The 576,716-nt window shown below is 42.0% G+C and overlaps 1 protein-coding gene, 2 long non-coding RNA genes and 1 pseudogene across 20 annotated transcripts; 2 read left to right on the top strand and 2 right to left on the bottom strand.

Annotated features, from left to right (window-relative positions):
- Positions 1 to 12,947: 12,947 nt before the first annotated feature.
- On the bottom strand, positions 12,948 to 14,560 carry LOC101084972 (annotated as a pseudogene).
- A 1,056-nt stretch (positions 14,561 to 15,616) lies between these two features.
- On the top strand, positions 15,617 to 38,645 carry LOC123386348. The gene is made up of 4 exons (XR_006600134.1): positions 15,617 to 15,831; positions 20,487 to 20,529; positions 21,580 to 21,724; positions 38,524 to 38,645. It is a non-coding gene; the product is annotated as an uncharacterized LOC123386348 (long non-coding RNA).
- Positions 38,646 to 130,889: 92,244 nt separating this feature from the next.
- SIPA1L1 (signal induced proliferation associated 1 like 1) lies at positions 130,890 to 501,583 on the bottom strand. 18 transcript variants are annotated; one of them, XM_045060144.1, is made up of 28 exons: positions 501,509 to 501,583; positions 500,820 to 500,879; positions 464,073 to 464,154; positions 417,966 to 418,032; positions 406,693 to 406,723; positions 389,493 to 389,585; positions 315,264 to 315,322; positions 260,202 to 262,001; positions 241,501 to 241,631; positions 235,807 to 235,995; positions 219,720 to 219,894; positions 210,126 to 210,229; positions 207,114 to 207,271; positions 197,516 to 198,089; positions 196,604 to 196,878; positions 188,668 to 188,937; positions 177,933 to 178,082; positions 173,341 to 173,465; positions 171,024 to 171,086; positions 170,468 to 170,586; positions 166,222 to 166,664; positions 155,359 to 155,592; positions 154,424 to 154,589; positions 149,306 to 149,552; positions 137,320 to 137,466; positions 135,873 to 135,987; positions 133,528 to 133,612; positions 130,890 to 132,888 (listed from the first exon to the last, which is right to left on the bottom strand). In XM_045060144.1, the coding sequence occupies exons 8-28, from the start codon at positions 261,697 to 261,699 to the stop codon at positions 132,745 to 132,747; spliced, it is 5,412 nt and encodes a 1,803-aa protein (XP_044916079.1). In that variant the 5' UTR covers positions 261,700 to 262,001; positions 315,264 to 315,322; positions 389,493 to 389,585; positions 406,693 to 406,723; positions 417,966 to 418,032; positions 464,073 to 464,154; positions 500,820 to 500,879; positions 501,509 to 501,583; the 3' UTR covers positions 130,890 to 132,744. The 18 variants fall into 18 exon arrangements, with proteins under 18 accessions (XP_044916079.1, XP_044916083.1, XP_044916082.1 ...); XM_045060148.1 differs by lacking the exon at positions 389,493 to 389,585 and adding an exon at positions 262,873 to 263,018; XM_045060147.1 differs by lacking the exon at positions 406,693 to 406,723 and adding an exon at positions 262,873 to 263,018.
- LOC109500907 lies at positions 132,147 to 139,981 on the top strand. Its single transcript, XR_002158774.3, has 3 exons — positions 132,147 to 132,276; positions 133,831 to 134,094; positions 139,105 to 139,981. It is a non-coding gene; the product is annotated as an uncharacterized LOC109500907 (long non-coding RNA).
- Positions 501,584 to 576,716: the final 75,133 nt, after the last annotated feature.

Below are 576,716 nucleotides of genomic sequence, written 5' to 3'. Positions count from 1 at the left end.
TGGGTAGGGGGATGGGTTGCATGGTCGATGGGCATCAAGGAGGGCACTTTTCGGGATGAGCACTGGGTGTCATACGTAAGAGATCGATCACTGGGTTCTACTCCTGAAGCCAAGCCTACAATGTGTGTTAACTAACTTGAGTTAAAACAATAATAACAGGGGCGCCTGGGTGGCGCAGTCGGTTAAGCGTCCGACTTCAGCCAGGTCACGATCTCGCGGTCCGTGAGTTCGAGCCCCGTGTCGGGCTCTGGGCTGATGGCTCAGAGCCTGGAGCCTGTTTCTTATTCTGTGTCTCCCTCTCTCTCTGCCCCTCCCCCGTTCATGCTTTGTCTCTCTCTGTCCCAAAAATAAATAAACGTTGAAAAAAAAATTAAAAAAAAAAACAATAATAACAAAAAAAGAATAGACCTTATTCTCTGGCTGAGAAGGACAAAATACAGCTTGGCTTAGAAGAGAGAGGGCCCCTTTCCCGAGGCAAGAGGAGAGCTGGTTCTAAAATCTCAACATATTACTTTGACCCCCTCCTGCTCACTCACGATCTTCTCTCTTTTCCACACCCTGCCCTGCCCATCACTAAACTAACATGATACACAAACCTAACTTATAAAATGAACTAGGGGAGGGAAATATGTCTGATCTGTTGAAAGAGAAAGCAGGATTCTCGGCAGAAATGAAGACTCCAATCAAGAATAAGGATTTGGGGGTGCCTGGGTGGCTCAGTTGGCTAAGTATCTGACTTCGACTCAGGTCATGATCTTGCGGTCCTTGAGTTCGAGCCCCGCGTCCGGCTCTGTGCTGACAGCTCGGAGCCTGGAGCCTGCTTCGGATTCTGTGTCTCCCTCTCTCTCCCCCTCCCCTGTTTGTGTGTGTGCACGTTCTCTCTCTCTTTGAAAAACAAACAGACATTAAAAACAAAAAAAAGAGGGGCGCCTGGGTGGCGCAGTCGGTTAAGCATCCGACTTCAGCCAGGTCACGATCTCTCGGTCAGGGAGTTCGAGCCCCGTGTCGGGCTCTGGGCTGATGATGGCTCAGAGCCTGGAGCCTGTTTCCGATTCTGTGTCTCCCTCTCTCTCTGCCGCTCCCCCGTTCATGCTCTGTCTCTCTCTGTCCCAAAAATAAATAAACGTTGAAAAAAATTAAAAAAAAAAAAAAAACAAGAAAAAGAAAAGAATAAGGGTTCTTGGGGCACCTGGGTGGTTCAGTTGGTTCAGCGTCTGACTCTTGGTTTTGACTCAGGTCATGATCTCCCAGTTTTGTGAGTTCAAGCCCTGCATCGGGTTCTGCACTGGCAGCATGGAGCCTGCTTGGGATTCTCCCTCCCTCTCTCTCTCTCTCTCTGCCCCTTCCCTGTTCATGCTGTCTCTGTCTCTTTCAAGTAAATAAATAAAACTTAAAAAAAAAAAAAGAATAAGTGTTCTTGACCCAAAAGCCTCCAATCCCCAAACAACCACGCCCTGGTGGGGTTCTCAGGTCCTCATGCTCTGGAGCTTGAAGACACTGCACTTTCTTCTTTACCTCTTCATGTAAGGATTGGTGTTTCTCCCACTAGATTGTAATCTCCTCGAGGTCAGAGACCATTTCCCCTTTGCCCACATTCCCTCGAGATGCAGCAGAGTCCCTGACACGTGGGAAGTGCTGTGGGACTCCCTCTCAGTGGTGGGACACAACACAGTGACACGAGGGAGGACGGAAGGCAGAGCTCTGTTTACAGGCTGGCCATACACGGGGCTGCACCCAGGGACGGGGACAGGGCAGCAGGAGCTGGAACTGTAGGGCGCAGCTTGTGAATGGCGAGTGGGGTAGGCTTAGCTAGGTTTCTCAGGCTCTCCGTGGATCGGTCACCTTGAATCATTTTGCGGGCTCCAGGGCATAGGGGCTTCCCTAGCTGCCAGGTACCTGGCCTGAGGGCAATGTGACAGGGACACAGCACCCTGGAGTCCAGGAACCCCTAAGGGAAGTGGTTGGCAGTGTGGATTTAATCAGCTGCTCGAAACGGGAAGCTGACCGGCCGCTAGCTAGAGCCTCAATACTGGCTGAAGATAGCATTTAACGTTTATTTATTTTTGGGACAGAGAGAGACAGAGCATGAACGGGGAAGGGGCAGAGAGAGAGGGAGACACAGAATCGGAAACAGGCTCCAGGCTCCGAGCCATCAGCCCAGAGCCCGACGCGGGGCTCGAACTCACGGACCGCGAGATCGTGACCTGGCTGAAGTCGGATGCTTAACCGACTGCACCACCCAGGCGCCCCTGAAGATAGCATTTAAAATAAAATAAAATAAAATAAAATAAAATAAAATAAAATAAAATAAAAATTATATTACAGGTGCTTAGGAAACATCTGCTGAAACATTGCATGGGTTTATAAAGCCTGAAATTCCTTTATCTGAGCTTTCTCTGAGCTTACTTAGGTTCCAGCTGGGAAGCCTAAAATGTAGATGTCCCTGATAGAGGGAAACTGCCTCAAACTGAGCCGAGGAGAAAAGTAAAAACTCAGGGGCTCCTGGGTGGCGCTCAGTCGGTTAAGCGTCCGACTCTTGGTTCCTGGGTTCAAGCCCCGAGCCGGGATCTGCACTGGCAGCGTGGAGCCTGCTTGCGATTCTCTCCCTCCCTCTCTCTCTCTGCCCCTTCCCTTGCCTCCTTCCCTTCCCTCTTTCCCTTCCTTCTTTTCCTCTCTCTCTCTCTCTCTCTCTCTCTGCCCCTCCTCCACTCACTCACTCTCTCTCAAAGCAAATAAAATTAAAGAAAAAGAAAAGTAAAAGTTCGGGTAAGAGCCTGAACAAGAAGATGTCTCCAATGTGTCATTAGCACACGAGCAAGGGTTTCTTGGCTGTTTTGCCCAAGGCCAAGTCTGGCCTCAAGAAGGGCAGTTTAGGGGCAACATCTGGTCGATGAAGAGACAAGCACGTCCACAGAACGAACACTGCTGTGGACTCTTGGGGAAGCGGGGCAAGATGGACCAAGAAGAAAAACCGTCCTTATTAAAACGATACAGACTTTCTATTTCTTTCCCTGTCTCCGGTAGACCTGCTAAAATATCTTCCAACGCATTAACTGCAACCTTTGAGTTAACTTTCTTTCCTCCTGGGCAGTAATCATGCGCACTGCACCTGGACAAGAATCCCTTGGAACGCTCCTGGGTGCTTATTCTTAACCTGCACCCTCCACCTTTACGGAGTCGTAAAGTAACTGCGTCGAGCATAACCAGGAAATCAAACCACCGCAAACACCCCTGGAAAGTCAGAGCGCCCTGACACAGGACAGACGCGTTGAACAGAACCCAGCCCTGCACGGGATGCACATCCAGTGCACATCCAAATGTGCCTACTTCCAAATTGTGGATAATTCTTCATGACGAACCACATCTTTTTAAAAGTGCTGTTCAGGGGCACGTGGGTGGCGCAGTCGGTTGAGCGTCCGACTTCAGCCAGGCCATGATCTCGTGGTCCGTGAGTTCGAGCCCCGCGTCGGGCTCTGGGCTGATGGCTCAGAGCCCGGAGCCTGCTTCCGATTCTGTCTCCCTCTCTCTCTGCCCCTCCCCCGTTCATGCTCTGTCTCTCTCTGTCCCCAAAATAAATAAATGTTGAAAAAAAAATAAAAGTGCTGTTCAGAAAGCAGGACTCAAACAGAGATCTGTCCAGTGTTCCTAGCAGCCTTATTCATAATAGCCAAGAGGGGCAAGCAGCCTAATGTCCAGCAACAGATGAAGGGGTAAACAAAATGCGATACAATCCCACAGGGGAACGTTACTCGGCCATAAAAAGGAGGAGAATTCTCACCCAGGCTACCACCTGGATGAACCTTGAGGACATTTTGCTACGAGAGTGAGCCAGGCACCAAGTGGGGTCACTGCATGATCCCACTTACACGAGGTACCTAGAGGAGTCAAGCGCACAGAGACAGAAAGTGGGAGAGCGGTCCCCAGATGCAGAGGAAGTAATGCGGAATTCGTGTTTAATGGACACAGAGTTTGTCCGAGGTGACGATAACGTTCTGGACATGGCCAGTCGCGACGCTCACGTGCCAACGTGAATGTATTTAATGTACATTTAATGTACGTACATGAATGTATTTAATTACACGCTTAAAACTGGTTAAAATTTTATGTTGTGGCTATCTTACCACCATAAAAAGGAAGGGGGAATGAAAGAAGGAAGGAAGGACAGAAGGAAGGGAGGGAAGGAGAGAAGGAAGCACTCCAATTGCTGGGTTCACTTTTAGTTTGGGGGGATTGTGATTTTTATCTGCCTCTCCGTGTCAGGCTGTGTGCTAAGCACCCGTCCGCTAATCTTCACTCCGCTGTGAGGAGTTATCCCACTTGCCTTCTAGAGGAGAATACAGACGTTCAGAGAGGTTAAGTCAGTTCCCTTTAATCACCCAGCAGAGCTGGCTCTGTCTCCATTAAAGCCTGTGCTTTCCACCGGTCCTCTTTACTGACTCTTCCTCCTTTTTCCGGTCAAATCTTTCACTCCCGAATAAAACAAAGTTCAGACTTGGCTGTTAGATGTCCACGCTCTTTCATTTTTGTCTTTTCCAAGAGGGGGAGTGAAGATAGCTTTCTCCCATAAACGCACAGTGAGTTTTTCCCTGTGAGGCCTTACAGCTCAGGGGCTCTAGTCTTGTTTTTTTTTTTTTCTCCCTTTTCCTAAGCCTCACGCTCAGCAGACCGCCGGGCTGAGAACCCGGACAAGGAGTCTGTGGAGGCCAGAAAAAAGAATGGGCCGTGAAGTGGACGACATCCGGAAACACAATCAAAAATGTCACATGTCTGGTAAGACAGCACAACACGAGCCACAGACCAGAGTCTTGGTGGGACTCGAAGAAATAGAATTCTAAGTCAACACCCCTGAAAAAAAGGAAGCAAGGATAAAACAAATGGATGATTTAAAACAAAACAAAACAAAACAAAAAAAACCCACCTCATTTCTATGAGGGTTTGGAATAGATGTTCTACATTTAGGCATAATAATCACTTCAATTTTGCTAGCTTCTACCCAATCGCAGCATTTGATTAAAAACTCCCTTCAGGGGCGCCTGGGTGGCGCAGTCAGTTAAGCGTCCGACTTCAGCCAGGTCACGATCTCGCGGTCTGTGAGTTCGAGCCCCGCGTCGGGCTCTGGACTGATGGCTCGGAGCCTGGAGCCTGTTTCCGATTCTGTGTCTCCCTCTCTCTCTGCCCCTCCCCCGTTCATGCTCTGTCTCTCTCTGTCCCAAAAATAAATAAAAACGTTGAAAAAAAAATTTTTTTTAAAAACTCCCTTTAATACCTAGAAAGTCCCCGGGCTTCCAGACTAGGGAAATAAATGGTTTGACACCCTTTACACCAGGCTAGGCCCCCAGGGGGGGAAAAGCACTTGACCGGGCTGGAGGAGGCAGGACTCACTCCCTCCCCCGCCCTGATTAGAGAATCCTTCCAGCCTCCGGGATGGGGTTAGTGCAATCCTGGGAAGGTGTGCACCCCTCGGGCTGGAGGGTGGGATTGTCAGTGGGAGAAGGAAGCCCTGAGTCACCGAATTGGTTCTTCTTTTATCCGATCTCGTGGGAGGAAGTGTGGAACACTGCTCATATCTCAGCTCCTCTTAGAGTAACAGGAGCTAAGTGGCTAAGGAGAGGGGGTGGTATTGTGTTCACTTGTAAATAGAACCGAATAAACCTCAGCCTCAGCCAGAGCCAGAGTCCTGCTGGGCGGCCCACGGCTGCTCCCCGCAGAGCTGTGAAGGGGGGGACGCCTGCCCTGTCGCTCTGCTCGCCTCCCCTCTCTCCTCGCTGAGCTGACACCTGGGTCACAGCGGCCTTCGCGTGGGCAGGTCCACAGGTCGCCAGGAGTAGAGATGGATGTTGAGAGGAGTCCACAGAGGTGATCTTTGGGGAGTGGGCTTCTTGAGAATCAGCTCTCAAAAGAGAAACACGTCGAACTCTAAAGACCTACCTTGGGATACGCCGTGAATGGTCTGAAAGAAGAATCGTCAAATACGGAGGCCAAAGGAAGGAACCCAAAAGTCACTCAGGGACTAGCACAAAAGGGAGTTTGGTGTCTCGGTGGGGGGGGGAGTTTGGCTCCTATCAACCACACGCCTATGGTCTGTGCCAGCCTCCAATCTGTGTGAGTGGAAGATTCTGGGGGAAATGTCCCGGTGGGGGATTTTCCCCTCGAGTCATTGTGCGGAGAGTGCGGGTCTGGTCCAACCATTCGAACTACCCTGAACTCACCAAATAGCTCCTCGCCCATAAACAGCACAGGGATTGGGACCAGGGTCTCCGTGGAGGGAGCTTTATCTGGGCTGTGCCGTTCTGACCCAGAAGTCCCCTGGAAGGCAGCGGAGGCGGTAAGCAGCTGATGAGACTTTCAGCACTCCCACCTCGCTACTGCCACCATCACCTCCTCCCAGGGGGACTCGGGAACCACCTCTGCCATCCCCGGAGGCTCAAGCATAAAACCATGTCTGCCTTCCTTACCGAGTGAGCCAGGGTGGGAGGTCCGAAGCCTCCTACTGAGGCTCCCTTCTCAAGTGCAGCCCTTAGCTGGGTGATCTCAGTGGGTAGTCCTGGCCCCCTGGACTTCTGGTTAGCGTCACTGCCCCCCGGGGGGTCTTCCTCCGGATGCTCCGTGCCAGGACTCCAGGGGGCCTGCAGGAACTGGACAGTGACAGCGGCCAAGCCCCACATCCTCAGAATCATTTCCTCTGGGGACTCTTGGCAGCCTGCGTGTGCTTCCCCGGACACCACACCGATATCAAAGAGGCGGTGGCTCACTCCTCGCTCAGTGAGGAAGGCGCACACCCACCCAGTTCGCTCTGGGTGAATTCCCAGACTCCCCAGACTGCGGTAGCCACAGCTCTTTAGCTATGTCTTTGGTTACCTGGATAGTGCTCAGGGGCCCTCTGCAAACGTCACCCCTCGCCCCTGAACAGCCTTGGGCGCCTTCTGGGGAGACAATGATGTCAGTTTGCTTTACTAACCCTGAAGACTCTTCCATTCTGTCTTCCTCCCACGCTGGAGGTGAATCAGACTCATGTCATTGGTATCCTGGCTCTACTCAGCTTTCTGGAGCCTAGTTGCAAGGGGACTGATGGTTGAATGGGAAGAAGAAAACAAGAACAAGAACAAGAAGAACAAGAAGGGGAGGAAGAGGAGGAGGAGGGAGGAGGAGGAGGAGGGAGGAGGAGGAGGAGGGAGGAGGAAGAAGAAGAAGAAGAAGAAGGGGAGGAGAGAGGAGGAAGAGGGAGGAGGGAGGAGGAAGAGGGAGGAGGGAGGAGGAAGAGGGAGGAGGAGGAGGAAGAAGAAGAAGAAAGAAGAAGAAGAAGGGGGAGGAGGGAGGAGGAGGGAGGAGGAGGAGGGAGGAGGAGGAGGAGGAAGAAGAAGAAGAAGAAGGGGGAGGAGAGAGGAGGAAGAGGGAGGAGGAGGAGGAGGAAGAAGAAGAAGAAAGAAGAAGAAGAAGGGGGAGGAGGGAGGAGGAGGGAGGAGGAGGAGGAGGAAGAAGAAGAAGAAGAAGGGGGAGGAGAGAGGAGGAAGAGGGAGGAGGGAGGAGGAAGAGGGAGGAGGGAGGAGGAGGAGGAAGAAGAAGAGGAGGAGGGAGGAGGAGGAGGGAGGAGGGAGGAGGAGGAGGGAGGAGGAGGAGGGAGGAGGAGGAGGGAGGAGGAGGAGGAGGAGGGAGGAGGAGGAGGGAGGAGGAGGAGGGAGGAGGGAGGAGGAGGAAGAAGAAGAAGAAGAAGAAGGGGGAGGAGAGAGGAGGAAGAGGGAGGAGGGAGGAGGAAGAGGGAGGAGGAGGAGGAAGAGGGAGGAGGAGGAAGAAAAAGAAGGGGAGGAGGGAGGAGGAGGAAGAAGAAGAAGAAGGGGGAGGAGGGAGGAGGAGGAGGGAGGAAGAGGAGGAGGAAGAAGAAGAAGAAAGAAGAAGAAGAAGGGGGAGGAGGGAGGAGGAGGAGAGAGGAGGAGGAGGAGGAGGAGGAGGAAGAAGAAGAAGAAGAAGAAGAAGAAGAAGAAGAGGAGGAAGAAAGCTGAAGATTAGTAGAGATGGTTTTGCCTTTTGTTGTACAGGATCGGATACTGTGTCCTTGCAAAAGGAATCAGCTGGGTGGAGCCCAAAGACCTCGGCGTGGAATTTATTCTTTTGGTAAACTACACCGTGTTAAGCCTTGGGATGCTCAAGTGGCGTGGGGGGTTTTATCTAAAGGTTTCGCCTCATTGTGTTAGCAGGCATCCCAGAGCTGGAACAGGTTTTCTCTCTTTCAAAATGGGTAGTTTGCTTTTAATTCAGCACACTGAAGGACGTCATTTTCCTTTGTCGGAAAAGCTTGTCAGGTTCGGTTTTAGTCTCGGCAGTGACTATAGCAACAATGTCTAGAGAGAGGTTTTGTTTCCCCAGTGACTGTCATTCAACCTGACTCTATCTGCGAAGCGAAGGACAGTCTCCCTTCCTCTGCTCGGAGGAGGAGGGCCCCCCGGGACTGTCGTCCAGCCCCGCAGTCACGCTGAGGCTGGGGCCGGAGAGCGGTTCCACTTGGCCTTCGCCTGCAGACGCGTGGACCCCTGGCATGGTGCAGACCCGCAGCCTGCTTGCTTGCCTCTAGCTGGAGGCATCCCCAGCGCTCACGCGCAAGCCGATTCCCAAGGCGAATCCGAATCCGGCAGAGGAATCGAGGAAGCAACACCTTGAAAATCAAGGCAGGTTTGCACACCTGTCCCAGCCCCGGTTCCCCCAGAAGCACGCGGCCCGAGGCGGAGGCTTCTGGACGACTCCTTATCTAAGACGACAATCCCAGGGAAGTCGGAGTGAGGAGGACAGGGGCGAGCAGGAGAGGGAGGAATGCCGGCGGCAGGCATGACTGCTCAATCTCCAACACTTGCTTTCTGAGAGGTGCTGTCCCTGGAGGAGAGGGGAATGTACCTACAGATCCCCTCTCTCAGGGCTCGGAGGGCTGCTCACGGGGCATGAGCCCCCACACTTCTGGGCTGCAGACCCAGCAGATCTCACAGCAGAGCCAGGCTCCCGCCGCAGGTGCTGCCCCGGGGCAGGAGTTAGAAGGAGAGCAGGACAACAAAGGGCTAGGGGACTGTGGAATTGTGCCCTCCTGAAAGTGACTGGTGTCCTTGAGAAAATGTTTGCCGCAGCAGTCAGGTGGTCAGAGGTCCCAGGGGCAGGTGAGATCAAGAGAATGGGAAATGGTTCACAAAATGTATGTGACACGATATACCACAAGGTGCCTTTCTAGACCTTTCTTCTACCCCCTGCCCTGTGTGACCTCTTCATCACAAGGGCCTGTCAAGACCTCAGGAGGATGCGCCGTGGGGTTTGAAACAGGATGGTCAGCGGGGTGGTTTTTCTGAAAAGGATGAGAATTGGTTAAAAGGGGGGGGAGTCCCACATTGGAGTGTAAGTGCAAAATGAATCTGCCTTCCCTACCCGCTCTCTGCCACCCTCTCCCACAGAGGAGTGAGCTTCCCTAATGCCATTTCAACCTCAGCCCACCGCTCTTCAATTATTTCCAGTTATCAGAGTCCTCTGATTTGAGTCCTTTCGCTCAGTCCTGTTTATTGGAATCCTTCCATTTCAAAATCAGATCAAAGCTCCCCATTCCCACTACCCCCCACCAAGCCCAGGCTAAATTGGAGTATGATGGGGGTATGGTGGGCCCTCCCTGACTCCTCCCCTGCTTCCCTCCTGTGCTCTCCCCTCTAGTGTTAGGGTGGGAGGAAAGATCAGGGGAATGGACTGTCTCCATAAAGGCCTAGTGGACACACGACCCTTTCCACGGTTTGTTATAATTAGTGTTCTAGGTGTTTTCTGTGGTCTGGATATGGATGGTTGATGTTCTCAACAGGCTTCATTGATGTGAGACTCCATTTCCCAAGGTGTGTGGGGTCCCTCAAGACGAGTGACCCCATCTTCAGGATGACCCCCCCCCCCCGGGAGCAGTCTAGGCTACACTTCAGGGAGGCCTAGGCTCTTTGCTTCTTGCTATGATGGACCCCAGTGAGCCCTATGCCCACTTCATCAATTCAAGAAGGACTAGAATCCTGGAATCTGTCAACTTAAGTGGGATCTATTTCCTGTCCCTCTGGGAATGGAAAATTTAAAGGGATGGTCCCTGTTCCTGCCTGGCTTAGGCATCTGTCTTCCTGAATTCTTCCGGGGTGCTTTCTCCAGGCCCAGCCAGAAGATGAGATGTCAGCCCGCCCTTCTCGAAGGTACTCCCAAGCCGTACAGATGAATGTCTCCGGGTCCAGTTCCTTCTCCCTGTCTTGGAGCTTCCTCCCCATCCCCGTGAAAGAAAAGATGAGACATAGTTGTTCTTTGTCCTATTCTCCTACTTAGAAGACCACTTGTCTCCGTCCAAGTCCTATATTGGGAGGTGGAATGCGAGTGTAGGGTGGGGTCAGAGGGATTCTGCGAGACTGGAGTTGGTGGTGGAATAGGATCTGTCCGTTGCCCCTCAGTGAGTCATTTTGGAAGGTTGCCATTCCCAACAGCTGGCCATTCTCTGCCCTTACGATGTGGGGAAACTTGAGGTTTTGTTTCCCGGAGTAACGTTAGTCATCATTTCCAACCAACCTGAGAAAAAACTCCCACTTGGTACTTATCTTCATGCTGCTACATAAAGGTCCCCAGTTGCTGACTTTTTTAAAAAAAAATAATATTAGCAATTCTAATGCCTTTTGGGGGTGATTTTACAAGCTCTATGAATTCCTGTCTGTCTTTCGAAATATCTTCATGTTCTGGCCAGGGAGGTTTGCTACTTTTTCCTTTATTGTTTAGTTTATATTCAGTCAATTTTCCCTGGTCTTAACTGTTGGCAGGTCAGGCATCACATCCCAGTTCAGGCAGGACAGAAGAAGGGAAGGGCAAAGACCATAGACAGTGAGACGTTTTTAAGGAGATGTTCTGGAAGGATCACATAGTCCTTCTGCTAAGGTCAGAACCCGGTCCCAAGCCCCATCCAGCCACAGAAGAGAGGCACCCCCCCTGACCGAGAGCACTCCTCCCTCAGATGCCATCACGGTGATGTAGGCAACAAGTCTCCATCCCTAAAGCAAGAAAATTCCAGATCATTCTCTTCTATAGTTTATTTTATTAAGAATGTCTCTCAAATTATTATTATTATTAACATTATCATTATTATTTTTTTTAGAGAGAGAGAGAGAGTGCAAGTTGGGGCAAGGGGCAGAGCAAGAGAGAGAGAGAGAGAGAGAGAGAGAGAGAAAATCTCAAGCAGACCCCATGCCGAGCACAGAGCCCAATGCGGGGCTCGATCCCACAACCGTGAGATCATGACCTGAGCCAAAATTAAGAGTTGGATGCTTAACTGAGCCACCCATGTGCCCCTCAAATTATTTTTACCAAAAAAACAATGGATCTTTGTTAAAAGGCAAAAATAGACAAACCAAAGGTAACTATAAAGAACCCCCGTGTAAGTACACCCAGCAGAAACAATCACCAAGGTATACATCCTCCAGATTTTTTCCTGTGTGTGTCTATATGTCTTTACTATAAGAATGGGCTACACATCTGTAACTCTTGATCAACAGGGTTATCAAGACTGAATCTTGATAAATAGCTAATCTGGGGGCAATAGATGAGGATTTTCATATTTCTTTAAAACACACCACAATTCATTGGAGCAGTCCACTTATTGTTGGACACGGAGGTTATCTCAACTAACATTCTTTTGCTAATCACTTAGGATGTTTCCAATTTTTCACCATCATACACAGTGCAGGGCTGGAATCATTGTTCGAAAATTAAGTCCTAAGTATCCAGTGCATAAGAGGGAGGGGGAGCTCCCTGTACTTAAAAAAGGAAGGGGAGGAGAGACCCCAAAATGCCCAAGAAATGTATCGAGGGTGGCAAAACCTCTCTCCCAGTCCGCCAAAATGACTGACACACGAAAACTCAATGACTGAGAAGCGTTCGTTTTGACCAAAATTTTCTTCTTGGCCAACTTACGTTTGCCCGAATTGCTTTGCTGAAACTGCTTTCACCCGGAGCTGAGTTAAATAATTAAACCCTCCTGGAAGGCATTAAAGGCTACCCACTTAACCTGCAGCCTCCTCTTCGGGGAAGTATTTAGATGAAGTTGGTAGAAGGCACTCGAGTCCTTTCAAGCAGAAAAGAAAAGTAGACTTTTAAGACCTAACTTTTTATTTCCCTGTCCCTGGAGATTTGCTCAGACAAAATTCCAAAAAGCTTAGAGCACCTTTTCAGAATATTTAATTAGAGATATTCTGACATTCATCACACATAACGAAAGGATGCCCAGCAGCCCCACCGAGCCCGGATTTATTAGAAACGAAGAGGCTTGGGGGCGTCTGGGTGGCGTAGTCGGTTAAGCGCCCGACTTCAGCCAGGTCACGATCTCGCGGTCCGGGAGTTCGAGCCCCACGTCAGGCTCTGGGCTGATGGCTCAGAGCCTGGAGCCTGTTTCCGATTCTGTGTCTCCCTCTCTCTCTGCCCCTCCCCCCGTTCATGCTCTGTCTCTCTCTGTCCCAAAAATAAATAAACGTTGAAAAAAAAATAAAATAGTATAATAGCTAAAAACTCCACCATGCATATCAATGGTCCCTTGATATCCCAGCTGAGTAATTGCTTCAAGAGAGCTTTCCTTCTTCTCATCTCCTAACTACTGTGCACACCCACTCAGAAGGGAGCAAACGCTTCAACTTTAACAGGTGGGAATAATTAAGTAATTCTAAAATTCATGTTTCATATTCAGAAAAATAGAAACTGAAATGCGGGAGAGAAAAGGAAAACTTGAAGGGCATAAATCCCCTAGGACATCTGAGATATTCCCTGGCTGGGAAATACGGAAAGATTTGAATTCTTTTTTTACTGTTTGCTCATTTTTGAGAGAGAGAGACAGAGAGACAGAATGCAAGCAGAGAAGGGGCAGAGAGAGAGGGAGACACAGAATCCGAAGCAGGCTCCAAGCTCTGAGCTGTCAGCACAGAGCCCAACACAGGGCTCAAACCCACAAACCGTGAGATCATGACCTGAGCCAAAGCTGGATGTTTAACCGACTGAGTCACCCAGGCGCCCTGAAATACTTAAGGATTTGAAGCATAACTTGGTTTGCATTTTTTTGGTTGGGTACAATATACTTTATTGATGGCACATGAAAAGGTAGAGCTCTCCAAGCCTCTCCACTTCTTCAGGGGGTCTGGGATGGAAACTGTGGAGGTTGGGAGAGTCTCAGTGTGTTGGGGGATGAGTTGAAGCAAGGGATCCCAGGCAGCCAAGGGCCTCCCTCTTCCTCTTCCTCTTCCTCTTCCTCTTCCTCTTCCTCTTGCTGGGGCTGGTGGTCCAGGGGCTCTTAGTCCTTGGAGGTCATGTGAGCCATAAGGTCCACTACCTGGTTGCTATGGCCAACTTCACTGCCATACCAGGAAATGAACTTGACAAAGCGGTCATTGAGAGCAATGCCAGCCCCAGCATCGATGGTAGAAGAGTGCGTGTCAATGTTAAAGTAGCAGGAGGCAAGCTGGTCCTCAGTGTAGCCCAGGATGCCCTTGAGGGGGCCCTTCAATGCCTGCTTCCCCACCTACTTGGAAGCTTTCTCCAGGCGGCAGGTCAAATCCACAACTGACATGTTGAGAGTAGGGACATGGAAGGCCATGCCTGTGAGCTTTCCATTCAGCTCAGGGACAACCTTGCCTACAGCCTTGGTAGCACGAGTAGAAGCAGGGATGATGTTCTGTGCAGCCCCTCGGCCGTCATTCCACAGATTCCCAGAGGGGCCGTCCATGGTCTTCCGGGTGGCAGGGATGCTATGGACTGTGATCATCAGTCCCTCCATGATGCCAAAGTTGTCATGAGTGACCTTGGCCAGAGGGGCCGAGCAGTTGGTGATGCAGGAGGCATTGCTGACAATCTCAAGGGAGTTGTCATACTTCTCAGGATTCGCACCCATCACAAACATGGGAGCATCGGCAGAAGGGGCAGAGGTGATGATCCTCTTGGCCCCACCCTTCACATGAACCCCAGCCTTGTCCGTGGTAGTGAAGACCTCAGTGGACTCCACAACATACTCAGCACCAGCGTCACCCCATTTGATGTTGGTGAGATCTCGCTTCTGGAAGACGGAGATGGGCTTTCCACTGATGACAAGTTTCCCGTTCTCAGCCTTGACTGTGCCATGGAATTTGCCATGAGTGGAATCATGCTAGAACATGTAAACCGTATGGTTGAGGTCAGTGAAGGGGTCATTGATGGCAAAAATAACCATTTTGCCAGAGTTAAAGCAGCCCTGGTGACCAGGCACCCAACAGCCAAGTCCATTGACTCCGGCCTTCACCATCATGTCTCAGGGACGCTGCTGGCACTATACCAGAAGCGTCTGTCTGTCCAAGAGGCAGGAGCAGAGAGCTTGGCTTACATTTTTAAATGATCTCTCTGGCAACACCAGTGTGGATGCGTTAAGGAGAAGTGAGGCTGAGCCAGAGAGACTGGGTTAAGTAACTGCTGTAATCGTCCCACCAAGAAATAAGAAGAGTCTACACCTGGGCAACAGCTGTGGCAATGGATTACTATTTCCAGTCAAGAGCAAGGATTTAGGAATTAAAACCACTTCATCTATAATTCTGTAAACACTGAGCCACTGGGCCCACACCTGAAGCGTGTAGAGCCGTTTGTCCTAAACTAACTGAATGGCCCCCATCTGTTGAGGGTACCAACAAGTATGACTGCTTATTTTTAATCATGCTTTTGCCCTTGAGGCTCAGCAGTGCTCCTCAAAAAAGAAAAGTGGACGGAATTACTGATGGCTCTTCTGTCTGCTTCTATGCGCTGTTTCTCACAGTGCTCTCAGTTGGGACCTGTCTTCGTTGGGGTTCCCTCAGAAGCAGACCCTAAGACAAGGATTCTAGGACAAGCCGTTCTTGGGCAGCAGGGAGGCGAAGGGAACACCGGGAGGAGCTAAGAGTACCTTATTAAGGCAACTACCACATGGATGCTTGTTGCTCACCGCTGCTGAGAAAACTCAGCAGCGAGCGTGAAGGATGTGCCTCAGAGTGACCCCACACAAGAGGGCATTTAGACCCCAATTCACACACGCCATTGGTTGAGCGCGGTTCCTGGGGAGAATTAACTCCCTTGCTCTTCTGGCCTGCCATGCAAGCAGCGAAGTGAGCTCCAGTAGCAAGAGAAGATCCTCAGGCATAGAAATGCAAGTGCTACCTATAAGAAATCTTGAGGGGGGGCACAGGTGAGTGGTAAAAGTGAGGGCACAGGGGCCAGAAATTGACAATGACTGCTGCCACGTCTAGGGGGTTCCATTTAGAGAGGGCTGAAAGTGTGTACGTTTCATGATCGTTATCCTCATGGCCGCCACATTTGATCACTTTAGAGTTCCCCAGATTGGCCCCTAGCTCTGTGGCCTCTCAGTGCCTTCCCCGGCTGTCCTCAAACGCCAAATAAATGCAGGTCGTGATGGTTACTTTTCCATGTCAACCTGACTGGCTAGGAGGTGACAGATAACTGGTAAAACCTTTCTGTGTGTGTGTGTGTGTGTGTGTGTCCGGGAGGGTGTTGGTGGAAGAGATTAGCATTTGAACTGGTGGGTTGAATAAAGAAGCCCGCCTCACTGATGCAGGTGGGCATCATCAAATCGGTTGAGGGCCCGAATAGAACAAAACAGTGGAGGAGGGGTGAATTTGGTCTCCGCCTGGGTGGAGGAGGGGTGAATTTGGTCTCCGCCTGGGCCAGGACGTCCATCTTCTGCCCTCGGACAACAGCGTTCCTGGTTTTCAGACTTTCAGACCTGGACTGAACTATGCCACCACCTTTCCTTGCTCCCCAGCTTCCAGATGGCAGGTCATAGGACTTCTTGGCCTCCTTAATCACGTGAGTGAATTCCTAGTCTATCTTTTCCCTGCTTCCCTAAATAACAAAACTCTGATTTTATCCTGGGCTGCAGTGGGCCCAGCCAAAAGACTGTGTCTCCCAACCTCCCTCGCAGATTGGTATAGCCGTGTGACCAAGGTCTGGCCAGTGAGAGGAAGTATATAAGGAACCTCAAAGAAAACTTCGTCAAAGGACTTGACTCAGCTGGAAGGTGCACCCTTTTGCAAATCCTCCCCATTCCCTTGGAAGTGTAAACATGTCTTCCTCATTCCCTTGGAAAGTTAAACATAATGGTTGGAGATCATCAACTACGGCCAGTGAGGTGTAGGCCATACGCCAAGGATGGAAGAGAAGAAAAGTAGAGGGTTGAGTCCCTGTTCTGTTTAAGCCACTGTGGTCAAAACAGTTCCTGGCTGGAATGCAAATGTGTTCTAATTAGGTTGGAATGACTCTTACTCTGCGCCCCCTTATCTTGCCCTACACATTAAAGAAATGACTGTTTCGGGGATGAATCAAACACCTACTTTTAAAATTCTCTAGTATTCTGTAATTAAAGATTGCGTATTCGATCTTTAGTATTCAAGATTGAGTTTTGACCCAAGATTCCAGCATTGGTAGCAATTAAATTAAATACAGATGAATCTCTCCTTAGTCCTTTCCAAAATAACTGCTCCGTAAAGATCAGAGCTAAAATGATCTCGTGAGGCCAAAAAATTCAAACCCCTGATTCTTAGAGTTTTCAGAAATTATTTCAGAAAAGTAAATGTCTGTTATTATTAAAGACCCAAATGTTTATTTTATTTTTTAAGTTAACACGTGAGGCAAAGGTCTGTGGATTTTAACACACGTATTGATTAATGTTAACTACCACACAGTCAGGATATGGAATAGTCTCTTACCAAAAAGGTGTCCCCGTTAATCTCTGTAATCACACCTTCCCATCACCCCTAATCTATTCTCTTTTTTTATACTTTAGTCTTCTTGGGGCCCCTGGGTAGCTCTGTTGGTTAAGCGTCCGACTTTGACTCAGGTCATGATTTCACAGTCCATGAGTTCGAGCCCCGCATCAGGCTCTGTGCTGACAGCTGAGACTGGAGCCTGTGTCAGATTCTGTGTCTCCCTCTCTCTTTGACCCTCCCCTGTTCGTGTTCTGTCTCTCTCTGTCTCAAAAATAAATAAATGTTAAAAAAAATTTAAAAATAGATTATACTTTAGTCTTCTCAAGAACGTCACATAAATGGAATAATACTGTGTATAACCTTTGAGAATAATGCCTTGAAGAATATCCAGTTGTTGCGTGTATCAGCAGTTCAGTCCTTTCTATTGGTGTGTAAAATTTCATTGTACAGATGAGCCAGTTTGTTTTTTATTCCCTTTTGATGGATATTTGGGTTGTGTCCAGTTTGGGTAGATTTTCAACAGAGTTGCACGAACCAAAGTTTTTATTGTTCTAGGGTAAATACGCGGGACTGAGATGGTTAGATCAATCCTGCCCTTCTTGTTATGTTTTGAAAGCTTTTTATAAACTCTGCCTACAAGACCTCTGATATGCGACTTACAAATATTTTTTCCCAGTGTGTACTATGTATTTTCATTCTCTTAACAACATTTTTATCAGAGCAAAGTTTTTTTATTTTGTCAGAGTCTAATTTACCAATATTTTCTATTGTGGGTCATGTTTTTGTTGTCCTAAAGAATTCTTTACCTAGTCCATGGGGCGCCTGGGTGGCTCCGTTGGTTAAGTGGCCGACTTCAGGTCAGGTCATGATCTCGAGGTTCATGAGTTCAAGCCCCGCCTCAGGCTCTGCGCTGACAGCTCAGAGCCTGCTTCGGATTCTGTGTCTCCCTCTCTCTCCGCCCCGCCCCTGCTTATACTCTGTCTCTCTCTCTCTCTCTCAAAAATAAATATGAAAAAAATTTTTTAAAAAAAGGATTCTTTGCCTAATCCCGATCATGAAGATTTTTCCCTATGTTTGGCTGTAAAAGTTTTATAGTTCTTTGTTTTACATTTAGATCTGTGATCGATTTGAATTCATTTGTGCATTGGTGTGAAGTTTAGGTTTTCGTTTTTTTTAATACGTGGGTGTCCACTTGTTCTAACACTATTTGTTGAAAAGATAACCCTGTCTCCATTGAATTGCCTTTGAACCTCTGTCAAAAATCAATTGGCCATATTCGTGTGGGTCAATTTCTGGTGTCTCAGTGTCTGGTTTCTGAATGTTCTATTGTTTGTTCCATCATTAATACCACACTGTCTTGGTTTCTGTACTGTATAGAAAGTCTTCAAATTGTATCGTGGGATTCCTCAAATTTATTTTATTATTTTATTTTATTTTATTATTTTATTTTATTATTTTACTTTATTATTTTATTTTATTATTTTATTTTATTATTTTATTATTTTATTTTATTTTATTTTATTTTATTTTTTTGCAAAATTGTTTGGTTATTCTAGTTCCCTTGCCATTGCAAATAAGTTTTAGAGTAAGCTTGACCAACTATAAAAAAGTTCTTCTGATATTTGTATTGCAATTATGTTAAATTTGTAGATCAACTTGGGGGGAACTGACATTTTTACTATGTTGAGACTTTCAACTCATGAACAAGATGTATATCTGTCTTTTTTTTTTAAGTCTTTGATTTCTTTCATGAGTTTGTAAGTTTGTTAGTATGCAGAACTTATACATGTTTGGTTAGAGTTATACCTCAGTATTTCTTTTTTTCTCTATTTTTTTTTTGTTATGGGGGGGACTACTGTATTTGTATTAAAATTTAGGTTCTAACTGTTCATTGCCAGTATATAAAAATAAAACTGAATTGTCAACAGACTTTGCACCTGCTGTGTCAATGAGCTCACTTAGATTTCTTGGGATTTTCTTAATCATGTCATCTGTGAATAAGGATACTTTCATTTCTTCCTTTCCAAAATATATGCCTTTTTTTTCCCCTTGCCTTATTGCACTAGCTAGAACTCAGTACCATGTTGGTTCGGGGTGAGGAGAGTGGACATCCAGTCTTATTCCTGACGTTAGAAGAAAAACATTGTGGAATGTCTGGGTGGCTCAGCCAGTTAAGCATCCAACTCTTGATTTTTGCTCAAGTCAGGATCTCACAGTTTGTGAGTTCGAGCCCCACATCGGGCTCTGTGCTGACAGTGCAGAGCCTGCTTGGGATTCTCTCTCCCCCTCTCTCCCTGTCCCTGACTCACTCTTATTTTCTCTCTCTCTCAAAATAAAAAAATAAGCTTTAAAAACAAAAACCAAGAAGAAGAAGAAAAACTCTGCGCCTTTAAGTATGATGTTAGCTGTAGATTTTTTGTAGATGCTTTCTATGAGGTCTAGAGTGTTGCCTTCTATTTCTAGTTCACCAAAAGTTTTTTATCATGGTTAAATGTTGAATTGTGTCAAAAGTTTTTTTTTTCTGCAGCAATTAGTATGATCAAGTGGTTTTTCCTCTTTAAATTATTACTATTGATGGCTATCTACATATACATTTTTGCTATTACATTGATTGCTATTTAAAAATTGAGCTAGCCTTCTTGCATTCCCAGGATAAAACCCACTTGGTCATAGCGAAGTAGATACACAGGTAGGTGGATGGATGGATGAATGGGTGGATGGACAGATGCACAGAATGTGCTAGATTCAATCTGCTAACGTATCTTTGGGAATTTTGGTACCTATGTTCATGAAGGATATTGGCCTGTGGTTTTCTTTTCTTGTAATCTCTTGCCTGGTTTTGTATCAGAGTAATTAAGTAATCCCATGAGTTGGGAAGTGTTTCATTCTATTCTGTTTTCTGGAAGAGATTGTATAGAATTGGAGGTATTCCTTCTTCTATTTAGATCTGGGGGTCACAGAAATGACTCCATACCCTCCCTGGTGAATTGAGCTGCACGCCCGGTCCCTTCCCTCTCCCTGGTCCATGTCAAATATGTCACAAGCGTCACAGCCATGACACCTGAAATCAAATAAAAGTAGAAAGGATGGGCTTTCAGAAATACATCCCAGAACATGTCCACAAGTAGAGAGCTGGAAAAATTAGGGGAATGAGAATAAAAAGGAGGGCATCGGTTCCAGGGGGAGCTTTATGAATCCTCATCCGCACAACATGACAGGGTTTTACGTCTCTATATTTCCCCACATGCCATCTTCGAGGGTCCATGGTGCTTTGTAAACAGCAGATATTAAAAATTTTAAAACAGAAGGTACATTTACCCATTACATAGCTGAAATCAAGAGCCAGATCTCTGCCTGAAAACTTCAGTAGATAGAGTTGCAACCAAGACCCTCCACTGTGGTCAGAAAGCTTAAACTCTGGCACACGCAATGTGGCAGGGCCAGCAGGGGGCAGCAGCTTGGCAGGACCCCATTGGCAGGCCTGGGTATTTGGGGAGGCCGATGAAACTCTGCCATCAGGAGACTTTTGTGCTCTGCTCTTGAAAGGGCTTAATTATGAGCTGGAGCATCACATTACAATCAACATGGGGGAATTTTTTATTGCGAAAATTTTCACACACGTGGGCACATGCGCACGCACACATACACACATAGAAGTAGAAGAATCTAGTAAGCCCATATGTCCAGTCTTCAGATCATCGTTTGTCAGTATTCTGCAACACTTTCTAACCCGTACTATTTTCTTTCTTATTTCAGAGACAATTAGAGGTTTAAACTCTGGAATGTGTGTTCTTCAAAGGTGAGATTCAGTGGGTAGTCCAATCCTGGTATAGTCTGACACTGCCATTAAGGACCTAAGCCTCCTCCTACCTTTCTGCCCTGACACCCTTAGGTTGTAGGATAATCCTCATGATGGCAAGATGGCTACTGCACCTCCAGGATCACGTCAACATTCCAGGCAGGAAGAAGATCCAGGTTAAGAGGCACATGCTAACGGTCACATTTTGCATTAGAAATGAAAACAGGGTACCAGGGAGAGCAGTCAAATTTGAGAGCCAAAAATAAGTTTTCCAAGCTAAGAAAGAAGGGAGAAGACTAAGAAGTCCAGTTCAGAAAAAATGCAACATTATTGATCAGGTATTACAGCTTCCAATGAGACCAAGTTTTTATTTATATTTTAAAAATTCTTTTAGTTTATTTATTTCTTTTGAGAGAGAGAGAAAGAGAGAAACCCAGGAAGGGGCAGAGAGAAGGGGAGAGAATCCCAAGCAGGCTCTGCACGTGGGGTTCATACTCTCAAAACCATGGGATCCCTACCCAAGCTGAAACCAAGAGTCAGACACTTAAGCAGCTGAGCCACCCAGGTGCCCTGAGACCAAGTTTTAGACAAATAATCTCCTTAAGTCTTCACAACAACCCCAGTGAGTCGCTGAAATAAATTAACAGGTGATGAAATGAAGCCCCAAGAGACCTAGTAGCTTTCTCAAGTCTACAGCCCTGCAAAATGGTAACTCCAAAGCCAGCCCCTTTACTCTGGTCTCATTTCCTTTTCATTGATCCTCCCAGAGATGTGGTAAATGTCCCCACAGGATGAAAAATCTATAATCTTCACCATCGACAGTCACTGGATACATGATTTCAAAATGCACATTCTTCTCATGGCCCTTGCACAACGCTGCCCACCAAGCCACAGGCCTGGCTGTGCCGGGGGCGGGGCGGGGGGGGGGGCGTCCTCCAGGCACCGGTCTGTGCTACCTCTGGGCAGCGGCCCCACCCCTGGGCCCAAATGCATCGGCTTAAAGAAATGGAGTAAAACCTCCGCAGAGCCATGTTTCTCTGCTTCTTCTAGCAAAAGAAAATGCACACAGATCCATTGGGCTCAACGTGACCTTCAGTCAAGGGCTTCTGAATTGTCTTCAAAGGAGGAAAATAGGGCGTTGTGCATCACTCTCAGGATAGTTTAATCGTGAACTGAACTTCACATAAAAGCAAAGGTAAGAGATTGGATGAATTCCAAAGTTCTTTTTTAACTTTTTATTATGAGTGTTGTCAAAAGTACACACAAGAGGGGAGAATCATACATTGAACCTCATGTGCCCATCCCCTGATTCAATAATTACTTACTTTTGGCCCTCCTTTCGTCATACGTTCCTTTTTATCTGCTTCCTCTCTGGAGAATATGTTTTCAAGCCAGTTCCTGTCATCGGGTCATTTTTCCCCTAAGTCTTTCCATATGTATCTTTAATACGTACAGACTTTTTTTTTTTTTTACATTTTTTTAATGTTTGTTTATTTTTGAGAGAGAGACAGAGACAGAATGTGAGCAGGGGAGGGGCAGAGAGAGAGGGAGACACAGAACTGATGGGAGCTGTCAGCACAGAGCCCAATGCGGGGCTCAAACCCACGAACCACGAGATCGTGACCTGAGCCAAAGTTGGATGCTTAACCTACTGAGCCACCCAGGCGCCACAATACAGACATTTCCTTATATAAACACAGAACCATCATCACAGCCAATGGTATTAACACCTACTCTGTATTCGGATTTTCAATGGTCTCAAAAATGTCTTTTTAGAAATAACGTTTTAAAATTTCTTTGAGAGAGACAGAGACAGCACTACTGGGGGTGGGGTGGGGGGAGATGCGCAGATGCGGGGCTCGAACCCACAAAGCCGCGAGATCATGACCTGAGCCGAAGCCAAGAGTCAGACGCTCAACAGACTGAGCCATCCAGGCACCCCCAAAAATGTCTTTTGATAATCGGTTTCTTCAAAACAGGATCTAAACAAAATCAAGCCCCTGCATTTGACTGTTAGGTTCCTTAAATCTCTTCTACCCTGAGTTAACATCTTAACAAAGCCCCAACACCTCCAGTTCTTCAAGCATGCGCTCTCCTGCCTCCAGGCCTTTCTACTTGCCGTTCTTTCTGCCTGAAAGGTGTCCCCAGGCCCCTATGTCACCTGGAAACAATCTACTTGTCTTTCAGCTTTCAGATCGCATGTTCTTCCTTCTATGAAGGGTCTCCTACCAGACCTTCTGTTATTAAATACAGACTCTGATTCCACAGTTCTGGGGCAGAGTACGAGGTTCTCCATTTCTCACAAGCTCCGTGGTGTTGTCAGGGTTGCTGGTCTGAGGACCGTACTTTGAGTAGCGAGGGGCTAGAATATTCCCCACATTATCATAGCACTTATCATATTATATTTTAATGGCCTCCTGGAGCTTTTGGACCACATCCGGATCCTTTCGTTTGTCTCGTATGGGACTGCTTTTGAGCCAGAACAGCCAAGTGCAAAAGCTGTGAGAGAGACCGTATCTCTCACAAAACCTAAAATATTTGCCTCTGGCCCTTCACGGACAATGTTGGCTGACCTTGCTCTAGGCTGTATTGCAAACAAGATAGTTTTTTCAGTAGCGTGTCTCAGAACCCAGTCCGGGGCTTTGTACGTAGAAGTTACCCAATAAGTACTTAACAGATGATGAATAATGACGTCATTATTATGTCATCATTATTACTGTAGGCCAGGCACTGTAGTAAACGCTTTGCGCACAGCATCTCCAATTCCCCCACTAACCCTCTGTGAAAGAGTGTTCTCATGTTTCAGACGAAGGAACGGAGGCTTAGAGGTTCCTGTCCTGCCCAAGTTTAGAGTGCAACAAACCCATGTAATCTGACTCCACTACTCTTTAAAGAAAGTGTTGAAAAAGGTAGCTATGGAGAGCCAGACAGAAGCTGTGTTTCCTGGCCCCATTTGGGGCAGCCTCACCCATTGTCTCCAGGAAAATGGCTACCAGTGGGTCTAGGCCAAAAATGCAAAACATTCTTAGTGTTAAATCCAAGAGTGCTAGGTCAGTTGAACATATACAGCAAACAAAAGCACGTTTTTTGTAGTCATTCTAACCAATTATAATGGGCCCCTGCATCGCTTCTGAGTCCAAAGCAGGACTTCTGAGAACAGAAGTCGTTATTCATCATCTGTTAAGTACTTATTGGGTAACTTCTATGTACAAAGCCCCGGACTGGGTTCTGAGACACGGACTGGGTTCTGAGACAGCTACTGAAACAACTATCTTGTTTGCAATACAGCCTAGAGCAAGGTCAGCCAACATTGTCCGTGAAGGGCCAGAGGCAAATATTTTAGGTTTTGTGAGAGATACGGTCTCTCACAGCTTTTGCACTTGGCTGTTATAGCTTAGAAGCAGTCCCATACGAGACAAACTTCTGAGAACAGCACTTGGAACTAACTGTATATTACCTGGGAGCACCTTTCCTTCGGTAGCTCTTTCCTCCCCCCACCCCGGCCTTCCCCCACTATAGCACCCTACATAGCCCTAGCCCCTTTAAGCACTTAATAAGTGATGGCCTACACAGCAGGATTAAACAGATGAAATCTGTTAACCACGAGAAACCCTGACCTACGCGCTCCGTTACTTAGCACCAGGAGTCCCATCAGATAGACAGGTGACAATTAGTTTAGCCCTTATTATTACTTTGTTAAAAGTCAGTGGGTGTTGAAATGACTTAGCCAGTGCTTTATGGATATAAATATATATCCATATAAATATATAATCATTCCGGATATAAAATGTCCATGTCTTGTGTTCCAACATAGAAAGAGAAATTCAGAGACAGAAAGAATGAGGGAGGAGAGAGAGAAACACAGAGAATGGGGGGGGGGGGGAGGGCCAGGTGGGGAAAGGCCCAGAAGCAGTGGTGAGAATTGGTGGAGGTCGGGGGGAACCACTTTGATTGTGATTCTAGTTTATATACTGATTACTATATTTGTTAAGAGCTTTTGGATCCTATGGGAAAAAGAAACTAAAGTAACATTTAAGAAACTCTCAAGTCCTACTGATTATCATCATTAAAGAGATTTCAAGGGACAAGAATTTCTCCTATTCTTAATCTGCAGAATAACCCTGACATGGAGTCTCAAAAAACCCCTTTAAGTATTTTCTTGCTCTTGTAGAGAAATCTGTCTGTGGCTGTAAATATTCATCTCAATCAGAAACCCAAGGTTTGACAAATGAAGAAGTTGAGGTCTTGAGATAATCCTGTGTAGGGACCTCCTTATGATTAAACTTAACACTGACCACTCTATTCCATAGGGACTCGGTGAGGAGGTAAGCATGATGACCTAATTCTATAGGTAAAAAAAAAAAGAACCCCTTGTACTGTCATTTCCAGACAGGATAGAATAACAGCCAAAAAAGTAAACAAAATAACAATTTTCTGTATATCATAAAATAAGGGACAGTCATCCCAAGAGACAGCGAGCCCTACGATAGTCCTTGCTTATTGTCCTGAAAGAGTTTCAAGCTGTGGTGCATGGAAGAGAAACCTAAGCAAAACCCAGCAGCGTGACTCCTGATTTGAAGAGACAGAGCAGAGGTGCACCTGGGTGGCTCCATCAGATAAGGGTCCGACTCTTGGTTTCAGTTCAGGTCATGATCTCATGGTTCCATGAGTTTGAGCCCTCAATCGGGGTCTGTGCTGATAGTGCAGAACTGCTTAGGATTCTTTCTCTCCCTCTTTCTCTGCCTCTCTCCTTCTCTCAAAATAAATAAATACACCTAAACATAGAGAGCAGAGTCTGGTAGAGACCAAAGTAGTCAGGGCTGGCAGGACAGAGTACCAAAGGAAGAGGTCTGCACAGAGCAAGAATCCTGGAGATCTGCAGAGGATCTGCTCTGAGTACTCTTCAACATACTGATCATCACATTCATGGGAAGAGATTACCCAAGGCCACGGAAAGGACCACACTAAAAGACGAGATAGAGGAGTGGAAAACGTCAGAATTGGCAAGAAAATGGGTTGACTAATCAGAAGGGTCTTGGCACCTTCCGGTACCACCGAAAGAATCTTAAAAGCAAAACCTTGGGGCGCCTGGGTGGCTCAGTCGGTTAAGCGTCCGACTTCGGCTCAGGTCATGATCTCGCGGTCCGTGGGTTCGAGCCCCGCATCAGGCTCTGTGCTGACAGCTCAGAGCCTGGAGCCTGTTTCAGATTCTGTGTCTCCCTCTTTCTCTGACCCTCCCCTGTTCATGCTCTCTCTCTGTCTCAAAAATAAATAAATGTTAAAAAAAAAATTTTTTTTAAAACAAAACCTTGAAGGATCAAACTATTTCTAAGTAGCTTAATTGTATCTCAGAACTAAATTTAGGATATTTAATAAATAAATACATAAATAAATAAATAAGTAAGTAAGTAAGTTTAGGATATTTTTTGGAAGAGAAAAATATTTCACACTCAATGTAAAGTTCACAATTTGTAGCATCCAACCAAAACTTACCAGCTATCAAAAGAAGCAGGAAAACATGACCCATAATAATAAGAATAATTAATAAAAACTGACACAGATGTAAGAATTAACCAACAAAAATATTAAGTCATTATAACTACATCCCATATGTTAAAAAAAAAGTAGACTCATGGAGGAATAAAATGACCCAAATTGAACTTCTCTTTTTTTTAAGTTTATTTATTTATTTTGAGAGAGAGGGAAAGAGAGAATCCCAAGCAGGTTCCACACTGTCAGCATAGAGCCCAATGCAGGGCTTGATCTCACAAACCACGAGATCATGACCTGAGCTGAAAACAAGTTGGTCACTTAACCGACTGACCCATCCAGGCATCACCCAAATTGAACGTCTGTACATAATAACTATCATGTCTGAGGTTAAAAAAAGAAAAAGAAAGAAAAAAAAAATTGGATGGGATTAATGTCAGATTAGTCATTTCAGAAGAAAAGATCAGTAAACTTGAAGAGATAACAATAGAAACTACCAAGTGAAATAGAGAAAAAATAAATATTTGAAAATGAGCTGAGACAACATTAAGTGTCCTAATAAAAATGTAATTAAAGTCAAAAGGTGAATATTATCAGACTGATGCAGAAAAACAAGACTAACTATATGCTCCCTATAATGAACACTCATTCACTATAAAGACATAAATAAGTTAGTAAAAGAATAGAAAAATGTATATAATGCTAATCAAAAAAAAAGCTGGAGTGACTACATTAATATCAGTAATATTCAGAGCAAAGCATATTATCAGTGGTGAAGAAGTAATTTTTTTTATTTTATTTTTTTGACGTTTATTTATTTTTGAGACAGAGAGAGACAGAGTATGGACAGGGGAGGGTCAGAGAGAAAGGGAGACACAGAATCCGAAACAGGCTCCAGGCTCTGAGCTGTCAGCACAGAGCCCGACATGGGGCTCGAACTCACGGACCATGAGATCATGACCAGAGCCGAAGTCGGACGCTTAACCGACTGAGCCACCCAGGCGCCCAAGAGGTCATTTTTTAATGACAGGGGATTAATTCATCAAGATGATATAACAATAAAAAGGGTTTATGCATCTAATAATAGAGCTTCAAAGTCTATTAAATAAACGTTGATAGAACTTCACAGAGACACAGACAAATCTGTAACCATAGTCAGAAATTTTCATGCCTCTTTCTTGATAACCAATAGAGACAAAAATCAGTAAAAGTAGAAAAGGCTTAAACAACACCAATCGAGCAGCTAGACCTAAACTGACACTGCACCCAACAATAGCAGAATTCACATCTTTTTCAAGTACACAGGAAAAATTTACCCTGAGAAATCAAATTTGGGGTCATAAAATGTGTCTCAGTAAATTTAAAAGGATTGATGGGGTCTGGCAGGGGGAAATGGATGATGGGCATTGAGGAGGGTACTTGTTAGGATGAGCACTGGGTGTTGTATGTAAGTGTTGAACAATGGGAATCTCCTTCTGAAGCCAAGAGCACGCTGTAGACACTGTATGTTAGCTAGCTCGACAATAAATCATATAAACACAAAAAAGGATTCAGGTCATGTAAGGAAGATTCTCTGACAGCAGAATTGCATTACCAAGGTCTCTGGAAAATCTCCAATTATTTGAAGATGAAATAACGTGCTTCTAAATAATCCGTGAATCAGAGAAGTAACCAAAAGGAAATATAGAAAGTATTTTCACCTGAACAAAAATGAAAATACAGCATAGCCACATGTAAGGAATGCGACAAAACCATTTCTTGGGAGAAATTTATAACTTTTTATCTTTAAGATAGTTGACACACAATGTTGCATTAATTTCAGGTATATTACATTTGATTCACCTTCCTTTTACGTTAGGATTTGTTCACCACAAGTGGAGCTACAATCTGTCACCATGCAGTGCTATTACATTGCCACTGACTGTATTCCCTGTGCTGTGCCTTTTATTTCCATTATTTATTTATTCCATAATGGAAATCTATATCTCCTATTGCCCTTCCCTCATTTTGCCCACCCCCACCCCCTTATCTTTAAATGCTTCTATTAGGAAAAAAAAACACAGGTATCCTACCAATGACCTCAGTGTTCACCTAAAGAAACTAGAAAAAGAAGGGCAGAAGAAATGAAACAATAATGGTTAAAACAAGTCAGGGGCGCCTGGGTGGCGCAGTCGGTTAAACGTCCGACTTCAGCCAGGTCACGATCTCGCAGTCCGTGAGTTCGAGCCCCGCGTCGGGCTCTGTGCTGACAGCTCAGAGCCTGGAGCCTGTTTCCGATTCTGTGTCTCCCTCTCTCTCTGCCCCTCCCCCGTTCATGCTCTGTCTCTCTCTGTCCCAAAAATAAATAAACGTTGAAAAAAAAAATTAAAAAAAAAAATTAAAAAAAAAAACAAACAAACAAGTCAGTGAACTAGAGAACAGAAACACAACAGAGAGAAATCAGTAAAATTAAGCGCTAATTCTGTAAGATGGTCAATAAAATTGATAAATATCGAGCCAGACTAATCAGGAAGAGAAAAGAAAAAAAAAACACATAAATGACCAAAATCAAAAAGGAGAATGGCTACTTCACTATAAATTCTACAGATACTAAACAAATAACAATGAAATATGGTGAACAACTTTATGGTAATAAATTTGGCAATTTAGATGAAATGGACCAAATATACTTAAAATGAAATAGACAAATTGAATAACTCTGCATCTAAAAAGAACTTGAGGGGTGCCTAGGTGGCTCAGTCAGTTAAGCATCCAACGGTTGATTTCAGCTCAGGTCATGATCCCAGGGTCATGGGATTGAGCCCAAGTCAGGCTCTGTGCTGGGTGTGGAGCCTGCTTAAGATTCTCTCACTCTGACCCTCCCCAATTTGCTATTTGCTCGCTTGCTCTCTCTCTCTCTCTCTCTCTCTCTCCCCCTCCCCCTCCCCCTCCCCCTCACTCCCTCTCTCCCCCTCCCTCCCTCCCTCTCTCTCCCTCTCCCTCTCCCTCTCTGTCTCAAAATAAGTAAATGAATAAATAAATAACTTTAAAAAGTAGTTAAAAACTTTCACACAAAGAAAACCCCAGGCCCAGATAGCTTTACTGATGAGTTCTACTAAATATTTAAGGAAGAAATAATACCAATGCTACACAAACTCTTCTATAAAATTGAAGGGGAAGGAATACATCCCAATCCATTCTGTAAGTTTCAGCATTATTCTGATGCCAAAACCCAGACAGATTACAGTAAAAGAAAAACTAAAGATCAAAAATCCCTCATGAACACATATGCAAACATTCTCAACAAAATTTGATCAAACTGAATCCAACAATGTATAAAAAGTACAATAACAGTAGAAAAATCAATCGATGTGGATCACCCGTTAACAAACTTTCTAAGTTATTTAGGAAGAAAAACCATATGATCATTTTACTAGATCCGGGAAAAGCATTGACAAAGTTCAGTATCCGTTCCTGTAAAAAACAAAACAAAACAACAACAACAACAACAAACATGAAAAACCTCAGCAGACTGAGAACAGAGGGAACTTTCTCAACGAATATCAATAATTTAGAAAACCTTCCTACTAACATAATACTTAGAGGGAAAACAGTCAGTCTTTCACCATTAATACCTAGAACAAGACAAGGATGTCTGCTCTCACCAATTCTATTCAACATTGTACTCGAGGTTCTAGTCAGTACAGCAAGAGAATAAGAAATAAAAGCACCCAGACTGGAAAGAAATAAAGTTGTCTTTACTTGTAGACATTTGGTATAGTTATTTAGAAAATTTGTTGGAATCTATCTTTTAAGGCTCGTAGAATTAAGTGAATTTAGCAGTGTTGCAGTATATAGAGAGATCAATATTAAAAATCAGTAATATTTCTATTTACTAGCAACGAACCAAAAATTGAAATTTCTTAAAATGATCATCTACAGTAGTGTTAACCATGAAACACATAGGAGTAAATCTGACAAAGCTTGTTTAAAACGTGGGCATTGAAAGCTACAAAAATAGCTCAGGAAAATTAAAGAAGTCCTAAATGAACAGAGATATATGCCTTGTTCGTGGGTTGAAAGACCAAAATTGTTTAAATGTCAGGTTTCCCCCCAAATTGTTCTATAGATTCGATGAAATCCCTGTCCAAATCTCAGCAGGTTTTTTTTTGTAGAAATTCACAAGGCAATTTTAAATTTCGTGGATAAATGTAAAGGATCTAGGCTAGCCAAAAGTAACTTTGAGAGAGCTAAATCTGGAAGGGTAACACCGTCTGATTTAGAGACATGTTATAAAACTACAATAACCAAGACAATATGGCCTTGACATAAAAATTAAAAAATAAATGAATGGCACAAAATAGAGTCCAGAAATAGGCCCACACATATGTGAACAACTGTGTTTTGACAAAGTTGCAAAGACAATTCGGTGGAGAGCAGACAGTCCCCAAATGGTATTGGAGAGTGCCTGGGTGGCTAAGTCCATTAAGCGTCCGACTTCAGCTCAGGTCATGTTCAACTCACGGTTCATGAGTTCAAGCCCTGCTTCAGGCTCTGTGCTGACAACACAGAGCCCACTTCAGATCCTCTGTCCCCCTCTCTCTCTGCCCCTCCCCACTTGTCTGTGCATGCATGCGCTTTCTCTAAATGAATAATAAATAAATAAATAAATAAACATTTTTAAAAAAGAACAAAAGACAACTGGAAGATTGAGGAAAGCATTTGCAAAGCATATATGTGATAAAGGGCTTCTACTCTGTATGTATGAAGAACGCTTAACATTCAAAACCATGAAAACAACCCGATTTTTTGGTAGTGGACAAAGGATTTGAATAGACACATCGCCAAAGAAGGTGTGTGGATGGCAAATAAACGCATGAAACGATGCTCAGCATCATCAGCCATTAGGGAATACTAATTAAAACCACAAGGAAATACTATCACACGCTCGTTCGAATGGCTAAAATAAAAAAGCGTGACCATGCCAAATGCTGGTGAGGAAGCCGAAAAACAAGAACTCTCATACACTGCAGGTGGGAATGCAAAATGGTAAATCAGTTTGTCAGTTTCTTCAAAAGTTAACTCCTACCATATGACCCATCCACTCCAATCCTTGGTCTTTACCCAAAAGAACTAAATGCAACCAAAGTCCATACAGAGACTTACACAAACTTCTCCATGAATGTTCGTAGTAGTTTTATTTGTAACAGCCCCAAACTGGAAACAATCCAAATGGGCGACGAGCAAATGAAGCAACAACTTGTGGCATATCCATCCAATGGAATGAAAAAGTAATAAATTATTATTAATACATTCAACATGGAGGAATCTCAAAATAATTATGCCAGCTGAAAGAAAAACATACATGGTTCCATTTATATAAAATTCAAGAAAATGTGAAGTCATCTGTAGTGATAGATCAATAGTTGCCTAGGAGAGGGTGAGAAGGGGCAGAAGGAAGAATTTACAAAGAGAGACAAAGAGACTTTTGGGATTGGTGGGTATGTTCATTATCTTGATTGGTGTAAAAGCTCACAGGTAGATTTCTATATCGACACAGTTCATTGGACACACTAAATATGTACGATTTATTGTATACCAATTATGCTTCAGTAAAACTCTCTTTTTAAAAAGATCTCTTGGGGCGCCTGGGTGGCACAGTCGGTTAGGCGTCCGACTTCAGCCAGGTCACGATCTCGCGGTCCGTGAGTTCGAGCCCCGCGTCGGGCTCTGGGCTGATGGCTCGGAGCCTGGAGCCTGTTTCCGATTCTGTGTCTCCCTCTCTCTCTGCCCCTCCCCCGTTCATGCTCTGTCTCTCTCTGTCCCCAAAATGAATGAACGTTGAAAAAAAAATTTTTTTTTTAAAAAGATCTCTTATTTCAAATGAATAGGGGTAGGATAGAGGAAGGTGTAGGTCACTAAGCAAAGCAGAAGGAAAAAGAAAATCTCGTCCCTGGAAACAGTGTGAACAGGAAGCAATCTCTTTGTGAAGCTTTTCTGCCTGCCTGCACAGGACTCCTCCTCCTTCCATGGCATTCCCTGGAGGTCCTGCTGAGCTGGCATCCAGGGTTTGTCATCCCATTCCCAAGAAGGATCACCCTGGCAGCGACTTCTCTTGGTTTCTCTCTTCCGTTTCCTCTTTATGGAGCCTATGTCAGTTTGGGAAGGAGATGATGTACTAATTCACGTAAAATTGTGGGGGGTGAGGGGGAATCAAACAAGTGAACATGAAAAGCAGCTCACCATGCTGTCTCCTTCAGCTCCACCCACTCAACGTGTAGTTAATGTTTGCATTTTAAAAGAGGCAATGGCTTTTATCCAAAATAAACAAATATTGCGAGGAACTAGAGACAGCATCAAGGAAATACTTTGGGGTTTCAGGGACTGGCTGACATCTGTTTCATACTTTAAATCAATCTCTGTAGAAATAATATCCCCTATGCCCTCTGCTCATTGGTTAAAACAAATTTATTTGGAGTCTGAAGAAAAGGGATTATTTCACAGCTTTGGCTGCTTTTTCTTCTCATAAAAATGCACGACTTTGTAGGTTCCAGATGGGACGGGAATCTATGAGGTCAAAATACCAGAAGAAATGCTTCTCTCACTTTTATAAAAGCAAAATTCCCAGAAGTCTCATCTCCTAAGGGTTGGTCCCAAGAGAATGCTGAACTAATTTTCAGATCATGAATTATGTCCTGGGTATAACCCCTATAGAGTGCACGAAGGGTTTATATGATATTTCAAATTCTCAGAGGCCATGGGTCTAGAGAGAGGACTGTTTTTTAAAGATGTCAGTTTTACTTTGGGCCTTAAAAAATGTTTACTGTAGGAATGTTATGTGTCAAACCCTTTACTAACTAATAGGGACCAACTTGTGAATAAGATTTACCTTCCCTGGCCTTATTGAGCTTAAAGTCTACAAAGGAAGACATACCTCCAACAAGCAGTTCCAAGCATGATAAGTGTTAGAGATTGTTGTGGGCAGGTAAGCCTGGAGAATCTAACCCAGGAGCACTAGAGAAGGCTTCCTGGAGGAGGTAATGTTTGAGACTTAAAGGATGATGAGACAAAGAGAGGGAAAGAGAATTTCAGGCCAAGAGTCCAGGATATGTCATGTTCTTGGAGGAGGAGAAAGCACATTATACCAGAAAATCTTAGAGATGGGCAGTATGAATGAAGTGCACCAAGGGAGAAAGTAAATCAAAATGAGGTTGGGGAGATGGACAGAAGATAAATCTTTTTTTTAATGTTTATTTATTTTTGAGAAAGAGAGAGAGACAGAGTGAGAGCAGGGGAGGGGCAGAGAGAGAGGGAGACATAGAATCTGAAGTAGGCTCCAGGCTCTGAGCTGACAGCACAGAGCCCAACACAGGGCTTGAACTTACGGACCATGAGATCATGACCTGAGCTTAAGTCAGACGCTTAACTGACTGAGACACCCAAATGCCCCACAGGAGATAAATCTTACATGAACAGGTAAAGATTTTTGGTCTTCAGCCAAAGCACCATGAGAAGCCATTAAAAGGATTTGAGCAGTCAGGCGTCATGATCAGATGTGTGTATCACATTCAGAACCTTACAGTTAACCTGAGATCACTCTATCACTGTATGTCCGTAGTGGGTGAGTTGGATCCCTGAACATCATACCGTCTGGGCTCACATTCTGCCTCTGTCCTTTACTAGCTCTACAAGTAATCTAACTTCTCTGAGCCTCCGTTTCCCATCTACAAAAGAGAGTAAAAAAGGGGGGTGCATCTGGCTGGCTTTGTCGGTAAAAGATCCAACTCTTGATCTCAGGATCATGAGTTCAAGCCCCACATTGGGTTTAGAGATTACTTTTAAAAAAGAGAGAAAATAATAATGTTCTCCTCCTATAGAGCTGTTACAAATATTAAATCTGTTGGTACATGTAAAGTATTTGAAATTGTGCTTGTCGTATAGAAAAGTTCAAAAAATTATTTCCACTTGTATTTTTATGACTCTTAGGAATCTCACATATGTCTGCAAGTTCTACTCTATTCCCCTAGAAGCTATTTATCTTTTAGATGTCTCCGTCTCTTAGCTTTCTTCATCTCAAAAAAAAAAAAAATTGACACCTACCATTTATAGAATCCCAAATAACTACATCATTAGTATAAGGGTAGCCATGTCTGCCCCCACACAATCAGGAGACTATAAGGAAAATTAATTGTCTTGAACCTTGGTACGATGTAGAGGGAAGAAAAAAATCACAAGGACTATAATGAGAGATAAAGAAGGACATTTTATAAAGATAAAAGGATGAGTTCATCAGGAAGACATAACGATCCCAAATTGTTATATATCTCATATTACAGTTTCAAAATACAGGAAACAAATTTGACAGAACTAACAGGAGAAATAGACAAACTCGGAAATTTTAACACTTCTCTTTCAATGCTAGACCAAGTAGATTTTTTTCAATCAATAAGAATACAGAAAAAATGAGCACTATCAAGTGACTCAATCTAATTGACATTTCTAGAAGCCAACAACCAAAAAATGGTGGAATATTCTCTTAAGTGCACATAGAACATCCTCCACAATAGACCCCTCCTGGGCCATCTCAAAAATATTCAAAAATATTCAAAATATTGAAAGCATGCAGAGTATATGTTCAGACCATGACAAAGTTCAATGAGAAATCAATAACTAAGGTATTCATAAAAGCTGCACATTCTAAAAATTATACAACGTACTCCTAATGACCCATGTGTCAAAGAAGCAGTCATAAAAGAAACTAGAAAACAGTTTCAATATCCTCAAAATACAACAGATGTGTAAGATTCATCACTGCTTAGAGGATGATTTATAAATGCTGATCTTAGTAAAAAGGAAGGCTTAAAACAATGATCTAGATTAATAGCTAGACAAAGAACAGCAAATTAAACACAAAGCAAGTAAAAGGAAAAAAATGATAAAGGTAAGAACAGTAATTTAAAAATGGAAAATAGAGAAACAGCAATACAATTTTTTTTAAGTCAAACTTGCAGGGCACCTGGGTGGCTCAGTTGGTGAAGCATCCGACTCTTGATTTCAGCTCAGGTCATGATCTCATGGGTCATGAGATCAAGCCCTGCATCGGGTTCTGCACTGACAACACGGAGCCTGCTTGGGATTCTCTATTCCCTCTCTCTTTGTCCCACCCTCACTCATGCTCCTGTGCTCTCTCTCAAAATAAAGAAATAAACTTAAAAAATAATAAAAGCCAAAATTGCTTCTTTGAAAATTTAATAAAATTGGTAAACACTGACAAGACTGAATTTTTAGAAAGAGAGGAAAAAAAAACCCTCAAAATTCCAGTATCAGAAGGTAACTACAAATGTTCCATACAGTAAAAGGATAAGCGATACTACAAACCTCTTTATGCCAATAATACAAGTTACCAAAGATGAAAAAGGAGATAGAAAATCTGTTAACCTGAATTTGTAAATAACCTTTCCACAAAGAAAACTTCACACCTAGATGGATTTCGTGATGAATTCTAGCAAACATTTAAGGAAGAAATAATTCCAATGTTAAAAAAGAACTCTTTCAAATAATAGAAGAAACATTTCCCAATTAATTTTTATGAGGCCCGCTTAGCTATAACAAAACTGCAAAGATATTAAAACAAAAAGAAATTACAGAGCACTATCACTCAGGAACATAAGCTTTAAAATCCGTAATAAAATGCAAAATGAATCCATCAATATATTAAAATGCTAATCCACCATGAACAAGTGGTTTTTAACCCAGAATAATTTGATGGAATCTTTTAAAACAAAGTCAATATGATTTATCGAATTAACAGAATAAAAGAAAAAAAACATATAATCATCTCAGAGGGAAAAAAAAAACATTTGACAAATTTTAACACACCTTTATGATAACTTTCAGCAAACCAGGAAAAATGGAAACTTCCTCAGTCTTATAGAGGGAATTTACAAAACATTGGCAGAAGTGATGGTTACAGACAATATGAATGTACTTTATGCCAACAAACTGGACACTTAAAAATGGGTAAAATGGTAGTTTGCATCAGAATCCCTATGCGGGCTCTGCTCTTAGGGAACCCAACCTAAAAACGCTGTCACATCACAGTAATAGACTTTAAGACAGAAATGCTAACTAGAGATAAAGAGGGTCACTTCATAATTTGTAGAGAAGATTCTATTTACCAGGAAGCTCTAAAAACATTAAATTTGCAGGGTGCCTGGGTGGCTCAGTTGGTTAAGCATCTGACCCTTGATTTTGGCTCAGGTCATGACCTCACAGTTGGTGGGCTCAAGCCCTGGCCTGCTCTCCCTCTCTCTCTGCCCGTCCCCCTCAAAATAAATAAATAAACATTTAAAAAAAGAAAATAAAAACATTACATTTTTATGCATCCAAATAAGGGAAAAATTGACAGAACTATAAGAAATATACCAACCCATTACCCCAATGATTGATAAAAACAAGCAGTAAAGATATAGAAGATTTGAACAACACATTTAAGTTGGCCAGTCATTCAGTTTCCATTTTTGCTTCATGCGAAACATTTGGAACAACATTTGGACCACTGCTTTGTCTCAAAACAGGCTTGAATCCCACAAATTATGTTTCCAGGTTCCTTTGGCAGTTAGCTTCAGTTTATATTCTGCCAGTGGGAGGTACTGGTCAGAGATCATAAGGCAGGAGGAAAAGGGAAGGCCTTTTTTGTTCTCTTTCTGTTTTTGATGACAACTCTATTAGCGGCAATCCATGTCACTGCTGGATGCTGGGCTCCATCATCTATCGCTGTGCAGGCTCCTACCTGTGCAAAGCAACAGCAGTGATCCTAATGGCAGTAGTGGGTCCTTTAGCATCCTCAGATGTACAGGGATACTGGGCTTTTGGACAAAGCCATCTTTAATAAGCTCCAATGCCCCTCCCTCCCTTCCTTCCTTCCTTCCTTCCTTCCTTCCTTCCTTCCTTCCATCCATCCTCCCTTCCTTCCATCCTTCCTTCCTTCCTTCCTTCCTTCCTTCCTTCCTTCTTTCCTTCCTTCCTTTTTTCCTTCCTTCTTTCTGTCTTTCTATCTATCTGTTTGCTCTTCTAAAAAATTTGTAACCAATATCCTGTATTAAATTCTCTCTGAAATACCTAGAATGGTTTCCAACTTTCCTGAGCGGATACTGACTGATACACCAAAACACTGTCACACCGCACTCAACCCTGCAGAATATACTGCCTTTTTAAACACATGTGGAATATTTCACCGGATCATCAGTAATTGAAATCACACAGAAAAGGTCCTCTGATTACAACGCAATAAAACTAGAAACAAATTGTAAAGTAGAACCAGAAAAAAATGTGATAACAAAGAAACTAAAGAAGTAACAGCTACTATGTAACAGCTTATACTTACATTGCTCTTTACTGTGTGCCAGGCTCTACTTAATCTGTACAAAAATCCATTCAAGATAGACATCATTCTTATTTTCTACATTTCCCCCAAAGAAACCAGTGCTCCCGAGAAGTGATTTACCCAAACTCACACAGCTGGCAGTGCTGGATTCAATCAGTAAAGCCATAGATTCCACACTTGTAATCCAAATGCTGGACTGTTTCCCATCATAAAGGAAGTTAGAACTATTTCAAGATGAATGATCATAAAAATAACACTACATATTACAACTTAAGAAATAAAATAAAACAGACTTACAAGGATATTTATAACCTTACATGCTTACGTGTATATATATGAAAAGAAACAAGGCTGGAAATTATTGAGCTATAGGTAGAAAATGAGGTAAATATTTAGAAATAGGCTAGCAAGATCATATCAAAGGCAAAGGATGGAGGAAAATAATAAAAATAAATACAGAAAATAATGAAATGGCAAATAGAGAAAATCAAAACCAAAAGCTGATTTCTTAAAAACTCATAAAATTGAAAAAAGAAAATCTCTGGAAAGACTCCTAAGAAAAGTAATAAAAAGCAAAACAAACAATACTAGGAATAAAAAGGAAAACAACATCCAGATGATGCAGCCATTAAAAATAAAAAATGAGATATACAACTTTGTGCCTATACAAATTTGGAAATTTCGATGAGATGGGTAAATACTTAAGGTAACTTACCAGAAATGATGCAAGAGAAAATAGAAAAGCTGAATGCCCTCAAACCATTAAGGAAATTTAATCAACTTTTTTAAATCCCATAAAGAAAACTTGAGCCCCAGATGGCTTCCTAACTCATTCTACCAAACAAATTTAAATACACATAAAATAGTCTTATGCAAGCTGTTACCAAGTATAGGAAAAGAGAGATCACTCCCCTATTTGTATTATAAGGCAACATAATCTTGAACCCAAAATATGACAAGTAAAACACAAGACAGGAAAATTCTAAATCACTATTTCTCATGAGCATAGTTGGGGGGTGGGAATTAAGCAAAATATTAGCAAACCAAATCCATCAAAGTTAGAAAACCAAGACGCTGTCCTAAGCAAGTTTGGTTTATCCCAGGAATGCAATTCTGAATTCCCACTTACTTTCTTTCAGCACCTTAAGATGCTCCTCCTCGGGGCACCTGTGTGGCTCAGTCGGTTAAGCTGCCAACTTCAGCTCAGGTCATGATCTCGCGGTCTGTGAGTTCAAGCCCCGCGTCAGGCTCTGTGCCGACAGCTCAGAGCCTGGAGCCTGTTTCAGATTCTGTGTCTCCCTCTCTCTGACCCTCCCCTGTTCATGCTCTGTCTCTCTCTGTGTCTCAAAAATAAATAAATGTTAAAAAAAAAATTAAAAAAAAAAAAAGATGCTCCTCCTCTTCTTCCTGGCATCTGTGAGTCCTGATGAAAAACCCGTAGTCCCGCGAAATGTTTCCCACTATAAGCAATGTGTTGTTTTTTTCTGGCTACTTTTAAGATTTTTTTTTTTTCACTTGTCTTCAGTCTCCAGCAGTTTTTTATTATGATGTAGCTGGACATAGATTTCTTAACGTTTATCTTGTTTGAGGTTGGCTGAGCTTCTTGAATCTGTAGATTGATGTCTTCAGAGACGTTTGGGAAGCTTTCAGCACTATTTCTTCAAATATTTTTTTCTGTGACTTATGCTTGCTTCTTATGTTCTAGGACCCTGTTAGACCTTTTGGTATTGTCCCATAAGTCCCCAAGGCTCTGTTATTTTTTTTTCCCAATCTTTTTCGGTCTGTAATTTATGTTGGATAATTGGTATTATTCTATCCAAGTTCACTTAGATAGCAAGTTCACTAATGCTTACCTTGGTCACGTCCACTTTGCTGTGGAGTCCACCCAGTGACATTTTTATTTCACTTATTGTATCTTTAGTTCTAAAACATCCATTTTTTTCTTATATCTTCTGTTTCTTCTCTGAGTCTATCTTTCCATTCCCTAAAAAAAAAAAAAAAAAGAAAGTCATTCTTACTTTTCACAGCAACTTGTAACTGCTACTCTGAAGTCTTTGATAATCTCAACATCTATGTCATTTCAGGATTAGGGTCTGTTGATTGTCTTTTTCCATACACACTGAGATTTTTCTGATCGTTAGCGTGCCAAATCATTTTGTATTGTATTCTGGACATCTTTAATACTATGTTATGAGACTCCATGTCTTGTTTAAATACCATCAACAACATTGGTATTTTTGTGTCGCCAGGATATAGATCTGTTTGGGTTCAGGCATCAAGTGCTGACCAGTCTTCTGTAGAATGTAATGCCGTTGTTCTGTTTTCAAAGTCTTTGCGTTGTTATTGATATCTGTCAGTTACGACTGCCACCCATGGCTAGTCTGGGACTTAGGTGGTGGCCTGCCCAGTAACCCATTCTTCATGTCTAGGGTAGGCTATCAGGGTCAGGTCCTTGTATGCACAACTTGAGGGTGAAGCCAGGAGCTTTATGGGACTTTTTTCCCAAGTTCTCCCACCCCGGTCACATTTCTGGTACTTTCTGCTTTCCAGCTGCTCCTCTTTATGGTCTGCAGTCCAGAAAACTGGGGCTTTTGTTATTCTCCTCTGCTGCATATTTCCCGAAACTGCACCTATAACAGAAGTTAAGTAGCAGAAAGTCAGAGAGACAGAACAAAATGCAAGTTTACTTTACTTACACTTTTGGTACCACAGCTCCTTTGATCAGAGAGGAAAGTTTCCCTGTTTCCGTTTTAGGTACTTGCAGGTTCCACTGCTGCCACTGTCACTGTTCTTACCACCACTGTCACGGGATTGCTCTGGGGCTAGAGCACAAGAGAATGGAGAAAACAAAGAAGGTTTCTTAATATGTTAGGAATCCCCTTTACTGCTCTTCAAGCCAGAACTAAAGGACTTCTACTGGAGTCCTCATGTCCATGCGTTGGTGTCTACTTTCTGGCTTCAGGGCACCTTGAGTCCTGGCTGGGGGATAACAGAAGAAAAGGGGGGGAAAATTCATCACTGATAGGATGATTCTTGGAATTCTGGTCTTCTTCCCCAATCTTCCTACTATCATTTACTTTTGAGAGTCCTCACATATCAGTTCCAAGCACTCCATCCTCTGGGAGTGACAAGAGCTTACCAGCAACTCGAACTCTGGCCATCTCGCTCTTTGTCATCGTCAAGACCAAGATCCTTGCCAACATTCCAGTTTTTATGTCTTCATCCCAGTCGATAAGAAGGAGGAAGAGACAAAGAATGCATACCCTCACTGTAAGGACACTTTCTAGAATCTCACACAACCTTGTCTTATTTTCAGAACTTTGCCACAAAGCCTCGGCAAACAGCAGAGTGGGTTTTATTCTAGATAATCATTTGCCTACTTGAGAAATGGCAGCTGTGTTAATAAGAAAGAAGAGAATTAATATATAGGGGATAAGTGGCAGCCTGTCACCAGTGCCTTTTCCAATTTCTTGCCCAATCCTTCTCTCTTTAAAACACCTCAAGTGTGCACAGCACTGAAATAAGTCTTAATGTGTTATAGAAGATGGAGGATTCTTGTAGAACAATCTAGACTGCTCTGCATTTTCCACTCCCTACAGTAGCCTGTGAGGGATGTCAGAGCAGTGGAGACTTATGAGTCAGAGCAGAGGGCGATTTTTGCCACCTCTCCCAGCAATCCCCCGTAGGCTTCACTCTCTCTGTACGTCTCTTTGAATTTCACCTGAGTCTGATCAGAAGAAGTTGGCCCATGCTGACCCTTTGACCACTCTTTTCTTTCTTTTATTTCCTGGCAACCTCTAGCCCTGGTTTTCTACCTTCCTGAGAGCCTCATCCTGAACTCATTGGTCAGCCTCTTGGCAGTCTGCTGGCTCTCAGGAGGCTTGGGAAGAACGTGGAGTTACTCTGATTCTTTTCAGTAAGAATGAGTAAGATGTATTTATTGTAAGATCAAAGAAAGGAGTTGATAGGAAGAAAGAGTGTAAAGAATAATTTAAAACCAAAGGGGAAAAAATAAGAGATTCTTCATGAGAACAATTAAGCTATTGATTTAGGCAGACATTCTTCCAAAAAGATATTTCAGCCTCTGGCACTCACTTGGGGGTGTGTGTGTGTGTGTGTGTGTGTGTGTGTGTAGTTTAATATGTTTTATTAGTTAGAAGTGTAACCTCCTTAAGTTTGGCCCTGGGCTACTTCTGGCCTCCTCCAATAAGATCTCTGATAGTATACAATTGCCAACATGCACAAATCAATTGTCACACTTTCTTCCTCTTCCCATAATCTGGAGCTTAGTTTTGTAAGCTCCGCATTATTCATCATTATTTCATTTATATCAAGCTTCCCTCCCTGCCATAGCTGGACTCTTTTTGAGGCCTAGGAGTTTGCATATCATTCCTTGAAGACAGGCTGGCTGTGTCTCAGAGGGTAAAGCTTCCCTGCATTCGTCTGAGCCCTTCATCTCCTAGGAAGCCAGTCCTGGTCCACTGGCCCAACCTACACTTTCTAGAATTCAATTTTGAAAATCTCTGTAGCACTAATTCCCAGCCTTAGCTGCACATTACAGTCACCCGAGGCTGGTGTAATTGTTGAGTCAGAAACTGTTACATTGGAACTTGGGAAACAGGATCCAGGTGTTCGCATTTTTTTTTTTTTTGGCAGTTTTAGTGAGGTATGATTGACAAATGAAAACTATATATTTAAGGTTTCTGAGATGTTTTGATATGCATATACATTGTCACATGGTTTCCGCAAAAGTCAGATAACGTACTCATCCCCTCACATAGATATCTTTGTTGTTGTTGTTGTTGTTGTTTTAGTGAGAACACTTACGGTCTACTGTCAGTCAAGTACACAATACATTATTATTAGCTATAGTCATTATGTTGTGTATTAGATATCCAGAACTTAATTCATTCATCACCTGAAATTTTATACCCTTTGCCAAACATCTCCCCTTTTCCCCTACCCTGGTAACACATATAAGTGGGATAATGCAGTACCTGTCTTTCTCTGTTTGGCTTATTTCACATAGCAAAATATCCTCCTGGTTCACCTATTTTGTTGTGCATCACGGGATTTCCTCTTTTATAGGACTCGATAATATTCCACTGTGGGTAGGTAGATCTATCCGTATCACCTTTTCTTTATCCATTCATCTGTCAATAAACACTTCGCTTGTCTCCATATTGTCTTGGCTACTGTGAATTTAATGCTGCAACCAACATGAGAGTTTGGCTATGTCTTTGAGGTAGTGATTTTATTTCTTCTGGATATATACCCAGAAGTGGGATTGCTGGATCATATGGCCGTTCCATTTTTAATTTTTCAAAAACCCTTCATACCGTTTTCCCTAGTGAGTCTATCAATTTACGTGTCCACCAATGGTACACAAGGATTCTCTTCTCTCCACATCCTCGCTGACGCTTGTCTTTTGACTTTTTCATAATAACCATCCTACCAAGTATAGGTGATATCTCATTGTGGTTTTGATTTGCATTTTCCCTGATGATTAGTGATATTGAGCATGTTTTCATATACCTGTCCTATGTCTTTTTTTCGGAAAAATATCTATGAAGGTGCTTCACCCATTTTTAAATGGCTTATTTGGAGTTTTTTGTTATTGAGTTGTATGAGTTCCTTATGTATTTTGGATAGTAATCCCTTATCAGATATATGGTTTCCATAAGTTGCCTTTCATTTTGTTGATTGTTACTTTCACTGGTGGGTTTTCTTCATTCTTTTTCATTCTTTGCCCCTTTTGTTCCTCTAACTGGATAATTTAAAAAAAATTTTTTTTACATTTATTTATTTTTGAGAGACAGCATGAGCAGGGGAGGGGCAGAGAGAGAGGGAGACACAGAATCGGAAGCAGGTTTCCAGCTCCGAGCTGTCAGCACAGAGCCCGATGCGGGGCTCAAACCCACGAACCCTGAGATCATGACCTGAGCCGAAGTCGGACGCTCAACCGACTGAGCCACCCAGGCGCCCCTAACTGGCTAATCTTAAACTAATCTCTTAGTTTTTTCAGATTCCTTCTTTGGCTTGATCAAGGCTTCTATTGGTGCCCTTTAGGGTACTTTTTATTTCACTCATTGTACCCTTCAGATCTAGAAATTCTGTTTTGTTCTACTTTATGATTTCTATTTCTTTGTTGAACTTACCATTCTGTTTATAGATCATTTTCCTGATTTTGTTGAGTTGCCTATCTGTGTTATAGCTCACTGAGTTTTATTTAAATAATTATTTTGAATTATTTGTCCAGCAAGTTATAGATCTCCATTTCTTTGGAGTCAGTTACCATAAAATCACTGTGTTCTTTGGGAGTCTCCTGGTTCCTTGATGTTTCATGTTTCTGTAGCCTTATGCTGATGTCTATGCGTTCAATATAGCAGTCATGTCTTCTAGACTTTATAAACTGGTTTCAGTGGGGAAAGACCTTTACCTATGGATTGGGTGTGGCCGTTCCTGCTCCAAGGAGGGCACAGTGGTATAGTCTTGTGCTTCTGCATCAGCTGAGGCCAGTGTTTGCAAGGATTGCAAGGGTCCTCAGCAGCCAACCCTGTAGGTGACCATAGCAACGGTAAGAGTTCTTGAGGTCTTTGATGGCAAAGGGTTCTGGGCTCTTCCTGATCTCTTTTTCTCCCGCAGGGGAATTTGTGACCAAGGGAATCCCTCTGGCACTAGTTCTGGCTTTTGAGTGTGTTCCCAGTGGTGGTGGCACTTGTGTCCGATATACAGACACCCGTCAGGCAGCCATGGAGCCATTGTCTAGAGCACAGACACATGCAGAGTTACAGTTGGTCCAGGTCCTCCCACAGGTAGCTCCAGTGCCCTTGGGTGGGCACTTCCAGAGTAGGTGCAGAGCCAATGTCCTAAGCACTGGTGTGTGCAGAGTAACCATGGCTCTGGGGTTCAGGATGTAAATGTGCCCATTGAGGTGGTGGCCCAGTGCCGTAGACACAGGTACTCTCAGAGTGGCGATGGAGCCAGGGTCCTAAGTGGGGGTACGAGCAGAGTGATTATGGCTCCAGAGTTCAGGGTGCTGGCACACCTGTGGCTCTAGTTTCCCCAGTGTGGGCACACACGGAGGAGTCACAAAGCTGGAGTCCAGAACTAACTCAAGTCACAGGTTAGCCCACAGTGACAGCGGGTCTGGTAAATAAGGACAGGTGCACACAGAGAAGCCATAGCCCTTGGGTCCAGTGCATATGTAGAGCTGGTTGGAAGGATGTCAGCCCCGTGTCCAGGATGGCACAATAGCAGCTCATTCTTGGGGCAAGGAAATGGTAGCATCTCCCTCTCAAAGGGGTCCATAAGCAATTATAATTGTTGGTTACGTGGTTAAGGTGTAGGTGTCTTCTTTGGAGAAGGCCATTGGAGTCCATACCAACAAACACTATGGGGTCCTCTGCTGTGACAGCTACAGGAAGTCTGTGGCTATCTCAGGGGCTGTTGAGGTACTCAATGACAAAGAGAGCCAGGGTCCATCATGAGCAGGCCACTAGGAAATGCAGTAGCGCCTATGATACTGAAACCCTATTCTTCTATGTTCCTAACCATTTCCAGATATTTAAGCTATGCAGACCTCCTGAGCAACCCTTTCTATATAGTTATTCTCCATTTTTTGTTATTGTTGATGTTCCACTGTGTTGCTGCAAGTTCCTAGTTGGATTTGAGCCCTCCAAGGGCTATTTTTGTTCATGGATAGCTGTCTGATTGTTGTTTTATATCGGATGCAAAGACTGGTATCTTCTATTCCACCATCTTGCTGATGACTCTTTTCCAGGTATTAGTGATTTTTAGGTTCCTAGGCAATAGTGGTCTGGTGGTAATGTTTAACAACCAGTTCTCCAAAAGACAAAAATCTGTATTGGTATACCTATAAAAGCTTATTATAAATGTTAGTAATATAAAGGATGTGTAGTTCACAATTTAGCTATAAAAATAAAACATAATACCCTTTGTTGTAAATTCCACTTAGCCAATTAATTCGCACAGAATGCTTTCATTGATTTTTAGTGAACTCTTACATTCCCAGTTAGCACGTGGTTGCAGCTGACAAATGAATGTAGTTCAGACACGAATGTTGGTTGATATTTTTATTTGTTAATAAGGAAAATGAAAGTGAAATGCAAAAAATGTCAGAATTTTACTTGATTGTCAAAACATGAGAGACTTTCAATGCCGGAGGTATATTTCCTCAACTTTTTGTGTTATTCACAATGTAATGGTTACAAACAGGACATATTTTAACTTGATATCTTTCTTGCTTCTTGAGGTGGGCCCGTATTGCTATAAACTTCCCTATTAGGACTGCCTTGCTATATCCCAAAGGCTTTGGACCATTGTGTTTTCATTTTCATTTGTTTTCATGTATTTTTTAATTTCTTTCTTGATTTCCTTTCCATTGACTCTTTAATAGAATGTTCTTTAACCTCCATGTACTTGTGGTCTTTCCAAGTTTTTCTTGTAGTTGATTTCCAGTGTCATAGCATTTGGTCAGAAAAGCTATTTCAATTTTTTTTGTATCTGTTGAGGCTTCTTTTGTGGGCTAATATGGGATCAATTCTGGAGAATGTTCCATGTGCACTTGAAAAGAGTATGTAGGGGCGCCTGGGTGGCTCAGTCGGTTGGGCGTCCGACTTCAGCTCAGGTCACGATCTCGCGGTCCGTGAGTTCGAGCCCCGCGTCGGGCTCTGGGCTGATGGCTCAGAGCCTGGAGTCTGCTTCTTGTTCTGTGTCTCCCTCTCTCTCTGCCCCCCTCCCCGTTCATGCTCTGTCTCTCTCTGTCTCAAAAATAAATAAACGTTAAAAAAAATTTTTAAAAAAAAAAAGAAAGAAAAGAGTATGTATTCCCGTTTTGGGATGGAATGTTCTGAATATATCCATTAAATCCATCTGATCCAGTGTGTCATTCTAAGCCATTGTTTCCTTGCTGATTTTCCACTTAGATGATCTGTCCATTGATGTAAGTAGGGTGGTAATGTCCCCTACTATCATTGTGTTATTATCAATTAGTTCCTTTATGTTTGTTATTAACTCTTTTATGTATTTGGGTGCTTTTATGTTGGGAGCATAAATATTTACAATTATTAGATCTTCTTGTTGTATAGACCCTTTTATTATGATATAGAACCCTTCTTCGTTGCTTATTAGAGTCTTTGGCTTAAAGTCTAAGTTGTCTGATGTAAGTATGGCTACTCTGGCTTTCTTTTGACATCCATTTGCATGACAGATGGTTCTCCAATCCCTCACCTTCGATCTTCAGGTGTCTTTAGGCCTAAAATGAGTCTCTTATAGGCAGCATATGGATGTGTCTTGTTTTTTTTCTCCATTCTGATACCCTATGTCTTTTAATTGGAGCATTTAGTCCATTTACATTCCAAGTAATTATTGATACATATGTATTTATTGCCATTTTATTACTTGTTTTAGGACATACTTGTAAGTTTAATCTGCATTGTTGACATTTTTCTATCATCTTTTTAAGTCTAGATAATCAACAAGACAATAGATCAAGCCCTAATTGCAGTATTTGCCAGTTTGGATAGTGTAAATACTCCCACAATTTCTAGCTAGCAACATGCCATCACTGAGCCCTGGAGTTGGGAAGACGATGAACAGGTATATACCATTATATAGCATTATATAGCATTTCCACTATGCAAATACAACAGATGCAAATAACCTTGAGAGTACAGATAAGAGTAAAATAATTAGGAAGTGTTAAGTGTTGTTTTTAATGTAACTTAGTTAACTATACCTTTATATAATTACTTTTTCATAATAGGTATATTCAACTACCGGTTCACAAAATTTCCGAAAATTTCAGAATTCTTTTTTATGAGCTAGTATACACCAGCTCCAAAACATACTTCTCCCAGACGGGTCCAACCAGTGAGCAGTCAGGATTGCAAACCCCACCGTAGGGGAAAGCAGACGTGATTCTGTTACTCTGAGGCCGGAAGGCACAGAGTGATCCCATGGCTTCCTCAACTGCTGGTTAGAGGGTAGGTATCAAAGGGAATTGCCTTTATTTTAGACATTCGGTACCAGCGGTGAAAGTGTCCAGATCCGTCTGCTCCCTTGGACGCAAGAGGAAGGCATGGCTCACCAGGAGCCCGAGAAACCAGCCTGCTAGCAGAGCAAGCCGTGACACCATCACAAGGGGGCCCCGTCCATGTCAACTTAAAAAATAACTCCTTGGTCTTGTCCTTTCTCCCAGAGGAAGGGGTCACCCCCTCCACAGACGTCCCTTTTCTAAATATTGGGCATCATGAAGAGCACCAGGCACAGGGTCCATAAAACTGTGTTCCAGGCCACAGTCATTTCTCACTATTATATTGGGCAACTTACTCAACCCCACAGCGTCCCTATTTCTTTGTCCATCTACACTGAAGGATAACACCTGCTCTGTCTGCTTCTCTGACTCAAAATAAGTCCGATTTGCAAGTAATTTATAAAAATAGCACAAAACTCAACATCTCTCTGTAAGGTGCCACGACTATCACTGGGTCTTCTCATCATTATTGAGGGGCAGATTCACCTAGTAGTTAAATGTGGGCTTTGTAAATTTTTTTTTCTTTTTGTGTTTTGCCATTATTTATTTGTTAAGTTTCCAACTGAAGGTCATTTGGGTTGCTTCTCTGGTCTTTTGTCTTACAAATAATACTGAAGTGTCTTTAGGTACATCTTTGCTTATATATATATGCATATATATATATATACATATATATACGATTATATATATATAATTTTATATGTATAATTTTATATATATTTATATTTTATGTATTTAAATATATGTGTATTTTAGATATATTTATATATATGAATATATATATATATTTTAGATATATTTTTATATATGAATATATATGTATTTAGATATATTTATATATATGAATATATATATGTATTTTAAATATATATGTGAATATATATATGTATTTTAGATATATTTATATATATGAATATATATATGTATTTTAGATATATATATGGATATATTTATATATATGAATATATGTATTTTAGATATATATATGAATATATATGTATTTTAGATATATATGAACATATGTATTTTAGATATATTTATATATATATGAACATATATATATATATGTATATATATATTCCAATAGGAATATGCACTAAAAATCTTTGTAGGTACACCTGCCAAGTTGCCCTCCAAAGAAGTTGCACTAGTTTACATATTCTCCAACAAATATGCCATTGCTTGTTCCCTGCATTCCTTTTACTGTGATGTCCTTAAAATTTTACACTCCATTCATGTCCTTTCAAGTTACTTGAATCAAGTTTTTGGTAGCTTACTTATTCATGCCCTTTGCTAATTTTTCTTTTGGATACTTGGGATTTCTCCTACAGTTTCATAGTAGCATTTTATTTATTGTTAAAACTGACCCTTTGTTAAAGCGGATAAAAAAGCGTGGGCTTTGGAGGTAGATACAAGTTCAAATCTGGACTGTCTTTCACTTACTAGTCCCTACAAAATACTCAATAGGCTTTTGTTAAGCGATGTTCCTTTGGGCAACTTACACAACCTCTCGGAACCTTGGTTTCCTTGTTGTAAAATGGGGTTGATGGGAGCCATCACCCAGGATTTTTTTGAGAATGAAATCATATGTAATATAAGGGACTTCATAAATGTTAACAGTGGTGATGGTGACCCCTGCCTTTCTGAGCTTCCCTCAGGCCAGTCCAGAGTGAGTTTCTAGAACCAGCCTTTGTTTCTACAGCAGCCTCATGATCCAGAAACAAACCAGACCTTTTGCTTTTGACTTGTTGTCCCTCAAAGCCAGAATGGCCACAGGCTTCCCTCCCCACTGGGACTCCCTGGGGAATTACTGACCACAGATAAACAATTTCTGGTAAGTTCATCCTCCCGTAGCTCTGAAACCACTGCTTCACCATCCATTTCCTCATAATTTTCTGGTTGCAAATGCAAACCAGTTGTGCAAGTTCAATGCTGAGGCCCTTGCACTTTAAGATAATCTAGTCACTGAGACCACAGCCTGCTTCACCGTGCTCGTTGTTCGTCCTGTGGTTCTACTGTATCGACAATGTCAGGTTGTCTCTGCTCTTCCAGGCCTCTGAGAGTTTCATTAAAGCCTCTGTTTTGCTTCCAACCCCCCCTTGATTTTGTGTATGTCGTTTTGCTTTCCGTTTTTGTTTATTTGGAGTTTGTCTGTTATTGTTTCTTGCCTTTCCCCACTAGCACAATAACTGTGAGCCCCAAGCATTTAAAACACTATGCATCTCCTTGAACCGAAGATTTCAATCATGTTAGCGTAGGTCTCATCCACAGCAAAACTGGCCCCTGGAGGGTTGACGGGCTCTCTGGGCATCCCTCCAGGGAGGCAGCCTCAGCCACTTTGGTGCCCTTCTAGGATGAAACTCCCCTTTGTTGAGTCAAAGTCTGCCTTTCTATAACTTCAATCCGTGTGTTCTAGTTTTTCCCACAGTGACGACGCTGCCTCTTATAAGATGGCATTTCCCAACATTTTCTGATATGAAAAACTAGCTGCGGTTAAAAACCAAAATAAGTAAAAGGGCACCTGGGTGGCTCAGTTGAGTAAGCGTCTGACTCTTGATTTCGGCTCAGGTCATGATCTCACAGGTTAGTGAGTTCAAGTCCCGCGTCGGGCTCTGTGCTGACAGCACAGAGCCTGCTTGGGTCGCTCTCTCTCTCTCCCTTTCTCTCTCTCTCTCTCTCTCTCTCAAATAAGTAAATAAACATTTAAAAATGCAAATAAACAAAAAAAATCCCAGATTCTCTAGTCCTACTCTATACCCAGTGAATCAAAGATCAGGAAACAATCCGGGATTCCATATTTTCAAACAGTTCTTCCAGTGATTCTGATGATGAAAATCACTACAAGATTAAACTCTCTATATTTGAAGGCTATTAATTTCTACCCTCCAGCTTTTCTCTTTTCCAAAGTGAAATATCCCTTATTCCTATAACCAACCCTTCCAAGAAACAGTCTCCAGACCTCCTTCCAACCTGTTTATTCTCTAGTGAAAACAACAGACCCTATCAATTTTCCTGTTGAAATAGGACACTCATATGTGAAAATAATCTTCATGTATTAATATATTTATTCTCTTAACAAATGCCCACTGATCACATATTGCCTTGCTTTAGGAGCCGAAGATAAAGAGACAAGATAGTCATATTTCCTTTGTTGTCCTCCTAGAAGACAGTGAGAGAGAGAGAGAAAGGGAGGGGGGGGAAGCAGGAAAAATAAGGAAAAGAAAAAAGGAAAGAGGGAAGAAAGGAAGGAGAGAGAGAGGGGAAAATGACAAGTAATTACAAAATGCATAAAGTACTATAAAGAAGCATGTGTAGAGAGGAAATAATTTCCCTACGCTCTCTGAATTCCTAGCTGAGACTCCCACGATAAAAGACAGATTAACAAGAGAAAAACAAACAGAAGCTTATTAACATGTATACCTCATATACACATGGGAGAAACCTAGGAAAACTGAGTCACTCCCCAAAGCACTTCGAATTCAGGATTATACACCATTTTAATAGGGAAAGGGGGGCAGGGGGGATTTATAGGCCTTTTAGGGGAGAGCAAATGTTCTTAGGGAAGATGAATGGGGCTTCAAAAAAATAGATGGGAGGTACGATGGTTTGTGACAAAGTTTCTCTGGGTGTGGTATTGACCTCTAGTCTCCTCTCCTGTCATAAGAGCCCATCTTCCCTGGTTAATGAAACTCTGGGGAAGGGGATTTATACAGGTGAGTTCCTTTTGGAGGATTGGTCTTTGGGCATATAGGGGAGTTCAGAGAAACCCTCTCCCTGCATTTGCTGGTCTTCAAGTGCCTACAGCTCAAAATAATCAAGATGCCAAAGGCACATATTTTGGGGTGGCAAAAGGGGCTGGAATAGGGTCAGGGAAGGCAGCTCTGAAAATGTGTCATGTAAGCACAGACCTATAAAATGAGAAGGAGCCAATGTAAAGAATGCTGAGGCCAGAGAGGGCAGGGCAAAGGGGTGTTTAATGGACAAAGACCCTTAGGTGAGCAAGAACCTGCTACCTTCTAAGAGCCCCAAGATAATCAGAGTGACTGCAGCAGAATGTGTGTGAGGGAGATTTCAGGTGAGTTTGGACAGCTGAACAGAGACTGGGCCTCCACACAGGATTTATCACTACAAAGGAATTTGGATGTATTCCACATGAAATGTGCAGCCCCAAAGAATTTCAATCTGGGAATGGCAGGATTTGACTTTTTTTTCTTTCAAGAAGGTCATTTTTTAGACTTTCTGATATAAACAGAGTATCCAAATCAGCATCTTGCCCTTCTCCTGGAAATGATACAGACGCAATAAAGAAAATGAAAAAGAGCACCCACAAACTCAATTTCAGCAATAGTAGGAAACAAATATAATTCATAGCTTTCAAAATATGCTAAAAGATGCCCCAAAGCAGCTAAAGTCGGGCGGCGTGGGAAGGCAAGAAAGACAGAGAACTGCGAGAAGTTTCAGCGGTATGATATCTACAAAAGTGCCATAAAATACTCTTGATGAAAGTGACAGGGGCTCACCCAAAGCGCAAAACTGTATCTGTTATTTACCACACAGGTATGGAAACTGACATAAGCAGGGCTGGTGACGGGCGGACCTCCGGGGTCTGGCTGGCATCAGAGAAGCAGTAGGAATTGGACTACATGAAGCATCAGCGGCTGAGCCATATTTGCAAAAGGCAGTCTCTGCAGCGGCAGATAGTAGAGAGTTTTTGAATTATGAAGCCTTAAAAGTTACTTTCTGCCCTACCAAGGAAAATTCCTGCAACTAGCTTCCACAAAAATATAGCTGGCTCAAAGGTGAGTAATTACAGAGAGACTGACACGGCACTGATCCAAAGATACCATAAGGGGGGAAAAAGGTAGAAAAGAGCAATAAAACGTACCAACAGATAAAACTGCTGTCAGAAAAATGTTACAATGAAACGGATGGCGATTGGGAGCAGATATTTTGCTAAGAGTTAAAATAACCTAATGAAGTCATTGCTTCTGCAAAGGAAAATCCACAAAGCACAAATGTAAGAAATCAAGGAGGAGATAGCAGCCTTCAGGAGGAGATAAAACCTGAGCTAGTATAAAAAAGAAAAATATCAAAGGGGAAAAAAGAAAAAGCAAAAATTGGAAGGAGCAGAGGGAACATAGGCATTACAGGAAAATGTAAGAAGGGACACAGCGGATCGAAATAAAAACGAAGACTAAAACAAAATGGCAACAAAGGAATACCAAAAAGGGATTAGAGAAAACAGAGAATGGATGAAATAAACCCGATATGCCTTTCATCGAAAAGAAAGAAGAAGGGCGCCTGGCTGGCTCAGTCGGAAGAGCATGCAACTCTTGATCTCGGGGTCAAGAGTTCAAGCCCCACATGGGATGTAGAGATTACTTAACAATAAATAAATTTTAAAAAGAAAGAAGAAGGTCAAGACAATGAAAGAGACGAACATTTAAAGCTAAAATTCAAGGGCTCTTTCCTGCATCTTAAATTTGTGTATTGCAATGGCACACCACGTCAGGGGCACTGTTATTCTTGTCACTGTAAAAACTATACAATAGGGGCGCCTGGATGGCTCAGTCAGTTGAGAGTCCAGCTTCGGCTCAGGTCATGATCTCGCGGTCTGTGAGTTCAAGCCCCGCGTCGGGCTCTGTGCTGGCAGCTCGGAGCCTGGAGCCTGCTTCAGGTTCTGTGTCCCTCTCTCTCTGCCCCTCCCACACTCATGCTCTGTCTCTCTCTGTCTCAGAAATAAATAAACATTTTTTTAAAAATTAAAAAAAAAAACTATACAATAAAAAATGGGAGAGAGGGAGGGGAAGCTTATTAGGGATGGTAGAGTAAGTTCACAGATGATCTCATCTATAAAAATGGGAGCCAGAGATACTGTTTAAAACTTAAATTAATGAGCAATCAAAGTATAAGTTACAGTCCCAAAGAAATACTAAGAAAGAGAACACTGTCAAAAATCAGGTAGTGGAGGAAAGAGGGGCCAGAAGTAAAAAGAAGGATGTTCACCTCATCATTTGTCTTAGTAAGGAATTAACAGATATTTTCTAAAGAAACAGAGGACTAAGGGCATTAAATGCAATTATATTACAAATTATTATCTATTAACAAACAAAAATAGATACCTTTCTAAATAGTAGAAGGACTGCCCAGAGACCCAATAAAAAGAAAAAAAGACCATATGGTTAAAACAACACAAAACAAGAACTTTTCTAAAAAAAAATTTTAATGTTTATTTTTGAGAGAGAGACAGAGAGAGAGAGACAGACAAACCATGAGTGGGGGAGGGGCAGAGAGCGAGGGAGACACAGTATCCGAAGCAGGCTCCAGGCTCTGATCCTCAGCACAGAGCCCGAAGCGGGGCTCAAACTCACGAACCGTGAGATCATGACCTGAGCCAAAGTGGGACGTTTACCCGACTGAGCCACCCAGGCGCCCCAGAACTTCTCCAAATTCAGAAAACATAATATAAATTAAAATAATAGCACTGAAACCAAATACATCTGTCCCATCAATTAATATAAGCGGCTTAACTTATCTATTAAAATAAAAAGATTTTCAGATCAGATCACAAAGCAAAAACTACCTCTCGGCAACACAGACAGTCTACACCTGAAAAAAATATAAACGTAGACAGCGAAGTTGGAAACGGAAATTTGTGCTAAGACATACTAGACGAAAGCAAGCAAACAAAAAAGCAGAGGTCATGTGGTAGGGTCCCCCCCCCCCCCGCCCAAGGAGACAGAAAAAAAGGGAGAGAAAACTTCAAGGTAACCTGGCTATGCACCTACCATGACCTTGTAAACTGAGACGACTTAATCAACTGCATATGTATGTGTGCTACCATATATGGAAGACAAAGAAATAGAAAATGTATTTAAAAAACTACGCATGTGACTTTCGGCACTCAGTTCTTTGGGTACAACCCAACTGAGCGGTGCGGGCACGAATAAAATTGCTTCTTAGAAATTAAAAAGCCTCCGTGTCACGACTCTCAGTGCAAGAATCCTGCTGCAGTCACAGCCTTAAATATAAGCTAAGCTAGAATTTTGGCCAAAAGCCATTTGGTGGAACAAAGAACAAATGAGATATAGAACACCTGAATAATTAATAGGGTCTGTCTAAATTGATACGCATCAAACTGGATATCCTGGGGGCGCCTGGGTGGCGCAGTCGGTTAAGCGTCCGACTTCAGCCAGGTCACGATCTCGCGGTCCGTGAGTTCGAGCCCCACATCGGGCTCTGGGCTGATGGCTCAGAGCCTGGAGCCTGCTTCCGATTCTGTGTCTCCCTCTCTCTCTGCCCCTCCCCCATTCATGCTCTGTCTCTCTCTGTCCCCAAAATAAATAAACGTTAAAAAAAAATTTTTTTTTTTAAAGAAAATAAGCTAAAAGAAGAAAGGAGAAATTAATACAGATAAATGCAGAAATTAATATGTTGGGGAAAAAACAGCAGAGGCAATAAATCAAAAAGTAGAGTCTTCAAGAAGTAAAACATCAATAACCCATGTGGGGGACATGGAGATGTGCCACCCCAATTCTCTCTTCTTGAAAGACTTGTCCCTTCAGCTGTCAGCAACTTTGGGGATGGCCTCAGCTGCAGGGAGCCACCTCACTCGAGGGACACCTCTTCTGGAATGATCCATACCTACTATCTGTTCGAAGCAGGAATAGGGGCCTGGCCATCCAGCCCAATAGGGAACAACTCTGAAAGAATGTTCTAGCTCCAGAGCTGGCCAAGAAGTCAGCAGAGGTTGTCAGTAGACCTGCCTCACTTCTCCTTTGCCCCTTCCACTTCCTTCCCCTCCCTTCCATAGGTGTTGATCCCAGGGGCATTCCCTGATAAACATTTTTTTTTTTTAGAGAGAGTGTGGGTGGGGGAGGGGCAGAGAGAGAGGGAGAGAGAGAATCTCAAGCAGGCTCCATGCTGCTAGCACAGCCCGATGAGAGGCTTGAACTCACAAACAGTGAGATTGTGACCTGGGCCAAAATCAAGAGTCAGACTCTTAACCAGCTGAGCCACCCAGGGGCCCCTCCCTGATAAACATCTCGTACCCTCAACTCTCCTCATATTTCACTACCCTGGGAATCCAACTCCCAACAAACCACTGGCAGCCCAGTCAGGAGAGAGAAGGCAAAAATACAAAGACACAGAAAGATAAACGATAAGAGGACAATAACCATAGATACAGAGGAAATTAAGAGAATTACAACATGTCAATATGAATGAAATGGACAAATTTCTAGGAAAATATAACCAATGAAACCAACCCAGAAGGAAGAGAACAGGCTTATCACATAGGAAAAGGAGAGAAAGTTGTCAAAGAAGTGACCCCCCAAGATGGCATCAGAAAGTTCCACAGAGGAATTCTACCAAGCCCTCAAAGAACAGATCAGTCTAATGCAAACTGTTTCAGAGTATGCAAAAAGAAGGAAAATGCTCGAATGCCTTTTATGACGTCAGTATAATAGTGATAACACCTGTCAAAGCTTGTACAAAACAAACCAACTATAGATCAAGCTCATGTATGGGTATCTTTTGTGAATTTAACAGCTCATTTAAAACTAATACATCATGACCACGTGGAGTTTATTCCTGGAATTCCCAGGTAATTCAATATTAAAGAAACGATTAAGATAATTTATCATATTAATGACTCTAAAGAGAAAATCCTGTAATCACGTGCAGAGAATTGAAACAGCATTTGACAAAATCGGTAAACCACCTTGATCAAAACGCACAAAAAAGTAGCACTATATGGATCCTTCTCAACACGATGTATCTACTTCACGCCTGACGTGCGGTTAATAGGGAGCTAGGAGAGGCCGTCTCCCTAACGTCAAGAAATCAGTGTGCTCTCTTCCACCATTATTTAACATCAACCTGGAGGTACTAGCCAACACAGTCAGATGAGAGTAGGAAATTGAAAGCGTAAACAATTTAAAATGAGAGGCTAAAATTCTCATTATTTGAAGACGTTACTCTTTATCGGCACAACCCACGAAAACCAGCTGAAAATTTACTGCCAGTGGTGAGAGTTCAGTGTCCTGGTGGGATACGGAATAAATATACAAAATCAGTAGTATTCAGGGTGCCTGGGTGGCCCAGTGAGTTGAGCCTCTGACTCTTGATTTCAGCTCAGGTCATGATCCCAGGGTTGTGGGATCAAGCCCCATGTTGGGCTCTGCACTGAGTGTAGAGCCTGCTTGAGATTCTCTCTCTCTCCGAACCCTCTCCCCACTCATGCGCGCTCTCTCTCTCTCTCTCTCTTAAAAAGAAATTTTAAAAAGAAACAAAATCAGTAGTTTTCACCTATATGTAAATAGCAACTAGTTAGTAGAGTGGGAAATTTTTCAATTTAAATAACAATAAGATAAACTATCAAACGTGAAGCTTAACAAAAAGCGTACAAGGATATATGAAAGAAAATGTTTAAAGCTCCTGCGAGACCCAGAAGGAGATGTGACCAAGTAGCACAGAACCCCAAGGGTCAGCCGGGAAGCTCCTGCACTGGCCCATCCCCATCGTGTATTCGGAGCAGAACGAGGGACCCAGAGGCCTTCTCTTCCTGTATTTGGAACTTCTTCAGTCACGCTTGGTAAACTCATGGGGGATTGATTGCTCGGGGTGCTTCAGAGGTCAAGCAGAGAAGTGGGGCTCACCTAATCTAGGCCAGTCTGTGCCAAAGACCCCACAGCAGAGGGCAGAGCCGGTGGCCCGCCAGCTCTCCGGGGGTGCGAGGAGAATAATCAGGCCCTGGACGCTGGGCAGAAAGCCCATCACCTTCTCCAGGCTTCAGGAGGGAAGGTGAAGGGGGCTAGGGTGGCAGCGGGTCCAAGGAAGGGGGACCTCACCGGAGCCGGCAGGACAGAGGGCAGGCCTCTCTGGGCCCCACTGTGCCCTGAAATGGGATAAAAAGAGCACCTCCCACGTGGGATTGTGAGGATGAAGGGGAATGGGTTTAGAAGAGCTCCTGGCTCCGGTGAGCATTACAAAGTATTCACTGTTACTACAACACAGACTGAAGACAGAGTGGAGGTGGAGAAGTCATCGAGCATGTTGTGAGTTGACTAAAACCTCTTGCAGCTGTGGCCATCGAGCCATACCCTCTGCCTTGAAATTTTCTTCGGTGGAGACGTGAACGGCACGGGGAGGTCAGGCGTCCCTCAGCAGGCCACACCGGGGAAACCACATACGCCTCCTCCAGTCCGTGTGCTGGGAGGTCAGTCACTGCCAAGGGGAAGAGGCAGGAACCCTCGGCCGTGGTCCCAGTTTATCTACTAGAGAATGACCAGGATCGAGGGGATAAGTTCAACTGCAGGGAGCGCCTGACTTTTCCCCAGGGCTCCAGACCACACATCCTCCACCACCCCGACGTGATGGCTGGGGGTGCACCTGCCAGACGCGTCGAACATAAAGCTGTCAAAACAGAACCCCTTCCCCAGCCTGCTCCTCCGCAGAGCTTCCGCACGTAGAAAACAGCGTTTCCGTTCGTCTAGCGGCCCAGCCCCCCACCTGGGAACCAACTTGCGCTTTCTCCCTCCTACACCCCCAACAACTCATCTGCGGGCAGAATCACTTTGGTGTGCCTTCAGAATGCATCCTGACCTCAGTCTTTCACTTCTGTCACCTTGGCCATTCAAGCTGCCACAACTGCTCAGGCAGACCACTATGAAAGCCTTCCATCTAGCCTACCTTCCTCCACTCTTGACCCCCAGCAACCAGAGTGAGCCTTTTTCTTTTCGTCTTCCATGCTTTTTTTTTTTTTTTTTTTTTTGAGAGAGAGTGGGTGGGGAGAGGGGCAGAGGGAGAGAGAGGGAGAATCCCAAGCAGGCTGCATGCTCAGCACAGAGACCAATGCAGGGTTCCATCCCACAACCTTGGGATCCTTTAAACCATACATGAGGGGCGCCTGGGTGGCTCAGCTGGATGAGCGTCCAACTCTTGATCTTGGCTCAGGTCATGATCTCACGGTTTGCTGACAGTGCAGAGCCTGTTTGGGATTCTCTCTCCCCCGCTCTCCCTGCCCCTTCCCTGCTCATGCACACATGCGTGTGCACACAAACACACACTCTCTCTCTCTCTCAAAATAAATAAATTAAATAAATAAATAAATAAATAAACGTTGAAAAAAATAAATAAAACCTACATGAGAACAAGCCATGAACCCCTGCTTAAACCTTCAATGGTCCCATCACCATCACCCTTAGACCATAACCCAAGGGGACAGGGGCCTTATTGGTCTTGTTCAGTTTATAACCACATTACCTACAACGGTGCCTGGCTCGTTGTCGGAATTTAGTAAATATGATATTTGTTGAATGAACGAAGGAGGGAATGAAGGCATACATGGATGATTTGGAGTCCTTTACAAGCTCAATTTCTCTGTTTCACAAATGTGGCTAATATGGGCCAATGGGAATGTGGTCAAGTTCACACAGGGCTAGTGAATCTCTTGCGTCTTCTCTGGAACGAGCCTCTCAGTATCATTTAACCTATTGCAAATTATTCCGAATTCAGTATAAATTTTCAGATCATCTGACTATCTCCATTAATAACCCATTTATGCCTGCATGTGATGGCTCCAAACATCTTTAGAGACAATGTAGAGATATTACTTTTCACCAGGGGCTGGTTATCACAAGGCTATTAAATTGCACACTCTGGAGTTGAGTCTAATAGTACGTGGTGGCCAGGGAGACAGGGGTGCTATGATGGAAGAGCATGGTCGTTGCAGCCAGGCCAGCCTGGTTGTGAGCCCCGGCTGCAGCAGCTATCAACAGGACGTTCAACTGCATAGCCGCCGAAGCTTTGGGCTGAGTGTGAAGTCTGCCATTTACTAGTGATGAGGCCTTGGGCCAGCCATTTGTCCTTTCTGAACCTCAGCTTCCTTACATTTAAAATGGTGGGAATAGGGGTGCCTGGGTGGCGCAGTCGGTTAGGCATCCGACTTCAGCCAGGTCACGATCTCGCGGTCCGTGAGTTCGAGCCCCGCGTCGGGCTCTGGGCTGATGGCTCAGAGCCTGGAGCCTGTTTCCGATTCTGTGTCTCCCTCTCTCTCTGCCCCTCCCCCGTTCATGCTCTGTCTCTCTCTGTCCCAAAAATAAATAAAAAACGTTGAAAAAAAATTAAAAAAAAATGGTGGGAATAATATAATCTACCCCATTTGAGAGTCAAATGAGATAGTACATACAAATCATTAGCAAAACTTGGGTCTTCTGTAAGGTGGTAAATGCTCGGGAAATATTGCCTCTTATTATAATAATCTTGGGCATAAGCCTTTATGAATATTAAATAAAATCACATGTAAAGTCTGTACTGTGTATATAATAATTGTTCTCTCCTTTCATTGCCAACCCCACCCCTCTCCAACGGCCCATAGGGAGAGAGAAAACCAAGGACAACTATGCATTGTTAGAAAAGGAAAAATTGATTCTATGTGGACCCTAGTTAGGGGAAAAAATGTAAAGGAAGAGTTACAAGATTAAAAAAACAAAAACAAAAAAAACAAAAAACAGTGGACAAATCCACAGGAAGGTTAGGCACTATTTGAAAGGCCTCTTACTGGAAACCCAGGAAAGAGTGTGCCAAAGACCAAAAATACCAGGCACTCGAAACCAGCAAAGTCCAAGAGAAGGCCACAATGAAAAGAATACTTTTCGAAAACTACAACAAGAGCCCAGGTACCCCGAGTGGGCCAGCCCACAAAACACAGCGGCTGAACACGGCTCAACAGTGCACGTTTATTCAGTACCTACCAGGTAAACTGGGAACGGGGCCAGAAAGACTTTAAAGAGCATTTTGCAAACAATAAATAAACAAACAAACAAACAAACCTCCTGGGTCAATAAGAACTCTTTCACTGCATCACAGGGAGGAAGTGATCATGGCTTCCTCAAGTTGGACAAAGAGGAAGCATCAGGGTAAATGGCGTGGAGTCCTGCAAACAGGGCTGCCTCGGCGGACAGGGGGTTGGGGGCACAAGGGGACACACAGCACATCCGCCAGAGAGGCAATGTCTCTTCCTCGTCTTGGTGTCATAATATTTATAAACACAGATAGATTTACGTAAATATGATGGCTACAACTTTGTTCTTCTGCAACCTAAATAAACATCCCAGTAACTACTGAGCGGAGATGCCGGAAGTATACCTAAGAGGTCTGCAGCCCAGGGTTTTCAGGTTGCTGAAACTCGATGTAAAGTCAACAAGTGTATTTGTTAAGAGGTCAAGTTGCCCTTGTCACTTGAGGTCCTGAAGGAGCCCCCCTCCGGCTCTTCATTAAGTGGCTTTTTCCACGATAAAAGAGGACCACTAATGTTCCTTATGTTGCCAATTTTGGAGGCAGGTAAATAGAGACTCTGGAATGACTCACTGTCCTCACAATCAGCTGCCTTTATCCAGTTCTCAAACTTCAGTTTTATTTGTGATCAAGTCAAGTGCAATTAAAAATTTATTTTTGCCTGTGTTGAATGAGAATGTTCAATCTTGAAAAGAATATCTGCTGCAAAAAGGCAACCTTGTGAGTCACTTTTTATCGTCAAGGTCAACATTGAAATCATTCTCCTCTGCGTGCTTTTACCTCTGCCACAAGGTCTAACGTTTTCTCCACAAAGACAAACAACAGTTTAATTCTTTGCCTGAGAATTTTAATGAGCACCTTGTCCCAGCCGAGAGAGCACACAGCTCTGTGTGGCACAAGCTTTCAACTTTCTCTAAAGAAGTCAGTGTTCGGGCGCCTGGCTGGCCCAGTCGGGTGAGCGACTGACTCTTGATTTCAGCTCAGGTCATGATCCTAGCATCATGGGATTGAGCCCTGGGTCCGGCTCCCTGCTAAGTGTGGAGCCTGCTTGGGATTCTCCCTCTGCCCCTGTCCCCACCTCACGCTCTCTTTCTCTCTCAAAAAAAAAAAAAGAAAAAAAAAGTCAGTGTTCAAAAATAGTTTATATACTATTTTTACCAGTGAGCAAAGTGAAAGCACTGATGCCCACGGAGAAGGTCAAGACTCAGACTCTATGACGGTCAACTTTATATGTCAACTTGATGGGGCTAAGGGATGCCCAGATAGCTGACAAAACATTATTTCTGGGTGTGTCTGTGAGGGTGTTTCCAGAAGATATTAATTAACATTTTCAATATGTAGACTGGGTAAAGAAAACATCCTCACCAAGGCAGGTGGACGCCCTTCAATCCACTGAAGGTCTGAAGAGCACAAAAAAAGCACAAGAAAAGAGGAGCTTGCTCTGTGCCTCAGCCAGGACATCAGCACTCTTGGTTCTTAGGCCTTTGGACTCAGGCCAGGATCTACATCCGCTCAGGACTTTGGGTTGGGACTGGAACTACACCATCGGCTTTCCGAGGCCTTCAGCTTACCAGCCACAGGTTGTGGGACTTCTCAACCTCCACAATCACCTGAACCAATTCCAAATAGTATCTCTTTGCATACGTCTGTGTATATATACCTTTGAGGTAAGGCGATCTAAATAATGTGGTGTGACTGTTGGTACATGGCCATGGCTTTGGTGTGGGCTGCTTCTGAGCATTGCCCACGTGCGTGCATGAGCCTATGCTTATGCTGCCTGGATGCATGCTCATTACCTCTTCTTAGGTGCCCTCTTATAAAAACGATGGTACTTCCAAAACCATAACAAGTAAGCTATGGGCAGTGTAGGATGCACTTAGATGCCTATTATAAACTTGGGCTTTAAAATTGCCAAGGTGCAAATGAGCATAAACTTTGATATGACAAAACTCTTGCGTGACAAAACTGATCCATAAAGAACCATTACTGCGGTGACATGTAAAAACCGATCATGCAATTTTGAATGAGTTTCAGAAATTCTGTGGGCAACAAAAAGATGTCAGGGTGAGAAATAATACAATGGAAAGCAAATAAAAAGGGCTTAAAGCTTCTTTCAGGATTTCAGAATCACTTCATAGGGGACAACTTGGTCAAGACCCATGTTATAGATCTGACCGAAGGTGTTTCGGCTGAGGAAGAGACAGCCAAGCTGAGATGATGCATTGTTACATGTGCCAAAGACACGTCTGAGCTCTGATTGAGAGACTAAATTCAGCCCCATTTTTGCTTCTGATTGGACTAAAACCATTAATGAGTTTGACATGTCACTGTGTTTGGTTTGCTCCATTCTGCATGATGTATGGGAGAAATGTTTTGATTTGCAAACTTCTTTTGGTCAAGTTAATGAAATTTTCAATGAGAAATGTGATGGATTAGGTAATGCTGTTTCTACTATTCATTATGCAGATTTATTATGGAGCCTCAAGACCACACCAAATCTACTGAATTATCATTTACTTCAGTTTGTTCTGAAGGTCTCTCATTGTCGTGTGGACACTAAAGCTTATACTTTAAGTGAGTTTTAACTATCTGTCCATGCTCCCAGTTGACAGTTACAAAATTAAATTTTAAAAATTATCCTACTTAAAAACAGAATGCTATTAAGATCCCTCTTCGGGGCGCCTGGGTGGCTTGGTCGGTTAAGCGTCCAACTTCAGCTCAGGTCATGATCTCACGGTCCGTGGGTTCGAGCCCCGCGTCAGGCTCTGCACTGACAGCTCAGAGCCTGGAGCCTGTTTCAGATTTTGTGTCTCCCTCTCTCTCTGCCCCTCCCCTGTTCATGCTCTGTCTCTCTCTGTCTCAAAAATAAATAAACGTTAAAAAAAAAAAAAGATCCCTCTTCACTCCACCCCCACCAGACACACACACACACACACACACACACACACACACACACACACACAGGATTTTCCATACTTTTGTCTGGAAACACACAAGATGAGTCTCCTTGTAGGTTAATTTAGGAGGCAACTCAACCCATCTTTGGCTGGTGGAGCACCTAACCTGAACTGGATTAGAAAAGTGTGTCATATCCCATCTTCTTTCCATAACCAGGCTATTCCTCTGCCACTCCCACCTACTACACACTACTTAGAGTCAGCAAAGCAAACCCTCCATTACTGTCCTATTGAAACTCAAGTGACCAGAGTTTCCCAAGACACAGCATATGGGGTCAGGACTTCTCTATTATATAGGAAGGAATGAATATCTCTAGGAGGGTTGGAAAACTACCAGAGAGGGAAGATTGGGAAATGGCAGTGGGGTGTGTGTGTGAGAAAGAGAGACAGACAGAGACAGAGAAAAGCCAAGGGAAGGACGCAGAGGGGGTAGAGAGGGCAATGGAGCTGGCAGGAATAAAACACTCTAAAGGACAAGAGCATCAGAGAGTAGCAAACAATGAGCTGCTGAAAGGAATGACAACTCCTAGACCTTGACTCTAGAGCTCTTTGGCATGCTTACCTGAACCCTTCAGAGAGGGAAGGCTTAACCATCCCGCCAAGTACAGCGTGCATCCTAGCTAGGAAGGAAAGGTAAGCTGGCCCTTAGCAGGTGGACTGCCGCCCTCCCCTGAGCCACTGGGGTGTGCTAGCCTTTCCCTGCAGCATCACAAAGTCTTCTAGTAACTCCCCTGCCTGAGTCCCTAAGGCTGGTTCCCCTGACCTCCCTTTGGTAAGGGCCCGTGGGGCCCTGCCTCACTGGTTACGAGTCTGTCTCTGCAGGAAGAGACACTTGTGGAAGGGATGGGGTACAAATCCCCACAGCCCTCGCCATCCTGTTTCTACGGAGCACGGCCTCCTCGCGACAACGGCCAACAAGTTGCTGTGGTTTTCAGAGCACTTTAACACATCTTTTGTTGGTCATCCCGTGAGGCAAGTATTAGCTGTAGTTCTGTGCTTTGGTTGAAGAGGCCCAGAGACTGAGGGTGTAGGCAGCCTGGGAACCAGCCTTTGACTCTGAATCCAGTGCTCTTCTTACTGCCTCTAGGCCATCTCTGACCTAAACCAGATTGCTGGACCTATATCCCTGACATTATTCCTCTTTCTTCCTCTCCCCCTGCTTTGAAATGTTTTCAGCCGGAGAAGCTATGTCAGTGGGTTTCGCAAAATGAAACAAACGAAAAGTTCGCTGAGCCTTTGCCAAACGAGGCTCTTGGAACCTAGCCATGTTTGAGCCCTTCCCCAACCTTCTAAATATTAAAAAGAATGGAGTGTGCTGTTGACCAACGGAATCACAGCAGCACTCTTTGTAGTCTTTTTTTTTTTTTGCCACGATACTTCCAGAATTAGGCATCTGTCCGGCAAAGAGAATGCAGATGGGCACAAATGGATTTGCTTTGCCTCTATTTTACCGTTAACTATCTTTTGTTAACTGAAAATGCCCCGGATGAAAACATAATTGGGGCATGCCCTCCAGAACTATTTTCCTTTGCTGAGCTCTCAAGAGGCCTTTCCTCCCTAATCAAAACAGTCATTCTATCTTATTAAACATAGATGTAAGGGAAGCAGCACGTCTTTTTCAATTCCGTCCCAGGGTAAAGTTTAAGGGAGAGTTTGGTATTTGGATAAATATACAGAAGAATGGCACAAGCAAGGATGGGGAGAGGGGAAAAAAAAAATAGGAAGAGAATACCAGGTTAGTACTCTGTTTATCTTGGGGTCATTTTATAACGCAAGATGAGTTAAGACCAGCCAGGACATCTATCGTAGAGATTTAGAGTCGGCAGGGACTCTAGAAATCATTCTCTCCGTCCCTTTCAGTCTCATTTTCTAGATGAGGCAAGTGAGGGTCAGGGAGGTTGAGGGGAGTACTCAAGGTCCCAGAGCAAGTTATAGAGCTAGAGTTAAGAACTGGGGCTGGTATGATTGTATCACAGCCCTGGGAAGCCTCAAAGGCTGTATCTTTCCTCAGTAGATAACCAGCTTCCCCAGCAATCAGTCCTGGGATATCAGGCTTCTGGGAGCCAAAGGCCAACTTCAGTTTATTTCAGAGACAAGAAACAAGGAAGTGGGCCAGAGTACTCCTACTTCAAATAAGCTACGTTTTTTGGTTTTGTGCCAATAAGAAGTTTCCAACTACCGTGCTCCTGAAGTCGCTGTGACTTCCTGCGAGTTTTGCCCTTGGTTGCTGTCTGGGCTCCCTTCTGGATTATGAGCCAAACTCAACTATCGCCAAGTATTTCCTGCCTCCATTTTCCATCCCCTCTCTCCATACCGCTACATCTAAACACATGTCCTTGTCTAAGTTAACCAGATAATTTAGAAGAGATAGGTCTGTTTCCTCTGCCTAACTGAAATTCCAGCTGTGAAACTGGCCCAGGGGTATACTTAAATTAAACTAAACGTAGTTTAACGTGAACATTAGAATTGTAACTTCTCATTCTGGCAATTCCCAACCACACAATACTTCCTGCCCTGGAACTTTGCGTATTATCACAGAAATGTGAAGTAAATGCAAGTCTATTGCATTTCATAATAAAGGAGGTTGTTGGGAAAGCGCCAAAGAACCTTGTTGTGAGTGTATCAAGGTGTTGAAATGGCACTCGGTCTAAGTTTTGGCTCAGCACCAAGACGTAACTAGCAAATAGTTGCTCTGAAGGACTTGCTCAGGAATTGGTTAAAAACCCAGTTTGTACATATGGAATGCAGCTAAGTAGTGCTTCGGAGGAATTTCGTAGCTATAAACACCTACATTCTTCTTTTTAAGAAGAAAGAGTAGGGGCACCTGGGTGGCTCAGTGGGTTAAGCGTCCGACTTCGACTCAGGTCACGATCTCGCGGTCCGTGAGTTCGAGCCCCGCGTCGGGCTCTGGGCTGATGGCTCGGAGCCTGGAGCCTGCTTCCGATTCTGTGTCTCCCTCTCTCTCTGCCCCGCCCCCGTTCATGCTCTGTCTCTCTCTGTCTCAAAAATAAATAAACGTTAAAAAAAGAAGAAAGAGTAAAATAAATGTATATCAGTCCTACTGACACAAATAAGTTACTGAATACATTAATCAATGACAAATATCCTTAATAAATGACAAATCTCCTTAATCTCCATTAATAAATGACAAATGTAGAAAAAAATACAAGTAACATATACAGACACTCCACTCTAAAAGGGACCATGTGCAGCCACTCTGGAGAACAGTATGGAGGTTCGTCAAAAAGTTAAAAACAGAGGTGCCTGGGTGGCTCAGTCAGTTAAGCATCCGACTTTGGCTCAGGTCATGATCTGGCAGTTTGTAGGTTCAAGCCCCATGTTGGACTATGTGCTGACAGTTCAGAGCCTGGAGCCTGCTTCAGATTCTGTGTCTCCCTCTCTCTCTGCCCCTCCCCTGCTCACACTCTGTCTCTGTCTCTCTCCAAAATAAATAAACATTTAAAAAAATTTTTAACTTAAAAATAGAACGACCCTATGATCCAGCAACTGCGCTACTAGATATTTACCCAAAGGATACAAAAATACTAATTCGAAAGGATACATGCACCTGATTTTTTTTAATTTTAATGTTTATTTTTGAGAGACAGAGCATGAGCAGGGGAGGGGGAGAGAGAGACAGAGGGAGACACAGAATCCAAAGGAGGCTTCAGGCTCTGAGCTGTCAGCACAGGGCTCAACATGGGGCTCCAACTCATGAACTGTGAGATCATGACCTGAGCTGAAGTCGGAAGCTCCATCGACTGAGCCACCCAGGTACCACCATGCACCCTGACTTTATAGCAGCATTATCTACAATAGCTGCATTATGGGAAAAACCCAAGTGTCCATCAACTGATTAATGGATAAAGATGTGGTCTATATATGCAATGGAATATTACTCAGCCATAAAAAAGAATGAGATCTTGCCATTTGCAATGATGGAGATGGAGCTGAGGAGTATTATGCTAAGCAAAATCAGTCAGAGAAAGACAAATACCCTATGATTTCACTCCTATGTGGAATTTAAGAAACAAAATGGGGGGCGCCTGGGTGGCGCAGTCGGTTAAGCGTCGGACTTCAGCTCAGGTCACGATCTCGCGGTCTGTGAGTTGAAGCCCCGCGTCGGGCTCTGGGCTGATGGCTCAGAGCCTGGAGCCTGCTTCCGATTCTGTGTCTCCCTCTCTCTCTGCCCCTCCCCCATTCATGCTCTGTCTCTCTCTGTCTCAAAAATAAATAAAACGTTAAAAAAATTTTTTTTAAGAAACAAAATGGTGACCATGGTGGTGGGGGAGGGGAAAGAGGCAAACCAAGAAACGGACCCTTAACTATAGAGAACAAACTGGTTGTTGCCCGAGGGAAGGTGGGGGGGGAGGGGATGGGTTAAATAGGCGCACTTGCTGTGAACAGCACTGGGTGCTGTAGGGAAGTGTTGAATCACCATATTGTATACCTGGAGTAAGATCGTACACCTGTACAGTAATATTACACCATATGTTAAGTAACTGGAATTTAAATAAAAACTTGGGGAAAAAAATAAATAGAAGAGGGGGAGCATAAATCCCATTCCTGAAAGGTGGGTTATATATAGGGACTGTCTTCTAAAGAGTACCGTGTGGGAAGGAGGTAAACGAGTAACTTCACAGTGGGGAAATCTGCCTCATCCGGGTGATCAATATCAATAGTTATAAAGCATGTGAATAGTATGTACTCTTAATTGGATATGGTGGAAATGACACTTTACCTCTGATTTGCCTCCTAAAAACCCATAGCCCAGTGTAGTCAAGAGAAAAACATGAGACAAGTTCCAACAGAGGGACATCCTACAATATGCCTGAACAGGATCCTCAAAATTGTTAAGATCACCACCAAGAAGGAAAGTGTGAGAAACTGTCAGTTGCTAGGAGAGCCTAAGGAGACACGACAGATACAACGTAGTATCCCAGATAGGATCCTAGAACATAAGGAGGACATTAGGTCAAGAGAAGGAGAGGACAATGGGGCGCCTGGGTGGCTCAGTTGGTTGAGCGTCCAACTTCGGCTCGGGTCATGATCTGTTGGTCTGTGGGCTCGAGCCCTGCATCGGGCTCTGTGCTGACAGCTCAGAGCCTGGAGCCTGCTTCGGATTCTGTGTCTCCCTCTCTCTCTGCCCAACCCCCCCACCCCCCCCCCACACACACACACTTTGTCTCTCTTTTCTTCAAAAATAAATAAACATTAAAAAAAATTTAAGAGAAGGAGAAAACAAGCCACAGGCTGGGAGAAAATATCTGCAAAAGACATGTCTAATAAAGGACTATTATCCAAAGTTTATACAAAGAACTCTTAAAACTCACCAATAAGAAAACAAACTACCCAATTAAAAACAGGGCCGGGGCCACATGACTGACTCAATCAGAAGAGCATGCAACTCTTGATCTCGGGGTTGTGTGAGCCCCACATTGGGTGTAGAGATATAAACTTTAAAACAAAACAAAAGTGGGCCAAAGATCTTAACAGCTACCTCAACAAAGGAGATATACAGGTTGCAAATAAGCATATGCAAGATGCTCCCATCATATGTCCTCAAGCAAATGAAAATTAAATCAGCAATGAGATACCACTATATACCTATTAGAATGGCCAAAATCCAGAACACCGGCAACACCAAATGCTAGTGAGGCTATGGAGCAGCAGGAACTCTCATTCATTGCTGGTCTGAAGGCAAAATGATACTACATTGGAGGACAATTTGGCTGTTTCTTACAAAACTAAACATGTTCTTACCATATGATCCAGCAATTACACTCCTTGATATTTACCAAAAGGAATGAAAAACTACGTGCAAAAAACTTAACAGATGTTTACGGTAATTTTATTCATAACTGCCAAAACTTGGAGGCGACCAAGAGATCCTTCGGGTAAGATAAGTAAACTGTGGCACACTCAGGCAGTGGACTATCATTCAGCATCAAAAACAAGCTGTCAAGCCATGAAAAGACAGGGAGAAAACTTCAGTGCATCTTACTAAGTGAGAAGAAAACTCTCTGAAGGCCTACACACTGTATGATTCCAACTGTAGGACATTCTGGAAAAGGCAAAACTGCGTAGACATTAAAAAGTTCAGGGGTCACTGGATTTAGGAGTGAAGTGGGAAGGAGGAATAGGCAGAACACAGAGCATTTTTAGAGTAGTGAAATTATCCTGTTTGGCACTATTATGGTAGATACATGTCATTATATGTTTGTCTAAACCCATATAATGTACAACACAAGAGTGAACCCTAAAACAATGGACTTTAGGTGATTATGATGTGTCAGTGCGGTTTCATCAATTGTAACAAATGTGCCACTCTGGTGGAGGATGTTGATAATGGAAGAGGCTGTCTGTGTGAGGGGAGGCAGTATAGGGGAAATTTCTATATGTTCCTTTTAATTTTGCTGTGAACCTAAAACTGCTCTAAAACAAAGTAAGCCTTCTTTACAAATTTTTATGTTATTTTAATTTTTTTAATTTATTTATTTTGAGAGAGAGGGCGAGAACAGGGGAGGGACAGAGAAAGAGGGAGAAAGAGAGAGAATCCCAAGCAGCCTCTGCACTGTCAGCATGGAGTCCAATGGGGGGCTTGAACTCTGGACCCACGGGATCATGATCTGAGCTGAAACCAAGAGTCAGACACTTAACCAACTGAGCTACCCAGGCACCCCTTTACAAATTTTTAAGTAAAATAAAATTTAAATGTAAAGAGGACATTAGGTTGAAATTTTAAACATATAAATAAACTAAGAACATTATCAATACATTATTAATGTACAATAATTAATAAATTATTAATGTACAATTATAAGGTACAATTATTGATACATTATTAATGATCCAATATCGATACATTATTAATTTTGTATCATTACACTATATACATTATGGATCATTAATTATAACAAGTGTATTTTATTAATGAAAGATGTTAATAGGAAAACTGGGTGGAGATATTTGAGACACTTCTGTGCTATCTGTTCAATTTTTCTATAAATATGGGACAGTTCTACAAATAAAGTTTATTTTACAAAAAAGAAAGATCTAAAAATCAATGACACAGCTTTCCTTCTCAAGACAATGGAAAAAGAAAAGCAGCTAAATGCAAAGTAAGCAGAAGGAAGAATATAGTAAAGATTCGAGCAGAAATAAACAAAAGAGAGAATAGAAAAGCAATAGTGAAAATCAATAAGCCCAAAACTTGGTTCTTTGAAAAGATCAACACAAATGCAAACCTTTCACTAGACTGGCATAGAAAAAAAAAAAAAAAGAGAGAAGACTCTATTAAAATCAGGAATGAAGAGGAACATTACTATGAACATTATAGAAGCAAAAAGGTTTATAAGAGAATATTATTAGCAACTGTCTACCAACAAATTAGATATCCTAGATCAAATAGGAAAATTTCTAGAAAGACATAAATTACTAAAACTTACTCAAGAAGAAACAAAATATGAATATAATATAAATAGACTTGAAACAAGTAAAGAGATTGAATTAGTAATAAAATTTTTAGGGGCGCCTGGGTGGCGCAGTCGGTTGAGCGTCCGACTTCAGCCAGGTCATGATCTCGGGGTCCGTGAGTTCGAGCCCCGCATGGGGCTCTGGGCTGATGGCTCAGAGCCTGGAGCCTGTTTCCAATTCTGTGTCTCCCTCTCTCTCTGCCCTTCCCCCGTTCATGCTCTGTCTCTCTCTGTCCCAAAAATAAATAAAACGTTGAAAAAAAAAATTTTTAAAAACCTACCCACGAAGAAAATTCCAGGCCCAAATAGCCTCACCGCTGAATTCTACGAAACATTTAAGGAAAAATTAACACCAATACTTCTCAAACTCTTCCAAAATATAGAAGAGGAGAAACTACTTCCCAACCCATGCTTTGAGGCTAGTATTACCCAATATCAAAAGCAAATAAATACAGCACAAGAAACGATGATCAATATCTCTTATAAATATGGACATAAAAACCCTCAAGAAAATATTACCAAACCAATCCAGCAGCATATAACCGATTATACACTAAGATCAAGTGTGATTTATCCCAGAAGTTCAAGGTTGGTTTAACATCCAAAAATCAGTTCATATACTACAACACGTCAATAGACTAAGGATAAACACTACATGATCATCTCAATAGATGAAGAATAAAAATTTGAATAAATTTAAAAATATTTCATGATAAACACGCTCAGTAAACTGGAACTAGAAGGGAATTTCCTTAATCTGAAATATGGAATATGTGAAAAAACAATTGTTCACATCTCACTGAGGGGTGAAAAACTGAATGCTTTCCTCCTAAAATGAGGACCAAAATAAGAATGTCCTTTTTTGCCACTTCTATTCAACATTGTACCACAGGTTATAACCAGAGCAATTATGCAAGAAAAATAAATAAAAGGAATCCATGTTGGAAAGAAATAGGTAAAACTATCTCTATGTGGACATGAGATGACCTTGTGTATAGAAAACCATAAAGAATTCACTAAAAAAAAAGTATTAGAATTAATAAATAAATTCAGCAAAGCTGCAGGATATAAGATCAATATATAAAAACCAATTTCTATTTCTAGGGACACCTGGGTGACTCAGGAAGTTAAACATCCAACTCTCGATTTTGGCTCAGGTCATGATCTCATAGTTCACGAGTTTGAGCCCTGCGTTGGCTCTGCACTGACAGCATGGAGCCTGCTTGTGATTCTCTGTCTGTCTGTCTCTCTCTCTCTCTCTCTGCCCCTCTCCTGCTCATGCTCTATCTCTCTCTCCCTCAAAATGAATAAATAAACATTAAACACAATTTTTTAACAGAAGAGATAAACACATGAGTGTACCCCAATAAATAAACATTTTTTTAAAAATCAATTTATAGGGGCGCCTGGGTGGCGCAGTCGGTTAAGCGTCTGACTTCAGCCAGGTCACGATCGCGGTCCGTGAGTTCGAGCCCCGCGTTGGGCTCTGGGCTGATGGCTCAGAGCCTGGAGCCTGTTTCTGACTCTGTGTCTCACTCTCTCTCTGCCCCTCCCCCGTTCATGCTCTCTCTGTCCCAAAAAAATTAAACGTTGAAAAAAAATTAAAAAAAAAATCAATTTATATTTCTGTACACTTGCATTGAACAATCCAAAAATAAAATTAAAAATACAATTCCATTTGCAATAGCATCAAAAAGAATAAAATACCTAGGGGCGCCTGGGTGGCTCAGTCTGTTGAGCATCCGACTTCAGCTCAGATCATGATCTCACAGCTCATGGGTTCAAGCCCCGCGTGGGGCTGTGCTGACAGCTCAGAGCCTGGAGCCTGCTTCAGATTCTGTGTGTGGCTCTCTCTCTGCCCTTCCCCTGCTCACACTCTGTTTCTCTCTCAAAAATAAATAAACATTAAAAAAAAAAAAGAATAAAATACCTAGGAATAAATTTCACAAAAAGGCTGCAAAATTTATACTCTTAAAACAACAAAATATTATTGAAAGAAATTCAAAGAAGACCTAAATAAATGGGAAGACTTCCCATGTTCAAGGATCATAAGACTTAATATTGTTCAGATGACAGTGCTTCCCAAATTGATCTACAAATTCAGTGCAATCCTTATCAAAATCCCAGCTGGCTTTTTTTTTTTTTTTTGCATAAATTGGCAAGCTGATCCTAAAATTTGTGTGGAAACTTGAGACACCCAGAATAGACAAGACAATCTTGAAAAAGAAGAATAACTATGGAAGTTTCCTAATTTGGAAATTTTACTATGACGCTACAGTAAGCAAGACAGTCAAGTACTGACATAAAATAGACATAGAAGTCAACAGAACATAATTGAAAAATATACCATTACATTCACAATCAATTGATTTTGACCAAGGGTACCAAGATAATTCAATGAGTAAAGAACAATCCTTTCAATAAATGTTACTGGGACAACTAGATATCCACATACAAAGTTAATAATTTGGACCCCTACCTCACACCATATACAAAAATTAACTCCAAATTCAACATAGACCTCATTCAGATAGCTAAAACTAAAATTCTTAGAAGAAAACATAGATATAGATCTTCATGACCTTTTATTAGGCAATGACTTCTTAGATATGACACCAAAGGCACAAGTAACAAAAGGAAAAAAATAAATATGCTGGACATCATCCAAATTTAAAACTTCTTTGCATCAAAGGACACAATCAAGAAATGAAAAAACAACACACAGAATGGGAGAATTTTTTTTTTGCAAATTATGTATCTGATAAAGGATTTTACCCAGAATATAGAAAGACCTCTTACAACACAGTTGTAAAGGAATAAATAATATGGGCAAAGAATGTGAAAAGATCCCTCTCTATACAATGGAATGTTATGTGGCAATAAAAAGGAATGGAGTACTGATTCATACTACAACAGAGATGAACACATTATGTTAATTATAGAAACCCCATCACAAAAGACCTCACATTAGATGATTCCATTTATATGAAGTGTTCAAAATAGGCAAATCCATAAGGACAGAAAGTAAATTAGTGCTGATCTAGGGTTAAGAGGTATGGGGAATGACTGCTAATGGGTATGGGATATCTTTGGGACTGATCAAAATGTCCTAAAACTGATTGTGGTGATGGTTACACAGCTCTATGAATACACTAAAAATTAATGAATTTTATACTTCACAAAATGTAATGCTTATTTATTTTTGAGAGAGATAGAAACAGAAAACAAGCAGGGAAGGGGTAGAGAGAGCCAGAGACACAGAATCTGAAGCTGCCTCCAGGTTCTGAGCTGTCAGCACAGAGCCCGAAGTGGGGCTCGAACTCATGAGCTGTGAGATCATGACCTGAGCCGAAGTAGGACACTTAACCGACTGAGCCACCCAGGCGTCCCATAGTTTATACTTCAAATGAGCAAAGTGTACCGTATGCAGATTATATTTAAATAATGCTGTTATTTAAAAAAAAAAAAAAAAGTTTTGCAATCCTTACGGGACAACTGCCTTCCAGTCTAAGAATTTGTAGAGATAGAGACAGTTGTTAGAGACAGAAGACGGTAACAGGGATTTCCCTTAGGGAGGTAAAGTAGGGCTGCCTTTCCTTCACTTCAAGATTGGTGAGAGGGACCACTTTAGAAATTTGATGTGAATCCCCGGGGCATACAGTGACGTACGCCTGGAAGAGGTTCCTTAAAGGCAGGAGCTGGTGGCATCGAGGAAGGGCTGTGGCTGGGCTATAACTGTTCTCCACCAACAGTGGGTCTAAGGCACCTGCTTTCTGGGAGAGGTATGGGCACCTGACAGTCGCTCAAGTGTGTTTAGTGACCCTGCCAAAGAGCTACATAGAGGGGTAGAAGTGTCCTGTGGGGTGTCCAAAGACTAAGGGAGAAATCATGAGTGTATACAGACAGAGTAGGTGCACCTGCAGCAAAGGGGCCACCCATGAAAAGTCATCTTTAAACACCTGTTGAGCCTACCCTCAAACCCAGTGTCAGCCAGGGCTGGGATTAGAGTAAGGGGACCGAGGAGGATCTTCGGGTGGGCACAAATTTTGAGGGGCCACCAAAAACTCAGTAATCAAGATGAATAATATGTTGATACAACATTTCTAAAACCCAAGATCAAGGTTAAAACATCCATGATGCACAAAAAAAATTTTTTTGTAAATAAAGGAAAGATGTATATCCTCTGTATACATTTTTAATGTGCCTTTTTAATGGTAAGGGTTTTTTTCCAGAACATTAGCATAGTTGCAAAAATGTTGAAAAATTGAAGTGTATTGAAGCCACATTACTTTACATTTTAATATTTTATTTATATCCCGAACAGATTTACTGTCATTTTAATCTCCTGGCTTTTGTGGACATACAGTTACCGATAATATTTTCAAAATCAATTTCTTTGCTTATGTCATTTTCAACTGAGAGAAGTGCTATGTTTGACAATTTCTCTTGTCTAAGTGACCGTTTGAAATAATTTTGTAATTGATTTAAACCCATCCTGTCTTTATTTTAAAACTTGACATTTTATTCATCAGAGATTTTTGCATTAGTTCTTTAGAATTTTCCATTAAATAGTATTTATATTTATTATTAATTTGGAAGGGCCCTTAAATTTTATGTCCTAATCCCAGCCCTAATGCCAGCCATGTCCATACCTGTCAGGCAAGACCTCTCCTAACACCTTACCTCTCTTCCCTCTTCCCTGCTTCGCCCTGGAATTATCAGAGTTGCTGGTTAGCAAACTGAGGAAGGAGGGTGGGGAGCATTGGCATAAGTGCTACATTGGGAGATTGTAGAAAGGGGCCTTGGAGAATCCATCAGGCCCCTTTTTCCTAAGGCAGAGCTGAGTTTGAGGAGGAAAGAAACTGTAACTCTAAACATAGTTGGAGTTTTGATGGTTTCATGGAACCAAATATCCTAATTACTGAGATGAGACTGATTTTGTGACTTGAGGTGACCAGAAGATTTTTTTTTTCTTATTTGTAAGTGACCAAGACAACCTGGAACCTGACTTAGGTCTCGGGAGAGTCAGGTAAAAGAGCTATACAGAGCAGATGTGAGCCAGGACCTGGGGGTAGGAGCTCCAGAAAGGTTGTTTGGGGCTGTACCTTAGCAGTCAATCCTTTTTGTTCATTGCGTTGGCAATAGTTATCCATAAATAAGTTTCATATATGAGAGAGGACATGATCATAATGACTTCCCAGCACTTTGATATTTCCATGCTTCTCCAGACCTTGAATTTAAGTAGATCAGGCTCATCATCTGAAAAAATATGCCTCTTCTTCGGCACGATTTCCACCACTGCAAGAAAACATTTTCTTTTCTTTCCCCTTTGAAATGAGTGATCCACAACCCTATTTCTGCCCATCCAAGATGCTGAAATATTTATTTCTTCTTCCAACTTTTTAATCAAAGCTAAGAACATGGCCTATTCTAAACCACCAATATCCTTTTAGTAGAATGAATTTTAAAATCAAGAAATCCTACCAACTTCTCTTTCCTCCTCTCAATTACAGTGTTTCCTTTTCAATCTCATTCAACGTTGTCCTGGTTTTAATATCTTCCCTTTTCAACTCTATTCCACCATAATTTCCTAAGGGAGTGTTGAGTCTTCTGTGTTACATATCTCTATTAGCTTCTATCGCCAAGAACACTTCTAATGCAATAACCCAATTATTTCAAGGGAGATTGGAAAAGCAAAGGTACCAGTGAAGACAATTATGTTTGTGTAAAGTGGGGTTAGTACAATTGGATTGAAAATTGCATGAGAAAAGAGCGTTCACTTATCTCAGATTTTAGGGAGCATGAGAAGTAGAAACGAAAGTTTGTGAGGTTCGTGGAGGCTATTATGCTAAGTGAAATAAGTCAGTCAGAGAAAGACAGATATCATATGTTTTCACTCATATGTGGAACTTGAGAAGCTTAACAGAAGACCATGGGGGAAGGGAAGGGGGAAAAAACAGTTTCAAACAGAGAGGGAGGGAGGCAAACCATGAGAGACGCTTAAATACAGAGAAAAAACTGAGGGTTGAGAGAGGGGAAAATGGGTGATGGGCACCGAGGAGGGCACCTGTTGGGATGAGCCCTGGGTGTTGTATGTAAGCGATGAATCATGGGAATCTACCCCCGAAACCAAGAGCACACTGTATATTAGCTAACTTGACAATAAATTATACATATAAAAAATAACAATACAATTTTAAAAATTATAAAAAACGAAAGTTTGTGAGGTTCACCCACCTTCCATGCTATGAGTGGGTTCACTAGGTTACAGCACGTTGACACCCATTATTGTCAGAGCACCAAATGTAAGGATCCAGTCCCAAGCACAGGCGGGTGCATACTCACGCGCCAACAAGAACCCCAAGTCAATGCACAACTTTGCATGGTAGAAACATAGGAGTAGTCTTTGTTTCTGCATAGAAATATACTCTCTTTTGTATCTTGAAACACACAACTCCCTTGTCTTTTACTTTTCAATTTTGATAGAACTCTGCTGCTGCTTTGTCATGCTACTATAAGAAAAAGGGGTGCCTGGGTGGCTCAGTCGGTTAAGGTTCCAACTTCAGCTCAGGTCATGATCTCACATCTTGTGGGTTCGAGCCCCATGTCGGGCTCTGGGCGGACAGCTCAGAGCCTGGAGCCTGCGTGGGATTCTGTGTCTCCCTCTCTCTCTGCCCCCGCTCATGCTCTCTTTCTTTCAAAAATAATAAACTATTTAAAATTAAAAAAAAAAAAAAAAAAGAACAGAGCGAAAGTGAGGATGAATAGCAATCCACAATGTCGGGTAGAATTGAGGAACAATAGGGACTGCGAAGGTCTGGAGAGTACAAGCCCCATCTAGTGGGGACAGCATTGTCACCATGTGGGAACACTGATTGTATAGACAAGTATTCGTATTGTTGAGAAATTCAGACATTTATGTGCTACCCTCCTACTCTTAAATGCTGGTTCTTTTGGGGCACCTGGGTGGCTCAGTGGGTTACGCGTCCAACTTCGGCTCAGGTCATGATCTCATGATTTGTCAGCTGGAGGCCGGAGTGGGGCTCTGTCCTGACAGCTCAGAGCCTGGAGCCTGCTTCAGATTCTGTGTCTCCCTCTCCGTCTGCCCCTCCCCCGCTCACACTCTGTCTCTCTCTCTCTCAGAATTGAATAAACATTAAAAAAATTTTTTAACGTTGGTTTTTTGTTTTTGTTTTTGTTTTTTAAACACCATATGGGCCAATACTGATGGACTAAATTAACCCCATCTACAGGCTGGGTTTTACCAAAGTAGCACAACTTTACAACGTCTGCTGCACACGCTCAGAAATTTTGTCAAGTTCCGCTGAGTATTTTTGTAAACAAACAAAGTAGCTAAAGGAACTTCTGTTTCATTTTGTCACGTGAAGGAGTACACGTATATATGAACGCACCATCTCCGAGCCTTGTTTCAGCATTCATCCCCAGCTGCCCTGTACCAGGAATATGCTCATGAGAGAAACAACTCAATTGCAAATCGACACCTGTAATTCAAGGTGAGTTTTGATCAGGGATTCTTATTTGAAACCGTCTTTGTTTTCTCTGTTTACAGCCTCTTAATACATGGAATAGATGACTCCCGAGCAAAAGCCATTTGGACTTGCTATTGTATCTGAGTTTCTATTTCTCTGAAGTGTAATTTGCAATCACTTCGGAGCTCCCAGGACTCTTCTAAGTAAAATTTGGGCGCAGCACATAACTTATTTTATTTTGTTTTGTTTTATTTTATTTTATTTTATTTTATTTTATTTTATTAACACCCAAACATACCCTCCAACTTTTATATTCATATGAAGTGTTAAGAGACACCAGAAATTTCGTTACCTTAAAAATCTTTTTACTGAAGGGGCGCCTGGGTGGCTCAGTCGGTTAAGCGTCCGACTTCAGCTCAGGTCATGATCTGGCGGTCCGTGAGTTCGAGCCCCGCGTCGGGCTCTGTGCTGACAGCTCAGAGCCTGGAGCCTGCTTCAGATTCTGTGTCTCCCTCTCTCGCTGCCCCTCCCCTGCTCATGCTCTGTCTCTCTCTGTCTCAAAAATAAATTTAAAAAATTAAAAAAAAATCTTTTTATTGAAATTTCTCCCATGTAAGAACACTGCTGTAAAAAAGAAAGAAAGAAAGAAAGAAAGAAAGAAAGAAAGAAAGAAAGAAAGAAAGAAAAAGAAAAACTGCCATAATAAGGCTGCTGTATGCAACTGGGGAACTATCCCCCTAGGGAGAATTGGGCCCTGTCTCAGAGATCTAGAACGCAATCAGCATTTGGGGGATATTTTTCCCGGGAAAGAGGGAGGAGAAGGCTGCAGTTGCCAGGCACTGCCCAGAGACCATCATGTCAACAGAGAAAGCTGCGTGCTAGAAAGAACTCCGGGGTATCATTGGATCATGTGACCACAGAACTGGACAGAGCTCTGAGATATCCAAACAAAGTGAGATGTCACTTAGATATCTGTAAGAGTTGTGGCCTGGGCAACAGGTACAAGGGGAAATCTTCAGACTATAACCAGGCAGGAAATAGATTAGCAGAATCCAAGGAGTGAGAAGGGAGTGGAGATTTAAGTCAAAAGACTTATATATCCTTTTAAACCAGAGGAACTGGGCTGTAAGACATGCTATTAGTAACACTTTTAAGAGGGTTCAAGATGTAGTGCGCATCCTGGGATGACTCCCCTAAGGGCTGAAGCTCGCGACTGGACATCACGGCCATGTTCTTCATGGTCCTCTGTGAGCAACTTCAGTTCTTGAGATGACAGCCTCAACCTTGGGGTGGACTAATGGCCGCTTTTTCCTCCGAGGAAGAGCCAACTCTGTAGAATTGATGCTTTCTTATTAATTTTAAGAACAGATTTTATGGACAGTGGGACGGTCTGTATGTACTGGATGCGTAAGATGTTTAAAATGTCTGGGGCCCCTGGGTGCCTCAGTCAGTGAAGCATCCGACTTTGGCTCAGGTTGTGATCTCACGGTTCGTGAGTTCGAGCCCCATATCAGGCTCCATGCTGACAGCTCGCTAATAATTCTACTAGGTTTATGAGATTTGTTAGAGTTAAGTACTTGGGAAAATTGTTTATTAGTTCAGACATTTATAACCTTTAAAAATGAAAGTGGAACGTATGACCTTTATAAACACGGTTTAAGAGATTTTAAGAGAATTTGATTAACTGGATTAAATAAGGCTGTTTAATAAAAATATAAGACATAAATTGTAAAAGTTTAGAGAAAAACTATGTTTTTGAATTTGTGACATTAATAAATCAACTATTGTACCCCCATCCCCCCGCTCCCCGCCCCCAAATAGCCCCAAATAGCCCTCAAGGACAACAGAAACATTGCTCTGGCACAGTGGAAGACCTTCAGGAAGATCTAACCCTAACGTTTCTTCATCATTGGCTGTGTGACCTTGGGTAAGTCGCTCTGTCTCTCTTGTCGTTAAACTTGGTCGTCATTTAAGAAATGAGGAAGGGGCGCCTGGGTGGCTCAGTCAGTTAAGCGTCTGACTTCAGCTCAGGTCATGATCGGTGGTCTGTGAGTTCGAGCCCCGCGTCGGGCTCTGGGCTGACGGCTCAGAGCCTGGAGCCTGCTTCCGGTTCTGTGTCTCCCTCTCTCTCTGACCCTCCCCCATTCATGCTCTGTCTCTCTCTGTCTCAAAAATAAATAAACCTTAAGAAAATTTTTTTCAGAAAAGCAATAAGGAAGATGGCCTACCCGGTTTCTAAACTCCCTTCCAGATCTAATATTCTAGAATTCTAAGACTATTCATTCCATGTGCAAGCCACTTTGACATATTGTGGAGTTTTCCTGATGCTCGGGAAGGCTGCCACACCTTGATAACATCCTGCTAGGCTGTTCTCCAGGGACTCTTCATCTATGGCTTCTGATACCATTCCATTTACCTGTTTATTTTTAAACCTTAGGAAAATGATTCCTTTTTCAAACCCAGGTAGGACAATAGGACAAACCATAAAAATGGAAAGCCCCATGGTCTCCAAAACATTCTGACTCTTTTTCATCATATCTTGATCTAAACATTTTGGATCTTAGAGTCGGCCGTTTATGCCACATTGTCTACACAATGTGGAAATACCAGGTCACAGAAGTCAATTCTGTTCTCACATCAGTCAGATCAAAGACATTGAACAAGACCAACAGTTTAACAAGGTTCTGTCTTACAGGTGAAGCAACCGTTCGCTTGTCTTTAAGGCCAGTGTGTAGCTGAGCCGGCTCTTCCAAAGGGTAGGATTGACAAGCAAAATTAGGATGTTGGAAAGGTTGTTCCCATATGATGGTGGCATTTCCCACTTCCTTTGGGGGGGTCTCTCTCAAATCCCTCCTTGGCATTCTCTTTCCCCTCTGTGAGTCCCTTCACCTGTGTTCCGGTCTCATTGTATTTGCTCTGGGTCAGTTCTCAGTACCACCACGTGTGAACTCTGTGAGCAACCGATTAGATTGCGTACCACCTATCTGTGGGCTGTACATCCCCTTGGAGATGTACAGTGGCCCTTTGTGTAACCTTGGACAAATTCCTGACTTCTCTGAGCTCCAATTTCTTCTTTGGTCAAAAGGGGCAATAATCCCTACTTCATACGATAGCTTGTGAAGATATAATTGAAACTTTGTAAAGTACATAGCATGGGGCCTAGTAGCATGTCAGCACTCAGAAAATGAAATCTCTTTTTAACAGTTCTTACTGATAACTCTTGAATTGGAAAGACTTGAAACACATATGTGGAATTTCCATAAGGAAAAACAGCTGCTACCTTCCACGTTGCCTCCTAAAACATCATTGTGTGAGAAGGAGCTGAGTCATGAGAACCTAGTTAGACACTGAGTTTGGTAGATGGGGACCCATAGTGCCTCTCTGGAGAGTGGAGATGGGGTCATTCTGACGCAGGCTGGCTGGGTCCACAGGACCAGCCAAGAGGGTGTTTGGCTTCACACTGGATAGAAATCAAACGTGAGCAGGAGGAAGTGAGATCAGTGCTTATTGAAGACACGGAGAGTGCAGGTGCATACAGAGTATCCAGGAGATTCTGAAAGAAAAGAAGAACTAAGTCTCGTCTTTGCTTGGGGTCCAGGATTTCTAGTGAGGACTGTGATCTGGTGTACGTGTCCTCTCAGGCATCCAGGAATCAGTCAAAACATGGATGAGTGCTCAGGTGTCCTCCATGAGTCACTTATGCCCCTGGAGTCAGGGGTCTTGGAAAACCTATGTGACCACCCCACGTGATCACTCCTTAGCTATCATCTATTGCGTTGCAAGCCTCCAAAGAACTCATTAACTCTTGAAATCATAAACTCTTGACCTTTACAAGGAGGGCACACATTATTTGTACCATAAGCCCTGAGGCAGGTTGGGAGCGCAGGTCCTAGCAAGAGTAGAAACAGGAAAAGGAACAACAAAAACAAAAAAAAAAGCAGTTTTCCATAGGATCTCTTCAATTTCCCTGCCTCAATTTGATCTTGATTAGCCACAGTTTTCTTAACCATAAAAAATAGAAATAATTATAACATTGGTTTTGTCGAACTGGCCTGAAGAGTAAACACGACAATTACATAAAATGTCTCCCCACAGAGCCTGATAGACTGAAGTTTGTTCCTTCCATGAGAAGCGCTTGTAGTGCTGAGAATATACACGCCTTGACTTCCCCCTTCTTGGGTAGGGCAGCCCTGGTGTCCAGCTCAGTGCTTGGTTCAGTGTAGGAATTCAGTCAACGCTTACTAAATGAATGGATGTCATTAATATCGTCATTGTTTCCTTTGGGAAATTAAACAAGAAAATTCAATTCCTAATGGATACGCATGTATATCCACACGGACAAAATGCTCCTGGACCCTTAGGTAAAAGCAGGGGGTTGGTAAAATCTAACTGGGGCAGAGAATGCCGTCCCAGAAGATGTAGAGAAAGGTGGAGCCTTAACTGGCAAACCCCATAATGTAAGACCACCAACCTTAATGAAACCTGTGGTCTTAATGAAACCCGTGATGTCGAGGCGAAGGTCACGGTGTATCTGGACCAGAGGAGACTTCAACCCTTCCTGGCAGATGCGTGCCTGCGGGATGGAAACAGATGCATCGGCTTTTATGGTGCAAAGACACTAACCAAAGAGGTCAAACAACTGACTCCTTTGCCCTGAAACTGGCTCTCAAGGCAGCATTCTGGTTATGATTTAATTCGCGGTTGCAAATGAGAAGTGTGTGGGCATGTTTGGCTTGCACGGTGATTTTTAAGACTTTTTAAACTTAGTTGCTAATATTGGTGAATCAGAAAATTTCTCATCTAAATCTAGATCTCCAACTTCTGAAAAATGAGAAACTCTGGACACACCAAACTCTGAACAGCAACACTTGGGTAGAGATCACATTGGGGCTGTTTCCCCCAAGAGGTTCCGCCTCAGCTGGTACCAACGATGCTCTGAACATCGCTCTTCAACTTACCAATTATCTTCGTGAATTCCTCAGAGCCCGAGGAACCACCTGCCACATGATGTCTGAAGGGCAGGGGCATCATTCACCAGCTGAGTTGCAAATGAGGCATTGACCCAGTTAATCTGTGAACCTACTGCAGATGCTGGAAAAAGCTTTGTTTACGACTGCCCTTGAAGGACACAGCCTTGAATGTCACCTAATTGTCTTGCGCATCACAAAAGCCAATGGAAAATTGCTCTTGACAGACTCATTCCTTCTTGGTTTCCTTGCCATCTCTTTGTGGCTTCCTTCATTAGCTCCTTTCCTCTCAGAAAAAGCCCGTGACCTTGGAGGCTTTTGTGCTTCCCTTCTGAATCTGTGTCGCCCCTATAATGGAATGAAGGTGTCTTCCTGCTGCCCCAGGATCTATAGGCAAACAGAGACCACAGATGCCCTCTCAGTTTGCAGCCCATCCTTCTCAGTTTCATCTCAGCAGGAAAGGGGTCTTTGCAACCCACACTTTTTTTCCCCTTTCTCACATCAGAGCAAAAGCAAACAATAATTTAAATAGCATCTTTTTACAATAAGAAAAACCTTCAGCTTTCAACACAACCGGAAAGGAAGCCATTTGTCGCCTGGAATGAGCCGTCAGCAGGCACTTGGCATTGCTTCCCCACTGGGGGTGATGGATATGCACTGAGCCATCTGTACGCCGCCATCCGTTTTCATGACCAACGCTAGGCATTTGCAAGTCACATTAGGAGGATAAGTTATGGTCCGATGTTAAAACTAACAAGTCTAAGTATGGGCAAAACCCTCAGGTTCGTCACTGTCACTCCAATCACTACGGTAACCAGTCTAGACATCCACACGCTTTCACGTGCAAAATACCTCGGTCACTTTTCTGGTTCTTTACAGTAAGGAAATGGGTATTGAAAAACACATGCTCCCCTTTGCGAAGGCATAGAAAATAACCGTTTTGAATTCTACACACCGGAGGCAGGATGACGGCAGTGTCTACTGCTATGTTAATGGATTCTTCTGGAAATGTCAAGGTTGATTATCCACCCAAGGTATGGTCCATAAATCCGCTTACCACCCATCTTTCCCCCCAGAGAACCCTAAGAATAAAAGAAGCTTGAGAAAGCTGCTCTTGAGAGCCTGCGGGAACCATTACACTTTTGTTCCTAGATCACTTAAGTTTCTATGGCTCACTTACTGAGTTGCCAACATTTATGGAGTCTATTCCTCAGAAATGCTTGGAACATAGCCACTGCCTTATTTACTCAGAAGGCTCAGGATCAAGAAGAATGATAGTTACGTCAAGGGGCCTGAAGTTAAAAGGAAGTTGGAACTTTTTTCTGAGCCCTCTGATCTTGAGATCCATAAAGAAGTTAAATGGTCACCATCCTGAAGATTAAGGGTTTAATGTCTTAGATTCCTGAAAATGAGATGTTCTCTTACATCTTTTCATACCTGAGATAACTGCACAGCCGCAGAAAACTCTAAACAGAGGTCATACATGTTTCCCTTCTCTGCAAAATTATCGCACGGATGTTCGATGGCTTAAAATTTCTAAAGACTTCACCTTTCCAGCTGAACGTGAGCATGATCACAGGATCCAAAACAAGGAAGTGTGGGCAGAACAACTCCGATCTGATCACCACTTCCCAGGATGGAACGAGGAAACATTCCCTAAAGCCGGAAAGAGCTGGTTTGGTAGTACGACTTAAACTCTAGGGGTATAGCAGGTACTGAAAACAACGGAAACAAATGAACGATTGAAATAATAACTAAGGAAACTAGCAATCAAACAACAGGTAAACTTACGGAATTCCTAACCCCAAGAAGAGAGGTGGGCTGAAAGCCGTAAATCCCAAGAGTGTTCATCTTTTATGATAATGAACTCCTCCATTCAGACTTCTCCATAGATTAACCACCTTGGGCTTCTCACCATCCTCACTTCTGTGGCTCGCTGTGAGTCTGCCTCTTCCCCCTTTCTCTCTCACAGGAGAAAACTCACTTCTGAGCTGCCTGCCCTTGTCTCTGGGCTGAAGGGTTGCCAGGCAAGCCTTCCTTGCCCTGACACCATCCCGGTCTTAATCACCTCCACCCACACATTTGTGAAGCCCTCAGAACACCAGATGGATAAGGAGGCACCCCTTCTCTCTCCCCCTACAGCCCTAAATGTAAAGAGGTCTGTCCCCCCGCCTCAGCCCCCAGACAAGTGGGATGGGACAAGAGCTCAGGACCACATGCCAGCATTGTGGCTCTCATCTTCCTCCTCCACCCTTCTCATCCAGCACACCCTTTGGTCAAGTTTAGGGCAGGACAGCTGCCCATGACAGCATCAGGCTTCCTTCCCGGGCCTCTGGCGTATGGCACAAACTTTGACTTTGGTACTTAAAAGTTGGGTTTTCTCCCAGTGGGCGATATAAATGTCCATTTGGGAAGTCAAACCCCGAGAAACGTGTGGGTTTTTACTTTGCCCTTTGCCCTTCACTTTGACAGCTCTCCCCTGGTAACATAGTCTGACTGATGCTAGTGGAAGGGTAGGACCCCAGGGGGGTGAGGAAATGAAGAACATCACCCCACTGCACTGGCTTGTCAAGGAGCTTCCAGAGATCCAAGAATACGACACTACCCATACACCCATACAAAAGGCTTCTCTCCCCACTATTTTATTGCAACTAGCATGTTTCTCCCCACTGCCAGCATTCACTCTGCCTCATTCTTGTATCCGACTGCGAGACCCCCAATAGAGCGCACCTTCAGGGTGCCCTCTGGGCTCTGGGCCACTGTGTGCAAAGCTGGCCCCACACATATGATCTTTCCCTCCTCGGCTCCTGTTCCCAAGACACATGCTAGACCCCTCGCGGGTCCTGCTTCTCCACCTCTGCACCGGAGCCACAGCCCTGACTCTAGACAGATGACAGGCTGTTGGCATGGCCACCTTGCCTTGGTCCCGGCCCGGTGAATGCCTTTGATTTTCCCTCCTCTACTTCCCTCCTCTACTTCTACTTCCTACTCACCATAGAACCTCCTCCCGACAGCTCACTTTGGATGAATTTCAAGCTCCAACTTTTTTTCAACAGGAACATCTGGCTTTCCTTTTCCTTCCCAGGATGAGGATCAGTCAGGAGGCTCAGAACATGAACAGGAAGAAATTCAAAGACGTTGGGTCTGGCTACCAGGTGGCCCCCAAGTTTTCCTTCTGTAGAGAGAGAGCGAGCGCTCAAGCCTTTAGTCGGGGCTGGTCCTTTCAGGTCAACCATTTATTTTTCACACTTAGCTGAAGAAGCCACCGGGGGGAAAGGGAGAGTTATAGCATCTGGTGCTGGTTTATGAAGAATCCTTTATGGTCTGATAACACTGTGATTATTTGGAGTTACATTCTTTTTCCTTAACATAAGATTTGAACACACCAAAGTGAATGCAGATAAACACTGGTAATTATATGACCAAACGTCCAGCTCTGTAGGCTCAAGACATCACATAATATCACTTGCAATGAAAGTTCTTATTTTCAGTGTCAAATACACATATGAGTGGAAGGAACTCATTTTCTTACTCATTTCTCTTTTATGTTATGACATTTTTTCCTCCACATGAAATTTAAAGGGCGTTGGCCTATTCAGACAAAACTTTTCCCACTTGGGAGGACACCTAAAATAGGGGTTGCTTACCAAGATAATCACCGCCTCTCAAAACTCTCTTTAAAGCGGTTTTAGTGCTCCAGTGCCTCGGGTTATGAGTTGTTGAGGTTTGGTTTGGGTCTTGCGTCTCAATGATGGGTACCGAACTATTCCCTCCTGTCACCCAGGAGAATCATTCTCATTGGGCAAAAGTGAAGTCCGCTCCAAGGGCAGATCTGGGCTTTCCCAGATTCATTACTACTGTGATGAATAACCCACTGGTTCCGGGGGCGTAATACATGTATCTGTTTAGGCGCAGGTAAGAATGAACCCGTATAAATAGTAAGGCTACGTGTGTCTATAAGGGGGGTGTGTGTATCCTGCACGTGGAAATTGGCAATACGTAAGAAGCTTACTGGTGGGGGACTAAACCATGCAGCAAAGTACGCGTGCTGTGCTCCTGGTGTGGGTAGAGCAGATGCAACCCCAAGGCAGACATCGGGGGACAGAGTTGGGCCAGTGCCAGATTCTTCCCCGTGACCGCCAGGGAAAGAAGGGTTAATTATGAGGCGCAAGCCATTTGGAATCAATCCAAAAACAGATCTGGCCTCAGGTTAGGAAGCAAAGGAATGACAATTTAAGAGAGTCCAGATTTGTAAAGAAGCAGCGAGAAACCAGTTCCAGGTGTGACGCGTTTAGGGCAGTCTCCAAATGAATTCAAGAAGAGAGGAAATCCCCCCCAAAATTGTTTTTGCCTAGAACCGGCATCATCAAGAGGGAAGTGAGGCTGGTCAAGCCTCACGGGTGAAATGAAGGACCTCAGATAAGAAGTCAAACTTTTCCGTGAAGTTATCACCGCGTGGAAAACTGCACGGTCCCTGCCTGTGAGCCGTGTGTAACCCTCATAGTGGAGAATAAAGGATTTACTTAGCCTCTGGCCAGAGGGGTTGGATGGGCTGGAATGTGTCCATAGGCAAGAGACAAGGGAAGCATGGCGGTGTGGCTTAGAAGACAGAATGATTAGCTGACACAGGGCCTCATCCCGGTTCTGCCATGAGCTAGCAGAGGACCTAGACATGTCATTCAAAGGCCTAATGTCAGTCTGCTCCTCTGGAGGACAGTCAGCCAGTCTGCTGGTCAGGCAGGTGACATGTATAATTGAGTGGCTACTCCAGGAGAGGCCCACATGCATTTTACAGTCTCGGGGGCAACTAGACAATCTCCAAATTCCCTTCCAGCTCTAAATTTTAACATGCTGCAGAGAAAAAAGCTCAGGCTTGGGATTCATTGCTGCAAAACAAACCCAGTTTGATTCCCAGTGCTGACAGTTACTAATTGTGAACTTGGGAAAGTACTTCACCTCCCTAAGACTCGGGGAGGTCTCTAAAACAGGCATGATCATAAGCCTCCCGTCAGTCCTTGTAAGAAACACATAAGGCAGTGGATCCCCTTCCATAGTTCAGTGTGGCTACAGGGAGGCTGCCATATTCCCAGCCCTCCTCAACCCCTGCTCCCCCCTCACCAGCAGCCATGTCTGGCCCATGACTTGGTCTTACCAATTGAAAGAACAGAGGATGTGAGTTGCTTGCAGGCCAAGCTTTACCAGAACATTTCTGTTTTCATTTTTTGTTTTTTGGTTTTTGGTTTTTGGTTTTTGGTTTTTTTTTTTTTTTTTTTTTTTTTTTCATTGAGGAACTGAGATGGAGATAGCCTGGATCCATTGCCCATGTATTTTTCCATGTGAACTTCATCACCAGCTTGCCCAATTCTCAATAATACCTACTTCATATTCCTTTTTAAAATCAGGATCGTGGCGTAAAGTATCTTAGGCAAAATTGATATCTCTAATATTTGAATTTTCTTATCAGAATTATTTTAGCTTTCCATTTATTTCAAGTCTTGTATACATCCCTATAGGGGAATTTTTAAGTTTCTTAACTTTATTCCTATGCATTTTGTCCTAGTCTGCTTGGGCAGTTACAACAAAACCCTATCCACTGGGCGGCTTAAAGGACAGACATTTACTTCTCACAGTTCTAGAGGCTGATAGTGGCTTAAACACGTAGGTGTTTTGTTTTGTTTTGTTTTGTTTTGTTTTGTTTCTCATACAAGAAGGTTAGAAGCATGATTGACAACATTAGTGGAGAGGCTCCAGGATATTAAGACCAAGGTCTCCTCTATATTTGGCCTTTGCCTTTTGTGTCCAATGTGGTGCTTCAGCTCTAGCCATCAAGTCCACGCTCTAGGAAGGAAGAAGGGAGGGAAACTGCAGGAAGGGCCTCTCTCTAGGAAGCAAAGGGTTTCCCAGATACTGAGCAAGGTGGGGTTTACGGCTCATAAACCTGAAGTGGGTCCCATGGCTCGAACTTTATACAAGGGAAGTGAAGAAAACAGCTTTCTTTCAAGACAGCATTTCTCTCCCCCCAAATGAAGATTCTGCTAGAGAGAGAGTTGGAGGGAATGGGTAATGGATACGCCACTAGAAGATTCTGCTACAATGGAAAATCAAATACATCACCCATCTCCATGATTCATTTGAAATTCTGAAAACCTCCACATGTCTGATGAAGTGTGACAGAGATTGGATCTCATCATCCATTGTCCCCTCCTCCTTGGAATCAGAACCTGGATTCAGGACCACCATGTATTTTTCCCACGCTCCTTTGTGCCTAGAGCGGCCACGTGACTAAGTTCTGGCCCATGAGATGCAAGCAGGAAAGTTGTGTTGGACTTTCTGAAGGGCTCTTTTATTATATTTTTAAGTTTATTTCTTTATTTCAGTAATCTCTACACCCAATGTGGGGATCGAACTCACCACCCCGAGATCAAGAGTTGCATACTCCTCTGACTAAGCCAGCCAGGCACTCTGCTGAAGGACTCCTTTAAACAGAGAAGTCACCTTTTTGTCCTGGATACATATGGATGTATGGATATAATGCAGTCACACAGTGTGTGAGTTGCACCTCCTGCCACGTGAGTAACAACAATGACCACCATTCACTGAGGGCTTCCTACATGACCGGCCCTGTGTCTAGAATTAAAACATTGTCTCATTTAATACTGATAACAGCCTGTGAGGGAGGTGCTAACATAATCCACTTTTTAAGGATGAGGAAGCCAAGGTGTAGAGACTCTAAGTGATTTGCTCTGGACCAAATGGGAGAGCCAGGACTTGAACTCGGGCCATCTAACCCCATTGTTCACTTTCTTTAACACCACACCACACCACTCACTGCCCCAGCCTTTCTCATAACCAGCAGAGGTGAGGTGGGAGAGTGGCACAGGTATGCAAGCTGTGGTCTGTGTGACATTCTGTGTGTCCTTCCATGTCTGTCCATTCATTTGCCATTGTTGTCGTTTCCCAATGAAACAAAGCCCATGTGGGCATCATGCTTTCCCCAGTGTCAATCAGGACTGACAATCGATCGATCTATCTATCTATCTATCTATATCATGGAATATTACTCAGCCATAAAAAAAGAATGAAATCTTACCATTCACAACAACATGGATGGGTCCAGAGAGTATAATGCTAAGTAAACCAGTCTGAGAAAGACAAATAGCATATGATTTTACTCATGCGTAGAATGTAGGAAATCAAACAAATGAACAAAATTTTTAAAGGAGACAAACCAAAAACACAGACTCCAGACTCTTAACTCTAGAGAACAAACTGATGGCTACCAGTGGAGAGGTGGGCAGGGGGATGAGGGAAATAGGGGAGGGGATTAAAGAGTGCATTTATCATGGTGAAGAAAGAAAAGAAAAGAAAAGAAAAGAAAAGAAAAGAAAAGAAAAGAAAAGAAAAGAAAAGAAAAGAAAAGAGAAAAGAAAAGAGAAAAGAAAAGAAAAGAAAAGAAAAGAAAAGAAAAGAAAAGAAAAGAAAAAAGAAAAGAAAAGAAAAGGAAAAAAGAAAACTGGACAGGTTCTAGACAATTCACTTGGCAGTAGGGGATCTTGATTAATCACCCACTCTATTACCTGCCTCTTGGTTTCCCTTAACTTCCCTAATGTGGTCCTTTCACGGCCTGTACATGAACACACTTCTCAGGACTCCTCCAGCCAGTGGTGGCGATGATGGTGGGAGCCCAATTCACACTTCTGTTGTTGTTTCTCCACGAAATGACCCTGGTTGCTGCGTGTTAATGGATTTCAGATCTCATTGGTTAGGATGACCAAGCCATTTTGTCGGTGGCCTAGGAAGGACCTCTTTTGTTTCATTCTTCTTGTCCTTAGAGCTCAACACATTTTTCAGAAAAGCAAAGTAGTAGAATTATGAGCAGGCTTGTCTTCCATTATCGATGATCTCTCTTTAAGGCTTGAACCACTACTCTATGGTTCCTGCAGTCCATGGGCATAAACCTCGGACCACATGGTCACTGACAATCTCAGCTTGGCCAGTGGCCTGCCATTACCTCCCACACTCCCACCCAAAGCCATGGCTCCCACACCCAGAATGATCTATCTGACCCCTTCAACCTTTTCAAAAGGGCTATACGCAGAATAGGCTATATGTGCTCCATGTGGAAAGTTTCCTTCGTTGCCCGGCATTTTTATAAGGCAACCAGAGAGCGGTCTGAACGTAAACCCTAGCTGTTCGGGGGGACAGCAGACCAGCGCTGATAGCACCTGGAGACCTTGTGGAAAGTCAAGACCATGTGCATTCCCTTCCACTGGAGGACAGAAAGCCACTGATCCCAGATAGCTTGTTGCCAGGCAACCTGCAGAGAGCAAGCGGGGTCATCCAGCGGACCATCTTGTTTGTCCACAGGAGACGCTGAGCCCTAGAAACATTATGCGTTGGGGACCACAGACCTGTGAGTATTGTGATACAGATTTTCAAAATCTACATTTTTAAATGGCAATCGAATAAAGACAACTCGATGCTTAGTCTGAATTTATAATTAGAAATGTGTACAGTTCATCTCAATGTGCAATTTCTTTCCGAAGAGTCTTACCATTAAGTAGACTTTTCCTGTCAGATGGTTTTTCATCTGCGAAATTTTCTCAGAATACTACTGGTTTATTTTTTAACTCTGTGTTACGAAAAATTTCAAATATACACAAAAGTACAAGGAATAGTATAATGAACCCTCATTACGAAGCGTGCAACTTCTACAATTTTCAACGTATTGCCAGTCTTGATTTATCCCTACCACCATTCCTTCTACCTTGTTACTGGTTATTTCTCTTCAACAGTTTTACAATTTTCATTTCATTTGAAATTTCATTTCAACAGAGGTACAATTTTCATACCACAAAATTCACCCATTGTAAGTGTGCAAGTCAGTGCCTTTAAGTAAAGTTGTAGATCTGCGTAACCATCCGAACATCCAATTTTAAAATGTCTCCAACGCCACAAAAGGTCACCCTTTCCACTTGTAGTCAATACCTCCTCCCACCTGCAGACCCAGGCCGACACTGAGCTGTTTCCTGTCTCTACACATTTGCCTTACAAGTCTTTGGTGGACATCATGCTTTCATTTCTCTTGAGTAAATACCTAGGAATGGAATTGATGGACCATATGGAACGTTTATTTGTTTAACTGTTTAAGAAATTACCAAAATGTTTTTCAAAATGGCCGTATCATTTTACATTCCCGCGGGCAGTGTATTAGGGTTCCAATGTCTCCACCTTCTCACCAGTGCGTGTTATTGTCTGGTTATTTCATTGTGGTTTTGACTTGCACTGCTCTAATGGCCAGTCATGTTAAACATCTTTTCATATGCTTATTGGCCATTTGTATGTTTTCTTTGGCGAAATACCTATTTAGATCCTTTGTCCATTTTTTAATTGGGTTATTATTGAGTTGTAAATGTTCTTTCCATACCCATTTTTCCATATACGTATTCCATATCATTCCACATGTCCATATTCTGGATATCAGTCTCTTAATATATGATTTCCAAAAGTTTTCTCTCAGTCTGTGGGTTCTCTTTTGACTTTCTTAATGGTATCTTTTGGTGCACAAAAAATCTTTTTAAATAAAAAACTGTTCAATGTTTATTTTTGAGAGACAGAGACTGAGTGCAAGCAGGGGAGGGGCAGAGAGAGAGGGAGACACAGAATCTGAAACAGGCTCCAGGCTCGAGCTGTCAGCACAGAGCCCAATGCAGAGCTCGAACCCATGAACCGTGAGATCATGACCTGAGCTGAAGTTAGACACTTCACCGACTGAGCCACCCAGGCATCCCTGATGCACCAAGTTTTTAATTTTGGTGATGTCCAATATATATTTTTCTCCTATGCCTCCAATATCATATCTAAGAAGCCATTGCCTGATGGGAGATGGTGAAGATTTATGCCTATGTTTTTGTCTAAGAGTATTATAGTTTCAGCTTTTCCATTTAGGTCTTACTCCTTTGGGAGTTAGTTTTTGTATATGGCATGAAGTAAGGGTCCGAAGTATTTATTTACATGTGGCTATTCAGTTGTCCTGGTACCATTTATTGAAAAGATTATTCTTCATTCATTAATCTGTCTTGGAACCCTTGTCAAAAATCAGTTGATTAAAAAAGTGACAGTTCACCTCTAACTTTCATTCTGTTGACCTCTATGTCTATCTTTATCAGTACTTCACTGTCTTGATTACTATAATTTTATAGTAAATTTTGAGATCAGTCATTGTCAAAACTTTGTTCTCTTTCAAGATTGATGATTCTGGGTCCCTTAAATTTCACTTTTTTAATTTAAGTTTTAGTTCGTTAACATACAGTCCTATACTGGTTTTGGGAACAGAATTCAGTGATTAGTCACTTACATACAACACCTAGTGCTCATCCCAACAAATGCCCTCCTTAGTACCCATCACCCACCTAGCCCATCTCCCACCCACCTCCTTCCAGCAACCCATAGTTTTTTTCTATCATTAAGAGTCTCTTGTAGTTTGTTTCCCTCTCTTCTCTTTCCTTCCGCCTCTCATATGTTCATCTGTTTTTATTTCTTAAATTCCACATATGAGTGAAATCGTATGGTATTGTCTTATTTCACTTAGCATAATGCATTATAGCTTATTTCACTTAGCATAATGCATTATAGCTCCATCTACATCATTGCAAATAGCAAGATTTCATTCTTTTTGATGGCTGAGTAATATTCTTTATATATATACACACACACCGTATCTTCTTTATCCATTTGTCAGTCAATGACCATTTGGGCTCTCTCCATAATTTGGCCATTGTCTATTGTCTATAATGTTGCTATAAACATTGGGGTGCAGGTAACCCTTCAAAACTGTGTTTTTGTCTTCTGTGGGTAAATACCTAATAGTGCAATTGCAGGGTCATAAGGTAGTTCTATTTTTAGTTTTTTGAGGAGCCTCCATACCGTTCTCCAGAGTGGCTGTACCAGTTTGCATTCCCAACAGTGCAACAGGGTTCCCTTTTCTCCACATCCTCACCAATACCTATTGTTTCTTATGTTGTTAATTTTAGCCATTCTGACGGGTGGGAGGTGGTATCTCACTGTGGTTTTGATTTGTATTTCCCAGATGATGAGTGATATTGAGCATCTTTTCATGTGTCTGTTAGCCATCTGAAAGTCTTCTTTGGGAAAGTGTCTATTCATGTCTTCAGCCCATTTCTTAACTTGGTTATTTATTTTTGGGGTGTTGAATTTGTTAAGTTCTTTATAGATTTTGGATACTAACCCTTTATCTGATATGTCATTTGCAAATATCTTCTCCCATTCAGTGTGCTGCCTTTTAGTTTTGTTGATTGTTCCTTTGCTGTGCAGGGGCTTTTTATCTTGATGAGGTCCGAATAGTTCACGTTTACTTTTGTTTCCCTTACCTTCAGTGACATGTCTAGTAAAAAGTTGCTCTGGCAGAGATCAAAGAGATTGCTGCCTGTGTTCTCTAGAATTGTGATCATTTCCTGTCTCACATTTAGGTCTTTCATCCATTTTGAATTTATTGTTGTGTATGGTGTAAGAAAGTGGCCCAGTTTCATTCTTTTGCAGGTAGCTGTCCAGTTTTCCCAACACCATTTGTAGAAGAAACTGTCTTTTTCCCACTGGATATTCTTTCCTGCTTTGTCGAAGATTAGTTGACCATATAGTTGTGGGTCCATTTCTTGTTTTCTATCCTGTTCCATTGATCTATGTGTCTGTTTTTATGCCAGTACCATATTGTCTTGATGACCCAGCTTTGTAATACAGCTTGAAATCCAGCATCGTGATGCCTCCAGTTTTATTTTTCTTTTTCAGGATTGCTTTGGCTGTTTGGGGTTCTTTTGTGGTTCCAAATAAATTTTAGGATTATTTGTTCTAGTTCTGTGAAAAATGGTGGTGGTGTTTTAATAGGGATTGCCCCATACAAGTTTTAGAATCAGCTTGTCAATTTCTACAAAGAAGCCAGCTGGGATTTTGATAGGGATTGCCCTGAATTTGTAGATCCGTTTGGGGAATATTGTCATATAAATATAAAATCTCCTGATCCATGAACATGAAATGGCTTTCTGTTTATTAGGTCTTCTTTTAATTTCTTTTAACAATGTATTGTAGTTTTCAGAGTGTATGTTTTGCACCCCTTTTTGAAATGTATTTCTAAGTTTTTTATTCTTTTTGATGCTATTGTAAATGGAATTGCACTATTAATTTTTTTTAATTGTTTAGTGCAAGTATATAAAAATATAATTGACTTTTATATATTGATTTGTATCCTTCAACCTCGCTAAACTTGCTTATTAATTATGATAATATTTTAAGTAGATTCTTTACAGTTTTCTATATACAAAATCATGTCACTACAAATAGAGATGGTTTTACTTTTTTCTTTACAATCTGAATGTCTTTTATCTATTCTTCTTGCCTAACTCCTCTGGCTAGAAGCTCTGGTAGAATGTTGAATAGCAGTGGCAAGATAGGGCATTATTGTTTTGTTCCTCATCTTAGGGGAAAAGCATTGAGCCTTTTACCCTTGAGTAAGATTGGTTGCTGGATTGGCCAGATTCCATTCCAGATTCTCATTCCATCATGCCAAAAGTCCCAAGTAGCTCTTCTGTGTCCTTTGCATTATTACCATTTGAGTTTTAAGATCAGTTTGTCAATTTCTGCAGAAAAAGTACCTAGGATTTTAATAGGGATTGTGTTAAATCTGTACATCAATTAGGTGGGTACTGTCATCCTAACAACATTAAGATTTCTGATCCATCAACATGGCGCATGTTCGAAGGTGGGCATCTGTCCACTCTCTCAAGTATTAACCCCCATATTCTTAGCACCATAAATAATGATCTAACAAACATCTTTATAAATAAAAATGTCTTCTTATGAGTCTTTTGGGAAAATTTTTTGGGAAAAATGTAACCAGGAGTAGAGTGCCTGTACATCTGGTGTGAATACATTTAAATTTAACAAATAGCGGGGTGCCTGGGTGGTTCAGTCCGTTTAGTGTCTGACTTCAGCTCAGGTCAGGATCTCACAGTTTGAGTTCGAGCCCCATGTCGGGCTCTGTACCAACAGCTCAGAGCCTGGAGCCTGCTTTGGATTCTGTGTCTCCCTCGCTCTCTGCCCCTCCCCCACTCATGCTCTGTCTTTCTTTCTCTCTCTAAAATAAACAAATAAACACATAAACACATAAATTTAACAAGTAGTACTAGATTGCTCAGAAAAATGGCTACACCAGTCTACCCTCCCACCAGCAGTGCATGAGTGTTTCCGTATTCTCCAAATCCATACCAATAATTGGCATTTTTAATCTTCCTAATTTTTGATACCCTGATATATGTGAAATAATATCTTGTTATTGTTTTAAATTGCATGTATCTGGTAATTAATGAGTTTGAGACTTTTTACACCTTTGATGGCCTTTTGGGTTTTCTATGTATAAATCATGTGCTCATGACTTTTTGCCCATTTTTCTATTGGGGTTTCTCCCACTGGGGGAGTTTATTGTATATTCTTGATCCTTGCTTTTCAGAAGTATTAGCATCAGCCAGAAGTTTGTTAGAAATGCAGAATTCAGAGCCCCACCCCAGACCTATTGAATTAGAAGCTGAAGTTTAACAAGATCTCCAAGGAATTCATATGCCTATTAAATTTTCAGAAGCAGTGTTCTAGATATTAATCCCTTTTCAGTTTTAGACATTACAAACATCTTCTCTCGTTCTATCAAAATATATCCACAGTTTATTATTTTGAAAAGAAATAATTTTTATTTAAACAAATGTATACTATTTATTAATAGTATACATTTTTAAATAGTATACATATTTTAAGTAGTATACATATTTTTATTTATTTTTTTATTTACTTTTTTTTTCAACGTTTATTTATTTTTGGGACAGAGAGAGACAGAGCATGAACGGGGGAGGGGCAGAGAGAGAGGGAGACACAGAATCGGAAACAGGCTCCAGGCTCTGAGCCATCAGCCCAGAGCCCGATGCGGGGCTCGAACTCCCGGACCGCGAGATCGTGACCTGGCTGAAGTCGGACGCTTAACCGACTGCGCCACCCAGGCGCCCCTACATATTTTTAAATAGTATACATTTTTTAGTATACATTTTTAAATAGTATACATATTTTAAATAGTATACATTTTTAAATTCTCATATATGTTTGTATCTCTCTTTATCAGCTTTCTTTTCTGTTCCAACAGTCCATTTGACTGTTCTTCTGCTGATATCACTCTGTTTTGGGCTTGGCGTGGTTTTTATTATAAGTCTCTGATGTGTCTAACATACGATAGGGCAAGCACCCCTCCTTATGCTTCTTTGTGAAAGTTGAAATTATCTTACCTAGTTGTAGATTGCCTTTTTTCCATATAAATTTTAGCATAAGCTTTTCAAAATCTCAAACAGGTTAAAACTGAGTCCTCATTTTGACGACAGTAAATTTTTAGATAACTGAGGGAGGGGGTTGACATGTTTATATTAGTAGCATATTGCCCATGCTAACACATGGGATATCTATCTTTCCATTCATCAGATCTTCCTCTACACCCTTTATAGAGGGCACAATATTTCATGGCGATTTATTTTTTTAATGTTTATTTATTTTTGAGAAAGAGAGAGAGAAAGTATGTGCACGAGTGGGAGAGGGGCAGAGAAAGAGGGAGAGAGAGAATCCCAAGCAGACTCCACACTGTCAGCGCAGAGCCTGATGTGGGGCTCAAACTCTGCGGTGATTTAAAAATACATCCTCAGGGCTCCTTGGTGGCTCAGTTGGTTGAGCGTCCTTCTCCGGCTCAGGTCATGATCTCGCGGTCTGTGAGTTCGAGCCCTGCGTCGGGCTCTGTGCTGACAGCTCAGAGCCTGAAGCCTGCTTCCGATTCTGTATCTCCCTCTCTCTCTGCCCCACCTCTGCTCAGGCTCTGTCTCTCAAAACTAAATAAAAACGTTTACAAAATTAAAAAAAAATAATAAATAAAAATATGTCCACATGTTATTTGGTCCTCCTTTCTCCAAGAGGTGGAACATATTCCTGGCCTTTTGCCTGTAGGTTTGATGAGTCACGTTTACTTTTGGTGAAAGTAATGACGTGTGAGGCCAGCTCTCCTTATATTTTCATAACTAAGAGGGACTCACGAGAGACCCTTAATAGGACACAGAGTGATTTCTCTAAATTAAATAAAAACGCATGAAGCTACACTTGTCAACAAATTGTAGGAAAAAAATCCAAAGAAAACAACAAACAAAAAAAAATCTTTTCAATATAAATTCAACAGGGAAATAAAGTCTTGTACATTATTCCCTTGCTTTCCTGCTTTGTGTGTGACATGGTTGATAAAAACTGCCTACACAGGTCTTTCTTAAAATACATATAATCCGGGGCGCCTGGGTGGCGCAGTCGGTAAGCGCCCGCCTTCAGCCAGGTCACCATCTCGCGGTCCAGGAGTTCGAGCCCCGCGTCGGGCTCTGGGCTGATGGCTCAGAGCCTGGAGCCTGTTTCCGATTCTGTGTCTCCCACTCTCTCTGCCCCTCCCCCGTTCATGCTCTGTCTCTCTCTGTCCCAAAAATAAATAAACGTTGAAAAAAAAAATACATATAATCCAATTTGGGAGTGGAGTCAGCATCTGGATATATTTTGATGTTGGCTAAAACTTCCTAAGTGATTCCAAAGCTGACATTTCATCTCCCTAGTAATTAGTAAGACATGCCGTTAAAAATTGTTTTACTTTACAAACTAAACCAAATTCCTTCTGTGTTAAATTCCCTCGGGGACTGTATTTTCATTCCTAAGCCAGCTCAGTCTGGGAAGGTTCATTGCTCAGCTCACCGCACCAAACTATATTGTTGTGCTGTATTTAAGATGTTTAAAGTAAATTAATTCAAAGTCACCACTAAGGGTGAGCTCATCAACAAATAAAGCGCAACAAATCCCATCTTTCTCCTGCAAGCGGTTCCAAGGTCGCCTTTTCCCTGTCCCTGCTCCCCTTCCCCCATGCCTATTATCTCTTTAAGAAGTGGAACCTCCTCCAGTGCCCGACTGTCACCTTCTCCTGTGCTCCTTGCCATACATCCCCCCACCTCCACACGTACACCTTCCCCAGCACCTGAGCCAAGTGTGGGGTGATAGACACAGCAACCACCCAGCAGTGTAGACCACCACTGTGGCATGTCGGATAGCAGGAAAGGGAAAGATGGAGAGCCCTGAACTTGGAAATCACCGCAGTCACTTGATGCATGCACGAAGAAACCTCTATCTCGATAGCCTTTGTGGGCTGTGGTCCTGAGACTTTGGAAGATTGTACTATACTCAAGATGTTCTATTTCAGAGAGCAGAAAAAATATATATAATAAAGTATAGATATCGATATGTGTTTACAAATGTATGGAAACATTTTTTTCTTTCAAACGGGTAAAAAAAAATTTAGACTTGACACTTCGAGAAGAAAATTTTGTCGTCTAAGAGTCATCCTTTCCAAATAGCCCGTTCTTGGTTATGAGGTCGCAGACCGAGTCGAGGACCCAAAGGAGGGCCTGCAGGACCAGCTAAGAAGGTCCTTGGCTTCACACGGGATAGAAATCAAACGTGAGCAGGAGGAAGCGAGATCAGGGTTTATTGAAGACACAGAGAGCGCGGATGTTGACACAGCGTCTAGGAGACTCAAAAAGGAAAAGAGAGAGTCTGGTCTCTGCTTGGAGTCTGGTGTGCGTGTCCTCTCAGGCATCCAGGAACCGGCCAAAACAAGGCAGGGTGCTCAGGTGTCCTCCAGAAGTCACTTCTGCCCTGGAGCCAGGGTCCTCGGTATCAGGAGTCAGTGGTCTCGGAAAACCTACCTGACCACGCCACCAAGTCACTCCTTAGATATCATCCATTGTGCTGCAAGACCCCAGAGAACTCATTACCTCCTTGACCTTTGCAAGGGGGACGTATACGATCTGCACTATAAGGGGCGCGCAGAGGCTCAAGGGCTAACAAGAATAGAAGCAGGAACTGTTGGTGGGAACGTGAAGCGGGGCAGCCACTCTGGAGAACAGTATGGAGGCTCCTCAAATAAAAACAGAACTACCCTATGAGCCAGCAATTGCACGATGAGGTATTTATCCAAAGGACACAAAAATGCTGTTTTGAAGGGGCACGTGCACCCCCCTGTTTAGAGCAGCGCTATCAACAATAGCCAAATTATGGAAAGAGCTCCAATGTCCATCGACTGATGAATGGATAAGGAAGATGTGGTATATACATACACTGGAATCTTACTCAGCGATTAGAAAGAATGAAATGTTGCCATTTGCAACAATGTGGGTGGAACTAGCGTGTATTATGCTAAGTGAAATAAGTCAGAGAAAGAAAAGTACCCTACGATTTTACTCATGTGTGGAATTTAAGAAACAAAACAGATGAGCATGGGGGAAGGGAAGCAAAGATAAGATAAAAACTGAGAGAGAGGCAAACCGTAAATACGGAGCACAAACTGAGGGTTGCTGGAGGGGTGCTGGGGGGGGGGATGGTCTGGATGGGGGATGGGCGTTAAGGAGGGCACTTGTTGCGATGAGCACTGGGTGTTCTATGAATCACTAAATTCCATTCCTGAAATCATTACTACACTATATGTTAACTCACTTGGATTAAAAAAAAAAAAAAAAAGGCAGGAAAAGGAGCAAAAACAGCGTTTCTTCATGGGGTCCTTTCAGTGTTCCTCTCAATTACCCTGAACCTGATATTGAAAACAGCTGCAAAGAACGGGTTGTTAGCACTAGCGATTCTCACGTGGTGATATTTGCTGACTTCCAGAGTCCCGTCCTTAAACAAAACTTGAATACCTAGAATGTGCAGGATGCTCTCCGATGATATGAGGAAACAAAAACAGATCAGATATGGCACCTGCCTCCAAGAACCCAAGCCTGGTGCGGAAGACTTCGAGATGAAGAAGTAATTACTGCACAGTGTGTTGCTATAATAAATTGCCTCAGAGCCAGAAAGGAAGAAGTTCATTCTGCTCCGAAGGGATGAGAAGGGCTTAAGAGAAGATGTAACTTTCGAGGTGTTTCTTATTGGGGTCTTGCGGGTGATAATAAAGCTCGCTCTACCCGCTTGGAGTTTGAACCAATTAGGAAACGTAATAGGGAGTAAAATATGGCATGTAAAACTGGATTCGAGAATGAGGCTTGGGCCTGCAGACAAAAAAAAAAAAAAAAAAAAAACACTCTCACCTTCTCTCATAGAGTCTAGACCTCAGGAACTGCACACACAAGGGGTTCGGGAGAAAACCCAGGGAGCATGGCAGACTCAGCCAGCAGCCGGCAGGGAGGTCCACCGTCTCGCGCAGGTTGAATGCAGAAGGGAAAGGAAGGCCACGTACGGTAGGCATTTTTAACACACCAGCCTCCCCAGAGAAATAGGTGGCAGTGAAGCGTCAGACTTCTCTGATTCTCCAGTCCCCAAAATGCTGCCTCTTTCCATAAGGAGATAGAGCCAAGTGGAAGGGAGGGAACGGAGGCCTTTCTGCAACACTAGCCCCTCCTGAATACAGCAGGAGCGCCCTCCCTGCAACCCAAGCATGAGGAGCGGTGGTGAGCGGTCGGTGCTAACAGGTCTTGGAGGATCAACACATCTTCAACAGATTGCCCTCAAAGGAGGAAAACAGGAGCAAAGCAGGAAGATTTTCCGCGGATGCAGTGCCTTGGAAACAGGGCATGATCCGAGAGAGTTTCTTGGAATCCATCCATTCTCTAACCAAAGGTGGTTGATGCCCCTGAATAAATACTTGTATCGGTCCAAGTCCAAGCCCTTATTTGTTAACGTACTCAATCCAGGCTCTAGAAACAGCACATTGGATTCATCTTACTTGGGGATCACTGAGCTTTCGGAATCTGTGGGGTGACGTCTTTCAGCAATTTGAGAAATTGGTCAGTCCTAATTCCCGTAAGTTTCCCTTCTGTTGTCTCTCTCTGCTCCTTCTGAGACTCTATCCCACGTGTCACACCATTGATGTTTCTTTTTCCGTATTTCTCTATGTCATTTGTTCTGAAATTTTTTTTAATTTTTTTTTAACGTTTATTTATTTTTGAGACAGAGAGAGACAGAGCATGAACAGGGGAGGGTCAGAGAGAGAGGGAGACACAGAATCCAAAACAGGGTCCAGGCTCTGAGCCGTCAGCTTGACTCACGGACCATGAGATCATGACCTGAGCCGAAGTCGGACGCTTAACTGACTGAGCTACCCAGGCGCCCCTGTTCTGAATATTTTCTGAAGACCCATCTTCCAACTAGTTAGTAAACCGTGTTCACAACCTGCCATTAAACCCATTGACCTCCCCGTTTTAGTGTGTTTAGTGTCCATTTGATTCTTTTTAAAGATTCTATTCCAAACATCTGGTGGCATTTTCCATTCGGTCACTTAACAGTTCTTAACTGCTAATATCTGGGCCACAGGTGGGTTTATTTCTATTGCCTTTTTTTTTTTTTTTACTTTGTTATATGTGACATGATTTTTGCTCTTTAGCAAATTTTTATTGTCTGCCAGACATTTTGATAAAGACCTACAAAGGCTCCAGATAATGTTGTCTACCCTTTCGGCATCAGGCATCAGGCAGGAGACCCTTCTTCGGAGACTGTGCTGGATCAAGAGGCGGATACAGTTTTGGTAAGAGTTATGGGAAGACGCCGTCTACCCTCAGCTTACCCCTATTCCTGGGTGTGGCTCCCCAGAGATTTCACCTGGAGCCTGGCAGTTCTCTGTCCCCTTAACCCGGAAAGACTGCAGGAGATTCAGCCCCGCCTTCACAGGTTTTTCGCTTTGCTTTTTAGTACCTCGCCTCGCACAGATTCTAAATTTGGTGTGTGTCAGGAGGGAGCCCAGACATCTGCTTGAGGTCTCTCTGGTCTTCAGTCAGGTCACCCTGTCTCATAAATGTCCTAAGTTCTTTGTCCTCCAGCACCGGGCGTAGGGGTAAGCCTAGGTTCCTGGGCTCTCACAGCTTCCAGAAGAATCTGTAAGTAACCACAGCAGGTGAAAAGGACCCGTGGGACCTCAGGGCAGTACCCCCCTCTACAGCCTTCGTCTGTTGCCTCTTTGTATTCGGTTCAGCTACTCCTGACAATTTCCCTTTCTTTAGCACCTCCAGAGGATAGGATGGATATCTCTCGCTCACCTTTTAAAATTTCTCACTTAACTCTTTGGTCACCCATCCAGCCTCAGATTCAGAAGATGCTTAGGGAGGACCAGCCACGTGTTTGAGGCTCCTAAAAGCCCTGCTTTGGGCAGCCCAGCCCCACAGGATCTCGGGGATCTGCCACATTCTCTGCCCCTAGGGGGGCAGGTAGCCTCAGCCCAGACCACAATCAGTTCTCCCCTTTCTGAAATTTTAGTCCATTTATTCCTGCAGCTTCCTCACCTCTTAGATACCATTAAAAACAGGACTTTTGTGGGGCGCCTGGGTGGTGCAGTCGGTTAAGCGTCCGACTTCAGCCAGGTCACGATCTCAAGGTCCGGGAGTTCGAGCCCCGCGTCAGGCTCTGGGCTGATGGCTCGGAGCCTGGAGCCTGTTTCCGATTCTGTGTCTCCCTCTCTCTCTGCCCCTCCCCCGTTCATGCTCTGTCTCTCTCTGTCCCAAAAAAATAAATAAACGTTGAAAAAAAAATTTTTTTTAAAAGAAAAAAAAAACAGGACTTTTGTAATTCACCAGGTTTTTTTTTTTTCTTTTAATGTTTATTTTTGAGAGAGAGAAAGCGTGAGTGGGGGAGGGGCAGAGAGAGAGGGAGACAGAGGATCTGAAACAGGCTCCTTTGTTGTCAGCACAGAGCCCCATGTGGGGCTGGAACCCACGACCAGGAGATCATGGCCTGAGCTGAAGTCAGACGCTTAACCAACTGAGCCACCCAGTCGCCCTAACTTATTGAGTTCCTTCCCTGCTTTTTGCAAGTGGGTGAGCGGGTCTGCCATGGTCTACTGGAACCTGCTCAGGAGCAGAACTCAGCCTCACAGGTTTGCCCTTGGCTAAACCACTGCCCAGCCTGCACCTGCGCCCCAGACGTGCACTCTCCATTCTCTTCCTCTGCAGTGCTTTTGCATCAACGCTTCACTTCTACACACACTGATGGTGGGGCACTTGGGCGGTTCAGTTGGTTAAGTGTCTGACTTCAGTTCAAGTCATGATCTCAGGGTTTGTGAGTTCGAGCCCCAGGGCGGGCTCTGTGCTGACAGCCCGGAGCCGGGCGCCTGCTTCGGATTCTGTGTCTCCCTCTCTCTCTGCCCCTCGCCTGCTCTGTCTCTCCCTCTCTCTCAAAAAAAATTAAACACTTAAAAAATTAAAAACAGGGGCGCCTGGGTGGCGCAGTCGGTTAAGCGTCCGACTTCAGCCGGGTCACGATCTCGCGGTCCGTGAGTTCGAGCCCCGCGTCAGGCTCTGGGCTGATGGCTCAGAGCCTGGAGCCTGTTTCCAGTTCTGTGTCTCCCTCTCTCTCTGCCCCTCCCCCGTTCATGCTCTGTCTCTCTCTGTCCCAAAAATAAATAAAAACGTTGAAAAAAAAATAAAATTAAATTAAATTAAAAATTAAAAACAAAAACACTGATGGCAAGCCCCGGTCATCAAGCTTCCGGCTCCCAATGGCTAGGGTCTCCCCTCTCCTGCAGCCCTGTGTCTGGTGGGACAGGGCTCCCAGGCCGAGCTGTGGGACCGGAAAGCCTCAGATGCCTCTCACACTCCCAGATCATCGCACTGCTTGAAGGGGAGATGCATGGCTTTAGAAATGGGATAGAAAAGATATTTTAACAGCAAAGACTGCTTAGAAAAGATTTAAGCAAAGGGTTATGGTTTGAATTGGGGGCCTTACATATCTCAAGTGAATGAAAAGAGTGTGAGGAAAAATTTTTTTTTATGTTTATTTACTTATTTTTGAGAGAGAGAGAGAGAGAAAGAAAGAGACAGAGAGTGAGATGGGGGGGGGGGGGGCAGAGAAAGAGGGAGACAGAATCAGAAGGAGGCTCCAGGCTCTGAACTGTCACCCAGAGCCCGACACAGGGCTCGAACTCAGGAACCATGAGATCATGACCTGAGCCGAAGTCACATGCTTAACCAACTGAGCCACCCAGGGGCCCCCAAATATTTTTAAATTGGGAGATTTTAGTGCATGGGCATGCTCACACACACACACACACACACACACAAATCTAGATTTTTATTGTTTCTTTAGAAACCAAGTGACCTGGTAACGGGGCTCAGTCTCAGTGCAAATCCTGTCTTGAGACGAGACGTGCCTTCTCTAGCAGGTGACCTGGGGGAGGCCCCCGTCCAGCTAGGGCCTGAGGTGCGGTAAAAGGCCTGCTGCATCTAGGAGGGGTCCTTCTCGGGGTCCCGTAGGTGGAGAGTCGTCATTTGCCTCACCCTGGGAGTGAATGCCTCACCTTCCACCAAAGTGCCCCACTCTCCTCACCTGGCCACCTCCCTCAGTCAGGTAGCCCCCTGGCCCCCCATTGGGCATCGAGGAGGCTGAGGGAGCAGCAGGCCCTCACACACGTGCCTCTTTTTTTTTTTTTTCAACGTTTATTTATTTTTGGGACAGAGAGAGACAGAGCATGAACGGGGGAGGGGCAGAGAGAGAGGGAGACACAGAATCAGAAACAGGCTCCAGGCTCTGAGCCGTCAGCCCAGAGCCTGACGCGGGGCTCGAACTCACCGAGCGCGAGATCATGACCTGGCTGAAGTCGGCCGCTTAACCGACTGCGCCACCCAGGCGCCCCCACACGTGCCTCTCTTGTCACAACACCAGGCACGGCAACTCAGAAAAGCTCATTCTGAGAACTCTTCCTCTTTCCTTCACTGCCGCTTGAATGGAGTGTTTAGATTAATTACAACTCCATCATCCGGTGGGAAAAAGCGAGTAGGTGCCCCTTCACGGTGTCGGGAGCCCCCACGCCACTCAGCTGTGCCTCAAACAAGAAGCCAGTTGCTAGGAGACCAGCAGGCAAACTTCAAGAGGTGAGCGTTTTCTACCTTTTCTCTCCAAAGTTCTCGGTCTAATCCCAGGCCAAGGTAGCCTGTCGGTACATGTAGAAAAACAGAACTGGAAACCCCCTCCCTTCCTCCTTCTCTCCCTCTCTCTTCCCCCTTTCATAACTCCAAAGGAGACTTTGCACGTATTATTAGAGAAATAACAAAACAGTTTGTGATCACGCAGTAAAAGATAGTCTCAGCTTCTTGAACGTTACCTATAACTGCAGTCTGCTTTCTTTAGGATATTGGCACGACAGACTGGCATAGGACCCCCTTTGAGCCCCCTTGCGAGGGCTTTTTTTCTTTTTCTTTTCATGCTCTTTTTTTTTTTTATTAAATTTTTTTTTAACGTTTATTTTTGAGACAGAGAGAGGCAGAGCACGAACAGGGGAGGGTCAGAGAGAGAGGGAGACACAGAATCGGAAGCAGGCTCCAGGCTCTCGGCCATCATCAGCCCAGAGCCCAACGCGGGGCTCGAACTCACGGACCGCGAGATCGCGACCTGGCTGAAGTCGGACGCTCAACCGACTGAGCCACCCAGGCGCCCCAACATGCTCCTTCTTCTAGAAATATGAAGGTGACGGGCTGGACCCCAGAAAGAAACCTTCAAACTATCAAAGAACGGGGAAGTTCGCCTACGTTGAATTTTCAACGTCAGGGCTCAGCTTGGTTGGCCAGACAGCTTGGATCCCTTACGAGATGTGGGGATCCAGTTAAGTGAGAAAAGTCCCAAATTTCACAACGAGAATTTGTAGCATCAGGAAGAGATTATCGAACCTAATGTGCCACAGGCAGGTAGAATTTTGTGCTCCCAGCGGCGGATGACAAACCGGGCGTTGAGAAATGGAGATTGGGGTCTCTAAGTCGGCATGAGCCCCTTAGCGCGGCATGTTTGTAAACAGGAACCCTGCCAGGCATCCGGAGTGGGGGATCCCGGGATGTTTTGCAGCATTTCCTAAATTTCTCCAGCTGGGACAGGCTGATCCCAGTATTATCCCAGACCCCGCCCTTTGTGCCTGAAAGAGCTAGAAGGATCAGAGGCACGGTCAGCCTCTGCAAAGGCTGATTAGAACCCATTAGCCAGATTTAGAGTAAGAAGAAAGAAATGTGACATTTTCCACACCACTTTGTTCAACAGAATCATAACCTACCACAGAAATAAGTGAATCCTGTCACTCTTCTCCACCCCACAATCTTTTAAGGTTTTTTTTTAATGTTTATATCTGAAAGAGAGAGACAGAGTGTGAGTGGGGGAGGGCAGAGAGAGAGGGAGACACAGAATCCGAAACAGTCTCCAGGCTCTTAGCTGTCAGCACAGAGCCCGACGCTGGGCTCGAACCCACGGACCGTGAGATCATGACCTGAGCTGAAGTCAGATGCTTAACCGACTGAGCCCCCCCAGGCGTCCCTATCTGCTCCAGAATCTTGAAGCAAGGGGAGCTCATGGTCTGGAAAAGACTGGGCACTGGGGCCTTGTTTACCGGACAACCCTTGGTGCTTCTGGAATTTACTGTAGGGGAAAAATGATCGGTGTTTCTGCATCTGGGTACTTAGCAGATCGTACTGGGGGAGAAACCCTGGCCAGAGAAACCAGCGCCTGGCAGTTCTCCCCAAGCTCAAGCCCCTCATCCCCACCCCTGCTCCCCAATCCTTTCCACACTGGCTCAGGTTTTGGAGGGAGGGAGGTTATCGGTGGCAGGAAATTTTGTCATTAGTCTGAAGAACAGAAAATGGAGCCATCAACACAGGCTTCTCTCCTCTGAACGCCTTCCAGGTTGAAGCAACGTCTTTATCATTTGCTCAGCGCTCTGAGCATCCCTTGGCTCTCAGGGATTCCCTCTTCACCCCTGGCCCCAGAAAAGTCCCTGAAAGTACCGCTCTGGGACTCACCTGACCCATGAGTGGGTCACGCCGGCCATTAGGTCAGACGCTAACAGGGCTCTGGGCCCAGCACAGGGCTTCTCGTGGTCCTTCGAGAGCCCCTGTTTCCAGCCAAGTTTTGTGCCTTCAGATTTGCTCCTGGAATAGCTCTCCTCCACTTGAAGGCAAAGCTCACAAGTGGACAGCAGAGGGAGCCCGCAGCCTGCCGTTGGCACTTGGGCCGCGCATCTGCAGCAACTCTTCAAGGGCACGTTGGCTCGTGCCCCCAAGGAACTGGGGCGCACGGAAAACACACTTCACTTAGGTGAATGGCTCCCAAGGGCCCTCTGTGGCTTCCCTCCAGAATCAGGACCTGTGTCCCTCCACGTGTCAACCCGTCCTTCCCCCGTAGCCCTGTGCCTAATAAGCAGGCAGAAATACAGCTTTTGCCCGATAAAGCTTGCACGTTCATTTCCAGTTCTCTCTAGAAGACAGCCCTTCCCCTCTCCTGGCCCTTAAATGTTTGTCCCTTCCCGCTGGCCCTCTTTGAACGGTTCATCTGTGGTCATGTGGAAAAGCATTAGAGAAACTCCCAGTTTCTCAGGGCCTTGCATGAACAAATGGTCTACGAGAAGCACCTTCTGGTCATGAAGCCAATCAGCTCGGCCCCGTCTCCAGTGCCCGAGTGTTGAAAAGGCATTCAAGGGACGGACCCTGCGCTTTGCACTTTTCCTAAGGGGGCTGAGCCCAATCCGAGCAAACCTGGGGTACCGCCCCTCTTGAGCAAAATGTCAAGAGAAAAAGGAGCAGAGGCCGCGAGCGTCTGGCACCTGTGGGCTCGCCACAGATTCACGGGCAGGTGCTGGAGATTTCTTGCCATCAGCCCCGACTGCCTTTAGGAGAGCTCCTTCCCCTTCCTTCTCCTCCCCCCTTTCCGCTTCTCCTCCTCCTCCTCCTCGCACACCACTGGGTTATCTGCTCGTTTTCCAAGGCCCTCCTTCTGTCACCTGCACCCTGATTCCCCTGCAGCATCACCAAGGCCTCAGTCACCCGACTGTCAACCTTGTCCGGAGACGCTACAGAGAACATGGACAGCGGGGCGGATGACACGACGCTTACTCGTCAAAGGAGTCAAAGTTGGTCTTTGTCGGTTCAGACGTAACGAGCCGAGAGCCTGAAGGCCCAGGAGAAGGCAGTGGTGACCAGGAGGGAGCCTGGAAGGGTGAGTGTGGGTTTGGAGTACGTGGAAGGTCTGTAACTAGCTGAACGATGCTTCCCAAGGAATTCTGTTTCAAAGCAAGGGGTCCCCGTCTGGATGGTCGTGGGTGGTGGCCTCAGGCCCTGTCCTCGGCCATTCAGCAGCGGCGTCCTCCAGGAGGCGTGGGAGTCACATTTACCGTGACACACTTTGAGGGGTAGCCATTGTCCGAAACGACAGAATCCACACTGTTAAAGTACTCAACAGAGGGGGCTCCTGGGTGGCTCAGTCAGTTAGGCGTCTGACTCTGGATCTCAGCTCAGGACTTGATCTCAGGGTTGTGAGTTCAAGCCCTGTGTTGGGCGTGAAGTCTACTTAAAAAAAAAAAAAAAAAATTCAACAGACTGAAACAGTCAAATCTAACAAGATGAAATCTCACTGAGATGAAGGTGAAGTTCTGAAGGCAGAAGGAATACTTTAAAATACCATATGTGATAAAGCCTCAGGTGTTGGACTTGAAAAGTCCTCAGGTGTTGGACTTGCTTTTGAGCTCATGGCCGATGGGGGGTGGGGGTGGGGAATGAGACCCACAGGCTGCATCGTGAGGGATACCGAGTCCAGAATTGTAGAGGTGGTTACCAGCGATGGAAGACTGTGTCCATTTCTGCCTAGCACCCTTAGAAGGGACCCCGGGCACACCAGTGGCCAGGATGGGGAGGGGACTGAGGCCAAAGCCAGGAGGCAACTATGAGAAGCCCAAGGAAGCTTGGTCCAGGAGAAGGGGCAGGGATGTGGAAAGGCCTTGGGAAAGGGAGTGACGCTTTTCTTGGGGCTTTCAGAGGCTAGAACCGGGCCCAACAGGCTGGGGGGCACATTGGCCCAAGGTATTGGGATCCCACAAACCCAGCTGAGGGACTCCGTGATCTCCCGGCCCCTCTGGGCCTCGGCTTTCTCAGCTGTAAAGCAAAGGTGCCAGTACCACCGAGCTCGAGAACCACCCCCAGGAATGGACAACCGCCACGAACTGCTTAACAGAGGCCAGAAACACTCTGAGCGCCTAACACCGCATACCTCTGCTTACTGTTTCGTAGCAGAGACACAGCTCTAAACCAAGTTTTGGTTTAAGCGTGAGCGAATCTTCGAGCACTTGGAGCTTCCCCTCCACAGAGGGCAACTTTGGCAGGTTACGGGCGTTCAGGTGGTAATAATACTGAAGACAGAGGGCTGATGAGATTGATTTCCTTTCCTTCGAGGGGGGAGTTTAGTGATGATGCACCCCCTGCCTCTGTGACAAGGACTGTGTTTGGCCGCTGTAGGATTACCCCACGCGGGCCCCCTTCCACCAATCGAAGAGGAAGCGTGGAGAAGGCCGCACAGCTAGATGTGGGGAAGCTGTGCCTCACCCGGGGCAGTGGTTCACGTCACTGCCATGAAACGGGGCTCCAGCCGTGAAGGCAGAGCCGGCTGGACGCAGCAGGGGTATGAAGAGCCACGGAGGGTATCAGGGGACGTGGATGGCCCTCCTCATCCGACAGCGTCTGAAAGAGTCACAGGGACACCAGGAGACGCTCACCGCGCCCCAGCTGAGGGCTTTCCTTGGTTTCATTTCCTGCCGTTGCTTGTGGCCAGTTCTCTGGCAAGCTGAGGATTTAGGCCAGCTGGCAGGCCGTGCAGCTGAGCACAAGGCTCACAGGAGGAAGATGTTTAGGGGATTAAGCTGACAGATCTCCCACATTAAGCTCACCCAGGCTTGAGGCCCGGAAGGCCGGGCGGCCAGGCTGCCTCCCGTACCTCTAGATGGCAGGCACAGGGTGTCACGGCCCCGCAAATTGCAGTTCTGGGCACATCACTTCCCTGGCAACGGAAGGGCTGCTGTCATTGGTGCTGAAGCAGCAACGAAATTCTCCTGCTCCGTGCCTCCGAGTGGACACCCTGCCCGTGCTGGCCGGGGCCGCCCTCACCGCTTCCTGCCAGCCGCCTTCTGAGTGCCCTGCTGCCCCTGTCCTCCTGGTAGGCTTTAGGTGGCCTTCTGGAGGCTTTAAGGGCTGCCCAGAATATATAGCAAAACCTGCATTCTCAGGAATGAGAGGTGAGGGCCTAGAGAGACGGCTCTTTCTCAGCCCTTCCGGTTTGGGGACCCTCTCGGGACCCACGGGGATTCTCAACCTTTGCCAGGGTTTAAGGGTGGAGTTCTTGGTCTTCGTGGGAAGAGGGCCTGGAGTGAAGGTTGATATCCTCTTCCTCTGCCGGCCTCTTCTGATGGCAAACCATGCCCCTCACACCAAGCTGGTGATAAAAATGCCTTTCCCTGATAACTGATGATGCCGAACACCATCAGTGTTTATTGGTCTTCTAGATACCCTCTTCTGTGAAATTCCTTTTCAGATCTTTGCCCATTTTGTCTGTATGTGGTCTGTCTTATTGATTTTTAGGAGTTCTGTATTCTGGATAGGAGCCCATTGTTGGATATATTTTTAAATATATTCTTCTCTGTGTCCCTTGATGAATAGAAGTTCTTGCTTTCGATGGGGTTCAGTCCTTTCCTTTGTGACCCTATTAAAGAGACCTCTGTCTTTATCATAAAGATGTTCTTCGTGGTACAGTCCAGAATGTTTTTATTTAAGTTCATTTATTTATTTTGAGAGAGAGAGAGAGAGTGAGCATGAGCAGGGTAGGGAGAGAGAGAGAGAGAGAGAGAGAGAGAGAGAGAGAGAGAGAGAGAGAGAGAGAATCCCATAGGTTCTATACAGTCAGCACAGAGCCTGATATGGGGCTCAAACTCACAAATGGTGAACCGTGACCTCTGCCGAAATCAAGAGTCAGATGCTTAACTGACTGACGGAGCCACCCAGGTGCCCCCAGAATCTTTAGATCTGTGTTTCAATACACAAGCCAGCTGGAATTGATGTTTAGGTAAGGTTGCAGGTGGGGGTTCAAGATCGCTTTCATCTGCGTGTAATATCGCCTGTCTCAGCACCGCTAAGATTTGGGGCTTTTGGTTTTGTTCATTTGCTTAGTTTTTAAGTAAGAAACGTGTTTATTTTAGAATAGTTTTTGACTTGCAGAAAAGTTACAAAGCCGTACAGAGAGTTCCCACATCCCCTCACCGGTTTCCCCCATTGTTGTCCTCTGACGTTCCTGTTCCTGTGGTACATTTGTTGTAGCTAAGGAGTCAGTATTGGTGCATCGTTATGAAAAGTCCATACTTTATTCAGTTCAGGACCATTGGGTTTTGACCAACAAAGTGCTGTTGGCAAATGCTTTGAGACCCTATCCTGGTCACTAAACCTTCAGTGACAACGTCCATTGTAGTAAGAGCTAGCGTCTTTGGTCTCTGCCTAAACCGGAGAGCTCAGCGGGGCTCATGTGGTGTGAACGTAGGGCCCGTGAGATCACGGGGACAGAGGTGTGAAAATTCTACCGTTGAGGGGCCTCCAGCTTCATAGACCACCTGCAGTCTCAGCCCCAGTGTTTTAAATTCTGAGTTTTAATGTGTGATGAGTAGCCTTCTCCCGGGGTCCTGTAGACTTTAGTTTTGTAATCTTTAGCCAAAGTTTAAGATACATCGATGACGAACAGCTTTCTATTTTTATATTTAGTCACTGTGCTGTACATTACACACCCAGGACTCTCTTATATGTGAACGTTTATACCTTTTGACCCATTTCCCCCATCCTCCACCCCCCAGCCCCCCCTACCTGGGCAAACCACCAATCTATTCTCTGTAAGTTCAGAATTTGGTAGGAGGGGGTGTTAGTTTTTTAAATTTTTTTTAGATTTCACATGTAAGGGAGATTATATAGGATTTGTCTTTCTCTAACTTGTTTTACTCAGCATAATGCCCTCAAGGTCCATCCATGTTGTCACAAATGGCAAAATTTCCTTATTTTTATGGCTGTATGATATTCCTGTGTGTGTGTGTGTGTGTGTGTGTGTGTGTGTGCGCGCGCGTGCGCGCGCGCACCACATTTTCTTTATCCATTCATTCATTCACGGACCCTTAGGTTGCTTCCATGTCTTGGCTATTGTAAATTATGCTGCCGTGAATGTGGGAGTCAAGTTACCTTTTTGAGTTCGTATTTGCATTTCCCTCAGAGAGAAACCCAGATGTAGAATTTCTGGATCATATGGTAGGTTTTTTTGTTGTTGTTTTTTTTTTCCTTGAGAGAGTGAGAATATGTGCATAAGTGAGCAGGGGAGAGAGGCAGAGAGAGAAAGAGAGGGAATATCAATTTCAAGTAGGCTCCACACTCAACATGGATTCTGATGCAGGGTTCAATCTGATGGCAAGGAGATCATGACCTGAGCTGAGAGTAAGCGTCAAAAGCTTAACCGACTGAGCCACTCAGGTGCTCCTGGCTCATATGGTAGTTTTATTTTTAATTTTTGAGGACATCCATACTATTGCGCATGTAGTGACACCAATTTACATTCCCTCCAACAGCGCACCAAAGGTTTCCTTTTCTTTACATCCTCGCCAGCGTGATTATTTCTTGCTTTTTTGATAATAGCCATTCTAACAGGTGCAAGGTAGTACCTCACTGTGGTTTTTATTTGCATTTCCCTGATGACCAGTGATGCTGAGCACCTTTTCATGTGTCTGTTGGCCATCTGTATATTGTCCTTGGGAAAATGTCTCTTCAGATCCTCTGCCCGGTTTTTAAATTGGTTTGGTTTTTTTGCAATTGAGTCATATGCATTCTATATATTTTTTGTTTATTGAACTTTTATCAGATATGATTTCCAAATATTTTCTCCAATTTGGTAAGTTGTCTTTTCATTTTCTTGATGGTTGTTTAGCTGTCCAGAAGCTTTTTAGTTTGATGTAATCCCACTTGTTTATTTTTGTTCTTGCTGTCAAGTCTAAAACATCATTGCCATGATCAATGCGAAGGGGCTCATTGCCTATGTTTTGTTCCAGGTTTTACACTTAGGTCTTTAATCCATTTTGAGTTAACTTCTGTGTATGGTGTGAGATAGGGGTTCAGTGTCATTCTTTTGCATGTCGCTCTCCAGTTTTCCCAGCATCATTTATTGAAGAGACTGTCCCTTTTGCATTGTATATTCTTGGCTCCTTTATCATAAATTAATTGACCGCATATCTATGTGTGTGTTTCTGGGCTCTCTATTCTGTTCCATTTCTCTGTGTGTCTGTTTTTATGCCAATACTATACTTTTTTAATTATTATAGCTTTGTAATATAGTTTGGAATAGGGAGTTTAATGTCTCCAGCTTTGTTCTTTCTCAAGACAGCTTTGGCTACTCAGTTTTTTTGTGGTTCCATACACGTTAGGATTGTTCCATTTCTCTGAAAAGCGTCATTAGAATTTGGATACAGATTGTTTGAATCTGTAGATTGCTTTAGGTGGCATGGACATTTTAATAATATTCGATATCCATAGTTGATAAAATTTTATCAATAATTATTTTATCATTTTAACAATATTCTTCCATTCCTTGAGCATGGTATACTTTTTCCATCTGTGTCTTAAATTTCTTAATATCCTAAAGTTTTCAGTGTTCGAGTTTTTCACCTCCTTGGTTAAATTTATTCCTAGGTATTTTATTCCTTTTGATACAATTGTGGGTGAGATTGTTTTTGTAATTTCCCTTTCTGATAGTTTATTATTAGTGCAGAGAAATGTAACAGATCTCTGTAGATTGATTTTTGTATCCTGCAACTTTACTGAATTCATTTATTTTAACAGTTTTTGGTGTAATCTTTAGGGTTTTTTATATATAGTATCATGCCATTTGCAAAGTTACAGTTTTACTTCTTCCTTTCCTATTTGGATGCATTTTATTTCTTTTTCTTGCCTGATTTCTCTGGCTAGGCCTCGCAATACTTTGTTGAATTTAAGTGACAAGAGCAGGCATCCTTGTTTTGTTCCTGATCTCAGAAGAAAAGCTTTCAGGTTTTCACCACCATTGAGTATGAAATTAGTTGTGGGCTTGTCACTTAAGGCCCTTATTATGTTGAGGTATGCTTCCTTTATACCCACTTTGTTGAGAGTTTTTGTCATAAATTGATGTTGAATATTGTCAAATGCTTGTTCTGTATCTATTGAGAGGATGTATTTTTTTTTACCCTTCGTTTGTTAATCTGGTGTATCACATCGATTGGTTTTTGGATATCACACCATCCTTGCATCCCTGGAATAAATTCTACCTAATCATAGTATATGGTCCTTTTAATGTATTGTTGAATTTGGTTTGCTAATATTTTGTTGAGAATTTTTGCTTCTATGTTCATCAGGAATATTGGCCTATAATTTTCTTTTCTTGTGGCATCCTTGTCTGGTTTTGGTATCAGGGTGATACTGGCCTCATAAAATGAGTTTGAAAGCATTCCCTCTTCTATTTTTTGGAAGAGTCTGTAAAGGTATTAATTATTCTTTGAATGTCTGGTGGAATTTCCCAGTGAAGGCTTCTGGCCCTGGATTTTTGTTTGCTGGGGGCTTTGTGATGACAGATTCAACCTCCTTACTAGTAATCTGTTCAGATTTTCTCTTTCTTCATGATTCAATTTGGGTAGGTTATATAATTAGGAATTTTCCACTTCTTCTAGATTGTTCTATTTGGCATATAATTGTTCATAGTAGTCTCTTATGATCCTTTATATTTCTGTGATAGCAGTTGTAATGTTTCCTCTTTGATTTCTGATTTTATTGGAGCCCCCTCTATTTTACTTGGTTGATTTAGCTAAAGGTTTGTCCATTTTATTTATCTTTTCAAAGAACTAGCTCTTAGTTTCACTGATATTTTCTATTGTCTTTTTAGTCATTATTTCTGATCTCATCTTTATTTCCTTTCTTTTACTAACTTTAGGCTTTGTTTCTTTTCCCAGTTCCTTCTGGTATAAACTTAAGTTGTTTATTTGAGATCTCTCTTGTTTCTTGATACGTAGGCATTTGTAACTATAAACTTTCCCTCTTAGAACTACTTTTGCTGCATCATTTAAGTTTTGATACATTTCCATTTTTGTTTGTCTAAAGTATTTTTTTATTCCTTCTGTGACCTATTGGTTGTTCATTGGTTGTTGTTTAGTTTCCATACATATGTGATTTTTCCAGTTTTTTTCTTGTAACTGATTTTTAGTTCTTTTTTTTTAATTTTTTTTCAATGTTTATTTTATTTTTGAGAAGGGGGGAGCAGAGAGAGAGGGAGACACAGTATCCAAAGCAGGCTCCAGGTTCTGAGCTCTCAGCACAGAGTCCAACGTGGGGCTTGAAATCACAAACTGTGAGATCATGACGTGAGCTGAAGTCAGCACTTAACCAACTGAGCCACCCAGGTGCCCCCTTGATTTCTAGTTCTTACCATTGTGGTCATAAAAGAGGCTTCATATGATTTCAATCATCTTAAATTTATTAAGAATTGTTTTGTGGCCTACCATATGATTTATCCTGGAGAACATTCCATGTGCACTTGGGAAGCACGTGTATTATGCTTTTGGATGGAATGTTCAGTATCTATTTATTAAGTCCATCTGATCTAACTTGTTGTTTAAGGCTGATATTTCCTTATTGATTTTCTGTCTGGATGATCCATCCATTGATGTAAGTGGGGTATTAAAGTCCCCTGTTATTATTATATTGCTGTCTCTTTTCCCCCTTAGGGTTGTTTGTATTTGCTTTATCTGTTTAGGTGCTCCTATGTTATGTGCATAAATATACATGTTATATCCTCCCATTGGATTGACCCCTTTGTTATAATGTAGTGGCCTTCTCTGTCTCTTACTACAGTCTTTGTCTTAAAGTCTATTTTGTCTGGTAGAAGTGTAGCTACCCCAGCTTTCTTTTGGTTTCCATCTGCAGGGAATGTATTTCCCTATCATTTTCAGTCTGCACGTGTCCATATATCTGAAATGAATTGTAGGCAGCATATATATGGCTTACGTTTTTTTTTTTTTTTTAATTTTTTTTTCAACGTTTATTTATTTTTGGGACAGAGAGAGACAGAGCATGAACGGGGGAGGGGCAGAGAGAGAGGGAGACACAGAATCGGAAACAGGCTCCAGGCTCCGAGCCATCAGCCCAGAGCCCGACGCGGGGCTCGAACTCCCAGACCACGAGATCGTGACCTGGCTGAAGTCGGACGCTTAACCGACTGCGCCACCCAGGCGCCCCAAGAATTACAATTGTTAGTAGCTATATACTCATTGCCATTTTGTTAATTGTTCTCTGGTTGTTTTGTAATCCCTCTGTCCCTTTCTTCTCTTGCTTTCTTTGTGATCCAGTTTACTTCAGTAGGGTGCTTAGAGTCTTTTCTCCTTATCTTTTGTGTGTCTACTACAGATTTATTGCTTTGTGGTTACCACAAGGCTTACATAAAAGAATGGATATTTATAACAGTATATTTCTAGTTGGTAAGAACTTAAGTTGGAAAACATTCTAAAGCTCTACATTTTTACTCCCATCCCCAACATTTTTGTTTTTGAGGTCACAATTTACATCTTTTTATCTTGTGTATCTCTTAACATATTATTGTAATTACAGTTATTTTTAGTCCTTTTGTCTTTTAATTTTCATACTAGCTTTGTAAGCGATTAATGTACCATCTTTACAGTATTAGTTTATTCTGAATTTTACTGTATATTTACTTTTACCAGCGAGATAAATACTTCCATATGTTTTCTTGTTACTAATTAGTACCCCTTTGTTTCGGTTTAAAATCCCTTTAAAATTTCTTACAAGGACAGTCTGATGGTGATGAGCTTCTTTAACTTGCTTGTCCAGAAAACTCTGTATCCCTCCTCCAATTCTGAAAGAAAACTTTTCTGGTTAGAGTATTCTTGGTTGGAAGGTTTTTTTTCTTTTAGCATTTTGACTATATCATGCGCTCTCTTCTGACCTATAAAGTTTCTTCTGAAAAATCTGCTGATAGGGGCGCCTGGGTGGCGCAGTCGGTTAAGCGTCTGACTTCAGCCAGGTCACGATCTCGCGGTCCGTGAGTTCGAGCCCCGCGTCGGGCTCTGGGCTGATGGCTCGGAGCCTGGAGCCTGTTTCCGATTCTGTGTCTCCCTCTCTCTCTGCCCCTCCCCCGTTCATGCTCTGTCTCTCTCTGTCCCAAAAATAAATAAATGTTGAAAAAAAAATTTTTTTTGAAAAATCTGCTGATAGTCTTAGGAGGGTTCACTTGCATGGGACAAGTTGTTGTTTTTTTTTTTTTTTTCTTTTTTCCTTTGCTGCTTTCTAGAATCTCTCCTTGCCTTGAACTTTTGGGACTCTTATTATAATGTGTGTTGGTGGAGTCTCTTTGAGTTCATCTTATTGGGGATTCTCCGGTCTTCCTGGATCTGGATGTGTGTTTCCTTCCCTAGGTTAGAGAAATTTTTAGCCATTTTTTTCTCCAAATTTTTCTGCCTCTTTCTCTCTCTTTGCCTTCTGGGACTCCCATAATGCCAATGTTGGCCCACTTGGTATTGTCTATAGGTCCCTTAAACTATCTTAGATCTTTTTCATTCATTTTTCATTTTGCTGCTCTGATTGTGTGAGTTCCACTGCCTTGGCTTTATTTCTTCTGCTTCATCAAGTCGGACGTGGAACCCCTTTAGTGTATTTTTCAATTCCGTTATTGTATTCCTCAGCTCTGTGACTTCTATTTGGTACTTAAAATTTTTTTTTATTTGGTCTTTTCACTTTATTGAAATTTTCATTTTAATTCATTCTCCTCCCAAGCTCGGTGAGCGTTGTCATGACTAATATTTTGAACTCTTTACCAGGTAAAGTAATTATCTCCATTTCATTAAGATCTTTTTCTGAGGTTTCATTTTGCTCTTCCGTTTGAAAAACATTCATCTATTTTTCTTGACTCTCTGGTGGTGGTGATGGTGGTGGTGTTGGTGTGTGTGTTGCTTTTTATGCATTAGGTAAAACAGCACTTCTCCCAGTCTTGAAGGAATGGTCTCATGGAGAGGATGAAGTTTATTGTTCAACCCTGCCTTAGCTCTTCATCACATCCCACATCTTTGTGATTGGCTGAGCAGCCAACTTTATTTTTAGTGGCTCCCAGTAGGTGAGGGTGTGCCAACACTCGTCAGTGTCCCGAAGGGGAGGGTTTAAGTTAGCACCTAAATTCAGGCTGATTGGAAGCCAGACCCTTAGGCTGCAGCTTTTACAGATTTGCACCTAAATCCCTCTCTGGGGCTGGGGAAGATCGGGAATGGGCATCTCTCTCTGTCCCCGCTGTCCTGAGCCCTGGGATGATAGTCAGTAAACAGCTATTCCTTTCTTCGCTACCATCACACTGAAGTGAACACGAGTGCTGCTGGCTACCAGACTCAGGGGATCAAGGGATGTCTCCCGGGAGGCAAACGCAAAACCCAGGGCACTAGACTAAACACTGGGACACCAGACAGGTGCACAGGCTCCTCTCTGGGATACTGGTGCTCTGGAGCGTTGCAGAGGGAGAGTGGGAGGTGATGCCCAGAGAAGATGACAGTTGGCTTTTAGATGTGTGTTTAATTAGAAGTCTGATGCTTAGGGCAGAGCTGTGAAGATAGGCTAAAGACTGGGAGTCTCTCTGTTGCCTGATCGCTGTGCCCTGGAGATGGCAGCCGGTTAAACACTCTTTCTTCCTATGTCACAGTTCGGTGAAGGCCGTGAGCACGAGCCCTGTTGGCCAGCAGATCCAAGCGATTTAGAGGTGCCTCTTGGGTGGCAGCCACAAAAAGCAGTGTGCCAGATGAAAGTACAAGCTTCTTTCTGGGAGATACTGGCGAGAGGCAGAGAGAGAGGGCAAAATGGGGTCCTCTTAGTAGTCCTTTACATTTTTTTTTAAATATTCATTTATTTTTGAGACAGAGGGAGACAGAACGCCAGCTGCAGAGGGGCAGAAAGACAGGGAGACACAGAATCCGAAGCAGGATCCAGGCTCCGAGCTGTCAGCACAGAGCCCGGTGCGGGGGCTCGAACCCCCAAACCGTGAGGTCATGACCTGAGCTGAAGTGGGTCGCTCAACCGACTGAGCCACAGAGGCGCCCCAAGTAACCCTTTAGATGTATGTTTAATTAGACGCCTGGTCCTCAGGCTAACACTTTAAGTTAAGCACACAAGCCTCTGCCTCTACCCTGGGTTCTGGGGGGGGGGGGGGGGGAGAGTCTGCACGTGTGAGCCCTTTAAGAACTATTTCTCAAAAAAAAAAAAAATTAAAAATTAAAAAAAAAAAAAAGAACTGTTTCTCTGTGGGGCACCTGGGCAGCTCGATGGGTTAAGCGACCCACTTCAGCTCAGGTCACGATCTCACTGTGGGTTCAGAGTCACATGGGTCTCTGTGCTGACAGCTCAGAGCCTGGAGCCTGCTTCGACCCTGTGTCTCCCTCTCTCTCTGCCTCTCTCTCTCTCTCTCTCTCTCTCTCTCTCTCTCTCTCTCAAAAATAAATGGACACTTAAAAAATGAAAAACAACAAAAAAGAACTGTTTCTCTGTTTGCTATAGCTGTGTGGGTCTCACGGATGCACGCCCCGTTGGCTTCTAAGGTGGATATTTGGGGGGCTTGACTCTCAGGATGCAGGTCTTAAAAGTTCAGGTGCTACAAGTGGGGTATAAACCTTTTCCTCCTCAGGTTTATGTGTTCTATGGTTTATGTGTTCTCTCCCAATTGTGGGTCACACATCAGAGGTGGGGTTTATGACGAGACTGTGTCTCAGCCTCTCCTTCCCACTTTGGGCAAATGAGGAAAAAACCTACATCAGTGTGTAAGAGTCACTTAGCTCGTTTGGGGTTTTTTTCCCAGAGGAAATTGTTCCATATGTAGCTGTAGATTTAGTGTCTGTGGGAGGAGGTGAGTTCAGGATCCTCCCACATCACCATCTTGAACTAGAACCTCGTATTCTAGTCTCAGTGAAGATTGTGAGAGGGAATGATCACATGGGAACCAGAGAAGAGGCCAGCTATGGGAGATTCAAGATGATGCCTATTGACAAGCCCCTCCTTGGGAAGTGGGGTCTGTTTCCCCTCCCCTTAACTCTTGACTTGAAAAAACATGGGGAAGTGATAGATGGCATTTCTGGACCTAGTTTTTCAGAGGACTGGCAGCTTCCACGTTGGTCTCTTGGAGCCTTGAATATCACGTTAGAAGCCCAACTGCACCGTTGGAGCACATGGAAAGGGTCTGAGACCATATAGAGGGGGGAAGGGGCACTGCTGAGGGGCCAAGAATGTGAGTAAAGCCATCTTGGACCTCTAAACCAGCCCCGCTGAATGCCACTCAGTCACTGCAGTTAATACGACATGGAGCGTAAGAATCACCCAGCTGAGCCCTGCCGAAATTCCTGTGGATTTTTCCACAGGTTTACACTGGTGATCTTGCAGATTTGGTTCCAGACCGCTGCCATAAAGCAAGTCACATGCATATAAAAGTTATGTTTGCCAGGAAAAGTTATATTTATACTACACCATAGTCTATTAAATGTGCAATAGCATTATGCCTAAAAAATACCAATGTATATACCTTAATTGAGAAATACTTTATTACTAAAAAATGCTAGCCATCATCCGAGCTTTCAGTGAGTTGTCCTCTCTTTGCTGGCGGAGGGTCGTGCCTCAGTGCGGATGGCTACTGACGGATGAGGGCGATGGCTTGGGAATTTCCTAAAATCAGACCGCGGAAAAGTTTGCCACATCAGCTCACCCTTCCCTTCATCAACAATTTCTCTGTAGCATGTGATGTCGTTTGATAGCGTTTTACCAACAGCGGACCTTCTTTCAAAATTGGAGTCGTTCGCTCAGATCCGGCTGCTGCTTGGTCAGCTTAAGTTGATGAGCTGTTCTAAATCCTTTGCTGTCACTTCCACAGCCTTCGCAGCATCTTCACCAGGACTAGTTTCCATACCAAGAAACCCCTTTCTTTGCTCATCCGCTCGGGCTTTATCCTGAGATCATAGCAATTCAGTCCCGTCTTCAGGCTCCACTGCTATTTCTACCACCTCCGCAGTGACTTCCTCGACCGAGGGCTCGAACCCCTCCAAGTCATCCAGGAGAGTTGGAATCCACTTCCAACATCCGGTTGACATTGATATTTTGACCTCTTCCTATGAATCATGAATGTTCTTTTTTTTTTTCTTTGATTCCAGTGTAGTTAACATACAGTTAATTAGTTTCAAGCATACGATATAGCCATTCACCAATTCTATATGTTACTCATCGTGATTCGTGCTCATCATGATTAGTGCACTCTTAATCCCCTTATTTCACTCATCCCTCCCACCTCCCTCCCCTCGGGTAACTACCACTTTGTTCTCTATATTTAAGAGTCTTTTTGTCTTTTTCTTTCTTTGTGCATTTGTTTTGTTTGTTAAATTCCACATATGAGTGAAATCATATTCACTGAGCATTATACCCATGTTGCAAATGGCAAGATTTCATTCCCTTTTTTTTATGACTAAGATTCCATTGTATGGAATCAATGGATCTTATCCATTCATCTATGAATGGACACTCGAGTTGTGTCAGTATCTTGCCTATTGTAAATAATGCTGCAGGTAAACATGGGAGTGCATACATCTTTTTGAATTAGTGTTTTTGTTTTCTTTGGGTAAACACCCAGTAGTGAAGTTACTGGATCCTATGGCATTTCTGTTTTTAATTTTTTGAGGAACCTCCATCCTGTTTTCCACAGGAATCGTGAATGTCCCTAATGCCATATCGAATGGTAAATCCTTTCCAGAAGTTTTTCAATTTGCTTTGCCCAGATCCATCAGACGAGTTACTATCTATGAAATCACTATATCCTTATGAGATGTATTTCTTTAATAATAAGCCTTGAAAGTCAAAATTACTCCTTGATCTGTGGGCCGCAGAACAGATGTTGTGTTAGCAGACCTGAAAGCAACATTATCTCATTCTAAATCTCCATCCGAGCCTCCTGGGTGGTCAGGTGTATTATTAATGAATGGGCAGCAGTATTTTGAAAGGATTCTTTCTTTTCTGAGCACTGTCTCGACAGTGGGCTTAAAATACTCAGTGAACCATGTTGTCGACAGATGTGTGTCGTTAAGGCTTTCCTGTTTCATCCCTAGAGCACAGGCAGGGTAAATGTAGCATCGTTCCGAACGGCCCTGGGATTTTCGGAATGGTCAGTGCGGTCTGGCTTCAACGGAAAGTCACCAGCTGTCTTAGCCCCTACGAAGAGAATCGGCCTGGCCTTCGAAGCTTTGTAACCAGGCACTGACTTCTCTCTAGCTATGAAAGCCCTGGATGGCTGCTTCTTCCAATAGAAGGCTGTTTCGTCCACACTGCAAATCTGTTGGTCAGTGGAGCCACCTTCCTGAATCATCTTCGCTGGATTTTTGGGAGAACTTGCTGCAGCTTCTGCATCGGCACTTGCCGCCTCGCCTTGTGGTTTGGTGTTATGGCGGCAGTTTCTTTCCTTAAACCTCATGAACCGACTTCTGCTGGCTTCAGACTTTTCTGAAACTTCTTCACCTCTCTCGGCCTTCACAGAATTGGAGGGTCAGGGCCTTGCTCTGGATTAGGCTTTGGCTTAAGGGGATGTTGTGGCTGGTTTGATCTTCTGCGCAGACCATTCGAACTTTCTCCACATCAGCAAGAAGGCTGTGTCCCTTTCTAACCGTGTGTTCCCGGGAGCAGCACTTTTCATTTCCTTCACGAACGTTTTCCTTGAGTTCACGACTTGGCTAACCGTTTGGTGTGGGAGGCCTGGCTTTTGGCCCGTCTCAGCTTTCCACACGCCTTCCTCGCTGAGTTTAACTGTTCCTAGCTTTTGATTTAAAATGATTTAAAACCTGCGTCTCTTCCTTTTACTTGCAAACTCAGAGGCCGTTGCAGGGTTGTTAATTGGCCTAATTTCAGTATTTCTGTATCTCAGGGAACATGGAGGCCTGAGGAGAGGGAGAGGGAGAGAGACGGGGGACCGGCTGGTCAATGGAGCAGTCAGAACACACACAACGTTTGCTAAGTTCACCGTCTTCTAGAGGCACAGTTTATGGCACCAAAAAGCAATTACCATAGTGACATCAATGATTACTGACCACAGATCAGCGTCATAAGTATAATAATAATGAAACCGTTTGAAATATTGTGAGAATTACCAAAATGTGACGGAGAGACACGAAATGAGCAAATGCTACTGGAAAAATGGGCTGATAGACATGCTCAGTGCAGGGTTGCCGCCGACCTTTAGTTTGTAAAACACAAAAACAAAAACAAAAAACGATATCTGCAGAGTGCAATAAACAATAAAATGAGGTGTGCCTGTATAACAAAGTGGTAGTTGTGTTAAGTAAGTATGAAGTAGCCTAGATGGCCATTGAGAACCAGAACGCTGGATAGAGGAGGACGTCCTGACCAGCAACACTGCCCCTGCCCATCCCAGGTGCGCGGGTCAGGACGCGTTCCGGATTTTGCCCGGGTTTACACTGGGAGCCGGGCTGGTTCTGTTTCTCTCAGTCCGTTGCTTTAGCAAACGGACTGCGAGGACCTCGGGCACAGTTTTCCGATCGATGGCCTTCGAGGTATAAACCAGAAGCCTCTTTGTCTTTTGATGGCTGTAAACAGGGACCAATCTATGGCTCCTGTCTGCTCATTGATAAGGATACAGAACCGGAAGCAGGATTATCACAGCAACATCAGCAATGAGATCTGATTAGACCAGAGTGTAAAACTAATATTGTTGTCGCTTAACCCTAAGGAGAGATGAGCATTCTGTACAACATTTAGACGTTGGTTTTGAAACAGATTTTAACTGACTTCATGATGCAAATGCCTCTTGGTTCAAAAAGGAGACCCTTGGTGTAGAGTCGGGTAAAGGGTAACTCTACCCTTCTCTCCTGAGAATCCTGCCTGGCCAGCTGGGCTCAGCTGGCCATTCTCCCCTGGTGAGAAGCAGCAAAGTACCAGGTATCTCAAACCTGTGACACCTTGCCTTAACTTGCTGCTCCCTGCTGGCTCAGAAGAGCTGGCCAGGGACTTTTGAAAGCTTGGGGTGGGAAAAAAAAAAGGGCTGGGGGAGAAAGTTTAGGGTGGAGTTTCTCAAAGAAGCTGATTCAGGAATCATCCATGTGTAAACACTTGGTATGCTTATTAAAATGAAGATTCTCGGGCGCCTGGGTGGTTCAGTCGGTTGAGCGTCTGACTTCGGCTCAGGTCATGATCTCGCGGTCCATGAGTTTGGGCCCCGCGTGGGGCTCTGTGCTGACAGCTCAGAACCTGGAGCCTGCTTCAGATTCTGTCTCCCTCTCTCTGCCCCCACCCCCAACTTGCACGTTGTCTCTCTCTCTCTCTCTCAAAAATAAACATTAAAAAAAAACTTTTTTTAAATGAAGATTCCACGGCTCCACCCCAGACCTATGAATACCAAACTCTCAGCCCATAGCCACAGAATAGGAATCCAACAACTTCTCCAGGTGGTGCTGATGTCTAGGAACCATTGACTCCGGCTTCTCAAAGATTCTTTTACTTCTAGCTTTGGCCCAGGATTGGACAGAGATGTCTTCTAGAGTTGAAATTTGCAGGGAGGACATCTATTTTGTATGAGAGAGATGTTGAAGCACTTCCGAGTCCCTCTCTGTTAAGGGCCCCCCATAGAGGTAGTTTCCTCTAATCTTCTGGCCTTTAGATACACTTTTACTTGTCTTCGATGGCTCCCAGCCCCACCCCATTTACGACCTGGTGACCATGATGCTCACTGGCTAGGTCCCTTCAGCAAGGATCTATGCGACCAAGCATAGGCCCCAGAGGACCAGGAGTCCTCTGGGCCAGGACTGAGAAAATACAGATTAAATGAATACTGGCTCTGGAATCCGAAGTGTGGATCTGAATCTCGGTTCTACCACTCACCAGCTACTCTAGTGTAATAAATGATTTGACCTCTCTAGGCCTCAGTCTTGTTTGGTAGAATAGGGACAATCCTAGCCCTACCTCACAGGGCCGTTGTGAGTACTCAATGGGCTAATGCACACGGAGCATTTGTGTCCTTAATTCATGTTACATGTGATTATATTATTGTGGGAAAGGGGCTGGAGTCCATGACACAGGAGGAAAAGTTGAGAGAGTAGGGAGTTTTTGTCCCAAGGGAATAAATAACCTTGAGAACACTTGATGTTTTCCAAAATACTGGTGGTTACTACTGGGGGAGAGAAATTCATGTCTGTGTAACTTGGAATGGTGGGGACTGGGAGTAGTTACAAAAATTAAAGGGAAATGGATTTTCCCTAAATAACTGGAGTGACTGAAAAAGGACACAGAAAGGTACAGTGTGTTGCCCCAGGAAGTAGTGAGTTCCTCCTCACCGGATGTGCTCACGCTCAGGGGGCTGGACAACGAAAAGGAGATCCAACCCCGTCAGGGCTGGGAGGCAGAACTGCCTATCTTGAGAGGATGGTCTCCTTCCATCCCGAGTCTGTGGCTCATGCCTCCAAGTTTATTTAAAGAAGGCAAGAGTCCACTAGAAAAGATGAAGGGATGGCATCTTCACAAAGCGGTTCCTACTCTAACTCCTAATTCTTGGCTTCCAGGAAGCCACCCAGTCACCATCGATCAGCTATCTCAGAGACAAAATCTGTTTCCTACAACAGGCATCCATTGGTTCCATTTTTGCCTCTAGAACTACAGACATCAAGGCTGGTTGGTGGTTTCTCCTTCATACAATGACATGTCAAATACTTAAAAACGGTGGTCAGTAACTCCGTACCCCCCACCCCTCCTACCCTGCACCAGATCTTTTCTTTTTGGAGGTAGAATTGTCTATCCCCAGTGCCTGTAAATGACGTCCTCGCTTCTACTCCAGCTGGACTCTTTAGTATTAAGCTAGACTGCATTTACAGAGCATGTTGTAATAGGCATAGCCACCTTGATTTGAAAGGTACCTATGTTGGGCGAGTTTATCTTTGTACCAACTAAAACCAAAGTCTGCTGAGCATATTCATTGTTTTCAGATTGCAGAACAACATTTAAGCAGCCTACAAAAAGTAACTCTTTTCAAATACCCTTAAGCTCTTTAGAATAATTACTAGGTCAAGTTACAACTCTGTCCTACCTCCCCAGTAAGATAGGTGACTGAAAGGCCACCTCCAGGCACCTGTGTTAGTCACTCCTAGTTTGCTATTGGAACTTGAATAGAACTCCTTTCCTAAGTGTCTTTTCTAAGAGTCTTTGCTCCCAGGAAGGTGAGGGTGGGGTGGGATAGGAGTGTGTGTGTATGATGGGGGCTGGGGCTGGTGAAGGATATGGCTCTCTTGGGTTTGGCAATAGGATCCAGAAGACTGCAACTTAAATGCCTACCTACCGGGCCAGTTACATAAATGTGGACAGTGAGCTGGGAGTGTGGAAGGCTGTAGGGGATGGAGGTGTCTGTGTTGACCTGGAGAGCCCACACCCTCCCAAACCATCTACACTTTTGCAAAGAAGCCTGGATTTTATCGGCGGATACCCTCTTGTGATGCTTTTCTTACAGGCTGAATTACAGAAACGCCTAGGAGAGGTGTGGTTGGGCGGCCTCATTAGAGATCTGGGGGTGTGCTAACAAATGTATAACCCAAAAAAGCCGCGTAGGGAGACAGGCTCATTTAAAATAACACAGCGCTTTGGTTAAGGAAAAGGAATCCTAGATGCATCCCCGGAACACATGACGAGATGCCTTAAGGAAAGCGTTTGTCTAAAGGTGCAGAGTAAGGTACCCAAAGCTTTGGGTTCTTTTGTTTGGGAGATCATTCAGGTTGACAATGGGTCACAAGAGGTCCAAAGAGAAGGATGAAACGAGTTGCATAGGTTTAAAGGCGGGGCTGTGCCTGGCAAAGGAGGGGTAAGGGAGCACAGCGAGAGGTGCTCATTTAGAGTTCAGCAATGGAAAGAAATGTGAGCTCTGCACACTCACAGGACTGAAGGCAGGCTTGGCCAAAGGGGTGTTAAGGAGAAGGGAAGGGAAGGTGAAAGGGAAGGCGTAGAAGGGAAGGGAAGGTGAAAGCTCTCGGGGGCGCATGAAGGCAAGACAGGAGGAAATGCTGCATCTGCAAGGCTGGAGGGCCGGGAGGGCGAGTCTGACCGGGTGCGGAGGGAAACCCAGGGAGAGGCAGGACATCTGTGGGAAGGAGCACGATGAAGGGTCAGCACAGGAGCCAGTACAAGCAAGGTTGCAATGATCATCTCTGGAAGGACCGCCAGGCTCTTCGAGTCTCTGAGCTACAGCTTATCTGAAGGGTATGGAGGCTAAGCAACCCTTCCCCCCACCTTTCCGGGCAGAACTGGAGGAAATGGGCTGGTCTGCGGCGTGAGGATTTAGGTAAAGGTTTCTTAACAGGTGGGGCAGGTATGAGGGTAGTCGAAAACTCGCTTGAGAACTTTGAGGTTGGGTAGGTTGTCGGAGGAGATCGGGGTAAGCAGGCGGGGCTGAATTTGGAAGTCAGCGAGTGGAAGCCAGCACTCCCAGCTGGAACCACATCTCCCAGGTCCCACACACTGGGCCTGACCCAGTACCCTTCCCTGGCTCTCCCCTGCCTTGTTCTCCTAGGTAGCACTGCCATCCGAATTGCCAGTCGCCCCAAGGTGACCCAGTTCACTCCTTGCTGACCTGGTAACTAGTTCCATCCCCTTAATGGGCATAAGGGCACTCCTGTACCATCCAGTTAACACAGGGATTTAAAAGTCAAATGGCAGAACGATTCATGCAACTTTTATTTAAAAAAAAAAAAAAATTTTTTTTAACGTTTATTTTTGAGACAGAGAGAGACAGAGCATGAACAGGGGAGGGGCAGAGAGAGAGGGAGACACAGAATCTGAAACAGGCTCCGGGCTCTGAGCTGTCAGCACAGAGCCCGACGCGGGGCTCAAACTCACGGACCGTGAGATCATGACCTGGGCTGAAGTCAGACGCATAACCGACCAAGCCACCCAGGCGCCCCTTAACTTACTAAGTTTTAATTTAAAAAAATGGTCTTTAAACTCTCTTTAGCTATAGTTTAAGCCTGTTTCCCCTGCAAAGTGCTCTGTGGTTGGCTAACATATCAAAAGAACACTCGGGTATATGGCGTAAGAGCCTTATACTGTAGCATCTGTTTCTTTTAACTATTAATGGATACGGATGTTCACCTGTTACCCCTATTCTTTGAAAGGCCTGCTTTTAAATCATCACCCGGGAACTTGGAGAAAATACACCACTGAGTACCCACCCCAGACCTGCTAACTCATGGATCCTGGAGATGCTGCCCTGTGACCTGTGTTTTAACAAAAACCTCCAGGTGATTCTGATGGAAGCTCGAATTCGAGAATCACCGTTCTAAGAGACACGGCAAAGGGTTGAAAGCACCTGATAGGAAACTGAGTGGGGGGGGGAAGCTCATTCTGGTTCTTCCATCCCACCCTGCTATTAACACCTCAGGATACTCTCCCAGAAAAACAACATCAGAGCCTTAACATACTGGAGATGGAAGACAGGTTGTGTCTTCAAATTTGCCAGTCAATGGCTTTATTTAACAGGTGGTTCCATTTAATCCTTCAAACTACATCACACGGTTACTATTTTGCCAGATGAGGAACCCAGACTCAGAGATGAGGTCAACTTACCCACAGACACAGCTGCGGTGTAGCGGTTGGGACTCGCGTCCCAGTCGAAGTCAAATGTTTGTCAGCATGTGACAACTCCTTACGGATAGGTCGTGAGTGGCGTAATTCACACAGAAGTATCCAACATTCCCGTGGGATCGTTCTTTTAGAGTAGCAGAGTTTGTGGTGAACAGCACCTAGGTCTTCACTGGTCATGGGTTTCTGGCCCAGGTATGCCATCTTGCACTTTTCACATCAACTTTGGTCACGCTGGGGAAGTGGCACCACAAAGCTGCTGACAGGAATCTACGGTGAGACTACGGTTCGTTCTCATTCTGCATTTAACTAGAGAGAAATGGCCGAAGCACACTGGGTCGATTTCCTTTGCCCTTGGACTATCGGTTGTATCCCCATCTGAGGAGTTAGTAATCCAACCCCGCCCCATCTGTTGATTACAGGCAGCAGACAGGAAGCACAACCAAATGGCCCCGCCAGTCAGCTCGTGCACGAAGACCCTCCCTCAACGCGGGCTAATGGCACCTTCTCCCGGGGACTCTCAACCCACGTCCAAGCCCTTCCCATCAGGTAAGAATCATGGTCTAAACAGACCCTTTTAGCTTGCGAATCAGAGTGTCTGGGGGCATCCAGTCTTACCCTGTCTTGTAATTCTAGAAATTGTAGAATTGTTGAACCAAATAAAAGGAAGGAACTCTGTCAGTTCTCAATTAGCTGCACCACTGGAGAGGAACAGTGATGTGGTAGATTTTAGAAATTTGGTTCCATTTGGCTTTGGAATGCATTATGATTTTTTCAGCAGATTAACTTTCCTAATTATATTTTGTACAGCCTGATATTAACAGGCATTTGTATTCCCGGAGCACACAACATCTCACACAGATTTGGGTGGTGTGGTCGAGGCCGTCCAAACATGTGCTGGTCTCTGGGAATGACAGTGTTGTCATGGAAAATCCACACATGGATAATGAAGAAGGAACTAATTAGAAAGTGCTCTGCAAATATTAAATTATAAGCAGAGAAGCCAAATCAGGAATTCTCTAACCACGAACAGAGAATAAAAAAGGTTATTAACATTCTAAGAGGGGTAGAAACTTGGAAGAATCATCCTTTAGTGTTAAGGGAGCCTGATGAAAACACTGGTTGCAAGGAGGGTCAACGGGTTACTGGGTGGTCTTTGAAATGCAAAAACCTCAAGCAATAATACCAAAGCGTTTTAAAAGAGCATTTAAAATGAATTTTATTGTTTGAATTTTACAAGTAGTCTTTAAAGGCTTCAAACAAGAACTCTGTTGCAAAACTCTAATAAATAGCTTGCCCCAAGTTCCCAAACAAATGAAAGACAAAATAAAAACTCAGGATAAGCAAGACTTCAGAATGCTTGGATGTTAGCAGTATTTCTCATTTACAAAGAGATTATCAGGCAATGTAACAATCTCCTTCATACAAGTCAAAGAGAGAAAGAGACAGACAATTGAGATCTTTACAAAGCACTCCGAAATCTTCCTATTTTCCGTGATGGAAATGTCACCAGGAAAAAAAAAAAAATCCCTTGAAAAAAATCACAATCATGAATGAAACTGTAGCATAAAAGTCTGGTGGAGGGGGTGGGGGGAGAAGAGAGAAAACCTATCCCATTCCTGTCAGGGTTGGAGGAAGGAGCTGAGATCACTTGGGGCAGGGAGCTTCCACACAGAGGACACTACGTTGCGGAACTTTCCCTAGATCAGAGTTGCCACTGAAGGGACACGGGTGTCAGCTGAGTGACATTTTATGAAGGCAGGGAACAAGGCCACCAGGGGCTCCCTGGGTTCCTCAACACTGGTGGGCCCAGCGTTGTCTGTCTGCAGGACTGGGAGCCTTGGAACAATGACCAGAGGCCCCAGAGTGGCTAGAGCGCTAGACAGGACAAAGAGCACATCAAGTCATTTCTGCAGCGGAATCCTTCGGCCACAAAGGGATTCAGCAAATGCCGTGCTTAAATCGCACACTGGGACATGCAGGTTTCAAAGCCCATTCTGTTATCACAGTCGTTGCTCCTAACAAGCAAGCAGGAAACATTTTAACATTCACTTTCCCTAGTTATAAACACTGGTGAAATCTGGCTTTGGAGAGGATTGATTAATTAATTAATTAATATGGTCATTTTGAGGGCGCCAAAGAGCCCAATTTTGCCACATTTTCATCTTTATAAACACCTCGAACAAAAACTATACTTTTGACCAAAATGCAAACGAGTTTTTAGTCTGGAGGAATTCTGAACCCAATGAACGTTTGGAGCCAGGAAGCCGTGGAGAGGCGGACTCCAAGCTGGTGGGACTTGGTCACACCAGACAAAAAGGGGTCCAGCTTCGAGAAGCACACACCTGGGCCCATCTGCCTGGGGAAAGGAAGCAGGGGAGGAGTTACGTCACAATGCGGGACAGGAAGGGGGCGTGGCCCGAGGCAGGAGCCTGGTCTCTGGTGCACCTGGCGGTAACCCTGACCTGCCCACAGAGGCTAAGATAGGGACAAGGGCACTAGCTCATGCACAGGCCATTCAAGGGAGGCAGGCGTTTTCTTAAAGCACCTTCCTCCCCGGATGTTTTAGGAACAGAGGTAAGGAAATCCCCCTCCCTAAACAAACAACTTTTAAAAACTTTATTAGGAGCAATGACATTTGTCAGGATAAGGAGGGAAAGCTTGGGTTACCTGAAATAGATCAGAGCTAATGGAAATAGAGGCAGATGGGCCAGGACAGCCTAGGCCCACTTTTTTTTTCTTTTTTTTAAATACATAACAGATAAAGATATTGTGCAAAAAAATAAAGACATTCACATTTTAGCAGTTAAACTTTTATTTTACTTTTTAAAATTTTTATTTACTTTTTCGTTTTTCTTTTCTACAAAAGGCAGATAATGATTGTTGATCTGCAATCATGTTGTGCACTCCCCGAGAGGGGCCGGAGTAGGAGGCCGGGGAGGAGGGGTGGGGAGGCAGAGAATGCTTTCAGTGTCATGGCTAGGGACTGCCAAGCCTCACCGGAGAGCACCCCCGTGCCCCCCGCTCCTGTCCCCTCAGCCTGCCCTAGCTCATGTCTATGGTGTTGAAGACCCACTCGGTGAACTTCTTGAGCTTGTCTGAGGCGTTCTGGGACTCCTCCTGCAGCCTCAGGTTGTCCTCCCGCAGGTGCTGGACCTCCGCCTGGAGGTGGGCTTTGTCTTCTTTTTCCTGGGAGGGAGGGGAGAGGAGAGAAGGGCTGGGAGGGGTGGCCAGGGATCTGTCTGTACCCTTCACCCACTTCTGTTCTTTAGCCTAAACATCTGCTAACAACGTGTGAACGTGGCCTGGTCCTAGACTCGCTCAAACCAGGGGACAGGTCTTCCGGAGACTCCCCACGGTTGGTTTCGGAAAGCCAACACATTCATGGGTCCTTGAGCATCTTCGAGAAGGACCATCTTAACTTTTGGACTATTGTTTTGGTGGCTGTTGGCTTAACACAGTGAAAGCCACTTGAGCAACAAAACAATTCTTCTTGTGTGAAGAAGGGGTATAAAAGCCCAGATTAACAATGAAGACGTGTGGGTCTGGGCTACTGACCCCTGAGACGAGGAGTGGGGAGGCCGAGAGCGGGCTTGGTGGGGCTGGCGGGGGTTCGGGGGCTTTCACAATTGTTCTGCACGTGTGACAACGAAGGCCCTTCTTGTGCAGTGTGAGTCAGTGGGAACCGGGCTCCAGGTGGCCTGCGGAACACGTGTCCCGAGGAAACAGGGACAGACGGTCCACGTGGTCAGTCCACGGACACTACTTAAGAAGGGCGTTTGTTCAAGCACAATTTGCACGGACCAGGCACTTTGAGAATGTGTTTACCTTCTTCAAGTCTTCCCGGAGCATCTTCAGCATACCTTCCAGCTGGTCCACTTTGGACGCCAGAGTGGGAGAGGAATCCTTACTGCTGGGGGCAAGAGACAAAAGACGGGTGTCAGGAGAAACCTCTGTGGCTGGGTTTGGTTTGTTTGGCCCTTTTTTAGTGAGGCCGCTGTATTTTTTTTTATGTCAGATTACTCAGTACGGTGACCCAGTGTGCGTTTTCACTTTAAAAAAGAAAAGGTAATCTTAACAAAAGGTAATACAAGGGTGAATGCAGCCAATCATTAGCTTCCTTTGTTACAGACGCTGTCACTTCATGACAAGAGAATACAAGAATACGGGACAGAAAGTGAGAACGGGCTCTGGCAGAGGGAGAGGCACTTTCTGGCAGACACAGCCGTCAAGCAGTGCGGTGCTCCCTGCTCTCTCCAGCGGCTTTGAGGAGAAGAGAGCCACTCCTCTGTGTGCAGAGGGGCTGATGTCAGCTCTGCCTCGGGGCAACCAGGATAGCTAGGTCTCTGGTTCCCCGTAAAACAGTCTGTGGTTACTCATCCGGCTGCAGCTAAGGTATCGTGCTCTTGTCTTGAAAGCTTGTCTAAATATCTTAAAATAGTTAAAAAATAAGACCACAGGTTTCAAAAGCTTGTCAGTCCAACCTTAAGGTCTCCTTGGCTATTGTGATGAGCAAACAAGGCCTGCAATTTTCTTTCTCCCAATTTACCTAAGTGCTATAGCAATGCCAGGCCAGTGGGGGACCAAAAAAAAAAACCGTTAGAGGATGAGACAGCCGGGCAAGGGCTGAAGACCCTTGTCAACTGTTCTTCGTCCAACTGCTGTCTACCTGAATTCAAGCTGTGGAAAGTTCCCGTGAGTTCCAGCCAGATACACCACCTCAGAGTCACACAACCAAGAATCTAGAGCCTTCCGCTGGGATTACACATGGCTACCACTTCGCAGAGGTCAAAAGGGAAGGTACAGACAGACCGAAGTTTTGGAATCAAGAAAAGGCAGTCTCAAACTGTGTTGATGTCTTTGGCTAATTCTAGACCTAATTCCAGATCTACAAGCCCAAAAGGCAAAACTCACAGTGCAACAAATGAAATGATAATCTGCAAACTTTTAAGATGGGGGACGACCAATTCAAACCCTTAGCAGCCTATCTTGACTTGTGAAGGTTTGCAAAGTGAATTTTGTGTCTGTGTACGCCTTGAGTTTTAAGAACACATTTAACTTCATTTATTTGTTCACTGAACAAAAAGAAAAGTGCCAACCATCACCCTCATCTTATGATTCCACAAAGATTTAAGAACTAGTTGGCTCAATAATCCTTAGGAAGATGGACTTGTTCACTCAGACTTCTCCCTGTTGGAGGAGGCCCCACCCTCGGTGGGTTTTTTCCTTAAAGTTCTCAACGGCCAAGCTAACTGCAGCCCTCCCACCAGAGATACCTCCACGATAGGAGTGAACGCGGCCTCCATTATACTTCTGACCAACAACACATTCCTCCTCTTCTCTCTTCTGAAGGGCACTTCCTTGCACACTTGCTCCGAGGAGTCTTCAGGAACAGGTCCCACAGGCTGTCTGGATAACCTATGCCGACCTCACTTTTCCTATTGTCTGTTTCTGACCAAGTTTTAGAGATACCTGGATTCTTAACTGCCCTCAAAAGGTTTTAAAGGGAGATTTCAAATTGATGAAATTATTCTGTGTCAAGGAGCGCCTAATGCGTGTACCGTGGCAGCCCATGGGCTGCTTTAATATCCATAATATGACACATATATACCCAACATCCTCACCGCTTGAAACAGAGGGAAAATGGAAGTCTGCCTCTACACAGTTAAAACCGAAGTCAAAATTCCAGCTCCTAACTCTTAAGGAAACCCTCAAGGCCTCAGTCATTGCTTGCCTTTCATTCTATATCTGATCTCTCTTACCCACCCTGGTGACCCAGACCTAATGTAGCTCTGAAGCTGCCCCCTGGGACCTGCAAAGATAGCGCCATGTTCCCGAGCACGACCAACTGAGAGCAGAGGGACAGATTCCAAAACCAGGCTCAAGGCTACAAGGCAAGTGATTTTTCTTACCTTACCTGATAAGCCCCGAGGGCATACGTGTATCACGACGTCAAATAATGATGACTATTCATGATTCTAAGTCACCAAGAACAGTTTAATCATGTTTACGGTACTTAGTTACTAAGCGTTCTAAAATGTGATGAGCCTGGCCCTGTGCTGCTGAGCTTTGAGCAGCTAATCCAGCCCTCCGTCTCCTCTTCCCCACACTCGCTGTCACTAGAGGAGGCGACACACGGTGCAGGGCGGTGGCCTTACCACTGGGTAACCGACCTGCTGTAAGACTTCATCTGGGCCAGCGCCTGCTCCTCCAGCTGGTCACTGTTGGACGCGGCACTCAAGGGGCGGTGGTTTTCATCAGCAGCAGCAAAGAAGGAGGCTCTCTGGACTGGAAGGGAGAGAAGAAGCCATTCAGGATGTTAGAGCCACAACCTAGGTCCTATCTCTCAAACGTCAACAGCTGGCCTACACCGAGGGTCAGATCTGAACACTGTGTGCAGAGGCCTCCGAAACCTAGCTCCTGACCCGTGTAGGAAAAAATTACTGTTGAAGCAGTAAGAGGACAGTAGCGTTGTCAGTTCTCTTTGAAAAATACTTGTGAATCGATTTGTAGTCCTCCTTTCATTACTCATCAAAGTAGCATTCTATGAAATGTTTCCCTGGAAACGGGCATTGTGCCAAATTTCCAGACCAAGGCTTTCCACCGGGTGAGGATATAAAATGCACTTCTAGAAATGTTTTCCACAAGATAGCTGGCTATCTCCATTGGCTTCAGCCAAAGTCCAACCATATGTATTCCAAAATATACCAAACCAAAAACGAGCCAAGAGAACGAAATCAAAGTTTGAAAAACCTCTCGTTAAAAACTCAAAACTGCTTCCATCTTAGATAAAAGAGTGACCAACAAATCGAAAGTTAAAATCAAGGCAGTACTGGGGAAGTACCATCAGCTAACATGGGGACGGATGCCCTGTGGACTCCGCCATGGTGGCCGGACTTCTGAATTCTGTGGCCTAATCCATTTCTCCTGAAAACTCTAGCTTGACTAAATAGCTACATTTAATAATTCAAGCAAGAGCAAGACAAGCCCCACACCATTCATCTGCTATCACCGTTTTTTAAAGAGTATTTCCAGAGAGTTTACGTTGATGAACATAGAGTGAAGTCAGTCTATTCAAAACAGGCATTTGACAATTTTTGTCCACATATACAGCATTACGTTTAGTCACGGGAAATGTGCTACCAGAGTCCGGAGAGGTGAACAAGGAGCACAAAGGGAGTGTCCCTGACATTTGTCGAGACTGGGGCCGGCCAAGTGGACCAAGCATCCTAACAGATCCAACCACGCACGCACTTTGCAATGATGTCTTTATGATGCGGTAAAAGACTCTCGGACATGTGATCTCTTCAGTCAAGTGACAGCTGGGATTCCCCCCACACCCTGCCCTCCCCACGCATGGGCAGGTGAGGCACAATGCTGTGAATTCCTCTGTGGAGGAGATGGCAGGCTCCACCTGTTTAAATCACGCAACGTGTGCCCCTACCGAGTACTCGGTAACTGTGGGTTCAACTGTTTCTGGCTGTGCCGGTCAAGTCCATGTGCTGTCGGGGTGTTGGAGGAAACCAAGTGGACAGGGACGGACCGGAGCCTCGCACCGCCCAAACCCCAGTGTGGCCCTGCAGGTCCTGTGCTGTCCTGTTTGGTCTGCAGCAGACTCACCCTCATAGGCCTTCGCAGCGTCCACCAGGTTGGACCAATCCAAATCCGCAGCAGCATCGGGCAGGGGCATCAGGCCAGGGTCGGGCATGGGTGGCCTTCGAGTCTCCTGGACGTCAGTGAGGGAGCTGTCCGAGGCTGAGAACTCTCCTACAGGAAGAGAAGAAAGATCAGATACTTCTCATGCCCACAGGAGAACCGCTCAAGGTCTTACCCAGTTCCTGTTACCACAGCAGATTTCTAACTCAGTTGTTGTCTGGAATCTGTTTCTAATCCAGCAGGCCACGAGGGGCTGTCCTAAAGCTGATGTGAACCAGGAATTGGCTTCTTCCAGTCTTAACTCATTTTTCAGTAACTTCCCTCTATCTCATTTCTAGTAGCGTGAGACACAGAAAAGTTAGTTTTGCACCCAGGCAACATGTCTGCTTTTGTGGGAGCTGTCTACAGTGGGCCCAGGGTGGCTCCAGTGTCTTGCTTTTTTTCAGTCAAGGATTCAGGCTAGGATGCTGAAGTGTGGTTTGACAGACAACTGGGGTTTGAAGCCAGCCCAGGAAGCTTGTTGGTATCTGTTCCAGGGGATAGTAGGGTCGTTCTCACTGGACTGGGACCCGGACTCTGACCCACCTGCCTGTGGACCCCCGGCACCCCTGGGGCAGGAAAGACAGACTTCTCCCCAGACCCCGCTGGCCCTGTACCCTGGGGATGTGTCTGCAGGGCGGTGTGAGCACCGAATCAGATGATGTGAGGGTGCTCGATTATCCAGATGGGAGTTCCTACAAGAAGGGGATGTTAGGATTGGTGCTGGCCTTCTTCCCCTTCCCAAGGGCACAAGGAGCTACTCTTGGGACTGGTTTGGGATCACAGCAGTCCCACAGCCTGAGCTGTGACAGAGAGTGAGCCACCAGTAGGCTGCTAGTGCTCAAGTTCATAGGGCAGAGAACAGAGTGGGAGGGCTGCTGGGCTCATGACGTGGAAATGTTCTCAACAGGGCAGAGTGTGACTGCAGCACTAAAATCCATGCTAAAAAGCTATCCATGCTTTCTGCTGGATTAGAAATCCATGCTAAAAGCTCAGCTGAAATCACTAAGTGGCTCCAGAAATACCTGTTTACAAGGAGTTAAAAAGTTTCACCAATTATGATAGCCTGGTAAACCAGAGTATATTTAGTGCTTGTTTTCCCTTTCAAATTACATAAAGAACTGCTCTGAACTGCAGCTGCCAGTTATTAATGTGCTTAAAATTAGCAAAATTATGAGTAAATGGAAATCAACAAATACTGCCAGATATTAAACGCTTTGCTCTGTTTAAACCTGCTCCCACCAAGGGTAAGTGGGTGGAACAATTTTGTGTGTCACTCACAACCCCTCTGCCCTTTTCTCTCTGGTGCCCAAATTTCCATACGTGAAAAAGAGGTTGCTGCTTCCGTGTTGCCCAAACACATTTCAGTGACAGTCACTGAAACAAGGGCTGAGGGATCAGCCCAACAAGGCTTGCTCCATTCAGGACAGGGGGGCACACTGGGCTGCTGGCTGACTTTCAGGAAAGTGAGAAGACATGGCTTCCTTGGCTGGACAATGACTGTGGGTGTGATTTCCAGGTCGCTTAGAACGGAAGGCTCTAGAAGACAGGGTCTCCTTTGACACGACCCACGCAGACACGCCTTCACAAAGGGTTTGTCACAGGAGCAACGGAATTCAGGGAAGAGGAACACCAATGCGGAGGCACAAGGGGAGAAAAGGGTAGGGCCTATTTGGTCACCACCAGGAGGTTTTTTTTTTTTTCTTCTAGAGTCTAGATGGTAAGAAGTGGTCATTTCGTGTGTCAACTGGTTCACTGGAGGGTGACCTCGTGGAGAAAAGAGAAGCCAGATAGGGGAGAGGAAGCAGCTGGAATCTGAGAGAAGCTGGCCTGATTCCTGAGTGATGTCTGCCATCGGCGAGAAGGGGACCGTAGAGGGGAGCAGGGAGAAAGCAAATGAGGCAAGCAGGAGGGTCAAAGAAAACACTGCTCCAAAGAAGTAGCAGAGAAAGAAGAGAAAGGTGAGTACAAATGGAGGCAGAATGTGAAATAAGGGCAGACAGGCATAATAAACAAGCAGGACCAGAGGTTCTATAATAGGCATCTGCTGGGCTGGGTCACAGTGGGGAGGGTGGGTGCAGAACCCTGGAATATAGGTGGATAGAGAGGAGAAAGGAAAAGAACAAATTTAAACCCATAGTCCCAGAATATGGCCTTTAATAAAATTGGGATCTAGTTAGGTCACAGAGCAAAAAAGGTATTTATGAACCAAAGGCAAGAACATGGAGGTGCCTGGCATCAATACTAGGCCTTTCCCTAGCTAGTACTTGCCTGCTCACCAAATGAATGAACTGACAATGACTGGTGGACACCACAGGCAATACCCTCACAGTCAAGGAAAGATAGAACAATGGAAAGTCTGGGTTCATATGGTAGCTGGAGGGAGCCAGTGGATACAAGTCTCTAAAAAATAATTTAATGTTAGCCAAATCTGCCCAATCATAGTAAGCAGCTGGGAAGTTTGGTAAAAATATAATGCCAAAACTATACCTGTGTATTAAAATTGAACTTCAGCAGGTCTGGGTAAGGTCTGGAAATCTTACCAAGCATGCCAGGAGGAGGTTTTTAGATGCATCTGGAGTCTCAGTTTTTATGGCTGCCACCCAGGGGATGCCCCTTGCTCACCTGGCTCTAGTGGCTGCAAGTGGGGGGGGGGGGGGGGGGGAATGCGTTCCTGGGTCCTATGGGATTTAAACAATTGGAGGGACAGTTCTTGACAGGCTACCACCAGCAGGGCACTGCACAGAGAGCAGACCAAAACAACTGCTAGTCCTCCTGTGACAGAGGCTTATTTGCTTGTTCTGGAGCTTTGGCCTAGGGGCAGGCTTCAGGTTTGGCACACAGCTAGGGGCCCACAGAGGTGCTCACAGGGCACAGAGGCCAGTGGATGCGATCTTTGTGCTTGCCCTCTGCTTTCCTCCGGCCTGCTGTTCTCAGAAATGAACTTATACACTCATCTAGTGTGCTGATTTTTATGACTGGCCATCCAAGGTGACACTATGAAATCGCCTGGCTCTGGTGGCCAGTGGGGCTTACACTTGTGGTCCCACAGGACTGTTTAGATTTGCATACTTGCTGCCAGAGTGTCTGGTTTACAATCAGTCTAAGTCTAGCTGCTGAGATCCTTTCCTTTGGGGACACTGGTCTTGGCACACCCCCAACTACTGAGATCCATTAAAAATAAAATAGGCCCTTTGGACAATCACAAAGGTTTGAGAGACAAGAAAGAGCTAGGGCAGGGTTGAACAGCAAGGTTCATCTCCCACATGAGGCCACTCCTTTAAGACTGGGAGAGGCAGCTGTCTTATCTAATACATAGACCAACACAAGGAGTCCAGACAAAGGAGGAAACAGAGGAATATGTAACAAACAAAAGAACAAGATAAAATCATAGGAAAAGTCCTTAATGAAATGGACCTAAGTAACCTGCCTGACAAAGAGTTCAAGGTAACAGTCACAAAGATGCTCACTGAACTTGGGAGAAGAATGGATGCACACAGTGATAACTTCAACAAAAAGAAAATACAAGAAAATATTAAATAGAAGTCACAGAGCTTCAGGATACAATAACTGAACTGAAAATTATACTAAAGAGGTTCAACAGCAGATTAGAGGAAGCAGAAGAAAGGATCAGTGGATTCGAAGACAAGGCAATGGAACTCACCCAATCAGAGCAGCAAAAAGGAAAAAGAATGAAAAAGAGTAAAAATAGCTTAAGGGACCTATAGGGCAACATCACACAGACCAACATTTGCATTATAGGGATCCAAGGAGGAGAAGAGAGCGAAAGGGGCTGAAAAGTACCCTAACCTGGGGAAGGAAACATCCATCCAGATCTAGGAAGATCAGAGAGTTCCAGATAAGATGAACGTAAAGGGACCCACACCAAGACACATTACAATTCAAATCTCCAAAATTAGATAAGGAGAGTATCTTAAAAGCAGCAAAACAACTTGTTATGTACAAGTGAATCCCCATTAAGACTTCAGCAGAAGCTTTTCCAGACCAGAAGGGAGTGGCATGATGTACTCAAAATGCTGAAAGAAAAAACTGCCAACCAAGAATCTTCTACCCAACTAAGTTGTCCTTCAGAATTGAAGATGGGATAAAGAGTTTTCCAGACAAACAAAAACTAAGTTCAACACAACCAGACTGGCCTTACAAGAAACATTTAAGGGACTTCTTTAAGCTGAAAAAAACGAGTGCTAATTAGTACAAGAAAACATTCAAGTATAAATCTTACTGGAAAAGGTAAACATATAGGAAAACATACTAAACATATTAGTAAAATAATTACTTATAAGCCTAGTATGAAGGTTAAAAAACAAAATAGAAGTAACTATTTTACTGTTGGCCCTTCAACACCACAGGTTTGAACCACATGGTTCTATGTGGACTTTTTTCTATCAATATTTTGGAAAAATTTTTGGAGATTTGCAACCGTTTGAAAAACTTGCAGACAAACCACGTAGCTTAGAAATAGCAAAAAAAAGTAAGGATGTCATGAATGCATAAAATATATATGTCTATTATAAAAAGTTAAAATTCATTAAAACTTGCACATACAGTACATGGCACCACTCACAGATGAGAGAAATATGAACAAAGATGTGGTATTAAATCATAATTGCACAAAATTAACTAGAGTACATACTGCATCCTACTGCAGTGATTTTGTAGCTACTTCCTGTTGCTATCGCAAGGAGGCCTGGTGTGGAACGTATATCCACTCAAAATGCAAGTGAGGCTAATCACCTCCACATGAGCAGTTCTTCTCACCAGTAAACTGGGTATCACAGTAAAAAGTGATCTCCGTTCTCATATACTTTTCATTGTGTTTAGTGCAATACCATGAACCCTGAATAACACCATGGGACCCATTCGAAGTATTACTAGCGATGCTCAAAGTTTTCCCCAAAAGCAGAAAGACATGAAATTACACAAAAAAAGTTTAATTGCTTGATATGTATTATAGATTGAGGTCTGCTCCTGTAGCCGCCTGCCATTTTGAGCTAAATGAATCTTGCCTAAGGACCATTGTGAAAAAAGAAGAGGAGATTCATGAAGCCGATGCTGCAGCTGTGCCAGTAAGCACGAAAGCCTCGTACTTTTTGTGAAATATCTTTTTATCTCATATTCAAAATGCAGCTCTTATGTGGGTGCAGGACTGATGATAAGAAAGGCATTCCTGCAGACACTAATAGGATTCACGAAAAAAACAAAGTCATCACGTGACAATGCAAAGCAAAAGGAAGGTGAAAGATTTGAAGCTGTAGAATTTAATGCCAGCAAAGGATCGTTTGATAATTTTAGAAAGAGGCTTGGTTTTACAAATGCTCAAGATAACCAGAGGAGCAGTTCCACCAACCAAGATGCAGCAGACAAGTTCCCAGATGCCATTTAGAAAATCACTGAGGAGAAAGGATATCTGCCTGAATGGGATTTAATGCAGACAAAATCTCTATTCTGGCGTAAAATGCCATAAGAGACACTTATTATTTACTCCATATGAAGACAAGTGTGCAGCAGGAAGGGATAGGCTAACTCTACTATTTTGTGCAAGTGCAGTTCAGGTTAGGATCAGGACCGCCCTTATCTATAAACTCACTCACCTCTGAGCCCTGAAGGGAAGTAATACCAGCTTCCAGTCTTCTGGTTGTACCAGAAGGCCTGGACAATGAGGACTGTTTTTCTGGACTGGTTCCATTGATGCTTTGTCCATGAAGTCAGGAAGTACCTTGCCATTAAGGAACTGCCTTTTAAAGTTCTTTGATATTGGACAATGGCCCTGGCCCCCCAGAACCCCACGAGTTCAATACCAAAGGGTTGGTTTACTTGCCCCCAAACACGACATCTCTAATTCAGCCTCCAGATCATGGAGTCATAAGAACCTTTAAGACTGACTGCACAGTACTCTATGAAAAGGACTGTCAACACTATGGAAGAGAACCGTGATAGAGAAAACACCATGAAATTCATGAAATCGTCATTAGAGAGGAAGCTGTGAAAACCACCAAGCCCAAAATAATAAACTCCTGCTCAAGAAAACGGTCCAGATGTTGTGCAGGACTTCACAGGATTGATGACAGAACCGACCAAGGAAATCATGAAGGAGCCTGTGGACATGGGAAAAAAAGGCAGGAGGTGAAGGGTTTCAACATGTAGATCTTGGGGAAAGCCAAGAGCTAACAGACACCACACCAGAGGAATTAACAGAAGATGACTTGATGGAGAGGAGTATTTCCAAACCAGTGCCAGATGATGAGACATAGAAGCAGCAGTGCCAGAAAACAAATTGTCACAGAAGAGTTCGGATTATGCAGAACTGCTTTTGACTTCTTTTACAACAAGAACCTATGATGTGGACACTGAAAGGAAAGCTAGTGGAGGGTCATTATCGTATAGAAACATATTCAGAGAAATGAAAAAGCAAAAAAGTCAGAAATTGCAGTGTATTTCCATAGTTACACGGAACATGTCTGCCTCTCCCACTTCTGTTGCCACCTCTGCTGGCCCTGAGACGGCATGGCTAACCCCTCGTCTTTCTCCCTCTCCTTGGCCTACTCAGTGTGAAGATGGGGTGAAGACCTTTACGATCCACTTCCGCTTCATGAATAGTAAGTAATCATCAGGCCATACAACTAATAAACTTACCTATTGTGTATGTAAGTGTTTTCATGTGAAAATCTAGTAACTGTACAGCAAGAACTGTAGGAGGTACCTGTGTGTCATCATCGTCATGGTTGAAATAAATAGTCATCATGCAATGTGCCAGTCTCGTATGGGAGTGAACAGCTTGTCCTTACATAGGCATAAGGTGAGTGATATTTAATATAAAAGTAATAACGTTTTAGTGTTCTTCCTGTTTTGTATTTTGCTTTCAAAGAATTACATTACCATAAAGTATTCCTCTCACTCGTAATTGGGAGAAAACTGCGTATCAGTCTATTGGAGGTTAAGTGTTTTTTTTTTTTTTTTTAGCGTAACCATGTTTCTAAAACTGTGCTATACATATACTAATACTTTATGCCATAAAACTTTTATAGCAATTCATTCATTAGTGTATGTGCTAGGCTATCGTATCAATTCCACTAGGCTACCATAGAGCAATCATACTGCTGCTGCTTCATCATTAGTGCATAAATATTATCCTTGTAAATAAATATGCATTCCTTTTCACTTTTGATGGCTAGTGTTAATAATACGTGTGACATCTACAGTGTTTTGTATCATGAGACAAAGTTGGTGTAGGTACTGACCAATGATTAATCATGTAAGCAGACAAGGTGGACTTACAGTACAGTACTGTAAATGTACCTTCTCTTATAGTTTTCAATATTTTCTTTAGTTTTATTGTAAGAATACAGTATATAATACATACAAAATATTTGCAAATGACTATGTTATTGGTAAGGCATCCAGTCAACAGTAGGCTATTAATAGTTATATTTTGGGAAAGTGAACAGTTATACACAGATTTTTTTACTGTACAGGGGGTTGATACCTCATACCCCCTTGTTGCTTAAGGGTCAACTGTAACTAATTAAGGGATAAACAAGATAAAAAAGGTGTAAACTGTGACATCAAAAACATAAATTGTTGGGGGGGGTTGTAAAAATGTAGAACTTTAGAATACTTTTAAATGTAAGTTGTTAATGAACCAAAAGTAAAGTATTATAAGTTGTTATATGAAAACCTCATGGTAACCACAAAGTAAAAACCTAACAATAGGTAATGCAAAAAATAAAGGGAAAAGAATTGTAGCACACCACTACAGAAAGTCATTAAACCACAAAGGAAGAGAGCTGAAGACGAAAGGAACACAGAGGAACTACAAAACAGTAAAAAGTGTATAAGCTATCAATAATTACTTTAAATGTAAATGGACCATAGGGTGACTGTATAAAAAAAAACCCACAACCCCTCTATATACTTCTGTATATGTCTATATACTTCTTACTTCAGAAATAAGGACTTACACAGACTGAAAGTTAAGGAATGACAACAGATATTCCACGCAAATGGAAACCAAAGGAAAACTGGTATAGTTATCCTGCTATCAGACAAAAAAGACTTTAAAACAAAGACACATAAGGATAAAGGGGCCAATCCAATAAGAGGATGTAACATTTGTATATATTTATGCACCTAACATAGGAGTACCTAAATATATGAAACAAATATAAACAGACCTAAAATGAGAAACGGCAATTCAATAATAATAGGGGATATTTGCTAACCCACTTTCATCAATTGATAGATCATCTAGACAAAGTCAATTAGGAAATATCAGCCTTAAATGACACACTAGGCCAGATGGACTTAACAGCTCTATATAGAACATTCCATACAAAAGCAAAAGAATGTAATTCTTTTCAATCACACACAGCACATTCTCCAGAATGGATCATATGTTAGGTCACTGGTCTTAATAAATTTTAGATGACTGAAATTAAATCAAATATCGTTTCCCACTATAATGGTATGACACTAGAAATCAATTATGAGAAAAAGGAAAATTCACAAATACATGGAGACTAAATAACATGGTACTGAACAACCAATGGGTCAAAGAAGACATCACAAGAGATATCAAGAAATACTTTCAAAAGAATGAAAATGGAAATACAACATACCAAAGCTTATGGGATACAGCAAAAGCAGTTCTAAGAAGCAAGTTCATAGTGACAAATGCCTGCCTCAGGAAACATCTCAAATCAACAACCTAACTTTACAACTGAAGGGACTAGGCCCAAAGTTAGTAGAAGGAAGGCAGTAGCAGATCAGAGTGGAAATGTATGAAATAGAAACTAAAAAAATAAAGAAACAAGATATAAAATTAGCAGATCTTTAGATTCACCAAGAAAAAAGAGAAGACTCAAAATCGAAATGAAAGAAGAGACATTACAACTGATACCAGAGAAATACAGAGGATCTTAAAGAGACTACTACAAACAATTGTACACCAGCAAATTGCATAACCAAGACAAAATGCATAATCCCCATAAACACACAACCTACCAAGACTGAATCATGAAGATTATGAGACTGAGTGCTGCCTGCGATGCTAAGAAGGCATGAAGACTGAACCATGAAGAAACAGAAAATCTGAACAGACCCATTACTAGTAAAGAGATGGTTGGGAGGTTTGTGTCTACTGATTAAACCAAAAGCCCAGGAACAGAGGACTTTACTGGTGAATTCTACCAAACATTCAAAGAAGAATTAATCCTTCTAAAGCTCTTCAAAAAAAGAAGAAAAGGGAACACTTCCAAACTCATTTTATGAGGCTAGCATTACCCAGATACCACAATTAGACAGGGACACCATAAGAAAAAAAAATCACAGGTCAATGTCTCTGATGAACATGGATGCAAAATTAGCAGACCGAATTCAGTGATACATTAGAAGGACCATATACTATGATCTAGGGGGATTTATCTCAGGGATGTTAAGGATGGTTCAACATCCACAAATCAATCAATGTGATATATAACACTGACAAAATGAAGGATAAAAATCATATAATCATCTCAATAGGTGCAGAAAAAGCATCTGACAAAAATCAACATCCACTTACGATAAAAACTCTCAAAATATGGGTATAGAGGGGATGTACTTTAACATAATAAAGGCCATATATGACAAGTCCATAGCTGACATCACACTCAATGGTGAAAAGCTGAAAGCTCTCCCTCTAAGGTCAGGAACGAGACAAGGATGCACACTCTTACCATTCTGATTCTATAAAGTATTAGAAGTCCTAGCCAGAGCATTAAACAGGAAATAAAAGACATCCAAATATGAAGTAAAATTTACTATTTGCAGATAGCATATTATATTAGAGAACCCGAAAGACTCTGCCAAGAAACTCTTAAGAATTAATAAAGGAATTCAGTAAAGTTGCAAGATACCAAATCAATTCACAAAAATCTGTTGCATTTCTATACACTAATAACAATATATCAGGAAGAACGATTAAGAAAACAATCGTATCAGAAGGAATGAAATACCCAGGAATAACTTTAACCAAGGAGGTAAAAGACCTGTACACTCTAAACCATTAGACATCGATGAAAGAAACTGAAGACACAAATAAACGGAAGGTATTCCATGCTCATAATATTGTTAAAATGTCCATACTACCCAAAGCAATCTACAGAGTCAATGTGCAATTCCTATCAAAATTTTAATGGCATTTTTCACAGAAGGAGAACGAGCAATCTCAAAATTGTATGTAATTACAAAAGACTCTGAACAGCCAAAGGAATCTTGGAAAAAACAAAGCCAGAGACATCACGATCCTGGATTTCAAACTATACTACAAAGCTATAGAAATCAAAAGAGTATGGTATTGGCATAAAAACAGATACATCAATGGAACAGAGAGCCCAGAAATAAACATATGCATACACGGTCAATTAGTTTATGACAAAGGGGCCAAGAATATCCAATAGGGAAAAGATGGTCTTTAATAAATGGTGCTGGGAAAACTGGACAGCCACATGCAAAAGAATGAAACCAGAGCACTATCTTAAACCAACATAAAAAAATTAACTCATTATGGATTAAAAACTTGATTGTAAGACCTGAAGCCATAAAACTTCCAGAATGTTTTCTTCAGTAAGCTCCCTGACATCAGTTTTGACGATGACTTTTTGGATTTGACACCAAAAGCAAAAATAAACAAGTGGAATACCTGCAAACTAAAAAGCTTCTGCACGGCAAAGAAAACCATTAACAAAATGAAAAGGCAACCTATGGAATGAGAGAAAATATTTGTAAATCGTATATGATAAGGGGGTAATATCCACAATGTATAAAGAACTCTTACAACTCAAGAGCCAAAAGACAATCTGATTAAAAAATGGGCAGAGAATATGAATAGACATTTTTCCAAAGAAGACCTATCGACGGCCAACAGGTAAATGAAGAGATGCTCAACATCATTAATCATTAGGGAGATGTACATCACAGCCAAAATGAGGTATCGCTTCACACCTGTTAGAATGTCTATTATCAAAAAGGGAAGATACAAGTGTTGGCAAGGGTGTAGAGAAAAAGGAATCCTAGTGCACCGTTGGTAGGAATGTAAATTGGTGCTGCCACTATGGAAAACAGTATGGAGGTTTCCTCAAAACAGAGCTACCATATGATCCAACTATCCAACTATTCCTATGATCTGGAAATTCCACTCTGGGTATGCACCTGACGAAAATGACAACTCTAACTTGAAAAAAATATATTGTACCCCCATGTTCACTGCAGCATTATCTATAATAGCTAAGATGGAAACAGTAGCTAAATGGACACCTAAGTGTCCAATGATGGATGAATGGTACACATACACACACACGACGGACTAATACTCAGCCTTAAAAAATGAAATCTTCCCACATGCAACAACATGGATGGGCCTTGAGGGCATTATGCCGATTGAAATAAATTGGAGAAGGACAAATAAGTCACGGGGTTTCCTGCAATGTACCACATGGTGACTACAGTTAATAACTGCGTATTTGGAAGCTGCTAAGAGACTGATGTTAAAAGGTCCCATCAAAAGAAAAAACAATTTTGCAACTATGCATGGTGACAGATCTTAACTAGACTCACTGTGGTGATCATTTCACAATACAGACATCGAATCGTCAGGTTGTACACCTGAAACTAATATAACGTTACATGTTGGTTAAACTTCAGTAAAAACCAAAATGAAACAGATAACACTTACGGTCTGGTGAGGCTGACCATCGGTACCTGTGGGCTGGGATTACAGGTGAGAGGCTGAGGGACGGGTGGCTAGCCAGACTGGCTCCAGCTACGCCTCTCTGAGCAGATGGAGTGGCCCCTCTTTCTGGGAACTCACCTCCCTCAGCAGGGCTGCTCGGCGGCGGCAGAAAAACCAACTTACCATGCAACGACTTCATTCCCAAGGTGTAAGAAGGCCTCCGCAACGGAAGAGACTTGGGAAGAGAAGGGTACGTGCTACTGAAGAGGACGTCATTGGGCAGGGCTTGGTCCAGAAGTGAAGGCCTTGAGGTGAAAAAGTGCTCCCTCTGCCCGCTGTAAATGCTCTCGTCTGACAGCGTCCGGTGCAAAGCCCGCCTTGAGGTGGGGGTGGTAGGAAAAGGAGACTGAGGAGAGGAGAGCGCATGGAACTGAAAAACAGTGTCGAGACAACAAGAAGTAAATTTCTTGGGTCACACACCCAAGTCTCGGATTGGGGACGGGTGGGCTGACGAAATCACCGCTCTTAGACACCACCTCCCCCTTCAGATCCTAGAGCCCGGCAAGGAAGCCTCCGGCTCCACCATCTCGGTCTACACCCTTCAGAGCCAAGATGGGAGTTCCTGGCCATCCTGTCCTCAAGGCCCAGCACGCGGCCTATGGCCTACTGGTGCTCAGCACACAAATTCAGGTGTGAGATTAAGTAGGTTCATCAGGACTGTGTCACGGTAAGAACAAGATGATGATCAGACACATGTGAGTTTTATTTGAGTCCCGTGCCATTGACCGAATCTGAGCCCAGCATTTCTCAGGATTATTATGAGGAGTAAATGCAAACACTGGACTGGAGTGTTTATCGGTGGTATTAAGTGACATCATGGTCCCCAGGGGAACAGCCACAGTGCCAGGAAGTTGTCCCCGGGAGCTTAGCAGGTGATGCCATATGCGTTGGGCAACAAGAGCACTGGACCATCGTGATCTACTAACTCTAGTAGTAGGTGCCTCTTGATAAACATCAATTACTAATACATTCAATGAGCTTTAAACATTATCTTTTAGGATGGATTTCTATTTATGAAATTAAAATAGGGAAGCCATCTTAAGTGACAAATATTTATACAGGCATATACAAATGGCTGACATTCCACAGAGCTGTTCTCTCTTTTGCCTTTGTCACCAGATTTGATTTTACTTGAGATTCTTCTGCAAAAAGTGAACTTCTGAGAATCCCATTCATTGCGAAACAACAGATATATTAACAATGTTTGAATATCCAGCCTGAGAGCCAACAGAGTATTTGGTCTATCAGCAGTAAAGCTACATTTATTCCATGGCTCTCAGGCTAGTGTTCACTTTGGCAGGGAGAACAATGTGGAGGACAGGTGAAGACGTGAGTAGGAGGGCTGAGTCATAGCTGGCAGAAGGCCTCTGTGGGACTTTCCGTGACACTCTGAAGAGGCAGAGGGATGATGACACAGCCACGTCTTCTTTCAGGACGCTGAGAATAGAGCACACACTCAGGTTCACTCGTGGGCTCTGTGCCTAACATGCTTCTGTTCAACAAACCAAGGGTTAATCGTGTCAAAGCTGCCCAGGAAATGGTGTGCACAGCTGCTGCCTAAATGTGAAAAAATTATTAATCCAACACATTGCAAATGAGCCCCAGGAGTAGCCAACTGTGTAGAAAGTGTGCTCACTTCTAAAAACTCACGAGGAGTTAAATGCAAGGTACATCTAAGCTTGCCTAGAAACTAGAAAAACTAGAAAACTAAGCTGCTGTGATAAATTCTGAGTCTAATTACAGGGAACTGGGTATGGAAATGGTGATTTCCCTTTCCACCTCAAAGAGAAGAGTGGGCATCACGAAGGTCAAATGGCTTGCCGATTACAATTTTAAAAACTAAAGCCAGATTCTCTCTTCTGTGTCTGCAAGCTTCTAGGATGATCACATAAGGTTTTGCCAACCACACCAGGCCCCGGGTCTCTCCATTCAAACACTGGTCCCAATTTTTTTTCTTTCTTTTTTTTTTTTAAGGACTTCTGGGTTCAGCAAAGGGATTTCCTTTTCCAGTGAGTATCCCCACCCTTATGGTTTCACAGGACGGTTTTCCACCAATTTTAGTTTTAGCCTCTTTTGGGGGAAACATTAACATACTTCAAGGCAGTGAACAGCTCCCTTGAAGGGATCCTTTGAGCGGCATGCTTTATTAAAAGTTACAACATCCTGCACTCAAATGGGAGGCGGGGTAGGTGATGGAAGGAAGCAATCTGTCTCGACGCTTTCCACCCATTAAAAAGTAGTCTTGTCCCAACACACTGGGATGTCCCCTCACCCCATCCCTCTTCAACTCCAGTCTTGTAGGTATGCACACCTATCTGGTTCTGAGAGCGCCCTCTGCCGGCCTCGCACAGTGCTTGCTGGGTGGCACCCAGTGCTGCCCGCCCTGGGAAGGAACCACAAGGGAGTCAACGGCTGACTCGGAAGGGATCTGAGAGCCCATAAGGCTGCGGGGTTTTCAAAGTGCTCCAATGGATCCTATGGGTTTCTCACAGCGTCACTGCCTGGGGAGAGGAGATGTTCAGGTGGGACCCAGGAGCCCGAGACACCCACCCCTCCCATCAGAGAAACTGTGTTCTCAGTTCTACATATTGGGCTTCCACGTATACTTTTATTCAAATTCCTGAGCTTTAAAATCATCTGGGCACCACCGCCCTACTCTGGGCTGGTTTCAAAGCTGAGGAACAAGGCATCTAGCTCCACGTCAGTCTCCTGTTCTCTCACTCTTTCTAGTCCTCCTGGCTGCAGAGAAATGGGTTACCCACACTTGCAATAAGCAAGCAGTGCTTACTGGTGGCAAAGCAGGCCCACTGATTTGTACTGTGTTCACTTGCGGCTGTATGCAGCCCTCGGGAAAAATACGGTTATCCCAGCTCTGTCCCCCAGTGAGGTTTCTTAGAATGTTAGAGCTCTGCTATTTTCCTTTCCTTGAGCTCCGCAGCAGCTGCTGAGGCCGTGCAGCCACCTCTCTCTGAGCCACAGCCTGCCCGGCAGAGTCTGTCCCGTCCTGCAGCAGACATCATATGCCCGGGAGTGACCCTGTCATTTGATATTAACCAGCGCTCCTAAGTAGCACTTGCTGTCCAGGAAAGCTGATGTGCTCCGAGTGGGTTCCAAGGATCACACAGCCCAAAGCTGGCCGCTGCTGGGACCCTGACGAGGTGGCTCGGGGCCTTGAGCCAGGCATGGCCTGGAAAACCTCTCAGGAGCACGCTGGCCTTTCTGACACAGCAAAGCCCTGGGCAGTCAGAGAATCTTGGAAGACACATCGAGCCACTTAGCTAAACTCATCTGAAACCAAACCGAAAAGGAGGACGCCGGAGAGAAAACAGCCTTATTTCCAGCCCTGCTTGCAGCCTTTCCCAGCAACAGAGGAGCACTTTCTCCGCAGAGGGTCTCATGGTGATATGGCCACGGCACAAAGAAAGTGCGCTCCTGTTTCAACTAGGAATGTTAAAATAATTCATTTTGGAAATAAAAGCCAAGAAATGGAAGAAAGGGAAAACAGACATTTGCTTTCAATTATTTCTACTGCATAAGTAAATCAAAAGAATAGAGTTTGCCCCTTTCCAAAAAAAAAAAAAAAAAAATGTTAAGAGAACTGGAGGAAAGATTCAAGATTCCTTTCAGGGCAAGTTTTATTTTCCTCTAACCTCAAAGGAAAAATCTGAAATAATTTTTATTTTGAAACTGGTACTTAAACGCTTTAATATACCTCTTTGGGTTCTGATGGAAAAAGAAGTTTCAAGCACTATCTTTTGCAAGGTTGCTAAGGAAACCATTTGTACCCTGGGTGATGAGTCAGAAGTCTTAAGTGCTGGCTTATAAAACAAATTACAGAAATCAAGAATGGCAAGTCTTTAAAATGATTTATGATGTTAATGTTTATGTTAATAAATCTATTTCTCAGCAGAACTCCAGACTGGCCTTTGGAATACGTTTAATTTCTATAAATGTGGATTTTTAAGTTTAGGAGGTAAATCTGACGTATCTTGAGGAAGACACACACACACACACAGAGGAATGTACGTGTGCTACACACACACCAGAGTGGAGACAAAGCCTGGATGGACAAGGCCACGCCGCTCATCCCGCTGGGCATGGCACCCTGCACTCTGATCCCAGTTCGAGGACAGCAAGTGTTCAGGGAAATATGTAGCTTACATCTTCAATCAATTGTCAGAGTCCCTAAAGTGTACTGTCTAGTACACTTAAACAGACTACCAGTCATCTGACTAAGAACCTGGAGAACAGAACATGTCAAAGCTTGCTGCCCTGACCTTCCTGGAGGTAGACTCCAGTCTCCTGGGGCTACACCACACACCGCAGACAGAAATGCCTTACGCTCAGAGCCAATTACGTTTGGGCCCCACTCAGCAAACAACCAGCTCCGGGCCCTGGGAGTGTGAGATCGCGCACCTTCAAGAGCCTTGAGTAGGCTTCAGTGGTCCTCTGAGCGGAGGAGAGCAGAACAGAGCTGCCACGTGGGCAGGCAAAGGTCTGGCCACTGACACACAAACATACACCCTGAGCATGTGCTTGGGAAATGATGGGGAAGGAGGCTGGGTTTAGAGAAGGCATTTCTCGACTGTAATTCTGGGAGGGAAGTACAGAGAAGGCTCGGTAAAGTAAACAGAATCTAGAAAGTTCTGAAGGTACGTGGTGTAGACCTAGTTTGCTGGGCTGAAGAGGTGGCTTTTGGGGGTGAGGGGGTGAAGAGAGTGAGTGTCCATCAGGCAGTTTCTCTGAGCGACGGGCCAGTATGTGGCACATAGCCAGTAGGCTTGCCTGGTGGGTCAGGGGAGAGATGAGGCCAAAGTGCAGGCTGCTGTGGGCACACAAGGCAGGACGTGAACCCTGGGCTACTTGTCAGGGGGAGGGACCCTTCGGACAGAAGGCACTAAAGCCTTTACAGAAAACTCTGACAAGAGAGACAAAGGTGCCTCTGCAGAGCTCTCAGAAGCAATGTCATCTGAGCTAATATTTCATCAGGAGCATGGCTGGTGCACTGAAGAAAGCCTGGTGGCGGGAGAGACAGGTTAATCTAAAGGCAGACCGAGAGGTGTGGCAGAGGGGCAGAACACCCAAGCGTGAGCTCATTTTTGGGAAGGGGGTGATGGCGGGAGGTGGGCTCCACAGAAGAGGAGCCAGGAGCCAGCACTTCCAGGAGGATGTCCTTGCGGCGAGCAGCCCCATCCCGCTGGGCCTCTCTTACTGCCATTTACCCCGGGCTCTGTCCTGTACCTTAAAGTTCTTCTGCGATTCGGGAGTTGGGCTCTCCAGGTCGATGAGTTTCTTGAGGTCCTCCTCAATGGTGGACTTGGAGGCCGGCTTGGGGGACGCCCGGAGGTCCCTGGCTGAGGCACGCAGCCTGGTGTGGGCTATCTCGTTGCCGTCGCTCTGGTGACGCCTGGAAAGAAAGGGAAGAGAGGGTAGCAGCCCAGCTGACAAGGTTGAGGGAAGCGGGCGATGGGCCCAGAGGCTATAAGTCAGTGGGGAATTACGGGAGAGAAAAGGTGAATCTGCTGGGGTACCTGTTTGTGAAAGATACCACCAATCTCAACGCAAAAGAAAAAATTCTGATGACTAAATCACTCTTCTACGGGAAACTGTTAGCTCCACTAAGCCCAAATTAGCAAGACTTATTAATAAAAGACCACAGGCTATGAATCTCAAGTGTAAGTTTTGTACAAATACAAACAACATAATTGAATGAATCACGTAGGGTTTTGTTTTTCTTTTTTTTTTTCTTGCTGTACTACTTTGTCAAAAAGTTCTTTATATTCAGGGATAGTCCCTTTCTAATACTCCCTCCAGTGGCTCCCGGCCCAGTTAAAGATGACATGAGAAGGCTGTGATTAATATAATCAAAGGGATAGTGTCATCTTAGTGCCAAAGGGTCATTTATCCCAAAGTCTGTTCTTCAGACATACTCTCTTCCTACAAGATCGAAGATTCTCAAATCAGTGTTTTGCCACACATTTTATTTAAGGAATGAAGCAGAGAAATAACTGAAGACAGGTTTTACTCAGGAGGAAAGAAAAAATCTCCCTACCAAACACCAATGCCTTCCCAGGCCCCAGGTGGCTTCCTCTCTTGCAGGAAATGGCCCCAACCTTTTCTGTTCTTGGTCATGTTGAAAGTGAACCACTCAGGAAGAGAAGCAAAAGAGTTCTTACTTTCTTGTGTCCATGAATCCCACAGAGTTTATGGTTCCTTCGGGTTTCTTCCAACCAATCAGGTACTTGCTGGTCGCGCCCTGGCGAGGGTAGAAAGTCCTAGGACCAGACGAGGAGGAGGAGGAGGAGGAGGAAGGTAGGAGCTGTGAGGTGGCAGGATGGAGCTCTTCTTTAGGGGAGCTTCTGGCACTGGTGAAGACAACGGGGCTGGGAGAGTGTCGGGAGCCCATGGTGCTGAGGAGAAGCAGGACAGAGACAAAATGACCCCGGTGGGCATGCGTGCATCCCGGGGTCAGCACAGCGGCCGTCGAAGTGTCGTTCAGGACAGGAGTGATGGCCAGGTTAAAGAACAATGAGTATTTCATAAAACAGTAATGGGGATGGGCTGGCTAGCCAAAACAGTCTTGTTTTCTCGCTATAATTTAAATGTCTGCTGTGAAAATGAAACACGGTCACCGGGGCTGAGTCTGCACTTTGAGGTTAAAAAGCTTAAATAGTTAAGACTGTCAGGGATGCTCTGAAACATGCTAACACACTGAGGTTTGCTACGGTGAAGCCTGGAAGAGGCAAGTAACAGGCGAACTGGCAGTTAACAGGTGTAGCAGTCTCGGTGGCTGTCTGCCTTGCCTTCCTCAGAACCAGGGCTCCTGGTGATGCTCCCCAGGTCCAGGCTGAGGAAGGGACACGACACTGGATCAGGCATACAGTTCTCCACACATCCACATCCACGGCCAAAGGGGCACACTGAGGTTTCCTTCCCCATGGCATCTGGCATTAAGACTGATTCTCTAGAAAGCTGTTCAATGGAATGGAAACGGATCACTATCCTACACCATATGCAAAAATCAACTCAAAGTGGATTAAAGACTTGAACGTTAAGATCTGAAACCATAAAACTCCTAGAGGAAACCACACGGGATAAGCTCCTTGACATCGGCCTTGGCAATGATGTTTATGGATTTGACACCAAAAGCAAAGGCAATAAAAGCAAAAATAAACAAGTGGAAGTATTCGAATTAAAAAGCTATACACAGCAAAGGAAACCATCAATAAAATGAATGCAAGTCATATTTCTGGTAAGGACACAATATCCAGAATACATAAAGAACTCCTGTAACTCAATAGAAAAAAAAATGTGATTAAAAATGGGCATAGAGGGGTGCCTGGGTGGCTCAGTTGGTTGAGCGTCTGGCTTCGGCTCAGGTCATGACCTCACACTCCGTGAGTTCGAGCCCCACGTTGGGCTCTGTGCTGACAGCTCAGAGCCTCGAGGCTGCTTCAGATTCTGTGTCTCTCCCTCTCTCTGCTCCTCCCCTGCTCGTGCTCTCTCTCTCAAAAATAAACATTTTTTAAAAAATGGGCATAGAATCTGAATAAACATTTTTCCAAAGAAGATATATGGATGGCTAACAAGTATGTGAAAAGCCGCTCGACCTCACTAATTATCTAGGAAATGCAAATCTAAACCACAATGAAATATCACCTCACACCTGTCAGAATGACTATTACCAAAAAGGCAAGAAATAACAGGTGTTGAAAAGGATGTGGAGCAAAGGGAGCCCTTGTGCACTGGCTCTTACTACAATGAAAGTTGTCACTGAAGGTTTAGTGACCAGGATGGGGTCTCAAAGCATTTGCCAACAGCACTTTGTTGGTCAAAACCCAATGGTCCTGAACTGAATGAAGTATGGACTTTTCATAACGATGCACCAATACTGACTCCTTAGCTACAACAAATGTATCACAGGAACAGGAACGTCAGAGGACAACAATGGGGGAAACTGGTGAGGGGACGTGGGAACTCTCTGTATGGCTTTGTAACTTTTCTGCAAGTCAAAAACTATTCTAAAATAAAAACGTTTCTTACTTAAAAACTAAGCAAATGAACAAAACCAAAAGCCCCAAATCTTAGCGGTGCTGAGACAGGAGATACTACATGCAGATGAAAGCGATCTTGAACCCCCACCTGCAACCTTACCTAAACATCAATTCCAGCTGGCTTGTGTATTGAAACACAGATCCAATGATTCCGGACTATACCACGAAGAACATCTTTATGATAGAGGCAGAAGTCTCTTTAAAGGATCATAAAGGAAAAGACTGAACTCCATTGAAAGTAAGAACGTCTATTCATCAAAAGACACAGAAAAAGAAGATGTATAAAATACAGATCCAACAATGGGCTCCTATCCAGAATACAGAACTCCTAAAAATCAATAGGAGAGACCACCATACAGACAAAATGGGCAAAGATCTGAAAAAGGAATTTCACAAAAGAGGATATCTAAAAGACCAATACATGTTGGTGCTCGACATCATCAGTTAAGAGGAAAATGCAAATGGAAGTCAAAAGGGGAACCAGTACACCCCCACCAGAATGGCTAAAATTAAAAGACTTCTGACATCAAGTGCTAAAAAGGATGTGAAGTGACTGCAACAAGCACACGATGCGAGTGTTACTTGCCACAATCTGGTCGTTGTGACAAACTGGTTCGGTCTCTGCGAGAGTTGCACGTGTATCATATAACACAGCAACCCCACTCCTAGGTATATACTCACAAGAAATGCACACGTTATGTGTACCAAAGGACACGTACACGAATCTGTAACATCCATAAATTGGAAACACTCCAAATGTGCAATAGTGGGATGGCTACATGAGTTGTGGTAGGTTCTCACGACGTAAATACAACACAGCAATGCTACCTGCAACACATGGGTGAATCTCACCAACATAATGTTGACTTAAAGACACAGAATAAAACATATGGTAGGATTCCATTTATATAAACCCCAGAATAGGCAAAATGCGTGTGTGATTTTAGGATTCAAGACTGTGTTTACCTTCGGGAAGAGATGGGAATGACCAGGGAAAGCAAGTGAGAAGAGTGGGGGGAGGGGGGAGTTTGGATGTTGGCTAAGTTCCAGTTCTTGATTTGGGTGGTGATCCCATGGGCATGTTCACTCTGTGAAAATGCAAGCGGATGAACACATATGACCTGTGCCTCCTTTGGGATAAATGTTCTACTTCCACGAGAACACACCCACAAAACTACATAAGTCAATGACCTGAAAGTACAAGCCCTACATTCCATGAAGCTTGGCCACAAGCAGGGCAAAGAGGGGGTGGGAGTGGGGACAGAGCTGACCCAGCAGGTTTCCCACACTAACTGGGCCTTGTTAACACTTCAGATCAGACTTAACCGTCTCTTTTATTTTTGTAACTGAGGAGGAGGTATCAGGCTCAAACTTCAGAAGGAAATGGCCAGCCATATTCTGATTACTCTAACAAGTTTTCTTTTTCCCTGAGATTTTTGTAGCTAGAGAGGAAGGGAAAGAAAGAAAGGAAACAAATGAACAAACAGACAAAAAAAAACCCTTACAAGACCTCAAAGGGCAACATAAATTTCAAAACAATGCAATCTCACCCAGTTTTTACCTTGAATACAAAATTCCTCTATGAGTGCCATGTCTAAATCAATGAGAACAAAATAACAGTAGGTGTCTCTGTTATGGAAAACAGACTAAAAGTGGGTAGGTGAAGTGGGAAGGACATAAAGACAGAGGCAAATGAGCTCAGACACGGTAGCACAAGAGACTCAGGTTAACAGCAACACCCGGGAGCAGAGGCAGTGTCAGCAGGAGTTTCTGAAATAGTAAAAGTGCAGCGTTTGGGGTCATTTGCCCCAAGATGACAGGCTTGTGGTTATGTATTGCTCACTTAGGGACAACAGCTTATCTCTGGTTTGCAGACTTTCCCCACCTGAGTATATCCAAGTCCTATGCACTTGTAACACAGATGTGAGGGTGTCTCAAGCCTCATCCGTGGTTATGATCTGAAGCAGATGCCCGCAGAGTGAAAAATAAGTCAAAGTCTAACGTGCACACCTCTCATCGTGAATAATCATGTGCTTGCTTTGCCTTGATCAGCATCTACCAGCGAGTGCAAGTGTTTTTTAAATACTAGATCTGGTGCTCGCATTCTAGGCATGTTAAAATGCATACTGCAGGGCCCCACCCCAGAGATTCTGAGTTGGGGGTGGGGAGGGAGCACATCGGAATATGTACTTGCGACTCATTCCCAGCTGATGCTGTGGCCCTTTAACTCCTAACTTGAGAACTACGGTACCATCGGTGCATTTGGATCGCCCATATTTTCCCTTTCTCAGCAGCAAGTATCTTGATGTGATAGTATGGGAATGCAAAACCCTGGGGCTTTCAAAGAGACCAAATGTGTGGTCAGAACAGAAATAATTAGCCATGAGAATGAAGAGTAAATTGTATAGTCCATTAATTTACAAATCATTCCTCCGTGTTTTACAAACTAGCTATGCCCGTTTCCACCATACGGTCCAGACTGCATGAAAAGGAAGTTATGGAAAAGGCTTGGGAACATCCAAGAGAGAGCAATATATACAGCATATACCAGTTCTTTGGAGCTCTTTGCTTCCTGTGTGAATTTCATTAGTTCCGTTTCCCTGGGAGGCATTCAGTAAGTTTTTTTAACTAGATTATAAACTCTGTGAAGGCAGGGAGTTTTCTTTGTGTGTCTAACAATGCCAGAATACACTAGACACCCAGTAAAATACCTCCATACGGTATTTAGCACGTACGGGGTGCACCATCTGTCTTAACTTCTTTACCTTACTGACACAGTCTGTCTCCCCCACTTAAATCTACGCCCCATAAGGGCTGAAATTTTTGTTTCACTGCTATATTCTCCATGCCTAATGGTCCCTGGCCATTGTAGACATTCAATATTTGATGAAAGAAACTGTCAAATAAACTAGCCATTCATTTTAATGTAAGAATTATGTATGAAGGCTGTATTTTATTCATATTGTATTTAAAATTGGACGTTGCTTTATTTTTATTGCAAGAAATAATTAAATCTACAGAGTATGCTTCTGTTTACAAGTGTATTCTTAAAAAGATAATTGCTTAAGACCACGGACCTAGATATTGGTTTTATCTGTGAACATGATGGCTGGCACTAGATCCCAGGTGTGAAATAGCAGCACACTTTTATTCATGGATGGTTATAATCAAGACAGCCCTATTAACAATTGATTAGATTTGGGAACAAAGGTAAAAGCAAAAAAAAATAATTCATTGGTAGTTCTTCCTTCTTTAAAGTATACAACTCACAGCATGAAGCAAGGTGAGCACTTTGGTACACTTGGCCTCTAACTTCAAGTAGGCACACGAGGATCACCTGGGGGCTTTCCAAACACACATTCTTGGGCCCTATTCCCAGAGATTCTAATTTGATAGAGCTGAGGAGGTGCCTAGGCGAATGTATTTTTGCAGACTCTCCCCTAAGTGTGCACACTGCTGGAGAACCACTGCTTGAATCAGCTGAATTATTCCTATTGTTATGACTTCATCGAAATCCAACTTCATATTGTCAAGATCAAGAAGGTGAAGCCATTGGAGCAGGGTTTCTCCAGCTGTGGACTATGGCCATCTGCAGGTATTGATATAAATGAAGATTCCTTGGCTTCTGTCAGATCTTCGGGAGCTCCAGAAATCTGTATTTTAACAAACTCCCCCCAAAGGATTCCCATGTCCCTAGAGTTTAAGAACTACCGTGTTAGCGTCTCACCTCCTCTTGCTCTCAAATAGGTGGTCTCCTCATTCCTCTGCAGCCCCGTCCCCAGGCCCTGCTGTTGGTGGGGCTCCTTGAAGCTGACCAACCCTGTGGGCCTCAAACCACCTGGAGGGAAACGCACCCACACACTTCCCCTGAAAATCTCTGAGGTGGCTTTAATTACAAAACAACTTCCTAATGTTTAGAAAAGACTCAGCTCAGAGAAACTATTCATCCTCTCTTAATTGTGTATTTAAGTTACAGCAAGAGGAATTTCAGATACACAGACACAGGATAAAGTTTTGAAGAGGGACAGGATGTGATAAACACTGAACTTGCTCAGAAAGGTCATGGGCTCTGTCTTCTTGGGCTTACCTTACTCCTGTCCCCCTTTGGAAGCGGTTGGACAAGTTCTCATCCTGGTAGGATGGTTTGAAAAGGACAAGGAATGGCCTCTGCTCTTTCAGAATTCTTTTCGGTCTTATGATTTAATGGCATTTGCAGAATCTGGGCTTTCCCTATCGATGGGATGAATGAATTAGTTGCATCGTAGAACAAAGTAATGATAAACTTTGTGTCAGTGAGTGCCGCCCCAAGCAATCTGCCATCTGCACTTGACAGAAGTCTCATTTTCCCAATGTACACTTGACATTTCAGCCACAGTGGCTCTGTTTCTCAGTCTTTGAGATTAGCTGAACACCACGGCACTCTGGATAAAATAATCCCCCACTCGGTAAACCTGAAGAAATGGGGCACAGTAGCTTAGCACAGATCACCTGGAGTTCTGCTATAAAAGCGAAATGCGATGTACTCCTGAATGTCCACTCTGTGTCGGACCACAGAGCGGAAAATTATCGATGAAAATGATCCACAAACCTCAGGCAAGCAGAGCCAACCACATGCTGAAGAGAAGCTCTGGGTTTGTCATCTGAGAGGCTGCACTTTCACATTCTGAAGAACTAGCTCGTGAATCTTAGAAAAAGAACATCCTCACCTTAAGAAAAAAGTGTAGATGAGAGGCACTGAATTGTTGGCAATTACAAAAAATTCCAGGCAGAAGATACTTAAGAGAGAACTGTTACAGATAAAGATGGCAGAATAATTTCTGAACAAAGAAGGCGTATTTTCCACAAACACAGGACGCAGAGGACCAAGGTGAGACACAGTGGCTCTAACACACATGCAGCGGTACACGATCATCGACAGTCCAACGTGCTACGCTAGCCTGAGGCATGCGTTGACGGGTGACGTAAAGTTAACGTAAGAAGCCCTTCTTTACCTCTACTCTCGGGAAATGTACAGCATTTCTGGTATGAACAGTCAACTTGTTAAGTCAACCAGAAAAAATACATTCATGAAACTGAACTGTACTGATGACCGTGGGCAGGCCTTTGTCCTGGACTTTAACTGGCCCTTCTAGTGAACGTCACACACTGACCAACTTAGACATCGATTATTTGCATACAAGCTATTAAAAAGTCCTCCTTGGTTATGTTTTGCAGATGAAAATCTTTCAGAGAAGTGACTTCGCTACAAGTTCCTGCTGTACTGGTACTTATACACATATCTGTACATAGGAGCACACAGCTCTGTGCAAATAGTGACACTTCTATACAATGAGCTTTGACATACAGTATTTGTCGGGAATTGAGGATTTATGTTATTTTTGAATCGGGTTATTAGTGGGGGCCTTGAGTGTTCAGGCAAAAAGTGAGATCTTTAAGGAACAAGTTATTCATATTTGATCACCAAGATGTACCGAGCACCTTCCTGTTACGCTCCTGGTGGCACACAATATGCGAAGGTGTTTGGGAAGAACATATTGGGTGAGAAATCCTCCAGGACCGGATGGCAGGAAAAAGGAAGTCATCACATCAGTGTACTGATCGGCTGCAGAGCTCTGAGGGGGCCTAAGCAATCAAGAGGAAGCGGCAGAACGGCTGGCGAATGAGGGTGGCCACAGAGCCTGGATACTCGATCAGGTCAGGACAGGACGTCAGGAAAGAAATGTGGATTTGCAACTATGAGGTTTTCAGCTTTATAATGTGTGCTCTTTCTTTTTCTTAAGTTTATTTATTGAGAGAGAGACAGAGACAGAGAAAGTGAGCACAGCACACACGAGCTGGGGAGGGGCAGGCAGAGCGTAGAGAGAGAGTCCCAAGCAGGCTCTGTGCTGTCACTGCAGAGCCCCAAGGAGGGCTCCACCTCGTGAGCCATGATATCATGACTGGAGCTGAGATCAAGAGTTGGACACTTAACTGACTGAGCCACCCAGGCGCCCCCATAATGTGTGCTCTTAAATCTAGTTCTCACATCAGCATTACCACCAGTTACACAGCGCTAACTAAAGAGGTCTTTGGTCATCAGAGAAACCAGCACTGCCTACTGCCCAGGCCAGAACTCTAAGAAAAAAACGAACTCAGCTGGTGAGAGTGTTTTAAAACTGAAACTATCTTCACCTCTCCTGTGCTTACCACAAACCATTTTTTGAGTGGTTTAAGAGCTGAAAGTCAAATAGCCATTGCGGGGATTGCGGGGGAGGGGGGGGGGGCCCTCTCTCTAAATTTCCAAACTTCATAGAAAGTACATAGATACTCTAGGAAGCAGCACTTCAGAGCAATTAATAGACTTTCCGAATGTAGAAAGTTATCAGTGTATATGATTTCTCTTAATGACATGCAAATATAACAACCCGGTGTAATTACCAACTTACATTAATGCAGTTCTCATGGGGTGCCACAAAAACCCTGCACAATCATCAACAGGGAGACTGGAGGACAGAGGGGGGAGGAACACAGCCCAGCCAGAAATACGCAGAGGAACTTAATCACTGTAATTTAGATTTTGTCACCAAGTCCCAGGTACAAGCTCTTTTATGCACTGTCAAGAGATCTCCACATTAATTGCTATTCCTGTCTTCTGAGGACACAAACACTCTAATTTGCAGTGATTTTGGTTTCTTTAGCTTTGTGCATTTGGTGGCTAAGTCCCCCTTTCCTCCAGAGAAGGAAGTCTGCTAAAGCTCTGATTACCCAGCCTGCTCTGCCAAGACCAACAGACAAGTCACAAAGCATCCCGCTTACCAGAGTCTAGAAATGAATGTGACTCAACCGATCAGCGGGTGGGAAGCCCTGTGCCCTCCCTGAAAGGCCACATTCTTCTCTTCTCTTCTCTAGTAAGTTTGACTTTCAACAGAAAAGTTATTTCCAAATGATGATTTAAATGATTTCTGCATGGTCAGTTTGAAGCAGAAAACAGATAATGCTTTGGGGCCTTCGGGCAGCCCCAGTCAGCACAATCAGATAATGCAAGCCCAGGTGCCTACTTTTTTGGGGGAAGGGGGAGGGGAGAGAGAGACAGAGACAGAGAGAGAAAGACAGAGAGAGTGTGTGTGTGTGTGTCTGTCTGTAGAGCCCCTGGGATTTGTCAGAGGGCACAGCTGACGTCTTGCCCAGCGCTTTTCAACCTTACTACATGGTGATGCTATTCTAGGCAAGACCTCTATAATCTTTCTTCTGCCAACAAATTAGACCAGAGAGCCATATCCCCAAATGGAATTATCATTCGTAAAAAGATATCCTCCTTTTGGGGTACCTGGGTGGCTCAGTCAGTTAAGTGTCTGACTTTTGGTTTCAGCTCAGGTCATGGTCTCACGGTTCATGGGTTTGAGTCTCATGTCAGGCTGGGTGGGTGCTGACAGCGAGCAGCCTGCTTGGGATTCTCTCTCTCTCTCTCTCTCTCCCTCCCTTCCTCCCTCCCTCTCCCTCTCCCTCTCCCTCTGTCCCTCTCCCCCACTTTCTCTCTCAAAATAAATAAACTTTAAAACATTGTTAAAAAGAAAAGATATCCTCTCTTCGAAATAAAGAACAGAACACCAAAAAGGCAGAAGTCAAGCTAAACCTAGAAATGACACAGAAACTATCTGGAACTGAAAAACAGTCGGAGTGTGTGCACAGGAGCAGCCGATGAGATGGTGAGGCATGCCCGAAACAGTGAGTGACTGTTGTAATTATTGGTCATGTGATTCTAGGTCCACATTACATTATTATGGTATTTGACGTCCAGCTTTCTGTTCTACTTTCCCAAATACTTAATGCATCAAGACTGCTTCCCAACTCCCTTTCTGTTTGGGGTCAAGTAGTTTCCAGGCCTGCCATGTGGTAAACAGAACAAAAACCTGTGCAATGCTTCACACCATAGGGCCAAACGGACATTTTCAGATGCAAAGGTCAGGAATCTTATCACTAACAATATAGACACAATGAGAGAACTGAAATTTAACTGGTCGACTTAAACAAATCCAAATTAAATCCAGGACATCCTCTGTCATTAAGATTATCTGGGGTTTACTGGCAGATTATGTGCCTAGATTCCCATTTGAACAGTAAAACTAAATCTAGCTTCTTCGCTGTTTTTCTTCAGGGCATAATAATAAAAGGAGGCCCAGAAGGCAGCAAGGTCAGGTGCTGTCGTGCAAACTGATCAATGACAGCCAAGGATGAGACGTAAAAGGAGAAACCACCACAGAGATCAACAGGCCCAAAAAGACAGTGTTGGAATATTTCCTCCTTCAAAGGGAGAATCTTGTCATATTTTGGATTTGGGGCTCAAATCCAAAAGAGGAAATGAAAAATGGTATTTATTTTGCCTATTTATTTTTGTATCTAAGGATACAGGAGAATGTGTGCTTTCCTGCTCCAAATACACGGGATGTCTAATTTTAGCTACACTTTTCTACTGGACTCCCCTCCCCCAACCCTCAACATATCACTGGCAGGAGGCAATTCCTGGAAAAGGATTCCCCTGCAAACACTGGCTAAGTGATGTTCTCTGACAGGCAGTGTGAAGGATGGGCTGGGCATCATCAATAACACCAGGTTCATCTTAGAAAAGACCCCTTTCTTCTAAAAATATGCTCAAGATTTTCTTCCAGTGTTCAAAAGACTGTTTGACTGATAGACGTTCTCTATCACTACCTGAAAGCCTGAATTATAAAATTCTTCTCTAATTCTGGTACACAGGATAATTTTTATGAGGTCAAATACAACTTTACAAAGAGTAAATCCGTATACTTTTCTCAGTTAAGAATGATGCATTAGGGTTGTAGGAATAAAATATTTTGGTGGCAAATAAAAGGCATATGTAAAAATAGCGGTCACTGCACAGAAAACCCCTCCTTTATACTCTACTGAGTGAAGCAAAGTGAGATGAGGCTGGAAACTCGATTCGGGAGTGGGCTGGGAAGGCCAGAGGCGGTAGGGGAGGGCAGTTACCTTGTGTGGGAAGCAGCGTCATTTATACTGAAAGTGCTGTTCTCCCTTGTCAGAGGGTTTGAGCCCGCTGGGCTCTTGCCGTGGATGTCCAGGCTCAGGGAGGACTCTGTTTTCCGGTCCATGCCGAGGCCGTCTGTCTCTAAAGTCCGATCTGCCATGGAGATCACTTCACTGGAACTATGCCACAGGGGCGCCACTTTCTCTTTGCTGGGCCCTGAGCGAGGGGACGACGTGGCAGCCCCCAGGGAGGCCGTGCTGCCGTGGCTGGGACCATAGGAGGTGGTGTCGATGCCACTGTCGGCGGAGGTGCCTTGCAGGTAGTTGTAGCTGTTGAGCTCAGACTCCGTGCGGTCCCCATCGTACCACTTCTCGTCGCTGTGGGCACTTGACGCGTTGCTGGAGAGGGTATTGCTGCTGGAGTGGCTTGAGTAGTGGCTGTCAGACTGCAAGGGAAGTAAGACTGCCTTAGGCATAGGCTCTGCTTCTTGAACACTGGGAAGAAACAACGGGAGAATGGCCCTGTGGCATGTTTCTGGTTATGGGGTTCTCACGGCACAAAAATTCCAGTGATAACAAGCCAAATACAGGAGGGGCCTGGAAGAACCTATTCAGAGTGTTCATGGCAAAGAGTGCCGGAAACAGGCCACGTTTAGATTTAGAACCCATTTTTCAATTCGCTTAGGCTAAGTACTATCAATAACATGGAGATCACTTTAATCAGAAGTTATGCTGGATTCCAAAAGTCCTACCAATCAGAGTAAATGTAAGGCAAAATATGAGGCTCATTTGTAAAGAGATCTCCTTTTCCTTCCCCCTACTGGCGTCTGTGTAGGAGCCAGCTTTCTAAGGAGTGCTTGGAGATACGATTTATGCTACGTCAATTCAAGGGGTGAGCAGGGTGCGTGGTAGGGAAAGGAAATGATGGTGCTTGGACAACTGGATATCTGCATGCAAAAAACAAAGTATAAAGATGGGTCCTTATTGCACAGAAAAATAAACTCAAAAGATCAAAGGCTTAAGTGTATGAGCTAAAACTGTAAGACTCTTAGAAGAAAACATAAGTATACATCTTCAAGACCTGTTTATGCGATGGTTTCTTGGATATGAATGACACCAAAACCACGAAAGATTTTTAAAAAATTAATTGGATCTCACGAAAACTAAAAACTTTTGTGCTTCAAGAAACCCAATTAAAAGACGGGCAAAGGATTTGAATAGACATTTCTCCAAAGAAGATATCAAATGGCCAACAAACACAGAAAAAGATACTCAATAACATGGTGCCTGGGTGGCTGAGTTGGTTAAGCGTCCGACCTCGGCTCAGATCATGATCTCACGGTTTGTGAGTTCTAGTCCCGCGTCAGGCTCTGTACTGAAAGCTCAGAGCCCGGAGTCTGCTTCAGATTCTGTGTCTCCTTCTCTCTCTGTCCCTCCCCCGCTCACACTCTGTCTCTCTCAAAAATAAACGAACATTAAATAAATTAAAAAAAAAAAAGATGCTCAACATCATTAGTTCCTGGAGAAATGCAAATCAACACCACAATGAGATAACACTTCAGATACTAGGATGTTCTAACCAAAAAGGCAGACAGCAGTGAGGGTTGGCACGGTTGGTGGGAATGTAAAATGGGGCAGCTGCTGTGGGAAAACAATCACAGCTCCATTCTTAGTATCTACTCGAGAGATGAAAACACATCACAAAAAACCTTCTAAATGAGTATTTACAGAGCATTATTCATAATAGCCAAAATATAGAAGCAACCCACATGTCCATCACCTGGTGGGTAAAAAATGTATATGCATACAATGGGATATTATCATAGAAAGAAATGAAGTACGAACACATACCAGAACATAGGTGAACCTCAAAAACGTTATGCTGAATGAAACAAACCAGACACAAAAGGCCAAATAGCGTATGTTTCCATTCATGAGATGCCCAGAACAGGCACATCATCAGAGACAGAAAGTGGATGAGTGGCTGTCGACAGCATGGAGGGCATGGGAAGAGCCTGGGTAACTGCCTGAGGACACAGGATTTCTTTTTGGGGTGGATGAAAGCGTTGCGCAGTTAGACTGTGGTGGTGGTTGCACAGCTTTGTGAATATAGTAAAAAACCACTAAATTGTATACTTTAGTTTTTCTTTAATGTTTATTTATTTTGAGAGAGAGAGAGAGAGGGAGAGGGAGAAGGAGAGGCAGAGAGAGAGAGAGGGAGAGGGAGAAGGAGAGGGAGAGACAGAGAGAGAGGGAGAGAGAGACAGAGAGAGAGAGAGAGACAGAGAATCCCAAGCAGGCTCCGTGTTGTGAGCGCAGAGCCCCATGCAGGACTCGATTTCATAAACTATGAGATCATGACCTGAGTCGAAATCAAGAGTCAGACATTTAACCGAGTGAGCCACCCAAGGGCCCCTAAACTCTATACTTTACACAGTGGCTTAGCTGCTTAGAATGTTCTATAATTTACCAAAGAAATAAGATTTCAAAATATATCTGAATAAAATAATATTTTAAATTAGATGGGAGACAGGAAGTCCAGATACCTGGTGGAGATCAAGTGAAAAGAGGAGAGTAGACACTAGCTCAAGAGTGTGTGTGTGTGTGTGTGTGTGTGTGTGTGTACACACGCAGGTGCATGTGCATGATGGCCGAGAAAGGGACATGCTCTTCACTGGCTACGGAAAGAGCAGGAGGAGGACACAGAAATTTCACTTTAGAGGGAAAGATTCTTTCTTAAACAAGAACCCACCAATCCATTACCTAACTGGTGCCACTCTGGTTTCTTGCAACAAGACCTTTTATGTTATGAGGTCTTCATTTATTTAATGTTTATTTATTTATTTTTGAGAGACAGAGGGAATGAGAGAGAGCGTGGGGGAGGAGCAGGGAGAGGGGAAGAGAGAGAATCCGAAGCAGGCTCCATGCAATCAGCACAGAGCCCGACATGGGGCTCGAACCCACGAACTGTGAGATCATGACCTGACCTAAAATCAAGAGTTGGACACTCAACCGACTGAGTCACCCAGGTGCCCTGGCCCTCATTTATTTTTAATGTTTGTAAGGCGGAACTTCTTTAGCTCTGGATCTGTGCTGTGTGAGCACTTTTAATGGGGTTAGCCCAAATCGAGATGTGCTAAGAGTGTAAAATACAGAACGGATTTCTATAGGAATGTGACACGAACCGCATTTGTTATGTTAAGTTTTGTAGTAGCCAATTAAAAAGTAAAAAGAAACAGGTGAAATTAATTTTAAGAGTATATTTAATCTAACCTAATCTATCCAAAATATTATTTTACCATGTCATCAATATAAAGGTGCTAATGAAGGAAAGGAAATTGACAGACTGGATAATTTATCACTTACAACATGTTGTGATGACAACATCGCATTTCTTCAGTAAATCTCTCACCCACAGCCCAGTGCAGGGCGCTTGCCCACGCACAGGCATGTGCTGTTTCTTTAGTTCCATATTCATTTTACTAAGGCAAAACTTACATGAGCAAAACCTCTTATTCTTAATTCCACCCATAAGTAATAAGGAATTAAGAAGAACTATGGTAAAACAAAAATGTGTGTAAGTGTGCAGGACCAGAGAAGCAGGACGGGCAGCTGTCAGGAAGCTATTCATCCCCTTGACTGATGTTCCAAACAGATCTCATGCATGCAACTGTGTAAGCAAATAAAACCCACTTTCATTTCTTTTTAATTTTCTAAAATGTTTATTCATTTTTGAGAGAGAAAGAGACCATGTGTGTGCACGCAAGCGGGGAGGGGCAGAGAAAGGGGGGAACAAAGAATCTGAAGCGGGCTCTGCACTGACAGCAGAGAGCCCGACGTGGGGCTCGAACTCAAGAACCTCGAGATCATGACCTGAGCTGAAGTTTGACGCTTAACCGACTGAACCACCCATGTACCTCAATAAAATCTACTTTTAGCACATTTCTGTTCCCAACATTTCAGGACTGCTTGTGCTGCATCACATGGCCTTCCATCCAGGTCTGTGGGGGTGGCAGGTGCATTCCAAAGAGGAATTTGAGTTAATCTCAAAGCAACCTTAGGGCCCCTGGCAACAGAAATTCCAGGGCCATGACTGCAAACACCCATCGCCCAACCAGGGTCACGTGACTTCTTCTCTGACCATGTGGAAGAAACAGCAAAGCACACTGTGAAAACAGCCATTTTCACACTGCACAAAAGGCACATCGCTAGGAAGCTTATCATTTTTAGCGTTTGACGGTTAACTTACATGCCCTTGTTTGTTTGGAGACAAATGGACCACAGGATCCTGCCGCATTAATCTCCCACTGGGGCTCTCTCGGAAAGCTGGCAGTACCTTTGATACTGCTGGGAGATGGCACGTTGGCTCTGGAATACAGCACAGGACATTACGGTGCGGGCACTAAATAGGTACAAGCACATGTTGACAAATGAAGACGGCTTGCCATTGCATTTCTCAGGTCACTGACCAGCAAACTCTGAATTTCAGCGATAAGCTTGTTGAGAGTTTACACGATAGACAGCATGTCAGAAACTAAGTGGCTGATGGGTAAAGCTTGCAGCTGGTGACAGTGTGTCACGTCATACACATTAGCATAGCCAAGTACCACCAAACCAAAGGCCATGAACAACGCGGCAAAGTTAGGAATCAACTTTTGGTTCTGGGGGAAAGTCGAGAATATATGGATTCAATTTATGAAATTCATTCATTGCAAAGTGTGGCTAACCTAGCTTGGTCTACATTACCTAGACAGGCATGGATGCAATCACGTGTTACTTACCATGACACTTTGGAAATATTTTACCTGTATATTCATGCTGCTCGAGGACAAAAGAATTGAAATCCTGAGGTCCTCTATAACTGTAAGCTAAGCACAACAGAAAAGACACACAGCAACTAGTTTACTTAAGACAATTGCTTCCTTTTGGACTCCAAGCTGGCGTTCAAGATGGGGTTCCAAAGGTAAAGGCTAAGCGATTTAGCTGCTTTAACACACCGGTAGCTAACAGCAACAATTCTGGACTTCTGCAGCACCATTGCTAAACGTAAAGGACTGGGCAACATACTCTATGACTCTGACTCTCAACCATTTCCAAAAGCAGAGGCAGAGAAATGAAATCTACTGAGATGGGTGTGCCAATTAAGCTCAACTCCTCCTCTCCACTGGGGTACCAGTTTGTAACACACTGATGTACAAAGACAGGTAGGTCTGCTAGCAAATGAGAATCTCCTCAGCCTTTTCAATCAGTGACCTGAAAGTCGTTACGGCATTTTGTTCTTACAAGGTCGGCCCTTTATACACTCAATAGAGTACGCTGAGTAATGAGAACAGAATAATTGTTTTTCTTGATTTCTCCCTGGCATGGGTTATACCAACCAAGCCCCAGATTCCATCTGACGTGCCAATTCGAGAAAGCTAGGTTATTCCTCTGGAATCGTGGAACGTAAAAAATTAGAAAAAATTTATTCTAACATTTTATTGGAAGCCTTCGGTATTGGACGGTGAAAGGCCACCAGTTGGTGTAAAGGTTTCTCTGGCAGGTTCTGGGGTATCTTACCACAGTCAAATCTTACTAACAGGATGGAACAATGTGTTGAAAAGATTCATTAGATTCACTGATATTAATTTCAGAGCCTTATCTATTAAGAGTGGGATGCCACCAAAACAAAGTAGATGCAAGGAAGAAAAGACTGGAGGGAGGTTTATGTGAGCGAATGAATACAGGTCTAGGACGAGCCTCATAATTACCCTTTCCAGTCCCAAGATACCTTTTCATTCCCCATATGACTTCACATGAGTGGGAAGTGTGGCACTGAACGTTGCACAAAGGGCTTGCTGGCAGCTTTGTTCAAAGCCTGCACTAGGAGCCAAAAAAAGCTGCTAAAGTCATGTTGAAGCAGGGATCCTTTCCACATGTGTCGTTACCATCTCAACAGTATCAAAACATATGGGATTAAAAACATTCTGTCAAGAGCGGAGCAGCAGATCGGAAAATGCTCAGGTTTTGTGTGGTGGGGGTGGGTGCCGTGAGAGTGGGTAATGACAGATGGCTTCAGTAACAAGGCACATCTCACTGAAGTTACTGGAACAAAGCAGATCTCAGAACCTGAGAATTACATTTCTCTTCCTCAGTTCCTATCTTAGCTAAATATGTCTTCATTCCTTTCTACGATGACGATGACGGTCAGTGTATTTACGGGGAATAGTCATTAAAACAGAACAAACAATGTGTTTGCAAAGATAAAAAGATGGGTCTTTGCCTTAAAAGTTTACCCTTTTCAGCCCTGAAATTCACTTCTTTTTACCCCACACTGATGGTAATGCTACTAGAGATAAGATAAAGGGGGGAAAAAAGCCCACCCAACGGTCTAGATTCAAGTCCCTGATGTACCAGCTGTACTGAGGCTAACTCCCTGGCTACTGTTTTGAAACTCAGTCTTATTTCATGGGAAAATTTTGTTGCAGCAACTAGTGTTCCAGTGTCCCCGTAGAACAACTGCATGTAGGGAGAGAAAGGGCTGTGCCAGAAATCCAAATGAAGCCTCACTAATGCACATCTTTCCCATCCAGCTGTTTTATGCTGCTAAGACATGTCCTCAGCTGACAGCTTAATAGCAGAGACCGGGCGGGGTGGGGTGGTGGATACCACAGGAGGGAGGAGAGAGATCCTAACCAAGCTACATATGTGACTGAACAACAATTCCATCTCTTTCCCACTTGGTACAGTTTTTTTTTTTTTTTTTTTTAACTTGACATCAAGAATACCAACGAGTCTCTAAGGGCACTTATACTAGGCGAAAACAAACAAACAAGCAAGGGTCGAGGGAGATGCTTAGGACACATGTGGTTTGGCAGTCTGGCATTTTAATCTCGGTGCTGAAAGTAATTCTTATGTCCTTTCTATTTTTAAACTGGGGGCCACTTAGAATTCCTAGACTTTCCTCTCACATCTTATTTGCTGCCCTCACTTATACATAATCGAACTGACACTTAGTTCTCAATCACATTTGTTAACCAAGGCTGTCTTCTACCACGGAATGCTTTAAGGACGTCATCAAGAGGTGGCCAAAGTCGCCTCGGTGTAATAGCAACTTGCTTCTTGGAGGAGTTAGTCACTTACCCATCTGGTCAGCAATGCTATCCTCACTTCTTTGCCAGCTGGGTGTAGATTTCCCGCTGCCACCAATATCTGACTGGGTGTTCTGCCTGTCGATGGAGGCTGGGGATCTGCGGCTTACTCCAAACCTGTGGCAATTCCCCCAAACAAAGGCAAAGACGACATCAGGGACCTCAGCCATCAGGGGAAGACAGTCCTGGGTGTAATGAACTGAATTCTAGTGACAGGCACTACCAGTTTTGCTTACGTGTTGGCATTTGTACACTCAGGCTTATGCACGCGTACTCAGGGGCCGGAGCCGTGTGTGTTACGGTCAACATACATCACTCTGTTTAAGAAAGGTACGTATGCTCGGTATATACACTGCAAACAAGGGCAGGAGACGTTAGCATCGAGCTAACCTAAGAAATATAGAATAGGAAACCCAAATTTTCTAGCCCACGTGTAGCCAAGCTTGGACTGTCATTCACAGGCAAGGGAAAGGCTTCCCAGTCCTAATGTTCCGTGGACATCTTCTAAGTGGAATATGTCAGGGGTTTCTCTGAACTCAGTGAGCTGCTAAGTCACTAAGTCATTCATTCCTGGAACAAGTATTTTCTGAGCATTTGCTCTAAGGTCTGAAAGACAAAGACGACTATCGTTTACGTTACAGAGTGACCACTTCTGAATTGTATCTATTTTAAATTGCCTTTTGGGAAGGGCAATTTGGAAGTAGGTAAACTGGCATACATAAAGGCAAATGTCTATTTCTGGAAAGAACAGTTAACTATTTCATGAGCCAGTTTTATTTTGCCCTGTGCAGAATAATAATATGTGCCTAATTAAAGCATATGCCTTGATTAGCAATATCGGCAAAGTAAATACCGACTGAGCCCAGGAAAAAAGGCTGAGAATGTAAAATTCAAGGACTTACGTGGACATTTATAAATTTGTGTGTGGTTACTAATGAGCTTATGAGTAATCAATATGATAGAAGATTAACAGCCTGGAATGACGGATGCTCACAATACGTGTCTTATTTGCCACAGACTGATAAACACATGGAGAGAACTAGCAAGTTATACACTGTAAGAGAAAGAGACAAGGAGGAGGGAGGCCTGGATCTGAGTTCCAGCCCCCCACCCAAAGTCTCGATTTATTTGTTAAATGGCAGTTCCATTATATGGATCTGGGGAGAAGGACCTATATAAAAGCATTTGCGAAGCAGAGAAGGCTGTAACATTAACCCGCTATAACCTCCTCCTAGCTACTTCTGCACAATGACCATTGTTTACAGACTCAGTCATAAGCCTTGCTAAACAAAGTTACCTCCATTATGTTAAACAAGAAACTTGATTTATGAAAATTTCAGCAAAAGGTGCTCATTTAATAAAAAAAGGGGGGGAGGAGTGGTTCCTACAAAGACTGTGTGTGGATTTCAGTTCTGCCTTTCCTGTAAGCTGGAAGAAAATGGCTAGAACTGTTTGCATCTTTGTATGTATTTATTATTTGATGCAATAATGCTTATTTTCATTAACAATAACAGCAAAGGGTGGTGGGGACGAGTCACTAATTATGATCTTTGCCATCTCCTCCCTAAGTAGGGTCCTTATTAAGCTCATATCTTCCAACTGGCCCTATGATTTTATTCTAAATTTTCAATAAATGAAGACATGTCCACAAAAGCACAGAGATAAAAGTTAAATATGAATTCTAATCTTGTTCTTCCTTTTTGGTAGCAGTGGAAACTAAAGACAACTCTTAAAACCTCTGGATTTAAAGTCAAATGCTTTTCTGGCCATCTGGTTGTATGTATGTATGTATGTATTTATTTAATGTTTATTTTTGAGAGAGAGAGAGAGCACGAGCAGAGGAGGGGCAGAGAGAGAGGGGGACACAGAATCAGAAGCAGTCTCCAGGCTCTGAGCCCGACGTGGGGCTCGAACTCACGAACCACAAGATCATGACCTGAGCCTAAGTTGGAAGCTTACCTGACTGAACCACCCAGGCGCCCCTATTATTATTATTTTTTTAAATCTGGCTGTCTGGTTTTAAACGAATGACAAAGTAAGGCTGTCCTTAAATCCTGCCTTGAAAAGCATGTATCATCTGGCTGATACTTGAGGCACATTCAGTGACCACGAACTCTAACTCACGAGCTGGTCCATGGCTCTCCAGAGCAGGCTCACAGCCTGTCCTCATCATGGGCTGGAAACTTCTTCTCTACAACTTTTACTGGTCTCAGGTGCCTTCATGGACAAGCTTCCTCCCCCATGTAAGAGTGCTGGAAGAAAGCTGTAGTGGCCTGCCTACCTCTGTCTCTGCTTCTCGCCTTCAGGCTGTACATCCTCAGTTATGCTTCCCACCGTGATCTCCAAGCTCTTCCATTTACCCAGGTCATCCCTCCCTCTGCCACGATCTGCCTCATCAACATTGCTCAGAGCGTGTGGCCCGAAAATACATCTCCAAGGATGGTAGAATAGACCCTATGTCTTTTCAACAGTGTTGTTTCCTACCTATCTCTCGTTTCCATACCAAACTGGTGCAGGTGCTTTCTCCCCCACATGCAAGTGCAGTGGGCATTACTAGTCACCCTGTTACCTCTCAGCTGATCTGGGTGGTCTCAGTACCCCCACACCAGGGAGTGGGCAGGCACGCCCTGCACACAGGCAGACACTGGGCCCACGGAAGCGGAGGGAAGAGGACAAGTGAGCAGATCACACTTGTGGGCAACCACTGTGTACTGATCTGATGTACTGGTGTTACTCCACGCTTCTGAGCTTGCTTCTTGAAGTTTAGTATTAATGGGTTTGCAGCAGGCTACATACACTCCTGCCTCATGGTCAACTCGTACACCCCTATTTTTACTGGGCTAAGTTGTAGAGTAGATGTGATCATCTTTCTCTTGATAAGAGTGACTTTAGAATCCAACCTGGCCCACGGGCAGTGCATGTGAATCAGACAATGGACAGTCTCTTGGGTCACTGATATATGCAAAAACTGCCGGGGATCCAGACTAAAGAACCGTATCATTACCTTCTCGTCAAAGATCACCCCAGGTAAAAAAGATGTTATACAGTATGGCAAATATCATGGGTAACCTCACAAACAAGGGAAAATTCCTCACCACCACCTACAGTCGGGTTAGTGTCACACATCAGGTTGAAGAATTACCACCTTACTGAAAACAATGTGTAGGGTGGGCACTGGAACCATGTTCCTGACATTTAATATTCACCAAAACACTAAGGTTTCGGCTTACATTTTTGGTATACGTTTAAAGCGTACCCCAGTCATAAGAAAACTGCTTTTGTTGTTGTTGTGAGCTCATTTATATTTTATTGTTGTACTAACACTAAAGTTGCAGCGGGTTCTTATTTTTGAAGGAAAAGCAGGCCATTTAAATTCTACTAATTGAAACAAGGAATAATTGGTTAGGACGTGCGGTATGGTAATGATAATAATACTTAACTCATAAAACCTTTTGCAGGAACTCATGAATAAGAGATTCATTTTTTTTTCTAATTGTCACTGAAGTAAATAAGAGAAGACATGTGCATTTTAGATACACTACCCAGGGAATCTTGCGGAGGACCCCGCGATGCAGGAGGGGCAAGCATATTGTGTAGTGGTTTTATTACCTACTTTCTTCTAATATAAGTATTTAGCATCAACAACAAAAAAAATCACACTTAATAGCTGTAAAAACCAACAAAATGCTATAGGATAAAAAAAATACCCATTATGAAGGTATTCTTAGTAAGCCTAACTATTTTGTAACATGGAAAAATCTCAAAAAAGTAACCAAATCATGTGTGCGTTCGTTAAAAATGTATTTGGGGGAAAACTCAGAATAGAAACATGGGTTTTTATAAATGCCTCACATTTGATTTTCAAATGGTTTTGAGTTCTCCATCAACCTCCCCAGAGAGACACCCCAGCAGGAAGTCTCTGACAGTTCTTTGACTCTTGCTCTGGGCAAAGGTGGCATGTGTGGGTCACGTAACATTTTGCTGCTAATTACTTCCCAACTTCTAGTCGGTTGGGGTCTGTTTTTGTTTTTGTTTTCCTTTCTTTTTAGTAGCCTCTCAAATCAGGTACATTTAGCCTTCAGTCTGTATGTCTTGTCAAAGGCAAACAGTTACCTTTGGGTGTTTCGTGTTTTCGAAAGAGATGAGAAACAACAACCAACCACAGGCCGAGATTGCAGAAGCCTTTGAAAGTGTGAGAAAAATAATTTTAAGTTTCGAACAGGATGATGGTTCCCCCTACTCTAACAGCCACACAAACTCCAGCCAGTGCAAGAAGCACGCTCCCGAGTGTGCTTCAGAGGAAGTGACAAAATCTGTGCCGTAAGACTAGGACAGTGCACGCGACTGCAGAAAGTGATGCAGTCTGATTTCTTTGTTTCGGGGGCCTCGGAGGCTAGAGAAGGATGAAGAAACCACTTCCTGAGAAGTGGTTTGAAGCAGACATTAAAACATCTTCTATCTGAAATATTGACCGCATTCCCCCTTTGGCTCCTCCTTTGTAGATGGGTCAAGGCACGTCTGAGTCACAGGTGAAAGGCAGCGATGGGGGGCAGGGGGCGTGTGGAGGTGCAAGGGCACACCTACCCTTCGGGCATGGACTTCTGCCGGTAAGTGCCTCCGCCAGAGCCCGTCTCGCTGGATGAAGACAGGTTGCTAGGGGAGTTCCGGCACTGCTGGGACCTCGCGAGGGCCATGGAGGAGACCGTCACGTAGATGTCTGAGCCAGGAGACAGCCTGCGAGAGCAAACCAAAAATATGCAGTCAGTCCAAGGGGAAGTCCCAAGGCAATGCACCATGGATAATATCCTACCAATGCGACAGAGAAAGCGACTTCATGGAGATAGTGAAAATGAGGCCAGCTGGAAGCCTACAAAAGAAACTTCTCCATAAAACTACTCCCTTAGGAACAGCTGGAAAATGGCTTTGAAGGTGGGGGGGGGGTGGTGTGGGGTGAGGGGACATCAAAAATAATGGGAGAAAAACAACATGTATGTTTCCAAAAGCTGCCAAAATTCATTGGGTTGAATTGATCGTGCAGTGTCCTAGAATGGCAGTGCAGAGGATAACTGAGCCCCAGTGACATTAACATAGCAATTAATTCCAATTTTTCACACTGGTTCTCCCAGAGTCAAGGACCACACTGAGACCGGTGCGTTCTCCGCGTCTTTGTCTTGGGGTGTTGTTACTCCAAGTCTGGAATGAATATTCAGATTTTGCTATTTGGTATTTGTAAATGTGGCTGAGCATCACCATATAAAAACCTCCAACAACAACAACAAAAATGCCTAGAACGTCAGTTGTTGAACTTCTGCGATGTCCCAGCAGAGGTGTGTGCTCTGCAGATGGTCACCCTGCTGACTGGCTCTGGGGACAGAAACCAGAGCTCTGTCATCAGGACAGACACAGACTTTGTCCTTTGCCTCCTCTGTTCCAGCAGATAATAGGGCAACCCCGGGGACATCAGTAAGTGAAGCTGGCACCTGTGACTGGGGGTAACCTACATCTTCCTACTGATGTTTTGGTTCAGAGGGAACGCTGGCACAAATCCCTCGACTCCTGTGGCAGGGCAGGTCACTTCTGTGCAAGAGCGGAGTGAGAGGAATCGAAGTCACTCGTTCGGTAAGCCAAGCCTCTTGGTTGTAAATCCACCGCTCAGTGTTAAAAGACTCGCGTCCCCCAGAGCAGGCCGGGTTTTCTTTTCTTACCAGGACAGCTTGCAATGGGTCTGCACGGTCAATGCTTTCACATCAAAAGCCATCTTTTTCCCCAAACTAAAGTTCTGAAGCCTGGCGATGGAACCCGATCCACTGAAACCCAGAATTTTCCAACAGCGAACCTGTGTGCCTTCTGGAGCAGGGCAGAATAGGGTTTCAGGTTCGGGAAGTTGACAGAGGGGTTAACAGAATCCCAACGAGAAGCTTTTCTCACAGAGAAAGGATGAGGACAGATGCTGAAATTATAACTCTCAAATCCTTCTATACCCAAGAGGCGGGTCTGACTTGAGAATCCAGATCTCTCCGCTCTGCCACAAACCCAGAATCTCCAGCTGTCTCCTAGACATCTCCACTGAACAGCCTCGATAGCAGCTCAAATTAAACCTCATCAAACCTAACAGGTTTTTCCATTCCCCCGCCCAGCCCTCGAAACCTGCTCCTCCTGTATTTGTTATCTCAGGCTGAACACCTTGAAACCATCTCCCCCGTCCCTTTCCTCATCTTCCATGTCAACTCCTCTAATTAAGTTCAACTTTTGATGAGTAGAAGCTGTGTGTCAGGCACCCTGGGTGCTGGTCTGGACAACACACAGACTAAGAAGTTAACTGGTCTTCAACCTGCTGATTGTCCTCCAAACTCCCTCATCTCTAGCCTGGATCAGCACACCTGGGCCCTAACTGGTCTTCAAAGTCTAGGCTCTGCTCACCCCATCTGAAGCCATCCCACATGCTTCTCCATAGCTTCCCTTTGCCTACAGAATAGACCACCGAATGTCTGGCCCCCTCTTCCAGGCCTTGGACCGTCTTGTTCAAGTCCCTTCCCCTCTCCATGCCCTCTTCCTGTCTCCCTGCACCCTACATTCTAGACACATTCAGTGTGCCCCTATTCTCAAACTCAGCTACCAAATGCATACCTTTACTCATCTTGCCCTCTCTGCCTCTCTTTCCCCTTTCTTACATAATGTCCTTTTTCTCTGAGGCTTCATTCCAACATCATATCCCTGAATTCACAGATTAATTAGAACCTCCTTGAGTCCCACATGGTCTGTTCTTTGCACCATTACATAGCACAACCTTTAGCACAGTTTTATGTGTGTCTATCTCCACAACTAGATTTGCTTCTTAAGGGGCAGGACTGAGACTTCCTTATCTTTACAGCTCTGACTGCTTAATACATGTTTGTGGAATGAAGGAGAACATCAGCAGTGCGGGTGGGTTCAGATTAAGGGCCCACAGTGGGGCACCTGGGTGGCTCAGCCGGTTAAGCGTCTGACTCTTGATTTCGGCGCAGGTCGTGATCCCACGGTCTGTGGGTTTGAGCCCCACACTGTCAGTGCAGAGCCTGCTTGGGATTCTTTCTCTCCCTCTCTCTCTGCCCATCTCCTGCTCAGTCTCTCTCTTTCAAAATAAATAGACATTGCAAAGAAGAAGAAGGAAGAAGAAGAAGAAGGGCCAATAGTGACGTCAGCTGCCTACGCCAGGGGTTCCACTAATGGTGGGTCTGTATCAGTTGAAAAACAGTTGGCTGCTAATAATAAAGTGCCAAAATTAGTGGATACTATACTAAGAGCAATGGAAACAGATTCAAAATTAATACTCTCCTTCAATGTGAGAAAAAGGGATGCTGGAATTATAACCAGATACCCCTGAGCATATCATCAGTCTGACAGGTAATGGCAAGAGAACTCGCTGGTAATGGCTCCTCTAGGTAGTACCAAATGGTGCACAAAAGGACACCGAGAATGCTCAGGTAAGGCCCTTGGAGGAACGGGATGAGAAGCTAGGAAAAGAGGCAGAGCTCCCATGCTCCTCCTGTTATCGCCACACAGACTCAGAGAAATACCAGCCACACAGCGGTGCTCTCATGAGGATACAGGCTCAGGAGAGGGCTATGTGTGTGGGGCAGCCACGGCGGGGTCAGGGACCAGTGGGGTCTTGGGACACCAGCTCATCCCTACTTCTCGGTAATGTGTTTTGATAAAAGAGAGATCAAGACCCTTCCTTAGGTACCATAAAATCCACATCTCATTTCTCTTCCATGAAGACATCTCCCAAATTTCTCCCTGTTTATTCTGAAACAATCGGAAGAGGTACGGATTAAGGAGCAGCGTGGATCCAAATGTAACAAGACACCACACTCCTCTCTCTATCTTAACAGTTTGGCTTCTATAGGCTCGGACTACGGAGAAACTTCAACTACAGTTTCACTTGCAGGTGCTTTGATTTTCCCACCGTGAGGGGGAGGAGGTGTTACAGAAAGATGAAAACCAAGTACCATGTGCATGCTAACGTTAACATACACGTGGTCAGGGCCAGTGTTAACATCTGGGGGCCGATGCGAACTCTCTCTTCGGGGTAAACAAGTAATGCCACTGAACTGACTGCATGGTGAATGTTAAAATGTTTCTGTTTCTGTGAGGAAGTAACCACTGATTCCACAGGAGAAGTCAAGATGTAGCTTACAATTGCATTTAGAGCCTGTTTTTCTGACTCTGCTCTCTAAAACGAACATTACTTTAAAATAATCTCAGGCTAGTTCTCAACCTTAGCTCCTTTATTTGGCAAACGTCTCAGAAAATTCTACTTGGTTACTGGAGTTACCCCAAAGTGAAAAAACAGCATTTCCAGGAGGCCAGCATTCACTCCCATCCTTCTTTGCATTTATGTAACTCAATAGTGGCTTTGTTTTCTGTCTGTTCACACACACAGCACACACAACCAGAAACTGACGGCAAGCCATCCAAATGTTTTTACGACTCTAGATGTACGTATGGCGGGCAAAACAATTTTCAGAATTAGCTCTTATACTGATCTCTTACTATTCTTTTCAAATACTCTGCAACTGATACTACCACACAAATACTATTTGAGAACAGACCTCACTTGGGGAGTAAGAGGTCCCGCCTGCCTGGCACGGGCAGTGCCCTTCTGCCAGGGAGCGCCTGCGGCTGGTCGTTACTCAAGGTGGGCTGTGTGCCGTCCTGTGCTTTGAAAAGGGGTACCCCCCCAAACTGGCTCACAGAGGAAGCTAGCAGGCTGACTTCTTGAATCTCCACCCCCTCACCACCCACTTTATTTTAAGGGTTGGGGCCAGTGAAGACTTAGTTAAGCAAGATCACAAGGCTTTTCCTCTCTTTTGAGATAAGCTGAGATCTTTCTACTTCCTCCTAGTCTTAAAGAGCACCCCCGCCCATGCCACACCCCTCCCCAACCCCAGCATCTGGATGTTAATGCCCAAATAGGTTTAGAGGACGAACAGGAACGCATCTTTCAACTGCTGTGAGATTTTTTTTTTCAATTCTGTGGAATGTAAGAATTTTCAAGAATGTTCTGGTCACTGTGAGAAAGGAAATGTCTAAACCTTTTAGTGTTAATTTCGGTAGATTCTTTTCCCTACATTTTTGTCAATTTTAGCTAAGAAATAACTAAATGTTTTTAAAGTAACTGATATTAAGTGTCCTCTGGAGCTCCCTCTCACTTCCCTCTGCAGAAACAAAACACCAGGGCTTTTTGATTGTATGACAAAAATGCAGCAATTGAAAAAGTCACGATCACCAGCCTGACAGACAATGCCTCCATAGTCTGCAGGACTCCACGGAACACCAGCTTTTCATTTACATGCAATGCATTTCACTGCGATGAAAACAAGGAGTTGAATGGAATGGACATTTAGGAAGAGATGGTCCAAGATCAGAGTCAGTTCTTCATTTTTCCAGAAGCATTCTCACACCAAGACAAAAGGGAGAAGAGATTCACCCTCAAGATCCGGATTTCCAATAAAATAACTTTTGCACCCCACCACATCCTTCCCATAAATCAACTCACAGGGCCACACGCACAGTGTTAACATTAACAGATTCTCATTCAATTGATCTCTTCAGATTGTGACCGATTATAATTTATCAAGTTATGGATTAAGCATTCAGTATCCAAACAGCTGATGACAAAACTTTTTCCTGAGTAGTTCTGTATAGGTTGAATTATGTCCTGCTTTGTACCCCTAAGTGACAGCACTCCTAATGTGTCCAAGGAGACAAGGCTCTCTGTAAGCCAAGTGCAAACAGTGGAATGATGGTAAAAACAAGAGAGAGGGTTTCAAATAGCAGCAATGACTGACAAATTAGATACTTGAGTCCGTAATTAAGCACAGCATTTTACCACAACTTAGCAGTTAAAATGCTGTTCACCCAGGGAACAGGACCAAGTTGAAACCTGTCTTCAGCAATCTGTATCAACCAGGATTCTTCCAAAATTATGTCAAAAAAAAAAAAAATGTTTTTTTTTTCTCTAAATGACTCAAGGTAATGTAATTTGGGTGCTTTATCCAGGCTAGAGTTTGAACAAACTATATTCAAATTCAAGTCACTGTATGTACCTCTGTCTTTTTATCTCTTCCTACTGTGTTCTCTGTGAACCAGAGCTACCCCTGGCTTTCTGACCAAACACTTCATGTCAGCTGTTAGGATTGGATCCTGGAGATCCTGTTCCGATGAACCTCCAGTGACAAGGTCAATTTACAACGAGGAATAACTCCCCTGCCCGGTTAGGAAAATACGGCAATTCATCACACTGAGATAAACGGCTCATCACGTCACAGCTGCTGGCAAGATGTTAGAAGTTCACAGCCCGGCACACATCATGGATGCCTCTTGAGAAGAGCCAGTTTTATATCTAAGAGTGGCACTAAAGAACAGAAAATAAAAACGGATTGCTTGCAGGACCAGCTACATCGCAAATGCTAGTTCTGCCCTGTGTACTCGGGTACCTGGTACGGCCGTTCACTGAGGTGGGGGACACACCAGAAAGAGGAGGTGATGGGCGAGTGGGAGCCCAATTGTGCTTGTAAATATGAGCCACTAATGTGACATCCAAGGGCAGACGTTCAGTAGGTAGTCAGGCAAATGAATGTGACAAGTACAAAGGAGATCAACAGACACCATTAAGGAACTGCCCACGTGCAGGATGGCTGACGTTGCTCAGACAAACAAGCTACTCTGAGACACTGCACAGCATGGGATTAAAAGAAAAATGAGGAAGGAGCCGTGGAGGACACACAATTGGGGGGGGGGGGGGGCGATGAGACAGGTGCAAAGAGCTGCCAAAAAAAAACCCAAAAACCAGGAGTTAAGGTTTTGGAAGATGGGGAAAAGGAGTCTGAAGGACAGAGCAGAGGATGGTGTCAGATAAACTAGGGGCTTTAGCTCAAGAAACAGGGAGGGCAGGGGCTATAGCCTGAGTGACCTCAGAGAAGCTAAAAAGTTCTAGGATTTAAGGGTCCTCAAGTCAAACCAAACAACTATGATTCAGGTGGACAGCACCTGTGGTGTGCAAGTTCACATTAGAAACTTCTAACCACAGCTGACTGCCTTACTAGAGGAAGAGGAGGGATTACATGGGTACGTGCTCTGTCTCAAAGCAGAAAATGACAGTGAAGATTGGCATGGGAACTGCATTTAGAGAGCACTTCCTTCAAAACGCAGACTGATGGGGCACAGGACTTGGGCTTCCTGTGAGGTGCTGGTTCGGAACCTCTCTGAGCGCAGAAATGGCTCTCCATCCAGCTGCTTAGAGCTGAGAGCAACGGGGAAGCAGGGAACGGTGGCATCCAGGTAACACTTAAAAGTGCCCAAGTGGCTCAGATCCAACACCAAATATTTGCATAAAGGCTGGCGATGCTTCCTCTAAAAACACAAAGACAAAGGAAAATTCTTTATGCTAAGATGCCTGTTGTTTAGGCAAAGCCCCTGAAATAGATAAGATTTTCAGCGCATATAAACACAGTTTGGGGCTTTATTACCGATCCCACATTATGTTTAAACACAGTAAAGTCTCCAGTTCAATGTGCTACAGCAGAAATTTTGGTTTTAATTCTACCCTTGCACTCCAGGTAAATTTGAGGCCAAAACAGTGATTCCATCATATTACTTACTTTTTTTTAATGTATTTATTTTGAAAGAGAGAAATAGAGAGAGCGAGAGAGAGAGAGCGCACACACGTGTGCAAGCTGGGAAGAGGAAGAGGGAATGAGAGAATCCCAAGCAGGCTCTGCACTATCAGTGCAGAGCCTGATACAGAACTTGAACTCACAAACCATGAGATCATGACCTGAGCCAAAACTAAGAGTCAGACGCTCAAGTGACTGTGCCACCCAGGTGCCCCCATCTTACCTATTTTTGTTGAATAAATATTGTTCCTGTTAAGAAATACTATTCACACAAATACTATCAGATTCTATTTCAAAAGGCCATCTGGAGAGCATAAAGCTCATATATTTAAGCCAAAGAGAATTAGACTTTAGTCTATTTAGATGGCAAACGAGTCATCTGTTTTTACTGCATTGGTTTCTCTCAACAATGTATAGAGAACACAATTGAGTGAAATAATTCTTGTTAGAAACCTCAAACACCAACACATTTTGGTATGGTATAAAAATCATGCCCTTGGTATTAAAGGAAAAAGGAAAATCTGTTCCACAAGTATTTACAAAAAAAAAAATGAAATCTTCCCAATGACCTTTAAGTCCGGGATCTTGCATAAAAATACAAGAAAAACTATACTTCTACAAGCAGTCAATTTGTGTTTTCATCTGAAATGAACCATGCTGGAACCAGCCGCGGTGAACGGAGCGGGCAGATTTGTATAGCAGACGTGGGCAGGGCAGACTTGGGAGAGCTGCTGGCTTCAGCTTAATACAGCTGGTTTCTCTACAGTTAAATACAACCTAACCTGGGGAAGGAAAATAAATGGAAGGAAAATTATGTAAAGGCAACACTTTGGTCTCAGTATTCAGCTCATGCTGTTATCGGTAAGGCAAGATTCAAGATATGGTGGACCCTGGCATTTAATTTGACCATTTGTGATACATCTGAAAGGAGTCCCTTTCTCCTACAGATTGCCCAGGTACAAATGTGAATGTCCCACAGGGCAGGACTGGTATGAGGGGGAAGGTCGAGTGCACGAGGAGAGCCCAGCAGCCAAGGGCCTCACTTCCCAATCTCAGTAAGGTGCTCTGTTCTCAGTAACACCATGAAGGGGAGGCTTTTCAGTTATGTTTTACTACACTTCATGGAGAAAATGATACTCCCAGGTAAATTTATGAATCTGGGGATTCATGGAGGACTCAGGAAGTATCCCTGATGAATGTCATGAGTCTATTCTATATCTAAGTATCTCTGAAACAATAGCAAAACAAAGTTCCTCAAATAGGATCTTCTCTGTGACTCCAAGTGGAAACTTAAAAAAAGAAATACTGCATTACTAAAAATGAGCAATGATGGGATAGGAAACCCAACTCTGTAAGTTTTCACAAAGGAAGAATACCCAACCACCACATATTTCAAAATGAAGATGAGCCAAGTGACCTGAATATCCTGCATTTGTAGAGCTGAGATTTTACAGGTCACCTAAGCTCTCCATCGTAAGATCTGAAATATCAGTCCTGTGTCCTCAAGAATACCCGACACTCAGAAGCTTGAGAGGTTACATCTCCCCGAAAACCACTGGTGGCCTTTGCTCCTGCCACTTTCATCTGTGAAGCCTGGAGGGTGCCAGGGCCACTCCAATGGTTTTACGGGGAGAGCACTCAGACTCCCCTTCCCCTGGGGACTGGGTGCTGGTTAAGATGAACGGCAGACACAGGGACCTGCAGAAATAACCTCTCGAACTGAGAAGAGCTCCATCTGGGGAATAACGCAGTTGACGGATTCTCTAGCACTAAAATCTGCCTGCATCATAAGATGATAATTAGCTACAAAAAATATTTCCACTTTTGAGGTCAGGATGTTCAGCAACAAGCTTTAGTTTTTGTTGCAGAAATTAAATTCAACATGGAATCAAAATACATCCTGTTCTTTTCTTATATGGAATACTGTATAAAAAAATTAACACAAAACAATTTAACTTGTAAAAGTCTGATGATTGTCCTGAAAGAGAAAGAAAATAGCATTAAGAGGGGAAGAAAGGGCCCTTCTCTAAACAATGATTTCCTAAGGCTCATCTTTCAAAACGTGGGCCAAACCATGCATTCTAGTTCACACACACCTTGGGGAGAGCCAAGTTTGGAATGTGTAGAACAAAGAGTTTATTCAGAGATCTCTTGGATGTTTTTACTCCTCAAAAATGAAAGTAAGAGTCCACATGCTCAATCATTTATTGAGATAAAGAGTAAAGCTCTACAAATCACTCTCCAAGATTAAGTGAGCAATTTTAGAAAAGACAGCTAGTTTTGTTGGTGGCGGTGGTAGTGGTGGTTTTTACTGAATTAGTTTTACATGGTATCCTAGTATTTCTGAACTAGTTAAGTGACAATGTTTTATGCAATAGATCAAAAGTTAGACTTAAGATAAACGACCTCCAGCTTTCTGGGGCGCCTGGGTGGCTCAGTTGGTTAAGCGTCTGACTTCGTCTCAGGTCGTGATCTCACAGTTTGCAGGTTCGAACCCTGTATCAGGCTCTGTGCTGACAGCTCGGAGCCTGGAGCCCGCTTCGGATTCTGTGTCTCCCTGTCTCTCTGTCCCTCCCCTGCTCATGCTCAATCTCTGACTCTCTCAAAAATAAATAAACATTAAAAAAATTTTCAAAAACAAGCAAACACAAAAACCCTCCAGGTTTTCTGCTCCCAACGTGAAACAATCTATGACTACGAAAGCATAGCTGGGGCCCATTTTCCTTGGCACTCTGTACCTGCTGGACCTGTTTCCACTGCTTAGCTGAGCCAGACTCACGTTTTGGCTCCCACCTTCCTTCTGCCCCACACAGCTCCTAGAACAGACAGTTCTCCCCAACTCTGGGGATTTCTGATCCCTCTCCAGTGTGGGGGTCACAAAAATATTCGGAGATATGATCAAGACAAGCAGAAGTGTTGAGGAGAGGGCAGGGAACAGAAAAAAGTTGGCTTCTTCTAGCGGGCGACTAACAGCTTACTGAATTAAAACGGTCTCCTTCATTAGCATAGGTAATGCACAGTGCTATTATTTAGAATGTTTACAATCTTTTTTTTTTTAATGTTTATTTATTTTGAGAGAGGGAGAGAGAGAATCTCAAGCAGGCTCTACGCTGTCAGCACGGAACCCTGTGGGGGTTTGGTATCACAAACCATGAGATCATGACTGGAGCCAATATCAAAAGTCAGGCGCTTAACCGACTGAGTCACCCAAGTACTACTAAAATTTTTACAATCTTCGTTAACAAAGTGACACAGACACCCAACCAAACATCTGCATTCTTTTGCTACTATCCTATCACTTCTCCCCAAGAGACAAAGACTATCAAAGATGACAATATGGTCAATGTCACCTCAACGTGTCTGCCAAGTTCTAGCCCATCATAGCCATTAAGCGTGCAGTGATGGTTTCTGTTGCTATCACATGGAGATGAAAGGGCAAAGCACAAATACCATGACTCAGAGCTGAATGCTCTGCTGGAACGTATCCCCTTTCACTCTCACGGCTTTGGAATGCTCCCATGCTTTGAAAGCCACCGGGGCATGCATCTGTTTCAATTCCTGATTTCTAGTAAACCATGGAAACACCTAAAGCTAGTGTCTGTGGGTCTGGTGCTCCTTAAGTCTGGGGCAGACTCGGAGCAAACCTTTGAAGGTGCACTCACCGCCTCTCCAGGGGGCGCCCGTCACTGGAGATGCTTCGAGGGATGTTGGCGGCTCTTTCTGGAGGAGCCATCTTCCCGTCTCCTTTGCCAGCATTCAGCCTCGAGGTCATGGGGCTCTGCACCTGGGAGGGGACTTGAGCTGAGTGAGGCCCCTTGTTGGCATTCCTCTGCCATTTGTTATTATTTCGGAAGGGAAACTTGAATTCGTATGAAACCCCTTCGTTCATTTTGTATTCCATCACTGGCATGCGGTACGTTTCAGAGCAACTCCTATTAGGGACACAGAAAGAAGAAAAATTAATATTGCTTCTTTTTGTGGGTGGAACCACACTGATTCTCATTAACAGTTAAAAGGGATCAAACACTTCATTCTTTGTTTCAAACTGTCTTTTAATCATCGGGCCCTATAATTACCGTCCTTTCAAAAACCAGAACCCCAGGAAGTACCACACGAGTGTATTTTCCTCTGCTGCATCTCAACTATTGAGTCTGAGAGAGGGAGTCTTAAAAAAACAGCGAGACCCACAGGCACCGGGGTGAGTGGAGGGGGCAGGTTAAGGGCAGAGTCAGGACCACGGCCTGAGCAGGAAATGCAGCCAGGCGGGCATGACTGGGCCTCAGAGGAAACAAGCAGCTTTGTGCACCCTTTATCGAGTGTCCTGAACTGGGGACCCAAAAAGGTATTGGATTTGTTGGGATCCTAGTAAGTGGGGTTACATTTTGAAACCCAAATTGAGAGCCAAGTTTAGCTCAGAAGGAGGGGGAAAAAATCACCAGGGAACAAAGCATAATCTGAAATCGGACTCCCTGCCCAGCAACCCAAAAGCCAGAAACGTCCCATAGCAGCACTGTCCCCAGATAGCAGCCCGAGTGAAATTAATGTCAGGCAAAAACGTCTTCTACTGCTTTAGCCCCTTTTTTGTGCTACCATCCCAACCCCCAAACCTTAGGAAATGTGGAACCCACTTTCCATTTCTTTTACCCAAACAGCCAAGGAAGGTTCAGTCCATTATTAATTTGATTGACAGACAAATTAACTGAAAAAAACCTATGCCCACTGAAGCATTAACTCAAACTGCGCATTTGAATTTCACTACTAAGTGAAAAAAATGACTTTTCTGCTTAAAGGAATTTCAGAGATTGAGAAGCAAGTGGGGAGCCTGGGAAAGGAAGGGTTAAGAGTGATTACGAAACATTTTAGAGAAAGAGGAGAGTCCGAGCAGTTCTGCCCACTAGAGACATAATGCGAGCCGGTAGCCACGTGAGAAAAGTAAAAGGGAACAGGTGAAATGAGTTTAATACTGTATTTTTATTTAATCCAATGTATCTAAGATGCTATCATTTGAACATGTAATCAACAAATATTAAGAAATTAACAATGACACGTACATCCATCTAAATCTAGTGTGTATTTTACATGTTCAGCACTTCTCACTTTGGACTAGCCACGTTACAAGGGTCCCTTGGCCACAGGAGATGCGTGGCTCCTGACTGCATCACACGGGTCTGAAGGTTAGGTCTTGACTTGGGAAATGGGGTTGTATGGTGGGTGCATAAGCCAGTGGAAGGTGCTGCTCTCTTAGGACCTTGTCTGCATGTCTCAGGCATAATTTCTGGGTTTCTAACATGTACCCCACAATGCTCCCTTCTCCCACGTCCCCACGAGAGACACAACTTTTGAGAAGGGCTGCCTCTTCCTTTTTTTTTTTTTTTTAATGTTTATTTTCGAGAGAGAGAGAGAGAGAGAGAGAGACAGAGACAGAGCATAAGCAGGGGAGGGGCAGAGAGAGAGGGAGACACAGAATTAGAAGCAGGCTCCAGGCTCCAAGCTGTCAGCACAGAGCCCAATGTGGGATTCAAACCCATGAACTGTGACATCACGACCTGAGATGAAGTCGGATGTTTAACCGACTCAGCCACCCAAGCGCCCAGGAAGGGCTGCTTCTGAGGTGCGTGCATCTGCTGGGCTCCCTGCCTGCTCAGTCTCAGTCCGCATCTCCAATCAGCAGCTTTTCTTACAGTTCTCTTACCAGTCCTCCCGACTCCCCAAAACTCTTAAGTCAACCTTAATCTGACCCTCCACCCAAGGTTCCGCTGGACCCCTTAGAAGCTTTGACAGTGGCTTTCAAACTTTTTGGACCATGAGCCCAGTAACAAATGCATTTTACGCTGTGATGCAGCACGACCCCCCCCCCACCACCACACACACACCCTTCCATTCTGCTGTATTCTGTGTTAATCCACTTCATTAAAGAAACACACTGAACGCAGCCTCCCAAATGGATTTCGTGATCTACTTAAGAGTTACAACCCGCAGTTCGCAAAACACTGCTTTACGGCACATTTGACATGACTTTTAGCAGTTAATGACTTCTTATGTAATAAACCTTTTCTCTGATAGGAGGGAATGTCACCTCAGGCTTTGACATAATTTCTAGCTTTGATTCTGATCTGACAAAAAAGCTGCAATACTTTTCTGATTCTTAATAGAGGTATTACTGTAGTATGGTTTGAAATCTTCCATTTCTGACTAAATATGGCATATTATATCTCGTGCTCCGGTCTATAAATATAATGCAAGAATCCTGCAACTTGCAAAAGGGATATTAATAAAAATAGGCAATAACCCATGGGAAAATTTCCCTCCACCTCAAAATCAGGACTAGCTTTTGCTTCACCCCAGCAGTGGTCTGTTTAACTTGAAAACTCCATGGATCATATCACTCTACTATATATATAAAATACCCTTCTGTTGGTGCCAACCACCAGCACATGCACAGAACATTACCACCGTGTGTCCTGGGCACTAGCGTTTCCAAAATTTTCCTGTAGGCCATGTTTTCCCTTCTCTATACCCTACCCGCTAAGAGATTCTCTTGCTGAGTTTTTAAATTTCATGGCACTTCCTATGTACCTTTACAGGTACAGGCTGCTTCTCAAGTCCATATTGCATCATGGCTGATAATGATAGATAGGGATAATAGAAACGATAATAATGTACTATGAAATGGACAAGTTGCTTTCATCTTTTGGGCCTCAGCTTCTTTGGGAAACAAAAGGTTTGGAACTGGTCATCGCTAACTTCCTTCTAGTTCAAAAACTCTTTGAAATGGTCTCTTAAGCTACATGACATTTAACACTAAAACCAGTGAGAAGACTCCAAAGATTTTATCTTCTCTGTAGTCTACTTGGTTTCTACCACTCCTACTAACATATAGCTAGAAACCTTCTGCACAGTCGATAACAGAATGCAGTAGGATAAAGCCTAAGGAGGGAGAGAAGACTCATTCGCAGAAACGAAAGACGACGGATTCACAGTGCTAAACCTCGACCAACTCACCATGTCTAATCACCTTCCAAGGTGATCAGACCACCCGCTAGCTTCCCATCACTTACTTATCTCTGCAAATATAAGAATGATACACAGAATCAAGAAGCGGGCAGTACACTGAAGACCAAAGATAAAGGCCAGCTTTTCGTGACCCACGTAAAAATTCACCAGGGGATTTTTATTATGTCATTCAGGTAAAGGTTGGTGTTGAGCAGTAACTAACACTGATCAGGGGCCAGGGACTCATCTGGCTGCACTACAACAGTAGGTACCACCACTGTCCCTGTTTAGGAGCTGACAAAACAGAGGCCTGGAGAGAGTCATCTGCCCAAGGCTACACAGCCAGGAAGTGGCAGAGCCAGGATTTGAACTCAAGGATTAACCCGCACGGGGGTCAGCCTTATTTTAATCACTAACTGAAGGCTACATCTACTCCCAGGCCCCAAACTTCTTCACTTCAAGTGACTACTGCATTTCACTCAGGGCACAGTCTGTGACAAACCTTTCAAGAGCTATGGGCCACAGGAAGTGCAATGTCAGTATTTCGGGGCTAAGAGACACATGGCGAGACGCTGAAACCCTGGTGGTTGAAAAGCCACTCCTTCTCCCTACTTTTTCAGCCTCTTTATTCTTTCTTTCTCCCTTAGTTTCTGATTACCCATCACTCTGGCCTTTTCCAACACTAAAAACACAGGTGGAAAAACCATCGTACAGCACACCCAACAGTGCATCACAACACTGGACTCTTGAATCAGCAGTCAGATGTCTTGAGGACAGCTAGGTCCCTAATAAGCCTTGTGATTTTTGTTTGGGAAAAATACTTAACCTCTTTGCACCCAAGCTCTTTGCCTGAAAAATGGGAGATCTGAACCAGACGAACTCTCACAGCCTTTCTGGCTCCAAAGCAGTAAGCTTATGCATTTTGAAACACTTGTGTTTTAAAATTGAGACAAAACTTTGTGATCCATTCTATTTAAAAGGTAATTTGGTCCTTTTATGTAACTTGTTTGTTTTTAGCTCTTCCTCCTGAATGGTCCTTGATTGCTTTCTTCAAAAGCTGTAGGCTAGCAGGCTTCAACAGAATAAAGGTCCACCACTCCCCCGCAACACCACTCGGAACATCACGATTAAATTTGGGTGAAACTGTTAATGGGGTGTTTTTCATCCTGCCAAGATGATGACCGCTGAGGATTCAGAGGTCACAGACACCAACAGATTAATGCTGGTCAGGTTCGGGTCCTGGCTCCAGCACTCCCGAGTCAGGATGGCTGGGGGTGAGGGCCAGGCCCCCCCCCCCCTCCCCGGCCATGTCTGATGGCTCACGCCCTGGGAAGCTTTCTGGTGGAGTCTGCAGGTAACCACCAAACCTCTTTTCCCAGCTGCCTGCAGCAGGCTATCCTGCTAGCTGGTCCTGCCTGACCACCTCCTCCTCATTGTTTTAATGGATATGAAGACTTTTTTTTTTTTTTTTTTAATGAGCAATACATAGTAGGAGCTCAGGAGTTTTGCTTTACTCCCCCTGTCCTTTCTTCTCTTAAAAAAACCCTTTAGTTTGAAAGCAATTCATAGAGGATCTGCCTATATCCTAAGAAGAAGGAAAAGAGCCCTATTTTACTTTTATTATTGGAGCTCCACTTTGCTGTTAAATTGTCTTTTTCATTAAAACAAAAAGACCTGCCTTTCACAGCTAAGGACTCTCCCATGTGAATACACACGGGTGATCGCCTATGACCCCTGAGCATCCTGGGGACGCGAGAAGCAGGCAGCTGAGGGGCAGCGGGGCACAGGGTGCCTGGGGGAGCCCTGTTTGTTCCGCCTCACGCTGGAGCTGCAGTAACAGCCGACAAAGGAGACAGTGACTAGTCAAGGAACAGAGTAATTAGTTGCTAGGAAAACAGCAGTGGGAGTGTGAAGTGTGGAGGAGAAGAGAAAAATGACAGAAGAGCATTATCTTACTTTGTTGAAAATTACAGCAAGGTGCTAATGCTTCAACTGTTCCTTTGAAGTTGCTTCTAAAGGAGGGAAGGGGAGAGTGGGCTTCCGGTCCTCCAAAGGCATGAATGGCGCCATTTCACACCTGCCCAGAAGGTGTGACTGTGGGTTTCCGGATGGAAACTGTAGTGAAAGGCACAGAGCATGCTTCCCAGGGAAGGGGTTCTGCGGTGGGGGTTGGGGGGTGCGCTGATCTCTCATCCCAGCATCCCCATCCCACACCCTCAGGGGGTACGTTCCTAGCACCTCTCTGTCAAGTGATGCCCGCTCCACTGGCTAGGAGAGTGGCAATGAGTGACTCAGCAGCAGAGCTGAAGATTAAGACAAACACGGCTCATTCATTCAGGGGTGTGCGGAGCCCGTCTGTCCTGGCTTGCGAGAGCAGACTGTGAGCATCCGCCCCCACTCTGCCTTCAGTGGGTTCGTGCTGGTAGCTTGAAATCAACCAGAGGCAGAATTTACACCATGGGAATCAGCAAATGCTACAAATCAAGGTTCCTGTCCTCAACAGAAAGCGAATGTACCAGCAGATCCCTCCTGATACTGGTGTGTAAAAACCAGATCTGTGCCCCAAGCATACAGAGTAGTAGTTAAGAGCTTGGATTCTGAAGTGAAACTTAAACTTGCCAGATGAGCTTGGAAAGTTACTAACCTCTCTGAGTCTTGGTTTCCTTTAAATAGGAATGATATTAATACTATGACCTCATAAAGTAGTTACAGGGATTAAATGCACTAATCCATGTAAAAGTGTTTTTTCTAGGATCTGGCAAATTAAATTGTCAACACATTTTTTAGTTGTTTTTAGCAACACACCACAGAAGACCTATCTAGCTTAGTATACTGCTGTAGATAAACCATCTCCTACCACAGGCCTATCTCTCTAGGGCCAGGCCTTCTGACCCAACCTTTCAGTAACCACCAGCCACAATTCAAAGTCAGCAATGTTGCCCATTCCACCCAATTCATCACATACACTCACGTACACCTATTTCCCTGCCCGCCCCCCCCCCCAACTGGGGAGCCCAGAAGCCAGGGGAAAGGCCTCTGAACAGAAAGATGACGCCACACCATTTACAGACTCATTCTGAGAACATTAGTCCTCAGACCAGCGTCTTTAACTATACTACAGGTAATTAAGGTTGACAAGTTACAAAGCTTGGTTATCGTCTCCAGTTTGTAGCTGCCTGTTCAGAAGCAATCAAGTAGACAATGTGAAGGAGAGACCAAGGGACAGAAGACAGAGCGACCAGAGGAGAAGTACAGAGCAGCTGGAGAGCCCTGTAAGGACCTAGCAAGCACTTCCGTCCACCTCCAGAGTCATTCCTGAATCCCAGTTCAGCAAAATGCTTAACAGTGATGATGATGTGCTTGAGAAACCCAGAGAAGACCGGGTTAACTAAGGCAGGGCACGTGTTTCAGAATAACCCCCCTTCCCCCAAAGAGCTAAAATACAAAGTTCTGGATATTTTGGTTTCCAGAGAAATCCAGTCATCCAAAAGGGAGCATTTCTTAAAGGTATTAGACAAAGACAGCTCACCGTATTCTGACACAGGCACTTAGGCTCTGGGCCATCTAGGCAGTAAGCAGGATTCAGAAATACTACCCTGAGTGCGGTCTGGTCTGCAACACTTGATTTGAAGAACGGAGGTACATTCAGGTTGTCATTGCTGCTTACTTCTTAAAAGACACAACCCATAATAACTGTTTACATATTCTGCCATCTCTTGTTCATGAATCTTTGAGAGCCCAGGTGTAGGACAGGTCACGTTTTGTGGGGGGGAAGGTTAAGGATATTGTCTTGGCTTTAGAAGGCCTAAGAATTAATTGCCAAAGCTTAAGAGAAACTCTTAGAAAATAATGGGCTGAAAGCAAATTAACAGATTGAAAAAACTAGTGAAAATAACATGGACATGCCCAAAGGAGAAAAGAAACAGTTGATTAAATTTGTTCCATCAAGAAACCTCCCTAGAGACCGAGAAATTAAATTTTCACGAATGCTGCTGGCTGGGCAGGAACTGGGAGGGGCGGGGAGCTCCTGGGCTTCCCTCTGTGAAAGGCCGGGAACCAAACTGTCAAAGCATCACGAGCAGCACCAGCTCGTTTGAAGCCGATTCCCGACACAGATGCAGTTGAGCAAACACCTGCTAAGTCACGTCCAGGGTTCCAGGCTGAGACAGCAGGGGTCAAAATGGCATTCCGAAGTTTGGACAGAAAGAAGAATGAGAGTGTCATGGAACATAAAGCAAAAAAGCCTGATGGTCTGTGTTGCTCAGGGTCTTCTAATAATAAGTGCTCAATGCTTCTCAGCTACTGGTGAAGATGTTTAAGACGGGTATTACCAGACTTCTCTATCTGTAATGGCAACTTTCTAAATCCACAGATGTAAATCCTGGGAATGGTCCAAGTTAGTCACTCTGCCCAGCTGCTGCTGACACATGCTGAAAGGGAGCTATGTCCCGAGTCAGACTTTCCACGGACGGAACTTTGAGCGCCGCATGTAACCCGGCACGCTTCGCGGCAGCCTCCTCCCCCACCCGGTAGGAGATGATGTTCTACGTGGTGCACAAACCCGGCCTTGGATTCCCAGGTTCACAGCGGCCAACGCAGACCTACCTCCGTGGGGTGCAGTCGTCATGCGGGGGGATGATGACAACCTTCACCGTGACAGATGTTCTCAGGAGATCAATCATCTGCTCGTGGCTCAGGGTGGCCACCGCCACCTTGCAGATCTCCACCAGCCGGCTGCCCTGCCTGAGCCCTGCCTGCCAGGCGTAGCCATAGGGCTCCACGTCAGCCACGATGCCCTCGTAGTTGACATGGAAGCCAAGCTGGCCTAGCCCGTTCCTTCGCAGAGTCATCTCCACCGATTCACAACCTTTTGACACAAACTGGACAAGGAAACAAAAGGTATAATGGTTTAGCGCCGTAGGGGGTTAAGTGGTGGACAGGGAACTTGGAAAACACTGCAAGCAGGGTGATTCTGAATACGCCGCTGCCGGCTGAGGAGCAGTGTGGTTATTTCCCCTTCACTAACCTCCATTCATTAGGCCAGAAAGAACATACTTGTTGCATCCAAAGCACTCAATGACTTCACTGAACTTACAAGGAAACCCTCTCACAGAGACCTACGGGGAGCTGGCAGCCAAGAGAGACTGTATTCTGCCACTCGCTTCGCCCTTAAGAAATTCACGGCAGCACAGACACTCAATCGAACAATTCTTCTCGACGGCTAAAGCAGACTGGCTGGGCTACGTCGCCAGCCACCAGGGCAGTGGGACCAGGTCACACGCAAATGGTTTCCAACACAAACGCACAGCAAATGTGTCTTCTCCCACTGGTTCTACTTTTCCTTCTGAAAAAGGAGGGAAACCAAGTGTGACATAAACTCTGGGTTGCTTCAGATCACCAGGGAATTTTCAGAGGAGATAAGAAAATAGCACCCACTAGGGCAACTAGGTTCTGGTCTGTATTGAAAGCTTTATGAGAGGGACATTGAATGTAGGTCAATGGAAGGAAAACACTCACCTGCAACCTCTTTACAATCTCCTTGATATCCTCGTTATTAATTAAACTCTCCACCGAAACACATTCTCCTCGCTCGTAGAAGATTTTGAGGCTGGTGTCAGTCGAGGTCCACCCTATCACATCTCTGCAGGAACAGTTGAAAACCACACTCTTTGTTTCCTGCTCGATGAGGACGATGAATTCGTTGGAGACCCCCAACAGACAGTCTATTTCCATAGCTGTGTTGTAGTCTTTGGCCCGGACGGCCCACACAATGGCCCCCATGCTACTGAGTTCAGCTCCCGGATATGGCTTAGACTTCTCCTTCTTCTTGGAGGCCAGAGAGATGAATGGGAACTTGCCAGATGGGTCAATTGGGGTGTTGGTGACATTCTTTTCTGCCAGATCTTTCAGGTATTCCTGGCGGGTCCGAGTTGCCATGGCCCGAAACTTCTCTGATTTATGAGCAGCGTTTTCTGCGTTAATCACTTTGGCCAAAAGGAAGTCCCTGAACACATTTGACTTAGGGAAAGTGACCCCTTTGGGGATGGGAGGTCCAAAGGAAGGCACGTCTCTGGACCTGGTGACAGCCACACTAAGAGATAAAGCAAAGGTGAGAGAGGAGCGTCAGTCTCCTGAGCCTCGCGGCACAAGAATAAAATACACTTTCTCAAAGACAAAGACATCCTTCAGGAGGAAACTGTCACTGTCCAACAAGAAACAGTACATACTTCTATTTAACAGGCACACACCTTTCCATTCAACCACATTTAGGATTTAGGATTTAGAGAACATAAACTTTTCTGTTGGCCAAAAAACCCCAAAAGGCTTACAGTAAAAAAGTATTTCACTAACAGATAGTAAACCAAACATAACTCCATGAAGAAAAAGTTCATTGTAATATTCTACCTTTAAATACCTACTGATCATTTCCAAGCAGGGGTTATTATAATCAGCGTAACCTTTCACAACAGGCATAGATTTTGTAAGAACACAAATGTGGTCTCCATTTTAGACGTGATGCCTATATATGTGAACAGCTTATAATGAAAAATATCCAAAGATGCAGGACATTACAAAAAATGGATTAAATTGAAAAATAATTCAACAAACATTACTTGTTGACCTATGCAACCAGACCAAAAAGCATAATTTTAAAATGAAAATTGAAATTTCAGTATGTATTAAAATGATTACGATTTTTACAGTAATAGCAACCATGTTTTAAAATTGTATTTTGGGGGCACCTGGGTGGCTCAGTCCATTACGTGTCCAACTTTGGCTCAGGTCAAGATCTTACGGCTCTCAGGTTCGAGCCCCACATCGGACTCTGTGCTGACGGCTCAGAGCCTTGAGCCTGCTTCATATTCTGTGTCTCCCTCTCTGTCTGCCCCTCCCCCCTGCTTGCATTGTCTGTCTATGTCTGTCTCTGTCTCTCTCTCAAAAATAAACATTAAAGAACTTTTTTCTTAAAATTGTATTTTAAGCTGAGCTATTCTTTGGTCCACTTTCTCTACATTTGGTATTTGATTCTGATAATTTATTTGTGAGGAAACTATTTTGCTTTTCCTCTTCCTTTAGGCAAGATCAATTTGAGAAATCCTGCCCCAATCACTTCTTCTGCATAATACTGCTAAAATTGGGCCTAAGATAAGGACCATATGAGCATCTGTAATAACCTATTATTTTTAATTTCAAAAGAAAAAAAATCATGTTTTTCCTAAAACAGTAACAACAGAAGTTAAATGGAAACAGAAAGGTTTTGTGTTTTCTACTGTGTTCTCATGGATCTCATTCTAGGACCTTAGCAAAGTCTGAGAGGGCTGGAAATGATGATTCTAACAGAGCAAACATCTCTCTTTTCAAATTACCTAATTATTTAAAAGTGAGCCCATATGCAATTGTACCAACTATTAGGGCAGCAATACAAAATGCTTTTTCTGCATTTCCAAAATGGAAAAGTCATAATCAGAGAGTGTACATCTTTCAAAGTAAATTGAAGAACTCTGGTTCCATTACTATTTTTGTTTTGTTTTAAGAAGGGTTTACTTTAACATATTTAGCTTTGTGTTTCAAAAAATGATTATTTCTTGTGACAACAGGAGAAATAAATAAAAATCAGGAACCTCAGGACAGAAGGTACCTATTTTGTCTGAAGATGCCATGGAATGGAAATGCCATTTGTTGGTTTTCATAAATTTATTTATTTATTTATAAATTTATTTATTTATTTATTTATTTATTTATTTATTTATTATTTTAAAGGACTATTTAGTTCACTTCATGACAAAGAAAGCTGGCAAGCAACACTCCCTTTTCTAACTGGAGAAGGGAATCCGCAGAACCTCCATATGCATTGTAGCCTAATTAGACCAGTCTTAGAAAGGCAATTTTTCTCATCTATTGTGAACTGTCTGGCTTCAATGCTGACAGCTGTATAATTTTAATTTGATCATTTTTTCAAAAGTCAAGCGAAAGATGCTAAAATCCAGATATGCTAGCTTTTCTAAGAGGAATCCTGTAAAGATCCAGAAATACTCATTTTTAAATCGGCAATTTCTTCTCTTGCTAATTTCACTTCAAATTGTCACTCTTTCTCAAGAAGCAGCTGTGGTTTTCTCTTAAATAAGGAGAGGAAAATGCTTATCAGGGGGCACCAATATGAGCACCATCTATCCATTTGCCCCTTAAACTTACTTAAGGTTTTTTACAGATCTACTTATTAACTGTTAGAACTTTAGACAAACATATACTGAAAACCCAGTGATAATTAGAAGCCTCTAGAATGAACTATGAGGGAAAGAACTGAATCTTCAACATATAATTATCGATGAATCATCATGGTAGGGAGGTAAATGATATAGGAGCTAAAATCAGCTTTGCATCATTAGAAACAGAACACTTATGGAAGATAAGGAAGATGATACCCTGGGATGCTTTTTTCAAACAAAGGGTTTCATTTTGGGTTCATCTAACTTCAAGGTTTTCTACAAGGTTAAAAGCTCATTAATTTAGATGCCACAGATTCTGAACTCCTGATAATAAGGCCTGCTTTAAGCTCAGCCGAAAGTATTTTTGCCTCTAAGAAGCCTCTCTAGAACTTCAGTTTGCTATATATAGATGCTTAAGATGTATTAATTATAAATGGTTCTTGCTATTTTTAAAAGCAGATTCCAAAGGGCTTCTGCTTGGACACTCATTAGCCTCATAGGCAATACTCTGTCTCCTCAGAAATAATACATTCTTTACAATCACAACCATGCCTTATGTGATCAGCAGTATTGAGGACTAGGATGTTCTACTCAGGAGGGTTACCCAGCAGCCAGAAGTTCAGAGGCTGAAGCAATTAGGGAAAGGTAGCACTGGAAGAGAACACAGAGAATTCAGTGTTCCTTGAACTGTCAATAAAATCTTGAGTTTCATCTTAAAATTCATCTTGAACCTGCATTCTGCTGAGGAGTATCTGCGTCCGTTTTAACACAGAAACATGCTCTGTCCCTCAAACCCTGGGAGCATGACCGAAGGACCAGGAAGGTGTCCTGAGTTTTACTGATGTTTGGCCTATCCTTGAACCTCTCCTTGAGCCGCTGCTATGAATTCTTCACCTCTCCAGGAAACAGGCTGTGAGAAGTAAAGTGATGTGCCCAGAGCCTCTCACAGAGAGCCAGGATTGGAATTCGAACTTCTGGATGGCCAGCAGCGTGCTCTATGACAAGACCATACTATTCCCCCTAAAGGAACATTTTTAAACCTTGCACTCTTGAGGCCCTTGCAAAAGGGACCATCCGTCCACAAGAGTCACGCTGTGGAAGAGACCACCACTGGGCTGGGCTTCACAGCATTTGCTGGCATCAAAGACCCTGGATAAAGTAGCAGATCTTGACACCCAAAGCCAATTTCAAGATGATACATAGGAATGTTCCAGAGAAGTCTGAACAGAAGTCTCAATGGAAAAAAAGTGAGAAGACAACAATGCCTGAATTTCTGAAGCACCGTGGAAATTCCAATAAACAATTCCAACCCCAAATTTAGAAGGAAGAGGACTCAATGTCAAAACGGTAGAGGGAGGTTTCCCCTTCTTGGAGCCTGGATCAGACTGCCAGTTTGGGGAGCATTCTGAGAAAGCAGGCCCAGGCAAAGGACAGGAATGACCAGCGGCAGAACAAACGTGTGCCTGTCATTCACTCCCTGGGGGGCTCTCGACTTCTAATAGGATCCATTCCCCCGCACTCATGGGGCACCTACTATGTGTCAGGCACTGTGCGCACGTTGAGGATCAAGGACGAGAGGTCACACAGGCTCAGCCTTCCAGCAGTTCAAAGTCTAGTGCGGCTACATCCAGTGGTTTGAGAGCTCTCGTGGGAGGTGTGGGGTGCTACTGAAACCACGTAAGAAAGGCATTTACCTAATAATCCTGGGAGGGCAGGGGAGCCCTGCCACGGAAAGAAACGCAAGAATTCGTCAGGTGAAGGAGGGGCAGGGGTGTGTAGGAAGAGGCATTCTGCACTTCTCCCCAAATGGTTTTAAACACCAAGACTGACATATTCAGGTTTTTGTCTCAAAAAGGTCAGCTACACTGGACAATAGGGATGCTGACTGTGGCTTGAGACGGACCTTCTGAAAAAACTTCCACCACTTGACCCACTTTGATTTTTTTTCCTCCTAGCTGAAGCTTGCATATTTACTTATTTTTATTCAAGAAAAGAAGGGCGTGCACATTTAATATGCACACACCACACTCCCTGCCTACACTAGATACTTTACTTATGGGATTTCAAGTAGATGTCAAGCAACCTTCCGCTGCACAGAAAGGGAAATTTAAGATCTGAGAGGTTTGACAATCTGATCTGATTCCAAGTGCTTTTTTGCACTATATCATACTGCTGCCTTTCAGCATTTATTATATTTTAACCTCTGAATATGGAAATCTTTGAGAGGAGAAACCTACATTTCTACCTTTCTAAACGTACTGACCACAACTTAACACTTGTTTTCAAGGCTCAGGTCATTAAAACCACTTACTACTACACTGGTTTTAAAACTAATAATTCTTTAACGTCATCAAATAGTGAGTCAATGTTCCAATGTTCAGTTGCTTAAGATGTCCTAAAACTTTAAAAATCTTTTTATCTAACATGGGTCTGAATAAGGCCCACACAACACTGCAATTTGTCTTCTTCTTCTTCTTTTTTATTCTGTTAATTCCCCTCCACTTCTCTCATTCTCTCTTTTATTTCTTGCATTTACATGTTGAGGAAACAGGGCTGTTTGTCACACAGCGTTGCCTGGAGTCTGAGTTTTGCTGAATACAGGCATGTTTACATGAAGAACATGTAAACTGGCTCCTCCAGAGGTTTGATCAGATTTAGGTTCAATGGTGGGGGAGGGAACAAGACTAATTCATAGGTGCGGTTGTATCCTTCCATTATGAGACACACATTTGTCTCTTTTCGTGACATCTGCAACCTCTGAAGATCAGTGCCTGGGTCTCTTAATTCATGAGTTACTAAAAAATGCTGGGAAAAATTTTTACACTGTGTTTTAACAAAGTGAGGCCCTCAGGGGTGAGCTAAGTATATTCGGTCCTTTGTTTCCAAACCAAATGACTCCAGACTGCTGTGCTTACTCTTCAACTTTGAGGTGAAGAGTTTTTCTACATCTCAGGAATCACTTAGTGATGTCTCAGCACATCCTTGCCACTGAACAGTTCTTCATCTTTTTGATTTGTTGCTTCTAATCTGCTCTATCAACCAGGACCAGATAATTAAGCTCAGTGTAATGATACAAATAAAACAAGAGACCGGGGGCTCTCTTATCAGGTATGAGCATAAGCTTTAGTACAGACTTAGTGATTAATTTCTGAGCTCTTGGCTATGTCTACCGTTCAAGGTTAACTGGTCTCTGGAATTAGTTAGAAATAGTCAGTTTTTCCTATTATAAATAAATTATAAATTATAGACTTTCCAATCCCTAGAGAGATAGAACATCCATTATTTCAGGACCTCATTTCCACATCCACCATAGGATTTTTCTCTCGTTGTTCCCCTATTATATCCCAGGGCCTAGCATACACATGATAAGAGCTGCAAAGAGCTGGTGAAAATAAATGAACAAGTTCCAAAGTCGTCCTTTTGTATACAAACTAATTTGCATGGTGACATCGGGTGAATTCTCCTAAAGCTCTCTTTATACCGTGCTACCGGATGGCCTCGCATTCCAAAGGGCTCCACTGCCTCGTAACCCCATCTATGGCAGCACCTTCTTCCGGCACCTGCCACCCCCCACCCTTTCCTCTGTCTACACTTCTGTCTACACCACTGACCACTCCTAGAATTATTTCTTTTTCTCCCCCACTGAATTTCCTCCATCTATGCTCTAAAACATATGCCAAACCCCATTTTGTCAGTTCAACGTTCCTTATAACTTCAGCCTGTATGGACCCCGCACTTCTCCACCTGATCACAGCAAGAAGCTCCTTTGAGAAAACCCCTTTTGTGCTTTCCTCAGCACACGTACCAAGGAGATGTCAATAAGTAAATGTGAGTGTTCCCTGGGGAAAAAGCTCAGAACAAGAGATTTTCAATGATAAAAAGTATTTGAATCCCTCTAACTGTATCACTGTAGAGTTAAATTAGATTTAAATCTAATTTAGTAGAAATCAATGCAGCTCTATAAACTTTTCAACCAAAGTACAGTAAATAAATGAAAGAGGCCCATAACTTCATATCCTTAGTATTCTGGGGAGTGGCTGGGGTATGAGAAAAACTCACAGGTACAGAAATTCTTTGGAAGACCTATTCTGCTTCATGATACATTTATTTTCAGAGAACATAAACCCTTCACACTCTTTCCCCCAAGCATTAACTACAAGAGAGTTGCCCTATCTGCTCTGGGACCTGAAGCATCTCCTGACATCCCCACACACTTCGGGAAACATGCCGACCTCACTTTGAGATGGACTGAGAACAATCAATATACCTCAAATTAATAACAGGAAAAGATCTCTACTTTCATTTCTTGTGATTCCTTTTAGTGATACTGCAAGTTGGTACGTGCTCTTGGATTTGCAAAAGGCCCAAGTTCACAGTTTCTAAGCAGGGCACTGGGTCTTCAAACATGCTTGGCAACTAGGAAATCCCAGGCCAGCTCATGTGCCATGAGCTGGGGTGTCCACTGTCTTCCCACAAAGGGTCCAGCATCACATTGCATGGTGGGGCTAAGAAGATGGGCTCGCCAGGCAGCAGATTAAAAATAAGAGAGATAGCAAAAAGCATGGTTTTCAAGGCTGGGGTGGGGAGTTTTAAAAGAACAAGACAGGGGTGCCTGGGTGGCTCAGTTGGTTGAGTATCCGACTTTGGCTCAGGTAATGATCTCATGGTTTGTGGGTTCAAGCCTCTGTGTGGACAGCTCAGAGCCTGGAGTCTGCTTTGGATTCTGTGTCTCCCCCTCTCTCTGCCCCTGCACCCCCCCAAAATAAATAAACATTAAAAATTTTTAATAAAAAAGCATCAGACAGACATCACTTCCTTCCCTAGCAAAGTGTTGAAGAAGGTTGAGAGACCTTTCCTCATTATCAGTCTATTTAGACTTACCCTGGCCATATTTTACATACTTTAAAAAGTGACACTCAATTCAGTCATTCAAAAGCTTTTAAAAAGCATGTCTGGAACAATCTGAGTATATGAGTCAACTTTTCCAGTTGCAACTTTTATGAAATCTAAACATTATTTCCAATGAAAATCAAACATCCTAATTGAGATGAGCTGTAAGTCTAAAATGCACTCCAGATTCCAAAGTCTTACTCCAAAAATATGTAAAATAGGTCAGTAATTTTTAAAACTTAAAAATCACCTATTGAAATAATAATTATTTGGACATACCAGGTAAATAAAATGTATTATTGGGTCAAAAACTATACTGCTAAAATTAATTTTACCCATTTCTTGTTACTTTAAATAAAGTATGGCTATTAAAAAATACAAAATTAATACATGGCTTGCATTACATTTCTACTAGACGGCACTTTATGTAGACAATGGCTTTTAAAGAAGAAATCTCTAAAACAAACCGCGAAGCTTTTCACTCCCAAACGTCATAGTGACCATTCCAAAAGGGGTTAGCTTTCTATCAGAGTTCCATGAAATCCTTGCATAAATCCAGTACAGAGCGTGTTTCAATTGCTTGGGGATATTTTCTAAGTGCAAATAGCCATCCCTCCCAGGTATAGTCAAATGTTCTGCACTTAAGTCTGTCATTCTATTCTAAATAATAGCCATGTTATTCGAAATAAAGCAGCTTCCAGGGACCAGATTCTTGGTAAGAGGCTGCAGATCTAGGTCTCTTCTGTTGGAGTTCCCACCCCCTTAGCCCCAGAGTTCTGGAGCAGCTTGTAGGTCAGCAGCAAGGGCAGCAAAGACCCGTGCTTCACAGGGCATGTGAGCGAGGCAACATGGCTGAGCAGTGAAGGGGCTGGGCTCTAGAATCAGACTTAGTGCATTACAATCTAAACTGCCTGGTACCAGCTGACCTCGGGCCAGGGACCTAGCCCCACTGCTTAAGCTTCCTCACCTGAAAATGGGGGACAAAAACAGTACCTAATGCATGGGTTTTACAAATTAAATGAGGCAACCCATGTAAAGTGCCTAGAAATAGTGCTGGGCTTATCACCAGAGCCCAACATATACAGTTATTACGGGCTGTGCAAGGAAGGTAGTGGTTTACAGCAGTCCGGAGTAACCTTTCCTTGTTTTGTTCCCTGAGCTTGCTTGCTCCCCTCCCGTAATTAACCTGCACTGACTCCCAAAAGTAGACAGCTGTGGCTCTCACAACAAACCAACTGTCAGTCTGTACTGGCCACTTTCTGGGTAGGTGGCTTTATTAATTTAAAAACAAATATCCAGCATTAGCAAAGCCTAATCTTCCAAATTAAGGATGGAAAGACAGGATAAAATTCCATTACTTTAAACGGACAGATTCCTATTAGAAATATCTTGTTAATGCTAGAATAGCCTGACACATCTTCTTGGTACTATGACCATGCTGACCCAGCAATTCAGGTTCTTATCTTTGTCAACGCCCAAAGGCCTCTTGCAGATAGATGCCTGAAGTCGGACACTCCCGAGACTGGGTCGCATGGGACACTGAAACAATTCCAAGTGCTTACTAGTGCATACAAATACTTTGAAGACTGTAGTCGGAAACGTTAGAGTGAATCAAACCAGTCTTAAAGCAAGGGTCTGGGCTTTTTAGACAATAGTAATTAAAACAAAACTTCTCTACTTATTACATCATTCTTCTCTGCTCTTGCCACACCAAATGCAAAGTATAATTAGCAAGATGAGTAATTAGCTGGTGACCAGATGGTATGGACCAAGGACACCACCTAAGGAGGAGGTGCAAATGGAAACAGCAGGTGTCTAACCAGCGTGTCTGGGCAATGTCAACGCCATCGGGTGACATCATCGCGTGAATCGGCCATCCGCACACATAGTTTAAAGACAGAAGTAAATGGCAATAGACTTCCCACTGCTGCTTGAGCAAGCGGAGCAGGATGGCCCCCCCCCCCGCACGTGACCCCTGGCCCCGCCCACAAGGCTGCTACCAGGGCGCAGGTAGGTACCTGTAACAAACACTGTCGGTGCAGGGGTTGTGAACCCTGACGATGACAAAAACGTGCTGGAAGTGGGATCGGATGTTTTTTGGGCTGAATGGCTGTGCTCCAGGCTCTTGGAAAACAATTGTGACAATATCATTTCCAATGTGCCGCTTCCGTAGGAGCTGAAAGAAAAAATAAGCAAACGACATAAATGACAACACTCTGCTTTTTTCCTCCCCAATTCCCTTACATAACTGTATTTAAAACATTCACCATTAATCAGGGCACGTTAAGGTAGGTAATCTACAGTTACTGTCAATAATTTAGCCCATCTTACTCCCTCGGAGGAAGGTTACAGAAATGAATATTCTGAAATTTGCATAAAACGTAGAGCCCATTCAGGAGCTAACCAATATCTGGCATCTTATGCCAAGTTCCAGCATCTCCAAATTCTCAGTTTCCATAACAACAGTTTTGTTCCATTTTCACAGAAGAAAGAAACTTGCCACAGGGAAGATTTTTTTAGAGATGAGAATGGCTGAAGTAATTACACTGCAATTTATGTTCTGGTTTAATTCACTTCATTTAAAGAAATGTGGCTAAGGTGTTTTCCAGTATGTTTTTTGTGCCACGAGCTGGGAGTGCAGAAATTACTAATGTTCCAGAATATAAATGTAACAATTTCAAAGCAGGTCAAATTTCAAGTCTAAATAGTTTTTTAAATTGCTTAAGACCACCTTCTGTTTCACATTAAAAAGTGTTTTGGAAGGTGGCTTTCAAATTTAGGCACCCCAACTCATGCTAGGCCAGTGACTTTCCAAGTGGGGTTTATTACATATTTAAGTCAACAGTGTGAAAAAAAAGTTGAACAAAACTTGCATTTCTCGTATTTATTATATAGAGGCTCTTACAAGGAGGAAAATAATGAGATATAACATTATATCAACTATCTGTTAGGCATAAGCTTACATTCATAAACTTTTTTTTTTAATTCCCCAGTGACTTTAACTTACACAAATTACATACAAGTAAAATCAATGATCTAGTATTAGCTGTTAGCTGGGAGAAACAATAGCCTTTTAGATTACGGTTGAGAATTGGGAGTTAGAATGTTCCAGAAATGTACTTTTAACCTTAGGAATTTCAAAGCATCCCAAATTATCCTCTAATGAGGCCATTTACTTTCATTTCTAAACATGATATATTACTGGATGTTACAGAAATAAAGATGGTCTGTGCTGATGGTTACACAGAATGTACCCATTATTAAACATTATTAATCTACTCAGAATCTCAGGCATACAATTTGTCTATGTATTATGTCATTGCTGCATACATGATGTCATTGCTTTTGGATGCAATGTCATTCTTTATTCCAAATATTGCTTGATATGTAACACTAATATCTTAATAAAGGACCCAAATAGAAATAAATCCATCTATCCATCTCACATTCTATATAATGAAAGACAGTATTTATAAACAAATTCCTGCCACAAGATTTTAAAAGATATTTTGTTTTTGTTTTTTTCCCCAAGCATAAAGTGACCTACAAAGAAGAAATAAATTCTCTAGCTAGCGAATTAAAATTTCTTAAAATGCAGCAGTACCAATCACTCTTTTATCCTGAAATAGGACCTAATAACACTTTCACCTTGACTGGACCCCCAAATTAAATAATTTAGACAGCTGTCCATTTTAATGCCAACTCATGCTGCTCAACACACTTCAACTCATTTAATTGAATCTTAACTAAATTTTTCACCCTTCCATACATCTTCCCTTTCTCTGCTGTGTACTCAGGTAGGATAAGCCTTTAAATACTACTTGTGAATGTCCTGAAGTTTTTTGACCACTTACTGGTTAAAGTAAGAAACATGTTATTTTTCTTAGCATGATGCTTTCCTATCAGAGTAATGTAGAACTTGGAATTTGCATAAAACAAACTGTCAACAAGTTCTAGATCATGGAATTTATCTTCAATAGGTTTATTTTAAGATTTGTAGCTGATTCATTGCTTTGCTGCCTGTTTTTGATTACTTTCGTAATCATAGCAAAGCAAAATCTCATTACCTGGATTTGCGATTTAATCACACCTGCAGTGACAAAGTGTTAGATCAGATCAGTGTTTGGTTAAATTTTGTGAAAGACGGTGTGATTCATTCTGCAGCTGGCCTATGTTCTGTTAGCACAAAAGCTGACAATAACAAAATCTATATCCATTTTAAGGTCAGAGGGAATACTGGACCGCTTGTGTTTATAACAGCTTTTGAAAGGAGACGCTGTTAGCTCTCTGACTCTTTTAAATGTCAGTTTGGCATCATTTATTTTGCAATATTTTTAAAAAACAACTACCAGATACCTTCCAAAACAATACTGCCAGTTTCCATGCTGCTCTGTAACAATGCGTCACTTCTTAGTGTCTTCATTTACTACCTCATCGACCACATTTTAGTAATAGGCGTTGTGCTTTTAGACTTTTTTTAAAAGACACCATGTATGATGTATGCAAATGCAAGGGTTTTCTTATGTTCTTTGCTGTCCTCCTGACAAACATTAAGAAAAAAACCTTTTTCTGAGATCCCACGGACATTTATTCTGATTTTTCTCCAAGTCAGTGTACCAAACCTCCTTTGAAATCTGAAATGACACATCAGTACTTTCCTGCTTTGTCCCCTGGCCTCTTGAGATGGAACTTCACCCACTCATACATGTTCTCTGCAACACTGCAGGGTCACCTAATCACCATGATTTTAACTTGTTCTCTTCGGATTCCATGAAAACCTCAATCCCCGTGGGTGAAAAGCAAATGATTAATTCACAAAGCCATCCAGCTGGCTGTTAACCTAGAATCTGGGTCTCTTCATTTGTTTTCAGCTCATTTGCTATTCGTTATTTCCGCAAAGTACAAAAGCTTCCTGCTGTGGTGACAGGTGCAACATTCAATTCTGGTTTCAGATTTTACAAACTTGCCACTTAGGCTTCTGGGGAAAACGAAAAAGGGTAGGAAACACAGACAACACCGGGATCTCTTACCTGTTGCTTGTTATTAGGTGTGTATGGCAGCATGGTGGAAACATGGAACATAATTTCATAGTCTTTGTATGTTGTATACAGAGAATGGGTTCCAGTGGAGTCAGCTACAGTAAAAAAAAATAGATATAATGATGAGATGACTGTAAGAATGGGAAAAATAGTTCATTTAAGAAAAATAGCTCCAAAAAAAGAAAACAAAGGAAATCGTTTAGGATGAAAAGATGCTAGATAAGAACTAGCATCAGTGTTCTTACCCATTTTTTGCATCTGATTCTCTTTGGCGGTCCAGGGAAGCCTGGGTCCCTTCTCAGAACAGTATTTGTAAATGCATGAAACAAACTACATCTGATTTCAATAGAAATCAATTATACTGAGAAATAGTTATCAAAAATAATTTTAAACTATAATAGCATTAGATTTCTATGACAAGTTTTAGCAATTGATCGAATAGGACTACTATAATTCTGAAGTAGTGATGTGCATAAGCAGTAGTTTGAGGGATCTCCAAAAAAAAATACAATATGGAAATATCTATGCTTTCAACTTGCAATACAATCATAGGTAGAACTTACGCAACTGTGGTTTGTTGCCCACGTTCATAATTGAAGGAAGTCCTAAATTTTAATTAGGGGTCAGTGAAAACAAATGTAAAATGATTTCCCGTCCAAGTTCACACACCCCTGAACTCTCCACAGATGTCAGGTTAAGAAAGCCTTTTCCAATATTTCTGATTCAAGCAAGAGAGTTGTTTTATTCTTAACAAACAGATGAAAACTTAATAGGTCTGTAACCTGAATAACAAAGGTATTATAAGCAATGTCCAACAAGTTTTTATAGACTGTGTTCTGCTTTCATCTTCCTTAAGTAAGAGCAACCTCTACTCCCTTAATCATCAACAAATCAATTGCCCAGAAATAACCAGAAACCAGAGAAGAGAATTATTAGCTGTCCAACCGAAAGGGAGCGTCTCTGGTCTTAAAGGACCTGGACTTGCAGGCTGCTAAATGACATTAGTGCGTTTGTTTGTTCATTCTGGGTAAATTCGAGCCTCATCAGCCATACCGTTGAAGACCAGAACATTTTACTGCACTTCGGGGAAGCCGCCAAGACAAAGCCTCTGGTATACACCAAGAGGCAGTAGTTCTCAAAATTTAGCATGCACACTGGCATCTGGGGAGCTGGTTTAAAAGGCAGATTTGCATGCACCACCCCCAGAAATACTGCACAGTGGGTACAGGGCTGGGCAAAGGAATCTATTTTAATAAACACCCCCAGGGTGACTGTGATGCAGGAGCTCTGCTGCCCTTAGGCACTGCTCCACAAACAGACCACAATGGTGGCTTGCAGACAGGCTTGTAAACATGTTCTAGAGCCTGGAGCTTCAACCTCGAGCTTCTTGAAGGAACTTAATCTTTGAAGCTGACATAAAATGCAAAGGGTTAAAAAAACAAGCTAAAACTGAAATAAAGCACAGACTATTTTTCAAAAAATTGCTAAAATATGTACCAACAGATAGCTTCCCAAGAAAAAAGTATCTTCTAAATGCTAATGGCCACCAACACAAAAAACTATAAATTACTGCTATAAATAATTGGACTAAGACACGCCTTAAGTACGAAGAACATATCTACTTTTAAGGGCTCTACTTATAAATAACTTCTGAACCGATTAGTACATTTTAAACCTTAAAGCGAATGTGTCAGCTTTGACGTGTACTTACATGTGTTTCAAGTCAATTTTGGGCAAAATTAATGAACTAGAAAAGAGACTGTCATCCCGAACTCATGTGTTACATTTTGCTTTGTATATCTGTCTAATCCTAAAAGAATTACTGCCAGAGAGGAAAGCTGATGTGGAAGACAACACTGAAGGTAACCTTGCTTTTCTATTTCTGGCCCGCTCTCGCTGTCCTTTCTGCGTGCCTCATTTATGTAATAGACGCTGCTTGACCAGCCTTTTTCTGGGGACCTTTGGAAACCCTCAAGTTTTGCTGATAATTTTAAACAGTTTGAACAGTTCCAAAAGCTTCAGAGATGAAACAAGAGTCAAAACAATGAAATTTTCCTTTCCGAGCCATAAGGAATTTCAAACTCCTGAAAATACTATATAAGTAACAGAACTGTTAAATGTGACCAGAAAGAATGGAAAACGAATGTTTGCTATATTTCCCAAAGAATAAAGCATCCCATGTTTCTATTATTATATTTTTAGTGACCCGGAAACCCTGAAACCATGAAAAACTTAATCAGCTTGGCAATCAGGAAAAAATGAAAATGACAAAATTCCATTTTGCTCTGGGTAAAGAATATATATATTGAAAAATTTATAATGGGAAATATGCTTGAGAAGAGGGGTGGAAAGAAGATAATGCTCCTTCTTATCTGTATGGAGCTTTAAAAGTAAATTCGGGCATCTTACGGGTCATCTTGATAATCATGGGATTTGCCTCCAAATCATACGACCAGTGGGTGGCATATACCCACTAATAAGGTCAACATTCTATGCTAAGTCATGGAAAGTAAAATTTCTAATATTCAGTGTAGATGATAAGAAGACACTGAATAATTAAGGAACGATAATATTTTTCTCTGCTGCTTTCAAAAAGTGTAGATATGGGATAATATCCTACATTAGGCATTTCTGTTTGAAGACTGTGATGAGAGAGCACAAGGCAAGCTGAGGACAAAGCACAAGTTAAGCACACCCTCCTCCCCTGACCCCCAGGTGGGATACATGTGACATTCCCCAGGCACTCCGGGCTGCCCAAGAACAAAGGAAAGGAAAGAAAACAAATGGTCAACTAGTAAGAGACCACAGTCATGTAGGACACAAGTCTCCATCAGTTTATAAATGTCTTAGTAAATTACTAGAAAAAGGCAATCTTATCAATAGCCTAATCTCCAGAAACCTATAGACTCAGTTTCCTGGAGCCCCAACATCACCTTCCCCTCCACAGTGATGTGGGAACAAAGGCAAGAAGGAAATGGCAGGTAAAATTAAATTTCTTTATAACCTGCAGCCCATTGACAAATACTTGAGACAAATACAGAGTATAACATTTCTCTAGGAACCCCCTACAGTTGTAATGTCCGATGCCTTACTAGAGGGAAAACAACCTTAGCTTGACAAGAGCTAGGCCTCTGGTATATTATCAGTCTTTAGTATATGGAAGTCCTTCTGGAGGCCTCCTTTTTGCCTTTACCTCCCCCAGTTCCATAGTATATCACCAGTCATTCTTCACAACTCCAGTGCAGCTCTTTCTGCCCATGGGTCCTGTCCCTGCACTTTAATAAAATCACCTTTTTGCACCAAAAACGTCTCAAGAATTCTTTCTTGGCCATCGGCTCCAGACCCTCATCACTCCAAAACCCCATGAATGGTACGAATAGGTTAATACGTTTGTAGAGCAGTTTCAGAGACAGTGTCATAATCATCTCTGACTTCTCTTTTGGGCTCAACTCCTTTACTTTTCTGTAGACTGAAACTTGGTTGATAAAGTGTATGTATATGAATCTGGATAAGGAAAAGTAATTGGATTTTTTTTACAACCATTTTGCAGTCACTAACGGATGTATCCAGAGTTAAGAAAAGCTAGATGAAGGAAAACGGGCCTATGCAACTTGATTTCAGGAAAGTTCCTAGTTTTAAATATTTATGAACACAAGAGAAAAGTAATCTTGTTAACTAAACTCATGCAGACTAAATAAAGTCAACAGAAGGAAGAAAGCTTAAGTTCCGTTTATTGAATGTCCTCACCACTAGAGAACACATCAAATGTAAGATGAAGTCAGATAGCCTGTAGATCTCATTTTTATCCTTTTATTTAACTTGAAATATAATCATTGTCAGTTGGCTGCTGGGGACCAACCCTTTAAGACCCCTGATGTCCTGTCTATGCAACCTTGCCTCAGGGTCTGGGGAATGCAGAAGTCAATGCTCAGAAACAGAGTCAGGGCCAAGAACGGACATCTGGAACACTGGCATCATTCGAGATGAGACACACTTCTGCCCTTGTGGCACTATTTCACTCACTCACTAATGAAGTATTTGGGGAAATCAAGAATTCTACCTGCTCTGGCATCTATCATATTTACTAATATTCTTTCAATGTACATTTAGACACAGCCGGCAGATGAGTTACTCTGCTTTAATGAGGGTGGAATAAAGAAGAGTTTATAGCAGTACCCTTGGCCATGGCAGGTACATTCATATGGTATCAGTTTCAGGATATGTGAGGGTGCATGTGAACATAGCTGGGACTCAAGGCATCTCAAAATCAGTAGCACGTTGAGAGATGACGAAGGACAAGATGGGTGTGGGGTTGGTACTTAGGAATCAGCCACTAGTATTTTCTACCAACTCCTCACTTTCCCAATTTGGAAGTAAGAAGATCTGAATTTGAATGCCAGTGGCATCTTTGCTAAATGACCACAAACAAATCACATCACTTCTCTGCCCATTGATATTCTTGTTGCTGTAAGGATTAAGTGAATTAACGTATGTAGAGGTGCTAGCCCATAAAAGATGCTCAGGAAATGTGTTGATTAGAATTTGGAATTTTGTGCAGTTGAGGTAAAAAGTGTAGTATCCTTAAACAAGGACTTTTATGTATTTTCATTTCTTTGCCAAGCACATCCCAGAAACACTCAGAGGAAAAACCTTACGTTAAAGTAGTTTGAAGTTGAAGGAGGTGAAGAAAGAGTCCTTTCCTTCATTCATCAGTGTCTCTGACTCCAAATGCCCTTTGCATATGCAGAGCATTTAAACAATGCTAGTTTTACCCCCTTCCCTATCGAAGTTTAAATATTCCAAATACAGGAGGATTTATTTCCTTGGTTTTTAAAACACTGCTAACAAAAGGGGGAAGCAACAAGCATTCACTAATACTACAGCAAATTAATGAAGGCAAGGCTTGGAAGGAATGCTTACAAAGGGCTCCTAAAGTCTCCTCTGTTCTGACTTGACAAACAAGCCTCATTCAGGAAATGATTTCCCAAATAATAATCCATATGCACAGTTATAAATGAAGGTGGTCTCTAGCTTTCAAATAACACACTGTTTGGTGGGAAGTTTATTTTTGCATTTGCTGTAGAATGAGAGGATGGTAATTATCTAGAGGTTATATCATTCAAATAAGGAAACAAAGTAAGGAGGGGAACAAAAACCCACTCCTGAAAATTTCTTCTTTGTAGAACTGTTCCACCCCGCCCCATTTGTAGCTTATTTGCTAAAAGACCTTACTTCTGAAAACAGGAAAATGGACTTTGTATGAAACACTGGCAAAGAGAAGAACCATTTCTTCTGAGCCTTTCCCTCCTTTACCAAAGTACTAAAATCCGAATATAATTGTAATGCATGACAAGTAGAGCTGTTTCATGAGTTGGCTTGGGTAATTTTAGCCCGAGAGCTGGAGAGAAGGGGAAGAGTCACAGGCACAAGGCAGAGAGCCCTGGGCTTCACTGTATTTAATTCCACATTTATGCTTTCTCTGAACACCTCCTTAACCACAGCACTAGGATCTGTTCCACCTCACTAGTGCTTCCTTGATGTCTAACATTGGGCACGTTAATCTAAAGAAGCCAATTCTGTAAAATGGGGAGAACCAGTACCTAGTAAACACTTTGAGGAGTAAATGAAATGACAAACACACAGAATATCTGGGACCTCGGCTTCCACCAGAGGTAACTTGGTACAGGACTTGTCCTCCCATCGTAAGAAACTAGAAAAACTGATGAAATATCTGAAACAACTTTTTTTCAGACATTTTACAATAGGCAGCATTGGATAGTGATCCCAGAGAAAAAAGAATAAAAGAAGATGAGCCCTCTGATCCCACCAGGTTTTCTACCTGGAGGAACTTTTGGAACAGCGGCACAGTGCACGGCTTTGAAGAGGGAAAGCCAAAATATACTGGAGTTCAGGAAGCCTGAGGTAGTTGATATTCGCAGGGCAGCGTACCAAAGGGGAGGAAACTACGCAGTGAAAGAAGTTCAGAAATCCGCATAAGGGTCTCCTTGAGTCTTGGGCTCACGATGAAGCTGCACACACAGAGGAAGATTCCACAAGCCAGGCAAAGAAAAACTATTAGGGTAGTGTACAGCATGGTGATCACGGTGAATAATACTGTATTGCATATCTGAAAGTTGCTAGGAGTAGATCTTAGATGTTCTCATCACAAGAAAAAAGATTTTTTGTAACCTTGTATGGTGACACATGTTAATTAGACTTGTGGTGGTGGTCATTTCACAATACATGCAAGTATCGGATCATTATGTTGTACACCTGAAACTAACATAATGCTATATGTCAATTATAACTCAGTAAGAGAAAGAGGGAAAAACTATTAGGCAAAGAAAAACCACCGAAGAATCGTAAGGCAAACAACTCTCACGGCTGACATAGGGTTGGAAGGCACTCAAGCTCTAACCAGCCACAGTAAAGAGACCTCATTGAATATGCAGGTCCTCAGACATAAGAAAAGTCATGCCTTAGTAGCAGAGCTACATTAGAGAGTAAACACTGCCCTGGGTATGCTTAAGAACAAGATTCATAAAGATCAAGCTGTTTTGTAAGTAACTTAACTGCTCACCAAAGCAAAACTCAACACTCTTTGAAGAAGACAACACAATCTAGACACTCAACCAGAAAACATTCAGAATATATACTCTCCAATCAAAAGTAACCAGACACATGCAGCGTTAAAATGTAACTCAAAAGCAAGAGAAGATTTGTTAAATGGAGGCTTCAAATGACAAGGACAACAGAATTAGCATGCAGAGACTTGAACACAGCGATCATAAATACATCAAGGAGGGGCACCTGGGTGGCTCAGTCGGTTAAGTGTCCCAACTCTTGAGTTGGGCTCAGGTCATGATCTCGTGGTCGTAGGATTGAACCCTGCATCCGTGCTGGGGTGCAGAGCCGGGAGGCTGCTTGGGATCCTCTCTCCCTCTAGCCCTCCCCTATTCACGCATTTTCTCTCTCTCTCTCTCAAAATAAACACTAAAAAAATAAAATAAAATAAACATATTCAAGGATTTAAAGGACAACATGAACCTAATGAAGATAAACTAGATAACTGAGAAGAGGACCAAATGCAATTCTGGCTTCTGAAGATGACAAATATCTCAAATGAAAATTTCACTGGACTGGATTAACAGCAGATTAAGACACTGTAGAAGAAAAGCACAGTGAACTTGGAAGATATACTAATAGGAATTATCCAAATGGAAGCACAGGAAAAAAAAGGTTAAAAAAATTAAAACAGCTTTATTAACCTGAGGTACACTAGTGAGTGATCTAATGTATGTGTAATTGGAAATTCAGAAGATGGCAACAGAAAAAAAATGAAGATTGGCAATTACTACTTTTATTTGATGGAAACTATGAACCCACAGATCCAATCACACCTACACTGTCATATGTACAAGAAGTGATGCTATAGAACACTTGTCCTGGAAAACATTTTCTCTTACTTATTATTTATTTATTTATTTTGAAGATTTTTTTTTTCGTTTATTTAGAGAGAGAGAGAGCTAGAGAGAGAGAGAGAGAGCACAAGCATGGGAGAGACAGAGAAATGGCGGGGGGGGGGGGGGGGCGGAGGAGAGAGAAAGAATGGGTCCCAAGCAGGCTCCACACTCAGTGCGGAGCCCGATACAGGGCTCAAACTCATGAACCATGAAGTCGTGACCTGAGCTGAAATCAAAAGTGAGACACCGGACTGAGCCATCCAGGTGCCCCAGCATTTTCTGTTTTTAATGATTATACTGAAAGAGAGTTTCCTGACACAAAGTAAGGTTAGACAAAATGTGGTGAGATTATCTTCTAGCACACAGAGCAAAATCTTATCTTTGGGGGTGCCATGGCCAATGAGAAGCTGTGGGACGTGCAGAGGCTGGTTTTGACACTACTGGCTTGAAGTAAGAGAGACAAACATGCAAACTGCCTCTTTTAGAGCTTTACAGTAGAAATACTTTCCGACTTTTTGTTCCCTGGAAGAAATCTGACACTCTGAAAGGACAGAAAAAGAAACTGTCTGCTCATTCCTCTGCTCATCAGCTATGCCCTGAAAGGTTACTAGGGGTCTTAAAGGAACCCTTCCCTGCTGAATATTACAGAACAAGTATGCTGCTAGAGGAGGTCAGCTAACCCAGGCTTATCCCCCTCTAGCCTGTGCAGCTATTGGGATTTGAGGCAAAATATGCGTACGGTGCTTATTTTGTTTATTTCAGTGTCTTACTTGATGCCACACTGCTTAAGTATGGTCTTGCTATACTTTTCTCATGTTGCCTTTCATCATCAAGAGGCGGCTGGGAATGTGTGAACACACAAATAATACACAGTCTTAATCAATTTCCAATCTGGCCATTCATGCATAGAAGCAGGGTGCTTAGTACACTCTTCCCAGAAGCTTTCATATAGCTCTTCGTGGTGGTGGTAATTTATAGAACACTGCAAACTAGGACAACATGAATGAAGCGTATAGGGCAAATGTCAGAAAATCTGGGAAAGAAGAGTTCAGGACATATTAAGATTTAACGTTTTACGCAATTGCAAGTAGAGTATGGAACGCTAAAATAATATTTAAGAGTCTAGGCTATTTATGGGCTTTAATAGTCTCTCCTGCATGTCGTTTCCAAGTTGGCAACAGCAAAACCATGGCAACAGGAAATTCTTCCCTGCAGTGGAGTTTATGAATGCTTTTCTGTTTTCATGACTCAACTCCTTATTTAATTTCCTGTACAGAAAATCGGAGATTACTATAGACTGCCATACAGATGTGCTAATCCAAAGACCCTCTCAAAGAAAAACAGGTCATAGGTGTCCATGGATGGATTCTGAGATAAAATTTAAAATTGCCTCCTCACAGACACACAGCAGACATCAACACACTGTAACCTAAACAGATGTTGGAGAACGTAACTATTTTATTAACGGCGTGGGGAATGGGAGCGCACAACCTTGTGTGTTCATGAGCCATAGCTAAAAAGACTGTTCCAGTATTGTGCTCTTAATCAACATATTTCAGGAGCCAAACTAATACCAAAGCTAAGAGGCCTATTTCCTTAGGGATTCAATTAGAGTACGAACAATAAAAATAGAAAAGAGGCAAACAAAAAAACCTCAATCTTAATAGAAGACAAAAATGAATAAGAAAACCCTTATCATGAAGATTGACTGCATCCATAAGCATGGGGATTACAAGATAAATCAACGAAAGTAAAAAATTCCAGGGCTTATGACCAGATGGCTACAAGATTCTGGAACTTTTAGTCGCTCTAACATTCACCTAACTATAGTGACATTTACACGACCCTATCCAGGAGCAATCCCGCGTGAGTTGCACCCCTGCCCTATCGCTCCATCCACGCTTCTGAGAACACCGTTTCTTTTTAACAGTCCGATCCTAGCTACTTTGATTACCGTCGTCAAATGTTTGGGGGCCGCGTCCTCCTTCTCTGGCTTCCTCTCCCCCATCCCCGGCGGTGTTCTGCAGTAAATGGCAATATTGTTTTATGGGCAATTTAGCAGATGAACATCAACACAGCAGGACGGAAATAAGCCTAGCAGGAGAGTGTAAGTGTTTCTTACTTTTGGTGTCAAGCTGTGCACGGTACTTCTCAAATCCTTTGAGCCGAACGCGTTCTCCCAACAGCTGAAGGAATTCCTCAAAGGCCGGGCCGGCTGACTCATTGTTGTATATCTCTTCTTCGGTGCTCTGTCCAGCTCTGCAGTACATGATGCCTACCTTCTGCTGATAGTTCAGCTGCGAAGAGAGGCGGTACGAGGCATATAAATACAGGCAGATCCACTGTGCCCCACTGAGATGCTCCTAACTCCTGGAGGGCACATGCCCAGCATGGCTAACAGGTCTCTTCTCTTCAAATCCTTCTGTTTTAATCCTTCTGTCCTCTAATCCAAAAACTAACAGTGGAACCAGCATCTATAATTATAATCTTCACAAATTAACAGAGAAGGTCAGGAAAATGAGTTGAAATTTTCTGTATGTCAAGATAATACATCATGAGAACAGATGTTGATACTCTAGGGAATTTTCTCTGAGTGGATTACAAAGTACAAAATGAGGCTATAAAAAAAAAATAACAACAACAGTTGGACAACAAAAGGTAATTCTTTTTCAATAATTTCTGCCTTTTAAAAAGGGAAGGCTGGGGCACCTGGGTGGCTCAGTCGGTTAAGCATCTTGGTTTCAGCTCAGGTCATGAGCTCATGGTTCGTGAGTTTGAGTCCCACATCAGGCTCTGTGCTGCTAGCACAGAACCTGCTTGGGATTCTCTCTTTCTCCCTCTCTCTGTGCCCCTCCCCAACTTGCTGTCTCTCTCAAAATATGATAAGTGAACTTTAAAAAAAATAAAAGTTGAAAAAAATAAAAAAGGAAGTCCTTACAAATTTAAAAGCAGAGTTCCACTACACAAAAAAATACTTTAAAACTGTATCTTTTAAAATTCATATCGTTTTGGACTAAGCAGCACATTAATGTTCTTGCTAATTTTTTTTTTCTGGTAAAACTGGGAAAGATTTCTCTCCCAATGCCATTTTTCCAATATACTAAATTATAAACCTCAGTTATATTTTTCTTAGAGCACTACCATCATCAACAATGTACTTTTCAAATATTTTTCTAAAAGATGAGTGCCTGAATAGAAACTTTAAAAGGGGCTTCATAATGGCAAATCAGCTAGTGGCAAACAATCCTTCCTCAGAGACAGTTAAAATGAAGCATTCAAGAGACTTAAATATGATGTGACATTAATCAAAATATTTACTCATCATTGAGAAGTCTAGTCATTCTGCAAACAAATTTTAAGGTGGTATTAGTCATTTAACAAGACTTTGTGTGTTGTTCTCAATACAAAAATTTAGACTTTGGGGGCGCCTGGATGGCTCAGTCAGTAAAGGAGCCGACTCTTGATTTCGGTTCAGGTCATGATCTCACAGTTCTGTTCGTGAGTTCGATCCCCACATTGGGCTCTGAGCTCACTGCGCAGAGCCTGCTTCAGATCTTCAGTCTCACTCTTTCCGTCCCTTCCCTGCTCGCACTCTCTTTCTCTCAGAAATAAATACACGTTAAAAAAAAATTTTTTTTTTTAAATACAGACTTTAAATTCTCTACTGAAATCGAGGCAATCCACACTGCTTTGGCCTATATCCAGAGCAGCGCCAGGACTGCTGCCTCAGGCAATTTTTATCTCGTAAAAAACGAAAGGGAAGAGGCAAAATTGTAACAGCTAACATTTATTGAATACCCGCTGTAAGCCAATCATTGTTTAGTACTCAAGATACATTAGCTTATCTTCATAACAGCCCAGAAGGCAATTATTCCTGGGTGACAGATAAGTGAAGGCGGAGACTGGAAAAGGAAGTAACTAGCCCAGTAGGGAGAGACACAAGACCACAAATTGTCAGTCCTGTGATTCAGCTCTCTTAAATATTACCACGACTCAACCAGGCTAGATTTCTATCACTGCAACATCCGCCACAGCCCCGTATTTGCAATTCTGAAGCTGAGACGTAAAAACAAAATGTAAGCAAACACTTTTGGCAGTAAAACTTGATATGGACTGACATTAATATTTCTAGTTTATTTCTCATTGTGTGACTTCACATTTTTCCCCCCTGGGGAAATACTTATGTGATTGTGGGGTGTCGTCTCAGATCCCATTGGGAATATTACTACATGCTGTATACATCCTCTGGACATTTCTGAGCTCTGAAACGCATCGAGCTCTCACCGTTTTCCATAAGGGACTGTGAACCTGAACTACTCTTTCCAACTTTCTAAACCAGATGATTCAGAATAGTAACAGGAAAATGTCACAGGGGACAAACTCTTGTTTGCTTTCCTCCCTCCACTGCACACAACCTTGTTGACAAGGAAGCTCCATGGCCTTTACATGACCCAGAGACATGAGAGCTCCCTAGGAGTGCTCTAATCGCGCAGAATTGGCTCTACCTTTCTCCGCCTCCTCCAACAAGCAGAAGGTAAAGTTCCCAGTCTGAAATTAGCAAATAACTGGATACGGTGATACTGGAATATTTTCAAAATAGCACGTGACATCACACCATTTCTATTCCATCATAGACAAAAGCACATCTAGGATTTAGTTCATTTCTGTATACCACACGTGGGAAAGTTGAAATAGTGCACACCACTGACATTTCGCCCTTCTCTCGGCTGGCCGGCTTCAAATGTCTGAATGTGGCTAATGCTGGCAGGAGGGCTCCCACAGGTAGAGACCTCAACTTGGCTTTAGAATCAATCTGAGTACCTACCCTAGTAAGACTTAACAAATAAAAAATAGCGGTAGCCTCCATGTCAGTTACAAAATAGTCCTTAATACAGCCAGACCCTTACTGTCTCCCTGCAGGGAGAGCTATCAAAGAGACAAAGCAATGCGGCGAAAGCAAGGGGTTTGGACTATTTGCCGTTTGGCTCTGTGCCTCCCAGATCAGCCTTTCTCATGCAACAACGTACAACAAAGTCACCCTGTTCAACGGAAAGCATCACAGGAGCACTGGATTTGTGGATGGCTTTTTAAAACTTCTCAGATAAAGGCCTAAGATTTCACTCTGCAACATTCAGAGGCCTTCATTTATGTAAGAAGGGAGTTCACTGCAGAGAAAAGTAAGGAAACTTCCCCCCAAACCACTGGAGAAGCTGAATCCAAGGACAATGAGACAATGTGCCGCCTTCTTTTGACTGATTTCTCATACTCTAGTGAACTCCACCGGCGGCCAGGAGAACCAAGTGACGTCTGCTGCTTGTGAAAAGAAGGAGCCTGTAAGAGGATTAGGAAATCTGTTAGAATGTCAAATGTCCTTCGTTTAGGAATTGTGCCGGATGTCACTGCTCTATCCCCTAACGTGACAATATTCTTGGTTTCCACTGCAATTAAGTCAAGGTGGGTGGCATTCCCTGAACGCCGGCTCCTGTAATCCTTAGTTAGCAACCATGTTCTCTGCCAGAAGGAGAGGAGCTGTTGAGGAGGAGTTATGTAAATGTAACAAGCACCATTTCAAGGGAAAGAGCAAATGTAAATGGAGTCAGAGCCGCGGATTGGGGTTTTGAGTTAGGAGGTTACGTAAAACAGCACTCTTTTTTGTGAGACGGGCACAAACACACGCGTATGGGTTTACACATACGAATACGTACTACTTCCATGTGATGCTCAAAACGGAGTCATGACGACACCACAGGCCCTTCTGAGAACACGCTGTGTTTATCCACAGTTCAGGATTTTTGCTTTGGGTAATCCCAGGATCATGCTATACAATTCCATGCTTGCCAGGGAGCATTATGGACGTGTCTGGACACTCCACAAATGCTATAAAAAAGAATCACGGTCAATCCTACAGGGACACAGGTTGTCTCTGAGATGAAGGCCTCGAGTCTGGATAAAGCAAAGTGTCCCGAGCACCCGCCGAGAGCGACGCGGGCTCTCACGGCTCAGGACCAACTGTACGTAAAATTGTTCTTCCTCTGATCAAGTGGATACTTCAACACAGAATCAAAGAAACAAAAACTGCAATCTGATTTCCATAGCCCTGAGTTTCTGGAAAGATGGGATGATAAAGTCAGAGCCCTCCACCAGGAGAAACAGATGTGAAGAACCCGCTTCTCAGAGAACTGGTCTGAGGTTCGCCATTTTCACCTCTTCTTGCTGCTGTCACAGCCTTGGGAAGGTCACTGGGGTGGCAAAGAGCACGAGCACAACCCAGTTCTTAAATTCTTATAAAACTTTTACAGGGTCTGATTTAATCCAGAAATTTAAAACCGTCACTAAAAGGTGCTTACTTTACTGCGAGGCAGTTCTGAGTGTGGGCTGTGAGGCCTTGAGGAAGCCTGAATGCTACTCTGGGACACAGATGGTTGGGAATAGTTTGATGCCTACAGTTCCTGCTTTTTATTCAACTGTTAGGTCATACAACAGCAGTGTTTAATCTGAGGGTAATTTTGCCCCACTCACTATTGAGGCAAAACTACTGTGAGACTACTCCCTGCCATGTGAACTATGAGGTTCTCCAGTCGACCCAGTGGATGCAAAAACTGTCCTCGGCTTTGTGGGGGGACTGAGGATTTGCCTCCCTAAACCTGTAGGGGGGTTCTCAAGGCTCCTCCAGCAGTTTCCTCAAATGCATGCACTTACCCCTCCTGGGCTTCCCTGGACTCACCTGTAAGTCTCCACTCAGGGAGACTCCTTGGGCATTCCCTGCCCCCGCCTGGCCATGCTCCTCCCTGTGCTGCAGTCTGCAAACTCATTAGGCAGAAAGCTGGTGTGACCTTACCCTTCATTTAATCTGTGTCCCAGCTCCCAGAGATCACTGTCCTTTGCTGCCTAATGCCCAATGTCATAAAAACCACGGTTTCATTGTTTTGCCTACTTTTTAAAAAGTTGTTTCAGATGGGAAGGTAAATCCAGTCCCTCTTTCTTAATCCTAGATGGAAGCAGAAACCTGGGGCGCCTGGGTGGCTCAGTCAGTTAGGCGGCCGACTTCGGCTCAGGTCATGATCTCGCAGTCTGTGAGTTCGAGCCCCGCGTCGGGCTCTGTGCTGACAGCTCAGAGCCTGGAGCCTGTGTCAGATTCTGTGTCTCCCTCTCTCTGACCCTCCCCCGTTCATGCTCTGTCTCTCTCTGTCTCAAAAATAAATAAACGTTAAAAAAAAAAATTAAAAAAAAAAGAAATCTACCCTTGAGTTTTTGTCAACTTTATTGGTATATAACTTCTGAACAGTTAACTGCATCCATTTGATTTAATGAGTTCTAACACATCTGTACCACCATTAAAATATAAAATTATTTCCATGATCTCCAAGTTTCCTGGTTCCTGTGTACAGCCCATCCCTGCATCAACTAACTCAAGTGATCAGTTTTTCCCCCCAACTATAAATTAGTTTTGCCTACATCTTTAAAGAATATTTTTATTGGGGAAAATCCATTGTGAGAGTTACTCTTGGGGCACCTGGGTGGCGCAGTCGGTTAAGCGTCCGACTTCAGCCAGGTCACGATCTCGCGGTCTGCGAGTTTGAGCCCCGCGTCAGGCTCTGGGCTGATGGCTCAGAGCCTGGAGCCTGCTTCCGATTCTGTGTCTCCCTCTCTCTCTGCCCCACCCCCGTTCATGCTCTGTCTCTCTCTGTCCCAAAATAAATAAATAAACGTTGAAAAAAAAAAAAAAGCAGTCTGCTCTTTAAAAAAAAGAAAAAAAAAAAAAAAGAGAGTTACTCTTTTGGCACTCTAGAAACTCCTGGCGGCTTCTACCTTTCCTTTATGCTTCACAGCCCAACAAATGGCTGATTTTAACAGCTAGTTGTCCTATTCTTCTTTGAAGGTGTTTCCCCCCCCCCCCCCCGGCTATTTAAGATTTTTTCCCTTTTTCTTCTAAGTTCAGAAATTTTGATTCTGATGGACATATGCCGAATTTTCTTCGTATTCATCTTGCTTAGGGCAGGAGGAGCTCCATAAATCCATCTTAATTCATTGTCTTTCATCGGTTCTGGAAATCTTCTACCAGTATTTCTTCAAATATTGATTCTGTCCCCTAAATAATGCTTTACTTGGTTTCCTCCTGGGAATTCCATCACATATATGTATTTCACTCTGGCCCAATGTGTTTTAGGTACTTTTCTGTATTTCTCATATTTTTTGTCTCCATTCTTCAGTTAAAATTATTCTGGTAACTGCACCCCTAGGTTTATTGCAACATTATTTACATAGCCAAACTATGGAAGCAGTCTGAATGCCCATCCACTGATGAATGGATAAAGATATGGGGTGTGCATATGTGTGTGTGTATGTATGTATGTATGTATGTGTATAAACACATGTGCATGCGCGTGTACACGCACACACATTCACAAAGTATTATATAGCCATAGAAAAAGAATGAAATCTTGCCATTTACAACAACATGGATGGATCTAGAGAATATAATGCTAAATGAAACAAGTCAGTCAGAGAAAGACAAATACCACATGACCTCATTCATATGTGGAATTGAAGAAACAAAACAAATGAACAAAGGGAAAAAGAGAAACCAGGAAACAGATTCTTAACTATACATTTTTTTTAATGTTTATTTATTTTTGAGAGAGAGAGACAGAGTACAAGTGGGAAAGGGGAAGAAAGAGAGATGGAGACACAGAATCTGAAGCAGGCTCCAGGCTCTGAGCTGTTAGCACAGTCCGATGTGGGGCTCGAACTCATGAACCGTGAAACCATGACCTGAGCCGAAGTCAGACGCTTAATCGACTGAGCCACCCAGGCGCCCCCAAGCTCTTAACTATAGAGAACAAACTGATAGTCAACAGAGGAGAGGTGGGAGGGAGTAGAGGGGGAACTAGGGGATGAAGATTAAAGAGAACACTTACAATAAATGTTGTCACTAAGAGAAGAGAAGAGAAGAGAAGAGAAGAGAAGAGAAGAGAAGAGAAGAGAAGAGAAGAGAGAAAAAGGAAAAGAAAAAGAGAAATGATTTTTTCTCTTCTGCTCTAATATGCTCTTAAACACATCTATTTAAATTTTAACTTTTGCCTTTGTTTTTCCATTCCAGATTTTCAATGACTGTTTTACAGATTCAGTGATCCCTGAACTCTGTTTTTGATTTCTGCAGCCCTCATGAAATCAAGGCTAATTTGTTACCTAACTTTTATCTGAAACTTTATGCTGAACTTAGGCCCCAAACCACGCATAAAACAACGAATGTCTAAGGAAAAAACACTACATGATATTGTTAATTTTGATGAATACATTTTCTCAGTTATCTTCTATGAATCAAGTTTTTGGTGTTATGTTTCAGAACTCTTTACCAGGTCCTAGATCCCAAAAAGTTTTTCCTCTATCACTGTCAAAATTTGTATAGTTTTATATTTCAATCAATGATCAATTTTAATAAGTTTCTGTACAATGTGTAATATTTAGGTCAACATCATTATTTTTTCTATGGATATTTAATTGTCCCAGCACCTTTGTTTGGAAAGCCTATCCTTCCTACATCAAACTGTTGTTACACCTTTGTCAAAATCACGTGGATATATGTGGGGATGGGTGCTATTTCTAGTTCCTCTATCCTGTTCCACTGATCTATGAGTCTGTCCTCCCAATAATATAATGCAGTTTTGATTAATGTAGTCACATAATAAGTCTTGAAATCAAATACAATGATTTCTCCCATTTCATTCTTCTTTTTCAAAATTGTTTTAGATATTTTAGGTCTTTTGCCTTTCCATATAAATTTCAAAATAATCTTGTCTACAATTACAAAAAAATCTTACAGGGATTTCAATATCGTGTTAACCATTATTAATTAGGGCAAAATTGACATCATTAAAATCTTGAGTTTTTCAATCCATGAACATAGTATGTCTCTCTGTTTAGTTAGGTCTTCTTTAATTTCCTTCAGCAGTGTTTTATAGTTTTTAGCACACTAGTCCTATACATGTTTTGTTAGATATATACCCAAGCATTTCATTTTTTATTATGGGATTAGAAGTGATATTGTATTTTAATTTTAGCTTCCACATGTTCATTAAAATAAATCAAACTGAGAACTACACCAAAGCAAAAAGGCTTTGCCCAACAAAGGAAACCATCAACAAAAGGAAAAGGCAACCTACTGAATGTATTTGCAAATGATATATCTGATCAGGGATTAATATCTGAAATACACAAAGAACATATTCAACTCAACACCAAAGAAAAAATGACCCCAAACAAGTAACTGGGGCACGACTATGGGCAGAGAACCTGAACAGACATTTTTCCAAAGAAGACATACAGATGCCAAGAGACACATGAAAAGATGCTTAACATCACTAATTATCAGGGAAATGCAAATCAAAACCACAATGAAATATTACCTTATTACGTGTCAGAATGGCTACAGTGAAAAACATGAGAAATAGTAAGTGTTGGTGAGGATGTGGAGAAAAAGGAACTCTTGTGCACTGTTGGAGGGAATGTAAATTGGGGCAGCCCCTGTGGGAAGCAGTATGGAGGTTCCTCAAAAAATGAAAAACAGAAATAACATATGATTCAGTAATGCCACTACTGGGTATTTACCCAAAGAAAATGAAAACACTAATTCAAAAAGATAAATTAACCCCTATGATTATTATAGCATTATTTCCAACAGCTAAGACCCAGAAGCAAACTAAGTGCTCATCAATAGAAGAATGGATAAAGAAGATGTGGGGTGTGTGTGTGTATACATATATACATATATATATATGTATACACATACACACACACACACACACACACACACACACACACACACAATGGGATATTACTCAGCCATAAAAAGGAATGAGATCTTGTCATTTGTGACAACACAGATGGACCCAGAGAGTATCATGCTAAGTGAAGTAAGTCAGAGAAATACAAATCATATGATTTTGTTTATATGTGAAATCTAAAACAAAGCAGAAACAGACCTATAAATACAGAGAAATGGTGGTTGCCAGAGTGGGTGAGTGGGTGAGTGGGTGGGTGGGTGGGTGGAAAGGACAACGCAGATGAAGGGGAGTGGGAGGTACAGGCTTCCAGCTGTGAAATGAATAAGTCATGGGGATGAAAGATACAGCATAAGGAATGCAGTTAATGGTGCTGTAACAGCGCTGTATGATGACTGATGGTAGGCAGCTACACTTGTGGTGAGCAGAGCATAAGGCACAGACTGGCTGAATCACTAGTACATACATTATAGTGCACCGAAGCTAATGTCACATTGTGTGTCAACTACCCTTCAACTAATACAAACGACAAAGATACCAAATTGATTGTTGTGAGTTGATGCTGAATCCCACAACCCTGCTGAACACACCTTCTAGTTCTAGAAGTTTTTGTAGCTTCCTCGGGGCTTTGCACGTAGACCATCAAGCCACCTGAAATAGGGAAAGTTTTATTTTTTTTTCCCTTTCTCTAACATCTTTTATTTCCTTTTCTTGCCTTACTGTGCTGCCTAGCACTTCCAGTATCATGTCGAATAGCGATGGTGACACTGTATATCCTTGCCGTGTTAACACTAAGTCTTTCATCATTGAGGAGGATATAAGCTATAGGTTTTTGGTAGATGTTTTTCATTAAATTGAGCAAGTTCCCCTCTATTCTCATTTTATCACAAACGACCACTGTGTTGTTCCTCAAATCCCACAGTCCTTAGCCGGTCTGCCTCCTCTCTATCCTGAAGATTCATTTTATGTTTACTTTTCATACAATGTACAAGGCATTTAGCTGTACTTAGCAGGAAGAATAGGGGAAAAAAATAGATATACCCCGTATTTCCAGATGTGAAACTCCAAACTTACTTTTTAAAAATATTTTGTCCAGTGTTCCTGGTTCTTCTCATTGGGTGGTCTGGTCTGCAACAAACTACCGTGTCATTACCGGACATGAAGATCTTGTTCTTTTTTAAAAATCCTCATGATTCACCCTGACAGCATTTACTTTGGTTTGTTCTTTATAAACATGACAACTTTTTTAAACCACTTCTTAAAGATTCATCACTCTACTGTCCCCTAAAAAAAGAATGTCAAAGAGACTGGAAAAATTCAGTGTTGTGAGCAAAATATGATGTTAGAAAATGTATCCTCATTGGAAATTACTAACAAAAATAAAACTGCTTTTAAAAAATGAAATGGATACTGGGTAAGAAAGTTATTTTAAAAATCTGACTGCGATGCTGTCAAAATTATTTATATATGTGCACAGCCATTCTGATCTATTTTTATCTTTGGCATAACATGTTCTATACACACACGCAATAATCTTCTCTAATGTTGTGCAAAACTTCTCACAAAAATAAAAAGCTTCATATTGGGTATTAAATTGATCTGACACGAAGATGAATTTCAGTTATACAGAAAAAGGCTCTTCATTACAGCATTGTTTGTAACGGGAAAAGAGTGGAATCAATCCAAGTGCCCAACATTAGGGCACCCGATAAAATAAACGATGGTACAGAAACAAAATAGAATACTATGCAGCCATAGAAACAATGGGAAAGCTTTCTGTATACTGACATAGAAAGGTCTCCAAAACACATTACTCGGTGAAAAAGAGAAAATGTCCAGAGCGTGTTGTATATTCTAAGGAAGAAGTAAGACTCTAGATGCATATTTGATGATGTCTGTACAGAGACACAGGAATATGTAAGAAACTAATAAAACTGGTAACTATGAGATCCCTCAAAATAAACAGAATTACTTGGATTTCTGCACCATTTGAAGATATTAGCTAGTTTATTCCCATGGGAAAGGAACTAGTTTAAATTTTTAATTTAATGCTGAATTTAAGACACAATCCACAATTCAAAGTTGAGCCTGAAACAGCTGCACTCTCTGGACTGTGAACCAAAGGGTCCTCACTGCATGTCGCTGCCACGCGGAACTCCACCACTGCAAACCGCGGTTGTTCCACAGCCACGTGTCTTCCAAATGCCACTGCTGTCAGTTGTGTTAATCACAGAACCCTACCACTGGAAAGGTTCCCAACAAGTCACCCATCCCTGCCTTAGCCAGGCAAAAGAGCACGGAGGAGCCAGTGCAGAGTAATCATCACTTGTGAACAGACAAGATAAAGCTACCAATAATGCCACACTGCCTTCTTCCACTGACCTGACAACTGTCGTGTATATTTCCTTCCTGATGATGTACGTACAGACCCACGAATTGTCTAGAACCAATGTGTGGCCATCTGAACTTTAGTTTGTGCATTAGCTGTTATCATAATCTCGGATAAAATTTCAGGAATGGCAACTGTTCTGCCACAGCCTCATTCATACAAAATGGGTCTTGGGAAAAATGTTTTCTTTATGGTTCGTTCTTTAGATCTTGCTGCCTGAATCAAAGAAGAAAGCAGCTGGTCAAACTCATTTATCCTCAATAAAATAGTGCAATATGGCAATGAACAGGCGAAGTCAGCAGCAAATTTCATCCGTGTCCTTAATCAAGGAATCAGTGCTATTTGTGATCAAATAAACATTGCTTCTTAACATTTGTTCTTCAGATAAATATTGCAAACCTAATTAGAGATGATCACCTTTCCCCTTCAATGTCAATAACTTGAAGGGAAGACTTTAAGGAATAGAAAACCCCAAAAATATTTTCATTTTTTTGCACTTTTAATAATTACCTAGAAAAACAGTGGAGATACTCATTTAGGAAAACCACTACCACATACATGAAACTTGACGTCTCCTAATGAAAACAGGACTACCAATTTTCTCTACTGCAAACTGGCTATAGTACTTTAACATGTTCTACTTAATACTGGGCACTGAAGCCAGCAGCAATAATGCTGAGAGCCACCTTTCCAGTTTCCTCTCCCACTCAAGGGGAGAGAAAAGGAGGATGGGGTATTTAGTGCATTGGGTAAGAAGGCAGGCTGTGGAGTCTGAATGCCTGGATTTAAAACCCGCCTCCACCAGATCCTAACTGTGACTGGTGTGGTCTTTCAGCATCTTTGTGCCTCAGCGTCCTTGTCTGTAAAATAAAAACAATAAAAGCACTGACATCAAAGGATTCTGAGGATTAATTAAAGTAATTCATGTAAACTGCTTCACATGGTACCTAGCTTGGTCACTGCCCAATAAAAAGTATCTATTTTTATTACTCTCTTACATGTGCCTTACGCTCCTGTTCCGCAAGACTGCTTGCTGCCATAACCACACTGTGCTTTCATCCCTCTGTGTTTTGTGCTTTTTGTTCTGAATCTAGACCACCCCATTGCTTGTTCTCTGGCCTGATGAAACCCTCTTCCCTTCCACGGCCCATCTTGGAAATGGGCCTAACCAATCACGACTTGGCCCTGTTGGCTTGCACCTCCAGGGCTCTTTGTTTGCCGTTCTTTTATTACACTCATTATATTAAACCTGACTTTCATTACAGTAATTGATGACCTTGTCTCCTTCATGGGGAAGGATTGTGTCTTACTAGCCCATTTACTCTCCATAGTCTTTAACAATCGGCCAAGAGTGATTACTCAATGAGCATTTATTAGATTTGAAACAGTTGTGCTTACTTATGACAGTAAGCATAACATATTATACTACCTATGACAGCAGCTCTCTCATGGGATGCTTGCAAATGTTCAATGAGATGGCGCATGTAAAGGGCTACTAGCAAGTTTTATTATTTATCGTTATCAACCACAGCTAAGAGTACCATGTGCCCGGCATGGTGGCTTTTCATTCCCCTTGCACAGAGTAGGTGAAATGAAGGTGCTTTTTAAATGACTGATGAAGAAAAATGGCGCTGATCCGGCAAATTGATAAGTAACTATCGGCTATATTATTAAAAAGCCGGCTTGGATAATGAAATTCCTGATATTTTACAGCATAGTTTTGAGGATCAAAATAATTCAAGACCTGAAAAAATATAACTTGCAAATCTTAGAAACGAAAGGTAGCATTATGCAAATGTGTGTACCCAGCGTTCAGGACTACTGAGGGTTTTGAAAACAGCACTGAGAACTTCCGACATTCTCCATCTTCTCAACCATAAACCAGGCCAATAATTAGAACCTCCGTGCAGGGCGCTAGGACGAGTAAATCAGGCAGTGTGGTGAAGTGCTTATGGAAGTGTGATAAGTAAACACACATGCTGATCTAATTTGTTATTATCATAAGCGATGCTCTCAATTATCTAGTAAGTGAAGATCTAGAACCATGACCGATAAACTAAGTCCAGAGTTGATCCAGATGTTCTTAAGTCACACACTGTTCCCAACTCTTGACAGTGTGAAATCACTGGTAGGTCACTGCCCTGTACAGGATGATGGACGAGGACATCAATGAATAGTGAAAGGCCCAGAAAAGTATCAGGGAGGAGAATGTAAAAGCTTGGATAAGCCCCATACATAACTGGGATGAGCATACATTCATTTCTAAAACTTCAGGAATTAAAATGCCTCTTCAGTTCCTGCAAACATATCAGTCTAGTCAAATGAAGAACACATTTTTATATTTTTGTGAAGTGCTTTCTTTTACATATTACAGACATAATTTTAATTCGTCCTTCTATTCATTTCGGCTTTTAAAAGTGGTAAAATGAGAAAATAAAGCAACAGAGATCCGAAAGGCAAAATGCCACAATGAAGCAAGCAAACAATGTTTTCTTTTTCCAAGCATAATTATGTAAGCTGTTTAAAGGAAAAAAGCTACTAAAGCAATCATTTAAATAAAACTTAAAGGGAGATCTAGAAGTTCTTTCAAGTGAGTCTAATTTCTTGGTATCACTCTACAAATCTTTTTAAATGTAAGGATGTACAAAGCACGAAATTTTTAAAAATGATGACAAGGATGGAAACAAAATGTTTTGCAATGATTCAAATGTGTAATCTACTGCACTTACATGCATTTTTTTAAAAGAAATCTGTATATGTACAAGGCACCAAAATAATCATTTTCTCGAAATGATTCCAAGGCATTAATGAGATTTCCTACCAAAAAAAGAACTCCCCAGACTAAACGCCTAAGTATGCATATCATGTGCTTTTTACCAGCACAATCCTGGCTTTGAATGCTATGGAGACATAAATGAAAAGACAGAGGCCAAGGGGGGTGCCCCTTAGTTCAGATTTAGAATTGCATATATGGAAGATCAGGCTTTAAAGTTTTAGGTTCTACTGCCTAGTAAAATTTCCAAAATAAAACTGGGGAGACGCCCATCGGTTGCCAAATTTTAATTTCGCAGAGGAAAGGCATTACAGAAAACAACTAACATATATCATCATCAATAATTTATGAAGGAAAGGATCATTTTAATACCCGCTAAGCATAAGAAGCCTAATTTTAGAATGGACAGTTTTATGAATTAAATCAATTTAAGTTGAACTCACTGTACAGTGGTCTTATTTTTTCTGTGTTGATGGGATTAGGAATAGTTCATCACTAAGAGAGGGCATAACATGGGCTAGCGGCCCCACAAAATAACTTGTTCTAATGTAGGATTTAGAATGTTCAATTTGTGATTACATTATCAGTGTCTAAACGTGACTCTCCTTGGGGCACCTGGATGGCTCAGTCGGTTAAGCATCTAACTTCGGCTCAGGTCACGATCTCACAGTTCGTGAGTCCAAGCCCAGCATCGGGCTCTGTGCTGACAGCTCGGAGCCTGCAGCCTGCTTTGGATTCTGTGTTTCCCCCTGTCTCTGCCCCTCCCCTGCTCATGCTTTCTCTCTCTCAAGAATAAATAAACATTAAAAAAAAATTTTTTTAATGTATTCTCCTTGAAAAACATGGTCACTGAAAAGACCGAATCCATACAGTGGAGCCTAATCTTCATTTTTCTCTATTCCTCCTTTGTTAGACTGAATCTTCAGAACACTTACTGGAAAACAGCCCCCAAATAGTTAAGCTCACTAGTGCACCAGCAGTCTTCTGACACATTCAAGGTGCTCCCTTGTTTCCATGTTATAAACGTGGACATGCACAGCCTGCTGGAGGTCCATGCGTGGCACAGACATCAGCTGGCCTTTCTCACAAGCGAAACAAATGAAGAGAGAGAGTCATGATGAGAAAACCTGTGTCCAACCATTGGTTCTCAATATATCCCTAGTGGCTGAATTAAAAGAACACACCTTGAGACAGACTTTTTAAAATTCCCATTCATTTTAATAACGTTGGAATTTTTGGTTAATTAAGGAGACACTATCAAAATTAGTTCATAAAATGGCATTCAATAAAGGGACCGATTTTGTTTGGAGGGTGTTTTTTTTAATGCAATAATAAAGCTATGATCACTCATATTACTAGGATGTAATATGGCTAAAACGGTTCAAGGACGTTCAAAGAGTCAGAGTATATAAATAAAACATCTAACAAAACTAGCCCAGATGTTCAAATTATTCCAAGCAGAATGTGGGCCCGCTCCCTGGTTAGTGGATTTGTGAGATCATAGTTTTTCATTCTCTACCCTTGGGCTGCCTCTGTATGGACTGTCCTATCGCGCAGCTGCATCTTGACCAAATGGCCACACAGGAAGTACAGGAAGCATAGAAGTAAGAAAATCCTGAGCATTTTCATTTTGTTACTAATTGGGACACAAATTTTTAAAATTCTGTATTTAGAAATCTTGGCTAGAAAACATCTTTGGTGGTATAAATAGGCTTTAAAAACTGAAGCTTTTAAGAACAGCTGTACTGTGGACAGTGGCTAACAGTACAGGCTCTGAACTTATTAACTGTGTGAACTTAGGGCCTACTATTCCATCTCCTTATGCCTCAGATTCCTCATCTCTAAAATGGAGACAAGGTCTCCATTAATGGTGCCAGTCTCATAGGGTTGGGAGATGAAATGGGGTAACATATTGAAGGCACTGAAAACAGAGCCTGGTGAATATATTACTCTTATTGCTACTACTTATTCTTAGAATCCCTGAAAAATTCACTGCATTTATGGAAGATTTTATACTAAAAGAGTTGAACACAGTTTAAGAACCCTATTTATCGATTCTGACACAGAAAATTTCATCAGATGAGGAATGTTCAGAGTTCAGAGAGTTAGGAAAACAGAAAATGCATAATTGCAAAGAGACCGACCATGCTCTGCAATAAATGCCATCCGTTTAACGGGTCAAAAAAGAAACCTTAAGTTCCGTATTCTGGACACCTAGGGGGAAAACTGAGCGACAAGAACGTCTTCCCCCAGAAGCCAAACTTACCCCTTGTTCATCCAGTTTCATGAGTTGCTCTGTGACTTTGGGAGTGTTGAAGGCCAACCTCAGGCACTGGACATTGAGCTCAGGAATCACGTGCTCCAGCACTTCCTTCAGGGGCAGCCCTCTGGCTGTCGAGTGCTTCGCCGTTGAGGGAATGGCATCCTCCAGGACTGAACCTCTCAGGGTCATGAGCTGAAAAACAGACATGTGCTCCAGTGAGGTCTCTCTCGGTGTGGGAGAGGAGTAAATACATCACATGCTCTGAAGGCCTGGACTCAGATGCCCCCCCCCCCCCCACCAGGAGCCGGGAATGACTTCTCAAAGGCTTAGATACTTTGTATATGAAAAACAAGGCCAACACTTTGTTTTCTTTTTTCTTTTTTTTAAAGTTTTTTTTTTTTTAATGTTTATTTATTTTTGAGAGAGAGAGAAAGAGACAGCATGAGTGTGGGAGGAGCAGAGAGGGAGACACAGAATCCCAAGCAGGCTCCAGGCTCTGAGCTGTCAGCACAGAGCCCAACATAGGCTCGAACCCACAAACTGTGAGATCATGACCTGAGCTGAAGTCTGACACTGAACCAACTGAGCCACGCAGGTGCCCCTATTTTTTTCTTTTATAGAAAGAGAAAGAATGTGCATGAGCAGGGGAGAGGGGCGGAGGAAGAGAAGGGGAGAAGGGGAGAAGGGGAGAGAGGGAGGGGGGAGACAGAGAGAGAAAGAGAGAAAGAGAGAGAGAGAGAGACAGAGAGAGACAGAGAGAGAGACAGAGAGAATATCTTAAGCAGGCTCCATGCTCAGCATGGAGTCCCATGCCAGACTAGACCTCATGACCCTGGGATCATGACCTGAGCCGAAATCAAGAGTTAGGCGTTCAACCGACTGAGCCACCCAGGTGCCCCAAGGCCAACACTTTCAAGAAGACCCAGACAAGCCCAAGGGAACTCAGAGTCAAGCCTTCCAAGGATATCTACTTTAAAGCCAAATAAAGTATTTCCTTCAGGAACTCAGTAAGATCTAGACCTTTATATGGCTTATAAAATGTCACTAACCAGGAAATTAAGAAGATATCCCAGAGAAACATCTGAAGAATGCTCAGGATTTACATGTTATACCTTTCTGATTTACAAAAGATAAGGGTCAAGTTTTAAATTTCATAACATATCATGGACAAGCATAAACTACTTATATCCCCAAATGCTACAAAAAGACAACGACTGTGGTTAGTACAGCAGCAGTCTACAGCACTGCAAATTACTTTAGATTTCCCCTTATTTCTAGAAACACTTTCCATTATTTTGAAATAAACAGAAGCAAAGAAATTTCCCCGTGTAACGACGATTTGTTGGAGTAAACAAGAAGCCCAAAGCGGTCGCAATTCCCAAAAGGTGTCGCGTGGCCAAGTTGTTAATGTAACGTAAACACTGTATGTGACCTAAGAAAAAAGCCCCACTGCACTGAACCCCTTTCCATGAAGCCTATAGGTTACACGGGAGTGACAGGAGCTAACAGAGGAGGGCGTGTCGACAGGCAGGTGTGGCACGTGCGAGGGAAGAGACACACAACCGCGAATTCGGAAGGCTGTATTTACTGGGAAAGGGTAACAAGTTTGGGGCCCAAGAGAGTCCAAAGGCAGAAAACGGAGCATCATGGCTCAGAGCACAAGAAAAGGCCCTCGCGGAAGAGGTGGCACTGAAAAGGCACCATGAAACCCGGGGAGGATTCTGGAAAATGTCAGAGAGCAAAGGCACGGGGCGTGGGCGTGAAGGAGCCACGGCTACGGCGCAGACAGAGCTGACGACAGCGCAAGGGCAGGGTGGGGAGAGCCCAGAGCGGGCGTGTGCACCCATCAGGCTCCCAGGGGCAACCTCAGACCCTGTCTGAGTGCGGAGGGTGATGCGTCCCTCAAGAGGAACCGCAAGAGGAAGAAGCCAGAGGAAGAAGCCGCAGGCGGACAATACGGTGAGCAGGAAGCTGCAAGCGTCCGGGAATCAGGCAAAGAGGGCATGATACGCGTCTAGCAGCAAAATGGAGGCCAAAGGAAAAACCACCGGGGAAGCAAAACCTCTAACATCTGCCAGATGATGCAGAAGAGGGAGGAGGGCAGGAAAAGCAAACTTGACCAACATCTTGCTCTCAATCCAAGAACAAGGTCCTATTCACGTGATCAGTATCTTTTCTTTCATTTATAAATAATTTGGTTTCAAGTAACACTTGGGTAAAAACACATCACTTTCCTATGACTTAATACCTAATCTGACAGAAATGGTTTCTCGGATTTGTTTGCTTGATTGTGTTTTGAGTTACGGGAAACCGCCGAAAGACCCAGGTACCGTGCTCCTCTCTGTCCCTGAGGTGCTCCTCTCTGTCCCTGAGGTAACGTGCCTGGAGCCCGGAAGCTACAGAGGCTCCAAGTATTTTCAGCTGAGAAACCAAGCCCGGGAATGCTAATCCTGTAGCACAGGGAAGACTGCAGCTCACCTCCAGGAAGCCAAAGCAGAGGAGAAAAAGCATGACTCGTTTTTTATAACTGGATCACTAGCATTACTGATATTTCTGTTAATGATTTCCAGAAACAAGGCGAGAGGCCTTAGGAGTCCCTGTGTACCTTGCTTAAAAACACTCGCGTGTCACAAGGTTTTCTCCAGAAACTGCCAGCTTTACAAACACGCTGATGTTTTTCTGTTTGTGTTGGGCGCTGATGATTTCTATTGAAATGAAAGAGGAAGGAGCAACATGCCTGTCAGGTGGGGACGGACCTCGAGAGAGGGTTCTATCAGAGGACTTCTGTTAGTTTCTTTGTATGAAAAGCCTCATTAAGACCATTAAGCCACATTTAAGGATTACTTTCACCGGAAAGGAAAAAGTTCCACGAAAGCTAGGGGCACTCCATTAAATACACATGAGAGGGGCGCCTGGGTGGCGCAGTCGGTTGGGCGTCCGACTTCAGCCAGGTCACGATCTCGCAGTCCGGGAGTTCGAGCCCCGCATCAGGCTCTGGGCTGATGGCTCAGAGCCTGGAGCCTGTTTCTGTATCTGTGTCTCCCTCTCTCTCTGCCCCTCCCCCGTTCATGCTGTGTCTCTCTCTGTCCCAAAAATAAATAAATGTTGAAAAAAAAATTTTTTTTAAATAAATACACATGAGAGAGAGGAAGGAAAGAGAATGAAGGAAGGAGACAGAGGGGAAGGGAGAGCACGGCTGTACAATTCTAGGCATCAGCCATGTCATCGTGAACAACTCAGACAACAGTCCCCATCCCCACGGGGCTTAAATTCTAGTGGGGGAGACCGAAAACAAACAAAATAACAAGTACAGTGGGTGAGGTAGTATTAAATGTTCGTGAAAAAAGAAAGCCTCACATCAGATGTGAAATGGGATATGTGGGAGCAGAAATTTTAGATCCAGTGGCCAGGGAAGGCCCCTGTGGTTTAGGAGTCAAGGTCAGAAGGAAATGAGAAAGCTCCAGTCAGGAGGATGCCAGGGGAAGAACACAGCAGGACAGAGGACTAGGGAGCGGCCGAGCCCGAGCCCCGAGGCAGAGGTGTCACGGTGGCCCAGAGGGGAAGGAAGCCAGCGTGGCTGGAAAGACCAAGGGAACGGATGCTCTCCTAAATTAGCAAGGGACACTGACTGGTTTTTTCTCACGAGATGGGAAGCCACTAAAGGATTCTGAACTGAGGAATGACAGATCCGGTTTGCACTTCGGAAGGATCCCTCCTGGGCTGAAAGGATGCAGGGATTAAGGGCAGAGGCAGGAAGAAAGGTTCTCAGTGAAAAATGGTGGTGGCCTGGCCCAGGCCGAGGTGATGGGATGGAAGAAGGGGTTGACATCTGGGCATATCTTGAAAACAAAGTCAACCAGTTTTGCTGACGGCCAGGGTGGGGGCAGGAGGCAGGGAGGGGAGTCCAGTGTGACTTTAAAGTTTCCGGCCTGAACCCCCTCAATAATAGAGTTGTCAGCTAAACATTAATTTGAACATAAAAGCAAGCGGTGATGGTGTTTTGAAGTACAAGTAACAGTTGACTTGGATGTCCCAATCACAGGCTAAGTCAGTGGACCGCAGGGCTCGCCAGACGGGCTAGCGGAAAAGGGAAGGAGTAGCGGCTGCAAGTCCAGGGAAGGAGGGGGAGGTGCAAGTTGAACACTTTGGGCCCAGGGAGTGAGGGATGAAAGGACAGAGCCACCGATCATGGCAGAGGGATCACATGAACTCAGGATAGCAGTTAACGCTGCAGGGAGAGAGGGAATGTGGCAAGGCAAGCTGGAAGGGATGGTCATGGAGACCAGTGACCGAAGTGACCGATGGGAGAAAGAAATCCCTCACTTAGAAAACTTGGACCTCCGGCATGAAGGACGGTAGGACAGTGGCGAGAAGAGGCATTTAAATGGATAAAAAACAGAAAAGGAAGAACCTGGTGGGGGCTGAAATAGGGGTGGCCTTGGGAGGGAAACAGGTAAGAACAGGAAACAGGTAAGAACAGGCAAAAACACCTGAAGTAAGGTAACAGGCTCAGAGATCCAAGAAGCCAGAGAGGGGCAACCACCTCGTCCAACTTCAAGAACAGCGTGTTCTCCGTGCTTTTCTACGTTCAACAAAAGCATTCACCCTGCTTAGCGATTAGCTCTGGTGTGGAGAGAAAGTACACTAGGGCAAGAGAGCGCTTCAATCCTCCCTGGCCACCGCGTACCACACATGAGAAATGGAAGTTGTGCCTTTAAAAATCCTAGTTTTAATTTCCCCCAGGTTCAAGCTGAGGAACAATTACTACGTGAAGCCAACCCCTGACACATGCCTTGTATTCAATGGGGGAAATGAGGTTAACTGTCCTATTTAAACTAGTTTCAAACCCATTATTTTCTAGATACCTCAGGGGAGTATTAGGCATTAATGCCTCACAACAGTCCTAAAGTGAATTTGGTGCAGGGAGGCAATAATAAATTCATAACTGGCACAACTATATATATATATATATTTACAAAGAAAGCAAACCACTGTCCCAAACTTGTTCATGAGTTTAAAACAACAACAACAAAAAAACCCTGCTCTGTTAGCTATTTTATTTTTCCTTTTCTTTTCTGACCTGAATTTCATTTTAAAATAAAAACTCACATATTATGTGTGCCTAGATTCCTAAGGAGCTCCAAGAGCCTGTCTCAACGTGCAGTTAGATAGCCCTGGGTTTGACTGGTCTGCATTCTGTCTCCAAAAGGCCTAGGTAACAGGCCCAAGAGACGGCAAAATGGAAGAAGAAAAGAGCCTTTCCCTCTTCTTGGGTCAAGAACTGGCCTAAGCAACACTTTGGAAGAGTGAGTTTACTCTTTGGGTGACCCTCTCTCATCTGTAAGGCCCCTGGCTCAAGGTGGCTCAGGGCTTTCCGGCCCCCTGAGCCGGATATGCAATATCCACTTTGGAATTCTGAGAGCTCCAATTTCCTAGGGCCACACTTAACTGAGGTATCTTTCTCTGCATCAAAACTCCCATTCATTTATTGCATCTATCCAGAGCTCCATGGAAAGGAAGGATCCAAATCTAACCATTATGTCCACCCCCATCACCACCAGAATGAATGAAAGGGGCCTTTGTTTATTCAAAGGCATTTGTAACTATGTGCTATTAAATTTAATTGCTTTGCTACTGCGACCACTCCATTTTTTCCTCACTCCAATCAAGTCTCAATCTTTCTGGTTTGCAACTTACCTCACTGGTTCTAAAAATTATTCGGTAGTTGTAGGGAGATCCATTTTCCTTCGTCTCTTCTGGCTTTTCCCTCCGAATGCTCACAGCCACTGGTCCAAGATTCTCATCGGCCCCAAAATAGTTCCAGTGTTCTTAGGTAAAATAAGACAAAACAAAATTAGAACATTTACATAACGCTTTAAAAATGTTATATTCTGTTTGATAGTAAGATCACTCGATAAAATGTCAATGCATTTAACAAATATTCTTCAATGAGTTACAGAAACAGAGACTTAGATACATAAGTTTGGTCTCAGTGAAAATAACACTGAATAGAGGTGGCCTATCGAGTTTTTTGTTTTTTTCACTACCTCTGCAACTTACTATTTAACTATAGTTTTTAAAAGAGATTTGCGGGGGCACCTGGGTGGCTCAGTCGGTTGAGCGTCCGACTTCAGCTCAGGTCACGATCCCACGTTCGTGAGTTCGAGCCCCGCGTCGGGCTCTGGGCTGATGGCTCGGAGCCTGGAGCCTGCTTCCAATTCTGTGTCTCCCTCTCTCTCTGACCCTCCCCCATTCATGCTCTGTCTCTCTCTGTCTCAAAAAAATAAACAAACATTAAAAAAAAATAAAAAAAAAAAAGATTTGCATTCTGTCCCTATATTCTACTGTTTAAAAAATTTTTATTATTATGTTTATTTATTTTGAGAGAGAGAGACAGAGTATGAGGCGGGGGGGGGGGTGTGTTGGGGGAGCAAGAGAGGGAGACACAGAATCTGAAGCAAGGATCCAGGCTCCGAGCTGTCAGCACAGAGCATGACGCGGGGCTCGAACCCCTTGAGTGTGAGATCATGATCTGAGTGGAAGCTGGACGCTCAACCGACTGAGCCACCCAGGCGCCCCATACTCTACCATTTAAATGGGCTGCATTATGTGGGCTTCCTCCCATAAGGGAAGGTTTGTGCCAATGCTCCTTAGTTTTGTTAAAACAACAGCAACAACAAAACCCTAAATCTGTTGAGAACAGAGTTTGAGGATTGAGGAATTTCCCCCAGATTAACAAAGACTTCCCAGAACTGAAGAGAGGAGAAAGGTCTGTGAGTCACCGAGTTGCACTCTGCTCCCAGCAAGAGTAGGGTCTACAAGGACAGAGCTTCTAAGTACGCCCAGGAGGCGGAAGTCTAGCATGGGGCTCTTGCACCTTACCAGTGGTTCCCATGCAGTGGGCACTAAAGGCGACCTATGGAGCCATGAACCTGGAGGGCATGTGAGGGCTGGGATAACAGGTCCCTCCTAGAGAGGCAGTGTGGCCAGGTGACTGACATGATGATTCAGGGCTCTCCCCCAAACGGGCTGCACTGCTCAAGACTCCAAAGGACTGGTGTTGAATGTACCTTCCTCTTGACCAGATGGAAAGTCAGGATCAAAATTAAATTACAGAAAAAAACTTCTTTAAATGATATTCACTGTACACTAAGTATATACTTCTTTAAAAAAAATAAAACTTGTCGATACATGAGATGGTTCACAGATGAGGAAGTCCACAAAACACAGAAATATATGAAAAACTAAAGTGGATGACTTATTCTTCACAGCACTTTACGTGGTCCTATTTCATTTACATGTGACACAGGCACTAAATGACTCAGACATGACACGGTCAATTTTCCTCATACAAAATGCATGCGTTTGAAAATATGTGTCATTCCCATGCAAAATATAAAAGTATTTGAAAAGCCATGAGAATAAGAAGAAATAATAGCATAACATATCTAATCATATAGATTTAAAATTTGGGTAATGAAGGTACTCTGCAAGTACTGAAGAGTGGTCGTAAAAGATACAATCATATAGTGAGTGAGGGCTCTCCAAGAACGTCATCATACTCCCTGGAAATTCAAAATAAGAAAACACAATGGGAATACGGGCAATGAACCGCTCACACACGGATAACCAAAACACAACCCAATGGAGGTCACAAAATTCACTACAAACATTTCTGTATACCCTCAAAGCTCTGCACGTGTGAATCACACTCAGGGGCTGTTTACTCTTACGTCGCATACAATTTCAATAAGCTTGGTTGTCTGGTCTTCAAGCTCACTGCTTTGTCTCAGAGGTGTGATCATTCCAGAGGTTGACAAAGTCCAGAGTGTAGGGCTGTTACGGACTTGCATACGGACGGCAATGTGATACAACAACTGACAACAAGGAAGAAAACGGAAAGGCAGGAGACAGAAACCGCATGAAAGAGCAGACAAGAACTTAAAGGAAAACAAGACAGCAGTCTGGGGCCGTCTACTGAAGGAGCAAAGATCTCAACACACTGAAAAAGCTTCAGAGGAGGCGCCTGAGTGGCTCAGTTGGTTAAGCGTCCAACTCTTGGTTTCAGCTCATGGTTCATGAGTTCAAGCCCCGCATCAGGCTCTGCGCTGGGATTCTCTCTCTCCCTCTCTCTCTCTGCCCCTCCCTTGCTCACTCTCTCTCTCTCTCAAAATAAATAGATATTTAAAACATATAAAAAAGAAACTAAACCCTGCATAAAACTCAATGTTTAAAAAGCAGAAAAGAAATTAAAGGTCATGTAAAGTTTTGTGTGTCATCATTAAATTCTGATCATATTTTTCTGCAATTTTTCACAGCTGTTAAATAAGTACATTTATGAGTTGGGAAATGTTCCGGAGATAAGTATAAGTCATTTCTAATATTTCATTCAGACTCTATCTTCAAACAAACCCATCTCTGGTTTGATAACTCTAGGCAGACTTTGTAAACTTTCGTGTGTGTCGGTGCAGAAACTTTTTTTCCTTTTTCCTTGAAAAAGAGCTCCAAGCAAGTGTTTCCATTTGTTCCTCCATTTCAGTTTCATGGGATAGATGGGAATTCTGGTCTAGTTCCCTGAGTTAAGTTCACTGCTATCACGGTCAGATTCTGCTTGTCCAAAATGTGTTTCCACTTGAGTAAGACTTACTCTCAGAATAAGAGCCTTGTTTTTTGTGCACACTGTCTGTTTCCTCTGCTCCCAGGGATTACAGAGGTATAGAAAAACACCCTTTCTACACGAACATACCTTTATTCAGTTCAAAATCCAAATGTACTGTGTACTCTCTGGCAGTGGACTTTGGTTGAGTATGTCACCTTAAATTGAATTTCTGAGTCCTTAAACTTTGATCTTAAGACAAATGACTCTGATTTTTTTTCTTTAAACCAAAATACCAGGGGCGCCTGGGTGGCTCAGTTGGTTGAGCATCCGACTCCAGCTCAGGTCATGATCTCACAGCCTGTGAGTTCAAGCCCCGCATCAGGCTCTGTGCTGATGGCTCAGAGCCTGGAGCCTGCTTCCGATTCTGTGTCTCCCTCTCTCTCTCCCCCTTCCCTGTTCATGCTCTGTCTCTCTCTGTGTCAAAAATAAATAAACCAAAATACCAGCCTTTTTAGAGGCATCCTATCTGGTCCTTCTGGCCAGTCTTGGCTCTACCTGTCCTTCAAGCTCAGTACCTTCGTCTTAGCACCTCAGGCTTTGGGCAGCACCTTTGGTACCTGCCCCTGGCTGTGCCATTATTTTTTCCTAGCAGCCCTCTACCTACACCCTTAGCTGGCAGACGTATTCATCAGTTCCACAGGGCTCTTCCAGCCAGATCCACAAATCAGCTTTGTGTTTTGTGAGGATGGAAGGGGAAAGAGAGAGAACAAGAGCGGGGGAGTTGCGGATGAGTGTTACAGAAAGGCCTGGAAGCGTGTGATGGGAGAACTCAGGACGATGAAGTCTGAGGGAGGAGAGGGGAAGGGGAGAGGAACTGGACAATCAAGTAGGGTAGATAAACCTACTGACAGATGAGTTGACATACACAAGGCAGTGACATTCTGGTGCCAGCATACTGGAGTGCCAAACCCAATACCGCACACATTCTGTTACAATGATATCATGTCGTGCACTGAGGTGCTCTGCCAAGCATTCTACCTAATATTCGTGTCCACCATGAAAATACAGATATTTCCTTATTTTCTACAGATGTGGCAGCTAGGATTTGGAGAGAATAAGTCACTGTCCAGCCACAAATAGCAAACAGCAAGCAGTGCCAGAATTCAAATATATGATCTTATATTGATTCCAAAGCTCATTTTTTTAGCCATTTGATATTAACATTATCTTCCCCAAAGTTCCTGATACTATATTATGAATTTTAAAAAGTCCAATACAATTTGATGCCTTAAGGGATGGACTAGCCAGATCATACATAAAGAAAGTTTTATTGAGCTCAAATTGCTTAAGTGGCCAGAGGAGCAATTTCTGCATTGTGTGCAAAAAAAAAAACCCCCAAAAACTAAAAACACCTGGGTTTTGGATTGGTTTCATATTCCCAGAACAGAAAAGATTTAGATTACTTAAAAGCATCTTAATCAGCAATCTCTGAAAATATATAAAATCAGATTTTTAAAAAATAAACAGGGTTTGTATAAAAACAAAAGCTTTATTCCTTGATGTGCCATAAGCAAGGCTTCACTGTGTTTAAAGGGAGAGATATTAACATTTTACTCATAGATGGTTGACTTCCCCCGTCTTCATTTTCCATATTTAACACCTAAACGAATATTTAGTCTGAAGTTCTTAGTTCTGGTTCCGGAGTTTTAACAAGGATGATACAGAAAGTGCCAATCAGGTAGTTTTGCTATCACTAGAATATTCCGCATAAATAACTGTATTTCTGGTTGATACATTCACAATAATAAATAAAAAATTCACAATCTTAGAAAGGGGAAATAGGAAACAATTCAAAGCTCCAGTAATTAGATCAAGTATAGTCACATCACCTGGTCATGAGCTGAGTGTAAAACAAGTGTATGGGGTGGGGGTGGGGGGGGGGGGGCCGGTATTTTAACTGTAAAGGAGGAAAGGAAAATACAATCAGAAGAGTTACAGGGTTTCAACCAGCACTTTCTGGACTGTTCCTGTGGTTTTCATACTTGCGGACTTTGTATTACAATTTCAGTTGTGCATTTCCCTAGGGAGATCAGCATACTCTGCACTGTGTAGAATTATGAACAAAAATACATTTTTGTTTTCTAGAAATAATTTGTAAACTTAAAATATTTCCTTAAAGTTGTCAACTTAGAAATTTAAATAGGGAAATTAGATGTGATAAACGCGAATCGAAGACATGGGAAGCAAACGAAACTTCGCTGCTATCTCCCACCTGACAAACTAGCAACAACATCTCTGAAGTGAAAACTGGTGCTTGGCCGAGCTGAGCTGTCACGTTCATACTCTGCTGGTGGCCCTGTGAATTGATTCCAGCCATTTTAGAAAGCATCTTAGCAATATACGCTGAAGTCACAAAAATGTTCATATTCTAACCTTAGTCACCCTAATTGACTACGCAGAAGGAAAAGCGAAAACCCTCCCATTTTCTCTAGAAAAGGCACCTTAAGGGGCGCCTGGGTGGCGCAGTCGGTTAAGCGTCCGACTTCAGCCAGGTCACAGTCTCGTGGTCCGTGAGTTCGAGCCCCGCGTCGGGCTCTGGGCTGATGGCTCAGAGCCTGGAGCCTGTTTCCAATTCTGTGTCTCCCTCTCTCTCTGCCCCTCCCCCGTTCATGCTCTGTCTCTCTCTGTCCCAAAAATAAATAAACGTTGAAAAAAAATTAAAAAAAAAAAAAAAAAGAAAAGAAAAGGCACCTTAAGTCCCTGCAGCAAGCAGGAGGCACTGAAGATAGTTGTGCTGAGCTGACAGACCTGGGCCTCCCTACATGTCAGCAAGTCAGAGAATGGAACCATTGACAACTGAAACTATTTCTCCATATTCAGTATTTTAAGCCACTGTTTGCTGAAACAGTCTACTGGGTGGGCTGCAAGTGTGCCACTGTTAGTGCAGTCGACCTGAACTTTGACCCTTGACACTTCTACTGGAGAATCTGGGTGCAACTTGGAAGCCTGCTCACTGGACCACATGCTTCTGCAGAGCGGCTCATCTCTGCCTCTTGGGTTTAAGTTGTTCAGATGTTTTGTTTTCGTGCAACTTATCCATCTTAATAAGACTAAAGACAGATCTAAAGTTAGGAGAATTTTAAAAAAAGAAGAAGAAAAACAACAGCAGCATATTCGGCTTTTAAAATGAGAGACATAGGCTTGGCAAAGTAGCGGTAACAAGAGGCCAACTTTTTGAAGAATGGCTCTTTCCGAGAAGCGCACCACTCAGAGATTCTCAGTCTCTGGTCCCCAAAGGGCTCATCCTAATTATAAAGGGCGGAGGTTCCATGAGAACTAAATAGCCCAGGACTTTGCATCATAATCAAAAGCAGGTCATAGTAATGGATGTGGACATTTACACAGGACTGGCCACATGCCAGAATTCTGTCCCAAAGCACTCCACTAAGCTTATAATTATTGTTGCATAAGAGTAATTGTGCACATTTACAAAGTACACAGTGCTCTGAAGTTCCAATTCTTTTTTTCACAGGTAGCTCTTAAAAAGTAGGGTGGTCTACTTGCCAAACTTGCCAAAATTAAGCACAAATGCGCTCAAAAGTGCATGTGACACTAAGCAGCCCATACTAGCCCCCTAACTTGCCAATAAAAGGTAGACTTTAATACAAAGTTATGTTGACATTAATAAACTGCAGCAAAATGATTAAAGGGGAAAAAAGCTCAAAGAAAACTCTATTTGAAACCAGAGGAAAATAAAGAGTAACAATCAAAATGGGGGGGGGGGTTATTGGTCACTATCTCTGAAAAACAGCCAGTAATTATATTTTTGAAAATTCAATCTCATTAGTGATGAAATTAAAATGTTTGGGGCCTGTAATAAATATTAAAAAATATATGCTATAAATATTCCAAGTAGGCAAGAAAATGTTCAACTACACAAGATTAAACATACTAGTCAGACCTTTCTGATCTAAGCTTTCTTTTAAAAATTTTTAACGTTTTATTTATTTTTGAGACAGAGAGAGACAGAGCATGAATGGGGGAGGGGCAGAGAGAGAGGGAGACACAGAATCGGAAACAGGCTCTAGGCTCTGAGCCGTCAGCCCAGAGCCCGACGCGGGGCTTGAACTCACGGACCACGAGATCATGACCTGAGTCAGAGTCGGATGCTCAACTGACTGAGCCACCCAAGCGCCCCTCTTTTAAAATTTTTTAAAATGTTCTATTTATTTTTGAGAGAGAGAGACAGAGAGGCAGAGTATGAGCGGGGGAGAGGCAGAGAGAGAGAGGGAGACACAGAATGTGAAGGAGGCTCCAGGCTCTGAGCTGTCAGCACAGAGTCCGACGCAGGGCTTGAACTCATGAACTGTGAGATCATGTCTGAGCTGAACTCGAACGCTTAACCGACTGAGCCACCCAGGTGCCCCTCTGAGCTCAGCTTTCTTAAGAGCAATTCGGCAATAAAAACCAAGGTCCCCGCAAAGGCCACAGCATTTGATTTACAGATGTCTACCTTATGGAAATAACTGGGTATTGTGGGGGGAAGTTACATAACAAGATCATTTATATTTGGCCAGAGGTTTCTAATCTTATCTATAGATAGAAATCAGGGGGCCCATGAACTTAAATGAAAAAAAAAAATTTTTATTTTCACCAGCTGTTAAATGAAATGTAGCATTTCTGTCCATTATAAATGCAGGCAACATACTACAGTAATATTAGTTGTACATGTGACTTTGACATCAAAAAAACTCCCGATATTTTCATATCACATTATAGTTGTTGCAGGCATATCAAAATATCAGTTATGCTCATCACTACTTTGAAAATTATCAGACCCGATACTAGATCTTTTTAATAATGCATAAGAAACACATTTATTGCTATGTTACAAAATTTTAAACACTATTGTATTTTACCATTTTTAACATTTAAATTTTAAATAAACATTTTGTATTTAAACACTTTGTATTTTTATCTTATATATTTAAAAACATTCTTTAAAAAAATTTTTTAATGTTTATTTATATTTGGGGGGGGGAGGGGCAGAGAGTGAGGGAGAAACAGAATCCCAAGCAGGCTCCAGGCTCTGAGCTGTCAGCACAAGGCCGGACACAGGACTCAAACTCACGAGCCATGAGATCATGACCTGAGCCAAAGTCACACGTTTAACCTGCTGAGCTGCCCCTAAAAGCATTATTCTAATTTGAGTAAAACAAACATTATTCCAAGAATCCATAGGTTTTGCCAAACTGCCAAATAGGTCAATGGTGGGGGGTGGGCGGGAGAGACACTTAGGAACATCTGATGTCAACAATATGTATAATGAAAAACCAGGGGCACCTGGGCTGCTCGGTTAAGTGTCTGACTCTTGATTTTGGCTCAGGTCATGATCTCATGTTTTGTGAGCTGGAGCCCCATGTGGGGGCTTTGTGCTGGGGGTGGAGGCTGCTTTAGATTCTCTCTCTCTCTTTCTCTTTCTCCTTCTGACCTTCTCCCTCACTCATGCCCTCTCTCTCTCTCTCAATAAAAAAAAAAAAAAATTAAAAAACTGGAAAACTGAAATTTGCAATAGGTGGAAAACTTTAAATAAATGATGGCACAGCCAATTGCAGAACGATGAAGAAATATATAAACTGTATTTAATGATTCTACCTTACTGAAAACATGAATAGGAATGTATTAAAAAGATGAGACAAAATCACTAGCAATCCTGTAAGATTAATTTTCTAATTTTCTATAGTTACTAATTTTTTTATGACGAATATATATATAACTTTTATGATGGGAAGATTTTTTTAAAGTATAAAAATATGTATTTGGTTTGCAAATGGCCAATGGGTGTTAAAAAAAACTTTAAAGTTAAAGGGTGCATACTAGTGTAATTCTTTACTTTTCATGTTAACACTAATTCAAATGCCAACTCAGAAAAAAATATAGCATTCAAAGGAGAGAAATTAACAATGAAACACCTGTGTATAACTACACTTTTTTATATTTAAAACATCCTTTGTCCCTCCTTACCAGGGATATTGTTGCAAGGCATCTTCCTACATAAAAATGCTTTTGAAGATCTGGAATAACGTCCCTCAGAGACAGCAACAAATGCAGTCAAGGGAGAAGTCACCACTGCTCAGCAGGTCAGAGACAATGCAGTGTGTCTCAAAAAAATGGCACAGCCCACACACATGCTGTCTACCAGGTAACAGATGTGGCTTCTGCTGATGCTTCTCTACCATCAAATGCTTCTAAGTTGACTCCAATGCACTTAGAGATCTCTCTCTGCCCTAAAGTTCAGATGAATGGCCACTATGTACAGAGGAGCGGCTCCATCAGAAAGCTGAGGAAAGGAACTGATACAACAGAGCAAGTATTTCTGGAGCACCTGATTTTGGAGCTCAGGATGAAGGGCTCACTGGGTGTCTACAGTTATAATGAGGTACGCATTGGAAAACAGGCGACAGGCTTTTATTTTGTGTTATCAAGTTGTCCTGAAATAACAGAGCTAAAGATCCCTTCCTTCCTTGAGACAGCAGAGTATAGCAGTTCTTTGGAATATGGAAATCTGTAAGCATGGTGGTGGTTTTGCTGCACTTGGACGCAGCAAGTTGGGTAAGCATTAGATTTCATGCGGATGGTTCCTATGGTAGCTTCCAGTAACTGACTTCACCTGAGGTTTTTGGTTTTTTACTTTCATCGTCGTTACTTTATACTTAGAGAAGTTGCAAAAACAGTACAGGGAGTTTCCATATATCCATGACCCAGCCTCCTCCAATTCTACATACGGTACATCTGGTATCATTACCAGAACCAGGAAATTAACATTGGTACAATCCCATTAACTAAAGATTTTATTCAAATTTCACCAGTTTTTCCACTATGCCCTTTTTTTGTTCTGTCCCGAAATCCCATTCAGGATCCCATATCGTACTTAGTTATTTCTCCACAGTCCCCTGTAGTCTGTCGCAGTTCCTCAGTGTTTACCAGTCTTTCATGACCTTGACACCTTTGAAAAGTACTTACCAATCAACTGGGTTTGTCTGGTGGTTTCACGTGATTGGACTGAAGTTATGTACTTTGGGCAAGAGAACCACAGAAATGATGTAACCTCAGCGCACCACCACTTCATGTGGTTCATGATAATGGACTTGGATTCACTCCATTAAGATGGCACCTGCCAGACAGTACAAGTATCTTTGGGATACACTTTGAGATTATGCCAATCCTTCTCCCCAACTGTCACCCACTGATTTTGGCATCTATCAGTTGCGTCTACTACAGTTTACATTAGTAAAGTTCAGTCTCCATACCGGTGTGTTGGGCCTGTGGGGATCACCTGGTGGTCCTGGTTAATTTCCACTAAACCACCATGACCACACACAGACTTGTTTGTGGTCTCATTTCCTGAAAAGAGCGGAAAAGGAACTGCAACATATTAACCGGCGTCTGCAGTAGAACACAAGGTCATGCGCACAGAGGGCCCTCACAGCCTCTCCCTGAAGCTATAAATACAGGATACACTCGACTCAATAAATCTTAGACTTCACATCCGCACCAAACATGGTTCAACTGTGGAACGTTTACTGAGCTTCCCTAATCTGGGGACTTTGCCTTCAAGGAGTGCTTAGGCTGGTTAGGAACCAGAGCATTGTAGAAACAAGGGCACAGGGTGACTTGGGGCAGTGGTGGGGAGCAGGGGGCAACTCAAGCATCACAAACCCATGACAGGCAGGAGCCTGCCAGGCGGTTGAGAGAGGAAGAGAACACGACACGCATTGCGCCAGGGTGGAGGAGGAAAGGCAGCTCCATGCAGAAACGGAGCACGATACAGTTGGCCCAGCTCTGGCACCCACGGTTCCTATCCTGCACCATGGTCACCGCCCTCTCACGCTACAGGGACATTTGCACGTTAGGAGGTCTCACTGCCGTTCCAGTGCCAGCCCTCAGTCCTCCCTGTCCACGTCCAGGGAAGCCTGCTGGGGAAAGGGACGCACCGCACTGTGGGGAGGCCTGCCATCCACACCGGTCCTCCCAGGACTCTGACCACCAGACGACTAAGCAAAACCAGGAAGAGCACGACAGAGAAAAATGAGAAACACAGAACAAACATTTCTCAGGAGAAGAAATTTCTAATGGACGGCAATGGAGAGAGGTGAGGTATATAAAAGTAAGGATGAGCAATTATGAAAAATAACTGCAAAAAAACAAAATTAGTGGGATCCTGGGGATTAAAAATACAACTGGCTGAAATAAAATGGCAGGCCTAGATGACAGAATGCAGACAGGTGTATACCAATCCCCTCTCTGGGAGATAAAATTGATAAATATAGAACAAAATGAAAAAGAAACTGAAATTACAAAAGAAAGACATGGCGGATAAATTCAGAGTTTCCACCATCCATCTAAATGGGACTCCAGGCAAGTGGAACAAAGAAATTGTAGATTTTCAAAAAATATTTGTTGAAATTGGGGGGAAAAATAATGCTTGATGGTTTCTTGTTTGTCTCAAGGTCACCAAGGGCAGACTGTAAACACCATGAAGACAGGTACATGCACTTTTGTTCTCTGCCGGGCACTGTAGCTGGCACACACTAGAGGCATAATCAATACCATTACTGAATCAAAGAATAAAGATACAAATGTGTACTTGTTTTTCAAGTAGGCTCTACTCCCAACCCCTAGATCAAGGGTCACACACTATACCAACTGAGCCAGCCAGGTGCCCCATGTGTACCTGTTGATTTTTACAACTACTTTAAAAATATGAAGAACATTCCTATTAATACTAACTAGGATAATGAATTTGTGTGTGTGTAAGAAAAAACATAGAAGATTACAAGCCAAATTACTGGAACTAGGAGAGGGATTACTTTCTCCACTTCTAGATTACTGATTTTTACCATAAGCATGCGTATCCTTTATGTGACTTATTCATTGTCGGTCTCCTTCACCAGAATGTAAGTTCCATGAAGGTGGTCTGTTTTGCTTACCACTCCAGTGCCCAAAGCCTTGCCAAGCATCATGTAGGCACTCATGTGTATATAGCAGCCACAGATGAGCGGCACTTTCCCTTCCGGAAAGGGCTTGCAACCAAATGAGCCGCAAGAAATACAATTACAGCTGAAAGGCTCTGGCTGTAGCATCTTTGAATCTTCACAGTTTTCCAGCCCAGCCACTCTCTTTCTGGGCAGCCCCCATCCACAAACTGGGCATGCTGGGGGTAAGAGGGCCTGGCCAGTATTGCCCAACACAGGACCTCCTCTAAAGCTTATTCTTCACTCCACTGCATTGACCATGACTTCGCTAGATCTGCATTGTGGTCTGAGGCTCCCCTTGTTCAATTCTGCTCTTTTTTTCCTGTCAGGGGGTCACATCTGCATCTTGGAGGACTCAACTTACCCAGTATATTCATTACAGGATTAGATTTACAATACGATGTAAATTTACGCTGTTGCCAGGTTAGATTGTATCTGGCAAAGGCAAGAGGTTGGATTCTGAGTAGGGCAGACTAGACAGAGATGGAGAGACTGAGACACCTCTGCTAGAACCTGGGCGAGAGGCAATGAGGGTGTACAGCTGTAGCACTGGGAACAGGACACAGAGAGCAGGAAGTTAGCAGAGTCCCAGGAGGACTCAGGGGGCCTTGCCAGCTGATCGGAGGGGAGCTTAAGGGAGACGAGGCAAGAAAGAGACTGCAATGCTTCAAATCCAAGCGACAGACGATACCAGTGGCATTTCTAGCAAGAGGGAGGTGCTGAGGGAGGCTTGTTCAGGGAGGAAAAACTAAAGTCAACATTTGTATGCAGGGCTTTGCACAGCCAACTCGACAGCCATCCAGGTGGAAACCGGGGACAGCGGGGGAGAAAGGAAGCCAGAACAGAGGAGAAAGCCCGGGAAGACAGGGGTTGCATTTGGAGAGAAATGTATGTATGCTAATTATCCTTTCCAAAAATAAATTTTTGAGGTCATTAATGATAAAGGAAATACATAAATTATGCTACTGAAACAGAAATAAAAGATGCAAGTGAAAACAAATGTGTTAGTAATGAAGGCTGTATATGTGACAATCAAATTTTGTCTTGGGAGTTGAAGTTAAAACAGAGGACACAGCAAAGAAACCAAATAAGCAAACCAATGAAATATACGTATCCCCAGAAAGCAGGCATTTGGTAGCTACCAGAAAACAGGTCCTGGCATCAAATTCCTAAAACAAATTTCTCACATGGAACTTTCCAAAGGGGCCAAAGAATGACATAACGGGCAATGCTTCATCGCCAGTTTTACTGCAACAGCAAATTTTGTTTTTATATGACTGGCTCTTAAAAAGATGACCTTGAATAAGGTCAAGTGTTTGTGCAAATGTGGCCTTCTGATGGTTTATCTTGATTTAAAAATAAAACACAGGGAGGAGTATCTGGGGCACATACCCTCTTAACCAACTTCCACACTCCTCGGAGCGGAGATGACTCAGGTACTAGGGAATCCTCAATGCCTTGTGGAGCAGAGTTCAGAATCTGTGAATCTGTGTTAAAACTCAGGCGATCACAGCCAAGAAAGGCAAGGAGGACTGTTTTCAAAGGAGCAAACATACAAACCTTCATACCTAATGGCCTCCTGGCTTCTGGAAGCCCTGAGCAGATAAAAAGATGACAGCAAATGACTCTCCTGCATTAGCTCAAGAAAAAATTTAGTGCCCCAAATCTCCCTGAAAGGGTCACCTAATTAGAGATCTAACTTTAGACCAATCATATAAGAGTTTACGTGATCTCAGTCAAGACAAAACACAAGGATATTAAAACAATGAATTATTATACATGGATAAAATCTTTCCTCATTAATGTTGGCCCAGATTGACTGTGAAGTTCAAGAACACAGAGCACAACATGGTTCAGTAAAGCAGACTTGTTGACTCGGGCTTATCACTTCCCTGAAGAATAAAACTATCCACATCAAAACACTAAACAGCATAACTATCCTTAAAGAAATCTGAATTATAAGATATCCCAACTTGTGTCAAGTTTAATGTCGCACAACTTATAGAAGGATTAAAAAAACAAACTAAGCACAGATTTTTCTAATAAGCTTTGCTGTATGGTGGTCCATGACGATCTATACATATAATCCACACCATAATCCACCAGAACTGCTACTTGATGCTCATCTAACAAATGGTTGATGATTTTCCTCTCACTCTCTTATAAAGAAAACTGGGCATTACAGTAACAACTGAACTCCAACGACCAACTGATAGATCTGGGGCCCAGCATTCTGCTGGAACTGATTTGTGTGTGTGTGCTCATGCATGTGTGTGCATGTGTGCAAACAGGTGTGTGTGTGGTGGGGTGAGGAAAGGTGGAGGTGGAGGGCAAGGAAAAGAAACGATAAAAACCATCAAATATGATGGCTTAAGGTTATCAGAAGAATAATTAGGTACACAAGCATCGGGAGTGGGAAACTATTCTTAGGTGAGCTTCAGGTCTGACAATGGCAGTTTCTCCTGGGCACTGGGCAGTAGGGAGAGGCCCTTCCCCACCACACGTCTCCAGTCACTGGACTTTGAGAGGGACACCCCACCTGGCACAGAGACAAGCCAATCAACACTGTTGACCAATGGAGTGAGAAACACCACTGCCAAGGCAGCCTGTAGGCCACTCTTTTCCATATATGCATCACCCTGACTGAGATTCAGGAAGGACAGGCCTCGTGGACAATTAGACACTCAGTGCAAGATTGGAAAAGTCCCGTATGACCACAGAAAAGTGAAGTGAGTGATGGCTAGGAAAAGTCTCCTCTTCAACAAGCCACGAGGGTAACTTCTTTAACAGTATCTTCCACTTACAAACTCCCTTGGTATTTTGATCATAGTAGCAACATAAAAACTAAACACAAAATACCTACGTGGGCTCAGAAGGGAGGTGACCCGACTAATTTTAATGCTATCCTACTGCCTACTTTGTGTTTCTCCAGGAAGGCCTGGTTGTGTCACTTGGACTTAGCACAACGACACGTTCACCTCAGGGTCCTAAGAGCATTAAATGACCAAGTCCGAGTCCGCATAAAGCACAATTAGTAACACAATAAATGTTAACGATGCTATTAGTGTCATTTAACCTTCGGTGAGTCCCACACGCACTAGCAAACCAGCAGAGAGGAGGGGGCAAGAGAAAGGGGTGGGGGGGGGTAGCACCTTGATGGCACGGTGCTTATTTGAGTAAGTGCAAACGGTGGGCTTCCTTCCTCCATCGGTACAGCCTCCTTCCAGCACTGGAAATGGCTTACATTGGTGGAGCCAAATATCCTCTCAAGTCTAAATTTGCAAAATAATGACATTTTTAAAAACAGTGTGACATCAGAAAAAGTGACTGCAGTTTCATGAGCCAAATAGAATTAAAATTTACATGGAACGTCAACGGCCCAGTATCCTTCACTGAAGTGAATCCCCGCCCCCCGCCAAGACTTAGCCACAGTGAAGTCAGGAATGCATTAAACAGCAGAACGGAAAATATCTGGTGATGAAGAGGCTGGAGTGACAGCCAGGTCAGTACCGCCACACTCCGCTGCTAGAAGACAACCTACATCTGACGCAGATGTACTCCTTCAACCAGACAACTCGCTTCCAGTTTCCGATTAGGAAATTAGGAAAAAACGATGACTGCGCTGATCCCAGCGCACCAAGCTGTGTAGTAAAAATTATAAGAGAATTATTTGTCTAACTATAATCTATAGGGTGACTAAGTATAGCGATCACCTAACTTTTTTAACACACAGTTACACTTTCGGGGCTTAACTGCAGTGTCAAATGAGGTTACTGAGAGCCATAATTTGTCAGATATCACCGTACTGTGACAAACGACCTGCCCGATTTGAAAATTCTAAGTTGTGTGGCCCAAGAAAACACAGCGGGCACTCCAAAACGGCCTCCCATTGGACTGACTTCCTGGATTAACTCCTGCTGAGTTCCCTGCCCGCACCACAATGACGAATGCCCCAGGCCTCGGGCAGGCCCTCTCCAGGGCCACGCACACTCTGTTCCCACCTGCTGGACTTCATGCTGACGAAGAGTCGGCTGTGCCCTCCCAAACATGTTTATGCCAGTCGACTTGTTAGTGTAATGATGAAATTTAATTAAATATTATGGAAACTGATGGAATAAGAGTACTAATAAAGATAAATCTTGTTTCTATTAAAAACTAAACTGAAGGCTCTGGAAAGACGTAATAACAGCAAGTCACTAAAAAGAAAGCTATTGGGGGGCGCCTGGGGGGCGCCTGGGTGGCGCAGTCGGTTAAGCGTCCGACTTCAGCCAGGTCACGATCTCGCGGTCCGTGAGTTCGAGCCCCGCATCAGGCTCTGGGCTGATGGCTCGGAGCCTGGAGCCTGTTTCCGATTCTGTGTCTCCCTCTCTCTCTGCCCCTCCCCCGTTCATGCTCTGTCTCTCTCTGTCCCAAAAATAAAATAAACGTTGAAAAAAAAAAATTAAAAAAAAAAAAAAAAAAAAGAAAAGAAAGCTATTGGATTAGATGTGGGCAAGACAACTATAAAAAAGGAGGAAAAAAATGAAACCTAAGATTCTGCAAGATTGGACTGCTTTGCTAAGGTCTGTTGTAGCCCTTGTGGTTGATACTTTTAAGGCAATGTAAAATTCAAAATAGTGGAATCACTGTCAAAGAAAAGCCCTTGGCCTCACAAGAGTTTGCCGAGTACATTTTTATAGTGGAGTGAAAATAAAACATTCTAAGCATGTATAACATTTTAAAGGTTCCCTACTTTTAACTGGTATTTTCAATTAACAAGTCCCAATTTTGCTGGGTAAGAGGGTATTTTCCATGCTTCAAATCAGAAATGACTTTGAATTAGTAGCTTTTAAATTTATGAAGTGTTATGATCTGGATTCCTCTGGAATACAGATGCCCAAATTTTTATCCCATACAAATTTCTACCAGATTTAAATGGAAAAACATACTCCTTCCCTACAGTCTAATATAGTAGAAAGAAGAACACGATGGTTAAGGACATTACGCTGGTGAGATGCACCAGAAGTGGAATCCTGGCTCCCACATCACTAGCTCACATCAGCTGAACCATTTAGGTTCACTTAACCACTTCAGCCCCAGTTTTTTCCTCTGGAAAATGCCATCCTTAACAGTACCTACCTCGGTGGGCATTTAGACGTTGAAATGAGAAAATGCAGGTCACACCAAATGCGTACTAAAAGTTTCTGGTACATAGTAAGTGCTCAAAAATGTTTATTACTATTATTATACTGCCTAATAAGAAAAAGTGCCTACTACTACATAAGTAAAATTATAACTGGTATGTTCTCTCTTATGTTGGACTCGATGCATCCGTTTTTGGCAAGATGGCCTCCACCAACAGACAACTAAGAAACACCTGTGGGAAATGTCCCCAGGTACAATAAAGCAGGGGCTCACAGCTAGATACAATTTTACCTCCTAAGAGATAGTTGGCAATGCCTGGAGACATTTTAGGTCATCACAACTGGGGGAGGGGTACCTACTGACATTTAGGGTACAGAGCCCAGGGCTGCTGCTGACCCCTCCTACATCCTACAATGCCCGCAGGATGGCCAGCCCCCTCAAAGAATTATCCAGCCCCAAATGCTAAGATGGCAACACTGAAAAACCTTGTACCCTAACGGACAGTATAGAATGAAGAAGTGATTTCTAAAATCTGAACTCCATAAAATTATTCTGAGAAAACACAGATTGCTTAAAAATGAAAATGGGATCTTCATTAGCATAGTGTCAAATACCAATGACACAGATACTTAGAGGACCCGGATACTTAGCAACAAGACAAGACTCTTTTGGCCAACAAACTCTCTTGAATAGGGTCTATCATGTAATACCTCATGGTAAGTTTGATTCTAACGTGAGCAATGTAACACAGTTACGACGAGTACTAGAAGCGGAACTTCATTCGGAAGAATGAATCTAAGTAAGATTCAAAAACCCCAAAGCAGGAAGTGGAAAGTCAGAGCGCTGCTCCGGTACTCTGCATACAGGGAGGCCACTCACCAGGGCTGCCGAGATTACTGACCTAGCTAATGGATCACCGGTGTAGGTCCTCCCTTGGTGAGCAGCTGGTTTCTCAGCTTGGGCACTCGTATGACTTAAACTCACTCTTCAATTAATAACGTGGCTCAAAAACAATGACAGCTCCCAAGACTTCAGTGAAACTACTTACTGTTCCATGAATCACAGGGCCTTACAATCCAACACTGTATGCAGTATGTACCCCCCCCCCCCCCACAACACCAGAAAGACTACAAAGGAAGTCACCAATGTTTTAAGGGTCCTTACCTCTCCAGACTCTTTTCTACTCAAATCTGTTAAGACCTAGATTTGATTCCTGCGGGAAACTTATTGGCTCTGTGACTTTTGCCAAATAACACAATCAATGTTCACTAAAATTCCTATCAAAGTTATAGGAATGTGTAAGTCCCATTTCCTGATGAGAACACTGAGGCAGAAAAGAAATGGTTCTGTACTAAGCATAAGACTGCTAAGAAAAGGCAGCACTAAGATGGTTTGTGTAGTTAAAAAACAAAACAAAACTGTATTTAAAATATTTTCAACTTTATGACATTTATCTCTCAAGGTAACAAAGCAAGTCTTTTCTACAAAGGCTATAATTGCATCCACTAAATTAAAAAAACCATTAATATTTAATATACATTTTTATGGCTGAAAAGAGGCAGTAACTCAGAAATGCAAAAAGGTATGAATTGTAGCAAATCTAACTACTTCATACATCATGGCAAAGGAGCTCTACTCACCCTTCTGATAGAAGAATTTCCTGTAATAGTACGCGCCCAGGTCCACATGCTCCACGATGTATCTCTTCACCCTGTCCAGATGCAACACAAGGTTGTCCTTGGGCACTTCAAGTACCGCCACTCCTGCATTTGTGCAATGGGAACTAAGCGTAGACTCAAAGGAGGCACTTTCACACCCACTAAAGGAACCAGAATTTGATTTTGACAGGCTGATTTTCCTTTCGCCTTCTCCACCTATCTCATTCCGAAAATACGGACAGCTCAATACAAGTTCATTGCTCTTATCGTCTCCCTGGTCCATGCTGAGGCTCCCCTTGGAATTCAGGTCCTCCGTGCTGCCCATCGGGGAGCTAAAACTGGCCGAGTGGGACAGAGGTCCGGAGACCAGAGATGCCACGGCAGCGGCCGATGCCCCCGTGGTGGTGTTTCTCCTCTTAATAACGTTGTGCCTGTTCATAATGGCCTCATTCAAGTCAAATAGTATACTCTGGACATCGTAGTGGGCAAAGCACTTCGGGCATGTCCAGGGCCTGACAGAGTCTTCTGACCGGTTGTCTTCAAGATCTGACGATTTCCCAAGTTCCTCACCTTTGGCATTGCGTAACTTACGAAAAATGGACGAGTCTCCAGTTTCAGACTTGGAACGGCGCTTGAGTGGTTTTTCCCTTTCCTTAAAGAGCCGGAGGTTCTCCCTCTGGGAGATGGGCCCGTCTATGACATCCAGGGAGAAACCGGAGCCCTTGCCCCCACTGGCGATGAGGAAGTCACTGAGCTTGGTTGGAGTTGGACCTCGATCAGACTTGTCGTCTTTGTAGCCCTTTAGCAAGTCAAAGAAGCTTTCCCCGGACGTTCCCTGCTTATCAATTGAAGAGGTGCTACCATATTCCCTGTGCAGTGATGGCCCAGTCTTGTATGTGGGCGAGATACATTCATCGAAGCTATCCACGTCAAGTTCACTTATGGTGATATCGCTGTTGCTCCGCTGACGGATCCTGCGGAGAGCCTTCCTAGGGGAGCTGGGGTAGGCTTCAGGCATGAGAAATCTGGAGTCCATGTTCTCCGCCGGCCTCGTCTTGTTTTTCAGTGTGTTCTGTATGCTTTTTAACATGGCTGAGTCACTGGAATTGAGGCTAACAGAACTTCCCTGACTCACAGGACTGCTTTTGGAGGACAGGCTCTCAAGGCAACTTGAGGTTTCTATTTCCTGGCTTGAACGGCTAGATTCTTTGACGTTTTCCTTTCTCGGGGGCCAATCCGCAATCCTAGCCCTAACCCCCATCTTGGGGACTCCGGGGGTCGAGGTTATATGATGAGACCCTTCGCTTCGGGGCGGCCCTACCGGAGCCATGACCGAGGACCCTAAACTGCCATTCTGGGACCTGAAGCGTCGCATGTAGAAGTCGTCAGTGTGGACTTTAGGGGCGCCATCTGTGGCGACAACCGAGGCCCTTTCGGGGGCAGCAGGCCTCTCCGTCTGCGACCGTTTCAAGCTGGTCATGATGTAAAAGCAATCAGACTCAAATCCCTGTACAAAGGACCATCATATCTAAGTTTTAAATGTGCACTTCCCTTTTGGAGAATGGTTTCCAGAAAATATAGCAGTTGCATGAGATCTTAATCTTTTTCATTTAAAAGGTTAAATGATGCCTTATTTCCAAACCTCTGACAATCCAGATCTTCAAAACATTATAATCCACAATAGTTCCTTTGCTTCACTTTAACAGACAGCTGTCTTTCAGAAAAAAATGAATGGAACTTGTATTACGAGGACTCTGTGATTGCCATAATCCCATGCTTTCCCTAAAAGAGAAGGACAATTAGGATTAGCATTTGATAAATACATCTAAAAATAAATATGCAACTGCTAAAAGCAGACACATGAAAGAAAATAAAAGACTCAATAATGGATTGTGGTTTGCAGTTCACAGCCCATATTTTTAGTAAAGCAGGTTTGAAAGGAAGAAAAGTGAAAGCATTCAAGACCATCCATTATTTTAAATGATATATATTTTAAAAGACTATTCATACTTGAGCTTCACTGAACTGTTTCCTGTAAGAGGAGGGGCATGGAGATCTTGTTCTAGGACATCAAAGCTCCTACCCCAAGTACAGACCAAGCACAGGTTCCAACGACCTCCAATAATGTAGAGCATCATGAACCCACCACTGTGCTGACCAGAAGTTCGAGACATAACCAACAGAGTTCGATAATTAAGCAGTGTACAATTTTTAAACAAGACAAAAAATTACGTTATCGAGTATGTTGCAATACTCACTTTTTAACACCTTCTGTATCTCGAAATCCTTACTTGCTTTTTTTTTTTTTTTTTTTTTTTTGGTTCTTTACAAATGCTTAAGACAGTTGGCAAGAGCAAATACAATAGAGAAAAAAATAAGCAGGGTTTTCCCGGAGCCATTATACCCATTAGCACTCCTCTGTATTTCCCTCACTTATTACTTACCCCCACAAGGAGTATCTCGGGATGGATCCCGCATTCACCACCACCCCTTCTCAAGCTCTCCTTAGTCTACTCTTGAAGCTGGAAATAATTCCACTAATTAACCAAATGCCTGCATTTCCTTACGCGCTGCATTCTCCCCCCGCCCCCCACCCGCCCCTCCGGTGCTGATTTAGGAAGACAGCAGCAACAAAATGCTGCTCTGGACAGACCTGTCCATATTCCCCGACAGACGACAGAGAAGTGTTAGCATCCTTGCAGGTGATGGGTGAAGAACACCAACTTCCTTGTGAGCCCGTCAGTCGGGAGGCAAGAGGCACGCATGCTGAGTGCAAAACCCCGCGTGGTTGCGTACATCCTGAAAATAAAGGCAGAGGACCCTTTTCCAGGGCTCCACGGATTACACAAGAGGTGGCCTTTAAATTCTTGCCAAATACATGTTTGGAAGGATGCTGCTGAACCAGCACTGCGCTGACAGGGCTGCATTGTCTACAAATCACGGCAGACGCCCCGGGGACGACCCGCGCTCGCTGCACTCCGCTCATCGGTAACAAGCACTTACTTCCACGATAATTAAGCAGCTCGCTAGTCGGCCTCCTGCCTCCAAGGCAGCCGCTTTAATTTCTCCTGCAGTACGCAGCATCGTTTGAGAAGACTCGCTGCTATTTAAAGGCTGGAACATTGAGGGGAGTTTCAAAAACTGCACGCTGCCTGCAGAATGCAGGGCCGGCTGAGCTCCAGCTGGGCTCATGGGCTGGGGCGGGCCGCCGGCCGATAAGCGCCAATTGTTTTCACTCTGGCTCCTCTTCCTCGGCTTTTGTGATGGGGAATAATGGTTTTGCACGGCCACCTAATTAAACCTGGCTTTTGAGCTTTCGATATACTTCTGCCCTCAGACTGCTAGGATTTCCTTTACAATTCAAAACGCCGCATGCTCCTCTCCAACTGTAAGCCTTCAAGTGGAATAACGTGCTAACTTGCTTCCAGAGGCGCCGGGTATGCCCATGTGGCCACAGCTGAGGTTTAAGAAGTGCTCCTCCTAAGATGGGAGGGAAACCAGCCAACTGAGCCAAAATGCAAAGTAACCTCCAGCCCATCTCCATAGAAAAAAATCTTTAGGCAACCAAAGCTGGAATTTATGAGCTGTTTTGTAACTGGGGGTGGGGCAGACTGTTTATTTCAATGAACTATCTTTCAAACAAAGAATATACTAGCATCAAGCACAATTCTAAGTAGATTCTTATAAAAATCAGATGCTTTCAACATTTGTCACAAGCTCACAGAAATCCAAATAAATCTACCATTCCCAGAGCTTTTGGTCTCTAAAAGGCCAACGCACTAATGCCACGGTGATAAAAAAGACATTCTTGTCACATTTCATTTCCCTTAGAAAATAGTTTGTTGCAGAACTGTCTTTTTTTAGGAGATGTGAAGTTCTATCCATTGTAGGAGGAAACTGAAAGGCAGCCCTAAAAGACAATAAATAGAACTGACTTGGAAATGCCCAGGCTTGGCTGTGTCTACTACAGACCTCCTCTTCGGAACCATCTCACATGCTTCCTAGGTTTTTTAATGAGTTTTAAAAAATCTTATATTTCATAAAAATTTCTTTGCAGTTTAAAAGAAATGCCAAGACTCCCATTACGTCTTATAAAACAATGCAATGTTTCCTGTCAATTTCAAAATAGAGATGGGCACATAGGGAGAGAGAGTGCCCACAGTTTAATGACCTGTCAAAACCAAGTTGTTGAAGACAGACAACTAACTTAAATAACAGATTTTTTCTGTCCTCAGGACCTTCTTTCCTATTCTCATTGCCTCCCAGCCCCATCTCCCTCCCTTTCTCCCCATCCTTGTTTATAGCATCAAACCCCTTTCAGTGCAATATGAACTTTGGACACAAGACTAGCATATGTAGAAATATATATATATATGTTTTACATTTGTTAAATTAGTCAAAAATAAAAATTTCAACTATGTGTGTAATATTATGACAGATCTGTAACACCTAAAGCCTACTCCTTGGTGTTGATGGAAAAGCAAACATATGCTGACAATTATTAGCAATTCTCTTAATTATCAGCAAACCTGCCTAAGCATCACTGAATACAGTAAAAAGCAAAAGATTTGAATAGAGGAACAATACTAATTTATAGCACATCACCTCCATCTGTTGAAAGAGTCAGCTGTATAAAAACTTCCTTGCGGGGCGCCTGGGTGGCGCAGTCGGTTAAGCGTCCGACTTCAGCCAGGTCACGATCTCGCGGTCCGTGAGTTTGAGCCCCGCGTCAGGCTCTGGGCTGATGGCTCGGAGCCTGGAGCCTGTTTCCGATTCTGTGTCTCCCTCTCTCTCTGCCCCTCCCCCGTTCATGCTCTGTCTCTCTCTGTCCCAAAAATAAATAAATGTTGAAAAAAAAAAATTAAAAAAAAAAACTTCCTTGCTACACATTTAATTTTCCACCTCTACGTACTATTTGGAACGTAAGTGGAAGATCCACTTAGCAACCAACCCCACTGTTTAGTTCGGTGACTTCTTGCAAATTCTAGAAAACAAGAAGATGCGTTCAAATCCTACTGGGAAAGTCTCTTCATCACTCAAGGTCTATCACAACGTAACCTGCCATCCTTTCCTGACATCTATCTTCCAGAAAAAGCGCTTCCTCCTCTCTTCTAAATCATCCCCAGCATTTCTGAATTTCCTTCTGACCACTGACCACACGCTTGTTGCTAGAGGGTATTTGAGGAAACAATCTCTCCCTTCAAGGGAAGCTACAGGTGTAAAAACAGTCCTTCTGATTCTGGCTCCTTGAGACATTCACAGTCTTGACCCCTTCCTCTTCCCTAAAACTCTCTTCTCCAGATTTCCCTGATAACCATGTTCTTCATTTTCTCTTGCCTTTCTCTTTTTGGTCACTCTTCAGTATCGCTAGTGGACTCCACTGAACAGTTAGTGATTCCAGAATGGCATCCTTGGCTTTGGCTGGCCTCTCTTACCATCCTTCATACTTTGGGAAGGGGCTATAAAGGGTATCAGTATTAGGATGTATGGGAGCACTGAATCCATTAGGATAAGATAGTAGGCACGAGTATACTCAGGTAAAAATATTACTCTGGGAAGCAGGGTGTTGTTGACTTGGTTGGGTCATAGTTGCCTCTGCAACTGAATGAAGACCAAATAATGGAATTACGTGAGGAGATAGCTGCATGGTAGCCAGTGTGGTCTGGTGACATCATAGGTACCTGAACTTTTATTTTTTTTTTTTTTTTTTTTTTTTTTTTTTTTTTTTTTCAACGTTTATTTATTTTTGGGACAGAGACAAAGCATGAACGGGGGAGGGGCAGAGAGAGAGGGAGACACAGAATCGGAAACAGGCTCCAGGCTCTGAGCCATCAGCCCAGAGCCCGATGCGGGGCTCGAACTCACGGACCGCGAGATCGTGACCTGGCTGAAGTCGGACGCTCAACCGACTGCGCCACCCAGGCGCCCCTGAACTTTTAAATATAATCCCTGTGCAGTTACCTCCAAATCCCTACTCATGACTCTCTCCCCTAAACTCCAGATAAAATATATACAAGTACTCATTTGATATCTTCCTTATTTACCAGTTGGTATAATGAATTAGCTACCAGAAAAATGGAAAAATAATTTTTTTCCAAGAAATGAATGAGTGGTAAGGAAGTGAGAACAATAAATAATTGAAGGAACCAAACGAAAGGAACAACACGAGAAACTTTCCTTGTGCCAAGGGCATAAAGAATAGTTTAGAGGCTACATAAGAAGATGTGGGAACGAAAAAAAAAAAAAAACACCCAGAAACAACAACAAAAAAACCAATAACTATAGTTCTTCCCTGAAATAATTTACAACACAATATGGTATGTTCACCAAAAAGATGTAGCACTTCTCATCAAATACGTCCATATTACAAAATGGGATGTTGTTAGATTTCTCCACTAGTACTTGTGAAATATTATCTTATGAAATTTGAGTATTTATGAAAGTATCAATGTTAATAGTGTATAAAGTTGTATATATAGATTTAGAATGCCCATAAATATTCTTTAGTAATGCCCATAAATATACTTCAGAATGTAATAGGAAGCTTATTTTATAATAGAATTATAACCTCACAGTACCTGAACATTATGTTAACTAGGACAACCAAATAAGGTAAACTATTTTCTTTACATCCCTTCCTGGCTTTTCTGAAGTTCACTCACATTGCATAAAAGTAACATCTCAGATGGAAGGGCTGTCTCAGTCTTTGAAGCGAGCCTGTAACACATACAAACATCTCAGTGCAAGGTCATGTAGAATTTAAGATTTATGAATCAGCATGTAACTTTTTAGGGAGGAATTTCCCTTCTTTCATTTCTGTTCTGTCCCTTCAACAAAAAGCAGGAAGGATTGGGAAAAACGGGGTTGGCAAATCCAGTTCCTGTTCTCCAAATGTTCACTATCTGAATAAGAGACCACTGATGGAGACAAAGTAGATTCAAAAACACCCTGAAATTAACCAAGCGAGTAAAGAAGTTATAAAATGCAAAACCTATATAATAAGATGAAGTTACCTTTGAATCTGGAGATAAGAAAGCAATTTAAAATGTGTCTGTTAGGCCAGAGCAAGAACCAAAAGGAAAAATAACATTTGGTTCCTACCCTACCGCCTAACTAAAAAAGTTCACTGAAAAAAGTTACTTTTCAAAGTCCTATTAAAGCTGGAAGATCCTTTGTATAGCGGAGGGTGAAGGAAACAACAAAATTCGGCAGAAAGCTTGATGGCGGAAACGGAAGCCTAGAATAAAGAAGGTGCCCAAGTTTCGTGGCGGAGTTACTGGTGGGTAGGGAAATGATTCAACAGCTGGCAAAATAAGAAGAGAAGTTAAGTGTGAATGTTTATCTCTTATACTTAAACATGATTAGACTTATGTAATATGCAATATAATGCCAAAGGGCTAGGTCTGAGGAGCTCAATGGTAGAAACACAGAGGTATAAAGTAGGGTAAAAGGCAATAAGTAGAAGGGGAACGGTGACTCAGAATTATCAGAGGAAACACAACAGGTGTTTGAGGTGCAGGAAATGAACACATTTTTTTTTTAATTTTTATTTATTTTTGAGAGAGAGGGAGAGTGTGTGAAGTGGGGAAGGGACAGAGAGAGAGGGAGACACAGAACTCGAAGCAGGCTCCAGGCTCTGAGCTGTCAGCACAGAGCCCAACGCGGGGCTCGAACTCATGAACCGCGAGATCATGACCTGAGCCGAAGTTGGACTCTCAACCGACTGAGCCACCCAGTTGCCCCTGAACAGTTTCAAGGAAAATTGGAGTGTACCCACTCATCAGGGGCACTGAGCATTTCCATGCCTGGCACCAGGATATAAGAGACCAGACCAGACCAGTGGAGCAAGTGTATGTTTTTCATGTACTAATTTGTACATTAATATTCATTTAAAAACATAAAAATTGTATTCATCAGTACTGTACGATGTAATCTACTACTGCACAGCTGATTATCAAATATGATTTGGTACGAAACCACTTCCTACCAAATATGATCGAGGGAAAAGGGAGTGTCAGAAATGGGAACAACCAGTAAATGTCTCCTATGCAGAAGGGAATCCTTGGCAGCTCCCCCAAATGGTGCTTCAAACTCTGCAAGTTATCAATCCGCAAAAAAGGGTCCCAGAATTAAATACGGCAGGGACACACTACGTATCACCTCCCTTAGGACATAATAGTACTTTTTAGTAGATTCAAGGTTACATGAAAAAAAAAAACAACGTTTATTTAAACTAAGATTTCTTAACTGATAAGACCCATGGATTCACTTTTTAAAAAAATAGAACAATTTTTATATTGTGCATCCTATGGAATGCAATTGGGGACAAGAATGTCCAATATTGGAATAATCTAGAATACAAACAAAATTGTATATACATTATAAATTTTGCTTTTTAAAAAAAAAAAAAAGTTACATAACAAGCCAAAAGAAGTTCCCCCAAAGGATTTACAATGCCTGTCTTTAGGTAGTTGGATTAAGAATAATTTCTGGGCTGGGTTGGTTGGGCGGCCAACTTCGGCTCAGGTCACGATCTCACAGTCCGTGAGTTCAAGCCCCGTGTTGGGCTCTGTGCTGACAGCTCAGAGCCTGGAGCCTGCTTCAGATTCTGTGTCTCCCTCTCTCTCTGCCCCTCCCCCATTCACGCTCTGTCTCTCTCTGCCTTTCAAAAATGAATAAATGCTAAAAAAAAAAAAAAAAAGACTAATTTCTGGGCTTTTTTTTCTTGGTACTTGTACTATTTGTTTTCTAAAATGAGCAAATGTAACTTTAGTAATCAGAAGAAAAAATGTAGGAAAAAAATAAACCCATCATTCTGTTGTTTAAAAAAAAAAAAAAAAGACCTGGGAATGTAGTACGATGAACACACCTCTGACTCTGACTCCTAATTATAAACTACTGCCCTCTTTAAAGCTCCAACTACGCAAATCACCGAACAAGTCAAAGCTCAACAGATGTTAGGTCCTTCCCCGGAGATGATCTTGCACTAAATCTCCTGACTTAAATGAAATCAAAGAGGGCTATCTGAAATGTAGAGTATTAAAGATGAGAAGATCAGTAGTATTTACAAATTTGATTACTTCATACAGATGATTAACACAACTGCCTAAACTTCCTCATTTACAGATGATTTCTTTGTATTTAGTATCAATATAAAATGCCCTGCAGCCCAAAGAGCCTCCATTTCACCTTGTCACCAGGTGGTGGTGACTGAAAACCCAGGTGAGGCTGCCTAACCAGGGTGAGGCTGAGCCATCAGCCATCATCACATGTCCCCTTTCCTAGGACGCTTCTACTTTCCCACGTTCAGACATCTTACCTGTCGCCACAGTCCTCTTTCTGCAGAGATTCAGGCTAAATGTAACAAATGTCCCCATTTGGGCTCTGCTATGAGATATTGATGGCTCAGGAAACCAACACTATATTTAACCTGAGGAGGGAGACTCTACTAGTATTGACTTTCCCCTCTGGGAACAGAAGGGAAAGAGACGGTCTGAACTGTATCAAGTCAGATTCAAATTACATAAGCTATGAAAGCTACCCTTGATCCACACACAATGAACAGCAGCCGAGAACCCACATCATTAAGACAGCTTGTCAGGTCGCCAACGTGGACCTGGGCCAGGGCACCGCTGGTGCTTTGCACTATACTAGTCACCCTCCCAGGGGGAGCCAAAGAGGGAATGTTTCCACCCTCAAGTCCCTCTAATCTACCTGGAACAAGTACGGGAATCCAGTGGGTTCAGTAAGATAGAACATCACAAATGGCTTTAATAAACATATTGTGGTTCTCTCAATTGAATATTTATATTCTAAAAAGAAATTTCAGAAAGTGCACTTGAAAAAAGCACATGTAAATTCAACTTAGAGTAGAAAGTAGCATCAGTAAGAATCACGGATAAACATAAAGTTGTTTCTGTATACAACCCTAATATCCAAACAATTTTAAATCATGATGAATATCAACAGTAACCATATTTCATTTGGCACATTTAAAATTTTTTAATGTTTATTTATTTATTTTTTTTTATAATTTTTTTTTCCAACGTTTTTATTTATTTTTGGGACAGAGAGAGACAGAGCATGAACGGGGGAGGGGCAGAGAGAGAAGGAGACACAGAATCGGAAACAGGCTCCAGGCTCCGAGCCATCAGCCTGACGCGGGGCTCGAACTCATGGACTGCGAGATCGTGACCTGGCTGAAGTCGGACGCTTAACCGACTGCGCCACCCAGGCGCCCCAATGTTTATTTTTTTTGATAGAGAGACAGAGCATTGGCGGGGAGGAGGTGGGGGGGGGCAGAGAGAGGGAGACGCAGAACCCCAGGCAGGCTCCAGGCTCTAAGCTGTCAGCGCACAGCCCAATGTGGGGCTTGAACCCACAAACCATGAGATCATGACCTGAACCGAAGTTGGACACTTAACCAACCGAGCCACCCAGGCACCCCACACTTAGCAGATTTTAAAATACCACCCAAGGACCAAGACTTAGAAGAAAAAATTAAAACAAAATCACCCCGCACTGCTTTAGCATTTCCTTAAATACAGATTGCAGATGCTTTATTTGTCTGTTTCTTCCTACCCTTATTCCTGGCTAGAAGCTCTCCCTACAGGGCTCCAGAGCAGCAGGACTCCCCTCCACTTCTCTCTCCAACACTTGTTCATGTCTTCAGTCCTCACAAGCACCCTATGAAGCAGTATCTCCGTTTTCAGGGAGGTAAGTAGATTGTGTGTGACACCAGGGGCTAGCTCTCAGTAAATACTCGACTGGCAGAGAATTTATGGCAGAAAATTAGTTCAAATACACATTATAAAAGAAAAATCATCTCCCTTCATAGCCTGAGTTATTCGTTTTTTTAAATGTTTATTACCTTTTTTTTTTTTTTTTGAGAGGCGGGGGAGTGGGGGGCAGAGAGAGGAGAGACAGAATCTCAAGCAGGCTCCATAAGGTCAGCCCAGGGCCCGGCATGGGGCTCGATCTCACAAACTGTGAGATCATAACCTGAGTCAGAGTCAGGAGTCGGACACTTAACCGACTGAGCCACCCAGGTGCCCCATTTCTGAAAACAAACTCCTGTACGAATCTCTACATCTAGCAGGAGAAAAATACTGATTATCAACTTTCTTAAAATGCTACAGTGGTCAAGCCACTTGTCTTTTGGGAAGCTTCACGGCCCCTCAATTGCCACCCTGTTACTGTGTGATTGAGGCTTGGAATTCAAGACTAAGTGGCACCTGTCCCTAGACTGCTTTCTCCTTCCCGTCACAGCAGGAAGTAGGTCTGCCCTAGACAACCGTGGTACCTTTCCATAAAGATCTACTGGATGACTGAACCCGAATTAAGGGTACCCCTCTCTGAGCTTACATTCAGAATTTAAAATTGTGAGTTATGAGGAAAAAAAACCCTGTCCAAACCTGTCATTTTCCACATGTGGTATCTCAGGGTCAGAAACTGGAAGTTCACCAGGGGCAAATGGCCAGGGGCAAAGCCCGTATGTGAAGCCAAATTTCCTCATTCCCAGACTCCCATCCTGTCAGCTCTGCCAGAAGTTCTTCCAGAACATGCTCTGCAACAATTTGCTGCCATCAGTTTTCACTTCAGTTTGAGCATCCATGATGCTGTACCAGTTTGTACACAACCTTGTTTACACAGCACCTCCCGGGAGGTGTGATCCACAGAGCTTGTGTGGAAGATTCTGCCGCTCAGAAGAGCCTGGATCGCTGCTCGAGGGGTCTGATGCCTACGCCATGTTGCTTGCGCTACAACACTCTACCTCCTAAAAACGCCTCTCCTCCCCTCCTACTTTTTGAAATTCGTGACAGCCCCACACATGGTTGGGCCTTTTCTCCCCAATTAGATGTTTAGATTCCCGAGGGCAGAGATCCATCCGGTTCTTCTCCCCGAAGTATCTCAGCTCAATCTCCTTGAAATGGAATCATTAGAAACAAAAGTCACAGGATCTCAGTTAAAATGGACTAGAAATTAATGGATAAAGTAAGAGAATTCATACTGTCATTTAAAATGTGGTTATGGCTATCTCATAAATATCAGTGTTAAGGGCGACAGGTCAAGAAAACAAAAAGCCTACCTGGACAAAATTTAATACAGGTTTCAGCTTAATTTTTCTCTTTAGGAGCCTTCGTAACTACAACAGAAGGGAATGAAAAATAACAGCAATTTGACCTTCTTCCCTTCTATCCAGTTACCATCAAAGGGCATGAAAAATAGCCACACGAATGAGCAAATCTTTTAAAAGAGCAACCAGAAGTGCATCAGTTAGAACTGGACGAGGCCCCTTCACAATGAAACCACTAAAAAGTAAACGAATGCGCAATAGGATTAGGTCTTAAAAATCCTAGCAAAGTAAATAAACACATTCACAGGAAAAAGGAGGGGTGATTAGTCTAGCACAGGTGGGAGAGACAACAGAAACCAGAAATAAAAATAACCGTCACCAAATCCATGATGGTCAAGACAATTATCTTTTATGCTCATGTAATTTCTCTCCCGTGTACAAGGCTTCCCATTGTTGCCTTTTTCAAAGCTGTTTTTTAAATGAATGAATTGTATGCTTCTTGTTTAAAAAAAAAAAAAAAAAAAACGGAAACAGTGCAGAAAAAGTGAAAAATATCTCTCTCCTTCAGGACACCCCAATACTAACCCCAAGGGGTAGCCACTCCTAATAGTTTGTGCATTCCTCCAGATATTGTGTGGGCCGGGCACACACAGTAAGAAAGGCAATGAATGACAGATACAGACCAGAGAGAAAGGATACAGTGCAAGGGAGAGCTCACTTCTGAAGAGACTTAATCTAGTATATAACCAGAAAATGAAGGAAGGCAGAGGGTGGATGATGAAGAATTAAAGAATCTACTTATGTCCAGGAGAGGCAGAGGACCTCCCCCTGCCAAGCTGACAGAAAATAACTTGATGAAACACTTCACAACTGACACAATTTAAATCATATATATATATATATATATGTATATATATATATATATATACATATATATATATATATATATATATATATATATGTCTAAATCCTGGTTCTGAAAATAGGAGCCCTCTACAAATGTTTCTGGCAACTTGTCAGCAACAATTAAGACAAGAGCGAATGAAATAACTTTTTTTTAAACGAATGCACAACACATTCCTCCAGGGGTTTTTTTCTTTACTAATTATGCACATATACAAACATTCATGCACATTATACATAACCCTCAAATAAAATTACTTTTATCTATTCCTGACTTCTAAATGAGATTTTACTGACAAATTTATTATTTTTAAAAAAGGAGGTATAGCTGACATAATATCATGTTAGTTTCAGGTCTACAACTCAGTGATTCAATATTTGTATGTACTGTAAAATGACAACTGCCAGGAGTCCAGTTAACATCGTCACCATATATAGTTACAAAGCTTTTTTTCCTTGTGATGAGAACGATCAAGTTCCGTTCCCTGGCTACTTTCAAATATGCAATACCACAGTATTAACTGTAGTCACCATGCCGTACATAAGATCACTGTGACCTACACATTTTATAACTGGAAATTTGTACCTTTTGATCACCAGCACCCAAGTCACTCCTCCTCAACCTCAGGCGACCACCCATCTGTTCTCTGTATCCATAAGGTTGGTTTTTGGTTTTAGATTCCACGTTACTCACAAATTTTGTAACCTTATCATTTAAACTTTGATTTACAAACTAGAAAAAAAGCTAATGAAAATGCAAACCAACCAAGCATTCAAAGACAGAACCTTGGGGCAGGAAGTCTTCTCTTTCTTGGCGACTCCTTTCATTTTTGTGACCAAGTGAAAGAAATTCCTTAACTGGAATGATAAGTTTGATCTTCAAATGTCATCTTGTGTGCCTGCACTAACACTCACTTCAAAATTTCATCACCCTGCCTCTTCGGTACTGAGTGCTTACAAAGTGCATGCAAGCACAACACTTACACTCTCTTGCTTAAAACCTCACACCAACTTCCCACCACTTTCAAGGCAAAAGAACAATCTCACAAATGCAAGATAGATCCCTGTAAGTAACAGCCTTTCTCTTTACGCTGTCAAGAGAGTGTATGGCTCTAGTCAAAGGGAAATAGAACCAGCTACAATGCCTTGAATATACCTTGAATGCACTCATGAGCTTTCAAAACAAACAAATAAACAAACAAAACCAAACTACACAAAACCAAAACACCAAGCAGCAACCTGTGCTGGAATACAACCTCATACAATCCTCTTCTGTCGTTGTCTTGGTTTGTTCCTACCCACCCCTATTTTTCCTGTTCACCTCTTACTCCTCCAGACTGCATTTAGGTACAGTCTCTCCTAGGAAGTTGTCCACACCCCATTCCAGCCCCTGCCATGTTGCCATGTTACCTTTTACACACATCCCTTGAGAGTACTGCATGTGACATATGGTGATTCAAAACCAAGACCGGGATTCTCTAAAGAAATTATCACCGTACTATGCATCATTACCTTCTAACACCAGCTCTGCTGGCAATAAAAATGAAGGATTCTCTGTTTGAAGTTTTCTGACAAAATAAGTGATTTTGAAGTTTTTTCACAAAATTGCAGGTAGAACAAGTTTAAAAAAAAAAATACGTCGCAGAAAACTCTTTAACAGAACACAAGCGCAAGGAAAGGCCTAACCAGTGCTGTAACAATCATGGGTATAAATAAGCATCAAAGACATACAAATCAAAACAACACTACATCATTTTATACCCATTAGGAAAAATCCTAAGAATGCCAGTACTCACTGTTAATGGTGCACTGTTAAAACAGACATCCTTATATTGCTAGAGGCAATGAAGATTGGTACAACCCTTTCAGGGCGGGGGGAAAAAAAAAGGTAAACCAGAAAATAATCATAATCATATTGTTGGGCTCTGTAACCTCTCTTTCAACATTTGGAAACGTATGGTTGTCCAGAGGCAGAAAAGATTTTCTTCTGCTGAACCCCAGGACTCCTCCTCATACACCAACTCTTTCTGATCTCTATTTCTCCAGCAGGCCCTAGGATCTCTGCCAATCTTTCCATTTGTCCCTAACACTCCCACCACAACCTTGGTTCCCAAAAGACAATCATGCAAAATATCCTGATGTTTCAGGGTTTTCTGATGCACCACCCACTAAGCCACAAGTGGGCCCTGAGGCAAGGCATTATGCCTTATTTATTAGCTTTAGTCCCTACAGAAGTTTAATGATAAATGTCATCCATATGTGAATACAAGAATAAGTGGTACAACAAACAATGAGAAGTGATTTTACAATCTATAGAAGGAAGACCTACTGTACAAAGATACACACTGCTAATATATACAATAGTTAAAGGCAAATAGTACTACAACATATAAGAAAACAAAACAAAACAAAACAAAACAAAACAAAACAAAACACAAAACAGGAGTGCTTTACCTTATCTTCTCCACTCCTAGGAGCTACCACTTTCAATTCATACTATTGTTCCCTCCAATATTTCCATATTCCTAACTAACATGTTCATACTGGTACTTCTTGATTTACCTATCTTAGATATTATCTGAAGTTCTATCGTGGAAAATGAGAAATGAGCACGCTTTCAGTAAGTATCCCATTTCTTCCCTTGCCCTATTCTGTGTACATATTTCTGTATGTGCATGTGTGTACATGTATCATAGCTATACAGAGCAGGATTTGTATTACTGTGGTTATATGTCCTTAATTGCTTACTTTATGTTTCCTGGAGTTAATAATTGCTTCATCTGTTTTCCATTTGCTTCGTTTCTACATACCTACTCTTAATTCTTCCTAAACTCAATGAAAAAAAAAAAACAAACCCACAAATTTTTCATTACTGTTTTCCAGATGGTTACCAAAGCAATGGGTGCCCTATCAATTCCATTTCTCTTTCCTGGAGCCCTCTCTTCTGGAGCTCTCCATCCTTCTACTCTAATCTGACCTGGCTGAATGCTAGGTCTACTGCATTGGCATTCTCAGAAGCATCCCATCATTATCATCTTGACAGTTCCTTCTCTCCTCTCCTCCAAAGGGCCCCATGTTCCCCGGATCTCACATCTTACTCCCTCATTTTGATGAGCACTATCTTCATTTGGCAACTGCCTAAGAAGTACATATGTAGTAAAAGCTTTGAGACCTGGAACGTCTAGCCTTAAATTGACAATTTGGCTGGGTATCGAACTCTAGGTAGAAAAACATTTACCAATGGAATTTATTATTTCATTATCTTCTAGCTTCCATTGTTGTAACTGGAAAGTCCAGTGATACTCTGATTCCTATTCTTTTATACATTACATGTTTTTTTCTTTTTTCTTTCTTTCCCCTACCCCCCAGGAGGTTTTAAAAAATCTTTTTAGATACTGGAGTAGAGTAGCCTTTGTGTGAACCTTTTTATAATCCTTTCATTTGATACCTAGTAAATCTTTTCAATATAAAAACATATCTCTTTCACTTAAGTGAAATTTTCGTTCTTTCTTTAAATCTTTTTTTTTTTTTTCTTCAATAATTCCCTTCCCTTTACCTTTCTTTCAAAGTTCTACTTACTGGATACTGGATCTCCTAAATAGCTGCTTATCTCCTCTCTCCCACCATCCATTCTTTTTCTTTTAGGTACTAGAAAGAATTTTTTTTTTTTTAACATTTATTTATTTGAGAGAAAAAGAGAGACACACAGACAGAGCACGAGTGGGGGAGGGGCAGAGAGAGAGAGGGAGACACAGAATCTGAAGCAGGCTCCAGGCTCTGAGCTGTCAGCACAGAACCCGATGCAGGGCCCAAACCCACAAACTGTGAGATCATGACCTGAACCAAAGTCAGGCTTTCAATCGCTGAGCCACCCAGGTGCCCCTGGAAAAGAATTTTTTTTTACCTTCATTTTCCAACCATATTATTAAATGTTTCATATCGACTCCTGGCCTCAATTTTGAAAAAAAATTTGTGTTCAATGATTGTTTCTTCCCATTAAAAAAAAAAATTCTATTCTTATTTCATAACTGTAATACTTCATCTCATCCCTACTAATATTAAGCAATTAAAAAAATTTTTTTTAATGTTTATTTATTTTTGAGAGAGACAGAGACAGAATGTGAGTGGGTTGGGGCAGAGAGAGAGGGAGGCACAGAATCTGAAGCAGGCTCCAGGGCTCCGAGCTGTCAGCACAGAGCCTGACGCGGGGCTCGAACTCACAAGCTGTGAGATCATGACCTGAGCCGAAGTCGGCTGCTCAACCGACTGAGCCACCCAGGCGCCCCTAAGCAATTTTTTTTAAAGCTTCCTTTTCATATTCGGTGTCTATATTTTCCCCACATATACTTTTCTTCTATCTGTCGTGATCACTGTCTTTCTCACATGGAAGGCTTTTGCTCATAATGTCTGCTATCACTGACTATCCTTTTATGTTTAATATTCAGGCACTGGGGCACCTGGGTGGCTCAGTCTGTGAAGCGTGTGACTCTCGGTCTCAGGGTTGTGGGTTCAAGCCCCACGTTGGGTGTAGAGAGTGCCTAGAAAATATAATCTTAAAAAAATAACGTTCAAGCATTAAAAAGAAGCTCTGTGTGGAGGCATGGCTTGTTGACTGCTACATGAACTTTCCTGGAGGGGACTGGTTGGGGACCCAGTTGTTTTACTTGTGAAAACTGAACATAGGGGAAAACAGAATTATGACTGTCTAGCATCTGTTTAGTCTCTGAGCTCTCTTCCCACATCCGGGGAAATTTCTTGCCTTATACAGAGAGTCTATCTTCCACCACAGAAGCTACAAATGCCACACCATCACCTAACCAGACATTCTTACAGATAGGCTGCAGACATACAACCTGCCCCTCAGCCCATGAGATAAGCACATCCCGAACCCGTGAGTCAAAAAGTAGTGTCTGGAGAGAGCAAGGGGCCGCGAGTCCACCTACGTGGAAAGTGATGGGAGCAGTAATGTCCCTCGTGTACAGTAGTGCCCTTGGTAAAGTGCACACGGTGGTAACACAAAGCTAGACGTCTAGTGTTCAGAGGCAGCACCACACTGGTTTTCTTGTACGACTGAGCATTCCCTTCGGCCACTTGGCCTCCCTCGTTCTCACCCATTTTCCAGACCTAGTTCTACAGCCTTCCCAGTGATTCGGCAAGTCACTAAATACTATTTCCATAAATCCTTTGCCGGCTTAAACCGGACGGAGGGTCCCCCCTCTATGCTGGGGGGACTCACAAATGCCACATGTGTACAGTTCATTTATAGGATACACTTCATTTCTCGAGAGAAGAATGGTTCCATTTCCTGTCTAGTGCTCAGCATTCCAAGAACCGAACTCAGCAAAAAGTGTTTCAAGTAATTCCTCCCATTTTCTGGAGGCTTTATGATCACATCAGGTTAGGGAAGGGACCCCCGCTACCTAGCTGCGACCAGCCTCACCCCTCCAATCTTCTCAGCAACTTGAGTCCTCCAATTTTGGGTTTGTACAGGGTCAACATGCCCTAGAACCCCTCTGTAAAGGCATTCACATTGAACTCTGTCCACATCAGTACTTACAAAAAAATCAATGACCAAAACTGTGCTGATAATTCTAATCTACTTCTATTTTTCTCTTATTTGTCTCTGTATATATCTATGTCTTTTTCTATTCCTTTAATGACACTGGCATAGGGGTTAAGGAGGGAAAGGAAATAATTGTGGCATGTGTTCAATCTGATGTTTAACTGGGGACTGCAATGCTATTAGTCTAAACTGAAAATTTTCAATTACAAAATATTTGAAACCTGCAAAAATGTAGAGATACCTAGTACCCGTCATCTGGATTTGATAAATGTTAATATTCTGCCAAATTTGCTTCAGAGTACAAAGAAACAAAATGTTACAAATATAGCTTAAAATATCAATTTCCAATCCCATCCTGCTCTCAGCTTCTCTGAAGAAACTTCTCAAAGATGCTATGTACCCTTCCCATAAGTATTTTGTATATTTATGAAATCTGTACAGATGGTATCATTTGGAACGCATCCTTTTACAACTTTTTTTCACACAAAAATTGTTTTTAAAGATTTATTCATGTTGATACAAAAAGATATAGAGCCTTTATAATAACTTCTGTATGTTTTCTATTCTTTGTATATACTAGGTTTTATTGAGTGCAATCTAGATTATCTCCAATGTTTTGCTATCACAAACAATGAACGAATGGCCACTACTTTCGTATCTTCTTTGGAGACATGTATGAAAGTCTCTCTAAAGGATTCTAGAAAGGGAACTGCTAAAACCTTGAGTTGGAGCAGTTCTCAACATTATTAGATACATCAGACTGCTCTCTAACGTGCTTGGAACAATTTTACAATCCAGCCACGACATACAGGACATCACTTTCTCTATCATCTTTGCCTTTAAATTATTACCAGTATGATGATATCAATGCTACCTTATTGTTTTCGCTGGCATTTCCCTGATAACTAGTTAAAATTTTAATTCATTTATTGGTCTTTACTTATGTTTTACCCATTTTTCGTTATTATTGATTTGTGGGATTTCTCTATATGGTATGGATATTTATCTTCCATAAGATATGTATATCTGAATGTATTTCATATTCTATAGCTTGCCTTTTACCTTTGTTTAAGGTATGTCTTCTCATATACACATTGAAAAAATTTAACACAGTCACATTTATTGCTCTTCTTTATATTTTGGGCTTTTTGGATCTTGCTCAAAAAAAATGCTTCCAATCGCCAACACCATACAGATGTTTTCCTATATTTTCTTCTAAAAGCTGAAAGGTCACTCTTTAAAAGGTATGTCTTTAATTCATCCAAAATTTGTTTATAGGAATATATTTTTAATTTTACCATTCTATTCTATTATTAGAATCAGTCTTTCCATACTGATTTTTAATACAATGCCAAAAAAAAAAAAGTCCTCAGGCATGTGGAGGTTTCCTCTTGTGGTGTCCCTATCTGTTTGGGTAGTCTGCTTTTCTATCTGCCAATGCCAAAGCAATTGAAATATCATAGTATTATAATAAATGCTGCTGATGCCATTAATTCCACTTCTTCAGCTAATTTAGTATCATTCTTGTCAAGTTTCATGGCGAACTCTCTTGGTTTTGTCATTTTGATTTGTTTTCAAACTGCATTAAATTTATCAATTAACTTGGAAAACTTTAAATTCTGTGTAATATCGAGTCTTCCCGTTCAGTAACATATCTAGCTCCTACATCTACAGATTTATTTTAAGATCTTTTAACCTAAAGATATTCATTTGTTATATTTATTATCAGGTATAGTATAGTATTTTCTTACTTAGACTAGGATCAGTCATGTCATCACATTTTCTAATACCATACTGCTAACATACTAAAAAGCTACTGACTTTTTGTTTATATCATACCCAGTAATCGTACTGAATTATTTAATTCTTAATAAAGAGTTTAATAATTCTCTTTAGTTTTTTTTGCAAAATGATAGTTTTTCCTTTTGTTGCATTATTGAGATGGCTGGTTTCAGAAGTAACCCAATGAATTAATTAAGAAGGACCCCTGTGGCAAAATCTCTCCTACAGTCACAAGGACTGCACCAGACTCTCAGGTGGAAGGCAGAAGATATGACTTTGAGACAGTGACGCTGAACAGACTGCGGGACGATTAACATGCCTAAAATTTAGGATACGATGTTGAGTCAAAAACCAGATATGCTATATTCTACTTTGTAAATATATACTTACACATGCAGATACACAAGGACTTCAAAAATAGAAGGGAAATGAAACAGCTGATATAGTTGAATAGTTGATTTTTCAGAAGGAAGAATTTTCTTCTTTATAAATATTTGCTATAAAGTAGCTCCCCCCCCCAAAACAAAATAAAACAGAACAAAAAAACCCGTAATTACTTTGGAAATAATATACAAGGAAATAACACATGCTTCATAATTTTTATTAGAACTAATGACAGATCAGTAAGAAAGTCATGAAAATATGCTAGAATATTTAAAGGAAAAATAAATCTTGACCATATGTGGGTTTTGTGCAATGATAAAGGATCTGTCAGCTAACACACGTGATACTACTCCACAGAGCCCACCACAGTCACTAAAGCAAATGGCAAGAAGTACACTTTAGGTTGTGTTCTTACATTACCTTTTGTATGATTTTGGTAGGGAAAAGAGACAGATTATACTTTCGAAAGCATTTTTGAAATGCCATTCATTTGGACTTGATTATAAAATCAAAGAAAGATCTACTCTTCAATGAAACCACTAGGGAGGCCAACCCACCTCCTTCCCAAAACCAAATTCAGGAGCTTTGTAATTTAGAGCACACACAGGAAATGAATTTTAAGAAGTCTCCTTTAAGACTAGGCCTCCGAGACCTAGTGACTTAATTAGAAAACAGACAAAAGAATAACCCTGACCCAACTGAAAAAGTTGTGTGGTGCAAGTAAAACAAAAATTGAACAACAACATGAAGGGAAAATTGTCAAGAGAAAGAAAGTGAATGAAAGACATAACGGTATATATGAAAATAAAATACACTCGAATAAACATGATAATTTCTAAACAGCAACTCCAAAAAGAGAAAATATAATATGAACAAGTAGGAAAGAATTAATGTTCTTCAAGAGAGGGCACACTTCTCTACATTACCTCCAACGGCTTTTAATTTTTGCCAATTTGATACTGTTAAATCCCAGTACTTTCTCTACAGAGAGAAATGGGAGGGCATGATTCAGAGGATGAAAGGAAATGACAGAAAGATACTTTAGTCAGGAAGTGAGGTATGGAAAAAGAGTGATAAAAAGCTGTGGGGCACTTGGCTGGCTACTCAGCAGATAGAGTATGCAACTTTTGATCTTAGGGTTGTGAGTTCCAGCCCCAAGCTAGGTGTAGAAATTCAAACAAACAAATAAACAAACAAACAAATAAGTAAATAAATAAATAAGAACTGATGAGAACAAGGAAGGGGAAGAAATATCGCTCATATTTCTAAGTGGAGCTGAAACAAACCAGGCCTCCATGTATTAAAAAAACAAAAAAACAAAAGAAAAACTTACAACAATTATATCATTTATTCACATGAAACCAAAGAAAAGTGGGTCTAGAGAAGAGAGAACCCCAAAGTGGAACTACCTTATAAGTTATAAAACAAAACAGTATTAAGGAGGAAGAAGAGGGGCCCTGGGTGGCTCAGTCAGTTGAGCACTGGACTTCAGTTCAGGTCATGATCGCATGGGTAGTGAGCCCCCCGTCAGGCTCTGTGCTGACATCATGGAGCCTGCGTGGGATTCTCTCTCTCCCTCTCTCTGCCCCTCCCCTGCTTCTGCCCTCTTTCTCTCCCTCTCTGTCTCTCTCAAAAATAAATAAACATTAAAAAAAATTTTTTTTAAGGAGGAAGAAGAAAAGTATAGATAGCCCAGCCATCTGTTTCCCTTACATCCTGTTTGGGAACAGGGCATGGTATAAATAATAAACAAATAATAATATAAAAAATATAGATAGCAATATTTATTCAGCACTTATTGTGTATCAGGGACTGTGGAGGACATTGCATTAGAAGATGAAAATGGCTAGAAATATACACAGAGTGCAGTGAAAAGACCCAGGAGAAGTACTTCAGATTTGCTGAGGGAAGGCTTCACTAAGAAAAGAGTTGGGCTGACTGTTGAAGACAAAATAGGAGGGAGCTGGGATGCAAAGCTTGGAGACAGTAGTTCAGTAAAAAGGGAACATGTGCTGTAGCAGTGAGGAATCAATCAGAACACACTGCATTGCGAGGTATACTCAGTAATTACAATGGGATTAAGAACATGGATAGAATATAAGTAGGTCATGAGAAATGATTTAGTCCAGAGATAATGGTCCCTATGTGAAAAGGACTTGATTAGAATTCTCAAGAGATCCAAGCTTTTAAAATCATCATATAGGTTCTCAGATTTTAAAAAAATTAGTAATATAAATATGAAAATGGAAGCAAATTACTTCAATTTATAGGTAGAATCCGAATGTGTAATAAACAAAAACTCCCGACCTGTTGCATTCAAAATGTATAAACCAAAAGAAGACAGGGAAAATTTTAAAGGAGATATTTAACAAAACTGGATTAAAAGAAAAAAAAAACAAATGAGGCAAAATTACTGGATATTAAGTTTAAAATAAAACCATCCAGCTGGTGCTATGGTAACAGAAACATCTGTAATAAAATATGACATTTTGGGGTGCCTGAATGGCTCAGTAGGTTAAGCGTCTGACTTTGGCTCAAATCACGATCTTGCAGTTTGTGAGTTCAAGCCCCACGTCGGACTCTGGCCTGACAGCTCAGAGCCTGCAGCCTGCTTCAGATTCTGTGTCTCCCTCTCTCTCTCTGCCCCTCCTCCACTCGTGCTCTCCTCTCTCTCTCTCTCTCTCTCTCTCCCTCTCTCTCTCAAAAATAAACATTTAGAAAATTTTTTTAAATATGACATTTTTATGTCAAGCATTAACAAAGGAAATCAAGGAAAAAACTGAAACATAAAAAGAGAAATCAAAGGGAAAATAATAACACTCATTTATTAATCAGACAAATATTTACTGTGTGTGCCTACTCTATACAAGGTATCATTCTTGGCACGGAGGCTACAGCACTGAATGAAAGTAACAAAATTCTTTGCCTTCCTTGGAGTTATAGTCTAGGGAGAGAGACAGACAAAAAAATAATAATAATATTTTTAAAGATTATATACAATAAATAATCAATATATAATCAATATATATAATAATAAATATATAATGAAATAAATAATATCTTAAATTTATTATACTTTAAAGAGGAATAAAGCAGGAGAGGGGAGAATGAGCACCGAGAATTTCATTTCGAAACAAGGTCAGGGAAGACACAGAGGGAGGCATGGACGATTCCGCCAAGAGCAGGAAGAAACGGAGCAAGGCAGTCAGTGTCACACACACTGAGGACACAAAGTAAGGACAAGAGACAATGAAGGACAAAATTCATGACACAAATAAAGTCATCCTGACCGCTATGCCCTAAAAAGAGGATCGCCTTTCTAGTTAGTTCACTCACTGTCTGTGGCATCTATATAAAAACAGACCCAAGAGTAAGCACTTAAAAACTCTAAAATAGGATTATTTCTTTTAAAACTTAGTCTAGTCAAAGCTTAATTTTTAGGCGTGTCCAATAAAAACAAAATAATAACTATAGAAGCAAACTGAAACATGAGAAGATATTGTTAGAAATTCCTGAAAATTGAAAAGTGAAATTTCCAGCCTATTAGATACATTAAGCCAAAATCATAGAGTAAGATAAATCTGTAACTTTCAATGTGAAGGATAAACTGAGAATTCAACTCATAACCTTCAGAAAAATACAGGAAAATGTAAATAAAGGAAAAAAGTAAAACTTAATAAGCTATAATAAATGTAATATAAAATACATATAAAAATCGCATTAGTGGAAATAAAAGAGAAGCAAATTGGAAATTAGAATATATAAACCACTGAATATTTTTATTTAAAAACAAAATTTTTTTTTTTAAATTACGTTTATTTTTGAGAGGCAGAGAAAGACAGAGCACAAGTGGGGGAAGGGCAAAGAGAGAGGGAGACAGAATCTGAAGCAGGCTCCAGGCTCTGAGCTGTCAGCCCAGAGCCCGATGCAGGCCTCAAACTCACGAACAGTGAGATCATGACCGGAGCCTAAGTCAGACACTCAACCGACTGAGCCACCCAGGTGCCCCACCACTGAATATTTTTAAACATCTGAAAATGAATAAGCAAGAACACAGATGATTTCCGATTAAAAACATAGCATAAGGACTTAGAATACCAGAAAAAGACCAAAAAAACTAAAAAAGAAACAAAAAAATTATCAATAAAATACTTTCCAAATGAGATACTCAAATAGTTGTTAACTCTTTCCAAATTGAAGAAATTTTTAATTTCTTGATTAAATGAAGATATCATGCATTATATGTTCCATATGCATAGGAAAAAATACATGCAAAATGCAAACCATAAAATAAAATAAAAGCTGGCAGGTTATCTATTAAATTCTAAGCTAAATAGGGTTCCAATTTCAACTCTCAAGATACTAGAGAAAACTAAACTCTTGTGTTTTATTTATTGAGAAATTACAACTTGCCAAGCACTGTAATGAAAATTTTACATACATTATCAACATACACAAATGCAATTTTAGGCAATATCATTGGTATTCCACGTAAATAATTAAAACAAGAACAAAAGTATAAGACCACTTAGTGGACACAAAGTAGGAATTTAATAAAATTCTATACAAGAATTCTAAAGGAATGGCTTCTATTTTTGGTAGAGGTACTAATTTTAGACAACAAAAACCCTATAAATTATTATTGGAAGTTGCATAATTCACTATGATCTAAAATGAAATGACACAAATATTAGGGGAAAAAATGGGCAAAGTACCATTATTTTTTTATGTCATGGAGATGATAGGTGTTAGATGGATCATAGCATTCCCAGCATCTACTATTATCAGGCACATAGACTCAAATAAATATATAATATATAATCACCTACATAAAGAGTTTACACAAATCGTTCAGAAAATACTAATAGTTGTTTGTGAGATGACAACATGTGGCTGACAAATATTCCAAAATGAGAAGGTATAATTTTACAATGTAAAAAATATACTTTGTCATTTAGAAAAGCACCAAATTGAAAAAGACCAGGAAGAGCCTATTCACAAGAAAAGAAAATACGAAAGAAAATGTTTCACTTTACTGCCATACCAAAAAAAAAAAAAAAAAAAAAAAAAAATCAAACTAATTCTTCAGTACAGTGCTTTTAGGGGGCAACTAGCTAAATGCTTCAAAAGCCATTAAAATGTGGGAATTTTAAAGAAAATATTATAACACTAAAAATCAATCTATACAAAGAAAGATGTAAATGAAAGCATTACTAATAGCACAAAATGAAAGTAAACTAAATGTAGAACTGCAAAATGGTTATATAAATTAAGACACCAAAGGATTTTTAAAATGGCATAATACTACACAGGAAACATTTTATAATATAACATTGAACTTAAAAGGTAGAATGCGAATTTGTATATATTTGGTGACTATTGTCTATGAATCATCTTCAGGTTTTAATCACAAATAAAACAGAACTAATCCTCTAGATAACTACTAAAAAGAACTCCTTTTAAAAAGTACAAATTCTTCACACAGATTTCAATATTCAATTTTAGAGTATTACACTAAAGTCCCATCATAATATTAAGGAAGACTCTAAAACACATCATTTGCAGTCCTAATATCTGAGTCACCCACGAAAATGACAAGCTATGGTAAGAATTATCTGAAATGAAATTTTGAAAAAATATCTATAATTTATTCCAGGAAACCAAGGGGTGGAGGGAACTGAAAATGCACAGGGTTTCTAAACTCATCTGGTACACACCGTACTTACTCCAAGGGGTACGGCAGACACTATCCACGGCAGACCTCAAGTTTATCCCTCCCAATTCTTCCAGACAACAAACTCTCAATTTGTTTCAGGCAGCCTTGGAGCGCCTCAGCAGGCGGCTCCGCCTTAGCCCCAGGGGAGAAATTAGGAATTCCCTCAATCAGTCATGGACCCTGGGGGCCCCCTGACCCCAGGTAGTTACCCTGGGGTAACTACCTAGTCCAGTTCTGACCAGTGAGAAGTAAGCAGATGTGTGCAGCCTAGTAACAGCTTCGCCTACCACTTTCTTCCTCCTGGGAGTACAGGAAGCCAGGAAGACCAATGGGCATCTTACATTAACAAAGGCCAGCCTGAGGAAAGACACTCATCTCCAGGGTCCTTGGTGGCATCCCTGAGCATGTGTGCCAGACCTAGAAGTGATGACTTTATTCAGAAAATAAACTTCCCTCTGTTTGAACAACTAAGAGTGATTTTTTAATGCTTGAAGCAGATCACATTCCTAACCGATACAAGAAATAAATCTGCACAAAGGTGATTTTTATTCACAAACATTTGCCATTTGATTTTTAACAAAAGTAGATGCTATTTTGATCAGATATTTAAACAAGAGGTTGCAGGTAAAGAAATGAAGAAATAAATGAACAAAGAAATGGTAGATTACAATAGGATCTTTAAGATATTTCTCTAAATTTAGCTCCTACAGTAATTAGAGTCCACTAGAAAGTATATAAAACATCTTACACATGAAGTATAAATTTGGGGTGTTAATAAAGAAGTCTCCTTCTCTCAGCCTATATTTTAATGATTGATCAAGAAAAGTACTCCACGTCAAATCTTGCTCAAGAAAGTGATAAGACTCTTCACACAAAAAATAAACTTACATAATTCTTTCCAACTTTAAATGGGAGCTGGCTTCTTATTTTTCCAAAGTCAGAAAACGTGCTTTTGGAAATCTCAAAAATTAAATTTTACATGTGGTAGGAAAAAATGCAGAAAACTTTGTATTGTTTATAAAGGTGAATCAGGTTCAAAGTAGTCTAGTGATGCATCAGGAACTAGACCTAATCTGGTCCAAATCCTTTGATTTAAAAAAAAACGTATTCCCTTAATTACTGTACATTAATCTGTCAGATCAATAAAAAGGTTACAGTGTTTCACAAGGCTACCTCTATAAGATTTTACTGTCCTAAATGTTTGACACCATGATCTTTCATAATGTTCTGACACAACCCTGACCCAATTCTTGAGGGTGTCCAATGCCACTGAGGGAAAAAAAATCCACAAACAGTACATACTAAGAAAAAGTTGTAATACTTTTTTATCATGCTATGCTTTTCTCTACAAAAAGTGAAGTCAAGTTTGAACAGAAAATAAAAATGTTGGCATCTGCTGCTAGGTTTGTATACATTTAAAATGTTTCAGAAAATTAAATAGGTGACAGATTTTTCAGATTCATAAACCAAACCTTCCTGAGCAAATCACCTATGCGTGTGTGTGTGTGTGTGTGTGTGTGTGCCAATTCCACAGCACCCAAAAGCTTTCACCAGCCTTCCATGCCACTTCTGATTACAGTTGGTTAAATGGAAGCACAGGAAGTGGTTCATCGAGGCTCCTGACACACCTTCTCTCAGAACAGAAGTCTATCTTCAAACTGGTTGGCACTCTGCACGTGGCCAGTTTCCTATTGTCTCCTAACAATGGACTGCTCATAATGTATCCAGAAAATGTAAAAATCAGGTTCATCGTTAGAAAAGGCTCTATATATAGTCATAAAAACAATGAGTATCTAATACAATGGCTGATGCATTCTGGGCACTCAAGCAAAACTACTGTCTTTCCCTCTATTTTTTCAGGCTATTCCCTGATATCCACTTGCAAATATCTATTATCCAACAAATATTTGAGGCATTGTTCTGTGTGCTTTAGTTACTGCCCTAAAAATGTTTACATTTAGTGGGAAATACAATAAATAAGTAAAACATGACATAAGAGCACATATAATACTTAGGCTTTGAATTCAATAAAATATTTTTTTGACCTATTGCATCTGGAATGGCACCAAAAATATTAATTCTAAAAACGGGTTTTTGGCTTAAAAATTATGAAAGGCAACATTAATATATCAAAAACCAATACTTTTAATAATTACTTACAATATAGTTTAGCAGTATTCATTTTCCAGCCAATTGGAAGTATTTTCATTTCAAATGAGTTACATATTTTTAAAAACTGAACTTGTACAAATTAGAAAATCAGTAGTTTTCATCATAAAATAAGCCAGAAATAATATTTTACATTCTCTCTGGCAGTCAACTCAAGCCTAATGTTACAGTATTCCCATCATGGAAAAGTGAGGTAGGTTTCTTTATATCAGTTACACCTGACAAGAGCCAACTTTCATGGCTGGGCCCCTTAAAACAAGTATGAACTCAATTAAGAGTCAGTCATGACTTTAGTTGAATTTTATTTTTTCATTCTTTGTATTCAACAAAGTACCTCCATAAAGGCTCAAGTTTAATAGAATGGGAATGATAGGAATTGAACAGGCACTCCAGTATTGAAAACCAGAGCAAAGTCAGAAGGTAACAAATAGCTTAAGTGGGCCCTCCATGCAGAGAAACACAAAAACATAACCTGCAGTCACTATCACTGGCAACACTGTCCTGGTTCAAAGAGCAGACGTTCTTTCTTATGAAATTAAGGAGTACAAAGAATTTAACTAAAAATACAAAATGTCAGGGGAAATAAATGATATATAATGGAGAAAGATATTCTATGTATAAAAGTAAAGAAAGAAATCAGAAAAGAAAGGCAGACAGTATTGGTTACATAAACCTTTGAGACATCTGTGTACTAAAAGGCAAACCGAAAACTAGTAAGGAAACAGATACAACAGAGGTTTATATACTGAATATATATTAAGAGTCACTGTAAATCAAGATCAGATACTAAGACTCCAAAAGAAAACTGGGAAAAGAAGTGCTAATAGGCAATTCACGAAGAAGGAAATAATAAATAATTGGTTAAACATTTCAAAAATGTTTCTCTTCAGTAAATAAATACAAATGAAAAGAGGTCTTTTGGGGGGGGGACAGGTTGTCCTTGGTTTTTTTAATTTATTTTTTATAAAATGTGCTCACTGGCTACTGGGAGTAGAGTGAAAACTAGTTTAAAGAAAAAAAAAACTTACAGAAATATGTACCAAGAGCCTTTACAAAATGTTTACATACTTTTACCCAGCTATTTTATTCCTGAAAATTTCTTAATGAAATAATCCAAAAGACACAATCTTACGCAAAAGATGTTCATGACAGCATTATTTATAATAGGAAAGCACTATATGGAACCACAAAAGCCTTCAAATAGCCAAAGCAATCTTGAAAAAGAAAAACAAAACTGGAGGTATTACGATTCCAGATTTCAAGTTACATTACAAAGCAATAGTATTTAAAACAGTATGGTACTGGTATAAAAATAGACACATCAATAGAACACAACGGAAAACCCACAAACAAACCCACAATTATATGTTCAATTAATCTTTGACAAAGGGGAAACGAAAATGCAATGGGAAAAAGTTTCTTCAATAAATAACTTTGGGAAAACTGGATCGCTACATGCAAAAGAATCAAACTGGACCACTTTCTTTCACCATACACAAAAATAAACTCAAATGGATTAAAGACCTAACTGTGGTTCCTGAAACCATAAACATCCTTGAAGAAAGGACAGACGGTAATCTGACATGGAGTGTAGCAACATTTTTCTAGATATGTCTCCTGAGGCAAAGGAAATAAAAGCAAAAATAAACTATAGGGACTACATCAAAATAAAAAGTTTCTGTACAGCAAAGGAAACAATTAACAAAACTAAAAGGCAAACTACTGAATGGGAGAGGATATTTGCAGATGACCTATCTGATTAAGGGTTACTATCCAAAATCTATAAAGAACTGATACAATGCAACAGCCAAAAACAAATAATAACAATCCAATCTAAAAATGAGCAGAAGAGGGGCGCCTGGGTGGCTCAGTCAGTTAAGCGTCTGATTTCAACTCAGGTCATGATCTCATGGTTTGTGAGTTTGAGCCCCACGTGGTGGTGACAACTCAGAGCCTGGGGCCCACTTCAGATTCTGTGTCTCCCCCTCTCTCTGCCCCGCCCCCCCCCACTCATATTCTTTGTCTCTCAAAAATAAATAAATGTTAAAAAATTTTTTAAAAATGGGCAGAAGACATGAAAACGTACTTCCCCAAAGAAGATATACAGATGGTCAACAGACACATGAAAAGAAGCCAAACATCACTCATCATCAGGGAAATACAAATCAAAACTACAATGAGATACCACACCTCACACCTGTCGGAATGGCTAACAAGAAACAAAAGAAACAACAAGTGTTAGAGAGGATGTGGAGAAAAGGGAACCCGCTTGCAGTGTTGGTGGGAATGCAAACTGGTGCAGCCACCGTGTAGAACAGTATGGAGCTTCCTCAAAAAATTAAAAATAGACCTACCTTATAATCCAGTAATCACACTACTAGGTATTTACCCAGAAAACACAAAAACACTAATTGAAAAGGATATATGCACTCCATGTTTACTGCAACATTATTTACAATAGTCAAATTATGGAAGTAGCCCAGGTGTCTGTCAATAGATGAATGGATAAAGAAGATATGGTATACACACGCACACACACACACACACACACACACACACACACACACACTGGAATATTACTCAGATATAAAAAATAATGAAATCTTACCATTTGCACTGACATGGATGGAGCTAGAGAGGACAATGCTAAGTGAAATCAGTCAGAGATAAACAAATACCATATGGAATTTAAGAAACAAAACAAGCAAAGAAAAAAGAAAGAGAGAGAGACAAACCAAGAAACAGACTCTTAACTACAGAGAACAAATTGGTTACCAGAACAGAGGTGGTTGGGGGATAGGAAAAATAGGGGATGGGAACTAAAGAGGACACTTCGCTTGATGAAAATGAAATACAATAATTTTAAAAAAGAAAATAAACAAAAGAACTATAAACAACCTAAACGCCCTGAAATTATGGAATGTCCACAACACATTATATACTCATTACAATTACCTTCAAAGTGAGAGAGAACACAGTATAATGTTACGTTTATATTTAAAAACTTACATGTATAATCTGATCTCAACCCTGTAAAGAGGAAGAAACCCTAATAACAACAGCACATACATGGATGGGGAGAATACCACAGCACGCGGTATGTCAGGGTTGGTAAGGTTAACAGCGATGGTCATCCTTCCCTTTGCATGCTACTCTGTACTCTAGGTTTCCACTGGCTCGAAGAAGATAGGCTCTCTACCAACTCATCACACTCCCAGCACAGCACTTGGCACATAGTAGGTACTTAGAGAAGTATCTGTTGCTTAAATTGAAAGCCAAAGGAAAAAAATTAACATAGAAAAATAAACACACACACACATACACATACATATGTCAATATACATGTATGTGGGTGGGAGTGTCTATGTGTATATATACATGCAGAAAGAGTGGCAATACTAAAAAATGTAAGAGGGGGACACCTGGGTGGCTCAGTTGGTTAAGCGCTGGACTCTTGATTTTGGCTCAGGTCATGATGTCATGGTTGTGAGATTGAACCCCGCATCAGGCTCTGTGCTGATCATGGAACCTACACGGGACTGTCCCTCTCTCTCCCCTACTCTCTCTCTCTCTCTCTCTCTCTGCCCCTCCCCCATTCACACTTTCCTCCTCTCAAAATAAATACACATTAAAAAAATAATAATAATAATAAATAAAATAAAAAATGTAAGAGGGAGGGAGGAACTTTCTGCATGTGTGTTTAAACTCCTAATATGTAAAAAGCAGGGTAGTCTGGGTACCGCGGGCAAGGGGAACAAGAAAGAAAACATTTAAAATCTTGCCAAAAACTTTTTTATAAAAATAAAATCAGAGGATGTTGTAATTTGTGAATTGTTATCTTTGTTCAGATCAATATACAAATGAACAAAGAAAAGCACACACCAGCTCTTTATACAGAAGGTCACGTGGGGGGAGTTTTACTCAAGAATGCAAAAAATGTCTCCTTAAATTTCACCCTGGGGCTAACTGATAAGAAGCTAAATTCACGAAACAGAAAAAGGCAGTCTTTTCTCACTAGCCCATAGCACAAAAGCAGATACAAGTTTTTAAACTTCCTGTTTTTTAATCTTTGCAGTTATTTTTAAGTCTCTGATGTTTAAATTCCATAATTTAAGGTCATCCACTCTTAAATTCAATACCATGTCTTCATTCATGCAAGAGGAAGCAGTAATATTGTTTAAAAAGAAATGAGGCATCTAAGCTTCCTGAAACTAATGTTGGACGGTTTCAGCACAGTGAAACCACCCTGGGATTAATAATTAATATTAAAAGACATTAAACTGTTTAGAAAAAAATGCAGTTTTTAAGCAGAAGAATTCTCCAAACCACCTTTGCTGAACAGAAATAACATCAGTACATGTTCCTAGAACTAACAGAAGATACTATGTTCATAAATATGAGGGGGGGGGGGAGGTTCCTCTGATTTGATATTAATCCTTGGCACATGTGAAAGTAATGAGCAGAATGTTCCATTCAGATGGGTCAACCTCAAAGTATATAACTGCGCCAGGGTATGAATTTCAAATAAAAACCTCACCTGAAAAATACAAAGGACAGTCTGAGTGAGCCATCTCTGGTTTCCTGTGCATAGGAAACGACTGATTCAAGTTCAAGCATACTATGTGCAACATCAGTCTGCAACATCTCCACTACTAATGAAGGAGATTAGAAATTCAAATTCTTCAATTAATAGGTGATCTCTGGTTACTTAATGCTTCATACACAATACTATGCTAAGTTCTCAGTTAAGAAAGTTGATGCAAACTACATTCATTCAAACAATCAATCAGTTCTACACTAAAAACAAGCATACATACACTCTGATATTTGCTTTCTATGCAGCGAAAAAAAATTCTAGATGATGTAGAAGAATCCTAATAAGCAATGCAATGTGACCTCTGATGCACATAAATCTGTAAAATGGGAGCAGGCCAAGGAAACAGGCTCTCTCCCTACACAGTTCTGGTACGTGTCCCATGATCTTGGAGTATCAATTCATAGGTCTGCTCAAATTCTGACATGAGCATTTTCCAGGGGGGGAAATGCTCTGAAAAACATGCCTTTCCTACCTTGATGCCCAATTTTAAAACGTTCAAATTAAAGATCCCACTCAGTTGACTGAGAGGTAAAGAACTGAAAAGAAGGAAAAATGAAACAGAAGAAACACATTTTTTCCTCTTCTGTCATTACTGTTTTTAACCTAACATGTCTCTCAAAGCATTCGGCTCCATGGTGATGGGAGCAGGCGAAAAATATAGAAACACTGAAAGAACAAATTCCTTCAGAATATTTTAGGGTTTCTAACGCAAAGCTTACCGTGGAATTAGAGAGGCATGCTAAGTTGAAAATAGATTCTTATAACTTAGTAATGATGTAAGATGAAGAATCTTTCTTTATAATAGCTTTTTAAAAGTCGGCTACATTCCCTCCTCTTCCCAGCCCCCAAAACCAGCCATCTATTTGGTTTTTTTACATAGTAATTTCCCAGAGTAAAGCATACGGGAAGAAAATACAGTAACTGTTTAGAGTAGTGGGTTTCAATTTTGTCCCCAGGGGGACATCTGGCAGTATCTGGAGACATCTGTGGTTGTTATAAATGGGGCGCAGTACTACCGGCATCCAGGGAGTGGAGGCCACGGGAGACTGCTAACATGCTACAGTAAGACAGCCTCCAGCACAAAGAATTGCCTGGCCTCAAGTGCCAGGGTCCGGAGGCTCAGACCCTGCTATGGAAGTATCTTTAACACTGAAATGCAATGGTTTATAATTACCCAAGTTCCAAAACTAGTCCCTTAGGTCAAAGTCAAGTGAGGAAGGCTCCCAGGCTCTCTTCATGGCCCACAGACTGATGTACATGATGACAATTCTACTTTTCCACTCAGGGTAGTCTTGAAAACTGCTCTTGGAGTTTTAATATTAATTTAATATAATTCAGCTGACCACTGAATGACTTATGAACTCAAAGGAAATACAGGACATAGGAAAACATATTTGTTTTGTTTGTTTGTTTTTAACATTTATTTATTTTTGAGAGAGAGAGCACAAGCAGGAGAGGGGCAGAGAGAGAGGGAGACACAGAATCTGAAAGAGCCTCCAGGCGTCAGCACAGAGCCTGACTCAGGGCTCAAACTCACGAATTGTAAGATCATGACCTGAGCTGCAGTGGGACACTTAATCAACTGAGCTACCCAGGCACCCCAGGAAAATATATTTGTGAATAAACTTGAAAGGGTTCTTAAAGAATTTTATTTTATTTTTTTTAATTTTTTTTTTCAACGTTTATTTATTTTTGGGACAGAGAGAGGCAGAGCATGAACGGGGGAGGGGCAGAGAGAGAGGGAGACACAGAATCGGAAACAGGCTCCAGGCTCTGAGCCATCAGCCCAGAGCCCGACGCGGGGCTCGAACTCACGGAGCGCGAGATCGTGACCTGGCTGAAGTCGGACGTTTAACCGACTGCGCCACCCAGGCGCCCCGGTTCTTAAAGAATTTTAACTAACATAAAGGATGATGTCATTATATGACATTACCTCAACGAGATTCTATAGATTTTGTAGCAGCAATAACAGATACCCCCCAATTTCCACTTGCTTGCTAAAAATCTTTCAAAATCTTTCCTTCAAAGTTTTAATTAGATGCCTTGAGGTAATTAAATTTATTCTTCACTTCAATTAATAATATTTCCTGGATAACTTCTCTGTGAACTGTTCTAAAACCTGGGGATAGGATGGCAAGGATGGCAAAACCATCACTCAAAGAGCTTACTTTCTTGTACAGAAGATGGCTGGTTGCCTACTCTCGTCAACTGGTCAGTCAAAGAAGGCCTCTCCGTGAAGAAGTCATTTAAGATAAGACGACTTTAACGTCAAGAAGGAATCTGCTGCCCAAAAGAAGGACATTCCAGGCAGAAGGAAGAGCAAGTGGAAAGATGTAAAATATGAACGGACTTTGCAAGCCCAAAGTAAAGAAAGCCAATATGGCTGGAGGGGAGGGGGAGTGGCTTGGGGTAGGAGAGACAGATGGCAACAGACTGTAAGGAAGCTTGGAGGCCTTGGTAAGAGCAACATGAAGCAGCTGCAGGGTTCCATGGCCTTGTCTCGTGACATGACCCAGCATGAGACATGACCCATGCACGCACATGGCATGCATTAAGGTGGGATCAGCAGAAATGGAGAGAAATGGAGAGAGGTGGGTGTTTCTGAAGGTAGAGACAACAAGGCACGCTCAAAATTTAGATGTCAGCAAGCAGCATGACATACTGCTGGACCTGTAACACGATGAATTAAGGGCAACTCTTGAATGTCGAGATGGGTGGACGGTTCTAGGTGGATGATTCTCCTGAGAAATTCAGAGTGGCAGAGAACCAGGTTTAAGGACTATAAGTCAGAGGGCCAACCATGCTGGTCTGCCTAGCCTAGGACTGAGAGGTTTCCCGAGAGGTGGGAACTTCAGCGTTAAAACCAGAGGTCTGGGAGACCAGGCTCACTTTACATAGAAACCAAGAACTCTGTGTTAACCATGTCCACTAGACATGTGGAGGCACCAGGGAGGCTGCTGAAAATCTAAATCTGAAGCAAGTCTGAGCTGGAGATCCAGAAGTGGTTATCACAGAGGCACACGGATGGCACTGAGAGTCACAGAACTCGATGACATCCCCTCGGGAGAGAAGAGAAGAGGGCCCAGGACCGAGTTGGTATTTCTTTTTCACAGATAACATACTTACAGAGGTCTGTCTCAGTCTGGCTCTCCATCTACGTGGCCACTGCCTTCCAGACTGACTTCACACTCCATGTTTTTGACTCTTACTTTCCAGATCTCCCCAGAAAATCAGTTAACACAAAGTAAAATGCACAATTCAGATGCTTTGGGCAGCTCATTTAAATTACTCTGCTAAAACCCTCAGCTCTGACTTCCCCCATTATACCCTTCAGAGGGCCTCTCCCAAGGGACAGAAAAGCCCAAATACACGGAATAGGTTTATTGTCCATCCTCTCCCTTCCCTTCCCCAAAGCTTCCCAGCAAAGAAATAAACTACTGCTACTGACAAATGTTTGGCCTCTTTTTCCTACTCCCAAACCCTCTTCTCCCTTTTTCTAATTATCCTCAGTAAGCATGACCCTCAACTTTTACAATCTCAAACTCTCACAATTAAAATAACAACAATACAGAACAACTCTCACAACTGACGAAAAGGAATACAGAAGCAAGTAAGTGGGCAACAGAGACTCCCCAAGAGCAAGTTTCAGTTGAGAGGGGCCCACGGTGCAGTGCATTAGTCTCTTTGAAAAGACTCCTAACACCCTTGGCTGCAGCTTAACTTGGGTCCACAGGCATTCAAAAAGGGAACAATTACCAGGGTGACTCAACAGATGGCCCATTTAAACTAAAGGATTAACACAATGTGTCTGGTGACCTAGTTCAAGTAACTAAATAGAAACCTCCTGATTGGCCAACTTGTGATTGAAAATATCACATGTTTGCAGCTGACCTTGTCAGATCTAACTCTATCTGGCCAATCTGGGCAGAGAGAACAAGAAAATAAATAAAACATCAGAAATAATCAAAAGAGGTCCCCTGATTTGCAATGGCCATAGCAGAATTACCTGGCTTCCCTGTGGGACAGCCCCCTCCCTGTGAGGGCAAGCAGGCACTCTGCCTAGGAGAACAAGACAAAGGGCATTACCAAAAAAAAATCTCTCACAAATAAGACTCTGCCTAAAAGATGGTAAGATAATTGAAAAGGTAGGAATTAAGAGAATAAATCAATGAGAACAATTTATACCTACTAAATCTCAATCTATGGGGAAATGGATCCTCCATTGTGAGGCCCTCAATAAGGCCAAGGGAGCCACACTATGGCAGTCCTTCAGAAGGACTTCTCAAATCTTTCTCAGCACTGAAAAACACTGATCCTGAATCACTATGAACTCTTATTAGCTATAATAAAGGTAAAGCATTTGTAATCATATATTAAGGGAAAACAAACAAACAAACTTGAGTTTAAAAACAAAAAGGGTAATAATACAATGTCTGGGGAGTAAGGCTCAAAGACTGCTCCTGGTCCAACAGTGTAAGCAGGTGCATATATAATCATGTCTTTTCATTTCACTTTTATACTGAAAACCATATTTATTTTATTTTTAATTAAGAATATTACAAATGTTTACATCCTAGTGTACATTATATTTAAAACACTGATTTCTCCTGTTGACTATATGCTAATAACTGAATTTTTAGGGCATTAAAAAAATGACAATAAAACATACACACACATACATCGATTTTTATCTGATACATGAATACCTTCAATAATCACTACACTCCTCTCTGTAAGGATAGAAATAAAAAATCCATTGGTAATAAAAGATAAGTTCTTTACCTTTCAAAGTAATGTAAATTTGGTAAATGATAAAAACTCAGTGAATAAAATGCTGATAACAGACTTCTCATTACATAATTAGGTTTACAGACTCACATCATTTTTCAGCACAGTAAAGCTATGCAGACACATTTAATGGATACTAGGTAGCATACATTTGCCTGAAACAAGAAATATATAATTCAATTTGTATATATTTAATGCATTTAATTGCTTCACCTTCATTCCGGTGAAATCACTAAACAACCCTTCATGTACCTATTCCATTAGCATTAAGACACTGTTCATAGCTTTATAATTGAATGATCTGAAAATACATTAATCCTCAGTTGGTACCTACTTTAAGAAATGCGTTCTGTGGCATCATTATGGCTTTACAAGAATAAGCAGAGCTTTTTAATAAGAGATGCATTCTGACAAGCAAAGAAAAAGACATTGTTTAGATAAAGAAACAGAATGAAAACCCTAGGCAGAAATCTTGAAGAAGTGTAGCTCACGAACATGAGTCTGCTCTTCCAACAGCAACAAGCCAGAAAGCCAGAAAGCTACTTACTACTGTCCGGTAGCTTGGAGGGAAAAGAGCCCTCACGGGAACATTCCAACACAAAAATTATCTTGGAAAATTAATATGTTCCCAAGTCATTTTCATAATTCAACTAATTTAAAAATCTATCTAGTAATAAAATACAGGGCACAAAGGAAAAAACAATAGTTTTCAAGGAGCTCGTTTATTCAAAAACATCATTTCTGATGCATATAAAATTCTGTAGAGTCCCTGAAAAGACAAACAAGTTACTACCATCAAGTGCTAAAGAACTATTAGGCTAGCTCTTCACAGAAAACCACAGAGGACACAAAGGGCTAAGCACCACAGTGATCCCAACACCTGTGTTTCTGGCTGGATGTGGAAACTGCTCAGGGATGGCTTGGAAATGACTGAGAACAGGTATGACCACATGCAGAGGAATAAAAGGAGCGCCACCTCTGATCTTGGGTAACTGCGCATGCAAGAGGGCAGAGGCAGTGCAGGCCCCTGCCCAGAAGGCTTTCCCTCTGCCCCCTAGACCAGGTGAGATGTCCACCCCCGCCAAGGGATTCCAAGGAGCCATCCGCTCTTTCAAAGCACTTCCCATGCTTTGGGGTGAGCTCTTTGGGGACAGAGACCAGGCCTTATCAACCTGTACGATGCCAGATACCAGCACACTGGACCACAGAGTGCCGGATCCATAAATACGTGCTATAAGAGTAAACGAACAGGGGAGCCTGTGTGGCTCAGTTGGTTAAGTATCCTACTCCTGATTTCAGCTCAGGTCACGATCTCACGGTTTGTGAGATCAAGCCCCACGTCGGGCTCTGTGCTGATAGATGGGAGCCTGCTTGGGATTCTGTCCCTCTCTCTGTCCCTCTCTCACAAAATAAATAAACTTAAAAAGAAGAAGAAATGAATAATAATAAGAAAGCCAGTGAAAGAGAAGAAGGTATTTCCACGGAGGTGAGAGAATGAAGAAGAAAAAGAAAAGGAGGAGGTAACTTTCGGGGAGATGAGGCAGAAAAGAAAGAGAAGAATGAGGATAATGTAGCACAAATGTCACAAACAAAGGAAAGCCCAGGAACATTTGGCTTAGCTCTGTATACTTGGAAGTAAGGAGATTAAAGAATTACAGGAGTTAAGAGCAAAAGCCACTGTGTAAAAAAATTAGGTATAAACGGAGCAGGGAAACACTGAATACTTTTTTCCTGAAATCACAAATAAGGCAAAGATTTCAGTCTCATCCCTTCTGGTTAGTCTTATACTGAAAGTTCTAAGCCAGTTCAGTAAGGCCAAGAAAAACAAATCTTGGTGAATAGTATGAATCTTCAAAAAAGTATAAAGATGGGAAAGGAAAAAGTACAACCATCATTATTTAAACATCTACATGATCTATGTCAACCAATAATCCCATACAACACATACACACACACACACACACACACACACACACACACTATTAAAACTAGCAAGTGATTTAGGAGGTTTGCAGGTCAATATACAAATAGTAAGTAAACAATTAAGAAATGAAATTTTAAAAGATCATTTACAGAAGCATAAAAAAATCTCACACACCTAACAGGTGTGAGAAACCTCTCTACTGAAAACTGCCAAATGTTGCGGAGAGAAATTAAGTGGAGAGGTTTATGGACGAGAAGACTGAGCATCACCCAAATGTCTATTCTCCACAAATTGAAAATTAGGTTCAATGAAATCCCAATCAAAATCTAGCAAGCTTTATAGGGGAGCCTAGCTGGCTCAGATGGTACAGCATGTGACTCTTGATCTCAGGGTTATGAATTTGAGCCTCATGTTGGGTATAGAGATTACAAATCTAGTATTTTTATGGGGGGATAAAAAAGGCAAGATGATTCTAAAATTTACATGAAAATGCAAACAATCTGTAATAGTCAAAACAATTATAAAAATAAGAACAAAGTTGGAAGACTTCATTATTTGATTTCAAAATTATAAAGCTCTAGTACCCAAGACAGCAGCATAAAATTGGCATAAGAACAGACAACAGACCAATGGGACAGAAGAGAGTCCAGGAATGAACTCATAAATATACGGTCAACTGATTTTCAACCAAGACACTAAATGTCACTAAATGAAACCATAAAGTACCTTTAAGTAAACATTGGAAAATATATTCCCAAAACTGGACAGGCAGGGATTTCTTTCTTTTTTTTTTTTTTTTTTTTTAGAATTTTATTTTACTCTTTAAAAGTTTTTTTTTTAACATTTATTTATTTTTGAGAGAGAGAGAGAGAGAGAGAGCAAGTGGGGGAGAGGCAGAGAGAGAGGGAGACACAGAATCCGAAACAGGCTCCAAGCTCTGAGCTGTCAGCACAGAGCCTGACGTGGGGCTAGAACCGCCAGATCATGACCTGAGCCGAAGTCAGACACTCAACCGACTGAGCCACCCAGGCACGCCAGGCAGGGATTTCTTAGATAACATACAGTAAAGCACTGACCAAGCCTAAGTTTAAAACAAAACCTTCTCATCAAGAGGCACCATGTATGTGTCTGTGTTTAAATATATATCTTAAATATATAACATATATTTTAATGTATATTTGAAATCTTATATATCAAGAATTAAAAGATTATTCAATAATGATTTGGAAAAACAATCAAGACTTGAAAACAGATACTCTGCCAAAAAAAAAAAAAAGATACATAAATGGCCAAGAAGCACATGAAAAAGATATATAAAGGTACCCCAAATCATTAAGACTTCAGTAAAAAACAAACTAAAATCATAGCGAGACACCGTTTCACTCTTACCCCACCAGAAAGGGCTAAAATTAAAAACAAAACAAAACGAAACCTGACAACACCAAATGCCGATAAGAATGTGAAGCAACTAGAACCTCATAAATTGCTGGTAGCAAATGGCACAACCACTTTGGAAAAAGAGTTTGGTAGTTTCTTATACAGTAAAACACATACATGTACTCTATGATCTAACAATTCTACTCCTAGGTATTTTTTCAAGAGAAATGAAAATATACGTCCACAAAATGACTTCCTAAGGTTGCTTACATCAGCCTTATTCATAGCAGCCCAAACTAGAAACAACCTAAATCTTAACACTTCAGATTGACACATTTTATTGCATGTATATCATATCTCAAAAAATAAAAAACAAAAAACTTAAGGGCGAAAGGTATAAGAGAGTGATGAGGTAACCCTCCCCTCCCCCCTGCTTGTCTTCCCCATGTTGGAGACAGGACAGCATGAGAGAGACCCGAGACAGGTGGGAAGATCTGTGCTGGACAGAGAAAGAGCTGAAGGCTGTTCACAGGCAAAGAAGGGATGAGAAGGGAGAGACAGAATGACACGACTAAGGATCAACATCTCGAAGGCAAGCGGACCATGGGATGGAGGGGGTGAAGAGGTCACCTGTGGAGAGGAGCAGGATGTCACAGAGCAGGGAGGGAAGCATGGAGGATGGAAAAATGAAGGAGGTGGGGTGCTGGGAAGGAGGCCAGCCCTGAAGCTGCCTTTGGCTCCTCTGTCTCTCCTACCCCAGGAGTCAGGCAACCACTGCCGGTCCCAGGTGTACAGAATCCCTCTGTGCCATCCGACAGAAAAGGTGTGGAAAGGAGAACCTTGAGGAATGCTCTTCCAGTGGCTATCCTGCTCGCCTGAAGCAGTAAGAGAGAATCTGGCAAAGGACTGGAACCTCTTGTTTGAATGAAATACACAGGGTGTCAACATAGATTATCTTTTAGAGAAAGAAGTATGCAACGACCCATCTGTTTCCTGCCCTGTAAGTGATTTGTTTTGCTACTTTTAACAAATAACTATGCAGTTAGGCCTGTATTTCCTTAAAGTGGAGAGATCACAGACTAACAAACGTTGAGAATTCTTAGCTTAGCCAAACACTCTAAATATGGACCATGGTCTCTAGGTTCATTTACTCACCAATGGATTGAACTTAACATTTAATAAATGGCCCAGCAGAAGAGCTCATTCACCTCAGATGCAGTAGAGGATTATATATACTTACTAGAGGTGGAGACAGGAAATTTCTTCCTTGCAGTGTAAATAAGTCTGATTGATGTGGAAGCTACAACTTGGGACTTTCTTCTCACTGTAGGTTTGGGTACTCTCGATTTTGCCCTGATTTCAAACAACTTAAAATGCCTAAATAATTAAGTTTAAATATCATCTCTTTTGAAGGAGGAGACTTCTGTGCTAATAAGAGTTCAAATGTTTTCATCAGGTAAACCAAGTGTTTCCACTGCAACCTTACTTACCCTTCTTTTTCTTATTCAGTCAAGACATCACTTCCAAGATAACGGAGAACTTTTTTGCTAGCCTAGCTACAATACTGAGCTTTAAACAATCCAAAATTCCTAAAGGCAAATTCTAGGACTCCACTTTATCACAGCATTTCATAGAATTTGATTTCGATATATTTGATTTGATTTCGACAGTCCCCAACTTAGGATGATGGTCCAACTTAATGATTTTCCGACTTTACGACCGTGTGGAAGCAACAGAAAGTGTACTTGGAATTTTGAATTTTGATCTTTTTCCCCACTAGTGATGCGTGTTAAGATCCTCGCTCGTGATGCTGGGCAGTGACAGCCAGCCGCAGCTCCTGGTCTGCCACGCGATCCGAAGGGTAAGCAACAAGGACACGGACAGCCATTGTTTTTCACTCTCGGTACACTGTTTAACAATCTGCACGAGATATTAAACACTTTCTGGTTAACAGGCTTTATGTGGGATGATTTCGTCCAACTTGAGGCTAATAATGCAAGTGTACTGAGCACACGTAAGGTACGCTAGGCTGAGCTCTGATGTTCAGTAGGCTAGGTGTATTAAATGCACTTTTGACTTACACTCTTTTCAACTTAGGATGGGTTTCTTGGGATGGAACCCATCCGAAGTGGAGGAAGGTCTGTATGTTGGAAGGGAAAGAAAATACAACGTAAGCAAGAAATGTCCCTCTAATCAGACAGTCTTAGAATACGTGCAATAACTAGCCCATCTCCTCCCTTCAGAGGAACAAGCCGCTGATAGCAAGCAAGTAGTGTTCTGAAATAAGTCCAAGTGGCTTGTCCGTGTAAACTATCAGCAAGCTACCACGAATGTCAAATCTCCAGGACAGGGTTTTAGAGCTCCCGCAGAGTCAGTACAGGTTTACTGTGAAATCCAAGGAAGCATTTCTGATGAGGCAGCCGCTGCCAGTGCAGAAGCACGCTCAGTCCTGCTTGCAAATGTGACATGGCATCATCCCACTGAAGGAGGCACTTGTTGGGACCGTATCTGCAGGAGCAGCATCTCTTCCCCCATAGGGGCTTGAGGACTTGAAACAGACAAAAATGGTTCTGCTTTCCAGTCACTCTGGGAGAGGGAGGAAGGAAATGTCTTTCTCCCCCTCCTAATTCTCCTTGCAAGTTATACCTGCTGTAGACCAGGCCACACATCTCTCGGAACAGTCTTTCACATGACTATGTACAAATTAAAAAGCCTGAGGGCGAAGAGTTAAATCAAAACAGCAATATTCTACATAGAAGCTCAACAGAGGCTACAAGCCCATCTGCCAGAGAAGCAGTCCCCCTGCTGAACAAGCAGTGTGGCTGAGACTCTGAAATAGTTAATTAGAAAAGCAAGGTATTTTTCACGTGGCCAGGAACTTTAGGGTCATTGCCAATACACCATTATTGCCGTATATGAGGGGCAGTGACCCCTGTATTTGTAAATATTATGAAATGTCAGAAACGCATTTTAATGCAATATATGCTACAACTTTTGTTCAATATGCAAATCATTTACTTCTGCAAAAGGTCCAAGCAGATAAAAAATGGCATAATCAAGAAACAGCTATTCCCTGGAAACAGGATTGTCGAAAGCAGTCAGTTCTCAGATGGAGGTCATGAACTAAACAGAGTATTGAGAGTCACCCACTCTAGCAGAGAATAATAGTAAAGACTACAGATGATACTGTTTGTAATACTTCTACTTATGATACTTTACAGTTTACTAGAGAGCATTTTTGTATCCATTATCTCATTTGGGAATGTGGGCCGAATCTAGACAGGGTTACAGGGAGCATCCCAGCATCTAACAGACCCCGTGGCCTTTTTAAAGGTCACAGAAAAACAATGTTGTCCTGTGCCGTTGGAGGAAAACCACTAACAAATTTGAAATAATCTGAAATAACTGTGTCTTCTCTTGTGCTAAAAAACATCTGAGAAACAGTAACTAAGAAACTATTTTATAGATAACAGTGTTCTCCCAGATTTGAAACCCCCATGACTGCAGTGAGTGGTACACTACATTCAATAAACATGTCAGAAAAAAAAAAAAAAGGGGGGGGTGGGGGGTGGGGGGTGGGGGGTCTGTAAAAGAAAAACAGTAACTGCTTAAGAAACCAGACTCTTGGGGCACCCGGCTGGCTCAAGCGTTCAAGTGTCACTGTTAGTTTCAGCTCTGTTCATGATCTCAGGGTTCCTGAGTCCAAGCCCCACGTCAGTCTCGGTGCTGACAGCATGGAGCCTGATTACGAGTCTCTCTCTCTCCAACTCTCTGTGCCCCTCCCTCGCCTCTCTCTCTCAAAAGGAAAAAAAAAAGAAAAAGGAAAGAAACCAGACTCTTGCCTTCTTGCTGGCCCTTTCTTCCTTCCTCCCTCCCCCAATTCCTTCCCTCCTTTCTCGTTCATCTTTGTTGTCCCTGTTTTTTAAGCACTGAAACCTGTAAGAATGGGTCTACTTTGCCTTTTGTATCCAGAAATAGCAGAAGACAGACACAAATTCTTCCCAAAAAGTACCATGATTCTGCCTCTATTTTATACCATTAAGAAGAAAGTGAACTTGACAATCAAGTTTAAAGTCGTGGTGATAAGGACAGAGATCTGAAGTAACAAACTAGAAAAGGCAGAAGAGAAACATTCAAGCATCCAGATCACATTCCTCCAGACCTGAGAGATTAAACTGCCTTCCTGGACAAGGGATTTTATCCCCAAGGAGTGATTCTGAGCTGTGGTTTCACACCACCTCTAGGGGACTCCAAGAATCTCAAAGAATGTGACAACATTTCAGGATACAATTTTAATTCAACCAATTGACAGGACAGAAATGAAATGTAAGAATGGTTGGCCGGGAGCTAGACAACAGTGTGCCCTCTTATCTTAAAACCTGAATAGCTTCTCATACTTTTCATTCCCCTAGAGAAAATAAGAGAGATCCTAGTGCATAATTTTTTTTTTAAGTGTTCCACCTATTATCCTATCCTCCTCACAAAATTAATGAAGGAGGGACTCATCTGATAGCAAACTGGGCTGGTTATTTTAAGGAACAAGTAAGCCTATCTTTTTTCCTGTGGTTAAGTCAGTAAGTCAGTCACACTTTCTGTTAACTGAGCATCTACTATGGGGAGGAAGAGAACATTGACAAGTTAACTATTGCTCAAAAGTGGTCCCCAGACTTTGGTCGGGAGACAGTGGCTATCTGGTGCAGCTGAAGTCACAGAAAAAAAACAGTTGACGGAGTAATGGCAGAGTTAGCAATTTCCCAATTTCCCCTTAGTGTTTTACTTTTGAAGACCACACACTTCTCACCCAAGCTCTTTCCTCTTTAACTTTTTTCCCAGCTCAGGTCCAGCACTTCATTCTTTACCTGAACTCAGTTTTCTGCTCACCCTCCACTTAGAGAAGTCAAACCTGTCTACCGCTACCCTCTCCCCCAACCCCATCTCATCGGAAAAGGAGAAAGAAGTAAAAGGAGAAAGGTGGAGAAGGAAAAAGGCAGCCCTCTGTAAGGAACCGAGAAGAGGACTGGGAGACCCACTGAAAATGACTTATCCAAATCCCTTCCAAAAAGAGATTAATTGTAATCTTGCCTAAAAACAAAAAAATCCATCAAGCTGTCTTTGTCTATCCCAACATTGTAGATAAAAAGACACGGTTCAGAACTATTGAACATCATCGTGTAAAATCCAAATGTTTCACAGGTAAAGCAGGTAGCAAAATAAATCATTACTTATTAATGACTTTTGGCGACAAATTAAAATCTGCTCTCTTCAACCACTGAAATACAAAGATCTCAATTTGATGCTTACAACTAAAAACACATTGTGAGGCCAACAAATCAAAGTTTGAATGCTTTCCAGTAACACAAACTTATCAAATAATCAAAAACTTGGCAATATTTGCCTAATAAAATTCCAACCAGTCTCTCAGTGGAAGGCACCACAATGGCAAAAGGGAAACCCAGTAAGCTGCTGCTGTGTAACAAAGAATATTCAACGAGGGTCCTATGTTTTTACGAACATGAGCAGCTTCGGCATTAACATTCTTTTTAAAATCCTCACTTTCTGGGGCGCCTGGGTGGCACAGTCGGTTAAGCGTCCGGCTTCAGCCAGGTCACGATCTCGCGGTCCGTGGGTTCGAGCCCCGCGTCAGGCTCTGGGCTGATGGCTCGGAGCCTGGAGCCTGTTTCCGATTCTGTGTCTCCCTCTCTCTCTGCCCCTCCCCCGTTCATGCTCTGTCTCTCTCTGTCCCAAAAATAAAAAAATAAACGTTGAAAAAAAAACTTAAAAAAAATAAATAAATAAAATCCTCACTTTCTTCCAGGGGTGGAGTCTCCCGAAGAATTCCAGGCTAAAATTTAAACAGACACAACGCCAAAACTGAATGATACCACAAAACGCAGACTTCCTTTCAAACAACTCCTACACTCTTTACTTGGAAGAGAGGCTAGAGGACAAAGCTCTCATCACTTGCTCTGTTTACACCACAGTGGCCTCAGGACAAGAAACCGTGGGGGTCGTTACTGGCCAACTGGTTGAAGCGCATCACTGCTCATGGAGAATGCCTCAGTTAAGGACGCTTAAAGCAGCCCATTGGACGCTGAGAGGGCTGTGGCATACCAAGTTATTTTGAGCCTCAGACAACGAGGACAGCAAGCAAATGCTCAGAAACTATCACGACACCACAGAGGACAAATACTTTCAGATCCAGGGAGATGTCTGTTGCTGGAGTTTTTGTGGTGCGATGATCTGAAAACCAGACAATAACCCAAGTTATCGTAAACTGAAGCAGGAAGTGGGACAATCAAAGGTCTGAGTCAGTGCAGAACTCCAAACTTCTGCAATGTGGAGCTGCTAAGTTGTGTGTAGCTGTCACGGGACAGGGGAGGGGGCAGAGAGAAGAGGCACAGCACTCGGGGATGTGCCAGGAGACAGATACGCCACATGAAACAAAGAAAGCCCAGGACAGACTATGACATTCAGTTATCTCTGAGGCATTACCACACACAGCCTTCGGTTGTTCGACTTTTCTCTCCTTTCCATCAGGGGGGCAGAATATATTTCTTTTAAAAGCATACCGTTCTTCTACTCTTTCTATGTAGCAGCTTATTTCAAATACTCCTTCACTTAGAAAAAAACAACAACACAAAAACTCCCACCTACAGAGAAAAGCATGCCCTGCTCATGAAAATCTCTCCCTAAAAATCAATGGTGACGAAAGATAACCAGTAGGGCTGTTCCACTTCTCTTTAAAGAGGCTGTCTCTTTGGGGCGCCTGGGTGGCGCAGTCGGTTAAGCGGCCGACTTCAGCCAGGTCATGATCTCGCGCTCCGTGAGTTCGAGCCCCGCGTCAGGCTCTGGGCTGACGGCTCAGAGCCTGGAGCCTGTTTCCGATTCTGTGTCTCCCTCTCTCTCTGCCCCTCCCCCGTTCATGCTCTGTCTCTCTCTGTCCCAAAAATAAATAAACGTTGAAAAAAAAATAATTAAAAAAAATAAAAAATAAAAAAATAAAGAGGCTGTCTCCGTATCCTATGACGAAATGGTGACAACCTGTAGAAATAAATACTTGCTGCAGTTTAGATGACAACAGATTTGACACATACCATATATAGGTATGCCAGAGTGTCTGCGTGCCACACAACCTTCCGTCAGTCCTTCATCAGTAAGGGTTTTATCCCCGCTTTAATGGTGTACTCTGTGTTCTAGGAGAACACATTATTCGCCAATGTCAATAACAGCTACTTCTAGATAGTAAAATTCTAGATGGTTCTCATTTTCATCTTTATGTTTATCTGTTTTTTACATTTTCCCAAGTATGTATATTTTTATGAAGTATTCTTTTTTTTAATTTACATCCCAGTTAACATATAGTACAATAATGATTTCAGGAATAGATTCCAGTGATTCATGCCCTACATATAACACAGTGCTCATCCCAACGGATGTCCTCCTTAATGCCCCTTGCCCATTTAGCCCATCCTCCCACCCACAACCCCTCCAGAGACCCTCGGTTTGTGCTCTATATTTAAGAGTCTTAACAGTATTTTTTTTTTTTTAATGTGCTGGGAGACAGAATTAAAAGAGACTTTCTTGGGGCGCCTGGCTGGCTCAGTCAGAGGAGCATGTGACTCTTGATCTCAGGGTTGTGAGTTCAAGCCCCACCCTGGGCATAGAGATGACTGAAATACATAGATAAGAGAAAGAGAGAGAGAGAGAGAGAGAGAGAGAGAGAGAGAGAGAGAGAGAGAGAGAGAGAAGAGAAGAGAAGAGAAGAGAAGAGAAGAGAAGAGAAGAGAAGAGAAGAGAAGAGAAGAAAAGAAAAGAAAAGAAAAGAAAGAAAGAAAGAAAGAAAGAAAGAAAGAAAGAAAGAAAGGAAAGATTTTTTGATGCTTTGGACAAATACAACTGAAAGGATGCTATTCCAAAACATCATCGAAATACAATGAAAGAATCAAATTATAGCAGCAATTAATGCTGGGCCCTGGCCGACATCTTTACAAGCAATAAGCTCCATTCACTTGCAGAGTGTGGCTACCTTCTGGCAACTCCCTCTTTACCTGAGGCCTTCATGAAGTACAGTGGGCACATTATCAAATTTTAGGGATGGGGTCAAATATCCAGACAGATATAGAAACAGCTGGTCTACCTTTCCACACGGGTTAGCAGAGCTCTCCAGATTAGAGAAGGGGCCCCTAACCCCACAGAGCAGACTAATTCTATTTAATTGATCTGAGAAGAAAAAAAAGAGAGAGAGATAGAGATGGGAAGTTTTCATCAGGGATTAGCATTCACTCAGAAAACTGAGATTTCGTTTGCACCACGTTAGAAGGCATTTGCTCCTGAGGGAGATAGGACAGAATCAAACATACAACTCCTTTAGGCAGTTTTACACTCATTAAGAACTTTGGAATTCCTGACTGAGGTCTTACAAATCACTGCACCCATTAAACAAGAGGTACTGACTGCCATGGAAGAAATAATTTACACAAAGTAATCTAGAAGCCATCAAGTGATGTTAAATTCCCACCAGAGATATACTTTTCATGCCCCTCTGTTTAGGTATTGGCTAATGACCCAATTATTTATACAATATGCAAACCAAAGGCAATAGGGTTGGCTGATTTGTATTTGGTACTGAGGCATGGTCTCTTGGCTCCTAACTGCGAAAAGAGATGACGTGAAAGGTTAATTGGGTCATAAACAAGTCCCTGCGACAAACAGAATCACAGTTCTTAGAAGGGGCACTCTTCATAAACATAACCTAAATCGCTATACAAAGGTTTCTGTGATTTGTATTAGGGAAAAAAGCTGCACTAACCACATAATACATAATTTTGTCAAGGGGATTCATGAAATACTTTACCAGTTTCTTGGAAACTCATTCTAAAATCTATCAACTTAATTCAGTAGAAGTGCTGACAATAATTTTATAATTTGAACACCTGATTTTCAACAACCCCAAAATGAATGTGGCAATGTCTAACAGAGAGCAATGCCCTAGATGAACAAAAACAATCTGACTCATATGCTTGTACACACTGGCCACAGACACAAAACAGTAGTTACGCCTGCAAAATACAAAATTACATGGTGAGCTATGGCTTTCTTCTACTTCCTGTCAGAAGATGCATTCTTATGAGATGCCCACTCACATATATTCCAAAACAAAAATGAAGATTTATCCATGTTTCAAAGTCAACGCACATTACAAGTCAAAAATCTTGTCTTTTCGCTATAGATTAGAAAAATCTGCTTCTTTTTCTCTTCAGAGCAGATACGTAAGACAGAAAGTGCTGGGCAAGACCCCTAATGTATCGTCAGAGAAACTCCCACCCCCAACGACAAAAAGAACTAATTAAAGGCTTACCTTCTATATAAAGAAAGTCTTCATTTTATCTTTAACCTAAATGACTCATAAATGTCCTCTACTTTAAAACGAATATGATTATTTTAAAGTTTTTGCTATAAAATACACTGAAACAAAGTACACTTATTATCTAGTGAAGATAAAAAAATGGTTTTCACCCACTTCCATTGCCAGATGCCTAATAGGTCTCAACAAGTCTACTGACCCTTCATTTTGAGAAAGGGAAGAAAGGGGGAACAAAATTCCATCCTAAATATGCGAGATACTGATGAGTGGGACAAGTCAGGAGGAAACAAAATAAACACAACATAAACTTGCAGGATTCTCCCCTTACCCCAGTTGTGCTGTGGAGGTTAAGCTGAGGCTTCAGACAGCAAGACAGCACCCCCGGATTCCCCTTCCTAACAGGCAACAGTTCACCACCTTCTTCATAAAGGTAAGGATATATAGAGCTTGGAGGAATATTCTAAAACAAACCCACAAAATTGAAACTGTCATACAAATGTCAAAGATTCAACTGCCTTCCATTCTATTTAGGAAAGAAATCTGCTTCCATAAATGTATATGTATCCTCTAGAGGACTTTCAAACTCAAAGAACAAGTCTCCCTTTCTCATTCCCTCAATCAGAATAAAGAGCAGAAAACATTTAGTAGCATTCCAAATAATTTGTGCCAATTTAGATGATTCATGTATTGCTTTCCCAGACTAAATGGTCTATGGCCAGTGCTTTCAAGTCAACAAGGGTGCGGAGAGCAAGACCCAATTACACGTCTGACTCATTGTCTAGCAGTTCTCTCAGCCCCGTGGACCATCCCCCACAAAGGCACCATTTCATTTTGAGGTATAAAATCAAGCCAAGTCTACAAATCCCTTTATATAAAAAAAACAAATAAGATGTCATTACATACACACACACACATACACACACACACACACGCACGACCAAAAACATCAGTTCACAGTACTGATTTCTCAAAGAAAAATTTCAACAGTCTTCTTCCCTTAAAAAGCACTGTAACACTAAATTCTTAAAATAAGAAAATGCATATAAAACACTATCGGGGGCGCCTGGGTGGCTCAGTCAATTAAAGCATTAGACTCCTGGTTTCGACTCAGGGCATGATCTCAGGGTTCCCGGGTTCAAGCCCTACATTGGGCACTGCACCAACAGTGCAGAGCCTGCTTGGGATTCTCTGTCTCCCTCTCTCTCTCTGCCCCCCTTCCCTGCTCTCTCTCTCTCTCTCTCTCAAAACTAAATAAATATTTTAAAAAACATACTATAAGATTATATTTTAAATATCTCACATTTATTGTGTTTATATTTGGCATAACATACAATATGGTGCACTATCTTGAAATCTGGTCTTCCAGTAGAAGAGTAGCTCTTTTTACAAGGGCCCTCATTGATTGGGTGTTTCCATTGATGGCTATAATCTTCTCACATTGGCAACATTTTAATTTAAGATCCTGGGCCCACACTGGAGGGAAAAAAAAAAGCTATAGATAGTTACATTTAAATAAAATTAAAAGAAGGACCCATTCTTTTGACAACAGAAAAACGCACGCACCTAGCACACAAACCTCCGATTTTATTTCAACAAAAGATGTTACTGTTTTCCTTTCTGTAACATGTATACAACATACATGAATTGAGGAGAAAATATCTTTTGAGCTTACTTTTTCTCCCCCCCCACATGTTAAACATTTAAACAAAAATAACATCCTTGGGTGGAGGAGGGGGCAGAAATTCTCTTCTGATGGTCATAAATCTTCCTCTGACACTTTACCAGTAATTATGCCCCCAAATTGAAAGGATTAATGATCTCTGAATGGAAGTGACTATTCAGTTCTGTGGAGGCCACATTCCAAACAAGAATAAGGGGTAATATGAATTCTCCAAGAGCAAAAGAAAGAGTTATTTGACTGCAGAAGTTAAATGACCGAAGATGTATTTCAGACAAGCATGCTACAAAATGATCTCTAAGACTCCAGTTGGGACACCAAAAGAAAGAACGAGACAGAACAAGTGACTGCGGTACTATGTTCCAAAGTACATACCGTGTTTCCCAACCTGTTCATAGGTGTGGGTGCCTCTCCCAGAACTGCTGCCACCAGTACAACAAACGAACCAACAGTTTAGAAAGCACAGAAGTAAACTCAGCAGGCACGATGGCAGGAAAATGCACATTTACCTAAGGTGGCCAAAAGCACGCACTCAGACCGCGGGATGATTAGAGCTACTTAAATAAAGAAACAAACAATATACTCTGAAAAGCCCAGTCATGACCCAGTTGATCCCGCACATGCCAGAGGGGCACAGGGGTGCAGAAGCAGGTGAAGAAAAGGAACTCAGCAGCAAACCAAACCCCAAATTACAGAAACCAAGATAAAAAGCTGTCTACATGTTGATTAAACTCCACAATTTAAAGTCTAACACATTTTTTTTTAAACGTTCATTTTGAGAGAGCAAGCGAGCGAGCCGAGGAGGGGCAGAGAGAAAGGGAGAGAGAGAACCCCAAGCAGGCTCCCCACTGTCAGCGCAGAGCCCCACGCAGGGCTCGAACTCACAAACCGTGAGATCATGACCTGAGCCAAAATCGAGAGTCAGACGCTTAACCGACTGAGCCATCCAGGCACCCCTAAACTGATTTATTATAGATCACTAAGACATCTAGTAATAAAAGATCTTTTGACAAGTGTCTCAGAACAAATCTGTAGCCTCTTGCCACGATCCTGAATTTACTCTCAACTCCTCTGTGATTTTAAAGAACAAATGCATACAGTATCTACATTTACCTGAAGTTAAAAAGCATACAAAAAGTTGTATTACACAAATGTGATAAAGGCACAGACAAAAATGCATGAGAAAAAGAAAGAATAAAATCAGGACAGTGGTTCCTTGGAGGTAGAGAAAGGCACTGCTGTTAGGGCGCATTACCCTGGATGTTTAACTGCACCACAGAATCGGCAAATATTCCATTTCTCCAGGGTATTGTAGGAAAGTACATATGGGTATTTGTTGTATTATTCCTGATGCTATTGTTTTTATATCTGAAATATTCACATCAACTTTTTTTTTAATGTTTTTATTCATTTTTCAGACAGAGAGAGACAGAGCATGAGCAGGGGAGGGGCAGAGAGAGAGGGAGACACAGAATCCGAAGCAGGCTCCAGGCTCCGAGCTGTCAGCACAGAGCCCGACGCGGGGCTCGAACTCACAGACTATGAGATCATGACCTGAGCTGAAGTCGGACGCCCAACTGACTGAGCCACCCAGGCGCCCCACTATCAACTTTTCAAACAAGGAATCAGAAATTTGACCACAGGTGGTTGTAAGACACACAGAGCAGGTCCACACCGCCAAGTATGCACCTACACAAGGAGCTGGTTTCAGGCGGGCAGACCAAGACCCTCTTCAGAGTTCACAGCCCAAGTGGGTTGATTACAAGGCAAAACCTTCCGGAGGGAAAAGAGACAGTGAAAGCGATAGATTTTATTCTCCCGTCTTTGAATACTAAATCACTCTATCTGTTAACTGTTGAGAGGGAAGAGGGTGCCGCCCGAGGATGCCAGTCAACACCAGCACGCCCTGCCAGTTTAATTTAATGGTATTATTTTGCCTTGCTTTGCAATTACTCCCACATTCCCCAGGGAGAAACTAATGGATTACTAAAAATAAAATGGAGTTTAAGTGAATCACTTAGGATGTTTTGGCTCCCAACGTAAACTGGCTTAAACAAAAAGGAAATGCACTGGCTCAAAGGCCTGGACTTCTGGAGGCCTCGGGGCTTGCTTCTCTGTCCTCCACCCTGTGTGGCTTCTTGCTCAGGCTGCAGCCACAGCAGATCTCATGCCAGCACATAACAACATCCAGAGGAAGAGAGAGAGAGAGCGGCAGGCTCTTCCTCTAGCCCTGTTTTAAGTATGAGACGACTTCTGCCAGAAGTTCCTGGCAGACCTGCCCAGGAGTCTCATCTGCCAGGGCAGGATTACTGGGCCGTTCCTGAAACCATCCTTCCCTCCAGGTAACAGCCAACACTGGCTGAGGAGTCACTCATGGACAAAGCAGGGATGGGACTGCCTCTAACGGGGCCTACCCTGGAGCTCCTACACGGGAGATAAATGGGATGTAGGATACGGATCCAACCCTAATGTCTGCTCTGCTGATATTTACTGGGAACAGCCTGAACAATACTGTGTTCGTCTGAAGATGAAATTAATCACTGTCGTTAGGAATTTATATATATGGCTATAGACTCAAAAAGCAGACGACCAAATGAATTGATCCCTTTGAGAAAAGTAGATTAAAAAAAAACATTTCTGTATTTCCACTGCTCCAACTTAAAGACACAAAGTCAACTCATTTTAAAGCAGGTAGGTCATAGGAAGTACAGGATAGCACTTACTATATTCTTGTGTCATGGCTGCAGAAATTTAAACATCATTCACATTAACAATGAATAACCTGAAAAGAAAAGAAAAATATAAAATAGTGAGAAAACAGTTCAAAAACAGGAAAACAACAGCTAAGTACAAAAGAAATTTCACTAAAATAAAATAGTTGCAAAAAAAAAAAAAGTTTCATCGTTTTTCTGAAAGAGACAAACCAGCCTTTGCAAGTAGGCAGCTGCATTTAAATTAGAAGTCAGAGAAAACATCTGTAGTATTAGAGTATCTCTCAATATTTTCAAGTTCAAATCATCTGCATCTATCGTCAAACAAGCTAAATACATTTTAATCAACTAATATTGCCTTGGACTGCTATCTGTAAAACTGAAACAAAAACGGAATTATTAAAAGGATCTCAAAAACCATGTAGTCTACCCTTAGAAAACACTACTCACATCACTGCAAATTAAAGTTAGATAAATCAGCTTCAATTAATTTCTAAATTTCTAAACTCAGAGACATGAGGGAAGAGTTCTCAGAAAAAATACACAAAGTGGATTCAAATATTTGATACTGCGTGTTTATTAACACTTTGAATATTCAGCATACCACAGAACGCTAAAGAAACACACCCACACAACTAGGGACTCTACAACCCTGGAAAGGCTGTGAATATTTGAAAATGAAAGATGAGAACTTTTTCTCTATTCAGACCTCAGGACAAATAACAATACAGCAAAGCACACTCTTAATTAAGAAGAACTTAAAAACATAAAAGTCGATCTCTGCTGTGATGTTTCCTCGGGATGCTGTGCCCTGACAGGGCTGAGGACAGCTACAAATACCATGTCTAATTTCACCTTCCTCAGTGTATGTAAGATTCAGCCATGTTGTTGGCATCTAGTTTGTAGGGAGGAATTTTTTTCTCTACCCTCTCATGTTCAGTTTCTAGAGGCCTGCTAATTAAACTAACAAGGACAAATTAACAGGAGAAAAGGTTTATGTTAATATTTCTACACACATGGGGATGTCACAGAAAAAAAGTTAAAACCCAAGGAAGCAGTCTGACTCAGGGGCTTAAATACCATTTTAACAACGGGCAATAAATTGTGGAGAAGTGACTAAACAGGGAAAGGGGGATTGGGCTCCTAAGGATGATAAACTGGGAAGATGACCAGGAAATGTATGGTAGATAGGACTGTTTAGTAAGATTATACAGACTGAAGTTTCTCCAGTGGTAAGAAGGGTTCTCCTCTTCCAGGTACAGAGACGGGATGCACCTTGACAAATGGAAATTTATGCCCCATTGTCAGGGGAACGACAGAAAACTCTTCCTGCATCTGCTATTGCTCAGTTTCCTTCACTCAAAATAATCCTTGCGCCAAAGTAGCAAAATTTGGGGTGGCATATTATGATCACCTTCAGGTTCACGGAAATAAAAACACCATTAAAAGAAAAGGTGCAAGGGAATGCCAACTGGTGCAGCCACTCTGTGAAACAGTAAGAAGGCTCCTCAGGAAATTGAAAATAGAACTATCCTATGACACAGCAATTGCACTACTAGGCATGTGTCCAAAGGATATAGGAATGAACCCCAATGTGTATTAGCAGTGCTATCAACAGTAGCCAAAGTATGGAAAGAGCCCAAATGTCCATCGATGGATGAATGGGTAAAGAAGATGTGGTATATATATACAACGGAGTATTACTCGGCAATCCCAAAGAATGAAAATCTGGCCATTTGCAACTACGTGGATGGAACTGGAGGGTATTATGCTAAGTGAAATTAGTCAGAGAAAGACAAATATATGACTTCATTCATGTGGAATTTAAGATACAAAACAGATGAACATAAGGGAAGGGAAGCACAAATAACATAAAAACAGAGAGGGGGACAAAACGAAAGAGACTCTTAAATACAGAGAACAGGGGCGCCTGGGTGGCTCATTTGGTTAAGCACCCAAACTTGGCTCAGGTCATGATCTTAGGGTTCATGAGTTCGAGCCCTGCATCAGGCTCTGTTGCTGACAGCTCAGAACCTGGAGCCTGCTTCGGATTCTGTGCCTCCCTTTCTCTCTGCCCCTCCCCTACTCATGCTCTGTCTTTCTCTGTCCCTCAAAAGTAAATAAACATTGAAAAATTTTTTAAACAAATACAGAGAACAAACTGAGGGTTGCTGGAGGGGTTGTGGGTGGGAGGGATAAGCTAAATGGGCAAGGAGCATTGAAGAGGGCACTTGTTGGGATGAGCACTGGGTGTTTTATGTAGGTGATGAATCACTGAATTCTATTCCTGAAATTATTGCACTATAAGCTAAGTAATATGGATGTAAATTTAAAAAAATAAGAAAACTAAACAAACAAAAATAAATAAATAAATAAGCGACTAAATAAATAAATAAAATATTAAAAATTTAAATAAAAACAGAGAACACTGAAAAGGAAAAAAAAAAGAAACACAAGGAGGACAGAATTTCTGGCTGGTCTTGGAATAGGGGTAGAGAGAAGGGAGATAAGGAGACAGACAGAAAGAAAGAAGTGGATATACCCTAAGTTGACCCTTCAATGATCCATACCCTTGTATAATCTCCATCCCTAAGTGTAGGTGTGATCTGTAACTTGCTTCTAACCAACAGAATATGGCAACATTGATGGGATGTTACTCCCATGATTATGCTATAAAAGACTGTCTCAGAAGACTAGACAGTGAGGGATCCTTCTCTTGGCCTTGAGGAAGCAAAAAACCACGTTGGGAATTGCGTTTGGAGAGAGCCAGAAGGCAGAGAACCACAGGTAGCCTCTAGGGCCAAAGGGTGGCCTCCAGCAGATGGCCACTGAGAAGCTGGGCCCACACACAAACAGCCACAAGGAAATGACTTCTGCCAACAACTCAAATGAGGCTGGTAATAGATTCTTCCCTGGCCAAGCTTTCAGATGAGGACACAGCTCGGCTTACACTTTGCAGCAGCATCAGACTCCAAGGAGAGGATCCAACTAAGCCATGCCTGGGCTTCTGACCCATGGAAAGTGGTAATAATAAATGAGTGCTGTTTTTTTAAAAAAAGAATAAAAGTGCAAGTCTCAGGGGCAGCACCTTGGTGGCACGATTGGTTAAGCATGGGACTTCAGCTGAGGTCATAATCTCACGGTTCATGAGTTCAAGCCCCACTTCGGGTTCCACACTCTCCCTCTCTCTCTGCCCCTGGCTGACTAGTGCTCTCTCTCTCTAAAAAATAAATAAGCAAATGAATGAATGAATGAATGAATGAAGGTACAAGTCTCAGAAGGGAAGAAGATATTTGCAATTCATGTATCTACTAAAGGACTCATTCAGCATATATAAAGAACTCTGATAAAATAACAAAAAGATAGGCCACCTAAAGGAGATAACCCAAATGGTCAATAAGCATATGAAAAGGCAGGTGCATAACCTAATTCATTACCATTTACCATATATATTAAAGCCACAATGAGATAAAATTACATACTGATCAAGATGGCTATACCAAGTCTTAGGACATAGAGCAATTCAGCTCTCATGCTCTGCTAGTGGGGGTGTGAACTAGAAAACTGTTGAGCGATATCTAATAAAGCAGAAGATAAACATACAATGTGGCCCAACAATTCCACTCCCAGGGAATGCAGATGCATAGCCTCAAAGACACACACAGTAATAGTCAAAGAAGCATTCATTGTAATAACCGAAACTCAGTAACAAATAAATTGTGGAGTCTACACACAGCAAAATATTATACAGCAGAGGTCAGTCAGCTTTTTCTGCAAGGGCAACATAGTAAATATTTTTGGCTTTTGAGACCAACAGTCTGGGTGCCCTGCTTCAACTACTCAACTTTGCATCTGGAGTGCATTTACACAGATAGGCAATAGGTAAATGAATGGGTATGGCGGTGTTCCAATAAAACTTTACTTACAAAAACAAGCAACCAGCCACAGGCTGTACTTTGCCTACTATACAGTAATAAATATATATGAACCATCGCTAATGCAACAACACAGATGAATCTCACAAACGTAATGTTGAGACAGAAGACAGACACATGAGAGAATACAGTGTATGATTACATTTGATGAAGTTCAAAAATAGGTACGCCTATGTAAGTCAGGATAATAGTTACCTCTGAGGTGGGAAGAGGAGTAAGAAGAGATCAGAAAGGGGTGTGATGAGGGAGCATTAGGCAAGCTGGGAGCAAAGCACAAGCTAGCAGAGCATCACCCCCAGGTGAGATACATGTGACATTCCTCAGGCACTCCTGGCTGCCCAAGAACAAAGGAAAGGACAGAAAACTAACGGTTAAACTGATAAGAGTCTCTGTCGGTTTACAAATATCTCAGCGCAATTACAAAAAAAAAAAAAAAAGAGGCAATCTTATCAATAGCCTAAAATCCAAGAACTCCCTACTGCTGCAACGTTAATGCTTTGATAGAGGGAAAAACAGCCTTAGCTTGACAACACGTAGGCTACAACACCTAGGCGTCCAGTATCCTGTGAGTTTTCGTTAGCATATGAAAATTCCCTTAAGAAACTTCCTCTTGACTTTACCTCCCCCAACTCCAGTATATCACCAGTCACTCTTCACAACCCCAGTGCAGCACTTTCTACCCACAGGTACTGTCCCTGTGCTTTCATTAAATCGCCTTGTTTTGCACCAAAGACGTCTCAAGAATTCTTTCTTGGCCATCAGCTCTGAACCCATCATCACCCCAAAACCTTATCAGAGTAGAACAGGGAATTTTGGTGGGCTGGTAATACTGGATTCCCTAATTTGCGCGGTGGTTTCATGATCATGTTCAATTTGGGAAAATTCATCAAAGTGCTCACTTAAGATTTACTTAATATGTGTTATACGTGATTTTTAAAGTAAAATATTTTGAGGAGCCTGTCAGTTAAACATCTGACTTCAGCTCAAGTCATGATCTCATGGTTTGTGGGTTCAAGCCCCAGGTCGGGCTCTGCACTGACAGCCCAGAGTCTGGAGCCTGCTTCAGATTCTGTTTTCTCCTTCTCTCTCTCTGCCCCTCGCCCACTCATGCGCGCGCTCTCTCTCTCTCTCTCTCTCTCTCTCTCTCAAAAGTAAACATTAAGGGGCGCCTGGGTGGCACAGTCGGTTAAGCGTCCGACTTCAGCCAGGTCACGATCTCGTGGTCCATGAGTTCGAGCCCCACGTCGGGCTCTGGGCTGATGGCTCAGAGCCTGGAGCCTGTTTCCGATTCTGTGTCTCCCTCTCTCTCCGCCCCTCCCCCGTTCATGCTCTGTCTCTCTCTGTCCCAAAAATAAATAAACGTTGAAAAAAAAATTTAAAAAAAAAAAAAGAAAGAAAAAGAAAAAATTAAAAAAAAAAGTAAACATTAAAAAAAATTTTTTTAAGTAAAATAAGATATTTTACTTTTGAAAATAAGATATTTTACTTTTTATTTATTTATTTTTTTAATGAATAAAGGCCAGTAGTATATACTACAGGCCAGTAGTGTTGTTAGGGAAATATCTGTTGTAAGATGGCCCACAGGACTGATAAGGGAATCCAGTTCTTGTCAGAAGACTCCCCTTCCGGGATTTCCTTCCTACCCTGCTCGCCACAGGTGCCAAATTACTACTACTGAGGGATGCGGAAGTAACAGACTGTAAATTGTCCCCTCGGTTGATGCTCTGGGCTCAGATCTCTGGAGAATGATTTCTTCTGGGCCCACCCATGTAAAATAAACCTCCCTCCTTCCAAGATCTCCAAGTGCCGCTCAGTTCTTCTGCCGGGTGATCCAGACCAGTTTCCGTAACAGTATAAACGGATGTTTTCTCAAAGCCTGGGTTCCCTGGACACAACACACTCTGATGCAACAGCAAGCCTTGAGCCCTCAAGACGCATGATCCTAGAGCCCCTCTTCAGCTGGTATGATGTCTGCCCAGCAACCAAACCTTTGTTCTGAGTCCCAGGTGAGCTGTGGAGAATGAGCTGTGAGACAGAACACACAGGAGTGGCAGGAAGGGAATGCAATCCAGAGGGAGAGAGGAAAGTAACAGATGGTGGATGAAGAAATTGGTAGAAATAAGCCCCACATTTTAATATAATCTGCTAAATAATCTATACACAGAATAAAAGTCATGTGAGCAGCTTAGAAACACAATTTGGAAGGTGCCCTTTGGACAACAATAATGACATTTTAAAAGCTAACTAGGGCTCTTAAAACACTGTTGAATAGGGGCGCCTGGGTGGCTCAGTCGGTTAAGTGTCCGACTTCGGCTCAGGTCACGATCTCACGGTCCGTGAGTTCGAGCCCCGCGTCGGGCTCTGGGCTGACAGTTCAGAGCCTGGAGGCTGCTTCCGATTCTGTGTCTCCCTCCCTCTCTGCCCCTCCCCCGTTCATGCTCTGTCTCTCTCTGTCTCAAAAATAAATAAACATTAAAAAAAAAAAAAAACTTAAAAAAAAAAAAAAAACCACTGTTGAATAGATTTGTTTCCAGTACAATTTCTTCCAGTTTTTGAAACTGAAGAAGCAAACCTGACAGATGAAATAGTCTTGACTTTCTAGGTCTGCATACTTCAAACAGTTTCTGTATCTTGACTTCATCTTACCCATCTATACTATGTCTAAAACTTAGATACTTAACATCCCAGGGATCAGAGGAAGCCATTAACTTACCAGAGTTGTGCCCAAATACATTGGGAAAGGGAGAGAATACAAAATTGCCATAGACAACAAGACCATGGGCACATTATAAGGATTCACATTCTCTCTTGTATCATGAGTGAAATAAAGAGCAAAGGAGTAAAGAAAAAAAATAAATGAAAAAAAAAGTGAAACCCATTCACTGTACTGCATTTACTGCATAATTGATAAGTGTGAGAAACTGCACTAGACGCTGGAAATGCGAAGATAATGTTCCCATCTTTAAGGAGCTCACAAGCCTTATACATAGGAAGCTGACAAGCCTGTGCGTCAATAACTTAAATTAAATGTTATAACAGTTAGACAATATTCACAAGTGCTATGGAGCTAGAGATTCACAGGAATTATCATGGAGGAGGAGTGGGGAGAAAGGGTGAGGAAAGGAAGTCTTTCCACAGCAGGTAAGAACTGAAATGGGTTTTGAATGATTAAAGATGGTCAAGGGAGGAAGAGGAGAACGGCATCATTCTAGGTAGAGAGAGAGTGTGTGCAAAGGCACCGAGGAGTACAAGAAATCTATGGCAGCTGGAACATCTGTAATACAAGGAATAGAGAAGGAGTGACAGGTCTCCAAATATACATTTGTGTCTAGTTTTGACATTTGTAACCATGGTAACGTTTCACAAAATCAAGAAAGTAAATAATTAAAATCAACCAGTATGTGGGGGTAATTCAAAATTAAATACAATCAGTGACAAATGGACTGCATTACAAATGCACAACATAACCACTTACAGGAATGCAGAGGAAAAGAACTAACCTAGCATCTTTGGAGACCACTATCTTGACTATATACTCTGAGGCTAGAGACAAAACAAAGAAAGGAAGAAGAAAGGCCAGAATGAACTCTCTGATGTTGAACTCAAATCAGAGATGAGTTTTCATACATATTTCAGTAGATAATAGATATAGATAGATGTACATTGGTGTTGAACTCAAATCAGAGATATCATGCTTTCTAATATATGTATGTATTTTGTAGGTGATAGATGGATACAAGCATACCTTGGAGAGACTGCAGATTCAGTTCCAGACCACCACAATAAAGTGAATATTGCAATACAAGTCAAATGATTTTTTTGGTTTCCCGGCACATATAAAAGTTACGTTTATACTACACTGTAGTCTATTAAAATAGTGTGCAATTGCATTATATGTAAAAAAAAAAAAGGACATACATTAATTAAAAAATACTTTATTGAAAAATGCTAACGACCATTTCAGCTTTCAGCTAGTTGTAATCTTTTTGCTAGTGCAGGGTCCTGCCTCAATGTTGATGGCTGCTTACTGACCAGGATGGTGACTGCTGAAGCTTGGGGGACTGTGACAATTTCTTAAAATAAGACAACAATGAAGTTTGCTGCATTGATAGACTCTTCCTTTCATGAATAATTTCTCTATAGCACATGTGCTGTTTAATAGCATTTTAGCAACAGCAGAACATCTTTCAAAACTGGAGTTATTCAGGGGCACCTGGGTGGCTCAGTCAGTTGAGCATCCAACTTTAGCCAGCTCGCTGCTGTCAGCACAGAGCCCACTTCAGAACCTCTGTCCCCCTCTCTCTGTCCCTTCCCCGATTGTGCACCTTCTCTCTCAAAAATAAACATTAAAAAAAAAAATTCAAGTTATGCTCTCAGACCCAGCTGCTGCTTTATCAACTAAGTTTAATCCTAAATCCTTTGCTGTCATTTCAACAATCTTCACAGCATCTTCACCAGAAGTAGATTCCATCTCAGGAAACCACTTTCTTTGCTCATCCATAAGAAGCAACTCCTCATCCACTGAAGTTTTATTCTGAGATTACAACAATTCAGTCCCACCTTTAGGCTCCACTTCGAATTCTAATTCTCTTGCTATTTCCACCACATCTGCAGTGACTTCTTCCACTGAAGTCTCGAACCTTTCAAAGTCATCCACGAGGGTTGGAATCCACTTCCAACATCCTATTAATGTTGATATTCTGATAATGACCTCTTCCCATGAATCACGAATATTCTTAATGCTATCTAGAATGGTTAAATCCTTTCCAAAAGGTTTTCAATTTACTTTGTTCAGATCCATCAGAGGAATCACTATCTATGGCAACTATGGCCTTATGAAATGTATTTCTTAAATAATAAGACTTGAAAGTCACAATTACTCCTCGACCCATAGACTGTAGAATGCATGTTGTGTCAGCAGACCTGAAACCAACATTAACCTGATTGTACATTTCCAGGTTTGTACTCTCAATGAGCAGTAATATTCTGAAAGGAAACTTTTTCTCTAAGCAGGTTTCATCAGTGGGCTTAAAATACTCTGTAAACCATGTGGTAAACAGATATGCTATTATCTAGGCTTTCTTATTCCATTTAGAGCACATGGGCAGAGTAAATTTAGCATCATTCTGAAGGGCCCTAGGATTTTCACAATGGTCCACGAGCACTGGCTTCCAATGAAAGTCACCAGTTGTCTTAGCCCTTACCAAGAGAGTCAGCCTGGCCTTTGAAGCTTTGAGGCCAGGCACTGACCTTTCTTCTCTAGCTATGAAAGTCCCAGATGGCATCTTCCTCCAATAGAAGGGTGTTGAGTCTACATGGAAAATGTGTTGCTAAGTGTTGTCACCTTCCTTAATCATCTTAGCTGGATCTCTGGGAGAACTTGCTACAGCCTCTACATCAGCACTTGCTGCCTCACCTTGCACTTTTATGTTAAGATGGTTTCTTTTCTTAAATCTTATGAACTCATTTCTGGAAGCTTCAATCTTTTTTTCTTCTGCAGCTTCTTCACCTCTCTCAGCCTTCACAGAATTGATGGGTCAGGGCCTTGCTCTGGATTAGGCTTTGACTTAAGGGAATGCTGTGGCTGGTTTGATTTTCTTCTGTGCAGACCACTAGAACTTTCTCCATATCAACAATAAGGCTGTTTCACTTTCTTATCATTCGTGTGTTCACTGGAGCAGCACTTTTCATTTCCTTCAAGAACTTTTCCTTTGCAGTCACAACTTGGCTTTCCGGCACAGGGTGCCTAGTTTTCAGCCTATCTTGGCTTTCCACAGGTCTTCCTAAGTTTAATCTTTCTAGCTTTTCATTTGAAGCAAGAGACACATGACTCTTTTTTTCACTCCAATGCTTAGAGGCCACTGTAGGTTATTAATTAGCCTAATTTCAAACCGTTGTGTCTCAGGGAAGGGAGGCCAGAGGAGAAGGAAAGAGATGGGTGTGGGCTGGTCAGTAACAGTCAGAACACACACAACCCTCACCAGTTAAGTTCACCATCTCATGGGCAGGATTCATGAGGCCCAAAACAATTACAATGGTTACGCTTACAAAGATCACTGGTCACAGATCACCGTAACAAATATAACAGTAATGGAACAGTATGAAATATTGTGGGAATTACCAAAATGTGACACGGAGATACTAAGTGAGCCCATGCTGTTGGAAAATGGAGCCAAAAGAGTTGCTGGACACACAACTGTCACAAATCTTCAATTTATAAAAAACACACACTACCTTGCGAAGTGCAATAAAGTGAAATGCAATGAAAAGAAGTATGCTTGCAGTGTTGTTTTAATACATTACTACCATGATTTATTTCATAACGCAACCTGTCCCAGATCTGGCCAGAGCAAACCCCCTCCAAGATGGCTTCTGGGTCATTTTCACATCATTCTCTGAGCTTTTCCTTGCTTTCTGAAAATAGATGTTTCAGTCTCATTTTTTTACTTTCTTACCCTGGAAAGAACCACGGAGTCCTGGTTCCTTTTATTAGAAAGTGATATTTAGAAATCAAAATCCAAGCGCTAGAGGTGTTCATTGCCATTGGGTACTACTCTGAGGCACTCTCAGTGATAGCGTTAGCGAATATACATGTATATGTACTCATACATACCTACACACTCACACATTTTATCTACATCTGTAGAACTTTTCAAGGAATAAGACAAGGTGATTATCAAGTTTACATGAAAAGTCAAAGGCTCGAGAAGAATCAAGATACTTCATAAGAAGAAGATGATAGTGAGGCACTTGCCCTACCAACTATCAATTCCAACACAGCAGGAATTGTAGATTAACAGAGAAAGGTTGAATTATTTAATAATGGTACTTGCACATGTGTTTATTCATGTGTGTGTGTGTGGGGGGGGAATTAAACTGAATCTCTATAGAGATTTCCACCATCTATAGAAAAATCAATTGTAATTTAACTGAAGACTTGCATATAAAAGGCAGGATTATAAAACTTTTAGTAGCCAGTAAAAGAATATTTTATGGCTTCAGAACAGGTTAGCAACATAAAAAAGAAAGGCCATAAAAATAAATTCATTCTACATTAAAATAAAAAAACTTCTGTTCATTAAAAGTCACCATAAAAAAAAGCTAAACCACAAATCAGAAGATGTATAACCAACAAAATAATACAGTATCTAGAATACGTCTTTTATGAATGTCTAAGAAAGACAATCCAAGAGAAAAATGGATGAAAGTTATAAAAGAAAATATAAAAGCTTCTTAAACACATAAAATAATACTTAATTTCTCTAGTAATTAGGGAAACACAAATAAAAAGCACATTTACACACCCACAGCTTGACTAAATTTAACAAGTCAGACAACGTCAAATGTGTGGCACAGGTGTGGGGCAGTGCAAACATTCCAACTCCCAGATGGGAGTCATGCATTGGTACAATCACTTTGGAAAACAGTCAAGCATGGGTATATCTTACCGACCAATAATTCTACTCCCAAATTTAAGGTCACCAAGGGAACTGCCACCCAGAGATGAATACAACCGTTCATAACCACAGAAAAGTGCAAACAATCCAAATTCCAGCAAAATCAGTGAACTCTGAGGCTAAATGCATGAATGTGGAAAAATTCAAGGGGAAAACCTCCCTAAATACTTTTACAAAAAGGAATCACATACAAAATGTTAATGAATTAGATTACAAGCTCACTAAAGGCTGGGTCAGTGCTACTTAATAGTCATTAAAAGCCTCCTATAGTTTTATGCTCAGTACTGTGGATATTTCCAAGACATAGACCATTAAGTCCTCCAAGAGACCATAATATAATTCTCTACAGCTCTGAACACAATACTGAGCCCATGGCAAACATTAGATTAAACAAAACAAAAACTGTAGATCTAGTTTATTACTTAATGAAGAGGATACTTAATTTCCCAAAGTGCTATTAAAACACTTGAGAGGGGCACCTGGGTGGATCGGTTGGTTAAGCGTCCGACTTCAGTTCAAGTCATGATCTTGTGGTTTGTGAGTTCGAGCCCCGCATCGGGCTCTGGGCCTACAGCTCAGAGCCTGGAGCCTGCTTCAGATTCTGTGTCTGCCTCTCTCTCTACCCCTTCCCCGTTCACAGTCTGTGTGTGTGTCTCTCTCTCTCAAAAATAAGTAAACATTAAAAAAAATTTTTTTAATAAATAAAATAAAACAAAATAAGACACTTGAGAAGGCATCATCCACACTAGTTTTTCAAAAGAAAAAATATATATATTTAAAGAAAAGGAAAAAAAAGCAATTCTGTTAGTCAACTACCAAAACAGATGAGACCCCTTCTCTCTGGTTCATCCCAATTAGACCCAATTTGATTCATTTAAAAAAAATATATTATGGCAGTATAACTTTCTACCCCCAAGTAAACAACTTTTCAAATCAATACTATGAAATTAAAAACAAAACATTTGTACTAACACAATCGCTCAGTTATAGCATTGAACCTCTAACAGTGATCGACACTGTGTCACCCACCATTTGCTAAGCTAAGCTGGCTGGGAGGTTCAAGTGAGGTGCACCCCTCGTAACCACCCTCAAAGCAAAAGTTTCTTTACACGGTACGGCTAACAGATGTTAACAGTGTGGAAAAATTACATATTTCAATTTGGCACCAACGATATATTCTCCTTGATTTTAAACATTTCAGGGGCACCTGGGTGGCTCAGTCGGTTAAGCATCTGACTGCAGCTCAGGTCATGATCTCACGGATCGTGAGTTCGAGCCCTGCATCGCGCTCTGTGCTGACAGTTTGGAGCCTAGAGCCTGCTTTGGATTCTGCCTCTCTCTCTCTCTCTCTCTCTCTCTCTCTCTCTCTCTGCCCCTCCCCCACTTGCACTCTGTCTCTCTCTCAAAAATAGGTAAACATTAAAAAAAATTTAATGTTTTAAATAGTGTTCGGAACAGAATATTAGAGCCCATATTTTACATGGGTAGGAATTGTACTAACATCTATAAAACAGATTGTAAGTTACATAGAGACATCAAGTGACAGTTCTACCCAATTCACCTCTAACTCATTCTGTTTGCCTTCTAACAGCATTATTTTAAAAAGAGCAATTCCACAGCCCAGAGAAGAGATTTCTATTTTAAGCAGAGGTAATAATCTTTACTTATGTAAGAAGCAAGTATACCGATTAACAGAAAAAACAAACCACAATGGCACACACTAGAAGTATGCTGGGGAAACAATTAGTTTTCATTCTCAAGGGTATGCACTCAGTATTATCAGTCTACCAGTCACTAAATTTATTAAGCCATAATTTTGCTACACGAATTCTCCATTCTTTCCTTTAGAGAACAGAGAATAATAATCAGAAGGCAATGTTTGCTTTCCTCTCTACAGTAACAACTGTGCATTTGGCCTGAATTCTAAATAACCAGGTTCTTTTGAAACTCAGCCAATGTACAGATCTTTTCACTAAAAATAAGTGTGAAGGAAACAGGCTCAAATCATAAATGTCATATTTATAACTACTCAAAATGCGAGAGAACAGCCTTCTCAGATAATTTGGATAAACATGCACAGACCTCACCATCACCATACATGCTCTACGGTCACTAAAAACAGAATTGTTAACAACTTGAAGCATAAATATACAATTGGATGTTTAATGACATCAGCATTGGTGGCCTAAAAATCTACTGACATGGTATTTAACCCATCACGCAGTGTCTTTCTACACTGGTGAAGCCTACATTAGGTGTGACAGTTTTATATGGTAACTTGGCTAGACTAGAGTACGCAGTCATTTAATCAAACGCTAATTTAGGTGGTGTTGTGAAGGAATTTTGCAGATGTGATTAACAGCTATAACAATCAGTTGACTTTAAGTAAAAGAGATGACCCCTGATAATGTGGGAAGGCCTCATCAAATCTGTTGAAGGCTTTCATCCCCAACACTGAAGTTTCCTAAAGAGGAAGGAATTCCTCGAACAGTCAGCATTAACTTCTGCCTAAGTTTCCAGACCTGCCTTACAAATTTCAGACACAGAGCCCCACAAATGCATGAGCCGCTTGTCTACAGTACACCTAAGCGTCCATCTCTGGATGAGTGGATAAATAAGCTGCAGTCTGTATATACAATGGACTGTTGTTCAGCCATACAAAGAGAGAAAATCCTACCATGTGCCACAACATGGATGGACCCTGAAGGCGTTATGCCAACTAAAATAAGTCAGGCAGAGAACGACAAAAACAAATACCGTGTGATCTCGCTTATATGTGAAATCCAAAACAAAACAAAACAGAAAACAAAATCCAAACTCAGAGAAAAAGAGGTCAGACTTGTGGTTATCAGAGGCAGATGGTAGGGGGAAAGAGAATTGGAGGAAAGTGGTCAAAAGGTACAATCTTCCAGTGGCAAGACACGTAAGTACTGGGGATGAAATGTACAGCATGATGATTAGCAGCCAGCTAATACTGCTGTATGATATGTAGGGAGGTTGTTGTTCAGAGAGTAAATCCTAAAAATTCTCATCACAAGGCAAACATTTTTTTCTTTTCTTTTTACCGTTATCTCTATGAGAAAGTGGGCATTAGCTAACCTGTTATCAGAATCATTTCACAACCATTGTGCTGTAGGCCTTAAACTTATACAGTGATGTATGTCAATTATTTCTCAACAAAACTGGGGAAAAATATATATTTTATACACACAAACACACATATGTATGTATGTGTGTATTCCTATTGATTCTGTTTCTCTGGAGAGTCTTGACTGATACACTAGGCAAAATGAGAATCCCACTATGAGTTTCAATGGTTTGGGTCATACAAAGAAAGAAACACCTTAATTTAACTCAGTTTACCTGGGAAAACGAAGGCATCACTAGCCTACCAAAAGACCACCCCTAGTGACTGAGACACTCCCCGACCAACTTGAAATAAAAGCAGACTGTGAGCAGGCCACCAGAGTATCAGTATGACAGAGTGCTGTGGGAAGAACAGGGGAACAGGACTTCTGACTTGGGGTCTGGGGAAGGCGGGGGGGGGGGGGGGGACTGGGAGGGAAGTGGGCAAAACAGAGAAGGCAACAGGGCGGCAGAGCTGTGAAGGTTAGCACTTCATCAGCTGACCTTTTAAATTCAGCTAGCAGTATTTCAGGACTTACTAGGTCCCACGTGTTTGACCTCGACTATCCCATCTAACTCATCACCACATTAAGCGGCAGATACGACTATTATCCACAATTCTCAGGAGGGCCGGGGAAACGAAGGATACAATTCTGTAAGGTGACACGGCTACTAAGTGCTATTGGATCCCAGTTTTGAACATAGGCTCTAAGTCGAGCTACTGGGCTGTATGTTTCCCTAATAGTATTTCCCAGGCAGAACAACAGGGCAAAAACATTCCAAGCCAAAGAACCTTTAGCAATTTAGCATTTAGCATTTCGCAATGCCATAGGCATTTATCAAAAGTAAATGGCAAGCTACATTTGAGATCGGTACACAGACGGGATTGAGGGGGAACTGAAATAGAGAGGCAAAACTGTATAAAAAGAAAAGATTTCTGGTTCAAAACTGCTAATAACTCACAAATTTACCTTCTGGCCTTCCTCCCATCTCAAATTTTATAAGAAATGTAAAAATACAAATAAATTCACAGAAATACAGGAAATCCCAGGACAGATGGCACTGGCAGACCAGAGTAGTGACAAGTTCTGAGAAACAGAAAGCACACTGAAACAGACTGAAAATGAAATTCAACAGAACTAAAAGACCCCTTCGAAGTAAGAGGATCAGGGCACCTGGGTAGCTCAGCTGGTTGAGCATCTGACTCTTGATTTCAGCTCAGGTCACGATTTCATGGTTGTGAGGTCCAGCCCCACGTCATGGAGCCTGCTTAAGATTCTCTCTTTCTCCCTCTCCCTCTGCTCCTCCTCTGCTCATACTCACACTCTCTCTACAAAAGAAGGAAGAGGAGGAAGAGGGAGGAGAAGGGAGAGGGGAGGAGGAAGAAGGAAGAACGAAGAAGGGGATGAACCTTCAAATATACTTTCCTAGCAGACTCTAGGAAAACCCAACAAACAGGTGTCAGCAGAAATACACCTTGGATGCTGAGGCAGTTAATTAAAGAACATGACACCTATATGGGTCCCTTCTCTAGAAGAAATGTATTGGGTGGTATTAGCCCCAGATTAAAGCCACGAGGAATACCCACAGTGATCCTTTGGACAAGAGAATTCGGACAGTGTTCCAAATAACTTATAATGGAGTTTCCCTGCACTCTGAAGACAAATAACTCACACATCTTATGGGGAACTCACCCATATGGCTTGCTCACTGGCCATGGCTCCTGTAAATCAGAGCACAGCACTACCAGGGAAATAGAACCTGTAGGACAATGCTGAAGTCAACCTTTTGGTTCTATCGTTTACTACATATAAATCTATGATAAACAATCAAGGGGGTTTAAAACATGACACCCCAAAACATGCTGATTTGGTATACTGACTTTTTTGAGCTAAAGATACATCTTAAAAACAAGTCCATGCTGACCTCCCCCTTTTCTTCCTGAAAACAGGAGATAAAACTCCCATATGAAAACTCCCATTCCTGCTCCTGGAGGAAAAACAACATTCTGAGTACCAGAAACAGAGAGTCGAAGCTAAGAAGAATCTATACGAACAAATTCTTTTTAAATAAAGCCTACCACTTTACATTAGCCTCTCCATACATTTTAGTGTCTTTTCCACAATCACTACTCTTCATTCAACCTAATATATAAACACTTAGGCCCCAACGGTTCCTTGGGTCTTCATTTTCCTGCTAAAGCTCCCATGTACATGTTTAAAAAAATTTTTATGCTTTTCCAATCTGTCTTATGTCAACTTAAAATTCTCAGGCCCAGCCAGAGACCCTAAGAGGGTAGAGGAAAAGCTTAACTCCCCAATATAATCACTATCCTTTCCAGAACATTCAGCAACATGGAAAAGAAGGATCAAATTCAAGAATGCCAATGAAAAAAAGACTTAAAATGAAAAAACAAAGAACATGTTTCTACAAAGATGATAAATTTCCTCGAGAAATTCAAGGAAATAGGACATCCACACACACAAAAAGAGATTCTACACCCTGGATCCATCCCCAGTGGACATCCTGGGTTCTGTCCATTATCCTCTTCCGTTGGCTTCCTCCCTTCTGCCTATAAACAAGTCCAAATCTGCCTTCATTCACAAAAAAGCTTTTCCCTTGACCCAGATCCCTCTCCAAAATAAAGAAGCAATGAGGTAAGAAGGTGTCAATGACGATTTGGAAGTTCCTCACTTGAATATCTGGGTAGATGGTTCTCCCGTTAGAGGAACAGAGACAGAAAGGAAGAATGGGAGACAGACAGGGGAGTGCTTGATAATAACACAGAGCTCATAAAGCGCCTTTACAAAAAGAGCTTATAAACTAGGAGCCTATATACTGAACTTGGTCCACGGACATGTTTTTTTTGGCCAACGCAGTGTTTTAAAAAAATTCAGCCCATCCTTTACATTTCAGACAGTTTAACAAGCAAATCCTCATTTACACTTTTCTTCAAAAACTAGAAGACCGGGGAACCTTGGGCCCATATTCCCACATGGCACCAAATGGCCAGAGCCAAACAGCCTGCATGGGGCCTGTGATCTCCCCTCCCCACTGTCCCCAATTCTGTCTTCCTGACCCTGGGCCTATGTCAAGGGCTATTTATCACTCCACTTACTCTGCTGTTTTTCTTAGTGTAGAAAAATATTTTTTCTTACCCTGAGGCCTGCTTTTACTCATTGACATTGTTGGCCAGGCACTTAAGCTTGCAAACCTGATGAAAGAAACAGAGTCAAGAAAGGGGTTGAAAATATGGGTCTCTGGCTGTTCACCAGAGACAGAGCTTGAAGTGTGGCTTAAGGTGGGTTTGAAATAGGTTAACTGGAAGAGGGTTGAGCTCACAAAAAGGAATGTATAAGAGAAGACAGCGACTATGGATGAAAACTCTAGGAAATGCCCACAATTCAAAACAGTAAAAGAAAGGTAACAGTAAGTGAAAGGTAAGTTCAGGAAGTAAGACATTCAAGAAGGCTTTAAGTATGTGGATGGTGCAGAGATAGCAACAAAAATTCACTCAGTGAAGACACTAGCACTGCAGAGATCAAAGTCCCTGTAAGCTAATTTAATCAATAGCAAAACCAACCAACAACATCAATCAAAATCAACTTACACTGCCTGGGAAACTAGGCTACTTACCAACTGGTTAAGGTAGAAACAGAAGGATGTGTCTCTGAATTATTGAAAGTGGAAATACTAGAAACAAGTTCTCAAAGGCCATTTTTCATCGACCAGTTACTACAGCGTATCTAAATCACTTAACTTTTATCTTACCTGTTAAAAGCATTTCAAAATAAAAAGCAAAGGCAGAAAAAAAATATTTGGCACAATTCAACAGCAAAATTTTCCTCGAATTGTTACATGTAAGAGAGTAACTTGTACTACTACTACAGTGAAACTAGTCAGCACAGAAAAAAAGTTACTAGGTTTTCCTGCAAATTTCTATGTAACAAGGAGAGAAAAAGTCCATTTAGCATTAGAAGATTTGTAAGGATTTAAAGCATCACACTGGCAAAAGCCACCAGACTAGTGGGAATGTCTCTGCACATATGGTTTAAAAAGATGACGATTTGGAAATTCTACAGTCTAAGATAGGTATCTCTGTTACATCTTTTGTAAGACTGATAAATGAGATATAAAACATGGATACAAATTTAAAAAAATACAAACTCAAAATTAAACTTTACAGGTGGAAATGCTCACCCTCATTAACAATAAAGAAATATGCATTAAAGCAAAAATGAAGTAGTCATCATTTTCTGACCATCAAATTACCTAAGTAATCTTCTGTATACTTATAACTATTAAATTAGCAAAGGGGAGCAGAGTATGTGACCCTGAAATATGCCATTTTGCCATGTGGGTTATTTTGAGGTTATTTGAGCCTACAGACTCAGGGAGAGTTGGCTGTTTTCCCCCCTCCCCCTTAACTACCTAAAAGAATTTCAATAGAGGGTCTGACTAGGAAGGGAGCCAATAGCAAACATAACATTTTATATCAGAAAGACTTATCTGCATGGCCCGGCAAACATCTGCTCTTCTCATCTTCCTGGAATCTGTGTTCCCTAGTTGGGGACTCTAGACCCCTGTGCCCTTCTCCTTAGCCCCGAAGAATGGAATATAAGTCCCAATTCCCTGACTGCCAAGGAGCCTCTCATATATTTAGGGCTCTAAAATTAAATTTGTTTTTCTCCTGTTCATCTGTCTTATGTCAATTTAATTATTACACTAGCCAAAGAACCTAGAAGGAAAGAAGGGAAAATTTTCCTCCCCTGCAGTTTTGGCGCCCAAAGTGGGGCTCTCCACTAGGGCTTACACACTCTGGGGTTGCTGAAGCTGAGAATCCTGGGACCTCTGACAGGAGCCAGCAGAAGGTAAGAATGCTTATCACACACACTCGTCTCCTGGGTCTCCACCTGCAGGGTCATGTGGAATTGAGAGTAGTAGGAGTCTTTTTCTTTTTCTAAATTCAGATCAGCAGGAGAAAATACTAATTCTGTGTGAATTAGTTCCTTGGGTATAGCAACTCCAGTAATGACTTTTTATGAGTACTCTTGTTTTCTATTGATCCCCTTCCTTTCAAAGATGATCACTGGTTTCTTTTGTCTCTGTCTTCTGCACCGTTTGTCATAAGGAGAAATCCATAAGGCAGAATGCAGGCACAGATCCTGTAAGCCTGTCGTTCAAGGCAGCCTCACAGACCGATGAGTTCACAGTTCTCATCAGACTAGGGTCTGTTTAGACAAACCTTGCTCTGAGTGCCCTGTGTAAAAACCAGCTGAGGTTTTTTTTCGTCTTGCTCCATGCCCTGAGAGCTTGTCTCTGTGACCAGTGAGAATGTTCTCTCTGGTCTCCACCATCCAGAAGGTATAGGTACCGATGTGCATCTGGGGGCTAGTCAAACACACCGGGATTCCAAGACACAAAGTCACAAACAGCATCCTCTTTGTCCGGTGATGCCAGCTCTCAGGAGTTTGACATAAGGGGTCCTAGTCCATACGGGGCCTTTGCCTTCTCAACATTCATGGTCTTGTTAGTGCTGGAAAAGTCCCATTCTGGTAGTGCCTACCCTGTGCCACAGATTCCCATGTCTCATTTCTTCCACTATACCATTTTTACTGCCTGGGAAAAAGAAGGTCTTCCCTTTCCTAGGCTAACTCTGGGAAAGAACTCTGCTAAGTGCTGCATCTCTCTCTCTTTTTTTAAGTTCATTCATCTATTCTGAAAGAGAGGGAGAGAACACGTGTGTCCGTGTGCGCATGCCTGTGCATGCGTGGGAGGGGCAGAGAGAGAGAGAGCAGAGAGAGAGAATCCCAGATAGGCTCCGAAATGCCACGCTGGCGCAGAGTACGATGCAGGGCTTTATCTCACGAACCATGAGAGCACGACCTGAGCTGAAATCAAGAGTCGGACCCGGAACTGACTAAGCCACCCCAGGAACCCCAAGGGCTGCATCTTTTGCACCCTCTTTTGGGACACCTCTTGCTTCCATGGTTAAGCCATAAAAAGGCATATTAGTTTGTGTCACTACAGAGATGAATGTAAGACCCTACTCATCAATGGCCAGATGATGGATCCTTTGAACTGGCTATATTTGATAGGAAAAAAAAAAAAAAAATTAGAGCACTCTCATCCTCAACAATTGTCTTACGGGTACCTACGGAAAGACACAAAAAGAGAACACAAAGGAATACAATGGCTAACTTCAGAGTCTGCCTTAATTAGATGAAAGAACAGAAATGAGACTCAGAACGAAAACTAACATTCACAACATCCAAAATAAATCCTTTCTTAAAATCCAGCCCCATCTCCTCAGCAAATTCCCTTAGCTCCAAAACCCCTCCACCCTCTTTAGAAAAATCCCTTGAATACCTGGTTGCCGGTTTTGGCTTCTCTTCCCCTGCAAGATTTACAAAGAGCACACCAGCCTAATCTCTAGGCCCAGAGTATACACGTTACTCAGGGGAACGATGGAAGCCAGGAAGTGAATTTAGCGGAAGCACCCAGACTACAGTGAGGCTTGCTTTGCTGGGCTCTATAATTAAGTTCTACAGGTTTCAGGCCTTCCTAGGTAATGTCCCTTGGGGATCTATCCTAGGCTCCCCCAACCCGAAGAATTCATGTCCCACACACAGCAACATCTTCTGAGTCATAAAGCCTATCTAGCTCCACTCTCAGAAGATCCTATCGAACTTAAAGGGAAATTAAGGTGAATGGCCACTCACAGCTCCACTCACAAGGACCTTGTTTAGCTGCTAAGAAGTATTCTTCCCACCCATGAATATGCTATAGTTATCAGACAAGCCAGGGCCCCGTGGGGGACAAAAAACCCTCACAAAAAAACAGATGGCCTGAAATTCTCCCAGGCCTCCTGCAAATGTCTCAGCTGGGGCTGATATTCAGGGGCTAACAGAAGCATTAGTAGAGGCTTTTCTCTCTAAGGTGAACTGGTCTAAGGTTAAGTTGTGCACACAGAAAGGAGAGCATCTGAAGGCCTTTGCTGAACACTTAATAGACTTTTGAAAGGCATACTTCACTAAACCCTGAAGTTCCAGGACACAGAAATCTTTTCATTTCCACCGTAGTAAGACATTCTCTCCACAGTTTAAAAAGAAACAAATTCAAAATAACCTGCTCAGCTAGGCCAGTCACCCTCTAAACATTATTAGAAGCAGCCACCCAATCCTTTGAAGACACCTCGCAGAACGCAAGAGCAAAAGGGTTCAAAAATCAACAATTCTTGATTTGCAACCTGCATCTTTAAGGAACCGAAAGCATGACTCTGAGAGCAACTCAAAATCCATTCAGATCCTTCCCTGTTTCCTTCAGACGTGAGCAGATATTGTAAAAAATGAAGCAAAGCTGTCCTGCACGTGACAAAAAGTAAAAACTTACAATAGTAATTGCTCTAGACAAATATATCCCAAAGGGCGAAAACTTACATTCTTTCCCTGTCCCTTGAAGATGTAAATCTTACCATGTCTTTAAAATGTAAACACCCCCGCAGATAACTAAAACACAGTCCACAGTCTCCTAAGATGGAGGGGAAAAGGTGTGTGGGGCGTGCTTTTTAAAATACAAATTGCGGGGCGCCTGGGTGGCGCAGTCGGTTAAGCGTCCGACTTCAGCCAGGTCACGATCTCGCGGTCCGTGAGTTCGAGCCCCGCGTCAGGCTCTGGGCTGATGGCTCAGAGCCTGGAGCCTGTTTCCGATTCTGTGTCTCCCTCTCTCTCTGCCCCTCCCCCGTTCATGCTCTGTCTCTCTCTGTCCCAAAAATAAATAAACGTTGGAAAAAAAAATTAAAAAAAATAAAATAAAATACAAATTGCTATAGGGGCGCCTGGGTGGCTCAGTTGGTTAAGCATCCGACTTCGGCTCAGGTCATGATTTCACAGTTCGTGAGTTCGAGCCCCGCATCGGGCTCTGTGCCGACAGCTCAGAGCCTGGAGACTGCTTCACATTCTGTGTCTCCCTCTCTCTCTCTGCCCCTTCCCTGCTCATGCTGTGTCTCTCTCTGTCTCAAAAATAAATAAACATTAAAAAAATAAATAAAAATAAATAAAAAAAATACAAATTGCTATAAAGGCTCCCTTGCCCAATCTATTCCATTGGCTCTGTGAGATTACTTATCAAAAACAAACATAAACCTTAAAAGTCTTCTTCGCAAAATATTAGTAAAAAACTTTAACGTGGGTGACCTTAACTGGTTCCTCTGCCAGAGACACAATTATTTACAAACAGTGAGTTTTGTGTTGCACCTGATTCATAGCTAAAATTTTAGAACAGACGCTGTAGGAGGATCTCTGTTTGTGTCTGTGTGTTTACGTATGTCTAAGAATGTATGTTATACATATGTGATATTTTTCTGCCACCAGATGGTATAGCCAGAATTAATTTGTAAAGAGCTCTATTTAACTGGCCCAAAGACAAGTGCTTATCAAATTAAGCATTTCTAAATCTCAGAAATATGATAGAAACTAACCCAAATGTTTTTTTTTAAGTTCACACGATCCAGGATAATTTTTGGTAAATAAGAGTTAATTTAAGTTTGTTGGTTTAATTAACACAGACATGTCAGCAGTAAGTATAATGCTTCCATTCTACCCAGCTTTACTAAAAGCCAAATAAGCTCACGGTATGTCTGTTAAAATTTGCCCTCAAGAAAAATAACTAAAGATGATGGCTAACTCATTTAATCTCTTATAAAATCTTTGTAAGTAATCTAAATATGCTTGTTAAAAACAAATCAATTAAATAAACGTAAGCGGGCAAGAGTTTTTAGCAATAATTATGTTTTATGGTGTATCTACTCAAAAACAGTTTCCCACGTCTTCGGTAATGTCCACCATTAGTTTTGCTAAGTTAACTGACAGAAGTTCTCTGAACTTCTAGATTACTTCCGAATAAGATAAAATACTGAACAATGGTTACTGAACACAGGTTTACTTACTTTTGCCTTATTATGGAGAAACTGAAGATAAATTTGGGTGTTAGCATGTCTTCTGCCATAATGAAAGCCTTTATTATCAGGAAGCTTATCATTCTAGAAATTATAAGATGTACTCACAAACTTGCCAGTAACCCACACTTGTTCACTTCTTTATTTTCACCAGAAATTAAGTTTTTAAGGGTCTGAAATCCTAATATATATAACTAACGCCCCTAAAAATAATGACGGAAATATCTCATATGCAAGAAAAGTAAGATGTGTGTTTTTGGTAAGCAAAGGTATGGAGGGGAGGGGGAGTGGAGATACAGTTCATTGAGGGAAAAGAAAGAAATTTTGTCCTAAAGTAAAGCTAGTTATTTCAGAGGAAAAAGAGGAAAAAATCTAGACAAAATCTGAATGGAGATAAAAAATAAAAGCTGTAGAAGGTTTATGGAAAAAGAATCTTGGGAAAGGAAGTTTTATATATGGTCAAGCGGGCTAAGAATGGAACAGATTTAATTAAGAATGAATTTTATTTTTATTTTATTTTTTAATTTTTTTTAATGTTTATTTATTATTGACAGAGAGAGAGAACATGAGTGGGGGAGAGGCAGAGAGAGAGGCAGACACAGAATCTGAAACAGGCTCCAGGCTCCGAGCTGTCAGCACAGAGCCCGACGTGGGGCTTGAACTCACCGACCGTGAGATCATGACCTGAGCCGAAGTCGGACGCTCCACCGACTGAGCCACCCAGGCGCCCCAATTAAGAATGAATTTTAATATCAAAAGTACACTGGTGCAAAATCAGAATGTGGTTATGTCTTTGTTAAAAGGACAACCTTTTCTTGAACTTTTGGTCTGCTATTGGTAACAGATGGTGAAAATTTCTTTACCTTTTAGGTAAATCTGCTTAGAAAGCAAAGATTTTGTGTCTTACCAAAATAATTTATGGTGCTTCACGCTGTCTTTATCAGGTCTTTGATTACTTAAGAAAACCCAATCTTCTGAATATGAAAAGAGATACATCTTATTCACAATTATGTAACCTTCTGTATTTGCCTTTAAATTCTTCTATTGTCACTTCAGTTAAATAGATAATTAAGCATTATTTCATAATGATCCCTGATCTTATTTAGTCTTATGTTCAAAGCTTTTGATGTTTTGACAAACTTACCCAAGATCATATTCTAAATGAAGTCTTTTTTTTTAAGTTTATTTATTTTGAGAGAGAAAGAGAGAACAAGTGGAGGAGTGGCAGAGAGAGAGGGAGAGAGATAATCCCAAGCAGGCTCTAGACTGTCAGCCCAGAATCCGATGTGGGGCTCAACCCACAAACCATAAGATCATGACCTGAGCCTAAACCGAGAGTTGGGACACTTAACTGACTGAGCCACCCAGGCGCCCCTAAAGGAAGTCTTTGTGACCTTGAACTAACTTTAGGATTTTTCAGAGGGCCCTGGAACATCTCAAAAGGATGAAAAGAAGAAAAAAAAGAAATTAAGTAAGTGATGATAAACTTTCTTAGGTTACATTGTACAGGTAAGGGTTATGAATACAAGTGTTCTAAAAATTGTAGGAAATTCCTAAAAATCTCGTATGTTCTGGTATAATGTACAAGAATCATTTATAGTTCTAGTGATTATTTTAAAATGTTGTATGACAGGGGCGCCTGGGTGGCGCAGTCGGTTAAGCATCCGACTTCAGCCAGGTCACGATCTCGTGGTCTGTGAGTTCGAGCCCCGCGTCGGGCTCTGGGCTGATGGCTCAGAGCCTGGAGCCTGTTTCCGATTCTGTGTCTCCCTCTCTCTCTGCCCTTCCCCCGTTCATGCTCTGTCTCTCTCTGTCCCAAAAATAAATAAACGTTGAAAAAAAAAATTAAAAAAAAAAATAAAATGTTGTATGACACAGAAATAACCAAATTTCCTGGTCAATACCATTATAATGAGCTCTCATCAGACCTTTAGCCACGGCCGTTTTAAGTCTTGGTCATTTACAGAGAGTCACTGTTTGATGTTTTGTAAATACATTTCATCTTCAGAGAGACTCGTGGAAAGGATTCTGGCAAGGACTCTAGAATACAGGTTTCTGATCACATGAAGATCACACTAGTGAACTGGGTACGAATTTATGGAACTCCAGTGGGGAAAATGATGGCTTCCTAAAATTGCTAACAAAAGATCAAGATCAACAAGAATGAATTCCATGGGACTGAATGAACAGGTGAGGATGGTTCTAATTTTATTACTTGCTGTTTGAAACACTGTTCAACCTCTCATGTTTTGTTTTTCCAGATTTAAGGAAACCTCTTCTCTGATGCTATCAGCAATTTGGTAAAACATACCTTTGTGAACAAAGATAAAAACACTTCTTTTTTTCTAACATGATGCCTCCAGAATTCAAAACCTTTTAGTGAGTATTCTTATCTTCATGGCAATATAGTTATTTGCATAAGCTCAATAAGAATTTGTTCTTGGAGTGTGTGGGTGGCTCAGTCGGTTAAGCATCCGACTTCAGCTCAGGTCATAATCTCACGGTCCGTGAGTTCGAGCCCTGAGTCGGGCTCTGTGCTGACAGCTCGGAGCCTGAAGCCTGCTTCGGATTCTGTGTCTCCCTCTCTCTCTCTGCCCCTCCCCTGTTCATGCTCTGTCTCTCTCTGTCTCAAAAATAAATATACATTAAAAAAAAAAAAAAAAAGCATCTGTTCTCCTCAGGGTGCCTGGGTGGCTCAGTCAGTTGAATGTCCAACATCAGCTTGGGTCATGATCTCATGGTTCCTGGGTTTGAACCCCATGTCGGATTCTGTGCTGACAGCTCAGAGCCTGGAGTCTGCTTCGGATTGTGTGTGTGTGTGTCTCTTTGTTCCTCTCCTGCTTGTGCTAAGATAAATAAACTCAAAAAAAAAAAAAAAAAAAAAAAAAAGAATCTGTTCTCCTTATAACAAGTTACACTTGGAAATTGTTTATATCATCAAGACTTTGACTAGAATGTCATATTTCAAAGAGACACGTGACTCAGATATGACCAGACCAGACAGCTTCAGGAACGAAGATTAACTTTATTAAGCCAACAGAGCCTACCAGTAAAAACTACCTGGTCCTTGCTTACAGAGTTCTTGGCAGCTTTACCAGGGGAGTAAAGAATGTCACTCCCTGGCAGGCACAGAAACGTCAAGGTACTTTGGGGACTTCAAGAATAAAGGATTTAACCCAAATCTAAAGGTACTACAGGTTAAATTTAATAGTAAGTCCTTGGCATGGCTTCCTAGCCGTGAGAGGCTTTTACAACTCTAATCTGAGATTCCTTATACAAAGTTCCAGCAAAGCCGATTAAAAGTCTATAGTCAATCCCTATTCTTGCTGCACTCATGTAAATAATCAGGCCAACCTTAAAGCAAACAAATTAGATTTACTGTGATTATCGTTGATAAATATGGGGGTGAATTTAGAGAGAAAAATTATGTTTCAGTAATATACCATTGTGGGTATCAACTTCTAGCACTGTGCATTGTTTTTCAGGTTCTGTTTTCTACCTGTACAATGGACTAGATCATGAATTCTTCCTAGTTTCCTCCAATATTTGGCTACAACTCTCCAAACTAGTATTTCCAGTTTTTCTCCTACCCCTCTGACTTGGAATCACTGAGAACCAACACTGCCCTCTTCCTGAAGCCACACAAGCTGAAGTGGATCAACTTGACACACTGCAGAGAAATCACCACGACCCTGTGTGTACAGAAAATCTCCCTTCTGGTTGCTGTGTGGGACACTCAGATCACGAGCCACATTCAAACTGCAAACCAGGAAAACCTGTGTCAGACTGCCCCGGCTTCCCCTTGCTCTATCTGAAGATGCTTCAAACCTGACACCTAGAAATCTCAACTGGCTACTCTCAGAACTCAGAAACTGAGATGACAGTCCCCTCCCATCATTAACCATGGCTTTTCTTTTGTTTCCACAAAATGCTTCTTACCCAATACCTGATTTCCTGCCTGAAATGAGTTTAACTGAAGTGACCTACCATCAGGACTAACAGACTGGTCCAGTGAGATGAAGCAGTCTACCAACTCAACTTCTGAACCGCGAAACCTCTCAGGGAAGTTTCAAAGTGAGACTGAAGAGGAGCAGAATCCACTTTGGCTCTAAGACTGTGGATTATGTTGAGCTGAAGGCAATCAAGGCCCATAGACTCAGGAAGACGGGTTTTATCTTGTTCTGTTTTACTTTTACATCTCCCTTAACCTCCTAAAAGAATGGAGATAAAGGGCCTGTACCAGGAAGACAACGAATATCAAAGATAACTTTTTATATCAAAAAGTTTTATCTGCATACCGGGCAAACATTTGCTCACCAAAGATCTGCTCTTCTGGTCTTCCCTCCCTTAGGGACCAGATCCCTCGTCCCCTTCTTAACTCATAAGAATGGGCTACAAGTAGGGGCACCTGGGTAGCTCAGTCAGTTAAGCGTCCGACTTCAGCTCAGGTCATGACCTCACAGTTCATGGGTTTGAGCCCCGTGTCGGGCTCTGTGCTGACAGCTCGGAGCCTGGAGCCTGCTTCGATTCTGTGCCTCCCTCTCTCTCTCTGCCCCTCCCCTGTTCAAGCTCTGTCTCTCTCTGTCTCAAAAATAAATAAACATAAAACTTTTTTTAAGAATGGGCTACAAGCCTCAACTGACTGCTGAGGGGCTTCTCGTATCTTTGGGGCTTCTGTACATACGAGATTAAATTTGGTTTTCTTCCTGTTCATCTGTCTTGTAAGTAAATTGTTACATAAGCCAGAGGACATAGAATGGAAGAGGGGAAAAGATTTCCTTCCCTATATGAGGAAAATAATCTTTTTTAAAAAACTTTTTTTTTAATGTTTATTTACGTTTGAAAGAGAAAGAGGGAGGGGCGCCTGGGTGGCGCAGTCGGTTAAGAGTCCAACTTCAGCCAGGTCACGATCTTGAGGTCCATGAGTTCGAGCCCCGCATCAGGCTCTGGGCTGATGGCTCAGAGCCTGGAGCCTGTTTCCGATTCTGTGTCTCCCTCTCTCTCTGCCCCTCCCCCGTTCATGCTCTGTCTCTCTCTGTCCCAAAAATAAATAAACGTTGAAAAAAAAATTTTTAAAAAAATTTAAAAAAAAATAAAAAAAGAAAGAGAAAGAGAGACAGAGTGCAAGCAGTGGGGGCAGGGAGAGTGGGAGACAGAGGATCCCAAGCGGGCTCTGCCCTGACAGCAGAGAGCTTAACTGACTGAGCCACCCAGGCACCCCGGAAAGTAATTCTTATATATTTGATACGGGTGAGCCTGTGTGCAGCCTTATGAATTGGGATACAATCTTTAAGAACAGGTCTTCTTTAGTGAAATGCTCATAACCCTGGTCACCAATGGCACTCCTAGAAATGGATCTTATGTCAATAATACAACAGAAGCAACAAGTTACATGAATGAATATACACTCTGCGACAGTGTCTTTTAAACCACACATAAAGAATCTGGAGACCAGTTGACTGTCCCAATACCAGAAACCCTATATAGAAAATTAAAGTGCATCAACACTGTAATCTCTAATTAATTATACTACAATATAACAATAAGGAAGACCATGTGGGCCCTGGGAAGATCGCTGATATCATGTGGCGGTGGACAATAAAACAATATGCCCACCAAGACTACAACGAGGTAAAGCCAAAGAGGGAAATATTCCAAATGTGGAAATAATTAATAATACACTAGAGTGATAGATTTATGGAGCATTTTTTTCTCATGTTTCAGTATTCTTGCAATAATACAGTAGATGAAATAGGAAGAAAATCTGGTACCATGGGATTATTAAATTGGCACAGAGACAAAAACTGCAGCCAGCATGCCAAGGGGAGAGCTGAGGAGAGCTAAGTGTAAGAGAGCTGGAAAGAGGAGTTTTAACAAATGCATAAAAGGAGGTTGCCAGCTGGAGAAAATCAGACGGCTACTAGGGACCTGAGACCTACAGTTTCAGCGAAACAGCAGAGACATAAATCTTATGCAGAGAACTGATTAATAAATAACTGACATGAGCAAAGAGCTGTGACTTGGGCAATGCTGGGAAAGAAAGGGGTGACAATCTGGGAGAAGAAAGAAAGGTGATAGTCTGGGGAAGAATCAGGGCTGAGAAAAGTTGTGTTTTGTTTTGTGGTTGGGTGGGGTTTTTTTGTTTGGTTTTTGAGAAAAGTTGTTTGTTTTTTGTTTTTTTTTTTTTTTTTTTAGGTTACAACCTAGAAGAGTAAATAGTCAGGAAAGAGAAGAATCGAAATTTCAGAAGAAACGGAACATGAAGAAATGGCTATTGGAGGCCACAGGGCACAAGGCCTCCAATGACACGGAGCAGAACGTGGCTTTTGATTTTCAGCCCCTGAAAAGCACACAAACTTGTTTACAGGCGAACACTCCAATGAAAAGTTTCATATCTTCTTAGAATGAGAGACACATTAGCACATGCCTCCGACAGGATCTGAGCATAAAAGCAAGCCACACAATAAACGATTCTCACACTGACTTCTATCAAAGCTAGAGGTCCTGAGATAAACCCCAAATAAAATAATTGTGTTGGCATAGTGATGTGTGTTTTGCACAGATCTAAAACTCACATTTTTCTTCTTTTTGACATCACTGAAATCACAACGTATCTTGTACATCAGTGGCATCTTAGCACTGCATCATATAAAAGGCTATGGTTTCTTAGTGACATGTAAGAGAATGCGACATGAGACAAAAAAATAATGGTATGTCTTACAAACTGGAAGGATCTTAAATTCAATAAAACGTGGTATCCCTGTGTCCTTGCAGGCTCCTCTCTCAGGTCACTACAGAACTACAACAGAAGCAAGGAAAGGGAAATAAAATCTTGGCATATGCAATTTTAAACTACTTGATTTTATAAAAATAAAAAACTGTGAACATTTGGCCAGGCAGATTTCTGATTCTATCTATAATTAAATGATCTCCATGGTCCTGCTTCAATAAAGCTTATTCATGCTCATAAATGTAGAACATAAATCACACATACAACACATTTATGCTTCACAGCTCTCCATGTAAGTGATAGTCATTTTACAGCAGAGGAAAAGTGGCAATTAAGACTAAACCAGGGGTGCCTGGGTGGCTCAGTCAGTTGAACGTCCGATTTCAGCTCAGGTCATGATCTCACAGCTCATGGGTTCGAGCCCCACATTGGGCTCTGTGCTGACAGCTCAGAGCCAGGAGCCTTTTATTCTATGTCTCCCTCTGCCTCCCCTGCTCAGGCTCTGCCTGTCTCTGTCTCTCAAAAATAAATAAACATTAGGAAAAAAAAAAAAAAAGACTAAACCAGCCTACTTTCACGTAAGCATAATATACTTTAAAACAAAAATACTTTTCTATTGGACAAAAATCTGATACAAGGGCATTTTTATTTAAAATATTAAACTTTTGGGACACCTGGGTGGCTCAGTTGGTTAACATTTAACTTTGGCTCAGGTCATTTCCTCACGGTTTGTGAGTTCAAGGCCCACATCAGGCTCGGTGCTGACACCTCTGAGCCTGGAGCCTGCTTCAGATTCTGTCTCCCCCTCTTTCTCTGCCCCTCCCCCACTCGAGCACGCACCCTCTCTTTCTCTCTCTCTCTCTCTCTCTCTCTCTCTCACACACACACACACACACACACACACACATTAAAAAAATCAAAAATATTAAACTTTGAACAGAAATACTAATTAATGGGGCACCTGGGTGGCTCAGTCAGTTAAGTATCCAACTCTTGTTTCAGCTCAGGTCAAGAGCCCAAGGTTTGTGAGATTGAGCCCAGCACAGGGCTCTGGCTTCACAGCACTGACCTTGCTAGCAATTCTCTCTCTGCAGCACCCACCACCCCCCCACCCCACTGTGTGCATGTATTCATTCTCTCTCTCTCTCTCTCTCTCTCTCTCTCAAAGATAAATAAATAAACTTAAAAAAAAAAAAAAGAAAAATATTTATTAAGGAACTACCACTCAGGGCACTTTAAAGTACACATTCACATCTTTGCAAGTTTTCTATAAATCCAAAGTTATTCCAAAATAAAGAGTTTACTAAAATAAATAAGTATATATAGCTGACCTTCAAAAAACATGGGTTTGAACTGCATGGGTCCACTTACACATGGAATTTTTTCAATAAATAAAGTACAGTATTGTAAATGTATCTGCCCTCCCTGATGATTTTCTCAAAAACATTTTTTTCTGTAGGGGCACCCGGGTGGCTCAGCCAGTTAAGCATCCAACTCTCGGTTTCAGGTCATGATCTCAAGCTTTGTGAGTTGGGGCCCCACATGGGGCTCTGTGCTGACAACATGGAGCTTACTTGCGATTCTCTCTCCCTTTCTCTCTGCCCCTCCCCTGTGCTCTCTCTCTCTCTCTCTATCAAAATAAGTATAAAAAATAATAATTTAAATAACATTTTTTCTGTAGCTTACTCTGTTGTAAAAATACAGTTTCTATACATATAACATATAATATATGTGTTATTTGACTGTTTATGTTATCACTAACGCTTCTAGTCAACCGTAGGCTATTAGTAGTTAAGTTTTAAGGTAGTCAAAAGTTCTACATGGAGTTTTAGTTGATAGGGGGGTGGGCACCTCAACCCCTGAGCTATATTTAAAGATCAACTGTGGGGCGCCTGGGTGGCGCAGTCGGTTAAGCGTCCAACTTCAGCCAGGTCACGATCTCGCGGTCCGTGAGTTCGAGCCCCGCGTTGGGCTCTGGGCTAATGGCTCAGAGCCTGGAGCCTGTTTCCGATTCTGTGTCTCCCTCTCTCTCTGCCCCTCCCCCATTCATGCTCTGTCTCTCTCTGTCCCAAAAATAAATAAACGTTGAAAAATAAAAATTAAAAAAAAAAAAAAAAGATCAACTGTGTGTGTGTATATGTATGTGTACACACACACACACACACACACACACACACATATAAACACATTTTACAGGCAATTTCATTGGTGTTTTAACCTCAACAAATGGTTTGTCTGGAAATAAAAAGGGTAAAGAAAAATACATAATGAAACATTTACAACATTAAACACCTTTGGAAATTACCATAATCACAACAATTAACCACTCCAAACTGGCATGCACCACAAATTCTTTAATGTTTTATACAGATAAGGAAATCAATCTTGCCAGCCAATAAATTTATTATACCCCTGCTTATACAACTGGAAACATAAAAGATAATCAAGTCAATGAAATTAGCATCTTAAAATGTTTCTTCAGCACAATCAACTTATGTTAGGCCAGTGACTGTCTCATAAAATATTTTAAAGTGATTCTGAATATAAACATGGGTTCAGCATCAATGCCAAAATAGGTACCAGCTAGAAAACTCCTTCATGACCCTCTAGCTGTGTAACTATTATTAACCATGTTTTTCTAATGTTTATTTATTTTTCTTTTTAAATTTTTTTTTCAACGTTTATTTATTTTTGGGACAGAGAGAGACAGAGCATGAACAGGGGAGGGGCAGAGAGAGAGGGAGACACAGAATCGGAAACAGGCTCCAGGCTCTGAGCCATCAGCCCAGAGCCCGACACGGGGCTCGAACTCACGGACCATGAGATCGTGACCTGGCTGAAGTCGGACGCTCAACCAACTGTGCCACCCAGGCGCCCCTAATGTTTATTTTTTAAATGTTTATTTTTGAGACAGAGAGAGAGAGAGTGTGAGCAGGAGAGAGCCAGAAAGAGGGAGACCGAGGATCTGAATCGGGGCTCAGCACAATGAGCACAGAGCCTGATGCAGGGCTCAAACTCAGGAAACATGTGATCATGACCTGAGCCATGAAATCAAGAGTAGGCCACTTAGCCAACTGAGCCACTCAGGGACTCCTAAGTACAGATAACTATGGTAATTTACAAAGCACTTTTCTACACTATCAAATGTATTAATTCCAGATCTTCCAATTTTTAAAAAATATTTTTTACACCATTTGAGGATAAACTCAGACCAAGTTCATCATGCTGACTAAGCACATTTCTTCAATGGAGACACAGGTATCATGGCTACAAAATTTCAAGACCATCAGCCAGAACAGATGTTACATGATCATCACATCATCAAGCAAGAAATTGCAGCTAATTTCGTCCTCTATAAAAGGGGAATATGCAGAATTCAGTATGTTTAAGATTTTATCAACTGTCTTCTATAAAATTAAAGACTTTTTCATTTTCTTTTTTACTTGCTAATTTGTTTTTATGCTTTTAAAAAAAGCATTTTTTGATTATTTAATTTTTTTATGTTTGTTTATTTTTGAGAGAGAGAGGGGCAGAGACAGAAGGAGACACAGAATCCGAAGTAGGCTCCAGGCTCTGAGCTGTCAGCACAGAGCCTGATACCGGGCTCAAACCCATGAACCATGAGATCATGACCTGAGCCAAAGTCAAATACTTAACTGACTGAGCCAACCAGGCACCCCTGATTATTATTTAATATAAGTAATGTGTTATGTCAGAAGAAATAAACAGTTGCTGCCCTCTAGAAAATTAGAATACACAGTAGAAAGAAATATAAATAACTTTAACACAGGACAGAAATGGTAAGTGCTACAGGAGTTTCATGAGAACACAAAGATGATAAAATTATATTAATTAATGAGCCTATTAGACCATAACTAGATCTGCATTATTGCAAGTTAAAAATATTCTCTCTGGACTAACAGGATCACTAGTAATAAGAACTTCTCAGCACCTCATTTTAGTTCTCTGTAACATTTTTTAAACATTGACAGGTTTTCATATTTAATAAACCCACTATAGTTTATTCCTAACTTAACAGCCAAGAAATTTTCTTTCTGAGATGTTTAAAATATTCACACTTTACATAAATCCTTATAATAGTGCAATACTGTGATTTATAAGAAATAAGAAATATATATTTGATCACTCAGATAACCAAATACGCATTTCTCATACATTTTTGGTCTTTTTCCAAGGTTCTTGACTCACTGCTCCCCAAATCCTTGGAATTTCTTAAGTGCTAAGAGCTTAAGGGTGTCTCCATATTATTTTAATGTTATGTTACTGGTTGGTTGCCAACGGAGCCAACCAAGTCATTAGGATTGGAACTTTCAGTCCCACCCCACAACCTCCAGGGAGGGGAGAGGGGCAAGAAAGAGAATGACAAATGACAATCCATCAGGCCTACGTAATGAAGTGCCTGTAACAATCCAGAGGATGGAGTCTGGAGAGCTTCTGGGTTGGTGAGCACAGGGAGTGGTGGGAGAGTGGCATGGGTGGAGCCATGGAAGCCCCACGCCGGGTCCCCGTGCCTCACCCTCAGCGTCTCCTCATCTGATGATTCGTGTCCTTTACTATTCTTTGTAATAAATGGGTAATCTAGTTAGTAAGCGGGGTTTCCAGAGTTCTGTGAGCCACTGCAGCAAATTAATCAACCCAATCCACCTCCTGTGGGTATACAGGTATCAGAATGATACTGCAGGACACCCAGTTAATGTCCACGGAATTGCTCGGTGGTGTGGGGAACCACTCCCCTCCCAGTGAAGTTGGGTCCAGGAACCCAAAGAAATATGGCCCAAAGAAAAATGGCCAAATAAAAGCATCAGTCCTTGAAGGAAAGAAGGTTTTTATGAACAATTATGGCTAACACCGAAGAATTCTAATTACCATTTCCACGTCAGAATGCAATATGCAGATGAAAGACGGAAAAAATGGATTTTTAAAGGTAAACCTTTACAAAAATTGAAATATACACTTAAGCATGTCAGTGTACACCTGCCAGGATTTTCACAAAGTGAACCCACCTAATGTAACTACTATTCAATCAAGAAAGAGAATTCCTCACACCTCAGAGGCCCCCCCTTACATGTCATCAGTAACATCCAGAACCAGCAACCATTGTGACTTCTAGTACCGTAGACTGCTTCTACCTATTTGTGAACCGGCTGCTTTATGGCTCAAGCAAAGTACAAGGTGGGAAGGCACTTCATTTAAATCAGGTCAAGGAGCATGCCGGCTTCTTTCACTCGACCCTGTGAAGTCCATCTATGTTGTCCCAGGAAGCCTTAGTACTACTAGAGGAACTCACCACAGCATATTTCCCCATTTACTACTGAGAACACTTTCGTTTTTTCCAGTTTGGCATTAGTACAAATGCTGCCGGCTGGGGGAATGCTGGAGCAAAGACTGCATCCCCCGGGGCTCCCACTGGAAATGTGTGTACTTTGCAGCTGGTCCACACTTGCAATGCTCAGACTCTTGCACGTGTCATCCTTGCAAGAATACAGCATGTCAGGATGGTTTTAGTCTTCTTTTCTCTCTGATGTTGAGAGCCTTTTAGAAGGCCTGTTGCCAAGTGACTGCTTTTGTGAACGGTCCGTTCACAGTCTTCCGTCTTTGGCTGGGGGAGGGTAGGAGGGAATGGAGGGCCTGGCATATATACATATATGCGGCAAACATCTTCTCCTACTGTGTGGCTTGTTTTTTCATTCTCTTAAGAATGTTTCTTGATGAAGAGAAATCCTTAATTTTTACCAAAATGTTTATTTTTCGGAGACAGAGAGAGAGAGTGAGCAGGGGAGGGGCAGAGACAGAGGGAGAAAGAATCCCAAGCAGGCTCCACACTTGTCAGAGCCCATGGGGGGTTCAAATTCACAAACCATGAGATGAGATCGTGACCTGAGCCAAAATCAAGAGTCAGATGCTTAATCGACTGAGCCACCCTGGTGGCCCGAGAAATTCATAACTTTAATGTAGTTCAATTTATCAATCTCTTCCTTTATGGTTAATCTCAATGGAATTCAAATACTTCTCCCCAAATGTAAAAATAGGAACAGTTAGACTTTAAATTAATATACTGGCATGTTCCTAACCAAAAGTTAATCACTTTAAACGAGTTTATACAAAGATTTTAATTTCTAACAAACTAAGTATACAGAATGGCTCAATTAAAAAAAAAAAATCTTCCAGGTCATTCTAATGTGAAGTGATTAGGAAATGTATCCCTGCTTTCTGGTGGGGTACATCCCATACTAATGATCTCCATCCCGGTCAGGAACAATTATTTTAAATTTCTACTCTCAAATAATTTTGAACGATGGTTCTTAAAGATAAGTTTTACTTGGGTATCATGAAGAAATTTGGGAATCTAAGTAAATGTGATAAAAAGGGCCCTGAAAACATTACATCCCTGCATATTTCATAACTGAAATTAGGGTGCTGATCATCAGCAACCTTTTTCTTGTACTTTAACTTAGATAATTTCAGTTAACATAAAGGAATTACCATCTCACTTCACATCCTGAAATGAGAACCAAAAATAACTGAGGAAAATAAAGCTGTTAGATTGATAATTTAAGACATGATCTCTGCATAACAAATTATCATATTATGATATAATTACACATTCTTTGAACAAGAACTTGCTTGACAGTATGAGGCATGCAAAGCAGCAAAGTACGTTATAGACTTAGGTAAGAATCTGATCGAGAGCACACAAGCAGACGTTGCTGTTTATAAAAATTACCCACATAGGAACCGTTTCCTTGTCTAGTTTTATAATTTATGTATTAAACCACCAAGTCACTAATAGAGTTTATTTATAACAAATGCATCAAAAATGACATGATGAATATGAGGGAAAAAAAATCAACCCTGTACCCATGATTTAAAATTTCATTTCTGCAACAATGACTTGAAGAATATACTTTTTCTTGTCTCTCTTTAGTTGAGTTGACATTGGTGTTAATAATAACTCACATAGAAGCACCTAGGTGGCTCAGTCAGGTAAGCATCCAACTTCGGCTCAGGTCATGATCTTGCAGTTTGTGAGTTTGAGCCCCACATCGGGCTCTGTGCTGACAGCTCAGAGCCTGGAGCCTGCTTGGGTTCTGTGTGTGTGTGTCTCTCTCTGCCCCTCCCCTGCTCACATTCTGTATCTCTCTCACTCTCCCTCCCTCTCTCTCTCTCTCAAAAATAAACATTAAAAAAATTTTTTTTAATAACTCATATAGGCCCTCTCATTTGAAGAAGCCAAAGAGCCCACAAGTATCCTAACATTGAAAAAACAAAACAAACAAACAAAAACCCCAACAAGTACCCTAACTAAAAAAACTAAACTAAACTGAATTATAAAAAACAAAAACACAAACACAAAAAACACTTCATTCTGTCCTGGCTAGCGATAAACAGAAATATCTCACTTATCAGGAAGGTTCCATATGACAACTTCCACTCACCCCACAATGGCCAAGAAAAAGGAAAGAAGCAAAAGAGGCGGAAAAACACTGAAAAACAGAGAACTATTATAATGAATCCAAGGTTGCGCAGCTGCACCCACATTGCTTCTGAAAAAGAGCAGAATATATATTGTTTGTTCAATGCTTAATGCACATGCATTCACACTCACATACCTCTCATCAATTTCATGGCCCCAGTTAAGAAGCACTGAGAAACAGATGTTACCGAGTTTAGGAACTTCACCTGGAAAAGAGCTCCTGTAGCATTTATTTTACTGTTTTATTTTTTCTTTTTGAGAGAGTCCAAGCCGGGGAGAAGCAGAGGATCTGAAGCAGGCTCTGCATTGACAGCAGAGAGCCCTATGTGGGGCTCGAACTCACGAACCAAACCCTGAGATCATGACCTGAGCCAAAGTCAGACACTCAACCGACTGAGCCACCTAGTGCCCTGAGCTCCTATAGCATTTAGACAGGCACTTCACTATTCTTTTTCAAACACAATTCTAACGGGCTTATTCATGCTTATTTCATAAAAGCAATAAACCAGAAGGGGGACAGGAAGTGGGACAGCAGCCAGAATCAGGCATACGGCAGAAAAGTAAAGCTTGAAAGAGACATAAGCAGCCTAACAACACACAGTAGCCCCAAAAGCTTCCTGGTAATTCCAAACCTACATAATAAATGTAGCTCATAATAATCACCTCTGTTATCAAGAAGAGATTATATTCAGTGTACTTAAAATCATTGTTCTCGGGGCGCCCGGGTGGCGCAGTCGGTTAAGCGTCCGACTTCAGCCAGGTCAGGATCTCGCGGTCCGTGAGTTCGAGCCCCGCGTCAGGCTCTGGGCTGATGGCTCAGAGCCTGGAGCCTGTTTCCGATTCTGTGTCTCCCTCTCTCTCTGCCCCTCCCCCGTTCATGCTCTGTCTCTCTCTGTCCCAAAAATAAATAAAAACGTTGAAAAAAGAAAAAAAGGAAAAAAAAAATCATTGTTCTCAGAAATGGTTAATATAGAAAATTTAAAGCATCATTCACCACTAGGGAAAGGCAAATTAAAACTGCTACACACCCACTAGAATGGCTAAAATAAAAAATACTGGCAACACCAAGTAGTGGCGAGGACAGGAACCAAGTGGAACTCTCAAACATTGCTGGTGGAAATGCAAAATGATAACAACCACTGTTAAAAACCGTCCGGCAGTTTCTTACAAAGTTCAACATACACTTAGCCTGAGACCCAGAAATCACACACCTGGGTTATCTCCCTAAGAGAAGTGAAAACTTCCACTCATAAAAAACCTCAACACAAATGTTCATAGCACCTCTACTCATAAATCACCCAAACTGAAAACAGCCCAAGTGTCCCTCAAGGGGTGAACGTAAAACACACTGGTGCATCCACACAATGGAAGACGCAGCAATAAACAGGAACAAACTACTGACAGACACAACAACTCAAATGAATCTCGAAGGCAAAGAGGTGCTAAATGAAGCAAGTCAGTCTCAGAGGGTTAAACACCGGAACGACTCTATTTATACGATGACGTGATTCCTTAAGTAAAGTGGCATCCTCAAAAAGACAAAATGACAAGAATGACTATAGATCAGTAATTGCCAGGGGATATGGGTGGGAGAAGAGGGAACTATAAAGGGACAGCAAAAGGAAGTTGGGGGGGGGGGGCGCTTATGAAACTGTTCTGCATTCTGACTGTGGTAGAACTTACAGGAATATAAATAGGTATTAAAATTTACAGAACTGTACATAGGTATGATAGTTTACAACTGTGGGATACTTTTAAGAGAGTTTTGTTTTTACTTTAAGGACATATCACTATTGCAGATATAACAAAATGCTATGAAAATGTGGCAGGTCTGAAAAACTGTATGATATTATAACACTCTAACATTCTTGATGAGGGAGCATGAGGCAGGCTGAGAGGCAAAGCACAAGCTAGCACCACCCTCCCACCCCGGAAGGGATCTGTGTGATATTCTTTGGACACTCCCAGCTACCCAAGAACAAAGGAAAGGGGTTTAGGTGTTTGCCATGGTAATGTGGGAAACTAAAGCAAATGAAAAATTAAATTCCCTTACTGCCTACAGCCCACTGACTAGTCCTTAAAACTCCTCCTTTTGGGAGTCCAGCTGCCTCAATGTTGATACTTTGCCAGGGGCAAAAGAGAACCCAGGCTTAGCATTGTCCAAACCTGGAGGATCCTATTCAGTCTACTTCCTTTATCTCAACTGCCCCAGGATATATGCTGGCAATCAGGCTCCAAGCTGACGGCCCCCCCAATATGCATCTGAAGGGTACTATGACTGAGGTTTTACTAAACAGTGATAAATGGTGTTTCCCCAGCAAGGTCCCTCAAGGTCTTGGAAACCTTGCTTCCAAAATTCCTTGGAGACTTACTCTCCCCCTGACCCCCTCCCAACTTGAGGGTATATAATGACTACCTGTCATGACCCCAGTGCAGCTCTTTCTGCCCGCAGGTCATGTCCCATGCTTTAATAAAATCACCTTTTTGCACCAAAGATGTCTTTAAGAATTCTTTCTTGGCTGTCAGCTCCAAAACCCACAAACCCCACCATCACCCCAAAACTTCATCAGTTCTCCTATTGACACATGACTGTTATCACCTTCAAAGATAGAAAAACATATACCAGAAACAGTAACTGTAAGAGAGCAGGAGCAGCCATACTATTATTAAACAGAGTGGACTTTAAGACAAAAAATATTAGTGAAGAAAAAAGGAATAGTTTAAAACAATAAAAGGGCTGATTAATCAGGGAGATATAATAATTACAAATACTTCTGTAATCCAACAACAGAGCCCCAAAACAAATGAAATGAAAATGGGCAGAACTTAAAGGAGAAAGACAATTCAACAGTAACTGGAGACTTCAACACTCCATTCAAAATTACTGCAATTCGACAGAAAAGCAGCAAGGGTATGAACACTTAAATAGCACCGATAACTATACTGACCTGACATCTGAAGAACACTCTGACAACAGGTAACACATTCTTTTGAAGGCTCAAGATTGGACCATATGCAATGTCACAAAATACACTTAAGTACTGAAATAACACAAAATATGGGACTCCAAAGAATTAAGTCAACAACCAAAAGAAATTTAGGAAATCTCCAAATACCTGGAAATTACACAATAATTTCTAAACAATCCATGGGCCAAAGAAAAAAACTGTAAGCAAAATTAATAAATATCTTTAGATGAAAATAAAACCCAACATGTTAAATTTATAGGATGTCGCTAAAGCAGTTGCCAGAATTTTACAGCCTTAAACTTAGCCTATGTTAGGAAATCAGAAAGATCTCAATTCATTTCCACTTAAAAAAATTAGATGAAGAGTAAACTAAATCCAAAGCAAACAAATGGAAGAAAATTTGAAAGTTAAGAGCAAAAATCAATGAAGTTGAAAACAGAAAAATAATACAGAAAAACAAGAAGCCAAAGTTGGTTCTTTTAATTTAAAAAAGTCAATAAAGACAAAACTTTTAGGCTGACCAAAAAAGAAAAAGACACCAATTACTAAAATCAGGAATGAAAGAAGAGGCATCACTATTGACCCTACAGAATAATTATGAAAAAGTGTATGCCACCAAATTAGACAATTTAGATGAAACAGACAAATTCCTGGAAAGACATAAATTAGCAAAACAGATTCATGAAGAAACAGAAAATCTGAATAGACTTATAACACGAAATTAAACTGGAAATTAAAAATCTTGTCACAAAGAAAATCCCAGGCCCAGATGGCTTCACTGCTGAATTTTATCACATATTTAAAGAATAATGCCAATTCTTCAAACTCTTCCAGGAAATACAGTTTGAAACAGAGAACACTTCTCAACTCATTGTATGAATTCAATACTATCCTGATACTAAAGTAAAGCACAGACATTATAAAACAGGAAAACAAATGAATATCCCTCATGAGTATATATACAAAAATTATCAATTAGTAAACCATATCCCAACAACAATAAAAAAAGGTTAGATACTATTACCAAATAGGATTCATCCCAGCAACAGAAGTTTGTTTTAACATCTGAAAATCAGTAACACCACGTCTGAAAACTATTTTAATATAGGAAAGGACAAAAAGTATGATCATATACAGACAAAAGTCAACACCTATTCATGATTTAAAAGAAAAAAAAAAAAAAACCTCTCAGCAAACTAGGAACGAAAGGGAACATCCTTAATCTGATAAAGGGTATTTGCACAAAACCTACAGGGATCATCATCCTTAATGGTAAAAGACTGAAAGTTTTCCCCCAAGAATCTTCATTCCTATTAAAACACTAACTTTAAAAATGTTCTTTATAATGTAGCTACTCAATACCTATGGTTGCCTTTTTGAAGGAAATTCTACCTCTTTAAAAAATGCTTATTTATGGCACAAAAACAGACACATAGACCAATGGAACAGAATAGAAACCCCAGAACTAGACCCACAAACATATGGCCAACTCATCTTTGACAAAGCAGGAAAGAACATTCAATGGAAAAAAGACAGCCTCTTTAACAAATGGTGCTGGGAGAACTGGACAGCAACATGCAGAAGGTTGAAACTAGACCACTTTCTCACACCATTCACAAAAATAAACTCAAAATGGATAAAGGATCTAAATGTGAGACAGGAAACCATCAAAACCTTAGAGGAGAAAGCAGGAAAAGACCTCTCTGACCTCAGCCGTAGCAATCTCTTACTCGACACATCCACAAAGGCAAGGGAATTAAAAGCAAAAGTGAATTACTGGGACCTTATGAAGATAAAAAGCTTCTGCAAAGCAAAGGAAACAACCAACAAAACTAAAAGGCAACCAACGGAATGGGAAAAGATATTCGCAAATGACATATCGGACAAAGGGCTAGTATCCAAAATCTATAAAGAGCTCACCAAACTCCACACCCGAAAAACAAATAACCCAGTGAAGAAATGGGCAGAAAACATGAATAGACACTTCTCTAAAGAAGACATCCGGATGGCCAACAGGCACATGAAAAGATGTTCAGCGTCGCTCCTTATCAGGGAAATACAAATCAAAACCACACTCAGGTATCACCTCACGCCAGTCAGAGTGGCCAAAATGAACAAACCAGGAGACTATAGATGCTGGAGAGGATGTGGAGAAACGGGAACCCTCTTGCACTGTTGGTGGGAATGCAAATTGGTGCAGCCGCTCTGGAAAGCAGTGTGGAGGTTCCTCAGAAAATTAAAAATAGACCTACCCTATGACCCAGCAATAGCACTGCTAGGAATTTATCCAAGGGATACAGGAGTACTGATGCATAGGGCCACTTATACCCCAATGTTCATAGCAGCACTCTCAACAATAGCCAAATTATGGAAAGAGCCTAAATGTCCATCAACTGATGAATGGATAAAGAAATTGTGGTTTATATACACAATGGAATATTATGTGGCAATGAGAAAAAATGAAATATGGCCTTTTGTAGCAACGTGGATGGAACTGGAGAGTGTGATGCTAAGTGAAATAAGCCATACAGAGAAAGACAGATACCATATGGTTTCACTCTTATGTGGATCCTGAGAAACTTAACAGGATCGCATGGGGGAGGGGAAGGAAAAAAAAAAAAAAAAGAGGTTAGAGTGGGAGAGAGCCAAAGCATAAGAGACTGTTAAAAACTGAGAACAAACTGAGGGTTGATGGGGGGTGGGAGGGAGGAGAGGGTGGGTGATGGGTATTGAGGAGGGCACCTTTTGGGATGAGCACTGGGTGTTGTATGGAAACCAATTTGTCAATAAATTTCATATAAAAAAATGCTTATTTATTTTGAGAAAGAAAAAAAGAAAGAGAGAATCTCAAGCAGGTTCCACACAGTCAAAAGTCGAGCTCACAGTCGAGCCCAAAGTGGGGCTTGAGCCCACAACCCATGAGATCATGACCTAAGCTGAAATCAAGAGTTGAACTCATACCTGACTGAGTCACCCATGCACCCCAGAAATTCTACCTTTTATAGTTTCAACATTTATGTTATGATGAGAAATAACTATTGCAAGTATTTTGTTTTAATCCAAATAGGTATACAACAAAGAAAAAAAATATATAAATATTTCCAGAGATGTTTCAAACAATGTCAGTGGTATGACATTTCTATCCTAATAGTATGGCAGGGTAATCTTGGGAGATTTCTAACCATTACCTGGGTAATGCAAAAATATTCACAGTAGCCCTCAGTCAGAAACACATCAATTATTATAACATGGACTACACACACACACACACACACACACGTACATGTGCGCGCACGCACACATACACACACACAGTATATACTATGACCTCTTATAAACAAAAAGCAAACAAAAACCCATATTATCTCTTCTTAAAAGACATTTATTTTGATGTAAAAAATTACATTACAGACAAAGGATCACAATGCATAATTTTGTGTTGCTAAATGTACCAGAGAGACTCAATGTTTAAAGGCTAACTCTGCTTAAACATAAAGGCGCTAGTAAAAATGATAACCATTAAGACTATAAGAGAGGTGGTGTCCAGAAATGAAGATAGATTTTACTGAGTAAAAGAAAAACTGTTATTAAAGCTTCTTTTTCTGTGAGGTCTAAATAACTGAAGTATCTAAAACTTTAAGCTTACCATTTTGTTTTAATCGGGAACAAAATTTTAGGCAGTAATTCAAATATTTCACGTAAGCTCAATATATGCTTGCTCTCTGATCATTAAAAGGCTAGTTATAAACTTCATAACCTCAATCGTTCCCTATTAACTTTTCTGTGGAACACAACACATTCTATGTAAACCTTAGACCTGGGCGTGATAAATGGAGACATGAATGACTCCATATGCTAATGCCTGATTATTCACATGCATAGTATGGATGTTAACTTGTAGCATTTGACAGACTGTGAGTTCCATTCTGACTCATCTAAATAAAACCGAAGAACTTATCACACAACGGTCTTGTTATCTTAAAATTAACCTGCTAGCTTTTCTGTTTCTCCAGCCTGTCCTAGTCAATAAAACATCCAACAAAATGTACGGAAATCAGGTTCTATTCTACGATACATAGATTCACTGGAAGTAACTCACTGGAAGAGACAGAGGTATGGTGTGAAGATGGGGTCCCAAGGACAAGGACGCGGGTTTCACGCAACCCAAATGCATACTGCCTTTCAGAGCCTAAAACAGAGCTGTGGGAATTACAAGAAATACCCTATCAGATCCCCAAGCCCCAAATGTATCAGAGGTCAGCTTTCTAACAGCAGTGTCTATTTTTAAACTAGTGTAAGTTGGGCTCTAAATTTGACCTGCATTTAAATTATCATCTGCTGAGGAATGTCCAGCTGGACTCATACACAGTTCAAGTTGCTCGAGGGAGGTCCAAACAAAGTTCATTTTATGCGCAACAGACAAAGCCTTCTCTTAGCAACTGGCATCCTCCACAAAGCAAGGGCAGCAGCTGTGAAGAGGGAGCCATCCTGCAGCTGAGTGTCCCTGGAGTTTGCTTCTTCACATAACTATTAAAGCAGGCCATTCTTCACATTTAGAGAGTTTGGGGAGACCAGTTTCTGACTGCTTAGCACAACAGAATGAAGTAAAAGGGCATATTTTCAATGTTGTGCAGAGTACATGAATATCATCCCAAAGAAGAAACCAACAAAAACCTATTTTTGAGGTTCCTCACAGAACATTTCTTTTTAGAAAGTACAAGTTCACAGGGCCATACTGACCAAAATAGTCTCACTGACAATACAGTTTTCTGTTGCATTTATGTTCACCAACTGGAAGATAAAAGAAAACCATCAATATCCTTTCATCGTATCAGTCAAATAATTACAGCACCAATTGATGATAATTTTGGAAACTGTGATCCTCATTTGTGAGGAAGCCTCAAGGCACTCAGAACTTTCACAATTTTTAAAAACTTCTATTTCAAGTATATCACAGTGGTGTTAAGATTGGCCTCACTGTATCACTTAGAAAAACTACATCCTAGCAACCTTAGTAACACATTAGGAAAACCGCTGCCAGGACAAAGGTGAAAAATAAGACAAATAAATCTCTGAAACATCAGCAACAGATTGCAGATAATCTGTAAATTCAAAAATGTCTGTAAATACAACTACATAAATTATCTATCTCTTTCTCTAATCCAAAACAACAGCAATTTAGTAAGACCCATAAATAAACTATTACAAATCAAGAATGAAAGTGAGGGGTGCCTGGGTGGCTCAGTCGATAAAGCGGCCGACTTCCACTCAGGTCATGATTTTACTGTCTGGGTTCAAGCCCCGCACTGGGCTCTGTGCTGACAGCTCAGAGCCTGGAGCCTGCTTCAAATGCTGTGTCTCCCTCTCTCTTGCCCTCCCTCACTGGCGCTCTTTCTCTCTCTCCCTCGTAAAAATAAAATAAACATTAAAAAAAATTTTTTTTTAAGAATGAAAGTAAAATATCAGACATGGCCACATATATGTGTCACATACCAAAGTTGTCTCTTCTCGTTAGCCTACAATTCTGGCCCAGTCCACCAGGCCTAAAGATAAACCAACGCTGTGATTCAGAAGGCAGAGGAAATCCAAACATTTCATTTTCTAGATATCTGAAAGGTCGATCCGATTTTAAGATTCAAAAACTACAGACCACATGAAAAGTAAACGCTCAGTATCTGCACCAAAGGCCTTGACTCAGTCATGCCTTATTCAGTCATTCATCCAAAGAACATTTATTGAGCTATGTGGCCGAGGCTGCTTGTTACTACCCAATATCCACTCTCCTCTTGTTCCTAACAGAAGCCCCATTGATCTAGGAGAAGCAAGGCATCTAACTTTTTATTTATTTATTTATTTATTTTAATTTTTTTTTTCAACGTTTATTTATTTTTGGGACAGAGAGAGACAGAGCATGAACGGGGGAGGGGCAGAGAGAGAGGGAGACACAGAATCAGAAACAGGCTCCAGGCTCTGAGCCATCAGCCCAGAGCCCGACGCGGGGCTCAAACTCACAGACCGCGAGATCGTGACCTGGCTGAAGTCGGACGCTTAACCGACTGCGCCACCCAGGCGCCCCAAGGCATCTAACTTTTTAAAAGACTACCTTTCTGAGCCTCCTTTGCAGCCAGGTGAGTGCACGTCTGGCCAATGAGAAACGAGCATATGTGTTTTGAGAAAATTAAGCAAAGGAAGGTTGCTTCAAGGGCGCGGACTCTGTTCAGAATTTCACCCCCTTGTTTCGCTCTCTCTTTTCACCTTCTGGAATATGAATGTGATGCTTCCAGTAGCTATCTTCCATCAAGCAATCGCCTTGAGGAAGATCGCCAGGAACTCAAAAAAGAGAAGGTTCAAGCAGTATTTGTTTTTCAGTGTTGCCAAATGCAGGGCAGTAGTGGCCAAAGATACTGGCACCACAGAAGCTACATAATCACCTCTGCTGCTGGTTTTGCCTCTTTATGGCAGCAACAGTCTGGTGTCTTGTACATATGAATATAAAAAGGCTTGTAAAAATCTTGGAAAGAACAGGGCTTAAGGAACAGTACAGTACTTATCTACCATATGAGAACTTAATGTTCTTAAAGGAGAAAAAAGAAAAAAACGTAAGAATCACAAGTCCCTTCTCTGTTCACACCTTTAATCTTTCACTTAAGCACTTACACACTAAAGACAGAGTGTCTGTCTGCCTGTCTGTCTCCCCACTATCCTAAAAGAACTTAGAGACAAGGACTGCTCTTCCTCACTTCTACAGCTCCAGAACCCAGCACAAGGCAGACACTAAGGGTTAATGAACAACATGAGGTTGGTGAATCCAGCCCTGCTACCTAACAGTCTTCCAATGACAGTGAATTCTGTTTCAGAACTATGCCCAGGTATCTGTGGGAGGGCCAGCTCGTTCCCAAAGACAAAAGAGCCCGTGGGAAAACCGTCGGTCCCTGCCCAGCTAGGGTGCACCTCTGGGATGCAGGGACCTCCCTCACGCATGTCTCCGCAGGTGGAGCACGATGAAAGTAAACACTGGAGAGCTCCAGTCTTCCTTTCTCCCTCACTCGTTCCCGCTCGTTCATTACATTTCCTGAGCACCTACTATCCACCACACACGGTACAGGGCGCCAGGAATAACTCTAGCCAACAGAACACGGCGACTCTCCTGAAGGAATCTATCATCCAGAAAAGCACAGAAGCAATTACGTACGATACACTGTGAAACAATGAGGGATATATACAATGTGTGATTCCTATGGAAGGCTGGGCACCTGTCGGAGTGCCCTGCGGCCCGTCTCATTCACTCCACTCCATCACGGCTGTATCTCCTGTCCGTGATACGGGCAGCAGAGACCCCGAGAACACCCAGCAGGAGCACCTGAGCCACTACACCAGGGGGGTTCATGGGGCGCAGAAGGTAGTCGGCAGGTAGGAGAGGAAGAGCCAAGCAGTGACGTACAGCTTGAAGGATGACGAGAGTTTTCCCAGGTTAAAAAGTATAAGCAGAACTTTTCATAAAGAGGATTTACCAAGCAGAAAAATCCAGAGGTAAGAAAGACCACAGGACATCAGAAGGGCATGGCAGACTTCGCTACTGGATTATGAGGACAGCCACCCAAAGCAGTTTTTACCACCTGACGGAAGAGCTGTCACACGTTATGTCTAAAGCTCTATGAGAAAGACCTCAGGATCTTCCACAGATATTTCTAAAACATGTGCCTTCCAGAGAAGCAGAAAGAATTTTTTAATCTGAAGCATGTAATAATATCAATCCTGCTCTATTTTAAGATCAGATTATTAATATTTATAATTTTAAAAAAATCACTTAGTAGAGAGAAATAAAAGAACATTAAGAACTTTACAAAGGATGCCTAGTGGCCCCGTCAGTTAAGCACCCAACTCTTGATTTCAGCTCAGATCATGGTCTCATGGTTTTTATGAGTTCGAGCCCCAAGTCGGGCTCTGCAATGACTTGGAATTCGCTCTCTCTGCCCTTCCCTTGCTCTCTCTGTCTCTCAAAACAAACAAATAAACTTAAAAAAATAATAATAAAATGTCTTAAAAAAGAATTTTATAAAAAAGTACAGCAGTGGACTGAAAAAAGTTTCTCCTAGAACTGAAATATTTTCTTAAAATATCCTTACATAATACAGCTCTCTTTAAATTTTAAAAAGATGGTTAGGCAGATCCATGACTTAAAAAATAAACTTCACATTTGGTGGCAGAGTCAACTCTTTCAAACCTAATGTCCACTGCCCTTCCCTTCTTCTTTAGCAATAGAAACCTGACTTTGTCTGGGCTGGCAATGTGCCTGCTTAAACACCACAGCTGAGCCTCCCTTGAAGACAGTGGTCGCCAAGGAGTTTCAAGGAGAAGTCCGTGGGTAGAGATTCCAGAAAGTTCCTTTTGCCACTTTTCTTTCCCCTCCTTCTGTAGACAGCTTGGCTAGAGATCCAACAGTGTCCCATGGTTTTGTGGAAGACAGCTTTATGCTGCTTAGGATGCTAAAAGCCAGAAGGAGCCTAAGTCCCTCCCTGATGACTTGGTAGAACCACCACTCCTGGACGATTTTCCTACAGACATTTTATGCGAGAAATCAACCACGCTGAACCAGATCTGTGTTCCTAATAGTCAAACAGAACTTTCATTGCAGATGCTACAGAATATTTAAAGTACACATGGTAAGATTTGGCAAGAAGCAGTTTCAAAAAGATTTATAGTATTAAAACATTATTTAAAAAAAACATTATTTCGTGATTCACTTTTTGACATTGAAATCACACATCCACATCATTACTAAACAACATTTTAAATCAAAATAAACCTTTTCCAATGTTTTCCTTTGGGCACAAAAGACATCTCGCTCTTAAAACATCTGACCCACTCTGGGAGCTGAACTGGGGAGTGAGTAGGGCCAGCAGAACAGACCCTGAGAAGCGGGCACGTGGGGGTGGGAGGGGGGCACCGTTAAGTATCTGTAACAGCACAACACAAGCTGTTTATAAAGAGCTTCTCTGGGCTTTACAAGCCAGGTGTATTGTCAGGTAAGAGTCGCTTTGGAGACCTATGATTTGAATTAACCCCTGGCTGTCACTGCCACTATCACAGAACCACAATGGGATTTCAATGTCATAACATTCTTATTCTCTTTGATACTGTCATTTCACTTTTAAGAAGTATCCTGTCTGGGGCGCCTGGGTGGCGCAGTCAGTTAAGCGTCCGACTTCAGCCAGGTCACGATCTCGCGGTCCGTGAGTTCGAGCCCCGCATCGGGCTCTAGGCTGATGGCTCGGAGCCTGGAGCCTGTTTCTGATTCTGTGTCTCCCTCTCTCTCTGCCCCTCCCCCGTTCATGCTCTGTCTCTCTCTGTCTCAAAAAATAAATAAACGTTAAAAAAAAAAAAAAAAAAAAAGTATCCTGTCTGAGAGAGGTGAGATTACATTTTCATGGAAATGAAATTGTACTCCTTTCTCCTCCTCCTACCATCAAAACAGCTAAGGTATTATGTGCAATGGATTATGCCTAACAAATGGAGTAATTCCACAGAGCTGGGGTGGGGGGGGCGCTCCTATATTTGAGGAGAACCAGAAACTTACAGACTGTAGAACAGAAAGGTCAGGATCACCTTCTTCATTTTAATTCAATGTGTAGGTTTTGTTTAAAGCTAGAAACAAAACTCAAATGGAGAAACTAAAGAGAAAATAATTCTACTTCCATTCTTATCTCTGTTCACCTTTTTAAAAAGAATATTCCTTAGTACTTCAAACAGAACAACAAGCCTACTTGATAACTGTAGGATTCCGCTGTACGTTGAATTATTACACAAACACCAGCTTTCTTTATGGGCAAATGGAACAGTGAGATGCACATAATATCCAAATTCAAACCTGGATTTGAATCCTGGTTCTAATAACTACTAATTGTGGGTAAAACCTTGGGCAGGGCAGACTAATTTACCTCTCCCTGGCCTCAATTCCTCAATTCCTACAACTCTAAAATGAAAATAATGTTGTCACTCCCCTCTTAGCATTGTTGGAAAAATTAGTGCCAATTAATGTATGTACGAGGCATTCTATAGCTATTAATACGATGTTAAGTACTAAAAGGGTTTTATTTTGTTGTCAATGGTAAAAGATTAAAAAAAAGGGCTAACTAAAAGTTTCAAGTGAAATAAAAAACAAAATGAGAGCTAGAGTAACTTCTGAGTAAGAGTCCCCTCAGCTCCTCCCTGAAACATTCTTAGGGCTGGGAACTCAGGAGCTGGAAAGGCAACTCTATCACTCTTGCAACACCACAATGACACACGCTGGGCATGGGATCTACAGCGTGTCAGTTTCTGTATGAGGCTTGAGGGAACACGTAGTAAAGACACGGTCCCCTGCTTTCCAGGAATTCACAGCACCCTCCCAGGCACAGGCGAATACAATCCAGCGACAGGCAACGAGACAGGTGGACACCGAGTGCCACAGCAGTGCAGAAGCGGGGCACATCGCGCAACCTAGCGCTGTCAGAAGGAAGGCAGCCTTTCAGTAAAATCTTACAGAACCAGGAAGTGGAAAGGGAACAGCACAAGCACCCTGAGGTGAGAGACAGCGAGGTGCGTCAGAAGTACGAAGTGCAGGGGCGCCTGGGTGGCTCAGTCGGTTGAGCACCCGACTTCGGCTCAGGTCATGATCTCACGGTTCGTGGGTCCGAGCCCCGCATCGGGCTCTGTGCTGACAGCTCAGAGCCTGGAGCCTGCTTCAGATTCTGTGTCTCCCTCTCTCTCTCTGCCCCTCCCCTGCTCACACTCTCAATCTCTCTCTCGAAAAATTAATAAACATTAAAAAAAATTTTTAAAAGAAGTATTAAGTACAAAGCAGGCAGATGGTGTGGATGCCCAGGCTCCTGTCAGAGGTCTGGAGGGCCACATATAATCCTGGACTTGCTCCCGCAGGCTGTGAGGAGCCTTGGAGACAGGAGAAGGACATGGTTAGACATGCGTTTTTGCACAGAAATTATGGCGGCAATGGGGAAAATGAACTGGCTACAGAGGCAGAATGGGACGGTACGCTAGCATCCAGGTGAGCAAGAAGAAGGCTACAGACCTAACCTATTGCAAGCTTTTCTAAGAAATTACAATCAAGCTGGGTCTTTCCTTGGTTTCTGTAGAGATTGTGTATATACGTCATGTCCCAACAATACCAATGGCTCCGGAAGAACAGAAAAGAAAGTGGTCTGGTTTTAAATGGTCACTAAGTGAGGTACCAAGTCAATGAAAGGTACATTTGGAGACATTTGCACAGAGAGGAACATGCAACTTCACTGTAAGATACCAGAACCTCACTATCAGTTTCACAATAAAATGCCTCTGCTTAAGATCAGCTGTTAGGAACAGAAATAAAAACCAAGTCTCAAACATCTGTCATTTGTCCGTGCAATTGTGGATAAACCACATTATAAACAAGTGTTTAGAGTTAGGTAGAGAATAAAATTTTGAGGGCCCTCAAATTTTGACCCTTTGAGACTTTTCCCCCAGTGATTTCAGTATGTCCTGGTCCTACAGAACCAACAAGTCACTTATCAAAAAGAGAGCAAAACAGCTCTGGAGGCATGAAGAAAAGATCTTATCTGTGCCTAACTATCAGGCCAAATTGCTCACAGAAAGGAAGGATCCCACACAAGTTGTCTGGCTGACTCTCAGCTGATTGCTGTCTGTACATTCACAAAGGAAAATGTGATAAACATGAACGTCCAGGCACCAGTATCCATCTGGACAGGATGTTAACACCATTCCTCAATCCCTCAAGGGTCTTATTCTCTCTTAGAAGTATAAAATCAGCCAACTGGCTTGAGAGCACTTTAATTAATTTGGGTGAGAAGAAGAAAAGGCAGAGAGGATTCATCTCTTCTGAACACAAACAAGGACACATTTCCTACTACCATTTGGGAAGCTTAGAAGATTCAGGGTATTAGGACCCTAAATTATCCATATGAAAAAAAAGTACCCAGTTCTTATTTCCATGACCCTCAACCCATCCAAGTCTCCCTTTCGATGCAGTCCCGTCACTGGGGCACACCACAGCACAGTGCTACCGAGCAAGATGTACTCAGGAAGAGGGTGATGATAAAAAGTAGTTACTTATACCAAGCAGACAAGGGGAAAACTGGCAGAAGAAATGTTCTGATGACAGAATGACTCATAACACCAAGACTGTTCCCATTCTTTCTTTGGTTTACACTGGATAATCACTAAACCCAGCACATGATTTTTAAAGCTTCTACATACACCTCGTCAAATATTCTTTACTTTTATAAAATGTATGTAATTTTTAGTATTTTATTTGACCTTCTCAATCCCATCCTTCCGAGAATCTTTCTCCATTCAACTGAGTAATCTTACAGCTAAAAGGTTAAAAGCAAAGCAAAGCTCTCGGGCCAGACCACATGAATTCAATCCTGAACACTTATCCCTTCTGTGCCCGTGTCCTCTCCCATCAATCAGGACCATCCTCACCAGGTTCTCGTGAGGATGACATGGAACAAAGATGGAGGGTGCTCCGCACAGGGTCTGCTACAGAACTCCAGAAATGTTCCCAATCATTAGTAGTCTTAAAGAACACAAGCACAGCAAGCACTAGGAGAGCCAGTGGAATAGTCCTCAAAGACTCAAGCATTTTATAATAAAATAGGTGCCCAAAGCATAAAAACACCAATAATAACAACCACTGTAATATATCTATAAAAGGATAATATCCATAGGATTATACAACTATCTTCCCTCTTCAAATATTACTGTTACTTTCTAAAATTTTAATGCAAAAGGAGTTATTTTTAAATACCTTAAACTTGGCCTTTCTATTTTTTTTTTATTTCTTTTTTTTCATGTTTATTTATTTTTGAAAGAAAGAGACAGAGTGTGAGCAGAAGAGGGGCAGAGAGAGAGGGAAACACAGAATCCAAAGCAGGCTCCAGGCTCTGAGCTGTCAGCACAGAGCCCGATGGGGGGCTCAAACTCATGAGCCGTGAGATCATGACCTAGGCTGAAGTTGGGACATTTAACTGACTGAGCCACCCAGGCACCCCTAAACTTGGCCTTTCTAATTGTCTGTTCCCATAACCTGCTGTGATTCTATTAACAGGGCCTCCTGAGTTTGATTTCAAGAGACTTACAATCACCTACAGTTGATTCCTCCCTCACTAATTTTTAATGGATTTCTACAGATAAATAATTACTTAAATTAGCTAATTTCTAGACCGTGTAGTTGTTTCCACTAGGAATCCACTGAGCTATATTTATTTTTCACCAGCTGTCTGGATAATTATATTTAGTCCACATTTTTTTAAAGTCAGAAAAGAATGAATATGTTAATAATTAGCCTCTCTTTTTTGGACTTCCCTAAGTCCTCTGATTCCTCTCAAAGCTTAAGCAAGGGGTTTAGAAGGAAGTTGTATCAACTCACAACTCAGAGGCAACTCGATACTAGATATGCAAGGCTTAAAATCAGACAATTGTTGATGTAACAAAAGATAAGAATCACAACATAAAAAGAATACTGAATGGCCACTGATTTCAGATGCATTCAAGTGCATTAATTCGCCTAAAATCAAATGGTACTAAATGTAAATTGCACACGGCACTAAAATGTTTGCCTTCAGTTGTTAATTTTTTAGTACGGAGGAGGAGCAAGAGAAAAAAATCTCACTGTAATCTCAACACAGGATTTCCACAAAACTGAAAGGTTTCCACTCTGTTCTCATATTTACAAATGCAAATAAAACCAATTTAGCCCTATATAGTATAACTTAAGAAAAAAAAAGTCAATGAGGGGACACCTGGGTGGCTCAGTCGGTTGAGCGTCTGACTTCGGCTCAGGTCACGATCTTGCGTTCCGTGAGTTCGAGCCCCGCATCAGGCTCTGTGCTGACAGCTCGGAGCCCGGAGCCTGCTTCGGATTCTGTGTCTCCCTCTCTCTCTCTGCCCCTCCCCCACTCATGCTCTGTCTCTCTCTCTCTCTATCGAAAATAAATAAGCATTAAAAAAAAATAAAAAAGAAATAGCCCAAAGGTTATATTTCAACAATGCAGAATTATTTAGGGGCGTCTGGGTGGCTCAGTCGGTTGAGCGTCTGACTTCGGCTCAGGTCATGATCTCACAGTTCGTGGGTTCGAGCCCTGCGTCGGACTCTGTGCTGATGGCTCAGAGCCTGGAGCCTGCTTCGGACTCTGTGTCTCCCTCTCTCTGCCCCTCCCTCTCTGTGTCTCCCTCTCTCTCAAAAATATACATTAAAAAAAAAATAGTCTATGAAAAACAATCGTCCACAGAATACTTATTGTTTTAAGATTTATGTAACTTGCCCAAAACAGTACTCCAGGTTTTGTATTTAAAAACAACATAGAGAGAGACTGGTCCCAGGTAAGATGAAGAAAGCACACTCCAGTCTCTCACTGAACGCAACTATAACACCTGGACAAAGTGTAAAAAATAGCTCTTTGAAGGTTCTGAAAAGTAAATGACCATAACAGGCTGATGGGGTGGGCACGGCGGGGGGGGGGGGGGGGGCACGGTAGTGTAAAACTTAAAGTAACACCAAACCAGTGAAGAATTTCCCCTTTTTTTCCCTCCAAAATCCTCCAGGCCGGAATCAAGGCAGCCACACACCTGAAAATGAGCACCAAGATGTAGACAGAGGGGGAACATCTGGAAAAGCTCCAAGTTCTAGCTTAAGAAGTGGGGAAAAAGGGGCGCCTGGGTGGCGCAGTCGGTTAAGCGTCCGACTTCAGCCAGGTCACGATCTCGCGGTCCGTGAGTTCGAGCCCCGCGTCAGGCTCTGGGCTGATGGCTCAGAGCCTGGAGCTTGTTTCCGATTCTGTGTCTCCCTCTCTCTCTCTGCCCCTCCCCCGTTCATGCTCTGTCTCTCTCTGTCCCAAAAATAAATAAATGTTGAAAAAATTAAAAAAAAAAAAAAAAAAAAAAAAAAAAGAAAAAAAGAAGTGGGGAAAAAGGATTCCTGATACCCCAGAGAGTGGGAGAAATTCCTCACTTTTCTTCTTTTTTATTTCTCTAATTTCTTGCTTCCCAAACCAACGTAATCACAAGGTGGCAGTGGGCAGAGGAAAACAGTCACCTAAACCTCCGAGGGATAGGAAACTTTCTTCCTCACTGCTCAGAGGACTTACACTCTCCAGATATAAGGGCAAATGTCTGCTGCCTTTTTGCTGTCTTCCTGTGTCCTGGTCCAAAATGTAGGCAGTCACAGGAAGCACCCTGCCCCACTCTAAACCCCCATCTTTGTGCCTGGAGGACTAAAAAAGGGAACCTCAGAGAAACAGGAAGCACTGGAGAAATCGACCCACACAACTATAGCCAACTGATCTGGGCCAAGGTGTAAAGGCAAATCACTGGAGAAAATATTGTCTTTTCAACAAACAGTGCTGAAACAAGTAGATATCCTTATGCAAAAAATGGAACCATGACCTAAACTTCAGATCTTATACAACTATAAATTCAAAATAGATCATATGGATCTAAGCATAAAATGTAAAACTATAAACCCTTTAGAAGAAAACAAGGGAAAATCTTTAGGATATACGATTAGGCAAAGAGTTCTTGCTCTGAGAGAAACACTAAGAGAAAGAAGACATAAGTACAGACTGGGAAAAATACATAAGGAATGAAGAATTTTTATCCACAATATATTTTTTTTAAAAAATGAAAACTAGGGGCGCCTGGGTGGCGCAGTCGGTTAAGCGTCCGACTTCAGCCAGGTCATGATCTCGCGGTCCGTGAGTTCGAGCCCCGCGTCGGGCTCTGGGCTGAGGGCTCAGAGCCTGGAGCCTGTTTCCGATTCTGTGTCTCCCTCTCTCTCTGCCCCTCCCCCGTTCATGCTCTGTCTCTCTCTGTCCCAAAAATAAATAAACGTTGAAAAAAAAAAAAAAAAAAAAAAGAAAACTAAACCAAGAAAAGAAATAAGTAAAAATAGGCAAAAGATTTCAGCACAAATAAATAAAACACAGATTTAAAACACAACAGAGGGCGCCTGAATGGTTCAGTTGGTTTTGACTCAGGTCATGATCCCACCATTTGTGGGTTAGATCCCCACGTCAGGCTCTGTGCTGACAGCTCGGGGCGCCTACGTGGCTAGTCAGTTGAGCATCTGACTCTTGATTTCAGCTCACGTCATGATCTCACAGTTCGTGGTATCGAGCCCTGCGTCAGGCTCTATTCTACCAGCACAGAGCCTGCTTGGGATTCTCTCTCTCCTCTCTCCCTGTCCCTCTCCCTGCTTGCATGCACTCTCTCTCAAAATAAATAAACACTAAAAAGAAATAGAAAAGATCAATGAAACTAAGAGCTGGTTCTTCAAAAAGATAAATAAAAAACTGATAAACCTTTAGCTGAACTCATAAAAAGAGAGAACAAGAGAGAAAGAACTCAAAATAAGAAACAGAAGAGAAGTTACAATAAATGCCATAGAAATAAAAAGGATTATGAGACTACTACAAAAAAATTATACACCAACAAATTAGACAACCCAGAAGAAATGAATAAATTCCTTAAAACAAAAACAATAACAAAAAAGAACTTCTAAGATTGAAACAAGAAATAGAAAACCCAAACAGACTGATTACTAGCAAAGAAACTGAGTAATCAAAAAACTCCCAACAAACAGAAGTTCAAAACCAGACAGATTCACATGTGAATTCTAGCAAACAATTAAAGAGGCATTAATACCCTTTCTTCTCAAACTATTCCCAAAAATAGAAGAGGAAAGAATGCTTCCAAATTCATGCTATAAGGCCAGTATTACCCTGATACCAAAACCAGACAAAGACACTACAAAAAAAAAAAAAAAAAAAAAAAAAAAAAAATTTCACACCAATATCCCTAATGAACATAGACACAAAAATCCTCAACAAGTATTAGCAAACCAAACTCAATAATACATTAAGAGGATCATTCCCCATGATCAAGTAAGATCTATTTCAAGCAATGCAAGGATGGTTCAATATTCACAAATCAATCAACATGACACAGCACATTAACAAAATGAAGGATAAAAATGACATAATCATCTCAATAGATACAGAAAAAGCATTAACAAAATTCAACATCATTCATAATTGAAAGCCTCAACAAAGTGGGTTTAGAGGGAACATACCTCAATGTAACAACCCAGGGCTAACATCATACTCTATGGTGAGAAGCTGACACCTTTTTCTAAGATCAGGAATAAGAAAAGGATGTACACCTCACTACTTTTATTCAACACAAAACTGGAAGTCCTAGCTGCAGCAATCAGGAAAGAAAGAAAGAAAGAAAGAAAGAAAGAAAGAAAGAAAGAAAGAGAGAGAGAGAGAGAGAGAGAGAGAGAGAGAAAGAAAGAAAGAAAGAAAGAAAGAAAGAAAGAAAGAAAGAAAGAAAGAAAGAAAGGCCATTCATATTGGTAAGAAAGTAAAACTTTCACTATTTGAGATGACATGATTACTATATACAGAAAAATCTAAAGACTCCACCAAAAATCTATTAGAATAAACTGATTTCAATAAAGTTGCAGGAGACAAAATTAATACAGAAATGTGTTGTTTCTATAGACTAATAAAAGACTAGCAGAAATAGAATTAGGAAAACAATCCCATTTACAACTGCACCAAAAACAAAAACAAAAACGAAAAAACACAAAACCTTGATATAAATGTAACCAAGGAGGAAAAGACCTATACTGTAAAAGCTATAAGACACTGATGAAAGAAACTGAAGATAATACAAATAAATGAAAAGATATATCATGCTCACAGATTGGAAGAATACTGTTGAAATTTCAATACTACCCAAAGCAATCTACAGTTTCAACGCAATCCTTATCAAAATACCAATACTATTTTTCAGAGAATTAGGATAAATAATCCTAAAATTTATATTAAACCATAAAAGACCCCCAATAGCCAAAGCAACCCTGAGGAAGAACAAAGCTGGAGCTATTATAATCCCAGATTTCAAATTATACTACAAAGCTACAATGAATCAGAACAGTATAGTACTGGCACAAAAATAGATACACAGATCTATGAAGCACAATAGAGTCCAGAAATAAACCTACACTTATATGGTCAATTAATCTACAACAAAGGAGGCAAGAATATACAGTGCAGAAAAGACAATCTCTTCAATAAATGGTGTTGAGAAAATCAGACAGCTACATGCAAAAGAATGAACTGGACCACTTTCTTACACTATACACAAAAATAAACTCAAAATGGATGAAAGACCTAGATGTCAGACCTGAAATCATAAAACTCCCAAAAGAAAATATAGGCAATAAACTCTTAAACATCGGCCTTACCAATATTTTCCTGGAACTATCTCCTCCATTAACAAAAACAAAAGCAAAAATAAACAATTGGGTCTACATCAAACTAAAAGGGTTTTTTTCCCCTTTTGCACAGAAAAGGAAACTATCAACAAAATGAAAAGTCAACCTACTGAATGGGAGATTTTTGCAAATGTTGTATCTGACCAAAAGTTTAATATCCAAAATATGTAAAGAACTCCTACAACTTGATACCAACAAGCAAGCAATCCAATTTAAAAATGGGCAGAGGGGCGCCCGGGCAGCTGAGTTGGTTAAGCATCCAATTCTTGGTTTCAGCTCAGGACATGATCTCACAGTTTGTGAGTTTGAGCCGCACGTCAGGCTCTGCACTGACAATGCAGAGCTTGCTTGGGATTCTCTCTCTTTCCCCCTCTCTCTTTGCCCTTTCCCTGCTCATATTTTCTTTCTTCCTCCCTCCCTCCCTCCCTCCCTCCCTGTCCCTCAATAAACGAGCAAACTTAAAGCACGGGGGGGGGGGGGGGGGCAGAAGATCTGAATAGACACTTTCCCAAAGATGACAATGGCCAACAGACACATGAAAAGATACTCAACACCACTAACCATCAGGGAAATGCAAATTAAAATCACAATGAGGGAGTACCTCACACCACTCAGAATGGCTAATATCAAGAAGACAAGAAATAACAAGTGTTGGTGAGGATATGGAGAAAAGGGAACTCTCATGCACTGTTGGTGGGAATGTACATTGGTGCAGCTACTATAGAAACTAGTATGGAAGCTCCTTAAAAAAAGAAAAAAACAGAAATACCACATGATCTAGTAATTCTACTTCTGGATGTTTACCCAAAGAAAACAAAAACACTGATTCAAAAAGCCAGATGCATCCCTATGTTTACTGCAGCCTTTTTAACAACAGCTAAGATTGGAAAAAACTTAAGTGTCCAGTGATAATAAATGGATAAAGAAGAGGCGGTATACATATACAATGGAATATTACTCAGCCATCAAGAAGAATGAAATCTTGCCATTTGTGACAACACAGATGGCCCTAGAAGCTATTATGCCAAGTGAAATAAATCCGCTAAAGACAAATACCATATGATTTCACTCTTACGTGGAATCTAAAAAAAAACAAAAAAAACCCAAACAACAATAACAAAAACAGACTCATAAATACAGAGAACAAACTGGTGGTTGCCAATGGTGGAGCAGTGGTGTGGTGGTCGCAACAGATGAAGAGAATTAAGAGGCATAAACTTCTGGTTACAGAATAAGTCAGAGGAATGAGAAGTACACCAGAGGGTGTATAGTCAATATGGTCAATAACATTGTAACAATTTTTTTATGGTGACAGGTGGTAACTACACTTACTGAGGCATTTCCTAAAGTATATAATTCTTGACTCAGTATGTTGTACACCTGAAACTAGTAACACTGAATGTCAATTATACTTCAGTTAAGGGAAAAAAAAAAAAAAAAAAGACCTGAACACACACTTTACCTAAAAGAGTATACAAATGACTGCAGGCAAGCTCATGAGAAAATGTTCATCAGCATTAGGGAAATGCAGATTAAAACCACAGTGAGATACCACTTCACATCTCTACTAGAAAGGCTAAAATAAAAATTACTGATAATATCCAGTGCTGGCAAGGATGTCAGGCCCCTGAAATGAACAGTAATGATGATAATAACATCGCTGCTGGGAATACAAACTGATGGTTAACTCTGGAAAATGGTTAACATTTCTTTCAAAGTTAAATGTACACCTACCACATAACCCAGCCATTCCACTCCCAAGTATTTACCCGAGAGAAAGAAAAGCATGTGTTCATGTAGAGAGACCTGTCCTAAAAGCCTCATAGGTAGCGCTACCTGTAATACCCACAAATCACAACAACCCAAATATTCTTCAGTGAGTTAATGGACACACACGCAGTGATACTTCCACACGATGGAATAGTACTCAGGGATTAAAAGGAATATGCTATCAATACCCACCCCTGGGAAGACATGACACCGAAAGAAGGAAGTCCGCTTCAAAACATTACACACCACGTGCTTCCCTTTAAACAACATCTTTGCAAACACTAAACTACAGAGGCAGAGAACACATCAGTGGTTGCCAGGATTTAGGGGGTGGGAGAGAATGTAGCATAAGGACACTTTCGGAGGGGAGGAAGCAGCTGTGGAACAGTTGAATAAATCTACACGTGTGTTAAAACTCACAGAACTTGTACAGCCAAATGAAACAAAACAACGCAAAACAAAAGCAATTTTAACCCAGGTTAATCTTTTATCCAACATACAAATATCTGAAATTTGCAACAACATCTTTGCATAACTAAATTGCGTAAATAACTGTACTGAATATAACCATAGAAATGGGTTTTACAGACAATGGAACATGGAGTATTAAATATTATTCAAGCCAAGTTTATTTATAAAACATTTCAATAGACACCAAAAAACTATTTCTTCCTAACGTTAACTGTTCAATCACACACACACACACACACACACACACACACACACACACACACATACACACACTAGGACTGCTCAACAGCAAGGAAACCAATACTCAACAGGAGCCAACAGTCCTCGTCATTCAGGCATCTGGATTTGGAGATGCTGGTGCTGCAAAGCAGGCGAATCATCAGGGAACCGGATGCAGAACCTTGGAGCCATCCAAAGGGTGCCCACTACCACCGGGTCCCATCTCTGGCCACACGGGGTTTCCACAAACCCCCATTTCCTCAACAGGGAGCACTGGCACATACAGTTTGTTTTAAAGCTCGAAGAGTATGTATACAAAAGGAAAAGGTCCAGGAAACCAGTTGCACTGAGAACACCTGCACGCTGCCATCATTACCGCCACAAATGGGCGGGTGCGTGCGCAGCGTGCCCGAGCCCGGCCCGAACTTCCACACGCCTCGTTAGAACTGCTGCTCTACTCCACGGGTGAGCACAGGGACGGACCGCTCTCGACGGCCACTGCTAAGCTGACATGATCCAACCCTGGACTACAGTGCCGTGATAAAATCATTTTTAAAGACACATCTCTGCACTATTTCTGTCAAAACAGGTTAGTCTTCCATTTCCTCAAGGCATTTTTTATGGAGTCGTTTTCACCTATTTCAAAGAAAGCAGTAACCATTAAAAGAGTTAATCCAGATGTCACCCCGTCCCACTTTCAGTGATACCCCTCTCCTTTCCAAGTAGGCCCTACATGATTTAGTGCTGGCCACTCAATAGTGTCAAGGAATCAAAACTGTGTTACTTTAAAAAGTATCTTTTTTTTTAAGAGACAGAAAGAGAGTGCATGAGCAAGGGAGAGGCGAGGGAGACAGAGATTCTTAAGCAGGCTCCACACCAACACAGGGGATTGATCCCACAACCCTGGGATCACGACCGGAACCAAAATCGAGAGTTGGACACTTAACCAACTAAACCACCCAGGCACCCCAAAAAGTATTCTTAAAATAGAATTTTTAATGATGAAGCTGTGAATGTTTTCTTTCCTTTCTATTTTTCTCTACTTTTCAAAGGCTCTCTCTACTGAAGCATTAAAATAGTTGAATTCCCTTTCTTCTACTCCTAACATAATTTGCCATAAATTATGGTTATGACCATTATGTTTTCGTTATGACTAATCTTGGGGGAAACCCTAATTTTTGATCTAATAACCCACCATCATCACCACCAAAGGGGGTGGGGATAAGATACACTAAACTTTCAGATAACATTGCTCTCACCCAGTATTACAAAAATAATTCAATTATAAATGTAAGGTTGAGTCTGGATATTTCTAAAGGGGAGAAACTCTTCCTTGATGAGCTTAACTTGCTTGAGAACAGTACAGAGGAACAGATGAGCATTTAATAAGCCTGCTTTGATTATAATATTTCAAGCCTGAAGTATACATTACATTATTTTTTAGAAAGGGATACTTCTTAGAGGCACCTGGGTGGCTCAGTGGGTTAAGGGTCCAATTCTTAGCTCAGCTCAGGTCTTGATATCAAGGTCATGAGTTCAAGTCCCGGGGGCCAGCCTCATGCTAGATGTGAAGCCTACTTAAACAAAAAGAAAGTAGTACTTCTTGGGGTTCTTTATATGCTGAAAAATAATCAGCTTGACAATAAACGACTGAACCTGACTCACACACAGGGTACACGGCTTTCTATTTGATATCTGGAGTGATACGATGTTAAGTGAGCCACTATGGCCGTGCTCTCCTTTCTGGGGTATTATCTATTATTTGTATTAGTCTCAGCCAACAAAGACACTCTTGAGTTCAAAATAAAATCAGTACACAGGAATTCACACACACATTATTTTTTTAAAGGAAAACTCATTCATTTTACATGATTTAGAGAGAAGTTTGAAAAAACATTTTTTTTCCAGGCTGGAATATATTAGCAAGGCCTCCGGGCAAAAATGCAAGTTAGAAAATCAGGACTAAGAATGTAACTGTAAACAGTCAAATGGAGAAAGGAAAACTAGATGCCATTATGTGAGGACACCACACAATTTCTCAGGGGAGAAATTTCGAAAGCTCCTAGGTATTACGACGGCACAGGTACATCAGCGTGCAGTGCGTGGCAGAGAAGTCCTAACTAAACAACAACAGGGTCGACTGAGATACTCCACAAATCCCTTACAACTAAAATACTCTCAGTCTATAATTATGGCACAAGATTGACATCTTTTTTTTTTTTTAATGTGTATTTTTGAGACAGAGGGAGACAGAGCGTGAGTGGGGAAGGGGCAGAGAGAGAGGGAGACACAGAATCAGAAGCAGCCTCCAGGCTCTGAGCTGTCAGCACAGAGCCTGATGCAGGGCTCGAACCCACGAACCGTGAGATCATGACCTGAGCCAAAGTCGGACGCTTAACCGACTAAGCCACCCAGGCACCCTGAGATTGAGCCTCGGAGCTTCTTAAGGTTTTGCCTTCTTCATCACTCTAGCTGGTGCCTGGTACCCAAGAGATACTCAAGAAATGCCTGCTGAATAGAAAGAATGTAAAAAGAAATTCTACTAAGAAAAGGACCATAACCCCTGGTGGATGTTATCTGCTGTTCCCCGGAAGCACTAAGGACACCCCTGCATCACAACACCTCCTCCTCTGGAGGAGTCCTGTAACTGCACCATCGTTCCACAAAGGAAAACAATTTTCTCAGACAAAATTCACTCTTCAGTTCGTTTCATAGTTGATAATAGCTGGTACCGAGAGAAGTCTCAGCTCTGCCAATTTTTCACAGCTCATTAGGGTTTGCATTATCAACATGACCTTCATCCTGTGGTTCTTTGTAGGAATCTTTTAAAGCCAGGTATCAATTTTATAGCTCCCATGTTAATTAAAGCTGATTAGCACAACCCATAAGGCTACTGACCAAATGCCTCAAGTCACAACAGGCTGACAGCAAACAAGAGAGGAAGGGCCCCTCTGCACCCCCAGCACCAAGGGAGTCCCACACAAGAAGCTCCGGGTCAGCCGCACCCCAAACGGGAGACTTGACTGTCTGACACAAGACCTACACAAGGGTCCCAGCTTCAACCCCGATGTTGAATGTCAGTAAATTTTAGTTTCTTAGAACTGCTTAATAACAGCTCTACTATTTTCTTCCTGCTCCCCAACACATGCACCCCTTCTGGAAAACATAAACCTAGGCTCCTTCTGATAGCATTTCTGCTCTCTTTAAGTAAGCTCTACCCACTGACGTGGGGCTCAAACTCATGACTCCGAGATCCAGAGTCACACGTTCCACTGACCGAGCCAGCCAGGCGCCCCTCAAGTTCTTGTTTCAAAGACAGACTTGTACCTCACCCAGTTTATTTAACCTTTTACCCACAAGCAGTTCCTCAGTTTAGGACTTTTAAGCCAGATTCCTATTACTACTTCTTTCCATACCTAACTTTGCTGGAGAAAAGACTGGAATACATTGCCAGGAGCAGAACACGATTCAGAATCACAAAACCTGGGTTCAAAACCTGCCGTTACCAACCATGTAACCTGGGGTAGGGAAATGACCCTCTCTGAGACTCCATTTCTTTGTTTCTAAAAGGAGGAAAATTCTAGTTTGTTCACCTTACTTGGTTATTATAAAGATTAATATCTATTGTAAGTTATTAATAACAACCATGGAGATTAAAAGCAATTTTATGGGGCACCTGGGTGGCTCAGTAGGTTAAGCATCCAACTTCGACTCAGGTCATGATCTCAGAGCTCGTGAGTTCAAGCCCTGTGTCAGGCTCTGTGCTGACTGCTCAGAGCCTGGAGCCTGCTTTGGATTCTGTGTCTCCGTCTCTCTGTTCCTCTCCTGTCTGTGCTCTGTCTCTCTCTCTCAAAAATAAATAAAGACTAAAAACAAAAAAAAATTTTTTACTTAAAGCCACTTTTATTTGTATACTTATAAATACTAACATGTTAATTATATATTATGTCATCTTTATTATTATACAGATGAACAGTAAAATTATTTATATATGTATGTACATTATATAACAATAAAGGTAATTTTGTTTGTATTTTTAATTATAAGCAGTTAATAATTATTTCAAAGACGAAAAGTAACTTTTACTGTTTTATTCCTGTTCCCTCTTACTTAAGTCCTTCTATGACGTACTACCTCTCAACAGCAACCAAGTTCAAAAGGCCTCTTTGTTAAAGCTTCAAATCATCCACTGCTGTAATATAATAAAGTACTATGTAATTACAGAAATAACACAAGTGGAAAACTACAAAATTTAAAGGATAAAACATAAACTCAGAAGTCGCCCACAACCCTACCACCCAGAGGTAAACTCTTAATATTGTGGCACAGGTTTTCAGAGATCGTGTAAAATACTTTGTACCCTTTGTAGTTTCACATCATCTTGAGCACATTTCTCCATGTAGTTCAGGGCTCCTCCAAACTCAGATGCCCGATCATCATGTAACAGTCTTCTACGTGTTCAAGTCACAACTGAACCAGTTTACGCTATCTGATGGATAGGGTACATCTAATTTTTACATTACAAAAATTAAAGTGATCAACATCCCTCAACATAAATTTTTATGAATTAAAAAGAAAAACGTTTTTGCCATCAAGCCCAAGAAGTGGTAAAGCAGGACATGAGCATTTTGATGGCTTTTGACACAACAGACTGCTTTTCACAAAGTCCACCCGGTAAAACCCCACTGAACTAAGGTAACAGGATGATAATTGATTTAGAAGCTGGAAAGGCTAAGTTAGCAGAGACCCCTCAACACACACACACACAGCTTAGCCATCTAATTTGAAATGTACAGTCTTTTACCATTTTCCTGAAGTAGAGTGAATGTCTTTTCCGTGAATAACAGGCCTCCAGACTGACTATAGGCTAGTCATTCTTACACAAATCACAAGCAAAAAGCATCATCCACAACTCCCAATCTCCCTTTTTTATTAGAATGGAATACACACTCGCAGGCCTTCAGGAAACAAGCTGAGAATCCTTACAGAAGTTTAACTACTCCCCCATTCCTTTAGAGTTGCCATGACCGTACCTAACTTAACAGCATTCTTTTTGGAGGCCTGCCTTGGGAAGCTTTGAAAAGTACTTGGCATATTTTTGTAGAAAAACAATACATTTAGTCAAATTACATACAATTTCCTATTATGTAATTACACAATAACAAGTACGACTGACCAAAACGGGCTTTTGTTAAAAATGAAACCAATTCTTGATCAACATTCAACTCAACCAGCAGACCTAGAAGGACTGAGAGCCCACAGCGTGGCTGCCTCAATGAGCCTGGCGGGAGGAGGAGAAAGGGAGACGGAAGTCACCCAAGAGAGCTCTCGTCTCTCAGCCCTTTGCAAATACGGAGGATTGTGTGTTAAGAGGCATTTTTTAAGCTTTACGAGTATATGTAGGGGCAGTATACACCTACACAGACACAGGTAGTCCCTGAGCTCCGGGAAAGAGCAGAGCACGTGTTAGCGTTGAACAGACTTGCTCAACGGAAGCCAAGAGCAGCCAACCGAGCTCCCTCGCCTACTCCTCTCCTACAACCAACCTCCAACCTCCAGGCTTGGTCCCCATCTCTTGCCCCTTTCTTTCTAGATTCAGTCATCAGCTGAATTCACCCTGTCTCAAAGCTTCAAATGCCAAGTACACAGTGAAGACTCTCAAATCTGAAACTCCAGATGCATGTCAAAGAGCAGAATGCGGATGCCTCACCCCCCAGATCTGCTCCATTCACCAGACCAGAAGCTGCCACCACCATCCACTCAGGCCAAGTGGCTGCTGTCCTTGACTATTCCCGTTTGGTAACTCCGCATCCAACCTGATAGTAATTCCTAGCACTTCTTCGTGTATTTGTGAATATATTCCCTCTCTTTAAAATGTAAGGGGATGTCTAGAGGAGAAGGACCCCAACTTATTTCACAGATCTCCAGCCCCCCAGAGTAGTCTCGGGTACACAGTCTTCGATAAATCCTGTTGAGTGAAAAGAGCTCCTCAAAACTTTCAGACTCCTCTACAAAGTTTTCCACGTAGAGTTGGAAGACCAGAAGAAAATCTTCCAACCCCTTTTGAAATACACAGTATTCGCGCCTTGGGCATGACAACAGACTACTTACCCCAACACCCTCATTTTACAGCTATGACCCTTAGGGTCCCAAAACCTTTACAAAATTTACCCAAGATCGTGAGAACACATAAATCTAATGACATACAAGCAGCTCCACCAAATGATCACCACAGGCAGACCTCCTCCTTGTGATTATATACATTTCTTGCAAGTATTTGGGGAGCAGAATTGGCTAATATCAGAGATGCTTATTTTTTTCATTTTGAGGTATGTAAGAGGCTTCTTGCAGTGTCCCCAGCTGCACAGCCACTTGAAAAGCCCACAGCTAGCCTGGAGACTGCTTAAGTGCCAGAGAATAATCCACAGCAGACAGAAACTGAAAGTCTCCTTGCCTGGATTAAAAATCCCAAAGTCACTGCAGGAAGCTGTTGTTGCTAACTGCTCCTCCTTCTTTTACAAACCCTTCCCTGTTAGAATCCACTGTGACTTTCTAGTACAGATAGAGCGTAGCTGGGTGTCTATAATCTGGCACCTGTCGTTTGGCTTCATATTCAGCTGTCCAAAGGGTTTTTATAAATTGCAGTAATGGAAGTTTCCCCCCCCGCAGCTACAAAGCTCCCCAAGGTAAACTTCTCAAAGGTATGAAGTCATGTTACCACCTCACCGGCTTTATCATTTCCCTATCCTGATCTAAATACCCTGGTGTTTACAAAGCTTGTGGTATCACATCATGGGGCTCCCCTGACACAGTGTAAGGGGCCTGCCAGGTACCCCCAGCCGCTGCTACTAGCTCAGGGCCAGAGCCACGGAGGCAGTCAAGGTTGGCCAGCCGCCCATCTGCCCCCCAGCTCCTACTCACCTAACCACATCAATCTCCTGGCTAGGGCTGAGCATGATGTGTGTGAACTCATCCACTGCATGATGAAGGGTTCTGTTTGTTGTTGTTGTTTGTTTTTTATTTCAGAGACAGAGAGAGAGCAAGTGGGGAAGAGGGAGGGAGGGAGGCAGGCAGGGAGGGAGGGAGGGAGGCAGGGAGGGAGGGAGGGAAGGAGAGAGAGAGAAAGAGAGAGAGAGAGAGAGAGAGAGAAAGAGAGAGAGAGAGAGAGAGAGAGAGAGAGAGAGAGAGAGAGAGAGAGATTGATTGAGAGAATCTTAAGCAGGCTCCACTCTCAGCAAGGAACCCAATGAGGGGCTCGATCCCATGACCATGAGATCATGACCTGAGCTGAAATCAAGAGTCAGACACTCAACCAAATGAACCACCTGTCCTCTAAGGTCAAAATTCACCTTTTATACTTCTTCATTCCCCCTCTGCTTTTACTGTAAAAGATTCACACTTTTTCACTTACACATTGCTATGTAATACTCAATTGTGTATATCTCCTTTTGGGTACCTATGTAAGTATGATGCAAGCTTTCAAAGTAGTAACCATGCTTTTTATTCCTTTTGTAAGCCCCAGGGAATCTAGATTAATATGTAGCATGAAAGCTGTTCCACAAGTATCACTGACTGATCAAGACATCACTGACTTAGTTTAAAAGAACTGGGACTGATTGTAGGAGAAGCTCCTGTAATGCACACATCTACCTATTTCACGCTTTACAGTCCTGCTCATTTGTCCTTACTATGTGCCAGGCACTGTCCTAAGCACTTTATATTAATTTGTATCATTCTCCTAACAAGGTACATACTATTATCACTATGATTACTATTTTACAAAGGAGGAAATTGAAGCACAGAGAGATTAAGTAACTTGCCCAACATCACAGAGCTGGTAAGCGGTATAGGTAAGATCTGAATCCAGGCAGCCTGGTTCCGAAGTTAATGCACTAAACCTCTATGCATGACATAGTCTGCAAGAATAACACATTATACTTGAAAACATATGGGCCAGATTTTGCTTCTTCAGATTTTAAGTTGTGGCAGTAATCACATTTTTTTAATTTGACACAACACAATCCGCAGTTACTTTTTTAAATCACAAAAAATACAATGATTTTAATATGCTCCTAAATAACACATTTAGATTTGGGCTTTGCATGCTGTTTATACTAGGAAGTGCATCTGCTCTTGGCATTAAATATGACAAGCTATTTTATGATTACACAATAGAATGCCAGTGCCATCATCTGATCAAACAAACAGTGAATGATTAATGCCTCTTCGTAGAGAAATTTCTTTTTAAACATATTAACATATACATAGCTAAGCAAATATTACTTGATTCAGATAACCTAATATGTACAAAGACAAGAAAGTTCTTTACCTATAAATGATAGTCAACACTCACTTCGACACAGCAACATCCAATGGTGGTTTGTAAATACCCACACACGGTGTTGACTCAAAGAATCACCTACCAACTGTCGTTACTGCTGACATAAACCTGGACACTGAGATGGCAATGAAATCTATGGTTGGTTTCACATGACAATTAAAAGTGTTGCAGCCAGAAAATTTTTCTGCAGAAATGTTCTAAAACCTCGTCTGTGAGTTGTGGGACAGAGTCAGTTTCACTTACTTCCTTAAAATGATGAACTACTTACATGTATCAGTAACTGATTTATAGATCAAAAGCACTTAGCAAAACTTCACTCTATCAAAATGAAGAGAACAAATATGAAGCAGAAAATCGTTCTCAAAATATACCGAAAGAACAAATAACTAAGTCCATTAAATCTGGTTCCTATGCACAGTATAGAAGAGTTTGTAAAAACTAACTGGTCAATGTGCTTGAGACTATAAACATCCATTTTAATCCATTTTAATCAGAAAGAGTAGCAAACATTCGGCAGAACAAATACTATTTAAGAAAAAGGATTCAATTTGGTTCATAATGCACAGAAATCTCCACTTGGGCAGAATTTTTAGATTAAAAAAACTAACATAACCTTGCTAAGAGGCTACAATTAGAACACAGCGACTTTTTTTTACTGTTGCTTTCAGCATGGCTCCATTAAATGCCTGTTGTTTATCTATACAAATAAAGAGCAGCCTGAGAACTGTCCCACTTTCTTTGAGAGTTAACAACTGAAGCTAATGTTTCCTTAGTGAGAAGGCCACTCTGGAAGAGTGCTGTGAACCTGGCCCGTTTCCCTTGCAGCAGACACAAGCCCGATTTGCAGCAGGGGCAACACCAGCTTTGCGAGGGAATCTCAGTGTCCTTAAGTGATGCATGTGAACAGTCTTAGTGATGCTCATCTGCTCAGCTCAAAACAAAGGACAGTCTTTCTCCCCAATCAACAGCAAGCTTCCAATGTGTTTAATCATACATTCTAATGGAGGGCAGTCCAATGACAGGGTGAAGCTTCCTTAAGAGTAACATTAGCTTCCTCCTGTCTGGCTCACCTCTGCGTACCTCTCACATCCAATACAGGGAGCCCCTTGTCTTCCCCCAGAGGACTCCACACGTATCTCAGAATTGACTGAATCACCAGCACGCTGTAGCGTTACTTATTTCAACCCAGACACATGAAAGGACTTGCGCGAAATCGCCACTCAGATTTACCAGAGAACTGGAGTGGGTTCCCCCCCATGACCCCCAAGTGTGTACTGTGAAAGTCTCTCTTTACTTGTGCTTGAAAAAGAGACTGTTGTGAGAAATACGATGCGTGCAGCACAGCTAGCACCTAGTAAACACTCAAAACACAGACCCTCAACGAAACACCAATTGCTGAGAATTCTCTTGAGCCTTAGATGCTGGAACTAGTGATGTTACTACAATGTCAGAGAGAGGCATTAAGTAGTAGGAATAAGCGATAACCCTGAGACATCTGAACGCTGATAGCAGTTTTGAGCCCCGTACCGTATCTAGTAAAAAGTAATTAGGCCAGGTTAAATAGCTGAGTCAATTTGATCATTTCACTTCAATTTCTTATCACAAGAGGATTTAGTACCTTAACAGGCAAATCACACCAGGCAACTTCACAGGACATTTGTACATAAACACTACATCTCTCCCCAATAAAATATGCGCAGCATCAAGGTTGCAGTCTTGTTCCGCACTTAACACCTCTGGTTTCTTTATGGGGATAAACATGGTCACCAAAAGAACATTTGTTTGTTAGCAACAATGTGGGTTTTTTTTTTTTTTTTTTTGTGACAATGGAAATACATCTCAAAAAGGTTTAGAGCAAAATGGTATATACAGATACGACCTACCATATAGTTTCATCATGATCATCTATAAAAGGTTCTAAAATTATAAATCAAATTTACTATTACATGCAATGGCTAGAGTGCCAAATTCTCAGAGAGCCAAAATCCTCACTTATAAAATAGAGGTAATATCTCTCTTGAAGAATGAATATCACTAAGATGGCATGTGAATAAAATCATTTCAACGTGTAACACAGACCTAAGCCTAAGCTAAAACCATGAAGCTTTCAGAAGAAAACACAGAATATTCTCAAGGTGAGGGGGCAGGCAAAGGCTTCCTACGACACAGGAATAACCACTTTTTAAAATTGATACATTAGATCTAGTCCTATATAAAACTTTTGATTATCCAATGACATTATTTAAAAAAAACTGGGGAAAATCATGGCAAAATATAAATCTAAAAAAAGAAGGAACAGTATGTGGGCTCTGTAAGGAACCCCTGCACTCAGTAAGAAGATGTTCGCTGTAGCTTGTTTATAATAGCCTGTGTGGGAGGAGACAGCTCCACAGAGGAAGAGGAGATGCTGGAAATTTCTCTCCTGCAAAGAAGAAAAGGCTAGCAGCTAGACTGCCCAGAAGACTACTTGAGGGAGAAGACAGGAAATAAAAACTAAACAGATACAGGACAGTCTGAACTCCTAAAAAATACCCTGGACACAGTGCCAGTCAACACACATTTAAAACTAATTTGGATTTAAAGTAGTGGTTTTGTTGTTCTTAGATTGGTTTCAAAGAGCTTCTATCCAATTTTAATGCTGGAAGCGATCATTCTTACTTAGGTTCATTCAATTCTCCAAATCAAGAAACATGTATTTGCATGGAAAATATATTTTACTTAAGAAACTAGATTCACATCGTATCACATTTTAGACATTTTCTGTTCTGCCTAAAAATAAACTTTAACTCTTTTACGGCACTAGGCCATGAAAAGAAGGATGCAAAGTAATATGAAATGCCATGGAGTTGCCAATAATCATTAAAGTTTTTCAACCATAATCCCTGAGCTGTGATTTTATATAATCATACATTTGGTTCTGTCTAGACATGTTAGACTGGCAAAGCATACCACCCTACCCCACAAGCACTGGCAGACCAATATATAATAAACAGTTATCCACTGTAGCATTACAGGATGTGAAATTGATAGTTTTAAAATGTAGATGTTAACTACTTATAACAGTAAGAATTATGACGCTTTCTGTAAGTTTGTTTTGTTTTTTTTTTTATGCTTCAAGTTTTTATTTCAATTCCAGTTACTTAACATACAGGATAACACTGGTTTCATCAGCAGAATTCAGTGATTCGTCACTTACATAGAACACTCAGTGCTCATCATATCAAATGCCCTCCTTAATGCCCATCCCCCTACCCGCCTCCCTCCAGCAACCCTGTTTGTTCTCTGGAGCTAAGAGTCTCTTTCTTAGGGTTTTACTGACAGTTTTTCTAATGCAATCTAAACACATTATGAATGCTGGGTCAGTTACTGTGTCCCTGTACTTTCTCATTTGCTTGACCCTTCTCTCTGCCCGGCAGTGTGCAAGGGCCGCTTTGCTACTACCCACGCACTGTGCTCTTGCACAGTTACACCACACACTGACTTGAGATGCTATTTCATACAAATTAGTGAAAGAAGTATCTAAACTCCAAGGTTCTGTCTCAGAGGACTATTAGAACCTGTTTAAACTACCAGTTAAAAAAGGATACCACATGTGAAAACGAAATAGCCTACCTTTTTCCCCGTCAACTGCTAAAGGGGAAAACCGCACAATTTCTAAGTACCGTTAACACCATAGTAAATGAAAGTGTTTTGACCAAAGTAGCTAAGATGTCAAATCAACAAATACTGTTACATAAAGGATTAGGGACAACTGAAGTATATCATTTGAAGCTAAAACAAGGATGTATCCTATCACCATAAAATGTGAGGAGAGAAGCATAAATACACAGAAAAAAACAGGGAAGAACAATTTAACACAGTGGGTCAGGCACCGAAGCAAACAGATGTGGGTTCAATTCCCAGCTCAGCCACTGACGAGTGATGTAATCTTGTCAAAATCGGTTAGCCCTACAAGTAACATCAGGATGTTGCTCAACATCTCATAGGATGATGTGGAGGTTAAATAAGATCATGAAGGCAAAAGTCTAGCAAACTTCTGGGTACAAATTATTCAATAATGATTAACTATTATTATTGCACCTAAAATTTCCTCAATAAGGATTTTGAATTACTAAAAGGCTATAAGAGAACAAAATCTCGTCACATAAAAAATGCCAATTAAGGACTTCTAGTTCAGGAAGTTTATCTTGTGGTCTCAACAGTGTTGTGGAAAGTCAATAGAATTTTAAATTTTAAATGAGTAATTGAGGCAGTGAGAATAAGCCCTTCTCCTCCTTTTCTTCCGATCCAAACAATTTCAGAGAAAGGACGAGGGGGAAAACAAAACAAAAACAACAATTTTAGAATCAGCCATTACAGGAATCGCTCATGTGGTCAAACAATGGCACACCTACAGTCATAGCTAAAGGTAAAACCATTTTCACGTAAAGTCACAAACCTGCACACTCAGCTCCTCTTGCTTGTAAACCAGCTTGTTGCAGTTACACTACAATGATTTTCTGGGGCAGGCTGCAACTAACTGAGCAAGTACCTGTGCGTGACAAAAACAGGAACTTAGTACAAAGCACAACATTCTATTTCATTTAATTCTTCATTCGTGCTCCACTCACAAAGGATGTGTGCCAGGCTCTGACAAATATTAACATGATAATAAGGGCAACCCTGCAGGGAAAAGAGCATCTATGAAAAGTGTAAAGAAGGCACGGACGGCCTAGGATGTCCCGTCTCATGCAGCACACGTTTCTGAACCTCCACAGTGAGAGGGCAGAGAAGGCCGGTAAGTGGGGGTGACACCGAGTAGGTGAGGCCAGAGCTAAAAGTAAAAGGGGCTTTGCCTAAGCTTCATCCTAAACATTACGGTTTTACAACACATACCATTTTTTGTTGATAGGGTAAAATTCTCAAATTTTCTCTACAGTACTCCTTTAATTAGCATATTTATTCACAGTCATAAAAAGATAAACTATGTAGTAGCTTTGCCCGGAACCAGACACCAATTTCGAAGTATCCATATTCTGTCTCCCCGTCGAAGGTAGTTCCAAGGCCACCTTCTCCAGAAAGCGTTTCTTGATAGACTTCAGCTGAAAGTTGTCATCTGCTATGAATTCCTGCGGCATTTTGTCCCAGGCTAAATACCTCATACCAGTTGCCCTTTCTACCTCGTATTAAGGTTACCTTCCTATATGTCTTAGATCTCCATAAGAACTCAGGTCCCTTGGGAGCTGGTTCATATATGATTTACCTAGGACAGAGAGTCCTGCAGGAGCTGCAGCGTTCAAAACAAACAAATTAACAAATGCATGCTTTTGTTCCCTTAAGATTGAAGCTTGGCCATAAATTTCTCTAACTTCATCACCTCTACTGGTGGTATTAGCGTTTACTGAAAAATGTATCTTTAATCAGGATGATTACTTGAAAACCTCAGCACAGTATGAGAGAGAATGAGGCTAGAAGAACAATTTTCTCCATAACATACCCTACGTGGCCTTCATCTGAGATTCAAACACTAGCACTCCATTTTTATATGTTACTGGTACCCCCAGGACATCTAAAGAGTTGACAGAGTTGTTCAACTTAAACCACAGGTCCTAAATACTACGATTTTCCATCATATAATCATAAAATCAGAGTTAGGAAATTGCCCCTCACACTTTACTCATCATGTGGCCTTTTTCAAGGCCTCAACTTCCTCATATATGAAACAGGTGTAACATTACCTATTTCACACTACTGGTGAGGATTCAACAAGAATCCTTGGCATCAAGCCTGGGTACACAGGACTTGCTCAATACCAGTGTTATTTCAAGATGGCAGACTGAAGTTCTACCATGAAGTCTCCCTATTCTAAGACCAGTAATTTCATAATTAAAGGATGTCTTAGTTTCCTTTTATGATCCAAAAAAAGTTAATACTAAAAGCCAGGAACTGGATGCCAAGACTACCAGTCTTCTTCAGATATTCCATGTAGCGATTAGACCCAGACTAAGTCTCAAATCCACTTTCCATCTGCATTAAATTTACTTGCAATTTTCTACTGTAGAGTGAGATTCTTTTAAAAGTTACTCTGAATAAAACGGGGTGAGTCATTCTTGATATACAGGTCTAAAGAAAATCAGCACACGAAAGCCCAAAAGTTTTCCCTTTCGGATTTCTTAAATTGAATTCTTTGGCCAACATTTAATCAGTCATGATGTAAAATGAATAGGTAACTTGAAATATTTCACAGTGTCAAACATTTGCTCAATATAGAACAGAAAATCACATAAACTGTATCATCAAGCAGCACAATTTGGATGCATGACAAGTTGTATCTATTAATGACTGCCCCACTTAAATGATCCAGAAGAATCAACTTCGGGTCTGGCGATTTGAAGAACTTGAGCGTACAACACGCCCTCAGTGCCAGAGGAAGGTAACCGTTTCTGTTACTGCTAACATGAAGTTGATTAGCACAAGATTTAATAACATAAGATTTCCTCAGAAGGGAATTTATTCAGGTCAAAGCGCAATTTCTCACTAGTCCTCAGGAAAATGCAATCTAAACAAACAATGGACACCACCCCACAGCCACTAGAATGGCTAAAAGGAAAAACTAAAAGTAAGTGTTGGTGAAGATGTGGGGCCACTGGCAGTCTCGAACACCGTTAACAACGGTGACCTGGTATAACTACTTTACAAAAACTGAACGAACACGTAACACAACCCCAGTTACCCATTCCTAGATATAGATGCCCAACAGAAATGTGCACCTCGGTGCCCAAGAAACACATACAGAATGGGCCCATAACAGCATTAGCTGTGATGGCAAAAACTGCACACACACGCACACACAAAACATGTTCAGTATAAATAAATAAATTGCAGTAGAGTTACATGTCAGAATACTACACGGGGAGAGAAAAAACCTGTTATACCCACAAATATAATATTGAGCAAAGGAAACCAGACTAAGAGTACATACCGTATTACTCCATTTTTATAAAATTCATAACCAGACACAGCTAGCCCATGGTGATGTAAGTCACAACAGTGGTCACCTTTCCTTGTATTGGGGAAAGAGGGTGAGCAAGGGTGATGGAATGGGAGAATACATGAGGAAGCTTTTAGAATTAGATAATATTCTAATTTTTAAGTTAGGTAATGGTTACACATATGTGTTGAGTTTACAAAAGTTTATCAATGTAGAAAGCTTAGAGTCTGTGTGCTTTTCTGTATGCATGTTACACTTCATTTTTTTTTATTTATAAGAAAAACATCAAACTATTTGTGAGTGCATGTATCTATATATTTAAGTATAAAATAATAAATATATTTGGAGGAATAGAGCGCTTTTTCTTCATAAAGTGGGCATTGTGTACAATTCCTAACATGCATTTCTCTTATTATAACATGACTATTTTCCCTTCTCTCAAATATTTTAAGATGTACATTTTTATGGACGCATTGCTGGATACAGTATTGAATAGAGCCATAAATTACTGCACATAATTTCCAAATTTTTACCTTAAGCAATGCTGCAGTGAACACATGGTACAGACATGTTTGTACGTGCTCTCCATTTCACTAAGACAAATTCCTAGAAATAAATTCCTGGGGCCAAAGTATACATTTAAACATGCTACAAGTGTACAATAACTCTAGAAAAATTTTCATCAGTATTGTTTAAGAAATCTTAGTCATCATTTATTTACACATAACTATATGAAAAACCTGGCAACCCAGACTAAATAACTTCTCTGAAGTTATGCTTAATTAATGGCCTCCTCCTCTTACAAAGATTTTAGAGCATTTTACATAACTGGGTACAGAAACCTGGGGAAATACTCTCTAGCTATAAATGGATACCCTGAGAAATAAATCTATCGACATCAGTTATAGGACTGACCAAAAATCAATGAAGTCCCAAAACAGAAACATAACAGAATATAAAAATATTTTTATGTTGTAGGTGTACAGAAAAATTATATAAGGGTATTTAACAAAATGTTAAAATATACTGTTGGGTTTAGGATCTGGGTAATTTTTACTTTATTTTTTTAATTTCCTTTTATTTGTTTGCATTATTTACAATGAACACATGCCATTGTTAAGATTAAAAACTAAGCTAGAAGATCTGAGAAAAATACAGTCCCCTGATAAAAAATAAGACAACAGACGTCTTCTTCCTGTTCACAAAACAAATGAAACTGGTGACAGAGAACTTTTTCAGTCTTTAAGGTTTTTCTCCCATAGACTTTTCATCAGTCTTCTGGCATATGACACAGGGTTTTTCAACAAAGCACACGGCAGCAGAACAAGTAAGGAAAGAAAAGCAGCAGGAAACTGGCACCTCCATAAACACAAAAAAGTCATGCTTAGATGAGACATTCTCCACCCCGCCTCCAAACCTGAGCTAGTGGTGCTGACTCTGCACCATACGCAGAAAATGTGGGCATTTTCTGCTAGGAAAGTCATTCTTGGTTCCTGTGATGGAATTAAATATATGGATATTTCCTGGTTTGTTATCAAAATCACCGTGACTTCCAGGTACTCTCTATCTGAACAAAAAAAAAGGAGCTGGAGACTTCCCTGTTGCAGGAAGCGTAGCCTTAGGTCTAACGTTCATTATATCCTAGAGACCCACAGAGGTGAATTCCACTCCCTAGGAACACAGGAATAAGCTACTCACCAGGTAGCATTTTACCCATTATCTCAATTACCCTTCCTAAGAGAACGAAGGTTACTTCATTTGTTCAGAGAGAAAAACAAAAGCCATGTGGAGTTTTCTATCCCAGCCAATCAAATCATCCACACTGAGCTACGGAATTGGAACCAAAACTAGAATCTAAATAGTCCTTCCTTCGGGATAGTGTCTTGCTTATCAATGGCAATTAAAAACAGAGCTTTAGCAAACCAAAGATCGAAACCCTAGTATCAAAACAGCTGCAGCCTTCTTGGTGTCCCTTTGGTTTCAACCACCACCAAGAAAGTTGCTCAGTCCTGACTCCAGCAGCAACTCTCCCACTTTGGAACAGGCTGGCTCAAAGAGTAAGCACCCCACTGAGAGTAACAGCCTTGTTCTCCCAGCCTAACTTCAAACAAGACAAAACAGCCACAATGTGTTGTCACATTTTTTTTTTACAACTGGATTTTCAATGCAGGCTGTTATGAAGAGTCTCTTGGCTACAGTTCAAAGGACCAAGAACATCCTAATGCAAAAACATTTTCAGCTTCCCCAAATTCTACTTCTTTCAGCCAATTTCAGTAAGTTCTCTTTATCTCAACTAAAAAATTCATGTTATTCTTGTTTTAAGTGTCCAGAGCCTCTTCAAAATAACAGAATTCCAGTGGCTAGAGTTAGCACACAGGCCATTTCAAGTGAGTCAATGCCTCACAACACAACCAGTCCCAGGGGGACCTGCAGTGGGGGGACAAGGAGGTGGGTGGTCAAAGTATTAGCCCCTATGAGTTCAATAAATCACCAATCCACGCAGATTCAGCATGATGACTCGAACCAGGTGATTAACCAGACGATGGAGAGCAAAAATGACACCAAATCCTAAACCCCAGAAGACAGCCACACCAAACACTGAAAGGACCATTCAACGATAGTAGTAACAGGGCACGAAGTTCGGACCAAGCCCGGGGGCTACCGCAGCCAGCAAGACACATCCAACTGCCCTCGATAAACTCAATGGCTAATGAAGACAAAGACACAGAAGTGGAAATTATAACTGGATACATGCCATAGTCATCATAACTACCATCGTTTCATGAGAGCTTCGAACCTGCTTGTAATTGTACGTATTTTCATTTCAGATTCACAATTACTCTATCACGTGAGTGTTACAAACCTCGGGCAAGTTCTGTGGGCCTTAGTTTCTTCATTTCTAAAACGAAGGTAACACCTACTCCATGGGAGTAAGAGTACATGCAAAAGCACGTACAACACTGCCTGACATGTGGCAGGTGATAAAGGTCAGCTCTTACTATTATAAAATCATTGGTGTGGTTGGTGTTATTATCACTGGAAGACAACCAAGAGAAGAAAGTTAAGACCCCTAAGAGAAGAAGAATGGTAGCTGCCATATACAGTCAAAGGACCTCAGACAAGCTCCTTCAGCTTCCTCATGTGTAAAATGGGATGAGGCTACCTGCCCCCTCCTCCTCCTCACAGGGCTGTGCTGAAGGCCACAAGAAAGCATCTTTAGCCAGAGAACACAAAGCCGGAAAAAAAAAAAAAAATCAAAGGTAGGGTTTTAAAAAAATCCCAGGACAGCTACGGAAGAAGAAAAACCACGGTAAACTCCCCACTAGCTAGTGACGCCAGGTATCATACCGGGAGTCTTGCATCGGCAGGGGGATCAGAACCTCGAGGGAAGTATTTGACCTCATTGTTCCCCATCATTTTAAAGGCAATCCCAAAGTGCTGGGAAATCCAACAGCCCAAATGCACCACAGGCTCACTTGGGGCACCAGGAGGCCACACTGGAGAGACAGATCTAAGCTGCATTTTATTTCAGCTATGAACATCTGAATGAAGAGATTTTCAAGCTTTATTCTTTATTTTGTCTTACAAAGTTTCCTTTCACCACAATACTAATTGTAAAAGTGAATAGAAGATGAAGTTTCCAATTCTGGCTCGTACAACTTCAAACACACACACAAGTTTCTGGCACTGTTTTAATCTTGTGCTCCGTTCTGGAAGACCACAGACACCCAACAGACAGCTCCAGTCCTGTGAAGTTTTCCGAATACGTGCCCTCTCTCTCTCTGTGGGGTCTACTCAGCTCATCAACTGGCAAATGCACTCTCAATTATGGTTTGAATATTTTAATAATTTTAATTTAAAAATATTAATAATAAGAACATAAATGAGGATTTTTTTTGTCCCATTCTATTTTCCAAATCCTCCAAAATCAGCACCTATTACTTACCTCGTCAGCAAAAAGGAAGTCTTTAAAATAAACAAAAAGGCAAACTATTTAATTTTAATTAGAAACCCCGGCAAGCTACCTAATATCTATTTATTTATTTTGTTTGGCACAACAACTACAATTAACTGGGACAGAAAATGTGTTTCGCAAGAGAAATTCAGGTAAGAAGTATCTGTCATCCAGCTGTTAAAATCAACAAATGTCAGAGACTTGTACACTTATCAGTGTTTTACATTTAATTAAGAAGTAATTATGCCAATATTAGTATCAAATGCATATCTCCATACAGCACATATGCATTTAGTTAGCTAACCAGCAGCACAACCAATCAGAGAGAGAATGTCCAGTGCCTACCATTCACAGCAGACTTCAGACAGATGGACAGATTCAGCCAAGCTAAAATCTAATTTGGTTTTCAAACAAATTTTCCAAGAAAGAAACAGTAATCTGTGTAGATAAACAGGATTCAGCTTCAGCTTCTGGCTGATAACTTCTCTCCAGAAAACCAGAGATGGGGGAGAACTGCTTATCTTCCTTAATACGTGGAGTAGACCGTGATCAATCAACAAATACTTTCTCCAAAGGGGGTAAAACTGTACCTTGATTCTAATCCTAGACTCTCATGGAAGCACCAGACAACTGAGTATCCTCTAGGATCACGGAACATGGAGGAGGTCACACTTCTTGAACAACAGAGTTTCTCTAACTTATTCCCTGCCCCAACCCTCCGCATTCAGATACCAGAAATCAAAAGCTCCTACTTGTATTTTCAGCTTGATACACTGATTTTCTTTCTACCTTGGGATACATAAAAACTGTCAATGCAGCAATCAGATTGTATGTTCCTTTCCACTAATTACAATTATTTCCCATGAACAAGTTTTCTCTGCCCAAATAGAATGAGCCCATTTTTAAAGTTTTTATACTTCAGTACTTAATTGTTTATACTTAAATTTGGCATCTGCTAGCTTTCACTCAGCCTTCTAACCCTGGGCACCGATAGGCCCTGGGGTGGAGGTGCCTCCATGTTTAGGAACTGGCTCTTACGGGCGCAAAACAAGAATAGACAGCTGCCTAGTCCAGGCCTCGGTGGCAAGGACCACATCATCACCTTCTTCAAAATCTCCCAAAGCTATGGGGATCATTCACAATCCCCTCACATAATACAAAATCTGTAACTCAACAGTACATGGCGGTAAAGTCCAGAGTTGCAAACAAGGAGTGGGTGGCACATACCTCCTGGGCCTGGCTCAACAATGCCTAATGTCAATACCATTCTCCAGAAGCCAGAGAAAAAGAGGTCACCCTTGTTTCTCACAGTCTGGCACAGTACATGGGCTGAGTACAAAAAAAAAAAAAAAAAAATCACATCTCCTGATCTCCCACGATGAGCAAAAGAAATGTCAACCCAGGAACAGTGTATGGGAAACAGTCTCAGGCACTGAGAGGCTTGGGGCATATTCTTTCCCTATTCTAAGAACTACAACTCAGGAGAGTCTGGGAATTTTTTAAGCTTATGTCTTCCGAAGTTGCTCTGATTTCAAAACATTCTCCTATAAACCCAAAGAAAAGTACTAAATGGCATACTTCTACTTTTTCAGAGTAAATGCTAATTTGATTGAGAATTTTATACTGGTCTCACAGAAGTAAATGAAGTCATTCTTTGTGTCCACAGAGGGCTGAGAAGGGCTGTCGCTCCCAACTATTTGTAAAGGCTCTGGGCACCTGACAGGAGTCTATGGGTATTACTTTCAGAAACATGAATTACCTGGCTGTGTCCCTAATGCACCTGCTAAGTATAGCCAGAAACTAGAGCCCCACCTCAGAGTATCAAACACACACACACACACACACACACACACATACACACACACACACACACAAACAGAACTTTGTAACACCACTGACCTCTAACCTTCAAAAATGTCTTGTTTTGTTTTGTTTTGTTTTAATGACTATAATAGCATTGCCTGGACAGGAACTGATAACCAAAGAAAAACATGTCCAAGACTGTCTGGATTTCATATGTTATTTATCTCTTGTGGGTCCAACAGATAAAAAAAACTGTAACTCTAGGCTCTTCTTCTCCCTCCCACCTAAGCCAAGTGCCAAGAGGTGGACTCCTGGAGCTCACAGGCTGGGAGAAGGCACACCTAATGCAAGTTATTTTCTGCACCAGGAGGAGAAGATGAGTCATTACTGCACCACTACATGGAAGCTGTCCCTGCTGACCCCCTTCCTTTCTAAGACAGAGGTTGCGGCAACTCTAACTACAGCTGCATGTTTCTGCCATCTAATATTTCAAGCTCAGTTTGGTCTTAAAAATCTAAATTCTACATGGAAATCATTCTACTTAACCTGCTTAACATAACAAGATTGTAACCATCAAGAAAAATCACTGAGGGGCACCTGGCCGGCTCAGGTGGAAGAGCACGAGACTCTTGATTTCGGAATTGTGAGTTCGAGCCCCAAGTTGGGTGTGGAGATTACTTAAAAACAAACAAACTTACGGGGCGCCTGGGTGGCTCAGTTGGTTGAGCGTCCGACTTCGGCTCAGGTCATGATCTCACAGTTTGTGGGTTCAAGCCCCGCATCGGGGTCTGTGCTGACAGCTCAGAGCCTGGAGCCTGCTTGGGATTCTGTGTCTCCCTCTCTCTCTGCCCCTCCCCTGCTCATGCTCTGTTTCTCTCTCTGTCAAAAATAAATAAACATTAAAAAAAAAAAACTTAAAAAGAAAAATCATTGAGTCTTAACAGCAAGTGTCAAGAAAGGGCACCTGCAAATATATTTGTTGGTTTCCCAAGGGTCCTGTTGCCTAAATCATCTCAAGTACATTAAATATCGACAACATTCTCTGCTTCAATTTGGCATGTGGCACGTGGTTTGAAAACCAATGTCATTTTTACCCCTTCGGAAGCCCATTGGAAGGAATACAAGGAACTACAATAAGTATAAAAAGGTAAAATCCTTTATCGGTGATTAAATTTCAACAGTTTTCAAAACTGATATACTGATTAGCCTAAAAGATAATTTCCTTATAAAAAAATATTAGAAACAGTAGGCAGTACCCACTAAGGCCTTATATATAATGCATCAATTATCTCCTAACACTAGATATTGAGCTGCAAAATGTAAAACAGAATTAAGGAAGTCTAAACATTTTCCAGAGACAGAATGACCACTGTGAAATCTCTTACAGTATAAAAATCAAATCTCAGGACTTTTTTTTTTTTAATATTTGATTTTATTTATTTACTTTGAGAGAGAGGGAGAGGGAGAGGGAGAGGGAGAGGGAGAGGGAGAGGGAGAGGGAGAGGGAGAGAAAGCGCAAGTGGAGGAGGGGCAGAGAGAGAGGGAGAGAGAAAGAATCCCAAGCAGGCTCCGCATTGTCAGCACAGAGCCTGATGCAGGGCCCAAACTCAAGAACTGTGTGTGAGATCACGACCCGAGCTGAGGTCAAGAGTCGGACACTTAACCAACTGAGCCACCTAGGTGCCCCAAATCTCAGGACTTTTTAAACTTAATACCAACCTATAAGCACAAAATTTATCTCCCCACACATTACTATAAACTGGCTCCCAGATGAACGATGCCCACAAGTTTCCAAGGGATACTCCAACAATCACCTCGGTGTGCAGCATGCCATATTATCATGCTATACCATCGAGAAGAAAATGTAAGCAGTCACAGAAACAAAGGCTCTATTAGCTTGATCAAATCTTCAAATAATCAGCTTTTCCTCATATTCTGCTATCACTCTATCAGAAAACAAATCACACTTAATATTTATACACATTTATTTCAACTTTCCATTAAATGTTAACAAAATAACATTTTTTTCCATAATTAATTACTAGAATTACAGAAATTAATTCCAGGTTGCCAGGAACAAAAAAAAATCTTATTACTGTTCCATGCTTTGGCAAACCTTGTTCTTGCATCTATACTGTGGGCTTTGAGTCAAGTAAAATGAAATCTTGGCTAGAAAGGAGATATATTAATTTAGAGTAGTGACCCTTTCTAAAGAGAATGGGAGAGGATGCCAGTAATGCACATTCTGTATTTTTTAAATTAGCCTACAAGATTTTATATTTTTAGTTACTTCTATTCCACTTGGTTATTTTATCCTAAAAGAAGTTTAAAGTGTTATTAACATTTTGAAGCAACATATCAAAAAGGGTTTTAAAATCTTTATCTCTAACAAAACATCTAGAACCAGGAGAAAGGAGTCTTAATTAAAAATGTGGGGTGCCTGGGTGGCGCAGTCGGTTAAGCGTCCGACTTCAGCCAGGTCACGATCTCGCAGTCCGTGAGTTCGAGCCCCGCGTCGGGCTCTGGGCTGAGGGCTCAGAGCCTGGAGCCTGTTTCCGATTCTGTGTCTCCCTCTCTCTCCGCCCCTCCCCCGTTCATGCTCTGTCTCTCTCTGTCCCAAAAATAAATAAACGTTGAAAAAAAAAATTTTTTTTTTTAAAAATGTAACCAGAGGCATCTGGGTGGTTCAGCAGGCTAAGAATCCAATTCTTGATTTCGGCTCAGGTCACGATCTCACAGTTTCATGAGTTTGAGACCCATAGCGGGCTCTGTGCTGACTCTGCAGAGCCTGCTTAAGATTCTCTCTCTCTCTTTCTCTCTCTCTCTCTGAATAAAAACGTAACCAGTTTTTTTCATCAACTACAATAGCTACGCCATAGGAACAACTATCCAAGATTCATCCAACATTTACTCAACAAGTATGTATGTAGGACTTACTGTGTCCCACACGCTATATCCAGCCATGGACAGACAACGATGAAACAAGACAAACACAGCACCTGACTACAGGAATTGTACAGAGTGTATGTGTCCTTCTGTGCCACCACCTCTGGGCTCAAAGAGAAAATGTGCTTCATCATCAATCCTAACTAGGGCTGAACAAATCTCCTTCTTACAACGATACCCATAAATGAGACAATTTTTATTAAGAAGTATAAAATTATAATCCTCTCCAAATAGCAGTATGATGGATATATTTTTATAAATAATCTAGATGGCTAAAAGCCCAACCAGAGCCCTTTGGGAACTTCTGGCCAATAATACAAGGACAGTGGCCACTAGAGGCCTGGCTGGAGCTGGAGCTGGTTCTTTTCTGGGACTAGGGAAGCCAGCCCAGGAAAGGCCACATAGGGCTCTCCTGCCTAAATGCTTACCAGCCTAAATCCCATGGGAAAAACTCCCTGTACAAGACTTTGGACCTGAAACAGACCCATAAATAACCTCCATCTATGGCAGACTTAGTGACTGTGTACATAAAATAAGCCCCAGAAATACCACCATTCAAACAGATTTATAACAATACCACGTTTCCAGTCACCTCACAGCCATGAATTCATCGGGTTGACAAGATTCTGAGAATTTATATAATCAGAATTATAGTTCATAAAACAAACAACTAGGTTTCGTGATCTTTCCTAAACCATCAGTGGTTTCTCAATAACGACATAAAAAGGGTCCAAATTCCTTAGGTGCTCCAAGTCCTAGATGAGTGGGTTTCAACCTGATTTTTCAACTCTTTTCCCCCACACCCCTCTACACAGCCATCACTCCAGGAAAAGTGAACTATTCTCTCTTACCTGAACACACTCCTCTCTTTACCTTTTCCCATGCCTTCTCTCCTGTGTTCCATACGTACTGAGTGGCCACTGATAAAGTGCCTAATTCCGAATTACATCCACCCTGTTGTGCCCAGTTGAAGGGCCACCTCTTCCTCAAGCTTGTGTTAGTGCCCTTTCTACTGAACTTCCGGTGGGCTCTCTCTGTGGAAAGGTATGCATTTTGGAAAAAACACCACTGAAATCTCAACTCTGCCACGTACAGGTTAGGCCTCGGGCAGCAGACTTGCCTCACTAGCCTCAATGTGGACAACACAGGGGTTTCAGGAACTACTCTGCAAGGTTTAGGGGTTTCTGGGCAACGTCTGTGGCCACGCATTCAAATCTCAGTGCTAACACAACTGAAAACGGACTGACTTCAGACAAGGAACTGACACGCCATGAGCCTCAGCTTCCTCATTGGGAGAAAGTGTTCCCATTTCTCAACTCGGAGGAGCTCCATTTATTTCATGGCGGAATGACAGGTGTCAGGGAGCCACTACAGAGCTGACTCCCATGCCTGGGCCCCGGCGCCCCCACCCCCCATCCTCAGGGTTAGCGGCCCTCCTCTCTCTAGGCTCCCGCCGCACCCTATGCTCCCCTCCGTCACGGTATTACTTGCCCCCTCCATCTGGTGGCACATTTATAACCCAAGTGTAGACTGTCTGGCATTCTGCAAGCACTCTGATGAATACATACACTAGGTCTAAAGTGTTTCACAGGTATAAATCGAAGCACACCAATAAAATCAGGACCCTGAGTGATTCTCAGGCTGAAAAACAAAGGAAAACACCTGTTGAGACGCTACTTATTCTTTCAGGTCCAGTTCAGATAATAATGCCCTTGACTCACTGAAATACTAGAGCTGGGGCTGTGCCAAGACTCCATAGCTGCCTCCTCCGGGAAGGCTTCTGCTGCTTCCCCAAGAAGGACACTTGACTTTGCCACAGTGAAGCAATTCATCTCTAGCAAAATATACCACACCCTTCCCTGTACTTTTTTTTTTTCTTAACCACCTTACCTCCCCAATCTGAAGGTCAAGGAGGGCAAGCAAGGCCTGTGTGTGACTGGCCTTCCTTCCCAGCCCCTCCCTCCCCTCCCCCCCCAGAAAAGGGAAATGAAATGGATTAAAAAGGAGCATTAAAGCTTCAAGAGAAAAATCATCCAAATCACAAGCCAATTCAACATCTCATGATTGCTCTGCCAAGTGACTCATCACCTCTGAGACCCCAAAGTCAGGGTCTGAATAGAACTAGACAGCCAGTCCTCTTACAACTACAGGAGGAATTCAGCAGAATCTCCGAAAATCAAAAGAAAACCTTTCCCCTGAAAAAGGTTTTCATTAGTGGTAAAAGAATCAGAAACAAGAGAAAACACTTAACTGAAACAAAAATGTTGGGGGGGGGGGGTAGCAGCTCTTTCTGTCCTTTTAAACTTTATAATGTTCATGATACTTTAATTTAATATTCTTCCCTCCTCAAGCCAAATAGTTTTCTTAGGGAAAAAAATCAATACTTTACATTCCATATTCATGAGCAGTTACAAAAATAAACGAGCACACACAATGGTAGAGCTTTTAAAAATTAACGATTAATCAAATTAATGAAAGAGGACTTATAAAATGTATTTTGAACCCGCTGTTTTCCAATTCGGGTATCACTTCATTAAAACATCTGCTTTCTACCTCTGACACTTCAGAATCGCCAACCCTGGAACACACACCCAACGCCCCCCACCTTTTTGGTGAGGGGTAATGGCAGGGAAGAAGGGGAAGGTTGTGGTTCTGGAATTAAATACTGACTTCCCCTCTCCTTGTCCGTGGCACATTCCCTGACAGAGTAAAAAGAAACAGAAGCGTGAATTGCATTCCGAGCTCACTGAAGCGTGAGAAGCCAACCGCGAAAACAAGTTCATGGGGGGCAACCTGGTGATCCCTTGTGTTGCCCTGCCCTCTGTGAAGTCCGCCTGCCGAGGAGCCCCCAGCTCTCCTTAGGGCGCCAGAGGGGAGCTGTTGGAAATGCTCTCCCCAAGCTAAAATCAACCTCGTTCATCCAAGAACAGTAAGCAGGGAAGCCAGAGGGAGGAAAACCCTGCTCTCCTAGGATTTTGGGACCGATTCCAAGAACTCTGCTTCTCTCGCTGCCAGCAGCACCCATCAATTCCCATAGTAACCAGCCCACGGCTTTCCAACTGGCCCCAAAGGGAGGCGGGCATGCTGCAGAAAGAAGCACATGGGAGTGTGACCCAAACCTCAGGCACCCTTCCAGTGTGCCTTCAACATTCCCACTCTACCTCCCTGCTGCCCTTAATTCCCAGGTTACCACACGGTTCTCTCCTTTGCCCCTTCAAGCTGGTGCTGAGACAATGAAGGGACTGTTTTCCTAGGGCTCCGCACAAAACAATCTCCTGTTTTCTGATGCAATCTTGGTTCAGGTCTACTGGGTACTAAAGCAATCATGTTCCCCCCACCATACTGTGCATAAATGTTTGCTGAATGAAGGAATCCTCTGGTACTGGTACAGAAATAACGATTTCAAAGATAAAGGGGTATAGATTTGAGATCCAGGACGGGAATGAAGAGGCTGCACTCCAAAACGGAATGAAGAGCTGATAAAAGGGTGCTGAAGTAGGTGGAGACACCTCGTCTTTGTGAAGAACGGGATTTGGTTCTTGTGATGAGCAAGCAGGAGTGGGAACAGGAGGAGGAAGGCCACACAAAGGGGACTGACAGTATTTCTGTCCCCAACACACTCACCAAGGGCACTGCAATCAGGAACCATGGCTCATGACGGTGATGGGCTTATAGGATATGAAAATCACACCTGGTGATTTTCAACAGGGAAAGGGAGAAGGATCAAAATGGGGAGAAGACATTTTGAGAGGTAAAAATATATTTAGCTGATTCTAACATGTTTATCTAAAAGATTACTATGTTGAGATTTTTTTTAACTAAAAAAGTAAAGGAGAGAATCAAATTAAAAGTGCTCAGCCTGGGCTACGAGCCCATCTGCAGGATTTCACATCTTCAACAGAATTTAATGGCGGAAAGGAAAGGAGATCATGAGGGTGACAGGAGGCTACCATTGCCCTTGGAGTCCATGCCCCACCCAGAGGATGCACATGTCATTAGTAGATGCTGAGTAACACGTCCGCAGGGTTGTAACATACAAGCTATACATGCGTCCATGATACATCTTAACAGATACTCCCAAACCACTTTCTAGTCAGGATCCCACAGCAGTATGGAGGGCTCCTTTAAACACTTACCTACTGGATGCACGGCACTGTGCTAATAACAGACTCTCAAGTAATAAAACAAAGACCCCCAAACATGACTCCGCATCACCAAAAGCAGAGGGGAAATGGAAGGCAAAATATGGAAACAGTAAACTTTACTGGGATAGAAGGTAAGATTAAGAACAACTCTTCTTGAGGCACCTGAGTGACTCAGTCGGTTAAGTGTCCAACTTCGGCTCAGGTCATGATCTCATGGTTCATGGGTTCGAGCCCTGCATCAGGCTCTGTGCTGACAGCTCAGAGCCTGGAGCCTGCTTCGGATTCTGTGTCTCCCTCTCTCTCTCTCTGCCCCTCCCCTGCCCACGCTGTCTCTGTCTCTCAGAAATAAATAAATGTAAAAAAAAAAAAAATTTTTTTTTAAAAAGAGCAACTGTTCTTCATATTATCAGTGACAAATCTCCTTAAAAGTAAATCTTTCAGGGCGCCTGGGTGGCAGGTCATGATCTCATGGTTCATGGGATCGAGCCCTGTGTCAGGCTGCTACACACTGACAGTGCAGAGCCTGCTTGGCATTTCTCTCTCTCTCTCTCTTTCTCTCAAACTAAATAAGTAAACTTAAAAGGGAAAAAGAAAAGAAAAAAAATCTTTTCAAAAAAACATTTGATATTGAAAAATATCAAAATCAACACAGAAATTTATTGCAATCCCGGTAAGATTAACAGGATATTCTTTTGGGAATTCAGAATCTATGTTTAAAGTTCATATGGAAAAATAAGGGAGCAAAAATAATGAGAGTAATTATGAAAAAAAAGAGCAATAAAAGAGACAAGGCTTAATACTTGCCTAGTTAAACATGTTATAAATACATAATAATCTCAAAAGTGTGAAACTGGTCCATGAATAGACCATCAAATCAAAAGATAAAATGAAAATTCTAAAAATACTTTGGAGAGCTTTGTAAGATAAAATGTGACATTTAAAATCAGCGCAGAAAAAACAAATCCCTCTATAATGGTTTTGGCACACTATACAGCCACATGGAAAAGAGAATGGGATACCAACTCACCAAAAAAAATCTCAAATTGATCAAAGAATCCGACGTTAAAAAAAGAAACAAAAAGATTAAAAGAAAGCAGGAAACATTTTTTATACTCTTGGAGAGCATAAGACAACCTTCCTAGGAAGAACATGAAATCTAAATCTCATAAAGTAAAACATAAATAAATATGATTATCCAAACATAATAAATTCATAGACTGCAAGTTAGCATAAATGACAAAACACACACCCAGTGGAAAAAATCAACAGCTCCTACCACAAAATGGAATAGCTTCTTTTTTTATATAAAGAACTTATCTCATTAGAGAAATGGATAAAGGATCACAGAAGTCAATTCACAGAAAGAAAAACTGCTCTTAAACACAGGACAGTATATACAGCCTCATCTATAACAAGAGAAATGCAAAGGAAAACGACAAAAAGATTCCCTTTTCAGCTATGAAACTGGCAAGGATTAAAAGGTCTAATCACACACTCCTGGCAAGAGGAAGGAGAAGGGCACACATGGCTGATGGGAGTGTAGACTTGTACAATGCCCGTGGAGAGCAGTTTGGCAATACTTACGACAGACATGAAGACACATATTCTTTAACCTGGAAATTCCTCTATATAAACCTGTATACTTTCAAGTTCAAGGACTGCCACAGAGGCACTATTAATATCAAAAGATCAGAAAGAAAGTCCATCATTATGAGACCGGATAATAAAGTAAAACCATAAACTGGAACAGAACAGAAAGAAAGCATAGTGCAGTATGCTACAATCTATATAAAAAATAAATTTTAAAAAGCATACATACTGAATGCAACATGACATTTCCAGATTAGATCCTGGAAAAGAAAAAGGGCATTAGTAGAAAAACTGGTGAAATCTGAATAAAATTTATACCATTTAGTTTCACTGTATAACCTTGTGGATTTTACTCTGTGGACATGTATTAGCTATTTAAAACATAACGTTTAATTTTTTAAAAACCTGATTATTGGGGCACCTGGGTGGTTTAGTCAGTTGAGCATCCGACCCTTGATTTCAGCTCAGGTCATGATCCCAAGGTTACGGGCTCAAGCCCTGCATCGGGCTCCATACTCAGCATGGAACCTGCTTGGGATTTTCTCTCTCTCTCTCTCTCTCTCTCTCTCTGTCTCTGTCTCTGTCTCTCCTCTGCCCCTCTCTCCCCAGCTTGCACACTCACCCTCTCTCTAAAATAAATAAAATGAGAGGTGCCTGGGTGGCTCAGTTGTTAAGTGGACGACTTCAGCTCAGGTCATGATCTCGTGACTTAGGAGTTCAAGCCCCGCATTGGGCTCTGTGCTGACAGCTCAGAGCCTGGAGCCTGCTCTGGATTCTGTGTCGCCCTCTCTCTGCCCCTCCCTGGTTTGCACTTTGTCTGTCTCTCTCTCAAAAATAAATAAACATTAAAAAAAATTCTTTAAAATAGATCAAATGAAATAAATTTTTTTAAAGTCCCTAATTATTTTGCGATTAAACCTACATCATACATGGCACTGATACTGCTAATAAGAAACATCAAGGGTAGAAACATGGCTTCAACACTTCTAACGCTTGAATTATTGCACCTAAATACCCATCTTTATTACCTGCTAGATGATTGGCCCTTTAAGGTAGGGGCCATGTCAACTCATCTCTGTACTCAAAGAATCTAGAGAGTATTTGCCACATGGTAAGGGTTCAACAAATGAGAGTCAATATTAGCATGTTCTGATCCAGTGATTCAATTTTTGATTAGTAAGAAATTTTGTATTTCAAATATCCAAACCCCTAGAAGGCTAGGAGTTTCCCTCGGTCCTTAGTTCATAATGACACGGAAGAGAAAAGGACGAGGCAGAGAAAGGTGAAGTGATTCTCACTGAGGAGGATCTGGGCATGAAAACATAGGGAGGCAAACAGAGCTCTGGGCTGGGAGCTGTAGGGACTATACAGATGAAGAAGGCACAGTCTTTACAGTAAAAGTCAGGCATAATTTAGGCCAAGACTCCCCAAGGTGAAAAGTGTGACACTGCCTTGCATTTTCCAAAGTGTCCTACAGAAAGGCTATTAAAATGCTTTTCAAGGAAAAATGACTTATTTTGCAATATAAGAAAATGATAAAACTCCAATTTAGACAAAGGTTTAGTTTTCTATGATGTCTTCTCGGGGAAAAATTTTGTGGGTAGCATGCTTAAAAATGTCCAAGGAAAAAAATTCTAGCCTCAAACCCCATCAATACCTAATTTTCTAAGTATTCAAAACACAAAAGATAAATAATGTAGGAAATACTGAGGTCCCTGAACAGGCAAAGAAATACTATTGAGTTTCTCCCCAAAGCACCAATCACCACTGTCCCATCACATCTCCACAAACTCAACTCTGAGCCTGGGACCCACACCATAAAGTAATAGAACTTGGGCAGAACTTTTGATCTCTATGAACATTTATTTCTATTTATAAAGAAATTTAGAAATCAGACAGATGGCAGCTACAGCTCCTTCAAGGTCTAAAATTCTATTACATGTCTCTTCCTTCACATCCCAAATATAAACAAAGACCTTGGAGTCCTTTCATGCAAACACACATGCATTTGTCTGTATGTCCTGGGGGAAGGAGCTCTCTGTAATACTTCCTTCCTATTTCCAGAGCGGCCCAACGCACACAAAAAAACAAAGTAATATCTGACTACAAACTGAAGGTGCACGTAAATGTTCTCAAGTGAATGGGAAAAGGATTTATTGACCTCTGTGTTGAAATTCAATTAAAATGTGAATGCTGTACAGTGAAACCTTAGTTCAACTGTGCATTCACTGATGTTGAGGCTCACAGAAGCCTCGAACTTGGCTTTCATAGATCTTTTATGTACCAGTCAGTCTATATATAACTTCTGTGAATTATCTTTAAAAACATATACTGCTACTTGATATTTTTATTTTGTTTACCACTTTCATAGCATGGAAAAAAGAACACTGAAGAAAGTTGTGGACGTATTCAGCCATATGCAAAGACACGTGAATTATCAGTGGAAAGTTTTGTTCTAATTTATTTAACATAATCCTCAACCTTGACCCACTGGCTTGAAAGGTGACTCAGGAGCTAATGCTGAGAGTTCATCTCTGTCAGTTGAAATTTTCCCTTTCAATACACAGGAATAACATTGTGCCACTAATAAATGTGGTTTTCTTTTAAAGTTCTTTTTCCCTTAATAACCAGCATTTTTATGGTATAAAGTTTTTTTATAAATAACACAGAGACAGGGAAGAGTTTTCCAAGAAACATACAAATAAGTTCAAATTTCCACAGGGAAAGAAGTACTTCGGTGGATGAGGATATGAAATCATATCCATCTGTAGGATTGGCCAGGAATGCCTTCCTGAGGAAATGAACTCGAACGTGTCTCAAAGGAGGAGGAGGAGGTGGCTGACAGGTGGCAAGGAGAAAGGGAAATTCCAGGCAAATAAAGAGACGTGCGTAAAAGCTACCTCTCTGGTTGCCTCAGGAGCAGAGTCACACATTGACCTAACGTGTGGCAAAGGTTATCTTAGTCATTAGGACAAACGGGAGGGAGGGAAACTATATGCTACTCCACGAGCCTCGCCGCAGTTTCCTCACCTGGTACGGGAGAAGGTGGGGCCACAAGGCTTCTCTGGCCCGTGCAGCCACAAGGCACACAGCACGGGCACCTGGCGCTCCCGCAGCCCTGCGAGGCATGTGGCTTAACGGACCCATTTGACAGACGGGAAGCGTGCAAGGCTCAGGATCCCCGTGAGGCCTCGGTTAAAGGGTTTCGGAAATTAAAAGGAATCCTGCATGATAACTACTGTGGAGAAAGAAGTTGCATTTTAAGACCTGACAGCTTCAAAAACCAGAGCTCCAGCGCATAATCAACTGATCAAACAACAATTCCCCTCTTTTCGTAAGAGACCAAGTAAGCAATGAAAAACTGTACCTGTCTCCCGTGACACGCCAGACAACCCTTGGGAGGAAAGGAAAAAGGCATATACCGCTCTTTACTGTGAAGAATATTCTTTAAGGGAAACCAAACGACAAGGCGGTGTGTGCCTATCCCTGCCCCAGTGAGCGGAAGCCCTCGTTTAGTTATGTATTCCCTCGGCGTGTGGTGTCCATAATGTGGCAGGGGTTACGCAGAATACACAGCACATTCCTCAGCCATGAGAACAGAGATGAGCAGTTCACCGAAGAGGCCCTTCCACACCTCAGTGGCTCTTCAACCCCACACCCAGCTTTGCCTCCAGAGCACAGATTCTAAAACTGGGTGCTATTTTTACACAAGAGCTCAGTGGTCATTATAATAATGTACTTGCTAATTATTTAATTGCAGAATTCTCTATGTATAAATAAATTCACATCTGGTAGCAAAAATATAGCCCATAAATAAAACTAGTCTTTAAAAAAAAAACAACAACAACTTCAAAGTCAAATACAGGAAGTTAATAAGGTCTACCTATTTGTAAACTACAAGTCAGTCCTTCAGATTTAGCTTCTACCCTGTCCTGGGGGACAGAGTTGTGAGTTCAAGCCCCATCCTGGGTGTAGAGATTACTTAAAAATGAGATCTTAAAAAAAAAAAGAAGGTGAAATACAGATAATATTTCCGTAACCACTGCTAAATCAAAATCTAATCAAGTGTAAAAAGACAAACTACCAGGAGGAACCAGAACATCACGAATGAAGCTGGGGTTTTGTCTGACAGAGAGCAGAAGATCCTGCCGACTGATTACACGGCCACACAAAGCTGCAGCTGGTAGAATACATTATGACGGGCGTGAGCCTGCATACACATTCTTTTCCCAGGCTAAAAACTTGACAGTCACTAAAGAGGGCCTAACATAGAAATGTTTAAAAAAAAAAAGTTAAGACAGTAACATCTCAACCAAAATAGGCATGCTCCCTTTTATAGTTTTTCTTAAGTTGATTTGTTTGAGAGAGAGAGAGAGAGAGAGAGAGAGAGAGCGAGAGCATACGCACAAGAGCAGGGGAGGGGCAGAGAGACAGGGAGAGAGAGAATCCCAAGGAGTTCCATGATGTCAGCACAGAGCCCCACACAGGGATCAATCTCACAAACCGCAAGATCGTGACCTGACCTGAAGTCAAGAGTCAGATGCTTAAGCGACTGAGCCACCCAGGGGCCCCTGGCATGCTCCCTTTACCACTTGGAGTCCTTTCCCACCAGTGGGGCCTATGTTTGTGAGGATGTAAATTTAACTTTTTTTTTTTTTTTTTTTTAGAAAAAGAGAGAGCTGAAATCAAGAGTCAGATGCTTGACTGACTGAGCCACCTTGGTGGCCCTTTTCTTTTCTTTTTTTTTTTTTTTTTTCCCCAAACTTAACTTGTTAATAAAGATCATCTTCTGGTAACAACAATAAGGGTCCCTTTCTTGGGTCGCCTGGGTGGCTCAGTTGGTTAAGCAGCCGACTTCGGCTCAGGTCATGATCTCGCAGTCCGTGAGTTCGAGCCCCACGCCGGGCTCTGTGCTGACAGCTCCGAGCCTGGAGCCTGTTTCAGATACTGTGTCTCCCTCTCTCTGACCCTCCCCCGTTCCTGCTCTGTCTCTCTCTGTCTCAAAAATAAATAAACGTTAAAAAAAAATAAAAAAAATAAATAAGGGTCCCTTTCTTGTAGTGGGACTCTTCAGAAAATCAGGGTTTGGATGGGCACCATTTAACTCCTCCATTTTTAACCCTGTCAGCGCACCATCAGCCTGGCTTTTCCTGACTCACGGAAAATAAAATACACTCTCAATTCCAAGAACTGCATCGCTGATGTTACATCTACCCATAACAGCTAGCTGCTGGAATGGAAAAGAGAAGAAGGGAAGAAGGAAGGAAAGGAGGTAGGGAGAAAAGCAATAAGAAATTTGTTGCTGCAATACCTGTAATTAATGTAAGATTTACTTTAAATATAACCAAATGTATCTTTCTCATTTTTAGTTACTACAATGCCATGATTTAACAGAAAATAAGTTGTAGAACAGTAAATTAATAGGAAAACGTCCTCCTTATAGCACTAAGTATAAAAATGGTTTATAAAACAGCATGCACAGGATTCCAATTTTGCTTTTTTTTAAATTTTTTTAATGTTTATTTTTGAGAGAGAAGAGAGAGAGAGAGAGAGAGACCGAGCATGAGTGGGGAAGAGAGAGAGAGACAGGAAGACATAGAATCCCAAGCAGGCTCCAGGATCCCATCTATCAGTGCAGAGCCTGACGTGGAGCTCGAACTCACAAACATCAAGTTCATGACCTAAGCGTCCGATTTCGGATGCTTAATCTGCTAAGCCACCCAGGCGCCCCTCCAATTTTGCTTTTAAAATGTATACATGGTCACACAGAAGAACAAAAATGAAAGAAAACTATTAAGATCTTAGCAGTTCTAAAAAAAAACAAATGACTTAGTTTCTTCTGTAATAAATTACATGACAAAAAAGCAGGAAGGGAAAATGTTACACATTAAGAAAGACCTACAAGAGACAAATGCAATGTGCCACCCTGCTTGGATCTTGAGTCCAACAAAACTGTAACACTGCACTTTTGAGACAATGGAAGAAAGTAAACATGAACTGGAAATTACAGAACTAGCTAGTAATATTAAATTAGAATAACTGTGAACTTTGTTAAGAATAACAACATTATGACTTTTTAAAAGCGATTATCTGTTAAAAATATTTACTCAAGCACTTATAGGTAAAATGGTATAATATCTAAGTTGTGCTTTAAAACTCAAAACACAAAGCAAAACAACAGAACAAAACCCAAAAGCAGGAAGAAGATAGATGTTAACAAGAATGGCAAAATGTCTATAATTGTTAAAGCTAGATGATTTAGGTATATTAGGGCTCATTATGCTATTCTCTATACTTTTCTGTATGTTTTAAAATTTTTATAAATAAAAAGTAAAAATGCTTAGAAGGATAGTTACCTCTGAGTGGTGGGGATTGTGTGAACTGGGTGATTTTTACTTTGATCTGTGTGTCTCTTAGGAGCATCTAGATTTATACAATAAATATGAATTACTTTGGTTACCTGAAGAAACAAATGTTACTCTTTTAGTGGGTGGGGGGGTGGATGGGGGGGGTGGATGGGGGGGCGGTGGATGGATCTTTCAACGCCCCGTTCCAATGATGCCACCTCCATGGATTTAATAATTCTCCCTCTACGGACACCACAATGCATTTTACTTGTATTTCTACAAAAGGTTTTATTACATTTAGCCATTCATTATGGCAATTTTTAATTAATTAGGTCTTATCTCTCTCTCCAGGAAAACAACTTGAGTATAAGAGGCATTTGTTTTTTGGTATTTCTATCTTAGTCAACATCAAGCAAAAAACTCTATATAACAGGTGTTAAATAGTTGTTTACTTAATTAACTTTTCCACTAATAAATTCAGAGGGGAGACAAATGGCAACAGAAGTAGAATGTCTTACTTGCACCTTACTTCTTGTAACCACAAAAGCTTTCAGGCTGAGACACATCCAGAGGTCCCTACACAAAGACCAATACCCGTCAAATGTTACCTAGTCAATTTCTCAAACAATCTGTTTTCCAGTTGACTAGGGGGAAAGAAAACATCAGTCAGTAGCAGAAAAAGGCCAGTTACTAAATCAAGTTATAGACTTAAAAAAAAAAAAAAATTACTCTCTGAGGGGGAAAAAAATCAAAGTCTATTAGTTCTTCAGCAGCCATTCATTATTTAACCTACTGAACACTCATCCAGAGCAGTGGTGGGTCAGTGCATTTTTATTAAGGAAACCATCATGGCAGAATACAGAGCCAGCCCATGTGCTGAGACAAACAACGGCTCAGGAAACATCCCCGGCTCTGAAAACACTGATGCCACGTGGAAAGGCCACATGTCCACATCTCTCTCACGTTTTCTTTATTATCATCCACTCACTGGTGGCCTTGGCATGTTTTGTGCAGACAGCTTTCCTCAAGCCTACGGCCTTCATCTCTATATGCTCGTGGTTAAAAACCATTTCCAAAAAGATACAATAAAGTCATCCTCTCAGGTGCAGCAAAAACCCAAAATAGGCCATACTGGACTTCCCTAAATGGAAGACTTCCCCCGCCTTTGCCTTAATTTTACACACATGGTTTTGATGAAAGAGACTCAAATACTGGTGAACATATTTACAACTTCCTTTTATATGTAAAATATGCTTAAATACTGACAAAGATTAGAATAAAGCCTACGTTGTAAAATAAAGCCCCCGCCACAAAGCGTCCTGAGTCCTTTGACAAAAGCGGGATCATGAAGAACTGGGGATTCAAACTCCTCCCCAGCTTCATCTCCAGTTCCACGCTGTGATCTGCTCCCAGAAGCCAAGTCTTCAAAATCCCTCCACCGACCGAACTTTTCAAGGAAGGGAGAGGCTGAGGTCTGCACCACTGCCACCCTAACTTCTCCCCACAAGCACTCACGTTCATGTTCTTGCTTCTCTCTTTTCTGATTCTTTACTTCAGACATTTGCTCAAATCCACTCCTATTTGGCAAATTTTAGATTTCCTGGACAGTCAACCGGAAAACAAACGGTTTGAGAAATTGACTAGGTAACGTGGTACCAGTGTAAAAAATCGTATCAAACCCAGGGCCCAAAATAAGGACCAGGTACTAAGAAATAAGGCATTCTTCCAAAGACAACTTAATTCAATTCCTATGAGCATTTGTTGTATTTGTCACCAGAATGAGTTTAAGAGAGGCTACTCTTTATTTGATGTGGACACCTGTGCTGTTCTGTTTTGAAGAATGTAAAGGTAAAAATTCAGTGAGAGTAAGTTGTTCCTACACAAGAGAAAAAGGGGCATGATATTAGCAGTAAATGTGAAGGGGCCATACCACAGTTCCATAGGCTGGTAAAAATGTTTGGTAGGCCAAAGGATTTCACAGAATTTTCTTTCTTAAGAACAAAGATGGAGGCTTTGAATAATAAATAAGTATACTGGAATAACCCAAGGCATGCCGAACTCAATTAAAATTAGTCATGGCCAGAGAAGAAAGGACAACTCGGCAATCAATCCCTTTGCTATAACTATTAAAATTTTAATAATTTCATATTATATTATATAGTCAGCATTTAGTTAATAAAATTTCATCTAGTATTGATCTTAAGAAGTTGTCTCTCTTTTGTACTCTCGGTGCCCCTGGGAAACTTCAATGTAGGCTGACCCAAAGCCTCTAAAAAGTCTGCAGGAGGTAAGCATTTGAGTTCTGTTCTTCTTTGAGTTGGTGTATCCAAAATCCAGTTCTCAATTAATTTACTGTCGCTGAACTACCTTTAAAGAGGAAAGTGTCCGCCTAGGTTTTATGGAAGACACAGTTCGTCAGAACAACAAGCAGAAAAGAGAGAAGCTGCATCAGTGGACGTGAGGCTCGACAAGCGGGGAGGAGACTCCAGTGTTCAACGGACCTCTGAATCTGCTACACTCATTGTGTTGTCTGGATGGCCAGTGTAAGTAAGGCATTACGATTATTAGGTTTCTTGCTACGACCACAAACAGCACCAAGAAAAGCCCAGGAGACTGCACCAACACACATTTTCTTTTCTTTTCTTTTTATACTTACTAAATGGTTGGGACTTCCCATGAAACAATTAAAAGTAGGTCTTTGCCTTTGTGTCTCATGCCAGCAAACTATCAGTCCTCATAAATGTGACCAGTTGTTCTTTTTTTTATTCTATTCTCAAGAAAAGAAAGAAGTGCAGAGCTTTTTAAAATTTCCTCAGCTGCTCTCCCATTAAAAGCAGAAACCTAGGACGCAATGACCAAACTGGAATAAGAGAAAAATTTAAACAGCATCTCACTCATCTATTAGTACGTAACTGTCTACATAAGAAAGGGAAAGTCCAAAGCAAAAATAAAACATTTGGGAAAATTATTCAAATATTTCAATGTGGAAAGCAAGTAATTTAGTCACAGATTATCATCAATTAACATCACTCTATGTTTCTTGCTGGGCATTGAGAAAGAATATAGAAACAAAAAAATTTAAGGGAAGGAAAAGAAGTGTGCTTTCTCAATTCGATTTTGTATTCTAGAACAATATTACTCAAAACATAAATAAATAAAAATGTAGGAGAATGGTGGATTTAAGAAGATACACATGGGACACATGGGACAGAACAGGTAACGCTTCGTGGGTTTGTTTGGTTTGGTGTGGTCTTTTAGACTTCTGTTTTCTTCTGACGAAGCGAATTGATTCAGACATCCCTTAAGCGGAGAGTCTTTGGATAGGTAAGTGTGCATTTAGAAGGCCAAGAAAGAGACATGGTACCAACAGGTCTGGCACACCATTCGATCAAAGCCTCCCTTGTCTGTGTGACCAGTTATGAATGCTTAAGAGAAGAATCTCCCACCTGACCTAACAGATAAACTGTACTAGCATCATCAGATATTATCTCCATTAAAAGAAGTGATTTAAGTGCCCCAGGGTTCAGGTTAAGCTGAGCAACTCAATTCAAAAGACAAGGTATAGCTGCTACAACACGAAAGCTAAACAAGCTTGGCCTCAACAGTAATCCTCAACGTAAGGCCTCCACTGACAACTGTCACACTCAAGTTCAATCAGGAGCCGATCCTTACTTAAGAGTGTTTAGAATACAGAAAGACACACGGGGACTGCACAGAAGGCACATGTTTCTCTTGTATACAGGCACTCCGGAGGGGAAAAAAAGTGAACCCTGAAAAGTAACTTCCAAGATTGAGGTGAAGACCAGAGGGCACGGATTTCTCTTCCTTCACAAAGTACCTGAGCTACAGTCATGGGGCATTCCTGCTGGCTTCCTGCTTCACCACTAAGCAATTTTTGATGGTTCCAAAGATGCTACTTTCTCAAAGACAGGTTTTCAATTGTGTTGCTAATAAAAGACGTGGGCTTTTCAAATGGCTACAAATTACAGAGACCTACAAATCCTTCTTGGATTTCACGTTATTAAAGAAGAATGATGCTGAGATTGGTCAAATAAATGCTAGCAGGAAAGTGTCCTAATGCACTTTAAAAACATTTTCAGAGATAATCATTCCTCAATTCCTCTTCCTGAAATTCAAGGAAGGTCGGAAACAGCTAGCCACTGTGAAAGCAGCGCTCCAATTACCCCGCGGGCTTCAGGAGACAAGCCCTAAACTCTGCACAAAGGTTTACAATGGAGAGATGCTCAGATAACCTTGACCGTCCTTTGTAGGACATAATGCTCCAGAAGAGCAGTAGTGCTTCTGCTCCCAACGAAGCAGCAGATAAGAAAAATCCCCAGGTCTTTGTTTCAGCAAAACCAATGAAACAGACATATCCCTAAACCACTTGCTTTATCTCAATTTCAGAGTTTAAATTATATTTAAGCATATTATAGCATTTTTAGCTTGTGGAAATGTCTCTCTCTCTCTCAATCAGAATGAAGCTGTTGTTTTTTCTCAATAAGCATACACCCTTTTACAACTTATTAAAGTGTCTGAGAAGCGTCCACTGAAACATCAGAGCACGCCTAACGTGGACCTGGGCTCCTACCCGGGAGTAATAACCAAGGGCAAGCACTCTGAGATCAATGGTAAGACCCACATCGGTAAATGTCGGCAGTACATCATCCAACCATCTCTCAGTTTTTCAGGATAAGCCCTGCTTATCCAAACTAAAATTTCCAAATTATACACTAATGTACCAGAGTTAACAACATGGGTTGAGGTATAAACCCCCATCACATTTTAAGAAACCCAAAGGAGATTTTCTGAAACGTATTTACTACGGAATGGGAGCATCAGTAGGTAACAAAAGCCGTCTTATTATTAATTTAAGTATCCAGGAAAAAACCTGAACGATTTTATCTGCAAAGATGACGACGCTGAATTCAGAAATCAATGAGTAAAAACTACACAGGAGCCTCGCATCCTCTCCGTTTCCATTTCTGCCTGTCAGCGGTCACACAATGAAGTAGGAAAATCCGGTGAGGAAAAAACTGAGGATCCACACTTGAGGGGTCCAAATCTCACGACAAGTAGCAGGTCTTCCAAGCACGAAAGTGTGAGTGATACGCCCTTCCCCCAGCGTGACTTTGTGACTAAGCCACCAACTCACCTCATTCCACTTCAAAGTCACCGGTAAATCTTGCGTTTGAGTCCAACCTGAGGTATTCTCTCAAAACCTAGATTAAAATAATGATGAACTTCAGTATATAATAAAGTTCTTTTCAAACTCTGAAAAAACATACAATTGTACTTCACAATATTAAGGGGGGAAAAATCACAGCTACAAATCAAATCGTAACTGTGAAAGGCTGTGCCCCACTCCTAAAACCTTCTTTAACTGGAAATCTCTCTATGTGTAGCTCAACACACATTTAAATGTAAGCCAACCAATAGCCACTCCCACTTAAACAACAAATTCTTAAACCTAGTTATTTAGTCTCTAGGCAGATTGCCGATCCAGGGCCTCTATAATCTGGTCAGGAAGTCTGAGGAGAAACTCAGGAACCTGAATGGGTAAGAAGGCCCCCAACAAAGTGATTTTCATGTAATCAGCCTGTCACGTGCCTATGGGAACAATTGTTCCGAACCAGTGGTTCTCAACAGGGGGTGATTTTGTACTGCAGGGGCTATCTTACAAGGTCTGAGAATATTCTTGGTTGTCACAGCAAGGAGAGGACGTATGCTACCAGCATTCAATGGGTGCAAGCCAAGGATGCTGTTAACCCCTCCTACACTGCACAGGACAGCCCCCCCCCCCCCGAAGAATTATCCAGCCCCAAGTGACAACAGCACTGAGGATGACAAACCCTGTTCCAAAGCAAACAACCATTCTGATTATTTAGAAATTTTACAATTCTCACACGGGTCATTTCAGGTAGGTTATAAGCTCCCACTACATTTCCTGTGACTAGTGAGCTTATTATTAGTTAAAAGATTCAAACATGCCCCATATTAGTAACAGGCAGTACATGTACCCATTCTAAAAATATTAAAATAAATCGGAGTATACATGTCCTTAAGAGCTTCCAAGGAACTAATTTTTAAATTTTCACTGAGGAGAAATACTGCATCAAACTAGGTGAACTCCCAAAAAGTCTGTTCCCAAGCATATAAAAAAACGGAAGGTAAGAAGACTAAAAAGAATCAGAACTGGAGCGCCTGGGTGTCTCAGTCAGTTAAGCATCCAACTCTTTTTTTTTTTTTTTTAATTTTTATTTATTTTTGAGGGAGATCATGCGAGCGGGGGAAGGTAGAGAGAGAGAGAGAGAGGGAGACACAGAATCTGAAACAGGCTCCAGGCTCTGAGCTGTCAGCACAGAGCCCAACATGGGGCTCGAACCCACAAACCATGAGATCATGACCTGAGCCAAAGTCAGATGCTCAACCAACTCAGCTACTCAGGCGCCCCAAGCGTCCAACTCTTAATTTCAGCTCAGGCCAGGATCCCAGGGTCATGGGGTTGTGCCCTGCATTGGGCTCCACACTGAGTATGGAACCTGCTTAAGATTTTCTCTCCTTCTCCCTCTGCCCCTCTCCCCCACTCGCACTATCTCTCCTCCTCTCTCTGTCTCTAAAATAAACAAACAAACAAACAAACAAACAAACAAACAAACAGAACCAGAACTTCGTTTCCCTCACAGATATTCTCAATTCCTGGTAAAGACAAGATGGACAAAGTTCCTCTTCCCAGCCTGTCACCCAAGATAGCAGGACTCTCATCTTTTATTCAGCTAAATATACAGGTACTTCAAAATCCACTTTATTCAAAATGAGACTTACTGATAACAGATCTTTCAGTATCTATCCCAGTTGCTAAAACTTGCAGTTTTTACATGACTGGCCCCACACAACACACCCCCAGAATAGGTAAAGAAACCTGTAACACTCAAAACATATACTTTGCTTTGTCAAGCTTAATTAATGAGCTGTAACTAGCTAATTACATAACTGAGACATACCTGACAGCTGATTTGCACCAGTTAGGTACATGAACAAACATGTGGAGTTGAAAACTCAAACGAAAGGATATCATCTATGAACACACTTAGAAAGATTCCATGAGGATTAGTGCATTCCAACTGGACATTTCCTTGACGTGGTGTAGGAGTTTATATTCTAATTATAGACTGATTTCTTCCTCTGAGTCCCCGGTGCTGTGAGGAACTACCTAAATCAAACTCAAAGCATAATCCCCGCAGGCAGTGAGCACCTGGATGAGTGGTGGGCGGTGGGTAGACTGGCATCCATAACCCCAAAGCACAGGCAGGGGGTTTGGCGGGGTAGGCTGAACCCGAGTCGGAGCCGCGCTCCCACCTGGAGCTCCCTACCCGTGCTCCGGGCACCTCTGCACTAGCCGAACCATTAGGAAACTTGACTGAGCGATGTGCTTGTCCAGAGGGAGGGCTAACATACAGTCTAGATTCAAGATGCTGTGAAGCCAGTGTAGAGCCCATCACACCTCCCCCCTTAGAGGACGAAGACAACTGGGGAGGGCAGCCTCAGACAAAAGCTAGAAACTAATGACCTGGTCAGAGAGGACTTCTTAACACCCATCAGTGGCTCAGAGAACAAAGGAAAGTACTTTTTGCTTTATGAAGCGAAATGATTTTCAGGCCTTCCTTTCTTTCTACCAGAAAGGGAAAAAAAAGGAAGGCTGAAAAATTACTGGGAAGGTTCAGAAATATTAACGCACGATATGAAATTCATTTCACCCAGCCTCTGTGTTTCGAGATTGAAATCAGTCTTCAAATAAAAAATTCATAATTAAATTTCAAAACATAAACACTTTATTTCTTTTCCCTCTCCCCAGTAAAATATATTCTGTTCCAAAAAAGAAAGGTTGCTCAATTTCCTGTCAAAAGCAATCTAGAGAAGGCCACCTACACTGTAAAAGCAGCAAGAAAAAAAAATAACAAAATGCTGAAGAAAAGCCTGCACGAGTGGGTGTACACTAAGTGCAAGGTAACTACCACTCTGGGCTTTTTCAAGCTTTCTTTTCCCTGATCATTCTGAGAAATATGAAAATTAGAGTAACTGCTAAAGACAAGTTTGTCCTCCAACCAATCTAAGGAAAACAAGCCTGATGATGGATTTCAGCTCCACCAAAGAGAGGGGTAGGAGGGGGCAATCAAGGCCTTTCACCCAGGATTCTTTGTACAGACAGACAGCTTACACATAATGTTTTCAGAGAAGGAAGGCTGGTCTAACAATTAACCTTCTCCCCCACCATGTCGCATCCCAAACTTCATGAACTTTTAAAAATGTTTTTGAGAGACAGAGAGAGTGAGAGCACAAGCACGGGAGAGGCAGAGGGAGAGGGAGACAGAGAATCCCACGCAGGCCCAGCACTGTCAGCACAGAGCCCTAGGTGGGGCTTGACCCCACAAACCATGAGGTCATGACCTGAGCCAAAGTCAGACGCTCAACCGAATGAGCCACCCAGGAGCCAGATAAACTTCATGAACTTTTAGAGTAGGACCAGCTTGGTCCTAATAAGCTTAATCCCAAACCTCTGGGGACTAACCACTCACATGAGCTGCCTAGATATGGGTTAGTACAGCATCAAATTCACCATTCTATCTATACAATTCCCCTTACCCTGTATGCTTTCTGAAATTCTAAATGCTAAGATAACAATCAACCAGCCCAACATTTTTTTACTGAAAGCCTACTGAAATATGCTCACTACTAAGGGAGATACAGTGGAGGGAGAAAAAAAAAAAAAAAAAGGAAAGGAAAGCTTGAATAGCTCACCAGCAAATTGAGGATAAAAGAACAAAAACACAAAGGAAGTCAAAATTAAAAACAGTATTGTCACTGAATTATAACACAGTAAAAGGCGCTATTTCTATAAATCATACTTTCCACAAAAAGGAGTTTGTCACAATAAATAATGAGCAGGGAAAACAACATATTAATGAAATGATGGTAAACATTTTAAAACCAGTACACCAGAAGACAAAGTAAGATATGGCAGAAAGCTACACTGTAGGGCAGCTGTTAAGACAAGGCAACATGAGAAAGCAAACCTCTTAAACCTTAAATGATTTGTCTGATAAGCTAACAATTAACTGCAAACAAGAGGGAACTTTTTGTTCTATTCTGCTTAATAATCTCAGACCACCCTACAAAAAAAACTTGCAAGACTACTTAGTACAAATAACTATTTCTCAGAACCACTTGAGAGTAAGTAGCCAACATGATAGCCTCTCATCCCCACAGAGTTTAGGGAACAACTCCTCCGTAGAAGGGCATTCTCCTACAAAACTATAATTATGGCCATGAAAATCACCCAAATCATATGGTACCATCATCTAACCCACAGACCAGATCTTAACGTTCTCCAATTATCCCAATAATGTCCATTTTTTTAGTAAAAGGATCCAGTCCATCCAGGATCTCATGCTGCACTCAGCTCCCACATTTCATTGGTGCATTTCAATCTAGAATTCCTCAGACGTTCCTTGACTTTCATGACATTGACAATTATGAAGATCCCAGGCCATTTTTGTAGCATGTTCCTTAATTTGGGTTTATCTGATTCTTTCTTACGATTAGCTTCCAGTTATGAATTTTCAACAGGGATACCAAAGAAGAGAGTTCCCCTCATTGTACCCTACCAGGTGGTATGCTATTTTAATCTTTTTCCCTTACTGGTAACGTGAACTTGTATCATGAACTTGACTTAGGGGGCATCTACCAGATTGCCACTGAAAAGTTAACTCTTTTTCCTTTGTAATTTCTAAGTACTTTGTGAGAGGATACTTTCAGACTATATAAATATCCTACCAACAAATGTTCACCCGATATTTGTGTCCAATGATAATTCTTGGCCAAATTATTTTATGACAGCTGCCAAAAAGTGATTTTCTAGTCTAATAATTCTTACCATTCTAGTGGGAGGAAAAAATGGTATTCAGAAAAGCCAAGATCTGGGTGTGCTTACTGCAACTGGGTTATTGCTGTTCCCTGGTCATCCAGGAGAACAGAAGAACATGCACACACTTCCTTCATTATTTGTTTTGTTTGGTTTGTTTTGTTTTTCATCATTTCTTTCTATATCTATGTATACTGCAGACCAGGAGTTCATCCAGATGCCCTGAATTCCTACCCAAGCACAGCGTCTTTCTAGCTTTTCCCTTTCCCTTCCCTGTAACAGTCCTAAACCTGGCTCTCATTAACCTCACTTTTCCTTACTGGATTCAGCCCCCCATGTCATTGAATGCTACCCCTAACTCTGATCTAGTATCAGAAAAGCCTTCTCTCTAACTAAAGGACCAGTAAAGGAGAAGCCCAGAGAGACAAAAATGTTATGACAGACTATATATAATATGATTCCATTTTGGCAAAGCCCAAATAGGCAAAGCTAAAAATATACTGTTTACAGATATATTCATTTTTTAAAGCAAGGGAATGCTGAACATAAAACTCAGGACAGTAGTCCCTCCAGGGCAAGGTAGAAGGATGGAATCACAGACGAACCCAGTAGCTTCAAAGTGCTGATCAGGTTCTAGTTCTTAGTGAGCACCTGGCAGTCCTAAGCACAAGTTCCTTGACCCACAACTACGCCTCACTAAACCATGAGGAGGTCATTAGCACAGTCTCAATTTTACCTTTAAGATCTGGGGTCTAGAAAGGTTAAGCGCGTTTCCTATGGTCACACAACCAACAAGCAAGAGTTCAGACACAAACCCACGTCTGACTTGAACCCTCTTTTCCCTCGACTATTCATTCCTCAAACAGAAGAAAGACAGGCGGGACAGATGGAGCTATGGTTCTAAGGCTAAGATTCCTCTGTGCCTCTGAACCATTTCTAGAATGCTATTTAGGGTACGGGCAAGTCTAGGTCCAAAACCAGGGGGTGGGGGAGGGGATAAAAATCTTCCTAAGGGCAAGGAAAGAGGGCAGAGGCACAAATCTGGGCCATACTGAGACTATGTGAACAACATAAACAATCCTTTAGGGAGAGTTTCTATTATATTCCACATAGGCTACAAATTCTGGCTCAGTTAAGTCACCAAATAAAATCTCCTCTCAGAGAGCCCTGGTAAAATCTTAATACTAGGTGTTTTGTTTTGAAATCAGGAAACAAAGGAGAGAAGACCAGCAAGCCATTCATGAAGTTCCAAACATATACCAAATGGGGCAAAATGACAAATCACTTAGCACAATGCATGAAACATGAAATAAGTAATAAAATGTTGAGCACTTTTAAAGAATGTGTATAATGGGATACTGAGGCAGAGCAACAATACTCTGAAGGAAAGACGAGACATCCCAGTAGGTTTAAATCCTGCTCTGCTATCTGGGGGTGTTTTAAAATTGCTAAAATCCAAAAAGATGGAACCCCATAAGAAGAAAAGAAAAAGAGAGAGCATATTTGTCTTCTCAAAAAGTCAGAAATAACTGCAATCTAACTGCACTTCTGGTAGAAATATCTCCAGAGTCTATTAGTGATTAATAACAACTCATACCACCCAGAAAAGTCTCATGATAGACACTAATGATTTTGTGATCTTAGTTCAAGTTTTCTATATTTATCTGTCTTTACAATGGGATATGTTTCCCCACTGTTGATTTCCAAGGGGTGGAGTATAAACCAAATCAGAAGTAATTTTAAGTCTAGACTCCTCCCCAAACCTCCCCCACCACCACTGCCAAAAAAAAAAAAAAAAAAGTCTATCTTCCCTTTCCTTTTCTTTCCAAAGAAATCTAGACCTAGGCCACAGACTAAACCAAATACTACACAACAAAAGAAAACAAAGCACATGTGTAAAATGGTGCAAAAAGAATTCAAAAGTAACAGCAACTTCATGCTGTAGCCTGAAACTGTCTATAATACATAAAGGTTAAGAAATCCAAAATGATCCTGGAAAGACAGTAAGTATGTGAGAAGCACACAGAAGGATAAACCTCATTAGATAAAAAAGGAAGGCATTTAACACACCTCCACAGGGCCTAGACTCTCTTTCTTTTTTCTTTCTTTCCTTCTTTCTCTTTCTTTCTTTCTTTCTTTCTTTCTTTTTCTTTCTTTCTTTCTTTCTTTCTTTTTTAGGCTTTTAAGTTACTTTCTTTACGAAAAGCAATCAGGTGCTGTTGAAATCAGCATCTGGTATTAAAAAGACAAGAAGTGGGGCGCCTGAGTGGCTCAGTCAGTTAAGTGTCCAACTTCAGCTCCGGTTATGATCTCACGGTTCATGAGTTCGGGCTCTGAGCTGACAGCTCAGAGCCTGGAGCCTGCTTCAGATTGTGTGTCTCCCTCTGTCTGCCCCTCCCCTGGTCACACTCTGTCTCTCGCATTGTCTCGAAAATAAATAAACATTTAAAAAAAAATTTCTTTAAAGACAAGAAGTTATCCTGAGGTATTTCTAAATGAAAATAACAAAAAGAATAAATTAATCCATAGGCACGTGTTTCTTTCATCCTACTGTATTAAGCTTACATGATCACAAGACAAGCAGTAATCATTCCTGAGAATTTAGGGACAACAGCCCAGCTTTAAAAGAAATTTAAAATCTAAAAAATAAATACGAAAAAAAAAATGTATTAGTTTAATGACGAAAAGGGGAACATCCTGAAACATATGAAAGATTTTTCTTGTAAACTCCCAGATAATGAATTTGGGGCAAAAGTCAATATGGCTATGGAAGAAATAAATCCTCCCAAGCTAATCTAATTTAGTGTTATTGAGACAACCCACTTATCAAGGGACTGCAAGACTTGAATTTCTTAACATTAGTGGATTTGACAACCCATGAAGACACAAGAAAAATGTTCTTCCCCCGGAAAGTATATACCAATGGTTCTCTGATCTCAGGTTGTACAAACTACTAATTCTTCCTTCCTGCAATTCAAAATGTAACAGTTAGAAATAAGTCCTTTTGCAAGCTTAGTAGCCTCATCTTGAGGCTTCTCCAACTCAAAATCACTTCTACGTACCCATTTGTTTGAGACAAAAACCTAAGATTCATTGTCCATTCCACAGCCCATACATAGCCATTCTGTTGAGTCCTGTAAATTCTACCTCCTGAAGGCCACTTTGAACCCTTCCCTCCTGTCTGTATCCACTGGCAACGCACTAGTCCAAGCCACTCTTATCTCTCAACTAGACAACTGCCCCAGACTCCTCATTAATTTCCACCCACGATCATTTTGCACAGTGTAATCAGACTGACTTTTTAAAAGGTTAAACTGCATAATGTTATTCCCCTGCTGAAAAGCTACCAGTGGCTTTCCATATCCTGAGATGTCAAGAAGTGTGAAACAGATAAGATTTTACTCTAATTTCCAAGCTAACACGTTAGACTGTCACAGGTGTATGAATACCACGGAGGACATGAGATGCTTGGGTCAGAGAGACAAAGGACTTGATTACTCACAGCAACAGCAGCAGTCAGAGTACCAGCATTTTTGGTGCCAGTCCCTTAAGGCTGAATTCCCACCAGGCGACACTTGCACAGCAGTGTGCTGTGTTACAGGAGAGTAGCCCTGAGCTTAATGAACCCAAATCTTTTATAATGGGCAGTACACCTGCCTGACCTTTACCCCAGAAGGAGATATTATCTTGATCATACAGACAATAAGTGTACCTGATCTCTGCCCTGGAGGGTATCTTCCAAGGCTACTGACTATATAATTCATCCCTAAAAAGAGAGCCCAAAACAAAAGTAGTCAATGCAGAAACACAAGATACATGGAAAATTGTCTCCCAACATTAGAATAAAAGCCAAATTTCTTACCATGGCCTACAAGGCCCTAAACGATCAATCTGTTTCTCTTCAATTCATGTGGAACTCCTGTCTCTCTAGCTTACTATAGCTGTAGCTCCACTGCCACCTTTGGTGTCATCAGGTAAGTCAAGTTCTTTTCTGCCTCAGGACCTTTGCATATGCTTTCCTTTTGTCCAGAAATGTTCTTTCCCTTAGATGTCACTTCCTCAGAAATACCTTCTCTTGTCAATCTATCTATACAAGACCCTACACTCACTGTTTATTCTTCTTTTTGTCACTTTTCTCACTTATTCATTCAGTCAGTAAACATTTACTGGGCACATACTATGTACCAATCGTTATTATTATAGGCATAATAATTAACCTTATCCACTTATTTATTTACTAACAGTCTTCTTTAAAGGTAAAATCCTTGTCTTTACATTCATCCACAAAGGCCCAGAACTTAAAATTTGTGCCCTCAATAAAACTCTGTTGAATGAGTGAACAAGTACTACACTACAAAGTACTAAAATATTTCCACATCAGCACCGAGCAAAAAGCATAAAATCAGAAGCTAGAAGTCCTAAATTCAAACCCTGGAGTCATCATTTAGTGGCACTTGAGCAATTCTATTAAATTCCCTGTAAAATGAAGAAAATTCTTCTCCTGCCTAACTCACAAGATTATTGTGAGGATCAAATGATGGAATCCCTTGCAAATTGGAATCCCTTGCAAATGATGGAAGCCCTTGCAAATGCTAAACATAACTTAAAACCAGTAACAAATCAAAAACAAAAACAAAACCAGCAACAAATCAATAGTTAATAGTCATGGGATAGTCATTCATTCAATAAGAATATACTAGGCCCTTTACTATGAGGGTAATACTATTACGAAAATTAAAATGTAAGTTAAAAGTGTACAACTTTAAATGAAATTAGAAATTGGTTAGTTCTTTAATAAACTTGAGAACAGTATTTTCCCTTTAAATGCCCTTTGTACATGCTTTGAAAACTTTCAGATAAAAGGTGAGTCACCTTTACCTGTTCCCAATCCCAGAATATTAAAAGAATGTTTTCTACTTATTTTTTAAGCAAGTCACTCAAATGCCAATTTAGAAAAATTTTAGACTATATTTACACCACTGAACACCAGTCTCCAAAACAGGAATTTTCAGCCTTCTGGCAAAATGTATCAATTTATTAATTTGTTTCTTTTTACTGACTTCATGTGAAACCAAATGCAGCCTCTTTACTGCAAGGCGGTGTGTGTGGTAATGTGTGTGTGTGTGTGTGTGTGTGTGTGTGTGTGTGTGTGTGTGTGTGTGTACATGCGAAGCGAAGGGAAAGGAAGCTTCATCTTACATTTGTTATAAAAAGAGCGCCTTCAGAATTAATGCTCCAGGCAGCCAACAAGAGGAAACAGAGTGATCATCCTGAAGTATAAACAGAGGGCTGGCAACCTGACCACTGACAGGGGTGGTCAACTCAGACAAGCCACACACCTGGCGTTGAGTTCACTAACCAGCTCATCCTCCATAATCTGACCACGCGATTACACAGAAATTAATTAAAAGGGAAACTGCTTCTATGATATAAAAGGATAACATACAAATTGATAAAAAGGAGGGTGCAGACAACATTCATTACAAAGGAAATAAGGTGGAATATGAGAACAGTATGATCAAGATTGCTTTCACATGACCTTTCTCAAATTCAATACACACACATGTAAATAACTAAAAGAGGTACATTGTGAGAGTAAAAAGGAGGAATAACATGAACTGGTGCTTCTAAATATTAAAGTCAAGTATGAAAATGAGGGAGAGTACACGGGAAGGCTCCTGGGAGCTAAGAAAGATATGCAGGTTGAGAGGATAGAAGCAGATGATCTACAATCTACACGTGACAGACACAAAGAGGCATACATAGATTTCAGTACGTGTATACAATTATATGTGGTAGTTTTTCATTACACAGAAACTGCTTCCTTACGTGTTATTTTCATGATGGCCACCTACTCCCAAATTTGGGGGGAAAGAGGCAGCAGCAGTCAACAAACTATTCACACAGCCCTCAGTAAGTACAAGTAGGAACAAAATCTAGGGCATCTAGAAGTTTCTGCCTTGAATTAATTTAAATAGACAATGTCGAAACCTCTCTTTCAATTAAGCAATTCCCCTTATTAATAATACTAATGCTAGTTGCTATTTGAGTGCCTGCAATATGCCAGTCACGTAACAGTCTCTGTCTCATACGATCAATACAACAATCCTAGCAGATACAAGCAAGGATCAGTGAAGTTGTAAATCTTGCCCAAAACAAATTAAGAAGTGATGGCACTGAAATTTAAGCTCAAGACGATCGATCCTTTCCCAATATTCTTGCTCTTTTTATGCTGTATAACCTCCAACAGTAACCGTTAATATGTACCATGTTCCTGGCACAATATGGAGGAATGAGCTTTACATTCATTATTTCATTTAATCTCTAAAATAACCCTGCAAGGTGGTTATCATAAGCCACATTTTTTTCGTTTGAGGAAACAGAGTACTTCAATAACTGCTGAGGTAACACCGCTAACTTAATAGTAGGAACGAGCAGGAACCCAAACCGAAGTCCGTTTGAAACAAGGCCTGTGTAGGGGCGCCTGGGTGGCGCAGTCGGTTAAGCGTCTGGCTTCAGCCAGGTCACGATCTCGCGGTCCGTGAGTTCAAGCCCCGCATCAGGCTCTGGGCTGATGGCTCGGAGCCTGGAGCCTGTTTCCGATTCTGTGTCTCCCTCTCTCTCTGCCCCTCCCCCGTTCATGCTCTGTCTCTCTCTGTCCCAAAAATAAATAAAAAACATTGAAGAAAAAAAAAAATTTAAAAAAAGAAACAAGGCCTGTGTTTCTACTACTGTATTATATAGCCTCCCCTTATGGTATTTGGAATAATTATAATTTAGGAATTATTTATAAATTATGAATTTACTGTTTATAATACTACATGAAAATACACATATAAACTGTAAAGTATGTTAAAATATGTATTTTGTAAATGTGAAGTGTTAATATACAGATTTTATAAATATGTAAAGTATGCTAAAGTATGTGTTTTATAAAATATGTATTTTATAAACTGTATTTTTCAGAAAAAATGGAAAGGTAGGACAAAATATTATTATCTATGAATGATAGGATCACTGGTAATTTTTTTTAATTTGTTTTTCTAGTTTTTCCTTAAATGTGATATATAACTTACACAAAGGTAAAACACACACAAAAAAACCCTACATTTTAGATTGTTTTCCCTCTGTTCTCCAGAACCAGTCAAAACTAAATTTTGATTAGAAAACATGGATCAAGTTTAACATACCTCCAGAACTGAACAAAAGGTGAACAACAATGAAAACCATGCCACAGAACTAAATCACACAGACCCTGGTAGCATGAAGGAAAAATAGTTTTTTGATTTTTGTATCATACTTACCGCCCCTCCCCCCCAAAAAAGAAATTAAGTGAAAGAGACATATTCAGAATTCCCTCAGTTGGATGAAATGCTTGGAAGAAAATTACCAAAACCAACCAAGGTCACAGAGCTCAAGAAAAACACCCTCGGCAACCACAGTACAGAACCTTCATGGACAACAGTCCGTTGTAGTGACTGTCCAGGCATTCGAGCAGATTTAATCTGAAGAAATGACTTGGGAACTCTGATATGTCATGTGACCTAAAAAACTAACCAAAACGTAAACGGCCCACATTCCACCACACTTACTTTGCGAAATATACACGCTCCACCTCATGTGCACTGACCCCACATCATCTCCATAAAACCTCTTCAGAAGCAACAGAACCATAAACTGAGAGTGGGAGGTGGGACATTTCATTTCCCTAACGGAAACCACCACTCAACTACTCACTGGGTAAACTGATAGAAATATAGTATTTATTTTCAAAGCCATCACACAATGTGCATTCCAATGAAGAAAATAGGATGGGAGAAGGAGGGAGAAAGGGGGAACTTCAAGTTTTTCCAAAATATTTTATGATCTCAAACAAATAGGCAGAATGTTAAGATCTAATGAAGCTGGAAGGTATTATAGAATTCTCTACCCTTTCCAGTCTACTTGAAATATTTTTAAATGAAAAAGTAATAAGGCTTAATATTTGTAAGTCAACACAACACACATTCCTCGTAGTGTACCTGTATTCATTAAAACACACGCACACCATCTCAACATCCCTCCAACTCCACTTGTGACATTTTACCACCCAAGAAAACCAACGCTGACATGAATACTAAACAATCTCTAATATTTAGTTTGCTCTTTTGGAAACAAAGCATGAATTCAGAAAAACTGCCACATGAGAGAACAAAAAAATTAAAAATTTTATGCAATGATGCCAAACAAGTCATAAAGCCTGAGATGTTCTGTGTGTACACCTTTAATCCATTTCCAAAAGGAAAATAATAGGTTTACCTCTCAAAATAGCATAGTTTCAGAACAGAGAGTCCTAATCCCCCCCAGGAAAGCACAGGCTCCAGACACCTTACAAAGTATGCCACCTACTCTTCACACCAGAAAAGTCACTTTTGGTATATTAAAGGGACAAGAAGATATATTAATGACAAGCTTGAGGCCTGAAAAAAGAAAACAGATCTTTAGAGAGTTAACTTCTCACTAAAAGAACCAGAATCACATTTGTATGGTACTTTTGACCGCATGGGCAAAGACGCTGAGTGGAAATTGCTGTCACACACAGGAAACAGATGGGGTGGATAATGCAACTAGATAATCAACTGCCCTCCTCTTCCCTTCACTAGAATTTAAGAAACATCCAGTTAATAATGAAACAAACTAGAAAAGCGGAAGTTCACAGTTGACGCAGGACTTGAATGCATAAAGGAACACATTACAAGCACCACAGGCTGGTTTGAGGTAAATGACAAAGAAGTTTCAACTACGTGTTTCCTCACTCTCAAAAATGACTCTTATACTTGCCACGGTCTCCGTGAAGGCCAACATCCATCTGTACCTTCACCACCAAGCAAGTCAGATCTTAACTGAGGTGTAATTACTTGCTGTATTTAAGAGCAAATATTTACTTAGGGGCACCTGGGTGGCTCAGTCGGTAAAGCATCCAGTTCTTGGTTTCGGCTCAGGGCATGAACTCACGGTCTGTGAGTTCAAGCCCCACATCGGGCTCCATGCTGACAGTGCAGAACCTGTTTGGGATATTCTCTCTCTCCCTCCCTCTCCTCCACTCATGCTCACACTCTCTCTCAAAATAAATGAATAAACTTAAAAAAAAAAAAAAGTAAAAGTATTTACTTTAAGCCAAACACTTTTTTTAAATTTTAATCCCAGTGAAGTTAATATACCGTGTTATATTAGTTTCAGAGATACAATACGGTGATTCTACACTTCCATACATGACCCAGGACTCATCATGATAAGAGCGCTCTTAATCCCCACCACCTCTTTCACCCATACCCCACCCACCTCCCCTCCGGTAACCATCAGTTTGTTCTCTATAGTTAAGATCTGTTCCTTGGTTTGTCTCTCTCTTCTTTTTCCTTCGCTTGTTTGTTTTCTTAAATTCTACGTATGAGTGAGATCATACGGTATTTGCCTTTCTCTGACTTATTTTGCTTAGCATTATACTCTCTAGATCCATCCGTGTTGTTGCAAATGGCAAGATTTCATTCTTCTTTATGGCTGAGTAATACTCCATTATATATGTATCACTTCTTTATCCATTCATCGGTTGATGGACACTTGGGCTGCTTCCATAGTTTGCCTATTGTAAATAATGCTGCAATAAACATAGGGGTGCATATATCTTTTCAAATTAGTGTTTTCATATTCTTTGGATAAATACCCAATAGTGAAATTACTGGATCATATGGTAATTCTATTTTTAATTTTTTGAGGAAGCTCCACACTGTTATCCACCATGGCTGTATCAGTTTACATTCTCACCAACACTTGTTTCTTGTGTTTTTGACCTTAGGCATTGTGACAAGTGTAGGGGAGACCTCACTGTACTTTTTGATTTGCATCTCCCTGATGATTAGTGATATTAAGCATCTCTTCATCTGTCTGTTGTCCATCTGTATGCCTTCTTTGAAGAAATGTCTCTTTATGTCTTCTGACCATTTTTCAACAGGATTATTTGGCGTTTTTTGATGCTGAGTTAAGGTCTTTATATATTTTGTAAAGTAACCCTTTACAGATACGTCATTTATAAATATCTTCTCCCATTCAGCAGGCTGTCTTTTAGTTTTGCTGATTGTTTCCTCCCTTGTATAATTCAAACACTTCTTTAAAAAAAATTGTTTTTAATGTTTATTCCTTTTTAAGAGGGAGACACAGCATAAGCAGGGAAGGGGCAGATTGAGAGGGAGACACAGAACCCGAAGCAGGTTCCAGGCTCTGAGCTGTCAGCACAGAGCTTGACACAGGGCTTGAACCCACAAACTGTGAGATCATGACCTGAGCTGAAGTCAGATGCCCAACCCACTGAGCCACCCAGGCACCCCTATAATTCAAACACTTCTCAAACGTCAATTGGATATAAGGCTCTGAGCAAAAAACTGCAGAGCTCCAAAGATCCAGCGGCAGACTTTCCTCTCAAAAAGTTTACAAGCCAACTCATGGTGAAGGGCATGTAAAAACCAAAGTGTTGGTAGGTACAACTTCAAGAAATGGCGAAACAACATGAAACTGGTAAGATCAACTCAATGGGATCAAGGAAGAACAAGTAAGTTTCCAATGGTCAAGAGAAAGAGAGAGGAAAAGCAATTAGGGGGACGAAACAGAAGAAAGACAGAAAAGGCTACAATGCACATGACATCTGCGTAAACAAAAGTATAAATCGTGGAAACACATTTTAAATATTAAATTTCATACAAAGAAACACTTAAATTCTAAAGACTATATGGAAATTGTCCCTGAGAGCCACAGGACATGGATTGGCTTTACTATCCATTCAGTGTCTTCTCTAGCTTTGGCCTCATAGCCAGGGACCCAGATCCCTCCCTCACCACCATTTCTGGCATCGGTGAACTTGTGTGGGATCGATCATCACGTGATTACAAAGATGACTAGTAAATCTCATCGTCCTAGTAGTGTCAGTTATAGGCACAGGGCATGTCAGAGTTGTCACTGTAATGTGAATACTCACCTTCAGATACAGAGAAGCATTCAGATGAACTAGGAATGACTCGCAATTCTATCAGGCCAACGAAGCTTTTTTTTTTTTAAATCCATGTTGGTGCTAATGCCTTATGAAGTTTTGTGATCATTTTCATTGTACATGGAGAGGTAGGCTAGCAGAGTGACTGCGTGTGTTTGGTTTTTACCCCCAGTTTTATTGAAATCTAACTGACCTATAACATAGTATTAGTTTAAGATGTACAACATTAATGATGTGATATGTGTATATATTACAAAACGATCAGCATGATAATTTTAGTTAACATCCATCACCTCACATAGTTACAAATATTATTGCAAAAGAAAATGCTACAATTCTAATGCTGAATTTGAAAAACATAATAGTAGAGAAATAGTTTAGAACTTCCAAAAAGTGCCTAAATTGGAAAATAACAGCCTTCAACAAGTTATTCTAAAAAACTAACATTAAATTTCAGTTATTTAATTCCATTTAGGCCATAAGACTTTCAAGAAAAAAAAAAAGATAATCTATGTGGGAAATTTTCACACCTTATAAAGCACAGAAAGCAAACTCTGCTACCTTAGTTGGAGAATTCCCTCCTCATGTCCCTGCGTGAGGTGTTCAACCAAGAGGAAATAGAGGCTTTTACATTTAAAAGGCTATCTGGACAAAAGAAAGTCTGAATACCATACATGGCAAATAATGCCAACGAAGCACCACTAACAACCAAATTGCAAAGAAAGTAATTCATTGGCTGGCACCAACTGGAAAGGCAAGAAGAAGGACTCAGGGGTCAGTGGTGGAAAGCTGGAACCACTCCACGAAGTTTCTAAACAACCAGCTAAGGAGCTCTGCCTGCCTGTAGGCAACAAGGAAATGAGGAACTACCGAAGGTTCATGAGAGACTGTCACAATCAGAACCAAATGTGCCTTTGTGTATGTGTGCAAACACACGTGCATATACATATTTTTTCCTTTTCCCCCCAAGAAACTTCAACAGTGATGTGGAAGAGAGCCTGAAAGAGGAAGGGTGATGAATAAAGAAATACCAGTAACAAGGCTGCGGCAATTTTCCAGGAGAGTGGGAACAGAGCAATCAATGAGTTTGGGAGAGACCGCCTGGAAAACAATGAGATGTGATGACTGAGAAAAATGGAATCGAAGTCAAAATAAGAAACTGCACCACCATACAATGAACTACACTGTTCTCAAAAATAACATCTCGGTCAAAGTCACATTCAAGTGATCTTTGAGGTTATTAATATTTATCTTCAACATAGTCTGAAACCATCCATCAGCCACACAGAGACCAGTTCAGGAAACAGTCAGCTCTAAATGGGCATTATGACATCTGTCCATCTAGCTTAACTTGAGCATCTATCAGTAGATAATTTAAATTTATCAAGAGATACAAAATAACCTACAGAAGAAACCTTACAAAAATAAGATTAACTCAAGATTCTCTGTAATAAATAACATTTGCTCAATGAATTTCCTAACAGAAGCTTCAGTTTCATGCTCCAGTTAATGAGTTTTGGCATTAACTCATTATCTCACCTTGTAAAATATAATAAACCTTTTAAAATGACACGTAATATAACATACGGTAAATTATTAACGATACTGAAAACAGTATAGAAGTTTGTATATACAATGTAGTTAGGTTTATTGTCTATACAAGAAGTAAAGAGCTAACATTTCAGCAAAAAAAAAAAAAAAAAAAAATCACACTATTTTTATCATGCCGCCTTTTTTTCCAGCTTTGAGGTATAAGAGACAAAATTGTAAGATATTTACAGTGTACCACATGATGATTTGATGTATGTATACACTGTGAAATGATTCCTTCCATCAAGTTAATTAATACAAGCATCACTTCACATATTTACTTCTTTTTTAAAAAAAACTTCTCAATTAAACAATAGTGTTAATCAACTATAGTCACCACGATATACATTAGACCCTCAGAACTTACTCATCTTATAACTGAAAGTTTGTACCCCATACCACATTCTTAATATTCAAAATGAGAGTAACTGACCACTTAGATGAAATCGCTTTGAGGAACATGCTGGTTCCTAAAGATTAACAGACTGATCTTGAATGAACTGACAAAAACACACAAATCCAAGTCAACAATTCAAAGTACAACCATAAATGAACAAACAAGAGATAATATTTGACCAGGCACATAAAAATCAGGTAAAAAGAAAGGGGGCAAAAGAAACACACTTGTTAAGGGCCTCCTATGAGACTGATATCGGGCTGAGAAACCCAGACACTCTCTCCCACCCCCATACTCACTGTATAATGAGTCTTTGGATAATCGAGTACAAGCTTCATGAAGGCAGAGAGGACTTGGTAACCAGCATATCTGCAGGTTCTCACACAGCACCTGGCACACAATAAGTACTCACTAAATATCTGTTAGATGCATGGATGAATGGATAGATGACTAGATGGCTGGTGTATCAATGAGTAATTGTTTTTAATAATCATGTTGGCCTAGCTCATGTATACCAAAAGAGATCCCAGCAGCTTAGGGGAAAGGGAACAGGAAATGTTCTCTAAGCCACTGTGTTCCCCTCCCCAAGTACAGCTTATCACAGTAGAGTGGAAAAAGCATGGGCTCCGCCAAGTTTCAGACGTAATTACCTTTAGTGGGTCCCTGGACAAGTTACTACTCCATGACTGAAATGCAGAGACTAATTCTTTAATCTTCAAGTTGTAAAAAGCTTAACTGAAATAATATATACAGAGTACCCAGCAAATACCTAGCACATAATTGGTACTTAATAAATATAAATCTCTCCACACACTGGGCCACGGGAAATGACCCTGGTGCTCACACAGTCTGGTTCTTAGGGATAAAGTCCAAGGGAGGGGTCTTAGTGAAAGGAATCCTAGTGCAGTCCACAGCAGGACAGCTCTTGAATCATTTTAAAATGTCAATCCAAGGCCTGGCTCATTACGTCATGTTGGAGGAATTAACAATCGTAGCACGGGCCTATCTAAAATTCAACGAGGGGACTGGCCTCTGGAAACCAAAACAAAACAACCTGCATATATTCTGTGCCTGGCAATTTCAGGCAATTGCCAAAATTAAGATTCCTTTTCTTTGTTATTACGTTAAATCTACTTTATTGACAATATTAGAAGTCTACAGTTGATCCTTGAATAACACAGGTTTGAACAGTGCAGATCCACTTATACATGGATTTTTATCAATAAATACAGTACAGTACTGTAAATGTATTTTCTTTTCCTTACGATTTTCTTAGCAATATTCTCTTTTCCCTAGCTTATTTTATTGTAAAAATACAGTATGTAATATGTATAACATACAACATATGTGTTAACTGGCTATTTTTGTTAGTGGTAAGGCTTCCACTCAACAGCAGGCTATTAATAAAGTTTTGGGAAAGTCAAAACTCATACTCAGATTTTCAACTGGGGGGGGAGGGGGTCTGCATCCTTAACCCTGACACTGTTCAAAAGTCAACTGTATTTTTTAGATTTGATAAAAGTATAGATCATCAAGGATTCTTTTCAGGAAAATTTCCCAAGGGTCCTATTCAGGCTCCATCTCTAAGAGACCAATATAACTGCACATTTGGCTATAATTATGCCCTCGTGTATTTTCTCTTTCATACTTATACAGTGCAGCCCAATTATAAAACATGACTAATATCCCCAAAGTTTGTACCCATAATTGAACACATAAAAATAATTTTTTAGGGCCGCCTAGATGGCTCAGTTGGTAAGTGTCCCGACTCTTGATTTCAGCTCGGGTCATGATCTCACGGTTATGAGATCAAGCCCTGCTTCAGACTCCCGCTGAGCATGAAGCCCATTTAAGATTCTCTCTCTCCCTTTCCCTCTGCCCTTTCTCTGCCCACAGGCACATATGGGTGGGCACACATTCACTCTCAAAAAAAAAAAAAAAAGAAAGAATTTTTTAAAGAAGTTCTAACACTTTCCTCTTTTGAGGTAGTAGCAAAATAAATTACAAATTTTTTAAGCTATCTTTCTAATTACTGCTTATCTATCAAGTGAAGTCCTCTTAATGAGTCAAAAAGAAAATTAGCTATAGAAGGTGCTTTGAGCATATTATTCAACTACAAGTGTCAGGAATATCTAAAATGTTTGGTTTTTTTGCAGTAGGAATCCACATTACTTAAATCAAACCTGAACCCAAAATCATTAAATTCAAATATGCAATTAAATAGTGTGCTTACGGACAAAGGTCATCTTATTCACTGCTGATTTTTAAGGAACATTTTACAAAGGATGTATACAGGTTAGGGTTAGGGGAGGTGGAGAATAAGAGAACAGATTTGGATAGAAGACGACAGTCCCACCAGAGAAAGTCTCTCAAGTAAGAAAGTTCTTTCTTATAAACAAAAATCTGGGTATCAATTATCAAGTCCAGAGAGTGCATCAATGGAACAAGAGATTAAGAACACAACATTCTAAGAACTGAACCGATTTACACAACCACTATCTACAAAGTAATAATCCCTTACAGAGGGTTCCAGTTAATGAATCAACATTTAGAAATGAATTCGACATAATTTTACAAACAGAGGAACTGAAGCTCTTTAGAATAGCAAGGGAAGGCACACCCTATTTTGATTGGAATCAGCCAGAAGCTCTGAGAAAAAGGATTCGTGCCCAGTAGAACAACTTGAAGAAATCTAGGACGGTATGTTGGCAGGGAACAAAGAACACACTTGGGCAGCAAGTCCTACGCTCCGCCCAAAGGAGCATCAGCAACGCTATCCACCCTTGCCAGCCTTGATGCACACGCGTACCGGGAAGCTTTCTGGAGAGAACGCAGGTTTCCCCTGCTACCCAGAAGTAGAGCTTTCTCATGAAACTTTTCGTAAGCCGAAGTGGCGCAAGGCGAAAAAGTCATCTCCATTTCGTGAAAGCAAAAACCCTCTTTGGATGTCTTTCAGACAGCGAAAACAGGTATGAACACAGGTCTTTCGTAAAAGTGAAGTGGCCTAAAGCAAACCTGGCCAAAGCGGAAGAAACCAATCCTGCCCTGGGAACGTACCAGCTGGGAACAGGATTCTCTCACCACAGCATGAAATACTTGTTCCCTTGGAAATAGACTTCTCATTGTTAACAAGTCATTTTCTAGTAGACGTCAATGTTCGGAAATTTCTGTTTAAGCGTATCAGATATTGCAGGGTCTGATCAGCGCTGGAAAACCAGACTACCGGTGCTGATGAACTGCCAAGCTCTTTTTGAAGCAACTCCTGTACACGTGAGCATGGTCGGTTATAAAAACCAGCCTTTGCCAACTAGGAGCTCTATGCCGCATTAGAATACGGTATGTTCCTGAGCTGCTCACAGGGCACACACAATTTTCTTTGGAACTTACCTTAGTACGGATTTCCTTCACTCCCAAATTCTAATGTCACCTTTCTGTAAATGCCTATCACTTCTTTAGAATTCAAAAAATAAAAATAAAAAACGGTAATTTTCCATTTTCTCTCAGCCTCACTTTTTTGTCCTGATAAAGCATGTCTGGTATTTTCACCATGGGCACCTTTGCCACAGACGTCTTTGCTGCAAGCACTTTCATGTTTTCACCTCGTAAACAATTGGCCATAAGGCAATTTCCATAAAAAACAGAGTAACTGGTTGGCAGTTTGGTTTCATTTAAGATAGAACAACTGGTTGACAGTTGGGTTTCATTTCACCATTGAAGAATCAACCGCCTTCAGCACAGTTACTGTACTGAAAGCTGGTGGTCAGTTTGCTTTCATTTCTCCATTGACAAAGTTCCTTTTTTATTATGTAAATGTCACCTAGCCCCCATAACGGTCTATACGGTGGCCAGTAGCCATGGCGGTCTTAGAACAGCAATGATCACTACAGACACCAACCTGATAGAAAATATGGTGATAAAGCCAACGGGAGGTGTGAAATAAGAGCGAAATGCCAGACTGCACACTGTGCTGTACCAGAAAATGACAACACGTCGGTTACAACAACAATAAAGCTCTGTTAGTTGCAGTATTACATCAGTATTTCTTCCCCGGTTCCCACACAACCCTGGACTATCAAAGGACATGTCACAATATGCCGAGAATGAACAACATTGTAGAAGGCTCTCACAGTGCAATACGCACCCGGGTAAAAATAGGCGACCTAGAATTTGGAAAACTGATACTTCTTAAAGAAGGAACAATTAGTAATGAATTTTACCTAATTTTTCATGTTTCATTATGTCCTTTCTAACATCCCTCTCTTATCTTTCATTATTTTACCTCTGACGCCAAAACTACCTTACAGCCAACGAGTGACGCAGGAAAAATGTTTGTGGTAAAACTACCTAGCACACTAACTAAGATGTGGCTCTTCTTGAAAATATAACTACAACAATTTAATAACCTTTTTTTATCCTTTTTATAATTAAAAAAAATTTTTGAGTACAGTTGATACATAATGCTACATTAGCAACAGGTCAATTTGATAACTCTGAAGGAGGTTTAAAAGGTCACCCGAGATACAAAGTGGTTTTGTGGAAACGAGGATGTCCCGCCACATTAACAACATCCTCTCTGTTGGCATTTTTAATAAAGGGTTCAAGAAAACTGTACTCCTGACCTTCTAAGGTGTTAATCAGCCAATCAAAAGTTCAGCTATTTGTCTCACAGATGTCAAATGTCAAAGCCACAATAAGGTACAGTACAGTAAAGTACAGTAAGGCCACAATAAGGGACAGTACAATAAAGCCAATGAGGAATTATATTCATTCACTCAAAAGTTACTGAATGCCCTGAGTGTGCCATTTATTGAGTGCCTTTCAGGCACTGAAAAGTCAAACAGAATACATAGTTCCAAATACTTTACAATCCAAAGGAACAAGCTAAACAACTAAATAAAAAATTTCAGCAATATAATAACAGAGGGATGTGTTCTAAAGTGACTAACTTAAGGAAGCCAGAAAAACTCTACAGATGGTAACTTTAGCTGGTCCTAAAAAAGGAATTAATTAATTTTTTTTTTTTTTTTTTTTTTTTTTTTTTTTTTAGCAAGAAGAGAGGAGTGTGTAAGAAAAAGAAACAGTAAGGGCACCAAAGGACAAAAGTTGCCTTACATAAGAAATTTCCCCATCACTGAAACAACCAAGGCTCAGTGACGGAGAAAGGAGAGAGGAGTCAGATAGGAAGCAAGATGGCCTTTTGCCATATTAAGGGAATCAGACTTCTTCCACGTGTTATGAGAATTCCTATACTGTTTGCCTGCAGGAGCTCATCAGGTCCTCAAACTTCCGGAAGATGGAGATGGGAGGGGTCACTCGGCAGGGAGATGGGTGGACACTCTTCCTCTACACCCAAATTTACATAAGCTGAAAACAACCTCAGGGTCCTCTCGGTACCAACCACATAAAGAATGGCTTCAGATAATCTTTAAAATGTGGAATCTTAGAATGGAAAGGGAACCAGCAGAATAGTCTCACTTCTTACCATCAACTACCAGAATCTCTTCTATACACCTCGATAAATGGCTCCATATTGGACAACAACTAAAATGTCCTCCTCCTGTCTTCCCTTCCTCAGAAGCACTTGCTATAGTTTTTCTAACTGGGCCATATTTGGAATCTTTTCTAAAATCTTCTCTAACGTGAGCCCCTCTTTAGAATGGACACGGGTTGGTCAGAGCGGAGCACAAAGAACCCAAGTGCCCTTCAACCACAGCAGAGCACTGAACCACACTGGGCTCTCTGAGTGGACAAGGTGTTTCTTGGTTGCACAGACCTTTATAAAAGTTAAGACCTGGATCAGATGAGATCTGTGGTCAAATAACACACCTTGTCTTTATTCATTTGAACTGTTCTCATAAGCACCATTTACCTCTCCTTAAAAACCCTTACAATTGCAAGTTAACATTCAACTGTGTGATTACCTGAATAATATCTTTGTATCCCCAGCCCATGGGCCAATATCCTGGGCGCAGGCACAAAACTATCTGACGGTGTTTTGCTTTTTATCTCCTTTCCATTACCATCGTACTATGAGGTCTCAGCATAGCACCTGTTACAAAGGAAGGGCTGATTCAATAAATGTTAGATGAAGAATTAGATGCGTACACAAAAAATTACATGAAGCAAGATATGGTAGGTATGCTAGGACCGTTGAAATCAACATTCTGTGGAATCTCAGTGGAGATTTTTTCAACTTACTCTGGGAAGGAAAGGCATCGTGGAGGAATAAAAGATGTCCAAGCCAACTTCTGAGTGGTGTTTCCACCAAAAATCCAAAGTAAAGAAAATATCTGGGCAACAGACCAACCGATGAAAACCATACTTTTGAAGAACAGTTATTCATATGGGAAACTGCTCATAATATTAAGTTCATAAACAGGATAAAAAACAGTATGCACGCCCCTCCCACACACACATACACAAGAAAACCCTGAAAGGAAATAGTTTAAATGTTAATAACAGTTATTGCTGAGTTGCAGAATTACTGGCGATCTTTATTTTCTTCTTTATATTCTATTGTAGTTTCCACAATTTTCTACAATAAAGATCCTCATAATCAGCGGGGGAAATGAAAGTGCTGTAACATTTTAAATCTTCAGGCTTTATCAAAAAAGCCTTCTGGATTGTTATTTTTTTCACAGTCATATTTTATGTGAAATGTTATAAAGCAGAGGAATGCCAGATAACAGATTTCAGTCCTCAACAATGTGGTTCAGCCCTAAACAATGCTCCCACCCTCCCAAAAAAGTGCATTTATTCTCTGATCTACTGTTTTGCATCTTGAAAACTGGTGTGAAGGGACTCATGATTACAGGTTAATACCAGGAAATCAGAAGCCAGCATCAGTGACAGCACTACTCCACAGAACATCAATTCCCTTTCACACTCTCAACGGGGCCCTTCAAACAATGAAATACACACACCAACAACACCACACTGCAGTCAGCATATCAAACCTAGGAATGGAAGGGCTCTGATAACAGCTGCATATTATTATCAACAAAGGTTCACCTTGGAATTAATAGATAACTTAGTCTACAGTTAACAAGTTAAGAAGTACGCCACCAAAGGCTGCTACTACCAAATAAAAGAAGGAAACTACACCAAGTCTTCCAAAACATGAGGCATCCAGCTTGTCTCCAGCAATCTCCCGGAAATCTGAAACAGGAGTTTAAAGTACCCTTGTGTATCCAAGACTATGTAAAATATAAAAGCAGTGGTGGGAGAAAACTACCACTTTAAAATAGATGTCAGACTTCCTACCAACAGTACTATCCTAAAACCAATCCAAATGGGAAGAAAAAGGTTCTCTGAGCAATGGTCATCAATCACGTCTCTTCCTTGTTCTGACAAAGAATGGGAAAAGGGAAATATCCAAATTCCGAAGATACGCAATTTCCAGAGAGCCAAACCCACATCCCCTGAGTCATCTCAGAAGGACTCCTGGCACAACCCACTTCTGTCACTCCCCTCACAGGCTCCAACCTTTGGCCTACTTGTCCCTCTTCTCTCCAGCTGCCATGACCTACCCACCTCCTAGGGCTCTGTTCCTCCCAGGACTTCTTGCAGAGGAACCTGCCCTATTTCACCCTTTACCAAGCCTCCCTGTCTCTGAAACAAACAAACCTTCCTGAGTACTTTGGAGATTCGTCAGAAATCACTATTGATCAGCAGGTACGCTGGTAAAAAATGTAAGGCACGCCATGATTAGAGATTCAAGAAAGCTCTTCAGTGAGAAATTAAAATCACAGCTGAAATGTAGGTAGACTTTGGTGTGGAACAGATGGGTCTGGGCAGCTTTAAGGCCCCAAAGCTCCTCAGATGATTCTGATGTTCAGCCAGGGCTGGGAACTGCTGTTCTAAATAAACCCTCAGTCTTCCGCTGTTCGTGAACTAAGCGTATTCAAGATTCCACCACCTTCTGCAGGGAGGACCTCCAGTCCTCCATCTATTCAGATTCTAGGCCACCCAGTTGGGAAAGAAGAGCAGGTGTGACACCGCAAGCCTCTGGAGTCTGGAAGTTGGCACAGAAAGGGTAAGGTTCGGTCGCGTTAAGAATTCACTTCTGTGAATTCCTAGCATTCCCCAGGCTCTACAAGCAGAAGGTGAAGTATGTGTAGGAGTTATCCACACTTAAACCCTTAGCCTACCTGGTGGATAATGACATTCATGCGGTTTTGTAGAAAATTCCTTATGAATGATCTCCCATATATGCAAGACAAATTAGAATTAACTTCTTCGTTTACAGCTTAGATCAATTAAAATCTAAGTGGTGGCTTTTGCTGTGACAAAGACCTAAACACACATTTTTTGCTGAGTTAACTTTTGCATTACTTTTTTCAAATTCATGGTATATTGTCTTTAATTGAGAAACAGTGAACAAAATATTTTGCAGTATCTTCTCACTGTGGGAAAACCTTACAATTACACTGCCATTTTCTGTAAGTTACAGTTGTTTCTCACAAATTCAAATATTTGAATACCTTGCATAAAGAATTTATTGTGCACTGATACCTCACTAACACACTAGGCTCTGCAGAGTAGGATTTAGATACAGATGTGATCAATGGTGGCTTCTATCCAAGAAGATGTTTCCATAACATCATACTGATGCTCTAGAAACTGACCTCAACTGCTCTGCAGCATTTTAGCCGTAAGAAACTGAATCATATCAAAAGTATCTGCCTTAGGGTTTTATTTAAAAGTTAAGCACAATAAAACCAACCATTTTAATAGCTTGAGAAACAAGAAAGCCGCAAAATCCAGTAACTCAAGCACTGGAGGGTTATTATGCTGAAGTCACTTTCCCTCTGTGAAAGAAACAAGACATTTTTCCGTGTGCTAGAACAGAAAATCATGACACATGCCTACTAGGGAACAAATGTTTGACAGATAAAATGGTTATACAGAGGGACAGTTTCAAACCCATGTATGCATACCTTGTCATAAACTATCTTTTCACTCACATTTTTATGTGCTTTCTGTAATTCAGAAGATCCTAACAGCTTGAGAAGCCACACACACAACTTTCTTGGCTACAGTACCCATTCCTGTCTGATTACTGAATTAAAAACAAACTTTCAGATCTGACCTTTACTATTTTTAAATAGTTCTGTGTTAAAAATGTTTATTCGGTGTATCGCGTTTAGTATCTACCCATATCTAAGAGCCAACAAGTGTTCACAGGGAAGTATGTGCACACGTAACATAAACCAGATGGGAGGTATGTATGCAGTGGGCACAAAGTACTGCACTAGGACTCAGAAGAGTGGAGTTTGAAGTCTGGTTAAACCACACACTCACTGAACCTAGTTAAGCCTCGGCCAGGCCACCCATACATTAAAGACTGTTAAAACTTGACCTGTCTACACTGCGGTGTGGAAGGTATGTATCAGTGAGGTAACACATTTACAAACGATCTTAAACTAAAAATGTACAGTATTTTTCATCATGCAGTTGCTGTTCTGGCTAGAAACCACTAGGGCACCCCAAAACAAGTCAAATAATGTCCCTCTGTTTACTCATCTTTTAACTTTTGCCACTTCCTCCTTCCCTCCCTCCCTCCCTTTCTTCCTTCATGTAACAGATATTCGCTGGGCTTCTACATAGACCAGACACAGTTCCAGACCTGTCCTGTCCAATACCGTAAGCAGGAGGAACATGTAGCTTATATTAAGCATTCAAAATGGCCCTAGTCCAAATTGAGGCATAAAATACACACTGGATTTTGAAGACTCGGTACGGACAAAAGAAAGTAAAATGTCTCGGTAATTTTTTATACTAATTACGTGTTAAGAAGATAATGTTTTGGATATTAGATTAAACATATGTATTATTCAAATTAATTTCTTCTCTTTGTGCTTTACTTTCACATGGCAACTAGAAGTTCAATTTTTTTTTTAAGTTTTATTTATTTATTTTGAAAGAGAGAGGGAGAGGGAGGGGGGAGAGTCAGAGAGAGAGCAGGAGACAGAGGACCCCAAGTAGGCTCCGTGCAGTCAGTGCAGAGCCCAATGCGGGGCTCTTTCCCACAGACGAGAGATCACCACCTGTGCCTAAATCAAGAGTTGGACATTTAACCAACCTAAGCCACCCAGGCGCCCCTAGAAGTTCAGAAATTTTTAAATACAGAGAGGCGTACATTGAATTTCTATTTAACAATGCTATTCTAGACCCTGGGGAGATTTTAGGGAACAAAACCAAGTTCCTAACCTCATGAAGCTTATGTTTAAACACCTACAACCCTAAGATCTTCAGTAATCTACAGAAAAGGGAAACTAAATCCAGCAACTGTGTGTAAAGAGGACACTAGGATGGATGGGCCACACACAAGGGACAAACCTTCTTCCCTCTAGCCTTTCCTTCTACCCATGGTAGGGCCCACGGTCCCAGAACAATCAAGCAGTAAAATGGTGAGCTAAGACCTTGACCATCTTGGGAAAGACTGTCCCTCCCCTGTTAGGCACGCACTCTTAAAAACACAGCCACTATTAATCCGAACTTAGTGAGAGAGAAAGCTTTTAATTTGGGAGCATGGGTACTTTCATGGCATCATTTGCAATACTTTGGCTTGAGCCTCAAAAACACTTTTAAAAGGTTTTCAATTGTAGGAAGAAGTTTCTTAACAAAGACACCCTGTCTGCATTCTAACACTCTCATTTATTATGAGAGTTCTTCAAGGAGTTCCTCTCCATGGGTCCGATTAACCACGCCTCTCCCAAATATCTCCTAAATACCGAATACCTCAGTCCCCGCATCACAGCCAGAATGCTTCCAGAGAAAGGGCAAGAAGCTGAATTCAACAGCACAAGTCATGGCCACAGTCTCAACGTTCCTAATGGTCTTAGACGGTCAAAGGAAACTTGAGTCGGGCTGACCATATGCCAGCTAAACGTAAGGTGACTTGTTTTAAGATTTTAAGGAATTCCTTGAGGGTGAGTTTAATTTAGACCAAATGGGCCTGTTTTTCTACAGCACTCTTCCTACCAAAAAGGCTTCGTGCACACCTGAATTTCATATTCCACGTGTGTTAGGAACTTACCTTAAATTCAAACCACAACATGGCAAATGTTTTGCCGGCCCATCCATCTTTCTGGCAGATTATAAGGAAAATCGGGGCTCTCAAGAGATTCTCTGCATTCTAAAATGCTCTAGGGGGTGTGGCAGGAAGCTGAGAGGCTCGGGTGTCAGGGCAGGTAGTGTTATCTCATAACTGACCCCATCTCTGTCCTCTGCTCACGCGGTTCTCCCAACCGGCGTGCCCTGTCCCCTCTGCCAACTTCAACATTACACCTCCGTGAGGGCCCAGCCTAGAGCCTGGCCCTCCCAGAAATTGTTCCCAGCAACCCCAAATACAGAATAATCTCTGTCCTTCTTTCTCAGAGGAACCCAGTCAACCAAAAATTGTATCATCTATTTATCTCTTCTCTAGGTATTCAAACACCTGTAACTCAGAAGGGAAGCAATTTAGAAAGTCAGTATGATGCCTGAGAATTTATCACCCTCCCTTTCAATCAGCTGTGATTTATCTGAGCTTTATTCGGCTACAATGATGAACCTAACGCCAGGGACACAAAAAGGACCCACACTCCCAATACTCACATAATTCACAGTCTAGGTGAGAAAAAAACAAAGTCAACAACCATCCTGCCACCTAATGAACACGGTATTAAAGGTGTGGGGGCCGAAGAGCCACGGGAGCCTCCACGAGGGTTCTTCTCCCTCGGTGAGGGAGGAAAGCCTCACAGAAAGGTGATATAGAAGCAAACACTGAAAACTGAGTAGATGCTGACAGGGTAGCACGGGAAAGGCATTTCAAAAGCAGTAAAGCATGGCACATTCAAAGAGGTAAGAGAGTATGTTTACAACTCTTGTACAGAACCACTAAAAAAAAAATGTCTTCCAATATATTAAATTATTCATGTGGGCATTTGAGGCTCTACATAACAGACACCAAGCCACTGTTGCTATATTTTCCATAGTACAACAGAGCCAGCAAGGGTGAGCTCTCTGAAACTAGCTCAAATTCTACTAACTGCGTAGCCTTACACAAGTTTCTTAACCTATCCATCTATACCTCAACTTCTTTATCTGTAAAATGGGGGTGACAGTAGTGCCTACCTCAAAGGGCTCTTACGTTGTTATGAGAAAATGAATTGAAACAAATAATTATCACAAATTAGGCATTCAGCAAATGCTTGTATTAGTATTATTACAACTATTATTATTTACTTTTCCAAGCTAGACATAATAGCAAATCTGAAGTTCTTGTCCCCATCACCTACCCATGCCTCGACATTTAGAACTTTCTATGTCCACCCAGCAAGACATTGCTTAAATACCACCACCTACACGAAGCTTCACTGAGCCTGCTCACCTCACCCATTAGGGAAATGAGTGTCTCTCTCCCTCCTCTGCACCCCCAGTCTGCGGGCCCCTCTTGGAGCTCTCTTCACTCTAGTATCGCTACGCACGCGTCGGATTTCCCAACAGGCCTAGAGCTCTTTCAGGGCAGGGGCTACAACTTGCCAATCTCAGTCTTCCCCAGAGAACCGACAGCCCTTTTCACATACGGGCACTCAGTGTTTGCTGCTGAACAAATTAAAATACTCTCCCCTTTAATTAAGTCAAGAACAGACTAGTGCTTTTAAAATTGCCGTAGCATCTACCAAACTATTCTTCCTAATAAAAACCCTTATGCAGAGAGAAACTCGGTGCAATTTTACATGGCTCCTTTGTAAGTGAATCCTAAGAAAAGTCAATAGTAAGATGTTCTTAAAGTGGCTGACAACTGACAAAACTGAGTACAAACAGTAAAAACTGCTGGGTAAAACAATCTCTCGGGGCGCCTGGGTGGCGCAGTCGGTTAAGCGGCCGACTTCAGCCAGGTCACGATCTCGCGGTCCGTGAGTTCGAGCCCCGCGTCGGGCTCTGGGCTGATGGCTCAGAGCCTGGAGCCTGTTTCCGATTCTGTGTCTCCCTCTCTCTCTGCCCCTCCCCCGTTCATGCTCTGTCTCTCTCTGTCCCAAAAATAAATAAATGTTGAAAAAAAAAATTTAAAAAAAAAAAAAAAAAAAAACAATCTCTCCCCTTTCTACATCCTCTGAACGTGTTCTAATGTAAATTTGTTTAGGCTATTGTTGCTTTTCTGTTCCATAGTTACAAAAGGTGGGACAAAGTTTCCACAGCAATGCCGTTTTCATTGCTTACCCAGGTTCTGAAGCCTTCTGTCTGGTTTTACCACTTTCTACCACCCATGTAAAGGAAGGCTAGCCTGGAACCACCCAGAACACTTGGCTTACACAATTACAGTGTCAATACCAAAGTACACAGGACTCTTACCTTTGGTGTCCTGGTCCCCAGTGAAAGTACAGTGGAAAACCAGAATCACCACTCTTCCTCCAAAACTCACCTAACTCTAAACATAATTATTGCTAAGTACAACTTCATTAAAATCCTAAACTTTAATTAGCCAAGAAAATTTTTAAGTAGGATTGGCTTCCTCTTACAATAAAAATGTTTTGACATTCAAGCAATTCAAAGACAGCCTTCATTTACTATGCCGTATTGGTGATTTTTCTAAAAGAAGAGCCCTAAAAAATAAGGTTTAACAAAACAAAAAAAGAAGAGAGAACAGAATAAAAGAGAGCTCAAGTGGTACTTCCCGGTCTTTAAAAAACATATATGCAATTGTTTTCCATAGTATCCCACTGAATCTCATGGATTCAAAATGAAAGAATCAGGCAAATAGAATGTGAAACACATTCAGAGACGAGGACACCAAGAACGTGCAACTTGACCAGCACACACAAAGTAGACGAGAAGTCCACAAAATCATCACACTGCAGCTGCCAAGGCAGTAGCAAAACAGGACTGTTCAATTCAATAATAATGCCACCTTATAATTGAGATTTTTTAAAATATTTCTAGGACCAAAAAGATCATGAGCAAATGCACTAGAACAGCTGCTTAAACCAATATCCTCATTTTTCAAGCATTGAAGCTGTTTACACCTCATGTCAACAAATGTAAAAGTTCATAGCTACAGGACTCTTTTATTAAAAAAAAAAAAAAAAACAAACACACCATATCTGGTGTATGGATCACCATTATCCCCAAATTGACAAAAATCACCATAAATATGCCATTTCCTCCATAGTTTAGGTGCTTCTAAATACACTAAACAAGAGCAGAGGGGGAGGGGAGGATTCCAAACTCATGAAGTAAGTGACACACAAATGAATGCTATAATTTACACTTTGTCCAAATATCAACCGTGTAATCATAATGGCTAGGTATTAACATTCTTTTTTTTTCTTGCTCTCCCGATTAAAAGTGGGAAAACTTCCATTTTTTCTCACATCTGAAACATGCTTTAAGAGGCTTATGTGAACAGCATTTAAATGTTGCTAAAGCCACGAGTAGTTAGATCTTTGGTCTTCAAGAGCCATGGACCTTATTCTCAAATACGACCATAACCATGAAAGTTATCATGGTGATTAAGAGCTCAGACATGGCTGGATCTAAAAGCACTGTAAAGCATCCATATTATCCATATTCCACTTGAGATCACGGCCTTGCTTCCCAAGGCTAACAGCTATGCCGCTCTATCAAGGCCTCCTATCCCTGACACTGCTCTAGATTTTAGATTTGTTCTTCCCTCCCTTCTAAAAAACTCAATGGACCTATTCCCTTAAGGTCCCATTCTCTAGGTAAATTACAATGAGCTGGAATGCCAGAGGCAGACGATTATCTCAACATAGAATTTCTTCCTCAGTGATAATACCAGCACTTAACAGGTGTCTTTAGAAAGCATCCCAAAATACCAGGTTGAACATGGGGCAACTTAGAGGTAAATTCTTGAAGATCTTTTAAATAACAACATTCAGCGATAACAGCTTTTAGGGAGTTGTCTATTCTACTTTCACATTGGACTGGACCCAGGCTGTGAAAGTGTCATGAAATAAGCATTATTTTGGCAAAGCATAGGACAAGTTTTCCACCGTGGAGAATGTAATACTAAAAGTTATTTGCAAGAACCATTCAATTCCCAAAGAGCATAAATACAAATAGTTTAATCCCTGACTGTCCAAGAACACATTAATTACTCAATACACCAATTTACACAGATGGCCCACTGTGTAATTTTTTAAAGACTTTCCTGTCTTTGATTTTACATGTAAGATACCCTTAACAAGCCTGTTAAGTCTATATTTCTCATTTATAGGTGAAGAAACTGGCAGTGTATTTAAACCACTTACCCGTATTAAAACAGCAACTCAATGACTTTTGAATTCTAGGTCAAGGAATCTCCTATTTTATACGACAGGCATAATGTGTTCATTTTCAAAATGAAGGCGCTTGAAGGAAAACAATGTCTACCAAACCAAACACAAAGAAAGTAGAACACCACAAACACTTTCTAATGTGAATGAAATCCACAGCAAGAAATACGTTAGTTTTCACATCACTGAAATATAATGGACACCCCCACACACAAACACACTTTCTTTTTTTCCACACATGGCAAGAAAGGACACTAAATTAGCGTTTTGCATACTGCAGATCAGTTTTAACAATAACATACATCAATTAAAAAGTCTCATGTAAATAAACTAGAAAGTAGATAAACAAAAGTAGAGACTAAGGGGCACCTGGCTGGCTCAGTCAGTTAAGTATCCGACCCTTGATTTTGGCTCACATCATGATCTCACAGAGATCAATCCCTGCATCAGGCTCCACAACGACCGTGCAGAGCCTGCTTGGGATTCTCTCTCTCCCCTTCTCTCTGTCACTCCCCCATGCATACGCTCATGCATGCTCTCCCTCTCTCTCAAATAGACATTTTTTTTAATTGTTAAAAAAAAAAGGAGATGACTGAATATATGCTTGCTTCCATTCCTTCCAGAAATGACAATAAATGGAAGAAAAATAAAAGAGACAACAGCATATAAAAGATGTCTACAAAATTCCAAAAGATGAGAAACCAATGTGTAAGTGGAAAATGATTCAGCAAACTGGACAAAGCTGAAATCTAAATGCTAAAGACAGAGGAGTGCAGAGGCCACCAAGAAGAATATTCAACTAAAAAAAAAAAAGGTCTGTTGATGACGCAGAATTCCAGAAGGGCTAAGAAACTGAGATCCTATAAGGGGTGAGGCTGAAAACAAAAGGAATTGGTATGGTTTAAGGGTCTGCATCAAGGAAATTTCCCTAATCCCACAACTGAGCAACTTACTAATAAGGATGAAAATGGGGTTTAATCTGCATGCAACTAATGAGAAGATCTGGCCAGGCATAAGTGAGGGTAGGAATGACTCCCTGCACTGAAAACATGAGGTGTCAAGCTCCAATAGACAGCCAGCAGGCTGGAACACTCTTCAGGAGAAAGTGACCAACCTGAATGAAAGATCACTAGAAACTGGCACCTGGGGACTGTCATTGAAATGGCAGGGCCCAAGCTAATCATCCAGAGGAGAATACCAGACACTAGCCCTACCATGCACACTGAGTCTGTAATCAACTTTTAAGACAAAGACCATCACCAGAGAAAAAAGAACATTATAATTATAATAGGAACAATTTATCATGAAGACATAACAATTATAAATGTATATGCATCTCAAAGTAGAAGCAAAAATAGAATGAAGGAAAGAAAAGACAATGATATGATTACAGTAACAGATGTTCACACTCCATTTCAGCAATTGAAAGAATTAGACAAAAAAAAAAAAACAAAAAAAACAAAATCAGGAAAGACATAGAAGATATAAACAACACTATCAACCACCTTGACCTGACATTCACAGAAAATCTAAAACTGAAGAACATTCCTTTCAAATGCACGTGGCACATTACCAAGAAAGACCATATAGTCTCAATAAACATAAAAAGATTGTAATCACACAAAGCATATTCTCTGACAACACAGAATTAAACTGAAGATCAGTAATAATAAGATACCTAGGAAAACTCCAAATGTATGAACATCAAACCACGCACTTGTAAATAATTCATGGATCAAAGATAAAACCAAAAAAGTAAATTAGGAAATATTTTGAACCAAATAGCAACAAAAGTAAAACATATCAAAATTTGTGGGATGCAGCTAAAATAGTACTTAAAGGGAAACTTAAAACTTTAATGCTTAATTCAAGAAAATAGAAAAGGATCTATCACCATGACCCTAACATTCTATCTTAAGAAATTATAAAAAGCAGAGCAAACTAAACCCAACATATTAGGAAGAAAATAATAAAGACCAGAGTCAATGAAGTAGAAAACATACAGACAACGGACAAAATTAGCAAAACCGAAATATAGGTCTTTAAAATTACCGTCAAAACTGACAGACTTCTAGTTAGATCAAAAATAAAGAGAGACAAAACACAAATCACCAATACCAGAAATGAAAAAACATATACCACCAGAGATCTTGTCAACATTTAAGAGGATAATAAGAGAATACTTGACACAACTTACATAAAGCAAATAAATTTCTAGAAAAACAGAATCTATCAAAATTGGCACAGGAAGAATCAGATGATCTAATTAGCCCTTTACCTTTTAAAGATAGTAAATCTGTTGTCAAAAATATTCCAAAGCAGCAAAAGAACAGCTCCAGATGATTTCACTGGCGGATTCCATCAAACATTCAAAAAGGAAATTTAACTTTTTCAGAAAACAGAGGAAAGATCATTGCCCAACTCACCTTGTAAGGTTAGCAGAATGCTAATACTAAAACCCGACAAAGACATTACAAAAAATAAAAATTACAGAGCTGTATCCCTCATGAATATAGACACAAATACCTTTAACAAAACTTGAGCAAATCAAATCTAATAATATATTAAAAAGGTACATTATGAGCAAGTACAGTCTACTCCCAAAAATTGGTTAACATTTGAAAATCAATCCATGTAACAGACTAAAGGAGAAAAATATAGGATCAGATCAGATACAGAAAAGGTGTTTGACAAAATCCAACAGCCATTCATGATAAAACTCCCACAAACTAGGAAGAGTTAGAGAAGTTTCTCAAACTGATGAACTGCAAAAAAAGAAAAAGAAAAAGAAAAAGAGAAAGAAAAAGAAAAAGAAAAAGAGAAAGAGAAAGAAAAAAGAAAAACACCCCAAAACAACATCACACTCAAAAGTGAAAAACTGACTTGTTTTTTCCCCGAGCTGAAGAACAGGCAGAATGTGTGTCCTTGTCACATTTTAGGCAACAGGAGGTCCTAGCCATTCAGGAAGGCAAGAAAAAGAAATAAAAGGCATAAAGATCTAAAAGGAAGAAGTAAAACTTCTTATCTGCAAATCATGTGATGGTTCGTGTGCAAAGTTCCAGCAAATGTACGAAGCAACTATTACAGGGGTGCCCGGGTGGCTCAGTTGGTTAAGCGTCCTGACTTTGGCTTCAGGTCATGATCTCACCGTCCACGAGGCTTCAGGTCATGATCTCACCGTCCACGAGTTCACATCGGGCTCTGTGCTGACAGCTCAGAGCCTGAAGGCTGCTTCAGATTCTGTGTCTCCCTCTCTCTCTGCCCCTTCCCTGTTCCCACGCACGCTCTCTCTCTCAAAAATAAGTAAACATAAAAAAAAATTACAAGTAACAAATTTAGCAACACTGCAGGATACAAAGTTGAAAAAACAGTCGAGTATTTTCTCACATATTCGCAGCAAACAATTAGAAAATAAACTTTTTTTAAAATTCTACTCTTGGGCATATGGGTATGTGTATACACACACCACCACCACCACCACCAAAATCAGGGAATCAACAAAGATGACAACACAAAATAGAAGAAGAAACAACCTATGGACCACCCCCCCCCCCACAGGGTGATAAAGAGAAGTCCCCAAATGGCAGCTTTGTGGAGGTGTGACAGCAAGCCATTCAGCAACAGAACATGGAACTGAGGTAGACAACGCCAAGAAAAACTGGAACTGATGGATGCCCCAATATGTTTTACCATTTGAGTCCTTATAGTTCTATCGGAATGTTTAGAAGAAAATTATTGACCAACAGAAAGCTAAGCCAATCAAAAACAAAGTAACTACCATCTCTGAAAGAAAAAAGAAGAATCATGGAGTATAGTCTGTGGCCCTGGTCACCAATATTCAAATAATAATACCGTAAATGTTGGGGCGCCTGGGTGGCTCAGTCGGTTAAGCGTCCGACTTCGGCTCAGGTCATGATCTCTTTGGTTTGTGAATTCGAGCCCCACGTCGGGCTCTGTGCTGACAGCTCAGAGCCTGGAGCCTGTTTCGGATTCTGTGTCTCCCTCTCTCTCTGCCCCTCCCCCGCTCATGCTCTGTCTCTTTCTCTCCCTCAAAACTAAATAAACATTAGAAAAAAAAATTTTTTTTTTTAAATAATACTGTAAACGTTAAATGACAGCTTGGCCAAAAATTCGATAAAATTATCATTGGGAGTGGGGTGCCTGGCTGCCTCAGTCGGTAGAGCATGTGTGAGTCAAGCTCCACATTAGGTATGGAGCTTACTTAAAATTAAAAAAAAGTAATCTGGGTGTCACCTGGGTGGTTCAGTCGGTTAAGCATCCAACTTCGGCTTGGGTCATGTCTTACGGTTCACAAGTTTGAGCCCCACATCAAGCTCTGTGCTGACAGCTCAGAGCCTGGAGCCTGCTTCAGATTCTGTGTCACCCTCTCTCTCTGCCCCTCCCCTACTTGTTCTCTCTCTCTCTCTCTCTCTCTCTCTCTCTCTCAAAAATAAATAAAACATTTATTATTTTTTTTTTCAACGTTCATTTATTTTTGGGACAGAGAGAGACAGAGCATGAACGGGGGAGGGGCAGAGAGAGAGGGAGACACAGAATCGGAAACAGGCTCCAGGCTCTGAGCCGTCAGCCCAGAGCCCGACGCGGGGCTCGAACTCCCGGACCGCGAGATCGTGACCTGGCTGAAGTCGGGCGCTTAACCGACTGCGCCACCCAGGCGCCCCAAAAATAAATAAAACATTTAAAAAAAACTTTTTTTAAATTTTTTTAATTATCACTGGGAGGATGGGGAAAGACAAGTCAGGAAGTTTAATCCTTATCTTCTGCAGGAAATAGTCAAAAGATAATGTTTAGAGTTGAAAAGCCGAGCCATAGGAGTAAAAATAACTTCTTTAGGTATATGGCAGTAAATGCCAGAAGAAGCAGTTAAAAAAGAAAACCCTGCAAATGGCTGCTTCTGAAAAGCAACAGGTGGAGCCTAAGAACTTTTCTTCTCAAGCCTGAACTATAATTTTACTTCGTATTTAAACCAGGGATATTATTACTTTGCTAAAAAAAAAAAAAATTTAAGTTTAAAATAATAAACATTTCAAATAAAAATCTATAGTGTCAACCTTGGGGCCTCTGACAAGGAAGTATTTTATAGTAGTTTATAGACAAATCAGTCTATAGTTTATAGTAGTTTATAGACAAATCAGTTTGAATACAACACATGAAACGCGCATAAACAATTACAAAAATTTAAAACGCCTACTTATAGAAGGCAAAATTTAAAATGCCTACTTGAAAAACAAGTTCAATAAAAACATTTAGTAAAAATTAAGATGACAGAAACACTGAGTCCCATATCAAATATATCCAGTTTCCTGATAAATACTGAAAATGGTAATGAAGGAAGTAAAACACTTTTTCACAAATATTCACATCAGGAGTGCCTGGGTGGAGCATCTGACTCTTGATTTTCACCTCAGGTCATGATCCCAGGGTCGTGGGATCAAGTCCCACGTGGGGCTCAGTGCTGAGTGTGGAACCTGCTTAAGATTCTCTCTCTCTCTCTGTCTCTCTCTCTCTCTCTCTCTCTCTCTCTCTCTCTCTCTATATATATATATATATATATATATGCGTGTGCGTGTGTGTTTATCTATACATACATATATATATATATATATATATATATATATATATAAAATGAAAAAATTTTTCTTTTAAATATTCACATTAGCCCCAAAGAATATATAATATGTCCAAAAGGCCTTTCCACACACAGTAACCGGCAACTTGATTTCCATTCCTCGGCTGCCCAAGGTAACCTGCGGTGTTTTCCAGTACCATCTAAGAGCTCCGAAGACCCGTTCCTCACATTCACACAGCGACACCCTGAATGGACACATCACCAGGCATTTCAAATAGAATGTCTCTAAACTCCACACCACCCAATCTCTAGAAAGTGAATTATTTCTGAGGGTACGTTTTGTAAAACAGATTTCACGTCACAAAAACACCAGTAGGGAGGGGAGAAAGAGAGGAGAAAACAGACAAAATTTTGAGGAGCATACACATTTTTAAAACACTTGTAACATTTTAACTCATTCCTTTAGATGTTAGGTGGGAGGCTTTCTGGAAACCCTGAATGCTATTCATAGTTCCATCTCATCAGAAACATTCCAATTAAATGAATGATATTAAGGTAATTATCTAAGAAAACACTCAAGGGAACTCTACAGATGGTTTCTACAGTAGACTCCATGCTGTGGGGCAATTTCTCACTGCAGATGTATGTGGCCCGTGTACTCATTCCTGTGCTTGTCAAGTGTAATCTGTGATTATGCAATTGAACATTACAGCCACCTCAGGCCATTCCGTGTTTAAAGAGAAGTGTTTATGGCCATATCCTGCCAAACAACCATAATACCACTTAACCTCAGTCTAACCACTGCTTGAATGAACTTGTTAGGGTTACAGTGAAATACAGATGCAAAACAAATAGTAGGCCAAGGAATGTGATGTCCACATACTAAAAAGAAGGGGGTAGGGTGGTGGTAAATCCTTACATAATGCCCCTTAGTCACTGCGGCAGAATGTACTTGAGCATTTACATTCTAAAAGCTGGAAATTACAGTATGGAACACAGATAAAAATAACAAAATCCAAACTCCAAAAAGAAATGAATTCCTCTGAAGGGTGGGGTGTGTCATCTCAGAAAGCAGCCCCAAGTACAATGCTGTTTCTGGATCTATCCAAGCAAATCAGTAAATCTAGAAATAAGAGAAAAAGATGAATCTGAGAACACTTAAAATGTGCTGCATGGAGTAGACTGCACTGGGCTATTGACTGAAATCCACTGCATATCAATAGCAACTAAGAGTCACTACCACCCAATTGCTTCCTATGATCTAAGCTCACTTTGTGGAGCTAGAGGAACTTTTAGTCAACAAATCCACACGGGAAGATGAACCAACATTCCCTTCTGTTGGCCAATTATGAAACATTGGCCAAAAATATTTCGTTTTAAAAATGCTTATAAGTTAAAAACCAGGAATGAGATGAAATGCTGATGTTTTAACTCTGCTTTACTGGAAGTTTTCTTTTTTATAAATTTTTCTTTTAACATTTTATTTATTTTTGAGACAGGGAGAGACAGAGCATGAACAGGGGAGGGTCAGAGAGAGGGAGACACAGAATCTGAAGCAGGCTCCAGGCTCTGAGCTGTCAGCACAGAGCCCGACGCGGGGCTCGAACTCACGGACCGCGAGATCATGACCTGAGCCGAAGTCGGCCGCTTAACCGACTGAGCCACCCAGGCGCCCCTTAAAAAAATACAGAATTCAGTCTCTAAGGCTGAGAATCCAGCAAAAGATCTATTTCAACCATCCAGCCACTGTATTTTAAGGCCTAAAAAGGAGAGACTAAGGACACTAAGAGTTAAGAAGCTGACCATCACATGTGTTCCAGACTATGCCACTTAGACCTCAGTTTTATCATTCAAGTGAAAAGTGACATAGAGTACACAAAGAATCTGTGAAACCATATCTTCACTAAAACTCCATCTATAATAATCATTACTGAGAAATAACCACCCACGGCCACTTAAAATACTCAAAACTATGCCTTCAGTAAAATTATAAGAACATATATTCCAATGTGCTTAAAAAAAACTTTGAGGCTGCATTCGGGTGTTCTCATCAACACAGATAGATCATTTTAATCTTGTGTTCATCATGAATGAACAAACCCATCCAGAAGTATTCGCCTTATTACTCAAGGTAAGGGGAAGCATTACTAGAATTCCATTTCGCAATTCATCTACATTACCACTGACGAATGTTCTTATTCACACTAATATAATTCAGGACTGATAGCTGATTAAGTACAGAGTGAATTATTTAGTCCAATATTATGTTATCAGTGAGGAAACAGCATTCATTTACCAAGCTTATTCTGTTAGTTAATAAATAGAATTCAACAACAATTCCCCATCTAGTGGCCTCTTTCACTCCAAAATACCAATTATTCTATTCAATAAGCATTTATATTTATTAATTACTATATTGCTTTTATTATACTTACTACAAAATCGAATACTCTAAAGCATGGACTATTTCTGCACAGGTGAAATTATTACTGGCATTAAGAAAGCAAAATACGGGCACCTGGGTAGGGCTCAGTCAGTTGAGCATCTGACTTTGGCCCAGGTCACAGTCTCACAGTTCGCCAGTTCAAGCCCCGCATTGGGCTCTGTGCTGACAGCTCAGAGCCTGGAGTCTGCTTCAGATTCTGTGTCTGCCCCCTCCCCTGCTCACGCTCGCGCTCTCTCTCTCTCTCTCTCTCTCTCTCTCTCTCAAAAATAAGTAACATTAAAAAAAAATTTTTAAGCAAAATATACACATACAAGTAAATTACAAAGTAATTTGTGATGTCATTAATAAAAGTACCATCTCTGATTCAGTGAAATCCTGGCAGACTGTTTAGCATAGTAGTTGGAAGCAGGACCTTTGAATCCTAGACCCATAACTAGCCTTGGGCAAGTGATCTGACCTCTCTAATCCTCCATTCCAAAATGCTTCAACTGGAGAACACCACCAAATCAGTGGGTTACTAAGAGGAAGAAATAAGACTATGTATATAATAAGCTCCTAGCAGAGTGCCCAGCGTAAGTACTGACATTACTGTTGCATTGCTGTTACTACTCAAGGAAAAAGTATGAAGCAATCACAGCTAAGGGAGTTAAGAAACATACACACTAATCTTTAAAAGTCTATTCAAATAGTGACAGGATAATACAACAAAAATAAAACAAAATTTACAAAGATCATACGAAAAAGTTCTCCAAGGTCTAGTATATTTTGCCACAATTTTTTTAAGACTTAAGTTCTTTTTTTTTTTTAATTTTTTTTAAAGTTTATTGATTATTGAGATTGAGAGACAGGGAGAGACAGAGCATGAGCAGGGGAGGGGCCAAGAGACAGGGAGACACAGAATCCGAAGCAGGCTCCATGCTCTGAGCTGTCAGCACGGAGCCCGACACGGGGCTCGAACTCACAACCAAAGAGATCATGACCTGAGCCAAAGTCAGACGCTTAACCAACTGAGCCACCCAAACTGTCTAAGATTTCATAAACAAGACATTTACTGCTTTATCTCCCAGTATCTATAAAACAGAGTAAATAGTTTAATAAGAATTAACTAGTGGTTTAATAAGATCTAAGAAGAATGTTCACTAGCATTTTTAATAAAAGTGAAAGACTGGAAACAGGCTAAATGTCCAACAATATGAAAATATATGAAAAAATCATGCAGCTATAAGAAGAATGAGAGGATGAGAGGGATTTATATATTCTAATATGGAATGATCAAAAACATGCTCTCAAACTAAAAAGAACACAAATATAGAAGACTCTATGTTGATACAACCCAAAAAAATAGTATGTCACGTGTATACATATTTATGCACTTAATTCATACACAAAGCATCAAAACTATGCAACCAATGACAACCTCTTGGTTTTATTCTGCATAATTCTTTTATTTCACTATTTCAGTGACACCGTATTTTTATATTACTTGTTTAACTCATGAGCCTCAAGGAAATTCAACCAATAAATAGACTAGGCTAAAATCAAGTAAAAATAAGTCTTAGCAAGCATTTTATAGTTTACAAAAGGATTTTGCAATCCTTTATATAAATCCTTTAAAGTCTCTCAACACGGTATCTAATTGGATCCCCACAATAAACTTCTAGAATTTAAGGTAGTGTCCTTATTTCAAAAGTAGGAATGGACGCTGGGGCGCCTGGGTGGCTCAGTTGGTTAAGCTCCCAACTCTTGATTTCGGCTTAGGTCACGATCTCACAGTCGTGGGAGTGAGCCTCGAGTCCAGGCTCATGCTGGGCATGGAGCCCACTTAAGATTCTCTTATGCCCGCTGCCCCTCCCCCACTCGCATGGGCACAAGCTCTCTCAAAAAAAAAAAAAAACCTGAGAACAAACTTAAGTATTTATTAATCCAAGGTTAATAAATGCAGAGTCAAAACGGAAACACAGTCCACCCCCACCCCCATCCTAAATTCACTGTTCTGGTCTTCACACCAGAACACCATAAATTGAAAACACACAAATTGAAAACACGGTCATCTTACAACAAGGCTCTCTAAATCTCTATAGTGCTTCTATTCACGGGAGAGTCACGGGAGAGTCCGGAGTGTGGAGGAAAAGGCATTCCAGTAGGAGTCAAGGATCAGGGTTCCAGTCTGAACGACGTCATTGCTAAGACTTCACAGTAAACCAAGTTCTAGGACAATGGTTCTCTGTGGGCTGCACATCAGGTTCAACAGTGATGTTTTTTTAAATAATAGTACTAATTCAAGCCTGATCTCCAGAGATTAGCATTTAATCTGTTTATTAAAAGCTTCCCGGGTTATTCTAAATTACAGCTTGGTAAAGACCACAGATATCCTTATCTGATGAAAATAAAAATAAAAGATATTTAAAAAATCACTTTGCTATATATACTTTGCAGAGCTGAAAATGAGGGATGAATGTTTTATGAGAAAATCTCTTATAAATAATAAAATGCCTCACATATGTAAAGGAATTATTATTTATCCATTAAAACATGTACCAGGCATGTGCTGGGACCGAGAGCGGAGGCATCGCCCTCAGAGGTGAGGAAGCTGCCACATCCTCAAGTAACTGCTGAGCCCTGGGAGCAGGCACAGCAGAGTTCAAAGATGGTGATGAGCAGACCAGACATGGGGCCCAGGGGTGACGGTAGGAAGAGGGCTTAGAAAGGCCTGCACAGAGGAGACCCTCGAGCTAGGTCCTGGCGTTCTAGACAGAGGGCACATCACACGCAGGCAACATGGTCAGAGGTCTTCAGAGAGGTCTCCAGCTCCTGGGGATTCTTGAGACCCTCGCAGGGTTAAAGGTTAAGGTTAAAACTGTTTTAATATTAACTCTAGGGCACATCACCACCAAAACCTAGGAACAGCCCAAATGTTCTCCAACTGGTAAATGGGCAAACAGAAGTATTTTCATACATTGGAATAAGACTCAGCAATAAAAAAAAAAAAAAAAAAAAAAGAATCAGTGATATACACAACAGCATGGATAAATCTCAAATGTGTTATGTTAAATGAAAGAAGCCAGCCTCAAAAGGCTACGACTCTGCGATTCCATTTACATGACATTTGGGACAAAGCACAACTACAGGACAGAAAAAGGTCAGAGGGTGTAAGGCTAAGGGCAGGGGAACATTCTAGAGTGATGGAAATGTTCTTTATCTTCCACAACCATAATGCATTTGTCAAAACCCAGAGAAGAACTGAACACTTAAAAAGGTGAATTTCCCTGTATATAAGTTATGCCTCAATAAATCTAACTTTTAAATGTAATAGTATACAATTTGCCTTTTCTTTCTCTTTCTCTCCTAAATGTACAGTGTTTGCCAGAAACTGCAGGACTAATGATGTCATCACTCTGCAGCTAAGGGGCAATGATGTCATCACTCTGCAGCTAAGGGAATGCAAGCTTATATATTCTAATGTTCTAAATTTTTCTCCATTTCAATACAGTAAGTAGTAATGGATATAATCAACATCAACACTAAAGCTCTCTTGGGGCTTCAACAATTTTAATGCTAGGGTTTCTGAGACCCAAAAGTTTGAGAATTGCTGCGACAGGCAGTGGGAGAGGCCCAGGAGAGTTCTCAGCAGAGAGTAAGGGGATCTCACCCTTGCAGAGAGCCGTGCAGGGAGGTGAGTTAAGAGTTACTACAGAGGTCAGGGGCACCTGGGTGGCTCAGTGGGTTGAGCATCCAACTTCGGCTCAGGTCATGATCTCGCAGTCCATGAGTTCGAGCTCCACTTCGGGCTCTGTGTTGACAGCTCAGAGCCTGGAGCCTGTTTCAGATTCTGTGTCTCCCTCTCTCTCTGACCCTCCCCCGTTCATGCTCTGCCTCTCTCTGTCTCAAAAAATAAACGTTAAAAAAAAAAAAAAAAAAAGAGCTACTACAGAGGTCTGACTAAGCTGATCCCAGGATGAACTGGAAAGAAATTATGTCCATACACCATCTGCAGCTTGTTATAAATCCCAAGCCAGTTTGTCTCTACCGAGCTCTCTTTGCTGGTGTGCTCATGTTTTGCAAACTAATTTCTGTTCACTGGTAACACAGTCAGGAGACAGAGCCTGCTACAAGAGCCATCCTACAATGCTTTACTGAGCAGTGATTTTTGGATTACTCACCCAGTTGCCACAGTCCTTCTTCAAAGGATGTTATTAATTTAAAATTGAATTTTACATATTTTAAACTTGAAAAATAACCATCGTAATGAGGTGCAAAAGCTAATATGGGGGTGGGAGGAGGACTCAATGCCTCAAAATCAATTAGAAAAACTAGGTAATTGATTAAAAAGCCAATATATGACTTCTATGAAATATGCTTTTATTTGTATCCAGAAAACTATGACAATCCCAACTCAGCACAATGTTTTCTATGCAAATGTTTTTTTGATTGGGGGGAGCTGTTTATGTCTGGTCTGCACAGTTCCCTTTCCTCCAGGGGAAAATTCATTTCTAAATACTAGCCCTGTAAATTCCAAATTACTTCAAGTACAGGGCTTTTCCTATGATCTCTTATGCCCAGAGCTATTCTTATACTTTGGGATGCCACAGAGGTAGAGAAATTAATCTGAAAATCATCTATGTGTTTAAACTTCAAATACATGGAAAATAGATGACAGAGTAATCGATCAATTATGGGAAGGAAAGGGTAGGTATTAGAAGAAAGGATGATTTCCTTCCTCCATCTAAAAAAACAAAAAAAACAAAAAAACTTAAATACAACTTTAGGCCATTATGAGTGTATATGTGTGTTAACTGCCATCACATATTGATTGCTTCTCTAATGGTTTTAAGTAGCCAACTCGGCTGACACCTCTTATAATCCCAAACAGGTGGAAACCTGTCTAGGGTAATCAATTTGCTGCCTTTTAAAAAATTCACCTATACTTCTATTCATGTGAAAGGGGGTAGGGGACATGCCAGACTCCTGCCAAAGCAGCTGTGTATTATTAAAGATAAAGTAAAATTAGCTCCTTACCTGAAAGTACAGTCCTTTTGATCTACTTCTTATACAGGAATCTGGGATATTAGTTTACTGTCATTCACATTTGAAACCGAACCTATGGATTAAAAAGGGGAAAATAATTAATTGGAAATACATGCACAATGAAGATAAAAACATCAATCTGATCAAAGATGAGATTTCCGTACACTTGTTGAAGCCAAATGGTTTCTGCAGGAAACCTGTTTTCTGTGACTCAAATCCAAAATGGAAAACGTGGGTGGTTCTTCCTGTCTCATCATTAAGAGTCAGCCAATTGGCTGATAAAGTTTTCACACAACTTAAGCTCAAACTCCAGCCTTCCATCTGCTCTAATACTGTCATACCTTGGGGAAATGAAAGAGAAATAAAGGCTTTCTTCAGCCTCAAAAGAAGACTTTAACGGGCACCTTACTCCATCCAGACTGTACTTGAGCACAAAACTTCAAATCTTCAAAACTTCAAATCCAGAAGACGTGAAAAAGAATGAGAGCTACATCACAAAATAATCCAGGGGCTTTATGGCTGTCTCTGACTTTGGAGCTACGATTTCTAAAAAAAAAGACAAACGAGTCTGTGTTGGGCACTAAACTACACTCAAGCGCGATCGTGGAGCAGGGGCTTCCGGCCCGGTTGTCTTAACCACAGAGCTGCACTGCTTCCCACCCACAAATCACTCACCATGTGCCAGGACGTGCCTGCCAACACATTCTGTATTTGGGCTTCTCAACATACAACTGTGCCAGACTGGGACGTGAATCCAGTTAATTCTGCAGGGTATTTCTGCGTATCCACCTAGAGCTAGTAAACTAGCCAGTGTGATACACACAACTGAAAACACACAAGCCACGGGACAACTTCAAGGAGAAAGAGACCACGGGTACGTGACACTAGCATGGTGAAACAATCATGGGGGCCTTTCTGCCAAAGGCCTCCTCACATGTGCACCTCTGACCAGTGGAAAATCTGCAAATGTAGTAAGACCACAAAAATTTAGATGGCTACTTCCAACATCAATACAAGGACTCCAAGTGACAAACTGCTCAAGGGCGGCAACTGTCCAGTTCCTAAAGATTCCAGGCCCCATCTGAAAATTCCTCACCCTCGGGGGTTGTCTCAAAAATGCTAAGAGGCTAATGGAACTTAGGCTGCTTAGCAGCAGAAGGAAGGGTCTTTCATGAGTCACCAGTGACTGCTCGACAAGTTCTCGCGGAGTGACTCCCCTGCAGTCACATAGGAGAACCCACCAGCCAGATTGAAGCGAGGGGGCACAGGCCCCCAAAGTATTCATCCTGAGGGAACTGCTTCCTGGGGGGACCGTGAAACTTGAAACACGCACACCGCCTGTAAATTTACATTTTAGGAAATACCGGTATGGAGGTACTAAGCAGATTATGAACAAATACGTATCATAAGCTCCTGGAGCTGGAAGAGACTGCAGTACCCCATTACCACTGTAAAACCCTCATCCTACAGATAAGATTAAGTCAAAATCTCCTGACTGCCAGCCTGGGGCTCTTCCTATCACACCCTGCCCTTTCATCAACTGTGGAAACGATATTTTGGAGCCTATTAAAATCAAGCTATAAATCAGTCTGCAGGATAGAAATCTCATTTAACCATGTGTTGCAAAAAAAAAAAAAAAAAAAAGATTAACACAAAAGATTAAGAAGCAAAACCTTTAGAGTAATTAATTCCCTGCTTGGGGAAGGGGTAGGGAGGGGCTGGCTGTCTTTCTCCACACAAACATGATCTAATCTTCAGGGAAACCATACGTACAAAATTATATACAAAAGCCTCTTTTTATTTATTTTTTTATTTGTTTAACATTTATTTTTATTTTTGAGACAGAGAGAGACAGAGCATGAATGGGGGAGGGTCAGAAAGAGAGGGAGACACAATCCGAAACAGGCTCCAGGCTCTGAGCTGTCAGTACAAAGCCCAATGCGGGGCTTGAACTCATGGACCACAAGATCATGACCCAAGCCGAAGTTGGACCCTTAACCCACCGAGCCACCCACATGCCCCTAAAAGCCTCTTTTTAAAAAAATACTGATCGCTTCCAAACCTGTACCTCTAGAAAAAAAAAAAAATTAAAAAAATAAAAAATAAAAAAAAAAATACAAAGCAAGATGCGTTACTTCACTTACAGAATGCTGAATTAACAAAAATAGCAATCCATTCTTCCCAAGTTGAGGTGAAAACAAGGTATATTTTCACTGCACTATAATTAATTTCCTCTATTATAATGTATTTTTAACTTCAGAGCAGATCAAATAAATTTATTGCTCCACTGTAGTTTTCTTTTAAGATTCTGATTTTTTAAACGCTTCTAACACAATAATGTAAGGTGATCTTTGATTCTGTTCATTTCCTCCAATTCCAGATGACAATTCCTCAAGCACAAAATGTGCATGCTTAGACACATCAAAAGAGAAGAATGCAATTTGTATAGGATGAAATATCTGCATGAATTTTTGAAACCCTTAAGATAAAACATACATCTATGAACAAATTCATAACTGCCCCTAGGTTATCTACCTCCAAGGCCTGTACACTCCTCTCTTAAGGACACTTCAGTTAAAACCTGTGACAAAAATGAGTACCAATTCTACCATGAGTTCATCGTGTGATGTCGGGCAAGTCATTTACCCTTTGGGCTCAAGCGGACATAAAAAGCCAGTATAGTCTATTTCCAAGACATTTCCTAGGTTTCTTAACATCTTCTTAAGACATTAAGGATCATCTTTATTTCCCTTGAATTCTAAAAGTCAAACATATCTTTAAACAATAAAAATGAGCATTTAAAAGTTACATTATGCCCCAGAACTTAGCAGGAAGCTACCACCAGGTTAGATAAGTGAAAATTTTGAAAATTTTAGAAAACGATGGACTTCATCTGCATTCAATGTATCTCCCTGTCTTGTGTTTCAACTTCTAGGAACAGGTGTGGAAATGTACTTTCACATCTGGATGACTACTAAGTGTTTTTTCAACTCTCCCCAGACCTTGACTCCTTCCTCTTCCCACCCCTGCCGCCTCAGGACCTTGACAGTCTGAAACCTGGCTTATGTGCCACCAATGCTGAAAATGAAAAGCTCTTCTATCAATTAGGTTTAAAACCAGCTACCACCCAAATCTGTATCTGAGAATTTCTGTGTACATTTTGACCATTTAGTAATCTACATTTTAAAGTCTAAAGAAGATGTTCCATGTTCCACTAATATCTGCAAATGTAATGATTTTTTTTTCATCTGAAACTGAGTTTCTTGCTTATTGCCAAATAAGCAAGAAGTTCCAGAAAACTTGTTTACAACACAACTCATACCCTTAAGATAATTTATTTTCTTCACGTACCAGTTGGTGATTTTGCCATCCCCGGCGAGTGCATGAAAAAAACATAAACATGAGGACCATGAACCTGGCATTTTACTAGTAGAAACCCTAAAGAGTAGTTGCTTCTGCCAAGTTCATGCATTTGTATACTGACTACCTCTTACGGGCAGGCACCACTTATTCTTCTGGTGGGAATACACGAACTGACAAAAGTCTGCCTTCATGGAGCTTGTAATCTAATGGAGACACAACCCACAGAATACATGGACGTAATACAGACATAAGATATATCATGTACTCATCAGCAGTAAACATAACATAAACACAAATGACATGGGAGATACATCTGTATCGTGAGAGGGACCATGTGCTATGGAAAAGGAGTCCAGGGCGGCAAAACAAGGGGATTCAGGAGTGAACGAAGGGAAGGCAAACTGCAACCTTACTTAAGTGGCTCACAACAGAGGCAGCACCTGAGCACAGACCTGAAGGCGCTGAGAAGTGAGTCAAACTAAAGTTTCCTAGTAATTTTTACCTTGTACTGACTGTGCGTGTACCAGCAACGCCTCCTCAAAAGAACGGCATAGGAGCAAATTTATGAACAGCCCAGAAGTGTAAACAGAAGAGAGCTGTGGGGAAACCGCCTTCATTTTTGCACATCAGTTTACGCCAAGTGAAACTTACATCTTCAATTAGGCATGGTCATTGAAGGGGTTTCCTCCCCGCCAACCCCCCCCCCGTGTTAGTTTGAACAAAATTCTTACTTCTGTGATCCATTTTCCTTAAAACTCAGGAATAAATTTCCAAGTATTACTTGACGCACAGAAGAATAGCACGCAGTATTATCCAACCAACAACCCACTGAGCCATCCAAACTATGACACCAGGACTTAAATCTCAGCACAAGAGCCCAGGAGGCACTGGAGCTTCATCCCAATGGGGAGAAACCAGTGCTTCCCCAGAGAGGTTACTGGGGAAAGACCAGGTAGGCTGTGGAATCAGGAGGCCTCCTCCACCGACCAGCTGTCGAACCCTGAGCAAATCTCTTTACTCCCTGGCCTTCGATTTCCTCGACTATGAAATCAGAGCACCGGACCACATGATTTCCAAATCCCTTCCAGGGCTAGATCCATTTCAGAAAAAAAGTTAGGTAAATAACCACACCCTAAAAATTATAATAATGCTAACCTACCATCAGAGACCCATATACTTTGTTCTTCTGAGAAAGTAATGAATTTATACTGAACCACGCACAGAGTCTTAACTCTCCCTCTCGGATCAAAAGATTCACAAGAACGAGTCTGGACTAGTTGACTAAGGACAAAAGAACTTGCAAAAAAAAAAAAAGACAGTTATTTTTGTCTTGGCTTTATTATCAACATACTCTTATTAAACTAATACGGAAATCCTAAACTAACACAAGCATGCACCTGGTGGGATTTTAAATATTCCTCACGCACTACCACCCCCAATTTTAAAAAGCATGTTTTTAAATGGTAGGCTTCCTTCGAAGTTACTTGTAATCTATTAGTATTCTTACTACTATACTATTACAAATAGGTGCTGTGATAAGCATCATATTCAGAGGCCCCAAATCTGTACTTGCTCTCACCGCTGTTTACCAGCTCCCTTCTGTGGAAAGCTTACCTTCCCAACACAGAATTAAAAAGAAAGCAAATACAGTGATTTGGGATGGCAGGATTAGGTTTCTAGCTTTCTTTGCCCTACAGTATTGGCAAGGCTTGTGAATTAGGTTCTGCCAACCACACGTACCACATGGGACTCCTTCAGGACAGAGTCACATCACGTGGGAACAGAAGCAAGGGGGAAGCAGCCACTCTGCTGGCAGCGTGGAGGGATCCTGGCTCTGGCTTCCTGATTTGGAGAATCCTGACTCAGGCAGGGGAAGCAGCCCCCTCACAGGGCCAGTTCCACGGTGCAGCACTGACCACCATTCCCAGAAATTCAGCCTATGGGCTCTTTCTTCAGCCCTCCCGACGATTTGCTAAGCTGCCTATCACCCCTCATAAATCCCCTTCTGCTTACACTCAGTAGAATAGATCTGAGTATCTGTAACCAAAAACCCTGACCAATTCACACGGCACATATCCCTTTCATTATTTCCATATACAAGAGCTGAGATTGAAAGACACGAGTAACACACTGAACATTCCACTGTAAGTCAAGCGTTCTTTGTTTCCAGCCAGGGCTCAAATCCATAATCAACACTTCCAACCTTCCCTTATATGCACTTTCTCATAAATTTCATCACCTCTGCTACGCAAGGAGAAGAAAATGATTTTTGCCTAACTAATTTTCTATCAATAAAGAGTCTGATGACAGTAACTTGGCGAGATATTTGAGGACAGGATACAATAAACATCACTTTCTATACCAGCTCAAGTTTATGGAGAAGACTGCACTTTCCCAAACATTCCCAAACTGCAGACAAGGTGATCTAATACCGTGTTGCAACGCCAAAATGATCAGCACTCTGTGCCAAGGCACAACTTAATTCACAAAGCAGCAATGAACTTTTCACTTACCTTCACCCATCCCTCGGGGCAAGACCAAAATGTTAAAACCACAGGCACATCAGGTAACTAAAATATTACCCTCTTATCTCACACCAAAAGCAGACTGGAAACACCAAGAAGTGATTGCATGTATTAAAATAAAACTCTCTTCTTGGTAGGAAGACATTAAGTCCCATAAAATCAGTTGACAAAGATGAGAAAAGTAATCAGTGGTTAGTAATACTTTTCTTTGAAATGGCAGGAGAATCTTGCAAAGGACATCTGATATCTCTGAATAATCAAATTACTCTATATTATCAAACTACACAAAATATTTCTCAGGTAATACTCAAAGGCAAAACTTTTCTGTAAAAGATCACTTACGCACTTCTGAAGCCAATTAATGACAATGATACTCATTCAGAAGGCGACTCAGCTCTGCCAAATTGAGAGTGGGTATTCGATTCAAAGGACAGCACAAGTATGCATGAACAGAGATTCCAGACAGGTCTGCTGAAGTTAGCGCCCACCACACTCTGGGTCACAGGCACTCAGAGCGACTCCAGCTGCCCTGAACTGCTTTTAGCTAATGCTCTGCAGCACACTTAGCTAACTTCACACTGGTGGTGGGGAGAATGGAAATACACAATAGTCAAAAATAATGGTACTTTCCCCTAAGGATGAGGCAAATGAACTTGCTAAAGAAAACTCCGAGCTTGGCTTCTTCAAAACAAAATCTGAGAAACAATAATTTCATAGAGCTTCAAGGCAAGGAACTTCTTAGTAACTTCTAAGATGAGTTCAGAGCTTTACTATGATTACACGTGCACCATATGTGCCCTTGAGATGCACCTGGCTCTTGCTCTGGCTCTTTTTTTAAGAAATGGAGTATTTCTGGGCTAGAAATGACACATGGCCTGCTTTGAAGCTTTTTTTATGGCTTCTCATATTTAGACTCTAACCTCAATCTACTGCAAGTTTAAGGATAGAGATGATGCTCATTCATCAGTAATATCGAAGACAAAAAATACGTATGGAATACTACAGATAAGTGGGTTCCAAAGTTAGTCTGCAAACCAATGCCCACAAGTGTAGGTCCTCAGGGAGATAAGGGGTGAGGGGATCGTTTATGAGTATTTCATAAAGCTAGCTACATTTGTGCAACTGAAAGGGTTGCTCTTTATTTTGAGACCATGTCCTTTCTATTCTTTTCGTATCCAAATGGCCTTTCTTCGTAAAATGCTGAAAATTTTTTTAAATTAGGTCTGTAACATGCAAGTCTGGTACCACTGCTCCAGATTTTCTGCACCTTCTCTATCTATCTCCAACGTCCCACCTCCCCTCCTTCAGGTTGCTAAGGCAAAAAATAAAAATAGAACCTAATGCCATTCCTGGCTGCTCTTTTCCCCACCCCATTTCCAGATCATAAACATATCATGTCAGCCTTGCTCTCAGAACGCATCCGTAACCAACCACCTCTCGCTACCACAATGAAGATACAGAACATTTCCATCGCCCCAAAAAGTGGTATCACAACGGCCAATAAACATATGAAAAAGTCCTCACCTGCCCTAAATCTACAGGGAAATGCACATTAAAGCCACAGTGGAATACCTCTAACACCCACCAGAACAGCTAGTTAAATGGCAGGCAATAAATATCAAGTGTTGTCAAGAATGTGGAGCTCCCACACCATGCCGGTGGATAACCACTTTGGAAAGCTGTTTCTCAGTATCTACGAAAATGAACAGACTCATACCACACGACCCAGCAAGTCCACTTCTAATTACATCCCCCACAGACGTCTTCACCAGAGACAAACACAGAAAAGGGAGCACTATTCACTTGCCGAGGAATCATCATCATACAACGGAAAGCTCTACAGCAACAAAAATGAATGAACTACAAATACTTGGAAGATCATGGATGAATCTCACAAACCATGTTGAATGAAAGAAGCCAGAAACAAAAGAATATACTGCACATGATTACATTAATACAGAGCTCACAAACAGGCCAATAGCAAGTTCTGGAATTAGTGATCAATGGGGTAATACTTTGGGAAGGGGTGACTGAGCCTTCTGAGGGGCTAGTAACATTCTATTCTTAATCTGAGTGCTGATGACACAAACGTGTTCACTTCAAGAAAACTCATCCCACTGCATACTTGTGCTTTTTGCACTCTTTATGTTCTTTATACTGTAATATAAAGTTCTGTTTTGTTTTGTTTTCAATCACCTTCTCAATAAGGCTTTCTCTGGCCTGGCTTCACGAACATGTCCACCACTCCCCAATATTTTACATCCTTCCTCCACCCTTTACTTTTCCTCCTCAGTACTTGTCAATACCGGAATACTATTTCACCTACTGGATATACTTTACAAACTTACCTTGTTTATTGTCGGTCTCCATGCACTAAACACTACGCTCCATGAGCACAAGTATTTTGTCCATTTTGCTGAGCGTGTACTGAGTCCCCAGTGCCTAGAACAATGCCTAGCGTCGATAGCAGGCACTTAATAAATACTGATTTCATTCATTTATTAATTATACAGCCTTGCCCAGTTCAATTGTTTGTGGATTCGAGCCATTAATTCTTACAGTCGTTGTGGTACACTGAACAAAAAGCCAGTTCTGTTCTGGCTTCGTTCACATTTCTCCACGTGGTTCTGGGACCTCTCATCTTCCTGATCATCCACTGGACGCTCCCACTTTTCAGATTTCCAGATCAGGTTCTGGCCAGTTTGAGGTACAATACAATGCTAACACTCTAAAGTTCTGTAACATCCATTTTTATAAATGAAGCCTAAGGCTGCATTAACTTGTTTCTTAGCAAAATCCACCTTGCAGACTCATAGTGAGTTTAAGGTCAAATAAAATTAACAAAGAAACTTAACACTATTTTTTTTCCTTCCTCCACATAAGCATATAAGTCAAGAAATATTCCAATCTTGGGCGCCTGGGTGGTTCAGTCGGTTAAGCATCCGACTTCAGCTCAGGTCATGATCTCACAGTCTGTGAGTTCAAGCCCCACGTCCGGCTCTGTGCTGACAGCCTGGAGCCTGTCAGATTCTGGATCTCCCTCTCTCTGACCCTCCCCCATTCATGTTGTGTCGCTGTCTCAAAAATAAATAAACATTAAAAAAAAAATTTTTTTAAAGAAATATTCCAATCTTATAACAGGGTCTTTGGTCCTAAATGTAGACATTTTCAGGTGTCTCTCCACCCACTACCACCACAGATTTTAGCACACCATTCCAACCCTTTAAATCCTTTTTTTTTTTAGATTTATTTTTATTTTTAAGTAATCTCTACACCCAATGTGGGGCTTGAACTTACAACCCCAAGATCAAAGAGTTGCATGCTCCACCGACTGAGCCAGCCAGGCACCCCAACCCTTGAATTCTTTTGAAGCAGTGTTCTCAACCTTTTTTTGTTATCACTCCCTAAGAAGACGTTTTAGACATTTTCCTTAATCATGCTCCCCCATGAAATGTTAATACCACAGATATATACTGTATATTTATGTACTTGTACATATTATGCTTCAAATATGAAAGAATAAAATTTCTGCCCCCTCCAATTTCACCTCCTTGAATGTGCATCTTCCTTTTTTTTTTTTAAGTTTATTTATTTATTTTGAGAGAGAGACAGTGCAAGTTGGGGGGCAAGGGGCAGGGAGAGAGGGAGAGAGAGAATCCCAAGCAAGCTCCACATTGTCAGCACAGAGCTCGACGCAGGGGCTCAAACTCACAAAACCATGACCTGGGCCAAAACCAAGAGTTAGATGTTTAAGTGACTGAGCCACACAGGCACCCCAGAACACGTGTATTTTAAAACCTTGATTCTGTCAACTGCATTACCTTACCTTTCTAATTTTGCTTCACATGTACATTTGCCAACAATAAAACCATTGTGATAAAAGAGATAAGTTGTGGGGCACCTGGCTGACTTAGTAAAGCATGCGAATCTTGATTTCAGTTTTGTAAGTTCAAGCCCCATGTTGGGCATAGGGCTTAGTGTGTAAAAAAAAAACAAAAACAAAAACAAAAACAAAACTGTGTTAAAAAAAAAAAAAAGATAAAAGTTGTAACCCAAAGGGCCACCTATGTGGCTCAGTTGGTTAAGCATCCAACTTCAGCTCATGATCTCGCTCACAGTGAGTTCGAGCCCCGCATCAGGCTCTGTGCCGACAGTTCAGAGCCTGGAGCCTGCTTTGGATTCTGTGTCTCCCTCTCTCTCTGCTCCTCCCCCACTCACGCTCTGTCTCTCTCTGTCACTCAAAAATGAATAACCCAGAGAAATAAAGAGTCCAGCACAACAGGAAAGGTTTCCATTCCAGATGACACAAATCCATTAAAACTATTATTTTAGGGGCACCTGGGTGGCTCAGGTTGAGTGTCAGACTTCAGCCCAGGTCATGATCTCAAGATGCTTGAGACTGAGCCCGGCATCAGGCACACTGCTGTCCCCTTCAGAGCCCCCTTTGGATCCTCTTTCTCCTCTCTCTGCCCCTCCCCCATTGGCGCTCTCAAAACTCTAAACATTTTTTTTAAACCTATTTGTAAAGTATATTTCTTCAACAAGCTACAAACCCACCAAACACCCAGTTCATATTTCCATCTCACTCATAAGAACTGCATTTTGTTAAACTAGACACTGCTGAAATAAAAAGACAGCAGTCCCTTAACTAATAACCTATCCAACCTTCTTAAAATGTATTTTTAAAAAGAATGCAAAATTAGCACAGAATGACTTATTTTAGTCTCTCCTAAATCCCTCTAGAATCTGTTCCTGTTCTTGGCCTCCCCGCCTGTGGACTCCCTACCTTGGCTCTTGTAAGAGCTTCCTGTTGCCCTAGGTTCAGATTAGTACTTTTTATTAGCAAACTTTTTAAGTGCAAATCCGCTCTGTCTGCTCCAGGGATATTTTAAATCTTTCCGGAGCTACTCTAGCCTGTAAGATAAAAGTCCCAACTCCTCAGCATGACACGCAAAGATTTTCACTGTGAGGCCAATCAGTGGTCAGCCAGCCACATCTTCCCGTTTGTAGAAAGCTTCTCCTAATCACTTTACCCAGGATAGCAGAAATGCTCTTACACCCACGCTAGCTGGTACCTGCCCTCCCCACCTTATCCACTCTTCCCATTTTAGAAGTAACCTCACCTCTTCAAAGACTTCCTCTTCTCCCCTCTCCTTCCCCGGGTCACAAAGCACCTTATGACCTGATTTATGGGCACTCTGCATACATTTTGTAATTACTTACTTACCAGAATCTGTTTTCCCCACATTGAGCCATTTAAAGGATGCACGCAAGGAAATGCGCCATGAAAATTTGCTACAAGCTAATATCCTAAACCGGGACCTTAACATTCACCTGTGTATTTCTGGCACCAGGATTATCAGGACCCTCTGGGAATTGGAAGAATAAATATTTTTGGAATGACAGAAACCATCCTGGCTCCAGATAACCACTACCTCTGTCTCTCAGTGTTATCAAATCACCTGTTTAAACCTAGACTCGATTTCTGCCAGAAATTCACATGAAACTTAATCCACGCTCCTTTCTTTAGAAAACAAAAACACTGGTTTCAGGAGTTTCTCTCACCTTCTCACCTTGAGGTTTCCAAGCGGGTTCCTTGAAAATAACTGCAGGGTTTTCGGTATGCTAGGAAACAACTCACTTCTTTAACTGAATGAGAACTCTCTCCCTTTACTGTATCTTTTGTATTCTACCATTCTCTGTCTGAAAACCACTTTCTTTGCTAGAGAAAACAGCAGAGGAAAGAGTGAATGACTCTTAACTCCCTCCTTTAATAAGATTAAACGGTCTAGCTTCTTTCTTCTTCCTCATCTTGTTTTATAGACTGAAAACCAATTTGCATATAACTTATGTTTATTAAAGTCGAACACAAATACTCTCTTTGTCACATCAAGTCCACTCTTAGATATATATCCAACAGAAATGTATGCCCATTTGCACCTCAAAGGGCAGAACAAAGATAGGAAACTGAAACTCAAATATCCATCAAGAGTACAATATATAGGGGTGCCTGTTAAGCATCCAACTCTGGCTCAGGTCATGAGCCTGCAGTTCGTGAGTTCGAGCCCTGTATCAGGCTCTGTCTGATAGCTCAGAGCCTGAAGCCTGCTTCAGACTCTGTGTCTCCCTCTCTGCCTCTCCCCTGCTCGCTCTTTTGCTCGCTCTCTCTCTCTCTCTCCCCTTCTCAAAAATAAACAATAAACATTTTAAAAAATTTAAGAATAGAATATATAAACAGTTGTATATTCATACAATGAAAAACTACAGAGTACTTAAAAAGAACTATAGTTAGAAGCAACACATGGATAGATTTTACAAGTTAAACAACAGAAACCAGGCACAAATGAAAACGCACTTTAGGATCCCATTTCTACAAATTTCAAAAATCTTTAAAAACAAATTTATGGTGTTAGAAGTTGAGGGTGGTTACCTCTGGGGAAGATGGAGGCTAGTGATGGCAAACATACATGAGAAGGCTTCAGGGGGCTGGTGGTGTTCTCGTTCTCACCCCGTGTGATTACACAGAGGTATTCATTTTCTGATGATTTACTGAGCCTCATCTTTTTTTTTTTTTTTTACGATTAAAACATTCTTTTTTTTTTTTAAATATACATACAAGTTAGTTAGCATATAGTGCAACAGTGATTTTAGGGGTAGATTTCTAATGCCCCTTACCCATTCAGCCCATCCCTCCTCCCACAACCCCTCCAGCAACCCTCAGTTTGTTCTCCATATTTATGAGTCTCTTCTGTTTTGTCCGCATCCCTGTTTTTATATTATTTTTGCTTCCCTTCCCTTGTGTTCATCTGTTCTGTCTTAAAGTCCTCATATGAGCGAAGTCATACGATATTTGTCTTTCTCTGACTAATTTTGCCTAGCGTAATACCATCTAGTTCCATCCACATAGTTGCAAATGGAAAGATTTCATTCTTTTCTTTTTGATTGCCGAGTAATACTCCATCATATATATGTACCACATCTTCTTTATCCATTCATCCATTGATGCACATTTGGGCTCTTTCCATACTTTGGCTATTGTTGATAGTGCTGCTATAAACATTGGGGTGCATGTGTCCCTTCAAAACAGCACACCTGTATCCCTTGGATAAATACCTAGTAGTGCAACTGCTGGGTTGCAGGGTAGTTCTACTTAATTTTTGAGGAACCTCCATACTGTTTTCCAGAGTGGCTGCACCAGTCTGCATTCCCAGCAACAGTGCAAAAGAGATCCTCTTTCTCTGCATCCTCGCCAACATCTGTTGTTGCCTGAGTTGTTCATGTTAGCCATTCTGACAGATGTGAGATGGTATCTCATTGTGGTTTTGATTTGTATTTCCCTGATGATGAGTGATGTTGAGCATTTTTTCATGTGTCGGTTGGCCATCTGGATGTCTTCCTTGGAGAAGTGTCTATTCATGTCTTTTGCCCATTTCTTCACTGTATTATTTGGTTTTGGGGTGTAGAGTTTGACAAGTTCTTTATAGATTTTGGATACTAACCCTTTATCTGATGTGTCATTTGCAAATATCTTCTCCCATCCTGTCGGTTGTCTTTTAGTTTTGCTGACTGTTTCCTTCGCTATGCAGCTTTTTATTTTGATGAGGTCCCAGCAGTTCATTGTTGCTTTTGTTTCCCTTGCCTCTGGAGACATGTTGAGTAAGAAGTTGCTGTGGGCAAGATCAAAGAGGCTTTTGCCTACTTTCTCCTCGAGGATTTTGATGGCTTCCTGTCTTATATTTAGGTCTTTCATCCATTTTGAGTTTATTTTTGTGTATGGTGTCAGAAAGTGGTCCAGGTTCATTTTTCTGCATGTCGCTGTCCAGTTTTCCCAGCACCACTTGCTGAAAAGAGTGTCTTTATTCCACTGAATATTCTTTCCTGCTTTGTCAAAGATTAGTTGGCCATACACTTGTGCGTCCATTTCTGGGTTCTCTATTATGTTCCATTGATCTGAGTGTCTGTTTTTGTGCCACAGTGAGTTCATCTTTATGATGCACTTGATATACACTATCCTTATAATAGTCTGTAGAAATCACTGTGGTAATTTCAGATTTTTCCCCACCTATATCTAGGTCATCCTAGATATAACCTGTAAACACCTGTAACCATTCGGTCTATCCTTTTATCTGCATACTTACTATGTGCCCCTTTCACTTTTGTACGCCACTTAAAATCTGGCTTCCTAACAAAGTAGAAACACAACCCACAGAATAAGAAAAAATTATTTCAAATCATACCTGATCAAAGATATGGATTCAAGGCATGCAAACAACTCCTAAGTCTCAACAGTAAAAAGACATATAACTCAGTTTCAGAATGGACAGAGGATCTGAACAGACGTTTCTCCAAAGAAGATAATACAGTGACCAATAAACACATGATGATCAACATCACTGGTCATTAAGGAAATGCAAATTGACTCCACAATGAGATTCCACTTCACACCTGTAAGGACTGCTGAAATAAAACACCATACGGTACAGCAACAAGTGTTGGCAAGGATGTGGACAAACTGGAACTTTCACCTACTGCTGGTGGGAAAGCAGAAGGGTACAGCTACTTTGGACAACAGCCTGGCAGGTTAAACACAGAGTTACTACAGAAGTCAGCAATTTCAAGAGAAATGAAAACATGTGCACACAAAAACTTACCGCATGAACAGCAGCATGATTCTTAACACACAAAAAGTAAAAACTACCCAAATGTCCATCAAATGATGGATAAAAAAAATGGTATAAAGCCATACAATGGAATATTACTCAGCACTAAAGTACAGACGCATGCTACAACATGGATGAACCTTGAAAACATCATGCTAGGTGAAAGAAACCAGACACAGAAGACCACATGTTATAGGATTCCATTTGTATGAAACATCGACAGACAGCAAGTAGATCAGTGCTTGCTTAGGTCCAAAGCGACGAGAAGGGGGGGTGGGGGGGGGCAAGAGCTAAAGGGCATGGGCTTCTTTCTGAGGTGATATAAATGTTCTAAAACTGGCTGTGGTGATGGTTGTACAAAGCCGTGAATATCCTAAAAACCAGTGAATTATGCATTTTCAATGGGCTAATTATGGTATGTCAATTATATATCAATAAAGCTGTTATTTTTTTTTTTTTTTAATCTGGCTTCTTTTGCAATGGCCCTAAACAGCTGTGCTGCCTCCTTCAGAAGCGGGCCCCATTTCTGCTTATCAGCGTGATTTGGAATCTACAATCACAACTTTTGTTTCTTGGAGCTTCCCACCCATCTGGACGAAACCATACTCCTTTTTATAGTCCTGCTGGCCTTGGAGGTACCATATCTTTTCTCTGAGCTTTGTGAAACCTCCTTCTAAAATTCTAGGCTGTAAGACTCTTCAACATGAAGAAATGGAAGCCACTTTCACCCAAAGTTCTCAGCATAAATCAGTGAGTCACAATTCCTTCTTTTACCTTCTAAGAATAGATCAAGGACTTATCAGGTGTCTCCATTTATCAGGTTGAGATTTCCACAAAAATACAGACAGTTGAAATGTACCATTTATAAACTACCTTACCCTTGTGCCAGCTCTGAACTTAATACATATTTATTCAAGGATGCATGTAAGATTAGGCTCTAGGAATACAAAACTGCAAAAGACACAGTCCTGGCCTTCAAGGTCTAACAGGAGAAGCAAACACAGAAAAATTATTTTAACATATTTTGACAAAGCTCCCCCAGCTTCTCTCTATTCTGGCACTTAACAGGTGACTTGTACTTTTCTGTTACCCGTCTGTCAACCTGGCATGCTTTCATGAGAATGGACTGCCCTTTGAATCCCAAGGACCGACAGTGGCAGGAACGCAGAAGAACTTCAACAAACTCTTGATTGAATATGTGTGAATGAAAAAGCATGGATAAGCAAGGGTAACATTTTTCCTACATAAGCACCCACCCTGCCCTCTTAAACTCTTCTCAGTGACAAATCCCAGCCACACTTGGCTTTAGTGCAGTCCTTGCTGAGGCAGGCAGGGAGCAAGTTATGTTGAGAAGATACCCAAGTTGATTCCTCCCTCTGCCCCCTGCTGTCTCCTTCATCAGGGAGCTCTTAGCTTTCCTCCCCCTAGCCTTCCCCCATCTAACATCCAGGGGAAAATGTTCAGGATAACTTTACAAAGACAACTATAATGCAATGGGATGTTCCCGTGTAACGCAGATGAAATATGTTTCCAAGAACCCACCATTATAACCTAAATGAAATGTATCTTTCCACCAGGAAAGCTAAAAAGCTAGGAAGGCTTGTAAGAAGGGAGGATGGCGGTTGACATGGACTGGGTGTCTATTATGTGCCTATACATGCTGTTGCACAACTGCCATCATAATCAGAGCTCCCATATATTGGTACTAAACCCAAACTGTGGGGAGGGCGTGACTACGTTGTCTCATTTCTTCTTTTTTTTTAAATATTTTTTTTTCAACATTTATTTATTTTTGGGACAGAGAGAGACAGAGCATGAACGGGGGAGGGGCAGAGAGAGAGGGAGACACAGAATCGGAAACAGGCTCCAGGCTCTGAGCCATCAGCCCAGAGCCCGACGCGGGGCTCGAACTCACGGACCGCGAGATCGTGACCTGGCTGAAGTCGGACGCTTAACCGACTGCGCCACCCAGGCGCCCCTCATTTCTTCTTGACAATAACCTTGTGAGCTAAGCATCATCACTGTCCCCTTTTTAAAAAAGAGGAGGGCACCTGGGTGGCTCAGTCGATTAGGCATTTGATTCTTGATTTCGGCTCAGGTCATGATGCCATGGTCCGTGAGATCAAGCCCCGCATCAGGCTCTATGCTGACAGCATGGAGCCTGCTGGGGACTCTCACTCCCTCTCCCTTCTGCCCCTTCCCAGACTGCGCATGTACTCTCTCGCATTCTCGCTCTCAAAATAAATAAATAAACTTTAAAAAATAATAAAGAAGGGGCGCCTGGGTGGCGCAGTCGGTTAAGCGTCCGACTTCAGCCAGGTCACGATCTCGCGGTCCGTGAGTTCGAGCCCCGCGTCGGGCTCTGGGCTGATGGCTCAGAGCCTGGAGCCTGTTTCCGATTCTGTGTCTCCCTCTCTCTCTGCCCCTCCCCTGTTCACGCTCTGTCTCTCTCTGTCCAAAAAATAAACGTTGAAAAAAAAAATAATAATAATAATAATAAAGAAGAGGAAAGAGGTTGAGGAACCACCTGAGGTCACTGTGGTAGGATGGAAACCAGGTCTCCAGTCCCAAAGCCCACATGTGCCACTACCACTTACCAAGAAACACTGTGTAACACGGGAATGCACCTTAGCCTCTGTGTCCACATTCTAAATCTAAACTGCACAAATGAGGGCAATTCCTTCCTCAGATGTTGGCTATGAAAATTAATGAGACAATAATATCCAAAAAAGTATTGGTACGAAACAGACTTTCAAAAAATGCACCGTAACTTGTAAATCAGCTCTCACACCCTGTCCTCGAGGGCAGGCTTTGTCTTACTCATACGCAACAGGTTAAAATAAAATTAACATTTGAGAAGAACATCTAGAATGCCAAATCCCACCTTACAAAGTTTTAGGACACAACTCACTTGTAACTCAGAAACTATTCACAGAGAAATCTGAGGTCAAAGCTGCTCTTGGTTTTGTTTCCCAGCGTGTTCTTCCAGAGGAATCCAGACACCCCCCCACCCAAGGCTGCTGCTGCCCCCAAGGCTGATGTCACGCTGCCCATGGCAGAAAATGCTGCAGTTTTCCCAGGGCCTCTTCCTTCCCCCTGTCAGATTTCACCTTCAGATTACTGGACAATCGCTGGTTCCTTGTTTTCAGAAGCCATTTTTACAAGATAGGGAACATGAAAACATTAACCGTGGTTAGTTATACTGGGTGGTAAAAGGGTGGAGGACTTTCTTCTTTTTCTTCATGTTTTCTGCTATTTTCCAAATTTTCCAAAAAACCTTATGCAATACTTTCACAATACAAAGCCAGAAGAGAAGAGAAAAGCCAATATATTTAAATGATTTCCTTTGTCTGCTACTGGACATCTTCCTCCCTTCTTCCCGACTTCCCCAACGAGCTGGAAGCATCTAGAGAACAGGTCTGCTAAATTATCTGCACAATACTCAACACAGGACCTCCGCCACAGCAGTCAGTACCTGACACAAAACAGCTCAGTATCTGTCGAGTGCCTGATGAATATTTGGGTACTATTTAGAAATGGACTTTGTTAACAGCTGGTGGGTAGACCAAGGTATGGATGTGGTATGTCTTTAATGAACTTGGATTATCATAGTTATATATTATTAAAAAGGTAGCTTTCAAAAACCCAAAGCAGTCGGACATGAAAAGCATGTGACCCACAGACAAGGTGAACTACTGAGGCGACTCACTGTTGCAGGGGTAAACCGAGAACAGGGTAGTGAACAGAGCTTAAGACCTTGTGCGTCCAGCTCTAAACGACGCCCAGGAGTTCATTAAAATAACCCCCGGGCTCTGGGCCCCACTTAGAGGGCACACCGAAGCCCAGCTCAGCTACCAAAGTTGAGGAACACTCTTTAAAATTAATCTTTGTTCTTAAGATTAAATAATAAACCTAAATACTAAAGCAAACAGGGGATTAAGATAAAACCACCCCAGCAATGTTATCCCTCCACCAAAAATCCTTATCTAATACACCAAAGCAGAAAACTTTGAGGACTGATTTAACATGGAAGAGAAGTCTCAAATGTTTGATTTGGAAAAAGGACCTGAACATAAAATTTAAAGAACAGTACATTGGATTCAATAAACATACAATGTTCACAAGTCAATAGAAAATTTAAGGTGATAAAAATGTTTTCCTTTTTACCATGACCTAAGTTAACTAAATTTCCTTTTATTAGTGACTTCAATTCTGTCTGATCAATTGAATGTGTGTTTCCTAGAAGCGCACTTGATTGCCAGGACCGACCTTACACCTGTTTTTGTATTTTCAATAAACTTCAGTTTTATTAACCTCTCTTTATACATCTGTATATTGCTGGGGCGCCTGGCTGGCTCAGTTGGTTGAGTGTCCAATTTCGGCTCATGTCATGATCTCCTGGTTTGTGAGTTCAAGCCCCAAGTGAGCCTCTGTGCTGACAGCCCAGAGCCTGGAGCCTGCTTTGGATTCTATGTCTCCCTCTCTCTCTCTGCCCCTCCCCCACTCATGCTGTGCCTCTCTCTCTTTCTCAAAAATAAATAAACGTTAAAAAAAAAATCTGTATATTGCTAATATGCCTCCTGGCTCTTAAAAGGCACTTACTTCAAAACAAAGCAGATGCTGACTTGATCAGAGTATGATAATTTTAGGGCAATAGGTGGAAATCAACGACAGGATGACAATGTCACAGCAGAACCCATGCTCCAAGATGAGACTGAAAGCATTTCAGCCAGAAAATACATTTCTCACGTTTCCTGTCTTGCCTTCAGTTGGGAAGTAAAGTGAAAATGTTCTTACTAGGAAATAATTCTGTCATTATTAAGAATTCTGTGAAGATTTATTATTTATTTCAGCATCACCATAAATATTTACATTTCATCTAGCTTTTTGCACTAGACACATTTGCAACCCTGGTCCTTGAACTTCTCTCGCAGGTGTGAGCCCTGTACGAGGCTGTTTCCTACATCTTAGTAAGTTCAGCAGGCCAGAGAGAACACTCAACAACCATTAGCTTGACTCCAATGGAAGGGAGAAAATTAAATATATTATCCAAGAATTTTTCTCGAGGAGTCTGACATACTTGCTCAGATGCACCTCCTAAAAGTTCATTCACCTACCACCTAATTTTTCTTAGTGACACCAACAACAGGAGGAGGTGAGAGAAATTAAAAGAAATGGGGGAATGCCTGCGCATAACCATGCCTGAGTCTCCGGAAAGACACAAAAAGGTTAAGGGTCTGAAAGTGAGGCAAGTTACTTAACCTTTCTCAGCTTTGCCGTCTGTTGATCATACCTATTCCACAGGAATTCCACAAGGATAAAATAAGATGATCTAAACAAAGAACCTATTCATTGGTAGAATTCAGCAAAAGGTATTTATGACCATTATTAGCTGAGCACTGTAGAGGTCACCTTGACAGGCCAAAGTCCTACAACAGATACAGGAAAAGAAATGGCCCAAATGGGTCACAGGCCAGTTCTGGGAAACCCAGATCATCACTGGAGATAAAAAACAGTTTCTAACTCTCCACTGCAGCACAACACAGACAAGAGATAAACTACACACTGTGCTTAAAAATTCTACCAGCAAGAAGCCTTTCACTGGAGAAATGGATGGAGAGCCTCTATCACCAGCGTGGACAGTGTTTAAAACAGGGTGATGGTCACACTACCCTATTACACAGACAGGCTTTGCAGCATTTCCAACAATAAAATGTGTTCTATGCACACAGCCAGAACATGGCTGCAACAGGTGACTGCATTTCCCAACTCAGTGGCTGCTGCAATGTATGTTCATGTAGGAAGAAGGTTTATCACAGGAACTCAACAGCTTGGCTCCCACTCGTGGAGTCCTAATGTCTATCTTCAGGCTTGCTATAAAGATTAGCAGTGATGTGACATGAAGGGTCTGGCACACTGGGCACTAAGTACGTGGTAGTCTTTGTAAATTTTATAACTAGGAAGCAACAAAATCCAAAGGCCGAGCCTGCCATGAAACAATCGAAAAGAGAGTGGCTCCTTTTCAACCAAGAAATTAAGGTGTCTGAAAACAATTGGATAAAAAACACAGTAACAAGACTTATAACAGGGAATAAATCAGGCAACAGTAGGTTAATCAGTTTGCCACCCAAGAATGAATGCCAATGTGCCCATTCCTCTGGAGCAAATAAACACACAAAATGAGGAATGGTCCCTATCCTCCAAGGATCTCCATCTACCCAAGGAGAAATTACATGTTTTCACCTGTCTATCTGCATTGCCCCCTCAATTCTATGTCCCATGAAGACAAAACCCACAAGTTCACACTGCTGCACAGTGCAGGAACGCAATAAAAATTTGTTAAACAAATGAGACACTCATAGGATCTCAAGGACTAAAAAAGTCACCTGCCTCAAAAGTTTCCAAGCCTGGCTTGACAGACTGCTCAATCTGAATGTCCAAGGTGCAGAGAACCCATGTATTTAGCATGCTCCCCAGAAGATTCTAACACTCCATTGAGACAGAACCACCAACCTCCTTAAGCACATGAACTATCTGAATGGCCTTTACAAGGACCCATCCAGAATGATCCAGTCTAGGCACGCCAAGGGGAATGCAGCCTGTCACACCCCAAGCAAAGTCCTTTCTGATGCTCATTCAAATGTCTACTCCCATCCCTCTCTATGAGGCCTGGGAAGACAAAGGTAATCTCTCCCCCTTCAGCATGATGGACCTCAACTCTTTTCACAGGGATGACATCCCTTCCAAGTCTTCTCCAAGCTAAAATTCTTTTTTTTTTTTTTAATGTTTATTTATTTTTCAGAGAGAGAGTGTGAGCGGGGGAGGGCCAGAGAGAGACAGAGACAGACAGACAGAATCTGAAGCAGGCTCCAGGCTCTGAGCTGTCAGCACAGAGCCTGATGTGGGACTCGAACTCAAGAACTGTGAGATCATGACCTGAGCCAAAGTCAGATGCTTAACTGACTGAGCCACCCAGATGCCCCTCCAGGCTAAAATTCTTGATGAATCACCCATTAATTATTTGATGCTAAGCTCCATAAGTACACAACACAGTACAACAGCATATTAGAGAAGGGAGAAATCAAGGTGAGTTACACTAACCAGGAAGAGGTCAGAGAAGGAGGTGGGCACAGAAGAATGAGAAAGACACAGATAAAACTGGAACTCAGGGGCTGGTATTGCATCAGAGGAGAGAGGAGATAATGATAAGGAGTGTGATATGCAGGGAAGGGGATAAGAGAGATAAAGCTATGGGTGAGGAATGTAGTCTTTTGAATTGAATAGAACTAAAATGGAAAATGAACAAAGACTCAAAGAGAGTTGGAACAGTTGGGAAGAAGAGAAAGCAGAGACAGTTGCTGGAGAGGCCAAAGAAATCAGATAAGCAGGAGAGACCCTAGAGAAAGGTCACAAAAGCACATAGGAGAGTGTGAGTCTGATACAGTAAGGTAATGCAAACACTTTAGCTCCCTGGAGGTGACAAGTGTACCTAGGTGGTACCTTAGAAAGGATAGGCAGATAAGAAGGCCTAGAGACTAGAACAGCATGAGGCAAGGTGCTCACAAAGGAGTCTGCTACAGCCACCTAGATACAAAACGAAGGTCAAGGGTCTGTCCTAAGATGGTGGCAATTAAAAGAGGAAAAGCTGAAAACAAGAATCAATACAGAAGAAAAAAAAAAAATGGAGGTGCTTGGTCACAGACCAGACCAAAGAGAGAAGAAAGGAAAGAATCAGAGATGACATTTGGAGAGCTACTTGAAAAACTCAAGGAAGAAGCAGGAGCTCAAGGAGAAGCAAGATAACTGTGCAGCCCCATGCACTGAGTGCGAGCAGGGTGACCTGTCGACGAAAGCTTCAAAGTTCAATCCCCATTCCAGAAACACACATGGCAGCTCACGGTTTTGCTCTTTTCTCTGGTCCCAGCACTGGTTGTAGTTTCTGTGCCAGCAGACAAGGAGTATCTGGTTTTGAGCCCAAAAAGTAACATCACCACCCAAGTTCAAACGTTGTGGTAGAGCACGCCAAAAGAAGTCAGCCATGAAAGCCCACATATTGCCTGAGCCCATTTACAGGACACATCCAGAGGGGGTAAACCTATAAAGATGCCAAGTGGATCGGTGATGGCCTAGGGCTGGGGGCAGGGAGGCGGGATGGGACTGGGGACAAACAGGGAGTGACTGCAAAGGGGGTTGGAGTTTCTTTGTGGGATGATGAAGATATTCTAAAATTGTTAATGGAGATGGTAACACAATTCTACAAATGTACTAAAAACTGATTTGTACACTTCAAAGGGGAGACCCATATAATAAGCTAATTATAACGCAACAGAAGTGTTACATAAAGAAAAAAATTAAAACATAAAAACTTAGGAGTGCATATTACTGTGACCTCACAAACTTAGACCCCATCTCCCCAATAAAAATGATTAGGAGACTTGAGTTCAATCAAAAAGCTATCAGGCGGGGCGCCTGGGTGGCGCAGTCGGTTAAGCGTCCGACTTCAGCCAGGTCACGATCTCGCGGTCCGGGAGTTCGAGCCCCGTGTCGGGCTCTGGGCTGATGGCGCGGAGCCTGGAGCCTGTTTCCAATTCTGTGTCTCCCTCTCTCTCTGCCCCTCCCCCGTTCATGCTCTGTCTCTCTCTGTCCCAAAAATAAATAAACGTTGAAAAAAAAAAAAAAAAGCTATCAGGCAATTTGGAAAATTCTAAAATGTATCTTAGTCTAACAAAGCTATATTCCTTCCAGGGGTTCCTGTTCTCCCGATGCCTTCCCTCATTACTAAAGCCATCACTGCTCTCTCTACGCTGAACATCTAGCATATTTATTTAGCTACAGCTCCCAACAACTGTCGGTCATTCATCAAGAGTTATACTCACTACATGTGTCAGGCCCTCAAAGGCACCCCTCTCTCCTCTCTGAATAACCTGCAGTGGGCCCCCAGCTGATGCCCAACCAAATCCTGTGGACTAAAGAAGAAACAAACCACAAGGGCAGTGAGGAAAGTGTAGTGCCTCTGTTCAAGCTGCCTGGGGCATCAGAAGAGCTGAGAACCAGCACCTACATCTCTGGACTGAAGACGTTCCTAAAGCAACACCTAACCTTTGGGAAGGTATCGATCATCAGCAAATACTACATCTCAAGGACACAACTATTTACTGCAATCTCTAAAGAAGGACATTTAGTAAGGCTGAAACACCACTGATTGAACTCTAAGACTGATGCTTCCAACATTTTCAGTTGGATCTTCAATTTTAATCTATCGGGTTCACATATACATTTAACATATTTTACCTGCCTGTAACAAGGCTTTAAGCAATCCCAACACCTAGGAATGTATAAATAGGTTTTCTGAATCAAGTAACACGGACAGTGGTCTCTCTAATGAATGTGACCTCTTAGACCCTACTTGTTAACTGATGCAAGTCATGGAAAGCCTAAAATAATAAAGACCCTGAGAAAGGAAAGAGCTGGGTTTTTTCCACCATAACGTCCTCCCACCTAAACAACATCACTTTGGCTTGCAGCTATGTTTATTAAGGGGCAAGTCTGGCGCCACACGCCGTGTGGTACTCCAGCGGCTCTGCGCATAATGAAGCTCTCGGACACCCTGAAGGGAACCAAAATACCAAACTCTCCCAGAAGCTGCGCAGGACTCACAGAATGAATCAAAAAGAAAGCTGTTCCATCTTTTGGGAAAGAAAACCAGCCTTTGAAAGGCAAATGCCAACTTTCCACAATACATTCTGGCCCACGGCCTGTGACTTACGTAGTTCAAAAGAGACCACACAGTATCTAAGATGGTAACCAGCCTACTTGCCAGAAATAATACCACCATTACAAGACATAACGTTAGAAGTTTTAACTTTTTTTTCTCATTTGATCTCAAGAATTCTGAGAAGGGCAAACACTTTCCCCATTTCACAGACGAGGAAACGGAACTCCTAAAGATGGACTCCCCTCGCTTGTCAACGGCGATCTCATACCCAGCATATATAAATCAGCTCTCAGCTCCCCGTTCCTCCATCTTCCCCATTTCAATGAATTATTCCACTTGCCGAGGCCAAAACCCTGGTGTTATCCTTGACTCCACTCCTTCTACCATGCTACCTCATCACACCCTTCAGGGAATCACATCAGCCCCACCTGAGATATGTCCAGGATCCAGTCGCTTCTCATCACCTCCACTGCTATCATCGTATCTGACCCAGATTATTGCTAGAACCCCCAGAAATCCCCCCGCTTCCACCTTAGTCCCCCCAACATACATACTTTATTCTATTCTCTACATAACCAAGTTGTTTGCTTCAAAAATACGTCAGATGAAACCCTTTTAGAAAACCCTCTGGTGGCTTCCCATCTCACCCAGAGTGGTTCATTATTGTATATATAGGATGAAACAGTATCTGCCATCCAGAAGATGCTCAGTGAATAATGCTGACTAGTAAACAAAAGAAAAATGGCCAAATTCAAGAGCCAGGATTACACAAATCTTCCAGGGCTCTTAGTAATAATGAGACCAGATTTATAACAGCAAATAATGCACATGGGAAGAAATTCTTTTTTTTTTATTTTTTTTATTTGAGAGAGAGAGAGAGAGAGAGAGAGAGCGCACACAAGGTGGGGGGGGGGGGGGCGGAGACAGAGAGAGAGAGAGAGAGAGTGAGTCTGAAGCGGGCTCCACACTGAGCACAGAGCCCGATGTGGGGCTTGACCCCATGACCCTGGGATCATGAAAATCATGATCATCATGACTGAAATCATCAATCATGAAATCAAGAGATGGACACTCAACCAACTGAGCCACCCAGGCACCCCCAGGGGAAGAAATTCTTAAATCTTACTTTGAATAACTGAATCCTATCATACATAATCAATACCATGTTCAATTTCTAACAACAAATTCGTAAGAAAATATCATTTTATAAAGCCATGAAATCTCACACTAGGTTATGTGAATATTACATATTTGGTAACATGGGACAATTGACAGCTTAATTATCACAGCACTGGTAACCAGATTGTCAGTGTGACTTTCTACATTCAGTAACGTGACGGCACCGCATCTCAAGACTACCATGCACGTAAATGACAAGGACTTTAAAAGACTCGGATCCAAGCACCTAGAAAAAGGGTGATAAGCATTTCCAAATCTCCCACACTGGCATCATATCAATCTTCTGAAACAGGAATTAAGTTTCTAGGGTATTACAAGTAACAGCAGAAAAGTTAGATTCAGAATTGTCTCCTACCAAAATTATAAGGACTCTCAGAGTGAAGTTAAAATGTTGATTGTTTTCAGATCAGAGTGAAACTAATGCTAAAATTATCCACCATTACAGAAGTTTCTCACTAAAATGTTTTAGAGTTAAAAACAAATTCTCTGAACTTCTTTCTTTAGTTCTTTGAAAAACATTCCTACTATCTGTAAAAAGCCTTAAATCTCCTAAATCACAAAAATAAATTCACAGAATTTTAACAGTTGGCCTTAAAGGAAACTTAATCCAATCCTCAACCTTCTTCCTCTTACAAATGAAAAGATACGTGGGGCGCCTGGGTGGCGCAGTCGGTTAAGCGTCCGACTTCAGCCAGGTCACGATCTCACGGTCTGTGAGTTCGAGCCCCGCGTCGGGCTCTGGGCTGATGGCTCAGAGCCTGGAGCCTGTTTCCGATTCTGTGTCTCCCTCTCTCTCTGCCCCTCCCCCGTTCATGCTCTGTCTCTGTCCCAAAAATAAATAAACGTTGGAAAAAAAAAAAAATTAAAAAAAAAAAAAAAAGAAAAGATACGTGGTATGTAATAAGCGAACAATTAAAATGTGTTGAATGAGTGAAAAAACAAAGATCCAAAAAGGGTATATAACTCTTTTAAGGTCAGACAGTTAATGGAAAAATCCAGATTAACCAAAACTAGGTTTCTAGATTCTTTTGGAACAGATGTGAAAGTAGAGGAAACCAAGATTTGAAAACCTTATCTGGGTCCTCAGGAAAAACTTAACCAAAACTCATTTGAGCCTAAAATTCATTAGTTCTGTCACTTAGAAAAGCACTTGATAAAATAAATGTTGCCAAGACCTATCTCCTTGGAAACCGAAAAGGCAGAACTGTCTAGGGTTTCTTTCTTCTTCTATACAAAGAATATTTAACACAGGACTATTTTCATAATAAGTAACTACAATTGTTTTGCATCAGCGGTAAAACAGGTGGCCTCTGACTAAAAGAAAAATCAGCCAGAGGAGGAACAGAACGCTGAAAAGGACCTTATCAATCACTAGAAGAGTTATCAGCCACAAGAGAGCAGGAATCAGACATTCTTTTGTCACCACAAGCAGCCACTAGCCCCTGGCATTATAGTGGGAGTCAATAAATACAGGATAAGTGAGTAAGTTACTCCTCAGAGATTCACCCATGTAGACATAAATTCATTTGGTCACCACCGAACAAATCTTTACTTCAGGCCTACTAAGTGCAAACACACTACATTTTCCTCCACAGCAATTCTACCAATGGCCCCTCAAGTAAGACACTCAACCAAAACTATCCTCACAGTTTTGTCAAGATAACAAAGTATGACTTAAGTAGCCTAAATTACTTACTAAAACGGTCACTTAATTTGCTATTCTGGTTCCAAGCTCTCTCATTCAGTTCATCCTGTGCAACCGAGCCAGGTTAGTTTTTTGTTCTTTGCACATCCCAGAAAAGAAAACAGTGCTGTGGCTAAGTATTCTATCTTTGTATGTGGTCTACCACTATTCAATAAGCAGATGTGGAAAATCAGAATCAAGTGACCTAGAATAGGAAAAGATAGTGTCAAGGAAAAAAATGCCACCGTGACAGTTCTTATAATAATTGATACCACTGAGGGGCGCCTGGGTGGCTCAGTCAGTTGAGCGTCCAATTTCGGCTCAGGTCATGATCTCGTGGTCCGTGGGTTCGAGCCCCTCATCGGGCTCTGTGCTGACAGCTTGGAGCCTGGAGCCTGCTTCGGATTCTGTGTCTCCCTCTCTCTGCCCCTCCCCCACTCATGCTCTGTCTCTCTCTCTCTCTCTCTGTCAAAAATAAATAAACATTAAAAAAAAATTTAACAATTGATACCCCTGAAAATCTTGAGATTACCACTAGAGGCTTCCCTTATAACACTGATACAACTGATCCAGGGGGACACACATCCAATCTTCAAGATCAATTCAAGGTCCATCGCCTTTTGAAACTTTCCCAAGCCAATGGCCTAGGTATCTGTGAATAACTTTGTAAACCAGGAAGTACTAGACACACAGCTCTTGCTATACGAGTTGCCAGCTGATAGCCTTGCATACATTCTACCATTTAAATCACTTTACTTCATTCTTTAAGTGCGTCTAATCCCCTCAAAAAAATGAAAAATTCTACAAATTGTTTTCTCCATTGTTGACTTCTCTATTCTCCATTACTTAACACCTAGAATGGCATAAATTAAAAATGACATTCACACTTCCTGATTTTAATATACTGCAAAGCTAATATAATCAAGACAGTTCTGGTGCTGGCATAAAGACAAACAAACAGACCAAGAGAGTAGACAGCCCAGAAATAAACCCTTGTGTAAATGGTCAACTGATCTTCAACAAGGGAGCCAAGACCATTCGATGAGGAAAGGACAATCTCTTCAACAAATAGTGTTGAGAGAGAGAACTGGATATCCATACGCAAAAGAATTAAGTTGGACCCTCATCTTATACCATACACAAAAATTAACTCAAAATGGATTAAAGACCTAAACATAAGAACTGAAACTATAAAGCTTCTAGAAGAAAACATAGGAAGGAAGTTTCACGACACTGGTCTTAGCGATAACTTCTTGGATATGATGCCAAAAGCACAGGCAACAAAAGGAAAAATAGACAAATTTTTAAAACTTTTGTGCATCAAAGGATACAATCAACATAGTGAAAAGGCAACCCACAGGGGCGCCTGGGTGGCGCAGTCGGTTGGGCGTCCGACTTCAGCCAGGTCACGATCTCGCGGTCCGTGAGTTCGAGCCCCGCGTCGGGCTCTGGGCTGATGGCTCAGAGCCTGGAGCCTGTTTCCAATTCTGTGTCTCCCTCTCTCTCTGCCCCTCCCCCGTTCATGCTCTGTCTCTCTCTATCCCAAAAATAAATAAACGTTGAAAAAAAAAATTTAAAAAAAAAAAAAGAAAAGGCAACCCACAGAATAGGAGGAAATACAGGCAAATCATATATCTGATAAGGGGTTAATACCCAGAATATATAAAGGACTCCTACGACCCAACAACAAAAAGTCAAATAACCCCATTGAAAAATGGGCAAAGGATTTGAATAGACATTTCTCCAGAGATGATATACAAATAGCCAACAAGCATATGAAAGACGCTCAACATCATTTATCAGAGAAATGCAAATCAAAACCACAATGAGATACCCACCTCACACTCTTAGGATGACTACTATGGAAAAAAAAAGAAAATAACAAGTGCTGACAAGGATGTGGAGACACTGGAACCTTCATACACTGCTGGTGGGAGTGTAAAACCACTGCGGTTTTACAACTACTATGAAACTAGTATGGAGATTACTAAAAAATTTCAAAATAGAACTACCATCTGATCCAGCAATCCCACTTGTGTGTATATTCAAAAGGACTGAAAGCAAGGCCTGAAAGATACATTTGTACACCCATGTTCATACCAGCATTATCCACAGTAGCCAAGAGGTGGAAGCAACCAGAACGTCAATAAATGGATGAGTAGATAAACAAAATATGGTATATACACAGCACGGAATATTATTCAGCCTCAAAGGAAGGAAATCCTGTTATATGCCAACACGTATAAACCTTGAAGACTTTATGCTAAGTGAAATAAGCCAGTCACAAAAAAAACAAATACCGCATGATTCCACTTATGTGAGGTATCTACAGCAGACAGAGTCACAGAAACAGAAAGTAGAATGGCAGTGGCGAGGGATAAGGGGAAAGGGAGAGGGGAACCATTTCATGGGTGTAGTTTCAGATTGGCAAGATGAGAAAGTTCTGAAGATCTGCTTCAGAACACGAATGTACTTCACACTTAAAAATGGTTAAGATGGTCAACTGTGTCACATGTTTTTTTACGACAGTAAAAAAAACGTGAGGGGCGCCCAGGTGGCCCCCGGTCATGATCTCACGGTCTGTGAGTTCGAGCCCCGCGTCAGGCTCTGTGCTGACAGTTCAGAGCCTGGAGCCTGCTTTGGATTCTGTCTCCCTCTCTCTCTCTGCCCCTCCCCTACTCATGCTCTGTCTCTGTCTCAGAAATAAACATACATTAAAAAAACAAACAAACAAAAACGTCTAAGTGACAACACAAGATTACCAAATTGGATTTTCACGTTCTACCTCCACTGCAGAATCGAAGCAGCCTGACCCTTTGAGGTGTTGGCACTCATTTCCAGAGATTTTTCCAAGTTGTCTTTTTTAGTCAAGGCTAGCAGAGAGGACCAGAGGCTCTCTCCTTCTCACCCATTCAAAATTAAGTTTACATACTCCCAGCCAGCTGCTCTCTGCTTTAAGCCTACTACTGGTCTACCTTATTGTCAAGCAGAAGTTCAAAAATGATACAAAAACTACTGTGCTCTCAACTGGGTGGGGGAGAAGCATAACAGAATCATCCACTGAGTCTCTTCAACCCTCCATCCACCTGATATCTCGCCTGCTGCCCCGGAGAAAAGCCCCAGAGTTCACTGTGATCCCCTACCCTCTCCACCCAAGCACTTCCTGCTCCCCCAAAACACACATCCTACCCAAACTGCTGAAAACCACTATTTTAAAACACTGCCTTGAAAACGGCCTTCAGAACAATCCCACCGAAAGCAATTATTAGGCTGACATTCTCGAACTCTGAATGAGCCTTTTCTGTGAACGCTGTAGCTCTCCATAACCTATCATTTACCTACTGAAACATTTTGTTTTGCAATTATTATACCTCATTTCCTATTACAAAGGATTAGCACTAAGATCTTTAAAAAAATAAAGTAACAAGGAGACGCTCTGAAGAATCACAGGCACCTCCCAAACTAGAAGAGAGGAACCACACTGGGTCTCCACCGGGGCAAGCCATCCTCACAGGTTCTGAGCCATGAGTCAAACCCCACCCCAAACACATACAGACACACAGCACACTCTCTTTACGTAGGAAACGCCAGCTGCTCATAAATTAGACTTGGGCAAAGTAAACGGGCAAAACCTTCTGAGGTTTTCACAGGAGCAGCCAGAATTAGGCCTAGGAAAAGGGAGGCGGTAAATCAACCACACATCAAGCTGCAGTGCAAGGAGAGGAACATGTATTTTTGAAGTCTTCTGAAGAAAAGCAGTTTGGGGGGCGCCTGGGTGGCTCAGTCGGTTAAGCAGCCGACTTCGGCTCAGGTCATGATCTCACGGTCCATGAGCTCGAGCCCCGCGTCGGGCTCTGTGCTGACAGCTCAGAGCCTGGAGCCTGTTTCAGATTCTGTGTCTTCTGACCCTTCCCCGTTCATGCTCTGTCTCTCTCTGTCTCAAAAATAAATAAACATTGGAAAAAAAAATTTTTTTTAAAGCAAAGCAGTTTGGTTCCAACAAGTCACAAACTGACATTTCTTGCAAAAATCTGGGAAATCACTGCTTTCCACTTTTTTCCTAGGTACACATAGGCGAAGCCAGCAATACTAACCAAATTGGGTGAAAATTTTAGGACATGCAACTAATTTATAAGGATAGATCTTATAGGCCTCTCCTTACAAGTACTGACTCTTCCTGAAAGCATGAGATACCACAGTTCAGCTGTCAGCTGCGTCTCTGAGAGCATCATGAGCCACAAAGAAACTTGTAAAAACCAACAGTCAGTTCTGGGAACTAAGACTGTTAAAGGGAATGCAAGGAGCTCATAATATATCCAACCAGAATACCTATCTAGGCAAATAACTCTAGAATATGAAATAATAATAATAATAATAATAATAATAATAATAATAATAAAGGGACCCAAGGAAAAGAGACTGATCACAAGTCTGGATTACAGAAATGTGATCATTCACCATGAAACCCTTTGCTTTTCCTTTCTCACTAGCTTTCTTGTGAGCAGTTCAGAACTCATTCTAAAAGGAAGCAAGACCCTAAACCACAAAAACCAATTAATGATTGTACCTGTAGCTATGGGAGAAGATGGCTTTGTGGAGAAAGTGGAAAGAGGAATAACCAAAATTAACTATTGTATCTGCGAAAGTCATTTAACCCGGACCCGCTCTGGGGGAGGAAAGAGGAAAAAGAAGCCGGCGGGGGCCGAGGTTCCACGTCCTGTCCTGCCCGCCCGAGTTGCCTCCGAGTGACCCCTGTGCTGGCGCAAACCAGACACCCTCCCTCTCCAAGCCTGCGCACTCCGACCCGCCTGCACGCTCCCGCCTCTCCTGAATTGAAAGAGGGAAATCTAACATTATGTAATTGCCTGTTTCCCACAATTTAAAGTGAGGCATACTATAATCCTAATTAGAGGGAGAAGTTGGTGCGACATGACAAGTAACAAATTAGAAATCTAAAGACCGAAAACTCTCATCCCAGACTTGCAGAAGCAAAGAGAAAGGGCCTCGCGGGACGCCGCGGCACACCCACCACGACACTGCTGGTTTAAAGAGGGGCCGACTGAAACCGCCCCTGACGTTCCTCCGTGGCATTTCGGGGTCATCCCTCTTGGTCTTCAAGAAAACACTCATGGTCTCTTTACTCTCCCCAGGCCAAAATTAAAGCAGAAGATGGATGTGGGCTGGCCCCTACCTCGGAAGACAGACCCCGATGGGTCTCCTTCCCCTTGTGCTCACAAAGCCAGTCACACACCTCATTCCATCCCTGGCTCAAACCACGTGTTGGAGAGATCCCGAGCGAAGGGATTCTTTCCCATGCTTCTGACTCACTCCAGAGCTCATCAAAAGCCCACCCGAAGAAGAAGAGTTACCATGTACGCGTAATTCATTTACATCTAACCTATGGAAAATTAAGTGCCAGATAGGTGTGTGGACTTTGTTTGGCTTTTTTTTCTTTTTACTAGCTAGACATAGAGGGGGGGAAAACAACTAATGAGGTCAATTTACTTCTTTTTTTTTTTTTTTTTTTTTGAGGTCAATTTACTTGTTATACCAACAAAGGATACTTTTGGTATAAGAAGTGGATAGAAAGTTGGGTTGTCAATCTCAAGAGGTAGTGGAACACCCAGATTTTAAACAGCACGGTACGTGGAACAAAACACAGAGTTGTGGATGAGCACTGAAAGAATAACATAATGCTTAATCCTCCCAGGAAAAAGGAGAGCCCCTCATCTAAAGGGCAGTCACCCAACTGGCAGGGATATTTCTTCTCTCCTGGGTCGGATTACTCCAGCGGCAGGTAGGGTGGTGCTATATAAATAAGTTGCATTTTCAGCAGGAAGCTCCTTCAACAAGTTCCTGTTTTATGTGCAATTATCCCTCCGCCTGACCCATCCTCCCCACCAAACCCCCACCGGCCTGGTAACACTTACACGCAACTCAGAGAGAAGGTCTACAAGTTGCCACCAGAAACAGGGAAGGTACAGCCACTTTCGTTTACAAATGAAAAATGAGATAAAGAAGGGAAGAAAATGGTAAACTAGAACAAATGAAGTTTGCCTTCTCTAAATTATGCTGAGTTAATAATATCTATCCTTCACCAAAAAAAAAAAAAAAAAAAAACACGGGGGAAACGCCTACCAGCTCTGCCATGTAGATATTTTAACTAACTCATTTCTTTTTCCATAACTTTGTAATTTGAGTAACTCTAAAGCTTACTTACCAAATACTACATCAATGCTGTTTACATAGCGTTTCAACCTTACTGTGGATTTTGTTTCCTTAAGCTTTCCTTCTTCTCATTGTAGACACTAAATCAACCCTGAACAATTAGGAGGAGAGGGAGTAGTAAACAAATTTTAATCTACAGACTCAAAGGGGAAAAAAACAGGAAACAAAGGAGTACAGTTAAATCTGGAAACCTGACTTCCAATCACTGCCTGATCGCTAACTAACTAGTTCTTCTATAACCTTGCACAAATCACTTCAACTTTCTAGGCCTCAGTTTCCTCACCTGTAAAATGGAGAAAATGGGCCAAATGATTTAAGTTTAAAATCCCTTCTAGCTTCAATAATCTATGAATCTGTCGATCAGAAAGAAAATGCAATTGCAAATAAGACTTTATGACTTACAAAGTACTTTCAAACATATTTTCTCATTAATTCTTGCAGCAAAGCTGTGAAACAAGCATTATGCCCGTCTCTGCAGAAAAAGACAGTTTTTCCGAAAGACAGTTCAGAGAGTTTGATTATTTTTTAAGATCCCCTAGCCAGAAAATTTGAAACCCAGACTTTCTGAGGACAAATATTGGGTTCCATTATTTCAAAAATTAGTAAGTTAAAATTTAAAAATAATTGATTGCCTGCTACGCAAAACCTTTCAGGGGACATTGGCATATTATAATACCAAACCCGGAAAGGTTACTACAAATGGCCCCACTGGAATCACAGGGCCCAACAGCACACCTCCCAGATAGAGGCACTGAGCAAATATTGCCTGACTCACCATACACCTCAAAAGATTAGGAATACAGTGATACTATGGGGGGAAATTTTTTTTTCTGAATTTGAGGTATGATCTCCTCTGATCTGATTCAAAAGATAGAAAGAAAAAAAAAGAAAACAAAACAGTAGAAAGAGGCATTCTGTATCAGAGATCTAGCTCTCCATTAGAAGGATGAATCTATGTGTCTTCCTCAGAGAAACTCCAATTTGATCAGCCCAAATGTGAGAGGTCACCTGGAAATCTTCAGGATATCCATACTTTATACACACACTGATCTGGACTAACAGAAATGATAACACAGCCATGAGGACTGATAAGAATCATGTTCTTACCAATCACTACATACTTTCCCCTCAATTGGAAAGATTCAGGGAATCTGTACTCTTACACTATTCTACCTCTCATACTTCTGTTTCACAGCTCAAAGAGACAGAAAACAGCCATTTATTGAAAAATTCAAACTAAATTTAACATAGGATTTATATACGTCTCAACTCAGTCAACCAAGATCCCCCCTAAAGTCTACAAAACCACTAAGATCAAGCAATCTTCAATCTATGACTTTAAGGTTTTTTTTAAGTTTTTTAAAGTTGTTTTAAAAAATTGGTGGGGCAGAGGGCACTACAACAAAATTACTGATGCAATTCAAAGCAAAAGCAAAGTAAGTAAATACAAACGCCAGAAAGTAACAGTGAAAGAAAAGAGTTAAATGAATCTCAGTATACAATCTAAGCCAGGGGCTCTGGATTTATTACCAAGGGTTCAAGTCAACCTTCCCATAGGATCCTAACAATTGCCTGACACTTCAGATCTGAAAAGTTCTCTGTACTAGAACTGCAATTTCAAACCGGAGGAGCAGCACCAGGAACCGCAGAGAAGCTAACAGCAACACCTACTGACTATCTTGAGCCACTTGCCAAACTTGTTCTCTCCATCAACTAGAGAAATCTAATGATAGTCAATTTCAAGAGTCCTTTACTTAAGCATAATGAGATAAGAAAATAAGTTGTCACCCACATAAAGCCTTCCATCCCCCAAAATCTCTTAGTTTGCCCTTAACCATTTATGAGCAAATCATTACCCAAGTCATTTTAAATGCACTGCTAATTGCTGATGCCTCAGTATAAGTAATTTATTCCATGGGAGAAATGCTTTAATATTAATATTCTCGTTAATAACTGGCATGTCATCTACTATTTGGACACATCAGTGACCATAAACTGCTTTACGTAAACCTTTTATTTGAGACTACTGCTGTTACCACTGTTCTATATTATTCCCATCGTTTTTGGGTTTTTTTTTCCCCCACCCTAGTTAAAGGTGACTTAATTGCAGCCTTCAAAAAATAAGAGAAAAGTGAAAGTCATTAAATCAGGATTATATAGAAAATTAATACTGTTACTAAACTGACTGCAGAGTATGATTCTATAGGACTTAATCTTGTACTTTTCCAGAAGATTAAGTCAGAGAATCTTTGCCTTGGATGAATATTCCATATGAGAAAAGAAGAGAAAGTTGACACTTAACTCCCACAGAGTACCAGTATAAAAACAATGGCTTTAAGAGTCTGAGTCAGAGTTTCAACATGAAAGGCTTACTTTATAGAGGAAACGCCAACCCCAGTTCATCCAGATAGACCTGGAACCCGATGAAAGACGACACCTTTACTCTGAAATTTGCATCGCATCACTCACTGGCTCCCAGTTTAGAAATATAATCGTCCAGCAGGTAGTAAGAGTTTCAGTGAATGTTAATCTCTAAAACACCCGTCATGAAAAATTAAATCTATTAAGGTAAACGCCGTCTCTAGGGACCATCAGTCCCCAAATGCTTCCCTTCAAAAACGAATACCAACAACTCAATTAAACATCTTCCCTAAAGTGAGCCATTTCCCTTGTCTCTATATTTAACGAACGGTCAAACTCGAAATTTCAACCTGCCCAATACGGCTACATGTCCACGCAGATATGCCGTGAAGCGATAGGGAGCCTCGCAAATTTCCTTTAAGGGCAGGAGAAGTTGGAAACAGATGAGGCTAAAGAGGAAAAGTTCTTTTTGAAGCACCCTCACGCCTCCCCAGCCCTCTCGAGGTTTACTTGCTCCAAGGAAAGCAGGTTAGAGCATCCCCTACTTTCCCTGTCCCCCGGACCCGGGGAGAGAAATTAACCACCCGCGGGCACCGAGCTCTCTTCTCCCTTTCCCATGACTAAACCCCTCGGCCTGTCCTTTCCAACGCAGCCTGCAAAGCGCTCACCCAGGTGACTGAAGGGGAAGGGTGCCCGGTGGAGACGAGAGCTGCCGGGTGGGCGCAGCCACCCCGACGGGGGCGCGGGTCTCCCGGCCTCTGGCGGAGGCGCTCTGCCGGTAGTTATGCAGATTCGGGTTCCTAGGTGCGTGCGCGCGCGCCGTGCGCGGTGCAGCCCGGACTCGCCCCCGCCGGGCTGCGCTATCAGCACGCCACCAAATCGGAAATAAAACTTTGACCGGCCTCCCGAATCCCGCTCCGGGCCCTGCACCCGAGCCCCGGCCAGAAATGCAATGGGGGGGGCTGTCAACAGTCCTTCACCCCCGCTCCCCTGCCCGGACCCCGGGGCGCGGGAGCCACTTACCGCTCTGCCCGGCCTCCCGGTGCCACCGCGCGTCCGGGGCGCGTCCGCCGCGCGCTCTCCCTAGGGAGAAAGAGAAACCTTGTGGACGGTCGGCGCGCGCTCACTCGCCGCCTCCTCTGCGGAGAACGGCGGGCAGCGAGGCCGGGCCGGGGCGGGCGGCTAGCGGAGGGGGGCCCGGGGGAAGTGGCGGCGGAATCTGCCCAACTCCCGAGCTCCACTCCGAGGGGAACCCGGAAAGCAGGCTGGAGAGCAGCCTGTGGGGGCCGCGCTCCTGGAGGAGTGGGGGACGGAGGTGCCCCCGTCCCCGGGCATCAACTATTGTCTGGGCGTCCTGGTCCCCGCTCGCGCCGCCTCCGAGGTTCAGCGCCCCCCATGCCGCCCGCCAGCCCCCAGGAGAAAAAGCTGGGGGCAGGGGCAGCCGGCGAGTAAAGCGAGTATGGGGTGGCTGGGGGGCCGGGGTCTTGGAGGTCGAAGGTGGACGCAGGGGAAGGGGACGTGCGTGCCGAGTGGGGGGAGGAGACAGGTAACTGCAGACGGGGGTGGGAAGGCCCGGGAGGACCGGTGGGGGGAGGAAATGGGGAGGGAGCCACGGAGGCGGGAAGAGATGGAGTGGCTGGGGGGCGGCCTCTGAAGCCCAGACCTGGCCCTCCCCGGGGACCCTCCTCCCGGGAAGTCGGCGCCGCACTGACTTTTTCGCTTACTCGCTCACGCACGCACTGAACTCGCTCACAAAGTTGCCGGCGGTGGCGGCGCCTCACTCGCCCTTCCCTCCCTTCCACTCCCCTCGCCTCCCCGCCTCCCCGCCCCATTCCTTCCCCTCCTTCACTCCCTCCCTCCGCAAGTCTCGGGTGAGATCACCTCTGGGCCGCTCGGCACTGCGCTCAAATCTCGCGAGAGAAGCGGCGGCTCTGCCAGGCCGGCGGGGGAAGTAGGAGTTGGAGGAAGGTGGGGGACCGCGGAACTCCTAGTTGCTATGACGACGGCAAAGCCCTGGATTCCTGTCTCCAGCAGAGAGCCGAGGCTGCAAACGTGGGTGCAGTTTTCAACCTGCCCCCTCCCTTGCCAGACACCCTAATGGTGGGGAAATCGAGGGCCAGAAGCGAGAGGAGGATTTTTAAGCCTATTCCAGAGGACATCTGTAGAACAGCGTCATATCTGGCCAAATTTGGCAAATGAAGCTAATTTTTTCCCCCAGAGGTTCAGGGGGAGATTTCTGTCACAGAAGCCAGCACGTATCTGTATCCCCAAATATCAACTGTATATTCAGTTTTTCAGCCCTCCCGTCTAATCTCATCCGCCAGCCTCCACTCCTTAGGCTCCCTCTCTCCTCCCTCCCCCGCCTCCCCATCACCACCACCACCAGGCTGGGCTCCTTGAGGATCTGGCAGCTTCTTCATGTTTGTGTTCTCAGCGCCTCCACAGACTTGGTACATAGTAGCTATTTACTTAATGTCTATTGGGGGAAAGGGAGCACAGGAGTCTGTGCGTGTTCTAATACTTTCCTTTCACCCTACCTGGTAGAGTATGTATCTATTTCTCTATTTACCTTAGAAGGTAAGTTTCTGCTCCACAGCCATATTTTGTACTCTATTTCTATCTGCGCGTTTCTGTTCACACAGAATGTGTCTGTTTTTCAATAGTTCTAGTCCTTCCTTTCTCCATCTTTGTCTCATTAAAAAACCCCGGGGTGAAGGGGGGGGAGTTATTTTGTTTTGTTTTGTTTAATCATTAAGCTTTTCAGAGGCCTCCAAACCTACTTCAAAATGCTGCTAAGGATGAAGACGAAATCTTTTCACACCCTGTTTCTTCTTTTAATCGTAGAAACTTTTCTTTGGGGGCTTTAAATAGTGCCTAAATAAAATGGATGCTGTGAATGGAAGTTAAGCTTAAACTTTAGATTTCAAAAGGGATGAGTGAAAAATAGATTCCATGGTATAGTGAATTATATCTCAATAAAAAACTAATAAATCCCATTCCTACTTACATTAATATGAGAAAACTGTGATTTAATTCAATCCCACAGAACTAGAAAACCTAGGAAAGGGCATGAAGACTAGGCAGTTAAGACTCTTTTGGGTCAAGTGCAAGCTTAAAGCACTAGGTTGATGAAAGTTTTTACCTTAGAAACCTAAAGGATACAGTGATTGAAAAGCACTGGCTAACTTCAGGAGACTAGGTTTGAGTTTTTCTGTGTCCCTAATAACTGAGTCTCCTTGAGAAGTCATTTAATCCAATTCTTCATCTGTAAAATGAGGGGATAGCCCAGATATGAGATCGTACAGCTTTAAAATTCTATAGCTCTTAGACCTATAAAAATTTCCAATAAATAACATATTTTCCGTTTATATCAAAAAAATAACAAATGAGTGTTTCATTTTATAGATCCGTTTCACAAAGTTATTTAAGTGTGGACAAGTTGATTTTAAAGTTTCTCTTGTCTCAACTATAAAAACAACAAAAATATTAACCATGTTACAGTAATTTCACAGGGAATCCATTGTTCAAGATTTGGTTTTACACTAACTCGAAACAGATTCCTTGTTATTTAATAAATACACTAACTCAAAACAAAGACCAAAACTGAATATATCCACATCCCACCAAAATAACTAGAAGGAGGTGGGAGGAAGAGAAGGAAAAAAGAAAGAAAGGAAGGAGAGAAGGAAGGGAGGGCGGGAGGGCAGGCCTTAAAATTACACACTGGTGTTTTTAATATAAATTTTTTTACAAAGAAACTCAATAGAGTATCATCATCCATCCCGTTGATGTGTTTTAAGGAGCCATCTTTCATAGAATAGTACACTGTTGTAAATCAGTAACTCATTTGCTCTGACTCAACTGGTAACATAATTTTGCCCTTAAAGGATGGCTGCCAATCTGTATCCATCCACCAGTGCAGTCACAATTTCAGGGCCACCTGTTTTATGACTCCCAGATAGCCATTTGATACATTTGAAATAACTGATCCAAGTGCTAACCAAATCTATTAACTCTATTCAATGCTTATCAGGCTCAACAGTGGGTATAGGCCTCAGATTAAGAAGGGAACTTCCCTAACCTTCGGACAGAGTAGAATCGGAGAAATTGTCCCAGGGACCTAAAACTGCTCTTTCAAAGCCCCAGGCTACTATTTACCCTTCACTGATGACAGACCTTTCACTTGCGTTACTGAAGGAGCTAAAGGTGAAATCCACCAAAGCTGTAGGTTCCAGTTGCACCTTTTCTGGGTCAGGCACTCCCTGTGTATCCTCTTAGCCTTCTTGGGATTTCAAAATAGAAGACAAGAGGCAACAGAAGAGTAAAAGGGTAGGAATAAAGAGTTTGCCAAGTACAGATTATATCTCAACACCATTCCTGCCTCCTTGCTCTGGGCTCTTCTACCCACCTCTGCCTGACTCCCTCCCACATACACACAAGGAATGTGTAACCCTTCCTAGGGATGAGGAGAACATCTAGTCATTTCCTGTTCCTCCCTCCCAATTCCCTTCTTAGTTTGTTAGAACACATTCCCTCTGGTTATTCAGTTCTACAAAACAAAGCACCCTAACATATCCAATGTGGAATGAATTTTGACCCAGAAGCCTACCAAGCAAGCAAAAACTGATACTTTTTAATAATATTATAAACATCATTTCACATTTGCATATTTTTCAGTTAAAGTCTGGCTTGGCCATCCCATTATCAGTTCAGAACTTTCTGTTACTGACTATACATCTACAGGGAATTACTAACACATACATATTCAGAAAAATTACTCTTGACTATTAGAAAGGACCAAGGTGCCCCCAAATCATCCAAAATTAAGTTATATCTAATGCTGTTTCAACTTTAGGGTTTTATTGTTTTAGCCCTATGTGATATAACTTGAGTTATCTGAATACTAGATTTCTTAGAACAGTTCAGTCTCCCATCTGCATGATAGTATTTATTATATGTTTAAGTACCTACAACTTTATAATCAATTAACATTGCTTAGCAAAGCTTGTACACTTCCTTGTCTACTACCCAACTCTTCTAAAGGACTATTTCACACCTTCTCCCCCTTCATCAAACCTCTGGCTTATTACAGCTAATGCCCTTGCTTCTTCTTTCATTGATAAAATAGAAGCAATCAGATGACACCCTGGCAAACCACCTGTGCCTGACTGTGAGGAACTCTTCTGTCCTCCTGCCCTTGTGATGAACCCTCAGCGCTCTAAGCTAAGACTAACCTCTCCCACCGTATACTGGTCCCATCCCCTCTGACCCAGAGACATCGATTCAGCAATTGCCTCCTCTCTCCTGCATCAGGAAATTCCCCTCTCTACTGAATCACTTCTAAGAGTGTCTGCATGCTGTATTATCTGCCATAGTAAAAATAAGAAGAAGAAGAAGAAGACATTTCCTAGATTCCATGTCGCCCTCCACTTCACTTTACCCCTGGAATCTCCGAAAGGTTTTGCCATGCTTGCTGTCTTCAGTTCCTCTCCTCCATTCTCTTGAATCCACCCTGGACAGCCTTTTACCCCTACCAGTCCAAGGAAACAGGTCTTCTCAGGGTCCTGAGTGACTGCCTTGGTGCTAAATCCAGCAGTCAGCGCTCATCCTCACCTCATGTGACCCCTCAGCAGTGGGGAAATGTTGCTCACTCTTATCCTTGAAATACTTTCTTCATGTGGCTTTTAGGCTAAGAGTCTGTCTTGGCTCTTATTCCAGCTTTCTGGCCTTCTCAGTCTTCAGTCTCTAAACTCAGAAGTCCCCAGGTCTCTAGAGACACCTTCTCTTTGTGGTCTCTTATCATCCTGTGGTTATCTCACCAATCTCATGACTTTAAGTAACATCCATATTCTGACTACCCTCAAATTTATATCTCTGGTCCAGACACCTCCCCGAAATCTAGACTCCTACATCTGTGAAAACTAATAAAGGGAAACCTCACTAAGGTGGAGTCCAGAAGCTAGAAGAGGGAGCCCTACCACTCAACCTCAATTACAGAAACAATTGTCAATTACAGACTCCCACTAGAAGTGTCAATTACACACCTTGGGCAGAAGAATCCTTAACAGGAAAGGATAATCAATTACAGGCCTCAACAGGGAAAAGATGTATATTGCATCTCCTACAAGAAATCCACTACTCCCACAACTCAGCCAATGAGAAACCATCATCACCCTGAACTCCTGCTTTTCTCCAGCAGACTTCCCTTCCTCCATATTTTATTATTATTTTAATGTTTATTTATTTTTGAGAGCGAGAGAGACTGTGAGTGGGGGAAGGGCAGAGAGAGAGAGAGAGACACAGAATCTGAAGCAGGCTCCAGGCTCTGAACTGACAGCACAGAGCTCAACTAGGGGCTCAAACCCACGACCCGTGAGATCATGACCTGAGATGAAGTCGGACACTTAAGCGACTGAGCCAGCCAGGCGCCCCATGGACTTCCCTTCAAAACAAGTCCCCGTAACTTCCTCCTCTTTCTGCATAAAATACTGTCGTTCTTTGTTGGATTAGCCTGTGGTTTCTCCATAACTTGCTTGTCCTGAATGTAGTTCTCCATTATTCCTGAGTAAACCCATTTTGTTGGTAGAACAACTGATGGTTTTATTTTTAAGGTTAACACATCCATCTCCTAGTTAACATCTTCAACTAGATGTCAAACTTCACCTGTGTAAAAGGTATGTCAAACTTCACCTGTGTAAAACTGAAAAGCTCCAGATATTCCCCGCCCCCTCCCCCCAAAAAAACAGTTCCTTCCTACAATCTTCCCCACCTCAGTTAAGGGCACCCTTCCAGAGCTTCAGAGGTTTCTGATCAGAGCAAAAGTCCGGGGCCATCCTTGACTTCTCTACTTCTCTCATGGCACATGTCCAGACCATTAGTGAATTCTGTTGGCACTTCCTTTAAAATACGTGTAGAATCCCATCACTTTCTACCAAATGCAAGTCTCTGGTTCAAGCCTTTTCTCACTTGGATAATCACAATATTCTCCCTAGAGGTATCCCTTTCTCATCTCTCTATTCCTGCCCTTTCCCCCCCAATAATTTGTTCTATATACAGGACCTACGGTGTGGAACGTAAGTAAGTCAGATCAGGTTACTTCCCTGCTCAAAAGCCTTCAGGTTTTCTCATGTCATTCAGAGAAAAAGCCAGAGTTCCCATTCTGGACCAGGGAAACGTTCTCTCTGACTCCCCTGTACAGCACCGACTTCATCCCCTTCCTCTGCGCCCCGCACACCTCCCCCTAGGCTACAAAGGCTTCTCTCTGTTCCCTTGAATACACCAGACACTCTCCTGCCTCCAGGCCCTGCATTTGCTGTTCCCTCTTCCTGAAAAGCTCTTCCCCCAAATGTCTGTGTGTCTCACTCCCTGAGTTTCTTTAGGTGTCTGTTCAAAGGTCACTGTTTTCTTCATTTGCCTGCTTGCTCCTGGTGCTCTTTCTTCTTAACCGTGTGTTATTTTGTAGGTGTCTCTCTCTCTCTCTCTCTCTTGCATTCATAAGGTAAGATCCCCAACACAGGAGTTGATGTCTGCCTTGTTCGTGCTGTATTCCCAGCACAGTGCCTGGCGTGTATAGAGTAGGCCTTCAATGCATGTTTGTTGGATAAGCAGGCAATGCTGTTTTAAAATTGTTTTTTTTAACGTTTATTTATTTTTGAGACAGAGAGAGACAGAGCATGAACGGGGGAGGGGCAGAGAGAGAGGGAGACACAGAACCGGAAGCAGGCTCCAGGCTCCGAGCTGCCAGTGCAGAGCCTGACACAGGGCTCGAACCCACGAACCGTGAGATCATGACCTGAGCCAAAGTCGGATGCTCAACCGACTGAGCCGTCCGGGTGCCCCATGTCTTGTTCATACTTAAGTCCCCACTGCCCAGCACGATTCCTAACACAAGCAAGGCACTCCATGAACGTTTGTGGAAGGAAGGAATGAAGTTTAACAGCAGAGCAGAGTCAAAGCTTCCATCCTGATGGGGTGGCAAAATCACTTACCTGGCCTCACCTTCCCCCAGAAAGGGAAGAAAGCGTATCTTTTAGGAAGCCTCCTTGAGCTTTTTGAGTCACAAAGATATAGGGGCAAAGGGGGGGAGCCAACCCCAGGCTTAGGCACCAATATCAGCAACAGAGAATGAAGACCAGTCACAGGGGGCCTTGTGGATATGTTAAGAAGCTTGGTCTTTCTTCTGTAAGTGATAGGGAGCCATTAAAAGATTTTCAGCAAGGCAGAGGTGTATTCAAATTTGCGTTTAGGAGGCATAGCACACATAGAAATCCATGGGTCAGAGAAGAGGTCAGAACTAGAGTCATAAATGTGGAAGGCAGTAGCTTATAGTTGCTGATCTATTGGATTTAGATAATTTTTAAAAATTTTTTGAACATTTATTTAGTTTTGAAAGAGCATGAGTAGGGGAGAGGCAGAGAGAGAGATTCTGAAGCAGGCTCTAGGCTCTAAGCTGTCAGCACAGAGCCTGATGCAGGGCCCAAACCCACCAACCAAGAGATCATGACCTCAGCCAAAGTCAGCCGCTCAACCGACTGAGCCACCCAGGTGCCCCTAGATAACATTTTTTAATGTTTATTTATGTTTGAAAGAGAGAGAGAGAGAGAGAGAGAGAGAGAGAGAGAGAGAATGTGAGTGGGGGAGGGGCAGAGAGAGAGGGAGACACAGAATTCAAAGCATGTTCCAGACTCTGAGGTGTCAGTACAGAGCCTGACTCGGGGCTCGAACTCACAAGCCAAGCAGTGAGATAATAACCTGAGCCGAAGTCAGACGCTTAACCCACTGAGCTACCCAGACATCCCTAGATAACATTTTAATTAAAAGCACCCTCACAAATTTTCTCTCATTCTCATAGGTATGTTCTATTGAAACATACTCCTTGAGCTGTTCATGTCATTCCTGGTTTGCTGATGATTTTCTTGCTATCATGGGTTCAATAAAAATCCCAGAAGGACTGAAAGTTCTGGCTCACCAACCCTTTTGACCTTTTTCTACATCAGCATCAGCGCATACTACCCCAGCTATACTTTTTTTTTTTAAGAAATCTACCTTCTCTGAACCATTTCAAAGATTTTTTATTCATTTCTCCAGTAGTATCTCCTTTCAGGGAGCTCTTTGTGCTGCTTAAAATAATGTGAACATTCTCTCAGGAACTGGAAATTTCCTTCCAACTAACCCTGTCTCTTTATTCCTTTCATCAGATTCCATGATCGAGAATATGTCGAGAAGGAAGGTGGAAAAAAAGGTCTCCCTCCACTCCCTTGTCTTTTTAAATCCCTAGAAATGAAAAGAGGCTTGCTCATGACTTGGAAGTGATGGGCTGTGGCCTCCCAGAACCATCTGCCTCCTTCCATTGCCAGCCAGAGCCACCGCAATGTTCACAAGAACCCAGGAGCTGTGGGAGCTCTCGAGTTGCACCTGTCCTGTGGGATCCAAGGAGAGAGCAGATTCTGTAGCGGTCACACATTGTGTGTTCATATGCAATTAAGAAACATACGTAATTAGGGTGACTGCTTGTGGACATACCAAAGAGTATGACAGGCATGTTAAAGCCATCATAGCCTTTATTTGGGGGCAAAGAGGAAACAATGAATATGCTGATAGTTCAAATATGTTTAGGGTCTTAAAACAGCTCATCACTTACTCTGAACTTTACAAATCACTTTTCAGAGATGAAGTTTGTAAATGTCTCTTTCCGTCTCATTTGACCTTAACATTTGAGGGGTAGTGATGAGTATACTTACTCAGGTATGAGAAATAGCCAAGGCCACTACATGTAATTTTTTACTTATGCTGCAGATACTCAGCCAGTAGAGTGGAGGAAAATCTACTAGACTTTGGATTCCAGCTTGGATTTCCAGATGCTAACTCAACCAGATCAACTGTAACTTTAATAAGTTGTTTAATGTTTAATTTTTCTGGACTTTTATTTCTTTAAACACAAAAGGAGAGGGCGAAGAACCCATCCCTTTGGACTAAACGTTTGTATGTTGCCATGTTAGCGTCTTTCACGTGTCTATATGCTTCTGGTTAAGAATCTGAGGTCTGGACTTTTGCTCCTGAGCAAGCAAAGATTCCTGAACCTCCCTTCGTTTGCATTGATCTCGCCCTTCCAACTGTGGTCTTTACTTTCCCCTGGCCTCTCCTGCCTCCTACCCATTCCCCACTCCCAGCCCCATCCCAGATGTCAAAGGTCACCACAACTCATGCTGGAAGGTTGGAGAGGGGCAGAGACTCGGGACAATCCCTCAGCCTTGTCCTGTTGCGCTCTTGTGGTCGGTGCCACTAGAGTGGGTGTCCTTCTCGCTTGTGGCCCGGCCAGCCTGTGCCAGCTGCTCCAGTTGGCTGTGGGACTCTCGGACCTGCTACTCCCAGCTGCTCCCACTCTTAGTGCCTAGTCCCTGGGCTGCTGGGCGGTTATGCTTTCTTTGTTCCACACTTCCTCTGAGGACGGCTCAAATCACAATCCCTGTCAAGTAACTGGGGACTACTTGAAGATTCAGGATTGGTCTATAGAAGCCATTCAAATCCCTCCAGCTGGGACTGATATTAGGGGAGCAAAAATGAAAGTGTCACACCTACTAGTCTTCACCTGAGGGCAGTTCTGCATGGTGGGGTCAGAGGGACCTGGCCTCACACCCCACCTCTACCTCCAAACGTTCCATGGCTTTGGAAAAAGTTACTTACCTAAGCCTTGATTTTCTTGCCTTTATTTAATTTTATTTTTCAGTGTTTATTTATTTCGGAGAGAGGGAGAGGGACAGAGAGTGAGCAGGGAAGAGAGAGAGGGAGACACAGAATCTGAAGCAGGCTCCAGGCCCTGAAATGTCAGCACAGAGCCCACTGCGGGGCTCGAACTCAAGAACTCCGAGATCATGACCTGAACTGAAGTTGGATGCTTAACCGACTGAGCCACCCATGTGCCCCGGTTTTCTTGCCTTTAAAGTGGGAATAATATTCATGATTGTTTATTTACTTACTTAATGTTTATTTATTTTTGAGAGAGAGAAAGAGCAAGTGAGGGAGGGGCAGAGAGGGGAGACAGAGGATCCAAAGCAGGGTCTGTGCTGACATCAGGGAACCCAATGTGGGCTCGAACTCACCAACCGTGAGATCGTGACCTGAGCCAAAGTCAGACGCTTAACCAACTGGGCCACCCAGGTGCCCCACATGTTTGTTTTTTTAAACACATGGTTGTTTTGAGGATTAAATGAGTTAACATGCATTTTTTAAAGATATTATTTTTAAGTAATCTCTACACCAACATGGGACTCGAACTCACAACCCCAAGATCAAGAGTTGCACACTGTACCGACTGAGCCAGGTGCCCTGAGATTACAAACATTTTCTTAGACTCTGTGGGTTGGTTATCTAAAAGCCATGCACAACCCCCTTTTCCCTCCTTGTCCTCCATGTCTTTCCAGATTTCTTAAAGCCTTCAGAATGAGCTTACATAAAACAGGGAAACTTCTGGAAACCCTGAGCTCCAAAAGATACTAACACAATAAAATACAAATGCAGAAATGTAGAAATACAGTGCCCTCCAAGCTCTTTCCATCACCCTTGTGCTATTCTCTCTGCATCGCCTGCTACCGCGTTCTCTCTGCACAATGGTTTCCTTGACTTTCTTTGGTCCACATAAGGAAAATACCTCCCAGATTCATTCCAGACTCAAACATCTCCCAAGTTTGCAAGATACCCGGAGAGAGAAGGACCTGACTGGTCAGGTGCCTGCCTCTAGACCCAACAACTGTGACCAGCAGTCTGAGGCCATGTTGTGCAAAATGACATGAAGGATCCATGACAAGACCTTGGGGGTGACAGTTCCCAGGAAGAGGAAGAGCAGACCACAAAAAAAAATGAAGGGTGGAGGGGTTATGTGAGAGGTATAAGACTAGGCTTCATCCCTTAAGGAAATTATCATATACGTAGCCGGGGAGAAGACAGAAATATTAAGTCTTCAATTAAGTTTCAATTGATTTTGATGCCAAAGGGGATAATGTAAGGGGAAAAAACCCCAAAACGATCAATAGTGGTGGAAGAAATCTTGTGCTTTTTGAGATCCAATCAATAAGGCCCTGCAGCTCTCCCTGCAAGGTATCTGCTCCTTGGGACTTCCTCCCCTTACAAAGCTCTAGGCCTCACCCTTCCTTCTGTCTTGAAAGACAAGATGTAAAAACACTTACTCAAAATAAAAGATGGTTAGGGGACAGGCTTTATCAAACAGGGGAACTATTTAAAGCGGGATCTTTCTGCCCAGGGCAGGAATTAATGGAATTAAGCCAGGAAGGGGGATTGACTATAGTGTGCAAATGAAAGACGTTACCAAAGAGGATAAAACAGGATTAGCGGCATACTTAGAATTTATGGAAAAGAGATCAAGAAGTTAGTGATGGCTCCATGAAGCCAGCGGATCTTAGCTCCTGTGGTGAAGATGAAGGGAGGTGGGACATTCCTGGAGGGAGAAACAGTGAGCAAAAGAACTCAGGTCAGGGGCGCCTGGGCGACTCAGTGGGTTAAGTGCCCGACTTCATCTCAGGTCACGATCTCACGGCTCATGAGTTCGAGCCCTGCCTTGGGCTCTCTGCTGTCAGTGTAGAGTCTGGAGCCTGCTTCAGATTCCGTGTCTTCCTCTCTCTCTGCCCCTCCCCTGCTCACGCCCTGTCTCTCTCTCTCTCTCAAAAATAAATACACATTACAAAAAAAAGAACTGAGGTCAGAGTGAATGTGGCATATTTGTGGACAATCACACGCAAGGGAGTGCAGGGCAGCAGTCCCTAACCGTGGGATGCCCAGTAAAAGCACCCACTGTGCCTGTTAAATGTAGATTCCTGGGCCCCAGGTGCAGAGATTCAGCTGTAGTTGGTCTTGAGAGAGTCCTGGGATTAGACATGTTGAGTAAGCACCTCAGGGCTGCCGTAGGTCTACAGAGCACGACTTGAGAAACACTAGCATTGCCCATTAGACAAAAGAAACGGCTTCTCCTTTTGAGTATGTGTTCACTCTGCGACAGCAGCTGTCAGACTACCAGGTCTCTTCTGATAGCTTAGGAGAGCTGCACTGAGCCAGTGCCCCTGCAGGCTCTTCCTGGGGCTACTGTGGTCCCTGATCCCGAGAGGGGCCACTTGGTCACCCGCTGGTCCGGCCTTCAGTTCACAGCCTGTGCCTTGCGACACCCAGCTCAATATGCAGCAGAAACAGTCTAGATGGTGAATACTTCTTAGATAATGCTGCTGTTTCTATGTCTCACTCGTTCTTTTAGTTGTCTTTTATTATCCAGCCAAACTGATTTTTATATAAACTTAATAATCGGCATTTGTGTAATAGTAAAGAGTGATCTATTTGTATCGATTTTAAAAAAGAGGTTGTATGTTTGAAGAGTTTTCTGTTCCAAACTTCCCAAGAGTTGGTACTACTAATTAATCATACGTTATTTCTTTTTCTTTGTAAGCCACTTTGTATCTCCTCTCCTGCAGTTCAAGCCACATAATTTCCATTAAGGTATCATTTTACAACAAGAAAACAGAGTTAAGAAATAAGTCACATCGTTTTCAAGGTGTTGGGACTGAAACTGAAGTTTCTTAACACCCTACCCAAGGGTTTTTCTTATTAGGCCATTATCTTGTCATTATTTAATTCTTGAGTTGTTCCCTTCAATTACTTTCAGAAAAAATTAAAATGCTAATAAGATGTTTTCCAGGCCTTTGAACCAGAAATCCCAAGTACACACAGAATGAAGATAACTTTTCACTGGCCCTCCCTCTTCTCTGCTTGAATTTCTCTTATTCTTCAGCCCGTCTGCAGTCAGAATTTTGCAACCATATTTCTCTAGACCTGCCGTAAGGACAGGACAGGAAGGAATCTGCTGTGTGTCGTTATGTTCATTAGTTGGGAGGTTCTCGCTCCATCGTTACCATGAACAGGCTTTGAGTCTTCTATCTAATTTCCATCCAGTCCCATTCTATTAGAAATGTGACTACTATTCAGCAAGCGAACTCTTCCAATAACCAGGAGAAAGAAACAAGATGACTCAGTCCTGTTGGGCTCCAAGCACTGGATACAATCCCATTTGAAACCTCTGTGTCCTGAGACTGGTCTGCGTCTCTGGTCTGGGCTGCCTGGGAGCACACAAGATGAAAGAACATTTACTGGCCCATCACTCGGGGTGGTGAATCAGACCAACTCGGATGAACAATAGTTATGAGTAAAGTGGCTCTCTGGGATGCTAACCATACTCCAGGCCGCTCTCTCAGGATTGTGTTCTGCTTCTGTGTTATTACGTAATAAGTTACCCTCAAACCTAGAGGCTTAAAACAACCACCATTGTATTATATTTCACAATGTTCGGGTCAGAGAATTCAGGCAGAGCACAGCCAGGTGATTCTTCTGTTCCAAGTTGGTAGTCTGGAGATTTCACCCATCTGTCTACACCTTGGTGGGTATGGGTGGGAGGCTGAACTCTGCGGGCACTGCTACCTGGCTTCTTGAGCGAAGCAGTCTCAGGGGAGTCGGAGGTAGCTGGCAGACCTTCCAGAAAGGGTGTTCTGGGGGACAGGAAGTGGAAGCCGCCAGCATCGTAAGGTGTGGGCCTGGAAATTGGCCTATTACCTCTACCATATTCTCTTGGTCAAGCAATTGCATCACCGGCCTATGTAACAAGAGAGAGGAATGGTAAAGACTCTGTGGCCATCTTTAATCCAACACGGAGCTTGTTCACCAGACATTTGTAGAGCACGTAGTAAAGCCCAGGCTCAGTGCACAACACGGGGAATATGGAGGAATGATACCACACTCCCTGCCACTAACAAGTCTACAGCCTAGAGGAGAAGCTGATGTATTATATAGTTCCTGTTCATAAACTTTCAATAATTCTCAAAGACAATAAATCAGTGAAACCAGGAGTAAATTTTAGGAGATAATTTAAAATGAAAAAGAGAAAAATCCCCTGTCTAATAATCTCTAGTTTCTCATAATTCAAATGTCTGTTTATCTAACAACACCTGGCATTCAAATAAATTGCGATGCGGAGCCAAAGCTTGAGGTGTTAGAGGGGAAAATAAAGGGCAGAGATAACTTCTGTGAGAAATAGATCTCAGGCACGCTAAGAAATTGTAGTCAGAGCTCTGCGATCACCGGATAAATTCCAAAACACTTCAGTCCTCACGTGTAGGGCAAGTGGTTAGACCAGTTATAACCCTTGGCAAACCTGTCAATCACAAACCAGAGAAGGCTGACCCTTGCAGCAGAGCATTTGGATCACAAAGGAAAGGCAGAGCAATCGGGCCTCATCTTCCTGGGAAAACAGGGAAGATAATGTTTCTAGCTCAGCAGCCTTCCAGCTAGGATGTTGCCTCGCCCTGAAGCAGAGCTGTTAGGCATGAAGCCACTTAGCTTAATAGACTGATATGTCACAACTGTTTAAGGTTTGAGATTTCCAGCAAGAGTTTGGGAGACTATGGTCACACTGCAACAACACTGTGTCTGGGAAGCAGAAACATGTCAAAGCTTTGGAGAAAGTGATTTCGAGTCTGCTTTTTAGGGATGCTTCCTGATGGACACGCCATCGAAATCACTGACCTACAAACCGTTCCCTGACTGCCATGTTCTCTGGGCTTCGTCCATGTCACTCTCTCACCCGGAGCAACTGGGTAGTACTGGAAAGGGGAAAGGAAAACATGAGAATGTGGTTGGGACCAAAGAAGTGGCCTGAACAGCCCAATATGTGGGAGGCACATGTTGTTCCCAACAGGGATGCAGCTGACAGATGCTGTTGTTTAGAGAAAAGAGATTCACGTGGTGGGAAAAGACTTCATATAGGGTGTGTGAGCTTTAGGTAAACAGAGGCAGAGACGTCAAAGAAGGTGGCTCTAGGCTGGCAAAGCAGCACGTGTGAGAAACGAATGTGCGTCCAGCCAGTAGTTTTGAGCACCTACTCTATGGCAAGCATTGGCTGCTAACGAGCCCTGTATGGGAGAAGGACACACTGGAGAGACCTGGAGGAGACTGAACTATCAGCACCGCTATCTAAGAATGCTGAGAAATAAGGGTAGCAACATAGGCACGCCCAATTTAGGAAGAGCCTGGAGTCCTCTACTAAAGTCTTTGAAGCCGGTGTTCCTCATTCTAGGCACAGAAATTCTTTTGTTTGCTTCAAAGAACTCTTGATAAGTTCTTTTCCAAAAGCATAATCCACATTTCACAGGAAAAAGACAAAAAAAAGAGCATCTCCATTCTACATATATCGCTGTTGCCATCACTGTTAAACATAATTTATGCGTGGGATCAAATGCCTAGTGGTTCTTCCGACCAGTCCCTGTACTCTTTGACTTCTCATTCTTCTATATTTCTTGGTTTAAACAAGATCTGAACTGTGTATTGCACAACGATTTCTAAATATCACTGGATTTGCTTGGATGAGCAATTATGAAATAAGGGGCAAACTATTTTACATGTTGCGTTTTTCTAAATCACATTATTGAAATCCTCAGTTTACTCTAGGAGGATGAGGCAAGGAGAAGGAAGAATGAATACCATGTACAAAGTCGTCTCCTGAAAAGCGTACAATAATGGTAATCCCTTGTGCTTGCTCCCCAGTGTCCCCACCCTATCACATGACACTTCCCCAGTGTCCCCACCCTACCTATCACATGAGACCCACCTTACATCCAACTTCTTCCAGACGTTCTCTCAAACCTTTCCATCCACAGCTGATGATTTCCCTCCTAGATCTCCTCTTACACATATGCCATTATTTAACTCTCTCATTCATTTTTAGAAACTAAAATAATAAGCATTTTGAGAACAAATAGATCCTATACATTTTTATATTGCTCTAGGTCTAGCTAATAATAATAATAGCCAACATTTATTGGTCACTTAACTGTGCCCAGAGCATAACTTGCACTATTTGATTTAATTCTTACAATCATCTGTAGAGGATGGTGCTGTCATTATCCTCACTTTACACATGAGGAAATTGAGGTGTACTCAAGGTTCTATGGCCAGAAAATGATAAATTCAGGATTTGAAGGTATTCTGACTCCAGAGTCCATGTACATAACTACTTCTCAAAATAATACAAAAAGTATTTATTGAACATTTACTGTGCTCCAGGCATTGAATAAGTGCATTGTGTGGATTACTTCATTTATTCTTCACACATATCTATGAGGTAGGTAACTATTATGGTCCCCATTTGAGGGATGAGGAAATTGAGAGGTAGTGAGATTGTTGTTTTTGTGAGAGAGCATTTAAGGTCTACTCTATTAGCAAATATCACTGTATTAGCACTGTATTATATAAGACAGTGTTATTACTATAGTCACCATGTCTTAATTAGAGAAGTAGTGAGTTTTAACAGCTTTGTCAAGAGCATATATCTAATAGGGGCTGGAACCCAGACTGGGACCAGCTATGACTGAGTCTAGAGACCACTGAACTTCTACCTAGTACAATAAGAGTCAAGTATGTAGAATGGATCACCTAAGGGGGGAATTCCTTCCGTATACCAACATCCTGGTGGCTACAGTTCTCTTACTTCAACCATTTCTTCCATGACGTGTTTTGCAATGTCTTCACTATCCTAAGGGTGATCTTAGAAAACATCCATCTTAAAGTACGATCTTCTGAACTAGAGCAAATATCTCAGATGGGATCTGATCAGACCATGTCACAAGTCCCATCTCCCAAACAGAATTACAGCGTTCTTAAAGCAGGATTACTGCCATTCTCCTTTCCATGGCCCTTAGCCCCAAGTTCAGTGTGCCATGTTAGTTCCTATCTTCTGCCTCCTACATGCTCAGCTCCAGTTTCTGAATGTGATAGTGGCTAGGATTTCCATCTCCATAGTGAGTTGGGTATCAGTTAGGAATGATTTCCATTGTTAATAATAGAACATCTATCAATGGCTTAAACAAACGTGCTTTAATTCTTACATCACAGCCATCTGGACAAAGTGGCTGCTGGCGTTAGTTTAGTGGCTCAGTGATGACAGGGCTGGCATTGCCATGATTCTCTTGGCTTTTTCTTCTTGGTTACAAGTTTCAGGCAAGTGAGAAGAGGTGAAGGATTGTGCCAGTTCTGTTCCTTTTAGTTTAGTTTTGTTCTTGTTTTATTTATTTTTTTTTAAGAAGACTCCACACCCAGTTGGGGCCCCATGTGGGGCTTCAACTCACGACCTTGAGATCAAGACCAGAACTGAGATCAAGAATTGGACACTTAACCAACTGAGCCACCAAGTGCCCCAGTTCTGTTCCTTTTAAAAGAAAAAAAAAAAAAAAGCTTTGCCAAAAGTGTCCTCAGAAAACTCTCCTTCTGTCTCATTGGCTATCACTGGGTCATATGGCACTTGGGCTACATGGGAGTCTAGGAAGCTGGGGACCATGACTGTTAAGACTAGCTTAGACCTTCCATAATCCACTGTTTGGGTCTGGGCACATTGCTGCCCAGAACAAGCAAAAAGGAAGAAAAAGACCTTGGATACCAGACAGGCATATAACAGTGTCTGCCATGGTGGAGCGTGAAAGTCATCTGCAGCTCTATTTTCAATGTCTAACTTGTTCAGAAATGAAATTAGTCTTTGGGCAGCAATATATACATGCAGCCACAGCCTCCCTCCTTACACTACTGGAATCCACTCCAGTTTCCTGCTAGAACTTCGTATGAATAGAAGACATGGTCGCAGCTAATTCCTGCCAATCTCTTTCTCTAAACCTGCAAGCAGTTAAAACTTCCTGGAATCTGAACAAATGTCCCTGATTTTGGACTCAGACTTGACCCTTAAGAACAAGTACTATTTGTTGCTCATGATGCTCTGCATCGTGTCCCATTCTACATTTCCAGATAAGACTTGTTGATCTTGGACTTGGACCTGGATTGGATTTTGGTCTTCGCTGACTTTAGCTCAAATCCTCTTCCCAGCTGGGAACTCCCAGCATGCCTTGAAGCCCAACCCACACCGTTTATGACACATAATAGATTACTAAATAAATTCACATTGAATTGCTTTGACTATTTAAATTCCCAGGATGTCAACTGCTGTCACTAACAGCAATAGCCATCTGTCAGAAATGCTATTAAGGAAGTAACCTCATTCAATGAAGATTTGTAGCAAGTTAACTTTAATTTATTAGGCAATATGGTCAAAGATAAATAAAGTTCCACTTTGGAAAAGGAAATTTTTGAGTGTTGTACATTGAATAATGGACCACAACAACAATCAGACAGTGATAAAACAGGATAAGCCTGAATAAGGGTTGATCTTGTGCTGTCTGGCCAATCTACACTGAATATTGATGACTAAGTTTTCAGATAAAAGAAATACAAGGAGAAAGACGAGTTCTAGCAGACCAGGGTAACAAATACCGTAACATCACGTGTGAATCCCAATATCTACATTCCAGGAAAGTGTTTCATCTGAAAAGTGAAAATACTTTGCTTTATCCAGGTAATGAGAATGATTTAACCTTCTATATTTCTCTATAGCTCAAAGCTAAGAATAATGCCTAACCATATTAACCACATTTTCCTACAGTCCTGGTAAATGTGCATCCCTGTAAATCTGCAAAACTTTTCATTTTCTATTTTTTCCTTAATATGTCCCATTGAAAGTCATCTCAAAGGTTTTTTTCAAAAGATGGGTTTTGTTGTTGTTGTTGTTGCTGTTGTTGTTTGGGCGTTTTATGGCAGGAGGGTACAGCCCAAAAGGATTAATGTTAATCAGGTCCTGGTATACAAATGTTTTGTGATCTAGCTTTTTACAAAACATTAGCATAATAGAATAACTAGAAATAGATAGGTAGATAGAATGTGATGTTCCTATTATATCAAATAGTAGGAACCACTTAACATGGTTCGATAGGATTTGAATGGTAACTACATCAAGGCTGAGCTCAAGGTAACTACATCAAGGCAAGAGTTTGGACTACAGATATTGTGGCAATGTTGCTAATTGGGGGAAATTCCATATGCTGTTGTTCTTGGGCATGCATATGTCAGGGATGATATTTGACGGTGAAAGTTTAGAAATCCAACTTATTTTCTTACTGTCCTGAGGTCTCCTGACCTATTAAGGGAGAGCCACGATTTTCCTTCAGGGAAATTCAAGGAATTAAAGGAATGCTCAACTGAGACCTCAGAGTACCATCTCCTAACCAGCCAAGCCAACTCTGATTGACTTGTAGTGACTGTGGGCACCGTCTTTAAAAGGGTGCTGAGATTTCATCCAGACTCAATGGGAAAGATGCTTAGCTTTGTTAACGATCTCTGTCAGGGGTGGGGGCAGGTGAGAGTGCAGTGGGAAGCATGGCTCTACATGCCGTTCATGCTGTCGATCAGTGTCACCTGAGAGCTTGTTAAACCATAGATGGCTGTGTTTTAATACATCAGGGGTAGGGCCCGAAAATTTGCATTTCTGACAAGTTTCCCAGTTTTGTTAATACTAGTGATCCGGGGATGACTCTTTGAGAACCATTTCCAAAGGTTAAAGCAGAAATAATCTTAACCAAGAAATTTTAAAAAATTATTTCCAATTGTTTTAATTATACAAAAGTCTTGATATAGCAGTTGAAGATTTTCTAAACTTTTTTTTTTCAACGTTTTTTATTTATTTTTGGGACATTGAGAGACAGAGCATGAACGGGGGAGGGGCAGAGAGAGAGGGAGACACAGAATCGGAAACAGGCTCCAGGCTCTGAGCCATCAGCCCAGAGCCTGACGCGGGGCTCGAACCCACAGACCGCGAGATCGTGACCTGGCTGAAGTCGGACGCTTAACCGACTGTGCCACCCAGGCGCCCTGTAGATTTTCTGATTTTAATTAACAAACATCTCCACGGAGTCACTTGAAGGAGTTAACTGCCTTTTGTACCCTGGAGAAATTGATGCGCTGGATGAGGTGTTTAATATTGATCATTTGAACTTTAAGGAGATAGGAGCTGAAGACAGCAGTGTCAGATAGAATTGTTCTCTCCGTGCTAATTAGATACCAGCAGAAGCTACATATTGAGACGTCTCTTGGTTCACGGATCATGTAATGAGAACAGAACAGGACATCTGTCCACCTCTTTGCTGGGCCTGAAGAATGGCATCCTGCTCATCTAAGAGCTATTAATAGTAGTTAATAACTCAGTGTGTAGCAGGCAGATCGGGTTTTACGTGTAGTATCACACTTAATACATTATCACATTTAATCCTCACGTCAACCATTTTCCAGATAAGAAAACAAAGCCTCGAAGAGATTGAGTAACTTTCCCAAGATCACAGAACTAGCAAGGGGGCGCAGCTGGGACTTAAATCCAGGCAGCCGCCAGGCCTTATATTCTACACTCTCAGAGCAGTACAGCTGCAAGCCTCCTTGAAGTCACTAGGTGCCGGTTGACGGGACAAGGACAAGGACACATCCCGGCTTCAGAACGTTGGAGTCAGACCTTGAACGTTCAAAGACACTTCCCCTCCACTGTGATTCTAGAAATGCTATTTGAATGCAATTTTGGTTCACACGGGTCTCCGCAGTCCTTATCTGGCAAGGCCACCCCAGTGACAAGTGTGGGCTGTGTTACCAAAAAACTCCCTGTGTGTCTTGCCATCATCAGTCATATCTCCTTTTATTTTTTTTTATTTTTAAAGATTTTTTTTAATGTTTTAAAAAATATATTTTGAGAGAGAGAGAGAGAGAGAGAGGGAACATGTGCATATGCTCACATGCACAAATGGGAGAGGGACAGAGAGAGAGGGAGAGAGAGACTCCCAAGCAGGCTCCATGCTGTCAGGGCAGAGCCTGACATGGGGCTCGATCTCACAAACCATGAGATCATGACCTGAGCCAAAATGAAGACACTTAACCGACCGAGCTACCCAGGCACCCCAGCCATAGCTCCTTTCAAACATGCCCAGGGACTTAGTTATTCAAAGGAATCTATTGGCAAATGCTCTTCTTGAGAAATGAAAACTTTTCTTGTAATGAAAACAGTCACTCTATGTTCCGTTTCACCAGTCTGATTAAAAAAGAAAAAAAAAAGCCAGATTTTTTTTTTTTTCTTGGCAGGTGGGAGGTGTTTGGTTTGAGTGGGAAGAATTTAGCCCACAGGAGAAATCGGGAGCCAACGCCAGAAGCCCATTTGCTTTTTTATCCTTCTCTTCCGATCTCTAAGGGGTAAGAGGACTGACTTAGAGCTGGAATACACATGGTTGCACCGGACATGAATTTCCCTGCCTAGGTGGTTAGTCGCTGCCCCCATGCCAGGGGACATTTTCCTTGCCCAGTGAGACTCCACACAGTGGACTCCACGGCAGCCTGGTGAGCATGCTGAACCAGCCAGCCAGAACTTTCCAGCGTCTGGAAGGCCAGCATCATTCCATTTTGGGTAAAGATCAAGGAAAAGGGACAAAAACATTAATCAGTAGTTCTCACACCAAAGGCCAAAGAGATCCTTTGTAACTTTTGCACATTATTCATCCGAGGATGAACTATCAAAGAGTTCAATGGCACTTTCTCACAGGGAGCCCTCTTCTTGGGAATCTTCTCACGAATGTGAGTTTGCCTGGATTTGCCTCTGTGTACTTAACTGATTTACAGAGCCATTTTAAATTGTGAAAACTCAGGGGCCATGAATAGGAAAGAGGAGGGAAGACACAAAGCCCACACTAAAACCTGTGCCCCCAGAATAATCGCTCTGCTGCACCAGCTTCACATATTGTTATTTAAACGATGTGTTAAAAAGCTGAAAAATTCTCCCTAATCCCTGAGCTGTATATAGATCGATTGCTTCTCAAACTTTCCACCGATGTACTACCTCTAACAGCAGAAGGGCTGAGCCACCCACGTCGCCCCTGGCCTCCACACTCTTCGTGTCTGAGGGTCATGGGAGGAGCCTGCTGACGGCCACATCTCCTCAAGAACTTCTGTTTTAGATTAAAAAAAAAAAAATTTCACATAGATTTTACACCCCTTCTTTGGGCCTGGGAAGTTGGGTACAGGTCATGTATCCACCTACTGAGCCATCAGATCAGCTCGGGCTCATCCAGTCTGGGCTTTGAAGTCACGTATGTGACCAAATGTCCTAGACCTATTACATTCTACTTAGAGCAGTGTAAGTAACCAGGCTGTGCTCAGTTAGAATTTTAGATCCTTTCTCAAATACAAAAGGATACACTGCAGTCCAAGTTAAGCCTTACTGATTATGGTGAGGACAAAGGAGACACCAAGGGAAAGGATGTAACTTTAGCCCCACAGAAGGATTGGTAAAAATATAAACATCTTAAATGAGCGTTAAAAGGGGGAGAATACCGTATGCGATGACTAGATTCTGAATTATAAATATAGAAGCATTTTTTTTTTTTTTTTTTTTTTTTTTTACAAAGGGGGTTATGGAGAGAGCAGGTACAAGAACCCTGGACCTCTTTTCAGTGATCATATAGGTGGTGAGAGTATTGGTATTGTTATTCAGAGTCTGTTGTGTATAATGTGGGGTAAAGCCACAGCATCCACTTTTCATTTTTTATCACCCCCCCCCCCCTTTGGGGAGCAGAGTGGACTAACAACCCCAACTTGGCCCTCTGGATCTCCTGCTGTGTTCAAACAGAGGCCACGCCCCCAAGGCTGCTCCCAGCCAGTGAATGAGCACAGTAGAGGTACCTTAGTCCAGGGGCTGCTTCCTGCTGGTCACGTGACTGCAGCTGACATTTTTGGCTCCAGGGCTCCCCATCCACGTGGCCGAAACTCTCTTACAGCTGGGGTGCAGTCTGGGGTTCTTCCTACCCATCCTCCTCCCCCCCCACCCTCACCCCCAGTCCCTTTCCTAGGTGCTAGACTGCAGGCTACTGCCGCCTCTCTTCTTCCCCTTTCCCCTTTTCTCCTCCCGGATATTTTACGTGTCTAATCCCAGGGTGTTTGACTCTTGAAAGACCTGAATTAACCTAAAAACAAATGGGTAATTATGAGATATGGCAGTTCCTCCTTATCCATGGTTTCTGTTTTCTGTGGGTTTTTATTTTTTATTTTTTATTTTTTTTACTGTTTATTTTTTATTTTTTGAGACAGCGACAGAGCATGAACAGGGGAGGGGCAGAGAGAGAGAGAGGGAGACACAGAATCTGAAACAGGCTCCAGGCTCAGAGCTGTCAGAACAGAGCCCGATGTGGGGCTCAAACCCACGAACTGTGAGATCATGACCTGAGCTGAAGTCGGACGCTTAACTGACTGAGCCACCCAGGCGCCCCTGTTTTCTGTGGTTTTAATGACCTGCAGTCAACCTCGGTTTGGAGGCTGATGATGATCCTCCTGACATATTATCAGAAGGTCCGGAGTAGCCTAACGCAAGTCACAATGCCTTTCATTCAAATCATCATGTAGGCATTTTGTTATCTCACAGTATCACAAGAAGATGGGTGAATACAATATTATGAGAGTCCACATTCAAATAACTCTGATTACAGTAGATTGTTATAATCATTCTATTTTAGTAGTTATTACTGTTAATCTCTTACTGTGCCTAATTTATAAATTAAAATTTATCATAGGGATGTATGCATAGGAAGAAACATGTATACTGTGTGTGTATGTATATACACACACATGTGTATATACAGTGTGTTATACCATATATAATATATATATAGTAGGGTTTGGTACTATCTGAGGTTTCAGGTATTACTGAGAGTTTGGAACCCCCACAAATAAGGGGAGATTACTGTATTCTAATTTCTGGGTGTCTCCGTGTGAAAGAAAAGACATAAATACAGAGTAAATCAAATAAAAACCTCAAGTCCCGCATGTGAAATGGAAGTATCAGTATTAGTTTGTGAGGTATGCTATCTTCAAAATACCAGCCATTCTCCAGGATGGTCTCCAGTGATTCTGTGCTGTGGATGTTTATGCCCGTGTGTAGGCCCCACCCCTTTCCTCCCCTGTGTAAACCAGTAGGATACCTTGGGAATGATGGAGTGTGACTTCCAAGGCTATATCATAAAAGGCAGTGGTCTCTGCCTTGCTCTCTTGGATCGCTCACTCTGGGGAAAGCCAGCTGCCATGTCTCAAAGACCTTCAAAGAGGCTCTTCCGAGAAGCCAAGTGGGGCCTCCGGCCAAAAGCCAGCACCAACCTGCCAGGTGTAGAGTGCACCACCTTGGAAGTGGGTCTTCCGCCCATGTCTAGCTTTCAGGTGATTGTAGCCTTGGCCGACATCTTGGCTACAACCTCATGGGAGTCCCTAAGTCAGAACCACCAGCTAATCCACTCTCAGGTGCTTGATCCAAAGAAATGAGATCACGTATGTTTCTTGTTTTAAGCAGCTACCTTTTGGGGTAATGTGTCCCATAGTACTAGATGACTGACAGAAACCCACATGCGCGCACACACACGCACATTTTATAACTTTGTCCTTTCGTGAAGAGACCTGAAAACAATGGGCCACCCTAGTGGACTCCCTTAGCCCTCAGACTGTGGTCTGGAAATCCCACTTCACTCTGAACTTCTTGGAGGAGTGATATCAGGTCCAGGGTAGGAAAAGTACAGAATGAACCTACGGCATCTTCTGGTAGCAAGGAAGCTACCAGCCACTATTAGGGTCCCCTCAGAGGACTCAGGAGTCCACTGAAGGTGACTCCCACTAGCCCAAGATGGGATCATTTGAGCTTCAATAACAACAACAGCAATGGATTGAAACCTCTCAAATGTATGTAAATCTACAAGTCATAAGGACATTAAAAAATAATTGGTCACCTTTGGAGAATCATGGAGAATTAATTTATTATCTTCAAAACTGGTAAAAAATAGGAAAGAATCAAGCATGTATTACCTTTTCTATATAAATTGCACCACTGGGGGCGCCTGGGTGGCTCAGTCGGCTAAGCGTCCGACTTCGGCTCAGGTCACGATCTCACTGTCCCTGGGTTCGAACCCCGCGTCGGGCTCTGTGCTGATGGCTCAGAGCCTAGAGCCTGTTTCAGACTCTGTGTCTCCCTCTCTCTGACCCTCCCCCGTTCATGCTCTGTCTCTCTCTGTCTCAAAAATAAATAAACGTTTAAAAAAAAATTAAAAAAAAAAATAAATTGCACCACTGGATTAGTAGACGAAGGAAACATCTCTGCATAAAAGCATTCTAGCTGATAAATGAGAAAGAAATGATAGAATTAGTACATCACCAATTTGCAACCCCAAATGACTTAATGGATCTAGACATAATCAACAGCTCCTCACCTCGCGAAAGGACAGACAACCAGACATGATATGCCTCCTGAAGAACGAACAGAGAACCACCTGTGGTGCCACCAATGAGATCAAACTGAGGTCCAATTAAGCTTCTAGATCCAGCTCCCAATTTGCAAGAAATACAGAGATAGGAGAATATGTTGAACTGCATCACGTAGGCAATCAGCAAATTCATGTATTCAAGTTCAGATTTGTGTATTCAATCAGCAAAGTCCAAAATGTAAGAAACTTTATAGGTGAGGTAGCCTGGGTTCTTTAACAGATAAAGTGTAAGGAAAAGAAAGGACCGAAAGAGAAGCCTTTAGGTTCTGAGAGACGTGAAAGACATAGTAAATCTTTTTTTTTTTTTAAGTTTTTATTTTTACTTTTTATTTTTTTTATTTTTTTTTCAACGTTTATTTGTTTTTGGGACAGAGAGAGACAGAGCATGAACGGGGGGGGGGGGGGGCAGAGAGAGAGGGAGACACAGAATCGGAAACAGGCTCCAGGCTCTGAGCCATCAGCCCAGAGCCTGACGCGGGGCTCGAACTCCGGGACCGCGAGATCGTGACCCGGCTGAAGTCGGACGCTTCACCGACTGCGCCACCCAGGCGCCCCTTTTACTTTTTATTTTGAGAGACAGAGAGAGAGAGAGAAAGTGCTTGCATGTGCATAAGTTGGGGGGGTTGAGGAACAGAGAGAGAGAGAGAGAGAGAGACCATCCCAAGCAGGCTCCTCACTGCCAGCACAGAGCCCAATATGGGGCTCGAACACATGAACTGTGAGATCATGACCTGAGCTGAAATCAAGTGTCAGACGCTTAACCAACTGAGCCACCCAGGTGCCCCAAAAGACACATAAAATCTTAAAAATTGTCAAGAATAAACTACTCGAACTGGAGGGTGTTATGCTAAGTGAAATAAGTCAGGCAGAGAAAGACAGATACCGTATGTTTTCACTCATACGTGGATCCTGAGAAACTTAACAGAGAACCATGGGGGGAGGGGAGAAAGGGGAAAAAAAGTTACAGAGAGGGAGGGAGGCAAACAATAAGAGACTCTTAAATAGTCTTAAATACTGAGAAGAAACTGAAGGTTGATGGGGGTCGGGGGAGAGGGGAAAGTGGGTGATAGACACTGAGGAGGGCACCTGTTGGGATGAACACGGGGTGTTGTATGGAAACCAACTTGGCAATAAATTATATTTAATATATAAAAAAGAATAAACTACAGTGTTTAGAGATGTATACTTTGGAGATGAAACTAAAGAAACACAAGCAAGCAAAGGCTAGAAAACAATAGTTCTTAAACTTTAAAAACACATCAGAATCACGTGAAGGATTCTCAAACCACTGATCACTAGGCTCCACCCCCAAAGTTTATGATTTAGTCGGTCGGCGATAGAGACCAAGAATTTGCATTACTATCAAGCTCCCTATAGGGACGAAACCTCTGGACTTTTATGACCACTGCCATAAAAGTCAGGATAGTGGTCCCTTGGGATGGGAAGGATGAGAAAGAAGGGAGAGGCCCATGCTTGGGACAGGTGACTGGCCAAATTGATGTCTTTGCTGTTGGTTGTAAGAATGTGAGCCCTGGGGTGCCTGGGTGGCTCAGTCGGTTGAGCGTCCGACCCCGACTTAGGTCATGATCTCCACGGTTTGTGAGTTCGAGCCCTGCGTCAGGCTCTGTGCTGACAGCTCAGAGCCTGGAGCCTGCTTCGGGTTCTGTGTCTCCCCCTCTCTCTGCCCCTCCCCTGCCCATGCTCTGTCTCTCTCTGTCAAAAATAAATAAAGATTAAAAAAAAAAAAAGAATGTGAGCCTTATAATTCATTAAGCTATACATTTGTTCTATGTGGGTTCTTTTTTACATTCATTTATTTATTTTGAGAGAGAGAGTGAGCAGGGGAGGGACAGAGAGAGAGGGAGAGAGACAATCCCAAGCAGGCTCCACACTGCCAGCGCAGAGCCCGATGCGGGGCTCGAACCCACAAACTGTGAGATCATGACCTGAGCTGAAACCAAGAGTCAGACGCTTAACCAACTGAGCCACCCAGGTGCCTCTCTGTGGGTTTTTAAATGTTTTATTCTACAACAATAAGGTTAAAAATTAAAATTCTGTGAAATTAAACAAATAGTAGACTTCTAATTTTCACAGTCTAATTGAATGATTTCCTCATCTTCCAAAACCAGAAAGTAGGTGTGGTACATCTGTCACATATACTCATTCTAGACTCAATACCCCAGACTGTCAAGTACCCTACTACAGATATTGGATCATTTATTTGTAACTATATGCTTTTCATTCATCCTTATCAATAATATTTCTTTTTTTTTTTTTAAGTTTTAAGTGTATTTATTTAGTTTGAGAGAGAGAGAGCAAGGGAGGGGCAGAGAGAAAATTCCAAGTCAGTGCAGAGCCCAATGTGGGGCTCGAACTCACAAACTGTGAGATCATGACCTGAGCCGAGATCGAGAGTCGGATGTTTAACCGACGGAGCCACCGAGGTGCCCCTACCAGTAATATTTCTGAAGCACCAGTGAAAGTAAGGCCCTGTGCTCCGTATGAAATGTTCAGAGTTAGAACGAAATAAAACATGGATCCAATCTCAAGGCACTTTGGGTCTACTGGGGAGAGGCAGATTTTTATAAAGCTAAAATTAGAAACACTGACTATACTTTCAGTTCTTCTCTTCAATACATTTGATTATCTTTAAAAATTTTAGAAGAATATACATTTAGAAGTCATATTTATAACCCAAGTCCAAAAATATTCTTAAAATATTTATGACAAAATTAAGTTTTAGCAAAACTTTTATGGTGATATCTTTACAGTACTGTATTTTTATTTCATCTTGCCGCCTACGCATCACCATCAAATATTTATTGAGTATATTGATTGTTATTAAATTAAAATCGGTTCCCTGGGCATATTGCCATGTGGCCAGAGCAAGAGCATAATATTAAGTGACCATCTTCCTATCTCTTGTCACTTCAATGTCAGCAAGCTGGTCATGGTGGTCGACCTTCCCGTTTCTTTCTATTTCCTCCCTTTAAAGGAAATAGATATTGTGAAATTGTGTAAGTTCCTCTAGAACTCTCATACTTCTGAGGAATGGCCAGCATTAGTCATTTAAGTTGACATAGAATAGCAGTGGCTGCACAGTTACTCAGCTGAGAAGTAGATACTAAGAACCTCCTTTATGGTTTTTATGTGTGTTTGATTTTGGTTTTGTTTTTGTTTTTTTAATGTTCGTTCCTTTTTGAGAGAGAGAGAGACAGAGCATAAGCAGGGGAGGGGCAGACAGAGAGAGACACCGATCTGAAGCAGGCTCCAGGCTCCAAGCTGTCAGCACAGAGCCCGACGCAGGGCTTGAACTCATGAACCGTGAGATCATGACCTGAGCTGAAGTTGGAGGCTGAACTGACTTAGTCACCCACGTGCATCTGGTTTTAGGTTTTTTTTTGGGGGGAAGGGGCTCACACTATTGAAAATCAGATGAAAGCTTTGACCTTGTACCTCAAAAAGTGCCCAAATTATACCACAAAACTTCAAGAGACTTCCTGGCTGCTTGTCAACATGCGTGGATTTCCCATTGAGTTCGAGGACCAGGCAGACTACTTGGTTTCATTATACTGTATTATGCTGAGTGCTGGGAATAGAAATATGTAAACAAATGGTCCCTGCTTTCAAAGAGCTTTCATCCCAGGGGCGCCTGGATGGCTCAGTTGGTTGAGCTCAGTTGGTTGACTTTGACTCAGGTCATGATCTCACAGTTCGAGCCCCGCATTGGGCTCGCTGCTCTCAGCACTGAAGCTGACGGCTCAGAGCCTGCTTTGGATGCTCTGTCCCCCTCTCTCTTTGTCCCTTCCCGACTTGTGCTCTCTCTCTCTCTCTCTCAAAAATAAATAAACATTTGGGAAAAAATAAAGAGCTTTCATCCTAGCGAAGAACAAAATAGACAAAAATATTTTTATTGCAAAAAGATAATGTTTTAATTGAGCTATGCACAGATAAAAACCTTCTGGTAAACAACACGATTATTTTTATGTGCTTATACCTTTTTGGAAACAAAATGCCTTAGAGCTCTTGGTAAACCATCTTATCCAGATGGAAAAACAGGGGGGAAAAAAGAGATCCTGAGCTTGCCAAATATGACTCAGCAAGTCAGTGACATACCTGGAAATAGAAATGAAAACTGAAACACGTTTTCAACAATCTACCTTGAAACAAGCAATCTCTCTATTAGCTCAGCACAGCAGTTGGGACAGAGGCAGCTCTGACACCGTAGGAGGAGGAAGCCAGTGAGTCAGCTCGATGTGGAGACCAAGTTTGAAGAAAGTCCTCCTATGCGGAACGGTGCGGAATTCTGACTCCCTGCCTTAGTCACTTCCTCCCTGGTGGCAGGGGAGACCCAACCAAACTTTAGCGGCTATCCATCCTGCCCCTGTGTTTTCTTTGATCTGTGACACAGATCCTGTCACTTCTGACTTCTAGAACAGCTCTTGCTTCCTGCAGGTGGACCAAGTGGCTCAAGGGTAAGGGGGAAGAGTTCCTGCCTGTGAACTCTGTCCTGCAGACTTTCTGGCGAAACTTGTCTTGCTGGCTCAAAAAGCCCCCAGAGTCTCCTGGGGAGAAACTCTCTGTTTGAAATGATGTGTTTCTGGGGCGCCTGGGTGACTCTGTCAGTTGATCGACTGACTTCGGCTCAGGTCATGATCTCGTGGTTCTTGGGTTCGAGCCCCATGTCAGGCTCTGTGCTGACAGCTCAGAACCTGGAGCCTGCTTCGGATTCTGTGTTTCCCTCTCTCTCTGCCCCTCCCCCCCTCAAAAATAAACATTAAGAAAAAAAAAAAAAGAAGAAATTATGTGCTTCTGTCCCCAGCACCTAGCCTGTGGCCTGACTCATGTGTGGGTGTTTGATAAAGATGAGTTGCAAAATTGAGTCAATTTTTCATGACACATAAGATCAGAAAATCATGTTATCATAATTATTAGAATGTGCTAGAGTTGTGTGCTTTGCATTCTCTACTAAATTGTGTTTGCCTAAAAGGCAAATATGACATTTGTTCATTTCTGTATCCTTAATACCTAACATATGACCTGAAGCACCACAGATGCCAATTAAATTAATAAATGAGCGAATGTTGAATTCTGTAGAGTCTCTATAATGTTAATTCTTGATATAGAAAAAAATGGGGGGTAGCTGCAGAGAGAGGACTAACTAAATTGTTAAGGACATTTTTATTAGACTACTGCTTATTTTTTTTAATCTAAGCAATAACTGGAACTGTAAAGAAAAAAAGTAATCACCTCATCCAACTTGCCTGAATCCAAAAGTAACCATGATTAAAACTTGGTCGCTGTGATTCCAGACATCCCTTAATACATAAGTTAACAGATAATGTTTTTAAATATTAAATTGGTCTATTCTAATTTCCTTCTGAATTGGTTCCCCAGAAGCCTTCCATCAAGAGGGCTGAGTTGTTGAGTTATAAGGCGTATTGGTCTGAAACAAAAACAAAAACAAAAACAAACAGGTACGGCCTGCAACAGGGAGCATTAATCACAACTGACTTCCTTGACCTCTTGATTTCAAACAAGAAAATATTCATGGAAGCTAGCCATTACCAAGAAAGAAAAAGATCTTTAAGCTCTGTTATCTCCCTCTTTAATATCAGTGCTAGATCATAGAGCTTACAGGGAAGTTGGCATACAGGGGACCTCTCTCCCTCATGTGATGACCGTGCCATGAGTTTGGCTGTTCTAGAAAGAACACATCAGAAGACAGATGTGCTGCAGATGACATGGAAACCCCAAAGCCTGCCCAATTCTAGCTCCCAGAACTATAGGAAAAGCAGGGTCAGACGGGGATCCAGAAGGTCAGACACAAGGTTCCGGTTTTCAGCCTGCCTCAGAACCAAACTTGTATGTACACAGCAAGCCTTAGAACATCCAGATGGCTAATCCAAGGATCTAAGAACCTGAGGGCTTTTCCACCCCATCCTACGGGGAGGTTGTCTGTCTCTAGAGCAGCCCTATACTCCACCTCCAACAGGGCACACAGCTATAGGGCAGCAACATTGGTGTGTCCCCCGTAGGTCATTAAACCTGAGGCAGTGTCCTTCACCCCCCATGGCTTTGCGTGGTCTATAAGTGGCCCAAAACTTCCTACATGTCTGAGGACGGGAATATAGAGGGGCTGATGGGGTTGGTGCACAGGCAGAAGCCTGATTGTGTGGGACATTAACACCAGAGGCAAAAGGCCAGGACCGTAAATGCCAATGGCTTGTGTCTCAGAAGCCACTGGTCCAGGAAGGAGTTACGATAGCTAGTTCAAAGCAGAGATCAATGGTGATGGGAGGGTTGAGCATGGATTTGAGGACTCTCTCTTCCCTTCCCTGCTGATGCCACCATGAGCTCCTATAATCCACCTTCCTCCGTAAAGGCAGAGTCCACCTTGGAGAGGAGCGAGAAGGAGAGGAAATTTGAGATACAGAATTGACCTCAATGAGCTTCTTAAACCACTGACTCAAGTTTACCAGATTGGAGTAAATTTTAAATCTCCTTGTATTGCAACCACCACAGTGATCATTACCACATGGCTGAAGGAGTTTATAACCAGTAGCCCAGCATTAATTTTAAAAAAAAAGGTGGTGTTGGGGCGCCTGGGCAGCTCAGTTGGTTAAGCATCTGACTCTTGATTTCAGCCAGGTCATGATCACATGGCTCATGAGGTTGAGCCTCACATCGGGCTCTGCGCTGACAGTTCACGGCCTGCTTGGAATTCTCTCTCTCCTTCTCCCTCTGTCCCTCCCTGACTCGTGTGTGCATTCTCTCTCTCTCTCAAAATAAATGAATAAACATTAAAAAAAATTTTTTTAAAGGTGGGGTCTTTGTGTACATGAATATAGTAAATTTGTAGCTCAGTTATGCAGGTACACAGATAACAGTATAGACAGATGAATATAAACAATCCACATCAACATGTGGCTATATTGAGTGTCTCCTTAGGACTCAGCTGCACGTAACAGAACCCCTCTTGTAGTACAAGCAGACAGGGAGACCGGAACAAGTACAATTATCAAAGAGCCTGGGGAGCAGGCTTCAGGCTTGGGCCTCTAGGATGATTTCCATAACAACACTTCAGAACTGGTGTGTCAGGTGTTGTCTACCTCTGTGACAATCATAAGGCCGGAGAATCTGGAAGGGAATGTCTCAGATTCAGGCTCTAGGATTATGCCAAGGATAGCGGACTGAAAGATGGCCCCCCAAAGCTAACCACACCCTCATCCCTGGACCCTGTGAATATTACCTTATGTAGGAACAGAGTCTTTGCAGGTGTGATGGAATTGAAAATCTTGAGATAGGATTATCCTACATTATCAGAGGGAGCCCTAAAGGCATTCACATGTATCCTTACAAGAGGGAGGCAGAGGGAGACAACAGACAGACAGACAAGAAGGCATGAACGACAACACAGACTAACGTCTCATCGTCTCCCCAGCTGGTTCTCTCTGGGGGAGCGAAGCACACTCCTGTCACAGGCAGCAACCTGAGAAGTGGCCCAAATAGGTTTGAAAATAGCTCCGCCATTCCCACTGCCCTCTCCTTTCTGAGAGAAGTAGTCCCAGATCCCTTCCACGCCTTTTGCAATCTTGATTGCATTTGTCTTTATCGCCATCCATCTTAAAAGGTGATTCCCAGCCCAGAACACAGCAGCCAGACAATGAGGACTGCAGGCTCCAGAGCAGGCCTGGCCCTTCCTTTGTTTTGGACACTCTGGTCTATTAATATGGCTCAAGTTCATGGTAACATTTTTAGCGGTTACAGTTCACATTTACTGGTGATGAATTTGTCTTTAATTAAGACCTCTGAGATGTTTTCATATGTGCTGCGAGTAAGCCATATCTCTCCCATCTTGTATTTATGTAGTGTTTTTTGCAATTGTTTTTTGCTTGTTTTATTTATTTAATTTTAAGTTTATTTATTTTGAGAGAGAGAGAGAGAGAGAGAGAGAGCGAGCAGGGGAGAGGCAGAGAGAGAGGGAGAGAGAATCCCAAACAGGCTCTGCACTGTCAGTGAGGAGCCTGACATGGGGCTTGATCTCATGGACCATGAGATCACGACCCGAGTCGAAATCAAAAGTCAGATCCTCAACCAAATGAGCCCCCCAGGTGCCTCCGCTCGTTTTTTTGTTTTTGTTTTTGTTTTTAGACCTTCGGTTATTCATTCTGTTTACATTCATTATTTTAAATTTGGTGTATTATTTTGAACGGTCCATCTTTTTGGATAAGAATTTTATCATCTGGTTCATCGGCTATCCCTGAATGTCCAAAGTGTGTCACCAATGTCCTCATCTGGCTAACTGCAGTTTCTGGAGTCCCTTAGGCATAACTGTCGATGCGGGCTTCCCGCTTACTAGTTATGCGATGTTGAACAAGTTCATTGTCCATTTCGAGCCTGCCTAAGAAGTGGTGATAAAAATGGTACCTACCTTTAGGATGGAATATAAAGTGCTTAGCACTGTGCCTCATATATATTAAACACCTAATCAGAGGTAATTATTGTTAGAATTATTGATTAAAATGCCTAAGAAGGAACGGACGGAAGAGAGCTCTTTGGCAGGCCGCTGGAAACTCCCCAGGACTTGAATTAACCATTTAACCAACAACCTTTGAGGTTGGTCTTAGTGTTGCATCTACCTAATGGCCCCACTGTAGACATTTCATTTTGTTTCTGCTGTTATCGTGAGAGACATTGTCATAAATGTTGCTCAAATCCAGATGACCTTTGCTATAGCATTCCACCAATAGCCTATGGAAAAGAAAATGAGGTTGATCTGCCCTGGCTCTCTCCTGGGGAACCCTTCCTTGCTGCTCTCCGGGGTTCACTGCTTCCCTTTGTAGGAGCTAATGAATGATTAATTCAGCAAATGTCAACTTTACTGGTCTAGAGAGGAAGGGTTCAACAGAGTGCCTCAAGACATGTCCCCTTTCCAGGGGTAGAGCAGGGACGCAAAATGGGGGTATTCCTGGCCGTCTATCCCTATGACACCCGGAGTATCTCCACCTTGACCGGCTTTCTATATTTGAGTTCCATAGATTCTGGCTGCATTTTTTAAAAGGGCATCAGGAGGGATCTGAGAGCCAAGGTTTGGAAACAACCGGTCTCGGCTATTTTGAGATCTCACCTTTTTATCCTTTGCTCCCCTTGAGTTTAAGAACATTCCACTTCTTTATGCTCTGTCAAAGATCACCAAGAATAGGACAGCAACTTTATCTGCAACAAGTTATTTCTGACCTCTGTGATGTAACTTGCTCTAGCTGAGACTCCAGCCCACCTGAGATACATGAGCTCTTGACCCCAGCTTCCACTGCTGTTCATCACCTCCTGTAGCACCTCTTTCAGGATGAGGAGCTTCCTCTCTGCAGGGGAGGCAGATGGCCTGCAGGACCCAATAGCTCTGTTTTCTGTCATCTGTTATCATCTTGCCCTAAGCAAAGGAACGGTGCCTTCCTTGTTCTCGTTCCCATTACTGACAAAGTCCTTGAATTGTCTTAGCATGTTGCACAGGACCCAGCTGTCCTGGTTTTCAGAATCCTTACGGCTTTTACAAGTGGGGAATGACTCTCTCAGTCTTGCATTTCCCTTCTTGCTCTTTTCTTTTGTTCTCGAACCAAGTGCTTGTGCGGCTCTTTCTAATCCTCTTCGGGTTATGCAAGCCTTTCTTCTCTCCCTTGTTTGCATGCTTTGGTTTTTTTGTTCTCATACCAAGTTTCTCATCGTGCTCTCTGTATAATCACATCTAATTCTTTGGTTGTCTCCCCATGTTTCCCCACCTTCATTCATTTAGAAAAAAAAAAATGTGTCAAGGTTCACCTGTGCGGCAGACTCTGGGTGAGCACTGGGGATATTATACGTGCTCCCATCCTTAAGAAGCCGAGGGGATATAGGTGAATACAGTGTGACTGCTTTGTCACACTTCCATCGTTTAAATATTTTGCCTCCCTGCTGAATCCCTTCGTGTTTAGAACCTGAGGCCATAGGATAACTCCGGGGCAAGAAATGACCTCTGTCAGTTGTGAAAGGACATGACTTTACATTGACTGAAGCCTGAGCAGTGGGATTATATCCAAGACTGGAAAGAGAAAGGGAGCTAGGTTGTATTAAGTGCATGCTGAGCGCTCTCTGACTTACACTGTCTTGTTCTTCACAAAAACCCAGGAAGGAGATATCATAACCCTCATTTTATAGGTGAGGAAATTCCATTTTAGAGAACTCTAAGGCGACAGAGCTATGAATCAAGATGCTGACATTCACACCCCGTTGTGTGTCCACTGTCTCTTGTTGCGAAACTCGGCCCCCTTTGAAGTGGTGCCTTTGACCTTCCATGTCTCTGCTTAACTTGGTCTACTTTTCTCATCCCCTCATAAACTCGGCCTGGAGCAGAACTTACGTCTTCCAGCAGCTTTCATTAACGACACCAGAACGTTCCTTAATTCCATGCAATCCCTCTCCTGGGCTTTTCATCGTACTGTACTGGTTGGCTTTTGCCTTACGGCTGTCGTGGGATTGTTTCCTGTTTGTGCACTTGGCTTTCCTCATGGGGTGACTAAGGTCTCCCACCTCAGTGACTAGAACAAGGTGTCCACGTGTGGATCACGATCTCCTTCAGAGTCAGTCTTTGTCCTTCCCCTCCTCTCCTCCGTCACTGGACCTTTGTTCTATGTCCTCTTCCTCCCATTCACTTACAGGTTTATAAACCTTCTGTGCTCACCAGAGGTTGAACATCTAGGTTTCTACCCCAAGTACATGGCAAGATGGTGTCGACCTTTGTCTTTACAGTCTCTGCCCGTGGTAGGGCAGTAGGGCCATACCGTACGCCCAGAGTAGGGGTTTTAACCACCAGCAGCGGGGAGCAACCCAGGCCAGATCGCTCATTTCCCTCCTCCCGTAGAAATGTGGTCTTTTGGGGGCGCAGCCCAATGTCACTCAGTTCCCTTGGTTCTAGCTCTTGACACCCTCTGAAGCCACAGCTGGCACCCTGACAAACTCTGAGCTCCACTCTCTGCTCTGTAACCAGCCCCTTGCACTTCGTAACAGCCAGAACTTTTGCTTTATTCATGAGACATATGGCATTTTCCTTTGGAATCTGTAAGCTTTTTTTCCCCTCTCTCCTTTTTTTTTTTTCATTCATATTTTTCCAGACCTTGTCCAAGGAGGAAGGCCACGGTTTTTGTTGCTATTTCTGCAGGCAGATTCTTCAGATGGTTAGACAACAGGTATCGGTGCCATATGACATAACATGTGGAGTTTGCTATTTTTTTTCTCTCTTGTCTCTGCGAAGTGCACTTATCTTAGCTGAAGTCTGTGAATCATTCATCTCTGACATGTTTTCTTAGCCCCTGACATCATTGTGTGGCAACACTGCCATTGTCCCTCAGCCAGAACTAAGCAAATAGTCAGTGCAGGGCAAAGGGTTAGCACTCACGCCATCGCCAAGCTTCTTTGTCAGTCGGTGCACCTGCCAGAGACGGCCCTTCCCCCTTCACTGCCTTGTCCCCACACTGACAAGTCTCTGAGCAGGTGTGTGGCAATTGTCATCTATCATGTTGTAAGTAGAGACAGTAAAGGCTCTGGATAAGAAACTTGCTCAGGGACACGTGAGTTGGTGACAAGAACCACCCAAATGGCTTCTTGGTCACAGGCCCCGCCTGTACTGATATTGTCTGTCCCAAGTATACTCTGGGAGCCTTACCCCTAGTCTTACCCAACACCCAGACAGAACTCTGATACCATTCACTGGGCACCTTTTATGGGCCACCCACTGTTCTAAGAATTTACATGTATCAACTCTATTAACTTTTAACAAAGCTAGGAATTAGGGTCTATTATTATCCCCAGTTGATATATAAAGGAACTGAGGCACAGAGATACCAAGTAATTTGTCAAAAGCCACACAGTCATCAGTAGCATAGCTGGAATTTGATCGGTGGCTGTCTGGCTTCAAAGCCTAGAATACCCATCTCCAAATGTGTGTTCTGTTCTCTTGGTGAACATATCTCCCAGAGAAAGTGGGAAGGGATCTGTGGCTGATTCTTTGGTTGTGCAGAAATCAGTCTCTTCCCTTTCTTCTCCCAGAGCTCTGATCTTATTCACTCTTCTGGGAAGTTCATGTGCTTTAAAAGAGCAGGGGCCCAAGTTCCAGGTGGTGAGTCATGGACGGTCTAATTCCCAGTCTGATTGGTTTAGCGATGGACGTTGAGGTAACTAGAAGGTTCTGGATAGTTTCTTTTCTCATCTGAGAGTCACACAGGAAGAAGCTCTCCCTTCCTGCCTTTAGACAGCGTGGTGAGCAGGCCGTGTGATGCTTGAAGCTGCTGCAGCATCTTGGGACCTCAAGGGACAAGCCAAGGACAACATCGATGCATGAGACTGGTAGAGAGGAAAAAGAAAGAACGGGGCCACGGAGTCTCAGAATGAATCAACTTCAGAACCACCTTGTCTCAGGATTTTTTTGCCTTGTGAGACACTAGCTTTCCTGACTGTTTGGCCAGGGCTTCTCAGATTGGCACTATTGACATTTTTGGCAGGCCAATTCTTTGTCGTGAGGGGCTGTCCTGTGCACTATAGGATGGTTAGCGGCATCCTTGGCCTCTATCCACTGGATGCCAGTAGAAGCCCCCTTCCAGGGTTTGACAAACGTCCCCTGTGAAAGTGAAGCCGACTCTGGGTGAGACCACCGGTTTACGCCCTTGATCTCCTAAATGGAATGTCCACAACATGATTCATTGATCCATTTTGTTTTGTGGAAAGAAGGTATTAGAACTTCTACTGAAAATTGTTTTTTATCTCAACCTCTCAATTTCTCTAAATTTTTTATAATTTATATAAACACTGGTACAGCAGTATAAGAATAGAATTTTAAAATAAATGCATGCATTGGAGTGTATGTTCAAAAACTGATTTTGCAAAAGTAGCCTTGTGATCACAAAAACTTGTTTTGATCACTTCTAGTTCTGTTTCCTCTTACGTGCATCAAAAGCATCCTACATTCCTAAAAGGGTAATATTAGCCAACTATAATATTGTGATTTGTAATAAGAAACATATTGGGTCTTCATCCCATTCCTGGCATGGAGCGCCTAGAATTTCCTAAGTGATAAGAGTAATAAAGGTGTCTTTCATTATCATTGCAAACCCCTTTCAATCTCATCTGAGTTGATGTTAATGAGGTTACTTTTGGAAGGCCCCTAAGGATGGGGGCTGGTTGCCAGGGGAACCAAACTTGATTAGAGGGGTGGAATTTTTAGCCTCCCTGTCACACTTGGGGGGAGGGGGGAGGGGATGGAGGTTTAATCACCAGTGGCTAATAATTTAATCAATCATGCTTACTTAATGGAACCTCCATAAAACCCCAAAAGGGTGGGGTTCAGAGGGCTTCTGGGCTGATGTGCTGGGAGGGTGGCAGGCCTGGGGCGGGGAGGTGGAAGCTCCCAGCCCCCCCCCCTTGAAATACCTTGCCCTATGCATCCCTTCTGTCTGGGTGTTCTTGAGTTATATCCTTCATAACAAACTGGTAAACTAGGAAATAAACTGTTTTCCCTGAGTTTTGTGAGCTACTCTAGCAAATTAATCAAACCTGAGGAGGCGTTCATGGGAATATCTGATTTATAGCTGATCAGCCGGAAGCACATGTGACAATCTAGACTTGCAATTGGCATTCTCTGGGGTGGGGGACAGAGAGTGTGTGTGTGGGGGGGGCAGTCCTGTGGGACTGAGCCCCTTAACCTGTGGGATCTGATGCCTTCTCCAGGTAGACAGTGTCAGAATTAAGTTAAATTGTAGGACACCCAGCTGGTGTCAGAAGATCGGTTGGTGTGGAAAAATCACCCGTACGTCTGGTCACAGATGTGCTTGGTGTGAGTAGTAGAGGAGAAAACAATGTTTCCTTACGCTAACACTGAATGTTCACAGTGTGCCAGAGAGGTTTAAGCCATCACTTACCCTCATAACAACCTTAAGTGGTGGGTACTATCATTCCCTCATTTTACAAGTGAGAGAGCTGAGGCAAAGAGGGATTACATAGGTTGCCCCACACCGGAAATTTGGGACATGACAGAGCCAGAGTTAGACCCCAGCCTGCTAACTCCGGAGCCTGAGCACTTGACCATCATGCTGCACAGGGTCCAGGCTTCATTTTACAGACAAGGAAGCAGAGCCCCAAGGAAGTTAAAGAATTCCAGCCAGGGATGCCTGGGTGGCTCCGTTGGTTAAGCGTCTGACTCCTGATTTTGGCTCAGGTCATGATCTCATGGGCGGTGAGTTCAAGCCCTACATCATCGGGCTCTGCGCTGATAGCGTGGAACCTGCTTGGGATTCTCTCTCTCCCTCTGCCCCTTCCTCGCTTGCACACTCATGTGTCCACACTCATGCACGCTCTCAGAGTAAATGAATAAACGTTAAAAAGAAAAGAAAAGAACCCCAGCCAAAGCAGGGAATCGGGAGTCAGGGCGAAAACGAGGACAGAGTACAGCACCTGATGCCACAAGGCATCCAGTGAGCCTCTGTGTCAGGAAGAGGGTTCAATTCTACCCTAACAATGAGATGACATTTCTCATGGGAATCTCGTCTAATGGATGTGACCCCCTGCCCCCCACCAAGCCTGATCTATCACTTGGAAGTGTCAGGAATCCCCACGAGCCGCCCTTAACCTCTGGAATCATCCTCTACTTAAGACAGGAAGGAACAAAGGAGACTCTTTTTATTGGTTTGTACCGAGCAAAGATGAGTCTGTTAATCCATTCACTTTCAAATTTCTTTTGTTTACCGATGGAAATTACCTGGACGTGTTCTTTAAGCTAAAAGTAATTTCTTCTAAGGGAAAGAGGATAAAATAAACTGCGTCTCTGACCTTTGGTATTAAAATACATTTACATTTTCTCCGAGTGGGGCAAAGCACAGGCAGGTTTTCCAGTCCCCTCAAACCCTGCCTTTTCCTCTTCTCAACAGCTGCTTCTACTGCACATTCTAAGTGCTGGGACTGTGGCCCAGGGGACTATTTTCTCCACAAAAAGAAAGGTGGATTAGTGAAAAGGCAGAGGACCAATGCTGGAAGGATATTACCAGAAAGTACAAGTCAACGGATCACCCGAGAGCAATGTTTCTAAAAATAAGCAGCATTGTACCAGAGATTTTCTGAGATTCCTCCATGAATCTTTCCAGGATCCAGTAATTGAATAAATCATTACCAAAAAAAAAAAAAAAAAAAAAAAAAAAAGTACTATTAAGCCAGGTGCTGTTCTCACTGGCAGGGGCACAACAGCGATCAAAACAAAGTCTTTGCTCTCTTGGAGCTCATCTGGTAGAGAGGAAGAGACAACAGATAAACAAATGAACCAATAAGTACAGATTATCTGTCATGATACCGCTGAGATGGGGGTTTGGTTGGTGTGGTATAATAAGAAATATACTTTGTCTCTGATTCCTGGCACGAAGCTCCTAAAACCTTGGAATTTCTTGAGTGATAAGAGTGTCTTTTGTTATTCATAAGGAGTCACTTTGTGCAATGAGGTGACTTACAGTGGGTCTCTAGATCACCTCAGGCTGGTCACCAGAAGGACCAAGTGATTAGAAGGTTGGAATTTTTAATTCCACCAACTGACCTCTAGGAAGGGGAATTGAGGGTCTGTAGATTAAAGCCACTCTAGCAAATCAATCAAACCCGAGGAGGGACCTGTGGGAACCTGCAATTTATAGCCAGTTGGTCCGAAGCACATGTGACAGTCTGGACTTGGAATTGGCATCCGAAGTAGGGGCAGTCTTCTGGGACTGAGAGCCCTTAACCCGTGGGATCTGACACTGTCTCCAGGTAGATAGTGTGAAAATTTAATTAAATTTGTAGGACACCCAGTCAGTACCTGATAGAAATTAGCAAACTGCTTGGTAGTGTTGGAGAAAAACACAACACGGTGAGATAAGGTGGCTAATGAAAGCTTCTCTGGTGAGGTAACATATAAGCAGAGATCTGAAGAAACGGAGGGAGTGAGTCTTGTGGTCTTCCTAACAGAAGAAACGGCACATGCAAAGGTCCTGAGGCAGGACAATAGTCAAAGAAGAGCAAGAAAGCCAGTGTGGTTAGAGCAGAGTGAGAGAGTGGGGAGAGTAACAGAACATAACAGATTTTGTAGGGCTCAGTAGGCCTTGGTACAGACTTTGAAGTTTACCCTGAGAGAGTTGCCAAGCTGTTCAAAGTTTTGAACGGAGGAGTGGTAAGAACTGACTTGCCTTTTAGCAGGACTCCTTCGGCGACTGCGTGCAGAATACTATCTCTAAAATCTGGCATTTCTCACCATAAGCCGTGAGAAGTTGGGGAAGACAGGTAGTGGGTAACGAGAAAGAGAAGTGCAGGATGTTTTGGAAATCTGTAATGGAAAGGTCTGATCTAGTCTGAGGATCCAAGGGGTGGCTTCCTGGAAGAAGTGATTTTCAGGTGAGACTTAAAGGATGAGTAGGAGCACAGGAGATGAAGAAGGGAGGGGAAGACCTTTCCAGGAAAGGGGACTACCCGTATAAAGACCCGAGGTATGAAACAGCCATACTCAATGGGGGAACTGAAACAAGACCCATAAGGCTGGGCCAAGCGGGTTAAGACTGGAGAAGGGAGAGGCCATCCTGCAGGGTTGGGTCCAGAGAGAGTGGTGAGGACTGGTCATAATCTTAAAGCCAATGAAGGATCAGATTTTCACTTTCACGGAATGACTCTGGGCACAGTATGAAAGATACATGTACTCAGCAGGGCAAGGCTGGACGAAGGGGAGCCCGTTGGGACATCATGTAGCGGTCTGGATAAGAGATCCAAAAGGCTCGGACCTGGCAGGGGCAGAGGGGATGGAATAGATGGGTTTGAGGGATATTTAGGAGGTGGAAGAGAGCAGACTTGGTCATTGTTCGGAAGTGGACGGAGGAGGACCGGCCAGTAGTGCTCCATGACTTGCCCTTGGGTACCCAGAGAGGTGACAGTGCCATTCCTGAGAGGGGAACCAGGGGAAGCTGCCATGTGATTTGCAATTCCAGGGCTTTGGCCAACACTGGTTTTGCCTCTTGAGGAGAGCCAGTGGTACTCTGCAGGTAGAGTGTGCTGGAGTCCACTTACGCCGGCAAGCCAGGTGTTCAGCAGTTGGTAGCCTGAAATCCACTGTGGGGGACAATTTGTACAATGAGGGAAAACATCACACATCACGGCTTTCCTTCCGGGGAGCCAGTATAGAGCACACCGCTAACCGCAAGGAAAATTTGGCCCCGTGATTATTGAGTGAACTGAGGTGTCTCTGTCACTTACTAGCTGGGTGACTCCGGTATGGTTTCTAAACCTCTCTGGGCCACCATCTTCTCAGCGGATAATAAGATCTGTGTCCTTGAAATAAATGAGGCAGAGGAAGGGACAGGTATGGGAAGGGTCAAACATATTAGTGGCTAGCTAACCAACTGATATTTGAGGAAGATAGTCAGAGGGCAACTTTGCATCCATCTCTCTGGGTTCTGGAGTTTGGTCCACCACCTACTGGCTGTGGGCAGGTCACCTAAACTCTAGACTAGTTTCCTTACCTGTTAAGTGGAAGAAGTCATAGTGCCCAACTCATCAGGTAGGTGGAGAGGACTAAGTGAAATGATGCAGGCTCAGAGAGGACGCCATAAAGGTAAGACTCCATGATCATATTCTCTCCTTATATCTGGCTGGTTCATCAGAGATATCCAGATATTATTAATTTAGGGAAGTCTTCCCTCCCCATCACCTGTGTGAGATATACGTCTGTGCTTGGAGTACTAGACCCTCGGGCTTTGTCAGCTCTGGTGAAAGAGAGGCTGAAGGTTCAGGAGCGTTCGGTAGCTGTCACAGACATGCCCGCTCCACCCCTGCAACACAGGCCCCAGGATCAGCTCAGGTGATTTCCCCTGATGCCCTGGGGCACTCCTAGGATACCAGTCATGGCTGCTCTTTTGTTTTATGACTTTCCGGACTTCCTGCCCAAACACCTTGCCTCCTCCCAATCTTTTATCTAATATACAGATTCCATGATTAGTAAGATATTTGAGAAGAAGGCAGATATTAGAAAGCACGACAGGCAGGATGCTGAGAGATCCATCCATCCATCCATCCATCCATCCATCCATCCAACAAATATTTGCTGAGCCTCTGATATGTGGTATGTGCTTCCTAGTGCTGGGGATATAAATTGAAGAAACCCTTTGTGTTTCTCACTGTCACTGAAGAGAGACTCATAAATAACTCTAAGGTCAGTTTTCATCAAGACGGAAAGCCCAAGTGAGAGCAGCTTGAACAACAGACACATTTATTGTCTCAAATATCAAATAGTCCAGAGGTAGGGCAGGTGGCATGTGCTTTATATACAGTTCCAGCTCCTCTTCTCTATAATTCTCTTGGATTCGACTTGTTTTGTGTATATCGGCGTCCAAACCAGGCTAGAGGTAATATGGCTGCAGCAATTCCAGCCATCACATCAAACATCACAACATCCAAAGGGAGAAAGACAAGCATGTCTTCCTGTATTTCTTTCTTAGAATAGAGGAAATTTCTGTCACAAATTTCCCAGAAGATGTACCTCCCCATCTTAGTTTCCAGAATCAGGTCATGTGCCCATTTCAAACTTCATTGCTCACAAAGGGATCTCCCTCAGTTCTGAGAATGGGGTCACCGTCCCTGAGTCTCATGGGAGAGGGTTGGATAAGATGAACTTAGTGAATAAAACTGAGTTCTGTTAGTAAAGGGGGTGAGGGTCCTGGGTGTTTTGTAAGTGGCAGAGTGCACTCCACCGGACTGGGGAGATGCTATCGGAGGTGTTCATACATTGCATGATGGGAGTTCTGAGGGAGGGACAAAGTACGTTTCTGAGTGAGGGAGGGGAGGAAACAGTGGGTGGGTTTCAAACAAGAGGTGACTTGGGACCTGAGCTGGAGATAAAGAATATGAGGCTTCAAGTCGCGCCACATCCAGATGGGGAGGGTCTTGTAAACCCTTCTCCAGAGATCTGGCTTGATCCCACGCAAAGTATGGAAGCGCTATGCGTATTTTTAAATCATGCTTTTGAGTTAAGAAATAGGAAAGGGGAAGGAAAACAAGCACTTGTGGAACGTCTACTATGTGCTCAAGTCCCCACAACGCCCTACAAGAAGCCTTGAATCAGCCCACATCTGCCAGGGCACACGTGGCTCAGGAGTGAGGGACCACAGCCCCATCAAATGCCAGGAGGCCTCATTGACTGGCTGCCGGCTGCTCCTGATGACAGGTGGGATGAGGCCGCGCAGTTCAAAGGGCGTGGGGTGGCTGTTACAACCTCACAGGACGGGGGAACCACATCTGGATTGAAGCAGGAGCGGCAGGGATGGAGAAGAAGAAACAGATGTGGAGAGGAGCACAATTCACGGGAATTCACGACCAAGGGCTCGTGTGGGTGACCAGAGAGCGTTTTCCAAGATATGGTCGGCTCGACCATAATCTTTGCCTTGAAAACTCAAACTTGTTTCAATCCTCCTGATATATTAGGGAACAATCGGGGCATGATACAGATTTCAGGATCAGCTTTGCACATACTTGCCTGTCAAGAAATACCAGGTGAAGGCAGAAAACCACATCCAGTTTAGGGATATACAAAACATATCCCCGCGCGCATGCGCGCGCGCGCGCACACACACACACACACACACACACACACACACACACACCCTCAAACATCTACCAGCTGCCTCAGTTCCCCACGTGTGTTATGAGCCACACTTACCCAACCTGGTGCTTCCATTCTGTGCCTCACGGTAACTTACAAAAGGCAGCCTTCCAATGCCACTTCCATAAGCAAACTATGGGTCTTTGCAAGTGCCATGTTCACTGTAGTATTTATGTACTTCTCAACCATCTAACATAGGTAAGACCATGCTACCATTTCTATTAGGTTCCTTTTTTTTTTTTTTTTAGCCACTGATGAAGTGAAGCGTTGTACCCATTTTCCCCGTGGTTTCCATCGGTCAGTTCTGTACCGCACGCCGATGTTTAGGAACACGGGTGTTGGGGCGCCTGGGTGGCGCAGTCGGTTAAGCGTCCGACTTCAGCCAGGTCACGATCTCGCGGTCCGTGAGTTCGAGCCCCGCGTCGGGCTCTGGGCTGATGGCTCAGAGCCTGGAGCCTGTTTCCGATTCTGTGTCTCCCTCTCTCTCTGCCCCTCCCCCGTTCATGCTCTGTCTCTCTCTGTCCCAAAAATAAATAAACGTTGAAATAAACGTTGGAACACGGGTGTTGGTATAGAACAGATTGCACCTTCAAGCCTTCCGGTGCAGATTCCTGGCCTTACTGACGATGCACTTTACTGAAAGGGACAGGGTTGCAGAAGCAGGTTTGGTGTGGGAAGGGGATACTGGGGCTTTGGCTTTGGACATCCTGAGACTGGAGATCCGGGAGAAGCTGGAGAGTATCTAGATGACTAAAAATATTGAAGATCAGGACACAAGAAACTAAACAACTAGGGGATATGGAAGTCGTTTTGGAGACAGTGAGCAAATACCAATAATTGAGACCACATCAGTGAGAGAGGCTTCCCAGAGAGTCTGGGAGGTAACTGGAGGGACCCCGGCTTCCAAGGGCAAGGTTGGTTGAGAGGGATCAGAGAAGGAAGCTGAGCAGCAGACAGGGTCCACGAGCTGGAGAGAGTGAGGTCAGGAAGCCGGGAGAGGTCAGAGTTCATGATGGGAAAGGTGGGCCAACAAGGTAAAGTGTTACGAGTCTAGATAGAGTGAGTGCTGAACTGTGTTCCTCAGATTTTGGTATTCCCAAATCATTCTTAGCCACAGGGAGGGCAGGCTTTTGGAATCTCTTCTCCCAGGGTGTTTAGGGCATGAAGTGAGGCAAAAGAATGGTATTTTGTAAGGAAGTCCCAACTGAAGGGAAATGTTAAAGATATCTTTGGAGCGAGCAGGGGGGACTAGAAGAGAGAAGAGACTTAAGAAGGGGATGGAAGGGGGCACTCGGCTGGCTCAGTCAGAAGAGCAGTGACTCTTGATCTCAAGGTCGTGAGTTCGAGCCGCACATGGAGTGTAGAGATTACTTGACTAAATTAAACAACCTAAAAAAAAAAAGAAGGAGGAGGAGGAGGAGATGGAAGGAGACAGAAAGAGATGGGAATGGTTACATTTGGAGAGAAGGGTGATGCCTTCCTCCCCCGAGACAGGAATGAAGACAGCAAGATGAATTTCAGCATGGCAGACTTTACACACACAGCCTCTCTTCTCCTTGAGAAGTGAAGGGGATGTAAAAACAGGATTGCAGTGGCTTAACCAAGAAAGGGCTTGGCAAGAAGCAACCAAAGGTGGCCAGTCCAAGGCTGAGGTACTGGAGAGCTAGGTCTAGCTGCAAGGGAGTCTGGGTAGCTAGCGTTTTTTGACTATTAGGAAGGACAAAAGGGGGAGTGGATATTGGGTGGACAACTCGTCATGCCTGCTGCTTGAGAATAAGGAAGAATGAATTCTTAGGACACAGCTGGCTTTCAAGAACACAAACTGGCAGCTGGACCAGTTTGTTCTGGGGTTCCATCACGGGCAGTTGGGTAACCGGGGGAGTTATCTTACTTGAGTGGGCCTAAAATTTTCTCATCTATAAGAGAAGATGGTTGAGCCGTGTTATTATTTCTAAGATTTAAAAAAAATTCTACTATGTGTAATTCTAAGCGTTTCTTACATAGCAGGAAACGACGATTGACTTTCTTGGAAACGTGAGAAACCCATTGATGATTCTTTATTAAAGCTAGCACTCTTGGGGCTCCTGCGTGGCTCAGTTGGTTGAGCATCTGACTCTTGATTTCGACTCAGGTCATGAGCTCACAGTCCTGGGATCGAGCCCTGGGCATGGAGCCTGCTTGGAATTCTCTCTCCCTCTCTCCCTCCCCTGCTTGTGTGCGCACTTGTGCGCACTCTCTCTCTCTCCCCCCCGCTCTTTCTCAAAAAAAAAAAAAAAAAAAAAGCTAGCACTCTTTTAGTTCAGAATGACACAGTGCACTCTGTAGGAAAAAGCTTATCTACAGGTATGTTTGATAAGGTTTATTAGTACACCAAACTCAAATTTTTCAGAGTTAAAAATGCACTTAGGAAGAGTTCTGTAATTCAGACACCTACAAGTGCAATTACGAGCTGGAAGCCCATGAGATTTAAAAAATTTAACAGTAGGGGCACCTGGGTGGCTCGGTTGGTTAAGCGTTCGACTCTTGATTTTGGCTCAGGTCACGATCTCATAGTTTGTGGGTTGGAGTCCCCCCATCAGGCTCTGTGCTGACAGTGCAGAGCCTGCTTGGGATTCTGTCTCCCTCTCTCTCTGCTCCTCCCCTGCTCACTCTCTCTCTCTCATAATAAATAAACAAAACCAAATAAAGATAAAAAATTTAACAGCAATTGCCTTCCAAAAGTGCCGTATCGATGTGTATTTCCCACCAGCAATGTACCAGAGTGCCAGGTTCCTCAGCAGAAAATATATGTAAACATGAAGAAATAGTATTATGAGTTCTTTTATTCTTTGTCAGATACTGTTATATGCCCTTTACAATTGTTATTTCATGTAATTCTCCTGGCTAGCCTATGAGGTAGGTAGTGGTATTACGCCCATCCTAGGATTACGCCCATCCTAAACTAAGTCTCAGAGAGGTTAAACAGCTTGCCCAAGGCCATACACTTAATCATTGCCAAAATTGAGACTACAATCTATGCCTATCTGACACCGAGTCTTTCCCTCTTAAATTGTGTATGCCACTGCCTCACAATTTATTCCTACTGGGTCTTTGGTCTGCATGGAGAAACTTGGGAAGCCTTCCCTATCTCGCCTCATGATTCTGCCCAGAAGCCCTAACGCTGCAAAGGCTAGAATTTGGTCAAAAGTAGTATTGCTCAGAATAAGTTTGAGACATCACAAAGCCACAGAGTGGAATGATTCACTAATACAACCTTCAGAAAGCATAAAAAGGCCTCCTTTTTTATGGTTTTCAGCTGAGTGAATAACATAGGAGTAAGGAAATTGATTTCCGCCTTTGCTTCCCTCTCTTTGGGAGGAACTGTCTTCTGGATGCATTTTTAAAGAAAAATCTCCGGCTTTTCTTGTAGTCTGTCACAGACCCGAGGTGAGGTTCCCGTGGGTCTTAGTCTATGTGCTTTTGATGGTCCTTGGATATGTGGCCACTCACACAACCAGGTACTGAACTTCATTTTGCTGTAGCACATAATCACCGCAGGAGGGAAAAGAAACCACTGAATGGGTTGACCTGTGCTCATGGTGTAGATTTTGTTGTAACAGGGTCAACGAACTGTAGTAGCCATTAGTCATTGACCAGTTCTTAGAAGCCTGCAAAGACAGAAATGGCCAGCCACAAGTAAATCTTCAGAGTTTCACCAGGGCCTTTTTTAAGGGAGTAAGAAAAAGGGTAGTAGCAGGGTTGAAATGGTCATCGCAAATCATGGGAGTACAATGAAGAGACACACTCATATGGCCTTCGAAAGATGTACACTCTGACATCGTGAAGATGCACGGTGGGGTGGACTTAACAACCGGTGATGGGGAAAGATGCTTAGATTGGGCTGAAAAAAAACTAAGAGTCTTCTATCTTGAAGCCTGGAGGACTGACATCAACTGATGCAATCATGTGGTTCTACTTTATTAATCAGGTGGATGATATCAATTGGTTCTTTGATAGCTTTGTTGAGATGGAACTTGTTTATAATCAAACTTACCCATTGAAGCATATAGTTTAATGAGTTTTTGCTACATATATGTAGTCATGCAACCACCTCCATGTCTGTAGGACTTGTACTCCTTCCTCTCTTTCATTTCTGATGTTGTCTATTTATTCTTTCTCTTTTTCCTTTGCCAGTCTTGCTAGGTATTTACTTTTATTAATCATTTCAAAGAACCAACTTTTGGCTTGACATTCTCTCTGGTTCCTCTGTTTTCTAGTTCACTGACTTCTGCTCTTATCATATTCCCTCATTTTTACTTACTTTGGGTTTAATTCGCTCACTTTCTTTCTGGTTTCTTAGGTTGTAAGTTTAGATTATTTTTGGTAACAGCTTTATTGAGATATAATTCACATGCTATATAATTCAGCCACCCAAAGTGTACAATTAAATGGTTTTGAGTATATCCACAAAACTGTGCAACTGACATTAAATACATTTTAGAACATTCTCATGACTCCCAGAGGAAATCCTAGGCCCTTTATCAGTCACCCCACCCCTTGCTAACCCCCCTTCTCAGCTCTGAACAATCACAAATCCAATTTCTGTCCCCACAGATTTACCTATTCTGGACATTTGCTATAAATGGAGTTACACAAAACATGGTCTTTTGTGACTGATTTTTTTTCACTTAGCATAATGTCCTCCCCCATAACTTTCGTCCCCCCACCATAATGTCTTCAGGGTTCCTTCATGCTGTAGCATACATCCACACTTCGTTTCTTTTTATTGCCAAATAACATTCCGATGTATGCATTTGCTACTTTCTATGTATCCTTTCATCAAGAGATGAATAGATGATTTATTTAAAGTTATTCTTCATTTCTTTTTTTTTTTTAATGTTTATTTATTTTTGAGGGTCAGAGAGACAGAGTGCAAGCAGGGGCGGGGCAGAGAGAGAGAGGGAGACACAGAATCCGAAGCAGACTCCAGGCTCTGAGCTGTCAGCACAGAGCCCAATGTGGGCTTGAACTCATAAACTGTGAGATCATGACCTGAGCCAGAATCAGTTAAGAATTGGTTTAAACAGGGGCGCCTGGGTGGCTCAGTCAGTTGAGCGTCCGACTTCAGCTCAGGTCACGATCTCACGGTTCGTGAGTTCGAGCCCCGCGTCAGGCTCTGGGCTGATGGCTCAGAGCCTGGAGCCTGCTTCTGATTCTGTGTCTCCCTCTCTCTCTGCCCCTCCCCCATTCATGCTCTGTCTCTCTGTCTCAAAAATAAATAAACATTAAAAAAACAATAAAAAAAAAAAGAATTGGTTTAAACAACTGAGCCACCCAGGCACCGCATCTTCATTTCTAATATATGAACCTAAACATATAAAATTCCCTCTGAGTACTCCCTTAGCTGCATCACATGAACTTTGATATCTTATATTTTCATTAAATCCTATTCAAAATATTTTCAAATTTCCCTTGTGACATAAATCATGGACTTTTATAAATGTATTGGTTAACTTTCAAATGTTTGGAACTTTTGCGTATATTTAATTTAATTGTGCATATTTAATAACCTCTAATGATTTACCTTTGAGTTCACTGGTTTTTTCAGCTGACTCCAAAATGCTGTTAAAGGCATCCAAAAATCTATTGTGTTTCTATACAGCAATAGATTGCTTCAAAAGGAATTAAATACCTTGGGATAAATTTAACTAAGGAGGTGAAAGATTATGTATTAAAACTATAAGACATTTATGAAAGACATTAAAGGAGACACAAATAAATACAGAGCTATCCTGTGTTTGGGGATTAGAAGAATCAATATCATTAAAATGTGCATATTACCCAAGGCACTCTATAGGTCTGACGCAATCCCTATCAAAATTCCAATGGCATTTTTCAAAGAAATATAACAAATAATCCTACAACTTGTATGGAACCACAAATAGCCCCAAACAGCCAAAGCACTCTTGAGAAAGAAGAACAAAGCTGGAGGCATCATGCTCTCTGATTTCAAACTATATTACAAAGCTACAGGAATTAAAACAGGATGGTATTGGCATAAAAACAGACACATAGATCAATGGAACAGAATAGAGAACTCAGAAATAAACCTACACATAGGTGGCCAGTTAATTTACAACACAGGAGCCAAGAATATACATTGGAAAATAGTCTTTTCAATAAATCGTGACGGGAAAACTGGACAGCCACATGCAAAAGAATGAAAATGGACCACTGTCTCCCACCATACGCAAAAACCAACTGAAAATATATTAAAAACTCAAATGTTAAGACATGAAACCATAATATTCTTAGATTAAAATATAGGTGATATGCTCCTTGACATAGGTCTTGGCGATGATTTGTTAAAATCTAACACAAAAAGCAAAAGCAACAAATAAGTGGGATTATATCATACTAAAAATCTTCTGCACAGCAAAGGAAACCATCAGAAAAACGAAAAGGCAACCTGTTGAATGACAGAAAATATTTGTGAACTATATATCTGATAAGGACTTAATATCCAAAATATATAAAGAACCTTTTGGGAGGATGGCGGCATAGGAGGACGCTGGGCTCACTGCATCCTGCTGATCACTTAGATTCCACCCGCACCTGCCTAAATAACCCAAAAAACCACCAGAAGGCTAGCCCAATGGATTCTCCAGAGCCAAGCGTAGACAAGAGGCCCACGGAAGAGGGTAGGAAGGGCGGAGAGGCGGTGCACGCTACACGGACTAGCGGGAGGGAGGCGGGGTGGAGGGGCAGCCCGCTCGCCAAGCAGAGCCCCGGAGTCTGGCTTGCAAAAGCGGGGGGGGGGGGGGGATGGAGTGTGTTTGGACAGCAAGCGGGACTTAACATCTGGAAGGTTATAAGCTAACAGCTCTGCTCAGAGAGCAGGACGGCTGGAGGACAATGGGAGGGAGAGTTGTTGAGCCCCGGACGACAGAGCGCAGCTTGGCAGGGAAGAAAGGGGCTCGCCAGCGCCATCTCCCTCACCCATCCCCCAGCCAAAATCCCAAAGGGAACCAGTTCCTGTCAGGGAATTGCTTGCACCGCGCAAACACCCAAGGCTGTGCCTCTGCGGATCCATCCCTCCGGCGGCGGGTCTGACTCACTCCCGGTGCCACAGGGCCTCTCCTGAAGCGGATCACAGAAGAATAAGTGAGCTGAGCCTGCCCCTCCCACCCCTGTGCACCTTGTCGATCCACCCCAGCTAATATGCCAGATCCCCGGCACCACAAGCCTGGCAGTGTGCAAGTAGCCCAGACAGGTCATGCCACCCCACAGTGAATCCCACCCCTAGGAGAGGGGAAGAGAAGGTACACACCAGTCTGACTGTGGCCCCAGTGGTGGGCTCGGGGAGACATCAGGTCTGACTGCGGCCCCGCCCACCAACACAAGTTATTCAAGACAGCACAGGGGAAGTGCCCTGCAGTCCCGCACCACTCCAGGGACTATCCAAAATGATGAAATGGAAGAATTCCCCTCAAAAGAATCTCCAGGAAATAATGACAGCTAACGAACTGATCAAAAAGGATTTAAACAATATAACAGAAAGTGAATTTAGAATAATAGTCATAAAATTAATTGCTGGGCTTGAAAACAGTATACAGGACAGCAGAGAATCTATTGCTACAGAGATCAAGGGACTAAGGAACAGCCAGGAGGAGCTAAAAAATGCTATAAATGAGCTACAAAATAAAATGGAGACAACCACAGCTCAGATTGAAGAGGCAGAGGAGAGACTAGGTGAACTGGAAGATAAAATTATGGAAAAAGAGGAAGCTGAGAAAGAGATAAAAAAATCCAGGAGTATGAGGGGAAAATTAGAGAACTAAGTGATGCACTAAAGAGAAATAATATACGCATAATTGGTATTCCAGAGGAGGAAGAGAGAGGGAAAGGTGCTGAAGGGGTACTTGAAGAAATAATAGCTGAGAACTTCCCTGATCTGGGGAAGGAAAAAGGCATTGAAATCCAAGAGGCACAGAGAATTCCCTTCAGACGTAACTTGAATCGATCTTCTGCATGACGTATCATAGTGAAACTGGCAAAATACAAGGATAAAGAGAAAATTCTGAAAGCAGCTAGGGATAAACGTGCTCTAACATATAAAGGGAGACCGATAAGACTCGTGATGGATCTCCCTACTGAAACTTGATAGTCCAGAAAGGAATGGCAGGAAATCTTCAATGTGATGAACAGAAAAAATATGCGCCCAAGAATCCTTTATCTAGCAAATCTGTCATTTAGAATAGAAGGAGAGATAAAGGTCTTCCCAAACAAACAAAAACTGAAGGAATTCATCACCACTAAACCAGCACTACAAGAGATCCTAAGGGGGATCCCGTGAGACAAAGTACCAGAGACATCGCTACAAGCATGAAACCTAGAGACATCACAATGACTCCAGACTCATATCTTTCTATAATAACACTGAATGTAAATGGACTAAATGCGTCAACCAAAAGATATAGGGTATCAGAATGGATAAAAAACAAGACCCATCTATTTGCTGTCTACAAGAGACTCCTTTTAGACCTGAGGACACCTTCAGATTGACAGTGAGGGGATGGAGAACTATTTATCATGCTACTGGAAGTCAAAAGAGAGCTGGAGTAGCCATACTTATATCAGACAAACTAGACTTTAAATTAAAGGCTGTAACAAGAGATGAAGAAGGGAATTATATAATAATTACAGGGTCTATCCATCAGGATGGGCTAACAATTATAAATGTCTATGCACCAAATACAGGAGCCCCCAAATATATAAAACAATTACTCACAAAAATAAGCAACCTTATTGATAACAATGTGGTAATTACAGGGGACTTCAACACCCCACTTACAAAAATGGATAGATCATGTAGACACATGGCCAATAAAGAAACAAGGGCCCTGAATGATACATTGGATCAGATGGATTTGACAGATATTTAGAACTCTGCATCCCAAAGCAACAGAATATACTTTCTTCTCGAGTGCACATGGAACATTTTCCAAGATAGATCACATTCTGGGTCACAAAACAGCCCTTCATAAGTATACAGGAATTGAGATCATACCATGCATACTTTCAGACCACAATGCTATGAAGCTTGAAATCAACCATAGGAAAAAGTCTGGAAAACCTCCGAAAGCATGGAGGTTAAAGAACACCCTACTGAAGAATGAATGGGTCAACCAGGCAATTAGAGAAGAAATTTAAAAATATATGGAAACAAACGAAAATGAATATACAACAATCCAAACGCTTTGGGAAGCAGCAAAGGCAGTCCTGAGAGGAAAATACATTGCAATCCAGGCCTATCTCAAGAAACAAGAAAAATCCCAAATACAAAATCTAACAGAATACCTAAAGGAAATAGAAGCAGAAGAGCAAAGACACCCTAAACCCAGCAGAAGAAGAGAAATAATAAAGATCAGAGCAGAAATAAACAATATAGAATCTAAAAAAACTGTAGAGCAGATCAATGAAACCAAGAGTTGGTTTTTTGAAAAAATAAACAAAATGGATAAACCTCTAGCCAGGCTTCCCCAAAACAAAAGGGAGATGACCCAAATAGATAAAATCATTAATGAAAATGGATTATTACAACCAATCCCTCAAAAATACAAGCAAATTCAGGGAATACTATGAAAAACTATATGCCAACAAACTGGACAACCTGGAAGAAATGGACAAATTCCTAAACACCCACACTCTTCCAAAACTCAATCAGGAGGAAATAGAAAGCTTGAACAGACCCATAACCAGCGAAGAAATTGAGTCAGTTATCAAAAATCTCCCAACAAATAAGAGCCCAGGACCAGATGGCTTCCCAGGGGAGTTCTACCAGACGTTTAAAGCAGAGATAATACCTATCCTTCTCAAGCTATTCCAAAAAATAGAAAGGAAGGAATACTTCCAGACTCATTCTTTTAAGCCAGTATTACTTTGATTCCTAAACTAGACAGAGACCCAGAAAAAAAAAGAGAACTACAGGCCAATATCCCTGATGAATATGGATGCAAAAATTCTCAATAAGATACTAGCAAATCAAATTCAACAGCGTGTAAAAAGAATTATTCACCATGATCAAGTGGGATTCATTCCTGGGATGCAGGGCTGGTTCAACATTTACAAATCCATCAACATGATGCATCACATTAATAAAAGAAAAGAACCATATGACCCTGTCAATCGATGCAGAAAAAGCATTTGACACAATTCAGCATCCTTTCTTAATAAAAACCCTGGAGAAAGTCGGGATAGAAGGAACTTAAACATCATAAAAGCCATTTATGAAAAGCCCAGAGCTAACATCATCCTCAATGGGGAAAAACTGAGAGCTTTTTCCCTAAGATCAGGAACAGCACAGGGATGTCCACTCTCACCGCTGTTGTTTAACATAGTGTTGGAAGTGCTACCATCAGCAATCAGACAACAAAAGGAAATCAAAGGCATCAAAATTGGCAAAGATGAAGTCAAGCTTTTGCTTTTTGCAGATGACATGATATTATACATGGAAAATCCAATAGATTCCACCAAAAGTCTGCTAGAACTGATACATGAATTCACCAAAGTTGCAGGATACAAAATCAATGTACAGAAATCAGTTGCATTCTTATACACTAATAATGAAGCAACAGAAAGACAAATAAAGAAACTGATCCCATTCACAACTGCACCAAGAAGCATAAAATACCTAGGAATAAATCTAACCAAAGATGTAAAAGATCTGTATGCTGAAAACTATAGAAAGCTTATGAAGGAAATTGAAGAAGATATAAAGAAATGGAAAAACATTCCGTGCTCATGGGTTGGAAGAATAAATATTGTCAAAATGTCAATACTACCCAAAGCTATCTACACATTCAATGCAATCCCAATCAAAATTGTACCAGCATTCTTCTCGAAGCTAGAACAAGCAATCCTAAAATTCATATGGAACCACAAAAGGCCCCAAATAGCCAAAGTAATTTTGAAGAAGAAGACCAAAGCAGGAGGCATCACAATCCCAGACTTTAGCCTCTATTACAAAGCTGTCATCATCAAGACAGCATGGTATTGGCACAAAAACAGACACATAGACCAATGGAATAGAATAGAAACCCCAGAACTAGACCCACAAACGTATGGCCAACTCATCTTTGACAAAGCAGGAAAGAACATCCAATGGAAAAAAGACAGCCTCTTTAACAAAGGGTGCTGGGAGAACTGGACAGCAACATGCAGAAGGATGAAACTAGATCACTTTCTTACACCATTCACAAAAACAAACTCAAAATGGATAAAGGACTTGAATGTGAGACAGGAAACCATCGAAACCCTAGAGGAGAAAGCAGGAAAAGACCTCTCTGACTTCAGTCGTAGCAATTTCTTACTTGACACATTCCCAAAGGCAAGGGAATTAAAAGCAAAAATGAACTATTGGGACCTCATGAAGATAAAAAGCTTCGGCACAGCAAAGGAAACAATCAACAAAACTAAAAGGCAACCAACGGAATGGGAAAAGATATTTGCAAATGACATATCGGACAAAGGGCTAGTATCCAAAATCTATAAACAGCTCACCAAACTCCACACCCGAAAAACAAATAACCCAGTGAAGAAATGGGCAGAAAACATGAATAGACACTTCTCTAAAGAAGACATCCGGATGGCCAACAGGCACATGAAAAGATGCTCAACATCGCTCCTCATCAGGGAAATACAAATCAAAACCACACTCACATATCACCTCATGCCAGTCAGAGTGGCCAAAATGAACAAATTAGGAGACTATAGATTCTGGAGAGGATGTGGAGAAACGGGAACCCTCCTGCACTGTTGGTGGGAATGTAAACTGGTGCAGCCATTCTGGAAAACAGTGTGGAGGTTCCTCAAAAAATTAAAAATAGACCTACCCTATGACCCAACAGTAGCACTGCTAGGAATTTACCCAAGGGATACAGGAGTACTGATACATAGGGGCACTTGTACCCAATGTTTATAACAGCACTCTCAACAATAGCCAAATTATGGAAAGAGTCTAAATGTCCATCAACTGATGAATGGATAAAGAAATTGTGGTTTATATACACAATGGAGTGCTACGTGGCAATGAGAAAGAATGAAATATGGCCCTTTGTAGCAACGTGGATGGAACTGGAGAGTGTGATGCTGAGTGAAATAAGCCATACAGAGAAAGACAGATACCATATGTGTTCACTCTTATGTGGATCCTGAGAAACTTAACAGGAACCCATGGGGTAGGGGAAGGAAAAAAAAAAAAGAGGTTAGAGTGGGACAGAGCCAAAGCATAAGAGACTCTTAAAAACTGAGAGCAAACTGAGGGCTGATAGGGGGTGGGAGGGAGGGGAGGGTGGGTGGTGGGTATTGAGGAGGGCACCTGTTGGGATGAGCACTGGGTGTTGTATGGAAACCAATTTGACAATAAATTTCATGTATTTAAAAAAAAAAGACCCTTTCACAGACAAACCAAAAAAACAAAACAAAACAAAACAAAATATATAAATAACTTATATAATCCAATAGCCCCAAAGACCAAACAATCTGATTAAAAAGCAGGCAAAGGACCTGAATAGACATCTTTCCAAGGAAGACATACAAGTAGCCAAGAGGTACATGAAAAGATGCTCAACATAATTAATTAACAGGAAATGGAAATAAAAACCACAATGAGATATCATCTCACACCTTTTTGACTGTTATCAAAAAGACAAGAGATAAGTGCTGGTGAGGATATGGAGAAAAGGGAACCCTGTGTACTGTTGTGGGAATAAAAACTGGTACAGCCAATATGGAAAACAGTGTGGGAGTTCCTCAAAAAAATTAATAGAACTATTCTATGATTCAGCAATTTCACTTTTGGGTATTTATCTAAAGAAAACAAAAATACTAACTTAAAAAGATATATGTATCCCCATGTTCACTGAAGAATTATTTACAATAGCCAAGATATGGACACAGCCCAAGTGTCCACTTATAGATGAATGGATAAAGAAGATGTGATATACATATACAATGGAATGTTACTCAGCCATAAAATAGAATGGAATTTGCCATTTGCAACATGGATGGACCTTGAGGGCTAAGTCAGGCAGAGAAAGACAAGTACCATGTAATCTCTCTTATATGTGGACTCAAACAAACAAACAAACACAACACAACAAAAAACAAGTTCACAGACATAGAGAACAGAGTGGTGGTTGCCATGAAGCAGGGGGTGGGGGTGACAGGAATGCATAAAGGGGGTCAAAGGAAAGAAAGAGACTCCTGTTATCCTGATGTCTCTAGATCTAAAAAGAAAAAAAAGAGCACCTGGGTGGTTCAGTTGGTTAGGTGTCTGACTTCAGCTCAGGTCATGATCTCAAGGCTCATGGGTTGGAGCCGCACGTCGGGCTCTGTGCTGACAGCTCAGAGCCTGGAGCCTGCTTGAGATTCTGTGTCTCCCTCTCTCTCTCTCTGCCCCTCCCCAACTCACGTACGCTCTCTCTCTCTCTCTCTCTCTCTCTCTCTCTCTCTGCTCCTTTCCCGCTTGCTCACTGTCTCTGTCTCTCTGAAAAATAAATAAACATTAAAAAAATTTTTTTAAGGAAAAAAAATCTTCCATTGCCTCAAATGCTCTAAAATAAATACAGGCCAAATCCCAACCACAAATGCATTTCTCTCTTTATACTATGACCTTTCTGTTATCCTAAGCTTAGGCAAAATGAATGAGTAATGCACAAAATTTGCAGAAGATGACAGTCAGGAGGTTAGGAAATTATCAAGGTAACAAAAAATTTAAAAAGAATTTTTTGAAGTGCTAGGGACACATGGTTCAGAGTTCTACATCTAAGTAGACAATTCAAAGTTTATATATGACTAGGACAAGTTCCACCATCTCCAGAGTTACATGGTGCAAAATATAAATGTAAGTACTTACAATTATATTAAGCCAGAATTTAAAGATGATGGTTTGGTTAGCTGATTTGAACTTTATGTACTGTGATAAATAATCAGAAGTGAAAATCGGGTACAAGGTAAAAAAAAAAAAAAAGGCATCCAATGAATTTTTATTTCAGTTATTGTAATTTTCAGCTCTACAATTTTCTTTTGGTGCTGTTTTTATACTTTCTATGTCTCTGCTGTGATTTCCCCCATTCTGTTAACTTCCTGTAAGCCATTCATTCCCTTATGTACTTGAATATATTTATAATGGTTGCCGTAAAGTCCTATCTACTTAGTGTAACAACATTTAGATAATCTCAGGGTTCCTTTTTTTGCCCTGAGTATGGGTTACATTTTTCTATTACTTTGCATATCTAGTGGTTTTTAATTGTATGCTGGTTATAGTGAAAGGTACAATGTGGAGACTCTAGATTCTGTTAGGTTCCTTAGAAAAGTAATCTTTATTAGCTTGGCTTGACTCAAATTCCAAACTCCCTTTTTCTGCATTCAACAGCAGTTGAACTCTGCTCAGTTCTTTCAGCTTCCAGCTTTTCTGTTCTTCCTTTCATTCTTCAATTTTTTAAAAAATCTTTTGCTTTTCTCTTTCCCTTCTTCCTTCCCTTCTTTTCCTTCCTTCTTCCTTTTCCTTCCTTCCTTCCTTCCTTCCTTCCTTCCTTCCTTCCTTCCTTCCTTCCTTCCTTCCTCCTCTCCTCTCTTTTCTTTTCTTTTCTTTTCTTTTCTTTTCTTTTTTCTTTTTTCTGGTCAGTCAAGAAATGGAGTGAATGTTTTAGATAGATTTTGAGTCTCATACCTTCTATAGTTTATTCCCTTCTAGATCCCACCCCCACGCCCCATTTCTGGCTCTTCTGCCAGCCTGACTCTCCACCAACAACTCAAGACGTGGGTTGCTCTGGCAAACATGCAAATCTCAAGGTCCACTTTCTACTTTTAAGGCCAGACTTCTCTCCACTTTGCTTACTTTCAAAGGACTATTTTGTATGTATGCAATTTATTAAAAATTTTTTTAATGTATATGTATTTTTGAGAGGGAGAAAGAGGTGGGGGGGGGGAGAGGGAGACATAGAATCCAAAGCAGGCTCCAGGCTCCGAGCTGTCAGCACAGAACCCGACAAGGGGCTTGAACCCATGGACCACAAGATCATGATCTGAGCCAAAGTCGGAGGCTATCACTGACTGAGCCACCCAGGTGCCCCACAATTTGTTTATTTTGAATATTATCTTATTTTCCTTATTATTTTTTATTTTCAGAGAAACAGAGAGAGTGCTAGCGGGGGAAGGGCAGAGAGAGAGGGAGACAGACTCTCAAGCAGGCTCTGCCCCATCAGCCCAGAGACCAACATGGGGCTCAAACCTAAGAAACTGTGACATCATGATCTGAGCCGAAATCAAGAGTTGGATGCTCAACCGAATGAGTCACCCAGGTGCCCCAAACATTATTTAAATAGTTATATCATTATAATTTATGAGAGGGTTTGTCCAAACAAGCTGCTCTGCCATTATCAGAAGTCAAAATTTGTTTTCAAACCATTTTTTAAAAACACACCACTTGCACAGATCTCACAGGGAAGTGATCTAGGTATGATGTATTTTAAGAATATGGTTTAGGAGCGCCTGGGTGGCTCAGTAGGTTAAGTGTCCGACTTTGGCTCAGGTCACGATCTCACATTTTGTGAGTTGGAGCCCCGCGTCGGGCTCTGAGTTGACAGCTCGGAGCCTGGAGCCTGCTTCAGATTCTGTGTCTCCCTCTCCCTCTGCCTCTCCCCTGCTCACGCTCTCTCTCAAAAAATAAATACATATTAAAAAAAAAAAGAATGTGGTTTTGGAAAGAATCAAGATTTATTACAAATATTATAAAACTTAAGGAAATATAAATTTTTAGGGGAAAATCACATTCTGAGGTGCACTCCGAGGTGCAAACATTAGATTTTAAAGGGGGAGGGAAACTATAAAGGAGTAAGTCGTCAAACTATTATATCAGATTAAAAAATCAGTACTTTTCACAGCAGACTTTAACATCAAAGAGACTGATGCAGTGCCGACGTGATTGAAAGCCTTCCATTTTAAAATGCTCTGTCAACTTGGGGTCAATTGAGATGTTAGATGTCCTCTAGTTGATCCCACCTCACTCAAATTATCTGTAGCTATAAATGACAAACAACACGCATTCCTGAGGCCGTGGCTAAAACAGCTGCCACAGGGGCGCCTGGGTGGCTCAGTTGGTTGGGCGTCTGACTTTGGCTCAGGTCACCATCTCACGGTGTGTGGGTTCCAGCCCCACAGGGGGCTCTGTGCTGACAGTTCAGAGCCTGGCGCCTACTTCTGATTCCATGTCTTCCTCGCTCTCTGCCCCTCCCCCACTTACGCTCTGCTTCTCTCCCTCTCTCAAAACTAAAAACACATTAAAAAATAATAATAAAAATAAAACAGCTGCCATAGAACTAATGAGGCTGAGGTTGGTGGGGGCACAGAAGGACCCCATAGACTCAAGGTCATGACTGCTGGGGCAGGAACAGCACAACAGGGATTGGCCTGTTTGATGAGCAGTGGTCATGACAGATTTCGTCCCTGGAGAAAAACTAAGGTTCACTCCTTGGCAAGAAAAAAGAAATTATTGTTTTTAATATTTATTTATTTTTGAAAGGCAGAGTGCCACCTGGGTGCCCCGAAACTTTTTAAATTAAAATAAATTTTTTAAGTAAATTCTACGCCCAACTCAGGGCTCAAACTCATGACCCTGAGATCAAGAGTTGGGCGCTCTACTGACTGAGCCACCCAGGCGCACCCAGCAAGAAAATGTAATAGTAAACATCTCTTGAAAATCAAAAATTTCAACACACCATCATCGACGCTAGTCTCATACCCAGATAACTGGTTAGTGAATTAGCAAGATGAAACAGTTAAAAACTTCGCTAGTATCACTGATTCCTTTGGGTTGTGAGTGTTCTCTGAGACTCTTCTCTTAAAAATGAAACTCCTTGGGAATGCAAGCTGGTGCAGCCACTCTGGAAAACAGTAAGGAGGTTCCTCAAAAAACTAAAAATAGAACTACCCTATGACCCAGCAATTGCACTACTGGGTATTTATCCAAGGGATACAGGGATGCTGTTTTGAAGGGACACATGCACCCCCATGTTTATAGCAGCACTATCAACAATAGCCTAAGTATGGAAAGAGCCCAAATGTCCATCGATGGATGAATGGATAAAGAAGATGTGATACACACGCACACACACACACACACACACACACACACACACACACACACACAATGGGGTATTACTTGGCAATCAAAAAGAATGAAATCTTGCCATTTGTAACTATGTGGATGGAACTGGAGGTATTATGCTAAGTGAAATTAGTCAGAGAAAGACAAATATCATACGGCTTCACTCATATGAGGACTTTAAGAGACAAAACAGATGAACATAAGGGAAGGGAAGCAAAAATAATATAAAAACAGGGAGGGGGACAAAACATAAGAGACTCATAAATATGGAGAACAAACAGAGGGTTAATGGAGGGGGTGTGGGAGGGGGATGGGCTAAATGGGTAAGGGGCACTAAGGAATCTACCCCTGAAATCATTGTTGCACTATATGCTAACTAATTTGGATGTAAATTTAAAAAAATAAAAAAGAAAACAAGTTAAAAAAAAAAGAAAGAGGAAAACAAAGTTGGAAAGAGTCCAAAAGTCCACGGACTGATAAATGGATAAAGGAGATATGGTATATATACAATGGAATATTACTCAGCAATCAAAGAGAATAAAATCTTGCCATTTGCAATGATGTGAATAAAGCTAGGGAGTATTATACTAAGAGAAATAAGTCAGAAAAATACAAATACCATGACTTCACTCATATGTGGAATTTGGGAAACAAAGCATATGAACATAGGGGAAGGGAAAAAAGAGAGAGGAGGGCAAACCATAAGAGACCCTTAACTATTGAGAATAAATGGAGGCTTACTAGAAGGGAGGTGGATGGGGAATGGGTTAAATAGGTGATGGCATCAAGGAGGGCATTTGTTATGATGAGCACTGGGTGTTGTATGTAAGTGATGAATCACTAAATTCTCCTCTTGAAACCAATATTACACTATATGTTAACCAACTAGAATTTAAGTAAAATCTTGAAACAACAACAACAAAAACTATTCCTGGTGTTTAAATATGGATGCCATTTAAGGAGTGTACTTGTTGTGATGAGCATGAGGTGATGTATGGAATTGTTGAATCTCTATATTGTACACCTGAAACCAATATTACTGTATGTTAGCTGTAATGGAATTGAAAATAAAAATAAATAATATAGGTGTCCAATCCAAAAAAAAAAACCCAAAAACAAAAAAACGAAACTCTTCTTGTAAAGGTTAAGATCTTACCATTTTGAGATGCAACCATTTTAAAGATCTTTCCTTTGCTAGAACTGTGTTAGAGCAACGTGAGACTACTGGGGGTTCAAAGTATTATAATTTTTTGCCCTGAAATAACTGAGCTAATGATACTAATTTAGATTTTTTTAAAAAAGCAATTTTATATGATCCAGTGAACCATCAGGATTGAGAGGGAGACAAAGAGAGAAAAACCTGGTTCCCAAAGATAAACTGAGACCCTGGCTGAAAGACAGAGGCATGGGAGTAAACTCTGACGATGTTCTGAGATGAACGCAAGAATGAGTTAGAAAGAGGCAAAACAAGAATCCAGTGTCATTTTGAAGAGCCACCAATGTTTAAAGTTCAAAGCACCATGACAGGTTATTTTAACTGGACAGCATATCGCTGGCATCTTTTTGAAATTACTTTTCAAGTGTTTAATTGTGGTAAGACACATACAACACGAAACCTATCATCTGAACTATTTACGCTCAGTGGCATGAAGGACATTCACACTGGTGTGCGACCATTGGTATATTTAAAACACTGTAACTTTTACGATGGCCCTGTGATCCCATGTCCTAATGCTTACTCTCTCTAAGGTTCATGGTCTTTCCTTGAGAAGAGAAGACTCAGAGAGAAGACATTGGTGGCGGACGGGTGACCTGACAGGGAGGAAGAATTTGGCTCCACATGAGAGAGAATTTTCTGCATTTAGATCTGACCAGCAGAGGAAGAGGAGGCCTGGGAGCTCCCTTTGAAGGTGAAGAGCGTTCACACGGGGGCCCGTAGGCCATCTGTTGGGTGTGTTCTGGAAGAGATTCCCGTCCTGGGCGGGAGAGGGGCCTCTGGGCTTCCCTCCAACAACGAGATCCTATGGCTGAACTGACAGGAATTACTGTACACTCAGGTTTCAGAAGAGCTTGTTGGACTTCAAGGACATCAGATTGGGGCTTTAAAATAGTCACACTTAAAACCACTTATTGACAAGTTCATCCTTTCTCAGCACATTGTCTGCTGCTTTTGTCTAAACTGTGACGTTTAGGCCCCTAAACTATGAAGAGCAAGCCCCATTCAAGCACTTACCAACCAAGGAATATGGGGCAGGTGACCTTCACAAGAAGCCAGCTTCCACTTACATGGGGTCTGCTGGCGTCAGATTTGCTCCCTTCCAACCCATTTTCCATTGCTGTCGGAATATTCTAAGATGTAAATCTGAACCTATTACCTTCTCCCATTAAAAAAAAAAAATCCTCCACCGTACCCCTTCATTCTCACAATATAGGCTTAAACTTCTAAGCACGGTATCCAAGACCACCCTGCCCCTCTCTAGAGATTTGTCTCTTGTCCTCTCTAAAATGTTCATTTTAGCTGGAATGAATGCTTTCAATTCTCTAGTTCTTGTCTGGCTAACTTCTATATAGCCTTTTTTTCTTAAGTTTTTTTTTTTTTCAACCTTTTTTTTTTAAGTTTTTTTTAATTTTTATTTTTGGGACAGAGAGAGACAGAGCATGAACGGGGGAGGGGCAGAGAGAGAGGGAGACACAAAATCGGAAACAGGCTCCAGGCTCCGAGCCATCAGCCCAGAGCCTGACGCGGAGCTGGAACTCACGGACAGCGAGATCATGACCTGGCTGAAGTCGGACGCTTAACCGACTGCACCACCCAGGCGCCCCTTAAGTTTTTTTTTAATGTTTATTTTTCAGAGAGAGAGAGAGAGAGAGAGAGAGAGAGAGAGAGAGAGAGGGGCAGAGAGAGAATGAGAGAGAGGGAGACTCAGAATTTGAAGCAGGCTCCAGGCTCTGAACTGTCAGCACAGAGACCCACACGGGGCTCAAACCCATGAACCGTGAGCTCATGACCTGAGCCAAAGTCAGACACTTAACCCACTGGGCCACCCAGGCGCCTCTGTATATCCTCTAAGACTCAGCTCAGGTATGGTCTTTTATAGGAAAATATCCCTGATTTCCCTTAGGGCTTAGCCAGAGCTCTTTATAGCGCTCATGTTATATGTGGATATGACCATGAACATGAAACTTTCCTTATTTTTCTACTCTCTGAATAAAAACTTAAATACATGAATTATCTGTTCCTTGAAAGTCTCCCAAAACTTTGCAGGTAACACATCTGGTGCTTTTAGAGAGGTGGGTATGCTTATACTTAAAATTATTGACTTGGTTTCCCTAATGGGTTGGTTTATACAGATTTGCTACTTCTTCTTAGGTTAATTTTGGTAATTGCTTCTTCATTTCAATAATCCATATTTTTCTAGAAAAGAATACATATTTTGTTGAAGTTTTTAAACTTAATGGCAATATTTATCGTATTGTTATACTTGTGATTTTTAATATATCTACTATGCCTGTTATTATGTCTTTTTTGTTAATATTGTTTATTTGAACTTTTTAAATTTTGTTTCAGTCTTTCTAGGTAGTGTATTCCTTAAGTTTTCAAAGTACAAGTCCTGGGGGGGGGGGGCGTCGCCTGGGTGGCTCAGTAAATTGAGCTTCTAACTTCATCTCAGGTCATGATCTCATGGTTTGTGAGTTCAAGCCCCACATTGGGCCCTGTGCTGATACCTCAGAGCCTGGAGCCTACTTTGGATTCGGTTTCCCTCTCTCTCTGCCCTTCTCCCACTCGTGCTCTGTCTCTATCTGTCAAAAATAAATAAACCTTAAAAAAAAAGTACAAGTCCTTGGTTGGTTGAATCTATTGTTTGTTTTCTATTCCATCAACATTTGCTCGCATCTTAATTACTTGCTTCATCTTATTTTCTTGGAATTACTCTGTTATTCAACTTTTTTTTAGCTATTTGAGCATAAGGGCTTATTTTAAATGTTTCTGGTTTTAATAAATTCATTTAAGGCTATGAATTTCCCTTTATTTACTGCCTTAGCTGTTTTCCATAGGTTTTAATATGTAATGCTTTTGTTTTTCACTTTAAATATTTTATAGTTTCTTCTGATATTCTCTCTTTTTCTTAATGTTTTTGATTTATTTTTAGTAATCTCTACCCCCAACTTGGGGCTCGAACTCAGACCCTGAGATCAAGAGTCACACATTCCTCCAGCTGAGCCAGCGAGGTGCCCCTCTAATTTTCTCTTTAGCTCATGAATTGTTCAAGTAAATTTCTCCTAACTTTTTACTTTGCAGGATTTCATTTTATTTTGAAAAAATTTTAAATTAGAAAAATTGAAATAGTTATGAAATAAATGGAATAGAAAAATGAATACTTCTACTTACATTTAAAAGTTTTTAACTTTTTTTTTTTTTTTTTTTAGAGAGAGAGAGAGAGAGAAAGAGAAGTGAGCGGGGGGAGAGAGACAGAGGGAGGGAGGGAATCTTAAGTAGGTTCCACTCTGGGCAGGGAGCCTGACACAGGGCTTGATCTCACAACCTGGGATCATGCCCTGAGCTGAAATCAAGAGTCAGACGCTTAACTGAATAAGCCACCCAGGTGCCCCAAGTTTTTAACATTTTGCCATTTTTCTCCATTAACTCTTTTTTTGGTGAAGCAGTTGAATTTAAGTTCAGATCATGACACTTTATCCTTAAGTAGTTATTAACTATTACTATTATTGGTAGACTTTTCTTTCATTTGTAGTTTTGCTCCGAAAGCTTATCAAACACTTTTTCTTTAAAGTCTGTTGTGTATGCTATTAATGCAGGTATATAGGCTTTCTTTCAATTAGTATTTGCATGGGAGTCTTTTTTTACTTCTTTATTTCAAAAATTTTGGTGGAGCTAGGTAGTTTATTTAGGTATGTTTCTTACAAGCTATGTTTACCTGAATTTTATACTAACAATGAACTGAGAAGGAAATTAGAAAACAATGCCATTTCCAATAGCACCAGAAAGAATAAGAAACTTAGGAGTAAACTTAACTAAGGGGGTGAAAGACTTGTACACAGAAAATGAGAAAACATTGCTGAAAGAAATGTAAGACATAAACAATGGAAAGACATCTTGTGTTTATGAATTGGAAGACTTAATATTGTTAAAATGTCCGTACTACTCAAAGCCATCTACAGACTCAGTGCAATCCCTATCAAAATTCCAATGACATTTTTTAGAGAAATAGAAAAAGTAGTTCTAAAATTCATATGGAACCACAAAGGACTCCCAATAGCCAAATCAGTCTTGAGAAAGAACAAAACTAGAGATATCATATTCCCCAATTTCAAAATATTTTACAAAGCTACAGTGATCAGAACAATACAATGGCATAAAGGCAGACATATAAACCAGTGGGACAGACTAAAAACCAAGACAAAAATCCACATGTATGTGGTGAGCTGACCTTTCATAAGGGTGCCAAGAATACACACTAAGGGTAGGGTAGTTTCTTCAACAAGTGGTGTTGGGGAAACTGAATACCCATATACAAGAGAATGAAACTGAACCCTGATCCTACACTGCACACAAAAATCAGCTAGAAATGCACATAAGTATATTCAGATGCTACCATTCAAAGCCTCTGAATCATCGGTTGCCAACTCCAAATGGGAAAATAGAGAGTCTGCTGTGCTTGGTAGATGTTGTTCCTTATGAAGTCACCATGTGTTCTTTTCTATTATTTTTTCAAAGAAACTCTTGTTTTGAGGACATCATGCTTTATACATCTTTATAATTGTATTTGTTTACAATTTTCCCCCTTGACATACAATTTATGGGTTTTAACAAATGCATGCATCCATGTAACCTGCATGTTTACCAAGATGATGAATATTTTTGGCATAGACAAGTTTTGCCTGTTCTAAAACTCCATGTAAAAGAACTCACACAGCATGTGCCCCCTGGTCTCTGGTATCTTTGCTTAGCATAATATAAAATTTATCTGTATTGTTGCATATACCATCAGTTTTTTATTTTCACTTTTTTGCTGAGTACGATTCCATTGGATCCATGTATAAAATTTTTCTCCAGTTGATGAACATTTGATTTGTTTCCAAATTTAAACTATTGTGAATAAAATTACTATAAACATTATTATACAAGTCTTTTTGTGGACATATGTTTTCATTCTCATAGTTAATGACCTACAAATGGGATTGCTGCCTATAGATAAGTGTGTTTAACTTTTGGAGAAGCATTTACGATTGTTATGTCTTCTCTATGAGTTGAAACATTATTATTATGATGACGTGTACATTTTTATCTCGTAGCACTCCTTGTCTTGAAATCCATTTGTCTGATAATAATTTAGCCACTCCACTTTTCTTATGTTTACTGTCTTCAAGGTATATCTTTATCCATTTTGTTACTTTCAATCTATCTGAGTCTTTCTTTACATTTAAGGTGTGTCTCTTGTAGATAGGATATGAGTGGGTCTCCATTTTTTTTTAATTCACTCTATCTCTTTTAGTTGGAATGTTTAATCTGTTAACTCTGCATATAATTATAAATATGACTAGATTTAGGTGTGTCAATTGCCATGTGTGTTTTTTTTAAACTTTTAAAACTCTTTTTAAAATGTGTATTCATTTTGACAGAGAGAGAGAGAAGAGGGGCAGAGAGAGAGAAAAGAGAGAATCTCAAGTAGGCTCCATGCTGTCAGGGCAAAGCTGAATGAGGGGCTTGATCCCACAAACCATGAAATCATGACCTGAACCAAAACCAGGAGCCAGATGCTTAACCAACTGAGCCACCAGTCCCAAGTGCCCCACCATTTGTTTTTTGTCCATCTATTTTTTGTTGTTGTTGTTCCTCAATTTTCCTTCCTTGTCTTTTGGGTTAATCAAAACTTTTTTTTTTTTTTTACTGTTTTAATTCCTTTTTTAGCTTTGTAGCTATACTTCTTTGTATTATTTTTTTTCATCACTCTACTATAAATATGCATCTTTAATTTACTACAACCTATTGACAATATTGTACTACTTCATGTAAAATGTAATAGTTCTGCAACAGTATAGTTTCATTTACCTCCTCATCCTTTATGTTATGTTATGGTTGTCATTTATGTTTCATCTACTTACATGATAAACCCCACATTATAGTGTTTTAATTAGTACTTTAATTCCAAGCAGGCTCTGCACTGTCAGTGCTTGAACTCATGAACCATGAGATCATAACCTGAGCCAAAATCAAGAGATGGAGCTTAACCAACTGAGGCACCCAGGCAGCCTGACATTGGTCTTTTATATGCACCATGTACTGACTATTTCTGCTGTTCTTTATTCCTTCCTGCAGAATTGAGTTTCCGGCTTGTGTTATTTTCTTTCAATCTTAGGAAATATTTTTTCTTGTAGTGCGTGTCTGCTGTTGACAATTTTCTCATTAAAAAACAATCTAAATGTCTTTTTTTTTAACATTTATTTATTTATGAGACAAAGAGAGACAGGGCATGAATGGGGGAGGGTCAGAGAGAGAGGGAGACACAGAATCCGAAACAGGCTCCAGGCTCTGAACTGTCAGCACCGAGCCCGATGCGGGGCTCGAACTCACGGACCGCGAGATCATGACCTGAGCCGAAGTTGGCCGCTTAACCAACTGAGCCACCCAGGCGCCCCTCTAAATGTCTTTTGAATTCACTTAAATTTTTGAATATTTTGCTAGACATAAAATTTTTGGTTGACAGTTTTGTTCTTTCAAACCTTGAAAAGTCGCTCCATTGTCTCTTGTATTCATTATTTTTTCTGAGAAGACTGACATCGTTAGTATCATTGTTTCCTTGTATACAATGTGCTTTCTTTTCTACACTTGCTTTCACAATTTTTTTTTCAATCTTCGGTTTTCATTAGATTGACTTAATGGACATATGTGTGGTTTCCTTCATTGTTATTCTGCTTAGTATTTGCTGAGCTTCTTAGATTTTAATATTTATATTTTTCATCTAATTTGGGGTTTTTTGGCCATTATTTCTTCGGAAATCCTCTTTTTCTTTCCAGCATTCTCTTTCTCCTTTCCTTCTGGGACCCAATTACATTTATGATAAACTGTTTAATATTATTCTATATGTTATTGAGATTATGGGATTTTTTTAACAATATCTTTTTCTCAGATGGGATAATTACTGTTTATCAGTTTTCAAATTTCCTGATTTTTCTTCTGCAAACTCATTTGCCGGTAAATCCAGCCAGCAAATTTTTCTAAGACCAGATATTGTACTTTGCATTTCTTTAATTTCCATTCAGTTCATCTTTATTGTTTCCATTTCTCTGCTGAGACTCCCCATTGTTCATTCATTATGATCATATTATCCTTTAAGCCCTTGAACATATTTATAATTCCTGCTTTAAAGCCCTGTCTACTTATTGCAACATCTGGTTCATTGATGATATTTGTTTGCCTTATCTCTTGACTATGGGTGAAGTTTTCTGGTTTCTTCCTATGTATCATAATTTTTATTGTATCCTAGACATTGTGAATGATACGTGTGGGAAATCTGATTATGAAGGCTTCCTTTAGGCAGTGTTGAGTTATTATAACAAGGAGTACATTTTTAACTCTTCTTAAACTTCATATTTAAGTATATTTTTTCCAACAAGTCAAATACTTGTCATTATCTGTATCCTCCCAATTCAGTCAGAAACTTATTTTATTTGCATTTATCCTCTCCATCTTATTATTGTTGCTTAGATTTTTAGTTTTAACCTTTTTTAAAGTCATAAAAATTACTCATTATTTTTACAGTCATAATGTCCAACTGATTTTTATCATTTTTTTAAGGCTTCCCATTGTTTCCGTCTTCCCAAGCCTTCTTTGTGGTTTCCTTTTTTCTGAAGTAATTCTTTTTATTTGGGAGAGTTCACATTAAAAAGAAAACCCATTGGTGGCTTTGCTCCAAGATCTCTGGAAACTTTTCTAGACCTTTTCTCCTCCAAATGTTGTCCAGGACCAGTAGCATAGGCATCACTGGAGTGCCTCAGGTTAGAAATGCAGACTAGCCCAACCCTAGACCTACTGAATAAAAATGTACTTTTAATAAGATCCCTGGGTGATGTTGTACACACATTAAATTTGGAAAGCACAATTCTATACTACTTATTACACTAGTGATGTTTTCTTTTCTTCCCCTTCAGGATGTGAACTACATACAAACACTGTATCTTACAATTCCATCCCTTAAACCTACACAGTGATTGCTACAGAGTAGATGCTCAATAAATGCTTGCAGAATGAATAAAGTGGGGATAATGACATGCCTACTGACAGGTTGTTTGCTTTTAGTGAGGGCTGCACCTGAGGCTGGTTGGTTGTGTTTTGTTTTTAGATTTGCTTTAACTATCACCCTCCAGCAAATTATGGAAACCCCTCTACTTTGGGGTCCACCAACACTATCTGTCATCTCATAACCACATAGCAAAAGCCTTTTCATCTCTTGATGGAGCTGTTAACCTGGTGATATGAGAAAGATTAAAAAAGAAAGAAAGAAAGAAAAAAGAAAAGAAAAAAAAGAAAAGCCAGACATCAGAGAGCTGTTTATTTAGGACTTGTGTTAGGTTAGGCTGTTAGAAACAGCCCAGAAGAAAAAATCCTTAAAAATAAGGCCAAAGGGAATGGAATTAGATTAGGCCACAGCCATTGCTCCCTGCTAAGGGGAGAGGAGTAGGCAGAAAGATCTGAAATTCATCAGGAATGGAGGAAGAAAGGAGAGAAGAAGGATGACATGAGGGGAAAACAAGAGAAGAAAGGTAGATACATATGGGAAGAAAGCAAATTTTCCATCAGCACCAGACCCAAGGACAGAGAAAAGGACAATTTTTGAGTTGTATCTGGTGCTTAATGCTTGATAAATGCCTACTGAATTAAGTGCACATGCTTTAGCCTGACATTCAGAATTCTTCACATAATGTTCATATCTTGCCCTTCAGTCACACTTTCCATTATCCCTCTGTTTATGCCCTACTCCAGCCAAATTGCATCACTTAACATTTGTCCTTGTTGATCTGGATCATTGCTCACAATTCTCTTTTGACCTGGACTGTCACCTTGTCTGATCTCCTTCTATAAAAATTCTACCAATCCTTCAAGGCCCTTCCAAAATGCCCCTCTTCCGCAGGCTTTCATTTATTTCCTCCCTCATCTTCCTCTTTGCAGAGAATCCTCTAAGATGTGACTTTTATCAAGTCTAGTTATTTGTGTACCTGCCTTCTCTTACTGAACTGCAAATGTTATCGACCATTTTGTCTCTCTCAATCTACCAGAGGACAGTCCAATGCAGATCAATGCAAAAGGCATGTACTGGGCGTAGAAAATGAGATGATTTCAGTTTATTTGCAGTGAACTGATTTGGACCTTACCTGGAGATAGAGTGGTTTCCTTCTCGAAAACTTGCCCCTTGGGGCATCTAGGTGGCTCAGCTGGTTAGGCGTCTGACTCTTGATCTCGGCTCAGGTCATGATTTCATGTTTGCTGAAATTGAACCCCGTGTAAGGCTCTGTGCTGGCGGTGAAGAGCCTGCTTGGGATTCTCTCTCTCCCTCCTTCTCTCTCTTGCTGTATCTCTTTCTCTCTCTCAAAATAAATAAACTTAAAAAACAGCTGCCCCTCATTCTATTTTAAAACTTTGAACGTTTTGTGTGTTTGTTTATTTGTTTTGGCCAGGCATATCTAGCTTCCTTTTTCTGATTGACTCACAGCTTGGTCCCATAGAGAGTTCCTCTTCCATCTCCCACTGCTGGCACATCTTCATATGTGCATTTAATTTGGAGTACTAACATAGCGGGCCATTCTTACCCGTGGCTGTGACCACTTATGAGTGGCCTACGAGGTTGATGATATGTCATAATTTATGATCTTCCTAGGACGTGGATTTATCAGCACTGCCTGGTGTATAACAGTAAGTCACTTGAAGATGAGCACACCTACCTGACCACCTACCACATTTCAACACAGCTTTTGTTGTTTGTTGCTCACTTGATAATTTTGGTGACTCCGGAGGGGAAAGCCTCCTGTATCTCAAAGAGGTAACTGGATTCAGATTTGTTTGGCCCAGTTCAATGTGGATTTGTATCAAATTTAGAAAAACACATTAGTTACCAACATTTTAAAAAACCGAATACATTTTTATTAAGTAAGGTCCAGAGTTCATATGGGGTTCATTTTTGAAAAATATATAGGGTTCATTTTCTCTTTTGTATAGGTCTATAGGTTTTGGACAAATGTATACTGTCAGGTATCCACTACTGGAATATCATACAGAATAGTTTCACTCCCCTAAAAGTCCTCCGTGGTCCACTTTTCATCCCTCCCTCCCTTTTCCCGAGCCCTTGGCAACCACTGATCATTTTAGTCTTGCCTTTTCCAACATGTTATACAGCTGAGATCATAGAGTATGTAGCCTTTTCAGGCTGACTTCTTTCACTGAGGAATATGCATTTAAGGTTTCTCCATGTCTTCTCTTGGCTGGACAGCTCATTTCTTTTTACTGTTGAATAACATTCCATTGTCTGGATATACCACGATTTGTTTACCCACTCACCTACTGATGGACATATTGCTTATTCTAGGTTTTGGAAATTATGAATAACCCTTCTGTAAACATTTGTGTGCAGGTTTCTATGCAGACACAAGTTTTCGACTCATTTGTGTACTTAACGGGGAGCACAACTGATGGACCGTATGGTGTCGTTATGTTTAGCTGTATAAGAAACTGCCAAACTGTCTTCTAAAGCAGCAATAAATGAGATTTCCTGTTGTTCCACACCCTCACCAGTATTTAGTGTTGCTAGTGTCTTGGATTTTAGCCATTCTAATAGACGTGTAGTGGTATTTCATTGCTGTGTTATCTTACAGTTCCCTAATGACACATGACGTGGAGCATGTTTTTATAAACTTATTTGTCATCTGCGTATATCCTCTGGTGAAGTTTTTCTTCAGATCTTTTGTCCATTTTTAATTGGGTTGTTTGTTTACTTATTGACTTGAAGAGTTCTTTGTATATTTTAGATACAAGTTCCACAAAATACGTGTTGGGCAAAGATTTTCTCTAAGTCTGTGTATTGTCTTTTCATTATCCTAATGGTGTCTTTCAAAGAGCAAGAGAGTTTTAAATTTTAATGAAATCTGATATGTTCCCTCCCCCACTCCCCCATGGATCATGTGTTTTTGGTGTTGTATCAAAAAAGTCATTACTGGGGCACCTGCGTGGCTCAGTCAGTTAAGCGTCCAACTCTGTCTCAGGTCATGATCTTACAGTTCATGGGTTCGAGGCCTGTGTCAGCCTCTGTGCTAACAGCTCAGAACGTGGATCCTGCTTTGAATTCTGTGTTACCTTCTCTCTCTCTGCCCTTCCCCTGCTTGTGTGCTCTCTCTGTCTCTCTCTCTCAAAAATAAATAAACATTAAAAAGTAATGATAGCTTACATATATATATATATATATACATATTATATATATGCATATATATGCATATAAATATTATATATATGCATATATATATATGTATATAAATATTATATATATGCATATATATGTCATGGGGTTCCTGGGTGACTCGGTTAAATGTCCAACTCTAGTTCAGGTCATAATCTCGCAGTCAGTGGGTTCAAGCCCTGCATCAGGCTCTGTGCCAACAGCTCAGAGACTGGAGTCTGCCTCAGATTTTGTGTCTCCCTCTCTCTCTGCCCTTGCCCTGCTCATGCTCTCTCTTTCTCTCTCTCTGAAAAATAAACATTAAAAAAATTTTTTTTAATTAAAAATTTAAAAAAAGTCATTACCAAACTCAAGCTCACCTGGCTTTTCTCCTATGGTATCTTCCAGAAGTACTGTATTTTACATTTAAGTTCATGATCCATTTTGAGTTACTTTTGTGAAAGGTTGATCCATACTGAATTTTGACATGTGTGTGTGTATTATTTATTGAAAAGACTTATCTGGTCTCTATTGAATTGCCTTTGTTCATTTGTCAGAAATCAGTTGACTGTATATGTGTAGGTTTATTTCTGGGCTATCTTGTCCTATTGATCTATTTGTTTATTCTTTTGGCAATATGAAAGTGTCTTGATTACTGTAGTTTTGTAGTAAGTCTTGAATTTGGGTTAATTCCTTTGACTTTGTTCTTCTTCTTTATTATTGTGTTGGCTATTCTGGGATTTTTGCCTTTTCATATAAACTTTAGAATCAGTTTATTGACATCCACAAACTAATTTACTGGAATTTTTATTCCAGAATTTGTGATTGTGTTGAATCTATAGATAAAGTTGGGAAGAACATACATCTTAACAATGTCAAGTCTTTCTATCCATGAACGTGGAATACCTCTCCATTTATTTTGATCTTCTTTGATTTCTTTCACCAGGGTTTTGCAGTTTTCCTCATATAAATCCTGTACATATTTTGTTATATCTGTACATAAATATTTAAAGCTTGTTGATGCTAGTGGAAATGGTGGCATTTTTCTAATTTTATTTTATTTTTAATTTTTTAAAATATTTATTTTAGAGAGAGAGAGAGAGAGAGAGAGAGAGAGAGAGAAAACATGAGTGGGGGAGGGGCAGAGAGAGGAAGACACAGAATCTGAAGCAGGCTTCACGCTCCAGGCTCTGACCTGTCAGCACAGAGTCTGACGTGGGGCTCAAACTCACAAACTGTGAGATCACGACTTGAGCAGAAGTCGGACACTTCACCAACTGAGCCACTAGGTGCTCCAGTATCTTTCTAATTTTGAATCCCATTTGTTCATCTCTAGTATATAGAAAGCAATTGATTTCTGTAAATTAACCTTATACCCTGCAAACTTGCTATAATTGTTTATTGGTT

Source organism: Felis catus, chromosome B3 (genome assembly GCF_018350175.1).
Source record: "Felis catus isolate Fca126 chromosome B3, F.catus_Fca126_mat1.0, whole genome shotgun sequence".
Taxonomy (NCBI): Eukaryota; Metazoa; Chordata; class Mammalia; order Carnivora; family Felidae; genus Felis; species Felis catus.
The sequence above is the reverse complement of the archived record's forward strand: the minus strand, read 5'-3'. Positions and strand labels throughout refer to the sequence as shown.

Excerpts from the sequence above, each read along its gene's own strand:
- SIPA1L1 (XM_045060144.1), bottom strand. The coding sequence starts at position 261,699 with ATGACCAGCTTGAAACGGTCGCAGACGGAGAGGCCTGCTGCCCCCGAA. Across the intron at positions 219,895-235,806 it reads TGAAACTGGATGAACAAGGG|CTGAACTATCAGCAGAAGGT; the intron begins GTAAGTTTGGCT and ends CTCTCTTCGCAG. Across the intron at positions 178,083-188,667 it reads GGGCGCCCCCTGGAGAGGCG|GCTGTCTCCTGGCTCAGACA; the intron begins GTGAGTGCACCT and ends TTGCTCTCGCAG.